Genomic DNA, 551453 nt, shown 5'->3' with positions numbered 1-551453 from the left:
TTGATCCCAGTTAAACTGGGAATAAGCCAGACTATAAATGGCTCTAATTTACTTCATTATCTCTATGAGTTGACACTCTAATAAGAAGCAAAATTTAAGCCTCTGTGTGTTTACTGCAGTTTGCATGTATGAGTTTGCTCCTATGATTCATGGTTTAGTAATGTCAGAGCTCGTGACCCTATGAAAAAACATCATCTTTATCTAACAGCAGTGTTTAAAGGAATATGTAATTACTACATTACTCTTTGAATGCAACAGGTAGAATTGTCTGTATTTCTTCCATGAATAATTGACCTTTTTTTTTCATTATGACCAGAAAAACCCCATTGTGCTACTATAATAAAATAGCTCCAAATTCAACACACCGTGCGGCTTCGGCACGTCGGTGTCCTGGTGCAGCGCTGCAGTCCGCCTGCTCCTGGGAGACGCAGTCACACCGCTGGGAGCGCTGCCAGTCACGGAGCTCTGCAGCTCTCCTGAGGAGAGAAGAGAAAGCACGGGGTCAACGCTCTGATCTCAATGCTGCTATGACTTGCTCTTTGTCCAACTTGCTTGTTTGCTTACCTCACTCTAAAAAAGGGGAACTTCTGCTTTGATTTTTCTAACATGCAAAGTTTCCACCTATTCATTCTTGTTGGAATTTATGTTGTTTTGGGGGATAATCAGGGGAACCTTGAGGAGTGTAAAAAGTGGCTGCCTCTTCCAAATTTGTTTCCACACATCATCATTCAAGAGTCACTTTTTGCTGCTTTCTGGCTGTAAGCCCAAGCTGCTGCTTGCAGCCCACACTGACCTACTCTAAGGAAGTGCCTTATTTCTGTCCTGAAGACAGGCACTGTTTTCTTTTTTTGATACCAGAAGAATCTGCAGGGTGCTCCTAAAATCTCAGGGAGGGGAGCATCCAGAGCCATTCCTGAGTCTAGGGAGCCAAACAAGGTTGAGCAACCAAAAAGTTCTCAGTTTTTTGTTTGATGGGGTTTTTTGGGGGGGTTTGGTTTTTTGGGGTTTTTTTTGTTTTTTTTTTTAAAGAAAATTACATACTGGGACAACAGCATTTCTTGTGTCCAACTCTAGCATTGTTCTATTTTCTGCCAGTTGTGGAGTGCATACTCAGGATTATTTTCAGATATGCATCCCAGTTTCTATGAATTCTTGTAATCTGTGTACCGAGAAGAATTTGCTATTTATATGGGATTTTATAACTCAGAAAATATATATTATATTAGAATTAATATGTTTGGTTTTTTTAAAAGAAAAGAATATATGCATTGTGATTAAATTTATTTGTAAGTCATTTTGAAATGCAAGCCTAAACATTTCTATTAAAACTGTGCTTTGTTAATAATGTAAGTCTACTTTCTCATCATTGAATTTTTAAGGAGGGGCTTTTCAGTGCAGCTCTTGTGGCACTTAATTCCTTCAGGATGATGCAAACCCCTGGCTCTGTAGGTGTTACTGACACAGCTGCATTCCTGCTGCACACTGCTCTGTTGCAGTGCAGGTCTTGAGCCCTTTTCCCTTCCTGTTTTTCTTCTGCGTGGTGTTCCTGCAGTTTTTCCCAGAGATGGGAGGTGACCTGTATGGAGAATTGTCCCTGTGGTCATTCCTCACCTCTCCAAGATATAACATTGATCCATAGACTGGATTGTGTCATGTATTCAGTATTACAGGGAGGGCAAAGAACAAAAGAAACAGCAGCCAAAAGAGAGTCAGGAGCTCACTGCAAACCCAACTCAGCTGGCCACTGCTGATTTATCTGTGGCTGGAGAGAAAAATTCTGTCATGGTGGTAGCCCATGGGGACTGTTTATCAATACAGTGCTCATTCACACAGAGCACAGTGATCCCACTGCATCCTCACCAAATACTAAAAATAGTGCTGCAAGAAAATATTTAGAGAACATCTTGTGTTGGTGCTTCTTGTTAGAAGCGCTCACGGACTGGCATCCCCTCCCCAGCTGGCACCTGCCACCAAGGGCAGGAACAGCACCATTGAAACCTGCACTGTAAGGAAACCTGTTCCCAGAAATATCTCTACTGACAAACTATGAAGAAAGAGGAAAAAAATCCATAACTTTGTGTTCACTCTGGTTTCAGTGGAGCTGTTTGAAAACCAGTGGAAGCTGATCACATAAGAGGACAAGTTCTGTCAGATATAGTTCTTGCATACTTTGGATAACACCCATCACGTGAAAACAGATAACCCTTACTTCAGAGAGAGCCTGTTTGCTCATGGGAAACAAGCGTGTGGTGTGGTGTGACTGAACACCTGAGCTGGGACAGTGAGTAACCCCATGTCCCTCACTACCCTAAAGGGTACTGGGGTTTAAACCTAAGGGCAAAGAGACTAAACACACACAGGGAGCTGAATGCTTGATTGGATACTGTTGGGGTTTTTTAAAAGCATCCTTCCCCTCCTGTGCTACTGACTTTCATTAGAGTAATTCTTTTTTATTGGTTGCTTGCTCTGATGAATTACATATGCAGAGTCACCTGGTCATTAATTTTAACCTCATTTCTTTTACAAGCAGTTCCTGTCCCCTCCACTGTAAACAAGCTGCACAGCCTGATTTAATGCACTTTTGGTATTATGTCCTGGCATTCCTCTGAACTCTCACACTGCCTCTAGTGTCCCATATTATTACCCTATTACTTCTTCATGCACCACTTTGGGGCAAAACTGGGACACATAAGGGAGGAGAGGGAATGAGGCCTCTCAGGTGTGGTTTAACCCCCAAACGTGGGCATTTGCAAGACAAATAATCCATTTTACAATGAATGCTTCAGATACCAGAGACATGAGAAAGTAGTCAGGGAAAACAATGAGTCTTAGTGAATGAGGAAAAGACAGTAACAGTCATATTTTTCTATTAGTCTTTCAAATAGAAAAGCATATGAACAGTTTTTCTCACTTACTTTCTGGCTTTTGTCATTAATTTTAAAAAATATCTGGAGAGATCTCCCCTTACTTGCCTTAAGAGAACCAAATTTCCTGATCAAAACTAGCAAGTATTCTGTTATTTCTGTCTCAAATAGTTCTTCATCCATATTATGAACTCATCCCAGGACTGTACTGACCTGCACAGTCTCTTATATAAAGCCTTCTTCATGGCCTTTAAACAGGTATAACTCACTGGCTGCCAGCATACTATTTGGTCACTTTTCTTTTTTTTTTTTTCTTTTTTTTTTTCTTTTTTTTTTTTTTTGTTAGGCAGGCATGTGTCTTTGCAAGAATTAGTTTCTAAATACAGAGTAGCATAATCACATGAAAATGGAGAATTATTCTTATTGCATATCTGTATTTTAAAATTCATTGTTTTAAGAGGAAGAAACCACAAGATGTATTAGTTATTGCTGTGTTAGCAAAGAAAAACCTCATTTACCAAAAATTTAGAAGTGAACCCAGGTGAAATTTCTAACAGTTTCAGCAATGTTCTTTGCTGCTCCTGTGAGATGTGTAGGCACTGTGAGGACAGCTGTGCCTTAAGCTTTAGGCACCACAGCAAGACTCCTCAATACTTAGACTGGTCCTTGGTCGATTAAGTAGCAGGATTACAAGAATTATTAAATGGTGATAAAACTTTTTCCCCTACAGTGACTTCGATGCTGACTGGTACCTACCTTTTTACATGGGTTGTTTGGATTGAGCAGTAAACTGGAATTATTTTTTTTTAGGTTATTCAAATTTATGATACACCTATAGATCTATTCAAAAAAACAGTAGTTTTTTTAAACCATAACAATGATTCTAGTAAAAACATGATGAAAGTCAAAAAGCAAGCAAAGGTCTTTTCTTTTTTCCTTTCTCCTGTGTTGCTTTGCCTTTCTGCTGCCAGAGGTTTAAGTGCTGCTGTCAGTCCCTACAAAGGCTGTCACTAATTAGTGAGGAGAGACTTAAAAATCAATGCGCTGTCTTTGGCGTACGTGATTATTTACTTCACTTCACCGCAGCCCATTAATGTTACTGACCTGAAAAGTTAAAGCAGACAGAAGAAGGGAAAGAAATTTAAATCTCCATTTAGGGGCCATTTTAGTGCTTTGCCTTTTCTGAACCATTTTTTCCCGTGCCTTTTTCCGTGCTTTTCCCGTGCCGTGTCCTGGCCCGGGCTCCTGACGGCGCGGCTGTGCCTGGGAGAGGGGCAGGCGCTGCTGAGGGGCTGTGACACCGCTGCCACCCAGCCGAGAAGCACTGAAACCATTCTGCAGGAAAGCGGGACGGGAGAGAAAGCAAGGGGGAGAAGAGAGATAGAGAAATAAATAACAAGCAGAAGCTGGCAGCGTCAGCGCTGAGCAGCCGAGCCGGCAGCGCTGCGGGGCCCGGGGCCCGCCTTTGGTGCTGCCGGTGCCGCCTCACGGATCCCCTCAGGGCCGTCCCAGCGGCGAGGTCGGGCAGAAAACGCGGCCGAACGGCGCCTGGTGCTCAAGGGTGACTGGGCAGGAGCGAGCAGGCTGGAATCCCCTCCAGCGACATGGGGCTGCATCCCAGCGGGAGCTGCCAGCGCCTCCTGCGCCAACGCCCCCCGTGCCAGAGCCGCCCGGCCTGCCCCGGGCACGGCTCCCTGTCTGGGGCGCCCCGGCCCTGCAGCAGCTCGCCTCTGCAGAACTGTTCAGCGGGGCTGCGAAGGGGACACAGCCCTCCACGGCAAACTCCCTTGTTAAGCGAAGGGGGAGCCACAAGCAGGCCCAGCAGGGAGGGAGAGGCCCCGGTGAGCCCCGCGCAGAGGCCGGGAGCAGCGCCGCAGCTGACGGGCTCGCCCCGCACACGCAGCGCCGCCTCCTCCCCTGCTCGGGTCCCGGCGGCGCCCAGCCCGCACAGCACCATCGTGCCCTGAGGACACAGCGAGGTGCGACAGGCCACGGACAGTGACCCATGGAGCGGCGACGGAAACAGCTGACACTTTTCACTATAAATACACCAGCGTAAGGTCGGAGAGTCTCGCTTCTGCTTTTTATTGCCACGACACCTCTGCAGTTGCCTTGAAAACATCTGTTTTCTACGGAATTACAAGAAACATCCACCCCTGCCACCATCTGCCAGGCTCCTGGGCTCTGCAATTTGGACTTTAAATCAACTGAGCTAAGGCTGAGGCCCAGAAATGACAACTTCATACCAGTATCCTCAGAGATCACATGAAATAAGTATTTTTTAAAAGCTAGAGGACGCTCTCAAAGCTATGAGCCCTTGGATGAGCAGCAGCAGAGGCTGCAGTTTGCCACGCAGAGGGTGGGTTCAGGTGCTGCTGGAGGAGGACTGAAAGCCAGTCCATTCCCCCTCAGGTGATGTTGCCCGTGTAAAAAGTATTTTCTCTCTCCACAAGCCTCCAGAGACTGCTACAGTGACCACTCCTTTGCATTAGTCAAGCACCATCAGGTTCAAGTGAAACTCAAAGGATGCTGTTAAACCGCATATGCATAAGTAAAGGTTTAATGAGCTTCCTATTACTCCAATGAAGTTCAAAGTTTGCAAAGCGAATTTCTAAACTTCAAGGAGAGGTGCCCACTAGAGCCCACACTACCAGCTGAAGCACAGCAACAGCAGCAGCAGATGCATGTGGAGCCAAAGGCTGGGGCCACCCTGCCCTGTGCAGTGGCCCAGCTCAGTTTAAATGCCACAGTTGTTCACAGTCACATTTAATAACCATCCACCAGCCAGGAAATTAAGCTTTGGTAAACAGTAATTTTCAAATGTTATCCATGAGTCAAAACTCAGCTCCCCCTGCTTTTTTTTTTTTTTCCAAAATAGTCCTACGTGCTGAGCACTCTACAACGAGACAATCATGGCAAAATACACTCTCACCTTGTAATTACAGGAAAATTTTCAAGGGGTAAAACCCAACAACTCTAAACCCTTTCAGTTCCATTTTTATGGCTATTACAGCTAAACCCAGCAAGAGACACAAACACCTGGGCTCTGCAGGGACTCAGAAGCAGCTGCTGCAGAGCAACTGGTCCTGCTGAAAGAATCTGAAATCTGCTTTGCTGGCCACCCTGGCCAGCAGCTGTTTGTCAGGGCCTCTTGTCCCCAAACCACACCAGGGTCCTCCTGACCCCAAACCAGTCTGGCTTTCTGTTTCATTTTTGACAAATCAAATTACTGGTCCTGCAACTCTGAATATTTCTATGTATATATGCAAAGCAAAACAAACAAACCAACCCCAACAAACCCAAACCAAGCCACAATGAGATTTTGCTTGAATTTTGGTAAGTGGAAGCACCACAGAAACACATGTTTTCAGAGCACGCCTTCAGCTCTCACCCAGGGGAGGCTGCACTACCCAGCCTTGAAGGTTCATGTTTTGATTAATTCATGTACTAGCTCTCACAAAACTCCTGTGGAAGACAGGGAAAGGTAACACTGCCTTTCTCCTGGGCCAGCAGCAACCAGAAATGCTTTGGAAATGATGCTAAGCTATGGCACAAAATATGAAGTATTTCACATGCTTTTAAGTAAGTCAGCTCAAATGCATGCCAGTGCTCTAGCAAAGTGTTCAAGGTGGACAGACCTGCACCATCAAACCCTTGCCAGTGCACAAAAGGCAGTAGGCAAAGTCCCTTAAGGCTTCTTCAAGCATTAATTACTAAATATTAACTTTATATTGCAAGCATGGACATTTTCTCTAACTAGCAGGTCCACTGCCAAGACCAAATATCAGACATAATTTGCATTCACTGAGCACTGGCAGAAAAAAAAAAAAAAAAAACTCTTTACAAGAAGTATCATTGCACCAATCTGAATAAGGAAGGTGCAAATAAACCCCAGCTTCAGGGGTGCCTTTTAAAAACAGAGGTCTTAGCAAGCATACCCAAACAAGCTGTTCTCCTTTCCCAACTCCCCAGAAGAAAGCTGCAGCATTTGGCTGCCTCTGAAGAAATAGGGAGCAAAGAGCTGTAGTATTATCAGTGCCACCGGAGATGTGACCCTCCTGCTTCAGGGTCACTGCATCATTACACAAGACATCCTTAGCAACAGATCCTCTCACAGAGAACTCAATAGCAAAAGGACGAGGCAACAGCTGCCTCCCTGACCTTGGTTTTGTCTGTTCAGTCAATCACAGCTGCATTTATACACCAAATATAATCTGCCTCTGACCCTTCCTAAGCAACTACGCCCTCTACTCAGGGCTTGGTTTGTCAAATCAGTCCCTGAAAAGCTTAAAAAGATCCTGCACAGGGCAGGAAGGAAGGTCGTTGCTCAGTTCCATGCAGGACTGATTTCAGCAGCACATGTCCCTGTACTGCCATGGACACCCCAAACAGCCACCCCAGACAGAGGCAGCGGCTGCAGAGAAAGGCTGAGCCCCATACCTGCAGTAAAGGTCCCCACCACAGAGCTTCTGAGAGGGAAAGAGCTGAATTCTCTTTCAAATTACTTACCTATTTCTAGGATGAGAATTTCAGGGGAAAGCAGCTTGGGTTTGCTTTTTTAAAAAATGCCTGCTACATCTCTTAACCTAATCCCTTTCCAGCTACAGACAGACATTCATTTCCTCCCCATCTCTCTACTAGCAAGAGTTCCAGAACATCTGCTAGAAAAGTCAGGGAAAAGAATGAAAAGAGCCTGAAGTAGAGAAATTTCCATTCCTATACCCACTTCACTGTGTTCTTGTGCTGTGTCCTGCAGTAGGCACCAATGCACAAAAGAGGTGGTAAGAAAGATGGCAGCCATGAAGTGCAGTGGCATCCATGCCAGCCTGACTCCCACAGCCTCCCTGTCACACTGCCCACCCACACCCACCGCAGCCCCTCGCACAACTCAAGAGCACAGCACGCTCACCTAGAAGCACTATTATTATTGTAAGTTACATTCATTTACCCCTTCTCTCAGCTCACGATCAATTTTTCTGCCGATGTTCTCTCTCACAGCCGCAGGTTTTGATCACAGCCTGTCTCTGCCCTGCCAGTTTGCTTTTGCTGCCCTCTCCACAGAGCAGGTACCTGCCCCAACAACCTCCCTGTACACTGAAATCTCATCCCACCTTCTGCTGTACCATAAAGCAGTAACTCCTTACTGAGGGACTCCTGCAGTGCCAGGGATGGCTACAGTCTTGCCTTTTCCTTTCTCTAATCAGAAACCTTTTCTGAAACACACCCAGGAAGTATTGTCATAACCCAGAGATTTTATAGTAACTTCTTGTCAATGCTGTGTGGTGCGGGCTTGCAGGTGACATGGCCTAAGATGTCTGTTCTGTTAAAAACCCAGATTGGTGCTTCCCCTTGAGCCATAAAACTGTCACTGCTCCCATCTCCTCCCCACCCCTTGGGTCTGGCACCAGCTTCCCACAACACTGGGGTGCACTCAAGGGCCCCAGGGAACACCCCCACACAGGCACAGCACTCCAGGTCTCAGAGGCAGGCACGGTGACAGGGCTCTGCTAGCACAGCCTCTCCCTGGGGGAGCAGGGCAGCAGCGGGACACAACCCAAACCACCCCACTAGCAGTGGGGAAGAGCTGCTGGCCAGACACACACCAGTGTGCAAATGGTGTGCTGTGAACAAATCTGATAAAGGTCAAAACTGTCTTCCCCTGGGCTCTCTCTCTTCACCATCGTGTAAGAGCTAAGGATAAAAACACATAATTTTGACCATCCTTCCTAACCCCAAAAGAAGTATTTTCATCTGCTATCCCCCTTTCAGAAAACACACATCACATAAACCTCTGGGCTTCTGTTTCCCTTGGGACACCCATTCCTTCCATTTTTTCTTCCTATACTCACTTTTGTATAATGCAAATAAATGTTACCCAAAAGAAAGTCCCTGCAATAAACTATTATTTCCTCCAGGACTTCCCTGCACCTGCTGGTTAAGGTGCTGACAACACATGCTACCAGGGTCAGCAGTACTGCTCCAACTACCAAACCTGCTGTGGAGAGAAAGCAAACAGCACAGGGTCAAACTGATCCTGCATTCACTTTGCAATGCAGCACCTCACATCTGATCATAAATTTTCTTCCATCAGCAACCAGCCCTCACACAAGCTTTTTTTAGATAAAACAACATGAATATGCCACACAAGGATTTAAGACACATAAAACTGCTTGGCTCTTTTATGTGAGAATAGAAAACATTTAAAGTTCTGCTACAGAAAGTCAATTGAGATCAGTCTCTCCCACCAGTACAGTCTGTTCCAGGCAGATAAGAAACAAGTGTTAGGAAAAGCCCAAAGAAGAACCAGTCTCAGCAGAAGTAGGAAAGAAACCTCAGAAGGAAATGCCAAAGAGAAATGGGAACCAAAGAGTTTCTCAAGCTGCTGGAGTTTGATTAATCAATGTTAAAAAGACAAAGCACAAAAGAGAAAACCTCAAACCTGGCTGTCATCCCCAAGGACCCAGCTTCCTTGAACTTTTTTCTCAATAGCCAAATTCAACAAAAGTCTTTCCTTATTTCCCACATTTTATTTACTATTTCATTTCTTTTTAGGAAGCCCTTCCCTTTGCATAGCAAATCAGCTGTGTTATTAACACTAAGCTCATCAAAGTCCTAGACATCATCAAATGTCCTAGAAAGTTCATTAATGAAAGTCAGCAAAATCTGACAATGCCACAGAGATTTTTATTTTTCTGCAATTAGTCCTCTTAATTAAAATATTAATTCCGTGGTGAGTAAGGCCAGGATCAGCATCATCTTCTAACATATTTTTAAATCAATTTTGCTGAGAAGGAATCATATTAATAATTTTTTACACTGGTGAAGTAACTGTTCAACCACAGGTATATACCAGTAGTTCAGCAGTAACATGATGTTCCATTTCTCAAAGCACCATTTGCATTAATAACATTCTTTCTCAGTAGCCTATTTACAATACAATATTGCTCTCTTCATTAAATTTACAAACACCTTAATGAACAGCATCGATTAGTTCTGCAGATCCTGTCTCATCACCTGTCTGCAGCAATACGATTCAGATTCCCTGAAGTCACCTACTACCAGCTCCACACTCCGTGCCTGGCCTAACAGACCTCCCAACCAGCCTGAACTGGCAGCTTCTTGCCCCCTTCTCTCTTCCCCTCTCCATTTCCAGGATGTGGATGCTCCCTTGGCTCCCACATGAGCAGCACAGCTACAACAAAGATTGCATCAGAGCAATTTCTTTACCAAGAAAGAGGCATACAAAGATTTCCTGACTTTTTTACTAGGAAGTCTTGCTTTCTATCAAGAGCACAGTCAAATGCCTTACTTAAAGGGCTTCTTATTCCAAGTCCAAAAGCTGTCCAGGCTGGCACGCATTCTTGGAGTCCTTGAGCACTTCTGCACCAATGCCAGAAGTGACACTCTCGGTGCTGGCACAGTGCTGTGTGGAAACACAGAGGAACTCCTCTGCTCCATGTTTCTTCCACTAAGGAATGGTGGGGCTGCACAAAGGCAGCTGTTGTGACCAACATCACAGCTTGGGCTCCACCTTACTTACTCTCTTGTTCCCATCTTCTTCAGGATTTTCTAGGATTGCTCTCCAGCTGTATGAAAGACATCTTAGCCCTGAGCCCCAGCATTATAAAAAACCAAGAAAAGCCAATCCCTCATTTGCACACTTAAAAGAAATTCCAGCTCTGTGGCTGCTACTAGCCCTTCCACACATCCCACTTGTACTCTTTTCTCCTTGGGGCCTGCAGCCTCCCCAGGCATCACTAAGATGCTTCAGTGGTCACGGGCAGCCACCACAAAAGACGTTCAGCTCAACCACGAATACTGCATTAGCAGCAGCACTCCTTCGCTCTCCAGAAGATCATCCACCTCACTGGTCTCACAATTTCCTATGTCTCCACGTGCACTCAAAGACAAAAAGTTACACAAATTGTTTTGTTGGAGGTTGGTTTTTTTTTTGTAAAGGCTCCAATTTTTGCTGCCCATCAGCACTGTCTCAGGATATTGCACAATGTTTTCTTTATTATAAAAAAGTCTGTATCAGGCAGGAAGAAAAAAATTTTCTCAGGAGGCTAATGTGTATTATTCTCTGTAATTAGAGGTAAGTGGTTGCTTGTGTGGCCATCAGGAAGGGGAACCTGGTGAAAGAAAAACAAGGTGTTATTAATGGCTTGACCAGAAACAGAATCTCCACTCTCCCTCCTCAAAACCATGCATTTCTTTATCCTTGCGCATTTCCTGGATACTTTTTACCCGGCCTCTCACAGAAATATTACACAAATTTGGTTGCCTTCTTTCCTCTCTCCTCACTCACAGCTGGAAAACTTCAATCAAATTTGAGAGAAAGGCAGAGGTCTCAAAGGTATCTACAGGCTTAAATGGGAAAAAATAAAAGTGATGTAAAATCAAGTAGCTGCTAGAGAAGCAATTCTCTTATTGCCTAAAGAAGGGAAAGGTGAAGGCTCAGCTTTTTCATGCTGCTTGGCAGGAGCCTGCAGAACAATAAGCAGCACCACTGAACCCCTCCAGCACACAGTGCCTCCTCTTCAGTGTGTGGGCCAAGCAAAAGGAGATGTGAAACCAAAACCAGGACAGGTAGACCGACCAGACCTGAGAAACATGTAATTTTTTGAGCAATATGAAAATAAAAAGAATATAGTAAGGACAGTGAAGAGAATGTAAGACATCTAAGAGACACAGCTGCATTAATTCAGTTTGTTAGAGAACTCTGCTTCCTTATGTTTTAAGTTTTCCAGCTATTTTTAAAAGCTGTTGAATCTCTGCTAATATGCATGTCAAGGGGAGGGTCTATTGCAAATATCTTAAATTCTACTGGGACCAAGTCCCAAAGTTGTCCTTATCATCCATCCTCAGCTGTATCACTTAGAGAAAAACTTAATTCTCCTTACCGATGTGGATCTGTAAGAGCCCAGTCTGAAACGGCAAAAAATAATTTCTGCTACAAACCTTCCAAAGCCATGTAAAATTCCTGCAACATCAAACAAGATTTAAATTGTCACCAGTAGTAAAAATGTATTATTTATGGAAGCATTGCAACAAAGCCATGTACCATACTTAGACAGGACACAGTGCAGTAAACCCATACATAAAATAATTAAGAGAAATTAACATGAAGAACAGATATATCAAAGGCAGGGCAGGCGAGAATTCTAACATTCTGAAATGCATCAAGAAAGCAAAGCTACCAAGTAAATGTTAATTCCCACTGCCAGCTTTCATGGGTGAAAATACATTGTGTGGGACAGAAATATCTACTTTGAAAAGCAGCTCATAGTTTGAAGCCTCTTTACTGAGCTCTCTTCCAGTGAGAGCCAAGGAAAGAAATAACTCATAATCCAGACTCTCTATTATGTCTTGACCAGTAAGTGAATTGTGCCTTTTCAACTTACTTTACTTTCTTTGATGAAGCAAATCCAGCAGTACATTGACAAGGAAAATCTTCCCAATTACTTCAGATGGAAATTTTATCTCAACTTTTGTCACTGGTTTAATTATTGGATCCCAACAATAGGAAATACAAGGAATATCAGTATGTGCGTGTGTGTACACACATACACAGATATCTATGTATCTATAGACAGATAGAGCCTTGCTCTTCCAGAAGTAAATTAACTTTGCTATAGTTACCAAAAAGGAAACAAATGGCCCTTAGAACACCAGAAATACCATATTGGGACACCAAAACTGAGTAGCCTTCATGGCACATTTCAACGCACACAAACGAGCACTTTGTCTTAAACCTATTAATAGGACTCCCTGTAACTCATCCATAGCAATCACCATGATTAAAAAAAAGTGATAGAACTTGAGAAGGAAGGCACTGATAATCACCTGTAGTTGAAAAAATTCCACCAATAATGCCACAGAGCCTCACTAAGAACTGCCAAAAAGGCATGTGTTCTTCTGTCACTGTCACCATAAGTGAACTGATGTCGTACTTCATGAATATTCCTGACACCCCATGGCTGCCAGCTGCATGATTAATTACTCTTTCCTGAAAGAAAAGACAGAAACACTTGTTAGTCACACTTGTTATTAGTCACAAGAAAATCAGTTTTACAAGATGGGATGACAGTGAGTTATTTAATCAAGGATAGGAATGAACAGAAGACTGAGGAGTATCAAGGCCACTTTGATCAGTACCTTCTGAAAGCCAAACATCATGAACTGAAAATTTACTTTCCTGGTCACTGGTCTGCTGTGCTGCATATCAATATTCACTATTGTGCTTTGGTACTATTCTCTCAAGACTTGCTCACATGGTCCTTTAAACAGGATTTTTATAACTGGATTGGTGTTGGTACCTATGAGGATAATGCCACAGTCTTGGCCTAGCCTGTGAACTCAGCAGAGTGCACTGGTTTAATACTTGCCACAGCTCTTCCTACTTTATCAGCCACTATGAATCACTTACCTCAGTGTGAAACCTTCATGAGATTTACTTTGCTCAACAGCCTTAGCAATGGCAGAGACCCCAGAGGATTTATATAAATCATAGAATATCAGATTGGAAGGCACTTTGAGGAACACTCGCGCCAACCTTTCTTGGCAAAAGCCTCTTTTCAAACTTTTTGTCAGTTACATCAAATCAGACAACAGTCACACAGCAAGAAATACACCTCAATAAATAAATAAACACCCCAAATTCACTATGACTACCCGGCACCTCAGTTCTAATCTGAGAAATTTCTAGTTTCTTTTCATTTGCCAAATTCTCAAACTGAAAGACACCAAGGAGGAGAGTGTAGCTGCTATAAATGCCTACTTTTTAAAAAAGGTTTCAGGACAGAACACACCTCAACACAAGCTTCTTTCAAAAGTCTGCTGTCATTTTATTGTTAGTGAAAGGTGCTGATAAATGCACTGCCAGGTAAGTCTGGCTGAAAATAGGTAAGGACAGCAGGAAAGAACATAACGGACTGAAGACAAACTCAGCCATGCCTAAGCAAGTAAGAACCAAAAAGACAAGACAAACAGGACTGAACAGTATCCCAGCTCCCTTTCTCTGTATATTTAACAGTTTATGCTCAAAAAACCCGCAGAATATGGTACAAAATAAAAAGCAGAACACACTTTGGAAAATGCAGGTTAAGCAACTTCTACAGTTATCTAACATTGTCAAAAACCATACTGCTTTTTATGCTACCACACAAAAATTAAAAGGATGCCAAAATAATGTATCAGTAATGATAACAGGTCCCAAAAACTTTGCAGTAGTTAAATAAAACAAACCAGTAGGAAGTGCTTTTCATATTTTAAAGCATGACAACTGTCAGCATTTGGAGATGGATGATCAGTTCTACTAAAAAGGAAGAGAAAACTAAAGGTAGTTAAACAGAACCTTGCCACAGGCAAAGTACAAAACTACTCTTGTTTGCTTTTCCTCTGTTATTTCCCTAAGCCTTACTGGTCTTTTGAGGTCAAATGGTGGAAAAAGAATATAAAGTTAAATAGAACATACAAAACTCCACCCTTAAAAGAATTCTTTTTTTCTGCAAACCATTTTGATCTGCTTCCAGCTTCTACTGCTGCAGAAGACTTAACTTCTAAAAATCTTTCTAAAATCTACTAACCTTGCATCAGATAGCTCAGTGAAGCCTTGCTGGAATTAAATCCTTTTAACAAAAATAACTACAGTATCTCAACCACCAAGAACAGTGGAGAAGTTTCAGCCCACACCTCTCAAACTCTGCTTCCCCATGTGCCCAACCCTGGCAATTAAATCTCACTGCATTTCAGTTTGAGCCATGGCTGTCTGACCACCTTTTTCCATGTCTGCATATGAGCTTACTGTTTCAAAATAAGAGCACTAAGGTGTTCAGTGAATTGTTGTTCCTAGTAACCTTTCTCAGCTCATCTAATAGAAGTATTTGGTTCCCTAAGAGTAAACACAAATAAGCTTTGGAAGCAACAGGGTTGCCTACTGAGGCAGCAAGAGCAAACAAGTACACAATGGACACTTTATCTCCATTATCTACAGGATCTTCTCCAAAGTAACGTGTGGTTGTAGCAATTTTTATAGAAATACATCCCCACTAAAAACTGAAGAGCTAACTTAGACTGGACAGTTAATTGAAAGAAGCACTGTTACATAGGAAGAGAAAAAAACTGAAGATGAAAAAAAGGAACAACAAGACAAGCTGTTGAGTGGCTTACAGAAGTCTAAGGGATGCCTTAGCTGTTGCAGATTGTGCAGAGAAAACACAAACAGATTGCTAAAACAACGGGAGGTGGGAGTATACTGCATGATGGAATTCCTCTTCATTCTCTCCTTAGCCCAGCTGTCATGAGTTCTGGAGCAAACCTTTCCCTTCAGTGGCCTGCATGTCTGAAGTTGAACATCAAGACATGGCCTCTATTCTACTTCCCCTACCTCAATATTTTTCAGAAGCACAACATGGAATTTGGAGGAAATAAAAAATTCTTCTCCCTTGGAGAACATCACAAGCTGTAATGCAGTAAATTTCCATCCTACTAATACCCACATTTTCTTTCAACCCAAGGCTCTCTTCTCACCTCTCACTTTATCTGTCATTTTTAATTAAACTTTTCTTTCTTTGGCTTTTGAATAAAAGATGAAAATAGAGTTCAGTATCTGAAAATAAGGCATCTAGCCAGTAAACGCAAGGCTTTTTTCCTGCTCACAGCAGTCTTTAAATTAGTACTTTATGATATATACTAAGCTGCATTAGCTACCTTTGTTATGGATTCAGAATTAAAAGCCTCTCAAAACCCAGAAGTGGAAGCTCTCTAGTCTTGAGAATAATTAAATTTGATAGTTCAACAAAGGTTAAACAAGACAGCTGAGACACTGTGTGATCAGTTTTTCATACAAACTACCTGTTTCTGTGTCTTACGCTCCACAACCAAGTTCAGGATATTCAAGCAAGCTGCATGTTTGTTTGCTTCCCAGATGGATAAAAAGCTAAAGGTGAATTAAATATTTGTAAAGCTACACACTAGGTTACAGACCTGAAATTTGCAGGATTTCCCCAGCACCACTATTCCAGTGAAGTGGAAATTACTGTCTACCATTAATTCTAATATCAGACTCCAGATCTATAGATGCAAAACGTCAATAGAAGTTTGCACGTGTCACCAAGCATATATATTTTTTTATTACTATCACTGCTGTACGATTTACAAATAAATCTAGTGTACTAGAATGTTCTACAAAGAGTCTCTTCATGCTACAGTACTTTTCAAAACCATGGCACTATTTTCACATTTGAACTTTTGCTATGAACAATCACTTTTAGATTTTTTATCTCTATGGTTTTTTTCTTTCTTCTACTTACCCTTTCTGTCACTGAAAATTGATGAGTTTCTGCTGAAATTTTGTATGTATGGAGTTTGGTTGGCACAACTGTGATAAAATATTGGAACATCTGATTGTCTAGAAGAAAAAGAAAAATCTTAGACTGTTGAATCAGGAACAGAGTCAAAGGCCACCCGAGATATTCACAAATAAATCAAGAAATGATAAATCAGTGAAGCCACTTGCACTAGGGACATTCTTCAAGGAATGCCAGCACTGCCAAAACTGCTTCAGCACCATCTGCACAAAGTTAGTTTCCATGGAAAAGACATATATCCCATTTATACTCAGAAATTTACATTTTTTCCATGTAATGAAAAGACTCACTAAGGTCAGGCTACTCAAAGCTTTAAATGAAACACACAAGTAGTGTGTTTCCAGGGCTCTAGAACAAGTTTCACACTGTCACATATTTCATGATGAATACAAATCTCAAAGTAGTGAGAATAGATTTTGGCCATTGAATTGTATCTACAGTGCTGGAAGCCCTTCTAAACTGGTTACAGATTTTCTCTCCATTACACTTATAGAGAATTCCTCTAGAGCCATCAGCATGCTCATGCATTTGCTCTTAGTGTAATTCCCTAAGGGAACAAACACCAATAGACTGAAGCAATTTATTTCAGCTACACTAAACCATTGTGGCTCTAAGAGCCAAGGAAGTGACTGGCTTTGAGACAACAGCAGCTGTAGAAGGTTCTGGGCTTCACCCTCACAGGGAATGCCAGTGGTGAGATGAGGCAGGTTACTACCCTCCTTTATTTATACATGAGGGAACAAAGTGCTACACAAACCCATCCTGTTTCATCACAAAACACACTTTGGAAGGGACAAACCAAATACAGGAATAGAATCCAAGACTCTGGTGCTATTTTTTAAACCAAATCAGGCTTATTTTTCCCCATCATGACAACAATCAGATCTATGATTCTCCACTGTAACATCCTTCTGCAATATGGCCAGACATAGTGTAACTTCAACATAACAAACCTGGAAAAAAACCACAAATCACCTCCAACGAAACAGCACAGAACAGCAGTTCAGGTATTAGAAAGAAATGACATTTAAGAGATCATGTAGGTAACTGAACAGTGCATTGCTCACTACCAAATTTAGCCTGACACGCTGCTTGTCAATCCCAACATTTATGTGAAATGATAATAATTTAAATGCAACTATTGGGAAACTCAACAAAACAAGATGATTTTTTAAACACACAACACTTACGATCTGATGCAATTTTTTCTGTTCCATCCAACGGATTAATAATTCCTGGAATAAGCTCTCCAAATGACAAATGATCTATTCTGTGGGAGAAGTTATAGGCTGAAAGACAATATAGAGAAATGAAGCATTTTTAAACTATGAGGTTCTGTACTTAGAGAAAAAGATGCACCCATTTCTAACACTGAAATATTCTAATTAATGCATTTACCAAAAACCACTGTACACATCATTTGATGCACCCACACTTTAAAGAAAACTCAAATCCAAAATACTTAACAAAAAAGTTAAATTTTTCTAGAAAAGAGTTTCTAAACCAAATTGTAACTATATTTGAATCAATGGTGGAGCTGAACAGAGTTATAATTTTATAACAGAGAATTTCTAGTTGGCCAAATACCCCTATTGTTCTACAGTTCATTTTCTTGTAAGCAATTGCATTAAAAAGACGAAAGTTTAGTAAATCAAATGTACAGAGGAAGTATAAGGCAGCTGCCAAGTCCTCACACTGCCTATTTGGCAGGTACTTAAAATGTATAAAATCATTAAAGTTGTGTTAACATAAACTCATGGGCAGACATTTGGAGGCTTAACTGACTGTAACTGGTTTAATCAAGTTCATTTTTCACAGTAAGTCACCTTTGCTTCACATTAAATAAGGCAGCAACACACCTTTAATATTTAGACTCACAATCTAAAAATTAGGTTTCTAAGGAAAAAGGTTAGAAATTTTTAACCTTTCAACAAGGTCTTTGAGGAAAGAGGTAGTCTGGACTGAAATACAGGAATTTCATATGGTATCTATGTTACACCAAAGTACATCTGAGATTCCAGTGTTATCATTACTACAGAAGACACCTAAAGATAATCCCAATAGTGGTAAATGTGTGAAAGCAAATTGTTATGGAGTCAGATCATTACAAAGAATATTCTTCACTCTGTTTTTGCAATGCAATTGCACAGCTAGAACACCTTTAAAACAGCAACCTAACATGAACTAGGAGACAGCACTCTGACTGAAATGAATCATGTTGGTATGGAGATGACAGAAGGAACTTACACTCATGGCTTACAAGGGCTGCCAAGTGTGCATGGCCTCGAGGGTGTGGTATTGCCCTGAAGAAAGCAACAAATGTTTTATGAATCCACAGAGGACTGTGTAGAAAAATTACCTTTCCTCCTCTATTTCAATAAATACTTTATAAAATATGTACATATCCTCATATGTATAACATAACATATATATGCTTAAGTATATTTAACATACATGGATATATATATATATATGTATGCTTTAAAGACTGATATCTATTGTGTATATCTATAAAACCTAAATATGACATTTTTATCACTTTCAAGTACAGACAGACTGAACAGTAAGGTCAGGAATCTTGGACTCACAAAAACCCTCTTACACAAAACTAGTGTCTTGCATTTTTAGAAATATCAAGAGCTCATCAAGTCACGACACTTCTGGAAGAGTCACCAAGTCCTATGATCTGAAAAGCTGCAGAACTGCTTAAGTGACTAACAAAAGTTTGACCATATTTGTTCTATGAGTAAGCAATTAACCGCACTCTGTATTTGCTCTCTGACAAAGTAATTTTCAAACGTTTCCATCCTATAAAACACTGAAATTCATAATGACTACATTACATGCAACAATGCACTGCATGGTTTTGGCAATTTATGAAAAAAATTAACAGTGCAAGAATAGGTATTACACAGGAAAAGATACCAAGCATGAGCACAGGAAGGTCAATAAAATCCAGTCATTAACTGAAGCATAAAAGCACACACACATATACATACATGCACTATATATATAGAATGTAGAAGTAAAGGGGTTTTTTATTTTCAGGAATTGGACAGAACATACTTGCCCACAGTTATGTGAAAGTTCCCTGCCACTTTATTGACATAGAGATGACCGTGAATTCTGCATGCATCTGGAGACTGTAATGAATTATCTTCCCTGTTTAAATAAAAACAACATGGAAAGTACTTGAGAATATCCACTGTCTTGTAGAAATAACAGCAGTACAGTTAGCTTAGCTTTTTCCTAGCATAAAGATACAGCATCATCATTTACCTGTCCTTATTGCATTCCTCTGGAATTATAGCAGAGATGGTGGAAGGGAGGGAAACTAGTAAAGGTCAGTTTGATAAAACAAATGAGCTTTCATTCATACTTGTATTCAGAGATCTGGCCTACAAGGCTAGCTTATGATATCTGAACATGTAAACAGAGAACATTTCACCATCCCAGGGATTTATATTCTCCCACTTTCTTCTATCAAAAATGGCTCCTTGGGAAAATTTTAATGCTACCATGAACAGAACCAAATACATTTTGGTCACATGAACAGCACTGTAGCAAGAAGAGCTTTCAACTTAATTCTTTACAAAAGCTTCCACTCCTTACTTATGTTGTGATGTCCACAAAACAAAATCTATTTCCAAATCTGCTCTTTAGAGGGAGATGAAAATCAACTTTTTAAAAATACCTCTCAAGCATAAATACCATTTCAAATACTGCATTAACAAGCAACATAGAGGCACAGAAGGATTTAATTAATCTGAAGACATCAAGCAAATGAGAAAAAAAAAAGATTTTTTGAGCCATTTTTTGATGCTTGCCTTAGGAAGGAGGAACACATTTGATCCTCAGAAGGGAGATTACAACACAGGAAGTGTGTATGGCGGCTTTGGTGTTTGCTTTGTTTTATTCAGTATCTTTCTGTTTAGCGCTGTTTCTAAGCAGAGAGAATTTCAGCTTTCATGCAGAAAGTGCTTTTCCCTTAGGGGGAAAAATAAAATCAAATAGCATCTAGATTCAGCAGACCAAACATTCTATGCACTAATCTCTTAACATTTCTGAGTAGCTAGAATTAAGTGTCAACAGCATACTTTCTCCACACAATCTTAAAAGTGTTATCTTAGACACAGGAATTAACTAATAAAACACATGTGTATTCAAAGGTTGATTCTTTTAAAATTATGAAGCATTATGACACAGGAAATAACAGCACTACTTTCAAAAGCTGTAGACAAAAAGGTTGTTTTAAAAAAATACTCTTGTTTACTATTGCTCTGGCATTACTAATTTCCATTAAGAATGAGGCATCAAACCACATGGAATAAAAAGGTGTGTGCATATATTTACTCATGTCTATATATGTACATGTAAGCACACCACAAAACCTGGAAACCTTCTCCAGTTTGGAAATTCCAGAGGTTTTCATAAAACAACAGCTCTCCAAAGCAAGTATCAAGTACAATATTTTAAAATTCATTAAAAAGCAACAAGATCTTTTCTTACAACCTTGTCTTCTGGGGGTAGAGTGGAAGCATAACCACAATAAAATGTTAAGTCTAATTCACAGGGTTGGAGGAAAGGGCAATAATTTTACAAAATCCCAGCTTTTCTTACCGTGGTGGCAGTGCTGTAGAAGCACTTTTAAATGCACTTTTGAATATCACATCTTGAAGAGAGTGTTCTTCCTGCAGCCTACTCTGAATTAGTTGCAGCATCCTAAAGATTAGAGACAAGTGTAAAAGCATGCAAAAATAAAACAAAATCTAGCTTCACAATTCATCAATGGCTTCAATTGCAGGTGGCAAGTCAGGAATTTAGCAAAGTTGACTACAGTAATAAAGCACTACATTAAACTTCGGGAATAGTATTTTATACAGAATTTAAAGCTCAAGTGTTCACAGCAGGGTACTACCAAAATACTAAATCTAGCCAGATCCCCAAATAAGCTTCAGAACTATTACGAGATTATCACTATAGTGGGCACACACAACACAGAGATATTAAAGTGATAAACAGTGTGTCAATTAAGTTATAGGAAATAATGAATTTGTTTTTGCAAGAATGTGCCAATTTATTACAATGGCTCAGCTCTGACATTTAGATAAATTTTACACATTTGATTCTGTGACTTTAACTTGTGCTATCAAGCATTTATTTGGAAACAGAAGCTGAGAGTCCACACATCTTGGCTTGCAACTGCATGACTCCATTGAACAGTTAAGTCCTAAAGCAATTTTCTTTTTCCATAACAGAGATCTTAAATAACGAGGAAAGCAAAGTAACCTAGTATCTTTTTGCAGGTTTGCATTCTTAAATTACAAGCAGAAGGTATTAGACTCAAGGCAGAGTTGTGTCGTGTACCTCTGGTGTACTTCAAAGTCACTTCCAGTACAAATAATACAAACTATAAACACGCCTCTCAGTGCTTTACCTTTGCAATTCTTTTTGTTGTGGGGTGAGCTCAAATGGTACCTGAAACAAAAATAACACATCTAATAAAACACACAGAATGCATCCCTTACATGAAACCCAGAAGAGAATTAGGGTGTGGGTATAGAGCTATAATCAACTTCACACTTGGTACCACACAGTGGTTTATGAAAGGGCTTTGCAGTTTAAATAATACATTTTGTGCTCAAGTATAAAAGGTTCTGTCCCTTCCCACCCAGAATTGCAAAGGAGCAATGTTTGAAAGACAAGGCTCCAGGTGCAGATTGCATATTTCTAGGCTCATCCCACACGAAGCACTAAAGGCAAGCTACCAGACCTGCTATGCTTCATCAGCATTACAGGATCACTAGTAACATATGTTCACCAAGTTCAAACCCAAATATTGGTTAACACAAATGTACACAGTAAATTCAACTGCAATTAATGTTCGAATGTACCCAGAAGCTATTGCCAAAAGAGATCAACTATGGGATGTTCTTCTAAGAGGCTGGTAGAGAAAAAAAAAACACAAGCAAGCAAACCAGCCCAGAAGTGCTTTACACCAAGAGGAATTCAATTTTTGAATAAAAAGGTCAGAATCAACTTACTGGTTCATAGATTAACCCATCTGCAGAGGCAACCATTGTTTCTGCTAAATCCAGAACATCAGCCCCCACATCTATTTTAAATAAGGAGAAATACTAAGTCACACAGATGATCAAGGACAAGCAAAAAAATTGAAGCTGAAATGAAGTTTCACAGTGATAAACTTCAGCATATGTTATTGTTCCTCCAACCTATTTAACCTTCAGTATCAGCTGATGGACATTGACCAAAAACTCTTCAGATCTGCAGTATTTTCTCACTGATCTAACACCTACAGAGAAGCTGTATGAACCACACATCCAAGCTTTCTAGGATCTGCTGTGCATAAATATTCTCTCCTGTTTGACAAGCACTGAACAGAGACCAAGACTAGTCAAATCAGTGGATAAAAGTTTATTTGCAAAAAGTAACAAAAAAAACCCACTGACATACAATTAATGCTAATTCCAATTTATGCAAGGTTTAAGCTAGGCAACAGAAGTGCGTTCTGAAAATTTGCTTGCATTCCTGGTAGAAGTAATATTCTCTCTTCTCTCAGTCCAGGACAAGCAAGACTGAACACAACTAAAGTTCATTACATAAATTATGTCAAAATAATACTAACTATTGCCTTTAATAAGGAAGGTATCCCTCTTCTGTGCACAAGCAGGATGAAATTACGTGATGGTTTCAGTACTGTTAAACAGCAGACCAGCTTAATATATCCCAAGTTCATAAATAAAGAGAAATTGTTATAGATTCCTGCTGCTGATTTGTGTCTCACAATGACCTTTTAGAATATTTCAGCTAATGAGAGACTGAACAACAGATCCCATTCCTGCTAACAGACAAGGCAAGGTTCTGCAAGATAAGAATGAGATGGCACAGATATTCTTCTTTATATTTCTTACTAATTCCTTCAATGAGTCATCTGCCATCAAGATCCCTACATGCCATTAAGATCAGAAGAAATTACACTGATAAAATATTCTGAACAATGTTCAACTATATTGGGAGCAAGTGTGCTCTCTGAAGAGGCTTAAAGTGTTTAAAAACTTTCTTAGATTAAATACTTACATTGACACCTCATGGCAACTGTAATATCAATATTGATCCTTAATTTACTGTAAAGAAAAAAAAGGCAAAAATCCATTAAGTTATACTGAGTACAAGTATCAAGAAAAAAATCTCAGACTACTTGCAGAAATACAGTCAAGTACCAAAATTTATACTAACAAATATAAAGTTGTTTAAAATTTGGGTGAAGGAACATGGATTTTTAGAGCACGTTAAAGCACTTGTAACTTAAGAGATTGCCACATGATCAGATTTTTGGTGTTTGCCAATATTCTGGGCACTTCCCATTGGTTTTCCAATGGGCAGAGGTTTTTGCCAATATTCTGGGCATTTCCCATTGGTTTTCCTGTTAGCTTCACAAAAGTAATTTATACTATAAGGAATAAACTCCCTCACTACAGTCACACAGTTCTATTCTCAGGGAGCTTCCTCCAGGACTTAGCTAACCTCAAGCAAATTACATAAGCAAGGGATTCAACACTGGCTCAACTTGGGTCAGACAGGGTCAGTAGAGAGGAGAAAAGCAGTTAAAATTATCCCAGTCTCCATTGGTTCAAACTGTGAAGAACCACAGGCTGAGTGATTAGCCCACAATCAAACTGGGGAATCTGTAGGACATACCCCAAATCCCCTAACAGTCTGTTAGACTACCCTTCCCATGTGATAGCTTCACTTGGGATATAACCTACTTTAGCAAAGACCTAAATGTGAAATCCCAGCTGTCTAAATGGATTTACTATCATTTGAGTTTTTGATGCAGCTCCTTCAAATTTTTCCTTTTTTGATTTTCATTACAGAAACCTTATTTATTTCTGACGTGCAAGACATCCAATTAATACATGTATCTTTAGCCTGTTACCACAGCAACTACGCAAATGGCTCTTAAAGGTATTTCAGTTCAGTTTCAAATAGTTCAGTTCGTGGGTGCCAGTGTCAAACCTTGACACAGACACACATAACATTTAAAGGTGTTCAGGACACAAAATCTGCATTAACTGCACAGGGACTCACGGGTGCCTGACCAGCTCTGGAAGAAAGGCAAGCAAGTTCTGACAGGCACATGAAACCAAGGGCAAACACATCTTCAGGGGGGCTGTATCTGCAGACAAAATTAGTAGCAACCTCTAGACAATATCATCAAAGTCCTGAGTGCTCAGGCTCACCTCCAGCAGCACAAAGTAAAATGGCAACATACTAACCACATGAACTGGAGAAAGCCTCGAGCCACAGTGGGCCGATTTACGTACCTGGGGCAGAGTAACATCTTACAATGTTCTCTGAATTGTTACCAAGTAATTCCTAAGGGAGCTCCTTCAATAACAAACCTACACTACTCTGACTTCTTCATTGCAGAGATGTCAATTCATCTTATGCATAGATTACATAGAAGAAAAAGCCCCAAAACAATGAACACATGAAAAATCAAATCCCTGCAATATTTAATTTGCAATTTCAATTATGAATTGCTTTCAAGTCACATGAACATTTTCAATCTATTCTTTCCTGAAATGCAGGCAACTAACATTTTAAAAAGAATTATAACAAATAATGTTACCTAGTAAAATCCTTGTCTACTTCATATTCATATTTCATCCATGTGTCCCGGTACACCATGAACTCCATTATAGTCAGGAAAGCTATCGTTGTAAATGCTATCAGAGAAACTGGTCAGAGAAAAAAAAAAATTGGAAATTCAGACTGTGAGAAATATTCTTCAGAAACATAAGGAGAACAAAATTCTAACAATTCCAGAAGTTGAGCATTTACCAGTACAACACTGGTATCTTTGATTTAAAAACCCAAAACCTGCAAGAAAGTTGTTTTCATAATGATAGTATTTGTTTTCAGACAGGAGTGGAAAAGAGTAAGTCCCACCATTGCATCAAGAAAGTACTTTGACTGTACTTTTTAAGTACAGTCAAATACTGGAATGATTAGGAGGCTGTGAAATTCCTGTATGGAAAATCTAAGAACAGGCTAGATCATCCTTCACATATAAAACACACAAATCACTGTCAGGGATGGTCTAGGAAAACTCAATCCTAACTTCTGACATGAAAGAAGAAGGTAGTGCCTCTTGAAATTCCTTCAAGTCTCCACTTGTCTACAAGTTAAATTTTTATAACAATTTTTTAATATCAAGTTTTAGACTCAATAAGCTAGCAGTAAACAGAAATAAGATACTTTATATTACTTGTGTATAGCTGCATAGTCATGACTCCCACCCCAATATTTCAAACATGTCTCCCGCTGGCAACAAGGAACAGGCAGCTATCCATTCCACCAATAAGTGAAGAACTTGAAATTATTTTTAGGATGAAAACTAATTGGTGTATTTTAGCGGAACATGTGCTTCCCGTATGTCCAAGGCAGCCTACTCATCACATTTGCAAAGCTGTACAGTGCAAGGGGAAGATCACCCTGCTGCACAGTCAGAAACACAGTAATAGATGCACAGAAGCACCTGCTATGCCCCCTTTATTAAATCATGGCTTTCATAAGCTTGAAAACACTTCAGCTATGGAGCATAGTAGCAATCTGTACAGCTTATTGGCACTGTAGGTTTTTTCATTTACACTCCGTGGAATATTTCTGTGGAATCCATGAAGGGCAACTCGAGAAAAAACAAGCTCACTGTTGATCGGCTTCAACTCCCCACAGAGTGGTCCCCAAGCCAGAGTTGGGAGCAGAGAATGAAGGCACCGTCCTTGGGGATCAGGAAGGAATTGACTGTTGCATCGATCAGCAATGTTTCCAGTTCTAGCTTTCAGCTGACACTATGTAACAACCACACATGTGAAATCCTTCATGTCAACTGCACTAATCAGTTAATTATTCTGGCTCTCAATTTCCTTCTAGAACCAGTAGGCCAGGCTCACCCTGGCTATGCAACAATAGGAAAGCTGGAGCCATATTGGCTATCCAGAGTCACAGGAACACAGTAAGAGCCACAGCAGCTTTCTGGATCACTCTGAGCAAACATATGTGTGGATCTGAACAGGAAAAAAAAAATCTTGTAGAATTTTCTTTCCTGAAGGGTCTCCCAGCCCCAGAGCTGGAGTCTCAGCCTGTCTGAGAGACCGGTACTTCTTTTGCAATGGGTTTGAAGGCCATGAAAGTCTGAGAATACTTGGCATGTTTTAGAACCCTATCACATTAGAAAGTAAGCCTGACACTTTAATTCTGAATGAAACAGGAATACTATATTCAGATTTCACAATGGCACAGAAAAAGAGGATCCTATGTGGTCATTTATAAGGCTACTGGGATAAAACCAAAGAATGTTAAAGTCACTTCTGGTGTTGAGAAATCTTTAAGGCACCATTCGCCAAAGCAAAGGTCTCATGAGAGATGGTGCTGTACTACAAAAAAGAACTCTTTAAGCATTTGGTGTTTTAATGCAAATTACAACATAGAAACAATATACTTGTTTCCTCAGGAACCGGGACTAACATTAACAAAGAATTATTTAAACACTTCTTAGAGATTATTTAATATACAGTAATCCTTTAATTATTAACAGTGCACTTAAGGAAACAGCAAAGTAACATATCACCTTCTCTTTATTTCTACACTATAAATAGCATAACAATTTCAAAGACTTATCTGTAGGTTGCAATTGCTTCCTCAACTTTTCATTCAACTGAGTTTCAGGCATAATCACATAGGAAAGAGATCTTTGTCCTCTACTTCTAAGTGCTAGCAGTTTCCTATCTGCAAATAACTCCAACAGTTCAAGAGATGAAGTCACTATTTTCAGATCAGGCTACCTCTAACTCAGCTCAACTTAAAGGCACAATTTTATGATCAGATAGATAAAGAAAGGTCTTTTTTACAGCTCCAGCTTTTCCAGAAAAGCTCAAGTGACTAATAGAAAAAGTACAAGCACATGTCCTGGATTAAAGTGTCTAGTTCTTCAAAGGGCTTTCCTTACTCTTAAAATCTAGTACACCTTCAAGAGAAAAGATTTATAAAACTCCTCTTCATCCTAATGCTCAACTTATCTGTCTCTGGAGAGTATTTTTCTACTTTTGCAAAAGCAGAGTGTTGAATCCCACCATCATTTCAGGTCACCCTCACTCAGTCTCACCCAGAAACCTGACACCAAGAAAAGAGCTTGATGAGACAACAAATGAGAAAGTTTTATTAGAGCCTTGGCACAGCGCACTTCCAGTTGCAACTGGTTAGAAGTTTTTATTTCTAACCTTTTATTCTAACCACTGGGTTCAGTCTTACCAGCTTTATACAAAAATCTCACTTCAGATGAGTGATGGATGCATCAGTTTCCATAAGATACTATGTCTTTACTTGAAGGGATAAGCTCAGTCAGTCCAGCAAAGCATTCAAGAAACCAATTTTAGCTAGTTTCAAGGACTAGCCAAAATTCAGCTAGTTTAGCTAGTTTCAAGGACTAGCCAAGACGCCTGTCTTCCTCATGCTGAAGTTTCTATCAGTATCAGCATCTCAACAAGGCCTACCTGTGCCTCCACTCGCTGAAGTCTCCACATAGCTTTCAGGAACCTTTGGAAAGGCATCCAATTCTTTCATCAAATTCAAGGTCTTCTTCCGATTCAGTCGCCTCATCTTCAGCACACTCCTCCACCTCCTCCTTCATATATTCCCTCTAATGTGAGAGTAAATTGATTAAAAGACACAAGTAAGATTGCATAAACTGACTGGCTTTAACATAAAGCATAATTAGGCCATTCAAACCCCAGAAATATGTTTTCAAAAAACACTAGACAACTGGATGGTCAGTCTTACTTCAAGAAAATTGTTAAGATTGGCCTGGATACTGCTGCTTGCAGTCCAGCCACATCCAGCATATTCACCACTTAATTATTATTAATTTCTTTCTCAATTAAGTTCTATTTTGTAGTGAATCAACCACATTTTAAGTAAAAAAAAAAAAAAAAATTCAAACTCAGTCCTGAAATAAATTTGCTAAACAGACATGACATGACAGTGCACAGAAGTCACTGACTTAGGAGGAAATATTTAATAGGCTGCATAAACTTCAGAGGATGTCAGACAGCTCTGGGCTCCTACTTTCAGCCAATGTGGACACAAACTATATCTTAAAGAATAAAAAAAGGTGCATTTGCATTTTTACAGGTGTAGAATATTACCATCATAAAACGACCATTTTTCTCCTCTATAAAAATACCTCCCAGAGCAAGTCATGCATCAAATCCTACCTCCATCCTTCAGAATAATGCCTGTACATGATATGATCTCTGCTTGGAGTCATGTTAAGCAGCAAGATGCTGAGAAAAGCAGCTTGCCCTAGAAATACTGTCTAAAACCATTTCCAAATCATGCAAATATGCTCACAGCCTGGTCCTGCCAATACACTGCAAGTTTTAACAAGTTGACACTGTTGTTTTTCTTCTGGGGAACTGCAGAACTTCACCCTGAATTTCTGAAGCTATGAAAACCATCATGCATTTACTGTATTCTGAGATTATGACATCTTATTGTCCCTTATTTAAACACTATAAGGTGGGCAAGCTAACCTACACTGCCAACACATGAGACAGCTCTCATCATCACCTTGTAGAAAAATCTTTGAACTCATCTACCCTGTTTCAAGAGAACATCAAGACTCTGGCATGTCCTAGTGAAATTACTCAAGATCTGTTCCCTGCTCTGCCCCTTCCTGGTGCTGAGCAGGCTTTGTACCACATAATAACAAAGCAATAGGCTCTACTGGAAATGAGAGTTCACACAAGAAAAATCATCTATGCCTGCAACTTTCTCACTAAACAAATTGACTTCAGACACAGACTCTGCACTTGGTCAGGCTGCAGAGATCAACAATATGGTACCGTGTGTGTTGCACAGGATTCAAAGAAACCCCAGTTGGAGTGGGCAGAGAAGATAAGTGCTGGATCAGGCTTTTAGTTATACAGCATTAAAAAAAATAATCAAGAAGCACTGATATGGCAAAGCAGCTGCTTGGGCACAACTGAAGTCATAACATTAGTTAGCACAGAGAAAACACCAGCAGGGTTTGCCTGTTATCCTATTCATGTAGCAAGGAAGCCAACATAGCACCCTTTCATCTTCTGCATTATCTTCCCTGCTATCACATGTGTGTGAGCACACCGTAAAGAGGTACAAGATAAACACAGGGAATTTGAGAGCACTTTACTAAACAACTTTCTAAATCACCCTGCATCGGTAAGTATGTGGATTTTTGCAATCCAGCTAGAAATATGCAATCTGTTCACTGGTTTCTTTAATCCCACACAGACTCACTTTCAGCTACCAAGCCAGATAGAGACCTGATGCCTCTCCCCTGCCCATCTCTACACATGTACTAGAGACACACCAAAAATACGGAGTCCATTGCTATGAAAGTAAGGTATTATGAATCCAAGAGCCGACTGCGTTAAGAAACAATACTAGTATTATCATTCAGGATAAATAAGGGACAAAGCACAGCACAAATGCCACTTAAGACCAGAGGCCTGCTCGAAGCAACGCAACTCATTCCCAGCTGAGGGGTTCGGCCACTTTCCCCCAGACAACTTGGCAGCGAAGCCGCTGCGGCGCGTCCCAACACCCGCTCCCACGGGCGCGGGGCGGACCCACGCCTGAACCCCTGCCGGCGGCTCGGGCCGGCTCCTCACGCTGAGGGAGGCGCCGGCCGCCAGCTCGGAGCCCACACACCTGTGCGGGCCGCGGGCGCTCCCCGCCGCCGCCACGCACCGGCAGCCGCGGGACGGGACAGGCCGCGCCCCCGCCCTCCCCTACCTCTCGCTTCTGCCGCCGCTGCCCAGCGCCGCGGGCGAGGCCGGACGGGGGAGACGAGCCGCAACGCGCTGCCCGGCGCCCGCCCCGCTGAGCATGGCACCGCGGGCCGGGGCGGGCTCGCTCCGCCGCCGACGCCCGGCGGGAGCCGCGGGCCGACGGGAGCGGCGGAGCGCCCCGCCCGCCCCTGCGCGCATGCTCGCAGCCGCCGGGCATGCGCCCGCCGCCGCAGCCCGGGACGAGCGGGAGCCGGCGCGCGGGGACCGGGCCGGGCCGGGCCGGGCCGGGAGCGCCGCCGGCAGCAGCCGCGGGCTGAGCCTCCGGGGCCGCAGGGAGTGCGGCCCACGCCGCTCGCAGGGCTCCCTGCACGGGCCGTCCCGCCCAGGCGCGTGGGCTCCCGGGCATGGCAGTGCCAGCCGGACGTGCTGCTCCAGAGAATCTGTGACCGTGCGAGGTATCTAGTGATGTTTTAAAGCGATGGATGACAAGTACCTTCCAAAGCAAAGTGATTAAGGGCTGGCACGCGGCTTGCAGTGTTAATACGGGTTTGGCCACTATGGATATAGAAGCAGGCAGCGTTTGAAAAGAGGCAGCATCTTGGATTAAGAAGGAAAAGGCTTTAAGACAGTGGCCTATAACAATGGGGAAGGAAGGATTTTAAGCTCACATGCCAGTCTTCAGACTTGAAGTGAAAAAATTAAGAGGGCTCACATATACCCAAAATCTCAGTCCTTTTTCCTGTGCTAGTGGAATTAACTAACAGGCACTGCCTCTCCACAAGCTTTATGCCTTAATAACTGCAGCATTAGTTTATCTCCAGATTTTTCCTTACAGTCCTAGCAAGTCACATCATGCTACTGCCACCCTGCCCACAAGAAGCTGACCCAACTTAGACACAGCCAAAAAGGGAGCTCACCCAATATCTTCCAGGGAGCAATAAGATTTTAGATTATATCAAAATGATTTTTTAAATTGCTCAATATAAGGTTTTTTTACAAAAATCATACCAGACATTTATCTTCATAGATCTGAAAAAAAGAGACTGAAGACTCCAGGGTTTTTGATAATGAGGCAAGCAAATAAAACCCACACCATAGAAACACAAATAGTAGTGAATTCCACAGCAGTAATTCAGATTTGCTCTTTTTAATGGTTTAGAGGAAAAAGTAGATCAATGACAAAAGAGTTTCAATAGCAGGCCAAAGTTTACACAATTTGAATTAAACAACTCTTTGGGTGTCTACAGCATTTGAGAATAAAAGAAACCTGAAATAAGAAAGGAGTATGAACAGATTCAGAGTATTTTTTGCTTTTTAGGGATAGGCAGGAAGGAAGGAAACAAAATGCAGCAACATGTCGGTGTTCTTGCTGAATTGTGATCAGTCTATTTCCATCATTTTAGGAACTATAATAACAACTGGATCAGACAGTCAAAAAAAAAAAGAGGAGGGGGAAGTATGATATTACAAGAGATAAATAACTAGGCTAAAAATATGTTTATTGTACATTTGTTCCCTCATCTCAGAAAGAGCAAGCAGCTTTAGGCACATAAATCTCTTACTTTGACATGCCTAGGTCCTAGGGTATAATTCAGCAGCCAGGGATTTTTCTGGCTAAGCCCTATTTTCCCTCAAAATGCTTTCGGCACTGAGGCTTGGAAGGCGAAACTGATAGATCTGATTATTAGCTGTGCAGCAGCGACACTCAACAGATGTTTTCACAGACAAACAATCTCATCTGCTCACAGACAAACATGGGCTCAGCCTTAGTGCTCAACATCACTCTGAGATGCCTCTTACAGGGAAGTGGCATGGGACAAAACTGCTTGGAGCTTTGCACCACTATACTCTTATTCATAACTCCAAATGTCTCCATGAGGTTTTATGAGGAAGAACACAGGGGAAAAAAAATCTGAATTTAGGAAAATCAGAGAAAATTTATATAGTGATAACACTGTCCATTACACTAACACCATGCTGTGACCACACTGTGCTAAAGATACACAACAGTAATTGCACTGCACCCATCAAGCACCAGACTACTCCAGTTCAAACCATGCTCCTTTCCTTACACCCGTGCGTTTTCTGCTCTCCTGAACACGCCTAAGTCGTGGCAGCCCATAAGTATCTGCCAAATAACCTCAGGGAGCCTGACAAGGAGGAAGAAATTCAGCTGCCAAGAGCAAACCATGCAGGTATGCCAACAGGCTGCCCCTCAGCTGCTGCTTTACACGTTTGATTCAGTTCAGAATTTAACAAGATCCCAAAGCACCCCCAGACTTAAATGCAGCCACCTATGCAAAAATACAACTGTCTTCCCAAAACCCCCAGCACTTCTTAACACTGGTGATTTATGAAGTCCCTTGATGTGTGCAAAGAGAGGAAACCACATCTCATACCCGTATGGTTTATCAAACCACAAATTACGTAGGACAGAAAAAAAAATCCACAGGAGTATGGGCTATGAAGAATATTGATATCAAAGACAATAACAAAGAGGACGGTAGTAGACCAAACAAGAGAAACAAATGTAAACATGCACAGATATGCCCACCTGCGCTTCAACACACTTCAGCATTAGTTAAAAAGCTAGAAACCATGTCCAGGATATACAAACTAAAATCAAAACCTGAATAAAGCAGGTCGAGACTACACACAAACCCCCATCATTTTCTGCTACAGTTGCCTGCACAGGTGGTTCACGACAGCTGAAAAAGCATTTTGTTAGCGCGAAAGGGCGAGGGAAAGGCTGGATAGCACGAGTGGGATCGGCCAGGAGCGCCTGCAGGGAGCGAGGCGAGGCAGGGATTCAGAGAGAGAGCAGCCGCTTTACCGGAACGTGGAGGCACCGAGGTGGCATTTAGGAAGGAGCAGGAGGGGCAAAGGAAACAGGTGCAAAAGAGCGAATATGGAGATGAACGGTGGGAGTGGCTGGAAAGGGGGTGGGGGAGGAGAAAGTCATGGGGGTTGAGAGGTGAGGGCTGGGAAGATTAGAAAGGAAACGGCATGAGGGAGGGGCAGCGAAGGGACGACGAAGGCGGACAGCGGCGGCCGCAGGGCCTGCGGCGGCGGCCGTGAGGGGCGCGGGCCCCGGCGCCTTGGAGCGGGACGGGGCGGGAGCGGCCTCGGCCAATGAGGAGGATCCACGCTCCGGGAGCCGGGAGGAGGCGGAGGGAGCCCCGCCCGGCACGGCCCGGGGCACGCCCGAGGCAACGGGTGCCGGTCCGGAGCCGGGGGAGCGGGAGCGCAGTGCCGCACCGCGGGTGCTCACTGCCGCGGGGTTTGCTCACGGGCTGCCATTTTCCTCGTCTGTCTAGCTGCTGTCAATAAAAATAAGCTGTTGATGAAAGACTTGGTCTCTCTAATCTCCAACATCAGTTTTCCAACTCAACCCGACTTCTGGTCTTCTGAGAGACCCTTTTTCAAATTATCCTAGTGAAGATTTCTTGTCATAGGGTCTCAGAAGAGGAACAGTCCTGCTCACTGAAAGCAGGACAATGTTTAAACTACTGAGGCAATCTGAAGCAATCCCATTCCCCATTAATTCATCGTGTAAACAGAATGGCTTTGTTCTACATAGTTGTCACTGTTTTCATACATAATTACCACTACAGTTTTTTTAAATGATTAATTAATCCTAATTCTTATATTGAATATTTCTGTGACTTGGGTACCATTTAAGATGCAATTGTATATTGCATATATACAGCTGCATTGCATATATACAGCACATAAATATATATATATATTTATATTGCAGCAAATACAGCTGTTTCATGAAGCTCATGGGGAGCTCACAAGTCAGCTGAGGTAAGAAAGGTGTTGTGTTGCAGCAAAGTACTGCGAAAGCCGTGGTTGAAAAATGTTACAGTGTAATCTTCCTGGGCTTTTGTCCTTTTTCTAGGAGTTTAAATTGTTTGGTGCAGACAGATAACTGACTCGAAGTTGTGTCTTTCATTCAGCAGAGATCTGCTGTATGCTGTTGATGGATTGTATGGTATCTGTGGGGATTGCTCACTGAATTGAATTCCTGTCCAGGTTACAAATGTCAGGTTGTAATAAACCTGATCTTTCACTGCTTGGCTAATTTTGGTAATTAGATCATGATGACAAAACAGAAATATTTTGGTAATTGATTAAGTTGCACAATCCTTCCACATAATATTCTTGAATTGTCTAAATATAGCACAAGGCCATGAGGAGACAAAGACACACTAGCATATGTTGTGACCTTCAGTATTTCTTTTATTTTAATGTTCTATTTTCTGTTCTTTGGAACACAGTTCCAAAACACATGACCATTAATAAACAGGTTAGGTCCTCTGCTACAAGCTTTCTCAGTCCCAGCATAAACTTATTCTTGAAAAATATCACAAGTCTTAAAAACATGTATGGTAGGAGGTATTTGGCCTTCTGCAGGGGCAGTTGGTTGAGAATGGTGTTAGCTGGCATAGTGGAGGGACACGAACCATTTGCCTTGATAGAGGAAAGACATTGCTATTTGGTAACTGCATTAAATACACTAAAGTCTTTCTCAGGGTTTGGGAGACGTCTGGATAAGCCATATGTGAGGTGATGGTGATACTAGGATATTCTAAATAGTATGACATGGTCTTACTAGTATTTTATAAAAAAAAAATTAAAGTTGTTGTGACACCTGTGGTGTTGGAATTATATACTAGTAGTATGCATATAAGGTGATGCTTAGTCAGCAGAAATCAGCTTATTTCCCCCAAGTTATTGTAAACTCTGTATAGTAGGTGCATTTATTTGTTTGGGCTCTGTAAGTGTAATAGACAGGTAGGATTATAAAAGAAAGGCCTTATGAAATCAGGCTTCACTCTGCTAAAATTGCCAAAGCTGGCCTGTAATTTCTTCTAAGGGCAGCTAACAAGCAATTTGCAAGTTCCCATGTGAAGCTTTATTGAGAATGAGAAGTTCATTTAACACAACAATCTATTCTAAGGGTGAAAAACAAATACATCTGTGTGAACAATAAGATTTGTCCCATGAAAACCCACAAAGGAAAAATGTAAACATATCTAGAGAGAGAAAGTTTGATACACATATACAGTAGCCCCTAGTGACCAATGAACTGAGTTTCACTGTATTGCTGACCAATTAAGTTGAACATAGCGCCCTCTGATATTTCCTATAAATGTGAACTTTGTAAATAAAGAATTGGCTTTCTGCATGAGGAAAATGGAGTCTCGGCTGATTTATTCCAACATATAAGAAATTAGACTTTTGAGTTTTCTTGTAAGTTTTTTCCCATGATATTCCAGCAGGCCAAACAAGCTCAAAGGAACTCTTCACAAATTGGTATGAAGGTTTGGCTTTATAAGAATATTATTTTGACTTTTATAATAAAGAACATGAACTCCATATATTTCTGAGGGATTTTAAAATTTATTTTATCATGCTTGTTGCTTTCTGTAACAATTTGAATATGATTGGTGAGAGCTGAACCTTGCAAAAACAAGAATGGTTATTAAGCTTTACCTAGTCAAAGTGTAATCTGGCAATCACCAAGGTTTCAATTAATTTTCAGGACACTTCTGCAAGGCAATCTGAAGGGGTCAGGATACTCTTAAGTGAGGAGCACTTCATCATGGATCTCAGTAGGTCCAATGCATTCTAACTCCTCAAACAGCCACTGTATTTCTGATTTGCCCACTGGGAACAAAGACACTGTAGCCATGTGGGTGGATTGCCCTGGTGCATTTTTAGCCTCTGTTCCTGCATGGCAATACTCTTTTATGAACTGATAGCACATGGCACTTTTTTCATGCCCATCTGTCTAAACCACAACTTTCAGCTACAACTTTGAACATATTCTCTGTAATCTCCTACCCGGTTTCTTCACATCTTCCTTGCCCCATCTATGTCTCTATGATTGCCTGTGGACCTTTTCAAAACATTAAATCTTTTTGCTGCCAGGGTACATGAATCAGCTTCTTGTCTTCGCTCTCCCCAACTTCAGATTGATCCTCACTTCTCCAAAGCTCTGGTCCTTTTCTGTTTTCTGTTTCAGACTACTTACCCTGTGAGATATAGCAGAGACTGTGAAGGGCCTTCTGGCTCAGGGTTCACAGACACCTACTCCCTTGACCCTGCTGCCAGGACCTTGGGGTAATGGTCACAAACTACCTGGTGAGAAAGGACGGGAAGCATGAGAAAACCAATTGTTGTTGAAATGTCCTCCACATAGGTGATCAGCAAGGGAAAGATTGCTTCCTGCCTTCTTCTGATGAAAGGGAACTGCCTCAATAATGGCTTTTGAAAGCAAGAGGCATTTCCTGCTCCAGCTTTGCTGCTGACATTTTCTGTGCTTGGCTGGGTTTCCATCATACCCAGCTGCTCCTTCCTGGTCGTGACAACACTTTCCTTCCATTTGACAAGAGAAGATCAGCAAAGTGAAATAAGACAATCTTTTTTTTTTTCACTTTCTTCCATCTGGTATAATTAAATACTCGAGAGAAAGCAGAGCTTATATATTCTTGATCCTGGGGACGATATATTAATCTGTCCACCGGTTCCCAACTTACTAACATGCAATGTTCTGGCTGTGCTACTGTTATGTTGGTTATATGGTTAGGGTCCATGAAAAAATCTAATTATTATTCTCACTTATGTGTGACTTTTGTGTGATGCTGCCTGTGTTTGCACAGATTTGGATGTTACAGGATAGACACAGTTAAAACTAAACTGCTGATAGTCAACCAGCTATCATTCTGTCATGCTTTTAGGTAATTAGCGTGCATATGTTGGGAGATTTCACAGAATCTCAGAATAGTCTGATTTGGAAGGGACCCAGAAAGATCATCAAGTCCAGCTTTTAAGTAGATGGCCTATATGGAGATTGAACCCACAACTTTGGCATTGAGAGGCATGACAGATTTATCTTTACAAACAAGCTGTGGTTCTGCTGGTAGATAAAATTATCACTGAGAGATAAAAGAAACAATGGGAAGGATTCCACTGATTGATGAATGGAAAAAGATATTTGCCTTTACAAACAAACTGTAGGTTGGCTGATAAATGAAACTGGATATTGAAAGATGAAAGTAACAATGGGAAAACCCCCTAAATTCCATGCTGCTGTCACTGCTGTTGTCCTCCAGTGGACATGATCTCTCTGCTGTTTGCAGTTCTCAAACTGAAACTGTCATCCTTCTGTCTTTCAGGTTCTCCACCTGATGATCTCAATTTCCTAGGGTTCCTTGGGGGGAGCTTGTGGAATTGACTGTTTTTCCTTTGATTCATTTTTAAATTGTGGTCTTTTGGCTTCTGATTTTTTTCTTTATTCACTTCCCCCCCACACACCCCCACCAATAAAACCCCCCAAACATACATCTGACTTCCCAAACAGACCATAGTATGAAAGTTTGTTGCATTAGTAAGAAAATGTTTCTATGCCAGTGGGCCAGGGGTTCCTCAGAGGCCAGAGAGATTTTCTGAGCTCAAGATAATTTCTAAACAACATCAATTCAACCTTTGCAGAAGAATTTACTTTTACCTAGAGAAAGACACTTGGGACAATTTAGGCTGACATGTATGGAAAATCTAATAATGGGGGCATAAAAGAGGACATGGCCACAAATTTGGACAAATAAAAATAGGACAATCTTTTCTTAGCATTTTCAGCAGTACAGAGACCATTAGCAGAATAAGAGCACTGTTATGCCCTATTAAGAGATACTGTGGTGCTAAAAGTTTTCCAGTGAGAAGCTTCATGTTTAAGGTTGCGGTAATGTATTCCTTCTCTTTTTTCTTTTTAGTTCTCTCTGCTATGCTTTTATGTGCAATAATCCATTTTTTCCACTTAAATTTAGGGAGAATAACTACTTCTCATTAATAAGCCAGCAAAGTGATGAAAAAATAAAAATTTTCAAGCCCTTGTTTATTGATATGAGAAGGTTCTTGGAAAGAGTCCTGTCCTGCTGTACTGTATGAACTCACTGAGAAAACTTAACATGAGACTGCAACAAGGTGTGTGACAGCATTCTCATCCTCCCAGTCCTACTGCCAGCTGGGAAATGTCAGGACCTGCAGAAATAACATGAAACATTGTATCTTGAATATATATATGTATCTTGACTAGCACTTTTTAAATCACACTGGTATTTTAGAATAAATTTTCTTTGTTGTGCTCCAGTTTAGTACTCCTGCTAAAACCACACTGCTGCTTCCCCCTCCCACCCCCTCTAATTGGAGGCACAAAAGGCAAGGCTCACAGGTTGAGATAAGAACAATTTACTGGAAACAGTAATGAGATGAGAAAGCCAACAGTAAGAGCAACAACATTAACAGAGGTATACAAAAGAGGGAGTGATTGACCTGCAAAAATGCTCACCACTGACCCCTTGACAAATAAACAATGCTGGAGGGATCCCCCCTGCCATGTTTACTCCTCTGAAGGAAGGAGAGTCTTCACCTCCTGCCCCTGACAACAACCTGAGCTGGTATTGAATGTTATCAGGGTCCTGGCCACTCCCCTCCCATCTACTGCAAAAAATTAACCTGTCCTGGCTGAAACCAGAAGTCTTTAGTGTTGATTACTACTAGTAACACTGTGCCCACTAGGGAGATAATATTTGAGTTGAAGATACTTTCTTGTTTGTGGTGGAAAAATCAAAGACTTCAAACTTGCACACTAAAGGCGAAGGACACTGTGGGGTGCTGTGACTGTAAGAAAAAGAGGAAATTTCTCATGAATTACAAATAGACTTGATATCCTTTTGAATTGTGAAAAAGCTCTTTAAAATATTTATTAAATGCAAGTTTAAAAGTAGTTTTTTCCTTCAGGGTGCACAATATGGAGGAGCACCCAGCCAGTGGCATGTGGAGGTGAGGAAGCTGAGGAGTAGGGTAGCCTTTCTCTCTTGTCACATCTGAGTTCTGTAGCTTATCCCTCTGCTGCCCTTAGCTCTCTCCTAATCAGATTTATGAAAAAAAAAAAACAACCAAAAAACAAAACCTTATCTTACCTGGTTGTAAACTTAAAATTCATTCTGGTTTTATTATTCAGTGCTACATTCTCCCAATATGTAAAACCACAAAAAACTCAGTCTTTGCCTTTGAGAAATTGTACTTCAGGCATAAGATAGAGTCTTGAAGAAATAAGGGTAGAAACAAAGGAGGGGAGAGAGAATGTAGGAAGATAATTTTGATTTTCAGACCATTAGATTTTGTTCAAGCTTTTGGCCATGGATGGGATTCATCTCAGTACATTTTAGTTGCTTAAAATACAAGCATCTGTCCTGAACTAAGGAGCTGGGCTGCTCATGACCAAAGGAAAGCAGCAGATACCTCCAAAAGGGGATTTATCCCTTTAAAGTGTCTAAAGGAGGTGGAGGGATGAACTCTGTAGAGTTCCCTGTCTTTCTCCATTGACATGAAGGGAGCCCAAGTGATTTGTTTAGATTAAATACTTACTTTTCACACAGCAAGATTAGTCCTATGCTCAAATAATTTAATTTCTTGAAAAATGTATTGAAATTTTAAAGTGGTAGCTCTACTCCTACCCTTCTCCTCACTGCTGGTTGGTGTCTGTGAGGGGAATACATGCTGCAGTGCTGACAATTCCCATCCTTTGTGTGTACTGAGGATATGCCTTGGGCCTAAGCAATGACAACCCTCAGACCTGTGATGACTTGAAAAATCACACACCAGTGCTATCTACCCTCCAGCCAGCACGGGACGAGTGATGCATTATAAATCCAGATCCTTTACCAGTGCAGAGATTAAAGAAGCAAGAAAGAAATTTCTTAATCCTTGCCTCAAGCAGTTTAAACCTCCTTCTTGCTTGGGGTCCTACATAAATCAGAACAGAGGACTGTCTATATTCTGCAAATAAATCTTCCTCGATATTTACTTCTCACATAACTTCTCTGTAACAAATTCTGAATTCCCCATGAAATATGTTAATAAAATGTCAACCATTTTATAATTTAGTAGCATCATAGTAATAATACTTTCTTCAGTTATATGTGTCTCTTTCAGGCAACATTTGACATACTGCTTGCACATAAAAAGTGAAATTAATATCTTAATATATCATTTAGTCTTTTTCCGAATACCAAAACCCACTAAGTATAAACCATCTGTAAAATAATTAATCATGCATAAGTGCAAACCAAATGCAGATTAAATCAGCCTGAAAAAAGTCTCTCACAAGTAATTTCCACATGCATTTGAGGAAAATAATTTCAAAAAAATTAAGTATAAGAATTATTTTTGCTAGAGTTAATTTTAATAATGGCAGAGGGCACTTAGTACTGAGCATTGCAATAGGATTAAAGAACCACCTTTCTTTCTTTTTTTTTCCCTAAAATAATAGAAACAACCAAAAGAAAAGGCAGTGATTAATTTATAAAACTATATTTTGCTCATATAAAAAACCTTCTGTTTAAGGATGTGTGATGCTACTTGGCAGATTATCATGAATTAAGCCTTACAAACAGTCAGAGGAGAACTGATAACAAATATGTCACCTCTAAAATTGTGTCTCAAGGCAACCTGCCATTGTGAAAACTGGAATCACAGTGCCACACGTTTCAATAAAGACAGCAGAAAGCAGTGGCCAGTTCTGCACATGAGCTGTTGAGCACTATTTCAGAGCTGCTCCATCCCCGTGTTGCCCGTGACTGTGCTGTACCCCACACATCAGTCCCTGTCCTGTGCTTGCTGCTGGGGACAGTTACAGGCAAAACTTGTACTGAAATGCAAAGCCATGACTCAAGTTGCCCTGTTGTCTTCAGCTTTAAATTGACAAAAACCTAGTGCCCACATTGATGATCCAGAGTTTTAATTGTTTCAGATTTGGCTCAATATGCCCACACAAATGCAATCACAGCTGTCTGGCAGGCATGTTTGCAGTCACCTCAGAACCCCAACAGCCCTCCAGACCATTCCCACTCCTGCTGTAAGGAGTTATCCTTTTTAGCCCATGGTCAGATAATCCAGAGCCACTAGACTTCTGATGCTAACTAGTTATAAAGACTTTGATGTTTGATTTCAAACCAGACCAACTGAACAGATGTTTAATTAAACAACAAACAAGGTGTTGTTTGCCAGCACTTTAAGAATCCCAGCCTTCTGTTTTCAGTTGCATGAACTTTTTCTGCCATGAACTTAACCTGTCACAATTGTCTTTCAGTGAATATATTTGCTGATGCCAGAAGCAGAAGGTGTTCACAAATCAAGCTTTTGACAGGTTGCAGGCTGGGTCTCATTCTCACCTACACCTTGGTGCCTCGGGGGACGTGCTGTCTTCTCCAGCTGAAGTGCACAAGTATGCCTTTGCTTGCTTCCCTCGCTCAGCTCTGCTCATTCCCAGCTGTGACACTTGGCTGCCTGGAACCCAGGTAAGACCTCTTCAGTATTTAATTTTCCTGTTAAGCATGGAACCAAAGTATGTCGGGGTTTTTCTACTCCTTGTTTCTCCATTAAAGGGAGTGAGGGTTAGAGAGTATCACTTGTATTACATGTCACAGTGTTAAGGTAGGAATTGGATGTGTAACTGCCAAGATTGCTCACCTGGGGCACTTGTGTTTCACAACAGTGCTGTGGCAGTGGTTGCAGCTTAAATTATCTCTGAGTCTGTCCATTATTCTGACAGAGTATAAAATTTGAAGTCCATCACAGAGGGAAAGTATTTGCTCAGTTTTGCCTTGGACAGTGGGTCTGTGGCCAGGTCTCTCTGTAGCCAGGCACAGCTGCATGGGTGCTCACCAGCACCATCTCCCTGCCACATGCCACGCTCTCTGTGGTTGTGGCAGGTGACAGTGACAGACAGCATCATGAAAGCCTGGTGACCCTTGCTAGCTTTCCCTGCCTCTGGTTGCTGAAGTACTCATCTAGGTACAGCTGTTGTCATGTGCTCTATAGAGCTGGGTGCACCAAGCCCACATGCAATACCTGAAGTGCTTTTGTTTCTGTTCCCACTACTCTGGGGGTGTATATCATTTAAGCTCACTCGGTACAGTGATGGCTGTGTGAGGATGAGGAACAAGAACACAGCTGGGAAGCGGTGCTTGGGGCATGCTCATACAGGGATGCCCCAGCAGCTGGAACTGTTTCAGGACACACCAGCCTCACCGGTTCCTACAGGTGGAGAAAGGTGGAAGATGCAAAGACTGGGACAGGTTTAGTTTGGGAGTTCTACTTGGTAGCAGGATGCTGGACTTTCTTTTATACCCATGGCTGCCTTTTGTTTAGCCAACACTTTTGTGCTGGCAAGTCTTACTTTCTTCCAGGTAAATAGGGAGAGGAAGGATGCCATAATGCCACAGTCAATCTCTCTTGGACTCATGCTGAGTTTCCCCTGTACAAGTTTTTTTGCATTGATGCTGACATGACCTGGTTTTCTTCATTACCCCTTAAGATGCACTTGTATCAGGTTTCTGACAAAATTCATAGCACCTGACATCAGGCACTTCTCAGTGGCATCTTCATTAGGACCTCTGACTATCTTTTAAGTTAATGAAAATAAACTAGAATCTCCAGAGAAAGAGTCGAGCTTTGCAAACAGCTCTGCTGAATCTGCTTAGAATTGAGGTGTTTTTTTGTTTGAATACTACAGTATTTTAGCTGATAACATTCTGGTTATATTTTATACTAAGCGTGAATATGTTTTCACGGTCTTGTCTGGAAGCCTTTGTGAAGTGCTCTTCTGCTTTCATCCCAGTTTCAGTGCTGAAGTTTCCATCATGAGATTTGTTTTTTCTACAACTAAATCAAAGCTAGGGTTTCCTTTTAGGCTTTCTATTTTTATTACATCTCTGTCACTTCACTAAAGGCTGGTTCTGGGTACACCCGTGTGCCCTGGTGAGCGAGAGGACCAAGTGATGGACCAGTTTTTCTCTTGCAGCAGTACCAGTCAGAGTTTGATGGGGAGGCATGAGGCTGGGGCTGGCCATCCTGTTACACCTCAGTAAGTACAGATGCTACAGTGACTCAGGCCAATTTTATAATATTATCATGTGATTTACACACCTTTCCAAGATTTTGTTGAAGTACTTCTTTTAAGAAAATGCCATTGAGAAACACTTGACAGTGAATCCTTATTCCCCACTCTCCTGCCAGTGAGAGACCTACGAGATATGATATCTTCAAGTACAAAGAAAACATACATATTGTAATTGAGTCTGATTCAGGTCCTGAAAGGGGCAATCAACATCTGCTAATGAGTAATGAGCATGGGTTTGTATAGCTAAAAAGAGCAGGCTAACTACACATAGGCACTGCTTTACATCTGAAGAGTCGTGTCACTCATCATCTGAATTATAGCCTGAGCCATAGACTGAAATCTGGCAACAAAATGCTGTATTTTTACTGTTGTAGTTGTATTCCTAGTGTTCTGTGGGATCTTCAAGTATCAGTTGTAGGGGTTTTTTAACTGCACCTTTTCTAACAAGTTGAGCCAAGTAAAGCTGGATGGATATAGCCTCAAAGGTACCCATTCCTTTGCAGAGTTTCAGGACAGAACTTGTTTAAAAGGAAAAGCCCTGTAAGGGAAGTCTTAATATGATAGGGAAGATACTGAAAGTTGTTTCAGGCAAAACAAAGTCCTGCAATTATTCAGAGAATTCAGAATTACTCTTTTAATTTATTAATGACCACTTCATGGGGTCTGACAGGGTTCTGACACTGGACAAGAGATTCATTGCAAATTAAAAGAAAATCTGGGAGACCCCTGATATCAACCCTGGTCTCAATCGTGGTCTCATTTCCACCATTATAACTTGGACACTTATTTCAACAGAAATAAGTGGAATTAATTCAAATCTGTCTCTATTCACAGAGTCAGTTGACATGCTCTTTTGTAGAGTTGCTGGCAATGGGTATGTCAGGGTGGGAAGCATAATAAATTATTGCTCATGGCACATTACTTTTCAGTAAAAATGCCAGTGTGCTGAAAATTTAAGTTTTAGCATAGATTTGCAATATGCTAGCTGTACTTTTTATTATTGTTTTGCAGATGGTGTGTTCATTACTGAAGTTCTTTTAAAAATATGTAACTAAGGACAGGAGGGGTGCAGGCAAAGGATAATTGAGTTTTCTGCTTGTGTTGGGATTTAACTGATTTTGTCTGGAGAATGCTGCTGGCTATATAAAACAATTTAATCTTTCTTTGATCATCTTTTATGCTCAGTGCTGATAAGACCCCAGCATGCACAGCATGACTGTGGAGCTGGGTCCTGCCACCCAGCCCTTGGGGACCTTCTCCAGGGCCGCAGCAAGCAACTGACAGCCTCATCAACCTGTGGGATGAGCAGCCCTCAGAAGTACTGCATTATAGGCTACCTAGAGGTTGGTTTGCTCTTTTTCTTTTTTTAATAAACTGAACTCCTCTCGCTCACCATATTCTCACTCTTGCTACTAACCTTATTCTCATCTGTATGGGGAATTTGCCCAGACTAGGCAGCTCCTGTGGGAGTTACCTGAATAATTATCAGACAGCGTGACACTAAGTCTGGTGGAAGGCTGTGCCTCACTGCAGCACATATGGAGGGTTTGGCAGCAAACAGCCTCCACAGTGATGTGTGTCTTCTCAAGGGGGAGAAACATCCCTGAGGTGCACAGGGATTGAGCCCAGGGATTTCTGAAGGAGCTTTGCTCTGCAAGTCCTCTCAGTCCACTCAGGCCCCAGAGGTGAAGCCCACGGTCTGTGTGTGTGAGTGCAGGGGGAGTGGGGTCCCACAGGCTGCAGGGCCTTCTCCAGAAGACATGTCCATATGGTGTTGACACCCGAGGCAGCCTGTGAAGAGATTCACACCATACACTCTCCTCTTGATCTGAAATGAGGCCAATGTTGCTGAAAGCAGAAAGAGCTCCTTACCTCTGAAAAGGGAAGACCTAATGCTGTGGTCCAGGCTTTGGCCATGTGGGTGGGTCAGCAAATCCAAAATGTGGCTGATCAGAGGGATGCCTCTCACTCCCTGGCTGCAGTGAGGAGGGGGAACCACAGGGTATATGGAAGGTGTGCAGAAATGAGGATTCCCCTGTTGTACATCCCGGAGGACTTGGTCCCACTGAGTTAATGAATTGTCACAAATAGAAATATTGTCACTAAATAATAGCCTAGGCTGAAGAGGAATTTAAAATACAGCTTAATTTATAAGCAATTGAAAATAATTACAGTTTATGACCTTCTAGCTTAATGTTGTGACACATTTGCAGAGTAAAGTATGGACATGGAACCAAGCACTGCTCCAAGTTGCACATTGTATCCACAGTTTTCTGCAAAATGTATATATCTCTTTCCTTTGCTAAAATAGCCTGAATCCTCTTTCTGGTCCTAAAGCTGGATGATTGCCTTTTATTCTTGCTTTTAAGGAGGAGATCAAAAAGGAATAAAAAAATTATTATTTTCATTTGCCTGTACTTATCCTTTCAATTATGTAAATACAGACTCATGAAAAGGAGCAGCTGTTCTGCAATAATCCCTGTGATTTAATGCTGCTTCAGCATATCTTGACCCCTGGTGGCTATCTCCTGAAGAGGGTGAAAACTACAAACTGCTGCTTTGCAGAGCTTGAGAGAGAGAGAGAGAGAGAGCCTTTGTCAATGTGTTCTGTTCCATCAGTTTGCCTTAAATGTGTTGTGCACCTACAGTGCATCAGAGTGCCACTCCACTTTCAATTTGCTTTCTCACCAGCACATTTTGAATTCTTTGCTGGAGGCAGACCAGGAATGTTTGCATCTTACATCTTGTAAACCAAAGTTCTTCCTCTCCTCCCCTGATGACCTGTGCCAGATTTCTTAAGAGCAAACCTTACTCATGAAAGTGGGTATTAGTCAATGTGGCAAGCTACCAAGAGCCAGGATTTAGCTGGGATTCAGATGGGGAAAAAAATAAAATTCAACTGCTTTGTGTTTGGGAAGCAGCACTACAAGTAATTTTTAGTCTTTAATATGTCTTAGTGTTTTTAAAATGTAGGTTAAGTGGGTTTTAGCTCAATGATTTGATTTACTACTTACATATGTTTTGAAAGGAAAAGACAGGGCACTCAGTGTTGAGGAGAGTACAAGGCTGCACAATTCAGAAGCAAATGGGATCTGCCAGACATGGACATGCACATGCTTGTCTTTGGAACAGATTTTTATGGAGCAACCTTAAACATAAGTTGTCCCAGTGTCATATTGTTTGTCTATAAAAACAATATGTGTGAGTATGCATGGTCCTTCCAACTGCTTCAACAACCTGAGCTCTCTTTACCAGAGCTTTGTGAAATGAGATGACAGAGTATTTTGTTTTTTAGTTTCTTGCTCGTCTTCTAAAATGTCCATTCATACATTTGTCAAGTGTGGTATAGAATAACTGAATATAATACAAAATTACCACGTTTAAGAAAACATTAATTATATCTATGTAAATCTATGTCTCTTTATTTATTTAAATGCAAAAAATTCCCAGGTGATTTCATAATGCAAAGATGTTAAAGCCATTCCCAATTCTTTGTGGATCCTGAGTGTGCCACTCATCTCCTTCTGGGTCATTTCCAGCCTCCCAGCCATGGGCACTGAACTCATGCCTCCTCCTTCAGTTCCCTCTGGGGTGCTGTGTCATCCCCTCTTCCTCCTGCCACTGCTCCCACCAGCCAGGCACACACCTTGGGCATCACCTTCTGCTGTGGCTTGTTCCTGCATCCTCACACTACGCTCTGCCCAAATCTCCTGGACTCAGCCTGTGCAGTGCATCCACCCCTGCCCACACTGCTGAACACTTCCCGGGGACCCTGCTGGCTGTGATGGCTGCTCAGACACTCCCCATGGCCCAGCACAGGCCATCTCCCAGCCAAGCACCTTAGCCTTGTCACCTCTTCTTGCTCTCCAGCTCAATCCCCATCTTATCACCTTAAACAGGAACTCTTTGCCCTCACTATGAAAGCCTCTCATTCAGAACTGAGATATCAGTTAATCATTATCAGGTAATCATCTTCTGCTTGTAGCATTTTCAAATAAGACCCTTGTATCCTATTGATATCCTGGTTTTCCTCCTTTGCATTGGTTTTAAACTTTCCCAGTTCCCCTATGCTTCAAAAGACACTGACAGTGGTCAGGGTGGTGGTGTCATCCCAAACCAACTACTTACCTTGCACCTGGTCTTACTGAGATCCTTTCTCCACAACCGAAAAAGTGTAATTTTTATAAAGTACCTGGGGAAGACCATGACCAGCACTTACTGTGTGCATGCTTCGTGCATATGATGGTTCTCTTGGGCTTGTATATGAAAAGCCTGAGTGATTAAAAGCACAGGCATCCAAAGCAACAAGACAGATTCAAGCCTTGCAATGGCATAAGTGTATGTACATCCACCTAATTTTTAGTGAAGAATCCAAATTAAGCTTTTATTTTGTTCATTTTGTTTTCTAGGCTGAAGAGAAGTGCTTTCTCTGTGATTCCAGATACCCATATAATCCCTATACCCAGCACAACAGTCACATGGTCGAAAATGTTATCACAACGTTTGAGCCCGAAAGGAAGAAGAAGTGGTGGCAGTCAGAAAATGGTAAGTTCCTCAGAGAAAACATTATTGCAAAATGTTACTGTGGGATTTCTTTACATAATTGGCTTTCACAAAGTTGCCTTCATGAACAGATGAAAAAAACCCTGCATCTGTTCTTTGATTAGGTAATACTGAGTGATTAAAACCCATCTGTGTGTAGCAAGATAAGATTTCAGGAAGTCTGTGTTTCTATGGACAAGTTTTAAACTCAGCACCTCCAAGAGCTGACCAGAGGATGTGTGGCAATGCTTGCTCATACATGAAAGACATATATTTTCCACAGGGTGTCTGCCCTGACAGAGAATTTTCATTTGGGGCAAAATATAGATTTTCCTACAGATGTAATATAAAGAACATCTGTAAAACACAAACACCCATTTAAAAATTATTTTAAAAGAAATAATAGTTTAGGAAAAAATTAAATAAAGCTTAGCTGTCAGCTCCCTTATTCTGATATTCCCAAGTTCATTTTCTGCAGGGCTGTTCTTGATCCATTCATCCTCCAGCATGTATGATTTTGGGGTTGTCCTAACCCAGGTGTAGCACCTTGCACTTGGTCTTGACAAATCTCACTAGACTCCCAGGAGCCCACAGCTCGAGCTTTTCCAGGTCCCTCTGGATGGTCACTGATCTTTCACATGTGTCAGCAGCACCACTAGGCTTGGTGTCCTCTGCAACTTGCTGAGGATATGTGCAATCCCAGAATTGATGAAGATAGTATCCTTACATCTTCTCTGGGAAGACATGCTAGGAGGAACAACATTTACTCTGTCTTATTTGACATACAGGGATTACGTGAAAAGCATTTGACTGGTTGGAAGTTAAGTCATAGAAAAATAAGATAATATGTTACCTCTATTTTGAGTATCCAGGTGAAAATCCATAAGCCTTGTTTTTTCATGGAGTTTAGTAAGGATCTGTCACTGGCTTTGGACACCACTGCCAATAAAGCTGTGGGCCAGCTGTGAGAGGAGCTTTCCTTGTTCTCTCAGTCTTCCTTCTGGGATGAGGTCTCATGCACAGCCTGGTCAGCAGGAGTCCTGAGACTCCAAATGTGTACAATGGGGATATCAGCTGAGCTCCTGGAACTCTCTACAGAGAGTGTGGGACCTCTGGAGGTTTTTTTCCATATTCGTTGCAGTGTTGGAAGATGCCTGGTGCAGTAGTTCTGCTAATGAAAAATTTCTGGAAGTGTAGAAGGGTTTAACACCTCTGTTTAGCATGAAAAAATACCTCATTTTATTAGTTCTCTTTTTCTTTCTTAGCAGTAAGTGAATTATTTGAATGGATTTTAAAAAATAAACCTAACTGCATATAGAAAAACACAAACCCAGCACCCTGCTATGACCATCATTTACAGTCTGAATTATGTGAGCAGGACCTTCAGCGACCTCCTGCAGTCTCAGTGACATGCAGCATTGCTGGTGACAGTGCCAGGAAGGCAGCACATGGTATTGCCCCGGAGAGAGGGCCAGCTGCACGGGTTTGTGCACAGGGGATGCCCTAAAGGGTCTAGCTGCTCTGCTGGAAAAGGCATCTTTAAATGCCCCATGGGAAAACTGTCTCAGCAACCCCTTCAATGTACACATTGTGCACTTCATTTTCATTCTCTTTTCAGGCATTGACCATGTCAGCATTAGATTGGACCTAGAAACTTTATTCCAATTCAGCCATCTTATCCTGACCTTTAAGGTACATCTTTTACCAGAGCTTTTATGTAATATTATACACTAATTAACCACAGGAATAAATTGCTTAGAGAGGCAATGAAAGCTCCATCTTTAGAGGTTTGTAAGGAGAGGTTAGATAAACACCTGTCAAGTATGGTTAAATTATAGTTGATCCTGCCTTAGAGGAGGAGGATAGACTGAACAGCTTCGTGTGCCTTCTGAACCTATTTTCTATAAATCCAAGAATTAAAACTGAAAAAATACTTCGCAAAATTACTCTCCAAAAATATAGGACATATCTGAACTGCAGTTACTCTTTCAATTTTGTTCAGTTCATGCATATCGATTATGATCCAGATGATTACATTTTTTTTGTACTAAATTCCTAATTGTTATGGTAAACTTCCTTACTTAGAAAGCAATCACGTATCCATCTGAAATGTTATCTTTCCTTTTTGCTGGAGAGAGGTTCTAATGAGCTTTTTCAGACACCTCATGTAACTATCACAGTACCTGTAATGAGCCTATAAACTCTCATATACAAAATTTTAGCATCCTCCAAAGAGGAATATCAATATCACAACCCCTAAGGTGTCTTATTAATGCTGGCTTTGGGAATTCTTGAAATGTTTCTTGCAGACATTTCGGCCTGCAGCTATGCTGGTTGAGCGCTCTACTGATTTTGGTAAGACCTGGAAAGTGTTTCGATATTTTGCACATGATTGTGCAGCTTCTTTCCCCAACATCTCTTCTGGTCCAGCAAAAAGTGTTGGAGATGTTGTTTGTGATTCAAGATATTCCGACATCGAGCCCTCCACTGAAGGCGAGGTACTGTCAAGTGTCTGTTTGTATGGTTCAAATCATTTGTGGAACTGAAGGTCTCTTGTCTGTGTCTGCTAAAAGCAGAGGCCTGTCCTTTGATCCCTTTGGTGGCTGCTCATCTCATCTCTAGTGCTGTATTGATTTGTTTTGCAGGTTGTTTTAAAAGCCTTGGATCCCAGCTTTGAAATAGAAAATCCATATGTGCCATATATCCAAGGTATGGACACTACATGTTTTGTCCAGTGACACTTTGCTGATATTGTTTGTTTTTACACTGAAAGGGTCAACAGCTCAGCTGGTGTAAGTCAATGATGTTGAAAATTAGGTACCTAAAGATCTTAGGGAGACATTGTATTAGTAAATTAAATGGGCCAATCTTGTTCTCTAGCCCTGGGGACAAACAGCAAAGCTCTGCAGAGCACATCCATGAAGCTAAACTGTCTTTCCCTTTGGATTCAGGCCCATTCCATACTGCTTTTTGAGAGCAGTCACAGAGGTACACATGAACCCATGAAGACAGTGGCTGGGAAAATGCAAAGCCATACCAAGTAGGATGCTAACACTTATGCAGCTGTGTGCCAGGAGTGGGTCCCTGCACTGCCACTGTAGGCATTACTGATCTTGGCCAATAGTGGATCATTTTCATTATTTCTTCACTATGGCAAAATTCTTGGATGACTGATTCAAGCTGAAGATTTCATACTGTTCATTTTAGACTGAACTCCAGCTCCTGATCTCTCCTCTTCTTTCCTTCCAGATCTCATTACATTGACAAACCTAAGGATCAATTTTACTAAACTCCACACCCTTGGAGATGCTCTGCTTGGGAGGAGGCACAGTGATCCCCTTGAGAAGTACTACTATGCCATCTATGAGATGGTTGTGCGGGGCAGCTGCTTTTGCAATGGCCATGCCAGCCAGTGTGATTCCATGCAGAACCTACGGGGAGATGTTTTCCATCAGTCTGGGATGGTGCGTCCTTAACGCTGTCTCCGAAAAGGGGAGTCTTGATTGGTGTTTGTGAGAAGGAAGAGAAGGAGGGAGGGAGCTGAAGGAAGATCTCTCATAGTCTTTGGGTTGGCCATTTGCAGCTGCTAGTTGTTAAATGTTTCAATGCAGACTCTTCCTTTAAAACCCGGGGTTGGAATGCACAGAAGCTGTCTTTGTTGGCACTACTGTGGTGTTTCAAAAGCAACTGGGACAAGACGTGTTGATAATAGCAGCAAAATTCCAGAGCTGTAATGGTGCAAATGTAATGCAGTAAGCAGCCTATGGCATGTGCAGACTTGAATGGCCACTTGTTGGGTGCATTCCACACTCCAGCTGGGCTTGGAGGCTCTGCAGTGGGAGAGGAGGCATTGGCACAAAGAATAGTTGATAATGCAAAGCTAATCCATGAAAAATGGATTATTAAAAATTCCAATAATGTGATTGCAAGTTTTTTCCCTCTGGGAACAAGAGTTTTTTTTCTCCTGGAAAATATGTATCACAATATAAAGACATATAGGGAGAGAGAGAAATAATCTAAAATGCTGATGTCTCCTTTGATATCTCTTTCAGTAATTTTTTTCTAAATGTTGCTCAGTGGCTTTAAAACTATTTGGTTAATGTTTGGAGGGATTCTCCAGATCTTTTACTCAAATAATTGAAAATTATGTCAGCTGAGGGAGCCAAAGAGCTTCAAATTTTCCTGATCTTGCTGACATACCTTAAACAAATATCTCTCCTCTCCTCTCCTCTCCTCTCCTCTCCTCTCCTCTCCTCTCCTCTCCTCTCCTCTCCTCTCCTCTCCTCTCCTCTCCTCTCCTCTCCTTTTTTGTCACCTTCTCTGCTCTCTGTTCTCATCACATTACAGGTCCATGGGAGATGTATCTGCCACCATAACACTGAAGGTTTCTCTTGTGAAAGATGTAAAGATTTCTACAATGATGCTCCCTGGAGGCCAGCTGAAGGGACACAAGATAATGCTTGCAAACGTAACTCAAACATGATATTTTCCTTTTTAATAGCCAGGAGTGCGTGTGGCACAATCCTAGTCCAATCCATAAGGGGATGGCCAGGTTTCTGGAAGTGAGACTTTTTCATGCCTCATCCAGAAAAACAGATTCCTGCATTCACAAGTACAGGGTTATCCTACAAGAGGAAGAGCTGTTTCAAGAATTTAGACAAGGCTAAATTATTCATTTCCATAATAATGAGTAACGCAATATACACAAGAATAATTTATTAGGATCTGTCACAAATATTCAGCTGGAGATTTCTTCAGCAGAGCAATGTTCCCCACTGCATATCAGGAACACTCACCTGCATTTCCAAGTTTAGGATACAGTTCTGTCTGAAGATTCCAATTTTTTTCCCCCAGCTGTCACACACAAGGCCTGGGAATAATCTTGCTAGGCACTGAAATCATACAAGTAACCAGTAACCTTGTGTTAAGTGCAGACAGCAATGTGGCCAGACCACAACATTTACATGATGTGAAATACCCCGCTGTTTGCTTTGGTTTCAGGTTGTAACTGCAACAGCCACTCCAGCAGGTGCCACTTTGACATGGCTGTGTACCAGGCCAGCGGTGGGGTCAGCGGTGGCGTTTGTGAGGACTGCCAGGACAACACCACGGGCCAGCACTGCGACAGGTGCAAACCTTCCTTCTACCAGGATCCACTCAAAGTCATCTCAGATCCTCGGCCATGCCTCCGTAAGCTTGCCTTTTCAACTTCTGTAAGAGTGACCCAAAGCAGGGCTGTTCTGGTTCCCTTTGCTCTGAGCTCCCATGCTTAAATGTCCACATGGTTGTAAAAATGTTACCAAACCCATGACATCCAAACTGCCCTACTAAGCAGCTGCATTACAGTATCCTGCAACCACCGTTGTGAAGAGCTGCATATTCCAACTCCTTGCTGAACAGAGCTTAGAAATCCAGCAAAGCTATCTTTTTCCTTGAACAAGATAAATATAAATATGAATAGCAGTAGTGATGTTGCTTCTGTGACCTTCAGCGATTACAGAAGAGGCTCCAAAATGATGGGAGGAGTAAATAACTTTTGCTAGATACCTGCCAAATGCGAGAAAAATAATCTTTCAGACATGAAAGCTCTTCTTCTGAAAGATGACCTAAATTCATTATTAACACAGGATGGAGAAAACGCTCTGGTTGTTATTTAATTGTAGCAATTGCTTGCCATGAGAAGTCCTTAAGGAGGCAAGGCAGATCACCAGCAGCTCTGTAATTACATTTTCATGCTTACATCTACCTGTGCTTTTTTTGTGTGTCTCCCTGACCCTGCCTGCAGCGTGCAGCTGTGACCCCGAGGGTAGCTTGCCCGGGGGCGTGTGCGAGAGCCGCACGGACCCCGCGCTGGGCACGGTGGCGGGGCGCTGCCCTTGCAAGGAGAACGTGGAGGGCGCTCGCTGCGACAAGTGCAAGGCGAACTACTACGGGCTGAGCAGCAGCGACCCCCTGGGCTGCCAGCGTATGTAAAGCACCTCTTCCAGTCTCCTTTCCAAAGCGTTTTTGAGGCATGGAGGTAGTTGAATGCACAGATCCACACGCTAATGCTCTACTTGAGTCACAAAATAGCCAGTTGCCTACTGTAATTTAACATCAACAAAATTCAAGGTTTCTGGTGCAGCATCCAAGACTGAAACAATGCAAAATCACTTACAGAATGCATAGGATAACATAACAGATCAGGCTGTTGTTAATAGAAAGGTTATTAAATATGCAACTTAATTGAAAAGGGATATTGAGATGACAGGAGCTACTGCCTTGCCAAAAGAACTTCCAGCCAACCATTCCTCGGAGAAAGGCTTGGTGAAAGCACATCCCTCCCCTGCCCAGGTGCACTGTGGGTTTGTGAGCGCATTTACCCACACCAGGTGCTCAGCCACACACAAGGACTGCCGTGCAGATCAGTACCCAGCACTTGGCAAACCACTGCTGAGGCCTTCTGCCAGTGCCTCTGCTCCCCCCAGAGAGGATTCCACCGAGGAAATTGTCCATTTCCAAGGGCAGTTTGAGGGCTGGAGGGTGCCAGGACACATTCATCTGCAGGGTGTCTGTGTGGAGGATGGAGGCTGCCTGTCATGCTGATGCCACATCTAACATAAATGCCACCCCTGGGCCGTCACTGGGCCCTGCAGAGGTAACTGCACTTTTCTGTCCCTGCAGCCTGCAACTGCGATCCCTTGGGCAGTTTGCCCTTCTCCGTCTGTGATCCTGCCACGGGAGAGTGCCTCTGCCAGAGGTTCACCACAGGGCAGCGCTGTGAGAGATGCCTTGTACGTACTCAGTTTTTGGTTTCGCTTCTGCATGTGGTTGTGGAAGTCTCCTCACCCATCTCACACCTTTCCATTACCAGAAAAGTAAACAATTAGTCAAAAATTCAAAATAATTTCATAGCTTTATGCTCCCAATTTGCATTGACACGTCTGCTTTTCTTTCACTGCTCCCAAATATTTGTGCAACCAAATTGCAGGGGGAGGAGCACTCCCAGGAAGGAAAGGAAATGCAAAATTATGTCCTTGATCCATCTTAGCTGTTTACAGAGCAATTTGCTTGTACAAGTGGGTAAATATCTGGCTCTTGCAGTGGCTGGGCACCCCTGCTATCTGGTAAGAGGAGCCATCTCCCATGGCCAAGCACAGTAGTGCTCCATTGTTCATCCAGCAGAACTAGTTTTGTTTTGCTTTGCATACTTAAAAATTTGCCATAAAAGAACCTTTCTTTTTATACCAGGCAGGATACTGGGGTCTTGGCAGCAGCTTGTATGGCTGTTCCCAATGTGACTGTGATATTGGTGGATCCCAAAATAACTTGTAAGTTAAAGTTCTCCAAGTTCCTTCTTGGTTTTAATTTTTATAAACTCTTAGGCTAGATTTTCTGGTTAGATTAATACAGTCACAGTACAGATAGGAAAATAGAATGTAGATGGAATTTCATCACATACAAACAGTGTAAAGTTGGGTGGAGATATTGGAAATTTATTTGTGGTAAGGGGATTTACCTATTTCCTTTGAAGCCAACCTCAAATCTGGTTGACCCTAGAGGTCTTTAATATGAAATATAAAACATGCTTTGAGAAAACCAGAGGCCCTAATATTATTAGAAATTAGAAGTTAGAGGTGAGATTTTTAACTTAGCTTCCTACCTTCAATGCTAGAATTTTTTTTTCTGGGTCCTATTTAAAATGTATAATTTTAGAAGCAAGGTTGGTTTCAATTGGACTACTCCAAAAATCTGTTGGGCAGGGGTCTTCACTACTGCTGTTAGGCTTCAGACAGAGGAGCACACAATTCCATGCTGTAGAGCAGCTCTTTGTGAGCAGGTAAACCACCTGGTGTGTTAAATATACGTGTAAGCGTCTGAAAACATTCAATATCACATCACTCCTTCTGAGTTCATGCCTGGCCTCCATAATTGTGGCTGACAGATTATTAAGAATTGTGATAGAGTGATTCTTATTGAAAAAGATACAAGAAATGATACAGTAATAGACAGTAACAGATGCTCAGGAAACAAAAGGATCAGTGCTTCAGGTATGGAACAGACAAAGACAAAGGAGGTTGTGAACTCTGAAGTCATGGAAAAGTAGCATTGAATAAATTCAGCATCAGAAACAGAGGAGGTGGATGATAGGAAGAAGTTTAGTAATGGAGGTAATCCAGCAATGAGAGAAATTAAGCAAAGGTGGAACAAGGGTGGGTGTGAGCTGCCCTCATGCTGTGAGGACCCAGCTGTGCCACTCTGATGTCCTCCCTTTTCCACCTCCTCCCGCAGGTGCTCGCTGCAGGACGGTCAGTGCGAGTGTCTGCCCAACATCGTGAGCCGCCAGTGCAACGAGCCAGCTCCAGGGTACTTCTTTCTACCCCTGGACTATTATATTTATGAAGCTGAGCATGCAAGGCCCCTTTCTGGCTCTGCACCCTTGGTAGGTATTTGGCTTTTTGGGTGTTGTACTGAGAGGGGATCATTGCAGTGGTCACATGGGAGATGAGGCTGAGGAGGAGAGCCCTGCCTGGGGAGCAGTTCTTCAGCAGCAAAATGCAAAACAAGCCCCTTGACCATTGTCAGTTTGTCTTTGTTTTTTGTGGACATGACTATTCCGTAACTGTGGCTGTTAAAAAGGGACAGTCATTACAGCGTGGTATAACCTGCAAAGCTGCCCTTGCTGCTTCTCAAGTGCAGGCTGGTCTATCATGAATCAGAGAAATAAATTTAATTATTTAAATTAGAGGAAAGTATTTGAGTTGCCAATAGCTCTCATTAAATGTTTTGTTTCTGGGAATCTCCAGCAAGGGAAGAATCAAATTGCTCTCTGCTCCATTGGCCTAATTCCTTCTGCCTTATATAACATCATTGATTGTAGCCTAATTTCCTCAAGAATTTGGCATCCATCTGTAATGTTTTTAGAAAAATTAATTTTTTTCCCCCCTTTAACATGGGGGTAGTTGTTCCCCATGCTGAGTGCAAGCCTGGAATGCATCTCTTCCTCTGACTATGCTTTTGCTAACATTTTTTCTCTGACATGTTGTACAGAAACTATACATAAGGAATAATAAAAAAATGTTTATTTGCAGGTCGCATCCACAAATATTTAGCTATAATCACAATCAGTTATTATCCTACAGTCAAATAATTAAATGGAAAACAGATGTCTGGGACATAGCTTATGAGGGAAAAGTGCAAGTTAATTTTAAGGAAGTGAGGGAAAAGGGTTTCCAGCAGCTGCTGGGCCACAGTTTAGAGTTTCTCTCAGTGAGAATAGATCTTGTTTTAAGAATGTGGATTTTCATTTACTTGCTTACCGCCCTTCAACATTGTCAAGACAGTGCTGCTCCTCTTTTATTACTTCATAGGTTCAGCCAAGCACTCTTCCAAGGTGTGACATCTACTTCCAGAAGAAAGGCTATGAGTTCATGATTGAAAATGGAAAGATTGTGTTAAACAGGAATAAGAAACGAACTGTAAGGAAATCTGGACTGGAACAGGTAAATTGGTACTTGAGCAGTTACTTAAGTTTAGATGAAATAATAACATTTTATTTTGTAACAAAGGGCAAGGAAATGTCTGAGCGCATGGGATTTGCAGTCTTAGACATTACAATCCTGACACAAATAAATTTTTTGGTACACAGTTGGGTTGGACATTTTATTATTCACACTGACAGGCTTGCTCTGCTGTGTCCGGTGCCTTTGTAGACTCAAGTTCCATGAATTTTTGGAAGAGAAAATTCCTTATGAAAGGTAATTTTCTTTTTTGGTTGCAAGACATTTCCAACAAGTTTACCAAGGCATTAGCATGGTACCTCCTGCACTTAAATGCAGCCATTGTAAGTACTGATATTTACGTATCTTTCCTATAATGGAATGGTCCAGCCATGTATGAAATCAGGCTTACTTTATTTAAGGTTTGCAATGTGAATGTTTGGAGATGGCAAATATTCAGAGGTGAGTGGATTATTCTGGTCCCTCTTATTGCTGTTGCTGCAAAGTTATAGGAAGCTTCCCTTTACATGTGTCCCCAGATATCCTACCTTTGGGAGAGTTCTTAGATTGTCAATCTCAAGCTTGTTCAGAAAGTGAGACTGATGGCTAAAATAAGTAAACAATGTGGCAAAAATATTTCCTTTATTTTTTTCTGACTTTGTTTCTTTTGTAATTTGACTCTGTGCGTTGTTGAAGATGCCCGTGTGTCTCTGCAGGGTGCGATGCAGGTTGGACAGGACTGGGATCTGGCGCTGGTGCTCCGGCAGCCCAGCGCTGGTCGGGATGTCACATGGACAGGACACGGCTTCGCCCGCGTGCCCAGCGGAGCTGGGCTGAGATTTGTCATCAGCAATGTTCCCTTTGCTATGGACTTTGACATCACAGTTCGCTATGAGCCCGAGGTACTTGTGATGTCTTGTGTGTCTTGGGATGTTGTGATAGGTGTAAGGTCTATTTTGTAAATAATTAGATGAGCAACTTGTCCTACTCTTTAAAACTAAAATTAAAATTGCTTGGTTTTTCACCCAAATTAACAAATTGCCTTACCAACCAAGTAATGTGTCCTCCACTGACCCCCTTAACCCTTTCCACTCAAATATGAAAAATCAGCATTAAAAGTGTTTTCTAAGCATTGGCCAAGATTTCATCTCCTGAATGTTTCTCTTTTGGCACCTTTATTTGGACTGGACCTCTACTCAAAAACTGCATGGAAAATGCAGGTCCTTTTAGACAAGCATCCTGTACTCCTAGCTGGGATTTTTTGCGCAGTAAAATGTGTACAGGCAGGAGTAACCTGTGTAGATACTTATCCAGGCCTTTTGCAGGCATCCTGCTTCCCAGTTGTTCCATCTGGACTCTGAGATGTGTGAAAATTGTAGGAAAATGGTCAAATTACTATTTTGTGCCTTGAGAAGATTTCTTAATGATGATGACATGTCTAGGGAAATCTGTTAATCCAAATCTGGTTAAACTCAAGTCCTTACCCATGTCTTCCAAAACACACGCAAGTGTTTTATTGGTACCAGCTTTTGCATACTCCTTACTCTTTTGCAATTCTCTGGGACAGTCCCACAACTCAAGATTTTCCTGCTGTCTATTGTGTTCTGTTCTCTGACTGGCACTCTGAGACAAAACAATCTCCCAGTGTCTTGAAACATTGGAACAATTTTTCAGTGGGCTAGTTTGAGGTAGCTTTTTCTGTCTGAGGATTGAAGAGTTGGGTTTTAAATACATTTGTTACAAAATCTTTTATGTTTACTATTTCTTATTAGATGTATGAGAAGGCAGCTAATGAGGGATATCTCCAGAAAAACACTGTGCTAAGAAAAGAAACAACTCCAATGACTCTAACAGAGCTGTTTCCATTTGAACCAGCTGAGGTCCCATTTCCGTCTCTGCTTTTCATTATCTATTGCAAATACAATGAATTTTTCACAAATAACATTGTTTTTCAGTGCTGTAAAGAATAAAGAGAAAGTCTGTCTTGTCACTGCAGTGTGCAGTGATTCAGGTGGCTTTCATTAACACTTGCAAAGAGAAAGCAGATTTTTCAGATACAAAATATAGCCATAATTTTTGTCTTTGATTTATAGTTCTTGGAAGACTGGCTTGCAAGCGTTGCCATCCAGACTGCTGGTATCTTGTCAGGTCAACACTGCAAAAACAAGGTCCCTTCACAGGAGCCACATGAGTTGCCTCTCCCAGCTACAAAGAGGTCTGACTGTTGCTGTCTTTTTTGCCTGTAGATCTTCTGTGTACAAATCATTTACTGAAGCACTGCAGAGCAACATGTGTGGGATAGTTGGGATATCAGAAACACGTGTGGCCTTTTCTGTTGCTGGCACACCACAATACTACATAGGCTCTGAGGAAGTCTGATGCCCCAGTGCTTAATCTGGCAAACATTTGCCAAACCCAGGAAAGCAGCCTGAGATCCAGCTGGGGTTGGTTGCTCTGGTGAAGATCCAACTCCAGCTGCTTCAGAATAGAAAGGAAATATTGACTTAAAGTCACTGTCCTAGTCTACTTTCAAAACCAGCTTTTAAGCTTGGACCTGTGTTAAGAACAGAGAGAAGCTAAGAGGATGTCTTGATCAAATAGGGACAGGAAGGGATGAATGTGAACAGTAAGTTGCAAACCCCCTTGCTAGAAGCAGTAAAACCTGCCATTTTCAGTTTAATCTCCCCAGGATTAAATTGCATTTAGTGAATCATCTGGAAGAAGTCCTGCAGCTTTCCCAAAGCCTGCAAGCATGGGGCTGGGTGTGCTCCTCACAGCAGCAGGGCTTGCTCCAGGCTGCAGGCATCAGTTTGCAGGCACAGAGGGAAGGGAGAGCTCACAACATTCAGTAAACTTGCCTTGTCCTGTCTCCTGGCTATAACTGTGCTTCATTTCTGCTAAACAGGATTGCAATTCTGCAAACTCCAGTCTGCCTGGAGCCAGGGACAGAATACTTTGTGGATGTGTATTTTTCCCAGCTCTCTGCCTCTGACAAAAAGGCAAAATCATTCATCTTGATTGACTCAGTGAGTAGTTCTGTCACAAGTCCCTCGAGGTTGTATTTATACACAGTGATATTTTTATTTACAGACTTACTAGAAGTACTTTTAAATAAGGTATAGTGTGTTTTAATAGAAATTCAGCTTCTGTTTTTCTCCATTGGCATTGTTTGCATATTTTTGTATGGGAAGGCAGAATTGTATCTGGTTAAATTTTCATGGAGCAATACAAGTCATACATGTTGCATAGGTTGCATGTATCTCTATCTGTTGCTCATTGATTATGAACACAGTCCATATGTATGTGCTGATAAGATGCTGTGGCTATGGATATAAATTTCTACAGCTCCTCTTAAATATCTCTAATTTGTTGGGATCATGGATATTTTTAAAGATTATATTGGAAAAGTAAAATTAGTCTTGTATTTCCTGGGAATCAGTTCCAGATATTTCCCAGGTTTTCATCAAGTCAGGAAGTGGGTGTTAGTTTTGGGTCCTTCTCTTGAGAAAAATATTTTTAGGTCGATTTCTCTTATTACTCCTGCAGAACTGGACCTGGCAAGGGCTGGCTATACTTGGACATAGAACCTTCAGCCAATTTTTTCCTATCACAGTAATACAAGTAAAAATTTTGGCCAGACACTACTCTTGGAGTCACTAACACAGCACAGCAAGACCAGTTCTGAGCATATATCAGAGGTCTTATTATAATTTTATTTTTTTAAAAACAGTCTCTCTTATTTGAAGAACTCAGGGAATGTTTAGACCTTCAGAGAATAAATGTGAATTTAGATGACAGAATGGCTCAACTGCATATTTGGAAACCCAGTGCTCCAGGCCTCTGTCATTGCAACGGAAAGCACATTAGGAGAAGGTGGGAAATTCTGATTTTCAATATATCTAAGCAAAAATATTTTTTTTTCTCTCTTAACAACAAAGCTTGGACTTATTCCCAGAATTGGATCTGTGGAGAACTTATGCAGTGAAAAGGATTTAGATGAGTACCAGAAGTATCGCTGTATTGAAATTGCATCTGAAGTTGGGCCTCACGTCCTGCCCGAAGCGTGCGCACGGCTCATCGCGAGCCTGTCAGCCCGAATCCACAACGGCGCCGTCGGTAAGGACCAGCCTGCACAGGCAGCTCTTCTGGGCAGTTGCTGCTTTTTCCTTGAGTTTGTAGGATATGTTGACTGTAGAGCTCTCAGCCTGCAGTGATGTAGAAGTGAAGATAGATGGTAGATGGTCAGCATGGTAGATGGTCAGCATGTGATATCCATGGATGTGCAGGGTATATCCCGCTGACCCCGGCGTGGGCTGCAAACACCTCTTGGTGGCATGAATCTCAGAGTCCATCACTCCTGATGGGCTTCATGGAGCAGCATGAGAGGGACCATGGTAGTGGGTTTTGTGTCTTCTGAAAAGCATTTGAATCAGATGCCTTTATCATATGGCCAAGGCAGTAACTTTCCTTCTTTTCTGGCTGCTGTTAAATGACAGAGAAGTTTCCAAGCCCTCTCTCTAAATGCTGCATGCCAGCTGAATGCCTTGGTAAGATTCCAGACGTGGTGGTACATAAGTTGGTGTACTGGAAGAGATTCACCAAGAAAACCTTGATGATATTCCAGTAAGAAGGCAGCGGCAGGTGGGGTTTGAAATTCCAAGGCAGCTTCCTGGACCCACCACTAGCTGGGCTCAGTAGCTCAGGGAATTTCCCAAGTATTTGTCCCAGAGAAATGGAACTTCTCTGCACTTCCAGTAACAGGAGGGGCCTTTCTGGGCAACTTTGGTGGCCAGCTTTGTTCAGGGAGCCTAGCAGCAATGCCTCCAAAGTGATGGCATCTGCTTGGATTGGGCAATTTTTAGCATTGATGCCTCACTTTAACATCAGGCAATGAGGTCACAGCTGTGCAACCAGTGAACCCCTCATTTAGGCTTGGGCTGAGCTAACTCCCTATTGGCCTGATTCCTAAAGTGATGAGATTCTTCCAATGAAATGTGGCACTTTGGTTTTCTAGTGCTTTCCAGAGCATTCTGGGCAAACATACTCTGGGGGTTAGCAGAGCATCTTCACTCAACAAGTTAGTCCAAGTTGTCCAGAAGGAAACAAACAGTACACAGATGCAGACTAAATGCAGCTTGCAGGTTATGTCCAGTGCTGCAGCTAGATGCAGATTTATAGCAAATCTTTCTAGACTTCAGGATGTCTCTATTTGGATCTACACTTTGCTACTCCCTTTCTGTCCTACCCCAAATGTGTGCTGAAGGCAGTGCCTTCACTGTTGGTGCTACACCATCAAATGATCTAAACTATGGCAATCATCAGGTTAGTGAACCCCTGAGAAGAATAATCAAGCTCTTTCCTACCTATTTTCAATTGTGAAACCTGCAAGCTGATGAGAGCAGTAAAACTCCTTGACCACCAAACCTGTTTTGATTTTCTTTCCCCTTGCCAGCATGCAAGTGCAATCCCCAAGGGTCGCTGAATGCCAGCTGTAGTAAACTGGGGGGCCAGTGTCAGTGCAAGGCCAACGTCGTGGGACGCTGCTGTGACACCTGCTCTGCAGGCAGCTATGGCTTCGGCTTCCACGGCTGCTACGGTGAGTGCCTTGCAGCCAGCACCACTACCAGTACCACTAGCATACCCCAATGTTTTAGGGCTTCGAATCCTAGATTATGTGTCAAGCAACAGAAAAAATGTTCCCACAAATAACAGGTTTTCCATCCCTGCTGCCTTTGAGCAGTGATGAGATGGGTTAGCAGGAATGCTTTAAGGACACAGCTTTGCTTTGGGTGTTTTCCAGCCTGTGAGTGCCACCCGCAAGGCTCGCTGAGCACGCTGTGTGACCAGGTGACAGGGCAGTGCTCCTGCCGCCGGGAGGTGGACGGCCAGCGCTGCAGCCGCTGCCTGGCCGGGTACTTTGGCTTTCCCCACTGCCGGCCCTGCCTCTGCAATGGCCACGCGGAGCTGTGCGACCCCCTGACCGGAGAGTGCCTCAATTGCCGCGGCTTCACCGCTGGAAGCCACTGTGAAAGGTCAGTTCATGGGCAGTGCTGCAAAGCTCCAGCAGACACTGGTGGTCTTCAAAATGCCTGTGTAGCTGGGGGCCTACAAATGCATCAATGACCTTAAGAGGCCATTGACATCAATGACCTTAACAGGCCATGTAGACATGAAACTGGGCCTGGCTGCTCAATGCCAGGTACCTATTTCATTGCTATTACCTATTGCATGTGGGAATGTGCATGCAGTGCCTGTGGGTGGATTGCAGGCAGGGCATGTACCCAGCATTGCAGCGGGCTACCTGCAAGAAGGCATTTGACACATGGACACCATGGCACCATGTACTAGGAGACACGTACAAAGCACTGTGTGTGGGATAAACTGACTTCTGACAGGTTCCAAATTGCCAGCTTTCAAATTTAAAATTCAGCAAGAGGCTAGCCAAGAGGCTGAATATTGTGCTGAATACTCATTTTAATACCTGAAATTACCTTCAAGGAGTTTAAGTAAATGTGCCCTCTTTGCTGGTCGTATTAATTCCGTGTCACCAGCAAATGACTTTTCCCACATGTTCCAGCTCCATTCAGAGCACTGCTCCTCTTTTTTATTTTGCACGCTGGCAGCAGTATCGCAGTTCAACATGGACATCAAAATTAAGTTTGCTTAGTTTGGTTCGGCTGGACTGTACCTTGTCATTAATTTTTAAGAGGTTTTCCTCATGAAAACTGTTGAACTTTTCCTGCAGTGCTTTTAGACAATACAGTCTTTGGCTGTTCTACTTAGATGGCAAACAGATTAAAAATGGGAGACTGAAACAGTTCTTGCCCTGTGGCTTTGCAGGATCTCCAGACCCCAAGGGGAAGATAATCAGATAGCCAAGTATTTTAGCCTTGCCCGTATACATATGGAGAGCTGTGCTCCCACTTGCCACAGCAGACTGAGGATGCTCCAGAAGCCTCTGTGCTGTTGTTGCTGTAGCTGCAGGATTGTGGCGGTTGGGATGCAGAGACAGTGGTGGTGGGCAGGATGGTTGAGCCCCCAGAGAGCCCCAGAAGCCCCCACCAGATCAGGTAACAGCACAGCCACCAGCACCTTGAAAGAGCCATTACCCCAGGTTTGCAGAACATGTCAGACAGAGCATGCAACAATACATGTGTTGCATCTGAAATATGCAGTATTCTCTGAGTACTCTTGAGGAATGATTGCTTTTTTCGCCTGTGCCAGCACTTTTTACTGTCATGCCAGCCACTCTGTGTGTGTGTCTGGATGGAAATAGATGAATATATGTGCTGATAGGTAAATATACAGAATTTTTATATGGCAGCTTTTAGCTGCCTATGCAGAGCACGTGTGATATGCCATATCATAATTTGCAGAGGATCAGGAACGGGACATCATGCCATGATCAATGTGATCAAGTGAAGCCAATTTATGCAAAAAGCAAGCTGTATTTATACTGTGTTCTACTGTTCATGCCTCAAGCTAATACATGATTGGTTAAATCCTTCTGTGCACGTGTTTCAAGCTTTCAGTTAATTTTAGTTAGTTTTTCTTCTTCATGCGTCTCGCTGTGGTTTTCTTGTCTGCCTTTACATCCTGAACCGTCTGCTGCTGAGCATGTTCTTCTTCTTTCGTGTCCTTCAAGGGCATTGTGACCTTACTCAGTTTCTATGAAGACTGGATTGTGCATATATATATATATATATATATATATATCCATTGTCTTGCAAAAAACCCTCAACAATAATCATTCAGTTTAAAATTGTTCCAGGATAGGTGGAAGTCTTCACAAACATTTCTTGAAAGGAAAACATATGTCTTTTACTTTTTGCTTCAGATTTTGAGAATGCAGCTCTGATTTTCCATTTTAGATCACCTTTGAAGCTTGAAATATCTCTACCAATTGATGGAGATGATAGCATTACAATGATCTGGAATACTAATTTCAATATATGTATGTAAATTGATTCACCTCCATGAAGCACTTGACGATTTTCCCTGCTTTGTGTTGACTGCTTTGGCAGGTGCATGGATGGCTATTATGGAAATCCTCTGGACGGAGAGCCCTGCCACCCATGCATGTGCCCAGGGGCCCCTACAAGCAATAGATATTTTGCACATTCCTGTTACCAGGACTCCCAATCTGCACAGCTTGTCTGTAATTGTCTCGAGGGATATTCAGGTATGAAGCAAAATAAGGACTGGTTTTGATACTACTTAAATTAATGTAAGAGAAAAAAATGATCATCCTCCACCTGTCATGTGTTCAGAAATGACAATGAGGTAATTGAGATTGAGAAAGGCTCTGGGTCCTGAGGAGCACAGTGAAGGAAGAGAGTCCTTGGATGAGGATAATCCAGTGGCTGTGGTTTCAGAAACACCAGTCTGCCCAGAATGGTTTCTGAGATGTAGCACCCAGATCAGGGCAGGCATTGAGATGAAATGCAGTACTAGTTGTAATTCCAGCAAGCAAGAACAGAGCATCAGAGTTCATCTGAGCTCCTGGGTATCCCCCACCCTCCAATGCTGCTGTTGGTGTGAAGGACTAAGGAAAATCCTGCAAATATGACTAACCCTGACTACTGCCATTAAATGGACTTTGATGGAAAAAGGTGTTTGGAGGTCTTGTATGATGGGGCACCTAACTGCTCTTACTGAAAGGACTTCCTTGGTATAAACAACTTGGGATGAGGAGTGTGTATTTCTACCAGATTACAGTGGGGAAGATATAATTAAAACTGTTCAGTGGATTAAAGGGCAATGGTCTCAAACAGGTGCGTATTTTCCACTGGAAATGTACATTTGAACAGACAGTCTGAATCTTTTAATAATATTACTGGAAATTATATGTTTCGTTTGAATTCCATCAGCCAGCAATATTTTTACCTTCTTCTGCCAGGCAATCAGTGTGACAAGTGTCCTAGTGGGTTCTACAAAAACCTCAGCAGCCCTGGGCTTGACTGTGCACCATGTCCCTGCAATAACAACATTGATTTGACAGACCCAGAGTCCTGTAACAGGGTCACTGGGGAATGCACCAAGTGTTTACACAACACCCATGGAGCAAACTGCCAGTTCTGCAAACCAGGTTATTTTGGCTCAGCCCTCAATCAAAGCTGTCAAAGTAAGTAACAACACTGCAACTGTGTTTTACTACCAATAAAATGTTTTTTAAAAACAGGCTATAGGGAAAGGCTAGACCTTGGAGGCAGGACAAAACTAAAGCAGATAAATAGAGCAAAATATAAGAATCACAAATATATTTCTCCATTTACCAAATATAAATTTATCAATTATACAAATAACTTAACATGGCATCTGTTAAATTCTTTGTCATCCAAGTCTTGCTAACTCTCATACTGAATATCACTTCTAGGAAATATTCATTTGTGAAATGAAAGCAGTACTCTCTGTTAGAAAAATAAATGTGCATTCAGCTTATTCAGGAAGGAATCAAAAGTAAAGGAATCATTGATAATTGTTTATCCATGTTGCTGGCTGATGCCAGCTAAGCTCAGTTAGAGCTCAGTTACCAGATGATCCCTTGCTGAACTTCCTGCCTTACCAGTTGTTTTCATTAAGTGGCTAGAGTGAGGCAATTGAATAGATTCCATGAGGACACATCAGTAACTCAGCACTTTGAACAGAAGAGTAGGAGTGTAAGGAAAAGCAAGGCACAAGCTTCTTCCCAGTTTTTCTCTAAACTTATTTTCACAGATGTGCCTGACAGAGGATTTAATTTTTATGGCCAAGATAACTATAAGTATAGTCAAGAAATGATTTTTCTGGGAATCTCTAAAATACAGTCCAAGCCCATCCCTTGTTCATTCTTGGAAGATATCTGTTAGAAATTGTTAAGTAAGAACTTTTGGCTCCTCACAAGCAAGGCTTCTTATCTTACTTGGCTTACTGGGGATTCCCACGCTGGATAATGCCTACTGTAAATCGACTTATCCTTGCCCAACATATTTAACATTGCATTCTAATAAGATTCCAAATACACTGAGCCTTCATTTTCTGTGCCTGTATTGAAAGGGCTGAACATTCCCAGTAAGTTTTCTCAAAGCCATGCATAAGTTATTACGGAAAGACAGGTAATGTGTATGAGATTAGACATATTAGACATAGACATATGACATTAGACATACATTAAAAGTAAACTTACAACATGGGCTTTATATCCAGGTCTGACTTTCCATCAGCTGTCTGTATTACTGTCTGCTGTAATAATTGTCCTTCTTTTTCAAGGCTGCACGTGCAATCTGGCAGGTGTTCACCCTGCCATGTGCCCGGGGGGGGATGCAGCCTGCCTGTGTGACCCAGCCACAGGGGCTTGTCCTTGCCTGCCCAATGTGCTGGGTGCCACCTGTGACCAGTGTGCCCCCGGCTACTGGGACCTGGCCAGTGGAAAAGGATGTCAGACCTGTGACTGTGATCCAAAAAACTCCCAAAGCAACAAGTGCAACCAGGCAAGAAAATTACTCTGTTTTCTAGGAACCAGGGTGGTGGTGTTTTGACATAGCAAAGTGGGGACCGTCTTATAAATGAAGATCGCTTTTTTGGTCATATTCCCTGAAAACAAAAAATTCTTTGGAAGTTTGTAGTTGGTGCAATCACACTGTGAGTCATTAAATCAAAAGTGTTGTTCTGATAATGAGGCTTTGCAATTTCTCTTTGCATGTTGTTTTTTTTTGTCAAGTGGGTCTTAGAAATACATTGTAAAAAAGATGTCACAGGAAAAAGCTGCCTCATAAATATGCATATAGGGAAGAAGGTCCAAGCTTGCACCCAAGAGGCTGATGAGTATTTTTTAAGTGTTTATTTTCATAAAGTAGCAGCTGTGGCCATTACATTAATCAAGCTTCATCTATCATATTACCACAGTACCTTTTCTCATCTTTAATTCCTGTGCACATTTTAGAGCTAGAATGTAGAAAAAATTAAACAGCATTTCAGAATAGAGAGGGGAAATTGTGGTCCCGTGGAGTCAACAGCAATTTTGCCATTGACTTCAGAGCACCAGGGGCTTATCCTAAAATCTCGCTGATGTGCTTGCACATTTTTCTTTCAATATGCTCTCTGTTTGTTCCAGTTTATTCAGTAAATTTATTATTTTTTATAGCAAACTAAGTTCTTGACCTCAAAGAACTACCAGCGGTTATCAAAGTTGTAATTCCCTGGTGTCTAATTTAATAGCTGAATTACAAAATATTTTTCTAGGGCAATGTGCATAATATACTCTCAAGGTTTTCAGTTACAATTGATCTATTGCATAGTTTAAGTTGAAATGTTATTATGAGTTCTTAGATCTAGCAAAAATAAAATATAAGTCTATTTTGCAAAGGAAAAGAATCCTCTCAGATCATAGTCAGAGGGTAAGTTCTCAAACAGCATCAGTAGATGGATCATACAAAATCTCTGACATTAGTAAAGTAAAGCCATTTCTCAGAGTGCATTTTGTTTTCAGGACCTTCAGGAGGAAGGTAGGAAAGCTGGGCCAATACTGTGTAAACCATGGTGTTCAACGACTGTGGGCAAAGTGCTGCTGCAGTCCTTGTACAGCTGAAATAATGTATACCCAGCCCTATGGCTCTGCTGTAAGTTATTGCACCCTATCTGTCTTTACAGCTTACAGGCCAGTGTCCATGTAAGCCAGGTTACAGTGGAAGATGCTGCAATGAATGTGAGGAAAACTACTTTGGCAATCCCCAGATGCATTGTGTTTGTAAGTATTATTATGTGGGACAGCTGGATTAGGAACTGCCTCAACATAAATGCTTACCTTTTATATTCACAGGGCGTACATGTAGAGAAACAGCCTTTCATATGTTTGTGTGTATGAGATGGACAAGCATTTATATTATTTATCTATATTGTTATTTCAATGGTTAACATGGAAGTCAGAGATGAAGAAGAGCCACTACTGTGCAATCCACCTTGCTCTGACTCAAACACTGCCTTGCTTTTATTATCTTGAAATGCGCCTTTTTCATGCACTAATCCTACAGAAGAGGAACAACTGGATGTAATCTGCTGTTCCTTTCTTGCAGCATGTGAGTGTAACCTGGAGGGGACCCGCCAGCCCACGTGTGACAAAGCCACCGGCGCGTGTAACTGTCGTGCTGGTGTCACCGGCCGGCTCTGTGACCAGTGTGCCCGCGGCTTTGAGAAGGACTTTCCTTCCTGCCCTCAGTGTCATCTTTGTTTTGATCAGTGGGATGCTGAAATTGCTGCTCTTGCTCAGACTGTGCAGGGCTTAATGAGGTTTGCAGCAAAGCTGGAAGATAAAGGAGGACGAATGCCCAGCTGTGACATGCGCTTCAAAGCCTTCGAAGATGCCATTTCTGAAACTGAACGCGTCTTGAGACATCCTGTCCTTTCACTGGAGGCCCTATCAGGCATCAGGGATTTTCAGGCCTACCTTCAGTAAGGGCTAGGTTGCTCCTGGAAAAGTCCCTTAGCTGAGAAACTGTCTTCCCCCAGACTCCACCAGCCATCCCTACATATCAGTCCCACTTCTGATCAGCACACAGATGCTGGTCTACTAAGTCACTGTTTTCAATAGATCTGTGAACAAATAATCCTTAATATATGCCTAACATATATTAGAGACACATACTTAAATGCTGGAATTTTCCAGTTCATACTAAAGATTTTCTAAATAAGCCATATAATTAAATGGTTTTTGCTTATTTATAAATGTATCTCTTGCCCTCTAAAATATTGTGTAACTCAGTTCTAGTTTAAGAACAATCTGGTCTGACTTCTGCATAACTGTCTTATCCCCTTCAGACAAAAAGTTGCTCAGATGGGTCCCCTTCACAGTTCACCCTTTGAGTTTCCTGACCTTAACAAGAGCATAGAAGATATAGTAGAAGAAGCCGACCTAGTGTTTGAACTTCTACAACAAAAAATACATCTGCATCAAAGTTTTCAGTACTTGAACTTCAAAGGTAAGTCAGCAATGAATTAAAATGGGTGGACATTTTCCCTGAAATTTTGGAATGCTTTGTCATCATTAAACCATACAACATTTCAAAAGATCCCTTTGCTTCCTATGGTAGCACAAAAATGTTGACACTAATAACATTTTATACTGACTTTCCAAAATCTCTTTTGTCTTAAAATGCTGTGATTTCTAGCATCCCAAATTTCAGATGCATGTGCCAGGGTCACATCAGTCAGGAGTCTCATAAATCCAAACGCTTACATCAGGATGTAAAAGAAACCAAATTTCACAGTCCAGACTCACATGCAATAGAACAGCAAAGGATTCCCCCACCACGTTTGACTCCTCTTGCTCATACTTAAAAATCTTGTACAGGAACTGTTTATTTAATTAAAGCATAGTGTCATAGTGCAGCTTCTCAGTGTTCCCATGGGAAAATACTTAACTTTATGTGGGACAGAAGTAGCTCTCCATCATCAAAAAATGTGAAAGCAGAACTGAGCTCCCTGGCATTTTTGAAAGAATTACATCCTCTGTGCTTGAGCTAAGTATAGTCTCCATCAGCTGCTAATAGCTGTCATGATGATGTTCTGCACTAATTTCTGGAGAAAAATGGGGCTGTATCAGGCAGGGAACATGAACAGATGCTACACCACCCACAATGGCAGGAGATGGTCAGCAGACTCCTCTCCAAAGAGATGGCAGCCAAGATATGAACCCCCAGAAGATGAGGGTGCTCACCACAAAAACTACAAACTACAAGCAATGCACTCCCACTTACAGTTCCTCTGTGTTTCATTCAGGCAAGAAAACTTGGCCCAGGCAAGTTGGGATTTTGTTTTGGTTTGGGTTTTTTATTATTATTTTTTGTTTGGATTTTTTGTTTGTTTTGATAAAAACAAAGGAAAAAGAAAAAATAAGGAAAAGTCAACAAAATGCAAAGTGGAGGGAATGGGAGAGAGGAAAAGAGGGATTAACTTAAGGTTTAGGGCTCCTGTGCCCTGTAGTACTTGGCAGCCCCCTGGGGCAGCTCCTCGGCTCAGGTCCCTCTGCAAGCAGCCAGTACAGCTCTCCCAGGCTCCACTTCTCAATTCAACTGAGCCTTGCACAGACAGAAAGGCAGAAAGGCAAAGAAACAATAAATCCCAGGGAGGTCAGTGGACACAGAGCTGAAGCATTGCTGGTGCTCTCTGGTCACATTCCAAACCCACTTCATCTTTTGGCCTCTGGAGACAGATAAACAGCCCTATAAAAAGCACATGGGAGTGTGGGGAGGGGAAGACCTTGAATTTAAGATGAATTTCCTATCAAGGCCACAAATATTCATTGGTTCAGCTACCAAGCATATAATAGCGCAAAAATAACATTTCCCTCAAGAAAAACAGCTTTTCTGATACCCAGGAGAGAGACTGGCTCCTCAGTCCATCTTCCTTTCATACCAGCAGCATATCCTCTGTCTGCTTTTTCCTCTCCTTTTTGCTGGGGTAGATACACCATCTGGGGCACATCTGGCACTCGTGCCCTAGACACACACAGAGAATGAGCTCCTGCCTATGTCTCTGTGCAGAGGATCAGGAGCTGGAGTCCTCCTCACAGGCATACATTCAGCTAGATGACCTGGAAACATCAATATCTAGTGATAAATTAAAACCACTGGAAAAACCAAGATGCAAGTGCCCTTAAAAGAATGTTTGCAGTCTATGAGATCTCATTAAATTATGGCTTTCCAGCATTGGCCCCTGGCTTTGCAGCAGCTGAGGTGCAATAATGCAGTGAGAGAAGCTTCCTAGGCTGTAAATCAAGCCTGTGCTAAGACACTGTGTTTAATGTAAAGGAACTTGGAATCTCTACAGCTCCATCAAAAACCAAATGTGGAAAATGCATTTAGGCCACTTAATGGAGAGCTGAACCACTGTGAAACATTCCTGCAATGGAATTGTTGCGCAGAAAAAAATCTCTGGCTCAGATGAGGAGTTACAGCAGTCTCTTGCCAGGTATTTTGTATTAAGAACTAACTTTAAACTGTATATTGTTTCCAAGAATTACAAGATAAATAAATAGCCCTGGTTCCACATGATAACTAAACATTGTTCAGCTTCAGTCAAAGCACAGCCAAGGGCTTTAGAGCTTGAATCAAAGCACACAGGACTTGAGTGTCTTGTCTTTGACTTCAAGTCGTAACTGAGACAGTTACCAGCACAAAGAGAGATGTTAATCAGAGATTGCTAATGCTTTTTCACTGCTGACACATCAATTCTGGCCCTGGACATATTTCTGCCTCAAAATGTGGGCATAAATCTGGGCTCTCTGGAGATCTGGGAAACCTCGACAGCAGCAGTAACAGCTTTAAATTATGTGTGTTGCAAAATCCTTTTCTCAGGCTATTAATCTGCAAAAAATGTAATATTCTCCAACCCTTTTGAGCCTACTTAAGGAAAAGCTTTCACTAACCAGACAAGACTCTTGCTGAAAAGCATTTTTAGCCTGGCCTATTAGCTTATCACGGAAGTGGTTTTTTTTTTAATTCATCAGTCCTGAAACTGGATTTTCCACAGACAAAAAAAAGCCCTCATATATTCCCATTTGTAATATAAATTTTGGTCTCACTCTTGCAGACCACTTAGCTCTTGGGTGCTATGCTAAACAGAAAGGATGGTTGCTTTCCTGACCCACAATCAGGCAGCTGATCATTTCATGACAACTGGCAGAAACAGTTTTCCTGCCTAAAACATAATAAATGTGAAGAGCTTTTATCCAATCAACAATGGCAGTAATGCATGAGCTACTGATGAATGCAGATCAGTAGCAGTTCATGCCAATAATGGGATGTCCTTCATACTTCTGTCTATTCTGTTGCCTTCTCAAACACCTTGGCATCCTGTGGGTGACATAGGATCCACCATATTTTCATCTAGTTTAGCAGGTTTTATGAGCATCGATAACTATTTCTATTTGGCAACTGGGTAAGTAAAGGATTAAAAGGCTTGGCTGAGGAAAAGTCAGTTCCTGCCCTTCCCTGCTTCCCAAATCAAACACCAGTGAATCACCTGTCACTCAGCAATTGTCCAGAATTCAAGTAAATGCACAAACTGAATGCAACCAAATGCAGTTGGTACTAAAACCTATTTCTGTTGGTACAGAGGCCATCAGCAACATTAGGAAACACTCTGAAGTATCATTGCTGGCAGAACAGAGGACCAGGGGGACAAGCCCTGTTGTAAGACACTCGGAGTACACCAGGAACAACGCACTCACTGTGTTGGACCACCAGGTCTTAAACGCAAGCAGTGTGCTGCAACAGCTCAGAATGATCAAAAGCCCTGACATCCAAAACTTGAATGAAAAGGTAGGTGCTGTGGATTTTGAATGAAAGCTAAAAAAACCCTAAAAACCAAAAACCTCTTTTTTTTTGATGTTGTAGTAGGTTTTATTTTAAGAGGATGCTTACATGCATTTTTAATTCTGGAAAATGACACTTCCTTGCCACAACCAATCACATCAAGAACAACTGCACTTCTCAGCTGTAGTTATTTCCAGCCTTCTGGAAGCCATTGTTCCCAGCACAAGGAACTGTTTAAGCACTCTCTAGTCTCAAGAGGTCATCAGAGTAATTTCAGAAAGATTAAGGCAAACCTCCTCCATGAGTAAGTTAAACTAACCAGAGTGACTTTGTCCTGGAGTGGATGGGGAGTGCTCACCTATCCTTTGTGTCACCTCTGGGAAAGAAGGGGATTTCTGTTCTTCTGCAGGGCAGCAGTAAATACCTGATAGTACCAATTCATAACAAACCTGGAAGAGATCATCCACCTAAGCCTATAGGTTCCAGATCTGTGTCAAAATACATGGAGGACTAGACATGGCACCTTGTTCTGTTAGAGTTACCTGGATCCTTTAGAAGAAGCCATTGACCCATTAGGGAATGGTTTCAGCCCTTTTGCTAAAGAAGAGTAAAGCAGGGGTCTCAGTGCAACACTTGGAGCCTAACAAATGGCTCCTGCAAGGATGCTCAGAGCCATGGGCTGCCATTGCATCCTTCAAATCAGGGGAGAGGGACCTGTAATGGGCAGTGATACCCATCTTTATAAAGACCAGATGCTGTGTCTTAGGGAATATCCTATCCTATACTCAATGTCCATGTGATATCAAACATCTTCCTTCCCTCACGAGTGTATCTCAGGCCCCCAGAGGAGTACTGACACAAGCATCTTCCCTCTTGCAGATCTGTGGTGTTCCAGGAGACCAGCCATGTGCCACAGCAGCCTGTGGGGGAGCTTTGTGCCAGGACAGTCATGGACTAAGGCAGTGTGGTGGCCCAGACTGCACTGGAGCTCTTCCTCTCTCCTCCAAGGCCTTCAGGAAAGCTGAGGAGACTGCTGTGATGCTAAATAACTTGGCTACTCAGCTACAGGAACCTGAGAATCAGGTGCTGTATATCAAACCTACATTTGTTCAGTGAAATGGATGGAGGATGAGATTTGGGAGGTCACAAATCTACGAAAACTCACCTGCTCTTTGGACAAAGAGCAGTGACATAGTGATGGACTCTGTCCCAGCATCATAGACCTATCATGATTCAGTACCAGGAGTCAGCCCCACCAAGAGATTGGCTTTATCTAGATCTTCTTCCTGACAGCTGCTAAGATTTCAAAGGTCATGGTGCCCTGTGCCTATGGGAGTAGATGGTTTCAGGCTAGAATTGTCTGGATTTTTACTGGGAAAGATTCAAATGGCACCATTTGTCAGTAGCCTGACATGCTTATTGCACTGGGATTACTGCTGTGCATGGCATTAGGCTCTATTTATACAACTTCATACTACTCTTATGATTGCCAATAAATTACTTCTTAAATAATTTCAAGATGAAGCTTTTCTGCCCCCAGTAATGTTTAGGAGAGCATCAATTAGTCGACTACACTGCACAGTAGCAGTGAAAAATAATTCAAGCAAAGTGTGGCCAATGCAACCTATGCCAAGGAAAAAAACCCAGACAAATCCCAAAGCAGCAGTAAGGAGTTTGCTCTTACTAACAGTCAGAGATGATGCCTGTTACAGTTAGAGGCAAAGCACATTTTCCAGCAGAAATTACATTCTGCTGTGGCTTTGTCCTGTCCCTGCAGGACGCCTGGGCATCCATTTTCTCTTTTTAAAACGTACTCGAGCCTGCATCCCAGCCAGCCGGCTGGGAAACTGGGGCACCTCCCTGGGGCCCCGGGACACGGAGAGGCGGCGGCCAAAGGCATCGCCGAGCCCGGGAGCGCCTGCCAGGCTGCCGGGACATCGCCTGTGGCGCGCACAAGCCTCAGGCATCTCCGTGATAATATGAGTGAACTATTTTGAGACATTTCAGGAATAAAAACATCAGCATTTCTCTCGTTGCATGGGGAAAGACCGAATCTCTCTCCTCTGCAGACCACTGATGTACCTGGGCCATTCTTGAAGGCAAAGCCCCTACCAAAGTAAAATACTGTTGGAATTTGATAATTAGTCTAAAGTTCTCTTTAGTCTAATTTAAATTATCAAGACTACTAATCTGGTGGGAAAATACGAGTTTTAAAGACAAGACTTGAGCTCCATCTTCCTTGTGTCCTCTTTAACTGTTTTTTTAACAGCAAGTCCAATATGAAATGACAAATGAACTTACATTTTCTTGAATCAGATCACTGACAAGCTACAGTACTGCAATAACTGTTGATATTCTTTTTTAGAAACAGGAGGGGGCTGTGGTTTAGCAGTGGTTCCAGAAGAAAAAAAAAAAAAAAAAAAAAAAAAAAGACTTGATTTAGGCTTTTTCTGAGGCCAGATGAAGCCCAGGATGTAGCAGCTTCTGGAGTTCCCCAAAGAGGTCTCCTACTACTTTTCAAAGCCACAGCAAGTGATTCCAGCTGAGGCTTGGATCAAAATTACCTTTGTGTCAGAGCCCAACTTGCAAAGCAATGACAGATAACCTCCAGAAAATGGCACTGCTGTTTCTAATAATATTTCCAGGTTAAAAGCATTAGAAAAATGGCAGAAGACAGCAAACTGAAAGGCTCGCGATTTAATGGGCAACTGGAGACAACTATGAATCAAATTGAAGTTGATGGAGAGATCGCTAAGGAGTTCATCCAAAAAGTGAAAGACTTCTTGTTAGGTAAATATGCGGTGTTCTTTTTGACTCATTTTTCATAAATATATTCCAATATAATACAGCATAATGGACAGCCAGAAGATGATCTAGCTGTGTATGCATGAAATTTCCCATCTACAACCTGAGCTGTGCAAACTTTTTCAATCCCTTTTTTCTGATGCATCTTTCTCCCAGGTGATGGTACTTTGTATCAATTTTTCAATTCATCTGTTACATTCTGATTATCATCTTTTATTACTGAGTTTAATCTGAAGTAACTCTCTCTGTTCCTGGTTTATCTGAGTAAAGGACTACTAAGATAATTTTGTACAATATATAATGGCCAGGCATGTCCAATGCATCCTCAAATTGTTATTCCACCCCCTTCTTCCAGGCCCGTAAATAGAGGCTCTCGGTAGGGAGCGTGGGAATTAGGACACATCCCACTCCATCGCCTCCATAAAGCTGTAACTCGAGGAATCAAAGGATTCTGGTAGAACTTCACAGCTCTCATAAAAAAAAACCAAACAAACAACCGTATATACCCTAAAAATTTTCCACTCTCAGGATTGCAGAAAAATGCTGTAGGAAACAGATCCTAATTTTTTTACCAGCACATCAAAGGGTTCGAATGTGGCAGGATTTTCTTTAATCTCTTCAATGTAGCTGATCTCATAAATTTCTATGGATTGCAGTCTTTTGGCATTCGTACCTCTACGTCCAAACGGGAGCAAGGGCAGAGGACAGAGGACTTTTTTTTGTTCAGAAAAATTTACATTATTTTATTGATTTAGAAGATTTAGGTCCATTTGATTGCTTAAGAGTCTCAGATTTTTTTATTGATAGCCACTGAAAATTCCATCTTTCACTCTTCTTTTATGTTTCTTAGTAGATATACAGCATTTATTAACAATTTTAAAAGAATTTTTTCAAATCTTTGTTTTGTTACTTGAAGTTTAAGAACAGAACAGCTGAGAAGCATACAGTGAAACATTAAAAATACATTAAATCTGCTGTACTTGACATTGATCTGGATGAATATATTTCTACAGAAAATAGCTCTCAGGAATGCACTACTGTTTGCACACTAAATGTCTTCTGTTTAATTCTTGCTGACTTACTCTAGATATTAACACAATCATTAACACAACCATGTCTCAACTGCTTTATCATACAAGATCTTGTCTATAAATGGAAGTGAGCAGAAGACAAAACTGATGATGTGACTTCTCAAGACATTGACTACTCTGTGTGTGCCTCTGCCTCTTAGCAAAGAGCTAGGACAAGCTCATTTGTAATGGGAATTTTCAAAATATGTTTTTTTCTATTGTAAACTCCCATTCTATGCAAGTCTGACCCAAGTTCCCTCTGCAGCTTAGTCTTTCTCATTAACCAGCAAAGGAACCACTTTCTCAATATTGTGGCAACTCCAGGGAAGGGATTACACCCACTGGCCAGCTTGGAAATCTCTATTCACGCCCCAGCCTCAGCAGCACCTCTTTGATCTGTGGGCCAAGGGAGAAATGGGCTCTGACACATCTAGCTGTGCTGGGCACTGATTTAAAGCCCTCCATGGGCTCTGTTCTACATCAGAATTTTAATAACTCAGTTCAAAGTGGGTTCAAATCCTTATTTCAGCCAGTTCTGACAACACTAACAGCAGTATCTAGAAGCATAATATTAAATTACAAAATGTTGGAGATAATTCTCTTACCCCCTTGCTGTGCCTGTCAGCTTTATTCTCCCACATAACTCAAAGGGTAGGCAGCCATAATGACCATTTACTGGGAAGAAGGAGCTGCTTCAGGATACTCTCAGCTCCATTTCTGTTGCAGATGAGAGTGCTCCTCCAGAAGACATTGAGAAGGTGGCAAACTATGTTCTGCAAATAAACCTTCCCCTGACTCCACAAGAGCTCACAGGCATGCTTGGCAAACTTCAAAGCATTATGAACCACTGTGAGAAGTACAAACTGAATAATAAGAGAAACACAAAAAGGGAGGATGCTCAGACACTGCTGGTGGAGGCACAAGAAGCTGAGTAAGTAGAGTATTCTCATACTGGTGTGCCAGCTGCAGCTGGGGTGGCACTGTGCACAGTGGGACTGCTCCATTCCCCTGGACACCCAGCAGTATCCCAGTAACACTGGAAGGAGAGTTCAGGTGGAGATTTCACCTAGCCTTTTCCACAGGGCCTCTCCAGCAGGAAGGAGCCATTGCCACTTGGGCTGCAGAAGCCAACATGCTGAAAGGAAGCAGCTCCTGACAGCTCTTGGCTCCCCTGCCTGCTGAGTCAGAGAGGCCAAAGCAGCTTCTTAACTCCACCTTGGACCTGGTGGAGCATTACATCTGGCTCACTGGGTGGTTTGAAAGACCCAACAAGAGAAAAAACCCTGTTCACCCGTGATCTTCCCTACTAGCTGTGCACCACCAGGCAGCCAGCAGCATCCAAGCTCACCTTGAGTACAGCAACTCAGGTGCTCCCCCACAAAGTCCTTTTCTGAGGTTTTGCTTTACCAATTTACCACAATTTTAATGGTTGTTGTTGGACTTGAGGAAACATTCCTGTATGTCAGCATGGGTGCATTTGAGACATGTTCTTGTTTTGCTCACCACACCACAATACTACATACGCTTCCTTTTTCCATTTTAGCAAAGCAGCTAAAGCTCTTCTGCCAGTGGATGAAATTAATAATAAACTAAAAAATGTTGTGAAGTCCCAAGGGCACTCCAAAAGCACCATCATAAAGTCAAATGAAGAGATACGAGGCATCGGAACACAAATCTCTCAGGTATCTTGCTGCAAATATTTTAATTTATTTGCTAGATTTATTAGAAAGAGATACTTCATTCTGAAGTTCCCTTAAGATAAATTTAAATAAACAAAACCAGAATGTGGCACAGATATGACACCAATTCCATACCTCTTACGCGTCTCTTAATCCATTGACAGTCCCTCATTACACGCTCCACAAGCTGGATGGACGTTGCATAAGAAATCACAGCCTTCAATTGCTCTGTTTTAGGCTGAGAACCAGGTGAACAAGACAAATGATAAACTAAATGACTTGTCAGCCAAACAGACTGAGATGGAACATGAAAGTGCCACATGGCAGGCAAAAATGCTGATGAACAAGAATCAAGCTCTAAAGGCAAGAGCAGAGGCAGAAGCAGCTCACAAGCGAGCCCAGAAAATGGATAATGTAAGCCCTTCTGTCACATGTTAAGGGAATAAAAACCTCCTCCATGTTTAATAGTATTTTTGTTTCAGAAGCATTGCCATGCTGTCATCAAAACGTAACATTTTCCTTATGCCATGCAGTGTAAAATGCCATGGTTAGGAAGAATTTGTGTTTTATTTTAAGGTTTCTGGCATACACTTCTGTTTGCTTGAATGACAGAAAACATACACTTTTCTCTGGCTACTTCATGATATTTTTTCTTGCACTGTGTATAAGACTTGTAGTCACCATGGGCACCAATAAACACAACAGAACAAATCACAAATCCAGATATTAAAATACATGAGTGATGGAAGCACCCTAACAATTCATCCTGTGTTGTTCTCCTTCAGAGAAAATTGGTGTGGGAGTTATTTGGAGTTTTTGATTAGTGTGGTGCTTTCCAGTAGTTCAGGTTTTTTGAACATGCAGCTAGAAATTTGCTAAAATGGCAAGAACCAAGTACCCACACCGTAAGCTTGGAACATGACCATACTTCCAAGTTACAAGAACTGTAGTCAAAATATAAACTGCAGCCTCAACAGCAACCTAGATCAGCGGGGAACAGATTAGCCAGTAAATATTACTGCAATTGAAAATGTAAAAACCCCAATGCTGTTACAGATAATTCATTAAATTTGAATTAAGCCTTACGACAAACTGAAATTTACAGAAAAGCCCTATCAATAGAGGCAAAACCAGCATAAACTTAAATATCTTAAATAATATTTTCTTTATATCCTTGCCTCTCCCTCTCCTTTAGATTACTTCACTGGCAGTTTGTTTTAATTGATTTCTATCACATTTTGCAAAGCATTTTTCAATGTCTACAAATTAAGGATATATTTTTTAATATTTAAGAGAATGGGGAATCCAAACTTTGGTTCAAAAAGGATGTTTAAAAAGTATTAAAACGTCGTTCTGTACACCAGATTAATTATGAGATGCTCTTAAACTAAGTAATGACCTTTTGTTACAGGAATTTACTGATATGAAAAGAAAGTACACCATTCTTCAAGAAAAGCTAAAAACCCAAGGACCTCCAAAAGTAACACTAGAAAAAGTGAAGCAGTTGAAAGAAGAAGCAGAAAAACTGGCTAAAGAGACTGAAAAGAAGATAAAAAGAATAACAGGTGATGTTCTCACTTCCACAGTGAGTGGCAAGCACTGTGTAGTCATGATTTCAAGGCTAAAGCCCTTGCCCACAGGCACTAACACACTAAGTTCACCCAAAATTAGGTTTAAAACAATTTACCTGGTGAAAATCCCTGCCTGAAGCTACTAATTTTAAAAGCAGTTGAATTGATTTGGCTTATGTACTTTTTCTGACTTAAACAGATTGCTATAAACAAAGGTTAAGAACTGTCTGCACGGGGACTTGCAGAGATTTTCTTCAGTTTAAAAACAGGACAAGTGCAAAATCTGCATAAAACCTGGCTGCAGATTTACCTGGAGGCCCTGATTTGTGCATTTGCTTTGGGCACTTGGACATTCTGTCCTTCCTCTACGCTCTGTCTCTCCCCACATCACCCAGGCGAGGCCTTGTGTGACAGAGCTGAAGGGCAGCTGTTTTCCATCAGCCCGTGCTTGTTCCCCTCCAGACATTATCTCTGAGCAATGGCAGAGCAAACCAGCTACAACTACCAGCTTGTGGAGACTGAAGGTGACGTGCCCTGGATCTGTGGGACCATGGCTGTCAGGCAGAGGGGTCATGGGCACTGCAGAAGGAGCTGCTGTGGCTGTACTGGCACTGCTGCTCACACAGGCTCAGAGGGTCACCAAAAAGGAGGAGCACATCTCCTCCCTGCACACAGGGAACGTAATTCTCCTTGTAGTGGAGATCTGGGCATTGCCACTGGGAACCCTTAGGCCTAGGATCCTGCCAGGCTCAATGTCTGAAAATATCATGTAACATCAGCAAAACTGAAGCAGAAACTCTATCCCAGGAGAAAACTCTTCAGGACAAGATCCAAATAAATATTTTGAGCACATACCTTGAGGAAAGGCATTAAGATCATCCAAGTCACTCCAAATGCCCGAAAGATAAGGACATTAGAAACAGGCAGTGAATCCTGTGGATTTAACTCATTACCAATATGTTTACATTGGTGCAGCTTCACAAGAATCAGCAGAGAACAGTTACACAAGTGAGGGAGACCTAAGCCCATCACACCCAAATTGTCCAGGCTTTACACACATCAGTGGACACACTGTTCCTCTGAATGTTTCCATTTAAACCAAGTCCTTTAAGAGCTCCATGTCCTGTCCCATCCTAGCTGATGGACAAAAGCACATGCTGAGAAATTAATTTCTCCAAGGCTATCATGTTCTTAAACTTACACAACAAATGTGAGCATCATTGCATGTCTCTGCTCTTCCAGATTTGGAGAAGAAGCTTCAGGAACTGAATCAAACTAAACAAGATAAAGCAGAGCAACTGAGACAACTAGAGGAACAAGTGATAGCCATTAAAAATGAAATCATGGAGCAGGAAAGCAAGTATGCAACATGCAAGAGTTAGGGTCTGAACAGACCATGAGGTAAAATGAAGCTGAAGTCACCACGATTACCGCATCCTGAGCATCCTGGCACAGGCCACTGTCGTCTGGAAATACATCTGAAGTGGCCTAGTGAATAATGTAATTTTACCTTTTTTTAATTTTTCTTCTTTTGTCCAGTTGAGTTTATATGGAAATAGAAAATACCTTGTAATAAACCATCTTATTTAGTAATCAGGTGTAGTCTTTGAGGGTGCTCTACAATATACTCCTGTGCACAGTCTAGGGCTTCTTGTGGTGGTGGTGGTGGGGGGGTTGGAAATGCAAAAGGAGGATTGCCCAGAGAGCTGCTGGTGGCTGTCTCAAAGGCAGACTCCCAACACCCTGTGTCTTCTGCCAGCCCCTAAAAACCGTGCTTGTGCCACGAGTCTGCACGGGGCTGCTCAGACTCGATGGGGCGATGCAGATGAAACCCTGCGGGCTCCTGCAGCAGGATGCAAATGAAACCCTGCGGGCTCCTGCAGCCAACCTGCTGACAACCAGCAGCTCCCCCAGGCATTGTCACTGCTCCAGCCCCATGTCCTCACTGAGGCAGAGCGGGGATCCCTCACCAGAGCCCTGGCGATGCGAATCCCTGTGCTCAGCGGAACGCGGCGGGCAGCAGCTCCGAGCAGCGCCGGCCCTGGCCGGGGGCGGCAGAGCCGATTCCCCGCTGCCCGCTGGATGGCAGTGCTCGGATGCTTAACGCCGAAAACAACTTAAAAATCGTTTCTCTGGCGTTGGTGCTCCTGCAATGCACGTTTTTCTTCTGCTTATAAGGGGTTTCACGCGTTTTTCATTAATGTAACTAACAACTGGAGAATAACTCCAGCTCTTAGGTTTAAGCTGTGAGTCTAAAGGGCATGTTGAAAACCAGTTTCTCCAGCTCTTCTCCCACAGTTTAGCACTTCACAGAAGTCAGGGTTCACTCAGCAATTTCTCTTAGCCATCAAGAATATATGAATTGGCCTAAATTTTAGGCTGTTAATATTTTTTATATATTAGTAAAGCAGGAATCTGTGGCTAAGCAACTGTTATAGGCGTGCCAGAGTTTAAAGAAGACTGAAGTGAGCTACGCCTGAGTTTCAGACTCCCACCCTTGGTATACATACTGCGGCAGGTCACAGAGCAGATTAATGATGGGCTTTCCTCAGTCAAAACCAGTCGCGTCATTCCTGGCTGGACTGTCCCACTGCGAGGGACTTCATTCAGCACAGAGGGTGCTGCTTCAGAGCTAGGATGCAGTCCAGACCACATCTGTAAAACTCAGGAATGCTCTGCGGGAACACAGGGCTCTTAACATTTACCCATGCCAGCAGCACCCGTGAAACAATCCTTATCGATCCAACAGAGATAAACACTGCATAGTTATCACCCTGTGTTTACAAGAGCTAAAGCAGCATTGGTATGCGCTGGGGGCTTGGGTGGGAATTGCTGGCAGATGAGATTTCAGAGATACTCCCCTAACTCGAACCAGCTGTGCTCCAGGGCAATGCGCAACATGCATTACACTGTGACGCATTCTATTGTAAAAATAATGGAATCAAATTATAATTTTGATATCATCTAACAAAGCCACCTGAACACAGGAATGCACGGAATTTGTGGGTTAGCATTTTCTGAATTTTAGCACTTAGGAAAAATCATCTGTGAGGTGTGAGGCTTCTTTCTAAGTTACTAGGCTGCAATCAGATGACTGTATTTAGGCTGAATTTGACATAATGAAATAAACATCTCTGTTTTACTCGGAGCACACACCGGGCTGCTCACATGCAGGTCTCCAGATAATGAAGGATTTTCTGCAGGTTTCAGTGCATCTCAGCTGGACTGCACCTGGGAAAGGCAAACTGAAGCTCTTTGACAGAAATTCCCAATTGCATATAAACCAAAATGATTTCATTCATAGCTTTAAAAATCTGAATTCACAAGCAAAAAGTTGAAAGAGAACTTCCTCCTAAAATCTACTGTTGAGTATGAGAATTGCTGAGTGGCTTTCCACAAGCTGCACAGATGAGAAATCTGTAACAAACACAAGGCAGTCAAACAGGCCTGGAGAGGAGATGTATCCATGGGGGAAACAGAAATCGCTGGAAGGAAAGCGGAAGCAGGAACAAGAATTTAGCACAGAGTCTAACCTCCCCTCCCTGCCCCCAAGCATGCTCAGACACACAAAGGAAGCAGATCTGATGGGACCAACCAGTGGCCATAGAACTCCGAATCCATCCTGTGACAGCTTCAGAGGTTTCCAACTGTGCAGCATTTCCCATTGGAAGTGATGCAAAAACTTTCAAAGTGTTTTTTCAACGTTAATTTGTGGAGAAAATGCTGTCTCTAGATAAAAAGTACCTACTTGCAGTTCCCCCTGGACCTCTTCCTTGTGGGCAGAAATGGCTTCAGAAAGCTGTTTCTTGAGAAAGAATTGAAATAAGTTTCTTGCTGTAGAGCATTTTTACTTCAATGGCATTAATCAAAATACAAACAACACAACCAAACTGACATAGAATCAAATATATATTTAATCAAAATCATATCATCAGCTCTGTCTACCAGGCATTTGACCACTGCAGTGTTTTAAGAAAATGGGTGATCAAGTGGGTCCCACTGGGGTCAAATTCTGAAATTTTGTTTTCTGAGACTTCCAACCACACACAAACACGGACACTCCAGGGAGGTAAAGGTGGTTCACCAACCACAAGGATAGGGCACAAAACTGAATTTTTATCATTTGAAGAATCAAATTAAAATACTCCCACTCACTATTTGTCACGAGCACTGCAGAGAGGGAGAGACACAAGTCCCCTGTTTCTTATTACTCACACACTGAGTGTGGTGGTGTCTGTGATGTCTGAAAGAATACCACAGTTACAGGTGATGGTGGCCACCCCAGCCTGTGGCTGAAGCTCCAGCTCAACCCCTGATGTTGCACGGCAGGGTCACCCCCAGGCTGGAACAAAGCACGTTTTCATGCTCTCTGTGCCAAGGCACAAAGGAGCCTGTAGGGGTGGATAGGACTTCTACAAGGCTAAGAAACAGAAAAAAAAACCAAAAGGAGAAAACTTCAATCAAAGTTGGAAAAATACAGGACAGAAAAAGTCCAGTGGCAATGAAACAGTTACACATGGGGTGATGCTGCTGCCCATCTGCCATGGGCCAGAGGAGGCTCTACCAGCAGCAAAGTAAAACATTTTCTGTTAGTGGGGGGGACAAAAATGTTTCCTGTACTGAAGCTTAAAAATTATAACAGGGTTACAAAACTAAATTTGTTTTGTGAATTTAGAAGACCACAATGCAGAAGAAGTTTAAAATATTACAATTCCTGCCCAGTATAGAATGATTTAATTTTATGGATATATTTAATGAAACAGCTCCACAAGTTCTTTAATCCAGAGTCTTGGGTTATGTTTCAAACTTGGTGTTTAACCTTTAGGGCAAGTCACTTGGTATCTCTCTGTTTCTGCTTATCCATCTGTAAAATGAGAATGAACATATTTACCTACCTCGGCAGGGTTTGCCGGGCCAGACAGACCATGGTGTGTTTTCATTCTGGCACTGCAAATAGTGAGGGCAAAGGGTTCTTGGGGGGCCACTGGTACCTGGTAAAGATTTACACAAGTACACGTGTTACGTGTGCAAGCAAAACCTGGGTATATAAACCCAGGCATTTGTCCCAGCCACAATCCATCCTTCATACAGACTCCTAGGCATTTATTTAACAGTAAACGCTTTCCCTGGGTGCTGAGGGGACTCTGCCACCAGCCAGTGAAGCCCCCGTGTTCCCCAGCAGAGGCCAGGGCACTGAGGTGGGAGGCTGGGGCACAGGGGCAGCTCCAGCACAGCCATTCATTCCTTGCAGCTGCCCCAGCGCTCCTGGGAAGGCAACAGCGCCGTGTGCTCCCAGGGAATGTGACACAGCCTGGCAGTGGCTGGTCTAGGCTGCTGGGCCTCTCTGCCTGTGCCAGAGCCAGACCTGGCAGCACAGCCACCATCCCCAGGAATGGCACTCCTGAGCCACGTGTGCTGGCACCACAGCACCAGACAGAGTGGGGCTACTGAGCCTTGCGTGGGACAGTTGTCAACCCCTGGTTCTTTTCTGGGCTTTGGGCCTTACCACACAAGTATGCACGACTGTCCGTCCATCCATCCATCCATCCATCCATCCATCCATCCATCCATCCATCCATCCATCCATCCATCCATCCATCCTTTCCTCACAGGGGCCCGGCTCCATCCACGCTGGCGGCAGAAGGCAGGATTAAGTCAATAACCCCATTTCTTCATTGTTTCTCCACCGACAGGAGCAGGGAGGGGGGCACCCAATTAGAGATTCCCCCCACCTACCCGCCACCCCCTTCCGATTGTCGCACCCTGCCCAGAGCCCGCTCCCGCCGCTGGAGAGCAGCGCGAAGGGCACAGCCTGCAGGCCGGGGGGCTGGAGTCCCCGGTGCCCCTCTCGGGGCTCCCTGGCCACAGCGGGACAGAACCTCCCCTTGCCTCCCACCCCGACTGAGCTGCCCTTCCTCGACGGCTGCGCTCCCTCCCCGGCCGAGGGCCGGGCTGCCCCAGGGCGAGGGGCCGGGCGGGAGGGGCTCGGCCCGGCCCCGCGGATGCGGAGGGGCGGAGGAGGAGGAGGAGGAGGAGGAGGAGGAGGGGGGCCGGGGGGCACCCGGCGGCGCGGGGCCGCGGTCGGGAACGGCGGCGCCTGCGTGGAGCGGCCGGAGCGGCGGCTTTCGGCGGCGCGTGGAGGGGAGCCGCGTCCCGTCCCGTCCCGTCCCGTCGTGTCCTGTCCCGTCGTGTCCCGTCCCGTGCTGCCGCCCGCCATGGGCCGCCTCCCGCTGTACCTCTGCTGCTGCCTCGGTAACTCCCGCTCCGCTCCGGCCGCCGTCGGGGCACGGCGGGCTGGGCGCGCCTCTGCAGCGCCCGCCGGGGCGGCTCGGGGCGCCCAGCCCGGCCGCGCTCCCGCTTCCCTCTCTCACCGTGTCCCCCTCTCTCCCTCCGCGGCCGCGCAGCGCTGTGGCCCGCGGCGGCACAGGAGCCCGAGTACAGCTATGGCTGCGCCGAGGGCAGCTGCTACCCCGCCACCGGCGACCTGCTCATCGGCCGCGCCGCCCGCCTCTCCGCCTCCTCCACCTGCGGCCTCCGCCAACCCGAGCCCTACTGCATCGTCAGCCACCTCCAGGTGAGCGCCGGGCGCGGGCGGGCAGCGCTCCCGGGCACCGCGCTCCGTGCCGGCGCTGGGGCGGGCATCGCCTCCTGCGCGGGGTGCGCACCCGCGGGCAGCCCGGGCCGGGGGGACGGGGCACCGCCGCCCGCGGGTGGGGGGTGCGGGCAGCGGTGCCCGGCGGGGCAGCATCGTGCCCCGTGCGGGACCCCACACCCCGGGTCCAGGGAATCCCCCGCGGCTTTAGGCTCCGACCCCCTTTCCTGATCGAGGCCAAAAAGGAAAAATGTGCCGCAGTAAGTTCAATTAATGCTTTATTTCCCGGCTCGCTCGGAGCCGTCTAGACAGCTTCCTAAAGGAGAGTGGGCTGTAGGGCCCGGCAGTGTTTTGTCCACAGTCCCCGTAATATAATTACATGTGTATGGTCTCGGAGTGAAAAGATGCAAATAAGGTTGTCTCAGCACATCTGGTGAGCTGTTGCCAGAAGCAGCTCACCAAACTTAAAATCTCAGCGAGAAGGGATGGTGGAGAAGAATAATCTATCAGTTATACGTGGAACTCTGTTGAACTGAAAGTAAAGGGATAATCTCCAGACAAATTACTGTGGAGACAATAGGGCCGGATTCTGGCACTTGGAAGGAAAACCACAGGAAGCACAAGAGGCTGTAGCACTTGACTCATTTGTGCCCTGAAGTTACCAAGTCTCCCTTCATCCTTTCCCCCCCTTTAGTTTTACCATATAAGTTCTGTCTAATAGAGGTAATACTTTATTTGACATGGGGTTTAGCTTCACTGAACATTTTCAGTGTATGTTGGGATTGACTTAACAACATCAGCATCTCTGGTAGAACAAATAACAAAGGTGCTTTGTTACATTTTCTTGTCTCAAAAAATGTTGAAGTACCGTTGTAAAAAGCATCACTTCAGAAGTTCTCATGTGCCCATTGCCCATATTCCTGATCTCCCTGCCCCGGTTCAGCATTTGGGATGTCCCTGGTTATTGTGAACCACAGTGTGTGGTATTGAAGAAATCGTGGAAGTTGCCGGTATCCTCTTGGTAACATGGGACGTGGCTGCACTGAGTGCTTGGCAGAATTAGGTCTTCTAGGATTCAGTTTTGGTCAGAGAAGGAGCAAGCTGTGGCATGAAGTGTGGGGGGAGAGAAGCCTGGAGCAGACAGTAGGGAATGTCTTTCTGGGACCCCTGCTCTTGCCATTCTTTCTGCTGGAGGGCTCGTGGGAGGTGAAGCCCTGAGCTTGGGAGGAGCCGCTGAAGCCAGAACTGGTGAAATGGAAAACCTGTGTGGTGCAGACCTGCCAGCTGTCACATTCTTGGCTGATAAAGAATAGCATTTGTCTCCATAAACTTGCTGGAGGAATGATGCCTGTGTAGCTTTGGGCAGGGATGAGTTATTGGAGCGCTGGGGCTCCTTCACTGCCATCCAACGAGCTCCTCTCCTCATCTGCCTCCTCCCGCTGGTCTGGGCAGGAACCGTCCCTTTTGGCTCAGTTTGCGCTGTACCTTGCAGTCAGAAAGTGGTGGTTTTAGGCAGAAGGACAGTGCAAAAATAGCTCTGTTTGTAGTAATAGCCATGATGGAGTTTTGTCTCCTGGTGAAGAAGCTTTTGGCTTTCCCAACCAGCACATCCCAGACTTGTTCCGAGCTGGCTTTTCTTGGGCAGACCTTGGAATGTGTGCAAATTGACTTTATGTACACAGTTTGGGGTTGCAATACCAGCTGAAGATGCAAGGTTTGGGTAGGAGTTGGATAAGCTGAATGCAGAGAAAAGGGCTAAATCACTGAGGGGAGCCCCTTGATGTGCACTGAGCCTCACGAGAGGTATCCCTAATGCAGTCAGCTTGCATCTCCAAGCCAGCTTCCAAAAGCCAGAGTTGTTTCTCATGAGTTCTTAAGATGCAGTTTTGCATGTGTGCATTTTTACAGAAGCAATTCAGCAGTTTTCTGTAGATGTTGCCATTGGTTTTGAATTCCACTGGAGAATACGTGCACTGGAAGAGATTTCCTGAAACTGCAATTTTCATTGAAAACATGCTTCCCATACAAATAAAGTTTATGGAATTCCTGGCATATTTTCCATTTGGCAATTTACATTAATTCATAGAGGTAAAACCACTTAGCATTTCAACAAAAAAAAATCTTTGATGACTCCTGCAGGCAAAATGAGTGGAATGTGATATGGATGGAAAATACCCTTATCTGCAGGAAGCAACGATTGCCCCATGGATAAAATCAGTAATGCTGATTATCGTGTTGTTTCAGGAGGACAAAAAATGTTTCATATGTGATTCGGAGGATCCCTTCCATGACACCCTCAATCCCGACAGTCATCGCATTGAAAATGTCGTCACCACGTTCGATCCAAATCGCCTGAAGCTCTGGTGGCAGTCGGAAAATGGTATGTGGTTTGTCCAGAGCAATTTCCGGGGCTGGGAGCTGTTTTCCCTCCTTTTGTTTAAGGGTACCTGTGGGTTTGCTCTTATCTCTGGCCTGGTGATTACTGCCCTGTGAAGGATCATGCTGTGTCAGGAGCGATGAGTAAAACTGGCTGCTTTTGTGTGCCCTGGAGCGGTCCTTAATCTGTAACAAAACCTCTCAGTCCTCCAGGAGTGTTGGAAACAGCCGTCCAAGCACTCTGCAAGAGTCCTTTCCTAGAGTTTCCCACACTGGCCTCAGATCTCCCTCATATTTGGGCAGCAAGAGCGGAGCAGCCTTCCAGGAGTCAATATCCCAGGGCTTCCCCTTGCCGCAGGCTGGAGGCTGTGGAAGGAGGGGGTTTGGGCGCAGAGCTGGCTCTTGTCCTGCCTGCAGACCTCCAATTTCCTGTGCCTACCCCAGAACAGTAAAGCCAAGGCTATCTCTTACCCTACAAGCTGCCTTCTCCCTCCTGAGCTTCCTGAATTTCTGTACCATTTGCCAAGGAATAAAATGAACTGCAGAAACAAGCCATCTCGTTAAAAACAAAAATTGCATATTAGTTTGGTGGGGTTTTCGTTTTTTTCTTTTATTTCTTCCTCTGCCTGTTTTACTTTTCTGGTTATGCTTTTGGCATGCCTTCATACACAAAACAAGGCAGCGAGGGTTTCTCAAACAGCAGTCCTGCCCTGAAACCTTAAAGCCAGCTGGACAGGGTGGGATTTTTGTAAATTCATTGGCAGCAGCTGCCTTATTGTATATGAGGAAAAAAAGTTAGTATTTGTAACAGTTTTGCTGCCTGTTGAAGAAAGATTTTCACTAAATCCTTTTTAACCATTTAGATCAACTGCTTTCCGCTAGCAGTTCTCTTCCAGCATTCCAGATAATTCATGTTTTTTGCAACAGGCTTGGCAGCATTCACACAAAAAAGTTTCTTAGCTCATAAGGTCATGAAAATGTCCTTCAACAATAAAAAACAAATGATTCTTTCTGTCCAATTCATGTTTTCAGGCATACAGCATAAGGCACCATTGCTGCATGCTTCACAGAAGGTTACAGCTGGTCAAAAATTTAAGTGCCTTATTGTTTTATTATTTTCATTTCTTACCCTTTCTCCTCTGTGTAAATCTTGATTTTATTTTTTATTTCTAACTACAGTATAATTAGTATCCAGCTGCTTCGAGAGCTCTTTTCACAAGGCAAAATAATATTTCTGGCTGTTTTTCTTCCTTTCTGTGTAGAGTCCTTGACCACAGGTAGTCATACAGCAGTTTGGAAAACCTTTTTCCTCTCTCCGTTTTCTTAACCCTTGGAACTGCAAAGCAGGGCTGTGATAGTTGCTTTAGGAGTGTCTCAAAACCAGGTTATAAAGAAGCTGTTCTCGTGGACAGGAGAGTCCAGAGTGAGTGAAAAATGGTGGGGAATGGCTTCCACCAGACACCAGTGAGGCTGGGGGTGTTAGGGCTGCAGAAGCTTGTGCTGCTGCTGCTGCCAGAGAGGCTGGGGTGTGGGAGACCAGCCTGCAGCCACCACACAGGTCTGGGCTCAGCATCCTCAGCTGGACTGGGGGCTTTGGTGCCAGGACCCAGCTTGTGGTGGTCCCAACCATGCCTCTGTGTCAAATAGCCCTCCCTGCAGGCTCACGCTCTGGGTGTAGCGCGTTCGGCGCTGATCACGTGTGGGAATCCCACGCGCGTTATTCTTCAGCAGGCTCTTGGTGTCTCCCCCTCTACCTCAGGCACATACTAAACCATCATATTCCTTTTCCACTACAGAACCAAGTGATAAAGAAAATAGTCTCATGCCAAGAGAGTGAAGAGCTTTGGCAAATTTAGATGTAGAGTGTCCTTGTTTGCTGAAGACCTTTTCTCTGCCCCTGCAGGTTTGGAAAACGTGACTATCCAGCTGGACCTGGAGGCTGAGTTTCATTTCACTCATCTCATAATGACTTTCAAGGTAAGGAATCCAGAGCCTTACCCTGAACTCTAAAACATGAGGAAATGAGAGGTCTCATAGTCCTTCACATCTAGTTGATATTTGGGATTTGGGCTTTGTTTGAACTGTTTGGCCTGAATTTTTCAGAGCTACCAACATTAACCAGTGCTGAAGTCATGCAGGAAGGCTGAGTTCTGATTTGTCTTTGAACTCCAGTGAGGCTGCAGAAAGAGTCATGCTGAAGCTGGGTTTTGTGTTGGTGTGTCTCTAGTGGTTGTATTCTAGAAGATTGTTAGCTAAGTCATATAGTAGCAAGGGTTTTTTTCCTGAAAAAAGTTGGCCATGGTGTCAGTTTTCATTCGGCAAATGGAAAGGTCTTCAGGAAGAAGGAACATCTGTACACAAAGTGTCTTTGTTTTTTTACAAACAGATGTCTTGGAATGGTAGCTTATGTCCTGTACGTCCTAAATGTTCTTCCCATGTGGACAAATTAATCTCTTCATTTTTACGCATCAGCTTTCTAGGACAGCTGGTTCCTCTTTCCTGTGGCATCAACAAGGGTTTCTCCCTGTGACTTAAGGTGGTGGCTGAGGTGGAAGGTAGTAATTTCTCCTGAAGCCAGCAGTGAGTGACCCCCAAAAAACCCTGCCACTGCAGCCATTGTACCCCAGTGCTGGGGCTTGGTCTGCTGTCAGGAGGAAGACTGCAGGTGAAAGATCATTTTAGTGATGCCTTGTGGGCTTTGTGTGGTAGACAGTTGAGCTGCCTTACTTCTGGGTTGCCAAATTTTTTTGTTGGGTGAGATGCTAGTTTCTAAGTTGGGTGGTATTTTCAGCCAGGAAGCAGAGAGCAAATTTCTTTCCAGCTGTGACTGAAATGCTTTTGTGCTTGGCTCTGGGAGGTCCTCCACTGAATACATAAAACTAAGGAAGAGATTGTTGGCATTTCTTGGTAGGTACAAGCTAGGGTTAAATAAATATCTGGTTTTTGAAAGGCAGCACAAAAATGAAAACATGATTTTGTTTAGGTCAGAGGGATTAAAAATCTTTTCAAAACTTCATTAGTTTGTTGTTCTAGAGTTGGATACGTGTAGGTGTGGGACACTGGTTTGCGTGAAGTAAATGCAGCCTGCCAGAGTCTGGGCAAGGAGGGTCACTGGGGACTGGGGCAGGCAAATGCAGCATAGTGGATGAAGCTGAACCTCTCGATCTCCATAAAGAACATTTTCTTAAGGCAGCACAGAGGACAGCTGGCACTGAACGTCAGAGATGCTGCAAAAGGGCACGTGGGCAGGCAAAGAGAGGAAATGCTGGGGCTTCTCTGAGCTTCAGAGGTGCCTGCTCAGCACTGACTTCTGGGTGTCAGAGCTGGATGGGAAGCACTGGCAGTGGCCTCCTGCTCCCTACAGTAGGAGAGGAGGCCCATTAGGTCCTTTGTAAAAGATCAGGTGAAGATGTACAGCAAGGAAGAAGGCTCTGCTACTTTCACAGGGTGTGGGAAAAATATTTTTGTCTCTGTAAAGCCCTACTTTAACCCCCAATTTTCAGAAGGGGTTTGGAATCAAGCAAACTTACAAGTTTTCTTGTTGAAGTGTGTTTAAGCACTTGGCCACTGAGTGCTGTCTTTTGAAGATGGGTAGTAGTCTATGGTTTGATGAGTGTTATTTCATGTATCTGCCTCTGAGAAGAAAGTGGAATATCATCAGAAAAGTTTCCAATATTTCCACATATGGGAAATAGTCAGTGCAGGGAGAGAGACTAAAATCCAGACATGTGGATTGCTCACACTAATAAGATTTAATGTAAATGCAAATAATAATTAACCAAATGAAATCTCTTGTTTTTGTTACTGTTAGACATTCCGTCCTGCTGCAATGTTGATTGAAAGATCATCTGACTTTGGACAGACTTGGCACGTTTACAGGTATTTTGCATATGACTGTGAGAGCTCATTTCCTGGGATTTCAACTGGACCCATGAAGAAAGTGGATGATATAATCTGTGATTCCCGATACTCTGACATTGAACCTTCAACAGAGGGAGAGGTCAGAGACAAATTTTCTAATATGTTTATTGTATAGACTTTTTCCTTACAAATTCAGTTTCTCTTATTTTTGAAGCTGAATCTTCCGTTGTTTGATTTTTCCTCCAGGTGATATATCGTGTTCTAGATCCTGCTTTTCGAATTGAAGATCCATACAGTCCAAGGATTCAGAGTATGTATGCAGTTGCCTTTCAGGCTGATTTGAGAGCATTTCAGTACTTACTTGCTTACAAAAAACAGTAATCCACTAACAAAGTCATGCATTAGCCCCAACAGCAGTTTTGAAGTCATATGAATACCTTTGTGTGTGGCTCCTTGTCCTGACTCAGACAGTGATGTGTGGGGAAATGAAGATCAGTGTTGTGAACTCAAGGGATTGCTCTTGCACACTTCCTTGGATTTGGTCCTTTTCTTAATTGATCAGGGATTTCTTTTCATTAAAGACTCCCTTTCCCCATAATACATGCAGTTGCCAAGAGAAACCTTGGAATGTGATCCTGTAATTGTACAGTGTTCAGAAAGCAAATGAAGAGAGCTACAAAGGTGCTTATTTCATTGTGCATTTCTAGCTCAAATCAATGGGGTCGTGTCTTATTTTTCAGAACAAAGTTGTGACTTTGGAACAGTTGGCCATGGTAGCACTGCATGGCTGGGCCACTCAGATGTGGTCACAAACCACTACTTGCTGTAGTGTTTGCGCATGGTCATGGCAATATATGAGGGATCTGTTGCTCAGTGTGGCTTTAAGAGAAACCTTGTGGGGTGTTTGGCCTGAGGGAACTGCAGTGCTCAGCCTTTACCTGACCTCTGATTTAATATGCATTCTCAGGTTGGGTTCATGTCCTTCAGTGTAAAGCTACCTGGAGCCAAAAGAAATATGTGAAGTAGAGGAGTGTCTGCTCGTTGCTATGAGTTTAATGTTGTTTTTTTTCTTTACTCAACATTTTAAAGGAGAAACTGCTTTCATGGGCTTGAAGTGCTTTGTCAAGCCTAGTTCAAGGCTATAAGAAATTATATAGGATTCACAATATCAAAGTAGACATGTGGATGGTATTAATTACTGCAACATTGTATTCCCATGGATCATCCTTCAAGAAATTCTTTGTATTTGGTCAGTGTTGGGGTGTTGCTTCTTTCCACAAAATGTGACTAATTACATTTCCTAGGAAAGTTGGGCGTGTACAAAAGAAGAATTATTTGTCTTTGTTTCCAGCTAAGAATTTTTCCAAAAGTCTCATAACTCTAATGGCTCCTGGTCCAGTTGGCAGAACTTTTTTGATATCAAGTTCTTACCCATCTTACATTTTAAAACCCCAAAGAACCAGTGTCTTTTAGGTAGTGCTTTTTTCCTTGCCTTTAACATTTGTGTATGTGCCTGTGCATGTCTATAATAAAATAGACCATTATTTTAAATTATGCTTAAAGTTACTTATACAGTTATCAACCTGTAATAAAATAATGTAATTTCTTTTGGTTTTTTTTTTTTAATTTGGGGAGTATGAAGTTATGTGTAGGTGCTGAAATTAAATCTGATCTAATCTGCCCATAGGAAGCATGCTTAGGAAGTCACTCCTGGCTTCCTCCCATTCAAAATATTATCTGGTAAATAATTCCAAAACGGGTTTGCTGATTAGACATTTTGTGTGTGTCCCCTGCAGACCTATTGAAGATCACAAATCTGAGAGTCAAATTTGTCAAGCTGCACACGCTGGGAGATAACCTCTTGGACTCCAGGATGGAGATCCGAGAGAAGTACTACTATGCCATCTACGACATGGTGGTTCGCGGGAACTGCTTCTGCTACGGACACGCCAGCGAGTGTGCGCCCGTGGAGGGCTTGGATGAGGAGGTGGAAGGAATGGTAAATATTCACTCTCTTCTACATAAAACTCTTCTTGGGTAAATATTCACTCTCTTCTACATAAAACTCTTCTTGTCTGTGCCTCTTTTAAGTGATTTGAACGCAAATGTAAAGATGGCACTGTGTCCCTCACCTGTGCACGCTTGATTTTCAAACAACAAAACTGTTATAATTATTCCTCCGTGGCAAACACATCTGTCATTATTGGTATTAGTCAAACACATATCTCAGATTAGGTGATAATTTTTTTAACATTCCTTTTCTGATTATGTTACAGAGCTGATGAAACTGAAAGGTAGGAATGAAGAAAGGGACCTGACATTATTAGGTCAAAGACCAAAGTATGAGCTGACTTGGTTACCTTAAAATTGAAGTGGAATAGAGGCATCAAAGGCTGAAACACCTGTGAATCAAACATAACCTGTGTTTGTATTAGTTGTTACCAGCTGAGAAGTTGAGGTTTTAGCCCTAATAAACACAGGCCCTGAAGGCAAACCCTGATTGCCTCCATGGTATGCTGCTCCACGAATGCCTCATCCCTTCTAGGGTCTGCTTTTCCCCATGCTTTTTGCATGACAAGCCATAATAGCACCCTGTTAATGGGTGAGTTATTAACTGGTTGGAGATGTGGAAGCATGTGGGATGGTTGTGTGGGTTGTCCAGGGCTGCAGGACGATGTCAAGCCGGGTACACTCCACTGCCCTGTGTTTGGTCAGTGTCTCCACCCAAGCTTTCCCTTTAGCATTGTGGCTGGTAGTGCCAGTGGTCTGTGGCAGCACCTGTCACACAACCACTCTCGGTCTGCTTGGTGCTTGTTCTGTACACAAGGCAAAGGCAAAGCCTGGGGCTGATGGATAAACACCATCCAAACTGGCTGTTATCTTTGCTCTGAGAAACAAGGCAGGGCTGGAAAGAGGGCACTGGGCTAGTGACCTGCTGATGTAAATAGATGCATGTTAATAGCTAATAAACAGCTAACTTTTAGTTCCAAGAGGCTCCTGTGATTTTTGGGGCTGAGCTTTGCTCTCCTTGTTTATTTCTGAAAGCATTTATTCTGGCACTAGTTCCAGTATGGAAGGAAGGACAAATTTGTATGAGGACACCTGGGCAGGTGAAGGACATTCCTATGGCCCTTTATGCCTTTTCTAAATGCAGTTACATGGATTAAAATCTCCAAACGTATATGTCCATTATCTGCTAGCTGTATTTTGCATTCATTGTAGAATGGTTTGTGTCTTTTTCCTTTTTTGTTTATCACCAACTCTTTTTTTCTTTTTTTTTTCCCCTCCTTTTTTTTCAATCACAGGTTCATGGTCACTGCATGTGCAGACATAATACGAAAGGATTAAACTGTGAGCAGTGTTTGGATTTCTACCATGACTTACCCTGGCGCCCTGCTGAAGGTCGCAATAGTAACGCATGCAAAAGTGAGTTGGAGTAAAAGGCAGAGCTGGGTGTTGTGAGCGTTACGTGCTGTTACTTGGGCTCGTGTGTAAAATCCTTCACGTTCTTTGGTTGACACTGGTGTGTCTTTTCTGCAGAGTTGCGCTTCCCCCAGGACTCTTACTCTGCTTTCTGTCTTTGTCACAGAGTGCAACTGCAATGGCCACTCCAGCCAGTGCCACTTTGACATGGCTGTGTACATGACGACGGGGAACACCAGCGGGGGAGTGTGCGACGACTGCCAGCACAACACTGTGGGACGCAACTGCGAGCAGTGCAAGCCCTTCTACTTCCAGCACCCGGAGAGAGACCTGCGGGACCCCGACGTCTGTGAGCGTAAGTGCAGCCCCACTCTGCAGGGTGGGAATGGCCTTGGGATCCCTGAGGAAAGGTGGCTGTCTTGGAGGTCTTGAGGGAGCCTGGCTGGGTTTTGTTTTCTCTTTGAGAATCTGGGAATTTACCTGGTCCTTGTGTGTCCAACTCACGTCATGTCTAATACTTGCAGGAGTGGCAGTCTTTCTACACAGCAGCTGAGTTTCAGTAATTCAGTGTGAGACTTGGCCTTTCATTTTGTAGCAGTTAATAACATATGTGGGGTGCTTCCTTCTTAGCTTGCAACTGTGACCCAGCTGGCTCCCAAAATGGTGGCATCTGCGACCGCTACACTGATTTCTCCACTGGCCTCATTGCCGGACAGTGCCGTTGTAAATTATTTGTCGAGGGGGAGCGTTGTGACCTCTGCAAAGAAGGTTTCTATGGCCTGAGTGCCGATGACCCAGCGGGCTGTCAGTGTGAGTAAAAACATATGTTCCTTTATGTGTGATCAAAAGCTCTTTGAGGAGCTGTTACTGACAGGAGAAGTTGGTTTGTGGGATGGATTTTTTCCCTTTTTTTCATGTTTTGGCTAAAGGAAAAACATTACTGTAAATTTGATGTAGCTTGGAGTCCACCAAGCTACATCAAATTAAAATTTGATCCTTCTAGTGTCTTCAGTAGGAATAGTATAATTCTCCTTATTTCTTTTCAATTATGAATCTCTAGGCCAGGGGGTGGTGGGCAAAGAATGAAATTAATTACTGTAATGGGGAATTCAGGGGAAAATGTAATGTATATATTTAAGTTGAACATATATATAAAATAATATCTAATGTATATATTTAATGTATATATTTAGGTTGTCTAAAATACTACTCCAGCCCTGCTTTTGACCTGCCTATTTGTATTTCCATGTAGCTTGTGCATGTAATCCTCTGGGTACCCACCCTGGGGGCAATCCTTGTGATTCGGAGACAGGAAACTGCTATTGTAAGCGTCTGGTGACAGGAAAGCAGTGCAATCAATGTCTGGCAAGTAGTTCACCCTAAAATCAATTAGGAGACACTGGTGTGAGGGAGGCTGGAGTGTGGGAAGCATGGAGCAAGGTGCTGGCCACTGTCTCTGACTGCCTACTCGCCCATGCCGGGCATTCAGGCTGTAGAGGGCACCTTGAGATGTCAGGAGCCATGAAGTGTGCTGTGTTTTGGGGAGCTGGGATGCGTGTAAAGGCAGACAGGAGCATCCAGTCTAATTCCTGGGACCATAAGGAGTGAGACATTAGGATACCTGTGGTTGCTCTAAAAATGAGGGATCTAGGGCAGTTCTGCTGAAGTTCTTGCTGTTCTTGAAAGACAAAATGGTCAAGGAAACAGCGTTACCAAAAAAATTGCTTTCTAAACAGGCCATTATTTTAGGCAGGGATTATTTCACACGCATGCATTTCCATGTAGTGTTTATGCATGCTGGAGTGTTATAGAAACACACTGTCAGATAACTGGATGTGTTTGTACAAACACTGAGAAGCTCTTATCTAGCAGTGAACTGCATGGAAAAACCAAACAAGTCTGTCTGTCTATCCAGCAAGCGAGCTGCAGAGTAGCAGCCCTGCAAGGGCAGTGCCCTACACAAATACCACTGCCCCATGTGTGGCTCTCTTGCCCTTGAAATGGTCAACAGGGTGGGAGGAGAGCAGGTAGGGAAGTGCTGTTGGTGCTTGTGGGGGTAGACCCATAACCAGGGGAGCAGGATCCGTGGGTTGTGGGGCAGTCTGGGTTCTGTTCCTTTGGGTTAGATGGAACTAAGTCTGCACCAGGTTACAGTGCTGGTGATGTTTCCTCCTGCAGCCCGAGCACTGGGGCCTGAGCAATGACATGGATGGATGTCGGCCGTGCGACTGCGACCAGGGCGGAGCGCTGAACAACAAGTGAGTCTCAGCCCACTTACTGTCCTGTAATCGCTCACCCAGCTCCATGTTTGTGTAACCACAGCATCCAGGGCTCAATGTGCTCTGGGGGAGGAGGTTTGATACCCGTCTTTCTGCTTCAGAAGGTGGCAGATCTTGATTGCAGCAAAGGTGGCAGAGGCATCCATGTCTTTTCTGTGCTGAGCAACCTCTGTTTGTGCCACTGGTGCAAGTGAACGTGTAAAACTGTTTTTGGTGTACCTCTGCCTTTGTCAGCCAGGGTAGGAACCAGATGTGGATTAAATTCTGCCTTGGCTGTAACCCAGGGTATGGTCCATATAAAAGCTTTGCTCTTACAGGATGAAAGCAGGACTCAGACATGACATGGACATGGACAGTGACATGGACATGCTGGTCTTGCTTTTCTCCCAAATCACTCTTTGGCCAATCTGTCTGCCCACTGGTGCTAAGGGAAGCGCCTAGCTGCGCAGTACTGCTCTGTTTCCCCAGTGGTGCTGCATGGATGTGGACCTGGATGTGCCCACTGGGGAGATGGATATTTTTGAGAGAAAATTGTAAGTTTTGAATATGCATCCATCAGTATCAGCATGGAAAGTTGTAGCTTAGTTGCCCTGTCAGTGGGGTGCTGGGTAGCCAGCCTGCTCCTTGGACCAGAGCAGTTCTCTGAGTGCTAGGTGTGTGTCCAACCCCTGGCTTGTCAGCAGCAGCATGTTCTTTTGCTTTTTTTTTTCCCCCCTCTCCCCTTCCTTCCACAAACCCTTTGAAATGTCGTGCTTTTGTCTAAAACCACAGAAGTTTCCCAAGGGGGTCAGAGAACTGTTTCCCACTGAAGTCCATGGGACCACACTGGGGGGAGTGTGGGACTCATCTTGGTGTGTCTCCCATAGGTCATCACAGCCTACGGACACCCATCTGCATCAGGGATTTCCGTGGGAATGTCCCACGGGCCGTCTCTCCTGTCTGCTCCCGAGTGAATTATTAGCCCTTGGCAGACAGCAGTGTGGATGTTAGGGATTATTTACTCCCCCGTGCTCGCTCCCTGCACACAGATGGATTACACCACACAGCTCATAGCAGCTCCCCCAGCACAGCTGCTTCCAGGGCTTTGGGGTAACAGCCCAGCCGTGGCCCAGCCTGTTTCCCATGCACTGAGCCCGGCGATTGCAAAACCATGTGGGGAGGGGACGTGCACATCCTGGCACGGGCAGGCAGCAGCTGCGCTTCCCTCCAGCCGCAGGAGGACCGCAGAGCCCAGCTCTGGCTCCTGATTTTCCTCTCTCACGTCATCAGGAAGGGGGAGCTTTGCTCTCCCCGGGGCTCCTCTCCTCAGCTGCTGAATTGCTGCTTTCTGGCTCCCACTCAGGGTGTGGGATGCTGTGCCTCACCCAAAATTCATCCCTGTGGTGTAACCCAGGTGGTGGAGTTATTGCCTCCCCAGAGGGGAAGCTTCCCAGCTCCTCTTCTGGGACAGCTAAGGCACTTCTGGTATCTCAAAGTGAACATGTAAGAGAATCTCTGCAACTTCAAAACCAGTTGAAGTTAAAAATTGCTCTTTGTCTGGAGGCTTGAGGAGTCTGGAGAATGTTCATGGAAAGCAAAGGCATTTACCTTTAGAAAATGTTTGTAAATCCCACTCAAATTTAAAGAAAGAAGTGTATTTTGGTGGACCAAAAAACCTTCCTTTTAAGAAGTGTGATTGGGTGTGTGCAAAATTGCAATGTGCTCAAGGATTCTTTATGATGCAGGATAGACTCTGTAGGGACAATAAAACAGTCAAAGGCAGTTTGGGGATAGAGCTGTATTGAGTAAAGAAAATGGCTCATTGTGAAAGAAGGAGAAATCTGTGTGTCAGTCTGGACAGACCTTCTGGTGATGGCCCTGACTGCCCCATGTCACTGGTTGTGTCTGTCCTACTCTAAAGCAGCCAGGGATGGTTTTCCTCCCTGTGTAGCTGCTGATGGTGACCTGTCTGGATGCTTTGCAGCAAGTGAGAGCAGCTCAGCATCCTGGGGCATGTAGGGTCATGCATGTTCTTGCTCTGCCTGAGACCATACAAACAGATACACTGCCTGTGTGGCTTGCAAGCTTGGAGCCAAAGCCTGCCCTTGGCTTCAGGGCAGGTGTGCCTGTTGGCTAGGTCTGGTAGCAAGTAAAGCTTCCAGAACTCCTGTGTCCCAGGGAATCACTGCATTCATAGCATGAAATCCTCTTGCCAACTACATGCAAACTGCCTACTGGAAATGTTCCTGGTCCATGCTTGCTTCCAGCCAGAGCCTGGATGTTGTTTTGGAGAGTGATAGTTGGGTTGAGCCAGGTTTGTACCTGGGTCTGTGCTGCCATGTTAGTAGTGCAGGTGGCCCAGCTGCAGACCCCAAGAGCCTCTCCTGTGTGCTGTGTTCAGAAGTGCTTCTCTTCCTGTGTCATTTAAATATGTCATAGCTCCATCACTGTCTCAGCATAGCCAAGATCTGCTGTAAATTCATTGCTCTTCCATTTCAGCTGCTCCAGTGAGTCTGGCCAATGCGAATGCCGGCCCCACATGTTTGGACGTCAGTGCAACCAGGTGGAGCCTGGCTATTACTTCATTTCACTGGATCATTACATCTACGAGGCAGAGGAAGCCAGCTTGGGTCCTGTGAGTAGCAGTTTTAGTGGTCTGGAGTGTCTGGACAGCTGTGGGAAAGTTGTTTCACCAGTTGGCTCTTGGAAGGGTCTTTTATGCTCGGTGTGTTTTGCAATTAAAATGTGGAAAACACAAAACTGAAGTGTATCAGAAACCCATTAACCTGTAGCTTTTCAATCTTAGTATCAATAAATAATAAGGTAATTGAGGGGGGAGGATTTGTAATTTTTCTTTTTAAACCTGTTTTTTGGTCATGACTGTGCAGTTAGTTTTCTGTTACCATCCCTCTCTGTACCCTGCCACATCCATTCTCTCTCCTCTTACCTCAGGAGAGGTGGGACACAGACACTGGCTCTTCTCTTTGGTGCCACTTCACTGGGAGTGAACAAAGCACACATTTAAGCACATTGCCACAGTTTTAATAGTTTCTGTACATCAGTAACATATTTTATTAATGACTAAAACCATATTGGTTGTGCAAAAAACTATTTTTGTAAGTGAGGTTGCCTCTAGCTTGTTTTGCCTGCTGGCATGGTACAACAGGGTCTCTGGCTCTTTCTGTTGCCCATCACACAGCCTTGATTTCAATTCATTAACAGCAGCTAGGTGATTATATCACCTAGGGGCTACACTTTTGCCTCCAGCAAGGAGTCAGGGAGATGGAAATAATGGTTTTTCTAAAGCAGCAGATCCTTGCCTGCTTACAGTCAGGGCACTTGGTGCCCTAATTTATTTATTTTGAGCAAAATGCAGCCACTTTGCAGTTTCAGCCAAGGAAGAGGAGTTTTTGCTCTCATATAACTGCAGAAAGGGAAGGCAGCACAAAGCAGAAGTTGTACCACAGCAGAGGGCACATGAGCTGGCACAGGGTTTTTGGTGCATTTGTGTCTGCCCAGCTTGAGAGGTGGTACCTGAGGCGCTTCCAAGGCTCAGGGATGGAGGAGCCCAGCACAAAAATCCACCCTGCCAAATGGAGCGAGAGGATGTGCTGCTGGTTTGCCTTTTGAAACCTTGAGAACAAACAATTTTTAAAACCACCAATATTGAAAAGCTGTCTCACAAATCTGATGATAGAATAAAACTCCAAATTCCCAGATAGGGCCCCAACACAGGACAAAATGCAGTGGCACAGAGTTGTAGGGATTGACAGGCAGTGCCAAGCCCCTGTGCTATTACAGCTGCATGCCCTTGCTCACATCCTGCCTGCCATCCTTTCTGGGGAGCTCTGATCTTTGTGCAAAGCCAAAGGCTAATAACTTACAGCCAGGCTCTATTCAAAGAGTGTGAGAATACATGAGGGGACATCCTGAAGTGATATGTATATATGTAGACATTTCCTTGCATTTTATCCCTTTCTACTGAGGCAGCTTCCTTAGGAATGCACAGGATGTTGTTCTATGGAGAGAACTATTTGTGGATACAGATACATTTGAAACAGGAAATTTGAGCACCATGTTTCTATTTTCTGTTACCTTTTTCCTCTTCTTTGCTTTATATAAAAAACAGATAAAAAACCTGACACCTCAGACTGAAAAGGGTGACCATGTGTTGATTTGGCTAGGAAATATCTATCAATGATTAGGATCTCTGTTCTTTAGTGATACCCTGCTCATTAAAGCCAGGATCTGCTTTTCCAATGTTATTTTGAGCAGCGGTTTGGTTTGAAACAGCCTGGTGCAGTCAGGGAGCAATTAGCACTCAGGCTTGGGTGGTTAATGGAACAGTGATGTGCCACTGTAGTAAATCCTACTGCTACAAGTGCAATGTGGAAATCTGTGTGGTGAATGGGATGTGATAGCTGATGAATTAGTTACTCATAGCAAGTTTTTTAATTTAATTCTGCACCATAGCAGAGAAATAAATGAAGAGTTGTGCAGTCTTGCTTTGCTTTATCTGTCTTGCATTTGTAATGTCGCTAAGTGAAAGGGCAATGGTGTGCACGTGTGTGGATTTAAAAGAGAATTTGTGTTGTCTGGGATGCCAGCAGTGGATGCTGCAATCCAGAAGTCATCCATCAGCAGAACCCCACACTTCATGTCCTCCCACGAGACTTGCAAAGTTAATGGCTCAGTATTAAAATATCTGTTCCCTGTTTTGTAGGGAGTGAACATAATAGAGCGCCAGTACACGCCAGACCGCACACCGTCATGGACAGGCATAGGATTTGTGAGAGTCCCTGAGGGGGCGTACCTGGAATTCCATATTGACAACATCCCCTACTCCATGGAGTATGATGTTGTGATCCGCTACGAGCCGCAGGTGGGTCTGTGAGTATGGGCATTGCTGCCTCCCCGCAGGTGCTGGCTGTCATGGTGCACAACTGACATGAGCCTGGCACTTTAAGGAGTCATCAGGGCTCAAAGACAAGGACAGGTGCTCAATTAAATGTCTGAGATGTGTGAAAATCCAAAATGATGTTGACTATTTCTAGTACTATTAGCTTTAGAGTTTGTTTCACAATTGCATTGTTTCAGCACCTGTTTAATGAGCAAATTAAAAAGCAACAAGTACCATCAGGGCAGATTAGACTATAAATTTGTTATTGGCCAGATCAGATGGGCATCGTGCACCTTAGGAAGCAAATTGCCCATCTTGGAAGTTGAATGTCTGCAGCCAAGAGTTTGCAAGCAGTTGGCTTTGATAATTCGCAGAGTGAAGGGAAAGAGAAAAATCCCTCCATCTCCTTGCCTGTTGGCAGCAACTAACTGCAGTGAATATTCAGCTACAGGACCCAGAGGTGAGGGGAGAGGAGTCACCAAACCCCCTGGTGATGCCATGATGCGGATGGGGCTGCTGGCCACCTGCTCTTTGCTCTCAGCCCACACCTGCAGCTGGTAGATGCCCCATTGATGCTGCAGCTGCAGCCCCATCCTCCCTGAAGCACCGTGACCACCCTGTCTGTGCTTCTGCTTTTCCTGGCCTGAGCTCTGGACGCTTCCAGGAGTTTATGATTATTACTTGATACTGATGAGCCTTTTTTTTTTCCCTAGTTGCCTGATCAGTGGGAAAAAGCTGTGATCAGTGTCTCACGCCCAGGCAAGATTCCCACAGGTAGTCGGTGTGGCAACACAGTTCCTGATGATGATAATCAAGTGGTCTCACTGTCTCCTGGATCCAGGTTGGTATAACTGGATGGGCAAAAGGAGAGAAAAAATAAAACATTTAAAAACTGAAGTACAATAATATCACATCTTCAGTTTGCTGTAACCTCTGTGAAAATAGGTGAAAATTAATTTCCAGTGGGTTATAAAAAGCACATTTAGTAGTGTGTCTGTAGACTGAAAGCTTTTAAGTTTATTCTCATATTCTGATACGGTTTGTCTGAGTAGAGGGAGGGGGAGGTGTTTGCACAGCCTGTGAGTGAACACTGGTTTGACTCTTCACCTTGCTGATAACCTTTTCCGGTTCTGACTTCCACAAGCCTGCAAACCGCCTCTCTCACGTCGCAGCTTTTGTTCTGTTGGGTCTTGGCTGCTTTCTGTTATCTTGATTGCTTTATAGGGGCACCTGAAATGCTTTATGGTGCCGTGCGTTTGAAGTAAGGAGTTTCCTGTTCCTCATTCAGATATGTGGTTCTCCCGCGGCCCGTGTGCTTCGAGAAGGGGCTGAATTACACCATCCGCCTGGAGCTGCCCCAGTACTCCTCGGTGGATACGGAGACTGAGAACCCGTACACACTCATTGATTCTGTGAGCAGAATTTATTTCAGGGGTAGTCTTAAAAGCCTGGAAGTTTGCACCTGTCCTGGCATGTGTCTGTGTAAATTCAAAGTAGTATTTTGCAGTGTTGTTCCTAACAGCTGAAGTCAGATTTCAACTGAACAATGTAATGCGGCATAGGTTTTTTCAAAAGTTCCTCCAAGTATGTGAGCTGTTTTTCTGCTAAGAGGCTTTTGAGGTATTTTGCAGGACTGCAGCTAGTCTGCAGACCTATAGTTTCTTTGGGGAGGCTAATGTGTGTCATGTAGGTCATGAAAATCAATGTCAGTGTCAATCATCTTCTTTAGAATGGATAGAATTTGGTAGATTTGGTAAGAATTTGTCACATACCAGAAGTATTCCATCAAAACTAGAGAAATACTGTCATTTACCTTCCAAATTCTGTCTGGTTGTTTGCTTTTCAACAAAAACTGGGACAATACTGAATTTTCACAATTTTGGAGGCTATTTATAAGTAGTGACACTTTGTCATTGTAAAATTGTTTTGTAGCTTGTTCTCATGCCATACTGCAAATCGCTGGACATATTCACAGTGGGAGGCTCAGGCGAAGACGTGGTCACGAACAGCGCTTGGGAAACTTTCCAAAGATACCGGTGTTTGGAGAACAGCAGGAGTGTTGTGAAAACTCCCATGACAGATGTCTGCAAGAACATAATATTCAGCATTTCTGCACTACTGCATGAGACTGCGTTATGTACGTAACCATCTACTTGTGGGGCAAACCGTGCCTGGGGCTGGATGGTGCTTGCAGGCAGAGCAGTTTGCATGGGGAAGGCGTGTACGTGGGGTGAGGCTGGGGATTCATGTCCTGTGCCACAGTGCTCACTTTCTCCAATGTTTTTCTCTGCTCAGCATGCCAGTGTGACCCGCAGGGCTCCCTGAGTTCGGTGTGTGACCCCAATGGAGGACAGTGCCAGTGTCGTCCCAACGTTGTTGGAAGACAATGCGACAGATGTGCTCCTGGCACCTTTGGATTTGGGCCAAGTGGATGCCGACGTATGTTAAACCCTTGGCTCTGGGCTGGGCTGTGGTCGGGGCCCTGAGGTTATGGCTTGTCATGGACACTCAGCCCCTCTGCCGCTTTCCTTGCAGCGTGCGAGTGCCACATGCGAGGCTCTTACAACGCCTTCTGCGACGTGGAGACGGGCCAGTGCCACTGCTTCCCTGGGGTGTACGGGCGGCAGTGTGACCGCTGCCTGCCCAGCTTCTGGGGCTTCCCCAGCTGCCAACCCTGCCACTGCAATGGCCACGCTGACGACTGCAACCCCTACACCGGGGAGTGCCTGAGCTGCCGGGACCACACAGCCGGACACAACTGTGAGAGGTATAGCGCTTGTGCCCTTTCCCTGGCCCCTCTCCTTCCCCACCACGTCGTGGGCACAGCAGCTCTGCTGTTCCTCTCTGGTGCTGGTACTCACGCAGGTGTTAAGCCACAGCAAGAGTCCCTGGGCCCGGGGAGTTGAGAAGCACTTGTGGTCCTGGAGCTTGATGGGAGTGGGGATTCCCTCTTCCCCGCCTACAGCCTTGTGTCTGCATAAGTGGCCAAGAGCACGCTGCAGGACCCCAGGCCTTTAGCGAGCCTTGCAAGCCTTCTGAGTGGCATTCTAGTGGCAGGGCTGATGTTCAACCTTTGGTGTCCTGCTCCTATGCTGGTGTCAACCAGGCAAATTTGTGTCTGTGGGCACAGCTGCTAGGAGTGTGAGTGGTAAGGGAGAGCCATAAGGATATTTCTGCCCTTTGCTTCTTCACAGTGGTACAAAATCTGAGCTTACTTACAGCAAGGCTGCAGTGTGTTTGCCTGCAGTCCCTGCATGCTGTGTACTCTGTTGTGCAGGTGCCAGGCTGGCTACTATGGAGACCCCATCCTGGGATCAGGTGACCACTGCCGCCCCTGCCCTTGCCCTGATGGCCCCGAGAGTGGACGCCAGTTTGCCACTGGCTGTTACCAGGATCCAGTCACACTGCAAGTCGTGTGTGTCTGTAGCGTAGGATACATAGGTACTTGATGGGACTATGGAGGGGTGGATGGTTGGGTTGAACCTCTCAGGGAGAGGATGTGTTCATGTGGGTTAGATGTGACCACAGCACCAGCATCAGTGGGTTGTTGCGGGGGGTTGCTCACTTGGAAGGTGCCAGGGCAGAGTGGTTTCTGTGGCTGGTGCCAGCATGACCATGAACCTCATCTGCAGCAGTGGATGACTGGTGCTAAGCAAAGGGTTGGCAGGACAGCACTGGAACCAAGGGGGTGAGCAGCATGCCTTGGTGCCCTGGGTGGTACCATCCATGTTCTGCACCTAATTACCATGGTCTCACTAAGTGCTGTCTGTTTCTTTAAACATGATCCAGTTAATGCCCCCCCAGTAATGGTCTTTATTGCCTTGCTGATTACGGGGCTGCGCAGCAGGGAGCCGTGATGGCCATTCCCACTGTGCCTGTTTGTTCAAACAGGCAGTCGATGTGATGAATGTGCGTCTGGCTTCTTTGGGAGCCCCGATGAGGTTGGTGGCGCCTGCCAGCCGTGCCAGTGCAACAACAACATCGACACCACTGACCCAGAGGCCTGTGACAAGAGGACCGGAGCGTGCATGAAGTGCCTCTATCACACCGAGGGTGAAAACTGCCACCTCTGCAGAGAGGGCTACTACGGGAGTGCCCTGCAGCAGGACTGCAGAAGTGAGTGGGAGACACAGCTGCAGACCCAGCACCAGCCTTGTCAGGGGCAGCAGTAGATACCTAAATGTTTTTTACCTGGTAACATTTGGGATGGAGGAAAAACCTTATTAATTCCAGCTGGAGTTGCCTGCAGCTGCCCTGCAGCCTGGTGCTCCTGGCTCTTTACGTTTGAGAGGGAGTTAACAGGCAGCATTTACATTTGCTGAAAGGAGGGAGGATTTTGCAGGAGGGGGGCTTCTTACCCTCTTGATACTGGTCTCTGTTTATATCTTCTCCAGAGATAAGGTGGTGGGGGGAGGGTTTGGCTTTTGTTTACACCAGGTCCCTGCAGGTGTGGTTTGGCAGTGGGAAGGGGGGCCATGACAGGAAGCTGAAATGGGTGGTGGGGAGGCCACCTCTCCTGTGGCATCAGTCACAGCGCAGCAGGACAGGTGGGTCACTGAGCAGGTGAGCTCGCTGTTGGCCAGCTCACCACTTCAAGCAGATCTGCCACCGTAGCTGACTGAGGAGAGCTGGGCAGACCTGGGCTTTGCTTGTACAGAGGGAGGAATGGAGAAGAGCGGGGAGGGTTGGGCTGGTTGAATGAGGGACTCCTGTGGCCTTCTGTGTGCCTTCAGAAGCTGTAGAGGTGGCCAGCTGTGGGACATGAGGAGGGCTCTTGAGCAGTGCTGGGTGTCATTCAGTGTCGGGTCAGCCAGGCCGAGCCACTGGCACTGGGACGTGCCAGCATCTGCCCACACCTCTGCAGACTCAGAGAATAAACTAGGTGTGAAGTCGGGGCAGTCTGGTAGCGGGGGGCAGGTTGACATGGAGGTGCCATGCTCTTTCCCTCACAGAGTGCGTCTGCAACTACCTGGGCACTGTCCGGGAGGACTGCGAGGGCTCGGAGAGCTGCCGCTGCCAGGCGGCCACGGGGCAGTGCCGGTGCCTCCCGAACGTGGTGGGGCAGACGTGTGACCGCTGTGCCCCCCACACGTGGCGCCTGGCCAGCGGCACCGGCTGCGAGCGGTGCGACTGCGACCCCGCGCGCTCCCTCGGCCCTGCCTGCAACGAGGTGAGGGAGCGAGGTGAGGGAGCGCGGGCGCGGGCCCGAGGCTCGGCCCCTGCTCCGGTGCGGGGTTGAGCTGCCGAGGGGCTCACGTCTCCTGATGGGTTTGCTTTTTGGCTTTGACAGTTCACAGGGCAGTGCCACTGCATGCCGGGTTTCGGAGGCCGGACCTGCCGGGAGTGCCAGGAGCTCTTCTGGGGTGACCCAGGCGTGGAGTGCTTAGGTGAGTCCAGCCCTGGTACCTGCTCCACCTGCTCCTTTTGGAAATGTCTGTGTGGCTGGGCACGCCATCACACCCTGGTTCACTGGGACGCCCCTGCCAGGAGCAGCCCACTCGAGCCTTGGAAAAGAGGGAAAAAGGCATGGTGGGGTCTGCCCTGGGGTTTTGGTGCCTTGCAGGATGGGACATGTGGCAGGAGCCTAGGCCTGTGCTTGTCTGTGTTTTTCTTGTCTGACCTTTATATTTAGAAACAAACCTCTCTGTTTAGAAGCAACTCTTCCTTAAGGGTAAGATTGCAGTGCTGTCAGGTAAGCCAGCATGATAAGAATACATATCACAAGCATTTGAGTTTGAGAATTGGTCTGGAAACCAGTTTCCTTTGCCTTTCAATTGTATGTAGCTGAAGACCACTGTCTCTTGTGCCTTCTTACAGAGACTGGAGATTTTTTATTTAGTAGAAGACTTTCCTTATATTTCCTTATAAAAATAAAGGAGAAAGCAGAGACCATGCAGTGGGTTAGCCATAGCTGCATGCTGCAAAACAGAGCACCATGAAGTAGGTTGTTTAGAAAACTGGATGGCCTCTGTCCTTTCATTATAAACAAGTCTGTTCATTAGCTGGAAAAGAAACTTCAAACATTGTCCAGACCAGAACAAACTTGTATCTCTGATCTGTTCAAATAGGAGCCCTTGCCAGGAGGGTTTGCAATAGATTAAGGTATTTTCTCCTGCAGGGAGGAATGTGCTTGCTGTGGTCTTTAATAAATCCCTTACAATAGAGATACCTTAGAGCCTATTATCTTGGTAGATAGGCAGGTCACAGCTACTTGGTTACTGCAGCAGATGAAAGGACTGGGGAGTTGTCCCAGTTCCTGAGTAAGTATTGGGTTTCTTGGGGAAAAGGCTGCCTTTTGGGAGGCTGTGTGTGTTCTGACGTGGTAAGGGGTGTGCTGACCCTGCTGGCTCCAGGGCAGGGATTGTCTTTTGCTATCAGTTGTCTCCATCAGGGTTTATTGATGGAGTCCATCTGCATACCTTACCGGTAGCATTTTGCAGCATAGCGTCATTTCTGATCTCTCGTGGAGTTTCTGCTGTCTTTTGAACGTGTGAAAACCTGCTTTAATTTTTCTGAAGTAAAGAGACAATGTATTCTTCACTTACCATGTGAGATCACTCTCCCCTTCCAGTCCATCATCCCTTCTGTGCCCTTGTGACAGAGAAAACTCCCTCGGGTGGAAAGGCAGATTCTCCTTCATGATTACATCCAACAGGAGGTCTCTGTGGCAGGTGGGGAGAGCTGCTGCCCAGGGCTGAGCAGTGGCAGCCTGTGGCGTGATGCTCTGGACAGGCTCCAAGCGTGTGCTGGCTCGTGGAACACATCCAGCCGGGTGGTGCTGCAGGCTCTCCCCGGTGTGCTGGGGTCAGTGCCTCCTGCCTGTCTCCTATCTTTCCTTGGCAAGAAGACAATTGACTTCTCAGCCCTCATTTAGCCCCAGGGAGTGAGTGGTGATATTCAGGCTGGCAGACCTGCAGCTGCTGCGTGGGCAGGTAGCAGTTCTCTGGGATAAGTGAGTTGCAAGCAGAAAACCGTGCCGTTTAAGGAGCTGCTGAGCAGTGTCCCTGGAAAACAGCAGAGATCTGGCTCGCAGCCAGTGAAGCTGGAACTGAGACAAGGCTTTGTCACAAAGACGTCTGCTCCAGTTGCAGGGAACACGTGGACTCCTGCCATGGCATTTGCCACCTGGCGTGTTCTTGCTGGCCCGAGCAGCCAGTATGGCCATGTTTTGTGCTGCATTCAGGAGCAAAATAGGAATCAATCAGGATGGGGAAGAGCAAAAGCTGAACCACATGAGTGTGGACACAGTCTTCACCAAGCTGATGCAGAGGTGTGGACATTGCTCCCAAGGACTCCAGCGTGGGATCCTCCACGCTCTAAGGCAAATGGTTCTGCTCAAGGTTGGAAACCACAGGGTGAATCAATTACTTCAAGGACAGTGATGTGTGATCTCTTCACAAAAGGTCTTCAGGTTGTTGGCATCAAGAAACACAAGCTCCTGATGAGAAATGGGGACCATACTGCTCATGTTGCTTTGAAAAGCTTTACAATACTAAAAAATCCCAAGTGCCTGCAAATAAGCTCTGGACACAGCTGAGTGGAGATGTGCAAAATGGCCCATTTAGGACAGGCTGGGGCTGCAGCTCTCCATGGGTTCTCAGGCACTTGCAGCAGCAGTGAGTTGTCGGTGTGGCCCAGGGTCCCAATACACTCCAGGGGATTAGGGCACTCTTCCCTGCCATCCCCATTGCCAGCTGCTGCCTGGGATATCTCTTCTAGAAAGCTTGGTAAGATCAGACATGGTGAAGCAGAAGCCAGGGAAGGCAGGTTTTTGTACCTGGTCTGGGTGCTCTGGTTTACAGTCTGTGCCCCCTGTTGTGGAGAGAAAGTGTCATCTGATGTCTCCTCTCTGCATGTCCACAGAGATCACACTGGCACCACACCGCTGGGGCCAGCTGAGGTGGGTACCTCTATTTGGACAGCATTGTGAACCCACAGCACTGGCTGCACTTCGGCACCCACGAATGTCCACTGGGGATTACACACCACAGAGAGCCTCTGGCTGGGTCTTCAGAGACTGCTTGCTCCCTGTGCTTTGAAAAAGCACAACATTCTCTCACTGAATTCAATGTAATGCCTGAAACAAGCACAGCAGAGGCACAGAGGGTGGGGAAGAGGCCAGCATTTCTCTCTTGGCCTTGTGCAGGTCCCTGGGAGGATTGCAGTGGACAGGAGCTGTGCTGTGAGCATTGCCTGCTCTGGAGGCAGTGCCAGCCCCTTGGCAGGACTCTTCTGCAATTGCTGTAGCCTTGAGCTGGCTGCAGCTCCACATGAGCCTGCATGTGAATGTGTGTGTGCATAAAAAATCCTACCTAAGGTAGTAAATAATAGCACTACAGAGTTCATCAAATTCAGGTCTCCCAGGCATTCTGCTGGAGCTTTTCCAAAGCCTGGCAGCCAAAGTGCAGGACTCAGCATGCCGAGTTCTGCACCAGCTTCAACCCACAAAGCACGTCTCCAGCAGAAGGCTGCAGGCTCCTGGGAAGCCTGAGATGTGGAGTGGCTGCAGACGCAGCTCCAACAATGCCTTTGCACAATAGATACTTAAAGTTTATGCTTCATCTAATATGAAGGAGACGACAATTTTCCTGTCATTACTGTTGCAGTAAGTTGAACAAGCAGACCAGAGTGCGGTTAGTAGGAGGTACTGTGTGAGATTGGAAGTTAGATGGTGTTGCTATAGCCCCTTCACAAGAAGCATGTCCTGTGTTGGACGTGAGTATCAAGTCTTACTGTAAAATCACAGAATTTAATTGAACTACGATGAAAAAAAGTCATGTTTTTTGTCAGATACACACTGCATGCATTGACAAGAATATTGTTTTTCTCAGTTTTTAGTCTTTGTTATATGGTTGGTGCAGGAACAGCTGTTCACTAAATATTACTCTATTGCCATTTAAGAATAAGTTATGTAGTCTTAAAATTTAACACTAAAAACTGGGTCTTAAACTAGTCACATAGGCTGCTTTTATAGAAAATGTTTTTGGTGTTCAGAGATGTCTTGTTTCCTTCTGTGAGAAGTGCCTAAAGGAAGTCAGACAAGTTCTGTGCTAAAGAAAATAGAATTTTCACTAAGAGTTTTATAATTTTAATTGTCCTAGGGTAATAAAATACTGTAATGTGTATTGATTATTTCCAGAAAATTATCCCTTTGGCATGGTCTGCTAGCCTATTAAGATGTAGCACAACTCCAGTGATTTTAGGCTGGGATCTCATATTAACATTCCTACTGAAAATCATAATGCTGAGGAGTTAGCACTGTGCTTGCAGGATAACTTGAATCAATGGCTGATTATTCAGAAAAAATTCACTAGCTCTGCAGAACTTTCAGCCTTACAAATTGTTGAATGGTTTTCTTATCACAGTGCCTCACTGCCACTGGGAAATTATGCCAGGAAATCATGTTTGAACGAAACCTTTGTGTTTTTTTCTGTGGAGGAGTTAAACATTTGATGCTCGCCGCCCTCAGTCTCAAGCAGTAAAAAAAAATATTTCTAGAAAAATTATTTCTATTCAGCGTAGGATGATGTACAACACTTGTTTGTTCCTGGCATCCCTCAGAAAAGAATTGAACACTGATGCTGGTCTTCATACAGCCCATTCAATATCCATTCTGTCACCTCTGCTGTAGTATCAAGTGCTTTGACATACCCGAGTTTAAATTAAGTGATGTGCAAATATACTGCATATTGAATAACAGTAGTTTAAATGGAAGTGAGTTCTAAATATTTAAAATCAGAGGAAAGGATAGCAGAGCTGTCAGAGTAGGTAAAAGATAAAGCAATTCACAGATGCTTTTGAGCTTAAAGCAAACCTCTCAAGCTAGTTACTTGCTTCTTTTGGATTTCTCCTCTTAGGTTTTTACATGACTGCATTTGGTATACATGTTTGAGTGTTACTTCTATCTTTAGGATCAGGAAAAAGGAGGAGGAGAAATGCACTGATGAAGGTGATACAAAGATTACCCATGGATATTCAATGTGTGCATGCACATACGTGCACATGCATTTCTAAACAGATACAGCTACAGTCCTTATAATCTGCTAATCAGCAGGTCCTGACTGAAGAAGTTGGCTAAAACTTATCCAAAAATATGGTTTCCCTGAAGTTGAAGTATGCCACAAAAGAATTGCTGATTGAGTTACACACTCAGTTAAAGAAAACAATACGCCCAGTTCCAAAATGACATTTCAAAACAGAAACCTATTGTTTAATTTAGTAAATGCTCCTTTGAAAACCCTTCAATCTTGGGCCAACGATTTCAAAAGACTTCTTTTCCTCCACTGTGTTTTCCATGGGAGGTACTGCTATGTCCTGCTCTGCTTATAGATTTGAAGCCTGTCTAACACTGATCTTCAGTGCAAACAGCCGTGTCTGCATTAACTTTCAGCCCTTCACCTTGGCTTTGGGCCATCTGTCTGCTTGAAGGGAGAGTAATCAACCATTTGTCTCAAAGGCATTTCCAACTCGAAGTGGTCAAGGCATCCAAGTGTCTTGAAGTAAACTCAACATCTGTTTGGTTTTGCAGTGCAAAACGAACTACTTTTCCAGTTTCTTGTCTTGTAAACATAGGGAAGCGACATAAAAGGAGTTTACAGGACTTTGTCTTTCCCTATACCACATATAAGTAGAGAATAAAGCTGTTGGTAGCTACTAAGCCACATCTGAAACATCTGCAGGCACATCTGCATCCCTAGATGTGCTTGTGTGTTTCTTGTTTTTGAAAAAGTTCCAATTGACCAGATAGACACTAACACTGGATGTGTCGTATTACTCAGGTCGTACATCAGATTTAGGAGTGTGCTGGTTGGAGCCAAAATCTCCTGAGCAAAGCAATACTTTTAAGGTCGTGTTTGAGTTAGCCTGTCAGGTACAGGACTGCTTCTGAATCACGCCATGGTCATAGGAATAGTTGGACATAACAGAGAAGGTGTTGGAGGAACAAGAACTCTGCTGTGGCTGGAAGTGTTGGTGGTACTTTGGTCAAACACAATACTGGCCATGATGTGCTGGATCACTCTGACTGGTGTTTGCTTTGTTTCTAGTGGGTGATAGGAATCAAGGTATCTCTGGTAGTCACATCCCAGTTCGTTGTAGAATGTCACAGGGATTTTCTGGTGCATGTGCACCCACCATCCTGAATGATAGATATGTAACTCAGTTGTTCTTCCATGAGCTCTTTGCCAATCCTGTGCCAGTCTTCTCCAGTCTGTGCCAGCTCGGAGGGCCCCCTTTCCTTTCACATCATCCTGCTACTGTCACTATGCTTTTGTTCTTTAGGATGAAGTCATGCCCTTCAGTCAAAGAGACTGAAGTCAGCAGGTTCTTGGTAGGCAGGCATTGCCTACGGCAGAGGTGAAAGCTGGCACTGAGCTATTTTCCTGGTGGCCTGCAGTTCAAGGTGCTACTCACTACTGAGAAGGCTTTACATGATTCTGGCTTGTGCTTGCTTTCCTTCCCTTGAGAACTGGCCACAACTGGAGTCAGTAGAGGGTTTGATCCCCACCATGGCATAAAGGAAAGGTGTTCTTCTTCAGTGGCCTAGAAAGTGCTCCTTGCTGGGGTGTAAAATGCCTGGTGGAGGTGTCCAGGGCACAAGTACAGGATTTATCCACTAGAGATGGTTAGGGGTGAAATCTGGTGTGGTGCTGTATATGGTCAATGTCTTGGGAAGATGATGAAGAGGAGGAAGAGCAATAGGAAACCAGCACTTTTGAAAGCCATTCAATGTACATTTCATTCAGGGGACTGAGGTAATTCAGAACCAGGATTGCCTGCTTGTGGGCTTGATAAAAAAATCTTAGAATGGAGAAATAAGACACAGTAATGTTTCTAGCTGCCTTGTACAATTTCTCATGGTCCTGCAAAGCTCGGTTTGGGAGTTTTGTAGGACCATATTCTTCCAACTGTTGTTCTGCATTTAGAATAAATTACTTCTTTGCTTTTATCATCCCCCAACAGGCAGCTGGGGAGTGTGGGTTTTCACTTTCCAAACAGTATGTTAATACCTAAATGATTTTCTCTTCCCTAGTATTTTCTGGTTCCAGAGATTTTGGAATCCACTTTACCATGTAAATGCTACTAAAGCCATGTCATCTGGTTTTCTTGAACATGCAGGTATTCAGGAGTAGAATTACCAATATAGGGTTGCGGGGGTTTTTTCACATTAAGCCTTTTAAATCTGCAAGTAAATATAGTGGTCTGATTTGCCAGCAGCAAGTATTCATGTAACTTGATCAGACCTCAGGATCTTTGAGAAAAACCACATGCCATTTAGCCTCTTTCTATACAGAGGAATTTGGACAATTCATCATTATACCAAGGGCCTTATTAGTTGACAGAAGGGTTAACTGACCTTCAAACAGGAACCCAACGGTTTGCCTGCAGGGAACATATTCCATGGTGAGTTGACTACTTAAGCACTTTCGATGTAAAGTAAAAACAATCTCTTGTGTCAGGGTATAGTTCAAAGAACAAAAGACCGTTTTGCTCAATTGTGCAGGCAGCAGGAGTTATTTTTGTCTCTTGCCTATCATATTCACATTGTACAAGAAAGTCGTTTTGTTGAGGAGTGATTTGTTCTGCTGGGGCTCTTTGTGTAATTTTTGAACTGAAGACCACCACTGTGTTCTGGCATTGAGGGAAACAATGTACAGTCTTGAAAACAGCTTTGTGTTCTGCCCTATTTTCAAGGGGGCATTTGCTTTGGGTGTGTGAATTGATTTATAGGCCCTTTTGAGCCATTTAACCTCCTTTGAGAATGCCTGGTAAATGGATGTGTAAGTGAGGGGTTTTATCAGGTATGCCAGTCCTTTTCCTGCTTAGGGAACATGTGCTTGACCTGTTTTGGTGCACTCTGCCATAATGACAGGTAGATGATGTGCATGTTTTCAAAGCCTCTCTTTTTGTTGCTTGCTGCCATCTCTTTATTAAAAGCTTTGCATGTTGGTGATGTCCTCTGCTGCTGCCTTCTGTGTAATTAAGGAAGTCAAGTGGCAGCCTTGCTGCATGGAAACGCTTCTTCTGATAGCATTATTGTGTGCAGAGCATGTCTGTGCTTTCAGCAGTGACAGTGCATCACTAAGTTAAGTGAGTGACTTCTCTCTGTGATGCATTAGTGCCAAAGAAATGCATTTCATGAAGGTGTGAATACTAACTCTGAAGTTAGTGCTCAGTGTGAAATAATTTTAAAAAATTTATAAATCTGTTAAGTGTCCTCATTTCCACTGAGGATGACAAACAGCGTGTAGGCTCTTGGTCCTTAACACCTCAAACACTACAGGGCTGCCCATGACCACATTTTTGTTCTCTTCTACTTTTCACTGCCAGATTTTTTTCTGATTTTCTGTATGTCCAAAATGTCAGCCCAGTGCCAGGCTCCTCAGTGTGTGTTGTTAATGTTTTCCCACTATCCATGGCAGGAGCACGTTCTTAGCCAGTCCCTGCACCTCTGCCTAGAAGATCTCACAAGGGCTTTTGCTCCATAGATTTGTCCTGCTCTTGGAAGCCAAGTCCACTTTTAGCACCCACAGCCCCTTAGGGAAGAGAGCTCCTTCACTTAACCTAGTGCAGTGTAATCAGAAATCTCCTTTTAGTGTGCTGTTTGTGGGAGGTGGTGGGGTTATGATTTGCAGGATTCCTCACTTGACTGTTACTCCTGTGTTGGAGGAGACAATAAATGGCTGTTCCTAGTTCAATTTTCCTTTTTTTCTCATGGTTTGCTCTTAAACCCTCTATGTGCCTGCTTGCCACTTCTTTTCCTGTCCCAAGAGCCTTGCTCTACTCACTCTTCATTGCAGGAGAGAAACTGGGATCTTCGTTTTCAGTTGCTATTCAGCTGACATCTGAACACTGCAACAAGTGGTGTCCATTCTTGCTCCATTATTGTTCCTGTTTCCAAGATGTGAAAATCCTGATCTCCCCTAAAGTTATTTCTCCATCTCTCTCCCCTTTCTCACTCATACTTGCTTCCTCCATTTACATCAGTGATACATCCATAATTAGCTTTTTATAATTGAGACACTGACTACATCTGTATTCATGTCACCACTTTATTATCACTGATTTTTTTCCCCACCCTGCCAACATTACAGTCATTTCTCTCTCCATGGCCTTCACATGTGCCTTTTTCTCCTCCCAGCATGTGACTGCAACCCTCGTGGCATCCAGACCCCACAGTGTGACCGTGCCACTGGGCAGTGCATCTGCAATGAAGGGGTGGAAGGGCTGCACTGTGACAAGTGCTCCCGGGGCTACTCGGGCTTCTTCCCTGACTGCGTGCCGTGCCACCAGTGCTTTGCTCTCTGGGATGTGATCATCAGCGAGCTGGCTAATAGGACCCAGCAGTTCTTGGACAGGGCTAATACCCTCAAAATCACTGGAGTCACTGGCCCATATCAGCAGACACTCAACACACTGGAGGAGAAGCTCACTGAAATTAAAACCATCATCGCTCAAAATCCAGCAGCCGAGCCCCTGAAGAACATTGGGAATCTCTTCGAGGAAGCAGAGTGAGTACAGCTGTAGTTACATGGATATGTCTGTCATGGGAAGAAGTGGGAGTTCCAATAGGCTGGGATTTACTCGAGTAACTGATGTCCCCATGCTGGGCTGAGGGCACTCTGGCTGGATGAGGGTGCTGTGGCTCCTGGAGCACCTTGCCATACTCAGCACTGGCAGTGAGTGCCCTTCCCACTGGGCAGAAGCCAGGGAGCAGAAACCTGGTGGGACAGGCAGGAGCAGTGCAGCTGCCACGTGCTGCGCTGGGCTGTCCTGCTCCCACTGCTCTCCAGGCAGCTAATTACCATGGAGCCACTCATGCTTGCCATGTGCTGCCCCAGGGCAAAGGACAAACACTGCTATTATGTGAGAGAATGAAGAGGGGGAGAGATTAAATTCCTGGATTTCCGCATGTAGCTGATGAGTTGGAAACTTGGGCTTCTTTCTGCACTCTGAGCACGTGTTGGGGGAAGCGCCAGGTTTGTAACAAGGATTGTTTCCTTTTTTCTGAGAGTAGAAGCCTTGTATTTTCTTTTAGGGCTAAGCATACAAAAGATGGCAGTCTGGAGATGGGGCAGTCTAACATTAAGTAGGATTACGGAGGCTTTCTAACCCTGTCTGCAACTGCTCCGAGTTGCTTGTCGGACATTGTGACATTGTGAAGGGAACTGCACAAAGCAAAGTGGGGCAAGGATTAAAGCTCAAATGTCTCAATTAGGAATAGTTTGTGTCCTACAGCTCCCCTCCCTCCTGCTGGAGAGCTGAAGGTTGCTGCTGCTTCTGGACTCTGTGTGTATTGAGGGAGATCAGAGCAGATGAGAAGCTGCTTTTCCCCAACATACCTTAGGTGTGTCTGTTCTTGCTCCTCTTTGGCTGTATAGAAGGTACTGGGCTTTGGAGGAGTCCTGGAAAACAGCAGGCTGTTGGGCTATTGAGAGAGCTGTAAATTGATATTAGATCTTAAATACTGCCTTGATTCTTTCAGAATGAGGAAATGCTTGGCTTGACAGGATAACCATGGATGGGAATAGCTTCCTATAATCACTTCTGTTCCACAGCAGCCTTGACATGTAACTCATTTGCTTTTCCTTTTAGGGTTATCCCACTAGCTAAAGCCTTTTCCATGGCTCACTGAGTGAATGCTTAGAGCAGGAGGTTTTCCTTCAAAACTCTGGTGAGGAGAGATCTGCACAGAAGAGTTTAAAGAATCCATTGTGTTAAAACTAAGGCTCCCCCCTCCCTGCTTCCTGAAGTTCAATTCTGTCTGATGAGCTCGTAGTAATCAAAACTACATTTGAGCTGTGTGGGATGGGAAGCAAATTATGTATGGATCATAGTAGTCAACTCTGACCTATGCAGTTGCCATGACACAGGAGCATTACTCCAGTCCTCTGGAATCTCCCTCCAGTTAATCTTACACAATGCAGCTGTTTTCTGAGCAATTTGGCGCTTTGGGTTTATAAATGTACTGTAGATTAAAAAGTGGGTTTGTATAATAAAGGAAACAAAACAGTATTCTAGGTAGGCATGTTGTTACAAATCACTTGGAGCTCCATTGAGGGAGGACAGGTCCTGCCATGGGAGAAGCTGGGTACATCTCTAGCTACCATGCTCCAGTGAAGTATGAGGTATTTGACCCTTCTTCCTCCCTGTGCTGAGTCCTGTGCCTGTTTTACAGAAAGCTGACAGCAGATGTTACAGTTAAGATAGCTGACATAGAAGAAAACCTTTCAGCCTTATCAGCAAAGAGCAATAGCACAGACACAGACCTGAGTGCACTGGAGACAGATGCCAAAAGTCTTGACCATGTCGTGAAAGAACTTGCAGAGCAGCTAGAGTTCATCAAGATCTCTGATGTTCGGGGTAAGTGTCACAGGGAGGGGGAGAAAGCAGCAGGGTGGCCAAAGATTTAATTAGTGCATGGGTTTAAGTACCAGAATAATCTTCTAACTTGTAATAAAACACAGTTCCTCAGGGACAGGTTCTTTCTGTGCATTAGCAGAGTTGCTGATGCAGCAGGAATTTTTGCCCCCTCATCCGGTCTCTCTTCCTCTGCACATTGCAAAGCTGGCTCAAATTCTTGGGGCACAGAATTGTCTTAAGGTATCATGCTGAACACATTGTAGATGAGACACAACAGAAGAAAGTGCACCACAGATTTCAAGATATGTCTGGACATCCCCCTTGCTCCCTTCAGTTTGTTAAATTGCTATTTCTGGGTGAAAAAAAAGCTCGTGGGTAAAGGGTCCAGTTCTTCTGAGCCACCCAAGCCTTGCATGTCCATTGGCACACTGAAAGGGGCCAAGAATCAAAATTTGCTGGAGGAAGAGGAATGTCTCCAAATTATTTGGAAATCTGGAAAGCTGACTTCAAAGAAAGTACTTATAATTTTTCTTATATATTTCCTGGTTTGCAGGAAGTCTGAGATTTTTTCCAGTGAACATAGGAGATTTCAGACTGAGGCGAGTGGCATGTGGAATAGGGGAGTCCCTGACTTTTGGCATTCTGCAAAAGAAAGCTGCCCCAAGGTGCAGAGTATAGCCACCCCCATAGGGTCCCTCACACCCACACAACTCTCCAGGAGTTGTCCAAAATCAACAGTTCCATAAATCACCGTCTTTCATCAAGCAGTTGTTTCTTAGGAAAGCTCTGACCAGTTTCCAAGCAGTGACTCCATAAGCCAGACATCCCAGGGCAAGCAATAAGAGCTGATGGGGTAAGGGAATCCTTAGAAAACAGACTGTTCCCCTAAAGACCTTCAAAGACTGGATCTCCTTTTGCCCTTAGGGCAAGCAGAATTCAGTCACTAGGGTCAGAGAAAGGCTTAACTTCAAAGACCAGCTTGACACTCTCCACCAAGCAAAGAAGGAAACTATTTTTTCCTACAAGAGGCCAAATTTTGTCATCCTTGCAATGGCACAGCTGCCAAGGCCAGCGTTTCCTTTAATGTGATCTCTCACTAACCCTGATGTGTCATTCGCTTACATCTGTAATATACATTACTTTGGGTTACTTAACAGAGTTCTCATCAGCTCCCTCTGATTTCTGCAGGAGCCTTGGATAGTATCACCAAGTATTTCCAGATGTCCCTGGAGGCAGAGGAGAGGGTCAATGCCTCCACTGTTCACCCCGATAGCGCCGTGGAGCTGTCAGCGCGAACGCGGCAGGAAGTGGAAGACTTAATCAATGAGAAGGAGGCCCAGTTCAAGGCTAAACAAGAGGAGCAGTCGCGCCTTCTGGATGAACTCGCTGGAAAGCTGCAGAGCCTGGATCTCTCTGAGGTGGCTGAGAAGGTACACAGCTGAGAATTTCTGGGATAAAACCCCTAGCAGAAGGAGAGTTGGGTTTGTGGTGAAGCAATGGGCGGGGAGGAGCTGTAGGCATGGCAGTGTGAGATGTGCGGTTGGTTCATGCGAAGTGCACCTTGCTTGGTTGAGCAACCCCTCGATTTTGTGGGCTAGAACTGTGTTGTTTAACTGGTGGGCTTTCAAAGACCAGCCTTTCATATTGGTGTTCCTCCCACTCTTCCCAGCCCCAACAGAACACCTGTTTTTGCGTCACCCTTGTTCTAATCCAGTGTTCTTTGCTAGGGACGGAGTTCCCAGGTGCAGGAAAGTGTGGCAAATCTGCTGGGCTGAGAGCCATCCTCTTCAGCCTGTCCCAAGTTCAGTGCTTGCTTTCCCTAGGCTCCCCTCTTCCCTTCTGCAGCTCCATCAGGTACACTCTTTGTCTGTACAGTGCCAGGCCAGGCTGTGCTTCTGCACACCCCCATGGGCCTCAGCATCCCCCTGGGCTCATCCTCCTGCTCGAGACATAGCAGAATTTACAGGGAGCTGGAGTCAAAAGGGCATTTTCTCTGTTGAAGGTGCCTGCTCATCTGGAAATATGATTAAGGATGGCTTTTTCTTGGGAGAAGCTGGGTGTTCCCTCAGTTTCTCTTTGAAGTTGGCCAGCTGCATTCAGTGAACAATCCCTGAACAACCCCGGGTGAAGGCAGGCTGAAGGGCACCACTCATTAACTCCCCCGGGCAGGCCAGGCCTGTGGCAGAGAGTGATTTCTTCACACGCTGATTGTCCCTTGTCCTTTACAACCAGTCATCCCTCCCACTCCCTCAGCCCTCCTTTTTTCTCTGAAGGGAAGAAAAAGACATCTTTCTGTTTAGTTTCCCTTCCCCTACATTCCCGCCCTGACTGTTCTTAAGAACTGAAGTCTTGGGTAGATGTTTATCAAGGCAGTAAATACTGAGTTGCTTGGAGGTGTAATCATGAGACACACACACACACACACACACACACACACACCCCTACCTTTCTGCTTTCTAGCTACTGCTGGGTTATGTGCCAAACAGGTAAGAGGGACTCATTTACACTTCACAGGAGCCAGCTGCAGCTAACTTGGCTCAGCCCCTAGGTTTTCCCAGGGAGGTTTTTTGGCGGCAAAACTTGAGTGAGTGACTGTCATTTGGCAAAAAGAGAGTGGGGGGAGGGGGGCATGAAAAGGTAAAAGAGCCTCACAAGAACAGGGAATTTTCTAATTTTCCCTCTGGTTAAACCAACTCCTGCGTTATTTCATTACCAAACAATTGGCCAAGCGGATAATTCTCAGCACAATGTTGCTGATAGAAATAGTTTCGCTTCTTGAAAAAAAAAGTTTACTCTGAAATTTTGTGGTAGAACGGTATCCTACTCCAGCCCCTAGGCAATGGAATGGAAGTCAGGCTGTGACTGCTTCCCCTGTGTCCCTGCAGACGTGTGGCACCGCTCCGGGAGCCTCCTGTGCCGAGTCCGAGTGCGGGGGGCTGAGCTGCCGGACAGACGAGGGGAAGAAGAAGTGTGGAGGCCCCGGCTGCGACGGGCTGGTGACCGTAGCTCACAATGCCTGGCAGAAGGCTATGGATTTTGACAGAGACATCCTCAGTGCATTAGCAGAAGTTGAGCAACTCTCCAGAATGGTAATATTCCAAATCAGTTGTTAAGATAGTAAAAAAGAAAAGGGAAAATCTGTCTGTTGCAGCACAGACACTAATTGACAAAGTATGTGCTGGTTTTCTGTAGAAAATACTTCCTTTGGGTTGTGTAACTTCATCATGCTTGTAAATATCTTCAGAAAGGGAGCTTGCTAGAGTGAAGCTTCATGGATAACTAAACATCAGCCTGAGTTGTTTAAACTAGCACTGGTGGTATGGATCAGGGCCAGCTTCCAAGTGTTCTGTGAGTTTTATGAGAAAAAGCATTCCTTGTTACTATTACTTCTGACTCCAGATGAATTGTTTTAAAACAAGCCCTAAAGCATAAGAAGATAAGCAAGCAAGCCTTCCATTTTCCTTTCTTTAGGTTTCTGAGGCAAAACAGAGAGCAGATGAAGCAAAACAAAATGCACAAGCAGTTTTGCTTAAAACCAATGCTACAAAAGAACAAGTGGACAGAAGCAATGAAGATCTGAGAAATCTTATTAAACAGATTAGAGACTTCCTAATGCGTAAGAATATTACATTTTAATTATATTTTAATTCTGGGTTTGTGAAAACTAGCTTTACGTCTGTATTATCTTCCAAGAGTTAGTGCAACAAGTTGTCATCATTCCCCTCACCTCCCCTGAACAGACAGTGTGTATGATGAAATCTGGAAACATGAGAAACAACAAGAGAAAACCAAGATAATAAGAAAGTGAGAGCTAACTGTGACATGTTCTTGTGTGCATTTCAGCTGAGGCTTTTGTACTGCTGTACTTTGCCAAGTGTAAGTTCTGGCTAGAAAGACAAAGTACTATTAAAGGGGAAGGAAGTCAGAAACTGCATTGCTCTCTCTGTAAGAAAGCAAGTAAAGGTTAAATGAGAGCCTTGTTTGCCAGCAGCCCATTCCTTGCCTGTTTGCTCAGGGCTGACTGTGCTGGGAGCACAAATACATCTACATGCAGCTGTTGGTTTTGTTTCCTGTGGGCTCAGGTCCTCCCCAGAGTGGTGCAGCTGAGCACCAAGATCTTCAAATGGCTTCCAAGAGAGCTGTGCCAGCAGGGCCTACACACCTGCTGGGCCTCTCCTGAGAGGGAAATTTCACCTTGGGAAGTAGCTTTAACACCTTGAATTTCCATAAATCTGGGGGAGGAAGTTTTCTCATGATTTTCCTTCTCAAGGAAGCAGCTGAAGAAGAATTTGAGTGCTGAGATGTGACAGAGAGAAGCTTTTACTCACATCTTTGTCATTTGTGTCCATCTGCTAGAAGACAGCGCTGACCTGGATAGCATTGAGGCAGTGGCTAATGAAGTGCTGAACATGGAGATGCCAAGCACTCCCCAGCAGCTGCAGGCCCTGACAGAAGATATTCGTGAGCGTGTAGAAAGCCTTTCTGATGTCGAGGTCATTCTGCAGCAGAGCGCTGGAGACATTGCCAGAGCAGAAATGCTACTGGAGGAAGCTAAAAGAGCAAGGTATGCAGCCCTGTTTCATCTCATTGCTTCAGAAAACGCAGTTTAACTTTCCCTGATGTAAATTCTCATTCCTTCAGTAAGGGGCAAAACGAGCCCGTTGCAGCATATGCTCTTTTTCCAGTTCCAAAGTAAGAGCATTTTTAGCATTAACAATCTTGCTCCACAGCAAAGGTGCAACAGATGTTAAAGTCACTGCAGACATGGTGAAAGCAGCACTAGAAGAAGCTGAAAAAGCTCAAAATGCAGCTGAAAAAGCCATCAAACAAGCTGATGAAGATATTAAAGGAACTCAAGATTTGCTGACTTCGGTGAGTTTTTTATGAGTATTTCTTAACGTAATAGAAACAGCACCAAGTCTGATGCTTAGAAACTGATGTAAGCCTGTCTAGGGAAAGCTCTTGGGTACTGCAAAGCAAAGGCTGCAGTTAAAATGCATCTAAACTGCATCATTCCTGCCTTCACATCAACTTTTGAGTGAGTGGGACAGATGCTAGGGGACTTTTTGCTCATAAACAAACCAGACAACAAAAAAAAAACCCCAAAAAAACAAACCAACCAACCAACCAACCAAACAAAAAACACAAAAAACCACCAAAAGGCTTTTCTCACGCCATATCCTGCACCAGCCAAATTAAACGAGCAGGACTGTAGCCCTCTAAACCAGCAGGTCTGACAAAACCCCTGGCAAACCACACCTATCAGCCACACTGGTTGTGTATTGGTGTGCTCAGTGTCATCCACCACTGCAGCACCAGACTAAAATAAACAAATGCTAGATTGAAGTGCCAAGTGCTACAATCTTGTCAGATAGAGTATTTGCAGACTTCACCTCAAAGCCCTCATGAGACTACAGTGCTATCTGTATTTATGAAGCTTGGCCAGTTTAGAAGCGTCACAAGTCCATTATCACATGATGGAGTCAAATGGCTGAAGTTTTGTCAATGGATTAGTCAACTCTTGTGTGTATAATGCAATCAAACACTTTTTGACCATGTTCCTAATGCTTTTGCAGCCCCATATGTACCATTCTCAAGCACTGAGCTTTTTCACCCTGACTGCAATGGGCCATTTTTAGCAAAACTGAAACACCGCTTTTAACTCAGATATATGGACACAAACTAGTTAGTTGAGCAGGGTTTATGGAAAAATTTTAGTATTATATCCATTGTCTTTTGAAAGTCTAACTCTCATTCTTCTTTCTCTTAGATTGAATCTGAAAATGCAGCATCTGCAGAAATGCTGAACAATGCTACCTTACGTCTGTTTGAGCTAGAGAAGAGTGTTGAAGACCTTAGGCAAAAGGCTGCTACAAATTCAGGAAATGTGGGAGATATAGAAGACAAAATTAATAGTGCAAAACAAAATGCTGAAGAAGTTCAAAAGGTGAGAAGCTCAGGAACAATCCTAAAGAGAAGCCAGCAAAACTCCCCCAGGTTTGGCTAAAGGGAGATCAATGAATCCATGTGATCCCTCACATTTATTGTTCATATTCTGGGGGTAGAAAATACTCCAACATTTATGCTCTTACCAAAGATAGCTACTTTTTACTTTGGTCTCAGATCCTGAGAGAGATTTATTGGGAAGTTTTCAGGCTCTGAAATAGCTGCAGGAAACCTGTCACCCTTTCACAGATAGGTTTCTGTTCCTCAGCTTTACTATATGTCACACGAGAACTGGAATTTTCTTTTCCACTTGTATGGAGTATTTATGGTTCTATGACAATGATAGGTTCAGGACAAACAATCCAGAATTTGGCATATACAGAATCAAGCAACAGGAAAAATAATTGTCTTAACAAAAAAATGAAGTAATTGCTAAATATCAGAGATGCAAGATTTTTCTCTGTGAACACATGTCATTACTCCCAATGTTTGCTACACACTTTTGTAATAGCAAAAGAATGTTCATTAACAAAACAATCGACCAATCTGCCAAAGGAAGTGTCATTGCTCCCCTCTCTTGTCTGTAGTTAGCTTACCAATCTCCAGAGAGCCATTTTCTGACAGGAGAGCTGCATTATCCATCAACTCAACAATATCCAAACACTAAGTAGTATTTCAGGTGCTGTCAAGTAAACACAAGAGAATTCCAGTGCTGCTATGGTTTGTTATCTTGCTCAATGGTTGAATTTAGTTGGGCCATAGGACTTCTTAATCTTAACCCCACAACAAAAAGCACAGCTGAGAAACCAACCTCACAACTTTCCCAGCAGCTTCACTAACACCAGCTGGGCAGCTAGTTCAGCTCTTGTTGCTGAAAGGGTAGCAAGGGTGCTCCTCCCCAGATGCAACCACTCAGCCAGGAGCAGTGCCAGGTGTAGCTTTCCAGCAGTTCTGGGGCCCATGGCTTCCATTAGTTACAGAACCCTGTAACTGAATCCCATAAATCTCTGCCAAGTACCAGTATTGAAGCTGTAAAACAGCCACAGATCTGCAAAAGAGCAACTGATGAGTCTTCACCACAGCTCTTAGTCTTGGACAGAAAGTAGGAAATATCCTGACGCCGTTTCTGCTTTTGTTAAGTGAGGTCCCAGCGTGGTCTCTGCTGGCGGCAGGATTAATAAAGGACAGAGGGAGGAAATGCCAACTCCCGCTGGATTGGCTTGGCGTGAGCTCCATCTTGTGCTTGAATTCGGAACAGGTGCTCGACAGCGAGCTCAGCGGCAAGTACAGAACCGTGGAAGAGCTCATTGCCAGGAAGACAGAGGAGTCGGCCGAGGCCAGGAGGAAAGCAGGAGTGTTGCAAGATGAAGCTAAAGCCTTGTTGGCTCAAGCAAACAGCAAACTCCAGCTGCTCAAAGGTAAGGCTGTCCTGAGGAGGTAATTTGGCACCTTAGAATATAAAGTAACTTCATGCTGTTAAACCAGCTATTCTTCAGCAGAAGAGGAAAAGAAAAAGTACTTTTTTGTTACTGAGGCTTAATCTGCTTTCCTGATTCTTATGGACATAATACTGTCTTTTGAAGCAAAGATTTCTATAGAATAAGCTGAAACTTACAGGTGAGACACAAACTTCTAGTGAGGCACCTCTCACTGTCCCGAGAACCATCACAGGGAAGAAACAAAACTACTCTGCTCAGGACAAGGACTCATCTGTTCCAGCAAGACCCCTATCTCCAAACAGTACTCCCCTCACCCCACCCTGGAAAGCTCTTAAAACAAAAGCTAATCAGGACACAGAAGTTCCAGTTCACAGATTATTTTAACATTTACTGTTGACAAAGTTGATTAAACCAGAACAAGGCAATCTGCCCCCCTTGCTGCCAGAGACAGAATTAAATTTGCCTTCTGGTTTTGCCAGGTCAAAAATTCATTCTTCCCCTCTTTGCTACTCCTGTACATTTACTGTGACTTGCTGAGTAGTCTTAATCATCACAAGCCAAAACATTTCACTGTTCTGTAAAAGCCACCATAGAGCAAAGAATGACAATTATTTTTAAATTCAAAACACGCTTTTGGATTTTCACCTTTGGAAAATAACTTCATTGTTCCTTTACGTCCCTATGTTAAGGAAACAAAAAGGTGCCATTCCAGCCTTGTTGATTTTGGGGACTCTTGTTTGTTTTTGGTTTTTTTCCTCCAATCAGAGTATCTTCCACAATAGAAATAAATTTGAATAGTAGTTTATCCGTAACTATAATGATTTACATGCATTAAAACACCACCAATTAAGCTGAGTTTTTCACCTTCCTTTGCCTACAGATTTGGAAAATACATATGAAAACAATCAAAAAGTTCTGGAAGACAAAGCCAAGCAGTTGGTGGAGCTGGAAGAGACAGTTCGCTCCCTCTTACAGACAATCAGCCAGAAGGTTGCTGTTTATAGCACTTGCTTATAAACAGGAGTGGGAAGTGCTTGTGTTCAGGATGGGTTTTACAAGTATTATACTAGTTCTTTTTGATATTACATTAAGACCTGATAAGGTGAACAGGTTTTATATTGACTTTAAAGCCACAGAACCAAAGAAAAGTAACTTTTTGATGTTGAAAATAAACAGTACTTTTGTATCACTGTATGTACCTGGTATGACTCATTAAGTTCCTGCCTGTTTTCAATAGCTGCAATGGTACATCAATTAATCCTTTAGCAAGTCTTGTTCTTAACACTGGTTAGAGATCTAATAAAACCTTGGCTTGAGCAATGTAATTCTGAAGGAGGGTAACTATTACTATAAACATAATATGGTGACTCAGACCAAATTACCAGTGAATGAAGAAATACCATCCACGTGTGGTTATGCCACAGAACACAAAAAGGACTGTGTACCCCCTGCATGATACACATTTAGGCTTAAGACTGCTTTCATGTCACTGATTATGAAACACTTGATATGTAGAGTGAAAACAGAGAGGTCAGCACTGAAAGTATGAATGCAGCAAGTTTATGTAATAATCCAAGCTTGGACTCACAAAATAAGGAGAGTTGGAAGTGCCCCACAAGGGCCATCGAGTCCCACTCCTGACCCCGCACAGGACACCCCAAGAGTCACACCACATTCCTGAGAGCACTGTCCAGAGACTCCTTGAACTCTGTCAGGCTGGTGCTGTGACCACGTCCCTGGGGAGCCTGTTCCAGTGCCTGACCACCCTCTGGGGGAAGAACCTTTCCTAATATCCAGCATGAACCTCCCCCGACACAACTTCAGGCCACATCCGTGTCTGCCCCTCCTCTTCCCCTCATGAGGAAGTTGTAACTGCAGTGAGGTCTGCCCTCAGTCTCCTCCAGGCTGAACAGACCCAGTGACCTCAGCCACTCCTCATACAGCTTCTCCTCAAGGTCCTTCACCATCTTTGTTGCCCTCCTTTGGGCACTCTCTAATAGTTTAATGTCTTTTCTACATTGAAGTGCCCAAAACTGCCCCCCAGCACTCGAGATGAGGCCACCCCATTGCAGAGCAGAGCAGGACAAACCCCTCTCTTGCCCAGCTGGTGATGCTGTGCCTGATGCCCCCAGGACACAGGTGGCCCTCCTGGCTGCCAAGGCACTGCTGATCCATAATTCAACTTTCCATTGACCAGGACCCCCAGGTCCCTTTCCACAGTGTTTTTTCCCAGCCTCTCATTCCCCAGTCTGTCCATACATCCAGGTGCAGAATCTGGCACTTTGCCTTTGCTGAACTTTCAGTGGTGGTGATTGCCCAGTTCTGTAATTTGTCAAGGTCTCTGTGCAGGGCCTCTCTGCCTCTGAGGAAGTCAACAGCTCCTCTCTGATTTGTATCACCTGCACACTTGCTTAGTAGCCCTTCCTGTCCTGCCTCCAAGTCATTAATGAAGATGAAGAGCACAGGACTGAAGATGGAACCCTGTGGAATCCCACTAGTGACAGGTCACCACACTGATGTCACCCATTCACTGTAACCCTTGGTGCCCAGCCTGTGGGTCAATGATCCAGCCGTGTGCTGGACATTGTGCAGAAGGATCCTATGAGACACAGTATCAAAAGCTTTGCTGAAATCCAAAAAGGGCACATCAACTGGCTTCCCTGACCAGCTATGTGGGTTATCTTGGGAGAAAAGGAAATCAGGTTTGATAAGCAGGACTTTCCTCTCATGAAGCCATGCTGGCTGTGACCAATGGCTGCATTGTCTTTCAGATGTTTTTTGATACCTCCCACATTAATCTTCTCCATAACTACCAGGCACTGAAGTGAGACTGACAGGCCTCTGCCAGTTTCTGGGATCCCCCTTGCCCTTCTTGAAAATCAGGGACTACGTTCAGCAGTTTCCAGTCAGCTGAGACCTCTCCAGATTCCCCTTCTGCTTCAAAATAAAGAAAAAAAGAAGAAAAAAAAATCAACAGGCATTTCATGATGATGTGAGCAGCTCCTTGAGGATTCTTGGCTGAATCCCATCAGGCCCCATGGATTTTGTAGGGATCCAGCTGGAGCACATCCTGCACAATTCTTAGTCCTCCAGCTCAGGGCACTGAGACCCCCTTGGTCCATCATCTGTGTTGAAGACAGGCAAAGATCATGTTAAACACCTCTGCCTTGTCCCTGGCGCTGTTTGTGACATGACCACCATCCTCATCCTGTAATGGGACCAATGTTATTTTTACACTGCCTATTGCTATTAATGGATTTGAAAAAACTCTCTTCATTGTCCCCCACTGTTCTGCCAACTTCAACTCCAGTTGAGCTCTGGCCATTTGAATTTCCTCCCTACAGTGGCCAGCAGCATCTCTATTCTCCCCCTGGCACCTGACCATGCTTCCACTGGGCATACACCTTCCTTTTTCATCTTGTTTCCAAGAGAAAAGATTCCTGTTCAGCCAAGCTGGCCTTCTGCCTCACCTGCCTGACTTCCAACACTTGGGAATTGCCTGTTCCTGTGTCCTTAGGGCGTGATGTTTAAAAGGCGACCAGCACAAATAGATCTCAGCACCTGAGAAAGCATTTTCCCAGGGGACCTTACTAATCCCCTGGGCAGCCTGAAGTTCTCATGTTCAGAGCTGGGCAGCCTGAAGCCTCATGTTCAGAGCTGAGGTTTTGCTGGCACTTGGCCTCCTGTCACCAGGGATTTTAAACTTGATCCCTTCGTAGTTGCTGTGGCCAAGACAGCCACCACTCTCGACTTCACTTACGAGCTCCACTCTGTTGACACGCAGTAGAACAAGGAGGGCATTTTTCCAAGTCATCTCCCTTAGAACCTGTGCTATAAAGTTGTCATCCAGGTTTTTAGGAATCTTCTGGCCCAGGTGAGATGCTCCCAGTTAATTTCTAGCAAGTTGAAGTTCCCTATAAGGTCAAGGAAAGTTGATTTGGAAGCATCCCTAGCTCTCAAAGAATAATTCATCTGCATCAGCATCCTGGCTGGGAAGTTTATAGTAGGCTTCCACAATGGCATCTGCATTATTTTGCCTCTTGACTCTTTACCCAGTGGCTCTGAATGGTGCCATTGCCAACATTCTAACCTTCTGTTACATTCAGTGCCACCCCTCTGCCTTGCCCATCCCTCCTGGCCATCCAACAGGCATGCCACTCACAGATTTATGCCATTGGGTTTCACTTGTACCAGTGATCCAGCTGGTAATCTATGGAAAAATCTATGGGACTGGGACAAAGCCTCCAGCTCCTCTTGTTGGTTCCTCATGCAGCATGCATTAGTGTAGAAACATTTCAGGAAGCTGAAGCCTTTCTGGGAAAGAACTACAAAAGTTCAGAAGGGCACATAATGGGAATCAGTTAAGGAGCTGTACAAAGGCAGCTCTAAAAACAGCCTGTACTTAACACCAATGATGTGCAACAGTAGCATCCTGTTCACCTAACTTCAGCTCAAAGTTGTGTGCGTTACAATGCACCTTCAGAGGGCTGTACAGTACAAACTGATTTACAGCCACAAACATCTACCAGCTACACAAGTCAGCACCCAAAACTGCAACGTGTTTGCACATCGTGCCTGCTAACTCTGACCCCAGGATTCCATCTATATACGTGTTCTTTGATTGACACCTTACCTGGCATCATCAAAATCAGGACAACTACAGCAGGATACAGCACCACCTCAGCAAACTGAAGGGCATTCTGGTTAAATAAATTATTACCCCTAAGCTCCAGAGATTACAAACAGCAAAACAAAAAGAATTCTTAGAAGGAATTGATCATCACAGCAGTATCATGCACTGTTCACTGCCAGTACACTCAGCAGCTGCTAGAAAGTGCCAATTTGGCAGCACTCAGGCCTAACTGCCGTGAGACCACTGACAGGTGGCTCAGCAGCTCATTTTACTTTTACACTTTTTTGTACACGTAACTAGAATGGGAATGACAGCAAGAGAAGTAACAAAAATAATTTTAAGGCCTTGATTTTTATTTTTAAGTGCCTGGAAAACTCATAGTCTCCAGTACAAAATTAGAAGTATTATTGGTTATAAGTTTCCCTGGCTTTTCAAACTTCATTTAACATAAAATGAGATACAAACTTTTGTAACTGATGAACTTGAAGAATGAGTTGCAGCAAGACTGCTACAAGTATAGGGGAGGTGGAGGGAGTAGACACAAAACTGTTTCTGAAAGAGCAAGGCTTCTGGGAAGAACTTGCAAATCACACGATTAACACTTAACATTTACCTTTGTTAAGCTACAAATGATTCTGAAATGCCAAGATCTATGGGAAGAATCAAGCTTTTCAGCTCTGTTGTCTCACCTTCACTTTCCATTCAGCATCCTACCAACACCTGAAAGCAGGCCCACATTAATTCACTAACCAAGCATACCCATGAATCAGATGGTGGTAAGCTTCATGAGGTGGTATGGCTTAACTCCATCTACATTTAAAGCAGGAGTTAAGAAAATAAATCACAATGAAGAGTATCACTCTTGTTTTGGTGATTAACTGATATGATAATGCTGGCATCCATCTCTATCACTCACTATGGATAATGGATCAATACTTGAATAAGAAGCTATAAAGCAAGCTAGAAAGATATAACCATCTTGTCTATACAAAAAACAACAACAAAAAAAGCACCACCTTCTGAATGTGCACTTCTCATTCCAGTGGCATAATGAAAAAGGATGAAAAAGGGCATGCAAAATACCAGCAGGTATTAAGGTTTTCTTCAAGGCAGAAGAGTCTGGCAAATAAAGAAGAAATGGCACCTTGGAAAAGAAGTTAACTACTGGATTTGGGCATGCTCCATATACAGGTTAAAGATCTTCCAACAATGCCATCTGTTTGTGAGTTTGCTCACATAATCAACAACCTAGACACTACAAGGATCTAATCAGCAAAAAAAAAAATCCAAGAAGACCCTCCAGCCATGTCAAGTATTTATTAAGCTCTCTTGCTACAGAAGAGACAGAAAGAGAGAACAAAATAGAAAACAGAAGAAAGAAAGTATGTCTTAATTGTGTGGAGAGCTGACACTGCAGCCCTTATGTGTGGAAGGTGCAGAATAACCCTCATGTCATAGCATTTAACAGCAAACACTGCTTCACTACCCAGTTTTAGCATTTCAAGTTTAAGAGAGCTGGACAATGGAAGCTTTAAAATCAAAAAGGATTAGGTAGCAGTACAATGAATTTGTCTTCAATCTTTCATTTCTCAATCAGCACTCAGTTTTTCCCCTTAAGAGTTTTCAATATGAAAACCTGACGTGGAGAATCACACAGACAGTAATTTTCTCTTTAAAAAGTGAATATAATTTTAATTGATCTACATGAGCCCCTCTTCTCCCAATATCCCAACACTACTAGGTCAAAACAAGTTTTGGTACTCATATGTAAGAAGGAGGTTAAATACCAAAGTTAATCCCTTCAGAAGGAAACACATTTTTGTGCGGAAGTGACAGTGGCATTTTAAGTGCCAGTGGCATTTTAAGTGCCAGTATTCAACTGGTTTACTGTAACACTACTTCAAATAAGAAAATACAAGGTATGCTGGACAATCATCCAGAGATCTGACCAGCACACCTGATAATCCCATGCAGCAGCAAAATGTTTGGTTTCCAAAAAGAAAAGAGTTCTGTCAGGCTGTTTTTCTACAACATTCATTGTGTAAATAAACATGTAATTTTAAGTATTTAATTTACAGAGACTGGATAATTCCTCTTGTTCCAAACTCTACTTGTTTATCTGATGTTTAAAATTAAGATATTCACTTAAGTCAGTCCTAAAATCCTCAGACTCAGCCTTCCATAAGGGCCCACAGTCCATTTTCAGAGATGTACTATATATGTACAAAGATTTGCTCTTTCATTTTAGAAGTTAATAGCTTTGCCAAAGGATGCTGCTAGGTTTGCTTCCCTGAAGGCTTCTGACACCGTCTGTAGGGAGCAAACACAAAAAGTTACAAGTCATTAATAGCTACATGGACTAACAGCATGTTTGTGTAAAGGTGTTCAACAGCCCCTTTAGAAAACACTTACAGGATGGGCATGGCAAACTCTGGCTACATCTTCACATGATGCTCCATATTCCATAGCAAGGGCAGCTTCATTCACCATTTCACCAGCACCCTGTAATTTAATGGTACTTGCAATTAGCACAAATTCTTATGCAGTTGTCCAGGATCTGCTGAATAGTAACAGCTTATAAATAAGCATTTTCTGCTGAAAAAAGAGAACTTATGTTTTAACCAGTACTTCATCTGTGCCATAAAGTAAGTAATGCACTCTATTTGGTGACTGTGGTCAAACCTAACATAAATCTAAACATTAATGTGAGTATTAGTTCTCATTCCTGAGAGTTGTGCAAAAGCTAGGCATTTTTCCATGAAAGGAAACCTAGTCAAAACTTCAATGCTTCCCTGAAAAGTTAAATAGATAACTAGGTCAAAACAAAAAGCATGTTACTACACCTACACCCTCATTTTTAGTTGCTGTATTTATGCATATTTACTAAGAGAATTTGTATTTGAGGAGTGAAAAATAGTAAAACCTCCTCTTACATTTTTAGCACTCAGATCCACAACCATAAGATTTTTTCCCCCAGTCCTTTCCCACTGAAGAAAATTAGATTTGTTGGTATGAGACAAAGTTGTGCTTCCTTTAAGGCATGTTGGTTTCTAAATTACTACAATTGCAAGAGAAAGCAAATAGCATAGAATCTTATTGAGAACAGTTTGGTGTTTCTCTTAAAGAAAGCTATACAGAAAAATGTATGGACGTGTTTCTGTAAACGTACTTTGAAAAAAAGTATTTACAGCTAAGAAACAAAACAGACAAAGATTAGGGTCTAACTTTGGTTTAAAAAAAAACCCCAAAACAAAAACCCCCTAATCAGGGGAAATCCCACAGGATTTTTTTTACTCCAAGTTCCATAAACTACTGACCCCAGATTTGGTGACTGCAGCATAAGATTACCACCTCTGCTGAAGTCTTTAGTTGGAGAGAAAGAAAAAAAAGAAAACACCAATGAAAAAGCCACAGCCTTTTCAGCTCCCTCAACTTCCAAAAGTTGAATCAACAATTCCTGCTGTTCTCTCAAGTATTTGGCAGCATTCATGAAACAAAACAACAACCAAAAAAACCCAAACCAAAACAAAAAACCAAAAATAAAACCCACATAAAAACCCCCAAAAACCACAATAAACACCATCACCAAAAACCTCACCACACAAAACCTGTCAAAGAAACCAAATAAATAACCATAGCAATTCAAGAGGGAAAAAAAAAAAAAAGTTGGGTTTTTTTTTTTAGTTACACCAAAGTAACTAAAAAAGTGGGAAGGAAGGCATGGGTGCAGAACAGAACTGTAAAAAAAAAATATGGCGAACTCAAACCTTCCTGTTTACAAACACCACTTCTAACTCAACAGCTATGCAACACTAAATAAAAAGCATGTTATAAGTCCAAGAAAACACAATTGATGATACTTACTGAGCCTAAAATGTGAGCACCCAACATTCTGTCTGTCGACTTATGACTAAGTATCTTCACCATGCCATCTGTGTCAGCATTTGTCTTTGCTCTACTGTTTGCAGCAAATGGAAATTTCCCAACTTTGTATTCTACACCCTGCAAAACAGATGTGTTACTGAGTTAATGACCAACAAGAACAATGTAACCAACTGTTACGTACATGAGGAGAAGCAATGCAGAACTAAAACAGGAAACACAGCAATGTACATGAACTATCACCATAAATGGTGTAAGAGTGTACAAAAATTAATTTGTAAACAAACAATATTAATGTCACAGAATGCAAGTTTTTAAAGATAACTGTTCTTGGGAGAGTGGCATGCACAAGAGCATCACTCACTCACACCCCCTAAGCAATAAAGTCAAATGCAAAAATTTAGATAAAGTAGCTAGATAAACAACTAGAGAATGAAACCAAGCTCCAAGTGGAAAAACAGTTTTTGCTGGAAAAGAAAACAAACAGTACCTCTTCTTTCAGCTGTTCTTCTGACTTGCCCACCCAGGCCACTTCAGGGTGAGTGTAGATCACAGAGGGAACGCAGTTATAGTCAATGTGAACTGCTCCTCCAGCCATGCCCTCTACACAAAGAATGCCTTCATCCTCAGCTTTGTGGGCCAGCATAGGTCCAGCAACTACATCACCAATAGCATAGATGCTATCAGACCAATGAAACAGAATTAGACACTGTTTAAAAACATCCTGGCACACCTGGGCTACCTTACATAAGTCTGTTTGAAACATGTTACTGAAAACTCTAATCAAAACAGATTAAAATACTTCCTTTTAGCAATTTCCACAGAATGACCACACTTTAAGAGGTACTTAGTGACATGAAATAGACAGTGACTTTTAAATTATAAAACTTCAAAGGCCAACTAAAATTTTTTAGCTACTGAAATGATAGAATATATTGAGTTTTCTTTTCAGAAAAGGAAAATATGTCCTGTTATTAAAAACCAGAAGTGCTTTAGTAAGTTTAAAGTTTAAAAATAAGAGTTCTGCACTAAAAAAGAGGAAAAAAAGTTAGTCTTACTTACTTTGGAATCTTGGTTTGGAATCTGTTGTTGACTGGAATTTTCCCCCTCTTATCAAGCTCTATTCCAATTTCCTCAAGACCTAGATTTTTTGTAAAAGGGCGCCTTCCGATGCAAACCAGAAGCACATCACAAGTTATTACTTCGGCCTTGCCACCAGCAGCAGCTTCAACACTACAGCAAAACAAGAAGCAAAAATGCTAAGCTGTAAAATTGTAGCCTCATCTCTCTCTAGTAACTAATATGACCCAAAATGGTGATCTCCTGGCTGGGTCTGGCACCCAAAGCACGTCATTCAGCCTGCCCCACGCTTCCTCCTTGCACGAGTTCAGCAGTAGAAGAGGGAGGAAGGGGCAACACCTCTTACTGCATTTCCTGACAATTGTCTGAGAGAAATTCAGGGTGTATTTTCACCAGCAAACAGCATGATCAGATAGGATCAAATCTGTACAGCAAAGTCATTGCTGCTGAGTACTTGCCACCCGGTGTACATATACTCTGTATACAGTATATATACTTTGGGGTGGGATAGGGCCATGTATTCTGAGCAAGCTTTCTTCTGGCCCAGGAACCAAACACCTGTTAGCAGCTGCCATGCATCCCTCAAGTGCATCTTGTCTTTAATTGCACCCAGAACAAGTTCAGTTCACACACTCTGAGAGCACAAGAACCAAAGCATGGGAAGTGAGGATAACTGGAAGTGTGTTTCAAAAGCATACTCCGAACCAAAATGATACCCTAAAAGTAGAAACAGACTACATGAGAGATCCAACCAGCATCATCATGGCATGCAAAGAAGCCCAGCTCCTGGAGTGATGGATGACAGACTGTCCCAAGCTACAGTGATACAGCAAGTAAAAGTCACCATAGTAAGTCTCCAGTGAAAAAACATTTAAGCTTGTTTTTGTGAAGTAACATCAAGCATTTTTTGAACTACAGTTTCTGCATAGAAAATCCATTAACACAAACAGAATTAGTGCATACTTATGGACTTTTACAAAGCAATTTTGCTTTAGGTATTTCTATATTAAATGTTCATGTATAAAACTTCAAAGGTCTTGAGTAAGACCATTAAAATAAACTCTTTGGGTAGTTTCATTTATTTCCATTCAAGAACAATAATATCTCTGCCAGGCCTACCCTAAGACAAAATGACCTTCCAGTCAAGACACAGTCAAGAATTAATGGCTTGGAAATGACTGTATGAACAATCATGGTATTTATGCTAGTTAAAGCAAAGAAGAAAATATCTTCCATGAAAATAATGATTTAGAGTTCTGTTTTTATTAATGATCTCATTGTAACTGGTTTTATGCCAGCAAGCCCCCAAGTCAAGTCAATGGAACCTCTCCTGTATAAGCAACTTAGGACTTAATAACTCCAAAATTATGAGCTCTGTTAGCTGTTAAAGAAAGATAAACATTTAAATGCACTAAAGAACTATTTTTTAAACAGGAAGGAAAATTATTATCAGACTGTATTTTTAACTGGGTTTGATGGATTGTGAGGAAGAATATATTCCGCATTCCTTTAGTTTTATGTTTAACACTTACGCTACATCTATTTTTCCATCTGGTCTCTTGGTAGCACCAGTGACTTTGGTGTTCAGTTTAAACTTGAATCCCTGCTTCTGAAGAATGCGTTGGAAGTTTTTAGAGATCTCCATATCAATTCCCATTCCCCCAACATGGCCCATGAACTCAACAGCTGTCACATCTGCACCAAGGCGCTGCCAAACTGAACCCTGCAGTTACAACAATACAGGTAAAGAGAGTTTTTGAAAAGCAAACTTCTGATACTTTCACTTTAATATTTACAACAGACTGTAAACTCTTCTAAAGCAGGATAACATATAACAGCAAACTGATCAGTTTCTACAGACATGATGTAAAATAAAACAAGTTCAACTTCCCCCAGCCTTTCCATGAAAAGATTTATCATTGTTTATTTACAGACACAAAACTCCCATGATAGAATTCAGGGAATGAGGCTTTTTAAGAAATAGCTAACAAAATCACTAAATATAATTCATGCATGTTTTATACTATAGGTAATAGAAGAAATTCAAAATCAAAGAATCTGAAATAAAAACCCAAAGGGAATTGCTTGTGATGCCCTAACACCACTACTAATTAATCAAAACAAGATTACCACATTAAGAAAATTTTACACAACAAAATGGAGCCTCTGCTTGTCCTGTCTGTATTTATAACCTTATCCATGATTATCAGCCTCACCAACAAAACCCATGTACACCCTGAACATATTTACCTACAGTTACCCACATCCACCCAAAACAGAATTTCACTTTGCTAACTCTTTCCTAGCCTATTGGTCAGCAGTTAAGCAACCACTTGGCAGATGAGCACAGCTTCAAGCAGCTGCAAGACCAGCAAATATAAATTCTTTTTGAAACATGTAGGTGTGAGGTAAAAGGACTCAGGCCACGATGAACTACAAAGTCTCCATGCTTTTGGCTGATAGAGTATGTACTACCAGATCACATTAAATATCTCTTGAGATTAACTACTAAACACAAGAATTCATCCTGACTGTGCTGGCATTCCCTCACATCCCTACTGCTCCAAAAGAGACAAATACATATGCAAGGCTCTGGATGTTCCTCCCTAACTTCTTTGCTTATACAACCAGTTATAGAAGTACTGACCCAACAAACACTTATCCCAGCTTTTCTGGTAAAAAATGGAGCTAGCAGGCTATGAAGTCTGAACAGATTGACTACAACTCACTGAACTGTTCAAGCACAGCAAAACCATCAAATACAACGAAAAAAAAACCACCTTTTTTCCTTTACAGATTAAAAGTCAAGTGGTTTAAACATCCTCTCACCAGTTCCACACCAATGACTCCTGCACCAATGACAACCATCTTTTCAGGAACTTTTTTCAGTGACAGCGCACCAGTGGATGACACAATGTTATCTTCATCAATCTAATGACAAAGAAATGCACAAAAGGAGGTTTGCAATCTCTTTTACATATTATATAAAAAACACGTGATGTGCAATCAGGCACAAACCACTACTACACATTAAATTGTGTGGCTATGAAACACTGAAAAGGAAGTAAAATTAAGTTCAAGTACGTACAGTAATTCCAGGGAAGGGAGCAACTTCTGAGCCTGTGGCTATGAGGATGTTCTTTGTGTTGATAACTTGTGTGCTGCCATCTTCTTTAGTTGCAGTGACTTGGTTTTTGCCAGTTATTTTTCCAAACCCAGATACATGTACAACCTTTAGTAATCAGAACACAGCGAGTCAGGTTCAAGTAAGTGAGGCTACATTTCACCTGAATCTCACTAATGTTTAGAGATGCTGCTAAAACCTCTCTCTCCATCACTACCTGGTACAAATCACAAAGTAACTGTAAACTAGTAGGAATAGGAATAGTATAATATTCCTTTAAGCAGATTAAGAATGAAAGCACTGGGCATTTAAAAGTTTTCTGGAAGAGAAAAATCCTAATTCTGCCCTTGTCACATCACTCTAATTTATGTGGCAATATGAAAATGTAAGAAGTAAGAAGTTCAGATCAAAAAAAATGGATATACCTCAGTATATAATCCAAACTAACCTTGTTTTGTTTAAATAAATGAGCAATTCCACCCGTTAAGGCCTTCACTGCACTACTCTTCTGTTCCATCATCTTCTCTAGATTCAAACGGATTCCTGTAACTAAAGTTAAAGCAAAACAACTTGCTTACATCAAGCATTGCAGAGTGTTAATGTTAAAGAAGCTAACCTCAACAGTTAACAGCTGGCACAGAAAGATATGTTGAATGGCCCTAAATGCTAAAGGTTACATTTAACAACTGCTATGCTGAAAATCAATATTGCACTTTTCAGCTATAACTTATCTATCCAATATGCAGAGTTCAAAGAGCAGACACGTTCCTAAGCCTCCAAATGGCACATAAAGGATATATTATTTATAACTCTAAAAATGTTCTGACCAGAAAACCATACTAATCAGGTTTGAAAGACTAAATTTACTTCTTGGTGAAAACCACTTATGCAACAGGCAGTGAGAGGTCTTCACTCACTTTCAATTCCTCTATTAGCGAAATCTTTTCCATGGGCCAAGTGATAGAGATGTGAGTTGTTCAGCAAGGCCTAAAACAGACACACAAAAATGTGAATTTGGACATACATTCACAAGAATAGTTATTATAAGGAAAAAGAATGATACTATTTGCAAGATGTTCACACTCTTGTTTGACATTTACATATTTGAAAAGGCGTATTTCAATCACAGAAATTGTACAGAGTAGCTCCTACTGAAACATTCAATAAAGTTTCATACTTTACATAGAAATAGAAATAGAAAACAGTTAAATCTTTTTGCTCATTTCACCATAGAAACTGAAAATTACTCCACAGAGATTAAAAAACAAAAAAGGGAGAGACGAAGTAGAGGGAGAGAAAGGTAACTGTGACTGATGGCCAAAGAGAAGATACAGAATAACTGGATGAGGAAAATCTACACTAAAATGCCTGTTAAGATTTTAGCCTGTGTAGACATATATGAGGTAAATTTTGAGGTTTTGTGAAGTTTCTGTAACTGCATAGCCAGCTGAGCTGAAGCTGGAGAGCTTGGAGCTAGCTCAGGTATATGGATCTTCCAAATTCATAGATAAAATTAGAATGGTTTTTATATGGATGGCTAAAAATTAGTAGCTTCAAATTCAGAAGTTTTATAATTGTATTTTGATTAGAAATAACAATATAGTTAAGGCAGGATCTTACTAAGAAAATTGATTATTTTGTTTAGCCACCCCAAATATGAAATTATCTGTATCTTTGCAAGGACAATGGTGTGAGTTTGCAAAGACTTAAATCTAAAGCAGGCACAGTAAAAGATTCAAAGGGCATTTTGAAATACTTGCCTTATCTACATATGTTTGTGTAAAACTAATACTATCAACATAAGATAATTCCATTTTTATAATTTTTATCAACTGCCTTTAAAAGTAATTTCTCTACTTCAAATAACTGTTACAGCCCCAAATTTGTAACATTCACATTACATAAAAAAATGCAAGCACTACTTAAAACTTTAGCAACTAGAAAGAACAAAAAATCCATGCCCAAGGTATTATTTTGGGTGGTTTTGTGGAAAGGAATATATGAATCATTTGTTATTGCCTTGGTGTACAGAGCCTACATATCCTCTTCTTAAGTTTACTTATTCGAACGAATTCTAGATACATTCAAGTTTAGCCATGGGTTCAATAGTATTTTCATAAGAAATCTAAAGGATAAAAGAATAAAAGGATACTTGAGAAGTTAGTTAAATAGATCCTAGCAGAGTTTCAAACTTTCAAGGTGACACTGTGTGGATTAACGTGTTTCAGTGGTGCATCAATATACTGAGATACCTGAAACTCATTAAAATGATTACTAAAGTGTTTAGAAAAATTAATACAATTTAAAAAAAAACAACTTAGTATTTATACTGTATTTTCTCCTCCCATGCTAATGGAACCTCTTGAGCAAAAGGATTAGAAACAGCAACACATTTAGGAGGGATCTTGTTAAGAATATTACCACAGCCATCACAAACCTGGCCTTAGCAGGGTCTTCCTCCACCTTCTGAGGCAGATTCCCCAGCAACAGCCCTGTTCTTACAAAGGCCAAGGTCTGAAATTACTTTAAACTAGACTGACAATGTCAATTAGGAAGTTCTTATTAATATCTTCTTGCTTCTCCTTTCTTTCAGAGCGCATGTGTTGGACTCAGTTCTTTCTCTCCACATCTGTATTACTCCACACAAGCACCACCAGCCTCACCCTCCAGGCCACTCTTACACGTACATCCATCTTGAGAAACTCCTTCCTAATCTCCTTCCAAGTCAAGCACATCATGTCAGCTGCTTTTAATGAAGCTATGACAAACGTGCACACTTACCTTGGATGGAATACATCCAACATTCAAACAGGTTCCCCCTAACGTTGCATTTTTTTCTACACAGACAGTCTGAGGAGGAAGAACAGAGGAAAAAAAAGAAATTTTTAGTAATATTCTGCCACCATTTCCTTATAGGCTATCTCACAATTTGGAATTGATGACAAAGACATTTGTCAACTTATCTAGTAATTCTACCTTTACAAGTGTCCCATTAATTTAATTCCTAGATTTATTTTATGGCTCATGCTTCCCTTTCCTCATTTTTTGTTAACTTAAAACCCACAAAATAGCTCTCTGCAATCAAATTCTCTACCAAACTGCACCAGTTTACTGTCTGCAAACAACAGCCACTGCACCATTCATACAAGTGCTACTTGTATGCATTTTTTAAGTCCTACCACAAAAATCTACAAAGGAAATAATAAATACAAGATTCAGTCCAGTGAAGGATGTTCCCCTAACAATTACAGAAAAAACTGCTAAAAGCAAAACATGTAAATCTTGAGAAGATTCATAAAAACAAGAAAAAAACTGGTAAGTGAACTGGCATAGATTACTATCCTACAAAACTATCTTTTCTTCAAAGAAAACAAAACAGAACAAAACATCCAAGCCACAAGGAAGGAAAGAACAAATTTTCTTTACTGTAAGGAAAGAAAAAACAAAAATGAAGTACAGCAAAAACAAACAAAAATAAGGTCAATAACAACAGGGATGGAAAATATTTCATCTCCTTCTCATTAAGCTGACAACATCAAAGTGTGCAAAGGACAAAAACAACTGCCAAAACTTCATTTAAAAACAGACCACTGGGAGAGAGAATGAAGGAGAGATTATCCCTAAACCATTTTTGTAGAAACAACTGGCATTTCCTTCTTTGGAAGGCACACACCTATTCAAAGTAATTGTAACCTTGGTTTACACTCTTGAGAGTTCCAGTCTACAGAGAGGCAACTACCTAGGTGAAAGCCTTTCACAATTTCTTTGAGTTGCTGCTTTTGGGCTAAGGTAGGTGATGGTAACACGAAGAGCAGAATTCACCAAATCAAATCACAGCAATGTTCTGAGACATGCTTATCCCTTGCCTCCCCTTCCTCTTGTTTTAAGCACATGAATTCATGAAACACAACACAAGGGCTTTAAAAGCTGCACCATGGATCAAACAGCATCAGGTTGCTCCTACCTTTACCCAACAAGGATGCTCTGCCTCATCCATTTTACATAAACTTCACTGACAAGGCCAAGCAAAGCTTTTGGAAAGCCAATACCCAGAGAACACTGTTGGCAACAACATGGGATGCTGTGGTGTTGATACAAGGACTCAGTGCTTGAGCTAGTAAAAATAGCACTAAAATTCAAATTTAAGGAATTCAGTAGAGCAGAATTAGGTTCTTCTATGGATGGTGTAACCATACAATCTTTTTGCCAGTCCACTAAAAACATGTCCTTAGATTCCTCAAGGACACCAAAAACATTTTACATGTTTATTCAATGATAATGGTGACATGCACAAATATGTGCAAGCATTTTCCCCTCTCTAACTAGCTGTGCAATAGTGTCACAGAACTATTTTTTACTATGATGAAAAACAGAATCCAGGGCACTTTTTAACCCCCTGGTGCATGGTATCCTACTGTTAATTACAGATATGAAGGACCCAAGGACAGTACTGTTCCAAGAAAAGCTGCTTTATAGCCAGCCACAAAAATAGCTTTGGAATAACCAAACATGAACTCAAATGGCAGAATGCCACAATTCAATTAAAACCTGCACCACTGAGCACCATTTTTTCTCAGGTTACTAGCTAAGTAACCACATACATCCAGAAGCAAGAGTACTTATATGACAAAAGAGTAATTCACAAAGATGTGTAAAGACAATTCAGTTATTTTGCTCTATGTCACAGGCAGATGTACAACTTAAAGGAATCTCAAACATTTGCATTTTGGTACAGTTACATATTAGAAGGCTGAAAGATATCCAAAAAGATGTTACTGACACCCAGTTGTGGGAGTACTGACCAATGAGGGACAAGACTCATAATTACAGACAAATTCAGTTTGAAGGGACCTCCCCTGGAGGCCATCAACTCAAATCTCCTCCAAACACAGCCAACATCAAAGGCATTGAGGGAAATGATTCTGCCCCTCTACCCTGTCCCACCTGGAAGACTGTGTCCAGCTCTGTGATGTCCAACACAGGACAGATCTGGATCTGCTGGAGCAAGTCTGGAGGAGGCCACAAGTTGATCACAGAGCTGGAGCAGCTCTCCCATGAAGACAGGCTGAGAAGAGTCTCTCTCCAGGGAGACCTTACAGCAGCCTCCCAGTATCTAAAGGGGGCTTGCCAGAAGTCTGGAGAGGGACTTTTCACAAGGACATTTAGTGACAGAAACAGCCTCAAGCTGAAGGGCATAGATTTAGATCAGCTCTTAGGAAGGAAGTCTTTACTGTGGGGGTGGTAAGGCACAGGAATAGGTTGCCCAGAGAAGCTGTGGATGCCCACACCTGAGCGCTCAAGGCCAGGCTGGATGGGTCTCTGAGTAACATGGTCCAGTGGAAGGTGTCCCTGTCCATGGCAGGGGAGTTGGAACAAGGCCAGCTTTAACACCCCTTCCAAACCAAACCATTCTGTGATTCCACGATGTATCAGATGGCTCAGGGCCTTGTACAGCCAAGTTTTGAAAGATGAAGACTACATGCTGCGTGGGCCCCCCATTCCTGTGCTTCACTGGAATTTATCACCAGGAGTTCTTGTCCTTACCAGGTGGTCAAACCAGCTCATTTCAGTCATGAAGTCTATTTTAGGTAACTCAGAAACATAGTGACATACCAAACAGCAGAAACATGCTCAAGACTGCTAGCACCACCTTCTCAGAGTTCCAGATAATTACAAGAATAATGCAGTGCCAATAGTGTCAGTTGGTCTCATATTAAGAAGTGAAGGCAAAAAAATATCCTGAAGTCACATTCTTGATTTTTGTAAGTTTAAAAACATCTGAAATATATTATACAACTTATACATTATACAACTCTGACAATCCTTAATTAAACGACACGCCACTAGTACACATCAGACAGAAACTGCCTCTTCTGAAAGGCATTCAAAGACAAGGGGCAGAACAACAGAGATGAACATAAATAAACTAAGATACTACAGTATTTCTACACACATTTTTGCCTCTAAAATTCTCACATGGCAGTAGAATTCCACTAATCACATTCAAAAAGCTTATCAGTTGAATATGGCTTTTTCCCCTTCTGAGCTCCCTCAGTCTGTTCTTCAGAATAGTTTTCCACCAGTCTTTTTGTCAGACATGATCTCTTTATTTTTCCCTTTGTTGAGAGAAAAATTCCTTCCTAGCACTGTTTTCCCACCTTCTCTTTCACAAGAGTATAAGCTCACCTCAATTATCAGTTCCAACCAAAAGTAAGCTGTCCTAAGCAGCTCTGTCAGTAGCAGGGCTACAGAGAGTAATATACAGCCAGACCTCCATTTCAAATTCTGCATAATGCAGGTAAGCAAGGTAAGGAAAGATTAGCAAAAGATGTCAATGGCATCTGATGACCCAAGATGTGACAGAAGGATTACAGTATCACACAGACACCTTTCAAGTGCACCTGGATGAGTATTGTGCTGAGTGAAGTCTCACCTTAAACCCAAGCTGAGCTGCTTTGATAGCAGCAACATATCCTCCAGGCCCAGAGCCAATGACTGTGACATCAGCATCAACTGAAACAGAGAACAGCTGAGTTACTTTTTCCACCAAAACAATTGTGTATTTAGAATTGTTCAAGTTAATGAAATAGGATTAAATAAGGAAGCTACACCTCATATGTGAAAGTAACTTTCTGGACAGGGAAAGGTTGTGTAATGGTATTCATTCCACAAGAAAAATAACCAGTCTTAAATTTCACAAGGAAAACAATGTAAAATGACATCAAGAAACTGAATTTCCCATCATTCTTGCTCTAAAGACTTTAAGAACTTAACCCAAGATGTCTCGATATTTTACTGTACCCTTTTTTCCAACACAGCTTCTATTGATGTTTAGCACCAAACATAAATGCTTACTGAGTGTCACAAATTTATAAAGGGGAAAACACGGCTGCGATAGGTATCCGTACAAACTCTATTGATTATAGAGCAGTGGAAGCTATGAACTTTGTACCTAGCTCATATCTTGTAACCACAATCTCTTTTAGAATATTAATTAAGAACAGTGATGGTGAAGTTAAACTTCTGTTTATAGCTTTAGCTTGAAATCAAATTATGCAAATAAACCACAGTTTTCATCTAAACCTCCATCCTGACATGGATTTCATCTGGAAGGCTGATTTCTGAGTTTGAAGTATTGTTTTGGTTTTTTTTGTGGGGGTTTGGGTTGGTGGGGTTTTTTTTTGTCCAAAAAAGGTTTCTCACAAGAAATTACCTTGATCAGCATAGCACCTTTGTGGCACTGCACAAACTCCCTGAAGACCATGATGAATTCGATCAAAATGGCTTCTCTAGAAAGGAAAAAAAACCAAAAAATAAAAAGAACCCCTTGGTTTTACAAGTTTATGTCTATCCTTGAGGAAAAGTGAGCATTCAGCCACATACAGACGAATATACAGTTACTGTCACCAGCTAACCAAAACAGGAACAGCACGACTGAAGCACAGTGGGCACTGACCAGAACCAGAGGCAAAAGTTGCTCTGCCACTTACCTGTTCTGCCACCTCAGTCTGTCATCACACCTTTTCTCAGGTGAGTCTCACCTCAGGCTCACCTCTAACTACAAAACTTTCAACTCTTTCAACTCTCAAACCACATAATTACACAGATTAGACATCCACAGGAGTTTATGAAGAGTCTTGTTCCGTAACCAACCCCTTCAGCCACTTCCTATGAACAGGCAGCTGTATCTCATAGGAGGTTCGTGAGGGCAAGTTTTTTTAACCTTTACGAAAAAGTAACGGGACAGCACAGAACAGCTGCTACAAACACATCGAGGGCCGATCACCCTGTAACTGGAGTAGAGGATGTCCCTGGAAGCATTTGCAAAGCCCCCAGCACCGCAGCCCAAAGGCCGGGGCCGGCTGACGGCGGCGCTTTTTGCAGCCACCACGGCCGCGGCCTCCCGCGGGCCGGGACACCGAGGGACCGGCACCAGCAACGCACACGACAGCTGGTCCCTGCCGCTCACGGACCCGGAGGGCCGCCACAGCCGCCGCGTCCCCTCCGCCCGCCCGAGCGGCGAGGGAAGGGGACAGCGAGCAGGGAGGGGAGCGCGGCCAAGGCCCGCGCCCGCCTCAAGGCGCCACTGCGGCCCCGCCCGCCCCCACGCACGCCCGCTGAGGGGTCTGAAGAAAGCCCAGGCCCGAGCTGCCCGGCGCGGCTTCCGTCCCTTGTCCCCTCCCTTGCCCTCGCCTCGCCGCCCCGCCGCTGCCGTACCCGAGCGAGCGCGCAGGAGACGCGGCCCCAGCGCTGCATGTCGGCGGTGCCGCCGCGCCCCGGCCGCTCAAGGACTCCGCGGACGCGCGCAGGCGCAGGCGCAGTGCCGGGCGGGGCGGGGCGGGGCCGGGCGGGCGCGGGGCCGCAGCGCCGGGAGCGGACTGTGGGCGCGGGCTGTGGGCGCGGTGCGGGCCCGCCCCGCCGCCAAGGCACGGCCACCTGCCGCAGGTGACATCGGAGCACATCCAGGCGGGTCCCTCCGGAGAGGGAGACTCCGCGACCGTCCTGGACAGCCTGTCCCAGTGCTCTTGCCACCCTCAACGTAAAGAAGTTCTTCCTCATGTTGAGGTGAACCTTCTTGTGTTTCACTTTATGGCCATTGCTCCTCTTCCTGTTGCCGGCACCACTAAAAAGAATCTGGCACATCCTCTTGGCACCAGTCTTTGAGATATTTCTAGAATCAGAGAATCATAGAATATGCTGAGTTGGAAGGGGCCCATCAGGATCCAGCTCCTGGCCCTGCACAGGACCCCCCAAGAGTCACACACTGTGCCTGAGAGCATTTTTCAAACACTTCTAGAACTCTGTCAGGCTGTGACTGCTTCCCTGGGGAGCCTGTTCCAGTGCCAACCACCCTCTGGGTGCAGAAATGTTTTCTAATATCCAACATAAAACTCCCCTGATTCAGCTTCATGATACTTCCTCGAGCCCTGTCACTGATCATGAGAATGAAGAGATTGGCACCTGCCTGTCTACTTCCCCTCACAAGAATGTTCAAGACCACAATAAGGTCTTCCCCTCAGTCTCCTCCAGGCTGAACAGACCAAGTGGCATCATAAGTCCTCATAAATCTCCTCATAAGGCTTCTCCTTCAGACCCTTCACCATCCTCACAGCTTCCTTTGGATGCTCTCTAATAACTCAGTGTCTTTTTTGTATTGTCATGCCGAAAACTGCTCCCAGGATTTGAAGTGACACTCTGACAGTGCAGAGTAGGGTGGGACAATCCCCTCCCTGGCACAGCTGGTGATGCCCTCCAGGACATGGTTGACGCTCCTAACTACCAGGGCACTGCTAATTAATATTCAACTTCCCATTTGTACATATTGATGAGAACCCTTCTCAGTCTTCTCTTGACTAAGCAGGCCCAGCTCCCTCAGCCTCTCCTCTTAAGACAGGTATTGCAATCCCATCATCATCTTGGTAGCTTCCACTCAACCCTCTCCAACATCTCCTTGTTTTTCTTGTGCTGAGTAGCCCAGAACTGTACACAACATTCCAGATGTGGCCTCACTAAGGCCCAATAGAGGAGCAGGGCCACCTCCCTGGGCCTGCTGGCTGCCCTGCTCCTGATGCACCCCGGGGTACCATTGGTCAGCCATCCTGGCCACAAGGGCACACTGCCAGTTCATAATCAACTTGTCATCCACCAAAACTCACAGGTCCTTCTCAGTAGAGCTGCTCTTTAAGTAGGTGAGACCCCAATCTGTGCTGGTACTTGGGAGCTCATGGACCCACCTGGCACCAAAGTGAACTCTGAGGTGAGCAAAGCCGCCCCCAGTCCCAGATTGACTGTCCTGAACAACACCTGGGCACAAGCAGAGAAAGGGAAATTACATGTTTCAGACAGAAATCTCTTCCATCTAATAAACAGTGAAATGCCCATACATCTTTTTTTATTAAAAAATGTAAAATATAAGATAATTTTGGAAGGACTTCGAATAATTGTTTTCAATTTCAAAAACTGAACTAGAATATTCTTGAAAATATTCTCAAGCTAGAACATTCTCTAGAAGAAAATTCTCCTCAAGAAGAGGTGACTAAGAGAGGACCTCATCAATGTATACAAGTATCTAAAGGGGGGTGCCATTAAATTGGAGCCAGGCAATGGCTCAGCAGTGCCAAGCAATAGGACAAGAGGCAATGGGCAGAAAGTGATGCACAGAAAATTCCACTTAAATCTGAGGAAGAATGTCTTTACAGTGCAGGTGACTGTGCACTGTAACTGAGTGCCCAGAGAGGTTTTGGAGTCTCCCTCACTGGAGATATTCAAGAACCTTCTGGATGCAATCCTGTGCAATTCGCTCTGGGATAACCCTGCTTGAGCAGAGAGGTTGGACTAGATGACCCACTGTGGTCCCTTCCAATCTGACTGGTTCTGTGACTCTGTGGCTGTGAAATGCACATAAATTCAATTTTTAAAACATTCAAAAATATTAAATCTAAAATATTTAATTTTGAAAATATTTTCAAGTGTCTTGCAACAATTGTTTCCAATTTATTTAACCAAGAAAAGAATTGAACTAGAATATTGACACATTTTTATCATTAGTGTGGTATAATTTAATGCTCTGTATATTTTTGCAGAACTTGTATTTTCATCTGGAAAATAGATTGTATTTTCTTCTAGAATAATAGATTGCAAACCCCTGTTATTTACACTTCAGCACATCAGTATTTTAAAACTTAAATCCTTCATTGCCTGTGGGAGAACAACAATGGGCCAGGATAATTTTCCTTCTATAGTGAATTCTACCTAATTTAGGATATACGTAATATTCTGTTCAAGTTAAGCTAAAAACACCTAGATGTGGCTTTAGGTAAGTGATATGCAATATAGATTGATTTCCCACCTTGCCTGAAATTGAGATTATTTTCTGTGAAAAAGAGTTCTCAAGTTTTCTAGATGTACTTATTTCTTGGACACGTCAGTATTTCCATCAGGGGGCAGCGTTCTGCTACTTCCCGCACAGCCAGGGGAAAAGGCCCTATTCAGCAGGCAGAATTCCTCTTCTTTTTCCATAAGGATTTCTCTGATCGGCCCTTCAGCAATGCTGGAGACTGTATGTGCCCAATATTTTTATATTTAAACTCCTATTGGTTAGAGCATGGTGCTAATAATGCCAAGGTTGTGGGTTTGATCCCCATATGGGCCATTCACTCAAGGTGGACTTGATGATCCTTGTGGGTGCCTTCCAACTTAGAATATTCTGTGATTCTAATGAGAAAGCACCCCAGAGTCATCCTGGATAGTACAGTGTCCCCATCATTTCCCCCTGCCCTCACTAATGAGCCAACCAAAGAGAATAAAACCCAAAACTGCTCCAGCTGTAGCTAATGAAAGTACTCAGCCAACATATTTTAATTCTCCATGGCCTCCCAGCCTTGGTGCACATTGAGATATTGGAGCTCCCCACTGCACAGGCAGTGCATGAGTATTTCTGGGGAAATTACAGGTTTTTTAAGACTCAAATCTGAATGCGATGAGAATGTTTCCACTGCAAGCAATGAACAGGACCATCTCCTGCAACAAGAAGTGACTGGAGGCTCTGAATGATGTCTCCAGTTACTGTGGTCAGTACAGGTGGTTACTGTGGCCACCGAAGGGAAGCTTGTGTGGTTATTGCTTTAGCACCCAGGCAAGAGGGTATAGGAGGCCTGGGGGAATGCAGGAAGCATTAAAGTGTGTATTACTGGATGGGGACAGTGGGAAGGCAAAGGGCCACACAGGGAATGCACATTACATCCCTCCATACCAATCACCTCAGCCCTGGTAGTCACCTCTGACCAGTCTTGCCCTTAACTGCATGTCCCTTGGGGTCACGGTGGCTGGGACAAATGTTCTGAACCTTCCTGGGTACTCTGCTGAAGTTTGGAGATTGTTAAAATTCTTTTTTGAGTTTTTTTTTTTTTTAATCTCTGAATAATGAAGATCATAAAGACAGTGTATTGTCTGTAGAACTGTGGTACTTATAAACTATGGACACCTGAGTACTTTTTATTCCCTTCCTCCTGGCATGACTCTACGTCACCTTGCTTTGATTGTGGCACTCCTTTCATGAACACTGAGGTTACAGTACCTGTTTACACTTCCACTTTTTATTGCATCCATGAGTACTCATGAAATGTCTCCTCGCAGCAAAGCAGGCTCCCAGGATTCCAGCTGCATGAGGAGGAATCTTGTCAGCAAGAGGAGGCAGGTGATCCTTCCCTTCTGCTCAGCACTGGGGAAACATAGCTGGGGTTCTATGTCCAGCTCTAGGCTGCTCATTACAGGGGAGACACAGACATACTGGGGACAGTCTAGCAAAGAGCCATGGAGCTGGCAGAGGGGATGGAGCACCCCAGCTGTAAGGAAAGGCTGACTGAGCTGGGACTGTTCAGCCTGGAGAAGAGTAGGCTCAGGGGGATCTCATCAGGTTATACAGATACCTGAAGGGAGAGTGCAGAGAAGATGGAGCTGGGCTCTTCTCAGCAGTGCCCAGTGACAGAACCAGAGATAGTGAGCACAAAGGGAAACACAGGAAGTTCCTTCCAAACACTTATTTTCCTGTGAGAGTGAGTGAGCACTGGTAGAGACTGTCTAGAGAGGTTGTAGAGTCTCTCTCCTTGGAGCTTCTCAAAAGTGATCTAGACATAACGCTAGAACACCAGCTCTAGGCAGCCCTGCTTGAGAAGAGTGTTGGATCAAATACCTCCAGAGGTTCCTTCCAACCTCAACCATTCTGCAAGTCTGTGTCAGGAAAAAACCTGCATGATGGTTATTTGCTTTGAGAGTAAGAGTCACCTCTGACTTGGAGCCAGAGGAAGGCTGCCAGGACAGGCTGAAGTCAGCAGAGGGCAATATGGCTACATAGACTGACAGAGCTGCAAGGATGTGTTCAAGAGAAGTAGAGCGTTCTATTTCTTTGAAATACTGAATATATTTTCTTGCATTAAACATTGAAATTTTATGTGCATACGTACCTATTCACATGTTTATTTGCACACATCAAGATTATCAATCTAGACAGACTATAACATTGGATCTGACTTGAGAAAACAGAACTAAAATACCTACCACATTCCATTCAAGGATTGGATGGTGGCCATCAGTGTCTTGTACCTTGCAAAGCTGTTATTAGGAAAACACATATTCAGATTATTCCTCCTCTCTTTTGTAAATCTTTTTGTAAACTCCTCTGTTTGTGAGAGCAGGGCTAAGTGTATCCAGAAAGAGACAGGGGTGGCATTTTGTGTTGCATCCTTGTTCAAAGCAGGGCACTGCTTTCCAGACTGCTCAGCTTACTGCTCTGCATAGAAAAGCTTCCTATCACTCAACCAGTAAAGCAAGACGAGAAGTGCAGAGAAAACTACAGCAAGTCGATGATACTTGCTTGAGGTTCTGCATAAATATGTAAGATAAATAGGAAAGAAGGTGAGTGAAAGTGGGCCAGATGCAAAATAGCAGCATACCTTGGATTCATTGAAAAGGCAGGACAGAGCATATCAGGAGAGCTGGTATTTGCTCTGTTGTGCAGGTATTTTACAAAGATCTGTGGCTCCCAGATGCTAGCAGAAGACTTAAGCAGTCAGGACATTCCTCTACCAGTTAGAGCTCTAAAGGAGCACACGTAGGCAAGAAGGGGTTGGGAACCTTGAAGCATTTTCAAGGCAAAGTGAAGATCAGAGTCCCAGGCCCTACAAAGGGCTCCACAGCTAGTGTTAGTGACAGGACACATTTGGGTTCTCTCACACCACTTGGTGAACCCAGAAAAGGGCACTGGTCCAAGCTGAAACATTATATACTGAAGACTTTGCCACATACTTTGGTTAAACACCCAGCACCCTGCTCCTGACAGTGGTTTGTGTGTGAGATGGAATCCAGCTGCCTCACCTGAGGGAGTGATACTGCTTTGCATTTAAATGTTAGGCACCTAGAGAAGCCATCCCCCTAAAGCAAGTATCCAAATTCCCTGTGTGGTCAGCAGGTGTCTTTGAAAATAAGCACTCAGGAGATTCTATCTGCCTGTCTTATGTGCATTCACCAAGGCCAAGCCAATCTTCCTTGGGGCCTTCAAGGATTCCTGCCTCTGCTTTTACTACACAGAAAAGCAAGCAATCATTGCAGGACTTACTGCAGCTCTCAGGATTGGACATTTGGTTTAGCAGGTCTAAACCAAAAAACTTGAAAACTCATAGAAAACTCATAAAAAACTTGAAAACTCATAGAAAACTTGTCTTCTGGGCTCCTATGGGAGATGCAGAAAGATTGGCAAATTGAGAGAGTCACTCTTCCTATCCCAAGGTGGGTGTCAAGGATTGTCCTCCAATGGCCAGCTCTAGTGCTGCCATATGCTGAGCAGAGAGGGGACACAGGTGACCTACACTAAACATCTAATTTTGATACAGTCAAAGCTGATGAGAAAAAAAAGCTCACCCCATTAATGAAGGAGGGCCTCCAGAGGCCTGGAAAACTCAGGCATCTCAGGCTGTTCTATTGGGTACTGCCCTTGGCATCCCTGGGATATAACTGTGTTGCTGCCCCTCAAAGGAGGCAGAGATTAACCTCCCTTTAGTCATCAAGTTTGCTTAACTTGATATATCAAGTTTGTATTGCAGAAAGACAGTGGGAGGTCTGTGTCTGATGTCCTTCACTCCAATTTCCTTCCATGTGACTTTCTTCTGGGTAGCAATTATTTTGCAATAGCAGTGGGTGGTTTGCATATCAGTAACTACTTGTACCCTGTAAAATTCTGTTCCCTGCACATTACACTTGTGAAAATCTGTGACTTAATTAGAAAGGAGATTGTGGATGAGGCCAATGCAGTATATGAAAGCCTGGTTTGTTCCCAGGAAAAAGTCAGTGTTCTTTCTAGAAGGTAAGGCAGTAAATTATTCACTGTAGGATAAAATTGCCCAGCGCCTGTAATTCAAGGTCTTTGTAATGAGAATTAGAAATTGTTGTTTCCCTTTAGTGATTGTTGTTTCCCTTTTTCTGTGCTGAATATGTCATGCCAATTTGAAGTTCTTTATAAGCATTCATACCAGAGCTGATCATGAAGTGCCAGTTAATTTTCACATGTAAAGCAAAAACACCCCACTTTCATCTGTTTTAAGCTCCCAGTTACATTTTCAGCTTTGCAATAAAAATCAAACCAAAAACTATGAATATTTTCTATTTCTTAGATAGCTGTAAAATCAATTTGTTCTGTTGTTGGAAAACATGTAAGCTGAGGTGGAAAGTTTCCACAAAAGTTTTCCTGTTAACTAAAATCTCAACTTGTATTCAAACAAGGCCATTAAAAATACAGCAACTGTGCAGTATTAAATTTTCTTCAATTCCAAAAGTTCTATCAGATATGCAGCTCACTCACAGATACCCTCAAGAGAATGTATTACATCAAAGAAATGGTACACTTTTCCTCTGGGGTTAGGTTTCCTCATGATCTACTCTTCTAATTCCCTACCTGACCTTTAGACACCCTGAGCAACAGGGGGAAGTGTGCCTAGCAGGAAATTTTGCACCAGAAACCAGCGGCATCTTCTTTGCTCCTACAGAGGATTTCTGAAGTAATACATTCCCATTGTTATGTCACCTTGGCTTTATGAAAGTCAAAGTTCTCTCGGAAGCATAATGACATTGTGCAGTTTGGAAGTTTCTCAGCGATAACAGGGTGATAAACACAGTGTAATTTCTGCGCCCTAGTTCACTGCAGCGTTGAGATTGTAGGCACTGTACAGCACCTAGATGGGAGAATGTCCTGATCTAGCACAATAAATCAACTGACACTGTGTAAACCAAAGTGCATGCCCCACGCTGATCTGCAGTTTGCCCTTTAAGAACTAATTGATAAAGATTAGGGGAAAAGTGTTTCTTCACAGTAGCTTGTATGGGGCTATGTTTTGGATTTGTGCTTGAAACAGTGCTGATAACACAAGGACATTTTCTTCATCCAGTTCAGGTATGCCTACGTGAGTGAGAGTGAAGTGCTGATATATTCCTAAACATAGCTTCAGGATGATAGGAATGCCTGGATAAGCTCAGCAAGGTTCAGCTGCTTTAGGGCAAGAAAGTCTGAGGGTCTTTGAGGATCTTTGGCGCTGATTTCAAGTAGAATCCAAGAAGCAGTACCCAGAAAGGTATATGCTCCTGTGCCAGCTGCTGGGCAGGTTTGTCCTCGCTGCCCTGCTGGGATTCCAGATTCTTCAATATCCCAATGTCACCAAGCAGTAGCCTAAAGTACACTGTAAGACCATGTGAAGGCTCGAGATCTACTGCTTCTGCAGGCTTAAGGAATCTATTTCCAAAATTATTTTTTCCCTCTAATGCCCTTATAAACATGGCAATATTCAGCCATGAATTCAGCGTGGGTTAAAACATGGGTTAAGTCAATCCACCTTCTTTACCTGTTTGTTCTAGGGGGATGTTTTCGTGGCTCACTGGACGTATATTACTCCAACCATTTCTCTTGCTGCAGCAGCCTCTAAGGTGACTTGCCTCTTTTTGCATTTAGAACTAAATTTAGAGTAACTACGCTGTAGCTCAGTGCCAGATTACCCATGCCCATGGTTAAAACATAGTTACTCTGCTTCACTCTAAAATTACTTTCCCTCCCTCCAGGGGAAGCTGAGAGAACTTGAAAACCCTGGAAGGCACCAAAGCAGGGGAAGGTGTGGCGTTATGGGCTGCGCACTGTGTTGCCACCACAAACGTCATGTACAGTGCTATTGGGGGAAGCCTTGTTGCAGAGATTAATTTCAAACTTTTGCTTTGCTATTACTCTTCCAACCTGATTTATGCTGTAAAACTGTGATCTGACTACGCTAAGGGGAGAGCTAGTAGGTTTACTTAAAAAATTGCAGAGCAGACTCACAGTGTCTGTCTTCACTGGTAATTGCCAAATTTCCACTGCCTATATCCAATACATATGCACATAAAACATTCAAATTCTGTCATGTCCTAATTTGGGATGCTTTTGCAATTTTAACAGTTTGCTTTAATTAGTGTTTGTTTCTGGGCACTTTCACAAAGTGATGATAAGAAATCATGAGATCAGATGCCTGACTTCTTTTTGGTTTCTCCTCATCAGATCTGCAGCCTTGAGGCTCACAGCATGGAGCAAGTGAGGTAAGTTGAATTGTGGACATTTCACACATAAAATCTGGCAAAAAACTTGTCATACCTTGAGAAATACCCAAACCATTTGGTTTGAAACCATCCCAGAGTTCATCCTGAAGCAGATTTTATGTGTTGGATTTTATTGCAAAGACCTGCAGCACAGCATGGAGCAGTGCAGCTGTGAAGTCTGGTAGTCAATATTTGCATGCTAAATTCCTGTTGGACTACTGGCCTTGATGACATTGTAGGGCAGGGACATCACCTTGTGTTGGGCACTCAGACAAAAAGGACTCCCTTTTTGATTTTGAATTTTGTTTCCTCTAGTAGTTGAATTTACTTTTTTTTTTTTTGTTTTGTTTCTATTATTGAGAGCCTGAGAGGCCAGGAATTGCTCCTCAAAGTGTCCTTTGCACAGAGATACATGAGCCTTTTGTTTGCCTGCATTCTTAACATATTTTTGGAACAGAGTCATATTAATGTCTAACAAGCTTATAGCCAATACCTGCAATGCCCCTCACTGGCCTCCCAAACAATGTCAACCACAGTTCTTGAAGTTCTGGTATTCTTGCTGGTGGCCTAGTCAATAACTAAAATGGATTAAAGAGACATTGTTGGGAAACAATTAAGGAAGACATGTGACAAGACATCCTTGTGAACAGTAGCACACAAACAATAGTACCTGAACTCCCAGGTCACCCAGGTGAGGCACAACCCACACAAGGACATGGCTGCCTGCCCTGTGCCAGCTAATTGCTCGTGGAGCAAATCAGTGCAGACTCCTGAGGGACACAGTGGTGATTTTGAGCTGGTTGGTAGCGAGGAAGATGGAAAATCATGTAGGTAATCCAGCCCCACTATGACTGTGACACCAAAGCAACACCTTTTAGGCCAGCAAGAGCCAGCACAACATTCCCATTCTTCTTTTCACAGCTTGCTTCCCCGCCTGAAGGCAGGATCAGATTTCTAGGGAAAGGCTTCTCAATCCATGAACTTTAAGACCTAGAATAGTCTCAAGGATCTGCCACAGACTCGAAGCAGAAGTAAGAGAAAATACAAGGACACTATTTTTCCCCCTGAAATAATTTGAGGTTTAGTTGGGATTTCAGAAGGCTTCTGCCAGTCCAGGTCATTTTAGTTCCAGAACAATGAAGAATGAAGAATTGCCATGAGCTGGTATCTGCCTTTAACAAGAGCTACATTGGGCTGTCAGAGGACAAGATATACTTGCAAAGGAAGTTTTAAAAATATTTATCAATTCAACATCCTTTGATATGGCACTGAGTAAATTTTACATGTGTCAGTTTATTTTAAGTAAAGCAAATATCAGATGTTTGTCTACTAAGGAAAGGGTCACACTAACAGTCATAAAGCAATTAAAGAATCTTGAGTGGAAGGTTCTATAAAGTGACAAGTATTCTTACATCATTAATACAGTAATAGTGAGATACTTCAGGTAATTTTTAACTGTAGAATGAGGCTTTACTATTATTAGTATAGCACTTAAGCAAGCATTTAATATTTTTCCAGTCAAGTTACTGTTCCTCTAATTGAAGTATTATCTTCAAAAATTAGAATGATTAAATAAGGGGCATATTTACAAACACTTTGTCTTAAGATAGTCCAAGGGTTATCAGCATAGATATACATTAACAAATAATGTTTGAGTAAAAATGTATCTTGGATCAGTTTTCAAATAACCAGGAATAAAGGAGTTAAATGGCATTTCATATCCTGTATTCTTAGACAGTCAGGGGAAGATGCTATATATATATATATATAGCCCTATCATAAAATGTCAATTTATTAAAAGGAATGGTTTATAGTGGTCACAAGAGCCCCAACTCATTTTCCTGTATGACCAGGCCAGTCTGTGTTTGCATTGTTGTTAATTTTGTTTAATGGTTGATTTGGAATTATTTTTGGTATTCATTTGCATACACATATACATAAATACTCTGTCATAGGCAGACATAGGTACATGTGTGTCCTATGTCTGAGGAACTGAGGGGAGAGTTTTATCTATTCATTATTAAGTAAAACAGGGTTTTGTAGCTGCATCAATCAGAGTAGGGTGCCTGGGGTACTCATCCTCAATCTGTCCTGATGAAAATTTAGACATAAATTTGTTGGTGCCTTGAGGAGGCAGGCCCTACTCTGCACGTGTCATTTATCCTTTCTACACATTTTGCTGGCACCTCATTCCTCTGGCACAGACATCATGCTCTTATCCTCTCCAACCTGCCTTCAGAATACTAAAACTATACTAGTTGTTTGGGTTTTTTTTTTGAGTACAAGGTACATGAGGGCATAGGACGTCACACAGGGTCTTCCACAACTACGTGTGACCTTAGCACTCCACCCTTAGCACTCCATCAAAGTTGTTCCCTCTGCGCCCGCAGCTGAGTCTCTGGCTCCCCATGCTACTCTCACTGCTCCCTCGTTGTGGGGACAAAGACAAGCAGGTTGCAGCCATGGTACAGCATGTGCTGGCTCCTGTTTGCACCCCAGTGCTCCTTCCTGGCAAGGCTCTCCTCACTCTCCTGGGGAGGCTGTGAAGGTCGGCTCTCATGTGACAGCTTCACCAGACTACTGGGCTGACTGCAGCTCCCTGGGACACACCCCCTTCACCTGCTGTGACTTCACCCCCCCAGACCTTCCCAGCTCCTGGCTGGCAGCGTGTGCCAGTGCTGCCATTCAGCAGCTCACACTCACCAGGGTCTTGCTTATGCAACCTACCTACACCCCAAACCCTACCATGACTTCTCTGGGGTAAGACTCAAAAGACTGAGTTTAAATATTAACAAAATGCCCTGTGGTGCACCAGGCAGTCAAGGCCGAGCATAATGTTCTGCAATTGGGTTGCACCAGTTTGGAAAAATCTTGCCTTTCAATGGCCTCGTGTATACACAACGAAGTTTCATTTTCCAATGTGTAAGCAGGTAGCAAGAGAATATCTTGCTTACATCTGCTGTCCTGAAGAATATTTTTTTAAGCTCATAAGGCTAAATGAAGCCCAGAATCATCTCTTTACAGCCCAGAATAAGTGCTCAGCTGTTTCTGCTCTCCTGTGGGTTGACAGGAGGAGGGGAAAGGCTGGGAGCAGGGTGATGGGGACATCTCTCTGCTCCTCTTCCTCAGCAAGGCTGATTGCTGAGCCCTCCAAAGGTGGTCACCCTCCACAAGAGCACACAGGCAGCCCTTTGTGCCAGGCTGAGACCTCCATAGGCTAATTTGTATTTTCTGGCATCCTATCAGTCTCCCCAGCAAGCTGGCTCTCCTGGTTACTTCAGCCATCTAACCCATCCATTTCCACCTGCACTCTCCTAAATGTGCCCTGTCTCCTTTGCTTCACCCTGATAATTTCCATCAATTGCTAGAATGTCTCACTATAGAGTTGGAGTTTAGCCATTGGAACAAATGTCTTAGAATTAATACTTACCTGCAGGTGGAAGAAAATTGTTCTAGAAACTTAAAGAACATCTTAAAGTACATGAGGAAGGCAGAGTGGTTCTTGTGGAGATGGGAATCCTTTGGCAAAGCCTCTCTTCACACCCAAGAGATGAGGCAGGATGGTTTTCAGGCTTGCCAGCACTAACAGCGGGAGGTCTCTTCCCACCACGGGCTGCTCAGGGCCCTTCGGGAGCCAGGGTAGTCTGGGTGGTGCAACTTTGCAACCCAAACTGGAGCAACGCAGCACTTTAGAATATCATGAGTGCCTGCAAAATTTTATGTGTATCTTTTATTTATTGGGCTTGTTAATTAGAAGCTTGTGCCAATGGGACCAGCAGTGCTGCACCACACCTTGCATCCATAACTCAGGCAACAGTCCCTGCCCACCTTGTCCTGATGGTGAAGCCTGCCAGTCCCAAACAAGCTGTAATCTGACTTCCCAGTGCTGATTCAATCAGGCTCTGAGAAGATAGTTGAGTAAATAAAGGGCTGGATAGGCTAAATGAGTCAACAGAAAGGAGGGAATCCACACATTTGTGTGGTTGTTTTTCTAGGACAGAGGATATTTAATTGGGGTTGTCCTGATTATGACTTAGACTGCAATCAACTCATCTTTATTAGATGTACTTAGATACATGGGTTTTATTTTAGGCCCATCCCAAGTTATAAATTAAAAAGCCTTTCCAGAAGACCTTGGAAAATATTACATTGTGCAAGTGCAGCCAATAGGTAAAAGATAATTAACTTTTTATCACAAAGGCAGATAATAAAAAGAATGCTTGAATACTATAATATTTTATAGAATACTAGAATATTCAAAAACATTTTTTATGAAAGCCTCTACAATATGAAAGCATACTACAGTATTTATAATGATAAAGCTTTAAAAGCTAGCTGTAATTATTATTGTAAACTTACAATACCTTTGTAAAGGATATGACAGGAATATTCTCAGGCTTGGTGGCAGTTTGCAATGTTGTTTCAGGACTGAGCTCTCAGCCCCAGAAACACAAAAGTATGATGAACAAGTATTAAACTTCCATTGACAACCAGACTGGATCATCCAAATACACTCACTCCAAATACATGAACTGCATTACTTTTTTTCATAAAAACATCTTGAGAAATGAGACAGGTAAGACATTTTCAAGATGTGAAGGAGACTTTGATAAGGACTGTTTACTTATCTGTCCTTTCTTTGCAAAAGCACCTCCCCAGAGCTCCAGCTACAGGTTTCCACCCAGCAGACTCTGTTTGCCCCAGCCAGGATAACCAAAGGGTTGTACTTGGGGAGACTGCCAGGTGCTGCTGGTTCCTATCTCAAGGAGCCTTTGCCTCCTCACCTTTCCAAGAAGAGCTCTGCTGGTCCTCCTGCTCTTATTTTATCCTCCTCTTGTTTGCTCTAAATTACCTTCCTCATAGACTTTGGTAACTGGCCAGTAAGAATGGCAACTCCCCTTTCCCCTCCTCCAATCCCTCAAATGCTTGTTTTCAAGGGACTTGTGTCCAGGATTATGGTTGTTTTCCCCAGTCCCAGTGCTGCCCTTCAGACTGACCAGTTTCTTATTGCCTTATTTTTATCTGTTTTTGCATGAAGCTTAGCATGGGTGAGATTCCCTCTTTATTTTCATCCAAAGGACTCTCTTTTTCACTTTCTGTAGCCCAGTGCTCAGAGCCCTGTTGGTGGTTCACTGGGAATGATGCCAGCTATTGAGAAAGAAGCTCATTTCCTGGAGCAGCTATCTTTTCTGAGATGGCCTTTATCCTAAATTGATTAGTCACAGTATTTTTGGCTTATTTAGGCTGGCACGATTACAGCCAGAAGCAGCCTTTTGAGGAGCCAAGGGGAGCACCAGCCCTGGCAGCAGGTGCTGTGGCCAGGATCTGTTCCCCAGAGGCTGCTTCAAGAGAAGGTGCCACCACCCAAGCACTGGAGGGTTTTCCCATTGCTGTCACTGCCCACGGTTTGCAAAATGACTTTGCACACCTGACTTTGGGATTTGTGGTTTTGAGGTTTTTTATCCAAGCTGGAGGAAGTGCAGCTCTTTTTATTAATAATGTTGAAGGTAAAAACTACAGTTGTGGCCTCTCTGGGGACCAGAGACAACTGTGGGCCTGCTTACAGTTCTCAGTGGCCACATTTCCTTCAGATTTGGCACAGTGAGCAAATAAACCTCTTTATTTACTTAAAAAAAAAAAGCACTAGAAAATAAGAAATAGGCTGAAACCACTGGCTGTATGCAAGTCACAGCTAAGCCCCATGAGCACTGAGGCTTCCCTTCATACAAGCAGAGGCCAAAGTATGAGCTACAATCATTGTATGGGGCAAGAAAAACCTGGGGGTCAAGGCTGGGCTGAAATGAGAGATGTTGTGGATAAGCTCAGGAGCCCCAGAACTGATGGGTTTGGGACTGTGAGCATGGAAATTCACATTGCTTCAACAAATGGGAAATGAAAATTCTTTAAAATGCTGCATTTGTGGTTGTTTGTTTCGTTGTGTTGGTTTTTTTCCCCTGCATCTCTCAGTTGTCATACTTGTAAACCTCCTCAAATTAGCATAGTTAATAAGGGGTGCTACAGCTGGGATTATGTTACATTATATTATATATAACCAGTTTTCTACTTCTGCCTTCCCCTGAGCAGACAGCATGCCAGGTCAGGCCATCTGCTGATCTGCATAAAGATTTCGTCATCTTCCAGTGTCAATCTGCAAACAAGCAGATAGGAAGAATATTCAGGGGTGTGAGTGCAGCAGAGGGTACTGTGGGGCTTTTCAGCAGCATGAGAGAGATCTCAATTGTAGATTAAGAATAAGAGGGACAAAGAGATATAAGTTTAACTTCTTACAACTGAACTCAGCTCTTGAATTTTACCCTTAATTTGTCCTACTTGTATTTATTATAATAGTATTTAAATATATATATATTTAAGATTTTATTTACTGCACAATGTATTCTAATATGGTTTTAAAGAATGTGGTGTCTGTATGACGTAGGGAAGCAAACTTTAAAGAAGTGAAAGTTTGCTAGCACTAATCTGGAAATTAATCTAAGCCACTGATATTCAGCATGTGGTCTTTGAACCTAGTGTTCTACTTCTAAGAATCTTAGTGACATGAGTAAGAAAAACAGACTCCTCTATGATAGACTTCAATGTATGCTTGAAAGATTTGTATGGAAATGTTTATGAGCCCACAAATGGAAGAAGTTAATCATGTTAATAGTATGTTGACAAATAACTAGAATTTCAAAGAATGCCAGCAGCAAATCATTGCAATGTAGGAACTCTTAACAACTATCAAAATATTCAGGAAAGTGAGGCTCCTTAAATCTGAATCTATCCTGATGTAAGATCAAAAAGACAAAATACTCCATATCCCATGGCAACTTGTTTTGTCCAATTCCAGGAGAAGAGCAGGCTGTTAATAAAAGTAAGTTCAGCTTAAAATTCCCAAATCCAGATGTGATTTCAAAGGTGCTATGCACACCTGGATAGCTCTGAAACCAACACTTGGCAATGAAGTGGGGGAATGTAGACTCCAGACTTGTGGAACCTGCAGGTGGGTGAATCCCTCTGCTAGATGAACACAGCAGTGTTGCTCCATGAGCAAAACCCTCAACAATTTCATTTTGCACATTCTTGCAAAACAAGCTGACGCTGATAGGAATGCAGGAACTGATAAGAGAGCTGGTGAAATATTAGGAAAGACATTTTTCTATGTCGCTGTTACCCCAGGGAAACTCCAGGAATAATTCACACAGTTTAAGGAATGGCACAGTCTAAAGTATCTGGAGATAGTGGAGTATTTTATTGCAGTGGTATCTGCAAAGGTACATCACACAGGGAGACCTGGAGCACAAACATAAATGATTGCTAGATGTCTCTGACAGTGTTTGTATATATTCTAATGTTCCACCAGCTACCTAGAAATATATTATTTGTTTAGGTTATTTTTAACAGTTTATTTTAAGGTTATTTCAAAATGGATAAGCAAGTAAAAGTGTGCTCAGCTGGACTTTTGGAAAGAAACTGGGAACAGTGGCCAGGGCTCACCTGCGAAATACGGTGCTGACACCCATTCATGGAAGTTTCTTGTCATATTCTACCAGGCAGCATTTTGGCCATTTATAGGTGTTTTGGTTTTGCTTTTTCTTTCATGACAGTTTGACTTTGTTCCTCTGTAACAGAAATATTTTGGGATTAATTGAAATTCAGGTAACCACTGTTGTGGTCTTCGAGGACCATTATCTTCTCAGAGGTGGGATATGCCCAGAGGAGGAATATGCATGGACACTGTATGCAAGCCTGAGGTGGACAGGACACCCTGCAATGCTTCTTCTTTGGCCTGGTGGAATATAGGATGTTTTTACATTCTCACATGGCTGAAAACTCCTTGCAAATGGGGGTCCCACAAGCATCCCTGGGGCAGGTGTCCCTGTAGCCAGCAGACAGGACATCAGGGTGGAGCGGCAAGATGAGCTTCCCATTCCAGCTCAGCACAAAAAGACAATCCACATCTCTGCTTTATTTCAGATATCTGAACACTCACTGCAGTCTGTGTTAAACACAACTCCATGCTTGTGTAGCAGTCACCCTGTACCAGTATCTGTAGCAGTATCTGGCTGTGACACCGCAGATTCCCTGACCCACCCATCACCAGCACTGTGATTGTGCTCCCTCCCATCCCTGTGATTCCCAGCCTGATTGAGTCTCAATGTATTGCTAGATTCAGCAACTGTGAAAGTAGAGTCAAATGCTGAATTGACAAGTCTAATTGGTTGGCTGTATCTGATGTGAGAGAAAGCTTAATTAGTTTTCTTAATGAAGTTAAAAGAGACAGCTTTAAATGAAAACAAATTACTTACATCTTAAGCAAAATATGGAAAGTTCATAAGATGGAAAATAACATTGGATTAAAATATGATACTTTTGTAGTGAAGAATCAAGAACTGTTTTTAATGTTTCTCTGTTGGCAGAGAAGGATGTCAAAACTTGTTCTGAAAAGCAATGTGCAGGATTTTATGTTTGTGCTCCTCATTATGGTGTAATGGAATCCTATAAACACCCAATACTGACGCCATGGTTGCTGGCTTTCAGGGCACAATAGCTGTAAAGTCCACAAAAAGATAATAAAGTCTCAGGAGTATAATAAAAGAAGTGTGAAGAAAAGGTGAGAGGTATGTGAATATAGCACCAATCTTTTATTGGAAATTTCCAGTTCCACTTCACCATACACAGCAATGACTGCACTGGGTTCTCCTGCTTATAGTGTGCTCTGTACGAAGGAGTGATAACTTTCAATACTCACATCCTAGCAGGGTGTCAGCTCTTCTGGAGGCACTTAGCAAAATTCCAACCCGTTTTTTCTACAGGTCTCAATAAACCTGAGCAATCAAGAAATCTCATTGTTAATGGAACTCATCTCTTCCCACCCAACCTCACTGCCCTTTTCTTTCTCATGTTGTTTGCCTGATGTTTGCATATTGACTAAACTTACTCATTCTCATCCTAGTTTTAGGTGTCACCAATGAATTTGACACAGTAATGTGACTGATTTGAGTTGGACTTCAGGGTGTTAGTAAAAGAAATTTGCTGTAAAAAACCTAAGGTACCAAAGGCTGTAAGAAGTGGGAAGTTGCCAGAAAGCTACACAGGAGAACAGAAGTCTTATACAGCACATGGTGAAGGAAAACATTGGGAAACACTGAAATCTGTATGGGCTGATGCTGTTATCCATGTTCTCAGCCAGCTAATCTCCCAGTATCGATAGTGGTGTTTGTTTAACACTGACGAAAGACGTGGAGCGCTTCACCAGACAAATCCTGCATCTCCAGCAGAACTGTTTTCTTCTTCCTCTGTAAAGAATAGCTTCTTTATGCAGTAAGTCACTGAATTTGTTGCTGCTTTATCTCACTCCAGTCACTTGTTCTTCCCTCTCCATCCTGGCCAGGGTGAGAGGCAGCACATGTAAAGCCCTTCAGAGCTCAGCTCACCGAGGGGCTTTCAAGCGCTCTGGGTGGCTTTCAGCTCCCATGAAAACAAAGGGAAGCTGAGAGTGCTTGAGGCTCGGCAAAGAATCAGGCTGTGACTGATTTACATCTCTGAACTCTCTGTGTTTATGGGGCTACCTGAGAGACAGAACAATCAGGAATTTTCATTTCCTCCTCCTCCTCTGCTCTGCCTAGGTAGAAAAGGCCACACTTTTCCAGCTAGTTAGTTTAGCTGGTTTTTGAGTATCTGTTACAAGGACAAAAAAGTGTTTGCACAGCTGAACTTCTGCAGTGTAGGACACAGGCAACCAGCCTCCTGTATGGCCTTCATGCATGAAAGCTCTTCTGCACCATCGGGGGAAAATCATGTTTTTAACACTACTGCTGCAAACAGAAAAGCCAAAGTGTTTATTCCCTTTGTCACTTCACATTCCACCTTATTGCTTCAGTGAATTAGTGGGAATAATCCAAGAGTAAAGCACTTACAGGTAGATGTGATGAAGCCAAGGACAGGACCCTACTGACTTCTTTAGAGCCAAGGGTCCCTCCTGCATTTAAACCTAGTATTTAAAAAGCTGTTCTCTGGTTTATGTTGCAGATTCTTGTGATGTATCCTGAACACAAAGAATTTAAAAGTTTAAAGCACTTCTATAATCACACCATGTGAGAAGGGAAGCCAAAAGCTGTTAAACTGTTTTATGGTTTTTATGGGGCTTTTTATAGTTTATGGTTCTACAGCTTTTTTAATGTTTGTTATTTTAATGGTATAAGTAAAAACCAAAACTGTATCAGTTTCACAAACTGCAGTTAATCCCTTAAGCCAACAGCAGGTACCAAAACAGGGTTTGGCTGATGCAGAGAAGGTACTCATAACAGTTTGGGAAGTGAACTGGGATGTCTACTGACTAGACAAGCTTGTGTCTAGGTCTTGGTTAGAAGTGTAGCTCTAACTTTCAAAAGAACCTGAGGTCTCTAACAACTCTCAGGGGGCTAAAAGAAAGAAATCCTGCTGAATGGTCTAATAGAGGTCACACCTTGAGAGATTGGATACTGAGGTCCTGCTTGCTTCACCATATCTTGGTCTAATAATTGACTGAAATGTGGGCAAACCACCTGAGGACAGAATTCCAGGCTCCTCCTGCCTCTTCTCCTAGATCCATGTGTGTGACTGATCCTGCAGAGCATGAAGGGTGCCCATCCTCATGTTGTGACCTTTCACTAGATGAAGAAAACTTTCATCAGGGGCAGAGACGGCAACTTCAAATCCCCAGAGGTTAAGTCAAGCTCTGACTTCCAGAGCAGAGGAGTACCCTAAGGAGCCTGGCAAACCACAGTCTTCATGATAACATGGGTATCAACAGCTGAAGCATTGCTGGGTGTTCATGTCAGTGTGACTTAAGCAAAGGCTTGTAAGGATGGTTTTCCTCAGGGCACCTCAATGCTGGAGTGTTCTCAGCACCTCAGCTCTGAAGGCTCACTCCTGTCATGAACACAGGCACCCAGAACTGAAGTTGCAACCCGAGGCCTCAAAATGCTATTTCATGTATCTCCTTTGGAGGTTTTAGGTATCTCAGGGAAATGTTTATCAAAGGTTCACTTTGGCCTAGGGAGGATGATCCCCCCTGGCTGCTCTGTGGGCAGTGGGGGACAGCAGGAACCTGCAGTTCAGTCCAACCCAGCCATGCTGCAGCGCGTGGTCAGACACATGGTCTGCGCCTTTCCACTGTCTGTCACGGGGTGCCACAGCTCTCAGCTCCACCAAGTCACAGCTGCCCATTGGAAATCCCTGCAAAGATTATTTTGGCAATAATCTGAGAATCCAGAACTTGCCTTTGGAAAGACAATTTAGGGACTGTTAAAGATGCCTTGGAGGAAGGTCTGGGGAGGCAAGCTTTGCTCAGAGCTGGCATGCCCAGCAGCCCATCAATGACTTAGGCCTCTTCAGAAATGAAGAGTACCATAGCCGAGCTCTGTCCACACTTCCCACTTCAGCTCAGCAACAACACAGGATTGCAACAGACAGTGCTTCTTATTCATCTCTATTTTTCCCATATGATCTCTGCAGACCAATCAGAAACAGTTCACCAAACAAAGATAAGCAATATCCCAGAGAACTTCAAGAAATTACTCCTTATCACCCTCCTGAGGATAGGCTCAACGGTCAAGGCCACAGTTAAATCTTCCTTTTCTTGTAAAAGTTAACTGAAGTTAGTTATTAAAGTGCTGGCAGTATTTAGGGAGGTTCTGAAGTGAAGAAGAGCACAAGATACCTGCACTGCCTGTGAAAATTTCAGGGACATCTTTATCCAAAAAATCTTGGTGTCGTTTCTTCTGAAGAGCTTCCTGGAAGATATACCAGGTACAACTTTAAAATTTTCATTTTAGATGTGGGATATGTGAAGTAATGCTTATAAATGAAATGCTCCTAGTCATGTGTTTTATTTTTTGTGAAATGTAACAGTTTCCTTTATGGAATTTTTTTTGTTTTTTTCAATTGTTTATCTTGCAGAGAAGTTCAATTTGTGACTGATATGCATAGATTTAAAAGTAAGATGGCCCATGTTAATATTTAATTATTCAATTAAAATTACATATTTTTGTGTACTTCTTAGTCAATATTTAGGATAAATCAAAAAAGGGAAAAATATCCTTTTGTTAATCCTCTCAACAAAATGGCACACATGAAAATACACATTTCCAAGATTTCACAGAGCTGAGGGATTAGCAGTGGAGTTGGAGATTTTTATGTGTGAGAAATGGCAGTGCTTTTAATTTCTGAGCATGAGAACAGGATAAGAGGCTATATGGATTAAAACTGAACTAGAATGTTGTCTCTGGAGTTCCATTTCAGAACTAGTCGTGGTCAATAGTGACTGAAAGTTGTAGCCACTCAATAGCTGTGCAGTGTGAGCTTGGTCCATGCTGGTGTTCCTCATGTGTGGGTGGACACATTGTAGAAGTCATCAGAAGAATTGTCCCCCAAGGAGCTCAAGGCACTCGAGAGAGGCAGTGTGGGTTACTGGAGTGGAGTACAAACTTCTCTTTTAAGGAATTTGTGAAGGATATTGGCCTTCATCATGCTGGTACTTTTCACAATATCCTCCTTTTCTTTAAAGCCTCTAAAATAAGTAATGTCTAACTGATAAAAAGACCTCCCTATACTGAGGGTATCCCACCTTTTTAAAGATATATGAGAAGAAAAAGAGAGTGAGCAAGAGGAAGGCAATGCTGGCTGCAGTTGTGGTATCTGACAGCTGCTGTCACAGTCTTGGAGGAGGAAATGAGGCAGGAGAAGCTTGCCTAGCAGCAGTGGTCATCTATCTGCAGCAAGGTAGCTCTGTGTGGTCCTGTTCACCTGCCAGGGAGCAGGCTGAAGGCACCTTCCAGTGCACTGCAGGTGCTTGGGCTGGCTTGGTTAAACCTCACTGAAGCACAGCACTGTGGTGTTTAATGCAGACTTCAGCTTGGCAAGGCTCCTGGTCTCCCCTGCAGCTCTAAGCCATCAGCCCCCAAGGGAGTCTGTAAATTGGGGGGCATTCAGGAGGTAAAAAACACATGCAAAACAGTTACACCTTCAATAAGACCAGCACTAATAAACCAAAGGATGTTTAGAGAGTTGTAAAGAAGATACTGTGTGCTCCCTGAGATTGGGGCAGTAAATTTGGCCTGAAGAAAGAAGAAAGGCTGGGCAAGGGGCAGGAGGGACAACTGAAGTACTCTCAAAAGCTACAGCAGCTACAACACTGAGGAAAATCTGAAATGAGAGTCACCCATACACTTCTTTTATTTTTATGGCTTATGAACTTTTCAAAGGGTACAAATAGTACATCTTGTGCCCTATAATGTAATGGATGAAACTATTCCACAGGACTTTCAGCAATATCCCTCTTTGTGACATGAAGTCTAAAAGGCAGACACAGAGACTAGGAAACAGAGCAATTTTAAAACCTTTATTAGATAAAACAACTTCTTGCAAATCTAAGTAACCATGATTTATCAGGGAATAAACTGAACTGATTAATTTTTTCATTGAAGTTCTATCAGCCTCAGTTTTGGAGCTCTGATCCCAACAGAGAGAGGGACAGCAGTGCAAAATTACAGATCAGAGTATTATTTTAACTGACTTTGGATCGATGGTTTGAACGAGCTTAGATTTTGAGCATTTGCCTGCTAGAATAATTGCCTGCCAATTTTTGGAAAAAAGAGTAAAAATGTTTAACCCATTGCCAAAATAGTGAATCCTTTGTGCAAGAATAGTATGTCAACAAAATATCTAAGATGTTCGTTGACATTGTTTGGACTTCTACACACGTCTATGAATTTCCACAGAATGAACAACAAGGAAACTAAAATGAAATCACTTCAAATAGGTCAATAATAGGCTCTGAGCTGTAGCAAAGTTTCAAGATGGGATTCACATTTTTATGCCAAAATTGTCATAGATTAAAAGCTTTTCATCTGTTCCTAACTATGCAAGCAGCTTTGTGCCACATTAAAATCTGTGCTGTGATTTCTCCAAATGTTGAGTACTCACAGGTCTGAATTAGAAATGTATGTAGGTTATTTCAGCAAGAGTCAGATGATAGATGTGGGCAAGGAACTGGTGCTGGTCAGGCGTCTGTCAAGAGACCACCAGCCAGCACCAAGGCACCATGGAGCATTTTCATTAAGGGAGAGAAAATAAGTTTAAAGACTCTATTATCAGTGTCCCAAAAGACTACTTGCTTCCTACAGCACATCTTAATCTCTGAGTCAAAACAAAATAGAACAGGATCAAACAGATTAGTTCCAGTTGGAAGGATCTTACAATGATCATCTCGTCCAACTGCTGCTACAAAGAGCAAGTTCCACAGCTTCTGTCTGGGACTAGTACTATATTAAACATTTAATGGTGGCTTCAACTGAGAGAAATATTTTTAGATAGTACAGGTTTAAGGTGAATTTAATGTGGGAAGAATGTGTGGCACAATGAGAAATGCAACAGCACAGTGAGCAGCACAGTGATGGCATCAATTAATTGCTTCAAAATGCCTAGTAGCATTGACTGAAGTGAGTGATGAGCAGATTCATTCTCATGTGTAATATGGGCTCCAGGGGTCATTTCTGGAGTGACCCAGGACAATTTCTCTTCAGCACAAACATGCAAATATGGGTTGAGACAAGGCAGAAAATAGCATTCAGGTAAGACATTGCAACAACTGTTTGTGAACATGAAGCAGAGGAGAAGCAGCCCAGACAAGCTGTGGAAATAAATCTTATAAATAACAAGCAGCAATATTATGCTTTTTTACTACTGAGCCTGATCTCCTTGTCACACAAATCCAGCCCAGTACATTCAGCCTTGTCTCTGAACCCAAGAGAGTATGGCTGAGCCCTGCCTGGGCTCTGCCTTTCCCCTCATGTGTGGGTTACAGTGAGCTCCCAGCCCTCTCAGCAGTGCCACAAAGAGAAACTGCTTGGGATCTGCTTGTTTGTTCTTTAGGAAATTAATTTCCTTTGAGGGAGGACGTTTTTGATTGTACACGGCTGAGTGAGAGATAAATTAACTCAAAATCCATCTTGTCCACTTTTTGGCTGCATCTTTAGAAAGAAATTCTTCATGCTCCAGTGAAACACTGCTCTGCAGTGGGAGGAGGAGCAGGGCAGGAGATCACCTTGGCAAAGTAAAGCGGGTGTCTCAACCATCCCTCTTTTGATCTTCAAAGGTGGTAACGCTCAGTTTGGAGCTCACTCAGCTATGCTATGGCTACCTGCCCCGCAGTACATAAGGAGCTTACCCTGTTCTTCATTTCTGGTTTTTAAGTGCCTGGAGCAGAGAGGAGCACACACAAGTAACCATCCTATCCTGACATTTCGGGAGAAATGGTTGAACCTGTGGGTAACCATTATGTTATAGCCAGACCTGTATACTCGGAGAATGCATTCAATGAAGAGCATGAGAAATTGCACAGATACCATAAAACCTTTTGGGATCACCTGAAACTCTATTTTAGGTAAGGAGATTTTTTTTTTTTTTATTAGATCTAAGAAACAGTCCTGACTGCTCTTGGACAGCATGAACGCCATCTTGACAGTGCCCATCTCCCATTCCAACATAGCAACTGAAAATTCATTCACTAAATTCAATGTCAGATTTTTCTAAGGGATTTTAACTGCTGTTACCCTTAGTAAGCCTTCCTACAGCTGTATCTAAGGTAGCTTCTCTTTTTCTGAGCCCTTGCCAGCACAGACTCTAGGAAGACCTTACTGCACCTTACTGCACCCTTTCAGTACTTAAAGGGGTCTTTTAAGAAGGACATACTCAGGCTTTTTACCATGGCCTGTTGCAGCAGGACAAGGGATGATGATTTTAAACTGAGAGAAGGTATATTTGGACTGGATATCAAGAATAATTTTTTATTTTGAGAGTGGTGAGGTACTGGCACAGGTTGCCCAGTGACATGGTGGATACCCTCTCCCTGGAAATGTTCAAGATTAGATTGGGCAGGGCTCTGAGGAACCTGACCCAGTGGATTCAGGCATACCTGCTTATTGGGGTGTGGGTTTGGATTAGGTGGCCACAGAGGTTCCTTTCCAACACAAGCCATTCTAGGGTTCTATGAGAATTTGGTTTGGAAAGGACCTCTGAAGGCCACTGGATGTACCTTGAAGCACAGATGGCAGTGCAGGTTGATCAGGGCTGTATCTGGGTGAGATTTTGACTTCTGGCAGCCAGAACCTGAATCCTTCCACTTTCTTCACCTCTCTGAAAGAGGCTGCAATTCAGTCAAGCCATTCACTGACAAAATTTTGTCCCCTTGTGCCTTTGCAGCTGCTCCCCACAAAGGGCCAAAAAAATTGCTTTGGGTTTGTTTCCAGTTGTTTCCTGGCTGCCTGCGTACCGCTTCAGGGAGTGGGTCCTGAGTGACATCATCTCCGGCATCAACACGGGGCTGGTGGCTGTGCTGCAAGGTACCTCTGGGAAATGTGTGTCCTGACACAGCCTGCCAAGCCAGGTGCCAAGGCACTGCTGGCTTCAGCCTGCAACACACACGTTACCTTCCCTGGGCCTGTGTCTTTACAGGTCTGGCCTTTGCTTTGCTGGTGAATGTCCCCCCCAGTTATGGACTCTATGCTGCGTTCTTCCCTGTCCTGGTCTATTTTATCTTTGGTACATCCAGACATATCTCAGTGGGTAAGTTCAGGCACACCCCTTACCCTCCTCACTGATGAAGAGCTACATGCTGCCTCTTCGGATCTTTTAACAAGTGCCTTGTGCTGCTCAGGTCCCTTCCCTGTCCTGAGCCTCATGGTGGGAGGAGTCGTCACCAGGCTGGTCCCCGATGACAGCACTGGAAATGGCAATTCCACAAATACCTCAGCAATAAATGATGAGAGGGTGATGGTGGCTGCATCTGTAACCTTCCTTTCTGGGGTTGTTCAGGTTGGTAAATGTGTGTGTGTGTGTGCACACCTATGTGAATAGATGGAGCGTGGCCTGACCTTCATCTCTGGTTTCTGCTGTTCTAGTTACCAAAGTAATCCTCTTTCACTTTCCATGTAGCTGACCCTGGATCACTGATTAGGAGACATCTCTTCCTTCCAGTGATCAGGCACTCACATGTGCTGTGAAACCCTTGGTTTTGCACAGGCCTGAGCCCACAGCCCACACAGCTGCAACCTACACCTACAGCAAAAAACAATCTGCTGGATAGGAAAAAAATAGCTGTGAAAGTAATGTGAATGATGCAGATGCACCAAGGGGGGGGGGGGGGGGGGGGGGTAAAAGATATTTGGATTTGTTTTTTTAAAAAAAACCATTTATCCTTACTCCCTAATAAAGAATTCCTACGGTCCCTCCCTTCCTAACATACTAATATACTTGTTGCTTTGTGAAACACTTGTACTGTGTGAAAATATAGGAACTGAAAACCCTAGAAATAAGGACATATATTTTAGCTATAAAATAAAAAGAATGGGTTTTAACTGCTGTAGCAGTTACTCTTACTAGTAATATGCCCTCTGTTTCTAAATGTCAACTTTTGTTGCAAGTCTGGTGACAGTACATTCCTTAATCTCTGGATGGATGGGATTAGGTGAAAATCTTTGCTGTCATTAAATATGGCTGTCTTTCTTTCAAAGATTGCTTAAAAACACAAATGAATCCCACTGATCTATTCTCATTTTGTGTTTCAGTTGCTTCTGGGAATTTTCCAGTTTGGATTCATCGTTATTTATCTATCACAATCATTAATCAGCGGTTTCACAACTGCTGCAGCTATCCACGTTTTGGTATCTCAACTGAAATTCATGTTTCAGCTACCTGTCCCTGGATTTAATAAACCATTTGGCATCATCTATGTAAGTGCAAGGTGTTCATCATTTGCTAATGCTATTGATGTACCTGGGATGTATTTCTCACTGTGTATCACAAGGCAGTAATGACAACTCAGCAAAAAAATGCAAGCAGGAGGAAAAGCAGGAGAAAAATAAGAATGTGTTGTTAGTATTTAGCCAATCTTTAAATTTCTTATGAAGCACCAAGTTACACCCCATTGGGATAATTAGATAATATTTACTTATTTTGTGTTGGCATATTTCAATTAAGCTTTCAGCTCTGCCTTAAGGATTTAATTATTCATTTTTACTGGACTGATATTATACATATTTAATTTGCGTTTGACTCTGTGAGGGCTGTTGGATGAGAAAGGAGAGACAAGAAGAACAGGAAGGAAGGAGTGGAGAGAAGCACCTGCCCAGCAATGCCACTGCTCACATTTCCTATCACGGACTTGCCCGTTGTTCCAACCCTCCCTCAGGGGCAAATCGGGAGGAGAGGGCCACAGTTGGAAAAGGTCTTTTGCAGATGCTTCTATCATTTGGCAGAGGCACATACATTCAGGGGGGCTTGCAGTCCACATCATACCACAGGGAATAAATCCCAAACAGCACAATCCTTAGAGCTGCTCAGATACAGGTTCTTCAGGAAGGGATAGTGCCATTTGTGCCAGGGCTCAACTGTTTCTAAAGCACCGCATGTTTCTTCCTGATTCTGCAGACCCTGGAGAGCATTTTCAGCCAGATCACAAAAACAAACGTTGCTGACCTTGTCACATCACTGATTGTCTTGCTTATCGTGTTTGTGGTAAAAGAAATGAACGATCGATACAAGGAAAAGTTACCAGCTCCCATCCCTATCGAACTCCTTGTGGTGAGTCACTTCCTTTGATTTTGCAATTGCTCCGTGTTATGACATGGGAAGCAGAGTTTTAACTATTTCTTCTCCTGTTATCCACTAAATGATGCATTATTATTTTACCTTTCAAGAAAAATTTACAACATTCAGGAGCTATTGTGAGATGTTTTACTTCCACATAGCTGTTCTTAACTGAACATATGTGTGGTGTTATAAACTATGAATTTTTTCCTTGGACAGAATTGGCTCTCACACCAGCCAGCTGCAGTCTCACAGCGAGGCCCCTCTGCACCACACCTGCAAGCAGCCACTGAAGTCCTGGATATCTATGGCCAGACACAAAATTATTTTGCCCTCCAGCAGCAGAAGGTTTTGCTCACTCTGAGCAGCAGAGGGGTGGAGGAAGCTTCACAGGGCCAGCAAGCCCCTAAAATCCTGGAGGATGTTGTAGACTAAAGCAGCACTTGTTTTCCCTCAGAGCCATTACAGCACCTTGTTAGAACATACCTGGTTTACTGGGTGGGATGCTCTCTGTTGCTAGTAAGATATTCTGTCACAATCTGTGTGATTTGTGAATGTAAACCCATACCTGTAAGGTCATTCAGGAATGACATCTGAATAGCAAAGGGATGTGAAAGCTTGGGGCATAATTCTGCCACTTGTGATGAGGCTGGACAGTGTGTAAGAGAAGGAAGGGAATGGTGTTTAATAGATTCTTCACACTCTTGCTTTAATATGCCTAATGGAGGTGTGGCTTATTATCTTTCAGACAATCTTAGCAGCACTGGTTTCCTATTTTGTCAACTTTGAAGAAAAATTTGAAGTAGCTGTCGTTGGAAAACTAGAGGAAGGGTAAGTGACTTACAATTCACCAGTGGAGCAAGACGTTCTCCTTAGTTCAGCAGTGTTGAACGAGTTCAGCTAGGTTTCTGATTAAAATTATCTGCTTCATCTTCTTCAGTAGGTAAATAAACATTTTTCTCTCAATGATAGGACACACTTTTGGTACACAAAAGTTACACTCTAGAGCACATCTCCTACTCATCAAGGAGTACACTGAGACATGAAATAATTGTGTCCTTCACTTTCTGAGGCAGCTGGTGAGCAGGAGGTTGATGTTTGTCCTTTTTATCGAACTACTCACTCCTGAACTCTTCTGTTTCCCTCACAGCACATGCACAGTTCAGCAGCACCACCAGCCCTGGGAAGCCACCAGGACCCTGCACAATTCTCCTGCCTGGTCCCATGACCAGCCATCAGCATCTCTTCAGCACCATTATCCTCCAGAGGCCTCAACATTTGCCCATCCAGGACTATATCCACATAAAGATTATTCCTCCACATGTAGGATATATAGCCTTCATCTGGCTATGCCAGAATTTTGGCATAAAGAATCAGGTGGCACATGTCAAGTTAAAAAGAGGGAGTAAGACATTCACTAGGACAGCAGAGTGAGTCTGGGGTGGTCTCTGTAGCCCCAGGGGTGTTAGTAAGTGAAGCTTGCAGACCAGCAGCTATTTCTGCTCATGAGTTTCCTTCCTTCAGATTTCGGTTCACTGGAAAAAAAAGAAGGGAGAAAAAGAAGTCCAGAGGGGAATTCTCCCTAGGACCTGCAAAAGACCCTTAGGCATCTCCTTAAAGAGTTGAGTTTTTTGTCTTTCAGGTTTCACGCGCCTGTTGCACCTGATGTAGGCATCCTCCAGAACTGTATTGGTGACAGCATTTCCATCGCCATTGTTGGGTTTGCAGTAGCCTTCTCCGTGGCTAAAGTGTATTCCATCAAGCATGACTACCCAATAGATGGCAACCAGGTAGGCAAATAACTCAGAGATCCATATACTGCATTTATCAATGGGAAATAAGTCATTTTAGGAAAGCTTTGCCTTGTGAATAACTGTCACAAACCAGCTCTTAAGAGCAATCTCTTTTATTTTTATTTCAGGAACTAATTGCTTTTGGGCTGGGTAATATAGTTGGTGGATCATTCAAGGGATTTGCCTCCAGCACTGCTCTGTCAAGATCAGGTGTGCAGGAGAGCACAGGAGGCAAAACACAGGTACAGAAGACAAGTCATGATGGCATTTAATGAAAGACAGCTCTTTTTTTTCCTAGCTAACCATCATGCCTGTGGGCACTTATTCATTGTGGAATTGTTCTCTCATGCAGATTGCTGGCATTATCTCATCTGTCATTGTTTTGGTTGTGATCTTGGCCGTTGGGTTTCTCCTGGCACCGTTACAGAAGGTATTCACTGGTTTCATCTAATGCTTCGTCCTGCTTCCCAAAGACAGGGCTGCTCTCTGAGCACCCTGAGAGTGCCCATAGACTTCTGTGGGAGCCAAAAAGGTTTGAAAAGCTTGGTTCTTTTTCCCACGTAATGCCAGAAAGGACCCCTACATCTGGTCCCTCAAAGGGAACACAAGTACCCAAACACCAAAAACCATCTTTCAGGTGCCAAAAATAATTGAGATTTACAGCCTCAATCAGACACCTGCACTGCACCATAGTGCAGTGTTGGATGTTCCAACAACAGCAGTGTGCACTGGGAGCAGCTCCTGGCCTTTCAGCTGGACTTTGGCCCTATATTTATGATCTTTTAATTCCTAATGTTTTACATTTTCTTTGATTACTTAAACAAGGAACATGTGTTTTGGTCTTTTTAACAGTCAGTCCTTGCATCTTTGGCTCTTGGCAATTTGAAAGGAATGCTCATGCAGTTTAAGGAAATAGGCATCCTCTGGAGAAAGGACAAGTATGACTGTGTAAGTTGAGTTGCACAAGCATCAGAAGTTAAATGCTCTGAAAAAGTAATCTACCATACAAATGTCTTTTTTTTTATCCCTGTTTTACTTCACTAAACTAAATATCCAGATATCTACTGCATTGACTAAGCATTCAGGGACATTCCTCACAATCACACAATGTGTCATATGGAAGAGACACAGCAACAAACAAATGAAAACTGGGACTTGAAGGGTCTACTCCAAATGGTAAAACATGTGGCTAGAGGGCAAGACTCGTTACCTCTCAGAAAATTTAGGCTCACAAATGGTTCCAGGCCTCAGTTTTACCAGCTATCAAATAGTTATTTGCCCCATGAAAATGCTTTGAGCTTTGTGGCTAAAAATTATTCAGTATTATCTAGTAATTTATCAGTTGTGTACACTCACAGCACCTATATTTGCACATTTACAGCTCTCAGCTTTACCAGATTTCTGATTTACCTCTAATCTTGCCTTTCTGCTGGATTTTCATTGAGCATTTAGTGAACCACCTATGCCATTTTAAGCCTTTATCATCTAGAGATTGCTGTCCCTAGAAACACTCCCTGGTGCTGGTTGATGACTCTGGCCCTGTTTTATAAGAAAAAAACCTCACCAAAAGCAGATGGACCAGATGCTGGACCAGATCTGAGATCTATCTGCTCCCACCCTGAGCTCCTGACCCAGGTTCTTGACATGTTTATAATGTTGCCATCCACCGTGTCCTTCCAGGTTATATGGGTGGTGACTTTCTTAGCTGCCATCTTTCTTGGCCTGGACATTGGACTAGCAGCAGCTGTGGCGTTCCAGCTGCTGACTGTGGTGATCCGCTCCCAGATGTGAGTACTTGTGGAATGCAATGGTATCCTCCTGTTATAAGTTTTCTCCCTCTGTACAGAGAAGGGCAACAGCCCTGTCTGTGCCTTGGTCTGCCCAGGCACCATGCATGGAAAAATAATTTACAGGCATAAACCTTTGCATGTGGGGCTTGCCTTAGTGTGCCACCCCAGCTGAGACGGTTTCATTTGATCCTTCTCATCCCCCAAGTTTCGATGTGGGACACAAATAACTGTGTGTGTGTGTTTGTTCACAGTCCAAGCTGCACTGTTTTGGCCAATGTTGGGAGAAGTAACATCTACAGAAACAGGAAGGATTACACTGATGTAAGAAATGTCTCATTTCTTTTACCACGTGCTGCGCTTGTGCTTCTATAGCAAACATTGCCACTGACACTTTTGCTTCATTTTACAGATCTATGAGCCAGAGGGAGTGAAGATTTTCAGATGCTCCTCCCCAATCTTCTTCGCTAATATTGAATTCTTCAGAGAGAAACTCATCACTGCTGTAAGTGTCTGGGGCTGTTCTGAACATATGAATTGTGTGACACATGAGGGTGGATACAGTTTCCCAATAATTACTATATGTGCAGTGGTTCCACAGTTCATTGGTGAATTTTATTTATACTGTTGCCACTACTGTACTATAACATGTATGCACACACCTCGGAGAAAGTGAGCAGCCTGACTCATGCTGAACTTACACCATAGCAATGTTTATACCATATGCATACTTATACCATAACAATACATATTTCAAGAAGAAAGGAGTGTAAACATAGATAATATAAGGGAAAATTTATTTTATTTTATTTGCTCTTGTATTATTTACACACAATAAATTCTAGTTTACTCTTGCCCCAAGAACGTAACCACAATGGTCAGAAGAATGCCAAATGGAATCATCCTCTCAAAGGACCAATGGAATCATCCTCTCAAAGGACCCCTTAAAGAGGTCTTAACATCTTTCATAGCAAACTGGTGAATGCAGCCAGTGTTTCCATAACCAGCACAGAGACCCAGGACCCCTTAGCCCCCACTGTGTGAATGAGGCCCACCATCCCCAGCCCAAACACAACTTACACCATGACCTCCCCTTCCTGCTGCTCTTAGTGGGGAGTCAGTAAGCAGTGACTCCCCTGAGCACTCGTAATGAGCAATTCAGTCTTCCCATGAGGGACTGAAACTGGCAGAGGAATGAGGGAATCTGACGCATTTGGTTCTCCATGTGTTTGGCTTTCACCTCAGAAGAGCCTGAAGCTTTTTTCTGTGAGTGCAGATGTTCACACCACTCTTTCTAACACCTTTCTCCTCTATACACTAGATGGATGAGGCAGAAGACTTGCAGGAATTTAGTATTTTAGCCTAATTTTATTATTTGCCTAATTTACCTGCCATCTAAATCTGTTAAAACCAGCTCAGAGTTTCAAGAGACATATGCAGGCAACATGATAAAATCTGACTTTCTTCTTCAGGAAAAAGTGTGGGTGAATGACCCACGCTGCAGTCAGGAGGCACAAAGCAGATACAAACCATGGGCTCTCTGATCTTGGCTGCCTCAGTGATCACCTCATAATGCAGATGAGTAGGAGATGCCCGCACTGTGCCAGCCTGCTGGAGTTACTGGTCTGTGCTAAGCACTGTCACTGCTATAATGCTGTCCATGCTGGTGTCCTAAAGCAGTACAGACAGCCCTGCCTCATTTGCAGCCATTCCCATTGACATCCTTCCAACCTAGAAAGAGCCCTTGCTTGAATTGTGAAAAGTGGTAGACAACATCAAGTTCAAACTGTGGTCATCATGACTGTAACAAAAACCTTATGATATGCTTTGTCCTTCCCCTGGTGTCATAGAGGTGTTTTTTTTGTTTAATTACTCAAAGTGCTGGTTTTGCAGGTTGGCTTCAACCCACTGAGAGTCCTGAGGAAACGCAATAAAGCTCTGAGGAAGATCAGGAAGATGCTGAAGAAAGGAGAGTTGCAAGTGACTCCGGTATGTAAGGAACGCCCCGGGGTGAGGGGGGGAGTTAAGCAACCAAGCTCCCTGTTTAACATGGCAGAGGAGGACCTCATAGCCTCCCTTCTTAATTAGATACACTATCCCCCAAGTTGCCACTTCATGACATAAACACATTTCAAAACCAAGATCTTAAATGGCTCTCACAGTTAAAGATCTACAGATTTACCATGGGCAGAGCTTGTGCATGTCCACTGGAGCTTTGTTTGGCAACAAATAGCAGGATCAGATCCCACAGAAGTGAATATCTTTCTGCATTAATGGTAGGATAAAGCTGGTTTTCTCCCAGCTCAAATCCTGCATGCCTTTTGTTGACTCGTTCCAAAATTACTGAATTAAAATGTGTCTGGCAACTGGCTTCAGGAAACAATAAAAAGCCATCATTAAGTGATTATGATGATGATTAAATAATTTCCATACTTCTCCAGACAAGGGAGAGGCAGAACTTTCCAAGTGGGTCCTGCTCTGTTTCATGGGAAGATCAGTTGTGTTTTGTGTATTACTCTTGCCCTTGTGTGAGAAGTACCACCACCCTGGCGGGGTATCAAAGAAGAGAACTAATTATGACATTTTTCTATGTCAACACAGAAGGGCTTGATTTGCATGGCTAACCCTACATATGAGTCAGAGGAAGAGTTGGACAACAACAACATAGAGGAGCTGGACCAGCCCACGCTCATGACAGACTTGCCCATTCAGATCAACTGGGGCACTGACCTCCCCCCTGGCATCACTGTGCCCCAGGTCAACCTCCACAGCATCATTCTGGATTTCTCATCAGTGTCCTTCCTCGATTTTTCTGCCATGACAGTCCTCCGAAAGGTAATCGCAATTCGTAAGACAAGCAGTGATCATATGAGAGAAAATCTTACAAATGCAGTTACACTTGAGGGATACACATGAGTGAAGGGACCTGGACAGGAGTGGGTCCAGAGGGACCTGGACAGGAGTGGGTCCACCTGAACCTCATGAAGTTCAACAAGGCCAAGTGCAAGGTGCTGCAGGTGGATCAGGGCAATCCCCAGTACCGATACAGACTGGGGAATAAATGGATTGAGAACAGTCCTTCAGAGAAGGAGATGGGGATTCTGGTGGATGAAAAGTTGGACATGACCCAGCAATGTGCATTCACAGGCCAGGAAGCCAATCATATCCTGGGCTGCATAAAAAGAAGTGTGACCAGTGACCAGCAGGTGATTGTTCCCCACTCTCATGAAAGATTCTACTCCACTCTCATGAGACCTCACCCGAGGTAGCTGACCACCTATGAGTCCCCAACACAGGAAGGACATGGACATCTTAGAACAGGTCCAGATGAGAGCCATGGAAAGGACCAGAGGGCTGGAGCATCTCTCCTATGAGGAAAGGCTGAGGGAGTTGGAGTTGTTCAGCCTAGAGGAGAGAAGGCTATGAGGGCTATACTATTAAGTATGACCTTTCCATGCTGAAAGGGAGCCTATGAAATAGCATGGAGGGGGGCCTCTTACAGGGGTATACAGTGACAGGACAAGAGGCAATGGCTTTAAAATGAAAGAGGACAGGTCCAGATTAGAAGAAATCTTTTACTGTGAGGGTGGTGAAATGTTGGAGCAGGTTGCCCAGAGCAGCTGTGGATGCTCCATCCCTGAAACTGTTCAATGGCAAGTTGGATGATGCTCTGAGCAACCTGCTGCACTGTCCCTGTCCAGGGCAGGGGTTTGGAACAAGATGATCTTTAAGTCCCTTCCCACCAAAACTATTCTATGATTCTATTCTGTGTTTGTATTCTGCTTCTTAAAGGCATTGCTACATGGACTGGAAGGCCAGTGGCAAACCTTGAGTTTATGTGAATTTGAATGTACATTTTCTATAGAAAATGTTTAGGAAATAGTTCAAATAATCAATATAAATTGTCTTGGAATTAAAGTGTTGGCTGTGGTATCCTTTCTTCACCTGGTAAGATTTTGGGAAGCTTTGCAGAAATGTAGAGATGAAATATAGCTTTAAACACCCAGCTGGAGTTGGAACATTGGAGCTCCATTTCTGCTCCTGCTTTTGCTTGTCCAGATGACCTTGAACAAAGCAAAAGGCACAACATTTCCAACAGTAGCAGCTACAGTTAACTGTCTGGAGACACAGAGGGTGTGTATTTCCATAGGAACTAAAGACCCACCATGACAGTGGGAATTACAGTTCTGCTCAAGTTCCCAGTTACAAAAATCTCCTCCAGAAGATTGTGAAGTATTTTTTTTTACTTTCATCATGTATCATGTCGATACAACAAAGCCATACAACTTATGAAAGATCACCTACTCCTCTGTGAGCTGAACCTTTTCAATACTGCCTCTTTTCAAAAGGCTTGGCCACCCCTGTCTGCAGCCATGTGAAGAGATTGTCCCACCTCTGTGTGCAACCGAGTTTGAGTCTAGATCCACTTACCATCATAGATCTTAAATATCATAGAGTGTTGGTATATTTGCTGTGGCTAATCACTGTAATGGTAATCAGCAAGCCCAGCAGAATCTAAATGGTGCCTCCTTCTGGTTTAACAGACTTTGAAAGAGTTTGTCCGGCTCGACATTGACATTTACATTGCTGGGGCATACGGTAAGTACTTGCCTTTGCATTGGCTTCACCACAGATGCCTCGTCCCACTGCCTCCCCTGTTGACCACTGAGTATGGCTGTGGAGAATCACCCAGTTTTACCTTCCAGTCTTGGATAGCAAACAAGTCCCACTAAATGGGAAATTGTCCCTCCCATGCTGTCCCCAAAAGGCTGGGACCATACGTGATGGCTCCTTTTTCCTATGGCCACTGCTGTGTTGTACAGCTCTGGGCTGCAGGACCCACCATCATGCAGCCTGGGCTAGGCATTAAATAAGAAAAGGAGCTCAAATTCCTTCCTGCCTGGCATATGGAGCAGAGAACTGCTGCTGATGGGCATGTATGTTCCATCCTCTTGATGTCCATAAAGCCACCTGCTCTGATAAATAAAACAGTGCATCATACCAGCAGCTCCTGTGTTCACTCAGTGGGTATGCTCAGGATACACAATTTCTTCCTTTTTAAGGCCTGCTGGTCACTTGTGCTTTGATTTTGTTCACTCACAGAGGGCCTCCTGGACAAACTGGAGAGAAGTGCATTTTTTGATGAAGAGATTAAGCCATCCATGTTTTTCCTCACCATTCATGATGCAGTCTTACACATTTTGCTGAAGAAGGACATAGCCAACTCCCCCAAATTAAAACTTGCTGAGGTAACACTACAGTCTTCATCTTTCATTACTTTGGTGCCTTTCCAGTATTGCCAGGCTCCCAGCAGCACCCTGCAGAGCTATAACTGTGTGTGCTACATTGTCTCTATTTTCAAAACTGTAGTAATTAAAACTGCAGCTGGTCTCCAATCAAATTGAAGACGAGAGTGGCTCCTGGTTCAGGTGTGTGGAAAGCCATTTCTGAAAGGAGTGAATAATCCCCACTGGTGGCTGGCCTGGCTGTGGACTTCAAGTCACCTCTTTGGGAAGAGCAGAGTGCCCATCCACCATCCACCATCCACCATCCACCTCTGTGGTCGCCCACCCAGCAGAGACTGCTCAATTTGCTGCAGTGGCTCTTGAAAGGCAGACTTTATGCTGCTTGCATATAGGCTTTCCAGCCCTGTCTGTCTTCAAAAGGAGTGCTAAAGTAGTGTGGACAAATTAGTACTGCCAGATTTGGTGATGGCCTTTCTGGGAGTGTTCTTAAATCAAGAGCAAGAAAGGATCCTGTGTACAATAAATGTGTTAAAATGTACCAGACCCAGAATGCTGCTCATGTGGAAACTGTCTAATCCCACTTAACTGAACTGGTCCAGATCTTCTGCACTGACACAGAGATGCAGTGGAGGTCATAAAAGCCTGACAAGTGAGAGCTTCCTTTCTTCTATGTCAACATCCCAGGCATGTTCCAGAGATTTAAAAATCAAGACCTTCTTTAATGTGAAAAATGATAAACAGAAAAAGAAAAGCAATCCATTTCCTAACCCACAACTTCTTGTGCTCGTTGCAGGAGAAGGGTAGAAGCAGCGACTATGCCATCATCCCCAGGAACGGACTGCGCAGCCGGGAGTGCACAGTAAGGCTCTGTCTGTGGCCCTCCAGCTGTAGACAATGCAGCCCAAAAAAGCTGCTCATGGGAATGGCTAGGTCAGATAACAAAAGCTTCTCCATACCTGAGCTCTTGTGCCAGCCCAGGGCAGAAAGCCACCAGACAGTTTATTGATGGGATTTGGCTTAGGGCAAAGCCTTACTGGGGTCAGAGGGATGGGGTTGGCTCTCGAGCCTTGCGGTGTGCACGGAGTAGAGGGAAGGCAGGCAAAGGCTGCCTCACCAGGCTGCCTCACCTGGTCTCCTCACCTGCCCACCACAGCTCCTCCATGATAAAGTCACTGGTGGAATGGCCCTGTGGCAGAGAAGTCAACATTAGTCCAGTTTGTCTAAATGTCTCAGGCAGAAGAGGAGTCTGGAGACAGAGATAAGGGAGGGACACACGCAGCCTTTCAGCACAGACACAGAGAGAAGGGCAGTGTCCAGCACAGGGCAACCCTCTAAGGAGGAAATGTCAGACCCCAGTCTTCCCACCCAAATGCTTCAGGGGATCAAATTCTTACACATAATTTACCAGATGACAGCTACCCTATTCTTAACAGAATGTGGACTTTTTTTTATTCCCTACAGATTCAAACAGAAACAAAATTTTAGACTTAACTTCCTGAGTACACCATCCTCCAGCAACACAATGTCGCAGAAGATGAATGTGGATGCTGTGATGAGCATGAAGACGGAAGAATACTTTTAAATACCTTAAGAAGGATTGACTACTTACAGTTATGTTCCAGGTTTTGAAATGGGCTTGTTAGTCTTTATGTGTCTCTGTATATATAAATGTATTTATGTATATATAGAGAGGCTAAAATCACACAAATTTTCTTATTTCATACCAAAGTTTGTAGACAACCTGTACAGTTACTTGAGAATCTATAAATATTTGAAATCTTGCATTGGATTCCACAGAGTAATAGTTAGGACCAATATTTTATCTTCAGCATGTATATAACTTGAATAAAGCTTTCTTGATGGTTTGTAAGATATTTAGTAAAATGAGTTAAACTTGCTCTCAGCTTACTACCACAGGCATAAGCACAGTGTATATAGTGACTAATGTATCTAATTGTGAAGATTGTTCAGGAAAGACATAGAATTTTCAGATCAAAACAAGATTCATTTATTTGTATTGGGCTTGTGTAAGGTGCACAAGGGAGGATACATTTACAGTGAACGATTGTCTATACACAGAGAGTGAACCACCATGGTTTCAGTGACTGTGTGGCTGCATTTGTCCATGCACCATCAGGGTAGCTCACAGACAGTGAGACCAGCCTGTGACAGACACTGGCCCCAGAACTTGGCTGGAGGAGCTGTGGGTGTGGAGCTGCCAGGTGGGCAGGCTGAATTGCTTGGATCTATGGACTCATGGGCAGAGGGCTTCAGCTTACAGAATCTACTCTGATACTTGGCACAACTGTTGTCAATTAACCCCTGCTGCAAGTCCAAGGCTTGAAGATGAGCTACATCCCAACTTTCAGAGAAGAACACCCAATGCCCACAGTGACAGAACTTTTAACTTCTCATAGCAAGTGCTAGAGGTATAAAAATCTTCAGCCTAGAAGGAAATGGAACCATTCCTGGAGTCTGAAAGAAACAGCACTCTGAAATCACAAGAGTTTATAGTTTTCAAAGCCTAGTTTCAACTTTCAGTCAAGCTGGGATGGCCAGAAATGTGCATTTGGACTTGAAGAAGGGCTGAATGGAAGGAGAAAGTGTTCTGCACTACAGTTTTTATCTTCAGAGTATGCAGGTGTTAAAAACAAAATCTGTTAAATATTTTAATATTTTTTTTTATTATTTTTTTTAATCTAGAGTTATCTGATGAGAACCAAGCTGGAAGTCAGTATTAAAATGGAGGAGATTTTGAATATAGAAAGAATTAGGTGAGCTTGAAGACAGAAGTAGACAAGTTCAGCTTTCAGGAAACACTCATGCATTTGCAGATGAACAATAAGCTGTGCTTCTGTGGTGGGTGATCATGTGCCTGACGTGGTGTGGGAGACGTGGCCCTTGGTGGCATCACAGAGATGCTGCTTCCTGCAGACACCAGAGGGATGGTGAGCAGCTGCTCATACCAACCAAAGCTCTTCCGAGTGTGCCACGGCAGATTCACCGTCAAGTACGTGTCGTGTGCCAGATCATCAGCACAGAAATACCTGAAGACAGGTGCAATTAGCACACTGCCAAATTCCCCTTCCAATGCAGTCTTCCAAAAATATAGAGTTTAGCACAATAGATCTTTCCAGAACAAGAAAGTTATTTGGTCACCACAACATAAAGAAGACATTAAACTATTGGAGAGTATCCAAAGGAGGGCAACAAAGATGGTGATGGACCTTGAGAAGCCGTATGAGGAGTGGCTGAGGTCTTGGTCTGTTCAGCCTGGAGGAGACTGAGGGGAGACCTCACTGCAGTTACAACTTCCTCATGAGGGGAAGAGGAGGGACAGACACGGATCTCTTCTCTATGGTGACAGTGACAGGACCCGAGGGAGTGGCCTGAAATTGTGTTGGGGGAGGTTTAGACTGGGTATTAGAAAAAGGTTCTTCACCCAAACGGTGTTTGGGGACTGAACAGGCTCCCCAGGGCACTGGTCACAGCACCAGCCTGACAAGAGTTCAAGAAATCTTTGGACAATGCTCTAGGGCACATGGGGTGACTCTTGGGAACGGTGCTGTGTGTTGTGGGTCTCTTCCAACTCAGCACATTCTATGATTCTGTGATACAGTGCAAGGCACAGGGGAAAGTTCACTCTAAATACTCTGAACTTCGGGACTGAGCTCTCCAGTTCAAGAAAAATAAAATCAAATGTAAATGAAGAAAATTGTTATGAGGATCTTTGTCAAATGGAGAGACTGTATCCAAGGATTGGCAAAAAGAGGAATAGATACAGGGATTTAACCTAGGATAGAGGAAAAGTTATGCAAAATAAAAAAATAATATTGTCCTGTAAGGGGAAAAAAACGAACTGGCCAAACTTAAACATGAACAAGATATTAGAAGATGGTTCCTCATTTTTACAATCATGAAATCCTTTCTAGCTGGAACAAGAGGAGTAAAAAACTAAACTGCTTTTAGGATGAGACATAAACATGTTCATGAAAATCTTGATAACACATCATACCAGTGTAACCTGAACTGTCAGACTCAAGCTGCTCTTTTCAGTCCTGTGCTCACATGCACCTATACAGACCCAGGCAAACATCCCTATCAAAAGCAACATATGAAGTGCAGTATCTGGTGGAATACCACATACTCCACTTCAAAACCATATGGGATTTTTTGACAGGATTCAGTTTAATAAAAAATATTATTTTCTAAATTGCACATCTTAGAACAACTCATTACTAATAACTCTTCTGACACAGCACAGTGCCACAGAGGAGAAATCCCCCTTCCAAAACTATTCACCTTTTCTTAAATGGACATGGTACATAGACAGCCTTGGCCAGAGAGCTTTGCACTCCCATGTCACACATCCCTACCAGCGACTTGCCATGTTCTTAAATCACCCTACTCCTTCCTTTTCAATGTTGATCGCAGCAGCAATTGTACTTCTGATGCTTTATGAGATACTCCCTCCAGGTCCTGGTTATTTCTGCAACCCTCCGTTATTCCAATACTAGCATTTTTCTGGGCACTTTACTCTCATGCAGATGATAACATCTTGTGGGATACTGTGCTGATGCAGATGTACTGCTCTATTTTTGAGACAGTGACCTTCAGAAACCTGACTATTTAGGTTTCTAAACATCCTGCACTGAGTGCTGCTGCTACTCAGTTAGACCACCACATGTACTGTGTTTTAGTATTTTACTCAGGAATTAAGCAGAAAGGCAAGTTCCATACCTGCTTTTTGGAAAGCTGACAGGTATCCTGTTAATATCTCATCACATATCCTGAGCCTATCTCTCTTCAGCACAATACAGAGACTTTGTAACTAAATAACAATTTTACAGCCAGAAGAGGGATGGAAAATGGAGAAGCCACAGAGCCAGTGATGCTCAAGCCTACTATCAAGCCTGATTATCACTTTGTGGTGCAATGTGAAATACAGAAACAAAAAATTTAGTGTTTATTCAAGGTCTTAGGCCCAATGGAGAGTGGATTATAACATGCAAACCCATATTTTTTTCAATTTCAAACTGAGTTCCTATTAAGGAAGAAGTATCCTTAAGCACTTCTTTTCTGAAATGTTACTCACAGTTCCCTATTCTTCATCCCTGTGCTGAATGTGGAGAATTTGTTTTCTCAGTCTGTATGCATTGCTTCCTTCTGCTTCCTAAGAAGATGCCTGAAAGTTTACCTGGCCCAGAAATGGCAAAGGACAAATTGAGCAACAATCATCAGCACTTTTGTGATTTTATTTAGTGGAGGAAATAATTCACCATAAATTATCTTGGAGGTGTGTTTAAGCATTGGCTTTCACTGCCAATGATAATAAATAAATACTGAAGAAAACCCTTGATGACTGACACACACTTACTTCTATTTAGTTACTCTTTTGGGTTTTTTCCCCTGCAGTTATACTGAAGTTCTTTTGTGAAACATTACTGCACAAAACTGGAAACATTCCTGCAATCTGCCCGCAGGCATTACCACTCTTCCCATTACCAGAAGTGTATTACAATGAGTCCTATTGGCACTCAAGAATCACTTCAATTGTATTATCAAAATTGCTCACTAAAGTTTCAGAATGACTGAGCTAATTTACCAGCTTCCTGCTGCTATTCCACCCACACATTTCTGGATGTATGCTGCATTTTTTAATACTTTAATCTCTTGCACTCATGAACTGAGTCTACACTGAAAATAAATTTTAAAAAAGAAGAAAAAACAACAACAAATTAATACCTCATACTCAAGAGAATAAAGAGATCCCATTTAGAGTAGGGAAAGTTTCTAAAGTTGGTGTCTCATGGCTAATTCAAGACTAAAAGGGGATTTAAACATCATTATTTTCACCCACATTGCCCAAAGAAAATCAGCCAGTTCAGCTTGCAAATTGGTCAGTGAGAATCACTAGTGTGAGTATAATCCATCTGAACACAGTGCAAAAGCTCACAATTGTGAAGGGACAATTACTGTATCAAGATGATTAATGAATTGTTAAGAATTGTTTTTAACACCATAAATACAAAGGGAAATACAACTTGTATAATACTGATATTTACTTTAGAAATGTAATCAGGATGAAAATGAATCCAAACCTTGCACATTTCTCTGCTGTACTGGACTCTGTGTCACACATACAAAAAGTTCAAACTTATTTCCCATACATTCAATATTCCATTGCAGCTCTAATCCACAGTGCTCCTCCAATTTCCCAGGTTCGACAGGACCTTCTGCTGTGAACCTTTTGTCAGCAGCCCAGCAATGCACACAGAGAGAAACAACTCAAAATCAGACACAAGTTTTACAGAGCAGAAAACAGTTTAAGAAGAGAGGGGTGTGCTCACACTTGATCCACAGGGAAAGCTTATCCACAAATGTGTTTTTGAGAATACCTGACTTCCACTAAGGGGGAGACAACTTTCTCCCTTGGTATGTGTGCAAATTCAAAAGTGGAGTTAGGTAATAGTGGAGTTACTTCCACTTCAGTTTGTAACAAACAGTTTTTGACAGTCTTTGAGAGCAGGAAGTGAAAAGAAGTGGAAAATTCATCCAGTAAGGTTTTATAATACTCTTGGATCAGATTTTAAAAAAATAATTCACAGTTTAAATTCTTCTTTTTAGAAGAAAAATATGACTTATCACATGTAGGTAACCAGTCTTTAAGTTAACAGTATTAAAAAAACTCACCACAAACAGCAAGTATAGTTCACACAAGGGTCCCCTGGTTATAAAGTATGCATGGCTGCAGGCAACTCCTTAAGCAAAGTTAGAGATAGAATCAAGGATAAAGTGTAAGGAGACAAGCATCTTAAGCACAGATTTAGATTTTTTTCAGACCATCTGCTGGTGTCCTTTCATTCTTTCCATGGTGAACACAAACCATTTCAAACTCTTTTTCATTGCTTATGTGACATTGTTAGAGGAACCTGCCATGGCTGACAAATTTAAATGTCAAGAGTTCTCTTTAAAATCTGAGATCTGCTTGGCAATGCTTTGGGAAGGAGATCACTGCCACAGACAAGGACATTTATTCAAAATAAACATAATTAATTAAATTCAAATGTTTGTCTTTACAATAAGAAGGAATCCAAAGAAATCACATCTCACCATTTCTAATTCTGCCAATCACACAATTAAATACAACATATGAATTTTGTAACCTCTCAGTAAAATGACCAGGTATTTATAAAAAAAAACCAACCCAACCAATAAATCAAGGGAAAAAAACTCCCTAAAACATACATAAAACCCATAAACAAATTGAAAAGACAGTTAACACAGGGTTTCAAGCAGAGGAAGCATTTTTAAACTTTGTAAATATGGAAACATCAACAGTGCCCTTAGTTACATAGGTAATAGATTTATATATATAATCTAATCCAGATTTAATATTTAAAAAAATAGATTTAAGTCTTCCTCTTACAAGATGACATAGAAATTTGACTCAAGTCCAAGACCTGCCTACATAGGATGACTTTTCAGCTATCACAGACTTTTGGTCCATGGTCAAAAGGGATCCCACTGATTTTTTGGGTAATACATCATTGTCCCTATGACATGTCACCTTTGCTTCAAATACAGAGAAAAAAATTCTCACGCACTGTCTTACAATGATAGAGATACATTCATCTTCTGTGCTTCTTGTTCGAGCAAAAGCTGCTGATTTCCCTCAATCAATTCATCTGCCTCAGCATTTTCAGGAAAGCACTTTAACAGTAACTTCAAGAATAGCTTTGGACACAAGAAATATTCTGACCTCTTCATCTGGGTCAAGAGATGGGCAAACATGTAACAGAAGCTTGCAACCTGACTTACTTCAATAACCCAGCAGGTGGAAAGAGCTGCCTCATCTCCTCATCACCTCTGACTGTGGCTAGTGGCTCATTCCAGACCGGCTGGTTTTCCCAAAGCCAGAGCAGGGGTGCAGTGGAGCACGACCCTCCCTGGGGAGGCCGTGGTGTCCCAGCACAGCCAGCTGGCAGCTGGAGCCCTCTGGGTCCCTGTAGCACAGCTGTGCTGGGCCTCAGCTGGCCTTGGCAGAGGAAAGGACAACAATCAGACATGCAGCTTTCCTCACAGATGAAGTCACGTGCTGTAACGCAAATGTGCCTCCTCCCAGTCAACTTCACAGTGACAGAAGGGGTCCTCAAAAGTTCCTCATGTGTGTGTTAGTTACTGAAAGAAAGAATGCTGGCAGAGCCATTTTTGCCTTCACATGCATAGAAACAGTAAATTTTCAACCAGCCCATTTCACAGCACACTATCACAATCAGCCTCTTTTTCTTCACCATTCTATTTTATTCAAAATTACTTAGTTTTCAGAGCAATCAAACCAAATAACTCTCTCTTAGAAAGAAGTATGTTACAGCCAAGCAGATTTTCAAGCAGTTGACACTTACTGGCCATTTGCATACTCCAGAATTTATTTATATCCCGTCTCTAAAGAAGTATTTACTTGAAAGGCAGTCTAAAAGATTTGGCCATGGTCACAAGAAAATCAATGGCAGTCAAGAACAGAATAAATCTGAAGAGCCCTTGCTCTACCAATTAAAAATATGAAGTTTAGACATAAAAATACAAAATTTGGAATGTTGCACTGTCACAGCTCTTTCATAAATTTAACACTTATGATTCTGGAAAAGAATTTTTACAAAATAAAAAGTAACACTGAGGCTTTAAGATGGCTCAGATTATTTGAGAACAGTAGGAAACTACAAACTTTAAAAAAATTCCAAAGGACTTAATCTAAAAGCACCACTGCCAGAAATGTGGCATTTGGAAAAACAATAGTTCAGTGCAAATAGTGATAAGAAATAGAAAGATAAACACTCCAACCAACAGACAGTACTATCTTGTTAGTGTCTGCTTCTGCTACCAGCTGCACTAAAAAGGAACCTTCTCATTTTATATTATGTTTCTCTTTAAATGTATTCCCATAAAACAAAAATTTTGGACAAAACCAGACCTAAAAGCCTGCTTATATTGCTAGTTTTTGAGAAAAGCAAAACACCTAATGACTGACTGTTCAACTAAACCCGTATCACAAAATCAAAACAGATAAGTAATGTGTACCTTTTTATTTCTACACATGGAATTGCAGACCACTTTCCTCGTATTATCCAAATAGGAAGTTCTCCTACTGAACACGTTATATAAAGCAAGAGAGGCAAATGTGACTTCCCTGCCTAAAAGAAGCTGCTTTCCATGGACATGGCAAGCCAGTTCACAGCCACTTCCACACAAACACAGCTGTAGGTAAACACAGTAGTTGGAATTCAACTCCACTCAGTAGCTTACGTGTAAACAAAACTTTCTGAATCAAAACTAGCTTTAAAACAAACTCTAAAAACTCAAACAAAAAAACCCCACAATACATGGTTTCATGTCATGCCCAAAGCTCTATCTTTGATAGATTCATTTTGATGCATAAAGAAAAAAACAGAAAAGCTGTAATGTGGTAAATGCAGAATTCCGCATGTCTGATTTCTAGTGCCAAGAATTCATTGCAACTTGAAATCCTCATGAGTAATGGTAAATGGCAGTAGGAGAAATAATAAAGTTCCTTTAATAGTTCACTACACTGCTGTTTGGAAGGTATACGTGTTGAAATGGTGTCCCAGAACTATGTGTATGTTAACTTCATATAAAAACTCACCACATTTACAACCATATTTCAATTTAATTATTGTACACAGGTTAACAAAAACACTGGATTTAACAAAAACAATATTCAGAATGGTACAACACGTGTTCATCTTCTCCAGGAAATAATATTACAAGTGATCATCTTAGGACAATTTAGCCACACTAGCAACAGGAGTTCTGTTAAAATGCAACTGTGGTCTACTAAGCCACTTATTTTAGCACTACAGAGTATTTGAAGTTAAGAGTCCTACGGCCAAGGCTTAAAAATCATTTAAGATTCAAAGCTCAAAATGTCTTACAGTCAAAATGACAGTATTCTTAAAAAACCACAACAAAATAACCCCAAAACAATGAATTAAAAGGCTTCTGTATTTAGTTTTATCCTCTTCACGGCATTCTCTATTCATATAGTTGCTCGTATCATTGGTAATAGGGTCTGTATCTGGCTTGATCGGGGTGATGTGGTCCAGGAAGGGGGGCCTGAGCAGGAGGCCCTTGCATCCTTGGAGGTGGGGGCGGCCCCCTTGGAGCTGGCCATATCCCTGGACTCATTCCCCCAGGCTGTGTGAAAGGGGGACTAAGAGTTCCTTGATCTTCACTGAACTGCGGCAAAGAGCTGGGATTATAGTGATGGGGAGGGGGAGCGTTTACATTTACAGGTGGGCCTCCATGCTGAGGAGGGGGAGGTCCCGGAGGAGGGTGGTTCATGTAGGGCGGCATCTGGGCGATGATGTGTCCGGGCGGCGGGGTGATGGGCGGAGGGGCAGAGGTCATGGGGGGCGGCGGCGCCTGGCTGTACACCATGTGAGGGGTGCCGGCCGCCTGCGGAGGGTGCTGCAGCGGGTGGCTGATGGGCGGCGGCGGCGGCGGGGGCGGCGCGTAGTGCTGCTGGGGAGGCATAATGTGGTGAGGGTGTGACACCACCGGCTGACCCTGGTACTCGGGATGATGGTGGGCAGGCGCGGGCGCCGGTGGAGGCGGTTCTCGAGCGCCTGAATTGGAATCATCCTGGATGGGGACAGTTATTAAGTTGCTGTGTTTCCTGGTGGAGATGCGGAAGGTGTCCTGGCTGACGGGGCGGGGGGGCGGCGGAGCCATGGACATCTCTGCAGGAGGAGCACGGATGTCTTCGTGAGGCTGGTTATAGTGCTCGTGTGGCACGTGCTGCAGAGGAGGCGGTGGCATCATGATGTGCTGCTTTGGAGGAATGTGGCTCATGTGGTGTTTCTCAGGGGGCATGATGAAACGCTCGGGAATTTCCGCCGGCGGAGGGGCAATAGGAGGATGCACGGGCTCAATGGGAGGACGAGTAACAGGCTTGCCAGCTCTCATGTGACGGTGGTTGATGTGAGCTTGTAAGTCCCTCTGTGACAGGTAAGTTCTCTTGCATCCTTGAACAATGCTACACATGAAGAGAGACCCTCGTACGCACTGCTCAATTCGCTGCACAGGTTCGTTACAGCTAAATAAAAAGAGAATATTGGTTTATTGTCATCATAGGGAGCTTAACGTGCATTCTTCCTCGTTAATGTAATTAGCCAAATTTGAACTGACAATTTTGCCCCATTGTAGCAATGAAAGAAACTTTTCAATGATTTTGAAGTTTACCCAGTTTATAAATATCAAAATGTAACTATGAAAGAACATAAAAATGTCATGAGGTAGAATTTTTAAGTAGCATCTCTCAAACAAATTCTTCTGTGCATTAAAACATAACACAAGTCATTTTCACTAAGTAAATCAAATGACCATTAATTCCTTTTCCAATTACAGCAATAACAGGTTACCTACCCAAAACCAACAAGTAAACACTGATCTCTTACAATCCCAAAGTAAGGAATAGGAACTAGAAAGTTCAGAGTACTCTACTGCCTCTGCTAAATGTACATAAATTAGAGTAAAGTTAATAGAGTATCTGAAATAAGATATTTAAGTTACTTTCTTACATTTCCTTTAATAACCAATCTTGAGATAACTTACCCTGGACACATCTTGTCTCCCTTTTTCTCGTGTAGTATAGCACAGTCATAGCAAAAAACATGCTTGCAAGGTATCTAGAAATAAAACATTTCTGTTAAGACATTGTGTATAAATATCTATGTCACTCTTCAGAATACAGATTCCTCCCTCCAGTACACAGTTTATAACAATTAAAGTAATTAAGTTACCTGTGAGGTGAACAAGCCTAGCAGTGGTTAACAATTTACAGTATCTTTGCACAGAAACCTTCTAGAACAGTTTATGCTGAGCTTTGGATTTTTTGGGGTATTGTTGTTTGGGGTTAAGTGATGGTAAAAAACATTGGCACAAGTTTGAGTCTTGCACTATTACCATCACTGAACTTTCACAGAAGCTGCATATGCAATCTGATTACACTTGTCTTGCTGGCAAGGAAGGAAAGTTTTAAAAGCATTAGCTGTCATTAAGTGAGATGCTGAAGCCTGTTACATCACACTTGGAAATCTAAATTAATCTCAGGGATTTTTAAAGGTAGATAAAAGTGAACAGTGTTTTCTAACTTCACTGCAAGTCTTCAACTGGAAAATAAAAAGTTTAATTTCAAACCTAAGCGGTGTAAGATCCAAACCCCATAACTTGAAGGTTTTTTCCTTTGTGATGGTGTTCTGGTTTTTGTTTAACATTTCCAGGCTTATTTTACTGAACCAGGGGTTAAAGCAAAATCAGTCAGATAGATGGAACAAAAACACTTGAGCAGTGAAGCCCTCCAGCTCCATCCTGGTACTATTCTGCTGTTTATGCCTGTTGAAATCAGTAATCTCTAGAAGCCTCATACAGACACAGTAAAAAACCTCATTTTATCTGAAGGGAAACCACGACTGCATCTTCCACTGGTAATTTCACTCACCATGCGGCCGTACATCTTGATGGGCAATCCACACTTATCACAGAAATGGACTGGTGTATCATCCTTTTCCCCCAGCAAGTTTATCTGGTAGGACACAGAAGGGGGTGAGAAAACAAACCCCAACATCACTAAAGCTTCTCATTTCACTTATCATCAACATACCCATTATTGCTGAATTGGTTGAAAAGGAAGCAAGAACACCACAAACAGGAGAAAGCAGAGGATGTCATTTTAGTCAGACAAAAATAACTGAAAAACTTTTAATTAACAAAGTATCTATCTACCAGGACTATCTACAACTTGGTATGAAGCACAGGCAAAGATTCATGACTTTACCTTATAATCCCAAAAAATGGGTCCAGGAAATCTCCTTTGATTGCCAAACATTTCACCTCCTTTACATTCGTATCGCTCCTCCTTGTTATAATCAAATTCTTCTGTGGAAAGGAGAAAGAAAAGAAAGACACAAGCCAACCACAACACTTTTGTAATTGACACCAGCTGCTTTTAAGAGCATGGGTCATTTTTACTGAAATCATCAAAAAATGCCACAGCACTTCCAATCTGCTGAGCCCATTCCACAGAAAGGCAGAGCCAAAGCAGTAAGACAGCCTGTTTTGGAAATGGGCACTGCTGAAGCCCTACAGTGCAGCAGTACTTGGAGATTTGAAACTTGCTTTGCATTTGGACAGAACCCTGGACTCTTCAGTCTCTGAGTAAAGTCTCGAACAATGCTGTGGAATAACATATTTCCCTTCTACAGGTAATTTATATGAATTTACCTTCATCACCAGCTTGTGTCTTCGCAGGCATCCTGTTCATATTTCTTGGAGTTCGAGGAGCAGGTTTGGTTTTATTGGTCTGTTTTGAAATAAGCTTTATAGGGATTCTTCTACGGACATCAAGACCACCCAATGATCCTGAACTATTTGTTCCTTGCAAATCATTGTCTGTGAAAGAAAATTTTAAAAAGTATAGATTTTTTTCCATTTATCTCAATAGTCTCTAGAGAGGCTAAATATTAACAGAAATGTTTTAAGAAAAATAATTTTTAAAGCTTGCTTAAGACTCCCACATCATAGCAAAATTTATTCACTACAAATAAGTATCTTCACAGACAATTTATTCCAGAAATCATGTCAAAAAACTGTATTGTGACCAGCAATGAATTTAGGAAATCTAGTTTGAAAATAAAACTATTAAAATAATCTAGCTAGTCACACATTTTTCCACAACAGAAACATTAACTTATGGCTCTTCTCACAGTGTGAAGAGCCCTGGAGAGTCAATTCTTCATACAACCTTGATTACACAGAATTTCTTATGTGAAAAGATAATTTTTACAATTTATGTTTATTGTTTATTAAAGTAGGAAGGAAATTATTAATATATTCATATTAACTGTTCATATATTAACTCAATATCTTGACATATCACTTCGAAGTTTATTATAAAGTATCACAAAGTATCACTGGTACTTAGGAATATGTAGTTGTATCCTTCCTAAACTGAAAATTACTGTTCCTGGCTATACACAAAATTCTCCTTAACCAGATTTACATCTAAGTACCAGGGTGAACAAAGCAAGAAATAGCCTGACACATGCATCAGCGGGTACAGGCTCCAAGAGACAGCACAGACCAGGTAATGCAACAAGCAACACCAATGAGGAAACATCAACTCCCTCAGCCTCCAGCAAGTTTAACTGAAACCACCCCACAGCATCTCATCCATACAAAAAAGAAGCTACATCCTTCACAAATCTTCCCAGCTCACTGGGATTGTAACTGAAAATGCCACAGGTGTTTCAAAGCAGGGCACGCTCAGCCTGGAAGGGGTGAGCCCCCAGCAGTTACAGCCCTGCAGTTCCACAGGGAAGGGCACTCCAGCCCTGGAATGACTGCAGAGGTCCCAAAGGACTGCAGTGCAGGATGCTGAAATTAGGGTCCATGAGTGTAATTCTGCACGATGCCTCACCAACCGCTGTCTCTCAAAGCCTATGACCACCACAAGTGGCACCATAACAATGCAACAAGTAGAAGGAAAACCAAGAAAAAATGGGATTGCTCTCAGTTTTTCAGCAGCTACCCCCAAAGCCGGGAAATGTGTCAGTTTCAAACTGGGACTGTGCTCTGACAGTCCCGTACCTCCGAATCAAAACCCCTCAATTTCCTCGGATAGATCAAACTCCTCTTAGAACTATGGTTGACAGTTTCACTCTAAAAGGCAATGAACAAAAAGGCAAAAGCAATAAAGCTTGGTTTTACTTCTCGTCATTTGTTATTTCTCAGCTGTCAGATGAACCTGCAAACACTCAACTGTGTCAACAGGCTTCCCCAGGGAGTGCTTGACCAAGGCATCAGAGGTAAAGCCACTTGTTTTCCACATGTTGGGAAATTCTGTTTTCTACCAGAATACACAAAACCACAGCACCATAAACCACAGTCTCTGCAGCAACTCAGTCCATTTGCAAACAGGGATAACTAAAAAGAATTTTAAAAATCAAAAGCCTATTTATTGGTTAATCCACTGAACTGCCAATAGGTTCTGTCACTTTTCATCCCTATATCCTCTCAAGCCAGGAATATTTACATTAGTTAGCTGCTTAACTAACTCAAACTAGCAAGTTTATTAGTCACTCATGCTTCACGGAAGGATAAATTCCTGTCTGCAGGAGCATAATTTGTGGGATTATGTCCAGAAAAAACTACGACAAACACACCAAACTTGCTGAGACTACTTAAAGAAGCTCTAATTAGAGGTGATGCAACCTACTGAAACGTCACCTTCATCAATTTAAGTTTTATTTTTGCATTTCAAGCTTTAATAAAATTCACAAATACAGCCCAAATACTTTATACAGATAGAGTCATAATGCAATCTTTTGTAAGAGAAAGGAAAAAACCTCCAAAACCACCCTAGCACAAAGCCCACGTCCATTCATTTATTCACTGCACTACGCCAGCGCATGAACTAGCAAAGGATCGCAGCTACGCCAGCGCGCTCACCGGCAAACGACATTTAAACCACGAAACCGAATTTAAGCACACGAGGAAGTTTCCTGTCGGGCCACAAACACGGAATCAGGAAACACACTGCGGGCACCGACGCCTGGAAACGCCGCGGGCAAACGAGCGTCTCTCCCTCTCCCCCACCCCCGGGACGTCCCGGGCTGCATCCGGCGCTGCCGGGCCCGCCCGGCGCGGCCCGCCCGGCGCAACCAGCGGCCGCCGCTCCGCCCGGGACGGGGCGTCCGCCGGCAGCGGCCCCTCAGCCCGGCCGAGCGCCCTCGGGGCGGGGGCAGCGCCGGGCGCCGCCGAGCCCCAGGCGGCAGCGGGGCCGCCGCGCCCGCCCGGGCAGGGAGCAGGCCCCGCGGCGCGCCCGAGCCCCGCCGGCGCTCCCGGGGGCCGGGCCGGGCCCGCCGCCGCCGCCCCTGCGCCGCCCCGCGCCCGCCGGCCCCGCTGGGCCGCTCCCCGTGCGGCGGCGGGCGCGGGCCCGGCGCGGCGGGCACGGACGGGCCCCCGGGCTCCCCCTGCTCACCATTGTGGTCCATGATGCGGCGCGGGGCGCTGTGGGAGCGGAAGGGCGCGGCCGGAAGCGGCGGCGGCGCGGGCGGGGCCGCGCTGGCCGAGCCGGGCCGAGAGCGCCGGGCCGGAGCGGGAGCGGGGCAGCCGCGGCGTGCGGAGCCGCGATTCCTTGGGACTGGGAGGCGTCCCCCTGGGCTTGGGGGAAGGATGGAGTGAAAACATGAGCGGGGTCACTCCGTTCAGGAGCCGCGGAGGCCCCGGCCGGCTGTGCGGTGCAGGCTTCAAACGCGGGGAAGATGTGAGGCCGCATCGCGCTCTGGGCTGCTGCGGGTCAGCCGTGAGTTGGAGCCTGGAAATGGCAGGTTGCTGACACGCTGTACAAGTGATGGAACGGTGAATCTCCAGAGCGCTCAGAAGCGTCACAGCAATAGAGTTCACTGGCTCAAGAGAGGACTTAATGTTAAATTTAGCATTTTGTAATTCCTGTGTAATTCAGTGCGATGCTGAAGAATAGCACTGAAGAAAGGAAAGAATAAAAATACAACGAAGTCATAGGTTTTAAGTAGACAGTGACCTCGAGCAGTCCTTCCACAGCCCTCAAGTACGGGTAACTCTACTCCATGCACTTCACATTGGTGATTGTCTCACTAAAAGCCACCCGGGTTGGGATCTTGTGCCCCTACAGACAATGTCTCTCATTATCTTTATAGCCTTAACTTTTAAAAGCTACCATTAAAGTCTAACATTTCTTGTCTTACCCGCAGCACAAGGCAGAGGGAACAGGTTTTCCCTTTTGTCTTTGTTGTTCCTCAGAACAGACCCAAGGGAAGAGTGACACTGATCCCTTCATAATATGCTTCATCTCCCCATAATAGGAATTCACAAAGAGAAGACTTAAAAAACCCTAAAACTAAAGAAGAACCCCCCCAAACATACAGACGAAAGGAGCACGCTTTCAGTATGCACAACTTTTATTTTCTAGTTAATGGGTACAATTACTTTTCAAATGCAGCTTTTTAAAAGTGTAAAAAAAACTTAAAGTACATCTCCAAATTTGATATCTGACATGCAAAGACGGAACAGTAATACTCAAAATGCATACAAAAATACCTCTTCTTCATCCTACTGGAAAAAGATAAGCACATCTAGTTACACTACTTAAAGATATTTTAATTAGTACAAAACTGTAGAGAATTTTAGCTCATTGCAAAATCCATTATTTTGGTATCCTTAATTTTGATGGATACATATAAAATTAGGCATATAACCACTGGGAAAGGCATTTGAATGCATTCTGCATACTACCTCTTACTCTTCTATGCCACTGTAGGCTTTGAGAGAAATGCTGTTTTTCAGAAAAAGTTTAATATTTTGTGCCTGTTAAATTAGGAATAACTATGCCTGGAAGAAATACACAGGCCAAGAATAAGTGCATTTTATCATATTTTATCACAATTAATCCCAGATCAGATGTCCTATTTGGAAAAGAACTGGAAATCACAGGAAGACTGTTGAGTATTTCATTGCTTTTTAAATACCTGTACAGACAAGAACTAGAGAAAGTTCAAAAAATAATGCAGTGGCATCTCTGCCAAGTAAGAATCTCTACTCAAACTTCACAGTGCAGATGTTGCCTTGGGAAAAAAAAAATCACCACTACCATTTTGTAACATCTTTTCTGTAGACTGTGTCCTGCGTAACAATGAGCTGAAAGCTCACTTACAGGTAGATTATTTTACTTTTTACTTAAAATGTACATCTGTTTCAGAAAAGCATTACAGCTCCTAAAAACCATGTCACTGGCCTTGTGCACTGGCAACTGTTCCAGCAGTCAGGTTAATTGGAGTTGGGGCCATGGCCTGATGGGCACTTCAGGCCAGTAAGGGGGGCTGAAGTGCCAGCCTCCTGTGAGAGGGTGGCAAGGGGACAGGAGGAGGACAGGTAGAGTTAAGAGAATTGTCAAATCACAGGCTGGGCTGAAGCACTGGTGCCAATAGAAATTAATGGTTCCATCTGAAGAGGTGCAGAGAGTTCTGATTTGCCTCTTGAACACTTGTCCCATTCTCAGACGGGGGAGATGCCAACCCCGTGGACAAAAGGCCCATGTCCATTGTGAATACAATCCTGCTGTTTGCTGGCTGGGACTGGAGCACCAACATCACCTAAGTTCAAGTGTCTGTACTGAGAAACTTCACTGTCGAGAAGGCTGAAGTGTGTGCCTTAATGGGAGAATACAGATTTTAGTTTGGTGCTGTTACCTGTTGTGTAAGACACTGTCCAGATGGCCAAAATTTATAGGATTTTTTTTTCACTGACGTTAACAGAATTCACTTGGGTCCTGAAGCCAGATTAATTTATTTAGTGCTTAGCTTTTCCACTGTTACCTGCAGCAGAAATTTCTGTGTAGTGTAATGTGAGAAAATTTCTCTGATGTAATCAAGTAAGGAGAATTAAATATACTGAAGATAATTTTCCACATTCTTAAACTTAAAGGCATTTTATACCTGGACATTTCTTACACTTCAGTTTTTATCTGTTTCCTTACAATGCAGGGTTTTTTCCCATTTAAAAAATAATGTAATGCTAAAAAATTATGGTAGCAGTCTGTTTTCCATCAAAATACATTTCTTCTTCATGAAAACTAAGAATATTAGTTAAGGATTAAAATTTTGCTGCTCAAATCATTATCTTTTGTAAATTATTGCACTTGTGCATTATGAACTTCCATATGTAAAAGAACAGCAGCAGTTTGATGTAGACTATTAAAAGAAAAAATCTCTATAAAAATATAACTATTCATTAAACAAAAAATACACCTTATTCCATTAAAAAAACCCCAAATGTCAATACTAGGTCACATTCTGGCTTTCTTGCTTACACTCAGTATCAGCCTGTTTCACAGATTTCATTAAGTACCCAGGGACTAAGGTTTTCCTTAGTTTATGTCATGATCTGCCTCTTGATGAAGATTTTGTAACCTAGCCAAAATAATCTTCTGTCTGTCCTTCATTTAAGGGACAATCATTAACAGGAGTGCAAGACTTGCTGCAATGGGATTAATACAGAACCAATGAACCCATGTCCAAGGGGCTTTAGAAACTTCTCCTAGTTGAAGTATTACTGTAGTTCAGGCTGTTTCCTGTTCATGTGACAGTTTCACCTGTCATCTCTTTCAGTGATCTAACCACCTGCAGCAATTTAAGCAACTGCTTGAAAAAAGTGATCATGATACACGTTTCAAGGCTTGTCAGCACATATTCTCACACTAATGTTCTAGAATTCAAAGGCTTGGCCAGCTAGAACTCCAGCCCTTTCACTAGGCTTTGTAGAAATATTGAACAAAAGGCTTGCCATCCAAAGATTTTGGACTCTTCCACTCTCCTGGGCAGACCACAGAGCAGCTTTTCATCCTGTACACACTGATAAAAGTGTAGTGCAACTTCTGCCTGACTAGTCCCAAAACTGAGTACATCTTTCACAATAGTCCTCTGATTTTCTTTTTTATTAATATATATCATAGCAGAAAGTGCTTGCAGAATCAAGGTCCAGAATATTTCTGGGATAACGCTAGCTAAAATTTGGAGAGTTATAGAGATCTGTATCATTCAGACAAACAATCAGGGTTTTCTTCAAGTGCAAAGATTGGTTTCATAGCAGAAAATGCTGGTATGGGTAGTACTGGTGCATGGATATTGCTGTGCTCTCATAGACAGGATGGTACCAGCAGTCCTTCAGGAGGCAAGTCGGCGCATAGCCTAGAGAAATGGGTTTTGAAAGGTGGAGAGAAACAGGCTGTGGTTAGTTCTCAGTATACACCATCTGGGAAAATGACACATTTGTGTAAACTAAAAACTCAGTGAAAGTACAAAGAAGGTAACTTCTGTAAACTGTGCAGGTTGTGCAAGAAGCTGTCTGCTGTGTTAAAAGGAGGAAGGAAAGGAGAAGGTTGATCATCATTTTGGACTCTGGTGCCTCAAGCCTTACAAAGTCTTCTTTTAGGCACCCAGCTTGTGTTTAGATCTATTTATAAGCCTGTGTAAGGCAAAAGTAATCCTAAAGCAAGAGAGATGAGGAGAAAATTAAGCAGATATAATCTACTACCATCTCAAGAAAAATGTGACTTCCTCCACTTAGCACTGACACTCAGAATCCAGAGAGGGTATGTATTTATGGAGAAGGTACCTGTTAAGGGCCATACTCTCACAGCATGACTCAAGGTTACAGGCAGAGGGATAGACACATTCATTTCTAAAGTGCATACCTCTTCCTGAACATCAAGTTCCTCATCAGGCTGGCTGGCTTCTGTGAACTCTATGGGTTCTTTAGACTCCTGCATGATTGAAATCTTGGTAGAAAGAAATGAAGAAACATGATGAGTTACATGTTGCCCATATAATTGAAATTTATTTTTTTACTCTAAAGTACCTTAAAATAACTTCCACAACTTCGAAGAGTCTGTTGTTTACTGTTCCTTGACAAAGATGATTTACTGCAGCTGAGAGGAACTTATAAATTGCAGAGCCTTTGGGTTTGTCTCTGCTCACATGACTAGTTATGGCTTTGCAAAAATAATAAAATCTATCTTTAAACTGCTGTATAGCATTATGAAAATGGTAATGTATAGCAGAAAAATTAGTATGAAAAAGTTATAAAAATAAGAGTCCTAGCCTAGTTAATTATGAGTAATATAAATTTTAATTGCTATTTGTTCACAATACTGTAATAGTAATTGCTAGGAAAGGAACTGTGGTGAAAAGAAAGGAGGACATTATATGACCATTTTCCTAATGAGGGCCTTTTAAATGCTGCAGAGCATAGCAAGTCTTGAAATGCTACAGAGTGTTCTGGTTATCTGAAAAAAAACACAGAATAAACGATGAAATGCACAGAGAAGGGCAGCAGGAATTAACACTAGTGTGGAACAGCTTCTGTACACATCCATGCCAAGTAGAGTGAGACGATGGCTTTGATCAGAAGTCTATGGAGCATTGGGAAAGGGAGCAGGGAATGATTATTAATTGCAGCTAACAATCCAGAAGTCCAGCAGGGCTAAACCAAGCAGGAAATATTTGTCATATTATTGAAAGTTAGAGAACTCATCTCCACAGTATAATGTCACAGGTTCCAAAAGAAGTATTACAGACACATTGAAGAAAACTCCATCTGTAGCAATTAAATATAATGTTCCAAATGCAACCTCCAGCTGATGAGGGTCTTAAGACGCCAGTAGTCAGAAATTAGTAAATGTGTTTTAGGATGAAGTGTTTTCCATATGTGCTGTTTCTCATGTTCTTTTCACTAACAAGCTCCTGGAGCTGACAAGACCCTTCCTTTAATCTACAAAAATACTCATGTACTACAGAAGATGCCCAGTTTACTAGATTCCCACTTTTTCTGCACTACAGTTCTAGGTCTAGTTTTCAAATGTGCCACAGAAACTTCAAGAATGAGTGCTAGATGATGGAAGGAAGGAGAATGTACTGCTGGATATCCTTACCTTCTCAAATATGGGATCCTGGTTGTCAGTGTATGTCATTTGATTCCGTATGTAGAGCACAGCATCATGGACAGTCAAGAAAAATATGTCTTTTCTGACAGTGTCATCAAAGAAGGCACCCCGTTCCAGCTGAGATATAAGGTTGTCTGAATAAAAGAAAGTCATAACAGGTTTACACAATATGAAGTATTTAAGAAATAAATGTTAAAATACATGGTTGCAACTGTCAGAAATCAAGTGAATCCAAATGAATCCATCAATTATAGTTTAATTTTGACTTTTACTTTCTGTATTTCCTTTGCACCCCACAATTTTTTGTGTCCCACTGGAGCCAACAATGCTTATCAGTGTTACAGTCCACATATTTATTAGTGTGGATGCTACCACAGGCACATCTAGAGATCCCGTCTCACCTTCATTTTATTTTTTGCATGAGTGAAAGTAGAAATACTTGGATATTTACCTTGATATGAAGCAAAGTATACTCTCACATCAATTCTCTCAAACTCTTTAATTATCTAAAAAGAAAAGTTTGCAACAAGGGCATTAATAAAGTCTGTAGGAGAAAATACATGTGTGTCTGTACGTCTGTGTAATGTATAGGCTCATACACTTCATTTTTTCCTGATTGTCTTCATTCCACATAGTATATTTTGTTTATTCATCATAATTAAGGTACTGTTACACTTTGCTATACTTAAAGATCCACTAGTCAAGTACCTTGTTGCTGAAGTGGCCTATCTTCAGCTATGTAAGTGGAACTACCCATTTTACATGCACAAGTAATTACGGTTGTTGTTCTGTTCTCAAAATTCGAAGAATCATCTCTCCAAGTGAGACCACATGGGCCTGAGTGAGCTTTATTTCCCTCATCTATGTGTGATATGATAATCTCATTCACTGGCACATGCAGATTTTTTCCACAGATTTTTCCCTCATGCAGAGCACCAGATGGACCTGTCCTTGGATGAAAAAGCTACATATGGAGAGAGTCATGTCAGTGAACCCTGTATTCCCACGTACCTAGGCAGGAGGCTGATGCCTATTTCACTTAGTTAAAAGGCAGGGGACTAAAATCTACCCCTGGCTCCCTGGTGACAGGCAAGTCTCTCAGATTAGTGTTTTCAGCGGTGGATATTAATTCTATTTCTGTTAATTGATAAACTTGAGTCATGGTAAAGATCTGGTTTTATAGATAGGCTAAGTAATCCTAACTGCAAAATAAAGTAAGTGAAAGCATTAATCTGAACATACAAAATATAAAAAAAATGAAGACTGAACAATCTGGTCCTACACACTTGTAACTGGGCACCAAAAAATAATGGAAATACTTGGCCTTAATCTTTACACCTCATTTCCTTCTTCCTAGGAAGAAATATAATCTCCTTATTATGTACTGTGAGTTTGAAGATTATTTAATGACTTTTGATGAAGCACTTGATACTAGCCACAGAAAATACTATAAAGAAATGAATCATTCTTCCTTCATAATTAAAATGAATGAATAAATGAGGAATGAATAAATAAATCTTGTGGCTAAAAACTGAACTGGGATGGTAAGATGAAAGTTTTACTACCTCTGTGTTGAGTGAGCATCATCCTGTGCCCAGATTAAAGCAGGAGGCATGTGGAAAGAAAACATATAACTAGAATATTTCATAACATATGCATATAAGGGGACCACATTTTGCAGTTAATTATTTTGAGTACTTGACTATGCACCCTTCATATTGTTCTTTTAATGCATTTTTCCCCACTTAGAATACACACACCACCTTCTACTTCTTGCTGGTATTTTTCATATTTATCTTTTCATGGTATTTTTCAACAACATACTTTTTAAAACTCAGAAATCAACTTCAGCTAACAGCTCTTGATTTACATACTACTGACTGGTTTCATTTTCGTAGAACATCAGAAAAAAATGCCCTTACCGTTTTTATTGATCTCACAGCTACAATATCCAAGAAGGTTACTGCTCCAAAATCAAGAATGAGACTGTGGATGGGCACCTTGGGGATGTTTACTTTGACTGGGAGTTCTGAATTCCAGTCCACCTGGATCTCTACTTCTTTGGTAGGAACTTGAAGATCCTGGTTGTCTTCAGGTTCCTCATCAGTCTCAAAAGCTTCATTATTAATACCAGGCTCACTGATGATGCCATTCTAGTGCACAGATAATATATGGAATATAGAATTTAATCATGGGGAATGTTTGGGAGTTACAGAAAATGCCACCCTGTGGTACCTTCTGTCGAAGGAATTGGCAAGACAGACACTTGTGACCAGTATCCCTTGCTCCCAGTCCTGCTACTATGGTTACCATAACTAATGCCATTCTATAAGGCAAGAAGCCATTATCTATGGCTGAGCAGGTCATGTATTTGTTCCCTTTTCCCTCTGAAAAGGTCCTTCCTCCCTGAAGGTCCTGTGAACCAATTAAGACAAAGCAAACTGATTTCTTCTTCCTCTCCCTACCAGCCTCAAGGTTCCTGGGCACCAGGCGGATCTCTCCCTTCCTTGCTGGCCTTGAAGGTCCCAGGAATGTGGGCAAGCAGGTGTAGTTGGTGACCCCATCAGAGAAAAGGGAAGTGAAACACAGGACTTGTCATAGACAGAGCACTGTCTGTGGCAAGTCTTGTGTGGGAAATTTGGACCAAAACTGGTGCTAAGAGCAACACACCCCCAGGGGCCAGGGATGCCTGCACTGTCTTTTGTTTTCTCTGAGTATTGGTGACTCAACTTCTTTCATGTCATTTTTAAGTCTAGATTGTGATTGCTATATTGATACATTAAACCATGTATTAAGATCTCACCTGATCTTCAGGGGGTCTCAGTAGTTAGAAACTCTAAGTTAAGTTAGGGTCTAGGTGATTAAAACTGTAAGTCAAGTTAAGTTGTATTATAAATTCTGTATGCTACTTATAAACTGTACTACCATGTAGTAAGTCACACTTTTCATCTCAATTTTAAAGATGAGGACAGAGTAATTAATAATTAAACCTTAACTAAAAAGCTCCAACAGTAACCCTTTGAGAAAAAAAAGATGTACATAATTTTTAAAAGGCCTACCTTAGTAGCTTTTAATTTTCCCTTCTTGATTAGCTTTTGTATTTTCCTCAGTGCTTTGAGTCTCTTATTATATACCTTGACTGCATCAAATCCCACCTACAGAAAACAGACCAAAATTATTTAACTTAACTCAGTATAATTCTGAGGAAATTTCAAGGACAGTTAAAAAGCTTCCAAACCCATAACTTATCACTTACAGTGGATTTGAGGCTGCTTTTCAGTCCATCAATGTTAGCATAAAAAATTGGACTTGAAAACTTGAGAATCTTCACACCTTCTGGTTCTATAACCTGTTGCCAAAGAACATACGGTTAAACAGCAACAGCCATATATTGACAATAAGAAGCAGTTTAACTATTTCAATTATTAACAATTTAAACTATTAACAATTTCAATATATCTAATTGAAAAAAAAAAGCATAGATTTGTTGCTGATTGAGGGAATTCCATTTTTAGAAGCTCACAGCCCCAGCATGCAAGATGGATCAACCATCTGGATGAAGAGGGTGCTGAAATTTGTTATCTTTGAAGACCCCACTTCCAAATTCAAGTTGTGTGCAATATGCAAGGTACCACCTTTTCTTACACTGACGTGTAGACTGAAGGAAAACAATTCAGCCATGACTTACATTTTTGTAGTCCTTGACCTTCTTGTAGATGTCTGTGCCAGGAATGTTTCCAAAGCCTCCCCATGAAGGACTAACAGAAATAAAGACAGTGAAGGTAAATGTCATACATGGGCACTCACACAATTGAAGGGATTACGCATACAAAGCGTCTTTGACTCCTGTAGTTTGCTTTCTAATGCCAAACTAACAGACTTGCAAAAGTGTTGAAGCTATTTTGTGTCACTGTAGTAAACAGGCCTTTATAAAAGCAAGATACTTTGCTCTCTGCGTATTTAACGCACCATTTTGATTTAAAAGCTGAGTGAACAACTTGTTCAATTGGTTTCCCAAACCAGAAGAATATTTTAAAAGCAGATTAGTTTGCTTGAAGTTTAAAAAACCAATTTTTTTACACTGAAAAAAAGAGAATTGATAGCTTTTTTCATTTCAAATCAACTGAAATGCATTTACATTATTTTCAGATTATGTAAATCATTTTGTCCAACCTTTTAATTTTTATTTTAGTCAATAACAAAACCAAAATGTTTTGCAGTCTCCAGATATATATTGAACAGCTGAAGCAAATTGTTTTGAAGTTTGTAAGGCCTCATCTCCCCTTTATATTTTGGTAACATTAACTGAGTTGAATTTGGGACTGCTTTTTTGAGGCTCTTAAAATTTCATTTTTTTATAATCTACTATTGTGTAACAATTTTTACAAGGTTTTATTTTTATGCATTTGCTGACAGTGCAACTATACCTTGGTAATGCTAGTTACCATAAGTCTCTGAACTCTAAACTGAAGGAAAGAGGTTATGTTGTATTTTCAGAAAAAAGGTCAATGAAAAATAACAAGATGACTGAATAAGGTTCTTCAAATCCACCTTTTCTCACCATTCTACTCCCATATATTCTTTAAGCAGCAACAGATCAGCCAGAAGCACAATTTTTTTTCTTATTCTCATGCTTTCTCTTGTTCTTCTTTTACAGCCATACAATCAGTCTTGTATAAGCAATAAGTGAAAAGGTTATTGGCATGTGCAACATGTAGTAGTATTACCTGCTGAGAGTTATTACAATGATCAATTCACTACAAAAGCCAAACATGTGTTTATATTTGATCTAGAATGTTCCTGTCCCTTTTCAGAATTCAGCTATGTGGGTGCTTATAAAACATATGGCTAAGTACCACCAGAGTGGCCAACATGACATGAAATACTGATCAAATAATGCAGCTTCTCTTTTATCAGTGTAATTAAATGATAGCACACAAAGAGTGTCTTGTTTTAAAAGAAACAGATTTTTTTAAATTTCAAATTTTTTGTAAACCCAAGCAGATATTCTGCCACAAATCATCTTGCATTTCAGCATGTTATCTTCCTTTTTCATAATATAAAACTAAGAATTATTTCTGATTCTGTATTACTTACAACTGAACTCTCAGCACAACTGTCAGCAATCCAAACAAAAGGCCAGCAAGTAATCCCAAATCAAGTCCCAGAATGATGGATGCTATGCATGTAAAAACCCAGATCATCTGGAGAAGAAATAACAAACGTAAAGTATTTTCATTTTAACATATGACTCCTGGTCACGTTAAAGAAACACTTGACCAGGTAATATGAGAAGCATATTTTAACTTTGGAACTGATTGTAGCACACTAGCAATCTGCTGACTTCCATACAAAAGCCTTCTTCTTCCTCCAAGATGCTTTCATCCATCATATTATTAGGAAGAGTTAGCTTTTTAGGAAAAAAGGGGGTTTTCAACATAACAGTAGTTTTTAAGGATCTGATTCCTTTGATGAAACTAAAGGAGATATAGTTAAACATTTCATTTACTTATTTCTGATGATGGCAATCTTTGTTAATCTTTCTTAAAATTGGAAAGAGTTTTATTTTACCAAGATGTAAAATACTGTAAGGTGCCCCCCATGCAGACATATAGGGAAGGAAGGGGGTTCCTCAGTGACATTTAAGAGTCAGAAAGAACTGTTGCAAAGAGAGGTATTTCATATTAACAGGTTGAGGGCACTTATCTAAGATCTCCACTGAATATTCAGGCAGAACAGTTGAAGTGCACTCCTCAGTTCTTTCCTACATCACTGCCCATGCAGTAGACTCATTTTTTTAAAAAGCTGAGTGCTTGCACTTCTCACTGAAGTCAGTGAGATCTTTTGTCTATAAATCAGTAAATGATTGACTAAAATATCTGAGGTCTGTCTAAGACGGGTACTGCCCAAGGACACTAACTGTAAAATCTAAGTACAGTAGTGGGAAAAACGTCTTTCCTGCAATCTTTTCCTGCCCTAAGAGCCACAGTGAAGGTCTGTTCCACAGAATACACAGTGGGAGATGTGAGTGAGAACCCTGAGATATAGTTATAGTGGTTATAAGAAAAGTCTCTTCATACACCCTTAGCATGCCAAATGAATTCACATCCTAACTTGTATTAGTCTTACCACAACAAAAAAAAAAAACATTTTTCCTGAGGACTATTTGAGATTATTCAGGCAAATGGGATGTTCATGTGGTAACAACAGAAATATATGTACACGAATTAAGGAAAGGTCTCTGACTCATTTAACAGTGCAAAAGATAAAAGCAGAATGGTAAAGGTGGCTGCAGGCCATCTGCTTTTCAAGACTTATCAACACAAGATTGCTGTATACTATGGAAATGGCTATGAAGGAGTTGTCACTGCACACAAATACCCTGACTGGCACCCTTACTACAGGGTTTAGGAAATAAAGAAGATTAGCAAAATACTGACCTAAAAATGGGGAATTTTTTTACTGACCTCATGGCATTTGTATTTTGAGGATACACATAAAAGTTTTCTGATGTTAACCCCACAAAATCCTGCTTATGTGGTAGTTAAGAGAAACTTGGATGGCATTGAAAGGTAAAATAAAAAACCCGAAAGTGGACAAAAACATTCAGGAAGAAAAAAAAATTAGGTTACTTACAGCATCCACTTTATTCTGTCTCCATAGACGAGGAACATCAAACACTTGCATGAACATCCCTTTCAAGTTAGCTATGACTACAGCTGCCAACACAGACTGTGAGGAAAAATAATGAAAAAGTGGTATTCAGAAGCAAAGATACATATTAAGATAGTACTCAACATGACACACTATAAACCACAGCCCTGTCTGGAATCAGATACCACAGTTTAAAGTGGGATATTAATCTTGCCCATCAGAGTTGAACATTTGGATCTGATGTGGCTGTGCTGCAGAAGAGTACAGTACCTTTTGTAAGGGCTCTAGCAATTTCCCCAGGGCAACAATAGAAATCAAAACGATCCCAGCTGAGATTATACCAGCAACCTGCAAAGAACAGTGTTCATAGGAAATGAACTTACTATGATTCTATCATCTGTTTCTAGGATTACAAAGAGAAAACCACAAAGTTGCACATCACATTTCTTTAGGAACAGGGAGACCTGCCAAAGTGTCATTGTGTTTAGGCATATGTGGGCAACCTTTATTCACTTCAGCTAACACCGAGGGAATTCAATTAAGCAGGAAGTCTAAACAAACACAGGGTAGTAGCTCTTGAGGTGTTATGTTACAAAGACAGATGAATGGAGCAGTCTGTGTGTAAGCTGGAAAAGGAGCTGCTGGATAACCTGTAGTTTTTCATTGTTAAGAACCACACGGCTATAGTTTGGCAGAACAAAGAAGTTTACTCAACATGATGAAGATGTTCCATGGCTGATGGTGAATGGCAAATGGCAGAGCTGCTCAGGCCAGCACATGGGAGCTTAAAGATATAATAGCCAGCTGGGAGAGATTTCCTCCCACATCGTACTGTGATAAACTCCATCCTTTAATTGGAAATGAAATTCTGGGGAAATAGAGTTAAAAGATTTCTGACCCCTAAGGTAACTCATGCTATGTAAAACTTGATTGCCCTCTTCTGGCAGAGCTACAAAAAATTATTCACTTCTAGAGCTGAGCTGCTAAGACAGCCGTGGCTTTCCATGTGCCAGCAACGCAATCATTTTAGGACTATTTTCATCTCACAGTGAAATCTGTGCGCTACACAAAATTAAATTTACCTCTGCACAGTATTAGTAAGAAGAAGCCATTACCTGAGTCTTTCCACCAGTACTTTCTTGGACTGCAGTCCGTGAAAGAGCAGTAGTTGCAACAAAACAAGAAAAGGCGCCTGAAAAAATGTTGCTGAAACCAAAGGCAATAAATTCCTGAAAGATAATTGGATAACACTGTAAATAAAGATGCCTGAAGATAGTTTTTCAATGGAGAAAGACAACAGCTTCTGCAGTAGTTGATAAAGTAGGTAGCACAATAATATTAAGAAGAGTATGAACTACAAATAACTGCTAATGTTTACACAAATGCCTCCTGTGCCAGTGCAGCTACCTCTGGAAACCAACACGAAGAAGTTGGTGTACTCCTCCTGAAGTGGACATACTCGTCTGAGCAAAAGGTGTTTAAAACTTACTTCCATCAATGTTACCAAACCTAACATTTCTAAGAATTACACTGGAATAATTGCATCAAGAAATGGGTACTAAAATAAATTTAACTCCCAGGTATCACAAGCTAAACGAGTTTATTGTACTAAACTCAGTACAATAGTCTGAGTTTAGACAAGACTTTAACTAATGCAAAGCATTGTATTAGTAGTAGAACTATTAAGAAACTTTGCAATAAAATACAATTTCACTGAAAACTTCTAGTTTACTAAGTCAGAAGTTTTTCACTCTAAGCATCCCAATGAACTCACACTGAGTCTCAGGCAGCATTCTCAGATTTGCCCCAGGGTCACAGATGCTGGCACCTGCTGATGCTGGTTTTTCTGCTCAAGTGACAAGGACCCTGGGAGCTTTATGTCCTGGAATCTGGGCCATTCCTCTGCTGGGAAATAAAGAATTTGGGAGCTGTCTGCAACCAACCCCATATAATTGACAGAAACACTGTTTTCACCAAGCTGACACAGGCACAAGAGCTTTTCACTCACTGCCAACTTTTTAAAATATAATTTAAGATTTGATTTTGACTGTCTGCCTTCTTTTGTACAAAATTAAATTTCCTGTAAATTTTCATTTAGCTCCAACCATAAGAGCAGGAACAGGAACCTAAATGATTCATGCCTATTCCCATGTAACCACTGTGATTGGTGAGAAAATATTGGAGGTATAGTTCCTAGTGTTCTCAGGTGTTAATGACCTGGATCTATGAAGACAATATAGACACTGGTAGATAACAGTATCAAACTGACCTTCAAAATTATTTTACTACCTGCTTTTATGACGTTATTTTAACTTCTCCAGATCAACTAAACTATTTGCCCACCATCCTGGGCTGCATTCAACCTTTGCTACATGTAAAATTCATAACACAGTACTGAAAGGAAGGCACTCTGCTTTTATAAACGAATTCTTCTACTACAATATTAATCAGCGTCTTTGAATCACACCACTGCTGGCAGAACAACACATTCAACAACAGAACAGCATAAACAGCACTTCTAGATTTATGTATTATTCTTTGAGATTTATTAAACTAAAGGTTGGTGCATTTTGGTCAACCTTAAGACCAAGTGTTACCAGATATGACCTTTGAGGATTGTAAACTGACAAACAGAAGCATAATTTTCTTACATACAGCAGAACAGTGTTTCTAAAGTCAAACTTTATGTAATCCATTAGTACTAAAATAAAGGATTCATTAAACAAAGTACTCATCTATTTGTTGTAGTGAGGGGATTTTCTAATATGCTCAAAGGATAAAATTGAAAATTAGCATAGATGCAGGATGAGGAAGCTTTCTGACATTTTAATTCCACACCACAGCAAGCAATGTAACACCTGGTGAAGACATTGAACAAATGCAGGAATCCTGTAAGAGCTTGTGATGCACAGCTCATGTCACATTCTAGCTCTGTGCGCCTAGAAACCAATGCTTAAAGCAGTTCAGTCATTTAGTGCATACAGCTACATTCATATGCTGGTAGGCACCAACTTGTGTGAAGCTGCAGGACTGATCTATTAGGTTACAAGTGAAGTTATATTGATGTAACTGGTGTCATGCTGAGAAGCACAATAATTTAGTAAATGTAAAGTTCAGCTGGGTCAAATCCTGCATGAAGACTAAGCCTGAATAAAGCTGTCGAGAGCAACTTCTTAGCTTGACATTGCCTTCATCTGCCCAAGCAACCCACCTCAAAATATGCCTTACAAGTGGAAATGGAAAGTGGGTTGCTAGGCCATCTCAACTAGACATGGCCAGAAAATTCCCCTATACAGTGTTCAGCCCTATCAGAGCTACTGCAGTCACTAAACCAATACAGGAGGAATGAAATAGTATAAAAAGCCCATACTGAAGCTGGATCTGGCTCAAATCTATGTGGCCATTTCAGCTATTTTTTTTTAAGAGTTGAAAGAATTTCTCCTGTCAGACTTCAGTGCTTGGTCTGAAAATGTGTGTGAATGGTGTTTCTTTCATTTGGCTACGTAAGTCAGCATGTTTTACATTTTAAACATCACTATGTTTCTAAACTCTTTTGGTTATACATACCTGGTTTCCATCAATAGCATAGTCATACTTGGTTGCATATACCTTCCCCACAGACACGGCAATAGCATAAGCAACAATAGCAATGGAAAAGGAGGCTGCAATCATCTGGGAAAACAGGCTGACATTTGGAGGCTCAGGAGGCAAAAATCTAGCATTGAGAAAATATATTGGTGTTACCAACTTTGATTTAATTCTATTCTTACCAGAACTGTCAAGGAGTTTGAGGCAGAGTCATACAGGTTGCTTATAATATGAAGTGTAATGTTTCAAGTTAATAAAAAGGTGGAAACAGCCCATTGACATACAGAACACGCTTATCTAGCTCACCCCAGCCCAAATCCTGATGCTATTAGTCAGCAACAAAGTTCTCATTGTTCTCAGCATGACTGAGATTTGGCCTTATGATAGCAAAGTGAAAAACTACATTTTTTGAAGCATCGAATAAGGAATGTATTGAATAGTATGATGAATCACATAAATATGTTAATGCCACTTCATACTATTGTTAACATACTTCTTCAGTAAGATCTCCGAAGTGTTTTATCCCCTACTGTGTTTCCACAAATTTTAATTAATTAAGCCCTGAATACTAAATGGAATGTGAAGGTTACTACTGTGAAGTGCTCTGAATCTTTCAAGTGGAACTCTCTACGAGTGTAATCCTCAACATCCTTGCTCCTGTGAGCATGGAAGTGACAAAGTTGATTGGGATAACAGTAGCAGCAGGATTATGAACCGCAGTGGGATAACTCAGGATTACAGAAATTAAATCTATGCAGAATTTCTTTATTAAAAATTGTTATTTTTTTAAAACCATTTTCCATAGTCCTATAGTCACTTCATGAGCAGGAAGCAATTAATTTTCAGATGGACTTCATGAATTAGGTAGACATTCCTAAGCCCATTTTACAGAAGGAAAGCTAGGCAACACACTTAGGTGGCGTAACTGATAGAGCAAGAAGTAAAACTCAGAAAATTTCCAGATCTGTGTTCTAAACTCAGGTTACAGCTCTCAATGTTTCTTTTATGCATTTTCTCTTTCTACAGTCGTTTTTAGCCAATTAAAATAATACCTTTTTCCCGCAAAACAAAGACACTCACCCTCTTGGAATGCTCTTAACAATGCCTGCATTGTATTTTTTTTCCAAGTCGGCAGCATATGAAATGCCAGTGGCTACTATTGTCTGTAATAAAATAAAACAACAGTTTTAAGACTTAAAAAGAGTTCCTGTCTTTCTGCAGCTAGACCCATCCATTTTATCTGTTTTCAGCTTTTGTTATGCCCCTTTGCTTACCACAATAACTTCTATTGGTATAGGTATAGGTATCTTGTGTTTGAACCGATCATTTATTTCTTTAACTGCCATGCAGACAAAAATGGTGAGGAGTCCAGCAATAAGATCTGCAATGTTGGTGGTCCCAATTTTTTCAAATGTTTCAACAAGAGTCTGAAAAATAAAAATGACAGCATAAAGCATGCCCATGTCTACTTGAAGGATATCCAGATGTACAGGGTTTTGGAGAAGGCCAAGTAACTTCATTCAAGCCTAGAGAAACCTGAGGAAAATTTATTGTCAAGGTGCTACAGAATCAGTAAATGGATTTAATAGCAAATTTAATGGAAAAAGCATAACTGCAAGAATTGTCCTCACAGTGGGCTTCTGCTTCCCAATTTTTAGTCAATTAATACTAAGTAAAAAGAGCTAACTCTCTACCTGGGTTTTACCTCTACCTGTATCAGAGCAAGGAAGGGAAGATCTGGAGCTTCTTCACTTTGACAAATAGCAAGGGAGATCCTCATTTTTTTAAAGAGAGCTAGCAGACCCATGGGCAAAGCTCTGGTTCACTTCGTGCCCAGTCATGTGGTCTGTGCCTTACTTGTTTTCTTTTTCCACTGGTGACAAACAGAGAATTATTGTGAACACACAGGTCATACCAGGCTGTGGAGAACCCTGCACTTCAGAAAAGCAAGCAACTAAACCTCACTCTACAGTAAATTACCCCCCAGCAGAGTTTAGCCCCCGACTGGAGCACTCAAACTGGGCTGCAATAGGCAGCTCCCTTCTCTACCCTTCCTTTGCCCTTGCTTGATCCTATTGTTTATCCTCCTCCCAAGCATCAGGGTAGTTGTCACTTGCCTCTTGTCTCCAAGAAAATGTAATTATCCCATGCATAGTGAAGTAGCTGTAGCAGAATGATCTGGTAGAAAAAGGGCTAGAAAGAGACTTCTTGCATCCTGGTTAGCTCTCCCAGTAATGAGCTTTTGGTTTAAACATAAAAGGAGGTTTGCAGCAGCACCACTCCCACCCTTCTGAACAGACTTTGGTTTGGAAATACAACATGTAAGTACTTAACTGGCTATGTTGTCTAAGCTAAAGAAGCGTTCCTGAAACACTGAATCAGACACCCTCCCTTGCTGACTGAAGCCATTTCTTTCCCATTCTGCTGTTTACCGCGGCTCCCATAAGAATGGCTGAGCACCTCTCAGACTGATTCACTTCTCAGGGAAACAGTAACTTGCTAACTTTGGTTGCAGATTCTGCTAATGTTGGATGCTTGGTGTTGCAGTTTGTTAAACACTACTGAAGCAGGTCCAAAACTTGCTGAAGCAGACACAGCAAATCACTGGTTGAGCAGATCAGAAATAACAATTTCTTTGCTCTACACGCACCTGCAAACACATTGACCTGGCTCACCTGCATGAACACAGAAGCTTTGAACTTTAACCTAAAAAGTCAGCATCCCACTGAGCCTTGCTGGAGCTGGAAGAACCATGCAGTCCTTTCAAAAAGTGTATTATACTAAATACCATTCATTCAATAAACAAACAGATGGAAAAAAACACTGGATTAACAAGTCCATCCTTCTGCCAGGTCTGCCGTAAGGTCTATTATACAGTACTTACTTTGTCTCATCTAACTTTCCTTGTTCTGAGGGGAAGAGCTTTCATTAGTTCTGAAGAGGCCCATAAGATAATAATTTTTTACCCACACAAATAGTCCACCAGATCTCTTTTTAGTTTTTTTTTCCTTGCTGTTTATAGTTATATAGTTATATTCATCCTATTATTGTTAATCTAGTTGTCTGCTCTATTTTTCCTGGTCTGGTTGCCAGAACTGGCACGTAAAATCTCCAAATACATTTTTTTCCCCCTAGAACAGCCTCTTTTAGAAATCTGCTATTCTAATATGAAGTGCTGTGGAACATCTAAAGTACTGTGAACCTGGATGGTTTCATGCTGAAGTCAGTGACACTACTCTGAATAATTTTCCTGGGAAAGGATACTATTCTGTAGTACAAGACCTCTAGGAATTCAGTATTTCTGTAATGCAGCCAAAACATTTCTCCATTTGAGCGTTTTCTATAAAATGAACAAATTGGAGTTGTAACAGTAATAGTCAGCCTCACATTTGCTAACCAATAGGTACCTGGCCAAAGGGTGGGAATCTGTATCCTTTAGGAATTCACATGCATGGCTGCAGTGTGAAATGGAGGCGATGCCCTTTACCAGGATGGCCTGCTGGTTTAAGTGTAAAGAGCCGTGGGAGTGGCCAGCTTTGGGAGATGACCTGACAGGGTTAATAAATGATCAAATGTCCTTCACAATAAGTGAGACAGCAAGGGATGGGACAAACTGTAGTCTCTAGAAGTGAAAAAACTGTTTTGCTTGGAATTTAAACTTCATGTGAAAAAGTGCTTTCACTTTTTCATGTGAAAAAGTGCCCAAAAAGATGACAATTTTGGGGAATCTGCCCAAGGGCATCTATTTAGAACCCCACAGCTAAAAATAAACAGCTGCAGATCTTCATGAAAGGGAGAACTAAAGGAATGCCCTACACTAACCACCATATATATGGACCATCCCTGTGTGAAATGGAAGCAGAAGATGCGCAATTACATAAAAATACCTATCATAAAACCAAAGCAGATTAGAAGGGCATACTTACATATATTATGGAAAGGACACCATTATAATTTTTAGTTGAAACATTCAGAACTATTTTCAGTTGTGACACAAGCACTTGAAAAGCAGCTGCAGTTGTGAATCCCCCAACTAATGGATCTGCAAGGTACCTCACAATGAAACCAATCTGGAGAACTCCAAATACAACCTGGAAAAATCATTAAGAATATCAGCTTGTTAAATAACAAAAAGGTATGGTTTTATTTGGAGATTTCTTATGCTTTGTTTACTCTCCTTGTTGATGCAGAGTCTTAGGACCATATTTGCCCCATTTCAGCTTAGTGTAACTTAGTATTGTCCATCCCAGGAAAGAAAGGAGACCTGAAGCAATGTGTGAAAGGAAGCTCCAGGATATGCACCATTAGTACTCAGTTTCATGCAGGTCTTCTGGTCTGCAATGGCAGGGCTATTCTGCTCTCTGTTCTCCCAGTCATGCTATCAGAGACTCCACACAGGATATGAAGCTCTTAAAAGTTTGTGATAACTTTCCTTCATTTTTGTGTTTTAGTACAGGAAAATGTCTGACTGCTGTAGTAGGCATTTTTCTGCCATTTAACAGTAAAGCAGTGTCAACCTTGTGTCTTCAAGTCAACTATTTTACCTGTAAAATTCCAACCAGGAATGTGAGAGTACTTGCAATCAGCACTCTCTGTGCATCTCTGGATTCAGTGTCTATCAGCGCCCCTGTGACATTAGTCCCTGTAGCATTACTGCCTTCTATGAGAAAATTCTCATCTGGGGCCATGCTCAATACCACAGATCCCACCATCAAACTGACTACTGGGAATGGACCTGTAATGACAAACAGAACACACTGAAGGTAAACACACATTGAATAAAAACCAAACATTTATCAGCCTAGACAAGAAACTATGTCAAAACAAATGTGTAATATTGTAATTGGGGTGCATTGGTGGTGTTAGGGGGCCAAGAGCCACAGGTACTGCACACATGAGACAAAAATACTGCACCTTCTTTGAATAACTTATGTTGTACATACAGATAAAAGTGCAGTTTCATGCTTTGCTTGAGCCAATTTAGGGCTGTACCAAAGCCAAAAGGGGCAACATGGGTCAACACACTCCAGCCATCTCCCTTGTATCAGGACCATAACCAGACAATACAGATCACCAATCCGGGTGAAAGCAACGTTTATTCCTTTAAATTTTAGGGTTTCTTTGTCTGCTTGTATTTTGTTTGGTTGGTTTTTTGGTTTTTTTGTCATGGTTAGTTTTCAGCTGATCCAGCATGCCATATGATCAGGATTCCCAACAACACACATGTGGCAGGAACATGATCCAATGGGTAGGACCACATCTTTTGGCAGTATTGTGCTATTACACTGGCTAAAGATGACTGAAACTATACTTTGGGCAAGATACAGAGAAGGTGATCATTGTGTCAGTAAAACACAATCTAAAAGTAATCATTTTTGTTGCAGTTATTTACTAAAATTATGCAGAAAAGGAAAATGTCACAAAATGTCTTAAAGAAGGTTAAGTTACTTTTACAGACACCTTAAAGGACACTTCACGAATAAGAGCATTGGGAAAAGCATAAAAAAGGAGTGTTTGATAATCTATAAAGTAGGAATGCCACCATAAGTTGCCATAACAAGTCAGATCTGGATAGCAAATGTGAGCTGCTTGGTAGGGTAGGAAGAGGCTAACAAAGTTGAGAAAACATACAAAGACTTTTGATGCAGCAGAGAAGAAAGCTGATGAAAGTATAGCATCATGCCAAAGCTCTGGGAGGGGAAAACAATGTGTTCTTGGTAGATATGAACAAGAAAAGACTAGATTTTGCTAGAATGAAGAAAAAGGCACTTCAGTGATCAAGATGTAAGAAGAATTTTAAATGCGAGAACGGACAGGAAACAAACCTCATATTCTAAAGAAAGCATTCAGAAAGAATCTACAAAGTTTACCCTTAGCCCTGATGTGAGGGCCCACAGTGAGGCTGGAGTGGATACACAAGTTCTAGGTCTCCACAACAGGCAAGAAGAAGATACTGTCCACAGTAATAAAAAAAGGATGCAGCAAATAAGGCTTGTAGAGAAGACTAAAAGAGCTCTGTTTTAGCCATCTTGAGCTTTAGCTGAGAGACAAAATGTCATTCATACTGCCTACTGAGGCCTTGATCTTGTAATTTCTTGCATAGAGTGTAGCCAAAGACAAGATTTAAACTTCAGCACAAATTCCAGCAAAAAGCAGTGGCATACCTAAAGTTAGTTACTATGCACGATTGCCTGTATAAAGAAGAAATAAGCCTTAATTTCCCAAGATCCACCAATGTTAATATTTACCATAGCCAATCTGTTTCAGAAAGTAGTTCTATTGTATGAAATATGAATGTTTGCAGAAAGGATTTACACTGAAATAGATAATTCACTGTAACTTGAACACATGCAGTTACCAACTGAGATGTGCCTTGATGTTCCCAGGAAAAAGTATGTCAGGATGGGGAAAAAAGCAGAATAGAGACCAAATCCAACAGGGACTGCAACCAGCAAAGCATATGCCAAACCTGAAATGATAGATCATCAAAATATCATATTTAAATCTCTCAGCAATCTACTATCTTGTCTAGATTAGACTTTCAGAAAGATTTACTGCTGTGGTCCAGATGCAATTTAGAATATGTTTTGTCTTGTAAGTCAGTTGCAGGCACACATGTGAGTGAGTATCAATGACTGTAAATGACTGTATATCCCATGCTGGTAGCTGAGTGAGTACTGGGAGATGTTCCAATGTTTGCATAGGTAGCCCAATACACAGGCTGAGATAGAAACCTAAGTGGATAACATTGTTGCAAGAGTGTGTGCTTCTTGAGAGAAAAGGAGGATGTGTGAAGGTTCTAGTTTCAGACAGAAATTTCAAGCACAAGTCTCTGAGTTATTGTACCACAAATACACTTCAGTATCTTCAGCTCTTGTGAAAATAGCACCACTTCTTTTCCCAGTAAAAACTAATCTACCAATAGTAATTAGTGTCTTGGTAATTTCTTGAGTCTTGGTTCTTCTTCCTTTGCATACCTGTGCAAGCTGTCAAATCCAGCAAGCAATTTTTAAAAATTGCCTTCAAAATCATATCCCAGTTAGCCAGAGTTCTCCTTCAAAGATTCTCCAAACCTGTCAGAGTATAACAAGTCCTGAAGTCCTGGTCATACTACTGTGACTGGCTGAAGGGAAAGCAACACACTTAGTTACTGGGAATCAGGGACTTCAGGGACCTCAAGATCCCAATATTTTTTTGCAAATATTTTGGCCAATTTTTCCTGTAATTTATAAGCAATACGAAAGGTCTATCTAGCCCAGTTCATTTTAAAAAGGCACAGGGATCCTGTAACTGTGCCACTACCTTCAGCAAAGATCTTCCAGCTCTGACACTCTTCTTTGGAAAAGAATCACTTTCTTTATTTCTCAGGTCACCCCCTGCCTGGGGCAGAAGTGTGTAATGCTTTTTTTCTGCCAGTCTCTGCCTTCCTAGCATGCTCCAAGGGAACAGACAGGAGAAATGCTTGTGTCTAATCGGGAATGCGTAAACTGCTTTCTTTGTTCCCAATGGAAATCTTTGTCCCCTTCCGCAAACGCTTAAGTTCCATTGAGGGAAAGTGTGGGGTTAACACAGCTAGTTTTGCCTGCTGCAGTCCCGAAAAAACTGTGAAAATAATGTAAGAACTCTACTGAGATTAAATTACTGGATGCATCAGGGTCATAGTCAGTCTTGTCTTAGTTGGATGCTGCCTCAGGTAGGATGGTTCTGCCCTCTGAGTCTTCCATAAGTAGCTTATTTGAACGAATTTCTGCTTATTTCTGACACTTTCCTATTTGTTCATCTACTGAAAGCTTTACTAACAAATGGAATAAGGAAGTAAGGAAAACTTAATATTGCAAGCCATGTACTCTAAATATCCGTCAAGTTTAATTTTTTAAAAAATGTGAATACATCACCACGTCCTTGAGGGTTGTCTTCTGCAGAGATCTGAACAACTTATGAGATGAATTTTAAAGTAGATATCAAGGTTGCATTATTTTAGGGGAATAACTAGATTTTTGTAGGCAGTTGCAGAAGAACTATAGGCTTAGACAACCAAGAAAGAGAAATAAGACCACAAATAACCGATCTATCGCAATGTAATTAAAAATTTAAATATCAAAAAAAATACTCTTTGAGTAAAAAGCCTGGAAGAAAAGTTAAATACATCCTTATCGCACATCACAAGAAATTTAAATCTTCTAGCCAAGGAAAGAAAAAGGAATAAATTAAGGCCATAAATTATTTATTGCAAAATAATACCTAATATCTAGTATTAAATAACAAGCCTCAGATTTGTAATTCCATCTGCAAAACGTCCCGGTGTCCAGCCGGCTCCCTTATGGGAACGTCCTGCGGAGCGGAGCGCGGGCGCGCCTGGCTTTACCTTGCAGGGTGGCAACGAGGCCGGTGCTGAGCCCCGAGATGATGTCGCTGATCAGCCACTCTTTCACCCGGTAGTTGGGCAGCCACTCCAGGATGGGCAGAAAGGACTTGGCAATCTGAAAGGCCCTTTTCCTTGAACATCTGCGAGAAAACAAGCGATGAACACGCCCCACGGAGCTGCAACTGGAGCGCCCCAAGAACCCCAAAGTGACAGAGAGCTGAGCTGCCGCACATTTAAATTTAAGGGGCAGTGGCTGTCACGGCCCTGTGTTCCCGACAGGGACGGGGCACGTACTGGCGTCAAAAGCGCGCTCCCTGAGGAAGCACGCCGGGGAGCAGGGATGTGTGCGCTCGCACTCCGGCGTGTGGGGCACTCCATCCCTCGGCGGGCGGAGGCTGCGGGCGCCGGGACGGCGCGCCCCCGGCTCCCTCCCGCCGCTCGGACCCACCTGCAGGCCGCCTGCGCCCGCTCGCGGAGCGTGGGCGGCAGCGGCGGCAGCCGCTCGTTCTCCTCCTGGAAGCCGGGCTCGCTGTAGATGGGCCGCGCCACCACGTAGTGGCTGAGCTCGGCCAGCGGCTCGCTCGCCCGCCCGCCCGCGGCCATGGCCCCGCCTGAGCCGGCGGGCGGCGAGCGCGGCCCCCCCTGCCGGCCCCGCCGCGCCCGCGGCCCCGCAGCGCTGTCCGCGTCCTGAAGCGCGGCTCTGCCCGCGCCCGCTCCCCGGCCTGGGGCAGGGCGAGCCGGCCCCGCCGCAGCCGCATTTATACGGCCGCCCACGGCCCGACGCTTTATTTACGGGGAAACAGAGAGACCCGGCTCCGGGCCGGCCCGGGCGACGCCTCCGTCCGCCCTCCCCCCGCCGCCCCGGTGCCCCCTGGCCAGCCCTGCTCCGAGCGGCGCTCCCGAGCGACCGCCCCGACAGCGCCCCAAGCCTCGGGCGGGGGCTGCACTTCAAAGGCGGCGGCCCGCGGGAATGAGCGTGGGGCGTGCGGAGCGGGGCTTGCCGCACGCACACGAACACCGCCCACAGGTGATGGCCTCTGCCCCTCAGCAGCTGCCCCGCAGAGCCACCTGCCCGCCGGCGGCCGGCCGAAGTGCTCGCTGTTAAGGCGAGCCTGAGGGAGTGAGATAGGACCAGCCACTCTCGCACACTGCCTGGCCCGCACGGCAGCCTCCTTGGAGTTCCCAAAGCCTTGCTGCGTCCCATGACCCAAGTTTTGGGAGTCGTCTCCATGCATAGATATAAATGCCTAATAAACAGCACTTGCTCTCCAAACCACCCCGAGCTCACGCATCAGCCTCGGTGGGAAGAAGGGGCTCAAGCCCCACAGGCTCTTTGCATCACGCCTGAAAGAAGGTGGCCCAGGGCTGCAGCTTCTGGTTTGCTGAAGGAAGCTCGTAGGGAATGAGCTCCTTGGTGGCCCTGCTGTAATTTAGGATTACAGATAGGACGGGGGCTGAAGAAGTCAGTCCTGCATGCTGAATACTGCTGGCTACATTTCAGCTCTTCTGCCTAAAGTACCGAAGACAACGTAGCACAGATCTTGCAGGAGTGAAGCGAAGCACGCGTCCTCCTCACCTAGGAGACTTCCCGATGTAAGAATCAGTGCCAGTGTTCCAGCCAACACCAAAGAGGTGCTGAAGGTACACACTGAGGGTACAGCATCAAGGAAAGTACTTGTTCAGTGAACTACTCAGGCACGGAGTTGGTTTCAAAGCAATTAAGTACAGTCCTAACTTCAGACATGCTGAAGCTAGCATTACTAAAATGGAAAGAAGCTTCTTGCTGAAGTACTTTTTGTAGGGTTAACACACTTCAGGTTTCCTAATTCTGCAGCTCATTCAGGTTTCCTCTGCTGCACTGTAAGGAAATCTGTGTAAACTGCTGAACTGTTTTGACCTGAGCAATGTTGTATCCAGCAGTGAGGCAGCCAGCCTCCCAAAACAAGTCCCAGCGTTTTCTAGAAACCAGTAAGCATGGCACTCGAGTCAGTAAAAGCCGCCTTGTTCCAGAGGAGCAAGGAAAGTGGCCTGATGTAAATGTTACTTAATCCAGGGTAGGAAAGCTTTCAGATTTTCTCATTAGCAGATAACAGTATGGGGAAATAGATGCAATATTGGAAAAGACATATTAGACATATTCTAAAGCACATACTGAAAACTGAGCTAGCATCAAACCTGAGTAATGTGCTAGGTTAGAATCCACTCCAGATAAAAATCGAGCACCATGAAAAGCAGTATTGAAAATTAACTTTAAAAAGCTGTTGCGGTAACATTATCTTAGTTCTAAAATTAATACAAGTTAGTTTTAATTAGTCAATAAATACTTAGTTCTAAATTAGTTAGTAAATACTTAGCTCTAAAATCAATACAATTAATACAAAATTAATACAATACAAAGACAATGAAATTACTCCAGCAGGTATAATGGCTTCTAGGCTAATCATAGAAGCAAAGATCAACAGCAAAATCATTTGCAGGAACCCAATGTAGATGCCCTACACTTACCACATAAACTCAGTTTTCTAGACTGGCTGTGTATTACATATTATTTTCTCCTAGAGTATCCACAAAACTACATTTATCTTGTTACTTATATAACTAGGATTTTAGAGGAGAAGTGCTTGATATTAAGAGGAAAAGACATAGTACTGAACAAGTAATTAACAGAGGAAGGATACAGTCAGAAGAGTCTGAATGGGCTGTAACTCACACTCCTTTCAAATTTGTTTCCTGCAGCACATCTGCCTGAACAGTACTCCAAGCTTCAGCACCTCATTTGATGAGATGTGGTAAAAGCACCTGCAGATGTTGTATAGATGAGAACTCTGTAGGGCCATGAATATTGGCAGGCCAGAAGTATGCAAGTTCAAGGACAAGAGGTTTCAAGAAAAAAAAAAATCTCCATCTGTGTAACACAAAGCATTTACCAGATTTTGAAAAGACAGTTATTTGAGGAAGAACCTAAAGACTGTAAACCTTAGCTCAGAATGGATCCCATACACAGAGACGCATCTGTGTCAAATCAGCTGCAACGTGTTTCTGAACTGTGATGTTGCTGACCCACTCAGGATGCATCTCCTTTCCTTTTACCTTTCAAGCCAGAAAGCAGACTCTTAGTATTTCATTTTTCAACTATAGCTTTTTTTATTTGATTCATTGTTTTTTTGTTTGTTTGTTGTGGGGTTTTTTTGTTTGTTTGTTTTTTTTCCGTGGAGGGACTTTTGTTTTTTTGGGGAAGGGTGTTCAGGTGTTTTTTTAGCTTAAAATCTGCATTAGTCTTCTGAATCCTTTTGTTTACCTTTTTGTTTGCTATTATTTTCTAATTAGTTCATGTTCACTTTGTACTTTGTATGAAACAAACAACCTAGGACAGACACACAGCCTGCTCCCATGACCTCTATTTCACTGTATGCTCTGTTTCCTTAGACCTCTAATGCCCAAGTCATGTCTGGAGAAGAATCAAAGTCTAAGATTTTGTCCTTTCTGGCCAAGAATAACAGTTCCTCTCTTCCTTCCTCTCACATTGTCCATCCCTGTTAAACTCACAGAGAAAGGAGTAGTTTAGCACCTTCTTTTTCCATAGTGACAGGAACAGGGATTTAAACCTCATGCTTAGTAAGATGTAGCATATGGTCTTACCACCTAGGTGAGAGGTTATTACACTATCTGCAAAACAGAATTATCACCAAAGCTACTACCTCTTCTGGCTGTGTTTTCACAAACGAGCAAATAAAATCAGGCTACACAGTCAGTCTGACCTCCAGCAGCAGGATAAAGGGTTAAAGCAACAGCTATTTATGTCAAGAGTCTTGCAGACATGCTTTTATGATAGCAGTAATTGGTGTCCAATTTCCAGATGAATTTGAAAGATCTTTCCCATATTCATGTTCCCTGGTAGCTGGTTTTGGCATCTCCTCCCTTCCAACAGACACACTAAAACTATTATCTAACTCCTACTAGTCACTAAACACAGTGGGGAGGTTCCCACTCGCTAAACCCTGGTACACCCAAGTATGTTTGAGAATCCAAACATCCCAGATGTGCTTCATGCAGACCAAGACCACCTTCAGGGAATCTTTTAACATGTATAGTCCTGGGCTGTATAGTCTGCTTCCCTCTCTGCTTAGCTCTCTCAAAGCTAGAGACAGAATAACAAAATCTTTTCAGGGCACCTGCCCTTGCAGGCGGTAGAAAAACTTCCTTTGGACCACAGCTGCATTTCAGAGTGGACACAAAACTAGAGGGACTCTTGTTTTCCTCACAAACACACCTTGCAATGCTTGTCCCTACTTGTACACTACCTCATAAACAAAGCACAAGTGTTACATTTTATAATAGAAAATAAAACATTCCATATTATTCCTGAACTGAGGATGCTCAGTTCTACAACTAGATTTTCAGACATTCCACAATTAATGCACACAGCAATAGCAGCACAGACTACTGAAGGACAGGAATGACCTAACTGAGAGCTGATTTTCCAACTTATCTGTAAATGACTTGTATTAGGTTGTACAAGGAGCCAAATTATAGCTGACAGGGGGATAAGCACTGTCCAAAGGCATGGCAAAATGATGGCTTCTGTCCCGAAGAGTAAATTCAGAATTTCAAGGAACACTTGAGAACTGAGGCAGCCGTGTAGTACTTTTACAGTAACTTCACATTTGGAAAAACAAATGTTATTTCAATGCTGAGAGAAAAGCTGAGCTTTCACCCTTTACAAGAAGCTAGGAAAGCACAGTGTCTTTTCAATGAGGCCATGTAGCCAGGGACTACTGTGGCAGCAAACACACAGGGAGTGCTAATGCAAGGCTACACTTTCAGAAAAGACTCAGCACAATTTTTGTTCTTGAGGAAGATGTATAGTCGCAAGTTTGTTGCAAAAATAAAAGCAGGGAAAAACATCCTGCCTAGCTACAGGTGCTTTCATTTAAAGTAACACCAAAACATGCAGCCAGGTCTATTAATATTCAGGTCAGCTCTCTTGCACCCACCATGACCTCACTGCTTTCTTGACTCAGCAGAAAAAGGGGTTTATGAAAAAATACAGAAATACCCCTCAATTTTTTTTTTTTGAAAGCTACTGTCAGTTAAACCTGTGCAAATATTTTTACAATAATCTCTCCCATGCTTCCTCACTGAAGTATGGAAAAATGCACATTTGTACTTTTGTAAAGAGGCTCTGAAACAACCAGGCAATTACTTTGACCTTATTTAGAATCTAAAGAGCTCCAAATTCTTACTTTTGGAGACATACTCAGAATAAATTAACTGTCCAACATGAGTACAAAAGTTATTTTGATTCCACCAGTACTAGTGGAGATTTACCTTTTTTTCACTTCTTTCCCACAACACAGGCACATGTGACCAAAATGTGACCCAATGGCTTGAAAGATCAGGAGATAAAAGCACGAAATTTCGATTCATTCTTTCCCTGTATATCAACCATAACTTCAAACATTACCAGTGAGAGGATTCTAGTTAAAGTTGATCAACCCAGACTCTCACAAGCCCTGAAAGCATATAATGCAAAACAATGCAAATGCAAAGTATTCACAAGGGTTTGCCATCTACTAGACTCTCCAGATACACTATTTAGACTTAGAATTCTATAAAACCCATGTTCTTTCCAAGAATAGAGTTCTACATAGCAGAATCTACAAAATAATTTTAATCTGAATAACAGAAGATGATTTTTCTGTGAACAAGTCTGGGACCCCAAAGAGCTGGAAGTGTGATAATGCAACTCAGTCAAATGTGTGTGACCCACCACAACAGACAAGTACAAAAATGATGATGGTCATGCTTTGTGACAGGGAAACCTGACAAAGGATCCAGGTAATGCACATGACAGAAGTCAATGGACACAAAATACAGTCTGTGTGCTCAAGGAATCTCCAATGCAAGGAACATTTCCTTGTAGCCCCATATCAAGGTTTTCTGTGTAATGTATTACAGCATGGATCTATTGTGTGTTGAATGCACGTTGCATGTCTGAAAATACCCAGCCTCATTCCAGCTCCAAGGGAACAGTGCATAACCACCCTGTATTCCTTCACACTTCAGTCATGCTCTACAGCAAAAAACTGTGTAAACCATTCAGAGTTCCTTCTCAAGGAGAAATATTTCTATCACTGCACTCACAGCCATCCGTTTTTTTATTCCATGTAATTTTTTAAGATAAATTTTTAAGGATGAAAAGCACAGTGCACAACATCATTCATTATAAGTGTCTAATTTTCTACCCCATTATCTACTTATACTAGCAGAAGAAGAGTTTGAAATTTGAGTAGGTAACAGTAAATAACAAGCAAGAGTTATTTGCTTTTGTTCAGTGTCTTGAAGAAACATATGTGAGTATTTTTGTTCTGTTATTAAAACCAGCACTTCTTGTTATACCTCCAAAGCTTCCAACCACAGCCTTTGGATCTGACTGGAGATAACATTCCACCACAATTTAAAATATTTCAGAAAGGGGTGGGGAAAAAAAGAAACAAAGATGCATTCAACTACATCTTCAAAACATGTGTATGCAGGTATGAAAAATCTGTAACTTTTCCTGGAAGTTTTTATATGAATTAAAAAAAAATCTTGATTGTCACAGAATCTCTGAAAACACATTCTGCACTACTTCAGCAAGGGTAAAGCATTTTTTAAAAACATATGCCTTCTTATTTAATATGGAACGTTATTATGCCTTATACTACTTGATAAGCTGTGTTTAAATTCTAAGCTAAACAAATTGTATTTCCAGAGCAAGCAAAACCACCATTATGAAGACTGTATTTTCAAGAAGAGTTAAACATCACCAAATTAGAAGTATATTTTGTTCCTGGTGCATATAACCATTAACTATGATGAGACAGCATACTGGGAGAGATTTACAAGAATAAATCCAGAAACCATGAACTTAAACAATCCCTTTAATATAACAAACATAGCAAACTTTCAAATATAAACTGGAACCAACTAACAAATAAGCTCAAAACAACTTTCTGAATACCAAAAAGGTCTTATGCAAAACAGTGCACATTTATTTGAGGTATCGTATCCATGAAAACAAAACAAAACAAACTATCTACATTTAAAAAGATTTTTACTTAGCAAGGCTAAAGAAGTTAGGTGGTACATAAGGAGTAAACCAATGTAAACAGTGTAAAAATAAAGACTGCTAATACCAGCCAACCCAAAACTGAAATATCCCAATATACTAAAGAAAAATAAACCATGGGCATGCAAAATATTGTTTGTTAAAATACACTCAAATCCATGTGGCAGAAGTGAAAGTCACAAGCTAGTGAGGTGGATTTAGAAATGCAATGTTTCTTTCTTTATTTTCCTTAGACTGATTGTCATTCAGTTTTCCACTGATAAAAAAAGTTTTCAGCCTTCTTCATGCCACTGGGAACTGAATTTTTAAGATTCCAAACAGGTGCTGCAAGGAGGTTTAGGTAATTGTTTTTATGATCTAGTGTGATATACAACCCCACTGAAATGCTACAAGCAATGGTGATCTGTTACCATTATGGGAGGAAAAAGCTTGGTAAACAGGTTGCTCCAGGTGGAGTTGAAAGATTTTTGAGTTTCTCCTCATGAGAGCAGTGACAAACTCCATGGTAAATCCGGTAAGCCACTTAACATTTTATTTGCAACACAGAACATTTTGGCAACCAATATATTAGAGGAATCTGAATAGTGACCTGCAATGCATGTGCTTTTCAGAAAAATCAAGTTTTGTTTCAGGTATGCATCAGGAACATCAACAGCACAAGCCTTTTCTCATTCAAGCAACTGGAGCAATGTCATCTGTCTTAGATGTGCTTACAGCTCTTTCTTATCTTCTGCTTTATTATAACTTTGCTGTAAAGAGACAGATAAAAAATAATTTCAGTTTGGCAAGATCAGAAACCAAAGACTCCAGATGCTCAATTTTGCCCCTTTGCAGTCACACCTGATTTGCTCATCATACACCTTTCTACGCTGTAGTCCCATCAATACTACCCCACAGAACACCTGAGCTTCTGCTGCCAGCAGTCCAGGCTGTGCAGCCTAGTTCTGCTCCCTTTGGTTTTACAGCTCTCCTGCGCAGCAAAGTCAGCAGAAAACGTTTTCTGCTATCAGCTCATTTATCCCTGGGAGCTGCATCTACTGTGTGCTCAGTACCTTCTGTTCTCTCTACTCAGAGGTAAACAGAGATGGTAAGGATGTGTGTTTTAGACCACAAGTCTGCTAGAAATGCAGCAGGACTACTATGGCTCATTGCACAGGGAAGCACAACAAAGACAGGCCATGCATGGTGGTCTTGAATTGAACACAGAGATCAGTTGAGTAATCTGTAGCAGTACAGGGTGAGGCTGGGAATGAGCAAGTGGTTTCACAGAATACAGGAAAAAATAATATAACCAGGTCAAAACTGCCTTTTTTTATTAATACAGGGCTGAACCACTCTTCTTTAAAAGGAGGTCACCATAATTTTAATAATAATTTATTTTCTCCCTAGACCATTACTTGTAAATAGGCTAACTTTATTTTTTACTGAATTTTGCTCGAGACAGATGTTAGGCATGGAGCATATGAACACCTGTCAGACAACTTAAAAATACAAAGTCCCAGTTCTATTTACTGATACTTACTGTGTATCTTATGGGTATTATAGCCACATACATAAGAAACTCAATCAAAAAGCTAATTGAACTTTTGCTTAATATGGTTTGGTTTTTAAGAATTATTTTGTACTTCAGTTTGAATTTTATGGTAGCCTGTTTTTAGCCTAGGCTGTTTTGTTGGGTTTTTTATCCTTGTGTATCAACAGTATTACAACATTTATAATCCAGGATTGCAAAAGCATGTTTTAAGAGCAAACAAAATAAAATTACTTTTATAAATTGTGTATATTCTCCCCCCCACCACCCACAGCCCTCCTATAGTTTTCTTACAGTATTTCAGTGATCATCACATGCAAAACCATCTGAATCTTATTTTCCAACTAACAGTAAAATTGAAGCTAATGACAACCTGAGCTTTGTCAACCAAAGTGCAAAAAATAAAATGCTACTAACTTTGCAAAACAAAATTCTACTATTTTGAAGAAGTTTAAGGAATGCTGCCTGTAGTAACTTTATGCTATCCTAAAGATTTTGGTAAATTCTCTCAAAACAAACAGAATTTTGCTGGTACAATTTCAAAACACAGTGCTTGCATGGTGATCCAGAGCCACCTACCTGAAGCTGTTCAAATTCTTTCATCAGGTGCTCATATTCTCTTCTAAGGCCTTCAGACTGCTTTTTAACTGCAGCCACTTCGGTTTTTGCCTTATGGAAAGCTGTAAAATACCAGAATTGGTGTTTTAATTATTACTTGTATTCCTGCAGTTCCTCAGAGCCCTAGATGTGCATCAGGGCTCCACTACAGTAGACAGTCCTTCCTCTAAAATAGCTTAGAATTTAAAACACAGCATCACAGATGGACACAGGAACCTGAGAAGTTGAGGACAGGGAGCAGAAAGAGAATGGCCAATGTTCAGAAAGACCAGCACGAGGAATAGGAAGGGCCTGTAAGAAAGGTAGGGGTGAGGCCAATAAACTTCTGCTAAACAGGGGGCTACTTAGTGATGACTACAGTGTTCTGTCACATTGCAGGAGAAAGTTCTAGAAAAACAAAACTCAGCAACTCCAAAATCAAAACTGTCAGACCTCTTAAGCAGAGGAGGGAACTCAAACACTGGGCAAGATTTTCACACAGCAACTGAGACCATCGACAAAACACAGTAAGGAGGAAGATGATACATGATTATAGGAGCACAGACCTCACCTTTCCACCCTGTTTCTGAATTTTACCATGCATGAATTAATTGATTAGCAGCATCAGTTTACAGATGAAAAGGCAGAAATGGTGGTGGGTGGATAAACAACTCTGAACAGGGTTTTAACATTAGAAAAAAGTAATTATTCACTCCATCTCAACACAAACTGAGAGCACATCTATGCTGCAGTACCAAACAGCCTAGGACTTCATTGGGGCTATTTTACAACGCAGGATAAAACAGCGCAAAGTGCCATAAAGCCATTAGTCCTAAGCTGTTATGTAAGGTCATTTAGATATTTTCATATTCCTCTGCTATAGGTATCTCAGGGATCGTTGTATTTCTCTGATTCAGCACCACAGGCATAGTCTAAATCTTGATCTGCTCATATGAAAACAAAGAAATGTTGTTAATGACCTAATAAGGCCACCTCACATGGCCACTTAAAAACCCCAAACAACCAAGTAATTTTTTTTTACAAATAAAAAAAGAACATTAGCAAATTTCCTTGTTCCAAAAGTGTGAATCTATCCTTTGACTGTGAACTCCCTGAGAGAGACTTCTTTCCCAGAGACTTCCACTGCACTTAAGAACTGCAGCACCTCTAAAAGCCTGTTCTGAAATGATGAGAAGCTAGATGTGGTTTTTGTTAAGCACTGACTTACAAGCAGTCTGCTATGAACCCGATTTCTCTTTGGGTGCTAGTTCCTGAAACATCAGGAAATGAGATTCGACCACTCTCCTAGATGCAAGAAGGAGAAATCCCTCACCCAGAATTTCAGTTATTTTTAAATAATTAATTTGAATGTACAGATGAAAAACAATTCTCATTTCAGAACTCTGCAAGTGGTTTTCCTGTAACAGGACTTTTACCTACCTTGAAATTCTGATTCACTAGAGTCAATAACATTTCAGTCTATTGATTCCAACATGATTAAAACCTCATAATTTCTTTTTAATTTCTCCTTTCCTTCATTTCCATACTCTTACACAGTTTTCCTTCATCCTTTAAAGTCATTCTTGACAGCATCAATACAGATTTTCTGAAGGTTTTGGTATTTGGAGTAACTTTGATTTCCACAGATGTGACAAAGTCGAACCCCACTGCATTTACTCTCTCTCTGATCTCAATACTGTTTAAAATTTTCAATAGTAAAATTCTGATATCAATAAAATAAACACTTGTGACGCTTTGATAGACTTCTGAATTTTAGATTGTAGACAAAAAATATATATGCTATTTCACTTCTCCAAGAATCTGCTAATTAGAAAGATAAATCTTGCTTTTGTTTGAACATTCTTGTACATAGTACAGTAAAAATTAATAAGATCTCACTTCTGAAGAAGTTGTAACTCAATGTTATTGATCTAACACTATTTAGTTATTTATAAGTAGCAGCACAGTACTTTAGTTGCAACTAAAAACTACTTTATCTTTAAAACATGAACAAAATATCTAGAAGTATCTACAAGTCAAGAAAGCGAACAAGCTAGTGCATTGTTTTAGTGTTTTGACCAAAACAGATGTATGACAGAAATACCTTGCCTAACCCTAGAAGAAGAAAAAGCAAAGAACAGATTGTCCTTTCCACCTGTGTTGGCTATGGACAAAAACCCCAAAACATCAATAAACCACCAAATCCACATTCATTCCTGTTGGGGTCACAAAATTAAAAGGAGCATCACGTCTTTGCCAACGTGAATTCCTCAGTGCACCAATTTCCCCGGATGCCTTGTGAGGCACCAGAGTGTCCCCACACCAGTGCCCAGCTCCTCTGCTGGGAGCACGAGCCCTGCAGTGCAGCCCAGCTGATCAGGTACACTGTTTGTCATATGGATCCTATCATATGAACACAGATCCAGCAGGAAACAGGAGATCCTTTGTGTGCACAACACACTCAGTTATTATTTCTGGCTTCCATCTGGCCTGTTACTTTGCCTCACAGGAGCACAACAGCTGGACTGGCAGCAAGCAAGCTCCCACACCTCCCACCAAGCCAATGCATGAGCAAGCAGATGAGGATGCTGCTTCTACATTAATGCACCCACTGAAAGGAATAATCAGCAAGTTCCAAGCACAGAATCCAGCCTCAGTACTATAAGAGGTAGGCTATCCTTTTCCATTTCATCTCCTACCAAGAAAAATCAACAAACTACTCCTAGGGCAGTGTTTCAATGGAAGACATTTGTGGAAAACTTTACACTTATGCGTGACTGAAGGTCCATAAATGAATGTAACATGTGTAGTCTGGGAAAAGTAGAGAACATGTCCTTTCACAACATTCTCTGAATCCTATTCCAGGAGAGACAGTTTATTTCAGATTGCTCTGCATTCTAAGGGTGAGGAATCAAACTGCTCTGAGGAGCTACATTATCAAAGCCTAGTAGCTGTAGCATTTCTATGATCTTCTCATTCCAACAACGATGGACTAACACTAAAACCAAACAACAACAAAAACAACTAATAATTCTTTGGGCATTTCCTTGCACAACTACTAGTCCTGGTCTGACTACATCACTTGACTTACAGTGCTTGCTACTAAGGAAACGATCTGGAACTTACATTAGCATTGCTCACAATACAAGCCTACAACCCAAATGATTTGGACTAGTTGAAGAGTAAAAAAGAGCCCTCTCTTAAAAGAGTTTTCAAGTTAAAAAAGAGCTATTCACATTTAAGAATTCAGGCACTGACGGCACAAGAGATTTGCCAACAAATACACTGTAAGGCTGGGAACACAACTCCAGTCAAGTAACTCCATGCTAATTCGGAATTCTCTTCTTAAGATATAATGGTCAGAATTTAAAATGAGAAGGCAGGGCCAAAAAATTTACAAATTTGCTTCAAGTACCTTTTGCAACCTCAAACAAAATTTTGTTACAAAAGGGAATCATCGTTGGATGGCATAAAAAGCCTTGTATAATAAACCCATGCTTGCTGCATGCAGCCATCTCTTCCAATCAATGAGTATGAGTATCAGCTCTTGCTGCATGTGACACTGCAATGGCTCCCGCCCTCGGTTATCATCTCACAGTCTTGTAAAAAGTAAGGTTAAGTAAGACAGACCTTGTTCCTCAACTTCCCTCTGCCATTGGCCAAATAACAAGACTGTGGCCAATTCTTTAAACTTGTGTGTTTTTAAAAGCTGGAGTGCATCAGAGAAGCTCAGTGTAGTTTTCGTACAGGGCCCCAGCCTACCCAGCAACACCAAGGCCAAACTGAACTCTCCCTTGCAGCAGTTTTAAGAAATGTATTCCCAATGTCTGTATTTTTAACAGGTTTTGAACATGTAGTATCTTCACATTTAAGTGAGAGCTGTACATCTGTACATGCATACTTTCTAGAATAGCCATCAGTTAGACGTTATTCCAAAACCAGGCCTCCACATGAATTGCTGCTCTCCTCCTGTCGCCTACAACACTATGCAACCATGAAACAAAGAGCACTCATGTCAGTCTGCACACAAAACAAACCTCTTTAAATGATGCATCGAAGTTCCATTAGAATTTCCTCCTGCCCCACCATATATGACATTAATATATAAACAGAGTATTTTCAGAAAAAGTTGAACTGAAGTTCAAAAGCACCTAAATGACTTTGATGAGCCAGTTCATATTTAATGAAGTCCTGTTCCTGTCCCAACACAAGGACCACTGTAAGGACAAAAGGCTTCATGAAAACTTCTCTCAGGTCTAAGCTCATGCCCAGTTGCAGGGAATTTGTTTTGTTGTGGTTTTTTGAATAGTCTTCCAAACCATCAAAATGAAACAATATCATGGCATGTCTTCTTTCCCCAGAAAATTCCTATGGGTCCTAGGCCAGTAGCCATACTGAGAATCTTTAATAACCTGAATCAATATTTTGTTAGAAATATGTCTAATGTGTAGCAGGAGAAACATTCTCACATCTGTACTGGGTATTGCTCCAGGTATGTAAATTTATTTCTAGGTATCAATGAGAGATTTTCATAATATATAAGTGTATCAATAAAATACCATCTCAGAAGGTTTCTAACCAGTCATGTTATTACTTGTCTAGGTATGCTAAAAATGGATTCAGGCTCTGAAAGCGCTCACCCCACTGCTGGGTGCCTATAAAGCCCTGACAACAATATGTGGGTCTGCAATAGAGCTGTGAGGAACTAGCCTTCCTTGCTTCATTTCCAAAATAAAGCAAAAAAGGCATCAAGTGTAATAGAAGAGTCAAGCCTGGAAAGAAAGGAAATTTGGTCAAAAAACCTTAAAATTAATTTCCAACCTTTCCTCAGATGTTACTAATTTTAGTGCTCAGTCTTGCATTTTGATTCTTCCTCCCTACCTGTTCAGAGCATAGCAAAAAAGTCTTCTTAACTCAGGATTTCACTGTTAAGTGAGGAAAAAGAAAAGTAGTCTATGTTTTCTGTAAAAGGTAGAAAGCTGAAGAACTAGAGATAAGTCTCCTGAAAGTCTGCAATAATCTGTCTACACTATGATTTTAATCAGAATTTCAGAATGAGGAGACATACAGTATTTCCTCTTTCAGTTATAAATACTGATTCAAAACTTTACAGGAAATTTGCATGACCATTGAAGTCATAGCACCAATCTGATACTAAACTGTTTCCTTAAATGTGAAGCAGGTGTACATTTAGGACTCCTCCTGGCTGCCACTATACTGACTTAACCCACCTTTCAACTCACAGCCTGCTCTAAAATAATATATTACCATGCATCAGCAGCTTAATAAGTGTCCCAGACCAGAGCAATGGATATTTGAAACTGCATTTGAAAAAAAAAAAAGTTTTTCCTTTCAAGCAGCAAAGAACCACCTAAACACAAACCCCCAGTCAACCACAAACAACATCCAAATGTATGACGCTTACTAATACCATAGCTGAAAAACAAACAATAAGAAAACCTCAAAAATCAAAACCAGTAAAGTTTTCATTATTTATACTAGTTTTGTCTTGTTTCACGATTAGGTGACACCCTTTATACTCTTCACTCTCTCCCCACAATTTCATGGATTGGACTTCACAGACATAAAGAAAAAGTTACTTTAGTCATGTGAGCTCAGTAGCATGAAACAAATTGCTTAGAAGAGGCAAAACAAACTTTCCAATCTCAGCTTTCTTTTGTGTAATGCATTGCTCACACTTAGTGAACATGACAGTCAACATTCACCTACCCAGTGGCAGGAATTTCAAAAGAAAACAGTAAATTCATGTCCTCTAACACTCTTTAGAAAGCTGTATCTAAGGATGTGGTTGTCCTAATCAAGTACTTCAAGCTTTCTGGCTATCAATTTACTCAAAATAACATGTAAGAAAACTTACAAGAAGGTAAGACAGACATCCTGAACACCACCTAGCTGCTCATGGTAATTCCCATACCACCCATGGGGTTATTGGCAATGAGGGGGGTGGCATTAGGAGAAGGGCTGTAAATATTTCTGTGTTCATTCCTTAGAAAGACCCTCTCTCCCACTTTTGCCTTAACAAAAGATTCAAGCATGCCTTAATTTATACGTCTCTTGGATGGACAACATATCATGGGGAGAATGAAGCTGAAGCAGCATGAGGTAAATCTATTTATTCCTTATTCTCTAGCATGCCTGACTGAAAAGCTTACATTATATTAGTGTTACATACCACCAGTTAGTTTAAATAAAACATAAGCATTTAAATTTTCCATTGATCCTGTCACTTCAAAGGCACTTCCCCTCTGCCCTTTCTTCAAGAAAACAGCAGGAGAGGGAAAACCCACCATCAAACATGCCTGAGAATGTGAACTAATGAGACTCTCTATTTAAAGATTCTTGTTGCTTCAAGCCCAGTTGAAAACAGCTGGTTTACATTTTTTATTTGAATTCCCACTGGACAGTGAAAAAGGATTCATGAAACATTTCTGAAAAATTTATTCTTGCAGCACTGTAGCAGTCCCAGGCAGTATGAAAGTGGGGCTATGTTTTGATGATAACACCCTGTCTTGTACCAAGAAAATTTGTATTTTTGTTACAGTCTGAATATCTGATTAATGTTTACAACATCGCAGGCTGTGTTATCTTAAAAACACTGATTTCAGATCAGCAGGTGCTCACAGGCATCACACACCTTGAGAGATCCCAGTAAGACAGAACCAAACAGGTAAAATCTGCTTCTATCTCAATTTGGGCTGTCTATAAAGCAGTTTTGACAACCCAAACCTTAAACACGGAAGCTGCTAACAAAAGTATTACGTTACAAATTGTAAGTTATGTTTCCTTGTAAACAAAAAAAATATTAAAAAGCTAACATCTCAACACCTCAGCTGCAGAACATATATAAATTTAAAATAGTTGTCAAGGACTTTTCTGCTGTCTGACAGAAACCCTGTGGTAGTAAAAAACCTTAACCACAATACTTCCCCATTTTATACAGGGAGAGTGGCTGCTATGTATGACATGAAAGATCAAACTGACGACTATAAGCAACCTGCAAATGATTCTATATCCTGGTCATGTCATTGATGAAGACAAGTCAACACCACTTAAATTTATCAGTCCAACTTGTTAATAATTACAACTTAACTAAGGGGTTCCAATTACACCTTACATATTTTCATAATGAACACATTTACTAAAATATGGGGATGGCAATGGCATGTTTTATCAGTTCCTAGTCAAATGTAAAGAAACCCCATGCCAAGTGTTCTGGAAACAGATGAAGTTAATTCAAGCTACACCTAGAATATTTTTTTGACATTCAGTGCTGAAACAATCCTTTTCTTCTTTGCAAAGAGGTCCCAACTAATACTCACCATTTGAGGTCTTCTGTAGCTCTGCTTTCAAATGTTCAACTTCCTCCTTCAACTTTTCCTCAGTTGCATCTGTTGACTCTTTCTTTTTACCATCTCCTTTTCCACTCAAGGCCTATTAAAAACCACAGTTGCTACATTAATTTTATCTTCATTAGTCTGATAGTAATGCAAAATATCCAGGAAATGTCAGCCCTCATCTTGCAAAGCATTAGGTTTTATGAAATGTCAACCTGACACAGGCAGATAGTCATTCTAGACAAAAATCCTCCCTAAAAAATAAAAAAAAGGAAATAAACAAGCTCAGTATTTTAGGTAATGGCATACTTGTAATAGAATGGTGTTATCTCATGTGTAAGAGTACTTTTCATGTCTGCATCAAGCGTACAACTTTCATTTAGAGTATAAAATGGATTTTTCAGAAGATACACACTCCGACTGTCAATGACAGAACAGTGCCTGTTTATGTGCAACTGGTTCTAATTCTCTCCTTGTAGGTTTGCAGCTACTTCAATCTTCAGAATAGTTCCAATATCCAGATTTGATTTCCAGTGAAATTCAGGACAAAAACTAGGAAAGGATCTAGGAAGAGCCCTGTAAACACTTGACAGAGGACCAATATATTCCCTGTACTCCAAAAATGTTGGCACTACTATACTTATGCATGCTCTTAAGGTGGTAAGATTATATCCCATAACAAGATCCTTTTCTCATAAAGCTTCTACTATCTAACCACACATCATCTCTGCAATAGCAAAAAAAGAGGTAAATGCTTAACAGGAAAAAGAAAAGTAAAACAACTGAGAGAAACAGCTGTTAGGTGAACTAGAAATATCAGAGCTTACCAGGCACAGGCAGGAGCAAAGGGGAAAGATTATTTTAGGAAGAAGAAAAAGAACTGTTTATAAAGACTGGTAAACAATCCAAATAAAAGGGCTGAAAAAAAATTTCCAGAAGCTATTTAATCAAAGAGCTGAGATGACATTTAACTGCTGGTAACAAAACCATAGCCAACTGTCTTCTTTGCTTTGTGCTCACCTCCTTCTATTTGCATGCAAATACCTATTTCTGTAAACTTTTATCTTAAGTCCTGTGCTCCATGGAACCTCTGAACAGGTGACAGTGCAGACCTTGCACACCAAAGTAAACTCACAGTATTTATACTTGCAGCCAGTGCCTTATGCACAATTGCTCTCACTTCTCTGCAATGGTGGAACGAAGCACACTTGTAAATAACACAAATGCAGGGGCCAAGCCACAAAAAAAGCCTAAATCATAGGATGGCTGTAAAGTTAAAATATTCCAACCCTGAACATTTCCCATGTCCATCACAATGGAGATCCAGCCACTGCATGTTGCCTGTACCTGTGGCTACCTGTGTTTTTGAAACATGTAAATAAAAACAGATAGGACTACAGTTTCCAATTTCTGGCTATCATTTACAAGTAGCTAAGAGAACGTGTTGCTAAGAGAATGTGAAAGCAGAACAAAAAAGAGGACTTTTGGCAAAATCTCAACAGGACAGAGAAGGGAAAAAACCCGCACCCGTAAGCAGTAAAAAGACAAATTTCATGGCTGAGGGAAGAATTTGGATCATTTTGACAAAATACCAAATCCCAAAATTTTGGAATAATTTTATACTTGGGTGACACCTAGCACAGACTAGTGATCCTTATTTTACAACACCTCTCAACTGGATTTTTTGTATCCCTTCTAGTACTTTCTGTCCAGAGTCTTTGCAGGAAGATTTATTACAAAATTGACAGTGCCAGTAACCATAGACACTGCTTTAGACAAACAGGAAGGAAACCTGTACACACCCACAGGGAATTCAGTTTTGACAATGTGCTGGACTCTAAAAGCCTTCCTATGTCTAGATGTCTGAACTCAGCTTAGGGTTTGGTCTCTTCAAACAGAAGTCAAACAGTTAGAAGAAAAGATTTCATACATTTATCTTAATTATATCTTTGATGCCTTTCCTTCCTGAATAGTTATGTATTGAACCACAGCCTAATCATTCTTTGCATAAAAATAACATCTCTCCACAGTCTGTTGATAGTTTTTTAAAGTAAGAAATTTTTGGTAGTAATTTCATTAATACTACAACAGTGTCCTACTAAGAAAAGGAAGCATTCTGAAATTGGCTGACCTACCATAAAAAGATAGAAGAGTACAAAATACATCAAATATAAAAGATTAATTTTACAACTTAAAAAAATACATTCAGGATTGGAGAAAATCCTATTAAGAAGAAACAGTCAGCATGAAAACAGTTTTATAGTAGGCATTTTCATCCTGGACTGCTAGAACCTTGACCTAAACAGGCAATTGTTTGTGATAAAAGGAATAAAGTCAGTGTCTCTCTCTACTTTATTATGACTAAATTCAGAGACATATATTAAGAATCTATTACTACTTTGAAATTTGTACTGGAAAGACAGAACTTCATTTATTTGATTTACTTCAGTTTCCTTCGTTAATAAGATGCTATTATAATTTGTTTTCAGTATTCTGAATTACATATTGTAAAAATATTTTTCTTCTTTTTTCAACCAGAAAGAATAAAATGAACAAGCATTCTGTAGCAAACCATCCTCAGATTACATTGTACTAACTACTTGCTGCATGAGAAAGTTACTGAAGAAGCTCAAAGATACCTCCTGCAGCCTTTCGTTCTCGGCCATGTATTTTTTGGCTGCTTCAGTAGCATCATTTACTTGTGTTTCCAGAGCTGCATGAGATGCCATCTCTTTTGCCAGCTGAGTGAGAAGGGTAACAGTACGTCTCAACACACTGGCGAAGAAAAACAGTGAACAGAACTGTAATTTACAGCACAAATAATAAACCCAAATCACAAGCGAAAACCAAAACCACAAGAATCAAACCAAACAAAAAATCCAACAAACCAAAACAAGCCCTCTTCTCTCTGGGTAGTAGATCTAAAAATAAAACCAGAAGAGGGAAACATCCAGGTTCATAGATGACAAATAAGAGCAACAAGAGAGACAGAAAATGTTTTCATCCATTGACATTCTGATTTTTACTTGATACAGAACCTCCCTCAGCCTAAATACCCACAGCCATTAAGGGGTCAGAGACCTGATTTCTTAAAGGCTGTTTAAACACTGTTATATGACCCAGTATTTTTAACTGGATTGACCTCCAAACTCCAAGTTATGGTAATGAGTATAGTGAAGAAAAAAATAAAAATCACACAACTTTATAAACAGCCTTGCAATAATAAAATTAGCAGTATAAGCATAATAATCTTTCAAGTACTGTCAATACAGTTAAATCAGAGCATGTATGGATGTCAGCACTGATATGGCACCTCAATTCTAAGCTTTGCGAATACCTTGATTCTTTGCATCACTATTTTCATTATTCATCCTGAAGTCTTTCAAATGTTGCTGAATCAAGGCAACACAACATTGAATTAAATGAATGCCTATAATGTAACTATGCAGCTGCTCTTCAAAGATATTTGAAAATCTAAGTAATTGGCTTTTGCCTAACTGGAAGAGTATTAACAGATCTTTTCAAGTTAAGCCTCCCTCCAACCCTTGCATTTTTATTGAAAGCTCCTTTCCTTACTTTTTTTGGGGGTTAATAAAAAGCTAAGATCCCCATGTCACTACTTTTCAGCAGGTTAGCAAATTTACTATTGCTTATTAACTTACAAATGCAGGAGTCATTAAAACATCATAACTGAAAGAGAATCACAGAATCATGCAGGTTGAAAGAGGCTTCCATCTCATGAAAAGCAGGACAGGTTAAGCAGATTGCTCAAAGACTTATCCAGTTGAGTTCCTACAATCTTCAGTGATGAGAGATTCTACCATCCTTTAGGGTCTTTGTTCCAATGCTTAACTGCCCTTGACAGCTGCAGCACTTTTCTACCACGAGTCAGAACATCTCAGGTTCCTGTTACCTCTTGTCATTCCTTTTTGCATCCACTGAGATGAACTGCATCCATCTTTTTTACTACTTGACAGACTTACAAGCCAATAGGATTTTCCCTTCAAAGTCTCTTTTGGCTGAAAGCAAATCTCCTTCATCATCTCCTCATAGGTCACATATTTCAGCCTCCAACTTTCTCTGTACCCCACTGCAGTACTCCAGTATTTTGGGGAATTAGAACTGGACACAGTCCTGCACCTGCAGCACCCCATTGTCATACAGAGCAGAATAACCACTTTCCTTGACCTGCTAACTGCATCCTTGCTATCACAGCTCAATACACGACTGGCTCTCTACCAGGATCCCCGGGTTTTTTCCTGCAAAACTGCTTCCTACCCACCCATGCTGCCAGTCCCCAGCCTGGATGCTGTATATGATCATCCAATAAAATGTCACACTTTTCATTTGTCTTTTTTGAGCTTCAGGAGATTTCTGTCAGCACATTTCTTCAACCTTTCTGGCTCCCTCTGAAAAGCAGCACTGCTCTCCAAGGTGTCAACCACTCTGAATTGGAACCATGAGCAGCTTGCTGAGAACACACTCAATCCTATCATCCATGTTGCTAATAAAGTCATGAAACAATATTGAGCCCAGTACCGACCCCTGAGAAGCACCAGCTGAAAATCTCATTGTTATTATCCTTTGAGCCCAGAGGTCCAAGGAACTGGACCCACCTGCTTTTTTCTCCATTTCTCCAGCCGGTGTTCCTCCACAGTTAGGCTATCAGGATACTAAAAGACACTGTGTCAAAGGCCTTGCAAAAAGGATACTCTGCTCTGAAGGCAACAAGGATGTTCAGATATCATCTTCCTTAAGTAAATCTGTGATGGCTGTTCCAAGTCATCATGTCCTTCATGTCCCTGAAGGAGTCTTTGAGTAAGACTTGATTCAAAACCTTCCCAGGGAGGCCAGTCTCTAGCTTCTTACATCCTGTTTTCTGTCCTTGAAGACAGGTGCAATGTTTGTCTTTCTGCAGTCACCAGAATTCTCCCCAGAATCGTGATCTTTCAAACTAAGCCTTGCAATGACATTGGCCAACTCCCTCTGCCATCCTAGGATGCCACAGACTTTTATATGCCCAAATGGCCTATACGCACACCCTAGCTGCATCTTCCACTGCTGGGATGATGTTACGTACCCTGCTGACTCTCCTAGAAGGCATCAGTGAGCAGTGGGCTCATGTTTTCTTGAGATTTTCTTTGGTTTTCAGCCCTTTTTATCCCTCTCTGCTTCAGCAGGGGCTAAGAGAGGACCAGGTCAGACTAGCAGATGGGTGTTTTTGTCCACCCAGGGGACAGTCTCCAGGGTCTATGACCCTCCTCTTTTCTGCACAGTCTGCAGATGAGAGGCTCAGCTGGCCCCAATACCCCCACTGACAGGTAATTTTCCTCACCTGTACCCAATGCTCTGCAATCATTGAACCCCACAACTGCTGCTGTCTTGCCAGAATTGACAAACTCCCAGCCTCCTCCACTTTATCTATCTCCATATACCATTCTTGTGGAATTCAGGAGAATACAGGTGGATGTGCTAAAATGAGCCAAAACTGACCCAAAGAATGAACTAGGGGCATCCAATTACCCATTCACAATAAATGGGGTCTCAAGTTGTTTGTGTGATGGTATAGCAGTACAGGGTAAGGCAACCCAAGGCACAGCTTCCCTCACTTCTCTGACAGACATTATGTCTGCTTCATGGATAAGCTCTGCTAAGGAAAGTCTTTGATCTAGTGACTACTGGAGGAGTGCTTATTTCTCCTAAATCTTGGTGAAAGGTCAGCAGCCCAAAAAAAACCTCAAGCAAACCTCTTCAAGAGCAGAACTTTTATACAAAATAATGTACTGGGGTCACTTGACAAGTTTTCTTCTTTGGAAGCTGAATATAAGTAGGATCCTGAGAGATCAGCTTCCAATTCTTTTGTAGGATACAATCTAGCTATTCCTCTTGGAGCAGAGAATAACAACATATTTGTGCATATTCACTTAACCTTTCTGTAGGAAGACAAAGAACTTCATGTATTCCTACCACTATTGAGCAAGGCTCCAGCCACATCTGTGTTCCTCTTGAGTATTGAGGCAATGTCAAGCAGCTCACTGAAGGAACTCCTAGGAGGACCAACACTCGTTGTCCAGCCACCAGAAAAATGCACAAATGGAAATCATCAGACCAATAAGTCTGTTTCTGTTTGTTCACTTTATCTGTGTCCAGTGACTTCATGTGCTCCCAGCCCGACTGATAAGATCTGCAGGTTGTTGTGCCTACTGATTCACAGGTAGTCTTGGTTGCTAGAGGTGGGCAGTACAGAACTGCCCTTTCCTTTACCCTGTTTTAGTTGCTGAACTTAGGACATCCTGAAAGAGATACCACACTTAAGATCATAACACCATAATAGGCAAGTTGCCACAAAGCGCTTGATCTGAAATACAATTGAAACTTTCCTTGAAAGCTTGAAGTTCTAAACTTCAAGCTTGAGCTGAAGTGGCTCAGGTCAGGCTCAAGCTTTGCTTCTTAACACAGCAGGGTGCAATGACACCAGCTTGCCAGATAATATTATTACTTAACAGTACTTTAGTTTTTAAACGTTTTTTTTATTCCAGTTTTGCATGTGCAAAACAAAAGGGTGTAAGTTTAAGGAAGGAAATGAGTGAGTATTCCCCAAAGAAACTCCTGCAAAATACATGTTTTCTCCAGCACTCAAAATGTTTCTTTCCATGTGTTGCTCACATATCCTTCCAATCTACAAACAGTTGTAAGGTGTTATTTTCCCTGATCTTACTTGCCTTGTAGCCAACCTGGTCACAATTAATTCTTTCATCTCCTGAAATTGTCCTTCTGACCTTTACAATTACTTTGCGCAATAGTTCCTGTAGTAAACATACTATGTAAACATTGAAAAATGTTATACTTACAGCCAAAGAAATAAGGAAAAACCTGAGAGATAGAGGTTTCTTTGCGACCGAAAGAGTTTCATCTGAATATGATCAAAGGCACTGCTGTTGACATTTGCAGCCTTTTCATTCACATGAACAGATGAGTATTTCCTGACTTCTCTAACAGCATCTGCAAACAAAAACAGTCTGTTCTTATTCACATCTGTGGGTGTGCATGCATGCTAAACCAGACTTTAGCAATAAAAATATGTACTTTGATTTCCTGCTCATCGAACAGTAATAGGACAAATAGTGACATCAGTTATGTTATCCATACATTTTAAAGATCGGTCTTGATAAATCATAAAATGCTCTAGCATGTTCTCAGAAATATGACAAACTATTGCCCAAAAAATGCTTGAACAGTTATTTCAAACACTTGTACCCAGCCACGAGGGATCAGGCCAAAGCAACTCACTCTACAGATGTTACCAAAGACCCTTCGGTGTCAAAATGTCACTGCTGACAACTGAGCTAAAATTCCCCAGTGGGCAAACAGTGAGAAAAGAGAAAGAGAAGCAAAAGGAAGGAAGCAGTAGTTTTTCACGTATTTGCTTTACACAGACTTTTTTAAAGACATGCATGTGTTTTAGTAATGACAGAAGGGTCCACTTAATACTTCCATCATAGAGGTAAAAAATGATTTCTTTAACATCCATTAAAAAAGAAATACTGCAGCAACACAGCAGTAGTAACATCAGTAGTAACTACTAACTGTAAAAATATCATAAAAAAATGGAGACAGAAAGCTACAACTCAGCTTTCTTTCATCTGCTTTTCATATATCTTTCACCTTCCTTCCATCCATCACATACTTCTGATAGTCCTGCAAAAGGGCCAGTGCACTGCAAACATCTTTCAAAGGACAAAATAATTAATTAGGACTTAGATGCACATAAACCCCAAACCTAACCCAGTTAAGAGTTCATATTACTATCTTTAAACGCAAGCTCATCAGACACTCCTACAACCAATACAGCACCTTAAATCTCCTCCTGCACATCAATAAATACACACATTTCATGACATGTTCTTGCTGAATATTTTGGCCAGATGTTATTAAATTGCTGCTGCGTTTGTCTAAGCAGGCAAAATCAACTCCAAAGAAAAGCACGAGTGACTATCATCACTCATGACTGTCTTGCTCATATGTCTGAGTTATTTGGACGTTAAAAAAAAACCCTGAAGTGAAGCTTCAAACAATGCATTGAAGACTAGGAGCAAACAAATGCATACCCCTGTGCTATAGGAAGAGTCCAGGCCTGCAGTTACCTGTCACTCCATGCTATGGGGCAGGTATGTCACCACTGCTTCCCTTTAGCCCTGTTCTCTCTTTCCACAAAACTGATGACCATCACCAAGTCAAAAGCAAACTTTGGTCGAAGTTTTCAACAGCAGTTCAACAGAGTAAATGAAATACATTAGTTCTCAATGTTAAGCAATTCACTGAAGATCTACTTGTAGGAATAATACTAAACATAATCTTAAAAAATAATAAAACAGTCTATTTGCATTTCTGGTACTTTAAATATTAAGAATATAGTCCTGTAGCCTAGTCTGACATAGTTATATATGTAAGTGCATCTGTATGTTTCCCTCAGCAGAAAATAAAACCATGCATTTTTTCTTTCTATTTCAAGTAGCCTGGAATTAAGTAGCATGTATATTCTAAGGCACTGGAAACACTTATCCATGGAGAACTACTTAATATCCCTGAAACACAGGAGAACTGCTTTCATCACTGAAATACCTACCACACAGCAGTCAGGACAGACATTGAATGAGATCAGTCAGGCATATGGTAACCATTAAAGCTTTACTCTTCCTCCACAGACCTTAGGATCTACCCATAACAACTGAAGCCAGTAGCTGTTTTGTATCTGTGCTGACCAGAAGTATTCAAATAGCCCAGTGCTTTGATATATTCTGGTCTTCTACTTCAACAGCAACCAAAAGAAAGAGTGCCATCTGCTGCATGAGGTACAGCAGCCAAATTCTGGTGTCAAACAAGTTCATTTACCTGTGTGAGAAAGGGAAACCAAGCAGCAGCCCAGACTAAGCTCCATCTTTCCTTTTCATTCACTCAGTATAATACAATTGCATATGGATTCCCAATGTGGATGCAGCATTATACAACAGAATGAAAGAAGAGAGGGCTAATTTTTCAATAAATTAGCTGACTTACACTAGGCTTGAATCCTTTCCATTAGTTTATTTGATACAAACTCAATGTACCAGGTTTCTTTTACACATTTGTTAAGAAATTATCTAACACTTACCAAGAAACAAGACGATCAACAAAACTATTATTGTAAGGAACATCTTGTTCCAAAATACTGCCATTTTGCTCCATAGAGGAAACATAAAAATCTTCTGCCATCTGTAAAATAGAATTGTGTTATTCAAAAATAATTAAGCACTAAAAGAAGAGCATTACAACCCCACAGAAGAGAGCCTTGTTATTGATAAGAGACTTGTATAAGGTCTCTAAACAGCTGCTTTAATTGCAATATAATTTAGGTATATGTTAACTTTTCCAGTAATCTAACTTCTCTTTTTTTTTTGTTAATACTTGCAAATTTTTTGCATGATAGCAGGTACTCTGCAGATGTATTTTATTTTAGCTCATACTTTGGCTAGCATTATGTTGTATTCAATCATATATTATCCCTATAACAAGGGATAGGGTAAAGACTGTAAGACCCCTTCCATTATTTTTATTTTTTATCCACTAATACCTTTATTAACTCTGAACTACAAAGACTGTTATTACATTCTAACTTGTAATGACAACAAAAAAGACAAGTCTTGTGTTCATATTTTGTTAAGGGTTAAAACCTCTTTCCCAAGCATAAATTTGCTGGCTACAGAAGTGACTTCTGGTGAGGCCAGTGGTGGTGTAGACTTCTTTTTTTGAACAATTAGCTTTTTATTTGATATTGCTGCATGAAGGGCTGTGGCAGAAGTCACACTTGCAGCACAAAGAGCATCTGATGTGCTCAAATGAACTGAAACAAGTGGTAACAGAGCACCTACTTGTCCTTTGCTGCAGGTCAGAATCAGTGCTACTGTACAAAGGAAATAATACCTAGTCATGCCATAGGGATGCAACACAGACATACCTCCCACCATCTGATTACATGAGGTAAAATTTCCTACTTTTGTTAAGACTATTTACACTTACCAGAGACTGTTAAAATTTGCCCTCTAACAGTGGTTTCCAACCTACTATAATTTAAATGAAACTGTAGCATCATCTCCTATAGCTCTTTCCAGCTCTCCACCAGAAAGAATTAAAATGTTTTTGCATTGTGCGTGCAAAAACCTCATTTAAGTCTTCTAGTATAATCTGAATTCATTATAGCAGACAGCCACAGTCTGTATCAAACAAAAAGCTTACTTCAAGCTACAACTCAAAGCCAATTCACTAACTCTTTAAACATGCAATTTTCCAAGCTCCATACTGACCTTAATTTAAGAAGTGATTCTTTGAGGTATGACTACACTGCCAAGTTATAATCAGGCTAAAAATATGGATCTCTTTACTGGAAAATCTTTCTGTGTTTTATTTTCACATTTATTTTTCCTCAGCAAGAACTGACATTCACATTTATGAACACTCCTTTTCTGTTCAATGACAAAAGTCATATATAAATACAAAACTTCCATACTGTAATACTGGCCACCATTTTAGACATATTATGCCTCATAGAACAGATCTGATCTGTCTCTGTGTATTTGCATTTTAATACTTGTTCCTCAGAAACTTATAAACTTATTAGCAAATTTGAAAAAAAAATTTAAAATGTGCACACACAAGAGAGATAAGAAATCCATTTGACGACTGACAACTGAGTAAATCAAAACTTCCAAGAACAGCAGTTTCCCACCTGTCAGTAACCATGCATGCCTTACTGCTGACAGAACCAGCTTCCAGGACGCCAAGATGTCAGGCAGAGCTGCTGCACCCTGGAACTGTCACAACAACTAAATCTGATTTTTAACCCCACAAGATGCCTGCAAGTTTTGTTAAGAAGTTAATTGCATACACCACATAAAGGATAAAGTGATTTCACTCTCAGAAACCACTGTTCAGAGGAATACCTGAATGCTCCAAACAAAGCACAAAAATCTATCCTTTCCATATAATTAAAAGCACTGTGTTTAATGTTTGAATAAATTTAAAGCTCCACATTACAAATTTGCTTTTCAGCCACAAACACTGGACTCTGTTTGCATTATAAGTGAAACATATTTCAATACTCCCAAGGTATTCTGCTTGTGACATCAGCCTAAAGAAATTCTTGCAACTAGTTTCCTCACATAAGCCATTAATAATCTGATGATTATGACTCCCATAATACTCCTCTCCTCTTACATAGCTGCACTTTTGCTTAGAAAACAATAAGAAATACAATAGTCTATGTTGAAATGCTGAACTCCTTGCAAGCCAACTTGAGAAAACCAGAAGTTGAATGAAATTTCACAACAGTTTCAATTTCTCAAGCTGAGGAAACATGTCTAATCATTGTATCAGTTGTGGAGGAGCCAGTCGTTTTCAAGACTTCTCCACAGATTTAAGTAGTTAAATCCTGACTTTCCACAACAACTCTTGTTCCTTAAGAGGACAGTAAAAGCTACATCATTCTAAATACATCTAAAGATGCAGGAAACAAACACACAACAGTTTTTACAGAGCACTGGTGAGACAGCTTTAAAGTTTTGCTCTGCTTGCTGTTTTGGGGGGTTGTGGGTTCTTCTTTTAAGACTTCTTTTGTGGTTTTGGTTCTTCTTTTAAGACTTCCTGATATTCTGAAAAGAAATCAGAAGTCTGCTTCTCTGCCTCCTGCAGAGAATCTAGCTTTATTTCCTGTAGGGAAATAGTACTACCAATTTGAAGAGCGACTTACAGGAAACAAGAAAATGCTGTAAGTCAGGCCTCTGCAAACTGTAAAGGTAATAAATTAAATTTGTGTCTTTCCCTTACTGTGTGCATTTATTTTACAAGAATTTATTATTTTCTTAATATTTGTGTTGTGTTCCAGAAGTAGTACTATTGTCTTAATCTATATACGAGTTTTTACAGAGTTTTAGAGAGGCCTTTATTTCAGTAGTCCTGAACCTTCTGCTTCAAACTCAACTCCAGTTTTTTTAAACAAGTGATCACACGGCTCTTGCAGCCGTTACACACAGTTTGCCGCTTGCTTCGAGTATCTGACGTCTTATCTGTTCAACACCCACAATGCCTAGTGTACACCAAAACATAAAGTTGCACTTCACAAATCTGACAAACTGCTGAAAAAACCGCACTCTCCTCTCATTAATTACTGCCAGGTGCTTTTCCCTATGCTGCCTACTCCACAGCTCCGGGAGAAGCTGTCCCACCTGCAGAAGCAAAGCGGGGGGCTCCTCCGGACACCCCGAGCGCTGCTCTCGGATGAATCAGCACTGCGCAGAAAACGTAAAGCTCCTTAAAGAGCCTTGCGATTCCCGCAGCTCCCGATACTCGAGTCCCAAACAGCATTCCTTCGGCTTTGTTTACAACCAGTTTAGGATGCAGCAAAGCTCCGTAGTTATGAAAACAGAGGCGTAAAATAAACCCGAACTGTTGAGAAGAGCAAGCTGTGTTGTTCAGCACACCCAAATCCTCCTACCTCAGCGGAGAAATGAACGGCAGGCAGAGCACGAGAATTACTCCGATTTCGCCGTACAGGAAGGCAGCCACTGCCGTCCACTGGAAAGTCATCGTCCCGGCGGCCTGCGGAGGAACGGGCGGCTCTGACTTCCCCTCCCGCACGACACCGGGGACAGGGAGATGGGGACCGCGACAGCCCGGGGCCGCGCCGGCCTGGCGGGCAGAGCCCCCGCGGGTTCCTCCCGCCACCTCCCGCCCCCAGCGCTGCCGGCGCCCCTGCGCGGCCGCGGAGCCCCGGGGCCGCCTCTCTCCCGTTCCCTCCCGCCCGGCCTGCCTCCCTGCCTGCCTTCGAACCTCGTCAGCGCCGGCACCCGGCGGAGCTGATGGCGGCCAAAGGGCGGGAGCGGGGCCTCGCCGGCCGGGGCTGCGGAAGCGCGGGCCGGTCTCTCTGGCGGCACAGGGCGGGGAGCCGGGGTGTCTGTAGGGACACGGTGCCGCCTCCGCCCTGCCCGGGGGATGTGGGCCGGGACGGGGCTGAGTGACACTGCGGGGGCGGCGCGGAGCTGCCGCCGGCCCGGCCGCGGAAAGGTGCGGGCCGGGGGGGGAGGCAGAGCCCAGCCCGGGCCTCCCCCAGCGCAGAGGCCGCGCTCGGCCCGGCCCGGCCCGGGCACACGTGCGGTGCCGCCTGCGGAGCGGGGGCCGAGAACCACGGCGGGCGCGGAGCTACCAAGGGGCCGCATCTCTGATGGGAAATGCGCGGATGTACGCGCTGAGAAGGGTTCAAATGAGCATCATCTTTTTCCTATCTAGGGAATGGTTGTAAGCATTTTGCTGCGGAATGCTGCTGTGATCATCCCACCGGTCCATGACTCGAGCATAATCAACTGGGGAGTTCAACTCTGCTCTCCAACATTATCATGAGTTTCTAAAGTTCAGTTAAAATACTGCGTGTGTCCATCCATTCCCTCCTCCACGTGTTACTCGACATTAATTATTAAGACCCAGTAAATTATTTTCTCAAGGAATACAGATCCAGTATTCATAAAGACAGCACAAATAACAACCAAACAACAGTCTCAAACACGGTCCAACAGGCCTGTTGAATAAAAGAGCATTCCTTCAGAAACCCCTGTTCTATCCCACGGTCCTGCTCAATGCTTTTTATCTGCAACCCAAGGCTCCAAGCACATTATTTCCATGCAACTCTCATTCTTTGCCCCTGCATAAGAAGGATATACTCTGATCACTTTTTCCTTTTGATGCTAACAGATGGTGAGGTGCTGTCAGTGGAAGAGGTTACCTTGTCTACCTGGGCATCACTAGCACTCTTTGACACAGCTTCTTGCTTTGGGAAATTCTTTCCCAATTAAGTTCCACCAACATGAGACAGATAAAATGCTGTGAATAGTAGTTCTTTGTTACTCTAATCCATCGGAACTGACATGGGGTGGGAAGTTCTTGCATAAGCAGTTTTAAGCAGAGCTGCTTGCAGCTGCTCACAATCTGAAATTGTTTACTTAAAATTTCCCAGGTCTGCAGCCTGGGGATGGAGCCAGTGTGTCAACATTTTTCTAGTTGCTGCCAAGCAATGTCTGGATGAAAGGTTACATCCCAAATAATTGTTTATGCACAACAAATACTGGAGAGAGATACAAGGAGTCATTTTAATCCAATCTACACAGTAGGAATAGCCCCAGTTTTAAGTAGTATTTCTAATACATTTTCATAAACATATTTAATCAGTACTATAGACAAAACACAACCTCTTAGAATGTTCTGGTTATTACATTTTAGCTATTGGCCTACAGCCAGTATACTTCACTGAAGCTGTTAAAACGTGAATAAAGACTTTCCTTTAATTACAGAGCAGTTTCCATTTCTGAGCTGCTTACTCACCTCTTTCTAGTATTGTAAGCTGCTCTCCCAGTAGCACAGCTTCATACTGATAGGACTGTATTCACTTTTCCCCAATGCCAGAGGCTTGGAGCCACTTTTTCACTTTAGGGGCTCCGTAAGATCTCAGAAAGGCTCACTGTGAGTGTGATCGCTGTGCACTCCCCTGCAGCTGATGCATGTTCCCCACCAACCCAAAATGAGATCTGAAGAAAGGAGATGTCGCCTGCAAACATCTGTGAGACCTCTCTTCTCCTGTTGGGTGCACTCTGCTGCTCCTGGAAGGAATTCTAACTGAAGCTGTAGAATTCAAATCTGGGTTGTTGATCAAAGGCCGTCTTTCATATACTGAACCACCATAGGATGAATATGATGCCATACTACATATATATATATAAATATATATAATGGCTGGCTGCTAAGAAAAAAAATCACAAACCTTCAAGCAATGCAGTTAAAAGGAATACCTTCCTCTTCCATCAGGGAGGTGACAAAGTATTCAGAAGCAGAAATAGGAAATGCCTGTATATTAACAGCTGGTTAGAGGAGTGAAATCAAGTAATTCTTTTTTGAAACAAAAGGAAAGTTTAAACTTGTTCTGTTCTATTTTGGCTTCTGTGACAAAATTACAGCCTTATCATCACACTGCTTTTGCCCAACCATCAACCTAAGAGACCTAAAAAATTTAACAATAGGCAATAGAGAAAATGGAATTGTATAGGCTGTGTGAGAGTGCTGGGGTTACTGTAGTAAGATAAAAGTTGCAAAAACATAGAGGTATTATGAGAATATGGTATTGTTGTGAAGGGGGGTTTAACATAAAGAACAGGTACGGGAGCAAAGAACCTAAAATAGGAAACAAGGCTTTGGATATTATATTACTTGCTTTGTACTTATGTTACAACATTTAAAAACTATAAAATAGAAAGACTGACCGCCTGGTGACATTAAAAGTAACATACAGGAGAAGGACTACATCCAGTGATTTTAACCTGGAAATTAGTATTTTTCCATATTCAAATATCTTATAATGAGCAATATGACCATATTCTAAAAACAACACTGGCAGCAGAATAAGTCTCATCCTTAGCAATTTCTGTATATTGGAACAGTATGGTGTTCAATGTATGGCTTAGAGACTCCAACTTTGCAGTTTATTCTATGGAAACACAGTGAAGCATGTTCAGATGCATACAAAATTCAGAATGGAAGGTGAACAATTCATTTCACCCTTGAAAAGGGATGATGAACTTCCATTGACTTTTATGATACATAAAAGGCCAGATCAAGCACTCCATAATTACTACCAATATTAACAGCAACCTAGGTCTTGTACTTCAGGCAGAAATCTCTGTGATTGATCTCACACAGGCACAACAACTGCTGCCTTCAAAATCATCAGGTACTCAGCTCCTAAATAGGTCAAGGTATTTCCAGTCCTCTAAAATTCAATTTTCCCACTACTATAGAAAAAATAAAGCCTTTGTGTTAATTATATATAATAAATTATTCTTCTCTGCTCCTTGAGGCTGTTGGGACAGCTTGCTACATTTAGTAGTTGCTAGTGAAATCATAAAACTCTTAAAAAATGGCAACAGAGGGCTTAGTTAATACTTTAACAAATCCTTTTCTTCTACAATACAGTTGCAAAGTTTTACTTCAGAGGAGGCTGGAGGCATTTCAGAATTGAGGAGAACAGTGTTGCAACATAACTGGATGAACTTGATACTGGAAATTTGGTAGTACAAAATACCTAGTCATGCAGTTGGGAATTAAGAACTTTTGCTCTAAAACCGGGAGCTCACAATTTACATGATAAAAATTAGTTGAGGAAAAGTGAAGTTTTAGAAGTAGTATTAACTGCAGAGGACTGCTGGGAGTTTACCTGGAATGCTACACAGAACTGTGCCCAACTAATGTCATGAAAACGTTACAATCCAGAAGAGTGAAAAAGTAGTGGTGTGAAGGAATGGAGACACACTAAAAATGGTTACAGAGGTTGTCTCAATTAGCCTAGGAGGGCAAAGCATGTCTGTAGTTTTCCATTTGTTAGCACATCGGGAAGGTGATCATATCAGAAGAGTTATGTAACTTTGCTGCCTTAAATAATGGACTGGACTTGATGACTTGGGTCATGCCTTTCAAACTTTTGTTTATATGCCTAAATCAGACATATTCATTATGAAAAATAGTCAGGCATTTTATGCTATTGCATTAAAAAAGCAGTGATAATTTAGACACCTGAACTATGAAAAGATGCGGAGAGTAGCATCAAAAGCAAGCTTCCCTCCTCCAGGCTGCTGTCCAATAAAAAAAAATTACAACTGCATACAAAACCAAGTAATTTATTTAGAAAATCTGGAACTATTCACATGTATTTTCATAGAACAATCACAGTCAGAAAACTCGGCAATTTTTGGTATGAATTTCTGTGTAAACATAAAAAGAAAAAAATTATTTGATTACAAATAATTGTACTGTACAGTTTTGTGAAATTTCCCTTGCAGAACAAATGCAGCTGGTGTGTAACGTTATTATCTTGTTCTAATTTTCCCTATTTCACCCCTTTATAATGATTCAAAGCCAAGTGGCTGTCATGCTTTGATAAGCAACATGCCAGCAGGCAGAAAGGACTGCAAGAGCCCTGCTGAGAGAATCTGTCAGCTTTTCTTTGACCTAAAAAGTTCTGGTTTGGTAGATGATAGGGATTTAATCTAGTATACAATTATTCTATGGTAGATAAACAAAACTGAATTTAGTTAGATTAAACTTAAAAAGTCTTGTTCTTTAGATTCAGCTAAGTTTGTCCTTAAACTATCTCTTCCTTTTTTCTTCTTTCCATAATTGTTTACCTATTCTGTGTTTCTTTTGCTCTAAGAAGTATAGAATTTTTCTGAGTTATAAATAAGTTACAAAGTTTTAGGCTGCAAAAGAAACATCAAATTTAAAAAAGGATAGTATATTGGGCTTTAAGCTTATGTTATCTAAAGCAAAAACTTCTACAGTTGCTTCCTTTGTTTTCTTTTGGTCTGAAATTACTGTCATTATCTATAAGTAGTCCTGATTTTAAGAGGTTTAATGTAAGAAAGGCCCTAGTTTTGTAATCATATTGCTGTAAGCAATTATCTGGTGAAAAATTAAATTACTGGGGCCTTACAATAATCAATCATCTCTGTAGTAATTCACTGTAAATAGAATTCCACATTTGTAGAATCCTGAATATTCTTTAGAGCAAAGATGGAGACATAAAAATATAAAGTATCATCCAAATAATAATGTTTTGCTGTGTTGAAAATACTTACACAATATACAAATATGACTAAGAAGTAAAAACCCAATGAAAACTTTTACAGTTTATAGACAATTGCAAAATACAAATTTACATAGAACTAGCATACTTTCATTTACCCCAAACCATAATGGTCATTCAGATAATCTAGTACTGCTGAGGTACTTGATAAAACATTAAACACTTTTTTTTCTTGTTTTGAAGTGATGCGCTCCATCATGTACATTAAGTGGTGGTGAAAACACGTAAAAGGAGTTCCGTGCTCAAGAGCGATGTCAACCCAGTCCTGGATGCACTGAAAAGGTGTCTCTTCATATCCTGCAAACATAGCTGGATTTGCCAAGAGTCCTCTAGCCACCATTACACCTTCAAATTGGAAATTAAAGCAGTAAGTTACATTCTAGTTTCAATTTCATGCTAAATCTTCCTGTAGATTTTGTACAGCACCCCTTAGGACACCCACCCAAAGCTTACAGGTAGTAATGGGAGAACAACAGGGATGAGTATTACAGCTGTACCAGAGAAATCCATTGAACAAGGCAAACCTCAGAGTATCTACAGCACTTACCAACACATTCCAGAAATTTTGAAACAAAACACAGGCCACAGAAGCATTTCTCCCCTTCTTTTGAAACTGCAACTAATTAGTACTTGTTCTTATTCATTACACACATTTATTGCCTTTGTAACATAAAATAATGATGGAAAGACAAAAGAGGACCAATAATTTTCTGTACAACTCAGTCTATTCACTGTCCTTCTTCCACTAAGAGCTCAATGGCTCAATTAAGTACATTTTAGGACTCTTGATCTGCAGATGTTTCTGAACAAGCATGTAGTGTATTTGCAACTCTAATCCAATACTGTCAGATAAACCCATACAAGTTCTATAGTAATTTTTCCGTGATTAAGGGATTCTGGTTTTCTGCACTATCAAGAAACAATCTATCACACTCAGTCTTTTCTTAAAAAATAGAATGATCAAAAATGAAAAAATTATTTTGTCATTGTCCATGACAGAAAAACCTGAATGTTTAATATTATTACTACTGAAGAAAGTCGGCTGGACTATGAGAACATTTTTTTGTATTATGCATTTTCTTCCTGCTCTGTATTTGGGGGGAAAGTCACTGTAAGCAGCATGGCAGCTCGGTTCAGTTTCTGTTGTAGCTATTAAACCGCAACAGTGTGGGCAGAAACCTGCCACATGTACTGTTCTCCTTCCTGTTTTTCTCTAGCTGGAAGACACAAAGTCTGTAGATAAAGATTACCTTTTCAGAACATATACCAAATTTCCCTACTGTCTTGAAACCACAGACAGTTGCAGGAATCTATTGTGACTTAATAACTGCAAAAAATCCCCAAATTCTATAACTGCAATGAAAGTGCAATGCCTCACTGTGTCCTTGAAGTTAATCATCTGGCTTAACAATATATCCCCTTTTCCACTGTGTTCTTACTGTAAGAAATCTGCTCCCATGTGCACGAAGTAGAGATTTCCAAGTGGAAGTTTACAGTTCTTTAAAATGATCAGCTCCATAAAGAGACAGAATATCTGAAGGTCCCCCTGAACTCCACTACTGAGTGATGAGATAGCATAATTAAGCACAGAGCTTTTGTAATTTGCCTCGGAAATAATTATTTATGGCTTTGAACAGCAGTGCTCTAGTGTTCTGATGATCACCAGTGATTCTACTTATGAGTTTTTTAAGGCATCTAAAATATCCTCTTTCATTTGTCTCCTCACTCAAACCATGTCCTACTTACATTGAAAATAAATACCTTGAAACCTGGTAAGCGTACTTAGAAAATAGAGTATGTTTAATCTTACCATCTGCTTCTGTCAAGTGATGAACATTTTCAGCATCTTTTAGAGATTTAATGTCTCCATTAGCCACAACAGGTATAGACAGGCTTTGTTTAATTATTTTAATTGCATCGTAATGTACAGGTTGATGCCTTTCTTCTATACTTCTCCCATGTACTGTAATCCATGAAACTCCAGCTGCTTCAGCTTTCTGACACAGGTCAACTGTTCTTTTTAAGTCCTCATGGATCCTAAAATTGCAAGGAATGAAAGCAGTAGGTAGTAAATTTCCTGGCCTATATAAAAAGCACTCCTCCATAAGGAGGAATTACCACAGATTTCCATAAATAACAGTATAAAGGCAATATTACAGTTGGAAAACAGTGTTCGATTTTTGGGGTGTTTTTAAGATATAAGAGTTTAGTGTATGGAAACTGGTATTTAATTTAACATTTCCCAGTTATATCACATCTCTGTAATACACATGGTAAATTTTATAGAGATTGAGCAAGGGTACCCAAAAAATCTAAAATCAACACCATGATTTTGCATATTTTGTGGGGAAAAAAAAATCTAATTTATCATAGTTCCCTTTTCCAGAAGGATTGGAAACTGAGTTGCAACTTAAATGACAAATAACAAAAGGCACATAGGATATATGTTTAAATAATGGATCAAGAATGGTCATAGAATCATAGAATGGTTCAGGGTGGAAGCAACCTTAAAGACCATTCAGTTTCAATTCCCCAGCTATGGGGAAGTAGTGGATCTTCCACTAGACCAGATTGCTCAGAGATCATCCAACCTGGCTTTACAAACTTCCAGGGATGGGCATCCACAGCTTCTCTGAGCAATCTGCTCTAGGGCTTTACCACCTCCACAGTAAAGAATTTCTTCCTAATATCTAATCTAAACCTGTTCTCTCTCAGTGTGAAGCCATTCCCCTTTGTCCTGTCACATCATGCCCTTGTACAAAGTCTGTCTCCATCTTTCTTGTGGACTCCCTTTAGGTACTGGAAGGCTGCTGTAAGGTCTCCCTGGAGCCTTCTCTTCTCTGGGCTGCACACAAAGCAATGAAAAACAAGTCTACAGAAGTTTAGAAGCTGATGTAGGGAAGCAGAATGTATTCCTTACAGCAGCTGTGGGACCAGTTCCCAGTTTTGTTACCCATCCCTTTACACCCAACTACAACTGTGGCTCTGCTCTAATAGCTCACAAAGCAAATCCTTGTGATGATAAAGACTATGTATTGCTTTTCTGTTATTGAGGCCCTCATCTTTTAACTTGTACTTTCATATTGTTTGGATTGCAAGAGAACTCTAGCTCACAGTATGTTATCTGGGTAAGAAGTCAAAGGCTGTGCTGGTTCTAAGTTTCCTATTACTTGCCCCAGACATTTGAGTCAAAGAATCTCAGCAGTCTTCACATGTAAGGAAATTACAATAATGTGTAGTATTGCATTAAAAGAATTATAAATATTATTACTATTACACTAAATTCTTTAAGAAAAAATATGGATTCTTCCATGTACCACAAACAGCATTTAAGTTAGACCTACCTTATTTTAATAGACACTGAAAATTTAGGGTTGTCGATCTGACTCCATACATGTCTCACCATATCTTTAACAAGCTCAGGTTTATTTATTAAGCAAGCACCATAACCTTCTGAAATCGCCCATCTTTAAAAGAAAAAGAACACTCATATTCTACATCTGAAGAAATGCAGATCAGTATCAGTTACATACATCAGTTTCTTCCGTTATGACCTTCAGAATGTGTGGTTAAGTGAACAGAGATACTACTGGCTGTAGATCAATTATATGTTTGCAGTTTGGTACAGCTTTTAGATCCTGGTTCAGTCTCCATTGTGCTACTAGAACTTTGGACAAGTTGCTAATCTCTTTAAGTTCAATTTTCTGTCCACAGAATGGACTCATAAGGAAAATAAATTAAAATTTAATCTACAGTGCATGCATAAAAGAAATAATCTGATGTTTCCCCTTCCCCCTGTAATGGATTTCTTTTAAATAGATGACAACTTTGTATTGAAAAGGAGGATTTTTTGAAGCGCAAGAGAGGGTATTATTTTAGTGATATTCTGGTCTGTTTTGACTGGCAAGAATAACCTCTGATTCCACTTAACAGCAGCAGGTTTTAAAATAATTTTTCTTATAAAGGCACATAAAATACACCAACTTTTGTTATTTTGAAACTAATTTGCACAAGAAACAAACAATTCAAATGTAAGCATGTATTTTTGGCCTAAAAGGAACAGACAGTTTGACACACTTAACTGTAGTTAGCTTAAAAAAACCCCAATACTTCCATGCAGAAGCCTTAGATCTCTCCAGAAAGGCTTTCTCAAATATTATAATTTTAGGTCAAGAAAACCTAATTAGAATAGAGAAATTAAATTTATTTGCACCATAATATTATCTTTTACTTTCCTACATTTTCAGGTCTTTATTTAGAAAAAGACTGCCTGACACACATGTAATAGATGGTTCTCAACTGAACCAGTTAGGAAGAATTTTACTACTCTGTTTCACTGTCAAGACAAAATCTTTATCAATTTAAGTGAGACTAATACACTATACTTATAAATGTAGTAAAAGATGGAAGAAATTATTTTCACTATTTTATCTCTATAATTTTATTTTAATGACTAATCTTCACTTCCAGCAAGTTTGAGACATCACGGACTTGCTTCATTATTCTGGAAATTGCTACATCATGATTCAAAACACTCTGCAAATTATTTGCAGTAAGCTCTTTTTGGTAGTGCACATTTAACAGTTGCTGAAAAGGGATGGATACTTCAGAGCCAACACTCAGTATCACAGAAATTAAAAAAGGCAAGTTGGCAAATACAGATAGTTTTCCAGTCTCACCATGGTGACAGGCAGCTGGGAGCATTTAGAACAGTGTCTTACCACACAGACATTTTTGACAGGTTAAAAAGCTCTTACTCTCCTGAAATCTATTTTTAGGTTAAGATATAGATTATGATGAAAAGGAAAAACAGAATTCTTTAGTCTCTTAAGTATTTCCCCATATTTACCCAGTTTGTTCAAACCTTTACCTCTGAGGACAGCCACAGTTTAGGTCTATTCCATCTGCAAAAGGACAGATGATACGGGCAGCATCGCACAAAACCTGTGCTTCTTTAGCAGCAAACTGAACAATCAGTGGGTGATCACCTATACCAATGAAAAGATATTTAGAGATTTAAAAAGTCCCAGAAAATAAAGAGAAGGAGTTCTAAATTTTGAATGCTATTTTTGTATATTGTACAGCTGTCTGACCGTGGTCTTGGCAACCAAGTATAGGTGACCCTGCATGAGCAGGGTGGCTGGATAACATGACCTACAGAGGTCCTTCCAAGCTCATCTATTTTGTGATTCTGTAAGCCCTCAATCACAAATAAACAAAGGCAGCTGGCCAGGGGTTACTTACTGAGTATGTCTATTAACAGCGGTGGAAATTCAGACAAATATAGGTGTACTACACACTTACTGGCTTAACATACACTTTCTGACTGACACTGGTCAGTTGCTAATCTTTCACAAAGACCATCTATGAAAGTAGGCATTCTCTAATTTTCAGCAGCCTTTATGCTTCCCCTCTTAGCCTACCCCTTCTTGTCTGCATGCAGCCCCTTTGCTGTGCTGACCGTCTGTCTTGCAAGGTCTGAAACTTGCTTACAGAACCAATCCTTCAGGAAGGAACTAAAACACCCACAAGCTTTGCCCTTCCTCATCCCAGCCCATCATTTTCCTTTTCTGTGCCAACATGGCTGTTTTTTGTCCACAACGTGACACGCAGAAGTGGAATGAGCACACGTGTGCAGAAGCAGCTCTAGCAGCTTTTTCTCTAGGAGAAACCAAAGTGTCAGTGCTCCTCAGCTTGGGTCTGCTGAACTACTTGTGATTTACTAAGCCCCTGCAGAGAGCCAGATGGTCATTTGGAACACGAGTTCCTCTTTTACAGCTACTGCATTACATTAAAGGCATCTCAAATATCTCAAGCAGTCTCAGCACTCACTTTCCATATAAACAATTGCTGTAGTTAAGCAGAAGCAGCGTGGTATCTGTGCACTGATGGAAAGAGATGATCCAACAAATGCACAAAACAAGTGCACTTCTTGTACTGAAGAGACCACAAGTGGTTTCTGAATGTTTTTCTGTTGTAGAGGAAAGTAAGTAGTTATTGAAACGGTGGAGATAAAGTAAGAAAGGCCACCACTACCCTCTCAATCAAGCTGAGACATTTCTAGAAGTTACCTAAAAATCCAGCAAGCAAAAAAAAAAAAAATTTGCACATTTATTTTTAAAAGTGTCTTTTTAATACAGTGCTCTAGCTGAAGAGATTTACATTGTTATACCTAATATTTTAGAATAAGCCCACATGCCTAATTTCTCTTTGTTGAGCATTAAGCAATAAAAATACTGAGTCTAGCCACATAAATTTTTTTAGCAGCAGCCACAAAGAACACCTACCTCTGAGAAATACACAACAAAGAAACATCAATGCAGAAGAAAATGTAAAACATAAATTGCAAACCTACCCCACTAATTAGAAGACAAAATCCCCAAACAGCCAGCAAGTTAAACAGAGAACCACACAAAATGTAAATGCCAATAATGTAAATACTATAATCTGGTCAAAGCATGAGGTAGTGTTTCACAGACCTGTAAAATTAAGGACAGCATAAAACAACTGTGTAGGAAAAAGGTGTTGTTTATAACACTAAAATATTTATTCTCCTCTTTCCCTGTCCCAGCACCAGCATCCCCCAGAATACACTCCATATCTGACCCGTAGAACTTCAATGCCACTTTGTGTAGATCAGAAGTGTAAGTAAATTCAAGGGGGGCAAACTAGTAACTGTGGTGCTTTGAACCATATATATTTGAGTCAGTTGTGTTCTTACTAATTTATTTTTACATTCAACGAGTTATTAATAGATTTTGTGAAGTTGCATTCCACTCCTAAGAGAGTCTACCTGTGCTTTCCAATGTGAATTTTCTCTGTAATTGCTCTGTTCTATTTGAATAATGCACCATAATACTGGGTGCATTACTACCATAATACATAGTCAATGCTAAAACAGTGAAGTACTCTTTCCCTATTACATATACACTTACGAAACCACAAATTCTGTAGCCTGAATAGACTAAATCATCCCAATTTATAGACCCTACACTGATCTTACTTGCATGTTAGTGGTGCTTTTCATTCCTTCAGCTGCAGCCTATGCTCGTACATTCCTTGTCACACTGTTCTGCTGCAGCCACTTCATGCCAACAGACCTCTATCGTTCTCGTCACCTCTTCCCACACACTTCAGATCTCTTTATAGCCACGACACTGTATAAGTCCTCATACTTCTTTTTATAGGTGTTCTGGTTATGTTTCTGTACCATGCCTGAAGCCTTGCTTCTCCCCCTCAACCCCAGCCATGCTTAAACCTCCAGTCTCTTTTGTGCTTTCTTGTGCTCGTATCTTGAGTCATCCACCAACAGCCCCTTCCACCTTCCAGTCTGGCTAATATGAAACCCTTCTTCTTTTATCAGTCCTTGACTCCACTGGATCAATGGCTGGTCTATTACTTTTTCCACCTTTAGTAACACTCTGATTTTTGTTAGAGACTAGAAAATTTTCCTGGACGAGTGAAATGTTTGTTTCTGAAACACACATGAAACAATTGCTAGAAAAAGAATCTTACTGTTATCTTGTACCGGGTCTAGCTGTGATGGAGTTACTTGTCAAATTTATTTGAAGTTCATTTATAGTAGCATGTGTGGTGCTGCATTTTGGATTTTGTGATAAAACCAGTGTTGATAATTCACAGCTGTTTTGGCTGTTGTTTTAAAGCACATGCACAGTGTCAAAACTTCCTGGCTTTTTCACCTTGCTTCCCCCTACCCCCAACAAACAGACTGGGGTGGGCAGGAAGTTTGTAGCAGACAAAGCTATGACAGCTGACCCAAATAGGAACAAGGAATATTCCATACTGTATAACATCAAGCTCAGCAAGGAAACTGGAATGATAGGGAAAGAAAAAAGTGGGTTGGGACAAGGAATTTTTGTTCCAGAGTAGCTACTGCTTGGAGAGTGGCTGGGCATTGGTCTGCTAGTAAGAAGCAATTGTCTTTGCATAACTTGTTAGTTTCCTTCCTTTTTTCTTTCCTTTACATATTAAGCTGCCTTTATTTTGACAAATGAATTTTTCTTTCATTTGCTCTTCCTATTTTCCCCCTGTGCTGCTGAGAGAATGAAGGAAGAATGAGTGAGCAGCTGTGAGTGGTCAACCCCCACAGGTATAAATCACTTTGGAGGCCTTGATTTCAGGTGGAGACAAGGTTTTCCACTATTTCATTAGACCCACTATCACTGGACTGTGCTTACTCTCACTTACACTATATCTGTGTTTGTATAATCGGACAGCATACCAAAATTGTTAACAGATATCAAGTTGTGTAACCCACTTCATTCACCTGGTCAATTTGGCTTATGACCACATAAAACATTCTGACAAGGCAATGGTTTATTAAAAATAATACCTTTGTTTGTTGTGAATTCGCTGTCTCTGGCTTTTGCAGATCTCACAAAATCAGCTGCCACTATCATTGGTGTGTAACACAAATCACAACTGTACTTCCTAACCAAGGTTCTGAAAGCCAGCCTGTAGACACATGAAGATTAAGAGGTTAATAGTTAAAGCATTTTTCTGATTAGCTACCCTAAAATGCTGTTCTAACATGCAGTATTGTGGAGATGTTCAAGTATTATATGTATAAATCTGTGATGAAAATATGTAAAATAAAACACGTCCCACATCTACCTCTGTCTCAAATAAAAGAGAAGAAGGTAATCACACATTTTTAGTCACGATAAATTTGAGAAACAAGTTTCTAAACAGCGAAAATGACAGAGCTGACACGACAGTTACTTACTTTGAATAGCGGACCATAGGAGCACATATTTTTACAACTTGCCCAGAATGAAACAAATCCATGGGATCTTTTAGTTGGCATTCTTTAGTTTCTCTGATTTCATCAATCATGTATAATTAACAGTCCTTTCAGCATCTGAAAAAAACAAAACAGCGTCTGAAACGATCGTCATTCCGCTACTTCTCACGGGCCACGCTGCAGAGCAGCACAGTTTACACAGCGCTTGCGTTCCGGTGAAGCGTCCGGCCTGAAGCTGCTCCCCCGCAGGGCGCCGGGGACAGCCCTCCCGGCACGGCCCATCCCGGCACGGCCTCCCCCGGCACGGCCCCTCACGGCACGGCTGCCCCCAGCACAGTCCATCCCAGCACAGTCCATCCCGGCACGGCTCCCCTCTGCACGGCGCATCCCGGCACGGCGCACCCCGGCACGGCGCACCCCGGCACGGCCCCTCACGGCACGGCTGCCCCCAGCACAGTCCATCCCGGCACGGCTCCCCTCTGCACGGCGCACCCCGGCACGGCCCATCCCGGCTCCCCCGGCCCGGGCCGCGCTCGCTCCGGGCGGCCCCGCTCACCACGTGCCGCCGCCGCCGCCGCTGCTCCGTCGCGCGCCTTCGCCATCATCGCCGCGCGCCGCGTCCGGGAGTGACGCGCGGCTGCGGCCCCGGCAGCATGGAGGAGGCGGGGGCCGCCCCCGCCCCGGCGCTCGCCGAGCTGCGGGCGGACGGTGAGGCGCGGCCGCGGGCTCGGGGGGCAGCGCCGGGCACAGCCCGCGCCGGCACGACCGCGCCGGGGGCCCGTCCATGGCGGCCCGGAGGGTCCCCTGGGAGGGCGGCGTTGGGCCGGGCGGGCGGGGGAGCCCCGCGCCGGCGAAGTTCGGGCGGAGGAGAGAGTGCCCCGGCGCGGGGAGAGAGCGCGGGGTGCGGAGTGTGCGCTGGGGCCCGCTTGCTCCCAGAGAGAAAAACTGCACTGGAAAGAGAGGCGAAGGTGCTCGGTTGAGTTAAGAGTAGCTCTCTGGGAACCCTGCTCTTGCTTGATCCACAGTCATAATTGCAGTATCATTTCGTAATTGTTTTATAAACTCACACCGTTGTCGAAATCCGGTATGATTTCAAGAAGTTTTGTAGTTTGAAGTTTTCACTTGTCAGTGATCTGCAGCTGACTGGTGTGTTTGGTTATGAATACAGGCTCAACAACTTACCCTGGCTGCACTGTAAAGTTTGAGAAAATAAGGTATTGATACTTTTTAGTGTATTCTGCTCAAGAGTAGGGTGTGGGAAGTAAAGAATCATGTGACTTTATCACCGTAAAAAAATCCCCAAAACAAACACGAACCCCAGTTACCAGTTCCAGACTTGTTGCTCGTAATTGTGGCCTCTTCTGACATTCGTACTATGTGATGCAGAGAACATTTACTGTTATATTGAAGAAATTGAGTGTCAGAGATCTGTACACTGTAGGGTTATAAATATTATTTAATTCTTCTGAACCATGAAAATAAAACCCTAAAATCCTAAATCCTTTTCCAGAATGTTACGCTGACTTCTTCAGAGAAGACTTTGATGTGAAAGCTTACACTTCCCAGTCCATCCATCAGGCTGTGATAGCTGAGCAGCTGGCTAAACTTGCTCAAGGTATTAGTCAGTTGGATAAAGAGCTGCATTTACAAGTAAGTTTAAAGCATGCCTGTTATTCTGGGGTGATTGATATAAAGTAGCCAAAAATTTAGTAATTTTACGAGCTTGTAACTTGTGAAATTGCCCGGTGTCCTCTGCAAGCAGTTGCTAAAGGTACAGCTTGCAGCTAAACTAGCAGTGAGTTGGACAACTCAGTTAAGCCCACACTCAATACTCCTTCCAGGCAGCCAGTAGTGTTTCAGTTTTTGTAGTCTTATCACTGTATGCTGTTTTACTCTTCCTTGTAAGAATGAAGACTCTTTCCAAGTGATTGTGTCAACGATCATAAACACTTTAGGCCCTGTTTCAGCATGGTGTTGTGAGAACATAGGGAGAGCTTGCACCCTTACATCATGTGCTGAAGAGTAGCATAAGCCCTAAGGCTTACCTTCAGCTAGGCAGATATAACCTATGTTAACACACCTCTACACCTTCAGAAAGGCTTTTGAGTTAAGATAGAAGAAGACTTTTTCTATGCAGAAATCATAAATCCACAGCAGACATTGCAGTGAGAACACTTGCTAAGTTTGTCTGTTGTTTCAAAACTTGCTTCCTCCCTCCCCCTGCCCCAGTTAGTAAGTTCTTTGGAACTAGTTTATAAATGTCATAAATAGAAAAAAAAAGAATATACATTATTATGGTGTGATTAGTAAGTTTGCATTTACAATTATTATTAAATATCAAGATGTGTTGAAATGTGATTGCTCTGCTGGCTTTAATTAAGATGTGAGCTCTGCTGCACATCTTAATTAATTACGGACCCTCTTCTCGTTTTGAGCTTGCTGCTTTTGTGAGTTAAAACATCTTCTGTTCTTAAGACCCTTTCTCCTGTAAGATGTACCTGCTTTTCCCTGTAACTGGCTAATGTAGGGATACTGATACTTAAATGCCTAATGTAGGAATGATGGTGATATATTTAATACTTCTTTTAGGCTCATGATCCCATATTTCTCTTGATTTCTGTATTGGGTTTTTTAAGGTTGTTGCAAGACATGAAGATCTGTTGGCCCAAGCAACTGGAATTGAATCCCTGGAAGGTAAATATTGTTGTATTCTGCTGGCTGTCCTTACAGTGGAGGAAGCACTTTTAGGATCTGTGCAGGGAACACATTCACTGCCAACTTTGGCCCCTAATGTTAAAGCTCCAGATCTGATTTCTAAGGAGTAACGTGTGGCAGCTTTTCTATTTTAGTTTTTTTTTTCTTTCTTACGTCAGTAGATGGAGCTCCAAGGAGAAGATTTGGCTGATACTTCTCTGGAGTGGCTTCTTCATAGGAAAATGAATTTTGATAATGTTCTCAGCAACTTTAGCAATAAAGCCTCCTTTTACCTTTTAATATATTTTTCTAAATAAGCCTAGTTTTGTTGCAACATTGGTAGGTATCTGTTGCCATAAGCGCCAATTTTCTGTTGCACATGCATGCATGTGTTGCAGTTTGCCCATCTTAACCAAAGAAGCTATAAAGCTTAATCTAAACCATTTTGAGATACTTTTTACTAGGGAAGGGCTACTAAGTTAAAAACACACCTTTGTTTTATTCCACTCTTTGAGACGTGGATTTTAACATAAACTGCTGATTTTCAAAGGCTTGCTTAGGAACCATTGACTTTGTATAGAAGATGGTTGCAGTATATTGTTCTCATGTCAGAAGCTCATTAAACCTGCCATTCTGCTCTTTGTCACTTTGCTGAGAATGTCATATAGTTTGGTATTGTGGTGGGTTTTTTGGTGCAGACAGATATTTACCTTTGTAACATGCTAGAATCTTTATAGCATGCCTCCTTTTCCCCCTTGTAACTTGGTAAGTAATTTATCTTTGTTCTTTTTTCTGCTTTCAGATTTTGGCATAACCGGAGTTTCTGGTTACTGATAGTTATATCCTTAGTGTTTGGAGCTGCTTGGGTTTGCTGTTTTGTGTCAGTAATTGCATATAGCTGGAAAATGAAAGAAATGGCTGTTTGATCTAGTAACGGTAGCTCCTGAATAGCTTTTTAAACAGTTGGAGAATCAAGTATAAAAAACTGAAATATGTGTCATTCTCCAAATAAAAAGTAGACGGGAATGTGTAGTCAATCTTGTGACTTATAAATACCTCCGTGTAACAATCTTCAGCAATTTGTGCTCACTGGAATTCTGTTTTCTGAAATGATGGTTGTTTCTGAAGGCATTTCTTCCTAAAATTACTCTGAGGAAAGAATGATGTACTTCAAAACAACTACTCAGTTAGTAAACATTTCTATAAGGCGGGTGTGGTAAATAATACATGTTTTACAACTAATATGGCAAAGTAAAAATAAAATTCAATTCACCTCAAATTTGTTGAAATTTTTCCATTTACTTAGGGTTATGCTCTTAAAGGAAACACTGAGTCAAGAGTCACAAGAAAAAGTAAAGATAAATGCCAACATATTTTTTAATTGTGAAGTTAGAAATGCATAGCTCTTGGTATATTTATCAAGTATGTTAGCAAGTGAAGATTATGGAGAGAATTCACAGCATGGACAGTCATTTGGATGTGTGAAAGTGAATCTCATTAAACATTTCAAATTGGTACACCCAGCTTGTAGAGTCTTTTCTTTTTTAGGCCTGTGCACTTTTTTTAATGGTACACAGCTCTGCTCTACATATCCTTTTCTGTCTATAGGTAGTTCAGTAGGTATCTTGAGCTACCTCTTATTTTAAGATTAGGCTGAATTGTATTTTCATGTATCTTCCACAGCAGGTGGAGAGGGGAGAGTGCCTTTTCACCCATCCTTATTCTGTCCTCTGGGAAGAGGGCTGTTGGATGCTTAATAGCACTATTACAGCCATAGATGCAGCAAAGTTGTGCCACTGGCCCCCCCCTTATTGCAATGTAGGGTAGACAGTGCAGCCTATTTTGCCAGCTTTTCACTGTATCTCATATCTTCATGCTCATGATCTATGGCATGCACATGTATAAATAACAGTGAACACATGAGCCTGTCACTAAGCTAATAGTCCTGAAATATGGAGAAGAGGAGACTTTACCTATCTATATAAAATAAATAAGATACAGTCACAGTACAGGACAACCTGAATGTAACTATTTGTAGCAGTTTTGTTTGTCTTCCATCTTGCTGTATGATGCTGCAGTTTCATCTAATTTGATGATGGCATGCTTGTAAACAGGGCTTTACAAAAATGTAGTATGTTTTAGAACGCTAACAGTAACTGAAACAAAAATAATTTCATAGGCCTGGGTTTGTCTAACTTAATTAAATTCTCAGCAGGCTGATTCTGTATTGCAAAAATGACTCCTGTCCTCTACTACTTTGTTTGTAATTTACCCAGAAAAGAACAGGCACGCTTGTTGGCTTTCCTTGTGCTGCTTTGCCAAACTAATGTGGAACAAACATGATTAGGGTAGTTTGCTCTGCTTGTAATCTAAATTAGATGACCTTATGATGACATTGATACCTTACTTTTTGCTGAAGATCCTTATGTGCAGGAAGAAAACCTTGAAAGAGAATAGTTTATCTTCTCAGTCCTCTTTGTCCTAGTCACTATGTTAAATAAATACTGTTAAATATGTTGTGCCACTTTTATATATCATGTTCTGGTGTCTATACCAGGTTATATAATTTGAACTGCAGTCCAAATCAACATTCTCTTAGAAAGTAGCATCCTCTAAATAGTATTTGAAATGTCACAAGTGATGGGTTTTGGAGTGATATTTATTCTGCGAGCTTATGTTCTCTCACAATACATTTTCCATACCATTCAGTAGGTGACCTGCTCCCTGCTCATTTTATTTCCCAATAAGCTTACTAATTTTGGTCTCTCAGATGCTCTTTTATAAAGGGGGAAACTGTTCTTGGTTTATGCTGAAGTAGTCTGCAGTAGTTACTATGATTTGAAGAAAAACTCTTTCTATAATTTCCTGATGTTTCTATAATTGATGAGTGATGTAAAAAATCTGCTTTATTTTTCAGGTGTCCTCCAAATGATGCAAACTAGAATTGGTGCTCTACAAAGCACTGTTGATAGGTATGACACTTATTATGCAATTAGAAAGTATGTATCCTTATACTCTATAATGCTATTTATTAACACTACTATAAATAATTTTCTCTTCTTGTTTTTAGAATTAGAGTCAAAATTGTTGACCCCTACAACAAAATAGTGTCCCGCACAGCTCAGCTAGCAAAACTTCAAGTAAGTTGCATTAAAAACATATTTAAAAAAAATCTTTTTGAACGTGTGTTATTTCACAATTGTCAGACATGAACACAGTTTTTCTACTCCAGTAGCCTGTAGTTCATTTTCAGTATTTTTCTGAAAATCAGTATTTGTTTCTCTTCAAGAGCTACTGAGAAGTGCTTAGTAAGAAAGTAGGACATTGACCTTTGCACTAGCTAATTGAGTGTTTGTAGAGAGGGAGGGAAGAGAGAAGGGTTATCCGAGTATAGATTAATTAAATTCTTGTAACTGTTTGTGTTATTTTGGTATTTAATGTTATGGTGCTGTAGTGTAGAAGATGCTTTTTGCCCCTAAGTTAATGCAGGCTTTGCTGCAGTTTAGTTAAGAGTTTGAGAATTAATTCTTTCAGAATTCTTTCAAATTTCTTCAACAGTCAAGATGCAACTTAAGGAGCTGTTTGTGGTTGTGGAGTTTTGTAAGCCCAAGTGCATAGTTGTGCCTGCCTTTTAAATATAAGTGGATTCTACAGAAGGATGTAGATGTCTGTTCAAGGATGGCAGTGGGGGAGAGCTTATCACAGTGATGGTGAGATAAGTGTCAAACACTTCCATTGATAATTTGGTAGTAGTTGAAAACTTTTCTATAGATCTTCAGGAGTCATGGATCTGCATTCTATTAGGTTTATGCAGTTTGAAATTTATTAAGTTTATGGTTTGAAATGCAACACAGCTCAGGCCCCACAAGTGTTCAATGAGTTATTGTTTGAACTGTTTGTCTTTGCAAGTTTACCTGAATTTTGAGCTGTGGATATACACTCTAGTAGATTTTCATCTGCAAATGACTGCTGTTGTAGAGTAGATGAAGCTGCAGACTCATGCAGTTTCTAGTCTGGGGACTGGTGGAGCAGCTGTACTGTCTCTTGGCTGAACTTCTATTTTCTATGTTACTTTCAGTAGCAGTGAAGTTCAGCAGGGAGCTCTTAACACTCTGTGCAGCCAGTTTGGCCAGATGCTACTGTCGTTTTCAGCTCCAGCTGTTACTCTTTTTGCCACTGGTCAAAAGGCCCTTGACTTCCACGTGGCAGGTTAGGTGCAGATTTTTTTGTTGTTTGATGTGTGTTGTGCATGTAGAAAAAGTTGTGGGAATGTGGGGCTAAAGATGGAGATCTTTTGTACCCTGCCCTTACACAAAGTCAGACTGCAGGAGGATGTCTGTGGAGAACAAGTCCCTGAACTTAGGAAATGTTTCTTGGATGCTTCCTCTTGGCTGTTATGTGGTTACATGGATTTTCCTGTGGTGTGAAAGCAGCATCCATCCAGAGTCAGCATTATTCAGGCTGTGCCCGGGGATTTGTAGGATCTGACTTTTTTTTTTTGCTGTAAGTCAGGAAAAAGAGGTGGAGAGTGGGAGTCTGGTAGGCTGCTCTTTTAGCATCAGTGTAGAAAGAGGAATGATGATTCCAGATTCACTGCCAGTGAGAGTCAGAGTCTCATCGCAAGAGCTGCTGTTCCTTCTTGTGTTGGCAGATACTTTGTGAGTGCTTTATGTTACACTACACTGCTGGGAGGAGTTGAGGGTCAGGACGCCTGAATTAATAAATGAAGCTGAATTTGTGGAGAGTTGAGTCAAATCTCAACTCTCCATCCTCCTAAAGACGTACTGCGGGGGTGTCCTTTACCTGGAGGACTCGTTTGTTGAGGAAGGAAGGGCACAGCACAGCAAACAGTATCTTCCTGGTGATGGCAGGGCTTATGACATGAAATGGCTCCCAAATGCAAGGCTTGTGGTTTGGGACATTTTCAAACTTACTAATTTTATTAGCTGATCTACAATTGGTGGATGTAGATGGCTGGTAAAAGAGGTTGCCTTCTGTCAGAATCTGGCAGGTATGTTTTGCTGGAATGCATGATGTTTCAGTGCCTCTTGTAGTTGAGATGGTGTTATTTTAATACCTCTGCATTGATTGCTGTGGGACTGCTCACTAACTGAAGGAATATTTGACTTGCACAAAACTAGATTTTGCCATCCTTAATTGTTTTTAATATAGTCTGGCTTTTTCATAAACATTCTCACTGCAAGTTTGTTGTTAAACTTCAAATCTAGTCCTGAATTCTTAATCTCTGCTATGTTCTTGTACATATTTTGTCTTTCTCTGCTCTTAGAGCTTCATGGCATCCCAAGGCAGCAACAGACACTGAAAGCTCACTTCCTGCTCTAAATCATGCTGTCCTCTTCTGACTCTTTCCATAGTCGATCACAAGCTAAGTGGGAGTGGTTAGCAGCTGAAATGTGTAGCCAGGGAGTTTGTCCTTCAGAGCATTCTTTTCTGGGAAGCTCTGTTTAACTAAGTGTTTTTGCATGGTCTCTTGTTTCAGTGTCTTGGTGTATGAAAAACTATAATAGCAAAACATTTTTTAAAACCCCAAAAATTCTGTCTATTTTAAAGTTATTCTTCCTTTAAAATATTTACCAGTGGCAGATGTTTTTATGATGCTACTGTAAATAAATAGTAAATATAGTCTGAAGATAGTGGACTGTCTCCACTTTTTTCAGGCTTTATGAACAACAAAATATATGCATTCAGTTACCTGCATATATGAGCTACACACTGACACATTTTCAAGTGACTCTCTTTTTATTATTAAGTCTTCTTTCAGTAATTTCTTAAAATTAATTTTAAGATTAAAATTAAAAAGATTTAATATTAGGAAGCTTTTTAATGGCTCAAATTATGGCAATAATTTCTGTTATTGCTGGCATGTTGTTTAAAATTCAGGAGATAACCAATATGTAATCTCAAAAAAAAATTGAGGTTTATTTTTAATTTTACTTAAAATGACTTGGACTGACTGAGGCCACTGGCCTTTTCCAAATTAATTCTGGTTTGATTAGTAGAATTTGCTCCTTCTTGGATAAAAGCATGTCCTTTAGAAAAGCATACTTGATCAACTCAGGGAGGGAATGTTTCCTGAATTAATTCAGACTTCTGTTATGTGGGTAGTCAGGTTGGAGGATCTGGCATCTGTGAACAGCTCCACCATTAGATACAGTTCTTTATTTCTGTTGCATGTCCTTGCATATAGCATTCTTTTCTGTGACTGGGAGTTTTATTAAGTTGGACAGCTCACATAAGTGATAATACTTGAGAGAAACAGAATCTTTGTCAAGGGTACAAGGCAGTAGAAATCACTACAAAATTTAGAGTGCATCTTCAGTGTCTTCGGATTTTTTCCTCCTACTAATTCCCAGGGCTAGAAATTAAAACTTTTTTTTTGCTCTTGTATCTAAATGAAACATCTCCCATCTCTTACTCCCTTTTAAAAGATTGTTTCTTGGGACAGGAAATAATAAGCAACAATTCAACAAAAAAGAGATATTCTTTTGGCACGTAAAGCTAAAGGTGATTTGAAAATAATACAAGGTGAATTCCTGGGCAAAAACATTAACCAGAGGTATACAACTGGCTTAGAGAATAATTAATTTTGAAAGCAAAGTAGTAATACTGTGCCCCCCTCTCTTTTGGTGAAGCACAGTGCACTATACTAGAAGCTATTTTTGATTAATCTTGCAGAAATTTAGTTCACAGATATGAAAGTGATATGTGGATCAAGATTTTTCTAATTAAAGAAATTAATTCATTAATCTCTCAAGGCAGGATAAGCCCCACTTAGCTCTCACAAAGTATAATAGAAATCACGTGCTTAAGTTATCACAGAAGGCATAGAAAACTACTTCAGACTGTGATAGAGAGCCCAAAGCAGTGAGAGTAATTGATGTGCCTCAGTGGGCTTTTTCCTAATTTTTCCTTTTTGTTTTGTCTAATATGTTAGATGTTTAATAAAATTAAATTATAAGTATTTGTGGATTTGTTAGTTTGTGCTGGCATAGGGAAGAGATTGCCAGGTTGTACAAGTCTGCTGTGGATATTGGTTGAAATTAGTCACTGGTATAATTTTTTATATTTCCACTTCAACGTCAGTTTTCAGTAAATTAACTTGAGTCTGAGAAAGAGGTTCTAAGTCTTGTTGGATACTAAATATTTTTAAAAGTAATTTAAAATGAATTTTGATTTCAATAAGTTTAATACTTGAGAAGATTTTGCCTTCAATACCAGGGAAAATAGCTCCAAACAACTATGTCATACTTGTTCCAAATTTCTCACTTGCCCCCCTTGTTAATCTGATTGCAGATTTTGGACTCTGTCTATGACTGTACTGAAATCTGAGTTGCATTTCTGAATTCTATTTTAGTTGTTACCCACTCCAGAATGTTGCTATTCCCATAGCATGTATTTCAAGATATTAATTGAGGGAAAAGTTATGGAACTATTATATTTGATTCAGATGTCATCAATTCCTGCTATTCTAATTTGGTGCTAATAAAAGCACACATGAATATGAGTCCTAAAAATTTATGCATATGTCCATATTCCTATTTTTTAACCAATAATGCCATGTATTTTAATAAGCATATGAAAGAATGTGAACTAACAGTTGGCTGAATGAAGGTAACTGGCCTTGTGAAAGTTTTGCTGAGAATTAGTTTTTACATTTATGCCTACTATAAGAGTCAATGTCTGTAATAACACTTCTGAAGTAAGTGCTGCCATTTTGCTTCTTTTGGATGAGTATTTGATTGGCAAAGCCAACTTCTGAACTTTTCTAAAGCTTTAGGAGGGGAGGAGTATTGAGGAGAGATGCACAAGGTAAAATAAAACTGACTTCTAATGAGAAACAGAATATGCCTCTGTCATGGGATTCTGAGTTTCCTTTGTTTTCTGCGTGGGTAGTGACAGAATAATCTCAATAGCCCCATGAATATAATTACCAGCTTCTGGAAGTCTTCGTCTATATAGCATGGAATCATATTAAAAAATTTTGGAAAAAAGGGATTTCAGTGTCCTTAAGTTCCTTGTTTTTATTCACATTCACATTTCCTTTTTTGGTTAAGATGTTTCCACATTTGAGTGCTGGTATTGTGTGATTGTACTGATGATATCCCCTGATGCCACAATTTCCCTGCAGGCTGCCTGTGACTTGCTGCGGAGGATAATACGCATCTTGTATCTCAGTAAGAGACTTCAAGGACAGCTGCAAGGAGGAAGCAGAGAGATAACAAAAGCTGCCCAGAGTCTCAATGAACTTGGTGAGTCCTTCTTAATTACTGTTAGATACATTTTTAGCTTGTGCTCACATGACTCACACTAGTGTTTGACTTAAAGAAACACTCAAAACTTTTTCCTGTGGTTCTTGCTTTCTTCTTCCTGACTTAAATTGAGAAATGGAATGGACAGAACTTATTAGTCCTTTACATATTTTTGTATGACTTCTCTAGATACAGGTATTTAATAATGTGAAAATTCTATGATGATGATGTGTGTTCTTTTGGGCGACAATTTTTTTGTGGAGCAATTTCATACTGTTTTATGTTTCTATAAAACACCCTCAGAGGCAAGAGATATATATTTAGCTTTTGGGAGACATTGCGCTATAGTAAGGCATAGTTTAAATTACAGTTTATGTCCTAAAAGAAAGATATTGGCCATGTGACTTTTATGAAACCCATAGGTGACATGATATACAGATACCTAACCTAGTTCAGATACTGGAAGTGTTCTGTTACAGTAGTGACTAATTTACCCATTACTTTATTGGCTTTTGTGAAGAATAATGAGGTAGTTCTCATGAAGGCTTATGTTACTTTACTAGAATGTTTTCTATACTTGAGCTAGCTTGGGAAATTCCATACTGTGCTGCAGGATGCAGTGAGGAGCATCCCATTAGTCTTGGAGATCAGTTGGTGGTGTTGTATGTGGTATCTTTCCAGGTGTTTCTCCTCTGATTTGATGGTATTCAAATTCCAGCTTCCAAAAATAACTTGTGGGAGGGCTAAACTATCAAACATTCAGAATCATCCTGAAGTTTATTTTGCATATTTGTCACTACTGCTCTTTTTATACTGTGTGATCAAAAAATGATTAGACAGTGACTTAGTCCTATAACTGACAGATGCTCTGTTGCAAGCAGAAAGTTTATGTATTTATTTAGTATATCTGTCTGACTGGAGCACTTAAGTGCCAGTTGTATCATTGTAAGTAGAATATTTTTTCTGATTATTTTTACTTTTCTTTCAATTTTGCTCTATCATTACATCTTCAGAATATATAAAATAATACTGTCTGTTAATTACTTGGATTGCAAGTGTTGTGAGATTAATTTGAGTGCTAGATCCTATTAAACAAATTAGTACAATTTAGTGGTAAAATCTGAGATGTTTAGTGTAGTTTTTAGGGTTTCTTTCTTTGATTTTTACTACTCATCTTCCTCTTTTTTTGTTTCACTATTTAAAAAAAACCAAGACCTTGCACTTTCTTTTGTCAAAATGCCACAGTCTTTTGAGTTTCTTGTTTTCAAATACTTGGTGTTTTCCTGAAGCTTAGCAAAGTCTGAGTAATTATTGTTGAACATGAAGGGAAATGTGTCCCCTTAGGCGACTCTTCTGAATTTGATCCTACAGTCAATGGGGGTAGCTTGTGGTCCTCAATTTAATCCTTAATCCTTAGTTCTGGATGGTTTATGGCCAGGTAAAATACCTTGTCTACTGTGATTTCTCTTTTTCCATCTTCTTTCCTGGTGTTTCTTCCTTTCTTCTCTCTTATCTTTCCATCTGTATCTTTGTCACCCTTGGCTGGTTTGCATTCTTTCTGCTTCCCAGCTGGCCATGCCTCCCAGCACCTGAGTGGATGGGGGCATCCCCCTGAGGAGATGCTGGTGCAGAGAATTTGAGGTGTCTGTCCCATGGAGAGGCACTGACTGCTGGGAGTGGGGCAGCCCTGTTCCAAGGGGAGGAAAGCTCAGGGGGCTGCAGTCAGCCTGGGTCAGGGTACTGCTGTGGGAGTCAGCAGAAAGGGAGGGTGGGGTGTGGGGTGTGGCTGGGGAAGTGCTGTGCTGTACTTCTGCACTTGGAAAGCATTGGGATGGGTGGGAGATCTCTAGCAGAGAGGTGGTGGTGGTGGTGTGTGGCAGGAGAGCACTGGGGATGTGGTGGCCTGGGGTGAGGCTGTGGAAGTGCTGTGCTTCAGGAAGATGGGAAATGTGATGTAGTGCTCTGAGGGTGGGAAGCATTAGGAACAGCACTGAGAGCTGGCAGTTCAGCTGGTGAGATATGAAAGCTTTGGGAGGCCTGGGGAAGTGCTGCAACATCTGATGGTAGTAAATAGCTGGTAGACATGAGTGGTGTGAAAGCCTGGTATTGGATAGGGACCTCTGTGTCACAGAGGCTTGCTTTCATGTCCAAGATGAATACTGACTTGTGGTTTTAGCCAGATATTCCTGGCTATCTCTTTCATCTCTTGTTCAGGGAAAAAATAATTCCGTTGTTTATTACCTTTCTGTTGTACGTGTGGCGCAGACTAATTTCTACTTTGTCAAACTCAGCCCTGTAATATTACTGTGAAAGCTTTGCACTTGCTGTGGTAAAAGATACCTTCCATTGCTTCTAAGGTATTCTGTGCAGAATCTTGAGATAACTGTCAAGTTTTTTTTTGATGTACTGCTACACTATGTGTGTGTGTTTGGGGGACACAGGTGTACGTGCTTAGGTATGTATTTAACATATATTCCTATAGCTAATCTATATTAGTTCAATCACAGCTTTTACTTAGTTGTGTATTGAAGTTTATTTTGCAGTGATGGGAAAGGCTATGGTAGATATATAAAATATTTGAATTAGGTAGAAATATGTGTCAATTAGAGAAACTACAAGAAACAGTAACTTTTACTGAGAGGCAGTTTTTTTCTGACCTGACTTCCTTAAGCAAAGGAACTCTAGAACAAATAAACTATTTGTTGGAGTCTGTATAAGAGTGCTCTTAAATAGTAGGACACACATATTTATCAAGAATGAATCCTGTTTAACCAACCGTATTTTCTTTGTTGGCAGCATAACAGGCCTTGGGACTAGAGAGATCAATGACTGTCTTGTAGTTTGATTTAAATAGGGCTCTTGACACCATTGATTTAAATAGGGCTCTTGACACCGTGTCACACTACAGGATTGGCAATAGAATCCAGATGAAAATGCCATGCAGTGAATGCAGAAGATGAGAGAAAGCTGTACCCCAAAAGCCTTCATCTGTTATTCACTTACCCAGCAATATATCAAGCAGGGTGTTGTTAAAATGTGCTCTGGAGCTGGCTTGTATTTTTATTAATGATTTGAGTGATGTAATATGGCATATATCCTTATTAAATTTACTACCAATAATCAAGCAGAGAAGAATGGGAGGTATGTTGGGAAACAGGATTAGAATGAAAAATATTCTTAGTCAATTGGAGATACATCTTACCTGAACTGATTTTATTTCTCTTTCAGACAAGTGCTAAGTCCTCACAATGAATAGTTCTGGTTAAGAGGGGGAACAGGAGAAATGACTGTATGGATTACAATTCTGCTGAGAGGGTTGATAGTTCCTCACAAATTGAGTGCAGGCCACTTGTTCATTTATTTTGTAGCAGTGTGACATTGTTGGCAGTAAAGTTTGTACTGATATTTGTAAGGAAGGGTGTTGTGTGCAAGGCACTTGAAAATAATCTTTTGTTCATGCTTCAAACAAAGTATCAAGTGCCTTTTGAGGCACCTTATTGAAGGAAGATGTATGTTAATTAGAGAAACTCCTAAGCACAGCAGCAGTGGTGGCTGAAGGTCTCGAGGATAGTGGGTGAAGGAACTGGAAGTGTGTGGCTGTGTTTTGGAGAAGAGGGGCGTGAGAGGGAGAGTAATGTTCTTCAGATAAACAAAGGTTTTTCAGATGGGAAGGTATTAAATGGCTCTCCATATGCACTGTGATTTAAACAGTAAGTAATGGGCCTGAAATAAAGCAAAGGAATTTTTTTTTCTGAAATGTTAGGAAATAGTTCTGCCAGAAATTATAGTTTCAGGGGAGCTGTGAAGTAGTATATGAAGCCTTTTAGAAAGTGCTTTAGACAAAGCATGTACCGGGAATGAAATCATATAGTCATGGAATAGCTTGGGTTGGAAGGAACCTTTAAAGCTGATCTAGTTCAACTCCTCTGCAATAAGCAGGGATAATTAGATAGGGATGATTTTGATTTGAAGTGGGAGGACTCAGTGAGGTGATCTGCTCCCAGTCCTTTGTGTCTCTTGGGAGATATTCCCCTCCTTCCTCCTTCCCCAATCTTTTTGTTTGGTTGGTTGGTTTTGCTTTTTTTTGCTTTTTTTTTTTTTTTCCTATTGGAATGCTTCATATAAAGTGTTCTTCACAAGTTGGTTTGTTGGGCATTGTTCCCAGATACCACCTGGAGTATTATTAGGACGGTGTGACAGGAAATTTCCTGCCATCACTTCAGCCTCTTCTTATCATTCCTTTAGATGAGATAGATAAATTTCCTCAAAGACCTTCATCTCAACCCTCTGACACCATTACTTCTCTTCTGGTTTTGACTGACATTCACATAAACTTCACATGGTTCATTGTGTTACTTGAGTGCTGCAAACACTGACCCTCAAAAGCTATTATGGCAGTCTGGTCTAGGAGAATGCAGTGAGCAGAAAAAGGAGGGTAATACTGACTATGTGAATGAAGTGTCCTGTGTCTAATTTTTTTCCCCCTTTGCTGGGAAAGAAGGCAAGCTGTTCAGCTGTTTTTAAGAAAGATGTTACTTTATTTCTCTTTTAGTTTTTTAGTATTTGGGATGAGTGATGAATATTTTTATTTGTTTATCAGAATACTAAGGCCTACTAGTTAGCATTCAGGAAACAACAGTTTTAATTTGTTGTTTTAGTGGTGTTAAACTAGTTTATTTTATACTAGTTAGCCCTTTTTATTGCAAGGTGGAAATACCTTTACCTGTGGTTTCCATGGTGCACCTTATTAACTGAGCATTAAAATAGTATAAGTAGTCTAGCTAATGCACAGTGACTTATTCTGAAGTGATTGCAGACTGGCTGACTGCAATATTTGTTCCTCAGGTTAAATATTGTTGTCTAGAAGCTGTTTCATTTTATCTGCTACAGTTTTTGCAGTAACATTCAAAATGTGTGATGTGTCTGTACACAAGTATTACTAAACTTGCAATGATAAACTGTCTGAACACCTGCCATGGATACTGTGGCAGTTCTCTTTCACTGCCGCCTTCTTCCTGTATCCTGTTCAGTGATGAACTTCTTTCTTTTAATTCTGTTCCAAGCAATAATTTGCAGTGTATGATTGCCAAGCCAGATCTTGTGTTGACTGCTGTTAAAGTGAGGATGGACTTGGCTACTGTCATGTCAGTGAAGTCTTTCACTGCTAGTACACAGAGCAGACAGATTTGGTGATGCTAATACTGCTGTACACAGTTTCTCATAAGAATCAACACTCATCGAACTTGAGGGAAGTGTTGCTTTCATGGTACTTTTGCTTAGGGATTTAGATGACTTACAATTTGCTGCCTTGTGCAATACCTAATGTCCCCCAAAATAATATAGCATATGTCTGTGTAGCACAATGCATAGTTCTGTAGGGGTAAGTGTACTGATTTGATTAATAGAAATTACATGGCTTGGATTGCATGACTCTCTGCCTGGGGTAATTAGTCTTGCTGAGAATGACCGAATTGTATTACTGGCTCAGAGCCATCTGCATTAGTGCCACTGCTGCAGGTGGTGCATCTGCATCCATAGGAAGTGCAAATATCCTGCTAAAATATTTTTCTTCTGTCCCCGGTGGTGCTAACAGTAACACTGCCAGACCTTGACTGAAGTGGTCTGGACTAAAAAATATTGTGCCTTTGTATAGCTGAATGTAATCTCCATGTTCTTCAATTTCATGTTGTTCCTTTCAGTTGAGTTGGTTTTTATTTTGCTTTATGTTTTTGTGAGATTCTGTTACCATAAGATGGAAGATAATGCAAAAATTTGATGTGCAAATTTTTATTTGTAGTATTCCATGCCAAAAAAAACTCTTTCTGGTCAGAAGGTTAATTTTTTTCTTGTTGGCTTTTGAAATAAAGTACATTCTTGGTAGTATGTAACAAGTTCATTAATTTGAAACATTGACTGTAAGATACCAAATTAATGTGCATGTAATAGAATGATTTTCAAAACTTAATACAATTTTTCATTATTAAGAGGCCAGTGGTGTAAGACCTCTTTATCTTCTTTGAGCAAGGCAGACAGAGCATACAGATTTTACCATCAAATTGTGTTTTGCTGCGACCAGGATTCCGAGCTTGGAAACCTGATGTTAGACAAAGCATTTTATGTAAATATTTCACGTGTTTTACCTAATCTCTGGCATGCATTCTTCTTTGAACCATTTCAGTAGAACTCACTAAACAATTACAGGCACATGAGAGAAAAGACTTAAGTTTGAATTGATGCAACAAAAAAATCCTGGTGCAATTTTGTTTTTCAACATATCCTTTAAATTACCAGGGTTTTGAATTTAATTTTCTTTATGCATACAGTTCAAGAAAAAGAATCCAAGTATGTTTGTAATTCTGGGATTTCTTCATGCCTAGTTTCCATTAAACAACTGTAAACAAGTTTCAAGTATGCTGTATTAAGTGACACTATTTTTTCATGTAAGCATTAAGTTGATTTCTGGTATTGATGAGATTACCCTTCTAGCTGAACTACTCAAAAAATTTGATTTTGCCATACTATTAAGTATTTGGTAATTTTTGGTAATTTCAGTCTCAAGCACATAGGCCTTGTTGGGGGGCTGTGTGTCAGATGTTTTAAAATGGGTTTAGTATTCCACTTTCTATCATGATGTTAGCCTGTTCCTATATGATATGTTACTGATGGCCCAGTAGTAAGGCTGTCAGAAATTATTTAGGTGTGTTCAAGTTGCTTTTGCTGTAGCATATGGAGTATTTCTAAAAGTTTTTATCCATATTTCAGGCCCATCAAAGACTATATTCTGTGTTATGCTTTTTTCTTTTTCAGTTACAGATGTCCACACCTTTTGTTCCTTACATTTCTGAAAAGCTTTACTCTTTCCAGCTCCCTGTCATCTGTTCCCTAAATCTGATTTCTGTTATTTCATTATTAAGATCAGTTATGACTTTTATTGTATGATCTAATGTATAGAAGTTTTGGTTGTAGGCCAGTATTACATTAAGCTAGGCTTCAGCAGGTACAGAGTAAAATCTAGGGCCTGACAGCTCTTGGTTTATTCACTTCTAACAGGTCAGAGAATTCCAGTGGGAAAGAAATGATAGTGGAAAATAAGTAAGGAATGGGAGGGGAAACGTGATGGACTGCCACAAAGTGTTTTCTGCTTGGAGATGAATTATTGTCAGGACAGCAGAATAACTGCACCCATCATGCAGTTGATGAATTGTTATGCATTTAAACTGTCTGTGGACAGGCACATAAGGCACAAATAGTGTTTGCATTGGTAGCACATTCAATTCAGTGTTTGAGATTAAGCCAGTACTTCTTATTTCTTAAAATTACTGTGACTGCAGTGTTTTCCATTTGCTTTGGTAATACATCAGATGGTCTGGGGTTTTGTGATCTAGAAGATGTATCTGGGGTTTGTAGTGTCACCTAATGCTGAAATAAAGGAATTTGGGAATTTTGAAAGAAGAACTGATTGGAAAGAAAGAATAGAAGGAGTGATGAGAAGGGGAATTGTGGAAGATTATCTTGGCAATTACACCATCCTATCTTTTTTCAATAATAGGTTTAAATATAAGGGCCAGGTCTCAGTTCTCTTTTTTCCCAATTTTTGTTTGTTTCTTTTGAAATCAGTGAATTTAAATGTGTAACTCTAAAATCTGAAAACTGTACTTATATCCTGTTTCTCTAATTATAAAATTCTCCTTCTACTCTCAAAATATCCCTATAGAGCAGTAAGGAGTTATACCAAACCTGTTCCTGTTTTGCTGTTAAGGCATATTTGTTCCCCTCCAGAAGGATGGCATTGCAGCAAGGTTTGGACCTTGTTTTTGCTTTATCTATTGATCTTTTCCAGTGTTTGAACAGTAAGTATTTTTGTATTTGTTAGCTAAGGTGTGTCATAAGAGTGGAGATATGAAAGGATATGAGAGAACCAGCCACACAAATAGGCTTGTACTTATGAATGTTTGTGTTCAGCCAAATACAGGGGAAATACTAATTCAGAGGATTATTTTTGTTTTTAATTGCTTTGAAGCAGTTATGATTGTGTAATTAGTACAGATCCTAGGGCATCTTTTGAGATTTGAGACAAAGTATTGTTGCTGGATAGTCATACTTATTCAGTAGAACGACATAATTAAAAGTAGAAAGAAAAGCTCTGGGTTTCTGTTTCCAGGTGACATACAAAAACTAGCAAGCTCTGTCTGCCTTTGAATGTAGTAATTTTTGTGCACTGACTTTAAAAATGCTGTATTAGTTTAAAAAAAAAAAAACAAATGACCAGACCAAAGATGAAAAAAAAGATTTAAAGAAGTACTTTTGACTGAGAGAACGGAAGGGACACAGAGATTAGTGGAGAGTCTCTGAGAGATTATCTTTTTTGCAACTTGTAAATTATAAATTCATTGTAGAGAGTATGACTAGATGGCAAGACTTTGAAAATAATTTGCATTATCTCTTACATATTACATAAACAAAGCAGAAGCTGTGTGTATATGGTCATGAAGAGAAAGGCAAGTTGAATGACATAATTCCAAAGAGTAAATGAATGCAGGGATATCAACAACACAGAGTGATGTCATCTCTAAATTCGTGGTATATTCCTACTCTATTTCAACAGGCATTAAAGTTCAAGTAAACAACGAAGAGCTAGGGCTCTTAAATTGGTGACACAAATGACTAGAATGAAAAAATTTAGTTCTGTAGTTCCATTTGCAGCTGGAATGATACATCTGAAACAGTACGGATCCAGTTGTCTGTTCTGCTCTGGGTGGAAGTTCTGCAAGAAAATTGCAGTTTTATGTTTCTGGCTAAATATGCATAGGCACTGTGCGAAGCTCTGGTGGGAATGGGCATTTGTAACTTTCTCTGTTCCCTCTTTCTGAGCATTTATATACTTGGAGATTCAATAAACTGCAGGTTAGTTCTCCCAGAGCTAGAGTACTGGTTTCTAAGGTGATCACATTGGTGGTTTGAGTTCAATAGATGATCACTTGTCCATGGAAAAGTGTAGAGAAATGTCACACATATTTTCTGTATAGACGCTGGCTGAGGGTAGCTGAGTTTTGTTTTTCTGTGGCTGATGGTGGAATCAGTTGTTTAGTGGTCAAGGAAATAACACTGAGAAGCAGTTTCTAATATTGATGTTTTTCTTTCTGCTGGGACTGAAGCATTTATTAGTGTGTAACCCAGTGGTTGAACAGAAGAGGAGCATGGCTCATTCAGAAATAGCACTTCAATATTGTATACCTGACAAAACAGAGTGGTTTTTATTTCTTTTTGAGCAAACAGATTCTGCAGTAGAGTGAGAAAGAATAGAAATGGATAAAATGGACAGGTGACTTGTGGTGACCAAGGAAAGAAGTGAGCATTGGATTAGAATGATTACTAGAAGATCAAATAATGGTGGTCGCAAATAATTTTCATAAAATTCCATTGAGGATCATAGAAAGAGAAGTTTCAGTAGAAGTAACTGTAAATGCATATAGATCTGGAAGTCAGCTAACAAAACCCAAAAGATGTTACTTTCACAGCCCACTGAATTAAACCAGAAAAACCGAATCGTTGCATATTTCCGAAATGTGTGGAAGAACAGCGTTGGGAAGCTGGACTATTTGTGCTCTGCAGCCAGTGCTTTACAGTCACCCATTTCTAACACAGGAAATGTTATTTTGTGTTCTTTTTTAATAAACAAACTTATTTGGAAGACATTTGTTGCCAGAGTGGCAAGTTGCGATGCATTGAGCAAACTGAGAATAGACCCAGTGCTCAGTGTTTCATTTTGGAAAGAATTGATTTTCCATTGCAGAGGATCTTCTGTTTAGTAGGTGGGGCACATGCATTTAGCCAAACTTGAAAGCTGAAAGCTTGCTGAGAAGACAATATTAGGTTGTAAAATACTGGCTTTTTGGCAATCAAGAAAGAGGGCACTCCTGGCTGAACGCCTGTTCTAATGTAGTGACAAAGCAAAGACAACAACTGCAATTGGAAAACAATTTATAAATACCACTGAATGCATTGCAAATATAGATTATAGGTATGAAAAATCTAAAATGTTGCAAAAAAAAAGAAAAATCCCTGACTGACTGGAACCAGAAAGACACCTATAATGGAATAAACTTATTAATATACTAGTTTCCAGATTGTTCATAAAGCTGGAGAATACAAGGATTTTTCAGTAGTTGCTCTTGTTTTCTGTTTGAAGACAGGGTAATTTGTTCTTCCATAGAGTAGGGATACCAACAACTAACAAGGATGTTACACAAAAATGCTAAGTTCCCAGAGACATTAGTTTGTAATTCCTTCTGAATAAGGAAGGAGAAAGTCCAACTTGTGTTGTTCCAGCATTTAGAAGGAGTTGGTATTTCTATTGATATCAATGTCAAGTAGATACAAAGCTACTCTAAAAAAATAGTAGGCAAGTTGAATTCATTTGAAAGAAGAATTCAGTACTGTAAAGCTGAATTACTGATAGTCAGTTACCTTTTTATGGAAAATATGTGTTGTCAAACAAGTTTTTTTGTTTTGCTTACTGAATTGATTAAAGAAATTGTGTAGATGCATTATAGATTTATGTGCATAAATTTAAATGACTTAAGCCTCCCTTTAAGTTATTTTTCCCCAAAGCAGGTATTTAAATAAGCCATATTATACTCACCTCACAGTTGCTCTACATTCTTAGTAGATGATTTTGTTACGAGGGGAGCTGGAAGAGAGAAACAGGGGTAACTAAACTGTCAAGCTTTGGAATTGGACCATGTCCTTGCTGGGATTGCTTTAGCAATGTTGTTTCTGTTCTTGCATTCATACAGCTATGTCAAACAAATCTGTACTTGTGCAAACGGTGTAGGGAATTGTGCTCTACAGATAAAAACAGTTTTGTGGTTACCTGTGAATAAATGCAATTGTACATGTAACAGTGGGTGATTAAGTGGGCCCTTTTTCTTGAAGATTAAGACTGTAGAGATGCATTCATGGGGAGAAAATAAAGGACTGCAGAAGGGCTCTTGGATTAGCAGGGAAAGAAGTGGCAAGAGCTAAGGACTGGAAAATGAGGCCTGGCAAATTCAGAAGTATCAAATAATTGAAAAATTGGATTATATACACAATTTTTGTTGTAGTTCTTCAAGTAAATACTGGTTGTTAAAATCTTAAACATGATAACCAGTTTTATTCTGTTCATTTCTAATTAAAGTGTAGCCAGTTCTGGTTAAAAAAGTCTAACCAAATAGCTATGAAAAGAGGACTGAAGAACAATCTTTGTTCAGGCCCTGGATGGGAGCCAGCATCCCCGTAACTATTGTTACTAGTTATCCCTGTAACTATTGTTACTATTGTCTTGCCTAAAAGATCAGTGAAGGTGTTACTGTGTGTAACACAAAGTAATGAGAAGTGTAGAGTAAGATTTCATTCTTCATAGGAAACAGCTATAAAATAGTCTGTTTTTACAGGAGTATTTTTTTTCTCTTTGTCACCCAACTCATACACATAATTTTCAAATCTTGTTTAAGCATTTTATCAACTCTGCTCAGTTATTGTTTGAAACATAAAATAGTCCAGTTGTCTTACGTGTTTACCTTTCAGGTCCTACCTTCAGTTATTTACAGGCGTTAAGTCTAATTGCTGTCTTTGTTGTCTTAAAGTTAGACCTTCTTCAGCTGAAAACCAGCAGGGTCTCATGCCTTTTATCATATAATCTCAAGGAAAAATGTGGAAACCTAAGCTCATTAAAAGAAGGAACTTCCTATTATTTTGAGAACATACTGTTTCTCTGCCAGGTTGTCTACAATTTCAAAGATTACCCCCTTGCCCAGTTTTAGCAGATCTGATTAGCAAACTAGAGTTGCAGAAACTTTTGACTGGAAAAAATTTGTGACACAAGAAAAAAATCAGTGACTGAATCAAAAGTTTCCCACTTTTATTCTAGTTTATTTGAACTGCTCTGGAATCTTCACTTCTTACTGCTGTAAAACTGAGGCAAGATTCATAAGAAGCTTCTGAATATGATAATCTTTTTTAAGGTATCTTTAACTTGTCTTCATGTGCACTTTTCTGTACTTCATCGCTGTTTGATGCAAGTGCAGATGAGCTATATACCTCCATTTTAATAATTTTGACTGTAGAAGGTTATATGTTCATAATACAATCTTTGCCCACAGATTCTCTTCATAGAATCACAGAAGGATTTAGCTTCCACTCTCCTGCTGTGAGCTTAGACATTTTCCACTAGACCAGGTTGCTCAAAGCCCTATCCAACCTGGCCTTGAATAATTTCAGGGACGGAGCTTCCAGAGCTTCTCTAGGCAGCCTGTACTGTGCCTCACCATCCTCACAGTAAAGAATTAATTCCCAATAGCTAATCTACACTTGTCCTGTTTCAGTTTGAAGCCATTCCCCTTTATCCTGTCATGACATGCTCTTTTAAAAAAGTCTTCTTGTAGGTCCTACTGATACTGGAAGGTGCTCTGAGGTCTCCTGAGAGCTTTCTCTTCTCCAGGCTGAGCAACTCCAACTCTCAGCTGTCTTCATTGGAGGGTTGCTCCAGCCCTCTGATGTCTCCATGGCCCTTTGGGCTCATTCCAAAAGGTCAGCATGTTTGATGGGTTGTGGCCCCAGACACAGCAGTGCAGGTGGGGTCTCATGAGAGAAGAGTAGAGGGAGAGTCGCCTGCCTCTTCCTGCTGGCCAGATTCCTTTGATGCTGATGGGGCTGAGGATACAGTTGACTTTCTGGGCTTCAGGTGCACATTTCTGGGTCATATCGAGCTTCTCCTCAACATTTTCACGTCTTTTGTTTTGTTTGTTCTTATTCATTGATAGGTCTCGTTTATTAGCTGTTGCAGCTCTTAGCAGGAGTAATAATCTTCCTCAATATTATTAAGGTGTTTTACGACAGCAGTGCTCACACTCACCTTTTGTTTTGTGATGATGCATACATGGCAAATAGTGTTCCTTCCTCTTTCTTTTTTTTTGCCTTAACCATGTTTTCATCCCATTGTAAATGCAGCCTAGTACACAAATTATCACTGATATTTGTGATAATGTACTAATGTGGGAAGATGTCCTTTTTTCCTCCTTATCCCTTATTCTCTCTATTTGTGACAGGGATTTATGAAAACTATCTTGAAAGAAAATTTGGAAGAAAACTGTGGTGCAGAGTAGCAATAAGTTACTGTGCTTTTTTCTCCCCCTACTAATTGAGTTGAAATTGAATTTAATTTGAAGTAAAATCTCACAACAGATTGTGAGAGTTTCTGGTACAATTAAAAGTAAAACTGTGCTAATACAGCTATGTTAATAGCAGTCTGACATAGCCAGAGTGACAGATTTTACAGCAGTGTTGTTTCAGCAGTGACATTGATTTGTTTATTAGATGGGGTATCAGGTTAAACTGTTACAATATATAGTAGGAAGTTAGAGATCGTATCAGGGTTACAGAAACCCAAACTATATTTCCAAAAACCCATCTTGGAAAGGAAATGAGAGTGTGCTGTGTGCCAACAGCTTTTTGCTCTCAGCCTGCCTGCCTGCTTGCCTGGCTGCAGTGTCAGGAGTCAGAATGTGGATATAGAAATGCTTATATGCAAAAGATACAATTCATTCAAACTACAAAAAGGAATTGTTTTAATAACTTCAGGTTGTGCATCTATCACAAAACTTTCACTGTAAATCTCCTGTTTTTTCATTTCAAGTAGATTTCTTTTCATTGTATGATAATTTCTTTGTAAAATAGGAAAACAAGATGATACAGAAATCTATAAAGTAAATACACAAGAAGATATTTCTTCCATTCTGTTTCAATTTATAATAATCACTGGAGTATAATTTTAGCCAAGACTATAAAAATGCCTAATGATATATCTCCTTCAATTTATTACTCTACAAAAATAATTAAATAGTGATAAAGAAGCAGTAGTTAAAAACATACTGTGGTAGTGAAACACACTCTAAGCATCCAGATGAACTGAAGTTATCTGACTGACTAAAGGAAAATTCAATATCGTGTTTTAAAATGTATCACTGGAAGCACATGCTTAACCTTTCAGGTTTTTCTTGTAGTGCTTGTATTCTGTGTGTACTTTGTAGGAAAAGAGGTAATAGAATCATGCATGCTTTTGGTTTGTCAATTCTTCTGTGTATATTTTGTTAAATCAAAAGCTTTTTCTGGAGTTGCTATTCATTTTTCTCCCCCCTCTCCTCCCAGCAATTTTGGCACAAGCACATATAATACTCTTATGATTCAAAGACAAGTTCTTATTTTTTGGCTGTTACAACCTAAAGAATAAGTTTAGCAGTTTTCCCACGGCAAGTGCATGTTGCCCTCTGCCTTCCTGTGGTCCTGATGGCCGTAGCTGCCTTAGAGTGCTTCCTTCTGCCTTCTACACTTTTCCACTGGACCTGTACTCTTCTTCTTTAACACTTACTGGCTCTGAGTGCTTCTGATTTTCCTGTTAACATGTGGTTTTTTTTCCTTTTTTTTTTTTTAAACCTTCCCCCGCCAAAACAAAACCCAAACCCTGGATTTCATTTTACTTCTTGAATTGCACAAGTGTTCTATGAAGTAGAAAAAGGAGATGGTAATTATAGAGTCAGATTCTTCTTTCCTCTTGGTGTAAGACAAATACATTCAGTGATATAATGGCAGAATGTGTGAAGTAGGAGTGGAATTCGGCTCTTATAAGGCTGGAAAATTTTAAGACAGAAACTGATTGTTCTTAGCTGTATGTTGGAGGTATTTTATCTGAATAAGTGTAACAGAAGAGTAATTTAGCATATTCTGGATTTTTTAATGCTGCATTGAAACTTTGCTAAAGAATGCTGTATTCTCTCCTTTGAAAAGAGTTTGATGGCAATTGGCAACTAAAACTTTTTTTGTAGGAAACAAACATAAATCTAGAATATTCAACTATCAAAGAAGTTTCATGATTAGCACATACATTGCTTTAAAAAGAAGTACTGCAATATAGTATATTTAATGGTTAACACAACAGAAATTTTGTTCTTCTGTCTGGGTAAATTCTGTAGCCTTTCAATGTATTATTTAATTTAAATTGAAAAAAATCCAACAAGGGTGGGGAAGGTAGGATGTTTAAGTTAATGTGTGGTGGAACATAGTGCCTGTCAGTCCAGTTCAGTGATACTCTTACCAAATCTACTTCGTATAAATTAAGAATAGATGCTGATGTTAAACCCATCTTTTGGTGTGTACAAATAAATAATAATTATGCATGACATACATGTGTGTATTTATGTAACAATGAAGGGAGAGAGGTGAATAGATCTGATGTGTATCCAACTGCATACATTTTTAATCTAATATATTTAGAAAGTACAGAAGTGACTGCTATTCCCTTGGCACCAATAAAGTAAACAGAACTTCCGACCATGTGTGGATTACATGCCTTGTAATCCATAAAAACTGTTGCCTACTAGAAACTAGATGTTTGTGATGTATTTACATTTCTGTTTTACAGGTTTGTAATGTACTAGTGTGTGAAGGTATGCTTCTTGAATATCCTAATAGATACTGGCATTGCACTCTGCTTATTTTGGTATTTTTAGTGTGGGATAACCTCATTTTACAATGTAAAATTGAATGGAAATGCATTTGCAGTTAAAAAACAACGTAGTCAGATACCGGCTAATACTTTAGAGACAGAGATAGTGTGGAAATTGGCAGTGCTTGTTTGTGTTTCTGAGATGTGTTTGCTGGAATTAATATTTTTGGAGTCCTGTACAATTCTGCTTGCCTTAGGCTGAGTGGTGTGAAATGTAATTGAACTAATGATTCACTGTGGTGAGATAATTTTAAAGAATGTAGTGGGCTTCTTATTGTACAATACTATGGCATAAATTTGCCCTTTTTTCTTCAGCAATGCTGCCTCTTTGCATTCTGTTTTAGTCTATCTGTCAAGCACCTACACCATCATATCACTCCTGAAATCCTCTTGTGTCTCTAGGATATGTAGTGTGTCTTCACAATTTACTTTTGGTTTTGTCTCGTGTTAAGTTTGTCATGTGGTACAGATAATGTATGGTTCTTTTTTATGGTGGCTTCTGGGTGTATGTAGGATGGCACATATTCTTACTTGTATTCCTTCCTGCTGTATGTAGAATTTTCTTCTGCAGCCCTCAAAGTGTACTCCAATGTAGTATAAGTCCCCTTTTTAAAAATTTAATGAAGATAAAGAATGGTAAAAATGACCCTGCTTATATTCATAGAGGCAATCAATGAGTGTGATCGACACAGCCTTTAAAACCGGGCTTAATCTCTTTGGGCAATTCCTAGGCTGCTCTTTCTCTGCTATGAAGTGCTGCTTCATTGCATCTGATTTTGAAATGAATGAGCTTTTAACACTAAATGTGTAATTCTTGAGGTTTTATTTAATTTTAAGAAGTAAGGTTATATTGTCAGGAAACCTTTCAAGTCTGAAAGCTTTTCTAAATGCTTTTTTCAGATAAGGACATGATGTAGACTTATTAATCTGTTCATTATCATTTCTCCTTTCCTTCTTTTTAAATGAATGAGTAGTATCTTTTATTTAAGAATGCTTTATTGGAAGATTAGTAATCACTGAAATCATGTTATGATATTAACCCTACATGTCCCAGCTTCTCTTGCTTCTAGTGTTCAAAATACAGAGGTTAGCTGGAAAGAGAAATGAAGAAGGGGTAAAAAAAAAGAAAAAAAAAGAATAGTTTCTGCTTAAATATTTTGGGTGCATTTCTTTTCAGAAATTATTCCCAAAAGAATTTTTAAAGTGGTAAATGTGGAGGATATGGGATTAAAAAAAAAAAAAGAAAAAAAAAGAAGAGCTTATTGCATTTATTGCATTTACTTCCTTCCTGCAGCCTCTCAAATAAGATGTAGGATTTCAATTCTTGTAGGAAATCAGAGATAACTTTGATAAAAAAGTGCTTTAAATGGGTACAGTTGAATGCAGGTATTTTTGGGCCAGTTTCCACAAAAAAAGCCAGTGAAAATATGAAAGTATGTTTGAATATATGTTACACAGTAAGTTCATATCATTTCACATCAATCAGATAATAATGTTTCTAGGTAGAATTTACATGATTATAAGTGGCTATTGTTTGTGGAATATGGAGCTGTGGTATTAAATTTTGAGTCCTCAGTTCTGGTAAGCTAAGGCATGAGATCAAGAAAACTAAGTACATTACAAGTATTTTTTTAAGCACAAAAACAGTTTTGGCAATACAGATATGATTAATAATTTAGCTATGTGGTGGAAAAGAGCTTTTTGTTCCCTTAAAACTGCGCCTTTTTTATACACAACTTCAGAAAAGTGCTTTAGAAATCCTAATTTTTTATGTAATGTTTTAGTCAAGCTAGCTCTCGTATTCAAGGGTATGATCTGCTTTTTTATATAAGATAATAGTTATTGAGAATTAGCATTTTAAATATACTGGTAGCTGGTGACACACTGATCAGTTTATGTAACAAGAGAAGTGAAGTCATGCTCATTGATTTTGCAGCTTTTTGTTTTGTTTCCCCCTCCCCACCACTGTTTCATTGAAATTAAGACATTTTTAAGCATGACATGGTGCAAACAACTTGACAAACTTATGTTTGGATAAATATCTTAATTCTTGCTTACAGTGCTATGGATGATGATAACTTCATAAGGCTTCTTGGTACTTCAATGCAGGTTTAAGATGAAATTGAGGAAGGCAATGTAGAACAAAGATATGCCATGGCTGCCCAGGAAATGCAGGAATACCGTAGCTGGCAGTATTGGTGATTGGTTTGTGACAAAGCAATTGAATGGCTAGAGCTGAACACAGTGGAAAATAATAGAGTTATCAAGGGCAGGAAAATTACCTTCTACTCTAGCTGTGGCATTTGACAATCATATCTATGTAGATAGATGGTATGCATGAAAAATTCCTGTATGAAAGGTCCTTGTGCCACACTAGAGGTCAGCGTGAAAAATCTAAGCCTTTGCACAGGATTCACTTGGTTGGTTGGCTTTTAGCATCAGCCAAAACATTTTCTCATCCATGCTTTTTTCCTTCATTTAGCCTTTTACCGCTGCCTCATCCTTTGTAATTATTCAAAGTTGTGTATTTTCCATGTAGAAATTGTGGATCTGAGATTGTATATGCAAAACTTTTTACTTTTCTTGAGAGTACTGTCAGTTTTTGGACCAGCATGAATTTTTTTCCCCATATCAGAAGTTTCTGAACCATTCACTGAAGGACATAATGTAAATGGCTTTTTCTGTGCATGGCAGTCGCATGCTGGAGAAGATTGAAATAAGTGGGATATCTAAATATGAGGTCAAAACGCATCCAGGTTGTAGCTGCATAATATTCAGAATACTCTGATCGATACTGTTTATGAATTAAATTTAAAAACGTACAAAATAGTGAATTTGTGCTATAGAAAAGTATTCCCAAGTGCAATTTTTCCTTAAAAATTCTATTATATTTACAGAGAAACTGAGCCATACAAATATTTTTAAAAGTTTGCACTTCTTTAAGGCTATTTATTTTCTAAAAAAAGAGGGCTTGAATATTTTTGACAAATATACACATGGTGTTACGCTAACAAACAGCCATGCAACATATATCTTACATAATGAAGAAATTGAATATACAAGACCTACTCTATTTAACATATATATTGAAAATATACAGTCTTGCCAATAGTTAAAAAAGTTTTTCTTATTTGGCAGTATTTTTTTTTTTACAATTTGTTCAAATATTCCGTTTGATGTGTTTTGGTGAATACTGAAATCTAGTCAGTGACAACCTGAGGTACTAAACATTTTTGTCTTACTTCGCTGTCTTCAAAGGTAATCTTTTTGTTCCTTTTAGGCTCTATCCATGAGTTGTGTATTACAGCATTATTTGGCATGGGATCTGCTTCCACTATTGAAACAACTCGCTTTTTCATCTTACTTTTCAGAACTTTCTGAAACTTTTGCCTCGTGAATGCGTAAAGTAGAGGGTGAAATATAGTTGTTCCATATGCCATTACTAGAAAACATAATCTCAACTTTACCAAAAGGTCACTTGGGCCCAAACATAAAATAGTGGTGTTTAAAACAGAGATGGGTGTCCAGCAGAGAAGGAACGTTGAGATGATCAGAAGAGACATTCTGAAGACTCTCTTTTGCCGTTCTCGTCGCTCCCGGTGCCGTTTTACGGCTCGGCGTAGAGCGATTATGACGGACACAGAAGTCCTTACACCAAAGACGACATTTTTTCCTGCACTGCTGTGGGATACATCTGTAGTCTCGTGCTGCGTGGTCAAAGAAATAGTTTTTTTCTTTCTGTTTTTCTTCTTTTGCCCCGTTGTAAATCTTGTACCAATCCGAATATTTAGGGCCTGGAGTATTTTGGTGTATGTAATTAGCATTACTATAACAGTGAAGAAAAATATTGGGATCTGAACGAGAATGTGGTAGTACATTCCTAGTTCAGTGTGGTACTCGTTTGTACTCACGCACAGAAGTGTCTTATTTTCCCAAGTACTTGCACTTTGAAGACTGAAGAAGTTGACTTCAATGAAAGGAATCAGGAAGGAAAAAAGTGAAATGATCCATATTGATGTCATTAATATCACAGCCCTTCCCATGGTCAGGATTCGATTAGCAGGTTTTACAGAGATGTCATATCGGTCCAGCGTGATAGCGAAGACGTTGATTGCAGTTGAAACGCTTGCAAAAGAGACACAAGCCTCATGGAAGCAGCAGATGAGAGCAGTGTTACTCTCCAGTGAAAGCAGAAGTATAACTATAGTTAGAGGAATACATCCCACACAAATTATTACATCAAGTACATGAAGGTTCATTGTAATTATGTTACTGACAGAATTGATTAAGTTGGATTTCATACAGTAAAGTACCAGAACGGTGAGGTTGCTGCCAAGTCCCAAAACAATTTCTAACATCAAAAATCCAGTGAGAGAAACTTGAAAGCTTAATGGATATGACAGTGGTTGGTACATGTTGGTATCGATGTCATCAATGGCATCTCGAACTGTAATGTTAGATTCGGACTGCATGTTGACTTCCAGAATGGGGGACAAACACATTCTTTTGTTGCAGCTGGTTTTTCTCCTGAAAGGTGAAATAAAATATGGAACTATTTGATTTATTTTTTTAACACTTATTGTAGATAAATGCTGGGGAAGGAGGAGGGAGGAAAAGCAATATTCTTATCAAACTCTTCATATACAGTATATTTAGAGTTTTAATTGGCATGGACTCAAAAGCCTGAAGATCTAGAATAAGGTCTTTGCTTTTTCAAAGAAAGCAGGATTTGTTTGAAAGAAGAAAAAATAGTGAAAAGCTTCCACTTAGGGAGGCAAGCCTTTGTTTATAGTGATGTGGTTTTTCACAAAGGGCTCATTTGTTGAATAAACCATACTTTGTGCATAGCCTTTGTATTGCTTTGAGGGTCATTTTAGAAGAATGTTGTTAAGTATTAACAAATTAGTGATCAAGATCATTTTAAAAAGCTCTTGTGGAAAAAGGAGTGATAGGAACATGAAGCACTGTTGCTTATGTATCATAAAAATGATGTTTAAATTATTTATGCCAATTTATCCACCTCTTTCTTGTAAGGTTTACAGTAGTGCTGTGGACTGAAATGTGACGTTCTGTAATTCACCAGATTTTTACAGAGTTTAAACCTTCTGTTCATTTTAATCTTCTGTGCATCTATGTGTGTGATGCTTGCCACTACAACAGCTTTATATAAGTATATATAATTTCAAATGCAAAACTTATGTGGGTTTGGGAAATTGAGTTTATTACAAAATACTACATTTCCTTTTTCTGATTTGAATTTTTAATTTCTTCAAGAAATCTGTGCCTACATGGAATGGACGAGTATTTAATTTTATTCCAGAAAATATTTAAGGGAATAATTTCAGCAAATAATATTTAAAATAAAATTGTCTCAGGTTTTGATTTTGGTGATTTTTTTTTTCCAATACAAACTGCAATTAAACCAAACAGATTTATATATATATAGCATGTTTCTCTTAGGAATAAGTAAGGATCAAAAAGGTATTTACTTTATCTAGCAGATTTTTTATTTTGTGTCTCATCTGCTTAGTTTTACACATGCGGGTAAGTTCTAAATATAGCATCTGCATGTAATACCTGATGTTTGTATGATTTATATCGTCAGCCAGCTCTTGAGTTTGTAATTGATTGAATAGATAAAAGAGAGGTTATTCAATTTCTTGTTATGATACTGCAGGGGTTTTTTTCCTAGGTAGCTTTAAATTTAAGAGGGGACATATTTGGCATGAAAATAAATTGAATGTCGACCTTTGTTCTATTCTGAATACATTAAAATGGATAGCACTAAGGTGAACAAAATTGAGCTCTTTTAAAATGAAAGTATGAATTAAGCACACTTGGGATACAGTATGCAAATGGATTTCATCTGCAGTTCTGAAAAGCTTCAGTTGAACAATACTATTAATTGCAAATTGTATGATGAAAATTCTTGGTATTCTTCAACAGCTATTTCACATGTACCTCTTAAATAAAAAAGATGTAAATTAGAACGTATTACTCTCAGGTGTGAAATGAAACAAGAAATATTTCAAAAGCTTTGTTTCTGTTCTAATTTAGGCAACCTCTATCTGTCTTACATTAACCCTCAGGGATATGATCTCCTCTTGCATGCTGTCCTGGCTGTGAATCGGTTTCAAGAAACCATTCCAAATGCATTGTTGAATAAAGGAAGTTCTTTTATATTCTGAAAAGCCAGGAAGAAATCAAAAGCAGATCTGCTAAAACAAACTACAGTCTCACCCTAACATTATAGCAACCGAGTTTTTGTGGAAACAGAAAACCTCAGATGTGTTAGGTCGCCATGAATAGATTAAACATCACCTCCTGGTTGCGTTGCCTCTGTTTTGGGAAGCAGAGCTGTGTGGACAGGAGCTTGTGAGCTTGTTCACCCAGCACGGGCAGTGCCAGGGCACCTACCTGTTCTCTGTGTCTCAGGGGCCTGGCACAGCGTGGCAGCAGCTTGGCAGAAACTGACACATGGTGTCACTGAGAGATTTTTGACATGCACTGTAACCTGGAAATCAAGTGGTAGCTGAGCTCTTATTTCATTTCTTGCAGGTTTTTTTGTTTTCCTTTTTTTTTGTTCCTGCAGTTCAGCAGCAAAAAGTTCTGATTAAACATGGGGACTTCTTAATTGCCTCACATGCTTCTACAGACCAGGGCATATTCTCTGTGTCTGTTCTGAGTTTCAAGCCAGCAATAACAAATAAACCTTCTTTTAAGTGATGTTAATTTCCTTCCCCTGTTGCATTTTGTAGAAGCCTGTTTTTATTTTCCAGGTTTAAAGAGTAATATTTTCTGATCTCAGTTTTCAGAGAGTGTGTAGACATCCTTAGTTTATGGTTGCGTATTTCTCTCTGTAATATTCCTGCTCATTACTTTTGAGTGATGGCTTAGTGAAAGAAGTTGCTATACATCATAAAATCCAGTTCATGTGCTTTGAGAGTAACCATGGGTTACCTAATTTGGTTTATTTTGATTTAAGGAGAATACATAACATCATAAAATTGAGAGAAAAATATCCATTAGTCATTATGACAAGTAAGTTATTTAATGAGTAGTATAGAAAAAGCTTGGTTAAACCTTTATTCAGCTTGCTGATGAAGTATGCATATTCTCCTTTTGGGATTTCATGTTTCATTGTCTCTTCATGCATCAGTAGTTTCCACAACTCTGGTTTTAAATTATAAATCCCTCTTTAAGAAATGCTCACCATTTTAAGAATCAATCATTGCGCTCTTCTTTTAATGAAAATCTGAGCAGATGTGTTAGTCTTCCATGTATATTGTTGAAGTGTCATGCACGTAAATGGTAATGCAAGTGTGTTCCATGTTTTGTTTTTAATTCCTTTATGTCTTAAGAATACATTTTAGGGATGCATCCTGCTGCTCGTAGGTCATACAGCTACAAAGATACCCGGTCAACTGCATTCTTCATATTGTCAGTAGTAAAACTGAATTAGTTGCTGCATGCCCTTGTGAAGGGGAGGAAAAAAAAGGTTAAAAGTAGGGCTTATAATTTCAAAAATAAAGTAATGCAAGAATGTATTTTCTAATATCACTTATTTAATGAATAAAGGATCTCTAAAATTGGACCTTACAGATTACATAGAAAGTCAGTTTGCCTGCTCTCTATTTGCTAGTAAAATCATATTATTCTGTCAGCTTACATGAATTTAGGTATTTTGGACAAGTTTCCTGTTCTTCAGATAGTACAGGTTACAAAAAATCCTGGCTAGAAGCAATAACTGTTGGATGCAGAGTGTCTGTGACTAAAGCTAGAAAATGTAGTTTTATAGCTCTGGTGAGCAGGTAGTTTATACATACAACTGTCTTGTCTTTTAATGAGAAACTGAACAGAGTTAATGAGCCTTTTTAAAATACGCTTTTGTTTAATTTGCACACTGTTATACTTTCCTTTCTTGAAATAGATGTTTAGCAAATCCATGCTTTTAATAAATGGCTTGTATGTACAGGATAACGAAAGAAATAAGTTTAAAAAAACCAACAAAAAAGGGGGATTTCTTGAGCAATCAGAGATTAGTCATATGAGCCAACCTTCATAAAGCAATAAGTATGCACTAATTACAGACTGTCTGATCCTTCGAAGAGTAACTGAATAAATCTGAAACATATTTAACTGCCAATATTTGGAAATACTGCTGAGGGAGGAAAAGCATATTCCCGGTTTCTTTATGTGATTGTTTTCCCCAATACTGTATGAGCTTAAACTGTACTGTCTTCATGTTGTACAAACAAAACAGGTTCTTAATATTCTATAAGACTTTCATACAGAATAACATTTTTCTATCATTATATTTTTAATGGGGAAGGGGAAATAGCATTTAAATATTTCCTGGTCTCAAATATAACAATATATTACTGCTTAATATAAGTTGAATCTGATCTCTTGCCTTTTTTTCTCCAGTTTTTAATTTGGTTTAATGTTGCTTATTCTGCATATCATAATAAGGAACAGGTCTTACCTCCACTAAAGATTTGGTAAATTCTCGATGCAGGTGAAGCAGTTCCAGGTTGGAGGGATTCATTTTGTTCACTTGTTAGCAGAGTAGAAGGGAAAGAGGGTAATAAGCATATCTTCAAAAAATGACCTTAATGAAAATTTGTGCCTGTACTGTGCCATTGTTTCAGCATACTGCTCATGTATACAATTGCTTTAGTTCTGGTTTACAGGCTGCTGCAGTCTCCCACTCTTCCTACGGTAGAATCAATAAGCATCTGAAAATACATAATGAAAGTAATTTAACATACTGAAGGCTTCTTGTCTCCAGAGACACCGCTGAGATTCAAGCTTTCTAAAAAAGAAGAGCAGTGCTTCTGAGAGGAAAGCTTGCGATGGGCAGCTTTTGCAGAATGACAGCCTACCTTGTCGCTTCTCCTCACTGCAGAGAGATGCAGTGCATTCACTAATTTTGATTGGTCAGTGATGTTGGGCTTTAATTGTGCTTCATATATGGGATTGATGCCCTCCCTCCCCCCAATTTATATAAGGATTCTTTTATAAAAGGACTAAATTTACAAATGATTTATGAATTCTGGAATATATTAAGGGTATGCCTGTTTTATTTTTACCTTTTCACTCTTTACTTTGTGTACACTGGAAACCACATGGCACTGAGGGAAAAAAAAAAAGGGATTAAACAGTTATTACTTTAAAAGCTTACAACAGTCTATATTTGCCTACTTTCCATTTCTGAGCCTTTTAGGTGTTTGAGTTTTTTGTTTGATTTTTTGTTTGTTTATTTGTTTTGGTTGGTTGATTTTTCATGTCTTAAGAACATTCTGAAATAATACTGCCTCTTTAAGCCATGCTGAATTTCACCGTACATGTTTACATGCAAGTGGTCATCTAGGTTTTGTAGCAATAAGTTATATTCAGGATAACTTGATATGCACATGTATATTAGGAAAATTTATGCTAGGATGCACTGAGATTATTCAGACCCCAATAATTATTCAGATGTGATAATTTGGTTGATCCATGATCAGAAAAAAATATTTTTAGGATCTATCACTATGAACAATGTATGTACAGTTGTGGAGGTTATTATTTTGCTGAAATGTAAACTTCTAAAAAATTTTGCATGTTCTACATGAATTTTGCTTGAGACTTGACAGATTTTTGTAAGGATGTCTTTCTTGCATGATGTTCTTGACCTTTACTTTGCAAGGGATGTCTTTGTTTTCACTTTTTGTTTCGTCACTTATTTCTGAATCTGCTCTATCAGTATAAACAATGCTCACAACTGTGTAATGAGAAATGTAGCACAATACCTGTTCTAATTAGTATTGGTGCTAAATAAACCTTGGAAATAATTTCAGTATAAACCCCAAAATAATATTTTTCAAAATTGGTTTGCTGAAACAAATAGTTTAAAAATATCTGAGTATAAAATGTCCTATAGGTACTTTGTAATCTCAAATGAGTGTGGGCTTTTTTTCACCATAATTTAAAAGATTTTTAAGGTTTTTAGTAAGGTGTGAGAAAGTACTAAATGCTAAAGTAGAGTTCTTACATAAGTAACTCTGTTAAGATGGTAGTTTGGGTCAAATTTTGATGGAGTCCTCTGTTTTTAGGTTGTTGAAGCAAATACAGAATGCAGTTGTGTAGCTCAGATGTCCTTATTTCTTTTCTTTTCTTTTTCCTTCAGCCAGACATCCAATATATTATTTATCTTTAGGTAACAGCATGCTTTATTTCTTTTTTAAAATGGCTTCATATCCATCAGCATGCTTCCTGTTCCATACTCTTTTGCATTCAGAAACCATGTAAATAAAAATTGCAGAAACTTTGAACAGAGATCACTAGGTACCAGCTGGCTATGTGAGTAGCAGCTGATTGAGCTGTCTCTGTATCATCTGCCTCCCAAGAGCTTGAAACCAGTGATACCAGCATAGCTCTTAAAGGTGATGTGATAAAGAGGATTGCTGAAATGAAAGCATAAATACTAATATATTAAAGAGATTTACTTGCTTCACTTTCAGTATGACTAAGGATAAGTAAGGAAGCCTGTCTAAATTTAAACAGATGAATCTCCATCTCCCTTTCTAATTCTTCAGTGTGTGCCTGAACAAAGATGGAGGTATTGGATGAGCTGTTCTGTTAGAAAAAAATGTACACACGAAGGAAGATTGCAACAGAATTTTGGGTATATCATGAATATATGGTTCAAATGCAAGCAAAGGGGTCACAAAAGACTACCTATTTGATAGGAGGAGATATTGGCAGAAGTTTTATCTGCAAAAAGTGTTTGAGAGGAGTGATAAGGAGCTGAGTTGTGAACATATATTAAGCTTAAGTTTTCTGGAGACAAAATCAGGAAAAGAAGCAGTACCATATGGAGGCAATCAGGAGTAGGTGGATGGATAGACATGCTTATAAGCCATTGCTGTGCAGATGCTAGTTAAGATGGTGTGAACAGATGACTTCATCCTCAAAGGGTAGATAGGGAAGAGTGGGCAAAAGGAGCCATGTGCAGGCACCCAGCATAAACAGAAAATGTGCTGTTCTTATACCTGTTTCTATATCAGTACAGATGGGAGAAAGAATTTGACTGGTATTTTGGCTTTTAGGGTAGTGAAAAGTGGGGTGAAAAGGTAATGAGAAGGTAGAAGTATCAGGGAACAGCAGAAGTCCTAAACCAGGAGACTGATGATGAAGAATCTTAGGATTGAGAATGGCAGCACAAGGGGAGAGGGAGATCCAGATGGTAACAGAATAGACTGTGAAGGGTTGAGGCTGCTGGGTCTGATGTGGGGGGAAGAGAAATGCAGAGAGGCAGGAGCTTGAATCAGAGTGGAGCACAAGGGTGTAGAGGCATGTACTTGTAGAGGGACACTGGATGCACAGGGGGTAGAGATAATGGCAATTGCCATAACACACACCCCTGTAGTACTTCTAAATTCAATTCAGGAGTCATAGCTGTATATGAGAATATATTTTTCTGGTTTGCTGAGAGGAGGAAGTCTGGAAATTTGCAAGTTGTAGTGTATTTTTTGGTCCTCTTCTGTCTTTTATCTAATGTCTTACTTTCTAACACAGAGAAGTTATGTCCCAACATTGACTGTTACTGCATTCCCAAACCATGGTAGGTCATCTCTAGATCTGGAGGTCAAAGTTCTGCTGTTGAATTTATAAGATCACCCTGAATCAGTTTCTTGAACTGCAGTGTTTAAATAAGCTTAGTTTGTTTTAAAAGACTCATTAGGCTCAAAAAGTCAAGCAGGGCCAAATTAAATACCCAGTTAATGTTTTTCTATCAGAGTTCTTGGTTTTGGAGCTGTAGAATTCTTTTGATGTGTTTTAGAGTTTAACTTTACATAAACGTACTGCAGACTATTTTAACATCCAGATGTCATGGATCTTCATGAAGATCATTGGCACAGTTGTGAGGCTGTGTCTGCTCACTTCCCATGTTCTCTGCATTATTCTTTTTCCATCCTGACTGTTTCAGCAACACTTTGTTTCTTTGTACTGCACATCTTGTTTCATAGTCTGAATCTTGCTGCTCATTTAGTGACTATTAAGAATTTTACTGCGTCTGGGTATAAAAATGTCATCTGTTTTCATATTAGCAAGAGACTTGAGATCCTAACTTGTACAATTTTTTTAGTGCTACATAGTGTCTTTAGAGCTCAAGTTGCTTTAGAAAATAAATATTGTGTGGTTTTGGATATCCTGCCCTGGGATTGTTGTTCAGCATTATTTACATGGTGCATCTGCACAATTCCAGCTAGATAGCTCCTCTGTACCTTTCATTTACCTACTCTGAGGAGTGACATGCCCAATTCTAACCTAGCTCTTCTGAATATTTTGTGATTTGTATCTATTCTAGAAATTTGTGATCTATATCTAAAATTGTTTCTTACCTTGTTGTATCTGTTTCCTCAATAGTCAGTTGCAAAGAATTTTGTTAGAATGTTGGTGAAAATCCAGTAACTTCTGTAGTATCAAGGGAAAAGAAGCAATGGATAATAGCTGTTTGAGTCTGGGAGTTGTACTGATGTGCCCTTGTTATGCTGAATTTGTAAATGGGTTCTGCTTTCTACCTGATACTGAAATTACAGCTTGCTGGTCTGGATCATGCTGTAGCATGCTTTTATGTAAATGTTGACTCTTGACCCATACACAAGATCTAGTCATAAAGGTTTTTATTATTATTTGAGAGTGATATGCTGAATAGATGACAAAAATTCTGCTAGAATTTGTAGATAGCACCATTCTGACTTGGATGGTAACATGGTCTTTTCTTTCTTTTGGCTCAAGTACTTTATTCTCATTTCTTTAATCTATAGAGGCTATTCTAAGGGTATTATTCCTTTTCTGCAGTGAGGACTGACATCCAAAAAATTAATTTACCATTTGGTGTCTTACCCTTAAAGTTTATTTCTTTTTCTCCCTTACTATTGATTGCCATGTTGCTTTGTTTTGTTATTTTTGTAATAACTTATTTAGGTTGGGTTTTGTGAGGCTTTTTTTTCCACTTTTCTAACATTCATGTTTCCCTTGACAGAAAACAGTCCTGCACTGGGACATTGTTGATCTCGGTTCCGCTGCTGTAGAATTACATGTCTGGAAAAATCTGGATTTTCCAGATTAATTTATGTTGTTTCACTGTGCTTCCTCTTGTATTTACAAAGATTAATACTTTTGGAAGCAGCACAAAGACAAGTATTTAAAAATAGGCATAGAATAGATAATATGGAAATGATATGTATAATATAATATTATATATATTTTACATGTTTATGTATTTTTATATATAATGTGTACATATTAATTTTCAAGATTCAGAGTTAATGATATCATAGCAGCTTAAGTATAGAAAAATTAACTACTTTTGCCATGGAATAAGAATGTCTTATAAGACAAATCCTTTGGGTTTGTGTAACTATTAGGCATAGGTTATTTTTTTCAGTAGTATTCCATGTTAGAACAATTATTGACCTTTTCAGCACTGGAAGGTACTGTACTCATGAGGAAATGTGTAAGTTAGGGAATGCCCTTTAGCTATCAATACCAAACATGAATCTTGTTTTAGTTTTGCACAATGAGGTGATAGCAAAGAAGAATTGGAAAACCATTGCTGGCTATCACTCATATAGCAGTAGGGAAGGCATCCTTTCTGGATCATAACAATAAATTTGGTTAAGTAGTACAGCTAAATCATGGTCCTAGTGCATTATTGCACAATTACTTAAACATTTTAGTAGAAAGAAAAAAAAAGCAGTTATGCTCAGGAGAGAAGTATGGCTGGTAAATTTAACAGTAATTTAAATAACATCAGTCTCACTCCAGCTTTTCTCCATGGAGGTGGTTTGTCCTCTAGCATAAACATTTTTAATGAGTCGTGCTGGATGTTGTAGTAGTTTTGGCAAAAGTTTAATTACTGACTATAAATTTAAAGATATTTTTAAATTTTTCTTTAGAAATTGTAACATTGCTATGAATTTGATTTCTCCTTCGTTACAATTGTGCTTTGACTATTCTGAGAACTTGAGAGGTTTCTGCTTTTGTAAAATATTCTTAGTTCTAAGTTGGTAATTGTTACTGAATTTTAGTGAGGATTTTCACTATTATGGAAAAGCTTTTGGAATTCTGACATCATATCTTTTGTATTGCTTTGAACATGCAAATAAAAAAGGCACCTGCTTGCATTGTGTGAGCCTTGTGAAAGTGTGCCTGAAAGAACATTTGTTCCCAAACTTGCAGAGTGGTTTAGCATAGTAGCTGAAGTGTTCTGGAGCTCAAGTCCTGATGCAGCGTGGCTGTAGAATGAGGAAATACTGCCTTGTGGTTTGAAGTCCCCTTGGATTGCTTACCTTTCTTTCATGAAGGAGTTTTGTATGTTGGAGGAAGCTATCAGTGCTGTTCCCCGCTGCTGGTTTCCTGTGTTGCCCAGCACCTCCAAGTCCCAGGTCCTGTCAGCTCTGTTTGTGCACTGTGCAGCAGCCTCAGTGTAGACCTGTCAGGAAGTGTTCTGCCTGGCTGATTATGTTGCTTTGGATTGGGAGGCAGCTGAAGTTAACATGCAGGGTTGAAACTTTAGGATCTGGTTCAGGATTCTCTGTCAGATATCCTTGTTGTGAAAGTCATGAGTAGCCAGGGATGCAGGATGGGCAGCAGCAGGAGTAGCTCTAGCTGCCCTGTTACAATCTCTTGATGCAGGGATTTGGTTACAGACCTTCCTGCTGTAATATCCTTTAAGTGGCATTGCTAATTTAAAACATAATGAGAAAACAGGAAGATTTTATCTAGAGTTGTTTATACAGCAGAAATCTTGGATAGACTTTGTTTCTAGTAATTTTGTAAACTAGAAAGGCAGTACCATTGTCTCTTAATTAAGAAAAAGTGTTCACATGGTGTGCCTAGTAGTGAGCATTGTTCTGGCTGAAATTAAGAGACAAATCTTAGGATCTTAATTGCCCTGTAAGTAAAGAGTGAACACAACATGAATAGGTATCAACCTATTAATGTCATGTCCCTTCAATTTTTTTAAGGCTAACACACCATTGTAAGGGTTACTACAAGGGTGACTTCATATGTGTAGTCTCGATCAAGTAGCTGCTTGGGCTTGGCTGATTCAGTTTGGAAAGACTACAAAAAGTGTGTGAAAAGGAACCAGTAGGCTTACTACCCTTAAAATCAAAGTTCAGTAACTCTGCATGTGACAGGAACATACTTTTCCTTCTTCAGACAACAAAATAAAACCTAAGGATAGTAGTTAGATTCCCCCCTTGTTGTGAATGCCTGATATAAGCAGTTAAAATAATATCAGCCTCTGCGTTCGGTTCAAATGTAGGAAGTTCTTCTCGTCAGTCTGACAGTGGTGATATTCCACAAATTAAATTCTCAAAATCTGAAAAATCATATGCAGTATGTTTTCTTGTCTGATTTTTTAAATGATAAATTGCTCGGTTGTTCCCTCTTTGCCACCTTGGTTCTTCAGTTGTTTTTACAAGGTTGTTCAGGGAAACTGATAGAAAATCTGTTTTTGTAGTGCCATAAAAAGACATGTGAAAGAAGTTTAAATAGTTTAATAAGCTATAATGATAAATGCATAATAACATGGAAATTGAACTAATTTAGTACAGTGTGTTGGCTTCACATTTCCTCTACTAAAAAAAAAATTCATTTGATTGATGTGCATGTTGATCTAAATTTAGATTTGTGTTGGTATCATATTCAGTTTATTTTTGTTCTTCCTCTGTTGTTTGGGTTCATTCATTTTCATAATTTGTATCCATAATATGGTTTAATTTTTTATTGATTATTGAAAAACATCTCTTACTTTCTTAAGTGGATAAATGAAAGAGAAATATAGACCCCTTCAAATTTTCTGGTTTTTTTTTTTTTTTAAATATCTATTGTAGCTGTTGAATCTAAAATAAATACCTAAACTGAGTTAAAATGCATGCGTACGCATGCATATGAAAAACTAATTTTGTCTGTGAAGCTCTCAAATATCAAGGATTTTTGTGCCTAAACCATAGTTCCAGTTTTTTTCCATCTTCTAAAGTATTTTTAACCTCACTGCATAATTGTTGTCTTTGAAATCACTTACTGTAATACTGAAGCAAACCACAGCTTGTATGAAAATGCTTTCATTTGCTGTTTTTTGGGAGAAGGCTGAGAGCAGTAGTGTCAGTGGTATGTCTGAGGAAGGGAATACTGTTTTGTATTGCATATGGTTGATGCCTGGAGCTGGCTTTGCAGTCATTAGGCTTGAAGCCTAATGTTTTATTTTACTAATAAAATCTTGTGAAATTTAAAATGGTTGTTCAAGGCGCTTTTATTGCACTGATGGACGATGAGCAGATACAGGTTTATGGAGAAAAAGCTTGTCAAATTCTTCAGCAGCCTTCACCGATGATCTACGTAATCAATTAAAACATATAGGTGGCATGAGTTGCAGTGGTAGGAGCTATGAAGTGTAGTTTGAATAGGAAAAAGGAAAAATGTTACATGCATTATTTCTCGTACCTTTCAAAGTGAGAAGCTTCACTATTTCTAGGTAGGCTAGCAGCTCTGCAAAATAATACCTTGGGTTAGGAGCTCCTGGAGGAAATGTGGAAGACGAAGAGTAGCAACAGCAGCAACCCATCAACAGGAAAACCTTGTGAGTTATTACACACTGACTGCCTGTTACCATGCTGTCTTTCTAAAAGAGAAATTGCCATTCTGACACAAGTAGAGGTCTTTTCTAGTTCTCATTCTTTCCACAGTAGATATGGAGCCCAGTAGAATTTATTCCCTCTGAGAGACGGTTGGATATGGAGAACATTATTAATCAGGCAAATTGGTTTTAATGCGAGGAAGGAATGAAAGGAAAGGAGAACCCGCCCTTTGAAAGTGGTTACTACTTTAAACTTGCTGGTCATTAGGCTTGAAATGTTTTTCTTTGAAGTTGCCTAATGTTGTAAATACCTTTTCTGCAGCCTTGCTGTTGAGGTAAAAGGAAAACTCAGCGTGCTCTGTTCCCCCCAGGGCGGTTGGTTTTTTTCCCTGCAAATTTTGGCTATATTCTGAAGAAGCCTATTTTGTTTGCCACCATCAAAAAATTCTAGGCATCTACCTGTTTATTGGACTCTTGCTAATACCCTGTTTAATACTCCCACTCTGAAATCTTGAAGCTGGCATTATCTCAATAAGCAATACAGGTCTAGGCTGGAATACTTAAACAGGGATTTTCCTATGCTGTTTGGGTGTATCTTTAGGTAAGAACTCAGTGGCTCTTGGACTGCTAGTTGAGTGCATAGTTTGATAAATGTTGCAGGCTGTGTTGATAGCATTTGTGAAAGTATAAGAGCCACTCTCAGTAATCTTGAAGCCTGTAGGCAAAGCAGTTATTACAGTATACTTTGGGGCAATAAAGATTGATACTAGACAGAGTTTTAGTTTGTATTTAGTACCTTAATCTAGAGTCAATTGATATGGACAGTTAGAGATAGTATGGATTAACATTTAAACTAAGGATTTGAGTTTCTTGTGGAATGTCCATGACCGCAATGCCTGAGCATCCTGTGTCTGCTTCATAGTTTCTGTTCACATTATTGAGTTTTGTAGAACAACACTTTGGTTATGTCCTAGATGCCTAGTGCAGATCTGAAAAGGCTGTCTGTATTTCATTAATCTGTCAGGTCTCTGTAATACAAAATCAATTTCTTTTTGAAGAATGCATGGACTGTAGAAATTTTCCACATTTATTCTCTTTGCAGATCTTTAAGCACAGATTTTTAATGACTAACTAGACTTGACAAAGTTAAACCAAGGAAATGCTGTGGAGTAATAAGGAGAGAATTAGGGTTTGACTGGAAAAAATAGTTCATGTATCTATCTCTCAAGACATGATTTTTTTTTTTTCTAAAATAAAGTAATGTATTGGCAAAGTCAGAATATAAATTATTTCTTGCGCTAACTTTACTTTTATCTAAATTGCTTTAAGCCCTCAACTGCATTGGAAGAGGGGTGGGGGAGCAAAACAAACCTTTAGAAGATGCAAATAATTAATGAGATTTTAAAAAATGTATTGATGAAACACTATAGAACTCTCTACTTCATCATCAATCTTTTCAAAATTAAACTCCCCCCATCTCTGAGGAAACAGGCCTTGCAGCATGCATAGAAGATTATTAAACACAGGGCAAAAATGCAAAACTGTTTCACCTGTAATTTGACATTGAGAAGTTGTTGCTTCCGACATCAACTAGGAGGTTAAATTAAGTGTAAAGATGCTTCATAAATAAAACCTGTAACAAGCAGTACCGTGCAGTTTAACAACAGTTAAACAAATCAATATTATGAGTAGAACAAACTGGACATAATGTTTTTATGTGTGATAATTTAGGTTCTGCTACACTGAAAAGAAACTGTCATTCATATATTAGGCGCCTGGTATTGGTGCATTTCCCCTTCTCTCATTCTTCCCAGTGCCACCTTACGTGTGTGTGATGTGGCAGAAGGAAGAGGAAGAGGCGCCTGTTGAGGATGAGCCAGGCGTGGAGTTAGTGGCATGAATATTTAATGAGAACTAAAGGAGTCACACACAAGGACAGGGAAATGGTGAGAACTGCTGCAAGGCTGACTGAGCTGCTCTTCAGATTTATTTATATAGGCTTTCTTCATTTTCTTAATGATCTTTTGCTATAAATAGAGAATGTTGAGTGTTGAATTTCATGGTCGCTTTTGTACGAAGCTGCTAAGAGCTTGACTTGTAACCTTGCTTAAAGTTTTGGGTGTTTCGAAAAAATTCTTCAGCAATATCAGTATTTCTCCACTTTGGTACCTCAATATAATTCTGTTGGGTACAATTGCCATGTATGGCAGTTGGCTGAATGGCATCCTGTGATCAGCTGGGCACAAAATTGCCTTGAGTAGGTTTGATCCACAACACAAGGAAATGAGAATGGAAATGGGATTGATCCCAAAAATTCCATGAACCAGCAGCTGCAGAGGGAACTGTGGATTGTAGAGAGTCCACATAAAATTGCTAATCTGTAATTTTAAATCTTTATTTAAATCTGTGATTACGATGCAGTTTTTCTTTCTGTGCTAGCCTGGAAACATCTATATTTTCAAAGTACATTGGAAGATTGCTGAGAGTTGCTAGATGTGGATACTGAAGAAATGAATTCACCAAATCACTAGTCTTTTTAATTTTTTAGATTCTTTTTAGAAATACATCCAGCTGATACAATTTAATATTCTGGTTTTGTGCGGAGTCTTGGCTAATGCATCTGTTGAATGAATGAATAAATAAATGGAGAGAAATGCAGTTTTAATTCTGGAAAAACCTATTTTTATTTTTTTTCCTTGTAAAATTGGCAGCAATATTCTACTCTAGGGTAGCATTATTGGTTTCTGACACAGTGGAATAATAGTAGCAGTTAGAAATAAATATGAATGTTGCTGAGTTTTATAACTTAAGCTTTTATTATTTTTAAGTAATTTTAGCACCTGCAAAATAATGCAACAGATTGTCTTTTGACAAATATTACACATTCACAGATTAATGTATATCTTCCATTTTCCATTGATTACTATTGTCTAGTAAGTGCTTGTTAGATATCAAACCAGTGAACAGTGTGAGCAGGTCACAGGTTAGGTCAGCCTGTTCTTTGACAGGCTCAAGAAAGCAGTCAGGCAGTTATTGTTTTACCCTCTGAACAGAAAAATTTATTCCTTTGACTGTGTTTTGGTTTTTGAATTCCCACTGAGTTAGTAATTTATTTATTTATTTTTTTTAATATTTGAACTTCAAATGAGAAAATTCTGGTTTGCTTCTTCTGGGAGAAGAAAATTGTATCCAAATAGTTTTACTTACTATTAAAATCCAAGTGTTTGCTGTTCGATTTAGCTGATGCATACCTGGCTACTCAAAATGCCTGCTGTGTCCACCACCCAGGGCATTCTCAGCACTGTTCCAGGTCCTCTACCAAACCTGGGATTTTGGGGTGCTGACTCAGCTGGCACAAGGCAGCTCTTGGTGCTCTTGAGGAAATCTGTGATCGCTTGACTTGATTAAAACTGCTGTCACCACTGCCATGACAAGCAGTGCTCCATGTGAGCCTGACATGTGCAGCTGAGCACTGTCTACAGAGTATTCTGTAACTCCTGTGATAGATGTACCATAGTTATATTTTGTGTGGATGCCTGTACGTGTCTAAAAAGTATAAAAGGGTTATAAAAATGATTTGATTCGCCAAAGTGCTATGAATTACATTCTTTCTGGCAACAGAAACAATGTCACTGTTGAAGTTTTCAAATGGAGATTCTCCAATGCATAGTGCAATCTTCAAAGTGGAATCCTGCTTTGAAAAGGTACCAAGAAGAATGGTGAATTTGAATTTAATCTCCTTAGCCCAGAGGCTTTCCAAAATAACCTTTTTACCAAGGATGGGCATGCTGCAATGTCAGTGGAAAAATCACTTCAAGCTGTAGTTTGAATGGATGTTTTTAGTTTGAATGGACATTTTGACCCTGGTTTTATTAATTTTGACAGTGGAGATAATTTTCCCCCTTTCTTCCATTTAACAAAATGTTCTTTCAACATTTATTCTGCCTAAAAGTATCAGAACTAGTATTTTTATCTTTGTGGGCATTGGGAAGGAGAAAAGATGGACACAGATCTACTTAAAATCTCAACCTCTGATAACATTTAGATTTTTGTACAAATGAAGTAATAGCATTCCTGTCTTCTTTTATATTTTTAAAAGAATCATTAAAGTTGGGAAAGACCTCCAAGGTCATCAAGTTCAACCTTTGACCAAACATCACCATGTCAACTAAACCATAGCACTAAGTGCCACGTCTGGTTGTTTCTTGAGCACTTCCAGGGTTTTTGATTTTACCACCTCCTTGGGCAGCCTATTGCAATGCCTGATCACCTTTTCAGTGAATAAGTTCTTCATGATTTGTGATTTTCCTTTGTGGAACCAAACCAGTTCCTAAAGTTTAAAGAAATTGTGGATTTAGAGTTGAAGGTATAAGAAAGTTCTTTTTTTCACTTCTCCCACTTTGGTGGATTGCCGAACTCTCCATTCCTACTCATGGGTAGAAATAAGTCAAAGGGACAAACAAACTGGGGAAAAAATAATTAATCAGCTGGTAATCGATGAAACATTGGACAAAATCCTAAGGTGGTATTAGGTAGGAGACAAAGAATGATATTTCTGCTATAACACTGTTCACAGGACTTGTGTGGTCACTGTGTTTAAGTGTAAATTTGTTTCTCAGACAAGTTACTTTGTATTCAACTTCTTCCCTTTAAAAAAATGCTTAAAATGGTAGCCAAAAATGCTGTGAGATCTTAAGATGGGAACTGTAGACAAGTGCTACCTTCTAAAAGTTATTTAAAAAATACAGTCTTTATAGTTCGTGAGCAATTTTACAAACTGCAACCTTGCATGATGATTGAAAAGCAGTAGGGAAACTGATTTTGCTTCCAAGCTTCATGCATCAAATGCATTTTTAAATATGAGAAAGGGCTGTAGCAATTGCATCTGAATGTAGTATTTTCCTTTCCTTAACTGTTTAAAGCTGAGCATCATTGGCTGTGTAAATATTGATAGCTTTAAAGACCAGAGGAAAAATTACTGTGAAAAACATAATCTGGATAGACTCAAAATACTGCAATTTCAAGATAAGATTTTAAACAGAATATGCTAAAGCTAATTTGAAGTAATTCTCCTTTAATAATAATAAAATATACAAGTCTCCATGGTGTCCCATCACTTTTGTGCAGAAAATGGCAGCAAGAAAAAAATTAACAGTGCATGTAACACATAAAATTTCTTTCATTAAGTATGAACTTGTTTGAAACATTGACTGTAGTCCTTCATCAGTGCCTACAGAGTGAAACTTTACTCATACTTGAAAAAGGAAACCTCTTTGTGCAAACCGTTGTGTGTTGGTTGCACAATTGCAGATGTGCATGGTTTTCAACTTATCTGAAAAATTGTATCTTCTCAGGCTCTTTTTAGGATTTTCTTGCTTGAACTTACATTAAAGTAAGCACAATTGAAGAAATGGTGGTGAAGTTACGCTCTCCTTTCTGTTAGTAATCTAGATATGATCTTTGATACATTAAAAATATTAATTAATGCACTAGTTCCCATAACTACTAGAATGACTTCACTGATGTCTGCAATAAGCTGATGCTTATTATAAAAAACCTATTTTTGTAGTTGATCGTGGTAATATAAGAGACAAAATTATAATTCTGCCGTTGTGAGTATAATAAATACTGCTCCTATGCCACCAAGGCACACGCTTCTATCTCTGGTGAAATCTAAAGCACCATGTTGGCTTTCTAGTAAAATACTAAATATTAGAAGTAAGTATTTTCTTACTGGTGATTGCTGAACATGTGAATAAAACAGATTTATGGATGGTAGGGTTTTCTGTATGTTTATGTAAAGTTTCTATCATACTGTTATGCCACACTTGCAGTTAGAATAGTTATGCATTGGGTTCAGAGTAGAGTGATCTGGATCTCAGACTGAGCAAACCAGGCTGGATTTTGAATCAATTAGAGCATTTTTAAGTCTGGAGAAGTTTATTTTTAGTCTTGAAGGGAGTTCAACAGGCAGAGATGTTCTATGGTGTCTGCTTTATAACTACGTATCATCTTGGACAAATCCTTTTTACCTTCATTTGTGGATGGATTAAATAAATTGGCAGCTGGCTTAGACAGAACCTAAGAAAAGCACAGAGAAAAGGCAATTCTGTCTTGGAACATTACACTGCAGCCCTTTCACCTGCCTCTGAATTGCAGTGAATGACACTTCCTTCTTCCTTTTGATCTGAAGCTTGATTTATGAAATAATAGTTTACTGTTCTATAGTAGCATAGAAATCAGGGTTATGAGGTTGGTTCAGACAGAGGATAAATGAAAAAAATGACTGGTATACATACCTGTAGAAGGAAAATAGTTACACTGCTTGGTTTCCCTGCATAAGTGATCTCACTTGAGAAGGCACGAGTGCAGTGATCCCATTCTTAGAGAAGTTCTCTGAATTCTTGCTCAGAGAATAGGAAGTCATTGAAATCTTGAAGGTTATGGACTAGTGCTTCTGTTTCTAGCCCCAGTTTCAGGTTTGAAAGTCTGAGCTGTGAAAGTTTTGGTTCATCAGTTTCACAAATTCTGAGGTGTTACTTATTTAAAGCAGGTTGAGGTAGTTGCACCAGTGTATTATGTAATGTTATACTCAAAAACATTCCCCCTACCAAGGTAGTCAGAAGAAGCTGGTTTATATCACTCTGTTGTAATGTATAATAGATGACCTACTTTCGTACTTTCTACATGGGAACACAAAGAACAACACTATATTTATGTGCTTTGAGATCTTCCTACACATTTCTCCATCCTTTCTTTAGGTTTTTCCTCCTTTTTTCTATTCTATGCCCAGAAATTAGAGATTCAGTGAAATAAAATTACTTATGTTTGTTCATTTGACCAGGGTATAAAATATGCATAAATTTCTATTAAATGTAATCCTAAATGTATATTTTCACATTTCTTTGAAAATAAGAAGGATTTTTCTTTTACTGATGTGTCTTTCATATACCTCTGTATTTGTCTGAAATTTAGGTTTTTGTATATGTGTCACATATATTTTTTTTTTCGTTTTAAGAAACTCTTCAGTCTTTTAGTTTTTAGTGGGTTTTTTTCTTGGTAAGGGAGGAACTCAACTGTTGCATAATTGACTGTGAAAAATGTATTATTAAAATTGATACAGGGAAAATGCTGTTACATGTATAGCTTAAACTAGACTCTTCTCCTTGCACTGACCTTTTCTACTGTATAATAAAACATACTATTCTAACCAAGTCAGATAGCAGAAAATTTTCCAGCAGTAATGTTTTTCAGATTCGTGGCATCTGTTCAATGGCATTTATGAAGCACTTGGAGATACTCAGATGAATGAGGCTGTGTTAGTGTATGTCTTAGAGGGCACCGTTAGTAGGAGCATCATGTCTAAATAATTGCATCTTGGACTTTTATAAATTTAGTTGTATAGAAACCATCCTAAGTAAAACAGCCTATGAAAGGCAAAACATAAGCATTAAATTCCTTGGATGCCTTTTATTGGGAAAGCAGGATTCATAAAAGCACAGTATGTTGCAGGCTTTATTTCACAGTTCTGCCAACACGCATCCAATCTGAGCTCGAGCGCAGCTGCTATTCCTGCCAGTCCTCCTCACTCTCCTGATGGAGCTTGATCAGCTCTCTTTGTTTTCTCTGCTCGTTTAAAATGAACGCTGTTTAATGATCTTCACTAATGAATTTGTGATGTCCTGTTCAGGGACTTTTATCTATGGAGTGTTCCCCCCCCAGCATTAAAATATCCTTTACTGACATAGTATAGGGTAAGGTAATGAGAAAAAATAGATGTGAAGTTCAGGATGGATTGTGATGGATAGAAATACAAGAGAAAACTAGATGTTCTTACAACAATTGTGCTATTCTTTTTATCCCTGTAACACAGTTACTCCTCCTCCGCCCCCCACACAACAGATTTGTAATGAAAGAATAGAATCTTGTGCAGGCTGCAACTCCCAAAGGTAAAACCCACAGTACTAGACTTCCATCTGTATAGCCTATTTTATTTCAGGGAGATTTCATTTAGTTTTCCTTGGTTAAATTAGTCTGAAATACTGTCTTTGCAAGTTCATTAAAATTATTCTATAATGGGCGTCTACCGTAATTTTTGAAGTTTTATATTCAGTTTCTTGGTGGTGGTGCTTGCTGTTTACCTGATGTTCTTGTCATCCTTTCTGCCACGTTCCGATGTCGTGCTCTCTTGCCTTTGCATTCACCTTCATGGCCAGTAGTGTTATTCCTGACCTGTTCTCCATAGGAGTCTTTTGATCTGTCCTCTTTCACTCTTATAGTAAAATACTAGAGTAAAGAAAACCAAAAAGAAGTCACTGTGTTAGTTATGTGTAATTGGAGCGGAGAAGGGTATCCTCTTTGGTTGAATAATATATTTTTATAGAATTTAAGAAGAGTATTTCACCTGAATACTTACCTGTAATGTTTACATTTACCCAACGTAGCCCTTACTGATTAGTGAGGGCTTTTATCTGCTTGAAGAAACTAAAGCTATACATGTACAAAAAAAAAGCTCTCCAGGGAAGGGGATAGTGCCGGGTTTTGTTTCTACTCTGCAACCAGCATGCTAAAATGTACTGAATCAATACTTGGAATCAATACTGGATAGTTTCTTAGGAGCAGTTAGGATCACAGAAGGCCTAATCCTGATGAGATCTGTGCACTTGGATCATTTAATAACCTGCACAGCTGCGGGGGAAGTGGAGCCTCAGTGCTGAGTGTTTCCCTGGTTATAATACCTATAATATCTAATATATATTATTCACTGGGCACAGGCTGCTGAGAGCTTGGCTCGCCTGATGCGGAGCGAGCGCTAATCGCTGCTTCAGACTGGGAGTGCTCCAGGGGTTACTGACCACTGCTCTTCACTGGCTTGTAAGACACCATTGTTATCCCTCTCCTTTGCCAAGTTATCAATCCCTCTTCCTCTAAAACATGAGCAAATAGCTGAATTAAGTAAGTGAATGACTATGAATATACACAGGATCCACCCAAGTTCTTTTGGGAAGGGCAGTGATTGAGCATTTGAAAAAAGCTGATACCAATTATTATCTTAATAATCTGAACTTGTATAATTGCCATTTGAAAACTTTTCACACAGTTTGTCCTTACTGAAGGTATTTGTTTCAATACCAGATAATCTAACCCTTTTTTTTCCCAAGTTTGTTGCTCTGCTTAACTCTGTTCTCTAAAGAATTTCTGTTTCTGCTTTGAAATTTTTGAGAGCTTTTGCCACAACTAATTTGTGCATTAACTACTTTATATGTTGAAGGCATGTGCTAATTAGTGCTAATGAGTTACTGAGTAAATGGAAATCAGAATAGATACTAAGTGCTGAGTAAGACAGTGAAAACTTGATGTCCATACAAACCAAAACTTTACAGATTCAGATACAGAATTTACAGAGTTCTGTTTTTTATTGCTTTAATGTGAAGCTTCCTACACACAGTGGATTAAAGACTGACTTCCATCTCTGGTTAACTGATAGGAATTGTTCTCCTGTGATTCTTTTCTCCTTGCATCTCTGCCATGCACAGGTGCTTGTTCCTTGCATAGGTGTTTACAGAGGAGTGAGGACCCAATGCTGAGCAGTGGCTGAAAGCTGCTGGGGTCATTTTCAGCAGAATGCTTGTGTGGGTGCACAGGTGGGGAGGAGATGACATGGCTGGGAGATGTAGAAGGGAGGGAGCAATGGCAGCTGGAATAAAAACTGATAGCATACTGAAGCACAAGAGACTTGGGGTCTGGTACCAGATCAGTATCTTACCTTTCTTAAAATCTGTAGCATGGTCATATTATATACAAGTAGGTGTCTGAATTATTATCTTTCCATGGAGGTCCCTGAAGACTCAGCAGAAGAGGGGTAGGGAAAGGGACATTATGGGAGAGCTCAGAATGAGTAAATGGAATGACTCATAATCTGGACCAGTTGATATTTACTTATGACAGAACAATTTTGAATATGGAACGTAACAAGTAAAAGGGACAATCAGAAGTCTTAAGCAGTACTTCTGGAAACAAGTTTTGCCAATTAATTTTTACTTTATCTCTATTGTAATAGCATTCCTTTGACATTGCACATAGATATTGGTGTGATCTGCATTCTGTGGATTGAGATTGCCGTGGTATCTGTTATGGTTTTAAATACATTTTTCTAAATGTAGATGAGAAAATTAAAGTAATTAATTTTGCTTGGGCTCTGAGACAAAAATTGACCACAGCCATTTTGCTAGCAAGGTTTACACATTCTTTTTGCCATCCTTTATAACTGATTTTCTGTAACAACTAATGGGAAGAGTTTAATAAAAGGTGATAAACTCAGATGATTTTTTTAAATAAGGTTACAAGTCTGATAAAGCGTAAATGTGTTAACACTATTCAATTCTGTAGGCCTTTTAATACATTTTAATTTTAAAAACCAAGTAAAAGGTAAAATGCAAAAGACAAACCCTGAGCAACTGGAATGATAAGAGTCAATGGTAGAGCAGCTTTCCCATGTAAAAGAATGGTTTCATCTTTGTTTTCTCTCTTCGTAGATTTTATTCCATCTCAATATCTGCAGAGTCCTTAAGCCATCCAACCATTTTCATATTTGAGCTGGAACTCTTCTGTGAACATAATATGTTGAAGAAATTTTGATAACATTTTTTCCAAACACCTCTAATTTTTATTGTGATTTCCTTATTCTGTATTTTTAAAACTCTTCTATAATTCATTAGCTATTTTAGCAGCACAAAATATCCCCTTTCTGTCAGAAGCTGACTTAAATTCCATCCTTCATCCATCCACCAAGCACCTATTGTTACTTTTTGAATTTAAAATGAGTGCTTAATTTCATAAACCAGTAGAAATACAGTACATCTAATATAAGTATTAATGCTATTTTTAAAACTTACAGCATGGGAGAAGAACAAAAGTGAGTGGCAGTTGGTATAGTTGCTGGGACAGGGTGTAAGGGATTCTTGGAGAGGAGCCCTCCTGTGTGAGCAGAAGCAATGAATTGGAGTGAAGCATCAGACAACTATCTGCAGTTTTGTTCCTTGATCAATATGCAGTTGTTTCTTGGTCTTATTGATCTTTTCTGATTATTTAATGTACTTTCATTTTATGAGACCTATGCAATCATTTAATGGAGTAATTTGAATTGGGTTTGAATTATTTTCACTTGCTGTGACATTGTTTTTAACATACTGAGTTCATTTACTGGATATATATATATACTGTTACTGCCATTAAGAGAAGAATAGCTCATCTACAGAAACAGGCAACTGTCTATAGCCAAGTGTCCCATGTTAAGTGATTTGACTTTCCTGAGGAGGTTGCACACACTCAGTATCTCAGAGTGTACAGGTATTGTTCAGTAGTTTATTTGTGGGTTTGGCTGGTTTTCTTCTGTTTGCTTGTTTTCTCTGAAAACTGAGGAAATACTAATTCACAGCAGAGCAGTTTGATGGCAGTGTGAGCAGTGCTGAAGATCAGCTTGCCTGTGATAGGCTTTGCTGAGCAGCAGCCCGTGCACTGCTGTGTGACAGCATCGTTCTGAATTCTCAGCCCGTGTGCCTGCCGGGGCGTGCTCAGGGCGCCGGCTGCAAATCCAAGGGAGTGCCTCCTGCAGAGCCTCGCGCTGCAGTGCCCTGGCCTTGTGCTCTTTGGGTGCTCAGGTGCCTGGGGGGCTTCAGTCTGTAGTATTATGCAGACTACACTACAGAAGTTTTGCTGTCGTGGTTCTTCCAGATACTCCTTTCAGCATACATGGAATGGTGTAAATGCGTTTTTGCCAAGTCAGGCTAAGTTAGCTCTGGAGTAAAATGGGATACATTGTGCCAGCAGAAGCCCCTTTCTACACTCAGGCTTTTTTTGGCATAAAAATGCAGTAGACCTTTCACTTCATCCCAGGATGGTGCACTAAGAAGAGTCCTTTATCTAGGGCTGGACTTGATATGTATTAAAAATAGAATATAGAATCAACATTGTTACACTTTAGTAAGCAGAGCTAGTGAAAAATACTGAGTGAGTCATGATGAATACTGTGAGTCTTTTTTTTTTATCCCCCTTTTTTGTCCTCAAAACAATTTGATGGGGCTGGTTTAACAGATGGGCAGAAAACCTATCACTGTGTGTTGGAAAACCGTTTCCAGATGAAGAACAGTTTTCTTAAGTCATTTGCACTCTTTTTTCTTTGTTCAACATTGACTGAACTAGTCAAAACATTTTAAGCACATTAAGCAATAACATATTAAGTAAGTCTATAAAATAATTAAATTGGAACTAGAAACTAAGAGTTCTTAGAAATATTTACATTAATATTTGACTTAGTTTAAATCTTACAATAACTACTTTTGTATCTTCCAGGAACCTTGTGCTGTAGATAAAGAAAATGTTTTTTAGGATTGGTGTGCTGTTTCATACTGAAATATTTAGGATTATCTGGTAAATTTATTTCTGAATCAACAAAGAGCTGTGCTTTCCCTTTGTTGTAAATACTCAGCTATGATGATGAAGCACAGAGACTTAAGGTTTATGTCTCTCCTTCCAGAAGAGCTTGTGCAGAGTTGTTAAGGTGTTGCAGCACCCTTTGTTTTTCATGGACTTTTTTCCAGTACATTTTCCTCTACAGGAAATGCACAGCATTGCTGTACCTGAATTCAGCTAGAGGTTTAATGGTTCTTCCTTGTCTGCTTTGGTCCTGGTCACTGCTCTGATGAACTTTTATGAGTCTGCCCTCTACGTGTTCTTTGGGAAGACCCAGACTTTTAAAATTTATGTAAGGTTAATAGTCTGCATAATATTGCAGGGTATGAGCAAGTACTTGGCAGGAAGTGCCAAAAAGCTGTGGCAGATTTATGTTGTGCTCTGTAGTCTCAAACCGGGTTCAAAGGACACTGTTGATAATAGGTGACAAGAAATACACCATTAAATAGCTCTTCTGTGGTGGAGATGAGTCAGGTAGTTATAAATTTCCAAACACATTTGTAAAGCAGAATCTTTCTAACAAGAGATGTTTGGAAGTTTTTTGGATCTGCAGTTTGATGAAATGCTAGTGAAATGTGTATGCAGATTTGGGGTTCCTTTTTTCCCTGTCCTCACTGTGTGAAAAGGGAAAGGAGAATCCTGTAATTTAATCCTCCAGTGTCCAGTAATTCTCAAGTCCCTTCAGTGTCTCCAGTATGTTTTACCTTACGTGAGAGAAATCTCTGATCTGCAGTTTCTTCCTCATTAAGATGCTCTCTGTCTTACCTCTGCCTGCAGGCTCTCTGTGCAGTTCTCACCAGTGAATCGTTTGATTCCTCTCAAGCCCTCGCTGGAGGGGAGCCAGCAGCAATCACTTTCAGGAAGAGGCAGTGAGAGAAGTGTAGCTGAAAAACAGCTCCTTAACCTTTCTCCATAAAGCATGTCACTTGAAAGTGGGGATACTATAGCATCCTTTGTTACCAGGCCCAGACTCTTCACACCATGCCCCTGTTATTTCAAAAAATACCTTTGAAGATCTGTCTCAGCTGCTACATGTTTTCTGGAAAGGGAAAGTCAGTACTATGTCTCCATGACTGTATTGCTGGCTTGTGCAATGTAGGATTGAAAAATCTCATCCTACTTTTTTTGTGTATCCATTTTTAGATGTTATTATCACGATAAAGTTTGAGATCCTGAACTTTAGATCCTGTTTAGTTTTCAGGACTCTGAAAACCTGAGAAGTGCAGAGCAAGAGTTCTGTAGAAGTTCAGGAGTAAGTTCAGAGAAACACAGTAAAATGTGCATACCAATGTTATTTGGAAACAGAAGTGTGCCTTGGTTTCTTGAGGACTGACACAGATTTTAGCTCTTAACTCTACTGTTGATGGTGCTTCCCTTCCTTGTTTTCTAGGGAAGAACAGGGGGGGTAGATCCCTCTCTCCCCCTCTCCATGTTCTGCTTCCTCTTTCCTGACTATGCATCATATTTTGCAGTTTTACCTGGGGCAAAGAGTGATGGAGACTGAGACTCACAGCAGCATGCGTGGTTACTTGGAGAGTGAAAGTAGAATGAAGAGCATATGTGCAAACAATACTTTGGCTCCTCAAAGACATGAAGCATGTAGATCTATTCTGAAATGTTCTGCTTTATCAAGAACCAAGGAGATTTTTTCTTTTCCTGTTTTTCTTTTTTCAGAAATGTACTTTTGGTGCATTGTATATTTTATTAACTTAAAATGATTCTCTCTGTCGGCCCACACAGACGTCCCTCCTCTTAGTTGCTGCAGGGCCTTTGATACTCAATTTCTTTTTTATTTTGCCTCATTCCATTTCCAAATTGAGAATAGTGTTCTACTTTTTTTTACCCTTGCAACAGACTTCATGCAGAATTTTGCTGTCATTTCTTGTAGCACGTGAACTTTGAGCAAATATTTTTAAATACTCACCCATCAACCCCTCTTCTATTTTCCTTTCTTCTTGCAAGCCTCTACTTGTATATGACATGATGGAAAACTGGTATTCTTTAAATGAGCCAATGAAATTATTTTCCTATTTCCTGTTATCAAATATGAAATTTTATTATTGAAGCCTTGTGCTCCTAAGGAGTGCTCTGTCTTACCTAGAATGACTTTGAAGACCTGTCTGATTTCCCCTTACTCCAGCAATTTGCCTTGATCCCTAACACTGCTCACTGAATTCAGATCAAACATAATTAACTTTGTGGTTGAAAATGAGTCTTCAGGAGAGTTAGAAGATGAAACTTGGAACTGTTGCTTTCTGGGAAGGTTTTACATTTTGAAGTCCAGTTTTCATCCAATTTGTGACAAATGGGCCTTACTTGCTTTTCCCTCTGAAATTATTTCATAACATAATATGACATAATCAAAATATATTTTTTCTTTAAAGAGGAAGCAATAGCTGCTTCCAAGCAGTTACTGAAATGTCTTATAAAATGCATTTCATTTTGAATTCTCATTTATGGTAGCATAAATATGTGGATTTTTGAAGTCAGTGCCTTGTGGAGACTACACTTTTCATTGTTAGATCATTTGTGTAAATCAAATGGAAGTTCTGTTAAATCTGGAGCACTTGTACTCTTGTAGTCCCAGAGCTTTATTCCCTTTTCAGTGCTTGCTTTTAAAGAGTGAAGGAGTCCATGGGAGCTGTCCCAGCAGCCTGTTGGTGGCTGTGCTGGCCATCACAGGAGGACCCAGGGCTGCTGATCTGATGGGTGACTCTGCCTCTCAAAGGTCACTGCTAACATGAGCCTCTGCCAGGATCCTCTACTTCAATCAGTCCTAAAAAGCAATTTTATTTACAAATACGGTCTGTGTAATGTCTCCTGAAAGGCAGTCAGCTAATCCTGCCTTTTTAGTTACTTGCATTGACTTTAATTGAATCAGAAATCAGAAAGAATTAAAAGGTAGTGGTGTCATAGGGTTCATACGGTGGGAGGAGTCCTGCTGCAAGCAACAATTTGTGATGGCTGTCACCAAGCTGTGTCCATTCTGTGTGCTGCAGATCTTCTGTGATGCAAGTACCAAGACAGCCATGTTCATTTAAAATGCTCAGTAGTCAGAATTTTTCAGTATTTCAGGCTCTCAAGCCTTGAAAAAAGCTTTTTCTCTTGAGAAGGATTGACTTTTGTTGACCCCACAGTGCTGCCCTGTCTTGCTGATTCTTTTGGAGTAGTTACACCTTACGGCCCTTCTAATACTTCATTTTTTGCCCCCTTCTCACCATTTCAGCAATCCAGTAAGTACAAAAGTATCTGAAACCAAGCTGCTTCCTCTTCTAAAGGGCGCTGCAGTCAAGCCCAATTTCATACTGAGACTGTCTGTTACTGGTGCCTCTGGCTGCTTTAGTGAAAGTTGCTTTTGGGGAGCCACTATCCTCGAGCAGCTCTTACTGCTCTTTACTTTCTGCCCATTTCCAGCCACAAAAGCAAGGCAGCTTACATATGTCTCTGTGTGATGTACTTATGAATTTAGAACTTGTGACTTTTCTCTGACTGGCTGTTTCTGATTTTTCTTTGATTTTAAGGTTTTTTTTTTTAGAGGTTCCAACACACCGAGAGTAAGTTACAGCTGTACCCAAAGTACCCAAGACTTCATAAGTTTCTACTGATGTTCATCTTGCAATGCTTCCTTGTGTATTTTTTTCTAACAAAAATGTCTTTTTTCATATATTTGATTTACAAATAAAATGGCAAAGAAGGTCATAAAATCAGTTAAGTTAATGAAACGTTTTGCTTGCTAGAATGGTCATGGGCTTGTTTTTCTCAGTTGGTAGAACTTAAGACTTTTTCGTTGCATGGTATTTGGGGTCATTAAATGCCCAGAGGGGTCAGGCTCAGGCTCAGCACTGTACTGGCTCTGCTGTGGTTAGGGAGTGTGCCTGCTGTTTGTCAGTAACTCTCTGTTGGGATTCTTGTGCCAGAGACATAATTACGTAGTGTTAGGTAAATCCTTTACTTGATAACCCCAAGATTATCCAGTGAAGGAATACATGGCAAACGCTCCTGTGATACTGTGAGGGTGGAGATGTCAGTCAGCTGTCAGTGGCCACCCCCTATAAATGAGCTTTAAATGGCTGAGGGGCAATTATGATGGAGGTACATGGAATCATGAATGCTGCAGGAGGAGCCAAGGAACACGATGAACAGTCACCCTCTTCCATTACAAGCCCAAAAAAGCTCTGAATGAAACTGTCAGGTGGCAGATTCACAGCCTGAAGTAGTTGCTGCCCCATGCAGTGCATTTTTCACTTGCCATGGGGAGCAGTGATTGCTAAATGTTTCCATGAGTTCCAGGAGTTATTTTATAATTAATGGAAAATAAACAGAAAGTGAGGATTATTGAACATGATAGTACTTACAATACTCGTTGCTCCTAATATTGCTGAACCACATGTGAACTGTTACCCCGTGGAGTTTCTGCTTTCCAAGTTGTCCATGCATTGTGCTCTGCCCCCCATGTTGGAAGGAGCTTGGAGCTTGGCAGGAGCTTGGGCAAGGAGCTGAGGGCGAAATCAAGTCATGGAAGCTAACAGCCACCACCACAGCTCATCTAGCAGCTTCTCTCTTTGGATGTGTCAATAGAGATTAAATACTGCTGGCTGAGATATCACAGAGATACATATTTGACAGTAATAAGTTTTACATATTAGAATTGCATGTGTTGTCATGTTTCCAGTCAAGACTCTTTGCTGCTGCTGCCGCCTCTTGATTTTCAGAATTTTGATAATGAATAGTTTTGAGTATATCAATATCATTAATTTTGAAGACCCTTGATAATCTTCATTTAATTTTCTTCTGAAGTTATTTTCTGGTTTTGATTTCTATTATTTATTTATTTTGCTTGGCAAAACACACTTTCTGGATGTTGGAAAAATGTGAATCTTAATTGTGATGCAGTGTAATAATATCTTCAGGATTGGGTTCCTATTAGAAAATTCAGTATATGCTATTAAAAAACTGGTTTTTCCTTTTTTTTTTTTTTCTCCTGAAAGAAAAGGTGTTTAATTTAAACAGTATTAATGTTTTAGAGAAGATTCTGTTTCTTTCCTGATCTTGAAATTATTCATAACTAACAGCAGTAAATGTCACAAAATACGCTTTGTAAGGCTTAAGAAGAATTTGTTATCAGAGTAAATATTACTTAGAATTAGAACTTTAATAAAATTATGATAGAATCATAAGAGTATACAATACATCTCTATGTTTTCTCAATTTTAAGTATTAAATTGCTAAACATATTTTATTCTTCAAGCAGCACATTTTTTTATCCATTCAACTCTTTTGTGTTAATTATTAGATACAATTGGCTGACAGATGTAGGTAATAAGAATTGGCTCATAGATTATTATGAAATTCCACAAAGAAAATATCCGCATTATTTATTTAATAACAGTTACTTGCTAAATTAAATGTTTTCCCCCATCTGTTAACAATTTGTGCCTTTAATGACTGAAAGACTTGCCTGAACTTATTGTTTGCTTCCTTGGATATGCAAACTTTAATAAAAAGGGATTTATATTTTTAGCATTTAGCTCATTACTTTGAACTCGGCTACAATAGATACTGATTTTTAATTTTATGTCTCTGTGACATTAATGATAGTAGAACTCAAATATGTCATCAGTACTGTATTATAGAAGACTTAGCTTTTCGTTTTTTTATCCATTTCGAAATAATAGAATAAAAACAATGGCTTCTCTCTCTGTTTACACTGATATTTAGTCATTTTGAGAAGACAAGTACATTTTTGTGAAATCTTAATCTATGGTAATTTTCAACCTTCATACATGCATGTGCTTCCTAATTTTACCACTATGTGTTTTTTGTAGAAAACCGTGGTCTGTGTACATGAAAGACTAATAGTGATGGATCATACTGTTCTTCTAGGTTGCTAAAGAACTTTGGCAGGTAGCAGAAAAGTGTGCCAGAGGTGTGTAATGGCAGTCCTGGAGTGTGCTGTAGCTAATTTTTCCCTTTTGTTCCGTGTTGGAGGAGCATCTGTGCAGGTGGGCTGCTCCAACTCCAGTGGTATTGGCAGCTGGGTGATGGTTTGAGTGTGTGATGTGTAAGGCTTGGAGGCTGTGATGAACACTGGAGCAGCTCGTGCGGGGTAGGTTGGGAGGGATGGGACATTTCCTTCAGCTTCCTAGTGTTCTTGTTGGAGCAGGTACAGCTAAACATTACAGAAAGTGCTAAGGGTGAGAGTAATAGTTTATCAATTTGTATCTAGATAACTTTTTTATCAAATTGCAATGAATGTTGTAGAGGGGACAAGAAAGGTTGTAAAACTTTTTTTTTTTAATTTCACTATACAAATTGTACAAAATAGAAGGTATTAAAGAATCATCAGAGGCAATTGCTGTGGGTCTGTGTTGTGGTTAAATACTATTCCTGTTGAAAGGTCAAAAGACAAACATCTGTGCAGGCTAACTTCAAATGCAGGTGTTGGAATATGAACACTGTTAGGTTCAGTTTGGCTTTCAAACAACATTCTTTTCTTGCCTATTTTTTAGTACTGTTGCTGAGTTTTATTATCGCTAGAAGAATTGGCAAGAATTCTGGCAGACTGGGCAGACTTCTGCCATAGGTTGATCTCTAAATTTCAAAAAACATTTTGCAGTAGGAGATAAGATATATTTCAAGAGGTTTTAAAATTTTGCTGTTATGTTCAAGTTGTCTATAGAAACACCCTGTATAACACAAGGTTCATTTTGTTCTCCTACGAAGTATCTGAGGCACATAAAACCTGTGTGATTTATAACCTGTGCAACATCTGTTGACTCTAAAGATGATAAAACCAGGTAAATCTGCTGCCAGTTGCAGGAAGTTATTGATGATATGGCAAGTGAGGGGTGGGAGGAATTAAATATGCATTTATTGAAGACAAAAATTACATATATTCTAGAGTACTGAGGGAGTTAACAGAGCTGTTACTAAAGAAAATGCAGTTCTGCTTTTGCAGAAATGCTTTCCTGAAGGTGTAAGTATGAAAGGGTGAATAGTGGGTGTTGAAAAGAGGCAGGAGAGACCCATAAGAAGAGAAGAATATGAAAGAAATATTTGCAGCTTATATATATATGTAGTAAAGAAAAAAAGTAGTATTCCCCCTTATGCAGGGGCCGAGATAGCATTTTTTTTTTTTATTACTTTGATTATGTAGCTCTGTAGCACTGCTGATTCTAAAGCGTCTCCTGGCATTGACAAGTGTATGTTAGAAACTACCTGTGTTCTCTCATGGGCAATCTACATTTTTGGATGCACATATTAGTGTAAGAGTAATGATATAAACTCAGAAAATGTAGGATATATCTCACCAAAAAGAAAAACAATAATGCAAACTAGCTAGTTCAGGATGGTAATGGTAGGCTTGTAGAGCTGTAAGTCTGTAGCTGTCCATGTATACCTTTATCCAGGTGTAAAGTATTCAAAAATTAGGTCAATAGCCAGTGACATCATTAATTAGAACTCACAAATGAACCAAAATCTCCCCTGCCCTCCTTCGAAGGCAGTGATTCAGCGAAGAGTCAGCCATCTTTGCCTTCTCCGCAGCTGGTGGGATGTTTGAAAGAAGTTATTTCTGACTAAGGTTCTTGAGACACATCATCATTTTCCTTCATTTTCTTTTATCATTGCATGTTCTATTGCAACACGGGACAGTACTGATGGAAACTGAATCATCACACGTTTACATAATGCTCTATATTGAGGAATTCTGCTTAGCTATTGAACGATAACGTATTAATAAGATGTAAAAGCTGCATGGTGTTTTCAGGCCAACATGTAAATTTAGGTTATATTTTGCATCTCTCTGCTCATAACTATTTTGCTGGCTTTCATAGCTTTAGTTGCAATGCTAACTTAGGCAAACAAAAGACGGCCAAAGTCACATACCTTCATTTAGGTGAGTCCTTATCTCAATTTCTGGTTCAGAAAAGAGATGGTTTACTTCATCTACTCCATTTGGAAGGGCATAATTCTTTTACATGGGTTTATGGTGCAGTTGCAATATATTTTCAATGCAGTTATCTCTGATTAATATGAGAGTACATTCTTTTCAGCCTGCTTCGTTTTGTATACTGATATGAGGCTTTCAAGGACTGCTTATTGTTCACCTGTTGAGATTTCAAGAAGTATTTTCGGGACAGTAAAAGTCCTGATAACTGTCTCCATGAAATGTATTAAGACAAGCTTTATTCACCTCTTTGTTTTCCAGTTTTGGATGCTGTCCTGAAATATGAGAGAAATGAGCATTACCATTGGCCTTGCTAATGAACAAGCAGTGCCAAGTTGTGGGCTTAGGTGGGGAGCAAGTTGTCAAGGTGAAAAGCAAATGATGGCACTAAATTACTCTTACAGATTAATAAAACCAAGTTGTATGAACTACTCTCTCTTACTATTTTTTCACTACATTCCTTCATAATTTTCTGTCTGTTATTTTTCATCATTCTGTTATGCTCAACTCTTTCAAAGCTGAAGTTCATTTGTTCTGTGATGCCCCACTTGGGCTACATCACTCTCCTGTTCCATATTCTACCTTTCTGTCCCCCTTTCTGTTTTTGTCTCTTTCACACATGCTGTACATTTGCTTTGCATCTGTGATGCTATGAAGTCTGTTCTACACCAAAATAGGACAACTAGATTTTTACTGGCAACATATTTTATTTTTACTTTGCTCCAGAAAAAGCCCAAGAGGAGTATTGACTCGTAGAGGTATTATTGCATTGTTGCCAGAAGAAGTTAAATTTTGAAAGTCCATTTTGAAGTTTTCTTTTGAATATTTTCTGATTTCTAGGCCATAGCTCTGATAGAATACTTAGGGTGAAATTAGTTTCAGTTCCACCCAAGTACTATTGATGAATGGCATGAATGTTACAGTTCTTTGTGAGTATTTTATCACAGAGTATTTAGAAAAAAAATGCAGTTTTAGTTACTGAAAATATTTTGGGAGCTCTTGAGGGAGTTTTCTCAAACCCGCCTGTTTTAAGAAGCGTATGGTGATTTTTACAGTTCTGGATCCTAAAATTTCACAGTTTATCAGTTTTAATTATATTAAAATACAATGTGTGCATTCCTGCTAGTTGATGTCCTCCATGGGTAAAGTGTATGGAACCGTAAGTACAGAGTTCTGCCCCCATGTCTAGCTAGAATTTCTCATGCTGTAGCCTGTATCTCTCGCCTCTTGTGCACCTCTGAGGAAGGTCTGTCTGTGAGGCAGCAGAAGATGCATTTAGATCTCTTCTTAACCAGTTCTGTTGAAGGTTAACAGACTCTCAGCCTCTCCTCACACTCACATGCTTCAGTCCCCTGTCGTGGTGGTTCCCTATTGGACTCATTTGTCAACGTCTCTGTTTTCTTGGGAGGTGTGGAGTACTGTGGCCTTTCAGGTGCCAAATAATATGAATAATGACTCCCCTCAACCTGCTGGGTACACCCAGTCTGGTACACAGCTGGCAGCCTCTGCCACAAGGATGTACTGCTGGTTTAAATTAAATTTTCTGTCCTCTGGGTCTGTTTCTGAAAGCTTCTTTCCAGCCAGTGATCACCCAACCTGCTTGTATGGACAGGGCTGTGCCATCCCAGGTGAACAGGGCTTAAGTCACTTCTGTTGACCTTCATGATGTTTTTTTCTGTCCTTACCTCAAGGTTGCTGTGGTTCTTCAGGATGGCAGTCCTGCTCTCCAGGGTGCTGAGCACTTCCTCAAATTGCTGTCACCAGCAAGCTCACAGAGGGTTAATTCTGTCCTGTCACCCAGGTTACTAACAATGGCATTAAGCAGCCACCAGCTGGATGTGGGGCTGCTGCCTGCTCCCCTTGGAGGGCACAGTAGAAAGTAGCAGGTTTAGTAGGTCGTGGTGAAGTAAGGTTGTGAGTCTGTATTCAAGGGTGAGGGGGAGGGATGGGGGAGATCTAATGGTGTGTGGGAGGGGGAACCTTAAAGGAGTTCAACAACTCTTGCTTTAGGCCTAAGTGAGTGTGGGAGTCGTGTGGTATAACTTGTGATTAGACCTAAGTAGTGTTTGTCTTGGTGTGTTGAGCTATTTTCTGAATCATGGCATTTTCACAGGAATGTCTCCAAAATTTGGTGCTCATTGTTAAGTCAGTGATGATGATAAAAATAGATATCAAACTCATTTCCATCAGTTCCAGATCCTGCGTGGCATCTGATTTCCAGCCCAGAGAGCAGTAGGAATTAACTCTTCCATCAAGACAACTTAAATGCAGCTTTAATTTAATTTAAAAATAGCTAGTCAGTCTTCCTCACTGCTTCCCCATAATTGTTCTCAATTCAGGGTGTTTTTTAATATTTTTGCATGCAGTCTGGAGAGAAGCAGCAGGCTTCCTCTGTAGATAGGATTGGACATAGATGATTATTAAAGCACTACTAAATATTTTAACATAAACCATATTCTATTAAAAAAACCAGGAACAGTCTTTTGGAGGAAACAAAGCTGATCCCAAGTGCAGGATGACAACCCATTCTTTCTTATTCAAACCTGCCTTTGCACTTAAAACTTCCTGCTTTTTTTTTAACATGCTAGATAGAAAATGTTCAATTTTTCATATCTACATGGTCTCTGAATTAGAGTGTTGAATTCTCAGTTTTCTTCTGAAGTAAAGCTTTGATCAGGTAAGATGATGCTCCATCATTGCAAGAGCTCAAGGTCAGGCTTAACAGGGCTTTGAGCAACATGGTATCATGGAAAGTGCCCCTGCCCTTGCAGAGGGATTGAACTGCATTTTTATTAAAGGCTCCTTCTAACCAAACCATTATAGAATGGTATAACATACATGACAGGTCTGTTTTACAGTACAAGATAATTATCTGTGTTTAAATGAGCTGCTAAAGTTTTGCTTTCTTTGACTTGTATGCTTTCCACCGGTTTGGTTTTGGTACTGTTAACCTGATTTCTTTAAAATGAAACCAGTCTTGGATTGAAATGAAGAGCAGAGAAGTGCTTTGCTCTGTTTTTATTTTTCATGTTCCCCTTCACTAGGGACATCTATCAGAGACTATACTGGTTGTCTAATATTTCCTTTTCTGGTCTTAAACAGAAAGAGTGTGTCAGTGTGCTGTCTGAGAAAACAAATACAGAGCCCAGGGGCCCCACTCAGTTTCTGTCTCCTGCAGGACAGTTTTCATTCACTTAATGTTGCTCAAACAGGTGAAAACTGAAATCCTATGTATTATGTATGCAAGTAGTGAATTTTTAAGATGGTAGAAATTGCTTAAATAAGGACCAGATTTCATAGGAACTTAATGGCACTCCAGTGACACAGACAGATTTTATTCTCTGTTGTTTCACTGATGAAACGTTTGCAGGAATTTTGCCATATAGGAAAAGGAAAGAAAGATACCAGGAGTTTCGTAAATAACTGGCATTTTAGTAAAATAATTTTTTATTCCTCTTTAATAATGAATTAATAATACCTGCAGAAAACCCCTCAAAATTAATAATTTAATATTCAAAATGAATAATTTTAAAGTATATTCAAAATATATGACATTGTATATGGCATCTAGTATAGGGCAACTACATTCTTATTTTGAACACTTTACAAGGCATTGTAATATGCAGTTTTGAACACTTTACAAGGCATTGTAATATGCAGTTTTGCTAGGAATTAACATCTTTTTCTGAAGAGCTCAAGTTGCATAAGATAGCTGTAAGATATTGTTTAATAGTGCCAGTAGTGGAATCGCTTTCACTTGATTTAAAGGCTTAATATGAGGCTTGCTTCAGCAAGTACTTTGGTGCCTGGTGCAGAGTGTGGGGCAGTCATTTCTGCTTAAGTGGAGAATTAGTCTGGTTAAAACAGAGCATAAGCAAAGGTTCTTTTTGGAGGCATCAAATTCCAGTCTGAACACTTTGAAATTTGCCTGCTCTTGCTATTCCCCACCTGCTCTCTGTGTTTCAGTGGCATGGCAAATTTAAGTGTCTCCAAGCAGCGGACCACTGCTCTTTAAGGTAGAGTGTTTGCTTATTCCACCTGGAGACTAGAGATACATTGTAAAACCCTAGATTACTTTCACCAAATAGTGAGCATTGGTCTGCTGCTGGGATATTGGGATCTCAGGCTCTTTTCCCAGGGCTTTGATTTTAAATTAGCTGCATTGACAAAAACAAACCAATTGACATATTCGGGCCAAGCAGCATCCTGGGTTGTTGGTTCAGATGCAGGTGAGGCAAACAGGATGTCCTTCCTGTCCAGTAGCTACTGCTGTAACTAACATTTCTGTTAAGACCATGGAAGATAATAGAAACAATTATTCTCCATAGCAGTTTACGTTCAGTTTCATGAACATCTTCTACCAATGCACACATGAGTCTTCTGTAATAGTTCTTGATAAATCATGTAGCCTCTCATCTTCTGCATACTTAAATCCCAGCAGAACTCTTGGGTATCATTTAGACCTCTTGACTTTTTGGAATTTAAATTAGTAATTTCTTCAAAAATTGTAATTTTTCTTCACTATGGAAAAATAGCAGTGTATTCTTAGGGTACAGATATCACCAACATTATCTGCAGATCAAGACTGCAGAGTCAAGTAAAACAAATGACCAATGTGAGAGAAATACACCTCAAACCTTCCTCAAACAGGGAAAGATCTGTGATTTTATCACTCTATGATTTTATTTAAAATTTCAGGAATAGGTTATTTTCCATTAATACCCTCTCCCCCCATTCCCAATCTTCCATAGAACACCTCTTAATTTGTCATTGGATTCTTGCATTTGAGGGGAGTTACATGTCTGCAGACCTTAGGTGTTTGCTCCTGGGGAATCCACTTTGGGTGTTCTAATTTCCTCTTTTTCCCCTCTTTATTAGTGTCGCTGAGGTTGGTTCTCAGAGCACAGAAGGATTTCTCTTTTGATTCAAGTAGCCTCTTGAGTCATGCAGCTTAATCACATTGGTTTATTACTGGCTTTTGTTTTCCTCTTTGTTAGTGCACCTGATTGTTCTCAGTAGTCTTCTGTTGATTCTCTAATTTCTAGCAAAAGCTCAGAATCAATTCAGTCTATATAAAGAATGTCATACAGTTTTTGTGGAGCTCATAAGGGTGCTAGCGTCAAGGGTGCTAGTTGGAACAGTTATCTCTGTTCCAAAACATATTTCAATGCTTACAGAAAGTTGCAACTTCTAATCTTGATTCTGTATTATCACAAAGAATATTTGAGGTTAAAAAATGAGATCACATAATAGAAAGAATCTGTGTTGGTGAGTCATTTAGATTAAGGAAAGCTAACCGTGTTGCTCAAAGTGCTGTTTTTCTGCCTAATGTTCTATCTGCATATTGGATTTGTCTGTCTGTGAAACTCCTCTTACATAACTACCTGGGAAATACTGCTTTAAAAAAAGCATTTTCAAGCAGTAACATAACCAGTAGATTAGAAAAGTTGTTCAAGTTTTGTACATCAAGAAAATTAAGTATTGAAGTGACAAAAATACTTGCTTTATTAAAAAATACAAAGTTCTAACCCTTTGGTAGGCTGAAGTAGATTATATATGTCACTTATTGCTGGGTCTTAGTGTATTCTGCCTTGACATACAGTATTTTTGTTCAAGAAAATGATTCAGCTGGCAGTCTCTATTTAAAGTTCTTAGAAAGTAAGTTCCAACTGTGCTTTCCAAGTTTAATAGCGTGTGATAGAATGGAAGCAATACCAACACCCAATGAGAGTTAAGGATTTGCCTTTATGTTCTCAAACCTATATAAAGAGGTAGAATTATCAGAAGGGTGAGAGGTAAAGGAATGTTTATAGGACTGGAGCTCCCTCCCCTCATTTGCTCCCTGTCTGTGCTGAGAAGTGGCTGGAGCAGCCTGTGGTGCTGCTGAGAAGGCAGTGCCTTGGTGGCTGCTCCAGCCCTGGCACATTGTGGTACAAGATACTTAGACTGTAATTTGTTAAAAACACAAATCTTCCCAAAGATAACAGAATGTTATACATATGCTTTTAAAATCTCTTAAGGGAGAGATGTCAGTCATAAATATATACTCACTAAATCTTTTAGAGTTAATACAGTAATAGTTTTACTGCAGACCTTTAAGGTTGAAGCAGATGGAAAGCTGACATGCTTTAAACTGGACACCAGTCCCCAGAGTCTGTGCTAGCTGAGGGGTGGGCCATTGTTTTTAGTTAATTCCTGACGAGAAGGCACAAGTACCTTACAGCCCATGTCCCACTCACCTCTGATCATGACCACAGTGGTATTGACTGACTGTGCATGGCAAGAAATAGAGAAAGGATCACATGTGTAAGTGCCTGAAACAAAATCCCACATTTGCTCTCCCTGAGTTAATAACCGATAGCATTTTTGTTGTGTTCACTTGACAGGGTTTCTGTACTAACTAAAACTGACCGGTTGGAATGTGTGAGTTCCTCTGCAATATTTTAAATAAATCAGATCTTAAAGGCACAGGTATTCTGGGTATGATCTGGCTGCTCTTACATCAGCTGTCCCTGTGCTTGGTTTCATCATGCTGTCCAGGAGAGCAACATCACTCTTCAGAGTACACAATGTACAGAGTACAAATGTAGAGATTTCTAATACTATGTTGTCTGCATAGATGACAAAAACTATCAAAAGGCACATGCCCTGCCTGTGGTACAGCTTCTGCTCTCACATAAGAATGGCAGGAAAGCACTTGCAGGTGTTTCTGACATAGACCTGCTGTCCTCATGAAAAATGCTTTTCTTTTGAAAACTCTGTGATCCCTAGAGCTTCCTTACTGTTAGAATAGCGGCTAGGAGCATCTACAGTAGTAGCCACTGAACCTACAGGAAGGCCCACTGTTTTGAAGTCCTGCTGAAATGCATTGTCCCAAGATATTTTGTTAGGATTGCAGAAAATTTGGAGCAAAGCTGCAGATTTTAACAGATTGGCAGGAGGTGGCTGCCAGTCGGAGACACAGATGGAGGTTTTTGGAGAAGCCAAAGCAGCATGGTCTTTCTGTTCTCTTCTTAAAACCATCAGAAGGATTAGATTTTTAGCACGTGAAGTGACTTAATTTAGATTTTGAGATGAAACACAACAGGAAGAAATTATATCTTTTTTAGTAATCTTCCTCAGATTTTCTGTGGATTTAGGAGATCATAACCATATTTTAATTTTGTTTTGTTTAGGCAGCCTGGGCTTCCAGATTATGACTTTATGCCATAAAATGAACTACACAGCAGTTCTTGCGTTTGTGGTATATGTAAATATTTGGTAATATTTGCACCTTTTTTAATCTTATGTTGCCAAGAAACTTCTTCAGAGTTTACTATGGCAGTAGAGTGAATCTGTGTTAGTGTTTTCCTACTTTTTTGCTTCTGTGCAGCTAAAAGAAAGGGGTCAGAAAATTAGCCTTCCCATTCAAGACACTTGCTCATTGGGATTGTTGGGAGTTCAGTATTAGATTTAATGGGTTCATATGCCAGACCACCTGTAGAGATGCAATTAGTAACAGCAAAAAGTTGCATGGAAATGAGGGGTAAGTGTGGCTGCTCTGGCCCGTGGCAAAAGCAGCTCTGTAAACACACCAGCACACAGGGCTTCAAGAATTGCCTGTGCTGTCCTGCTGCTCAGCTGACCTTTGACCCCTCTGATCTATTTTTAAACAAATGCATACAGGGAAAAGCATTTGCAGACCTATTCTTAGCAGACTAAAACCAATTTGACATACTGTACTGTTAAGAGAGATGATTTCCTTTATGCCTTTACTAAGCTTTATGCAGTATTTCAGTAAGCTTTTTGTTTCGATTTCTTACATGGTGTTTTTCATGTGCAGGTACACAGATGTTCCCTACTTAGCTGTGAAATGATTCACTTGGAATTTTGTGTTCAGTTGTGAACACGTCATTGCTGAAATTCATCTGAGAATTAGATTCGTTTATTGTGAATAAACAAAAATAAATGGCTGCTAAAGTGAAAGGTTATTTGGCAAAGATTTAAAAGTTTAGTCAGCTTAGTTAAAATGTTTAAGTTTTTGCCTTAATAAAGTTACTGTGAGGACTAAAAGGAAGATAACTTTATTAGGAAGTCATAGAGGACTGGTTATAAATGGAAATAGTGGAACATCATCTTATGAAGGAAGAATCTGATACTGTGTAAAATGCCTTGGCCATTATTTTGTTAGTTTTAATTGATCTTTCCAAAAAAGCAGTGGAAAACCTGTTTCATTAAGCTAAATGTTGAAAACTGTGTAAGTGAGAGTAGTCCTGCATTATCTTGGTGATAAGCAGTAGTGTTAATGTCTAGGCTACCTGGACATGGAGAATTGGATTAATTTAAATCCAGAAAGATAAAAAAAGGAGAAAAAAATTATTGAGAAAAGTTGAATTTTAATAGATTTTATTGCTGCAGTTGCCAGTCCAGCCCAGTAATCTCTAGCTACCCGGCTGATGGTGATTTCCATGATGGTAATGATTTTTGTGATGATTCTGTAATTAAAAAGGAAAAAAAAAATTCTTTTATTTTCTTTTCGTACCATTCTTTTGTCTTTGATCACAAATGTTTACTAGTGCAATTTAAATATATGAAGTATAATTTGAGCCTTTTAATACATCTTTAATTTCAGATCTTAGAGCAAATTACACTTATTTGAGCACCTGGTTAGACAAGTTTAATGATCTAGTCAATTCTTTGGGACAAGGATACGACTTCTTGCCCCTTTTTCCCCATGATTTTGATTCTGTAGTTCCTAGAACTCATGTTTTGCACCTCTTCAGCAGTCTCTGGGTCTAGAGAAGTGTGTTGAAGTAAATTAAATGTATCTAATATGCAGGTTTTCTAAAGTAATAATCCTCTGTTTTTCAGTTTTTCTGGTATAAGACATTACTTTGATGTACTGTATTGTCAAGTGTTGTATACAAAAATGTCCCTTGGAACTGACTGTAACTTTGAAATGTTTTAACATGCTTAAAATGTTCCATTATCCTGTGTCATGCTTATCAATGTTTTGTTGCTTTTATAGATTATCTTTCTCAAGGGATAGATCTGTCTGGAATAGAAGTGATTGAAAATGACCTGCTTTTTATTGCAAGAGCTCGTCTGGAGGTGGAAAACCAGGCTAAAAGGTTGCTCGAGCAAGGTGTGGAGACTCAGGTAAAATACATTGTTCTTTACTTCCTTTCAAAAGTAAAGTGTGAAAGAATTTGAGCTTGATTTCTTTTGCTTTGTGTGGCACTTTCCATTGTAAATTAAACAAAAAAAAGTCCTATGTGAGAAATTCTCACACATGACTATATTCAAATAAATTGACAAAACTGGTCTTGTACAGAATAAATAAATTCTTGCAAGAATAAAATTTTGCAGGATCTGACCCTGTAATTTGGAAGAAAGTAAGTAAACTGTAAACACTGTCATAAAAGCTTGATGCATTCAACACCATATACAGGACTGCCAATATTGCCAAGCTTTATAGCGAAATATGAAAAATGCAGTTTCTTAAAACTGAAAGAAGCTTTCTGCATTTTAGCTGTGCAGAAATATATTGAAAAGATTTTAAAGATTTGCATTAAAACTTCAAAGAGCAGTTTAAACTTTGAGGTAAATATTCACTGTAGGGAAATAAAAACGAATATGTGTAATTGCATTCATTCATATTAAATGTAATTATTGACATCTTAATAACCTGGCTACCTCTCTTAACCATTTGCAGTATCTTTAGTGCTATTTTCTTGCCTTTGTAAAGTTTAATGTTCCTTTGTCTATACTTCTTTATATCCTTCAAAAACAAAAATATTTTAAATCTTCATTGCCAGAGTGAGAGGAGAAATCTGGTACAAGTTTCTGTCAAATTTGGATCTTAAATTAGAGAACAAAGAGGCTTTGAACAAGACATTTTTTATCCTGTTTCTTACCAAGTGTTAAACTTCTCTGTAAGTCAAGACAGCATTTGTTTATACTGTTGTAGATTGACATGAAAATAGAATGTATACAGAATAGCAAACCTACTGAATAAATTGGCTTGATTAAACAATTGAGGATTAAAATTTTTTGGTATGTCTCTAACTTTTACTTAGATCTGCCATTTCATCTAATTTTCTGCAGTAGGAAGTCATGGTTGTGGTAAATACCTTTGACTATTTGCTGATAACAAAGTGGTAGGAAAAAAACCACCCCATTTTTCACCTGATTACTATTCCAGTGTTGAAACTTCTGGCTATTTGAGCATGTTGCAAGCTGTGATTGCACTTTTTGCAAGCTATGAAGCATATAGGTTATTAAATAAAGATTGACGGAAGACGGGTCCTAAGAAAAAGCAAGTGGACATTTATTTTAAATGTAGGAAAAGTCTTCATCAGTGTGAACTCATTCTAGTTTTTCATGTCAGATTTGACCTTCTCTGATAATTTTCTCTTCATATTAAGTACTAAAATGGAACTGACAAAGAAACCCTGGGGAAATCAATCCCACTTCACCTGAAAAATAGACAGATTTATTAGGTGTTCCAGGCTGTCTCCAGGTAATCAAGAGATTATTAAAGTATATGCCTGTTGTGCTTTAGCCAGAGGCCTGTTTCCAACAAATGGAGGAGTGTTTGGAAGAAAATTATTAGTGCTTAGTCATATCAGAAATGGGGATGTTTTCATGAGGAGGTGTTGGGTTATGCATCACAGGTTTGTTGTTGGATATGATTTGTGAATTTAATGTTGAGAACAATAGTTTGCTTTAGAAAATACGTGCGCAGGCATTGCCCAAGAAATCTAGAGTTTGAAATGTGACTAGTGAATAGCGTGTCTTTGATTCCTGTTATTGTGTTTTACTGACAAGCTGATTTACATCTATACCTTCCAACCCCTGAAACTTCCTTAAAGAGGACTTGGGACCTTCATCTTTTCTCCTGTATTAGGCACTAAAGAATTCCTCAGATGAGCTGTCTTCCTGCCAGTATGTATTCTGGTGGCTGTCTGTACCTTTGAGAGTAGTGCATCTGTATTTATCCGGTGTTTCTTCAGTTATTTGATATTCATATTTGCAAATGCAGCTTTAGTTTCTACCCTTGTTCATCTGCTGTGTAAATAATACGAGATGTGTTGCCTACATAAGAGCGAGCTGTATTTCTGTATTTCATGCAGCACTTTTCAGCAATGCCCTAAAAGAAAAATTACCCTTATGTTTCTGTTCTAGAGTATTTCAGTGTCCACCTAGAAGAGAAGCAGGAAGTGGAAATACATTTTAAAAAGGAAGACTGGAAGTATTTCTTTTTAAATGAAAGTCGTTAGAATTTGGTGAATGTGCTCTCTAGAATTCAGCTTTTTTTCAGAGATACTGCTAGAAGTTACTCTGACAAAAAGAACCGAGCTAAAAAGTCTAAACTGCCCCATTTAACATTTTTATATATGCCCTTTGATTTGGATAGAGACTTTTTTTTGTTTTTTTTTAATTGTTTATTTAATGATGTATAAGTCACGTACTAGTGAGCTGTGCACCGATTCCCCCAAATAATGTCCAGCAGTAGCACATGAAAGCAGATACTTATACCTTAGTAACACATTGTCTTTTTCTGTTCTCTGTAATTAATTTTTTTATGGCATGTCCACTACCACGGTGTTTGTGTATTTCTCAGAAAAAATGAAACCTCTTCCCCCTTTGGAAATATGGCATTAGCCATTGACTGCTTTAGAAGTGAAGCCTTCCACTCCTGTTCCTGGTGGAATTTTAAAGCTGTGTCTGGGTGTAGACTAGAAGTTTCTGTCCGTGCATCCAAACAGGCTCTCATAGAGCTGCAAACCACACTTGCCTTCCTAATCCTTTTAGAAAGAGAAAGCTCTCTTTGCTATTGTTGACAAAAGTAATAAGAATATTAGCAAACCCAAGCACATGGATACTAGTGGCTACAGGCAGGTTTTTATTGTTCTGTGTGCTTTGTTAGGCATTCCTAGTGTACATAGCACAGATAGACAGTCTTTCATGACCCACAGAACAATTTAAAGGAAATGGATACTAACCCCATCTTTATTTCTAGTCCTGAGCTCCTTGCTAGTTTTTGCTCATACTGTAAGCAGGCTAATGGCAGATAGCATAGGGAACAGCAAAGACTGCTTTAGCAGAGATACATTAAGAACTTGATTAAAAGCCACCCTTCTAACAGAAGGGCCAGCAGTTTTCAGCTTTAAAATTTTTGAAAAAAGGAAATTTAAAAAAAGAGATAGATCTGCATCTTGCAACCACCTGAAACATCCCTATTATTTCTTTTGCTCCCATTGAGCCCTATGCTGAAGAATCTAGATTTGCTCTTGGCACCACCTCACTCCTGTTTTCAACAGCAATATTGTGTAAAGCAGATCTGAATAAGAAGAAATTACTGAGGAAAAGAGAAATTTGTTGAGATAACCATAGCTCAGTTCCAGGTAGAGCAGTTTTTCCAGACACAGTTTTGTGTCTGCTGTGTTTAAAAGTGAGAAAACTTTCTCTGCAACTCAGCTCATGCTTCAAACCCTTCTTGCTGTATATTGCCATGCTAGGTGTGGGACTTAGAGCCAGAGATAAGCAGACTTAGCTCCACCTGGTAATGACAATATTGGTGGCTTTAGGAGCCAGGCTGTGTGTGTGCAGAAAAGAGCTGCATTTCCATGTCCTCCATCCTCTCAAAAGGTAGCCTTAGTTCTGAGCCACGTTCAGTGCTTTAAGCAGCAGCTGTGGGTCTCTGTATAAGAAGGATGGATTTTTACATGTGTGAAATATGTTAGGAACCTGTGTTCTTGCTTATGACTTTACTGATACCAATTGTTATAATTAGGATATAGGTTGTGAGGTATCAATGGTATCATTAAAGATTGATTAAAATATAGCAGGATGTGGTGTAGAAATGAGAGCAGAATTCAGATTTCCCTGGGTTTGCACTTTAAACAGTTTGTCCTTCTGTGTGTTACAGAAACATTCGGTATATTTGACCACAGAATAAAAATTTTCCTTCCTTGTCTCCTGGAGGGATCCGTAGATACCTGACTAGTTTGGTTTTGGGTCTTTTTGTGGTTGGTTGGTTGGTTGGTTGGTGGGGTTTTTTAATTTTTTTGGGGTTTTTTTGTTTGTTTGTTTGTTTGGGTTTTTTGTTTTTGTTTTGGTTTTTTGGTTTTTTGTTTGTTTGGTTTTTTTGTTTTAGAGAATATATGTGATGTTTTATTGTCCAGCTTCCTGTATATAAGACATAGGTGTAAGCCTAATAAGCATTTTTTGTTAAACTGGGTGTACTGTTTTTTAAAAAATACCCAGATTTATTTTTTTCTTCCGAGTGAAGAGCTTTGCTCCTTATAACCTTGCAGAATAAAGAAGAGGGGAAAATAACATAGAGAAATAAATCCTAAACTCTACTTCTGACACTTGTTCAAATGCTGGATTTTTATACACAGCATAAAAAGGTAAACAGTATGATCTGAACAAAAATTTCTTAGTTATTCACATTGTAGCATCTTTGTACCGTTGTTTTGGGCATGTTTGGGGGCATTTTGAGTTTTCATATAGTAATTCATTGAGAAGAATTTGTTTTGTGAATTATTCTGTTTTGCAATCTTTTTCATACTGAACCTTTCCTCTCAGTCGTTTTCTCTGGAACAAATACAGCTTTTTTTTAGGTTAAAAAATTACTAACTAGATGTATATGCATAAGTGTTCTTGACTAATGCTGTTTAGTGCCTGAGAAAAGTGATGGGAGGATGAAGTGCCTGCATAATTAACCAGTTGTCTGGAGGTGATTATCCAGGAGTTGCTCAGTTTATCTCAGTTCAATCGCTAAGCTAGGTGCTTGTGTAGTACATCTTGCAGTGTTATGGCAAAATTGGTGAAATTAATCTGAGATCTCTCACAGACCAGCATTTAATCTCTTGTCAAGGATCTCTAATAGGTCTTGTTTCTTATTCCCCAAGGGGTTGGAGGAGAAAGTATGTACATAATTGACCAGTTATCATCACTTAGACACAATCGTCAAGAAATTGCATCATTTATTTCATTTCAGGGCCCTCTGAGCTGAGTGTTTATCTACCACAGCTTGCAGGGTTATGACAAGATTGGTGAAATTTTTCCTAAATCGGTCATAGGTCAATCGGTTGTTCTTAAATCAGTCAGTGTTTGATCTAATGTCAAGGATCTTAAGCAATAAATGCACTTACTATCCTGTGGCAGCATTTTCCAGTCGTGCAAATACACTTCAAGGTGTTTGAGATATTCAGATATTAAGAATGGTTGGCATTGGGCTCCGTTTTTAACTTTTTTGATGAAACGTGGAAAAAAACATGAAACATGTTGTGTTTCCTAATTGCTTCTAATTATTACTGCCAAAAGTGTGGATGGCTCTTGGGGCATGACTGTCTGGGCAGGGTCCTGTGATTTTGAGTTTCTCAGTTTCTTTCAATCTTGTCTACTTTAGCAAGAGTATGTGTTGCACTGAAACATTCTCTTTTCTAGATTAGTTCATGATATTTAAACACTTGGATTTAAATCAAAGTGTGCCTGCTGTTTTTTGCTGATTTAGTGTCATCTTCAGATGAATGCTTCATTGTGAAATGGACTGTGTGAGTGCATGAATATTTTTTTCTAAAGTTGTCAGCTCTGTGAAGATGTGCTTGACTGTAGAACAAAGTCTAATGTTGTAGTAGGATGTCATTTTGTGTGCCCTGTGGTTGTGCAGGGGCCTCTTTAATGTTCAGCTTTAGTTCATTTAGCTTAGAATCTGTTACATTACCTGCATTGATGTACTGTGCTAGTCAAAAGCACAATTTTTGGTTTCCAGATGTTTTTGCCTGCACTTCTCTGCTGTTATGTATGGGCTATCATATGTTGTCATACCTTTTAAAGAATACAAGCCCTTATGCACTTCAGCATGTCAGTGGGATGGATTGCTGTTACATAGATGTACATAACTGCATAGGTGTGCATAATTACCAAATGATCATTAGAATAACAAATAAAGTAGAAAAAAACAAGAGAAAAGAACCCCTCCAATCTGGCTCATAGCCATTCATCTTTTTATCCATGTACTGTTGGTTACCCTCATAAAAACCCTGGAAGGACTAGAGTTGAAATGCTACTAGAGTATGCTTTTTAAAGTAAAAAAGTAATCATTGCTTCTTTCTTATTTTTTTCTTTTTATTCTGACATTTATTTCTGTCTTGAAAGCTAGTAGTTGGAATTTAACCTCATTACTGTCAAAAGTTTAACCAATATAGTACACTTTAGGCAGTAGTTGTTATATTTCCTTATAATACCACAGTCTTGATTCCCTGCAGGAGATCCTGATGGAAACTAGACTGAGACAGTTATTTCATAATGGAGTGATTGACTACAGTATGATATAGAAATAGAAGACATTTCTGATTATTCAGTTTGAAGTCAATTATTTGAATCTAGAGTAAGAAGACTGTAAAGAGGAAAATTTGAACCTGCTTGCTACTTTTGGTGTAAGATGAAGGTGGTAGCTATAGTTGACTTTAAATCATCTAATTTGGTTTAGTGAAAATGGAGTATGAAATCCAAAGTTTTTAATTTAAATTCATGTTAGCCACCCATTTTACTGCTTATTCTAATTCTAGACAGAGAAGACTTACTCCAACATGTTATAGCTGTCATATTGGCTTTTGTTGTGAAAGATCACAATGGCATTTTGGTCTGTTTAATTAAAATCCTACTAACTTACACTGTTTCTATTCTTTTAGAGTAGCTCTGTATACACATGGAGAATTTTCACTTAATGTGTTTAAATCTCTTCACAAGTTTTACTTTATCCTAACCTTTAAGTTTCTTTGTCTTGGAAATATACTCATGTTGCATTATTCAATTTTATTTTTCATCTTTAGTCTTACGGTTATGGTTTTCATGATCTTGTTAACTTGCTAAATCAGATTCCTTCATCTGGCCATCTGGTGCATGGCACTACTGAAGGAGTTTTCTATAAATCTAAACTATTTTTTCCTTGAACTATTCTATTACGATATGATGCAGCAACGTATGGCTCATCTAACAACTAAAAAATATCTTCCAAGTATATATTAGTTATATCCTACATCTGAACAGTAAACTTCACAGGGATTAACAGAACCTTATAACATTTTCCCTTTACTATTCTGGTCTAACAGGAGTTTGTTTTATCTTAAAGTATGATCTAATAGAACTGAAGTGTTAACCACGCCTCAGTAATTCAGAATCACCAAGCTAAACACTAAGCATGAATTTATACCTCTGAACTATGGATTAAAATAAACCACAGATTTCTCAGCAACATAATCGGCTGGTACTGATATAACCTAGAATATCCTTTCAGTTTCCATAGGAACAGATGATAGAATGTTTTGAATCTTGAAATAGCTAAAATGAATGTCTGACTTCAATATAGTTCACTCTTACTTTGCAGCTTGCAACCTCTGCATGTAAGGGCTAAAAATGTGCATTAAAATGGATGGTGGAATATTGGCATAATACATATTAAAGTGGTTTTGGAGCAGTAGTAAAAACAATAACAAAAAAATAGTTTTGCAATTAAAAATAAGATGTTTTATGCATAATTCTTCAGGTGTTAGCTCTGTATTTCATTGTACATGTGCAAATGGTATACTCAATTCCATAGGAAAAAAGAATCATTAATTATTCCTTCGTGTTAATGGCTCATTTATTACATGTTTTACAAAAAAATCATCTGTCTTTTTGGTCATCTCTAAATTTCACGTCCAGCCATTGTTTAATCTCACTGTGTTACATTGTATTACGCATATTTTCTGATTGGAATAATTTGTAGAGTACAAGAAAACTTCATGTAGCCAGAAAGAAAAGATCAGCAGAATTTAAATGGAATATGTAGTGTGTTATTTAGGTGACTATAGCAAAAAAATGATTATTGAAGAACAGGCAAGGAATCATTTCAGCTGGAGTAGTACCTGTTTTATTAGATGTTTGACCTCACTTTAACAGGTCATGCTAAATCAGAGGAGATATGCTTTGAGTGTAAAAACATTAGCAGCATTTTTTTATTTATCTCTTTTAGATAAATGGGTATGTAACTCTAGTATTGATGTCAAGGGAAAATATGGAGATCTTGTTAACCAGCTGTTAGGAATCTGAGTGCCCACAACCTGAAGCATTGTGCATGCAGGTAAAAATGACAGTGTGTGACTGATTGCTCAGTACTTGGGCTCTTTTCATTTTCTGTACCTCATTTAAAGTACAACATGTTCTCCATTTTGTATGGGGAAATTGGGATGGTACTGAAACTAAAAAAAAAAAAAAAAAAAAAAAAAAAAAAAAAAAAAAAAAAAAAAAAAAAAAAAAAAAAAAAAAAAGAAGCAAAATAGCAAAGAGATAATGAGTTGTGATAGTTAGATAGTTACTTTTTCAGTGAAACAGGGTTTTGAGAGAATGGAGCTGCACTGTGCTAATATAGTTCAAATAGTAACTTTTTTCAAGTATCTGTATTCCAAGACTATTTTAACTACCATTAATATAGAAGACTCATGAGAGCTGTAGTTATTGGAACATGTGGACAGGTTCAATAGCAACATTTTGAAAATAGAAGGATTTTAAAATAAAAGTGAGATCTAGGGCTTTCCTGTTCAGTATTAGAATACTGTTTGCTGTTGTAAATGTGTGGAAGACCCTCTGTCACATGTTACTTTCTGAATATTGATCCTTTTTCATTAATGATTTAGTTTGCAATTTTGCAACATTCTTTAAAAATTCCTCACAAGGTGTGTAGTAGGTGTTTCAGGCAAGTATTAGCAAACCTCATTCCACAAGCAGGCAAATACAGAGAAGTTCTGAATGACAAGAAATAAACAGGTAGGCTCTTAACAAGTATTTGAGTTTGCAAGTTCCTATGCTTTAATGATTAGGCAACACTGGCCCTTTTTAACAACACTGGCCTTGTTTCATGAAAATGCTTTTTTCTTCTGTATGAAAATAACATTTTTTTAAACCCTGGAAACTTCTATTTTCTCACCCAGCGATATCTTCAACTGTAGTTATCCATTTATTGAAATATTTTCAGGTCAAGTAGAAAAAACACTGTAAAATAAATGTAAGTTTTAGCTCTGTAATTTATGTTCAGCAGAAAATTTTCAGGTGTGGGGGTGAGCACAAGGGACTCACTGATTGGGCATGGAAGGGCCCCTTGCCTTCCATCCGCCACCTTTCCCAGTTAGCAGCTCTTGCTGGGAGTCTGCCTCCCCAGCTCTGGGCTGTCCCATGGCCGTGCAGATGTGCAGCAGTCTCACCTGCATTTCACTCCACAGCCAGTTCTGATGAACTCCTGCAATATTCAGGATCAGGCCTTAAAAAAGTAAAGATTTTTATGCACCAGGTATTGAAGTCATAAAGTGTCTATTAGTAGATCAAACAAAATAGTTAGATCAAATATTTGAACAAAATAGTTTGAATAGCACAGGTTTTCCTTTTTGTGATGAGGCAGTATGGGGAGGTACTGAGTTACAATATGTTAGCAGCTATTGTTTTGTAAAACCTTCAAATTCGATTAGTTTGAGGTTAAACAACATTTTCTTCCTGTCCTTTGGAGTTTTGTTTTTCCAAATCATAATAAAGCAGAGAACTGAGGTATGGAGTGGTCATTGTTTCCCAGGTTTGGATTGCTTGACTGTCTCCACTGGGGTGGTGGCAATGGCAGCAGCTTCCTCTGCAGCACCCATGTGTCCATGCTTAGGGCATACAGCTGTCCTGCCTTCCTCCCTCTTTCAGCTGGATACCATTACACTGCCATTTCCCTAGGCTTCAAAATGCCTTCAAAAGCATCCAAATTAAGAAATCCTCTCACACTGGACATCTTGCTGTATTACCTCTGTTTATTCCCATCCTGTGACCCCAGCTGAGCCCACCAGCTTCTGAGAGCCCTTGGCTTGTGTCTGAGAGCCCTGTATTTGTATCTGAAATGCTACTGCACATCAGCCCATGGCCCAGGCGAGCCCAGCAGACCTGGGAACTGCCACCTTCTTTGCTGTTAGTGTGCCCTGCAGCTGCTGCAGGAGGTGTTGGCTCAGGGCTTCGGGTGGCTCGGCCAAGGGCGTGATATTTCTTGTTGATCATCTGTTAGCACTCCTGACTATTAATTGTGGGTCTGCTGGACGCATGTTCCACAGAGTAGTCTGCAAAGCAGACAGCCCCAGTGAGATGCTGTCAACAGCAAATGGAGCACGAAACACTTGCTTTTGCCTTCCCTCAGTGGCAGGTAGTACACCGTGGTGTAAGGAATTCATAATTAGTTGACATGAGCACAGACTCAAATGTACTGCCTTTAAGCAAATATTGAAACCAGAAGAAAGCAAGAGACTGCATTTTGAGGAGAAACTTGCTTGGACAGACACATGTATATTTAATCAGTCTTCAATAATTCATGTAATATTAATGTGAAGCATATGGTAATACAAGTGTTTAGTTAAAATGGTTTTGGCTGAAATTTTAATACCTAATTGGGAGTTGTTGCCTTTTATATCTTAAAATTCTTTGGGAAAAGGTAGAATTAGCTTAAGTAAATAATTTAATATTACCTCAACTATGTGTGTTATACATATTTAGCTGGAAATAGTTTGGTCCTTGAAGTCACTAAGCTGCTTTAACTAAAACTGTGTCTGATTTTGCACAATAACTTTGTGCCATGACCTCTTTCAGTGCCTTTCCCAGAGAATCCATCGCTATCTAAACTGTCACTTTTTTGTTTACTGTTTTTCTTTTGACAAGGTACTGCTTTATGTTTGCTAGTCTGATTTTTTTTAAAAAGACAGCTGCAACAAATAGCATAAAATACAGATTAATGTTATAAAAACAGCAAAAAAGGGAGACATTGGTATTGCTGCTCAGTTTTCTAGGTTTCATAACAGTTTATATGATAGTTATACTTTATTAAAATTATGAAGTTAAATCTGTATCTTTTTAACTTGACCTTGTTTTGTAATGCCATAAAATTCATCAAGTTTTCATTTAACAGAATTGAAAAATTTTGGTAGCAACTCTTTTATAAGCTCTTTAACCAAGCGTGGTATTTCTTTGTGTACAATAAAGATTGTTTGAGCAATTACTTGAATAATCAGTAATTTACATCTTGAAGCGTGCCCAGCATTTCTGCTGGGTAAACATGTTGGAACTGTAGAAGAAAGGAAAACATAGTCATCTTAGGAGACATCTCATGCCAGAAATCCAGCTGTGCAGGTCCAGCTCATTTGTTTTTCAGAGCCATAGTTTTTTCCCATACATGATGGGCTTTCCAGAATGGAAGTCTTGTGAAGGAGGAGAGAGTGATGAATTCCTCAGGGAATACTGTTGGGAAAATGGGACTACTCGTGAAGCACCTGGGCATACATTTTTAGAAGCCATATTTTAAGGTAATAGAGATAAGATAGTAGCAGGAATAGTCATGGGAGTGTTTTGTCTGATCTAGGCAGAGTTAGTTCATACCAAAGTCTGTCCCTTGTACTGTTTGCTGAGCCGTGCTGAGGCTTCACTGCTGCTGCCGCTGTGCCAGAACGCGAGCGCGGCGAGCGCGGCGAGCGCCCACGCGACAGGGGCAGCGTGTCTGTGTTTCATCCTGCTCCTCTTGGTCACAGAGCACACGGGTAACGGGGTATTGGGTGCTGACACACAGTCCTTCTCCAGAGCTCAGATAGAGCTTTGTGCAACTCTTCCTCTCCAGGAGTGGGGAGGAAGGGAGGGTGGAGGATGAACTCCTTTCAGTCTTCTCCCCTCCCTCCTCCAGCGCTGTATATGAGCAAAGCTAAAATCCATATGCATTTGGGAAGGAATGTGTGCTGTAGTAGGAGTTACCAGTAAGGAGGATGGGAGAGTGCCATATGTTCTCCTGCACTGCAGGTTTTACTCTTTCCTGGAGATCTGTTCTAAAATCCTATTGATTTTTTGTCAAAAAATGTTGTCTTTTGTACTTGATCAGTACTGTAGAAGATCTGGCTATTCCTGCTTAGTGATGCTATCCTTGTGTTTATTGGGATGTTAAGTATTGACTCACTTGAGAAAGCCTGAGACACCTTGTTCTTTGTTATTAATGTTAGATGAAGGATTTTCCTGAATTCAGATCTAGGTCAGTATTTATTATTCCTGTTGTGGTTTTTGTATACTGCGTATTGAAAACCACATTCCTCAAGCACATATGTTTCACCCAGTAGAAACTTGTGGTATGACAGTGTTGGTTGCTTTTTGCTGCCGGTTTGTGGTTTCTTCTGCCTAAGGAGATGTTAATGCATGAAGCCTTTTCATTGTCTTTCTACTTGAGTCTTGTATCCCCCTTTAAAATGCCCACTAGGAATCTGAATTCCACAGTTGTCTGCAAATAAATACAAGCAACCTTTCCACAGACTTAAGACTTTTTCCATTTGCTGTGCAGCTACAGCCTATTCTTCTATCCTTTTGGAGAATTCACTCCCCTTGATTTAGGATCAGCATTCTGCCACACCTTAGAATTAAATTTAATATACCTCATGATCAAGGATATTTTCCTCCTTAATAGAAGATACCATTCTTGACAGAGACCCTCTGACAGTGTTTTCAGATATACCACAGTGGGAAAGCATCACTGTGTCAAGTATTGTTGCTTCAGTGCAGGTAATAAAAATAAAACAGTGAAATCAGTAAATTCACAGAGTTCTACAGTGAGCTAAGAAACCTTGTGCTGGTGTAGTTTGCCTTGTATAGTGCTGGACACAGACTTAAATTCATCAGATGGTGAGCTGTAAGGTGTAAAGAATAACAAGTGTTATGAGCTGGAAATTATATTCTAAAGCAGGGGATTTGGCAATTAGTTAACTTTCATTAGACTGAACAGTACTGAATCTTAAATTGTATAGCTGTGTAAATAAAATAGTCTTTGCTCTGATATTTGACATGGCAAAACTGCTGACAAAAATAAAGAGGATCATTGAAGTAATGGCCTGGCCTGTAAACATCTGAAAATCAATCTCATGCATATTTTTTTAAAGTGGAAATGAGGTCTACATCTATACTTTATGTTCTCTATTCTGTTTAGAAATCTTACAATGTTATAGAATATCTTTGGGATTTTCTTTTCAGAAAAGATAAACTTTAGCATAGTTTTTAGTTCTGTTCAGAGGCTTTCAGTCTTAATTCTAGGACAAGTGGTGAGAATTTAAAAATGATCTTAGGCAGTTGGCTTTAACTAGATCTCAGATTAGTTTTTTAATCCACAACTGAAATATTTTTCCCCTATACTGAGAGTACCTCATACTTTGTGCTTTGATAGTGGTACATGGAAGAGTGAACTTAATACATCTTGATAAGTAACTGCACCTACATATAATGTCCCTTACACATTAAGCTTCTCTTGCAGAGACTCTTTCCATTGCATCTGTATACAATTTTTATGAACAAGTGATTCACTCCCTTTTTTTCCTTGAAACTTATACTAGTAAATAAAGTGTGACTCAGGTAAAAGTGCTAAATGTTCTGAAGCACTTTTGTTTTTTACACATCACACTATTATGTATTCCAGTTTCTTTAAGAGATTATGGCATGCTGAAAAATTTATTTTCCGTACCACACTTATTTATATTTCATGGTAGTTAAGTTCACAGTTTATGTGTCATTCATACAAGAGAAAATACTAGGGGTATAACAGCTGAATTTTAATAATGGATGAGGAATTACTTCGATGCAGTAGTTTTCCTAAGGCCCTTTTAGTTAAGGATCTCTGTCAACAATACCTTTGAATCTTTTATATGTACTCAAGGTTTTTACCTTGGCTGTGAGTATGCAGAGGATGTCTGGCAAAGCTGATAATACTGCTCATAATTTAAATGTTCATTTCTACTTCTATGTTTGTGGCTTTCTTGGGATGGGGGAGAAGCTGGACTAAATTCAAGATTCTAGTTATTGTCCTTATTTTGTGCATTAGACCAGAATTGTTCTTTGATATCGAGTAGCTCATCTCTTCTGTAGACAAAAACTGCTGTTCATACAAGTAGAGACTTTGACATAGAATTTGTCATGGTATGTAATTGTACTTATGTGCTAGAAATAATTTTTCAACTTTATATTATTGAATTTTGTCTCTGAGGATCAGTATTATTGTTTTGAAGTCACAGGGAGTTTTCACACTAACTGGTATCATTGAAGAACCCTTCCAACCCAAGCTGTTCTGTGCTACACTTTACAGAGCATCCAATTATGCAGCAGCATCAGACATGAAGCTTAGACTGGAGCACGAGGCACATTGTCACTGCCAGCACTGCTGAGAGGCAGCCTTTTTGTATTCCCCTGAGCTGGGATAAAATTACACACCTGTGAGACAGGAACTTCATTCATGTTTTCAATTAAAGATGGAGTTTTGGGGTTTTTTAAGTATGTAGAAGCCAGAGACACCTCATGGTTATTGTGAGTGGAACTCGTAGTCCATATCCCTTAATATGAGATTTCTGTTTGCCAGATTACAGTGTCTTTGCTTTGTGAATTCTAAACGTGTCCACCTGTATAAATTGTGTACCATGATGGTTTGCTGTCCTCTTTTCTGCCTTTTTTAGGTCCATGAGAATGTTGAATAGAACCAGAATTAGGGCAGGCAATGAGAGACACAAGTGTTAAGAGTGTCACACACTTGGATTATCCCACCCTGTTCTTTATGTTCATCGTTAGACCACGTTTGCTTGGCTTACTTAGGAAAGTCACTTAAAATAGTGTCAGCCTTGCTTCAAATCAAAACATGTTACATCTCCTTTTCAAAGGTACGTTTTCTCTGTCACAGAAATAAATTACTTTGGTTTGGCATGAGTTGTTTCTGACAAAGCCATCTTGGCTATTATTTAGCACCATATTAAAATTTCCTTGTGCATATCAAAAGGTAATTTAGCTGTGCAGTCAAATGTAAACAAGTTATTACTTTGTGGCAGTAAGACTTAAAATATTACGGTGCTGTTTGATGGTCCAGTTTTGAAGAACAGAAGTGTATGAGATGTTAATTTCAGAATTTCAGACTGTGCAACATACCTCCAGCATTAATGACTTTTTTATAGGAGAGCTTTCAACTTCATGTATTGTTTGCATTTCAACTGAAATTTCTGGGAATTTTCTCACATAGATTAGTAATTAAGGTACTTTCTGGACGTAATTAGTGCAGCATACTGTAATTAATGAACTTGCAATCACAAAATGTAGATGTATTCTTAAAGTACTACAACTTGGATAATGAAAACATTTACAACCTGTATCATTCATGGAAAACAATAGTACTCCTTAATATAATTTGCAATGAATCAGTGAACTCCTTTTCTCCTTCTTCAGCCCCCGCTGCTGATAGTTATTTTAAGATCAGAATTAACACTTACGTATGTACAGCTCCTGTAAATCAGAGAGGTTTTAAAAAGTACATTTTTGACAATACTGAAGCTAAAGTACCTTTTCTAGGATGGGTCACACATCAGCTGTAAATATGTGACAGAATTCTTCTGTAATAAAGTATTTATGAAAGCCTATTATTCTAATCATTCCAGATTTTTACTTCTGTATGTAGCTGTACACATCCATTTAAGAGGTAGGAAGAGATGTTTTTATGGGCTACCATAGTTGATTCTTTTGACAGCCAAATGAGATGATTAAATGGGACTAACATCAGCTACTCTGAAACTTTTTAAAAAAAGTCACATAGTTGAAGACAGTTTCTGACCAGCTGTTAAATTAGATGTCAAAGTGTGTGCATCTAAAAGTTTCATGTTACCTCTCATCCCCTCTGTTCTCCTCCCAAGATGTTGGAGAAAATAACTGCTTTTCAGAAAAAAAAACCAACAAAATAAAAGTATGTAGAAAATGTAAAGATGTAAATTTGGAATATGGCCAAATTCACAATACTCTAAACTGTTCTCATTCTGTCTCAGTAATAGGATTTAGAAGAATTTAAGAAAAGAGCACAAGACATTTTGGGAATATAAACCCACTGTCACAAGAATTAATATTTAAATACTGAGGTTATTTAGTATATAAGGTAAACAAGTTGTGCAAATGATATGCATGTAAGCATATAAGACAGTGACTGACACAGAGAAGAGAAGAGAAAATGGAGTCTAGAAAGTACTAAATGGAGTCCTTTAGACTTTGGGGTTTTCTAACCAGGTCACACACTTACTGTCCAACAGAGAGGTTTCAGAGTAGTATACAGTTTCTACAACATGTTTCTTACAAAAGTCACAACAGTAAGAAAAATTATTTGTTAAGTATTAACTTTAGACCAATGAAGGTGCTAATATCTCTGAAACAGTCACAGTTAAAATGTAAATTTTAAGAATTTAATGTGTGTCATTTATGGACAATATTTTCCTTTAAAATCTGAGAAATCTCTGAAGAGGTCTCTATGTCTCAGAAGAGGTGCAGGCATCTGTCTCTCAAAGTAAGATGGAACTTTGTTCCTTTTAGTTTTCAGCATTAATTCACACACAAGTTAACATAAAATCGCTGGTGTGTTGTAGAGTCTTGACAACACAGTTAAGACTATTTCTCATGAGGAGCTTTGGTTAATCATTATACAGTTAGCTTTAAAACTAAAGTACACTCAGTCATGATACTCATGTGCTTTGCTTTCTCAGTAATGCCAGAGAATGCAAAAAAGAGAGTAACAAAAATTACATTACCATTATTTTTGTAATAAATGTTAGAGGAAAAATTGTTAACTACTAGCAACTTCTTTACTTGTGAGAATATTAGACTGCATGTGCCTGAATTTAGGAGAGAGGATGTGCTAGGATGTGTTTTTCTCTTGAAAATAGCAAAGTCTAGAAAGTCCAAGTGGTGTTATTGTGGTATATATGGTAATAGTTGCATGGAAGTATTCTTGTATATTCTGCAATTTTTTTTTTTTGAGGAGATCTTCAACAACATTTCAGTGCTTATTACCTGTTTCATAGGCATTGATGACCTTTACAACAGTGGGAAGGCATATTTGTATATGACAGCTAGTTAGGCTGGAGCAAAATGATAGATTTTTATCAGGAGTTTATAAAGGTCTGCTTTGCTAACAATTTGTTATGTAAGATAACAATATTTTAACAATGGTATTATGTTAAAATGCAAACTCTTTGTTATGCTTTAGTATATCCATAATGTCAAGACTTGGCTGGCATACGTGTTGTCAAGAGGTCAGTAAAAAATTACTTTTGAGTATAGTTTAAGTGTGCAGAGGTTACAGTTTAACTAAGTAATGTGGTAATTCTGTGATATTCTGCAAGTAGGCTCTCCTTCTTAAGTAACTCTCATTGTGGACTCAGATAAATAGAGAAGCTCTTAAGTTTTCAAATTCGAGTTCTGAAATTCATTATCTTCTTGGCAATTTTGTTCACTTGAAAAATAAGCATTAAAAGACACTTAAGTATGTGCATATATGTAAAATTCATCCTTGGTTGCTGAGTGCTGCAAGTTAACTTCAGCAGTGTGCTTATATATGACTAAGTGATGTCACAATGTTTATCCAAATGACATTGTCACAGGAAATAGCTATTGTTAGCCCAAATGTTTCCCTTTTAGGAATCCCTTCAAACTTGATCTGTCTCTTTGAGTTTATTTTGATACAAGTCCCTGAAAAGGTCATGCCCTTTTATTACAAAATCTTTTGCCTCTCTTTTTTTTTTTTTTTGCTTGAAAAAGCAAGCTAACAACACTTGACTATAATTAGATCCTCTGTCTTGCAAATGACCCAGACAAGTATTTATCACCCAAGAAAGTTCTTGATCTAGAGTTTTTGTAAAAGTGATATCATATTAGGTGTCAGAACAATTCCATAAAGTTCAGAGGTGTTCTGAGGAATTATAAAGAAATTTGTATAGGGTTAAGCTAGGGTTCATTTAGCTTGTCCCCAGCCATTTGGAACTCTGAAGTCAGAAATTCCTGCAAGAGTCAAAAATCTGTGTGGTAAACATACAGTGTGATGATTGGTTTTGTTAGGATAAGTTATCTGACAGAACGAAGTGTAAATATGTATTATTTTGTTTGTAGCCATAAAATAGAATGAATCTGACTTTGAACAATACAATTTTCATTTTTTTTTACATGAGGTATATTTTTTTTACCTTCTTGAGCCCTTTTAAATGCAATGTTAAGACTTAAAATACATATTAAAAGCAGGGCCTAGCATTGAAAATGCTGGGTTTAGTTTTTTTAATGTTTCATGTCGTTCAATGCATCCTATGTTTTAGGGTGTAAATCCATGTTTAAATTACATCTCCTTGGAGAGTCATCTTAATGCCTACTCCTGCAATTCAGTACTTTAGTGATGCTGGAGCCAATAAAGATCCTTTATTACAAGATTTGTTCATCATCATCCCTGCTGGGTGACAGATGATGCCTTATATGGTACAGTTACCATACCTAGATCAGAATTAGAGTTAGGTCTTCAGTTCTCATTTCCAGTTTGGAGTGGATGCATGGGACTGTGTAGCACTTAGGCCTGGGGAAGAAACTGATGCGTTTCAGGACTTATTCTTACATTATAAAATCATCCTTTGATCCCTTAGAAGGTTAAAGAATATTTTATTGCCCTTGAGATTTTGTATGCAGACACAGGCATTTTCACTGATGTAATGATTTAACAAGCAAAGTTCAAGTGATCAATGAGAAACCATAATTTCTCCAATGCTGCTATGTTCTATGTCAGCAAACAAGGAGGGTGAACAAGAATTCATCACCTCTCTAGAGAAACAGAACAAGTCAATAAGGCAAGGGGAGGATTCAGATCACAAGAACCCTTGCCATAGCTTGTCCTAAGTTTGAAAAAAAAAAAAATTGAAGTCTATCATTCTAGAATGGTATATATTTGCATGCTTTGCAGATTGTGTACTTTGTCTCTTCAAAATAAACCCTTTTAAAAAAAATTCTGTTTCTCTGACACTCCATTTTAAATCACAGGGCTGAACAGAAATGCCAGCAATTTATTATATTTTGCTAAAAGAACCCTCTCCAGGGAAGAGGCTCATGAACCAGGATCTAATTCAGAAAACAAGTCTAAATTACTATAATCAGTGAATTTTTGTTTAGATCGATGATAAAGAGTTTATCCTCTAGAGCTTTAATATTTGTATCAGTGTCAGGAAGGATATTAAGGATCTGATGGGTAAAGTCTAAGCAAAATAAATAAAACCTTTTTGATGACTGCCCATTAGGAGCAAATATACATAATTTTATTCCAACCAGTGAACCACTGCTTCTGAGCCTGTCCTGAGCATGTGAATGATGTGATAATATTTTTCTCCAGGCGTAGTCAGTAGATAGAGGACCTGTAGGAGAGATCCCTCTTTTTAAATCAAAATCTCCATCTAGAATCTATCAAAAGGGCCAGGAGGTGTAACTGGAGTGGTTGGGAAGCTGTGGGAGATTCCAGATGATGGCATGGTTACAGTGTGTTACTGCCCTCTGTGAGATAGAGGTTAGAGGGGTGTAGTGTTTGTGTAACAAAGAAACCTTTATCTGCTCATTAATGTTACAACTTGAAAAGCTAAACTGTATGTAGTTTATTTGGCTTAAAGCTACCTCTGTTTCTGCATGAAATGAGATGTTACAAGCCAGCTCGCTGAGGACTGGCAAAAGGCTGGCACGTTTCTGCACTTCATTTATTCTCCATGTTGTGTATAGTTCCTAGAATGGTCTTCCCTATCTTGACCCTTTCACAGCTTGTTGTGTCAATGTTTTGACTGTGTTTTGGTGTTAAATAGTTGTTGATAGTTGCTTTTCAGTAAACCTCTTGTGTTCCAAATATTCAGAATTTGCCTCAGTTGGTCTGATGGTAGACCAACTGGTGCTTTATTCTTTCTTGTAATTGTTCGAAGTTTATGAATATCCCACATATTTCCACCCCCAAAGAACTAACTGTGCAAAAGCAGTACTCAGTAGCAAATCTTTTAGTGGGCTGTGCTTAACCATGCTGTGTTAACAGCTGTTTTAAGTTGATTCAACTACCAATGATTTCTTTCCCTCCAGAATTCTGCCAAAACACAATACTTTGACACAAATTGAAAATACTTTGGCTGCTGTTTGCTTATTACTTGGCTAGATCTAACTTCAGAGAAATACACTTAGGCCACCTTTGAGATTGTTTCTTCCTGGCCAAAAAAAACCCCCAGTTGTGCATTGGAGAAGAATATTACTTATGATCTGCTGTAGGAAGAGTATCCTGAGTTTGAGAACTGATTTAACTATTGGTCTACCACATACCTGCACGTGGTATGAGGATGTGGAAAGCAAAGCAGAGATGCCTATTTTCTCAAAATCTGCAAGAGAAGATTTGTAAAATACATAGTTTCAGATATATACATACACGAAGGCTAAAAAGATCCACTAAAACCATAGCATTCTTTCTGACATTTTGGATCTTCCCACCTGTTACTACTGCTGTAGACTTTCTCAGGAAGCATGTTTTTTACATGGCCTTCAGAAGTATTTCAGAGTACACTCTCTTTGGAATTCGGTCCCTGTTGAAAAAATGTTGGTAAGTAAAGACTCTAGAAATAAAAGGTAATCTTGAATTTTCACTTACCTTTAATTTTCACTGGAATAATTAGGAGTTGTTTTGTACCTGTGGGTTGAGTATTAGTAAAAATAAACTAGAGGAGAGAGAGGGCAAGGAAGGTAAAAATAGCTGAAGATAGAGTTGAATATAATCTATGGTTATACTGAATAGCTCTAGAAAGCTTTTCAGTGGAAAAAAGTCCCAATTTTATTTCCAAGGAATAAAGCACAAAGTTTCTATTTAATTCTGTGGTAAGTATTTATGGCTTTGTGTTAATCCAGCCCTGTAACAAGCATCAACGTGTCATCAGAACTTAATACATAAATTACAATTATTTCAATTATTTTTTCTTCATTTTGCCCTTTTTCTATCAAGCCAAAGAGAGAGTAAGGCATTCTTTTTTTACCTTTTTTCAATCTGTGGCTCATCTCTTTCAGTTTGGCTTTTAGGATGCTGTTGTTTGCTTCCTCCTTCCCAGCAGTTCACTAGAAGATTCAGGACTGAAGCCAATTCATTTGCTTTCCTACTTTATTACCAAAAATGGCAAAATTTTGCCAATGTTGTCATTTTCCCATCTCAATAATAGATAATAAAGTTGCACATGGGAGTTTTTGCATATCTTCAATTTTTGGAGTGTGGGTGGAATACTATTTCAGGCTCTTACTCTGAAATGCTAAAACATGAAAGACTGTATTATGGTTTTTTTCCATGATAACCAATATTTTTAGCTTATTTCTGATTCATCTGAATCTGAGATAAGATATCAAAGGCACAGGTACAATGCTTTAAACACCTTGGGAAGACAGAGTGTTTCAGACACTTGCTTTGTAGAGAAGAGGGGACATCCCTCCCTAAACTTTTGGAAATGTGTGGGTTTTATTTATGCATTTTACCAGAGGACAAAGTCTCTTGATATCAGCTGTAATTGAGTTTGGTAGGAACTAGTGTGGAAGACAAATTCTGTTGAATTTAGGGACATCTAAATGCCTCATTGGACAGGGTGTTTTGGTTTTGTTGCATTTTTAAATGCTGTATAGCTTTATTTAAAAAATGCTTGGATAAAAATTTTTTAAAAGACTAGTGAAGAGCAAAAACTTCTTCAAAACCTTTTATAATATCCAGGGCCAGACCCAGACATTGTGAGGAATTACTAACATTACTTAACTGGAAGTAGTAAATTCTGGCACACCTTACTGCTGATGTGAAGGGATCTGCAGTCTTCACCTGCTCCAGCTTTGCAATGAAATCATATGACTAACACCATTCCTCCCTTTGTTTAAGGTTGTCTCCATTCTTATTAATGAAAACATAGGTGGCCATCAAACAGTTTTGCTTAAGAAAGACTCTGAATTGTGAGTTAGTACAAATGTTAAGGTGAAAGGGGAGTATGGTATATATGTCTCAAGAATCAGTATGAGTACGTATAGATAATCTCTTATGTAAGTAAGATTGTATAATCATTAAGAGCTGATGAACATTTTGATAGAGGAGATGCAATTTGATCTAAAGAATTTAAAACACCTGAAAAGATTAGCTAACTTATCCATGAATGTATCTGTTAGGTGATTTTTTTTTAAGGGAGAAAATACACTCCTGAAAAATGCAATGCTAATGTTTCAACAAATAGCAAAGCAATTTTTCCCTATTATAGTCAATGTAACAAAGTGTAGATGCGTGTGGGACAATACCTGTGTACAGGTACTGTACAGACATGCAATGGCAGGATTTTCAGGATTACCAGCTGGAGGAAGTGCTGGTTTCACAGAAGCAGCAGCTGATTTTCTGACCAAGCTATCACTATGAAAAAAAGAGCTCAGCTGCTTTCTACATGAGATTATTATTATTTGCCCAATTTTAATTTATTACTGTGAGCATTCTTGAATTCTTTTACATCTTCTTTGTGCAAATCATCTTCCTTAGAATAATCAAGATCAGTTAAAGAAGTCAGCGATGAAAAACTGAAAACTGGGGGTTATTAGAATGATTAGCAGCAATATGTGATATTAGATGATGGGTGACAGAAGTCAAAAACTAAAAATATTAATGAAACAACTACTGAAGTGTTCCTTTATCACTAAGCAGTCATGTTGCTGGGCAGTGTCAGCAGTTAGAATTTAGGCTAATAGGGAGTAAGTACAGCACCTGTAATTTTGGAACACATCTTGAAGGGTAAAAGAATCTTTCAAATACCGCTCTTGGCATTCCCAGTCATGTTGCTGTATTAATATTTTATAGTTCTGAGAGCAAATGTCTTTCTGAGGTAACAAATCTTTTGGCTTCCAAATGTATTGATTAAGTTTTCCTTCTAACATTGTTGTTAAAATACATTAGATACTATTTAAAAATGGTAATGTGTCACAAGAATATGAAATGCTAGAAGACTTGTACCGACTGACAGTTAAAGATTTAACCATTGTTTCTAGAACTTCTCAGCTACCACCTTTAATCCTTAAAAGGCAAATTTTAGAGGCTATCTAGTTTGGATTTCAAAAAAGGAATTGGATGCTGAAAGAGTGAGAACTTACTCTGAGAGTAAGTGCTGAGAGAACTTACTCTCTCCTGGAAAGGGAAGTACTTTTCTGGTAATTTCACACAGTGTTCAAAAGAGAACGTTCTCCTTCTACAGAATATTTTGCCTCAACATAGTTCTTCAGGTTACATTTTAACCAGCTGATATCTGTGCTTAGGATGATGTGCTGTAGTGCCAATCAACCTTTAGTCTGCAAGCCACTTGTAGCCCCTAGGGACAGTGGCCCAGACTGGTGTGTGCCTCTGAGAGCTCCCTGTGTGCCAAGTCCCTTCCGTGATGCTCCCCCGATACATTCCTGTGCACAGGCTTAAAATTGTTGCATGTATGAACATAGTCCACATTCACACACTTTCGTGGTGTCCCAGCACTTCCTGATAACCACACGTGTGCTGAGTCAGCCTCATGACCAGCACAGGTTTCTCAAGAGTGACTTCTTTCAGACCAGCTTAGCTTTCTTCTGTTAAAGGCTCTTCGGTTTAGATGATGGAGGTGTGAAAGTTGGGGTCTGATATTTTGTCTGTAAGAGTTCTTTCCCTGAGGCATTTCAAATTCAAACTGAGGAGGGATAATCTAGACTTAATAATAGTAAGGATAATCTTAAACTGTTACAAGATCAATGCAGAAGAGTTTGGAAAACTCTACACGGTGATGATTCCTTTCCAATATTGTTGTCACAGGACCCCAGCCAGGTAATAATTAGCATAGACTCCATAATTCACAGAAGGCTGATCAATCACTTTATTATCCTATACTTATTGAGAACCCCACTGCTTTTATAGACAGTTTTGATACAGGTGGACCTAATTGGTCCTGCAGTCTAAACACCATCAACATTGGCTAATCAAGAAACCACCCTTTGGTTAACAAATCTCCACAACACATTCCACATGTGCCCAGCAGCAGGTGCAGCAAGTGAAGATAAGCTTTATTTATCATCCTTTTCTCTGATTTTTCTCACAGCCTTTCCCAGAAAGGCCTGGTAAAGTTATGTGGTGCTCCCTGTGGCCAGAGAGTTGCTGCCCCACAATATGGAAGAATTGTATCCAGTGAAGTTCTGCAGGGATTTGCTCCAGGGCTAGCACTATTCAGTGCTTGCATTAATGGTTTGGATGATGGAATACAGAATATACTTATTAAATTTGCAGGCTACACTTGTCTAAGAAGGATTAAGAGGTCTTGTAAGGACAGAATTAGAATGATCTTGTGAAATTGATTTAAAAAATAGGATGCTATTAAAAAGGAACAGTGTAAGGTACTGCGTGAAGAAAAGGAACAAGGGAAGAAAAGCATGGCTCTATAGCAGAAGCAGCTGTGTGGATAGGAGACCTGCAGGAGGGTATTTTGATGTTATAGTGGATTACAAGCTGAATGTCAGCCATGTCAGGTAGATACAGAGGAGAAAAATATTGTACTGGGAGGTGTAAGCAAAATTATACTTGGAGTAATTTCTTAGCTCTACTCAGTAGAGTGACCTTTATACTCTACTCAGCCTTGGGGGTTCTAGCAGTGAATGTCAAGAAGGATGTGGACTAATCTGAAAGGTAGTCAAGTGAGGAGCAATGAAAGCTGGACCTATGAATAACAGTTTGGATAAATTTCTGCTAGGTGGTTGTAACTTCATCTGTAGATAACTGTTGTTTTATAGAAGGAAAGTAAACTTGAACTCTTTCTGAAGATCTTTTCAATCTGTGTGGTAAATTTAGACATGGTGTGGTAAATTTAGACATGGTGTGCTGGAACTGACACCAGAACTGATTGTCCAGTATCCTGATTGCAGCGGGTGCCCACCCTGATTGCAATGAGGGCCAACTTCCCAGCAAGTGTCACAACTCTGACACACACAGCACCACCTGTGTGTGTTTACAGACAGGATAGGGAATGTGGCCTGTGGCCCTTCTTTGCACCTGCACAAAGGCACAAAGTGCACAAAGGCAAGTGCAACCCTTCCCAGCCAGAAGGGTTGGGCATCCCTGCCTTTGCTGTGTGATTTACAGTTGACAAGACACTCACATTTTTAATGGATTTCAGATTTCACTAATGGAAAGTATTTGTTGCTGTAAACAAAGTGAATCACTGTTGATAATTCAGTACTGTATTTCACACAATGATAAGTTTGCAAATCCATTGGCACAGAACTTGATAGGGTTGAAGGGCATTCAATACCAGCAGTTTGCTCTCCCATGTATGTAGGCCAGCAGCATGCTTTGCGAGTGACAAAAAAAAAAAAAAGAAGAATTCTTTGTGGTTTGTCAGAATGCTTAAAATCTGAATAATGACATTTTTAGGTAACTCTTACCTGGAAATCTCTTACCTGCAAGGACATCAGTGGCTGGTTGTAATAAGCAAACCCCAAGAAAGATGAATAACATTTGTGTTAAAGAGAAAACAAAGAAACTTCTAAACTTCAGGTTTCAAATTAGGAAAGCACAAATAGTGAAATAACTGCTTGTTGCACAGCTGAAATGTGTATTACGTTTGTTATATGGAGCAGGGAGGAATTTATGCTCTCGGAAACAAGGAATGGTGTCTGAGATAAGGATGCTTCAGTGATGAGTGCTGTCAGGATCCAAGTTTGAATAGTATTTTGTCCCAAGTAAAAGTATATGTTTCAATAATACTAGATCCTCAGAAATACATGTAAATGTGTGTGCTTAAACTGTCTGTTGGTATTTACTAAAACTTTTAAATTAAAGCATGAGGTTGAAACAGAGTGCATACGTTTGTGGTCTGCTGGGACTCTCTGTATGTCTCAGATATGCTCTATACACAACATCAGAAATAATCAAAGGAATTCTGTTGGCCTTTTGAGGGGTAATGTTCTTCTAAGATACTGCAAATAATTTGAAAGGATCCAGTCAGGAATTTCTCTGAAAATATTTGTGCTGTACTCACTGCACCCACTCAATTGCTTAATATAAGATTGCGTTGAAAAGCTTGTGTGCAGATGTAGAGATAATAGTCATGTAAAGAAATGGTGGAGTACGGCTCACATCTTAGGAATTTAAATGCATGTTATGGATAGATAGTATTTATGTACAGTAGTTAACACATGTATCCTAATAGGTTTTGAGTTTCTGTATTGTTTCTTAAAATTGAGTTATACTGGAGGTGAGTGAAGATGGACACAGTACTTGTGTAGATTAAGTGCAGCTGCAGAACTTAAGCAGTGAGGCACAATGTAAATTTATCCATAAAAAACCCAGTGCACTGCAGAACTTAGCACTTGCCATAACATGGCATCATACTATATTAATAAACTGAAAGGGACAGTAGACAATTTCCTTCAGTTGTCTGTCCCCCACATCTCTCCCTTCTATCAGCTGTACCTTTTCTCCATTGGAGATAGTGTCGTTATATTCAAACTGGAATTGAGTGGTTAACTTGTTTAGTGTGTGGCAGCGTTATTAAAAATGTTGTACAACATACTAGTGATCCTGGTATGATCCTGTCTGAATACAGATCAAGTGCAGTATTGCATACTGAAGATCTGTTTCTGGGAATTCCTCAGAATGTCAATTAAAAAAAAGAAAAAAATTAGTGAATTTCAGTCATTAGACATTCTGGCAACAGTCCACAATTTAAATGGCATTTCTTTATTTAGGTTGTCTGTTTGACCAGAGAATGAAGACAAGTTTTTTATATTTAGCTTGGTAACTGGAAGTACTAAATTATGTATGTATAACATAAAAGCTAAAACAATAATTTATTTTCTCAAAAAGGGAGTCTCTAACATCACATGAAACTTATCTAATGTCTACAGAGGCTTGGTGCATTGTTCTGTGTATCATTTAATGTGTTTACTTTTGTCAGTTCATGAGGCTTAATTTACTGGTACATAGCTAAGAAAATACAATTTTTAGCTGACATGCTCAGCTGTCATCTTTTGTTTGAGTCTGTTGCAAGCTGTTACAAATATCTACATATTTTTTAATGGGCCAGTTAATTCAGAGAAAGTACTAAATTGTAGCATTTAAGATTAATTCTTGGTATTAATGGTAAATCAATAAGAATCTCTTCTGATACTGTATGTTGCCCAGGTTTCCTGTAAAAGGAAACCAGCTTCCGAGGTTGAGAAACTTTTTGGCATCTTCCAGAAATTCCCTGTGGCAAGTTTCCCATTTCCTACACATTGTTTCCAGGTGTGCATAGAAAAATTGGAGCTGCTGTTCTCTGGTATTCTGTATTTTATGTTTTGAGCTGAGTGACTAGCATTTTCAGTAAAAGTTGTCCTCAATTTGGTCTGTCTCTCTGCTTCAGATGACTCCATAATCTGTGCTACCAGAATTCCTTACTGTTGCTGTTACCCCTCCTGCAGCTTTGTGACAGGGGTGAAGTGCCAGCATCAGTGTTTTGCAGATGAAGAACAGAAACCAAGAGAGTGAGAGGTCATGCACAGATTGATAATGTGGCAGACTCCAAGGCCTTGCTGTGCACACTGTGGGTTGTGGTGGTGGGGAGTGTGGTGAGAGGTACAGGAGTGGGGTTCACAAAACCTCTTCAGTCTTCTGGGCGAGCTGAGTGAGCTGAATTAAGCACTTGGTGAATTAAGTACTGAAGATTTGAGATTTGCAGCAGAGATTTGCAGTCAGTGTATCAAAACTGAAGCTCAGCACACATTTACAGTTCTTCTAGGGCTGGTTTTGCTGGGATTCAGCCACTACTTTTCCTGAGCATAAGTACCTGGAGCTTCCTTCTAGGCATGGATGACTGCTTCTTTAGCTGCACAAGTGATGAAAACAATGGAAGTGATGGAGAAGAAGTGTTAAAACACTGCAGAAAGCTGGAATGAAGGCCAGGGTCATCCTTAGCCTGAAGGGCTTTGCCTTGTTCTCATTTGGGAGAGAGTGACCTGCCCTTGAGCCCCAGGCAGGGCTGGGGTGGGCACACACTGCTGTGGCTGCCAGAGGGCTCAGGACTAAGGCATGGCACGGGGTGCTCTTTTACATACTTATCATTTACTGGCGCAGGCAAGAAATTAGTTTGTGCTTAGGGGTTGGATCTACATAATAGAGATGATGTAGACCCAAGGAATGTGATATTCGTGGGGCAAAGGGAGGAAAAATTGTAGTCCAGTGTGGACAGTGTATTTGGGAAGTTCTGCTCTTGGCTCATTTTGTGAATTTAGGCCTCAGTGACTTGCTGAAAATCACGTCTTACATGGCAGATCCTGAACTCTAGTAAATAGATTTTTTTTTTCTCTCTATAACTTAAAACCGGGTTCAAGTCATTGCAAGAGCTGCTATTTCACTGTGCTGCTATTACTTCTTACCCAGAAATTCACATGGTTGAAACTGATGTTAAAAATAAGCTTTCCCATTCTCTGGTGATTTAAACCTGCAAAGGGAGAGGAGACAGCAAACAGCATCTTTTAGTATATCATTTCCTTTCTGCTGCTGCTCTGGCTGTGATGCAGAGGCAGTTTAGTTAGGCATTCCCCCCTGTCCGTGCCTTTTTTTTTCTTTCTGTTTTTTTTTTTTTTTAATCTCCCCTTCTTTTGCTACTAAAAGTTATTTTTTAAAATAGAAATATAGGGGGCAGAAGCAGTGATTGCTGCAAGAAGGTACTATGGAAACCTGTCACAACAACAGTTTCAAATGAAAGTGAATCTTTAGCTGCTTAAGAAGTCCATGTATTTGTCAGACTCTAGTGTCTCCTCTGCTGTCAGAGTTGAAGAGGAAGGAAGTGAATAGAGCAGTGTTGAGGGGAAAATAGATATTCTTGCTTTTTGCTTGTGGAAAATGCACTTCTGGGCTCAGCCTCGCAATTAGATACCCTGCAATGAACTTCTAATCTGGGACCTAAAATTTCTCAGTTATGTAATGTATTACAATGCTGTGGTAGCAATATTGTCCTTTATGGTTGGTGAGATATGTTTGCTATAAAATCTTGCTTTGTAAGGGTTTCCAGATGTTTCTGTTTGTTTTTGTGGGTTTTTTTTAAGAAGACATAGGCAGATTAATTATTCACAAAGCTCAAAAGAAGGTGTTGCAGAGAGCAATAACTAAATAAATATATCTTCAGCATACATTTCAGTTGTGGACGTTGGTGCATATTTTTCAGATGGAAAATCAAAGCATGATGTGAATGTATTAGGTCCCAAGTCACTTGATGTTTGTTCTCTGTGCCCTTGCTAAAGAACACACCATCAAATAAGTTTTGTTGTTATTAGTATAGCATGCAGAAGATAAAAAATGACACAAATCTGGTACTGCTAGTAATATTACGACTGATAGATTCACTTTGGTCTGTTTCAGCACTATGCTGGTGCATAATAGTGTACATACATCTATATGTCTAGATGAAGATCAATGTTTCTGGGTTAAAATAAATATTTGGAATGCCAGTGATTAATCATTTAAATAGGGCACTTCCTGGGGATATTCAAAAATATGAGCTGAAATGCTGAAGTATTTCGTCTTTCTGTGGTCACTGAAGTTCCTGGGCATATTTTATAATGTTTGGTGGTCATATTTGTTGCTGCTAAAAGTATTGGAAAGCAATATCTAACAAACAGAGAATACATAAGGAAGACCTCTCTCTTATTTTTTTTAATTTAAAAAATACTGCTGTTTTTAAAGGATTATAAAGGGAGAAAAAGACTTTTTTGTTGAGAAGTCACTCTGAGCTAGTAAATTAATATTTCATAGTGTGTAAATTTAGAAAAACTTTTTTTTTTTTTAATTGACAGAGGTTTTATTTTCACATTTTGTCTTAAAACTTTTTACTGCAGAGTTATGAAGCCTGGACAATAATAGACATGGTGGTAGTCTCTTTTGTCCTGTGAGATCCTGATCTTTCAGATTTTGATGAGTCTGTGCACATTTATTAAAAGATATATACTGAATTAGAAACAGATTATGGGATTGTGCAGACTTTGTCTGCTCTGTGATGTAGAAAGCTTTGTATCACTTTGCCATTGTGCACTTGCCCTATATAGAGGTAATTTAGGAAGCCTAGTGCAATTGATGTCCAACTGTGACATGGTATTTTTTATAAAAGTAAAACTCTTCACTGCTCCTAGCCTTTTAAAATGGTTAATCAAAGTGGATTGACAGATTATGTGTCTGGGTTTTTTTTCTTTCTCTTTTTTTTTCTTTCTGTGTAGGTGTTTGTGACTCATAAATGCAGAATTAGACCAAAAAATCTGTGAGTGGATAATGGAGTATTTGCAAGTACATTATTGCATGTTTCAGTGCAGCACAACAAATAGCCTTCACTTTCCAGTGTTTATTTGTAAGGATTTATTATTGTGTGGCCCTGCTAATCTCATAATTTCTGCTTCTGTTTTTTCTGATAGTGCAAGAAAGTGGTTTATAAATAGTTTCTATAAATGGGTATTCCTGAAAGTGCATCTGATCTGAACAATATTTTTATATAACTGTCTTTTATGGTAAAGTAATAGGTGAAAATTGAGAAGTCATTAATGTTTTATATCCCTTCACTCTGCTATGAATCACCACTTAGCTGTTTGCCAAAAACTTTTTATTCTGTTTAGTGACAATTTTATGTGAGGATCAGCTGGATAATTTTTAAATTCACTTCTGATCCTTTTCTTCAGAAATTCATATCAATTAATTTGACCTGTTGTCAACTAAACACAAAAACCTAATCTGTTGTAGATGATGTTTTAAGTACATATTAACTTAGAGTTAGATGATGTTTTTTTAAGAATTCAGATGGCATTACTGTTACAAATATTTTAGGTATTAATAAATTCTAAGGAATTACTAGCTATGCAGTGAGTGTGTGAGTGGGAAAAAAAAAGTCAGAATACCTTAGAAAGCTATTTAAAATGTTTTTGATCTCCCCATTGAGACTAGTTATTTTGAAATATGAAACACTTAGCTTGCTTTCATAGCAATTAGTAAGTGTCATTTGTGATCACTAAAAAATTACTCCTCATAGAATATCCGTCGTGAAAAATACAGGAATGTTTAATAGTATTGAATTCAGCTTTCTTTGCAGACAGAAATTATTTTAAATTAGAGGCTGTTGCATAGTCTGTTTCTGTGTTCTGGTCATCCATCTGTTTAGGTGTTTTCCCTGGACTGGAAAACTGTCCACCATTACATCTTGGACAACTCTGACCACAATGAGAAACTGAAACTGTACTAAGACTAGATAATACCTACAAGGGCAAGAATGTATCTGATTCTAGTACTTTTAAGGTAATTAATGCAAATATGATGATTGATTAATCTGTTTATATGCACAGAGGCCTGGGTCACTGCTGTGACCTGCTCAGCTGTGAAAAGCTTTGTAAATAAACTATACTGTAGGAGTAGAATGAAGGAGTCTGAGAACACCACGTGTCAGTAAGGAAACTGGAAACTAAGATTAGGTCTTGAGGGTAACTCCAAAGAGAAAGATATGAATGGAAAGAGCTGTTCTGAGAACGAGACTGCAGAAGGGCTGGAGGGTGGACTGGGGGATGGATAAGGTAGAGCAGTGAAATAAAGAAGTGGTGTTTGCATTGCTACAGATGCAGAAAGGTAGGCTAAGGTTAGATCTTGTTGAAAACAGTTGAGGTAAGACTGGAACAGGAACCTTGAAGGTTTTTCTTTATCAGACATTGCAGTGTTTTAATCACATGGGTCTAATCTTTATAGAATGAGGTTAAATGTAGTTGTCTTCTAACGTCCTAGTTCATGTAATGGTTTCATTGCCAATAATTAATTGATTAAAATATTTCTGATTTGCTTTAGATACTGAGAGGTGAATAGCATATATGAAATTCTGGTAAATTCTAGGGATGCAACTGAGCAGAGACTGACGTTGGCTTTGGCTAGATCTCTGTATAATACATCCCAGACTTTTAAATTTTTACTTTGTGTATCTGTGTCTCTTCAAAACTAAAGCTGCACTGAGGTTCTTTCTCTCCAGATAAAATAGTATGTTATTGTTAAACGCCTCTCTCAGACTGTAATTCTATTTGTGGTTTGTACTGTTGACTGTTGATTGTTAACAGGTTCTGCAATAATGCAATTAGGTGATCCAAGAAGAACATACAAAGCATTAATAAGCCACATCTGCATAGAGCAGAGTGAAAAATATGATCGACTAGCCATGATACCCATCTAAATAAGATAATATAATTCGTTTTGCCTCTTTCTCAGGTTAAAAATCTGCTCTGTCTTAATTCTCTCAGAAAAAAAATCAGTTCTTCATCGTGTTCTTGATCTGCTACTCAGTGCCACATGAAATTCTGCAATATCGTACATTGTTACATTTATGGTAACAAAAAGATTTAAAGCTTTGGATAAGCTTGGAATGACACAGGGAACTGAACAGTATGTGACATTAGAAAGGAAAAATCTTGGATCAAAAAACTGCAGTTCTTGGGTGAGGAATAGTGTCGTCTGTGTGGAAGAAGAGGTGCACTCAACTGCTTGTTCTTCTCTTTCACCTCCCTTCTGTCCTTCTGCAGGCAGCAGCCCAGCAGGTTCCATTTGTGTGAAGGTTTCAGAATGCATTGCTGGCTGACAGCTGAAGTGAGGGGTGGGCACTGCCTTTTTTCAGTAGCCCAACTGGATCCCAATGTCTCTGTTAGCTGCAGGCAAAGCTAGGCAGAGTGTTTCTTTTTCTGCAGAGGACTTCAGATTTTTTTCCTTCATAGTAAAGTTTTTGCATGATACAACTTTGCCCTTTTGATTTTAAAGGGACTGACCTTTTTTTTTTAAAAAAAAAAACCCAACAAAACCAAAAAACTAGAAATATAAAATATATTTCTATAAATGTTGAATCTGTAACAAAAAGAGGTCAGTTTTGTCATGCCAGTGGACAATTTACAAGAGAACTTGGAAGACTTAGACTGCTGTTAGGATGTGGGTAACACTGCCAACACTGATGACGTTTCAGTGTATATGTGGGCTTGCTCTCTTTCAAGCTGGCCTCAGTAAACTTGATGAAAATGCCTGCACAAATCCATTGTTGCATTCTCTGGGAGCTGTAAGAAGAACTCAGAAGGGAAAATGGAGCAGAAAGAGTGTTTTCTGGCTCATTCCTGAGCAGCCTGGTGTGGTAAACCCTCATTTCAGCAAGCAGGTGGATTTGGGCATCTCCAGCAGTCCTGGCAACCTACAGTTCTCAACCAAATCATCTTCACCAAATTACCTACATTTCCTGTAGGTGCGCAATACAATGAACTTGAACTTCGTAGTGAGAAAAAAATCTCTAAAAATTCCATCCAACGGCAAATCTGATCATGATGGAGGTCTGTCTGTAGTTGAGTATGAAAATATGAGCTAAAAAGAATTTAAAATAAAATGGGTTCTTCAGGGTCATTCCTTTTAAATACATGAGGGCCCTTCAGGGCTGTTGCCAATATGTGCACAGATTCCAGAAATGAGATGTTGTCACTTGCATAGGTAATCATTATCTTGTTGCAGAGACTAGCAGGAGAACAAGAAAACCCAGATGGCTTTTGGTAGATATTTAAATCATTCAGAACATACCATTTAAAGCATATTTTTTCTGAGATAGAATTTTTTTTTAAGAGAGAAAAACATGTTAAAACCCTTCAGCAGCTAGATCCTAATGTTGATTGTTAAGACTGAGTTAAAAGTGAAACTTGACATTTCGTTTTTTTTAATGGCTTTGTTGAACCGTCTAATAGACTGAGCACATACATAATGGTATTGTGAGGTGGAAGAAAACATCTGGTCACAAGCTTTTGTCCAAATATCAAAATTAGTAATGAGATTTTGTGTCCTTATACTTCTGTTCTTCAGTAATGGGACTTGAATCAGCAGGTGCAAGTCAGGGTTGCACAAGGACAGGAGAGGTGCTGCAATCTCACCTTCTGCTCTCTAAACTTTCTCAGCTGTGTTTTTAATAGGGAATCCACATCTTCAGATGTGAACTGGTTTGGTATCAGTAAGGGCTTTAGAGATTGGTCAAATTGTGTAAGAGGTGGGAGAAGCATTTTAAGAAGCTTGATTTGGCTCAGAAGCTCCCATTTCCATGTAAAATTTTGTATCATTTCTACTCTTTAAAGACTTTGTACTCTTTCTACACTCAAATAGAGCATTGTAGGATAAAATTTGTAATTGTTATGGGCTAGTCAGTGTAGCTGATCTGTCCTCAGAGGTGCCAGATACTTTAAAACTGCTGTCACGTTGATAGCCTGAGGCTTGGTAAACTTTGGAACATTGCTTGATGTTTCATGAGATAATTCTTTACAACAGTTCCTGATGCCTTTCTGTCCCATTAGCTCTTAGCCATCTGTTGCTTTGATTACACTATTATGGTGAATAAGTGTTTTGGCAAGCTATTTAGCTGTGTTGAAAAATCTTGTTTCTTTGCTTTCTAGTATTTTATTGCTACTGTTTCTTTTTTTTTCCCCCTCCTCAACCTTTGTAGTGCAATGCTTCTTGCTATTTCCTTCTTGTTATTCTAAGAAACAAAAGGCTGACCTAGTTTGAGGACATGATGAGGTTTATAACTGTGCTTTGTGGCTGTTCTCCTTTCATGGGGAAGTCCTTCTACCAAAAGAGGTTGTGTATTTCAAACACGGGCTCAGATGTTATAACCTAACCATATTTAAATGTTTGGCTTTGGGACTCTTGCCTCATAAGGCTTAAAATATTCTTTTCTAATCTAGCCAGTGTGTTTACATCACTATTACCTATGATATTTCTATAGCAAAGAATATTATTTTAACCTCTCTCTCTTCCCAACACTGCAAAGACCAAAACAGGAAGATCTGAGAAATCATTAGAAAGAAGCTTGTATTCTCTGGCTTTACAATTCAATTTGACCTTTTCATTTATTGCTCAGGTTTTAGAGATGAACAGAGTAAAAGACAGATGGGGTGATAATGAACATAGAGATGAGCTTCCCTAAGTAGGTTCATTTTTAGGAGTAGTGATATATCAATTAATTTTTTTAGGCATGGATATTTGGAAATGGAATAAAATACTGTTTTTAGACTGAAACTGAATTTCATTGGCATTTAATTTCTACTTTTAGGTTTTTGTTACTTTTTCTACAATTAAAATAGCTGAGTTATACCTCAAAGCAAGAATTCCAACCCTTCTTACTAAGTTATTAATTCTATTCAATAGGTCATTTTGCCTTGGCTGTGACTTAGGTGGCCAAGTTTTCTTCACTGCTTACCTTCTTGAGCTCTTTAAGTTGAACTGCAGCTTTTCCTGGAGTAACTTCATTTTTTCTCTCTTCTGGTGTCTGTAAGAGATGACCAAGAACTGGTTAGCTGCAAGTGCTTGCAAAACTTGCAATCACTTGGTCTTTGAGTACTTGTCATTATGGATAATAATGTTATTTATGGGAAAATTATTGGAAGGAGGCAGCATGTTGTAATGCTAGCGAGAGGGGAGAAGGGGCAAACACTGCAAAGGAGCATCTGACTGGGGATTTTTAGCCTCTCCAAGGGGTCTTTTTTGGACCTTGTAAAGCTGTGCTGTGTTGGAAATTGCAACTGCTATCTCCTACAAATAAAAGGAGCAGTAAACTTTAAAAAGTAAGTGAAATAGCTCCCAATATAGGAAAACTTCTGTCAAATGAAATTAGTTAATACTAAATGTCAGTCAAAGATACTCAGAAGTATAATCTAGAAACTGTAAGGACTGCAACAGTCTTTTGTATTTATTGTCAGAAAATATACATTAGTTTACAAGTTTGGTTATTTTAGTGTGCATCCTGGTCTGGGATTGTTGGGTTTAGTGCTGATTATTTCATGATGGTTAGGAAATGTTGTGGTATTCCTTGCTTGCCATGTTGTCAGACCATTCTGTTCAAGTGGACTAATTAGTTCCTGGACTAATTAGTAATTATGAATCTTCCTTCAACTAAGCAACATATGTAATTATTTTTGAGCTGTGTTACAGTTTTACTGCTTGTTTATGGGACAGGGTGTATGTTTTGCATAAGAGGTAACGATGTGACAGCACACTGAAATCACAGCTCTTGAGTTATCTATCTGTCTATCTGTCTGTCTATGTATCTATTTCCATCAGCCTGCTACTGCCTCTCCTGAACGGGGTTATCTCTTCTCTGCAGAATGATTAAGATTTTCAGTCAGAACCACTGTTCTGATTTTAATAAGCAAAATAGAAGTGTCCTTTTATGCATTAGTAGCTATGGAACATAATTTCTAAGTGAGGGACTAGTCCAATTTTGACTTCTCAGTATGTGGTCCTTCTAAACTATACAGTAAAAGAGCATTTCCTTGCAGAGCTGTTCTGATTATTGGTGATGCAAGTACTTGTGAAATTTGACTGCATGAAAGTTAACAATTAATTACATTTGTAACACTGCTTCTTTGTGTAAGTAGTAGCAGTTGTCTCAGATAAACCATAAATTGTCTCAGATTGACCATAAATATTGTTGCCAATTAACACATTTTCATTTGAGAGGGAAGTTGATAGTCCACACTGGTGCAAATCCTGTGGCATGGGATCTTCGGGACAGATTTGTACTGCATAAACAAATAATGCTGTGAAGTTCACTAAGACAGAACTGGGTAGAGAAAAATGATCCACATAGTGAATCCTGTACCCTTACAAGGTGGAGTGTAAGTTTGGAGGCTCTGTTTGTAGCACTTGAGCCATTAGTTTTGCCTGTTATGCAAGTTTCTTGTTCATGGTTCAGCCTTTTGCTAGGAATCTTCCTGACCCCAAGTTTGCTCAGTGTCCTCACCACTCTTCCTTGTGAGGAGCAGGTCCAAGCTGCATTTCTAATGATGAAAATGATTATTGCCCTTTCCTTAGCCATGCTTTCAGAAAATTGTTCTGATAATACTAGTGGCAATCATAAAATAAAAGACTACAATCTTGGACCTTAAATAATAGTTGCAATATGAGCAGTTGACAAAACAAAATTGTTTTGTTCCATCCTAGGAGATACTTTCAAATTAGAAATGTAAGATATGTTTATTTAAGTCTTTAATGGCATTTCTGTTTAGTCTTCTCAGGGTTATTATCTCTGGGGGAAAGGAAGTGACCAAATAGGGTTGTGCTCTGAGAATGACTGTAGCTGCCATGCTGGCCTGGACAGCATCTACTGGGTTATTTAATCCAGTCACCTGCTCTTTGAAACAACCACATGATGTAATTGTGAAAAAACCCACATTCATACCAGTGACTGCATGACACTTATTTTTTTACTTGTCTATGATTGTCTACAGAACCAAATGGAATGGGATGGGATAAAATTAATCAGAAATTATGTCAATAAAAGGAATGGTTCTCATTCACAGAGAAAATTAGCAAATACATCTGGTGTGAACATGTCTTCATAGTTTCTGCTGAATGAGTATCTGTTTTGCAAAAACATTAATTGAAATACCCATACCTTTTTTTCAAGTGTGACTGGTATCAACCTTCTGACCAAGCTATTAAAACTATTGTCTGATGGATACGGAGAAACTTAGGTGTTTTAAAATATTTGTGAGACTTGTTTCGTGGTAGAACTAGCTTTTGAGCATGTTCATTTTTTATTTTCTTCATATGTTTAACTGATGACTCACTGAGTCTTCTTAAGCTCTTACATTTGTGGAATTTAGTTTCCATGTATCTGTAACATACTATGTTGTGACTTGCCAGATGGAGGAGTGCTTTGAATGGAGAAGGATATTATTGGTGGACTTAATGTCATCTCTCCCTAACTCCCAGATGCATAATAATTTTTGCAATCTGTAGATCACTGTAGTTAATTTTTGAGTAGGTAGTGTTGTTGCCCTATACTTTGTGGGGTCATGTTTTTACTTCACTTGTGTATGCTTGTGTTTATGCACTTAGATTTTACTGTATTGCTATTCTGTTTTTCTTTGCCCTCTACTCATTTGATTGCCATAGCTTCAAATTTATGGCAAACATACACATTTTTTATGGACAGAGATTCTAAGGGGAACACTTTAAAATTGCTAAGTGTGGTTGCCTGCAGTGGCAGACAAATTGGTTATAAAATACTGCTGATTAACTCATTAAATTCCATCTCAAAAGCAGTTATATTATTTTCCATATTGTTCCTGTTGGATAGCTATTCTGAATATTATTCTCTGATTTGATTCCCTTTCCCTTTGTAGATCACTGTTGTAGTCAGTTCTTTTTCAAATGCTTTCCTCTTGATGAAAATTGTGGCAGCTTTTCAAAACTCAGAACTGTTCAGCTTTAAGCTTTCTCAGGTAGAAGAAAAATATTAAGGAAAATTCCTATCAATGGCATCTATTAGTAGTAGCAAATTCTGAAATACTGGCTCTCAACATTTTGTCCAGTGTGTATAATGATAAACAGTTTAATTTTTAGATGTATATGCAAGACTTAAAGTATAATAATTCATTTCCATCCTGCTTTTCAACATTTTCTTTTCACATAACTTTTGTCCTAAGGGGGGCTTCATCTTCATTTTTTTTAACATATTGTGTAAACCTAGAAACTAGCTGTGCATAAAAATTTCCATTCTCTTAGGATTAGTCATAAACCAACAATAGACTGTTACATAGCCTGTCTGGGGCATATGAAACAATAACTGCTTCCTGAGGTGAGAAAATTACTGTAAATGAATCAAATAAAATAATAGACTTTGTTCTACCTTGTCAAGGATTTGATGTGTCTCTAATTCTGTACAAGATGAATACATGAGTTAGAAGCCCTCTGTCTGTGGCCATGTCCACAATTTAAAGCAAATAACAAATAGGCCACCTGCATAATCTTTGTTCCATTCTGATTTTAATTTTGGTACTAGATTTGGAAGATACTTCAAGTGAATAGAAGGTTTCCATGATTTTGTATTTTGGTTCAAAACTTCTGGCTAAAACCATTTCTTTTGAAATATAGCTCAGCCTCTCTTGGAGTATGTTTTAGTTTCTTTCTTGCCCAGTAGCTACAGAGTTAGTTTGCTATACTGTGATGTGGTAGCTCTAAGATTGATTTTTTGCCTGCAGTTATTTGTGCCTCTATTGCCTGTTTGTCAGGAAAATAAGTATCTGGCCATTGATTATTTAAGGGTGGAAAGTGCCCAGCTCACCTTTTGATGCTGTTCTATTTTTTTACTATTTAATATATAAACATTAGAGCCTGACTGAAATCTAGTTGAGCACTTTGATAGTAATAGTAAGATATTGATTTTGTATTACTGACTCTCTACCTGGTTTCATAATTGTGTAAGTATTCTGTAAGAATTACAACAATTTAGGAAAGGCTGGTAAATGAGGTGTGTCTTTTATCTCTTTTCTTCCTTTCAGTTTTATTCTCTTTCTTTCTGCCAGAGTCTCTTCATTCTATTCCCCATCCTCTTCCCATTTATATTTTCTTTCTCTTGTTCATTCTGTCCCCAAATTCCCTCCTTGCATTATAGTACTCTTCATTTTCTGACATCCCATTAATCTTCCAGTCTTTATGGCTTACTTTCCCACCTCCACAAGCACACCCACAGGATGCTTAGAAATTTTACAGCATACCCAGTTGTCAAAAAACTAAACCTACAAGTCCCAGACCCGTAATACTATGCTGGGAATGCTCATTAACTCCCACACTGTTTGGAAAAAGAAACTGGTATAGTTAGTATAAGGTCTGCAAACCATAATACATGCCTAATATTCCTTTGCTTTCCACTAGACCTGGGAACTCCTCATGGGAAAGAAGATGGAATCTGGCTTTTTTTTCCTTTAACTATGGTTTTGATCTTGTAGGAACCCTAAAGAAAAAGGCACAAAAGTGCAGCTGTAGGGGTGTGACCTCTGAAACACTGGGTTTGAGGGGAACACATTGTTTGCCAACCGACCAGAAACCTGGTGCCGTAGGTGGATGTACCAAAAATGCATCCTCAGCACAGCAGCTGCACCATGGCCAAAGCCAAAGTGGGCTTTGCAGTGGGGAGTGCTGGTGGTCTCACAGAATCACAGAATTCTCAGATGCTTCTGTCCAGTCTGACTGCCAGCATTTCTGTCAGACCGTATTCTTTACTGCTGGCAAAAGTGACTAAGAAAAATGACAAAAGACTGCATCTCTAATGTGTATATGATCAACTGATTGCCCCCTCCACTAATTGCCTGTAAATGCTAATTAAAAAAGCAGTATTCAGTGTATGGATGACAGTGGTTAGTTTCCAAAGGCAATAATTTGAAGCTTTTCTCTTGTTAAATAGCACCCATGCCAGTGTTTAGTGTTGCTAAGTGGAATTATCATTAGATTTAATCTTTATCAGAGGTCTCTTAAACAGTGGACCTGGACAGTTTTCACTCCCCTTTGTTGAGTGGTTGTTTTTGGTTTTGTTTGTTTGTTTGTTTTTGGGGGTTTTTGGGTTTTTTGTTTGTTTGTTTTTTGGTTTTTTTGGGGGGTTTTTTTGCAAGCTCGGGAAATAATCACTGCATTGATTTATTTCTTAATTCTGCTGTGAGGAAAAATGAAGTTATTGTCAACATTAGAAATAGAAATGCAGAAATACAAGCTTAAACTTTGCAGCAGTCAGTAGTAGGGGCTTGACCTGCTTGCTTCTTCTTATCTTTCAGTAGTATTTTTTTTAAGCCTGTATCACATATAATTAACTGTTTGGGACTTAACTGACAGTAGTGTAACAAGCACTGCATGTTAAAGCAATATTACCAGCTACACTGTAGCTGAATACAGCTGTAGTGTAACTAACCCCAGAATTACTGCATCAGTCACTGATAACCCACCCCAGGTGAGATACTGCCAGCAGTGCTTCCAGTTCCTTTCTTTCCATTCATATTCAGAGTGTAACACCAAAAGGAGCTAAGCAAAGCATTGCTCAGAGAGCAGAGGAAATCAGTCCTCTCCTTTACCCTCTGTTCTCTGTTATGCAGTAAGGATGCCAGTAACTTAAACAGAATGAATTAGCAAACTGAACTTAAAAGATGAATTTGCCCGCTAAAATGATGTCTCATCAGGGATAAAACATCTCACTAGTACAGTTAAAGATAATTGTTATTTTTTAATATCCTCTTTCTTCAGAATCCTACTCAAGTGGGAACAGCTCTTCAGGTTTTCCATAATCTTGGGACTTTGAAGGATACCATTGCTAATGTGGTGGATGGATACTGCACAGCGCTGGAAGAGAACATAAAAAATGCTTTGGATATCAAAGTGTTGACCCAACCATCTCAAACAGTCACAAGAGGTATGATACTTGTTTTACAGAGAATGATAACTGATTATTTTTATAAGAGTATGGTATGTTATAAAATGGAAGAAGATCTCACATCCAAGCATGTTCTAGAAATGTATCCCTGCTTCCTTTAACCAGTAGAGGGTTGGAATAGGCGTATCTCAGAAAACTATTAATTTAAAAACATTTAATTTGACAAAATTGGGTCTGTCTGATATTTGGCTTGGAGGTTTTCCTTTATTCCTGCCTGCCACTCCTTCCTGACTTGTCCAGAAAATTGTCCTCATTACAATTTGTAGCATTTTCTTAGCTGTTTCTCATGGAACAATGACTCCAAAGTCTTCTTTCTTTTTATTGGTGGGAGAATTATGGGTTGAAATTATTTGCAATCAATGGAAGAAGCCTGCAACTACATTGTTATGCTTTTGTCAGGTGAAAATTGTTCCAAAGCAGACTATTCAATATGAAGAAATGTTGCACTATTAAACATTTAGTTCCCAGTTAGCTCAGATACCAAAAAATACTGAGGAATTGAGTGGACAGGCAAATTTGAACTTTGGTGTTGTGAACATTCAATTTTTTTCAAAAGTTTTGCAACAAGGTGGGGGTCCAAACCCACAATCAACAGAATAATACAGAAATATATCTTCTCTCAAATGAATTGATTGTTTAGAAGCTGCATGCCCTTCAGCTGGAATATCACCTTTTTTAGCAGTTTGTCTGTGCATTAGGTCCTGAGCTGGTAATAGCTGTATTTTTCAAAGCTTCTCTCTCTCCCATTTCCCTTTGCTCTTAAATCCTGCAAAACTGGTCATTGGCATTACTGTGGTGTTTCTGTGGAAGTCTGAGTTGGTAGAGCTTGTAACAGTCATGAGCATGAAATATCCCCACAGAACTTCAGAGCTCAGTCAGCTTCTCAGTTGAGACAACTGAGGCCATTCACAAAGCTCTGTTCTGAACGTATTTTAGGATGCCTTGGCTTAAAAAAAAAAGAATCTGTCAAAGTGCATATAGTTCTATATTCCCAATATTTTCATTTTCATTTGTGGAAGCTGAAATGTGCTGCTGTGTATGTTTAAAAACCATTTAGGTGGCCCTGGTCGAGCTGCTATGCCAACACCTGGGAACACAGCAGCTTTTCGAGCAGCCCTCTGGACAAACATGGAGAAACTCATGGATCAGATCTGTGCTGCTTGTGGACAGGTACTCTGCAGCTAATTCCTGTTTGTCTCATCATGCAATTTTGGGTGTAAGAATTTAGATGCCACTTTCCCTCTCAATAAACTCTCTCTTACAGGTGCAGCATTTGCAGAAAGTATTGGCAAAGAAAAGAGATCCTGTGTCACATGTCTGTTTCATAGAGGAGATAGTTAAGGTAAAGTTTTAACTTAGCTGAATATGCTTTAGTAAATATCTTAAGAAAAATGTGATGAGAGAATGAGTTTATTTACAATTTTACAGTTCCATAATTTTTTTTTTTTTTACTTAAATTGATGGGAAAGTGTTGAAACTCAAACTAACATTGAAGGATGTATTTGTGGTCTGTGGGTTATATCTGTAGGATGTAAACATGTTCATTTTGTTGTAATTTCTTTTGTTTTCTTTAAAAGGGAGCTGATAAGGCACCACTGTATGGATCATTAATGTCATTCCGTAATACCATGTGATTTGAGTAATTAATTAAATCTGTTCGTTTGCATAGGAGAATGTGTCTTCATCTATCATTTTCAGCCATCTGTTTCTCACCTCTTGACAATTTCTCCCTTGAAAAATAATCATGGCTGTTCTTTTGAATACCTATTATTTTCCATTCATTTGCATTGTTTTTATTCATATTTGCAGTAATTTGATTAATGGTCTCCTTTAGTGGTAGGAACAGGATTACTGAAACTGTCTCATCTGTGTTAGTAGAAGAGAGCGAAAACAAAAGACATGTTCCTGCTGACATCTCTTTCCAAGTGTGTAACTGGATTTTTAATTTACATGGACTTAATATTTGAAATAACTTGGGGAAGCTCTTCATATGCAAACGTGGTCTTCTCAACAGTGAAAGCAAATAATGAAGGTCAAATACATCCTTTATCTGTCTCTTAAGCCCGTCTCCAGAAGATGTTGCACAGAGCATCACTTTTCTATGAGGCACTTCAAGCTTCTCTTTCTGTGTTAAAACAATCAAACAAAAAAAGCAAACGACAACAACAAAAAAACAACCCAACCAAAAAAAAAAGAATCCACAACCCCCCTCAAAACGTTTATAAACTTTTAGCATATTTTCTTAATTAAAAAATGTTTAATCTGGCAAAAAAAAATCTGTTGCTGCCTGGGTGGATCAGCCCCTTCAGTGGATCAGCATGTTTAGGGAGTAACGTAGAAACCTGGAGACAGACCAGAAATGCTGAAAGGAAGAGTTTGGATGGAAAGGGAGCTTAGGTAAATGATCTGTTGGTTTTCATGAGTGGCTCCCACCCTGTGCCCATGTTTATAGCTTTCACTCTTCCCTCTTGTAAAGCATCTCTTGAAAAGGAGTTTTCCAACAACTGAAAAGAGAGTTTTTCCAGTTTTTGAGGCTGATAATAGAGGGAAGCCAAAGGAAATATTTTATCCTCCTGGAGACTAAACAAACAGGGAAAATGAATTTCAGTGGAAGCAGGGTAAGGAAAGCTCAGTAGAAAATAAAAGGCTTACTAGGTTGTCTTATGCTAAGCAAGTTCCATGATTTCTCTGATTACCCTTCTTCCCTTGTCGTTCATACAGCAGGATTGCATCTAAGTGAGAAGTCTTATTTCACAAATCAAATCCATCTATTTATTTTTCTGCAGTTTCCACTCTTCCAATTACTTTGCTCTTTGGTGGGTGTTCTGGTGTAGTAAAGTGCCAGGCTGGACGCTGTCATTCTCAGTGGGGCAGCTAAGGAGGAGTGGTACATCCTGATCTGATGTTCTGCCAGCAGAATTCTCTCAGCATGGCACAGTACTGCTGATGGCACCGACCCTTGACTTACTTCTTGCCTGAAATGGTTCAGTATAGCATCGTGGTTTTTTTGGACATTCTCCCAGTTAGACCATTTCTTCTGGTGTCTCTTGAAAAAGGTGTGGCACCAGGCTGCAGATGGGTGAGGTCACACCAAAGAGTAGAGCTGTTGTTCAGACAAAACCAGACACGTACTGCGTGCTGCTGAAATTCAGGAGTGTAAGTACAGATGGCTGTTTGGGAGAGTATGAATAGTTTTAGATATAAATAAGAAATTGGTATTTTGCCATTTACTAATGAAGATTCCATCTCATGTTAAACCAAACTGAAATGTGCTTTCCTCAGCAAGTGTTCTGGAGAGGGAGAGAAGTTGGATTTTCTGTATTGTATTCAATTTCATTAATAAACTGAGCAAATGAACAAAATGAGCCAAAGGTACTAACATTGTACCCGTTTGCTAGAGCAGCATGCCCACTCCAGAAGATAGGAAAACGAATCATCCACTCTACAGTCTGTGCACTAATTACTGTTACTGATGTCAACATTATTATTATAGTCATCTTCTGCAGCAGCTGCAGTACCACTTTGCCTGTCCATCTGCTTCCTTGTTTTGATTACTGCAGTGCAAGTATCATCCTAGGAAGCATAAGAGAGGAGGAGATCCAGCCTTTTTAAAGCACAAGTCCTTTAATAGCAAGGAAGCTACTTGCCTTTGGTTTTTTTAAGTCGTCATTCTCTTTTTCCATTGGGGATTTTTTGTGTCTTTCTCTTCACAGATAGCACAGCCTGCAGTTTTTCTAATTTTGTATTATGATCTCAAACATGTGCTTTCCGGCTTTCTAATTACCTTTTACCATAATAGTATTTAGTAGTGTTGTATTGTGTTGTATCCAAAAATGTAGTTTTAAAATCACTAGCTAATTGATTAAAGGATTCACAAAAGCTCTCGGGGTTTTTTTTTTGTTTTTTGGGTTTGTTTTTTTTTTTTTTTTTTTTTTTTTTTTGTTTTTTTTTTTTTTTTTTTGTTTTTTTTTTTTTTTAAGGAAACAAAACCTGACAGATGAAGAAGCTGAGGTACAGGACTTGGAAAATTTTAAATTCTGCAGTTCAGCATGAGGGCAATGACAACACCTGCATCTTTACTACCCTGTGGTTTCTCCTACAGAACTCCCTTCCAATTTTTACTAGCTTTAGCTGAGACTAAGAGTTAAGTCATAGTGTCAGGCTTACATGAGGATCATGGAAGAATCTGGACATTAAATTTATACTGCACATTTTTTCACTGCTTCCCTTTGCAGATCTAGATTTTGGTGTTTTTCCTTTGACACAATATGAAATTAATGCAATTCTAAAAAGAAATCACGCACTCATAGTATCTTCTAAAAACTTCTTCATTTCGTACTTGTCAGGAACTATAGATTCATTATTAATGTTTACATATTTAAATTACAGATTTAATTTTTTAATAAATCTATTAGCTGTTTAAAGGAGAAATACAATTGGATGGACAATTTGTGGGTTTTATGTAAGAAAAACAGGCCTTTAATGCCTAGATTTTAGTTGGAGAGGGCCAAAAGAACTCAGAACTCATGCAGTTCTGATTTGTAGTTTTGGGGAAAATGAATACAGCTTTCACTCTATACATTTTTTAAAAGATAGGGTTAACGCTGTGATAATTTTAACGGCAAAAATTAAAATTACAAGTAAGATTTAAATAATGTAAATTTGATATTTTTGTTCACCAGATGACTAGTTATTTATATCCCTTCTTTTAATTGCTTAATTCACCTTCAGAGAGCTGATAGGTTACTTCAGTTTATTTTGCTTTATTGCTTCTCTCTTTCGATGTGTGATGACTAATCCTTCCTCGGCTGTTGTAATGCCTAAACTACAACTGACTTCAGTGTAAATCGCAGCCGAACATCTCCTTCTGTGACAGCCACCTTCCTAATTAGAGTCCCTCTTAGCCCCTTCAAAAGAGTTGAAAATGATCTTTGATCCTCATCTATTTTGGCTCCTTCACTCCTACATAGGCATCAGGGAACAGTTCTGCCAAGAGAAAAGCAACCTGAGAAGCAGCAAAACATTTTTAAGGGGGGTTGGGGTGGTCAGTAGAAAGCATGAACTGGGTCTCTGTGCTGGGCAGAAAGGTGCAGGCAGAGCTGCCCTTGCTCGCCTTTGGTGTCCTGTTTGCAGCCAAGGCACATCACAAACCCTGTCATTTATGTAAGCCTCGGGGTAAAAAAGTGAGCTGAGAGTTCTAGGGAGTGTTATTATGCACTTTCTGGAGGGCTCTTATCATTGCTTCAGCTGATGAATGTTTGGTGAGTAAGCAGCCTTTTTTCCTGAGTTGTCAACACTGGCAATATGAGGTGTTAACGATACAGAGAGAAATGTCCTCAGCATTACATAAGATAAAGAAAATAAATGGAAAATATAGATATTTATTGACAGAGTGTACTTATATTTCATCTTCTAATTTCTGCTCCCCATCCAAACTTGATAAAAAATGTTGCTGCTTTGAAATTATTCACATCTACCATCACATATTCACATTCAGTTGACCCAATTAAAAAATAATCCCAAGTGGAAAATATTGAAAAATAATCTAATTATTGTCTTATGTGAATTCAGAAATAGTGTGGTTTTCACCAGTTATTAAAAGCGTATGATTTATTTTTCAGTATGTTTTGTAAATGCCGAATTGGATTACTTGCACATCATTCCTGCTGTGATTTCTGTTTGTTATTTAAGCCATAATGAGGTACTTTGTGAAGATCTAAACCCAGGTGGATGAGCAGGTTTTTGGTTCCCAAAATATCGAAGACAATTTTTGTTTCAGATCTACAAATTGCCCTGCTGAATTCACTTGCAGAAATTTTGAGGACTCTTAAAGAGCCAAGAAGATCATACCAGTTAAAAGCCCCAACTCTCATTTTGAATGGATCTGTGTGCCCAGGCAGCCATAGTAAAAGTAATTTAATTCTAATTCACATGGGAGGGTCAGAGCCTGTGCAATGGTTTTCTAATGATGATTTCTGTAGAACTTTATTCCATTTCTCTGGCAGAAATATGCAGCTGTGAAGAAAAGGGATGGTGTGGAGGTTGCATAGGTTAGTAGGTAATAATGACTTTTGTTCTTTTTCACTTCTGGTTTGGTGGTGTTTGTGCAAATTGCAGATCAGTGATGACTGCAAATTACTAAGTCAGTTGGTTTTCAGTCAGCTTGCCATTGGAAAAGAAATACATTTACCAGAAGTGCCGCCTTTTATCATCGTTCTTGTCAATCTTACCTGAACAGCTCCGGGCTGAGTGGACATGGTAACGAACCATCCTTTCATCCTTGGAGGGCATATGAAGTAGTCAAGGTGAAAGCATGGTTGGAATTGAAGCTGTACATACTAAATCACTTCTCTGGGTAGCTGAAAGCTGTCAAATCCCTGGGGTAGTTACTGGCTCTTGAATCCTAAGTTCGTTTATTTCAAGTTGATGCATATCTTGCAGGAATATGGAAGGATTAATTAATGTTTTAAGTAGTTTTGAAGATATAGGGCACTGTTTAATATCTAAGTATTTTTGTTCCTTACAAATTAGTTTTTCTGAGGAATCACTTAAGAATTCCAACATGCTATGAAGTGCACAGTTTAAACTTTATTTTCTAGTCAAGAAGGTTTTTGAGAAATAAAGCTAATCAGCTTTTGTTTCTTTTGTAACCTGCATAAAGAGACCTTTTTTCAAATGTTGCACTACTGCTGGAAGTCTAGAAACTATTACACCTTGGATATAAACTGATCAACCCAGTGTAATGAAATTCTGTGCCCTGCAGTAAAACAAAAAAAAAACCCAAGGTCATTTTTAAAATCACAGTGTCATTTATTGACATCTCTGCACCTGTAATGTATAATATAAAGAACATTAGAAATTTAAATTCACTCTTATTTGAAGAAATTTAATCCTGACTACTTTAAGGATATAGAAAAAGGTTATTGAGAGCACACTCAGAATTTGTCTTTTCTTTGATTAATTGCACTACTGAGTATGATGGCTTTTTGTTCACAGTCTAACATTTGGCAATTATGTTGCTATAGAAATAGTGCAAATAGATTTCCTTATTTCTGTCCCATAAGATCTTGTAGTATGAAGTTGTTAAATCATTTGCATTGTTGCTTTATTGGTGGAAAAAATATTTAGACTGTCCTTTAAACGCCTTCTGTTTTCAGAGCAACATTCCCAAGTCCTGTATTTCTCCATGGCAGAGCATTTGATTACAGCTAGAAAACACTGTATATGTTAGTATGCAAAGCCTGATTTCAGGAGCCTGCAGCAACTAGCTGCATGCTAATATTCACCATATTGTTTTACATTTCAAAGAAGCTTCACAATAAAGATGTTTTTCACATTCTACTCAAAGTAACACAATTTCTACAGGGAAAAATAAGTTGGAAGTAGTTGCCATGAACGGGGAGCCAGTTTAGAATCAGTGGGTCAGATTTATTATTTGAATGTTAAAGTAGCTATTTTAGACAGACACAAATATGATAATTCACAGATGGAAAATTATACTCATTAGGTTCTAAATTTACAGTGTGGAGGAAATAGAGACATTTGTAAAAATAAATATATGTCCTTTCAGCATCTTCTTACATTCTTGTCTAATACTGAAGAAGGGGGGTACTTTCATTCTCATTCCTTGAATTTAGATTTAATGCCAGATACTAAATAGTTATAATAAGAACTGAGTTAGGGAGATTTAATTTCATTTCAGTAATAGCAAAGTTAATTAGTAGTTTGATATGGGTTTTTTAAATGAGGTAAGCTGTTTTTATGTTTGAGGAGACTTGAAATCAGTTTTCCAGGCTTTAGCATTAGTATTATTGTATAGTACCAGTGAATACTGATCTTCTAGTATCTGTCCTTTGATGATACTGGTACTCAGCCCACTATTGTTCAGTGGTTTATTAACTTCCTAGTAGCTGTTAGTGAAAATGGGTTATATTTTTTGAACTGGGAAAACGAGTCATTTTCATGTGAGTGAGAAGGGGTTTAGCACATGAGTCGTGTCAGTCTGTAGTTTCTTCTGTAATCTTGTGAGCAGGCAACATCCAATCTAAATTTCAAATCTATGCAGTCAATGCATCAATCTGAGTAATAGTGTTGCTTCACACTATTAACAAGTCTGCTTAGGTGCTGTAATACCATGCACAAAAGATGAAAGGACTACTTAAAAAAAATTAATAGACAATTATAAATCCCTCCTCCCCCATACCAGTAAAAGAGTACTGATCTAAATCCTTTCCTTACCACCAGTCACTGAGGTGATTGAGACTGCAGGCTCTCCCAGTTGCACTGTGAGAGCTTTTTATCAATGAGGGATTAATCATGAATGGCCCAGCTGAACGGCCAGGCCCAGAAAGTGGTGATCAGTGGTGCAAAATCTGGTCAGTAGTGTACCCCTACAATGGGTCAATATAAGGTCCAGTTCTGTTTTAAGACTTATTAGTAATCTGGATGATGGGCCAGAATGTACCCTCAGCAGGTTTGCTGATGACACAGAACTGGGAGTAGTGGCTGATGCTCCACAGAGTCATGCTGCCATCAAGAGCGACCTCAAGAGAGTGGAGGAATGTGGAGGAATGGTCTGATGGGAACCTTATGGAGTTCCTGGGACAGAGAGCAGGGAGAACTAACACTGTCCAAATGTCTGCTGGCACTGGTCTTATGCAGTGTTATTAAGCTGCATCAGCGGAAATTTAGGCTGGACATTGGGAAGAAGTTCTTCACAGGAAGAGTGATTGGCCAATGGAATGGGCCGCCAGGGAGGTGGTGGAGTCAGCATCCCTGGAGGTGTTTAAAAAAAAGATTGGATGTGGCACTCGGTGCCGTGGTTTGGTTGACAAGGTGGTGTTAGGTCATAGGGTGGATTTGATGATCTCAAAGGTCTTGTCCAACCTAGTTAATTCTGTGACTCTGTGGTTCTATTATACAACCTGAGATGTTTTATTTAAAACGTGATCTATTATGGGAAAATTGCACAGTGTTACTGTTTGTGCCAAAAATTGACAATAGTGACTTTATAGTAATAGTTGAAATGAAATAGTTACACAAAGTGAAAATGTTTTTAGCAGATTGCTGGTTATGGCCCTGATTCAGCAAAGCAGTTAAGCACATTTTAATTTCACATAAATAATATATACCATAGAAGTCAAACTACCTCCGTCTATGATTTTAATAAGGATAAACTTTGTCCCATTAACACAGACAATATAGTGAGCCTCACTGTTGAGAAAATACATCACCATTTGTGGTATAGCCTGCTGGACATATTTTGTCTGATTTATGGGTATAATTTTCATGAGCAAGTAATTCCTCTGTGAATAGTATGTGTGACTGTGTACCAAATTTTTAAACAGTGGGGAAAAGGGGGAAGACTACAGTGGCTGGGCCAGAGTACAGTCTGGTTGTTGTGGTTTTCTATTTTACTCTACACAGATGCAAGTGGGTTACCTAGAAATAACATATTGTAAAGTAGCTAAGTGCTAATAGTCCATACATCTTTCAAAAGTATCTTTCCATTCCTTGGTTGTGGCCAGCTGTCCAGCAGGTCAGAATGACAGAGGGTTGCCCTAGTGTATGTTATTGGGCAGTTGTTTGGTTCATTTCTGAAAATAAAGAATTAACAAGAGGAGGGCAGATATAAACTGTCTCGCACTGCCTAAGGAATTGCATAGGGCTACTAAATCATGTAAGTGCCTGCTCAGCTGTTCAGTTTTGGGGAATAAAGTGGTCACTGGTCACAGGAACAATAGTGACAGTATTTTTAATTTACAGTTTGGGTTGGTAGATGTTGGTTTATGTAAGTGTTCTTTAGGCATTGGAGCATTTTCGCAACAGATTTTTATTAGAAAATAGCCAGTTCTGTGGTTGATCTTACTTCCCCACCGTTTTGTAATGGTACAAAGTATGATTTATGTGCAGATTTTCTGTGCTGTGAGATCAAAATAAAGCTGCGAGCAGACAGTAGCATTCATTCAAAAATGCTGTGTTCGATGGATCTGGTTTGGAAGGAAAGCTCTGTTTTGCCATTATAGTCTTACAATTGCTTGCAATTAATGTTCATAGTTTTAATTTGATATATCTAGTGATGGGGAAAATATATATATGTCAACCTGAATCTTGCCTGTCATGAGTTTTAGATACCATCAATTACAGTTAAGGTTCTTTTGTTGAAGGAAAAACATATTGCATGACAAGAGGAAATAACATTTTATTTTATGCTAAAGTGCAATAATTTGCTTCTGGAGACTTTCAGTTATGTATGGATGTTTTATGTAGGCTTTCTATGTTCACAGTGTGCACCTGAAACAGCTTTGTGCCAGATAATAACACCTCTTAGCTTCCAAAGGTTGATGTGTTCTTTGTGTTGTTAAACACATACCCTGGGAGGGGGGACAGTACGGTGACCTTTTTCCAGTGCTGTTGGTTGTGGCATAGGAAGCTGTTGGAAAATGATTGCTACAGAGCTGAAAAGATAATCGGATGCAGTTCATTACTCATCTTGTCAGCTGCTACTGCTACAAGGGATTGTATCACAAGATGTTAATCTGCTTGTGACTAGATTTCAAAGCAAGCATTTTTATTTTGGAGGGGGTGTAAATAATTTACCATCTTCCAATTCTATTTCATTTTCAGAAGCAAGAGAAATGGAAAATTCCTCATTTAAAGTCTCAGAATATTAATTGATAGAAATATTAGTACATCCTTGTGGATTATTTTACAACTATATGATGATGTGCTGCAAAAAGCTATTTAATTGCAGAAATGGTTCTTTTTAAACTAATTGTGCTGTAGTGTATTCCTTGAATAGGGGAAGTTAGTCTGCTAGCACACTTCAGTGTGTTCAGCAAGACAAGTATTAGACACAAGACAGATTTGGACCCAAAAGAGCCCTATCTACACATTGAATCACTAATGTGGATGTACCCTGTGCTCCCATACATTGTCTACCACTGAGGATTTTTGGTGTAAGTGTGGAGGAGGACTATATTCATTATTTGCAGATGGGAAGATGAGAAGGTGGTTTTAGCTAGCTGACTTTAGTTTTCTGAAAGTAAAAGGGCCAAAAGAGCAGTTACTTTCTGATACTGTGGTTTGCTGCTCACAATGCTGTATGTGAAGCATAGGGGAAGGCTTATAAACTTTCCATTACATTAAGATGAGCCAGTAGATTTGCTGTGTACATTTCAAGCAAGCAGAACTGCCTTTTCCAGCTTCATCTTGCCTATCTTTTTAAGTCCTTGAAGAAGTTGTCCAGTACAAGGGACATTCCTTTAATTTCCTGCTGGAGAAAAAACACTCCTTTTGCTACCCTTTCCTTGTAATTTTCTAGTATTGATTATTGTCAGATGGACTTGCATGCTATATTTTAAGTGGTTGAATTATAATTCTCATAAATCTAATAAATCTAATCCTTCTTAGAATACATAATTAAAAAAAAAAACAAGCAGTGAGAGACTCAAATGTACCTTTGAAAATAATATATCGAGTTAATGTGTAAGCAAAAGAAATTACAGATTTAAACAAATTAAATTGTTTCTGGATGCTCATGGTTGCATATGGCACTTTTTTACTCCCTCTGGAGTATCTAATGCTAATGCCTTGCTGTATTCCAATTTTGGTAGCTACAGTCCACCCACTTAAATACCCCCTGTTGTATGTGTAGGCATGGTATTCTCTAGTTCCTGCCACAAACTCTTACATGCTCTTCTCTGTGCTATTAATCAGCAGCTATATTTCATCTCCTGAGACTGCATCTCAGCACTGGACAAACTGAAATCTCATGTCATATGTTGTAGATAGTGATTTTAGTTACTTAGAAAGCAGGGCATTTCTTTTTCCCCTGAACATTTTTGACTGAGCAGTCAGTCAGTAGGAAATGTTATCTGACTTTTTCATGAAGCTTTTCCCTCCTGTCTCTCCTCATCCATAATAGAGTTGGCTAGCTGAGCAATGAGGGCCTTTTCCCCTACAAAATTCTGATACAGTTAATGTACACCATTTGCCCAGGTTAGAAGACACAAAAACTAATGAGCAGAGGTTAATTTGTATGTTTGTGGCTACCTATGCAAATGTGTGCATGTCTGACCTTATATTATGTATGTATATAGAGATACATGGAAAAGTGGCATATTTCCGCAACAACATAAAGCATCATCCCCTCTTACTGTTACTTGTCACCATGTTGAATCTGACAATTAAGATAGGAGTGTTGATAGGGAGGGATACATTAATATTTGTTTTCTGGACCCTTTAATCACTGAATTTTCTGCTGAGATCGTGGCAGAGATGTAGATGGTAATTACAGGAATGAAAAAAAGAGTTTGAAAGTGCTCTCTAACTATTTTTCCACCTCCATTAGATTATTTAGAATTTGAATTGAGTTACTATGCTCAATAGGCAACCATTGTTCCAGATTGGGATAAAGAATATGAAAGTAAATTAATTTATACTTGATGTGAAAGGCCATTTGTTTTAGAGTAGTCTTCATGTTCTGAATTTGAAACTGTGAAATAAAGAATTAAGCAATTTCACGTTTATGCTATCGCAATAAATTTATCAAAGAAAAGAGATTTTATGCAGTGAACCTTCTGAATAATTTTCTGATATTCTAATTTTCCTTTGCCCATTTGTGAAAGTCAAGTACAATTTTACAGAAAATACAAACATAACTATAAAATAAATTACTTCAGTTTCTAAATCCATCATTGTCCTCAAGCAGTCAAAAATGAGATTCCGTAATCCCAGTTTATTTTAGCATTCAGTGTTAATTATCATACATTTTATGAGTACAAGAGCATAGAAGATGTTCTCTCTCTTCTCTCTCAATTCTTAATACATGACCCATAAACTTTACCTTTCTTTATCTTTAGAGATAAGGAGTAGAGTTGGATTAGTTTCTCATCTAATTGCAGAGTTTGTGATGATAATCCTATTTTTATCATTACTTTTAGATGTATCACTATACCTTTGACTGATTTTCAGATTTTATATTCATTCTTTAAGATTATTTTTTTAAACTGAAACTTGAGCTTGAACTTGCAGTCTTTTAATGAACAGATCTTCAAGAGGGATGCAGTGGTACTTGTTAATGAATGACATTGTAAAGACATTTGTTGATTTGCCCATTATTGCAACTGCTAGTGAAAAGAGACCATTTTTTCCCTTTATCATCATAAGTAGTAGTGATTCATTTTGGAGTAGCGAGACTTTTAAATACAATAGATTATCTCCACTTTTTTGTGGTACTGCTGGGCAGTGCAGAAGTGAAACGGACATGTTTCTTCTTTTCTGATTCTCATTCCTGAAGTGATCTGGTCAAACTGGTTAATGCAGCAGTCAGGTCAAGGGATGACATGTACACCTTTCTGTTCAGAGTGGGTTTTCTCTTCCCATGACAACACTGAACAGTCTTCCAAGTATCTTAACAGGCAGGCAGGATAGGATACCCATCCTCATCTCCTGGAATTTTTTTTCTACCTCAAACAGACAGGGATCAAAAATCACGCTTTAATGCTTGACCCTGAGTGCCAGATGTTGGGGGCAGTAGGGAAGCAGCCTGCCCCTGCACGTTCCCTTTGGTGTGCTCCCGTGTTTCCCCTGCTGACTGCAAGCCCTGTTGGCACCAGGCAGTGAAGAGTCAGCTGTGGGGTTCAGTGTATTTTTGGGTGGTTTATGTTTTTGGGAAGCAGAGCTGCTCTGTGTGCAGTGGTTTGGAGTTTGGTCCCTGGTTGGAGTTTTCCAGTGCGTGGTACTGGCAGTGAATAATTGCTGTGGTGTAGCCAGCACGAGAACTCCCACGGAATGGGAAGGTCACTGCAGTGCAAGGAGATTTTCTAACACATCTCCTGAGGTGTGCTGCTTTGGACTGCACTCACACCCCTAGAGAGCTGGGAGATTTCTGCTCAGACTTGGAGGAAAATACTTGATTCGAGACAAGACTGAAGCTTTTATTTTGTTTTCTCTAATAGTTTTTCTAGCTCTAAACCTGAGGAAAACTTCTCAGATTTCACTTACTTTGTTTTTATTTTCAGTGATGAGGAGTAGCTTTGACTGCAAGTATTTGCATTGCTTGATATTCTTTGGAAAGAACGTGTTTTGAAACTTGTATTCCTTTTGTCCCTTGCTCTTAGGATGGCCAGTCTGATATTTTGTACAAATTTTGGACTGCAGTAACTCAGACACTTTCCTCTCAGTTTCAGTCAGCAACAGACTGTAAGTATTCAGTATAAATGATTTGTATTGCATTTTGTAATTATTTTGAATCTTGTTTTTCAGTAAGCCCTTTGCTCAGTATGTCCTCTACCAGAACTATAGCAGTGGTTCAATCAGCACGAGGTCTGTGTGTTTAAAACTTCTGGGTTTGTAACCACACAGGATCCTCTTAAACTATGGTTAAATTTTCAGCAAGAAATATTTTCTGTTTCATTAGGTAGTTGTTATCTAATAACAAAAAGTATTTTTCTAACTGTGAGTGGAGGTAAAAATGTTTGGAATGGTACATTATACTCCCTAAATCAAGTGGGTTTGCCAAATTCAAAATTAGTAATTTGATTTTAAAGATAAATTCTTAGACTTTTCTTGTTAAACACTGATTGGTTGTAAAAATCAGATTTCAGTCATGTTTTGGATTCCATTATTTTGGATTCCTGTTATTCCATAACAGGATTTTAGTTACTTCAAAATTGTCTTATATATATACAGATGAACAAATTGGTGTTCTGACTATACACAATTTTCTCTACTTGTGTAATATGTAAATAGCCAGTACAATCAAGGAATATTAAATATAAATCATGTATTAACATAAGACAGTTCTATTAGCAGAGCATGCTAATGCAGGGTGCAGTTGGATCATAGGTGAGTTTGGTACTTTGATAAGTGTATCTTTCATGTTTGCATAGAGTGTTTAAATTTAATCTTTTGCACATAAAGGTGAAGGGCATAAGATGTGCATTTGTCTTTGTGATCTCAGCTATTGCAGTGGCCCTTCAAAATTTGGTCCTTCCAGGCTTTGTAGCGGCAGTATAATTTTGAGGAACTAGCTGGTGGATTCATACTCAGTGGTTGCTAAGCAACTAGATGATCCCAAAAGAAAATGTATGCATCTTGTGTTAAAACAGATTAATTTTACTGTTTGCCTTATGCATTGCTTTGAGGGCAGTAAGTCCATACCCTGAGCCTCCTGTGCTCACACTGAGCACGTGCTGCCTGTTCTCAGCACTCACATTGAAGATTGTAAATTTGTGACATCAGTTAACAGCACCAACCAATGCTGCAGAACTGGAGGAACTCTTACATTTTGGCAGCTGTACTTTTTCTAACAGCTATTCAAAGCTATTTTATTACTTACAGTTTTTAATAATGTGTTTTATATGAACATTTATAGGGGAGGTTCGATGTGAATGATGTTTTTATCTTGCTAGAGCTGAGTTTTGGGGAGACTTTTTTTTCATTTCAGTGAGACATCTAAATGAAAATGTTCATTTTTAACATAAACTTCTGGTGACTGAATGCACTGACATCAGTCAGGTTCTGGATCATATAGATCAGAGGAAGACAAGATGTCAGAAAAATAGTGTAAAAATAGAAATTTATGGCAGTTTAAAAGGTTTGCTATTAGATAATGATCTGCTTTTGCGAGGATGGGACAGTCTTTGTAAACATAGCTTCATGACCTAAAATAACTCTGTGTTTGATAATAAATGTGAATCCTCCAGTATTCAAAATTATATATTTGAGTTGAAAGCACAGGCTGGGTGAAATGGGGCAGATGTCTGGAACCTGAAAAACCTATGAATGAATGGAACAGTGTTAATCTTCTAATGTAATGGGAAATCTCTGGAGTATGAGTGATGTTAGATCAAGATTAACAGTTGCTAAAGCAGTTGTACATTTGTTTCATTTCCTGTTACTTGTGGCAAGCCTTTCAAGGCTGAAAATAATGCTGCTTTTTCTGCTGGCTTTGTCATTCTTTGATAAGTTTAGAAATGGCATATTAAGTACCTTGTTTTAAGAAGTGTGCATAAAAGCATATGCTTCCCTGGTCACATTTCTGAAGACTTTGGTTCATAGGAGTTATCTTTGTCTGTTTAAATTGTTATCTTCAAAGTTGCACAGTACCACACTTATCCTTCATCAAGATATGTTAGCAAATGTCTAGATTTAGAGAGTACCAATTACCCTTTGGCCTTAAATGAATGATAATAATAATTAAGTTTGATACCAAACATTTATTGTACAAAATAAAGTAATTTTTTCATATCTAGTCTTCCAGTTGTGGGTTTTATACTGGTGCTTTACATCCTTTGTCAAGTGCATTTAATGTTATAGTTATGTCACTTTGAAATTAGTTGTAAATATTACGTTATTAATATTAAACTTAGGATAACATTGTGCAACATTGATAAAAATGCATAGGAATAAAAAAAATAGTTTGAACTTAGCATCATGTGTTGCTTACTGCTTTATTTTACAGCCTCTATGTTTTTGAAACAAGCATTTGAAGGAGAATATCCTAAATTACTGAGGCTTTACAACGACTTGTGGAAGCGCCTCCAACAATATAGTCAAAATATTCAGAGGAATTTTAACACAAGTGGAACTACTGATCTTTTTACTGAACTACAACAAATGGAAGAAGATGCACAGGACATATTCATGCAAAGAAATGAAGATTATGAGTATGTATTATGAACTGTACGACTATAAAATATAAATCTTGGCACCCTGTAAGAAAACAGAATATTTTTTTAAACTTACTGTTATTCAAATTGTCACTGCAGGAGAATTTGAAAAGCTTTTTTCCCCTCTTGCAGTTACTGCTCTAATGCTATTTTAGAGCTCTAGGCTTTTTGTTAAGCTACATATCTAACAATGTTGGGTTGTCTTGTCTTTCACAAAGTCTCTGACTTTTGAACAAGCTCTATCTTTTTGTCTCTTTGGATGAAAAAAATAGGAAAATGGTGAAAATTCAGTTTTGTATGTATCGTGTTTACGGCACTAGCTTTCTCCTGATGACACTGCAATCATTTGAGTGTGACAAAAGCTCAGTTGTTATGATTCACAGTTTTTAGTTTATACATCATAGAATAAATATGATCTAAGTGATATCAGAAAGATCAAACTGAAACAGGCTTATCAAGTCTATTAGGACTTCTAGACTTATGTAAGATAAAATGAATATTTTATATGAGAATTGTATTAACTTAAAAATGTTCTTGAGCAGTCAGTGGGAGACTTATCAGAAGAATGTTTTTCATATGCATATGTTTAAAAAGCAGAAAGGATAAACAGGTTCAGTGTTGCAAAGTTTGTATGTCTGGAAAGATTTAATGCTACTGTGTATTTTAATTTAAAATGTAATAACTTTTTCTTATGTGCAAAGTCCAGAAAAGGCCTTGAAAGATTCACTGCAACAGTATGAAGCTGCGTATCTGTCAAAATCCTTGTCTCGATTGTTTGACCCCATCAATCTTGTCTTTCCTCCTGGAGGTCGGAATCCTCCCTCTTCTGATGAGCTTGACAGCATCATTAAAACTATCGCCAGGTATGCACATAAAAGGCATTGGAAATGTATATTGGAAATACTCAACATGTATTTTTTATAACTTACAGTTTTAGAAAAGAGACTTCCTTAGCATTAAAAGGTTGATTACTCTTTAAGTATAAAGTAGATTAGTGTAAAAATCAAGTCAGAGCTTAGGATAGGGTAGGATAGGATAGGATAAAATAGAGTAACACTCAGTAGAACAGAATATTTCAGTTGGAGGGGACCTGCAATGATAAATCCAATCCAACTGCATAAACACTTCAGAGCTGGCCAAAAGGTAAAACATGTTAAGGGCATTGTCCAAATGCCTCTTAAATACTGACAGGCTTGGGGCATCGACCACCTCTCAAGAAGCCTGTTCCAGGGTTTGACCACCCTCTTGTTAAGGAAGTGATTCCTTAATGCTGAGTTGGAACCTCACCTCGTGCAGCTTTGAGCCATTCCCACACCTCCTCTGACTGGATCCTGGGGAGGAGTGCTCAGCACCTCCTTCTCTGCTTCCCCTGCTTAGGAAGCTGTAGAGGGCAATGAGGCTGCCCATCCTTTTCTCCAGACTTGACAAGCCCACACCCTTCAGGCCCTCACAGAACATTCCTTCCAGTCCTTTCATCTGATCTGTTGCCCTCCTCTGGACACTCTCAGATAACACCACATTCTTCCTAAATTGTGGGATCTTGAACTAGACATGGTGTTCAAGGTGAGGCTGCACCAATGCTGAATACAGCAAGATAGGCACCTCTTCATTATTATTTATAATAAATACATTTTTATATTTATTTTCTGTATTTTGTTTTTCTGGAATAAATTAAATTTTAACATAAGTTTTAATGTTTAAGCTTATAAAAGATCAGGAAGAGAAACTTTACACATACTGTCAATGTCTGGTATCTTCTTATCCTGACTGTGTCAAAGGGAAGTGGTAGTTGCTTGGCTGGAAGTGATAATACCTGATGTAAATACTTTGTTAGAGTAAAACAGTGAGATGATAGGTAAAGATGACTATTCCAGGTAGAATTTGTAGAATGAGCTACCTAAATTACCAGTGGTGCATTTTCCCTCATAAGGTTTTGGTAGTGACTACTCTGTTTAATAAAGGCTGAAAAAAGATGGGCAGTATTCACAGTATATATGTGTGTGTGTGTATAGAATATTAAATATTGACACTGTACTTGTGACTGGGAGTTACAGGTGCTCAGAACATGTCTGTTGGTGTGGTGACTGGTACTGTTTTCCTTCTTGCAAAGGAGAAGGGAAAACAACACGAAAATTACGAAATTTCAGCGCAGTCTTCTAGAGTGACCTTTATCTTATGATGTTTGGGGCCCTAGAGAGTTCTCAGAGAAGATTATTCCAAGTTGGGGTGCCTAATGATTCTCCAGCTCTTGAGAGAGTTTAAACTCACCATCAGCAATATGATGGTTCTTGTGCTTGCCTGTCTTCAGCAGAGCAGTTTTGAATGCAGCCCCAGCCGATGGAGATCTGGGGACGTTAATGAACAAAAAATACTGGGAGCGATTTAGAAATCTTTTCCTTCTTCGTTTGTTCCCTGTCATTCCTTGGGGGCCTCTTTTACTATAAAGGATTGCCTAAAACACAGCTTATTAGTTGTGTCAAGCTAAGGCATCCCCTGGGTATTTCTGCACAGCTCATGTAATTCCAGAGTTGAATGACTGTGTATTCACCTGTAATGTTTGAAGGCTGCTGCCAAAGCTTGAATGTAGTTAATTGCTGTCAATATTTTTGAATGGCTTACTAATAGTGATTTCATACTGAAGTGTCATTCCTAAACTTTGCTCATTTCTACTAGAATAGGAACACTGCACATAAAATTCCCAAATGACTTGTTAAATTGTAAACTGAATTACGGTGCGTGGAAAGACTTGGTTGTACGTGTTACTCTCTCCAAATTGATGTGCCACGTAACTGTGTATTCATAGTTAATTCTTTATCGATCCAAGACAGCTTTCAGTACAGCTCTGTTTAGTTGTTAATTAAGATTTGTAATCTTTGCTTCCAGTGAACTAAATGTGGCTGCTGTTGATCCAGACCTGAGTTTGGCTGTGGCCAAAAATGTGGCGAAGACCATTCAGCTTTTCGGTGTAAAATCAGAGCAGCTTGTAAGTAATTTTAAATTTCTGAACACTAATGTTTTTTCATGCGCAGTGTTCTGGCTTTTGTAGATTTAGAACATAACAGTTAAGCAATCTAGATAGACAAAACCTTCCAATTAGCTTTCCATTGTATTTATGAACATGATCAATTAAATTCTGCCTTCAGACAAAGTCCGTCTATTGATAGCAGTAAAATTTATCTGTGTAACTCCAAATTGAATTTGCCATAATAATTTTTAAAACCCCAAAATTGTAGCTGTCATTAAACAAAATCAAGACTGTTAAATTTAGTTCTTTATTAACCAACATTTCATACATCAGTTACATGATAAAGCATCTTTATGGTTTTAAAATCTAGACAAAATTTTGGGTATTTTTTCTATTTATGGAAAATATATTTGACATATATTTAACTGACCTTTGATTTGTTTGTATTTGTCATATATTTCCAATCATTTACCGTGCAGTGGTATCTAGTGTTAACCTGAATAGAAGAAGCCTTATTGTTCTGGTAAGAGCCTCCAAAAAGCCTATGGATGGTACAGTCAATGTTGTCATCATACCAAAAAAAATTTAGATGAACAATTTTCTCCTAAGGACTGTTGCTGAAATTATAATAGTTTTTTTATGGAGAGATGAAAATAAATTTTTGCAATATGCAGACCCACCAGAAATGACTAATTACTTGTATTTGTAAACAAGATTTTCACTTAATAAACAACATTAATTCTGACAGCAGACTCCAATTCCAGTAACATTCATTTACTATATGTTTTATTTAGAGAAAGATGATTGCTAATATTTTTTTTGGTACCAATTGACTACAAAACATTGCAGCAATTTAGTTAGTATGGTTTCTGTTTACCTTTTACATTTCTGCCATCTTGGAATAGCTTTGAAAAAATTGAAATTCAGTAACACATACTTTGTTTACCTTGTCTGTTGGATGAATTGTCTTGGAAGTTTGCTGACTTGGTGTATGGAAAAGGAAGGTAGGTGAAGCAGTCATGAAGGCCATAAAGAATATTTTAAACTTTAAAATAAAAACAAATACTAGCATTATTTTGTTAGCTATTTAAAGCATAGTGCTTCACTTGAGTCTGCTTTTAAAGATATCAAATCATGGCTTCATATTTTCAGAATGAAATTTTCTTATGACAGAAATTAGGATTTTATTAGGTTGTGAGAATCATCATAGGTAAAAAAATACATTGTTGTCTATGTGTCATGGAGTGTAGTGTCAAATAGTGGCATTCAACTGGAAAGAAAAGACCTTTCAGCCGTAACTGTGGAAGTGAAAGTATCAGGGTTGTGCTCATCATCTCTGTTAGTCTGGCCAGTGGATTCTCTGGAAGTGAACATCATTTTGTGATCAGGCAGCTGGAAAATTCATAAGAAATCCTGAAAAAACCAAGATACTTAGAAATAAGCTGATAAGTATATGATTCGTGGCTTTGCGTTAGCTAACCTTAAAGTAAAAGAATGTAGGAGGAAAGAGGGAGTGTGAGCCCTGGAACTTTTTGGTTTTGACAACTGAAAATGCAAACTTGAAACACTGAAAAGCTAAGTGATGGGATTAGCCAAGCTGGCAGGATGAACATCAGTGTCCTTGAAGCACATACCTACAGATTGTAAAATAATATTGCACAGCTACCCTTTTTTTAAACTTCTTTCTTTCCTTGCTGATACATGTTGCAAATTTAAAAGCCAGAAGTGCTCAACACAGTTGCCAAGATATAAGTGTGAGAGTCATCACTGAAGTGCTGAAATATCATTCCTAGCTTCCAGCTGCCTCTCCAGCAGGGCATGGCTCTCCCACTTGTCCTGTGCCATGCTTACCAGCCCTCTGGATATAATCTTGAACAACTTAGCCTTTTTTTGGTGCCTATTTTTGGGCAGACAGATTGAGCCTGAAATGTGCACCACATGTAGAATAGGAGCTGTGTTAGACAGCACAGTTTCATTATGTTTTAGTGGTTTAGCCAAGAATGCAATCTTAATTCAATCTTGCTATTGACTCCAACAATGGCTTGGAGTCAACAATAGTCCTCCTCTCCAAAGCTGAGGAGGGGACTGTGGAACATATCCGCTCAGATGCTTCATGTCTGATAGCTATAGCAGAGCAGTGCTAGAGATGGACATTTAATTTCCTGCAGGAATTTGAAATTGAGTTCTCTTCCAAATTAAAAGTAAACAAAACCATCTCAGAATTCTCAGGGAAGGAAGATGGGGGCAGGAGACTTTAAAAAGTAATTAATGTATTTTTTTTTAATGTTGTAATATTGCAGGTAGATTTGAAAGGTGAAAAACTGAAATGTGCAGTTCTAAAAGGTTGAGACATTCTGATGTTGATGTCAGGGTTTTTATTTACTCAGTTTCACAAAACAAGGAATTCGCTGAGATTTCATCGCTGTTTCTCCAGGTATCCTTAAATAGACAAATAACAAGAAAAATGTTGCCCAAGATTCAAAGGTTTTACCTTTGAGCAAAAGCAGCATCTGTCAGTCTGTACATGCAGTCCTAAAGCAAAAACGACTAAGAAAAAACAGCCTCTTCCTGTAAATCCAAAACATTTGTTTATGTTACTTATGGCTTTGTACCCTTTTCAACTTTCCCCACATCAAGAACTTGCTGCACCTGAGACCTGTTCTTTTATTAACCGGTTCAGAGAAGATAATAATGTCTGGAAGCAGCAATATGTAGATACATTCTGCTGTTGGGTGAATCTTTAGTCAATCCCTTGCTGATGCTTGGTGTGGTTGGTGTATGCCATGCAGCATTCAGAATTATTGTCCTAATTTCACTCAGTGTAATTGCAGATGTTCTTACTGTAGAGAGTTTGAAAGGCTAATTAGAAATTGCACTAGATTTAAAAACTATTTCTGTTAATTTAAGAGTATTAGCTTTCATCTTCACCACCCGTCCTGTGTTTTGTGGTGTTGAGAAAGTGTGCTTGGTATATTTTCTCTGTGCCATTTTAATTTTGTTTCTTCTTATTCATGTTTTCCCTAAAACAGATAGGCCAGACATCTTCATAATGAGTACAGACACCACCAGATTTCTGTTTAGTCACCATTTCCATATCCTTCTCATTCTAGATTGGAAAAGATATTAACAAATCTGAACATCATGTTTTGGATGAGAACAAAATTTTCTTCTTCTGAATTTGCACCTTGTAATCCAGTGCATAGATTTTAAGAAAAGGTCTGTTTACTGAGCCAGATTTTGTTCACTGGCCACTTTTTCTTGCAAGTGAGGTAGGCTAGATGAAAAAAAAACCCCTAACTTTTCCCCTCTATTCAGTTCCAGAGGAGTCATCAATTTCCATTTGCAAATACCTTTAATCATCTGTCTTGATTGATACACACAATGTGTTGTGCTCTTGTTTACTGGCCACATCAGGAAAATTAGCTCTTTCATCAAATACTTACAATAAGTACAGTGAAGGGAAGAGATTTGTGAGAAGGCAGTAAGTTGCATTTCCTGAAAACAAACAAAAAAAGTTGAGTCATTTAGGGTGTTTATGAGATTTCCTGCTCCTTAACAAAAAATAGGAGCTCATAAATCTGCTTTCTAGAGATATTTTTACCCATTTAACTGATAGTTGAGAATGCAAAAGAGAACTTAAAACTCACCAGCATCTTTATTACATGCCTTTGATATAGCAGTAGTAATGGTGTGACAGGATCCTCTAGTGCAGTGATCTTAACATTTTTGGTTATCATTCCTATCAGTATAAACTTCTGGAGCATGCACCCTCATTATATGTATATTTGTTTATTTATAACTTTTATACATGGACTGTTGAAGTTCTGATATTTTTGTCATGCACCCCATTTTATTTTGCCTAATCCTTATGGTGCATGTGCCCCATTTCAAAGACCACTACTCTAGAGTAATACTCTGCAGTAATCTTCCATAATAAGGGAACAGACTCAGTCTGTTAATTTTTGGAAAAGATGCCTCCTTGATTGCAGTCTTTAGAACTCATGTTTGATTTTGTTAATATGCTACTTTATATCATACTTTTCATTTATTCATAGAAAAATTTTTAAATGGTAGTCTAGTGATTGAAAGTGAAACAAAACTGTGTTTCCCCCGTTGATTACCTGTAATTTTATCATTTACTGAGCTGAATTTTGAATGTATTTGAAATGTTGTGTTTCCTCTTATAATTAAAAATCTCTTCGTTGCAACTTCGCAATCACCATATTTTTGTTTGCTGTTGATAGAGAAGTTGTGAAACATTGAGGGTTAATAGCTCAGGAAGTTTACAAGATATGTAATTTTGCCAACAAGCAGAAAAATAAATAGTAAGTTCCATTGTCCATATAGACTGAAGATGGAAGAGCACTCTTTGGTCCTCTAGTTTATTCTCTTCCCAGTACAGGACTATTGGAAACAATATTTGTTGTTGGGGCTTTTGGTGCATTCTTTCCGGTTTTAGAGTGATGATTTCAGTTACCTGAATGTAAGTACTGCATGTTCTCTTACTTTTGTGCTGTTTCTATTCAGCTTGTCATGTGGGTGGATTGAAATACACTAACACACCCACCAAGTGCACATAGATGAAATGTGTTGTGCTGTGAACATGAAAATGCAGTTGTTTAGAGAATGTGTGATTCTCCTACTTTGTGAACCTGGAGACCTCTACCAGTTTCCTCCCTAGAGTTACAGTCATCCTGTCAGACTATCTTCATGAATTTTGATCAGAGTCCCAGAGCAATCCTTCCTGCCTTGTCTGATGGAGCCTGTGTCTTCTGACTCCTCCCACCACAGGGCATCACTGGAGGCATCATCAGAGACAACGTTATCCTTTGGCCAATAAACAAGCAAAGAGTCATTTGCAGAGGCAGGATTGTAAAAATGAGATTGCCCACTTACTTTTCAGAGCAGGTGGGGGCGATTATGCTGGCAAATTCTGGTGAATTAAGCTGTCTAAAAAACATTTCTATATAAGGATATTGTGTGCTTACATGATTTAGGCAGACACAAACTCACTCTACTGTGTTGCCAGATGGCAGAGCACATTTTAGCTCCACTCCAGTCCATGCTGACCAGTTCAGCTGTGGCACCTTGCTGAACACAGCACTCTCTCAGCCTGGAGCACAAGCAGGAAAAGTTCATGTCTGCTTGAAGTACAGACAAACCAGGAACCTGCATGGCCATACTAAACTAGGCAGATTTTTTTCTAAGGTTGGGGTAGAAAAGGCTAAAATTGGTGGGAGCTGTGATCGCCTATAATTGGAGTGTTTCCTAAATGTGGAATATTGTATTTTATGGAGTAATAAGTTTATCTAAAAAAAGGGATCTTTCCAGCAGACAAGAGGCTGCAGGCAGATGATATAATGGAGATCTCTCCTGCTGTCAGACTTGTAAGCAATCATGGAGAGGAAGCCCTCAAGATGTGGAGATGGAGAGTGGGTGTAATGAGGGAGGAAGGAAGTAGAGAATTTGAATAATTTTTAAAATTCTTTTAACTCAGTGGGGTTGAACTGATGCCACATATATCACAAAAGTAGATGAATGAGGCAGAGGTTTGAAATACAGGCTGAGGACAGGGCTCTGGGAGAGCTTACTAACCTTTGCCCTCAGCCACTAAACTGTCCTTTGTAGCTCATGGTAGAGGCTTGGCTTCTCTTCTTGGTTTTAGCCTGGGCAGTGGTTGTGGTGTTTGTGATTATCACGTTTGCCACTTGGAAATTTTTAAGCACAGTCCTTCCTGACATTCTGAAGAATTCTTCCCCAGTCTTCTTAAGAAAACATAAGACAATGCATGGTGTGTTTTGCATATTTCAAAGTTAAAATGCCAAAATCGCAGGAACAGAAGCAAATTTTGAGATTAAAAAGAACACATAAGTGTCTCAAAAATTAGCCACTGCACCAAGGTTCAAATAGTTGTCACATATCCTCAAAGGGCAGGACATTAAATCACTTATTGGTGACCTCTGGACATGCCAGGAGACAAAATGAGAGAAAATTTGTAGTTCTGATCCCAAAAGTGATAGATGACTGTACACTTCAGACATAAGAACATTTGGGTGAATGACGTTTTAAGATTCTGGATTGTTTTGAGGGAAAAGTCAGCATCAGCTGATGATATCTGTGATATAGAGTAGGCAGCCTCTCTCTCACTGTCCTGGATCTCAGTAGTATATCAAGATTTATTTATATTTACTTAAGTAATATTTGAGTTATGCAATGTTATGCATGATTCTAGAATGTGCATCAGTTGCAGAGCTATGGAGCAGTAATACGAGCAGTAATATGTTGGCACTAAAGGTTTCTTGGGAAGTAAGTGGCAAGCTTTGATTTAGCCTGATCTTGTTTTTGTATACAATGGTGAAACTGGATTTCAGATGTTGTGAAACAATTCTGAATATTTAACTGGCTTAATGTTTAAATGCAAAATGACTCTAACATAAAGATTCTGTGATTAAAATTATTATACATTATTTCTAAACTTCTTAGGGTTTACTGAGATCTACTTTTCAATTAACTGGTACTAGATTTTGTAACTAGGACAATGTTATTGTGAAGTCATAATGATTAGAAGCATGTGCTTGATGACAGTTTTTTTCTTAGTGAATTATAATTTAAGAAAATAAATACCAAAAAAAAGCAGAAGTAGAAAAGTGTACCAATTCATTGTTGTGTCAACCCCTTCTTCAGAGCCGAACACTATATACATGCATATCCCAATCCCTGACTGCTTGTCCCCAGATGGTCTAGGTTTGTTTTTCAAAGAGACTATGGGTGTTGAAAACACATAACTGTCCTCAGAACAGTAAATGTAAGTAAGTAAATGAGCTTGGTCTCATCTGTGTGAAGGCAAATTTGTATTTTCAAGGTTTCTTCTGATTAGTTTTGGGCTCACTTCAAGGGTCAGCAAGACGTGTTTGTCTTTGCTGCAGAAGGGCTGTCCATTGAATTGCTGCACACTGTCACCCTGGGGCTTGTGCCACTCTCACTTGGGAGCACAAGGTCAGTAAGGGTTTGTGACAGACACTCAGGACTTAAGCTGCCATCCCAGCTGTGAACATCTCTCTGAGATGGGAGGGTAACAGCACCCCTGGCAGACATGTCCTCCCAGCTGGGGAGGGCTCCCCTTCCCCAAAGCAGTGCCTGGCTGCCAGAGCCCTCCTGGCCATGGTGTCTGCAGGGCCTTTCCTGAGCTGCAGCTGGAGGCTGGGGAGGCTGCTGGCCCAGGCCAAGAACTTGCTGATGAGTGTCCTACCAGCTTAGCAGTGCAGACACTCACGTGCCCGATCCAGGGACCTTTCCTGGCACCCTTTAATTTACAGCTGTGGGTGTAGCCAATATGTGACTGAGAATGAACAAAAGTGAGATGCAAAATCTGTTCAAGAGGAAGCTTAAAATGCTGACAGATTGGAGTAATTTTTTTCTTGCATCTGGAATTCATACTTCCTTCTGCTGTAAATAAATCTCTAAGGCAAAAGTTGGGAGATGTGATTTCTTCTTAGTAATATTGCTTTTGGTCTTAAGATTTTCTTAGATTGCCAGAACTTCAAAATATATGCTTTCCACAACATGTTTTTCTATCTGCAGTGTTTGTCAGCTGTACTTGACTTATTTTCATATAGCATTTAGTGTTTCTTCCAGAGTTTTAGACCTTGAAAAGAGTACAGTTGTCCATGGCATTGTGGCTAATTGGCAACTTAAAATACTGCTGGATGGATGCAAGAAAACCCTTGGATATTAACTCTTCAGTGTTCAGCCCTTTCTTCAAGTAGCCAAGTACTTCTTGGAGCCAACTAAGATGACACCTTTTTGTGTGCCAGTGCAACCAAGCCCTTCTGTAATTTAATATTCTATTTTTAGTGAATGTAATGGATGGAGATACAGGCTGAAGACTATCTATCTATCTGTCATGTTCAGATATTTTTAGAGCACTGATCTTTGTAATGCTGATCAGCACCAAATGTATTACATAAGATTAGCATCAAAATATATACAATGGAAAGTCAGCTCTGCTGCAGTTGTTCTTAAATTATTTTTAGTATTGCCCACAAAACTTGTATAGCTCAGTGCATTGCCCTGCCATTGTGCTTGGTCTCTGTAGGAAACATTTTAAAAGATTCATTTTATCATTTCTCAGACCTTTTCAGTCACAGGTCTCCTTCCCGAGGCTTCAGGTAAGATAGCCAGTGATGCACATAATGAAGATTTTAATAAGTGTCTACTTTCCACCAGGACTGAAACTGAGACACATTGTCTCTGCTTGTCCTTCAATCCAGTTTATATTTGAACTTGTGATTTCTAGATGCAAGATTCCTAATTCTGTTTTACTTACATTCCTAGGTACTGTTGTGTTCTTTATTGGTGCTCAGGTGGCTTTGTCTTTTGCAGTTACCCATAATGATATTTTCAATTTTCAAATTTTAGTGGATACTCAGAACTAATATCTTCTCATTAAATATATCTGGTTCACTAGCTAACCATTTAGAATGGATTGGAGTAGATGACTTGGGAGAGTTTTTGAGTTTAGAGGCAGGCTGTAAGAAAACAGGCTATATTCTTCTCACACCACTCTATAAGAAGTATTTTTATGTTTCAAATTTTCTGAATAAAGCTGATCCTTTCCTTTGAGTGTTTTTAAAAACTGTTTTGTAATTACTGAGGTTTAAAATAGATCTCAACGTTCTGCATATCCATCCCATCATCATAACTATTTGTAGCAGATGAATCTTGATTCTTTTTTCATAATTTCTTTCTTAGTGGGTTTATGGTGCATCTGATATATTATAGTCAATAGAAGAAAGTTTGCTGTTTGTTTTTGGTGGTGTAGTTTTGATGCCGTCATGCCATGGCTTTACGGATCTTCCAGGATCTCTCTTCCTGAGAATGCAATTAAATGTGCTCTGATCTTGCTTTATATTACTACTGTTAAAAACAATCTCTACTTTATTAATGTTTGTCCTTGGTGGCTTGTAAACAATGCTCTAATAAAGAGAATGAGGAAAGAAAAGGCTAGAATGGCAGGTGGAATAAAACCCCAACAATTAATTCGGCTTAAAACAGCGAGCTGAGAAAGACACAGTCTTTACAAGGAATTTTGTAATGTCATTTGAGAAAGTGTCTGTCATGCTTGATCACAGCAATGAAGATTTAAATGAGCTGTTTTCAGGGGGTTATTTAGATGAGAAGCAATATGAATGGCATATTTTTGTCCAGAATCTAAAAGACTAAGTGTATTATAACTGATCCAGGGACTATATTGGAACATCTTGGCTTAATCAGTGAAATTGTGAAAAGCAGAAGTGCAAAGGAGGATGGGATTTAAAAGTTAAAATATTGCAATGAGAAAACACTTGGATGAGAAGGATTGATTCTTAGTTTTTTCTGAGTATTCATGGAGATAGGATTTTTTTTCCTCAACCCTTCAGTCTGTCCTCAGTGGTTGACTAGGAACAGGCAGAGAGCAGCTGGACTGAACAAGCTCTCCATTGATGTTGCCCCAGTCTGTCTAGTCTGGTGATACAAATATCCGCAAGAAAGAAGAATGTTGATACAAGATGGCTGTAATTCTGGTTTCTTTTAGAAAGACCTCATTTATGGAGGAAAGCATTCCTTGAGTTAGCATTATTCGTATATATTTCAAGGAGAAATGTACCTTACACTACCCAAAAACATTTTTTGGCCCAGTTAATTTATACAAATTGAAATATGAATGAAATGAAATATGCTGGAGTAGCAAGAAAATGGATCTGAGCTGCGTCTCTGTTAGGATGTTTACTGATGTTTATTGACATAACTGTGTGGTTTGGGGTAGCTGTGTTGGGTTTTTTCCCACCCATCCTCTTATGTGACATAGTTAAATTCATCTAGCTGAATAATTCAATCAAGTAGGGGAGAGCAGGGTGGAGAGGGAGAGAGAAAAGATTTCCTGGAACCAAATTCTTCCAGGGAAGGGATAAAAATGCACTGGAATTCTGGCATCAGATTTAAACCCCAGCAAATTTATGAGGCCTGTGACAGTTTTGAATTGAAAAGCATGATGAATCCTTATTGTAATGACATAAAGTGAATTTCTGATTGCCTTTTTTATTATGTGATCTTACAAGAATTAATCCATGTCTCCTATTAGATGGTGTTATATTGAATTGTAAGCTTTCATTTGTGGGTGAATCACTAGTCAGGACATATTCCAACAATGAGATTTGTCTGACAGTTCCAGGGAAATGTATCTCGTCCTCCTGTCTAAATGTCGAATATTGCGAACTTTGGAGGGAAGTATGAAGTCTAATAGGCTCAAAATCTTCAGGAACAGTAGTGAAATGACACCTCAGGAAGGGTTTATGTAAATAATGGGTCAGTAACAATGGTGTAAGTAATGTGAAAGATTATATTTTCCCCACTTCTCTTTTGAGATACATGAATTAATTGTATTATGCCAGTACCTTGAAGATATGGTATTACTGTCAATGAAAAACTTGTATCCATTTAAATAAGAACACCCAAAAATATGAATTCAGTGTTTGGCACATTAAAAGAATTCATTAATAGGTATTTAAATAGGATATGTGGGAGGCTATTATATAATAAAATAATTTCAGAATAATTGCTATTTCACTGTACAGTAATAAAAGCTAAAGATGGCAGTAGGTCTAATTTAAAAATAATCAAAAGTCAGGTAAGGTTTTGTAATTTATTTTTTTGATGGAAAGATGAGAAGAGCTTTGTTGAAACAGTCATTAGAAAGTACTTATATTGGTCAGAGAATACTTAGAAATATCTATCTGATAAATCACTTTAAAAAGCATTTAAACTTTTAAAACTGTAATTAAAAATCTGGAGGAGAGAGTTACATTAAAAAACTTCATGAAGAATTTTCTATTTTCTCATGTTGTCTTTTGCTGGTTAGATCGTGACTCACATAACAAATGTGTGATATTTTTTTAAACTTTTTTTTTAAGATATACTGGCTAAACTCCAGAGAAAAATCATCCAAACATAATAGTCTGATTTTGGGAGTCCTGTGTACTTCATTTTATCTTGCTAGGAAATTGGTTAAAAGACTTCTTTAGGTCCAGTATGTTATTTTGCTAGCATGTAGTAAAAGAATGTGATTGCACAATCCTTACAATATTTTGTTATAGTAAGCTGTAAGTTATTTCTTAGCAAATTAAATTCCGTGATCCAGAAGAGGACTTGGTTAAATGTTGATATGTATATCTGGTAAAGGATTTGGAATTTTTCCATTTTGGAACAGCTCTAATGAGAGTTGAACCATGTAAAGTTCAATTATAAACTTGTGTGGGGTGGTAATATTCTAATCTCAGTTAATGCTGGACTCGATACTACAAAAGGCAGATGGCAATTAAAGGAGTTGATTGTATTTTTTATGTGTAGGTGAATATCACCCAATCATGTTGAACCTCTCATGTCTCTTGGGGATGGATGTGTCTGCTCTCCACCTCTGGAGAGGCATTCTCAGTAGCTGGCTGAAACCAGGAGCTAATGGGATTACATATAAGATATGATTAATCATTCAGTCATTACTTTGGCAAGCATCAAAAATGCAATAAACTGTTACTGTCAGAGGTATCAGGATCAACACACATTGTCCTTGAAATCCTCCCCAGACTTGGCCTGGCTGGATAATGGGAAGGGCATAATTTTCTGTAGTTGAGAAATTATTCCAAGTGTTTCAGGTTTAGGATTCTCTGAGATTCCTTAAAGGAACTGGTTTTATAAGTGCTTTCTGATATCACAGTTGTTTTAAAGCAGCTCATTGTTTGAGCACCATGAACCATTAGTCACTTTTGGTTACTTGCACGGTGCTTTTCTTCTGAGATGATTCAAAGACTTGGAGATAAATCCTGTCTTTTCTGTTACAGAAAGACCATTTGCTGTTTTTCTTCCATTTCTTTGGCTTTTGAAAATATTAAGGAAGAAGAACCAAAACAAAGCAGAAGTATGCCTGAGGAAATGGTTCAATGATTGCTGCTTCTTTTAACATGAATAGTATCAGCATGATGTTCGGTCTTTTTCCTGGTCAAAAATGTAACAGCCCCTTCAAATTTTTCTTTCCAAAGTGATGATTATATTTTCTATAAGATTTTTAATTTCTTCACTATACACCTCCTTTTCCATATTTCTAGAATATTAAATTTTCATTTTTCAGAGCAAGCTAAAAAAAATATATTCTGTAAGCTACAAGAATGTCCTGAAGGTGCAATATGCATGCTATTATGTACATTTTAAATTATTGCCTGAACTCACAGCTTATTACTTTCCTCATGTCTTGAAATATTTCTTCTTTGTAAAATTAGAAGCTGCTCCAAAACCATAAATTCTTACTTATTATTTATTCTTAAATTTTAGTTTGTTTTTTTTTTAAAGCAGAGCATTCATATTAATTTATCCTTATCAGTCAAGGATCTTACTTCCACTGACACATTCATTCAAATCCTACACTTCAAACATCTAAATTATGTCTCTTCTTTTTGCAAATTATCCTCTAAGTAACTAATATTTAAGTGGAATAGCTAACGGAGTTCAGATTCTTCTGTATTTTTCTGCTAAGTGGTGCTTTTTTTACAATAAGTAGAAAACTGATTCTACTAAAACTTTGTGGTTTTTAGGTGTGGAAAGAGATTGTAAAAAGTTCCTTCTGCAGTATGGAAAACATTAAACCTAAGAGTAAATCCTACCAATTATTTGTAGTTTATGGGAGAAATCCCAGGGCCAAGCCCTATTGACTCAGAAACTCTCTAAATGGGTTCTGTGCTTTATAATAAGTTGTTATGATCAGGCAGGAGGCCAAGTACCAGATGGATTGATTGCCTTCTGCCAGAGGTATGGCAACATCAGCTGCATCTATTAGGAATGCATTTATTGTTGGAAATGTCAGCTTGACAACTGCAGTTCAGTTTGTGCTATCAAAACACTCTTTAGTCTCGTGATCCTGGAGTTGGATTGAATGATTTGTTGAGAAGCCCTGCTTTAGTCTTATTTTAGGATATTCTCCATACTCCTAAATTATGATGTTTCCTGCTCTAAAGAAAATGGGTTTGCTGAGGCTGTTTCAGAGAAATCAAATAAATGGGGCTTTCCAAAACTGTCAATAAGGATGCACAGGAGATCTTAGTTGCTAAGTGTGAAACTGAAGTTTTTTTACAAGATATGTAGTCTGTGAAGAGAATAGTAGCAAACCAGCTCACAAATCACTGTCTCTTCTGAGCTGCCACCTGTTGAAAGAGGGGAGTGTTAGTCACTTTGAAGCACTAAAAAATTACAAGAAAAGATGTGTCAATAGTCTGAGCTTTCCTACAAGAAAAGACAAACTCAGTTAGCATTTCATTTATAACCCAAGGGAGAACTGATGATGATTTGATTCATGGCCTAATCTAAATTCTACATTCATTGCTTCATGGTGAAAACAAGAATTTAATCCCAAAGCAATCTTATCATTGCACATGTCTCAACATGCGAGATCAAATCCATGCTGTCAAAATTCATGTCTGCTCTAAGGCATCAAACACAGAAAAGTGTCAAATCCAGAGCACTTAATCTGGTTATTTCCAAGACATATTTCCAAAGTAGATCTATGCAAAGGGGTGCAAATACATTTATAGGGTGAGAATGTATCTGACAAGACTACTAGGGATCTGTACTACTGCTTTAAGTTCCCTTTATAGCTAGTGAAGGGAAATAGGTGCATACAGGGTGCATGTACCGTGTTCCCAAAGCAGGGGTTTTAAAATAACCTGGGTGAATTACTCAAGGAAGTCCTCACTTCTCTGCTTCATGGTTTCCTGCATGTGGTCAGGTGATCATTCCTGAAATTTTCTGTACTGGGCAGACTGACCAGAGGGCAGACTGACTGCTCTCTTTGGAGGTGAAGCAGTGTTACCATGTAGGTGTACTGAAGAATATCAACTAAAAGAAACTATTTTTTGGAAGAACTTCTGAATTCAGTGAGAGCACAGTGCCAGTCATGGCTTACAGCTTCTTGACCATGTCAGGCTGAAGTAAGTCAGTCAGATGACCTGAAGGCAGCTTGTTCTTTGTGACACATTTTTTTGTGTATTGGCTTCTACAAGTGTCCTTTTTGGTTCAGTAGGCTACCTGATAGCAGTCTACTGCTTAGGTCTCAGATTCAGTTGAATTGGATTTATAAACCACCAAAATTCAGCTGCAAGCTGCAGCTTGCTCCAGCTAGTCAGCTGCTGGATTGAACCTGCACATTTCAACCTCCTGCTTTAGAGAAAACACTCATAAATATGTCAGAAAGGCACAGTCTCCCAGTGTTTCTTTCTCATTTCAGTTTAACAGCTGCCCTTGATGTTTTTAAATGCTGCATGGGACAGAGGCTGACATTGACACTTTTTAGGGCACCACCAGACACAGCCTTTTTCCCAGTGCCTGGATGCACGGTACAACAGTCCTGGCTAATATTTCCTGGGAGGACACCTCTCTGCCTCACTCTTCCTCAGGAGCATCCCACGTTGGCAGTGTGCTCCAAGCTCCTGCTGGCAAAGGGAGCTCACACTGACGTGTCACCCCTTGTAGAATTGATGCTTGCTGGGGAATGGGTGCCTGTGCTACTGCCCATGAAATTACTGTAAATAGTAGACAGGCTTGAGGTAAAAGCAGAAACAATTTAACCAACTGAAGAGTGTAAGAAATCGATTGCTAGAGACAGAAATGTGGAACAATTACAGTCCTTGTTGCTGCTGCTCATTCAGGTCTGGCTTCAACATCATTTCTTTTTCTTTTGTTTTCAGCTAGCAGGCTTAAACCAGACTAACTCCCAGGGTGACTGACAGCTCCCTGGAGATGGGATCTGGCCTTCAGCTGCACTTGGTCTTTCACTTGTTTCCCAAAATAGATTATGATTTGGGATGAAGTCAGCCCTTCTGTCCCCCCTGTTTCTGCTGAGCATAATTCACCCTTCCTGGCCTTCTGCATTTCAGGATATAGCTGACTGATTAAAAAAGCATCTAATTTTTTCTCATCATAAAGAAGGCCCGTGGACTGTGTCTTTCAGGCAGCCTGAGCAGACGTGCAGGGGCTTCACACTTAATTCACTTAACCTATTTACACAGTGCAGTCCCCAGTGGCCAGATAACAGAGGAACAGTTGCACTACCACTGGGTTTAAATACACAACCTGTGTCTAGCACAGAACTTTCAAAGTACTTTCTGTCTAAAAGAGAATGATAAATGTGAATCATTGATAAAACCCTGTATGTTGGAAAAGAATCTGAAGGGTGGTTTATGTCTGTAGTAAAAGGGCCATAAGCCTGGCTTCTGGGAGCCAGGGAGACACAATAATGACACTTTTCCTAACTGGATGCATGATTGTATAAAGGATATAAGGGGTGTCAAGAATTCAGTCTGAGGCATTAGAATACGGGAGCAATGATAAACTGTCTGCGATCCAGACTCATGCCAGTCACTCAGTGTAGGTACAGGAACCAAACTGGACAGAGTACAGAACTTTCTTGCCTTGAGGCAAAGTCACAGAAACCATTGTGGTGGCAGCAAGAGAGACTTCTGTAAATGGTGGGACACACCTGCCCATGTAGGTTCCAGGTGTTCCCATGGCACACCTTCAAGAGAAATGGTCCTAGAGAAGAGCCCTGGGATGCCCAGTCCCAGTTGCTAGTTACAAGAGTTAAGTTTTTCAGGCTTCTTTGCTTTAGGCCAGGGGTTTTAGGATGTACAAGGGATCAGCACATCTGACTGTCAAAGTTCAAGTGGATTAGTTAAAGGAAATCTAATATGGCAAACAGTTTTACAAGGATTATTGTTTTCAAGGCATTTTCAGATTTTGCCTGTGAAGCTGTTGTGCACTGTTGCTGACTGCAGGAATTTCTTGTTGTTGCAGAAGGGTTGTGTTTGTACTCGTTAATGGTTTTACTTACCAGTTAAGCTTTTTCACCAGCAGAAGAGACAGAGTCCAATGTCTAAGAAATTGTGAATCCTTTACAACTCTGAGGAACTGAAATTTAAGTGACTGGGATGAAAATTTTTACTGGTTTAATAGTATCTTTTATGTTTAATAGTTGTAAATGTGCAAAAATATAAATCAGTCTGTACAGTACTTAAAAAAGCATAGAGAAGAAGTTTATTTGTGTCTAGGAGGGTGGTCAGCAGGCTGGATAGGGTCTTTCTTTCCACAGCTGTTTTGTTATTAATCTGTGAAACTGCAAATGTGAGAAGCAGAATTCTAAAAACCAGTCAGGTCTGTCAATAGAAGTATCTAGAAGGAGACAGGGATGTTGTTGCTCACATGGCTGTTCTCATCAGGGAGGCAGGAAAATACTGACACAACAATATATTTGTCAACCAGTTGAAGGACACATTTTGATATTAAATAATTGAAGGTACGCTGGAAAAGATCTTTACTTCTACAAAGGCCTTGGAAACCTATTTATCCTGAAATAATCCCTAAATTTGAAGAAAGAGAAATGAACAGATATTGTCTCCATAGCACTGTGAATAAATCAGAGGTCCTGGGTGCTTGCAAAAACCTGTCTAAAACTCCATCATTAGCAATGCTGGAAAATACTAGGTAACTGTGCTTGTATGCTGTCTGTGTTTATGCTGTGTGGAAGCAATGGGAGGTGTGGGAATAGTCTTTCAGTAGCAAAGATTCACTGTTTCTCATAAGTTAAAAATTTTCATATTATGTTTGTTTCTTTTGTTCCTAAACAATTATTACTGTATGCTCAGTTTTAGTTTAGGAGCTTTCTGCAGGACCTACAACTGTGTCTAGACACATTCCATGAAAGCCTCTTTACCATTTTCTCAGTGAGTTGAATATATTTTTACTCAGAGACTTTTGGAGCTAGAGATCTTTAGGGATTTCCTGGAGGATAATTCTGTATCCTGAAACATAGATAACTAGTTGGGTAATTATATCTCAGTAAAGCCTTCTATTAATAGGTATTCTTGCTTTAATGTTTAGATGTACTTCTAGAATTTACATCACCATTTGTCAGTTCTTTGTATTTCTGAAGCTTTGAGTGCCCAGGAAAAATTTTGGTTTTTTACCAATTGCAGTTTATTATATTTTAAATTATAAATATATGCTATGGTGTCCTTACAAGACTGTTCCATAGTTAATGGCTATTTATGGATCATCCTGGTACTTCGATTTCTGTTATAATAATAAAAAATGTATGCTTTGTGCAGTTTAAATATGAAGAAATATTTCTTTGATTTTTGCTGAAAGATTCATAGATAAAATTCTTTACTGACAGGTCTAGCAGTTTTGGTCCTTGTAGTTGTATTTTTCTGTTGATTTATAGGCCTGTCATATATACAAAGCTCTAAGCCATCTATTTAAAAAAGCTGAGCTTTTAAGGAGAGGCTTGAATAGTTGTCAGAAGGACAGACTGAGGGCGTACAGAAAAATGTATGCTGCTCATAGAGAAAATCTGCTGGGAGTTTATTGGGCTTTGTCAGGTAGGTGATTTCACCTGGCTCTGAGATTACAAAGTTGAAGTTTTGCTGGGACTAGGTATCACCAAGAGATCTGGGTCTCAGTGCTGTGGTTTGGGAGCTGAGACAGTCTCACAAGGTTCCTTTTGCTGTTGTTCAGGCTGTTTAATCTGAAGACAGAAATTCTGTGAATCAAGACAAGAGTTAAATGGAAGAACATTGGGTAGCGAGGGCCTGTGGTTTTTCCTGTGGTCCAAATTAACTTTGGGGAGACACAGTGTTTAAAGAGTTGGTACCAACAATTTCTGTGGTCACTGCAGCTGTCTACTCAAGGAGATGCCAGCCAAGTGATTGGGCCACTGACAGAGGGCCAGAGGAGGAACGTGGCTGTGGTCAATTCTCTGTACAAACTGCACCAGGCAGTTCTGAAGGTAGGCTTCTTTTGGCATTTCTCACCATAATGTTACCTTCTTGCTCTATCCTGTGCATGTGCTCCATTTAGCAGGTGAGAACTCTTGACAAATGCAGCCCAATTTCGTGTTAAGAGCTGCACCTTACTGTGCATTTCTGCAGCTCTTTGAGACTGGGCTGGTCCTTGTAAGCACCACTATATGACAAATTGTCAATATTAGAAGAATAAAAATATGTTTCTAGAGAATAATCACATCTGACAGCCGTTACTTTGTGAGCATAAACAATTGAACTCTTTGTTTTTTCTTATCTGTGTACTTATCAGCCTGATGGCCCCCTTGCTGCATCTTCTTCAGCCCAAGCTTTTATTTTTCAGAAGACCTTCAATGCTTCCCCGCAATTCTGGCCAAGCTGAAAAGAGGAAGGAAAGGCTGAAATCAAGAAAAGCAATAGCTCACAAATATCTGCATACATTATTACTGTGACTAAAGTCTGGCCTGGAAATTTTTCAGGACTAAGCACAGTTATGAATAATTCCAATTTACTGATTTAGTGATGCCAGTTTTTACACAGTCTTTGTAAACTAAACCAAACAGATATATTGGTAGTTGCAGTTAATCATATTTAAATCCTAGCCTGATTAGAAAAAAGATCATGACTACTCCTGACTCTGGATATGTTCAAAGAATTTTAAAAAATGCTAGAAAGGCTATAAAATTTCCTTGGATTTTGCAAACAGATGGTAGATCAACTTTTAAGTCTGCTTTTTCTGATGTACTTAGTAATGAACCTCATGTGTCTTAGTGTTGGAGGGAGATCTATGATTCAGTCTTTGAGTTCAGTACTTATCTGGCTTAAAAATACTATTGTGTAGCATGTTCAAAACTGTAAGGAAATCAGTAGAATAGTCCTTCAGATCATTTGACTCTCAATTTTAATATTGTTTTAGCTGTAAATAAACAGCTATTTAAAATGTAGTGCTATAATAGTCATAATACTGAGAAAGAACAACCATTCCTTCAAATATTTGCCACAGAGCTGCTTGTATAGTTCTCCATGAATTCTATACTTAGCAGTGGGAGAATACACCAGTTATTTTTATTCTGATTCTGTTAGCCCTTCAGCTAAATTTCAGCTTAACTCGATTGAGTCATTTCTTTGCCAAGGCAGAAGCAGAGTCCATAGGAAATCTGAAAGCAAAGGATTGATGATGCACTGAAAATTCTGTCTGTATAAAGCACATGTGATAGTTATCTGTAAACACTCATTTCTAAGGATAACTCAGTATGTTTTTAAATGACGGTGAATATTATAAATTCTAATAATATCTTGAATGCTGATTATTAACAAGTACTTTACAATTTTTAGGTTATTACCAGTCAGAGCTCGTTTCCAGCAGCTGCTGAGCAAACGGTCACAACTGCCTTAAAGGTAATTGAATGTCCATATGCTTCAGGGACAGAGCTGAGCTTGGCTTTGTTTGTTACACTTAAATTGGGCACTTACTTCCCACCTATTATTTTACATCAGTATATTTAGCATGAGGTATACAAATATTCTGACATTTCTGATTTATTGTGTCTGCAGCTACATATGTGTTACCTGTGCCAAATCACTCCTTGACTCACGCTTGTATTCAGAATATTCTCATAATGGTCAGGACATAGATGTCATCTGACTGTGAAAATAAATGTCTTTCTCTGCAGCATTCAACAGCAATAGCTGGATCCTTCATCACCCCCTTCCTCCCCCGACAGACATCAAATTATAATTTTGATGTGACCTGGTACTTTCCTGTGGGGGGATGTGGATGGCGGTGCAGCCTCGGTGGCTGACAGCTCTCCAAGTCTGTCCTGCTGGGCACTGACCTGGGAGGGGTGTGTGCAAGGGAATGGAGGGCAGCTTGTGTCTGGGGAATGAACAGCTCAGCCAAATGTGCACCAAAACATGTACATGTACATGTACAAACCAGGAATGCCAAATTGCTGTGCACCTTTTTGAAGGAAGGCTTTACACAGAAGCAGCAAGCAGCCTTATTTCTGTACTTTACTGGTAAAATCACTTCAAGAGAAATGTTATCTTTAGGTTTGGTTCTCCTGTTTAGCATTTTCGAATGCAAAATAATAAAAAGCACCGATAAAATGAACTGTTTCCTAAGGTGTTTTTTGAGGCGTCGGAATGCAAATGCTTCTAATTTTTGTTTCCTTACTTCTGCCTTTTTCTTATTCTATTTTAGGCAGTCCATGATCTAATGGGTAGTGCTGTTCAGCCGCTACTGAACTCTGTAGGAGATTCAGTGGAAGCTATTATCATCACTATGCACCAGGAAGATTTTTCTGGGTAACTAGAAATATCTTTGAAATTTACCATTGCTCGAGTAAGATGTCCTGCATGTGTGTAATAGATTGTTATTGCCACAATGCCCTTGAAGCAAGAGTGCTTGTTTGTTGAGGGAAGGTGATTGCTTTATGGTTAATGAACACAGGAAGCAGAATTACACCTATCTGTTCAAACAAATTAATCAGGTGGCATCTGTCTTCTCTCCCTCCCCCTTTTTTATTCGTATCTGTTGAGTACAATTCATTTCAAATAGAAAAAGAAAGCTGACAAGAGGCCATTTTTGTGCTTAAAAAAGCCCTTCTGCTTTCAAAATGTGGATTTTTTTGGACAGTCTTCAGAACTGTCAGTATTCCTGTTTCTCAAAGCGTATAGGCTGTGATGTAATAGTTAAAACTAACTTTTAAAAAAAATTATATCTCAGGTTCAATATGTTATGCTATTTTTCCAGTGCGTTTTCATTAAAATTTCCAGGATTCTTTACATGCCAAGATCTTGAGTCTGATGTATAATTGAGACTTCCTTCCTAAATTTTATTTTGGTTGTCATGTCTGTTCTGACATTGCTTGTATCATCTTCAATTGTCCTGTTTTCTGTCTTGAAAATTAACTGAAAATACTGTATTTTCAGAGATGTTTTGAATTTTTTTTAAACAACATTTTACCCTTACCCTCAACTCTTTACCAACCTAGAGAGGTAGCACAATACCTCTCTAGGTGGGTAAACAGTTTCCAGCCAAAGGCTAAGGTTTGTTATGTAGCCTGTGTGTTCTTCTAAGTTTGGAAGAGCTCTTTGACCTGACTGTCAGTCAAAGAAAGAGCAAGAGAATTGGTTTGTATCCAGGGGCTTCTGTGCTGCTTCTGTGATACTGACTTTGTAATCCTGGGTTTGGAGGAATCTCAGAGACTTATTCTGTACAGAGAATGGGTTTGGGATAGACAGGCTAAATTAGTAACCCTGTGACATATGTTTTTATTTTATGATCCACTATTAGGTTTCGAATCAACAATTGAGACATTCAAATTTAGGATTTCAGGTTTAGGCTCCAAATTGAAGGAGGCTCTGCAAGTTGGGTAGGAGTGGGGTATTGCCCTTTATCTTGTTATTTCTTGTTTCATCTTTTGATTTTTCATGGGCATGGCTGATAAAGAGATATTTTCTGACTAGAGTTTCGGAGAGAGTTACATGCTCTGTATTCTGAGTAGAAATGAGACTCTACAATTCATGTCATGACTTGATGGGGTAGGAAAAAAGTTTAAAAGAATCCAGTAGGTTTTGGTTGTGTTGTAAAGATGAATTTAGCTGCCCCTATTTCTTTTTCTTCTCTTGTTTTTTTTTTCAGATCGTTATCCAACTCAGGAAAACCAGATGTCCCTTGTTCTCTCTACATGAAAGAGCTTCAGGGTTTTATAGCAAGAGTCATGAGTGACTACTTCAGACATTTTGAGTGTTTTGACTTTGTCTTTGATAACACTGAAGCCATGGCTCAGAGAGCAATTGAGCTCTTCATTCGCAATGCCAGTCTCATCAGGCCCCTCGGAGAAGGCGGGAAGATGCGCCTGGCAGCGGATTTTGCACAGGTACCCTCAGAGCTGATTTCTGCTTTGCAGTGTCATTTCACTGATTTCACTGAAAAGTATCAATGCTTTGTCCCCATTGAAGTGTAAGCAGGCAGTTGTGCAGAAATTGGTGCATTCCAGGTCTAAACACCCTCTCTGATAAGATACTGGATCCTGAGAAATGCATCCACTAAGTCACTGAAGATCCCTCATCACTGTAAGGCACATTCAGGGAGGTCTGACAGCTTCCTGTCCAGGTGGCAGGTGCATTTAAATTCTGCTGCATCTTGGCATGTTGTCCCACTTTGCCGACCTCTGTGGCACGTCCATCATTTGCCACCATTCATTCACTTCATTCTTTCTCTCTGTTCTAATGGAATGTGGTGTGTCACCTCCTTAATCACTCTATATATCACGGTGCCCACAGTGGTTAATGGCTAACTCAGCTGCTTTGCAGGGAAGGAGACAAGCTAAAAAAACATCAATATCCTGGGCAAGAGTTGCCCTGTGGAAAACAGAAGGGCGGTTGTCTTGTGAGATTGTCTTCGTGACCTAATTGACTGACCTGCATCTCAGCTTTGCTTAACTCCTGTGCAGGACTGAACCACAAAAGAAATTGCCAGATTCATATCCACTACCTGTCTGTGTTATCTACTGTATCAAAATTTAATTTGTCTGCAGTGCCACTGTATGGTTAATGTGCCAAAGAATCAGGCATCCACGGATCAATCTGAGGCTGCCATTTATTGTTATCCAAGTGGAAAAGGGAATTAGCACCAGCTGTCTGCATACTGAGTGCTGATTTTGGCTGGTAGGTAACTGAGGTAGGAGAGGAAGGCAGGGAGGGAGGAATTGCTGCCACCTCCACTCCTTCTTGTGGCTGCTTTGTATCATTTGCCTGTGAGTTACATACTCCTGAGTAAAATTTTTTTATTCATTACTCAAAAATAGCAAATCAGCCCTTAACCACAGAAATGAAGGGGAAGTTTTCAATTGCTTTCAGCGAGAAGGTTCCATTCCCTTCTCTATTTTGAAGACAATGGCATAAAATTGGAAGCAAAAAAAGGACACTTGACTCTTCCTGTGGAAGGAATAGAGATAATTTTTGTAATTTATGCTAATTTTAACTAAAGTAAGTCATGTAAATTTGCAAGATATTTTCACCTGATTGTACAGTAAAAGCATCTGATTTAAGCACCTGTTATGATCTAAAAATATACCTTCTTTATAATTTTTTAAACACTGATTTTTCCCATTCTGACATGGGCTATCTTTTAAGTGAAAAATTAAGATATGTTTTTGTAGACTGTAGAGGAATTTGCATGGTCTTCCCCACTGTGCTGAGTATAACTCCTCAATGGACAACTGTGTAGAGATAAATATTCTGATTTCTTTTGTACCACGGTATAAAAAAAAGGGTTTGAATTCGTTCCTGTCTCCTGCCTTCAACTGTTGCTGGATCTGGGGGCTTGTGTTTTTCGTTTTTTCACATTGCACTGTATTCTTGGCTTGTTTAAAAATGGGCTTAAGACAAGAAATCCGTGTCCAAGCAGCTGCAGGAGCCAGCTCAGTGCTCACTCTGTGCCTTTGAGCATCTCTGCTCAGAGCTCCTCTGGGTGTCCAGAGCTCCTCTAGGCTGCACAGGGTCTGTAGTGTCCAGAATGGCCTGGACACTCTAGCCTCTTGCTCAGGATAGAAGGAAAAGGACTGAAACATTTTCTAAGTGGACGCTGCCTTATATCCATGTTTTCTGGGATGTGTGTGCTCCTCCCAAAAACCTGGTGGATTTTGTACACGTGCCCACCATGCCAGCTGCTGGGAGCCTGGCAGGAGGGTTGCTGTTGCTCTGACCCAGCCAGGAATCCTGGTGTGAAGGCAGCTTTAGGGAGGACTGGGAGAGGCTGCTGCTGCTTTTGGCTGAGAAGGGCAGGGAGCAGGTATTCAGCTGGGCTCCTGGCTTGATGAGAAGGATAAATTTTTCCAAATGGCCATAAGTGCTTTGTGCAGGGGTTTTTTTTCAGTCCCAGAAAGGCACTGCATTGCTGGACTAAAGCCAAAGCCAAAGGAAACAACCTGCCTGGAAAGATACTGTGTGTAGGAGTAGGCTTGTTTATAAACTGTTTTTACTTGTCTTCTGTCTTATAAAATAATTTTGAATTTTCTCTATGTAAAAAAGGGTTACATGTTCCTGCTCAGAACTGACTTTTGAGATCTGGTATTTTGGGGTTGCTTGCAGCAAAAAACCTGGGCAGAAATCTGTCCAGAAGCTTTGATTAATTTGAGTTCTTATTATAAACACACATGCAGTGAATCAAATAACCTTTGATTGCATCAGATTTTGGGTATCTCATGCTTCTTCACATTCTTTCAGGGCACTCACAGAGTTACAGCTGCCTTACACTCAGCAAAAATAGCTTTGGCTGAGAGTCTGATTTGAAAATTGTTGCACTGAAAACGTGTTTTACTGATAAGTTGCCTCAAAACAACAGGTGTCCACACAGAAGGGAGAAAATGGATTTCAAGTTCTCTTCATTCAGAACTGGGTTTGCTGAGGTGCATACCAGCCAATTTTCTGGAGTGAGGCTCAGCTGCTCATACATTAGGTATTACTGCTGTAGCTCTGTTGAATTCTCTGTCTTACCCTGTTTGCAGTGTCAGTATGGCATTTGGCTGTCCTGTGCATTGCAGGTTTCTCAGCAGTGAGACTAGGTGTGTGCTACTGTGGCAGCTGTAAACAGAGCTACGATAGGCTTGAAATATGCCTGAATATCATTAATGTGATTTCATGTAAATCAGTGCTTACAGGAACACTGCAAGCCCTAGGAAATGTGCACGGCACTGCAAGGTTGTTGTCAGTGCCACAGTTCCTTGGGAGTCTCATTTGAAACATTTCCAGGCTGAGTTCAGCTCTTTTCATGCTCTCAGTTTTTTTGCAAGCAATTGCACAAGATTACTTTTCAGCTCACTCCTGTATACACCCAAATCAGCTTGTTTTATTTGGTTTTGTGTTTTCAAGGTGCCCAGAATTCAATATTCACATTTTAATACCAAATTTCACTTTTAAATTCAGTACTTGTCAGACTGAAAAACAAATGTTCTCCTGGAGGCAAGCAAGCCAGCAAGCCCTGGTTTTCAACACTCCTGCTTCTGGGGAGTGCAAGTTCTTCTCCAGAAGACCTTTTAACTTGCTGGGTGTTCAGAGTTGTTACAGCACTTAGGCACGCTTTGGGATTGTAGCTTGTAGTTCAGGCCTTCCTAAAACCTGATGGAAGTGCTGGAAAATGCAGCAAAGAATGAACTATTTTTATTTGTCCTGTTAGAGTTGATACTATTCTCTGTATGCTTTTCTGTATTTCTTATCCAGGTGCGATTTATGCTTGGGATTTTTGGCATTGTTCAGTGTTCAGACTGTTTTGATAGGATACAGTTAATTCTGCCACTAATTCTTCAAGTCTCAAAAAATTACTGCAAAATATTTGGGTTATATTGAATTTTCCTAGAAAAATGTCTTTATGGTAGAAGATTACAATGCTGAATTCTAGTGTAGAAGAGCTGTTCCTATCTGTTGGCTAGACTAGGGTCAGAATCTGGTTTCCTGATTCAATATGTGGCATTAAAATAAAGCAAGATTATTAGGCATTTGGATTTTTTTAAAATATAGAGAGATTTGCTCATTTGATCAAACGTGATGATACAAGTGTAAAAGTTCTTTTTTATAATTTTTCCTTAAAAAATTTCTTTCTAGTTTCTTACAGAGAAATGAGAGCAGCAGGATGCTGTAATCACAGTTGTAGTCATAAAGATAGAAACTACTAAAGCTAAAATACATTTAATGTTTAGTGCTAATTATCTTCCTGGAAAGAGGGAATTATTTGCTGATGTGTGTTATTTTAGAGGTGTTCCAGCTGAAGGATTTACTTAAACATCAACTGTTTGGGAATTGCTGCACTGGGGAGAAATCAAATTGCACATCCCTTCAAGGCCAGCTTCTTTCATATAATAGCTCAGCTCTTCTGCTCCCTTGCTTGTTAAAGCATTCTGTCCTGGTGAATGGCTAGAAAAAAGCATTTTGAGGTAACATTTAAAAACTTGGAATTCATCTTGGCCAGGAGGAAATGTAATTGCTAAAAATTTAATGTTAAGATTTTCCAGCTGAAAAAACAGCTGTTTAAGTAATGAGAGATCTTGAAAATACCACAATAGGCACTAAAAAATAACTTCACTATGGGCTTTTTAAAGCACTCTTCAATAGATATGCATTATCTGTATCTGGACTACGTATTAACTTCACCCTTGGGTTGCTGAACATAATCCAATTAGAGAAGCCAGGCATGTGATGTATTTTTTTTTCAATATGGCTAGCCAGTGAATAGTTCAACAGATAATTGACCACCTAGCCACGGGCTATGGCAGAGTCACATGAGAAGAAAAGATAATATTGCCTTTTTGGGCTTGGATAGCATTAACCATTGAAAAGAAGCATATGTTGGGCAGGCGCCTGCCACTGTGTCCTGCAAAGCATAGCAAACTAGCATGAATAAATCATGGAAAAGCAATGAGTTTTGAACAAAGCTAAAAGAAACAAGTCATTAGGCCTTCTTCTGTTCTATCTGCTGTTTGCTTTTTGGCAAGCACATTCATCTCCTAATGCTCCCCTTGGATTCTGTGCTAATGATAATATCACATCAAGCCTCTGTGGTTGCAAATTACTGCTTGAACACCTGATTTATCACTGACTTTAACCTGGATGTTTGAATTTTCAAATTCCCAGTTTGGAAGGGCAATTTGGAAAAGAAACAGAAAATACGACTTGCCCTTTTATATGTAAAGTCCACAGGACTTGGCTGAGTGAAAGGCCTTGCACACATAATACAAACACTGGCTGCCAGCAGCCAAAACCATCCCCTGATGTAAGAGCTCACTGACAGGCTTTGAAACTGAAGCTGTGTATCCCAGCAGAGGCTGCTGCAGAACTGGCTGCGTGAATCAACCGTCGATGCCGTTTCAGGTGATGGCAGGTAACACAAGCAGAAGTGATGCACGCTCAGTTCTCTGCCCAATTCCAGCACCTTGAAAACAGCAGCTGTTCCAGCCGAATGGTTCCTCCCCAGCACTTGCTCCTGGGCTGGCACAGTGCTCAGCAGAGACACTAAACCCCTCTCAGTGGCCTCAGAAGTGATTGTGACAGCAGAAGGATGCCAAAGCATCCCACCATGTCACTGGGCTCAGATAAACACCTAAAATTCAAGGAGCGAAAACAGTCTTAGTTATTATGCAAATGGTACTGTTTATTGGAGAGAGATTGGGCTATAACACAAAGACTACTATTGTAAAGTTTAAAAAAAAAAGAGTTTCTGTGGTTTATGTACATTTTTATCACATTAGTTTTCACTCATTCCCACTGTTCATGAGTCAATGTGAGATAGTATAGTATGCTGCAAAGCTTAAAAACAATATTTTTCTTTGGCAGCTATTACTTCACGAATCCACCATCTGCTGCCATTAAATCTATCTAGTTCTAGCAATACTAATAATTTTCTACAGTGAATAAAGGTTGAAGATGAAGTAATAGACTTTTCCAAAGTAATTTTTCTTCTTTAGTACTTAAGACTAAAAATTTTAATTTATGGAAACTAGAAAGTATATTCCAGAGAATTCATTTAAATTTGTTTTAATAAGGAATTGGTTAAGCTGTAGAAAGTTTCACTTAACGTCTCGTTACTTCATATTATGTTCCAGGAGCCAAACAATCTTTTAAAACTTATTAAGCAAAATTATATTTTGCTATGCTGTTATTTCTTCCCCCCCATGAGTACCGTTTGATCTGCGCATCTCTGTTTCTGCAAGTCAGACTGGCAGTTTGTTGCCTGTTATCAAAGTCTCTAAAGAACCTAAAGGAATTATCTTCTCCCTGGTCCCTCACAGCTACAAGCCCACAGCTCCCACCAGAGCTGGGACACCAGTTCCTGCAGGATATCTGTTGCTTCCAGCTGCCCCCAGCCAATACTGATGCCTGAAACGAAGCTCTGGAGAAATCAGGCTCTTGCTCCCATTTGTTTCTCAGGATCTGCAGGGTTCTTGTATCATGATGCAGCCAGGCATACTTGGTTAGCTCCATATTTTGGCTGCTTGCTCCTGATCCTGTGTGGCACACCAGCCTCTTGGCTCCTGGGGCACCTGGGGGAACAACATGCTGAACTTGTTGTGAGCTTCATTGCAGCTTGGAGCCCCTCCCTGCAGCAGTTCCTGCAGGGCCTGCCTTCCCTGGGAGCATGCCTTCACTCCCTTGTGCCAGCAGATTCAGCACAGCAGCTGGTGGCTCCTGAGCCACAGGGACATGGACCTCCCTCCCGCTTGCAGAAGAGGTGACTTCATCCTCAGGGTGGAGAGGGGGGCCATTTTATAGCCTAAAAATTTGAGGACCAAAAAGGGCAGCAGGCAAGAGGAAGCCAGGCTGTTACTCAGATCTGGAGCCTTATTTCCTTATGTCCTGGATTTTTAATTCACTTTCTTCTCCTTTCTATCTCCATAAAATGCAGATTTTAAGTGCCCTGGAAGTGCCTGATGTGGGCAGGTACACAGAGGTCCCTGGGCTCAGGCAGTGGCTGTGCACTGCCCATGGGAAAGCTCTGTAGGACATTCCCCATCGCTTTCCAGAGCTACCCACCTCTCCTGGTCTGCAGGGGAAGCCAAGATGCTTGGGTTGGATCCTGTGGCTTTCCCGGCTTTGCCTGAGTGTCATGTAGGGAGTTACTCCTACAAACATGATCCACCTGCCTTATTTTAGGTGTCCACCTTGGGGAAAGGTGCATCACCCCCCCCGAGCCCGAGTGGCTCTTTCTTTCCACTGCCTTTGAAGAGAGCCTGCAGATGTTGAGAAGCAGGTGAGATGACTCCTATCCTGCCACCTGCTTTTAAAGAGGGGTGCCTGAAGTACGTAGCCTTGATTTGCATTATTCACTAATTTAGGTTCTTCTGGGTTTAGATGAACTATGGCATCCTAGTTCACTGCAGCCTGTTCCTTGTTTATGCTGGAATCCCAGCATAGTTCTGTGCTCTTGGTGAAGCTGGTGGCCCAGCAGCCATCTCAGGAAATGCTGCAGCTGAAAGAATAATATAATAGTATTAAAGACTTCACTGTAAATAGTGTCATATCACAAACACTTTGAAACTCCTTCAGCAATATTACTTACAAGGGAAACTCATTGTATGGTGGTTTTGATTTTGTTACTTATTTTAGCTGTCATCCTTTGAAACTTAGTTTAATTGTGTATTATATGCAAATCAAAGTCTGAATAGTCTTTCAAGTTGGGGATTTTAAAAAACAGAGAATAAAGCTTGATCCCTTATTTGGCTGACACTTCAGGGATGCAAAAAAATAAAGACTTCATCTATGTCTGAGTAAAATTACCTGCGGGGTTTTTTAAGTGGTGATGTTTGTATTGGTGTGCACATTAACTGAAATTTTGCTGTGTAATGTTCATGTTCAGTCTGGGATCCAGAAGAGAAACAGTTCTTTCTCACTTCTGTGTCCTCACTGTTAATGAAGAGCCTGCGACAGAATTTAGATGTAAAAACTCAAGTGGAGCCTGGCTCTTCTTCAAAAAAGCTGAACTCCCATGCTTCAACAACAGAAAGTGTTTTAAACTTGTTTGTTTTTAAAGATGGCTGCTCCAACTCAGAAACCCAACAGTGTGAAAATAAGTATGAAAATAATGGTCTTACTCTTTAACCATGATTCCATGTGACCCTTTGGCCATAGATCACAGCTGCCTTCTATCTAATCTGTATAGGTTTTGTGCCGCAAATTTTGGGGCCCACTGTTCAAGAAAGAATCATTTTAACCTTGTCCTTCACCAAAGGAAAGGGTGCCCAGCTGAAGTGTGCCTGCAGTTTTACTGCTTTAGCAGTGGTTTGTGGAAACCTGCCTAGATTTGCCTTCTTCCCAGGCTGCAGTCAGATTTTTGGGGTATACAAGTGCTTCATTAGGAAACTCATCACCAACAAAATAAAACTACTGCAAGAAACAAAGCTTTAGTCTCAGAAAGCTCACAAGGCCCCTTCTGTTGTTATGCACAGACTGTCTCTATCATCTGTCACGAAGCGCTTACTGTGTTGCCAAGAATAAGGCAGAAGTCTTGGCTTGGGCAACACAGTATGAAAGGAAAAGAGAGTTTCTTGTCTTAATTCAGCCACCAGAGAGAAGTCACTGACTTAGTCTGCAAGTTTGGATTATTGCTTAAAGACAGGCTACTTGAATACCAGGTGTTATGTTTTGGGAGAATCTAACTCAGATGGAACTTTTGCAGATGGAGTTAGCAGTGGCACCGCTGTGTCGGCGAGTCTCTGACTTGGGAAGGTCTTACAGACAGCTGAGGTCATTCAGGTGAGCTGCAGTATGACTAACCTGTATTGCAAAACTGATTTATTACCTCGTGTTAGTTCTGATTGAACTGAGAGCTTTTTTGGCAACACCCACCTGCAAATTAGAAATAGATTAAAGTTCTTTTAAATTTTATGCAGAGTATAACTATGATTTAACAATCTTTGTCATGCAAATGTTGGCCAAATTGTACTTTTTTGTGTTGCTTTCAGTACATCTTCTGTATGACAGCAAATTCTATAGTTACCTTAAATGTTTTCACTGAAATACAAAATTTACAGTCCTGTGTTGTTTAATTACAATAGGTAACTGCTGTAGATTTTTGCAAACTGGACCTGTGTTGGAAACCCAAGATGCAGAGTAGGGGCAAAAAACTCAATGGTTCTATCCTAACGCAATATTGCCACCACATAGAGGCACTTTTCTAATGCATAAGATAAGCTTTTTCTTCATTTAATGAGTGTATTGTTACATTTTTCCAGACCACTGCTGTTCCAGACCAGTGAGCATATTGCCAGTAGCCCAGCTCTGGGAGAGGTTATTCCATTCAGCATTATTCTTCAGTTCTTATTTACAAGAGCACCACCAGAGCTAAAATCACCCTTCCAGGTAATAAGATCAACCTGTCTTTTATTATCAGATGTCCTAAGGTGCAACAAGCATTGTAGTTTGCCCTAGCTGTTTTAGTTAAAAATTATTCAAATGCATATTTTATATAATTTTTTTTGGTTTTGTTTTTATTGTGGCAAAGGCATTATAATAATTGGTTTACTAAATTAATTGACTGATTAATTAATAGTAGGGATACGATAACCTGATATTAAATAGACTCTCAATTCTTTACTATTCTGTCAGTTCATAATAGAAGTTGCAGACCTTTCCTCAGCCTGCAAATTGCCTGGATCCTTCTCTTATAATATGCAGGAAATCTGGATAAAAATGCTGTCAGAAATGGGCCAACTGATGTAGGAGATGACCTCTGGGCTCTCAAATAACATACTGGGCTATTCCTGTTAATTGTCTTTGATTTCTTAATTCATTGTGCATCACTGCAGTATTGAGAGCCTCATGTGGCTTTCATGTATGTCATCTATGATTCTGAAATCGGTGTGTCTGTTTCCCTTTTTGCATTTTGTGTAATTGGTGTTTGTGTTTCTCTGTACCAGAGGGCTGAGTGGTCCATTGCCCGCTACTCCCAGTGGCTCGATGATCATCCATCTGAAAAAGACAGGCTTGCTCTCATACGGTAAAAATCGTGCTTCTTTCTTCTCTACATTTATGATAATGGAGCAGTAACTTATCTGCACACCAGGACTCTTGAAAAGTAAAAAAAAAAGTGCCTCAGGGAATGTATCACAAATACCATTACCTTCTCTCCACTCATGGGATGAGTTGCAAAGTGGCAGAAATATAAACTGAACTCTCCCTTCCACTGCCCTGTACTCAAACTCTGCAGTGCCTTTGGAAGGAGCACATAATCCTCTTGTAAAGGAAGTAAACTGTGGGGTTTCCAGCCCCGGATTGGGGTGGCCCTGAAAGATGGAAAAGTCTCTCCTCCAACCCGTGCCTTCAAAGAAAGACTCAGTAGTCTTCTGTTGTCTGTTCTCAAGGTTGTTTATTGTTGGTTATCTACAAGATTCTTTTCTCTGAACTGCTGTGGCCCGTTCAGCAGCTCAGACAAAGGCACACTGCCCTCCCAGGGGGCTGGTGCCATCTTTTATATCATATATTACGTACTACATGTTTATACCTTTTCCCCAATGCCTGCTATCTATATTGAATGGTGACTTTCTACTCTAAACCAATCTGTGAGTGCCAACATCACCAAAGACATGGAGGTTAGGAAGGAGAAAGAAAGAGGACAGGGCACACCCAAATCCCTCCATCTTAGAATCCCTGACCCCCATGTACAAAACTTGGACCCCTGCGTACAAGGCTTAAAACCCCCCTGTACAGCACTCAAAAATCCTTCCTTTCACTCCGTGACTAATTCTACTACAATATCTAAACTTTTGTGACTTCTTGTTCTTCCTGCAAAGTTGGTAAACTGTTCCATGGGTCAGATTCAAAGCCACAGGGGTCTCTGGCTGCATGCCAGGGTCTCAGATGCTTTTGACCTGGGTCTGGAACATCCGAGAATGTCTGCAGAACATTCTGAGTTCCGACAGTAAACCATGCACAATGATGGTTTAAATTAATAATGGCTTTTTGCAAAACTGCCCCTCTCTCCTAACAGCGGCAAGACTGCAGCTGTCCTGTCGTCTGTATCAGGAAAGAGAAGCTCTGAAAGCTTAACCAGTATAAATGTAGGTAGAAATCTAAAACTGGAAATCCTTGTTACACACCTGGAATGTTATTCTTCAGGGAATCGGCCCATGATCTTTAGAAAGTAATAATTACATCAGATTTTTGAAATCTTGCTAGGGTAGATGACTTCACAGCTAAATATTATTTTGCATCTTAAGATGTTAGGAAAAGTTATGAGGAGTCTTGTTTTTCAGATCAAGCAAAGTTTTGAAGTATGTTACAGAGAGCAGATTTGTATGAACATGACAAAAACAACCTGGGGATCCTCAGGATTCAAGACTCAGATGATCATTTGGCTCCTAAAGCCCTGAACTTTCCAGCCATCTTCTCAGTGACCTTGGTGTCCCCCAGAGCAGTGACCTGGGACACACATTGCTGCACCAGGCTCCATCTGGCCTGGGAGCCAGCTCTGTCCTTGAACTACCATGCATGGATGTTGCCAGCTTTTGCTGGAGTGATAAAAGCTGACTTCCACATTCCAGCCAACAGTTATTGTGCCTCAGAAATTCAGCTGTTTTCTGTCCACACTTCTAAAGCAGCCAAGAGGAGCCTGCTATAAATATTTACACTTCCTGAAGCTGATAGCACCACACAGTCCCATGTAGTGATCAGGCCAGTTAAGGAGATACTAGTTGATCACCAGTAGATGTTACTAGGATTTATTTCTGAAATATTAATGTGTATTTTTTGAAAATCATGCTTCTGATTAGTCTAGTTTGTCTACAAAATCAGCTCTTCTTGAATCTCAAGCCATGCCACTGAATTACAGGGACATAGGTGATAGGTACAGGGCTGCCAGAGCTGTATATGTAGCCAGCTATGAATATTTTGATTGTAATTTCTGTCCTGATAGTACCAGCAGCACTGGCAGTGTTGAATCTCATGGATAGTAGGGAAAGCAGGGAATGCAAATCATTTGAGAACTGGTGAGATTTTTTTCTCTTCAATTTGTTTTCCCAAGTTTGAAAATGCCATCCTTAAACTACAACACATTTTTGTCTTTGTCTGCAATTAAATTTCATCCAGACTGATTCAGTTAATGGGCGTGCTGGTGGTCATGTTCAGACACTGATAAATTGTTCTAACCATGGAAGTATTAAGGAACAAACCTTGGGATGAGGCTTTTAGGCTGAGACAGTGTCATCCATTAGACCAAGTAGCAAAGCTGGAATTCTTAAGTTTTCCTTTCAATCCTTTAATTGAATCCTTTATTCATTTTTCATGGCTGGTTATCCATATGTAAGGCAGGCAAGCAGACATCAGTCACTAGTATGACCACGAATCACTCATATTTTCTTTAATACTCTATTGGAAGATTTCTGAGCCAGCTCTTTGTGTGTCTCATATGAACCCAAGTGGAACTGCAGGCGTCTTGCTCTCCTATCAGCCACTCTCTTCAGGCTTTTTCCACCTGTAGCTGTTCAGCTGTGCGAGTTGGACTTTGGATGTTTGGAGCCTTCAGATCCTTGCACTGGCCTACATCAAGATATTATCTTTTTGTTTGCTGCAACCTTGCAAATGGTAATTTTGTGCAACTTCCCTTTGTAACAACTGTGCAATTACTCTAGGGACCTGCTGCCTAGATATTAATTTCCTTGTGTTACCAGGATCCTTCTAGCTTCATATTAAAGCTAATTGGAATGCTGCTTCCGCTCTGTAGGTCTTAAATGCTTCGCTTGCAGCGTGGTGTGAATGGTATGAATTAGTCCCATTCTGAGCATTTTTGTGCATTTCTTTCTGCTTCTATTCAGCACGGGGGTGGTATTTACCTGGCCAGAGGTATATTTGCCAGACTCCCTTTATAGACAATAGAGAGAAACAGGCGCTGCTGGGGCTGATTCATCTCATCGTGAAGCAGGTACCTAAAATAGGTCAGCTGCATTGTGTCCTGAAAGCTCCCATTTTCTCTGTGCAGTGAATGGAGTGTGGGCTGGGCCACAGGAGCTCTCTCAGGCAGCCAGCTGCCCTGCAGACATTTAAAGTTAGGTGAGATGACCCTGCTGCAGGTGTCCTTCCTGAGCAGGGATTGTGTTGAAAGCAGCACTTCTTTAAGTGGCCGGGGCAATTTTTTTCTTTTTCTTTTTAAATTAAGCTTGAAAACTCAACTTTTCTTCCATAAAAGAAGCCCTATTAGACATGCCAGGATTTGAGCCAGCCTGAAGAACAGTTCATCCATTCAAGGGTCAAATTCTTACCTTTACCATTAGAGTGTGTGTAAAATATCCTTATTCAAGCTCACCCCTGCTGAAGCAGAGCTGAAAGCCGGGCCCAGTGAAGGGTTCATTTCCATAAGGAGCTGCTGTCCTGAGCTGGGCAGTTGCTCTGCCCACTCACCCGCCCGGGGCAGGACAAATGGCAGTCAGGGAGCACCGTGAGAGCCCCATCTGTGCTGGGCTCAGCCTGGCTGGGCAGAGCCACAGCTCTGCCGGGAGCAGCGCTGGGAGAGCTCTGGGCAGCGCTGGATGAGAGCTGGGTGAGCGCTGGGCAGCTCTGGGTGCGCGCTGGGTGAGCGTTGGATGAGAGCTGCGTTGAGAGCTGGGTGAGCGCTGGGCAGGGCTGGGAGAGCTCTGGGTGCGTGCTGGGTGAGCTCTGGGTGAGCGCTGGGTGAGCGCTGGGTGAGCTCTGGGTGCGCGCTGGGTGAGCTCTGGGTGCGCGCTGGGTGAGCTCTGGGTGCGCGCTGGGTGAGCTCTGGGTGCGCACTGGGTGAGCTCTGGGTGTGCACTGGGTGAGCTCTGGGGTGAGCTCTGGGGTGAGCGCTGGGTGAGCTCTGGGTGAGCTCTGGGTGCGCGCTGGGTGAGCTCTGGGTGCGCGCTGGGTGAGCTCTGGGTGTGCACTGGGTGCCCCCTGGGTGAGCTCTGGGGTGAGCGCTGGGTGAGCGCTGGGTGTGCGCTGGGTGAGCTCTGGGGTGAGCGCTGGGGAGCTCTGGGTGCGCTCTGGGTGCCCGCTGGGTGCCCGCTGGGTGAGCTCTGGGTGAGCTCTGGGTGAGCTCTGGGGTGAGCTCTGGGGTGAGCTCTGGGGTGAGCTCTGGGTGCCCGCTGGGTGCCCGCTGGGTGCCCGCTGGGTGAGCTCTGGGGTGAGCGCTGCCGCTGCTCGGGGCAGGGAGCGCAGCCCGAGGCGCGGCTGCAGCGCTGCCGGCCGAGCACCAGCCCCGGGGCCGCTCGGGCTCTGCCAGCGCACGGCCCCTTTGAGCTCTTCGTTACGCGGGCTGCAATCGCCGCAGATGTCTCCTGCTCCTCCCTTGTCCTACAGGTGACGCTGCTGGAGGTTTTACCGTTCGGTTTGACAGTCATTTTTATAGCACTGGATTAAACAGACCTGGTGTCACCCAGGCGTGCTCGTGCGCAGCAGATTTTCCTTTTTCTGTTTTGCCCCAAAGTTTGCCGAGCAAACAGACTTTTACCAAAATACTCAAGGAAAGTCTGGCCCCAGCGTCCTCCAGCTGCCCTGCTGATGGATCAGAACAGGAGTGCACAGGGTGCAGTCCCAGTACGGAGCAGAAGGATGATCCCTGCCTCTTCTGGAGCTCACCATGTAAATCTGACTCCATTTGACCAAAGGCAAGGCCCAGGAGGGTAGCACTGGGATTCACAATTCCATGTAAGATTAATTAATTAGAGTCATTGTAAGGGATATATATTAAGATCCCTTAAGAACCACAGCCTAAATCATACTTTTTTTTCCCTTTTAACTCTAGATATAAATCTTCATGGGCTCAAATAACATTTTTAAAAAGAACTATCATGGTCTTATATAATCAGCTTGTCCTGATTTCCAAGAAAGCTCATGGTTTTGCTCATGCAAGTAAAGTAATTTAATAAGTGCTTTAAAATCCTTTTCCTTATGTGGGAGGGCATCTTAAACTTCGGGCTTTTTTTTTTTTTCCTTACTTCTTATGGCATTTTTAATGAAGCATTAATATATGCAGAACATCCCACCAATCCTCCTTCCATAGTTCTCTTTTACAAACAATATTTGCAATGTATACCATAGCTTGTCTTTTAAAATAGAAACAGATTGCTGAACAGGTTTTACGTCCTTTATTAGACTAGAAGATGCTGAATTTAGGACATTATTTAGTCTAATCCTTCAAGAGTATGTTTTGTATATTACATAAACAGGGTTTCTTCCATCTTAAAAACAATAATACAACTATATATTACATCTTTTGATATGACAACAGCTGTGATCTCCTCTGTGCTGGAGGCTTCATGATTCTGTGTTCACCCATAGTGCTGTTTATTTTTCCACAACTACTTTGGCCCTGGTGTTTTTACAGGGTCCTCAACAGGAGTGAGCCTGCCTTTCCAAAGACAAGATTTAATGGTAAACTGGTGCATCTGAATGGAGTCCTGTACTGCCAGCACAGTTAACAAAAGCTCATTTGAGCTAGGACTGCTAAATTTTACCAAAATGTCATGGAAAATTCTTCATTTCAAGTGCTAACAAAGCCCCTGAATTCATTTATCTCCCCAAATTAGAGTCAGGTAGGCTTCCCAGCAGCTCCTGTGATGTTCCAAGTCGCCCAGCTCAGGCAGCCTGCACTGAAGTCTGGCTGCATGCAGCAGCAATCATCTTGCTTTGCCACAAGCAACTTCCTGCACTGTTCATATTCCCGTTTGCTGCAGCCCCCGAAGACTTGTTTGCTGTCTTCAGCAAAACAAAATTCCCAACCCAAAGGAACTTCTGGAACCATGTCTACTCTATGGCCATTGGTGCTTTTAGTTACCTCTTCCAGCCCATTCCTCCCTCTCACTCTGGAGCAACCTCACCATTACTCTCTGGACTCCAACCAGCCTTCCTCCCTGGATTCATGATTTGTGCCATTTTACTACCTGGACCTTTCCTTACCAGGAAAGGACTTCCTGGCCTGCCTCCGTGGTGTCATTCCCACAGGCAGCAATGCAAAGGAGTTTTCTCAGCTTGACCATGATTCCCTTGTCACCTGGTAGGGTGTGGAGCCCCAGGTGGCTGTGGCTGCCTCTTTGCTACCAGCCTTTAGCATCTGCAGCAGCTTTTCATCCTCCCCTTGGCTGCTTTCCTACACCTGCCTGGCTGGGAGCAGGGAGCAGGAGTTCTCCAGGCCACTTTGCTTCACCACAAACACTGTTCTTTCACTGTTTCTGGTGAAACAGTGAAATTATGAATCATGAATGGCTTTTAAAAAAACCATTCAGCTTCAGAGTGCTTAAATACTTCTATTGGAGATGCAAGTGTGGGACACAGGGAAATAGTGAATGCAGTTGGAGTATTCAGAAAGCTTTTGTTTTCTTTGTTTAGTGTAAAGCTGTAAAAGGTTTCTTCTAGAAAAATGCCTTAGAATTCACCTTAGAGTATTGGCATTACTGATTGTGTTTGGAGTGGGTAGGAGTTGTGATGCTCTTCAGGTTGCTTATATTTGTGATTCCATCTCTTTGAAGCAATGCAAGCAAAGCCACAGTAAAAGAGCAATTGCAGCAGAAGGGACCTGCAAAACTCCTTTTAGCTGCCTCTGGAGTTGGTTTTGAGAGTTAAATCAGATACTTTTGGGGCAGGAGAGAAGGAAAAAAAGATAAAAGCTGCTAGAAGGTGTGACAGTGGGACTGTAATACTGCAGTATGGCACTTAGCATAGCCTAAATCTCATTCCATCTTGTTTGATCTGATGGGAATAACAGCCTGGCAAAGGATTATCAAGGGCTCACATTGAGTGGTTTTGGGTGCTGCTTTTAGGGTAAAGCTTCTCCCTTTCATCTATCTGGTTATCTCTGTAATCTTTTTCAAGGGCTTTTTCAAAGCAAGGAGATAAATCAGTTAAGGGATAGCAGTGTTACCATCTGGATAATGATGCCAACCCACAACGTCACCAAGAGGTGTTAGAGCTTCCTAAGTTAAGCAGGTCAATATGTTTTTTTTTCTATTTTCAGCTTGTGATGACTTCAAAAAACTATTTGAGCCCACAACAAACTTTGAGGAGTGTATAGGATGGAAAAGACAGGGATACTGCTGAGTGGAAGGGGAGAGATTTATCATGATAAATGACAGTTACAGTAAGAAAACTCACAGGAGTTTCTCAACTTTCTTTTTTAATACAAGGGACAATTCTTTGTAGCAGCTAATAAATATCTAACATGTCTAACAATTACTGCTGACCAGAGCACTTGGGTTCTGACCTGAGTGGAAATGTGAGACATTTCTGACTTCTGAAGCAACTCCATTCATTAGGATGGCATCCTTGATGTCATCCTTGACCCTTCCTGCCTGCACCTCCCACCTGCTGCTCAGTCTGCTCATCACATGTGGGCCCCTCATTGCTACAAGAGGCCAGTTTACCTAAAAACACAATCTCCCGCTGTCCCATTCCCCCCATTCCTCCAGTTTTTCTCTCTAAATCTTGGGATTTAAAATAAACCTGTGGATGTGCCTAATCTCTCTGCAGTTCATGATGCTGGTGGCCTTTGCTGGGAATGAAGTGAGCTGCACCCAAAGCACTTTGTGGCTGCAGCAAGCAGTGTTTTAGTTGCCTTTTTCCCTGTAGACCCTGTGCTGCTCCCCAGGGACCATTGGGAAGGAACAGACTGAAGCTTTTCAGGGAGCTGACGTGGAGCAAAAAGTCAGGTTTACTTTAGCTGGATAAAATAAATATTCTTTCCCTGTCTTTCTGCCTGTAACAGGTTGCTTCTCTGCTGTGGTTTGTCACTGTGCAAAAAATTCAAGGTGATTCCTTACAGTGTATTTGTACCTGGTGGGGACCCCTCAGCAGTAGCTCACAAGGAAGTTGTTATCAAAATTTAGGAGCTCTCAAGTGCACCAAGGCCAACATGAGGAACTGTTTCTGTGCTCAGTAACATTATTTTTCTGAAGCATCTCAACTCTCCAGTCATCCAGTCCAGCCTTCTTTTGTCTTCCCCCAGACAACATGTCCTGGGCTTCAGCAAGGAGGGACTGTGGAGTCTGGATGCTGCACAGGACATCAGGAGCTGTGGTGGGAATGCCTCGTGCTGTGCTGTTCCATTCCCACCCTGTGCTCAGGTGGGAATGAGGTGAAGCTGCCTCAGGTTCTTTGGTTGCACAGTTGCACGTTTTGCTCTCTCCCTGTCAGGCTCCAGGAGCAGGGACTGCACGTGGGGGCAGCCAGCTCCTCCTGGTGCTCCCTGGCAGCGAGGCTGACGGATCAGCGCCGGCAGGAGCGGGAGCAGCCCCAGGCCCAGCTCGTGGGGCCGGGCTGCCATGGCTGCCATTGCCTTCTCAGAACCCAAAGCTCAGGCTCCTCTCTTCAGAGAACTGAGCACAGGCTCCTGGCCTCAGGAGCATCTTCCACTCGCTGATAAATGAACAAGTGTGCTGCGACCCTGCATCTTCCTACCATCTCCTGTGGTTTGTCAGGTTTGGTGGGTGCTGCAGCATCACACAGGATCTTGGCTGCACCTGTCTTACCATCTTATGCCAGGAGAAGCATGTGTGTGTGAAACATGGACTGAATATCACTCTTTAATACTTCTGCTTTCCTTAAGCCTTGCCTGATTCACTGCCTACTGCTGCCAGCAGCCAGCGGGCTCGTACCAGGGAGCAGTGCTGCCTTCAAATCTGTGAACTCTTCGTGCAGGAACGCAGGGTTCTGCCAAAGGCTTGTTTGTTGGAAGGAGCAGCAAACACAAGTACAGCTCTGCCTCCCCAGCCCACCATGCTACAGCAGTGGGTGTGTATTTATAGGCACAGCTTTGTGGTTGCTCTGTGTTACCATCTCCCTTGACCGCTGTGCCCCCCCACCCCTTCAGCAGATGTGCGCAGCAACCATCTGCCTTCTCCCAGTGGGACTGGGAATGTTCCTGCCTCGTTACTGAAAGCCAGCGGGCTCCACTGTGCTGGTGCATCCTGCACTCCCAGAAAGGAATGCACGAGACAAAACCCAGAGCCACTCCCTGCTCAGTGACCAGGACCCCGCTGCCCTGGGGGCCGCTGCCTGCGCAGTGCTGGGAGCGCTGTGGTGAGGGTCTGTACTAGAAAAGGAACAGCCACATCCCAGAGCTCTATTGGTCTCCACCTGAAATGGGGTCTGTAGTTTGTGCATTTTCTTAATGTCACAGTTTTGCTGTAAATAGCACAAATAGAAGCGAATTTTAGAAGGAAACTCCAAGATGATCGTATCGGTTACATGAAGAAATAGAAGCAGAAAAGGAGAAGAAAATTCTATTCAAAGCTATATTTAAGTGTGGCAGCACTAGCTTGGCCTACTTAATGAATTAGTAAGTTGGAATCTCAACAGATGAGCACTTACAGTGTTTGTTTTACAAATATGCTGTCACTCAACAATGCTGTGTACTAGAACATTGGCTAAAAGGTGATCCTGTGTTGTAAAGCATCACCACAGTCGCCCCTTTTAGCTTTGCAATGTTTTATTTGTGCAGTTCCCACATGTGTGACAGACATCCTGTGACAATGTGTGAGAGAGCCGGGCCGTGCCTTGCCCGAGCCCTCTCTGCGTAACTGCAGAGTTTCCCGAGGACCAGGATGGGAGTTCAAAGGCTGTGCCAGGAATCACCTCAGGGCAAGGTGGGTGTTCACCACTGCCCCACCTTTCATGCTGGAAGTTGCACTCTCAGCGTCTGCAGCAGCTGGAGATTATTCTCTCTCTTTCTAAAGGTTACCAGTGCAGCACTGAGCCCGAGTCTGTGCGTCAGAGCTGTCATTTCAAGCCATCTGCAACATGCTGCTGCTTATTTAAATGTTAACTTGTTTGCTCCTCAAACATGCAAGAAAGGAGATGAAGATCATGGAACAATTATATAGAGCTTTGCAAGGCCTTCCTTGCTCACTTCCTTCCTCAGACAAGTAGGACCATCTGAGGAAAATTTTGCAGGAGGGAAGAAGGCAATTAATTTCTGTTGCAGATCCTGAATTTACAGTACTTAATTGCTTTAGCTACTTTACTTTTTTTTTTTTTTTTTTTTTTTTTTAGTGGTGCACTGGAAGCTTATGTTCAATCAGTGAGAACAAGAGAGGCAAAGGAGTTTGCACCAGTCTATCCCATAATGGTCCAGCTGCTGCAGAAAGCCATGTCAAGCCTTCAGTGAACACACCTGGACAATGCTCTCACACCAGGGAATGGATGGTGACACAGCTGGGGGCTTTGGTGCCACAGAGGTATTCACTGTTCATGTAAATCCTCCCCAAGTACACCAGCTTTACAATGAAACGTTTACCTACTTCATGTCTGAAACTTCTGTCTTCTTGCTTTATGTTGACATTACAGGAACTTACTTATACAGAAATATTGTAAGGAAATTGTACAACTTTTATGTGCTGTAAGTCTACATCTAATTGAAACATTCTTGAGCATTCCTTTTGAATTTAGAAAAGTATAAAATTAGAACTCAAATATTACAGTGTAATTGCTGAATATCTCAAATAAGGAAGCAGCTCTTTTCCTACAAGTAGAGTTTTAAACAGTTGAATACATTTTAGCTGTATTCAGAAAATTGTACTTTTGAAACGTTTGAATCATCAGTTTCCATCTAAAAATCACTAATTTTAACACAAGGAAAAATATTTATAACTAACCTAAATGCTTCTCTCTTGCACTGCTGTTTGCTTAGAAATAATTTATATTGATTTCAACTCTTCTTGCTTAAACTGTAATAAAGAACATTAACTATCCAATCCTGAAAATAGTATTTGAATTTCTTCACTAGCTTCCTAATGGCAAAGCATTAAAATATACTTTGGATGGGTTCACGTAAAGACTTCCATGCAGAATGTGCACATTGCTGCAGGGCTGACTTCATGATTAGTCTTCTGCATTTTATAAAATACACAACACCAAATTTTAATGAATTTATTTGAAATAATATACAAGAATATAGTGTGCCAAAATCTTAGGGGCAACATCATGTAGACGTGTCATAAACTGAAATTTACAGTTGTGATTCTTAAAAAAAAACCAACGCACAGCTGTTTAGTACAGGAAAAGCCATGATTGTAAATGTTCACAGCAGAAGCAATTGTAATCCTAACGCAGCTGCTCTAATTTTAGACAGTTGGAGGAGAAAAAAAAGTAAAGTGCAAGTCTTGCACATATAGTTAAGTGCAAAGTTTGCCCCCACCATAAAGATGTCTTATGGCAAAATAAAATATTGTAGAATATGTGGCAAAGACAAAACACAGAGTTATAACTATGATGGTGATGATTTCAACAGCACCACTTTTCTTGAGATAACGCTATTTATTGTTTCATCCTGTCCGGGCCATTGTTTCCACCACAAAACGACAGCTCTAACTAGTGCCAGCTGATGCAAAAATATCTCCCTTGTGGCTACAAGTTTTCTAAGTGGCATCCCAAGCAGCAGCTCCCTTGCTACATCACACCACACCCTCCATTCCCACGTTCTGGTAACTTGCTGGCAGCAGGGCAGGCTGGGAAGCTGGAAGCTGATAATACACTTTGCCATTTCAGAAAATCCCAGGCCCCAGAATCGCAATTAATAATACAGTTGTGCAATACATATTAATCAGCAATAAGAATCAATGTATATAAACAGCTGTTACATATTTTAAAATTCCCCTTTTTGTACATTTTCTTTTAAAAATAAACATTTATACATATCTCCTTCGCCTCTTTCTAAAGTACTTTAGCACCACAGGATATCCATTTTCAAGCCTATATTACCTGATACATAATGAAGTTTGGAAGAAAAATAAGGCAATTTGGTTTAAAATGCTGATAGTTTTTAGCTTACTTAATGTTCTATTGTAAAAAGCAAATCTGCACTCAGATCATTTCCACGATGGTGCCAGTATTTTATGGTCACACAGTCACAACAAATAGTAAGACCTTGATCTTGCATCTTCTTGCCATCAAGCAACAGCCATTTTGTAAATACAGAGTTACCAGGAAAATTCTGGCTTAATGCTGTTGTGAGCCCTGAGAAAAGAGAAGAGAAAATCGGGTTAGCGATTACCAGGCAAAGGGCCCAACACTTGTTTTCAAAGCCACAAGTATTTCTAATCATTGGTCAGTTATTCAGAAGAAAACAAAAAGGCCAAAACAGACAGTTTTATTCCCTGAACATCAAAAGACCATCATGACTTCTATGTCACAGCCTGGAGCCCACTGTCATTACAGAGTAAGGTTACCAGATTGCTAACAGCTCAGTTCCCTGAACTGGAACAATTATAAAGGGTATTTCCTGCTGTAACACTGAGGCAATGGGTTCTACAGATCCTCTTCTCTTGGCCTGAAGACTGTAGGGACAAGGAAAATCCTACTACAAGGCAGGGCAGGAAAGCCCTACTGAGGCAGACCCATCATTACTCAGCTACACACAAACACGCCTCTGAGTTGCTTGAGGCTCACAGGTGAGCTTGTGATCTCACCACCCAAAGCTCAAAACTGCAGTAGTCTAAGAGCAGAATAAATAAATAATATTATTTTAACTAAACCCACAAGGAAATGTAACAGAAGCTGTCACTGTTGATTAAAATAGAATGCAGTGAACAGAAAAACAGCTTGTTCCTAGCAGCTGGGATTTGGTGGAACCTTCTGCAACAAGGGACTGGAAACTGCAGAGAGTATGTGCAGCAGAAAGAAGCAACTCAGTGTTGGAGCATTTCTTATTCAGTCTTAAGGCAACACTTGCATATGCTCTTGAGAAAAAAGCCTCATTTACACATCAAAGGGTAACTTGAGGATGAAATATTACACCACATGGATGGAAGGTTTCACCAGCCATGTAGATGAAGTCCACACCACCCTTCAAGCTCCTACCCAGCCATTAAACGGAAGAACTTGGCAAGCACTGTGCACTTCAGTGATTCTTTCCTTCCAATCTACTTTTCTAGTTGAACAAGCAGAATCTCCTTTTTTTGGTGTTTGCTTTACATGATGTTTCAGCTTCAAAGCCCTTCTCTTTCTTAATACATCCCCCACCAACTAATACACTGCTGCAGACTCTTATATTGATAGCTTTCTACAAAGTGGAAAACAATTTCTTTTCCTATAGAAGTAGTGTTATCTGCTGTATTTATTTTACAGTTGGACAGACTAATAAATGAAATGGATTCACAAGGAAAAATTATTTTGCTCCTTCAATATCTTCATATATGCTGATATAAATTATGAGTAAGAAAACTAGAAAAAGGTAAAGAAAAAGCTTTTAGGCAAGATAAAAAAGTTCAGGTACAACCTTACGAACTCACTTCAAAGCAAAAAAACGCGTGCCCTTCCTTGCATTTCACAAGCACACTAACTTTCAGTACAACAGAATCCTCAGAACTCTCATAAAATATTCAGACAGACCCTCTCCTCATCTGTCTCCTGCCAAACTGCCAAAAGCAGCTTACACAACACAGGGGAGTAAATGAAGGTTTCAGCTACTAAGAAAGCAGCTTATTCTGAACGAAACACACTGTAGCCACCCGTCTGAACACATGTAACAGCATGAGGAACCTGCTTCACAAACATACAGAGTTCGTTCGTTTTCTTTTCCAACAGTCAGGATTTAAACGCTTCTGCTCCTCAGCCAAGGCCTTGGCTTCTAGTGTGTACATCCTTCTTTCCTCATTTTTCATTTTCTTCCACCTGTCGCCAAGTATCACACTTATGGCTCTGCAAGATAAATGTTTACAGTACAGTCAGGACACTGCTAAGAAATACCAGGATTTTACTGGTTTTGTTTTTTATCCGAACACTTTAAAAATATGTGGGTTAAATGTGGAATTAACACACAAGGAAGAAATCAGCTATATGTTAAAAAATGAAATAATCATATTTGTGATTAACTACTAAAAGAACTATGAGAAGATAAACAGCTAAGACTTCTGTGTTAGCTGAGCATGGGTCAGTGCACATTTTAACATTTCAAAGGGTGTACATACAGCAACTGGCATAAACCAGCAAAATAGAGATGTTACAAAAACCACCACCAAATGGCAACTCACATTTGTTTTGCCCTACTTTCATACTAGAAGATCATATGACAGATTTGCTGAAAATATGTTCTCTAATAATTAGAGCAATGAACTGAATATGACCTCAGCCAAATATTTGATTAACTGCAAGTCCCCATGTCTATTTAATCAATATCTGTAGCTTCTTCTACCTTTAATCCATCCTGGGTGAACATACTAGCAAGTTCCCATTCCTGTGCAAATGGAACCGTTTGTTCTAATATATCTGTCACCATTTCCAGAAACTGAATTAATTGCTTTCCTTACAAGACCTCTAGGTCTTTTGACAACATTTCTCTGTACTAGCCTGCCATATTGCTTAACTTCACTCCCAAATGTTGGATCAATATCCCATTAAAGCTTTAACTCCGTCTTTTAGCTGAATGAAAATCTCTAAACAACAGCTCTTTTATCAATGACTATTAAAGCTACAAAGGGGTTTGTACTTTGGCTTCAGATTACAGCAATGAGGGTTCTGTGACTGGCTCTAAGAAAAAGGTGGACACAACTAAGTCCTTTTCTTTCTCCTATTAATAAAGTTCCTTGATGGCAGCAGAGATATTCAGACAGAGTCAAGACAATTAGAGTGTCATCAACTATTTCCATAACATGGCACACACAGGAATCCTGAATGCTGTTCTGCACCACAGAAAAAAAACCTGGATTTGACTCCTGCAAGGGTGTGTGGTGCTGTTCAGGTTTCCCTGAGCTGCAGAGCACTCAGGGACCACATCCAAGGTGCCCAGACTGCCCTTGAGTCTGCACTGCCCTGTGCTCTGATGACTCCTTAGAGCAAACTCCTCCAGGGGACACCACAACCCATCGCCACCAAACCCATTTGCACAGCCTGTCTCTTTGGCAGTGAAATTTCTGGTTTTCTATCCAAACTGAGAACCCGTATCTTTGGTCTGTCATCAGAAGCAAACATACCCAGTTTAATTAGCAGATTTTTCACCTTCTGACAGTATCCAGAGGCATATCACCAGAAAGCTGTCTGCTCTGGGTCACCAGCTTGTACTAGATCACTCACACCCTCAGGAATGAACACGGTGACCCAGAGAGAGCAGGTCTGCACCATGAAATCTTTTAAACAAAAATATAATTTCCCTCATCTCTAGAAGGTCCACTACTCAAAGAATTTCTGAACACACAACCAAGTTCAACTACAGTTACAGTGTTACAGTGAAGAATATCTAGAAAATAAACAAGTGCAGCCCTAACAGCAGTTTTTCATACAGGATCTTGCAGTCCATTTAAGTATCAGGTGACTCTTGACTTGTGCTTTGAATGTTTACAAGCTCACTGTCTTGCTGACATGCCTTGAGCTGCTTTGTCTCAGAATAGGCCACTTAACTCAGAATACCTCAAGTTCTGTAATTTCTTACTCCCATAAGGAAATAACAGCCTTAAACATAAGAACCCCACTGTACAGAAGTGGCTACTATGTTGTAAGAGCTACACGGTAATCTGAAAATGACACAAACTTACATTTAAAAAACATGAGAGTTGCCTCACAGCAGCTAAATTAATGAATGCCTCAGCAACACATTAGTGACAGTAGCTGAATGCCTGTATCAATAATCACTAATGCTATTTCTGCCACCCTGTGTTTTATGGATGCCATGGAACTGCAGCCAAAAACTGCACTGCCTCCCAAGCAGGACAGTGAGCAGTGATTTTGAACCGTACTTGTAACTTTGTCATCCCTTTCCTTCAAGGTAAACCTGCTCACTATCCTGCTTGCTCACAAATACTTAGTTCATTTTCACATCCATGCAGCCACAGCTTCAGTTCACTGCATCCATTTGAAATCAGCATTTTCAACTAAATTGATAACCATCATAAACTTTCCTGGCTGACATTCTGTTCCATTTCTCATTGATAGTTGCAATCAGTGTGAAGGCAGCAGATCTGCTTCACTGAACTTACTATAAACATTACACAACATCATTGTCAGGACACACAAGACTGGCTGGGATTTCTTTGGCAGGATTTTATATTTCAGCACCAGTTACAGCCTCCTTATTAGAACATTATAAAATAGTAAAACCCCTTTCAAAGCCCTGCCAACTTTAATTTTTACCAGATTTAGTTCAAGAATTTTTATGTCACAATGCCATTTTTACAGTAACAGCTTTTATAAAATTACATACAGTAAAAAAATCTGATGGTAAGATCAGTCCATGTTTGTGTATTTTGGTTTCTATTCACATATGCACAATTAGCACCAAATATTACTTAAAATATATGTAATGAAAATCTTAACAAAAAGTGTTTAAAAGCAAACATGCTAGAGATTAAGAACAAAGGAACAAACTAACAAAGACTCGTTTCCCAAACACAGTCATACAATTCTTCCTGCAAGTTCCAACAGTTGAATGCCTTCAGGACAAGAAAAATTTGGCAATGTGCTGTATGGATGATGATCTTTGAGGTACTCTAACTGATCAGTACTCCACTCTTCAGTAGGATCCACAGACTGGAAATAAATGCTTGTAACTTCAGAACCACTTTGCAATAATATGTCAAGACTTAATTAGAAGAACCAGAAACTCCCTTTTTTCCATTACAGCACACGAGCAGAGCACCACATCACTGTAAACAACAGTTTTGTATTTATGCCTCTGCCAGTGCACACATACGTGTATCAGTTGCTTTACCCCAATGTTTTATCAGAAGGTAAGTTTGCCAAAAATGGTTTGTATTGAGTTCACTGAGTACTGAAAATATTCACAGTCCATTCATAAACCACCCTTTATGTTAACATCTTTCAAAACTTATTCTTAAAACAATATACACGTTTTATTTCAAATGCAACATTTAGCCTATATAAATCTTAAAGTGAGACACAGATATTCTTTTAACTCACCAGTAATAGCAAAACTATAGTTTGTATCATTACCTGTTGTCTTTCCCTGGATACATCTGAGTGTATTCAACTCTGTATTTTTTGGCAAAAAGCATGAAGGCATTCATTGGTCTTTTGCACTTGTTTGGAGAAGTGGCACTCACAGTACTTGCAGTCCCTGAGCTGTGGCTTTTGCCAGCTTTGCTGTACAAAGGATTGGAGGAAAGATGTGACGATGCAGCAGAGGCACAGTTTTTACTACTGCATTCTGATCTCTCAGCATCTGGATTGTTTGCTCCCCCACAGGACAGCGAAGCGCGACGCTGGCGAGCCATGCTGCTGAGCACATACACTGCAGAGGAGTCCATCGGGGTAAAATCGTAACTACAGGGAAAAGACACATCATAAAGCCATCCAGTAGTTTTCATGTACAACCCCTAAATATCTGTTCACTCTTCAATTTTACTACAATTCTAGTATTTTGCCCTTTTTTGTGTGACATAATGATTTGTGCTTGATGTGGATGTCAGTGTGAAAACCAAAAAATGACAGGACTTTGGCAGGTAAGTTAGTGTTTTCTTCAGTGTGATGAAGGCTGCAACTTTCCATGTTCTGCTATGTACTTTCCTCAGCTATGTATCTGTTAACTAAACTGTGTCTTAAAACTTCATTCTCTTTTTAAACACACTCTTTTCTTTCTGCTTTTGTCCTTACCATAAATCAAATCTGATCAGTAAATGACAGGTACAGAAAGGAAAGAAATGCTATGAATTCACTTGCAAATACATACAAATGGCAAATATGAAGCCGCCATATTAGAATAAATTATATTATACTATATTCACCTCAGTCCAAATAACTTCTCTGGGCAGAATAGATCCTATTTTACAGGCAAAGCTTCCGGCGAGGTTGCAGCCCTGCAGAGCCCCGTGGCTCGGCACTCCTGGGCGCTGCGCTGGCCAACGCCTGCCCTCTAGTGACGACACCGCGACATTCCTCCTCGAGGGACGCAAACAGCCTCGGCCGCTTGTTTCCATAAACTCACACCTCCAAATGCGACAAACTCTTGCAATTTTTAGCTGACCAACAACTGCAATTAACTTCTAATCACTAAAGAAGCAGTTTTACTCCACAGACTGTTACCATCTCCAGTTGGGAAAAACACTCTTGGAAAGGGGCTACTCGATCATAATCTGAACCACTAAGTTAACACCACAGGTAAACATAGAAGGTATATATGCTAAGGCTCCTCGTACCTATTGCTCAGTGTGGCTATAGTCGCATGATTTATGGCCAAAATAAGGGTTTTGAAAAGCTTTGTTGTGAACACCAAGTAGAACTACTGGCAAGGAAATACTGCATGTGGCAGTCCAGCCCCCATCTGCAAAGGAAGCTCCTCTAGTGGGACAGAACCACACAGAAGAGTGGAGCCAAACTTTTCCCTCAGGAAAGTACAAAGCAGCAAAGAAGGGATAATGCTGACCATCTTGCAGGCTATCACAAGATAAGGAGAAAGGACCTGTTCTACAACAGGCCAGCACCCTTCCTATTTCTAATCTTCCCATAACACAGAAACAGAATTTTGTTTTTAGTTCTTCTGTCCTGTTATCACAGCTGCAGCTGCTGCATGCTCCTTACTCAGTCACTCCCTTCTGCCCAGAGAGACAAGGAATTTGAAGTACAAGGCAGTATTCAGCTGAGCTGCAAATTAGTAAGGAGCCAGAAATGCAGATTTTTCAGTGAGATGTAGCTACCATGATTCTAACAGCTAACTTGGAGTAACCAGGAGTTAAGAAAAACACTCAGAGAGCAAATGAGTGAAGCCAAGCAATCTGAACTTGTTCTATGCCACACTGAAATCATACAAGAGCTCCCAGGGCTTGAACTGCAAAGAGCATCTTAAATTCCTTTTTTTCTGTTGTAATAAACCAAAGTGCGACTAGATTAAAAACAGATGCTAAAAAGACACTGACATCATAGGGAAAGATGGATTTTACTAAACCTTAAAATCTCAAAATAGTATGGAAAAATTATTTCCTTAGAATCTTAGTAATTTATGTTGAACAGGACCTCTGAAGGTTATCTGGTTGAAGTTCTAGCTCAGGTAAACCCCAAAGTGAATCAAATTCTGAAGTTAGGGAAGTTTAATCTAATAAAAATAATGCCAAAAAACACAATACACAAAAATAAGATTATGAGCACACTGTATTCTAGAGCCACTGCACATGCATTTACCACTAAGAAACTACTCAGATAATTCAGACGTATTGTTGCATATGAAGCATGAGATAACAGCTGGCAGACACACTATTATCAGAAAATTGTACTAGGTTTTTCAAACATAATCCACTTTGCCTGGAGAATTTATAAAGACAATATATCTATTTTTGCTGCTTTATCTAATCTGCCTTAAACTATCATAAAAACAGGCTAAAAAGTTATTTCACTCCAAGGCACTACTTTGCAGTTTAGCAGAGCACATAATTACACAGCTTTCCTAGTACTAATTTTTCCCTATCATTTATCTTGTATTGCCAAAACTATTCTCTTTCCTCTATATAATGCTTAAAATTCTTCCAGACTTAAGGTGCCTACTCATTAAATACAAGAACCACTGAGGCCACTTTATCCAAAAATTACCTTTTAAATGTATCAAAAACACCTGAATCATCAAAGTTAATGGCATCAGGGTGTCCAGGAGGTAGACACAGATCTCCAAGATGCATTTCACAGCATGGAATGCCATGCTGTACCACAGTCAAGCTTGGATAAAAAGATGACCAACCTGAAGTGGTAAAGAGTTAAATTAGACAAACGGCCAGACAATCTCTCCAGTTCTTTATTGGAGCAATCCTGTATCTTGAAATTACATAATTTTTTTATAAAAATGTTTTGATGTAGTTTCTTTCACACAAAAGAAAAATCAGAAACTTACTTAGGTAATTCTTATTGTAAACAGTTTATTTTTATCTCAAATAAAATCTCCTTCTAGCAAAAAAAGAATCAAATCCTGGAGACTTTTACCACCAGAAGTTCCATTTTTAGCAAGTGAGAAAAGCCTCCCTTATTTGCAGTTTTCCTGTCTCCCCCACCCCGGCCTTTCTGCTTTCCTGAGCTCCATTGATACACTCAATAAAATCTTTCCTTATGAGATAGGCAGTATTCCAGGAGCTTTATGGCTTTACAGGTTTTTTGTTTGTTCATATTCCAGATTTCTTTAGAAAGACAGTAAACTGTTTCTACACCACAACTTTTATCACTTTCATGAACATTATGGGATGCCAACAAAATCTGCAGTCACTTTCTGAGAATATTTTAATATGCAACCAAGCTTACTTGAGGTATTTCATACCTTTATTTTTAACATAAAAGGGATGATCGAGTCTGCATTCTACGGTAAGCAGGCCATCCTCCACTGTGCCGGGATCAAAAGTCAGCTTCAGCACTGACTCACCACAGGAAATGCTTTCTTCATGAGAAATCAACTTCAAACCATTGGAACCATAGTCCTGTTAACACACATACAGTTCAAAACATTTCCCCCAAGAAAAGCATATACCTGTGCATACTCTAGGTGTATACTCATCATCATACATTGTATTAAAAAATAACAATATTCTAATTTGCGTTTCTATCTCGCTAGAAATTAATAAAGATGACATACATTCAAAACATACATAAATTAATTCAGTTCAAGTGTCTTTCTGTGAGACCCACAAACAGCAGAGTGATCAGCTCTAAACAACATTAATGTCAACCTATTTTCCTGAGACAGTAATTAAGGCAGAGGGGGAATGTAAGAAACAAAGTATTTGCTACAGGTATTGCAGGTAGTTTGTCAGAACTAACAACTACCTTGTAAGGACTGACTGGGAGATTTTCCTCTTTTCCACAGCTTTCAGATCTTGCAAACTCTTCAACATCCTGCCATTCTTTATTGCGTCCTTTGTGAAAGCACAAGCGAGAGCCTAACAGATTTTTTTCAAGGAAAAGAAGAACATTAGTGTTAGGTTAAAAAGTCTGTGCTACAAGGAAAGAAACCTACAAGATAAAACAAATACTTATTTCATGACACATGTTATTTTACCTTTTAGAAAACAATGCCAGACAGTTGAGGGCCAGGAATGGCACCATCCTAAATCATCATCATCTGAAAGTGATGACATGCAGAAAATGCCGGATTCTGATTCACTATTTGCCTATTAAAAGAAAGCAAAATGGTGTCGGTATTTTACTGCAGAGCATTTTAGGGCTGGTCTTACATGTCTTAAGACAGTCTCTAATTTGCACTTGTGGCATCATTTTACTTAAATACTAAGAGGAATGTAACATGAAGACAAAGATTAAAGGAATGCAGTAAGTGTGAATGGATTCTTTCATCTGCTTTTCTGAGATGCAACCTGACATTTTTGGGTTTCCTTCTCTGAGATTCATGTCATCCCTATGGATTTTCTTACGTTCATGTGTAAGCATTTTACGCCTCATCATTCCTTAGTCATCTACAGAATCATTTAAAGCACATTACTCTATGGTCCAGTTACTGGAAAGCTGTAGGCTCAAGGCAGTTGTAGATAAATCCCTGGAGAGAATTCACTGTTGTTAACAGACAAATTTTTCAGATACCAATTAATGTATGGGAAAAGGAGACACAGGACTGATGGGTTTTGTGCCTCTCAAAGGAGAGGGATCCATATTTCCTTTTGAAGCATCAAATGAGATAACAGTGTTTTAAAGATTGCTGTAAAAGGAATCACAATAGAAGCAGAGCCTTCTTAGAAAGTGATCTTGTCACAAAAAATATGAAGTAGCACTACAAGCCTACCCTGTGTGGTAAAAAGAAAAGTAACAGAAAATCTGGCCTAAAAAGCAGTAATATTAACACTAAACAGATTTTTTTAAGCTAGCTTCCCTTGTAAAAAAATGTAACCCATTGCTCATACGTTTATTTTAAAAATGTTTCAGAACAACTCACCCTTTCATGTCTGACTGGTGTTTCATCCACATCATTCTTGGAGAAGTTAGGATCATTGTTTGAAGATCCTGGTGGAGGACGTGCATAGGAATGTAAACTTTTGCTTGTTGCTATTATGCGAACAGGAGATGATCTACAATAGAAACATGTATTTTAAAATATCTCAGATTAAGACAACATGAGACTTTGCTGCCATTACTCTAAAATGCTTTTATTGCAAATATTTCTGTTTGCATGAACTGAACACCAAACAAACCTCCCACACACTAGTATTTCAACGGGATGATTAAAGGGCACAAGCTCAGGCAAAAAGAACGCTTAGCATAACTCCTGCATAGGTTCCATATAGCACCCAAATGACAGTATTACTTCCACGGTGGCATCTCCTTAGCACAATGCTCAGGTTTTTACAAATTTTCTGATTAAAAACCTAAGAAAAGCTGGACAATAAAAAGTGAAGCCCAGAAATTTCCAAGATCCCACACGTGCTGCTCACAGCCTTACAGATCACAAACCTGAGACAGTTACCACTAAAATACACATTGCATTAGATTTCCAACTAGCTGTTTAAAAAAAAAAAACCCAAAACAAAAAATCCTGAAGTCTGCGCACTAGAAAGCTTTGAGAATTTAATGTAGAAATTCCTCTTAGTTTTTATCTGCTGATTCACATGAGGCAAATGTCCATAATTTCTGAGCCTGCTGTGGATAGGCAGTGTCTTTACATCATCCTATGTCATTCACAGCTGGAAACTAAGCAGCTTTTGCACCAGGCTCTGAGATGAGGTCTGGGCATACTTTCACAGAACAAATAAAAAGACCAAACAATAGGGCTCCAGTTCAAAGTCAAAATATTTCCTTCAAAGAGTGAAGGAAATATTTTGGAGACAGGATTATAAATCTCTGTAGTTCAAAACTGAAATGAGTGTCAGTACCTGTTATAAAAAGCGCACTGCATCAAAGGACTCTGAGGACTTGTGGCTATATTTGCTAATTCTGTCAACCAGTTCACCCCATTCTCACAAGAATAAGCATTTTCTGGATTGCTGTTTGAGGTATGTTGGCTCCATGAAGGCCTTGAACATTCCTGATGTGAAACATCAGCACCAAGCTGAAAAAGTGCAGGTGGGGTAGAATCTGTCTGCACAGCCTGTAATTCAGGAAGATCATCTACAAACAAATGCACAAATTACCATAATTATAATCAATTCTTTGCTGTCTACTCAATTTGACACCAAAACTTGCAAATTTGGTGAAAAAAAAAAAGAACCACAATAAAGTAATTTTATTTTCTCATATGACAACTACCAACATTTCACAAACCCTGTTCATAAAAATGGACACAGATATAGTAACATCTCCAGTCAATTATATATTCACACAAGAAATTTAAGAAAAAATTGGGTAACTAAATAAAAATGTAGTTCTGATTTTCAAGTTTTTACTAGATTGACCAGTTTACACAGAACTGTACTGCAGTATTATTAAAAAAAAAACACGCTTCACTAAAATACAAAAATATTCCACAACAGACAACTAAATTAATCTGTACTTGAAGGTATGACACTAAAAAATTCAACATCAGACCATGTTCAAGGTAAAAGGTTTCCAGCAGGGAACCAAAGTTAAATGACTCAGATTAAATAAATCATGAAAGCTGGATATACAGCCTGGTAGGGTGAATTCCCATCAACAATATACACTTTTCCTATCCCATACAGAGAAACAGAAAAGATCCCAGCTTGTTAACAGAAATCTGTGCTATGTGCTGTCATGTAACTAAGTATCATTATTCTTAATCATTCCACAATTTAAATTAAATGTGTTAATATTTCACAGATCATATTGATGCTTTCTAAGGTATATGCTGTTTTTGTCCAATCAGTAAGAACTAATCTTCCTCTATCCCAGAACCTTTATTTGCAGATCTAAAGCAACATGATTCCTTTAGGAGGAGCTCTTGAGCTTTCTGTTTGTTTTTCTTGTGCCAAAAAACCCTGCTCCTCTGGGGATTAGAAGCAGAAATTTGTGGCTCGGAGTTCAAGAACATATTTGAGTCAACAGGCCAGTGTGTCAGAACTGGAAATGGGTTAAAGGGAAAAGTGACTGCAAATACCTTTGGATGTCACAATTCCCTGCTCTACAAAAGTTAAAAATCAGCAATTTCTTTCAATCAACTTCCAGTAATTTCAGTGTAGGAAATCTAAAACAAACTTCAGAATTCAGTTTCCTCTGAAAAAATCGTGTTATTTACCAAGTTCCATGTGCTCATCACAGGATGCATATCCAGGAGAAGAGGGCAGGTTTTCATTACACTTCAGCAACTCCAGTGAGTCGTTCATCCCTGAAGTTCTCTTGTCCACTACCAGAAGGAGTTTCTGAACTGCATTAGGCATTTGATTTGTCTTCACTTCCCACACCATGTTAGGACGCTCCAAAGTATCTGACTTTAGAAACACAGAGGTTAGAAATGTGTATACATGTGAACTGTTCTAAGTTGCATCTGATATACTACTTCATTACCAGGGCCCTCAATCCTCATTAGTCTGTTGAATATCACAGCAAATTTTAGGGGTGTCTTGGCACAATCTTGTACAATCCTTACATAAAACCCTGGCCACTTGAGTTTCTAGTATCTTGAAGAATGGAGACCCCCTGGCACTTCCCCTGTTCCAGTAGCCACTCTTGCTGTAAAGAAGCTGTTCCTCATGCAGGTTTGAACTTCCCACAGCCTGTGCCCACTGCCTTTAAGAGCCTGGAGTTACCTCAACCATCACTCAAGCCAAGATAAACAACATTCACTTGGTACCCTAAGCCACTCAGACCATCACAAAAGGCAATCAGACAAGATTTGATTTTGGCTAATCTGTCCTGGCTATTCCACACAACTTCTTGCCTTACAAAGAGGCGGACATGGCTGTCAGAAGAATGTGCCCCATAAAACACCTGAAGGCTACGGCTGATCAGTCTGTAGTTTCACACATCCCCCTCCTTGAAGCCTGGTGTGACATTTTCTTTCTTCCCGTTATTGGGAGCCATCCTGCCACCAAATCCACTGCTTTTCGGAGACCATCCTCACAATACATCCGTGCCCATGGCAGGGAGCTTGGAACTAGATGACCTTTAAGGTCCCTTCAAACCTAAACTATTCTGTGACCCACGACTGACACTGGCCTGGAGGGATCCCATCTGGTGCCACTGCCTCATGCACAGACACCTCACAGAACCAGCCTGCCCCTCACTTGCTCTGCATCTACCACAGACAAAGAAGTGTCTTGCTCTCTCAGAGGCAAGTTGCTACACCCAGGGACTTGAGGAACCTGGGAACAGGCCTGGAGAATGATTTCAAAGCAAAAATGCTGTCCTCAACGTTGTGAGATCAGGCCTCCTCTGCCATTTAGGATCAGGCCCACGTTTTCCCCAGTTGCCCTTTCAGCACTGGTGTCTCTGCAGAAGCCTTTTCCACTACCCTCTCATCTGTGGCCTCCAGGAAGAGTCTCAAACACACTGGACTCCTAACATCCTTCACTGTGCTGCAAATGGAAAGATAAAGATGCCTCTACTGGAAGATTTCCCTTCAGTTTCATTTCCCCAAATCCTAGTAAAGTAACATTTATACCAAACCCACTATGTTAGACCACCTTCAGCAGAGAACTGTGTGCTTATTCTACACAACCACTGTCTCTAAAACACGGTAAACAATGTTATTCCAATCTTTAGTAATTTGGTTATCTACTTTTTTTTTTCTTTAAGATGAGGATGAATTAAAGCTACCACAACATGATTAGCTGGTACTTTATTGAAGTCTCCTTGAAAAAATAATCATGAGTCTTTCACAAAAAAGCAGAATACAGCTCATAAGAAAGAAAACCTGAGAAGTCTACCATATGCACATCCACTAAGTAAGCTACATTAGAGAAATATCAACAATAGCTGAGAAAAGTGCAATATTTTCATATCACAGAATGACTGGGTTGGAAGTCATCTAGTCCAGCCCCTCTCTACTCTAAAGTAGGTTTGCCTACAGCAGGTTGCACAGGATCTCATCCAGGAGGGTTTTGGCTGGAAAATTTCTACCCTTCTGATCTCCTAATCTAACCTTCTGATCTCCTAATCTTTCAAATATATGCAAAACTTACATAAACTTGCATGCTAAACATAAAACAGTGTTTGATTCTACTCAAATGGCACTACTACAAAGCTACATCAGCTTATTCTGATTTTAAGGTGGAAAAGAAAGTTCACAGAAATGAGAACACACAACTCAAACGATCAGTGACATTATTTTCACCTCCAGAAAATATCTTTAACAAAATTTATATCCCTGTCATCCATGAGGGACAGTAAAATTACAGAACACCACAAGAGCAGACAGCTCAGTTATTTCTGAACAGAAAAACCAGACCTCAGTAGTATAGGTCAGGACCTTGAAGATTATCTCCAACTAATCAACTCTGAAAAGCCACTCCTTGTTTTTCTGGCTTATCTACGTCTTTCCCTCCTTCTGCCCTGTTGTTTGTTTTATTTTTCCCTCTATTTTTTCCTCTCTTCCTTTCCCATTTTCCTTCCAAAATGAAGAAGCAAACTTATTTCTAGAACGTTACCTTCTCCTTCCTTCCTGCCAGGTGCCAAGACTTGAAAGTCCGTGTCCTGGCATCCCAACACTCTGAAGGTCAGAGATAAGGTACAGATACAAAATGCTGGTCTGACAAGAAAGATACTTGTTTGAGAAATGAGTTATTTCCCCAAGTCACAAGAATTTCTCCAAACCAAAGCCATCTGTGTACAAAAGCCAAAAAATCCTCTAGTAAATGAATTACAATGAAATTGAAAGAGAATTACAAAGAAAAACAAAGTGCCCAACTTTATTTTTCAATTTTTTAATTCCACTTGATTAAAGCCTGCTTTGGACATCATGTCCTTCTCATCTCCTCAGCCTTTCAGTGGTTTGAACATGATTGGTCATTAACTAGCGTGTAGAGATTTTTTTAAATTCAACTTCATGTTGAAAATTTGTTGTGTCAGATGTTGTCTAGAACCATGCTTCACAGGACTGTAATTACTGCGGCTGTCTTTGGAGGCTAAATGAAATTATTACCTTGTGCTTTAAAGTAAGTGAATTTGTCACACTAAAACAAATGGCACTACTAACAAAGACTTTATTAATTGAACCTCGTCTATTTCTGAGGGACAAAAATAAACTTGGGAGAAAAGTAAATAAAGACTGTGGCCGAGAAAGGGCTCAGCAGGAACTGGGCAGCATCCACCCAAACCGCACTGCGCAGGAATGCCTGGGTGGAAGTGCTTCCCGTGGCTTTTTCCTTCTGCTATTTGCCTTCCTTCCTCCAGCCTACTGACGAAGTTTCAGGCCAGCAATACGCCTGAGCAATAAGCTGGACGAAGTTTAATTTGAAGAACAGCTCCTCCAAGCAAAACACAACATACTGGCAAGACTGGATCTACACCAGGGACTTTTCCTGGCGCAGCTGCTTTGATCAGGAATCCTCGCTGCGCATCCCCGGCCGTGCCAGAGCGCGCAGCCGAGGCACGGCGTGATTCACCATGTTTTCGAAGCCCGGGCGGCCTGCTCGCTGGCGCAGGGCGGGCCGCGCTGCCCCCGCCGCCCCGGCCCGGCGGCGGGCCCCTGGGCACGGCGCTGCCGGGGCGGCCGGGGGGCGGCGGAGCGCCGGGAGCGGCCCCCGAGCGCCCCTCGCCCGCCGCCCCTCAGGGGCTCCCCCGCCCGTCACGTGACCTTGTTTACACCCGCGGCCGCACGGCGCACGCGCGCTCGGCCCCATTCATTCGAACTGCGTAACACCGGCCCGGGGGGGCCCCCCCGCGCCCCGGCCGCCGCTCCCCCCGCGCGGCTCCCCCGCACCCACGGGCGCCCCGAACACCGCCCGGCCCCCGCGGCCGCTGCGCCCGCAGCGGGCACGGCGCCCTCGCTCTGACAGACCGCGGCGGGCAGCCGCTCCCCGGGGAAAACAAGCGGGGGGACAACCCCCCTATTCCGCTTGTTTTCGTGGTTTCAAAGGGCACAAAGAGGGCCGGCACACCCCGTGAGTTTAAACCCAGCGGTGCGGCAGGGTGGCGGCTCCGCGGAACCGGTCAGGGAAAGGCGCACAGTAAACAATGTCCGCTGTTCCCGTCGCCGTCAAAAGACTGGACCCCGCGACCTCTCCGGCTCCACCTGCGACCGCTATCACTGCTGTCTGACCTACCGAACCCCTCCCGTCCCCCGCCGGAGCCTCGCAGACCCCAAAAGCGGCAGCTCGAAACTTTGTAGCACTTACCGAACCCGTCGCCATTACCGAGCTCCCCTCGGCTGCCCCCCCGCCCCGTCCTCATGATTGGTCCCGCCCCCTACAGGGGCAACTCGGGCGCTGAGTGGCCAGAGGCGACGTTGCTCAATTCGTAGCCGCTTCCTATTGGCTGGCTGACCTGCCTGTCAGGACTCCGCCCGGAGGGCGGGCATGTTTTGACTCTCCCGCACAGCGGATTGCACCGCGCCGCACATCAATCACCCCCATGCGGCGCTCCGATTGGCCGCTGTCACCGCCAGCGCGCGCGGAAGCACTCTGGGAGCTGTAGTCACCACGGCCGCCCGCGCCTGCCCACGGGCCCGCGATAAGACGACAGCCCCCAGGATGCCCCGCGCGCCGCGGCGATGGTAAACAAGCGGCGCGGGACACGTGTGCCCGGCCGGGCGCCCCCCGCCGCCCCGCGCGGCCCCGCCGGCCCGGCAGCGCTTGGCGGAGCGGGCCCGCGCTGGGCCCCAGCCACGGCGGCGGCGCGGAGGGCAAAGGAGGTTGCTAAAGGTCAGGCAGTGAGTCAGCAGCTGCGCTCGGCCTCCGCGCTGGCCTCGTCCCTCGCCGCTCTTTCATTGAAAAGCCACTGGTGGGAGCTTAGGCCCAAAGTACAGCTTGGGGTTGGGAGGAGAAAATAAATTAAATCCGTGCAAGTTTATCAGTCCAGGAGTGTTTCCCAGACAGTCCCATACATTTATTGCCAAAATAACAGTGTGGTTTGGTTAGACATTACTATTAAGACATTTTTCCCACTTTTACCCATTAACTCCAGGAGACTTGAGAGACAAGACTCCTCCAGAGACCACATCTTTGTCACAAAACAGATTGATTACTATGCATGATGTGATACAAAGCAAGAACATGCACAATTCAGAAATAGACATATTTTAGAAACTGAGGACAGATATAATATTTTGCAACTGTTGGGATTTTTCCAACAAATGCACTTCTTTCTTAGCCTGCTGTCAACATCATTCCAGAAATGAGAATGTGTCCTAAATCCTGTCTCAGAACCTTTGCTGTTGTTTGGTATCTGTGCCAGTTCTGCCTTTCAGGGATGCTAACATAGCACTGCATGAAAAGAAGGAAAAAAAAAAAATAACACAAGTTAAAGCGAACTGGTTCCCTGTTTGGTTAGTGGCCACTAGAGGGAATGCTGGATTGTTGTTCCCACAGGCCTCCAAGGCCTACAAAGGTAACACAATTTAAAAGGAAACTATACCATCTTTGTATTTGGCATCATGACACACTTACTTAGTCTGCAGATGTCGTTGGCACATCAGTTTGAGATTTTCCTTTTCCATGAAGTAATAGTTTGCCTGTCAGTAAAGTCATTGCCAGCTGTAGGCACTGTTTGAAGACAGATATTGCTCTGAAAAACACCCAGTATCTTCTGCAGTGTGAACTGGAAACTATTACTCTCTGTATCAAGCTTAGCTTTAAAGGGAAGTAGAAAAGTGAATCCCATTGGAATGTAACTCAAACGTTTCTGTGCTTAATGACCTTTACATATTCCCAATTTGAAAATATTATTTAAATAAGTACCTTGAGGAAAATAATCTTAAAAGTAATACTGAGAATCAAATATTAAGTGACTAGACAGCTTATTGTAATATCAGCTGTCTACCCCACATCCCACAAGCTCACATTTTCCCTATATTTACAGTTCAGACTTTTTCTAAGTAACTGATACATCTTTATATAAGAAAGCTTTCATGACATCCCATCTCTAACATACATTCTTTTAATAAATAGAAAGCTGGTAAACCAGGAACCATCTTTATTACACCACTCCACAATAAAATTAATTTTAAGGCTGTGTTTCTTCCCCTTCTCTTTTGATCTCCCTTACACATCTAAACAGCCTTTAGGCTCTTTGGAGAGACATCTAAGCTTCTTGGGCATTTTAATGTGTTTCAGTCAGATTGAGGAGGGGCAGAAGCCCTGGGCATGCAGATGTCTCCACTCTGCAAACTGCCTTCTGTGCCTGTGGTACAGCCCTTGCCACGTAAAACTCACAATGTGCTCTTCTGAAAGCTCCCTCTGCCACAGTGTGGGAGATGGAAATGGCAGAGGCCTGATCAAGCAGCTGCAGAAGATACAAAATCCTCTCTGAAGTCCCATCTTTCTTTAGAAGAAGTCTGTTCGCCTAAAGGATATGAATCTTCTTACAGAGCACATTTCCACCCTGCTATGTACTTTTTGGACCCCAAAAAAAAAAATAGCTTCACAGCTATTTACTGTGAAGATTCACAGTTCTCTACAAAAGCTTCATGCATGATTGTTAGCTCTGAAGCCCGGTCCTCTGAGATCCACTGGCCCAGATTCCACACACAGGTCTAGACAAGTAAATACCATTGCTGAATTAGAACCTCAATATCACTCTGGAATCTATGACATACCCAGAAAGCACAAAAATATGAATCCTACCTAAGACTGAGATTAAAATCTTGTAAAGATGAATGTCTGAACTGTTTTGAAATTCTAAAAAGAAACGTGTAACAGCTTTCTTGTTTTCAAATCTACCTCTCCTTTGCATGCAGTAAGTTAACACTTACTCAGTGTGGATATAAGGGAAAATAAGTAAAGGGACGGGTAGTCCATGCAGTAGATGCCAGCAAGACACACAAAACTAGCAAAGCTTACTCACTAACCCATTGGCTCAAGGCAAGTATGTATCATATACATTTCAGAATTAAGATTATGTCAATGCCATACTCCTTGCTCTGAATGCCTGGTCTCTAATTAAATCATTACTCCCCCTCCACACACCCTACCTTGCCTTACTCCATACCCAGATGAATGGGTGCTCAGAGAATGAATCAATGCTGTGTAACACAGGCACTCTTGGTAGCTTTGCTGATTCAGTTGCTTCTGCTGTTGTAAGAGGTAGAAAATAAGGTGGGGGACTTGGAAGTGTGAGTCTTGAGTTATTGTCACATTACAGGTGGCTACCAAGAAGCACTAAACAAACAGGAGACTACAATTAGAAAATACTGATTAATTTGCATCTTAGCTATTTGCCTCTTAAAATTGCCAGGCACAAAGTTAAGAAGCCACAAAGCAGATTTTTAAAGTTAGTGGTATTTCAGTCAATGTTGTTTTAGTAAAATACATGTTATATATTGGGTTTGTGCCTGTCTCCACTTTTAATCCTTCCTGTCCCAAGGTCAATCCTGCCCTTATAACATGGCTGTTACTGCTGACTCTGAAATACAACATATCATTATTTTAATCCTGCTACAGGAGCTTTCACATCAGCACGTAGGCAGCCACCCTCCGTAATTAACTAAACAGTCCCCCAGACATGAGAAGAACTCCACTCACCAGAGCTCCTACTCTTAGCCAACATGGCAACATCTCTTCTGCAGCCATTCTGCCTCTCAATCAATTTTTCTCCTCACACAGTGACTTGTGTATCTCCTTAAGCTATTTGTACTCATTCCCTCTTCCAATGGCGATTTGTGGCTTGCTGCAATGGTGGCTGGCTCTGTCCTCTTTCCTACAGACATCCCACACTTCACATCCTCAATCTCTTCACAGAAGATGCTCTTGGGAATGAAGAGCAAAGGAAAAGAAAACTTCTTGTTCCCAGGAAAGAAGTTATCTCTTGAGTGCTAGAAGAGAAATACCACTTTCCTCCTGCAGTGACTCAAATTGAGGAGAAATAGAATAAATAACAGGGCAGGGATTATTTTTTCCCCTTCCAAGACAGGTCAGGAATCAATGAGAAATTTATTTCCTGTCATTATGGCACAGATTCCAGTTTCAGCTAAAATTTTTACCTATAAACAGAGCAAGACTGAAACTGGCAATAGTATTAGAAAAAATATAAAGGCTTCACATATCATAAAACAAACCAGAAGAGTGATAAATAAAAAACTCCTCCATCCCAACTCAAAGCTTGCAGAAAAATAAATCAAGAAGAGATTACAGAAAACCTGTAGGTTTCCTCTGTACTGGTTGGTAAATTAAAATGTCAGTGAGTGTTTCTGGGCACTGGAATACAATCACCTGACTGTATATGATTAATTTTAGAATAGCCCTTGTGCAATTTTTGCACAGGCCAATAGCTAATAATTTTCAGATACAATTTGGGAACCACCATAGGCCAAGGACTATTCTCAGCTGGTCATCTGTATATGGCCACCCCATATGGAAAGCTGAAAAAAAAGCATCCTTAACAGCTTATAAATGAGCCCAGAGAAATACTGGAAAATAGTATGAATGCTGGCCATTCAGTACTAGCCAATAGTCTCAGGCACATAAAATTTCCTATGATAGATACAGCCATACAAATGCAGCCAAAAAAACAATGGTACAGTCTAGCTAAGGTGGCTTAAGATAGGCACCACACCATCTGACCCCACAAGGACAAAGCAATGAAGAGAAAAAGAATAGAGAGCTTCTTGGTAAGTTGGATGGATTTTTCTAGGTAAGACATTTATCAGAACTGAGTTTCCAGCATCTTCAGAGATGTGAGGGAGCAGGTCCCAAAGGCTCACTCGGCTGCCAGGAAATTAGTCATCCACAGAGACCTGCACAGAGCCTTATCCTCTCCCAAAACTTCAAAGCTGCTCAGCTGAAATAATTCATTACTGTCAAAGAAGACATGACAAAGTATTCATATCATGAATTATGCTATTTTTAGACTGTTCTAATTTAATTTACCTCAGTAAGAAAAGGTTGAGTCAGCAGATACCATCACAATGACCTAGTAGAAGCTAATGGCAGGGTTTTTATATGGTCTTGACTGGGCAGCTTTGTTTATGTAATAGTTTGGTTTTCATCTTTTCCCTGTTCTGCCAGACACACTTAGGCCTCTACCAATTCTCTGGAAGGAACACAACCCTACCGACGGTATTCACACAGCCAGGGCAATGCCAGAACTGCACTCCAGCTCGTTTTGATTTGTCATCAGAGAAGGGGCAGGGGTGGGACAAAGGATGAGGACGGGAGAGTGGCTGCGCAGCCAACCACACCACTGTGTCCCAGCACAGACCTAGCCAGTTACTCCACGCACCTTAGAACCCCCTACTGCCACTGGCTCTTCATCTGGCTGCCAGGAGAAATATCATTTTGAGGGAAAGAAATGGTGGGAAGGAAGAGACAATGTTAAAATCTAATTTTCTATGGGCTTTTCATACCCTACCAAGATTATTCAGCTTCCTTTCAGTCCATGAAGTGAGAGTGTCCAGCCTGCTAAGCATCTTTCTGAGCCAAAAAGTAGATTAAGAACTTGGAAACAGCCTTGGCATATATCTGAAGAAAATACAACTCTCAGAACAATTTGAAAATAATCCTAAATTTTGTAAGACAGTCAAAGGCACAGATCTGTAGAGACTCAGCATACAAACAGGCAATTCCTCCCTGGAGTAATAGCTGACAACTGCAGACACAGGAAAGTATCTTAGAAGTGAAAAAAAAAATTACAGACCTATAATCATCTCCTGTATGATTGGATAAAAAGAGCTCTGAGCTAATATAAAAACTTTAAGAACATGTAAAAATGTCTATTCTGTGGCAAAATGACTTCCAGCAAGGAAATGCTATCAGATGCAGTAAGCATCTGAAAAAAAGAAGACTAAGAATTGTCAGATCTGTGGAGGATGACCAGAAGATACTGATTTTGCACATCTGGTAACTCTTGATACAGAATAAACAATAGTGTTTGTCAGGGCAAGTGTGCCATGGACTACAAAATGGTACCATCATGACACAGCTGTCACAGGGTCACCTTACAGAAAGCTTAAAGCACCAAACATTTCAAGCAAAACAAAACCAAACCACCAAAACAACAACAAAAAAAAACCTAAACCCACCATTCCAGCAAGGAGCAGAATAGTCTTTACTGAATAGAAAAGACAACCTGAGGGAAGAAAATGGAGTGATAGTGGTTTAGGCTGTAAATGGTTTCACAGTACTCTTCAGAGGTTTCCCTCAAGACTTCCACAGTTGATCACTTCTGGACCTTAAACAGGAAATCCAGAAGGGAATTATTTCAGAAATGTTTATTTCAGATGAATTTGAATTAAACCTCATGGAGCACAATGTCATTTGACATTTCAAAAGTGATGGCATCAGCAGTAGGCTCAAGGAAATCTTGCTCGCCTCAGGGTTTGTGTCTTGTGATCAACTTCAGGGCTGCAATTGGATTGTTTTCCCCATAGTTTAAGCATTTATAAAAACCATTTGCTGTCATGTGGATTCTCTTCTGGTTAGTAAAACATATGAACCCATGAATGCCTCTCATACAGGATTTCTCTCAGGATTTTTTCTCTTCACTAAGTGGGGAATATTTTCAACAAACTCAATAAAAATCTTAAATAACAGAAGCATCAGGTAGCTTAAGCATGGACCCAGTCTAATAAGGTAAACCTGACACAGCGTTGTTTAAAATTATTACAATCATCTTACTTTTTATTGAAAGGTCTGTAAAAAAAAAAAACAAACCAGTACCTTGAGATGATTTCATTCTTAGGATTAACACTCACCACATTTATGACATGAAGCCTGGCACGTTTGAAGTGTACACATGAAGAGATCCAGGACAAATCCCAAGTGCTGACAGATGAAGGATATAATGGTTTGGATAAAACTTAAAAAGTGATAACATGTTACTGTTGGTTAAGTCCCCTTGAATTTACCAACAAAGAAAATTCCAGGAATCACCCAGTGCCCAAGAGCAACACAACAAAACTGCTGCAACATGAAGCTGTATTTTGGGAATCAGAAAACCCAGAATCTCTGATTATCCTAAATTTGTTACTCCACAGCTTTTTCCTAGCTATAAACTACAAGCAAATAATCAAATAAAGTAATTATGGTAATTATTGCATCAACATGTTGTCTGAGTAGACAGAGCATCCACATAATGTCATTTATAAAAATCAGCATCAAAGTGTTAAGAATTATGATTTTTCTTTTAATAAATGAGCATAAATAGGTCACTTGTAACTTTATGGTAATGGAATTAAAAGACAACAAGAGTATCAACAAACATAGATTTTTATATATAAAAGTGTTGTTTATTGTAAGGAAACTTTAAATATAACCAACAATATTGAAAATATCATGACTGGCATTTATGGCCTTGATTGTAGTTTACAGCCATACAAGTAATTTCTAGCATTTTTCTTAATCACATCAAGCCAGTGCAAAATATAGGTAGCTTTTAGAGATTAAGCATACAGAATGACAAGAGTGTAGATCTTGGTTACCTGATATTTCCTTCTAGTATAACAGGCTTCTCTTTTTCCCATAAATCAAAAGTACAAAGGCAAGTTATCGTATGTGCAATTATTCATACCAGGTTTCTAAGTAAAAAAAAAATTACATTTGTAAATTTTGTTCAGATTGTATTTTTTTAGAAATCTTATTTATAATTTATACCATACTATATGATATAAATTATATATTGTTATCATATTATATAATCATAATTTCATATACATGTATGATTATATTAACTGTCAGAACATATCACTAACCGTAGCATAATGATTACATCAACATACACAAATATATGGCATTAGAAAAGTCATTATCTAAGAAGGAAAGATGGTATAATTCAGGTGTTTGAATCAGGGCAGAAGCAGCCTTCCTACTACTCTTGCAGTGTCATTTTGGCAGAGCTGCCCATCACCAGTACACACACTGGCTGTCCATGAACATCAGCAGACAGGTCAGTAAGCAGGACTGAAACTGGACTGTGCCTGAAATTTCCAGTCACAGACCCTTGTAAGCAGTGAGCCCTGTGCTCACAATTAAGATGATATTCTCTCTCCTCAGTCTCAGAAGGTATCCCATGCTATTATGGCTGAACACATTATTTCATGATGACCTACAGGTTTTTGAAAGCAAGACATGTTAGCTTTAACAATGACAGATGATGTGTGCAAAGCTTTGGAAGTACTGATCTTTCAAATTAAAAATATTTTTGCACTTCCTGTTAAGGATTTTCAAGGACAAGCTCAGTTTAGCATGGCTTTTGATATCAATCACTTCAGTAATTGACTCTGACCTTTGATAGCTAAGATTAGACTGCAGGAAGAGAGATATACAGAGATCATTTCACTTGAAACAGATTTAACAATAAAAAAGGTGAGATCTAAAAAAAAATAACTAGAGAACAAGCATAAGTAGAAAAGACAAAATGTATAAATATAAAACAAGGGAGAAGGAAAACAATATAGGTTATGTATGATTAGGTAGAACATGACAATGACCCATGCCTTTGCTTTAAAAGCATTAAGGTTAATTTGTCAGCTGTCCTCACTCATGTACAGAATTCACATAACTAATAAAAAAATGCAGTTTATTGCAAAAATCTGCAAGTCCTCTAAATTGCATAAGATATTACAATGTCGTGCTGAAACATGACATATTAAACGAAGAGGACTTTAAAACAATTACGAAATGTTAAAAACCAGATTTGGGTCATGAGCGTTACACGAAACGCATTGTCATGCTTTATCTTATGATTAATCTTGTGATTCATTACATCTGTGATAAATGCAACATAAAATCATGACAACTGTAATACTCAAAAAGTAATATCTACTGTATATCTTCTGTAGTAATACATATAAACACTTTGTGTGCACTAATACTTTCAACATATCACATTCAAACTAACAGTCTTTCCAGAAAAGATGAAACCTTTTTGAAGAACAGAAGCTGGTTTAACAAGTTCATCACATGTGGGGTTTTTTAAAAAATCTGTTCTTTAAGGAAATGCTGTGTTAAGGACTTGATTTTCAAAGGTGCTGTGCTACCACAGGCTGTCCTTATATCAGATGGAACCATCAATACTTAGCACTTTTAAAAATCAAGCCCTCCATTTATTGAATTGCTATTTTCTTTACTAGTATTTCCACTGTCATAATTAAAAACAAAACAAAACAAAACAACAAAACAAACAAAAAACAAAAACCCAAAAGAACCACCCAACCAAAAGCAAAGCAAACCAAAAAACCCCAATCCCATTCTTAAAATCACAGAAAATGCTTGGCATCTATAGGAAGAGAGACAATTTTTCAGTGGACTAACCACTACTGTGCTATATTCTCATAACAGATCTTGTTGTTCCAATGTTTAGTTCATGCACTGGTGTCAGCAATGTCCATGTTTGTTCCAAACAGAGCAACTAGCTGCTCTTCATAGTTTGCAATGTTTCTTTTCAGAATTTCCATACAAGGTCCCAAAAGCCTTTCAAATGCCTGCACATCCATAACTAAGATAAAAAGAGAGAGAAAGAGAATATTATGTGCTCATCAGTAACAGACACTCACCCTGGTATTTATGATATTCCAGTGTAACATTTTAAATGACAACAGATAGTACTGAGACATATACATTGCTCACACAGGAGGAAACTGCTTACCTTAGCAAAACCAAGATCAGCCAACACTGCTGTCTTGAAACTTCAAAAATAAACTTGAACTTTTTCTGTTCCTTATTTTGGAAATATTTTCATATTAAGATATATGTTACCCAAGAGCTTGTCAAGAAGTCTGAAAGGGGCCTGGATTCCTCCACAAAATAAAGTTTTAAGACCCATGATAGTTCAAAAAGCCACAACATTAAGTGTTGTTGTTGGCTGCATCTGGGCTCTAACAGTCGGTTTCCTTGCTGTTTTTACTTTCTTCCACCCAAAGTGAAAATGGTAATGAATACATATTTTCACAGCAAATGTGCAAGAAGTTGAAGACTGTAATTCACACACAATGTCAGTGCACAGCCAACCAGAATATTTTCTTTATCTGATCACATCATGTGATCCCCTAGAGTTCCAGCCAATAGCCCAGGGAGGAAACTTCACATACTTCCAACCTGCTGGCCAGTAATCTCTTGTCTCCTGAGAAATGTTCAAGATCTCTGCTGTTTGGAAGTGCCAGTGCTTTGTTATTCAGCCATAATGGATAATGACACTCTTCCTCACCACTGCCTGTTATTTTTTTCCCATCTGTCGTATTTTTGATCTCTATTGCCTGATGATCTCTGTGTGTTTCGAGTTAGGAATTTTAAAAAATAGAGAAGCTTTTTGGTTACTTGGTCATCAAATCATTATGCAGGAATGCCAAATCTATCTTTGCAGTTTACAGTTTTCCCATAGTGAGGAGCTTAACATCAGACCATGAAAAGCAATGGATGTGAAGGGTTGTCTAGGAGCACAACTCCTACAGTCTTCACTCTTCCTGTGCCTGAGACTACAGTGTGATGGGCTGACTACATTCACAGCTACTGAAGACAAAAGAATTTATTAAGAGTTTAAGTCATAGGGATAAAAAGGCACAGGATTTTAAACAGAATTATTTCTTAGATGAGTCAGTCTACTGAGAAAAGAAATGCCTCACCTTTCTGCAGAGTATTAGACATTTATCTGATGGCTATAAGCAGTTGGCAGCAATATTCTGTACTGTCCTAAAAGAATTTTTATTTCCATACAGCCAGAGAAATATTGGAGAAATTGTGTGTAATAGTATTTATCAATTGTAAGAGATTTTTGCAGATAAATAACACAAATAGTAATGCACAATAATAGGTGATTACTAAAACAGCCTTAAATCTTATATTCTGGGGAAAGACAGTCACAATAGAAACAACCAAATGGATTAAATATAATTTTAGATTAGATATAAAATGGTGTTGACTAATACCTAAACATTTGACAGTGCCAAGAGCAAATGCAGAAGCAGCTCGGGGTTTGTTAGTTACAAGAGCAAGTTCTCCAAAATACTGTCCTCTTGAGCATCGAGCTATTTCTACTGCTCCATTCTCTTCTAGATCTTGTTTACCCTGAAATAACATGTAAAGAAAGAGAGAGAAAGAAAGAGCATTAGAGGAGAGATTTGCCAAACTTAGGATTTCATAAGCAAAGTTAGAGACAATGGTAAAAAAAAGGTTGTTGTTTTAGGGATGTTTACCTTCCTTGTCATTATAATCCTTACTTCTCCAGATTCCACAATAAAGAAAGAATCAGCCAAGTCACCCTGCACAAGAAAAAAAAAAGAAAGTGAGTAAAAAAGTGTAAAATTTCCTTTTTAGTTTCATGGCAACATCAAAATATTTGCAACCAGGGCCTTGAAGCTCCTCTTTTGATCCCTGTTGCAAAAGAAACCACTTTTTATTTGAAAACCATACTCTAGACACATAACAATCAAAACATCTATACAGAACTAACAGCAAGACCTTTTCATGAAAAGATATAGCTGACTGTGCCTTACACAAAAAGCAGAGAAAACCAATGTTGTGGAAGACTTTTAGGATCCTTACTACCATTTATCCACTTCTGTGTTCCTCCCAGATTATTTCCCTTAGCAAGTTTCAGTATGAAAAGCCTCCAGGGGCTATGGGATATCCACTAATTATCCTGGGGCACAATCACAGTTGCCTATCCTGAAGAGTTTACTTTTGTCTTCTTGAAAAGTTGACCATATTTCAACAACAAAACCAAGGTGAGTCTTCAGTGCTCCTCCCCTTGGAAGCACACATAACCAAGTTTGAATTTCTAAGTGCACTAAAAATGTTGACTCTTTTATTTATATCAACAAAGAGGGTTGTTCTTGAAAGTATCATGAGTGAAAAGTGAGCTTTTGAAACAACCACCTCTTACATTTAAGATCCATTAATTTTGTTTATGTGATAGAGAAAAATAAGGTTTAAAAGTAGGCATTGTCTACAAATAACATGATTACTGTTACCTATTATGAAAGAAAAACAAAAACTAGGAAGAAACTGTACCTGAGCAATGATTTGTTCTCCATCTTTGTACACTTTGGTACCAATCACATCAACCACTTTTAAACGCTCAGATACCTTCATTTAAAAAAAGAAAATGTAAGAAATATTTGGTTAACATTATGACAGTATATATTTAGAAAGCCCTTTCATATTTCTGTGAATCTTTGCACAGAATAGTGTATCTTTATTTTCCTGTTTTGATTACCATTCAAAAAAACCTGCTGAATAGTGTTCCAGAGGGTATATTACAGTTTTAACAGCTATTCTGATAAGCTTCCATTTTTGTTAGAAGCCTTTAAAAATTATGTTCAGAAAAGCATACATGTAAAAATAGATGGAAAAATATAGTTGATAAATGAAAATATTTTCAAATTCCCCAAGTCATTGTTTAATTTTGTTGGCTAATATCTAGTAAAACTAAGCTTTGGGAAACTGAAAGTAAAGTTATGTTTTAAAACACAATATGAACAATAATCATTTATTCTAAATTAAAACAAAATTAAAATGTAGTCTTTCTCTGAAACAAAAGTATGCAAACTTCTATTGTGGAGACACTCTGAATGCCAAATTTAAAGTCTTTAAGAGCAGAATCTTATCAGGTACCTCTGATACAGCCATTAAAATAATGCAATAGAAATCTTACTTCTAAAGATTTAAGGAATGGCAATGACTCAATAAAACTTTCATACATTCTTCTCTTTTTGGCATTATTTTTTACAATGATTCTTCGGAATGTTACCCTGTCCTGTAAACACAAAGAGAAAATGAGAGTTCATTAACTGAAAATATGTGCTAGAAAATACTTTACATCTGGCTGTTTATGATCAAATTACCCAATTTTAGTCACTCAGTTTAGCTGTCAACTGAGCTGGTCTTTCCCTGCTGTCAGTTGGGAAAGATTCCTCTGGAGGTCAATCAGGAGCTCCTGAAGTTAACCTGAAAATCCCTCTGGGTACACACTGAGCTCACCTCCAGAGGGTAGAACTGACAGCAGGGAACAATGAGTGGGTAATTTAGGATATTTAAGAAATTCTCAATATTGAAATGTTTAATTTACAAAGTTTATTAATTACCCTGAGATCCCATACAAATTGATATGTACTCAAAGAGGATTTTTAAGGTTTTGTAAAAAGCAAAATACATGAGTCTGGGTCTTAGGTGACAGTCCACTTTTGCTGTTTCAGCAGAACAAGGCTCACTGCTGCCCTAAACAGCCAACTGGACATTCCTTAAGATTTGGCCATGAAAATGAACCAGACAGACAGAAAAATTACACTTATGGTGTTTTCTTTTCTTAACTTTGTGTGGCTGTGCCCTGGTGACAAGTAGAGGGAAAATGCACTGCAAGCCTTCACTGCCACAGGGGGGATTTACTGGCCAACACAACCCAATTTAATTTAAAGCCATTCTTACAGTGTCCTAAACAATCCCAGAAGTCACACGGATTAAGCTGGTGAATGACCACATTTCATTTCAGTCCTGGGATCAGTCATTAGATCAGTAGGTACATCTTGAAGATGATGGCCATCTCAGCTTACTTTTGGGGTAAACTTGATTACTTTTGTCAAAGATCCAGGTAGTATAACACTAGTAAATAACCTCATATTGAAATTTTACTCTGTAAACAAAGGCATTCCAATCAAGGTGTGGGGGGAAAATTAACATGCAATTATCCATGGTTTTCAATTTGTTAAAATAAAATAAAACAAAATTAGTTTTTAAAAAAATCAGTGTTTTACTAAACCTCAGATTTTCATCTGTAGATTCTGGTAAAAGGTAGCATTGTGTTGGGATTTCTCAGGATTTCTAGAATTTTATATATATATATATTTTTTTTTTTTCATGCTGATACAGCATGCCAGTAAAATCTATATAAAATACATATTTTTTTAAAAATAGCTTAAAAGAAGTACTCTACTTACCAAACCCCAGATGGAACCAGGAGAGGTAGCTATAATTGTAGCTGCTCTGGGTGTATTGTACATTAAGGCCAACTCACCAAAACATCCTCGGTTATCATAGGTTCCAACACACCTCCCAACACCATCACATTTTACATAAATATCATATGTACCTCTGTTAATAAAATAGAAAAGTACAATGAGTAGAATCCAGCTGTGGTCTTTGCTAAGCAGCCTCTCACTGTATTTTTTTATACCATGAATTCCAAAGATAAAGCATTTGAAATACATATTTGCTTGCTTAAATGGTGTTAAACACCTTGTAATGACATCTCAATGACTTCTATAAATAACAAAACTGGTCTCTCTTTAAAGGGAAAGATAGGGTTATTCGTTTTTACATTAACTCAGTTTAAAAATAGAATGGATGTACAGTGATCTATTTATTACCAGAACTTATTAAAAATTAAAATCTTACTTAGAATCAGTTTCTTAATTTCATTTTAACCACACTAGATACAAATGTCAAGTCTTTGCGAAAATTGCTATGATAGGAGCACTGAAATAATTATACAAGTTACTTAATATTTTAAATATTTTATAGTAGCAATTTCTAATGAAACAGCCAAGATGCAGGAAACAGAAGGAATGTATCTGAAAAGCAATTTAAAATCACGAAATAAATATATGCATTTTTATAATATATTGTGCATTTCTTCCCTCCATCATTAATTTAATAACTTTTTTTTTTTTTTTGCTTTGGAAATGCAGTAAAATCTGATATCTTGTAAAACAGGAATTTGCCAAGCCCATTGATGCTGAGCCATCATTTTCCTCTGTGCTGAATATTTTTATGGTGCGCATTGATAAATCATGTGAATGTAAAGCAATAATCTGTGCAGTTATTTCATTGATAAGGGACACAGAGGTGATACCTTACACCTAAAAACCACAAGGCTGACAGAATATTGCAAAGTCGCTGCAGCCTTTTGGACAAGAGATGATAAAATGGAATCTCACAAGGCTGAAAAATATGGTCTTTCCAGCACAGAATCTGGACATGCTTTTATGATCATCTGATTTCATATTTAAGTTAGAAGGGACCTAAAACAATCATTTTGTTCACCTACCTGACCACTTCAGGGCTGCCCAAAAATGAAAGACTTTTATTAAAAGAATTGTCCCAATGCCCCTTAGACACTGACAGGCTTGGGGCATCAGCCTCTAGGAAGCCTCTTCCAGTGCTTGACCACTCAGGTGAAGAAATGGTTCCTAATGTCAAATCTGAACCTCTCCTGGCACAGATCTGAACCATTCCCATGAATCCTGTCACTGAATACCAAGAGAAAAGCTGGAATGTCAGCATTAAATACTTTTCTCAATGGACTTTTGCACAGTGCTTTGTGCTATAATAAGACACAGCAATTCACCTGTCAATGACGTAGAAGTTGTCACCATCATCCCCTTGATCAATTACGTGTTCCCCTCCTTCAACCATCTTTTCAAACATTGCATCTAACACCTGAGACATCTGTTCCTGTTTAAAATAACACAAAGGCAAGAAATTATCATCTGCTTCTAAAATTTTATTCTTTGAATTAACTAACTGGCCAGCTTCCCAAGATGTGGATAAAAGATGTTAATGGTGGAAAATATTCGTGCTACAGAAATGTGTGGATCAATAATAGAAAGACAGTTCTATTTAGTATTCAGTGTTAGCTTTTCCAGTGTTCAGAGCACAGCTTCCCACTTGTCACTGCAAATGATAAAATGGATCTCCTTTGCAACATAAATTGCTCATGACCATCCAAAACCAGAATTTTACCCTTCACAACCGAGCAATGTTATACCCTTGCCAAAACCCCCCTGTATTCGTTATTCTAAATCATACATTTACCTGATTTTGTCCTTAGAACTTCCTTACAGAATTTAGTTTCAAAATGACTGTCAAGTATTTTGAAGTCTAAACTATACAATGCCTGCAAAATGTTGGGCCAGATGTAACCATAAAGGTCTGCAGTGCTTTGGCTGAGTAAGTAAATGCTGGATTCTTTGGAAAGTGGGAATTTACCCATGGCTACAAAACTACTTTGTTGACAGAAAAATGTTAACAGACTAACAAAATGTGATCATTTGAATTATGACTGTATAACAACAAAGAAACCCACCCCTAATTACTTAATTTGTCTTATTTGATGTAAATTTGACTATTCACATCTAAAAAACCCAAACACAGCTCATTGTGGATTAAGAATCATAAAAAGTTAACTTAAAAATTTAAATTTTATTTTTGGTTTACCCTGCAATATGCCTAAAATTCTATACTCTACTTCTTGAAACTTATTAAGTATGTATCATACTGGAACAAGCAGATCTAGTGAAAATCATGGTATAAAAGCCTCTAGATATACATTTTGCAATGGTTCCATTCACAGCATTTCCAGCCACTGAAAGATGGATGGCATTTGCCTTTCAAAGAACACCAGTCTAAGTCAGTCCTTCAGAGTCCTTCTGCAGCCCATGGACAGAGATAACCATACAAGACAGCTCAGAATCATTCTCTAGAGATTTCCCTTTCTTTCCTCTGACTAGAGAGATCTACTGTAACTCCCAGTTACACACAATTTTTAGACAGATAAATTAGTTGTAATGAATTCCATCCTTATGCTGCTGAATTTTTTACTTACTGAAAGCTTTTAAAAATACCAGCAGTACCATGCTATCCAAGCCTTTTTGAAAAATGGAAGCTAAATACAAGTTTCCCTTCACAGAGTTGGCTGTGTGTGGGCACAAAGAACAACAGAATGGCAGTATCCATCCTTAGTACAGCTGATCATGGTGAGGTACAGAGGGAGATCATGCAGCCCTCCTAGGCCAGCAAAGAACCATTTAACTGTGCCTCTACTTAGTACCTTTGTTAGTATAGACAGGTATGTGTTTGAAAAAAGATGGGTCATTTCAGATATCAGTGAATGTGTTATGGCTCATTTCAGAGAAAGAAAAGTGTGAGTGGGTGCCATTGGAAGAGATGAAAATTATGTACAGGAGTTGCCTTTTAAAAACTTCCATGTTTGAATGAATAGCTAATATTACTTTGTTCTTTTCAGTCCTCTCTATGTAAACAAAAAGAAATTCCTACAGAATCTGCAAAACTGACCTAATGTTAGCTTGTCTAAGGCAACTGAAGCAGCACCTTCCCTTCCTCTGGCTTTACGTCTGAATTGGCAAAGTGGCTCCCCAAGTCCATGTCTGCCTTTTGAAAACAAGTGAGAACATAGGGAATGCTCCCCACTTCATGGGAGGCTAGAGGCCATGTCATCATCTAAGTGCAAGCCATGCAAGAAGAATGTATTATATGTGCATCAAACCCCAGAACTTAAAATACTTTCAAGATTTCTTGGGAAAAAAAGATTAAACCAAAAAGATAGTTATTTCCTTCAATGGAGGAGTCATACATATAATTAAAATCTTTATTCAGTGAGCTTCATCTTGGATTTCTGGTTAAAACATTTTCAATTTATAACTATGAATCAAGCTCATCAAACCACAACTTTTCCAGTATGTAAATCTTCAATCTTTTAATGCAACAGAGTAGAATTCACAAATCCATTTCTCTTTTAAAATGTTTAAAATACTTTAAGATATTTAATACATCTGAGAGCAGTCTATTAATTGCTGAAGCATTGCACATTTATTTTTATTTCTTAAATAAACTGCAATTAACTTAAAGACAAGTGGTCCCTTTTCTAAAATTTTCCACTTTAAATTAAGACAAAGTGGACTACAATAACCAAACCAGGAACATGGTTTTTGCTTTAACCATGAGAATTACATAACTTGCTCGCCCAGTTTGCTCTGTGTGAATCCTCTGGAATCTCTGCCAGACTGAGGCTCAATTTACTGGCACCCTCTGTAGTTATTTTGAAAAGATAAAGATAGGCAATTTTAGAATTAAAAAGCAGATCTGTTTCATAAACAGAATTAATTCTAGTATTTTTTTAAATGGTGCAGTCTAAATGCTCTTCTTCCTTAAAGCAGTTCTACCTTCAAAAATACAAAAATGCAAAATGAAATCAGGATGAGGGGGATTTTTTGTGACTGGCCTGTAGTTCCCTGTCTCATATGACTTCTAAAAACATTAGAATATTATCATGTGAACAAAGTGAATTCATAGTTCTTATATTGTCCCTGAGTTCATAAAATGAGCCCCAGTTGAAATGAAACCCTGCTGCCCACCTTGTCCTCACTTTGTGCAATTTGAAATACCAACAAATTAATATTCAACATGATATTAAGAAGTCAATGAAGCAGACAATACCAGAAAAGGAATGGGGGCTGGGTGTGGGGAGGGGGACAGAGGTAGAAAATGTTAGCAAAGCACAGGCAAGGAAACCATGGGAAGAAAAGGACTCCTTAAATCAACACTCTGAACCTTGTAGAGGAAGATAAATTACAGAATTCATGTCTACACCTCTCCACATTTGTTTTTCAAAACAAAACCATGCACATATACTCCAGGGGAACTCTGACAAAAATGTTAGCAGCAATATTGATCCGGTTCAAAATCTTTAGTTCCCTTGTGTTACATCTACTTGTAAACTAATGAAAAGGCATTCATTTCTTCACATCAAAGACTCTAATTTGTATTTCAATGTACAATCAATGTTTTTAAGCAATAGTATTTTCTTTGAGAATATACCTTAACCTTCATCCACACAGTTACATGCTAAATTAGTACTCTGCTCTCAAATATCATGCACATGCCCATCAGTCAGGCTCAGTAACACATTTCATACTTTGTAACTACCCCAAGTGCCACAACTACACATCTTTTCAATGCCTCCAGGGATGGTCACCCAAACATTTTCATGAGCAGTCTCTTCCAATGTTCGACAACACTTTCAGTGAAGAAATTTTTCCAAATATCCAATCTGAACCTCCCCTAAATTTGAGGCCATTTCCTCTGGTCCTGTTACCTGGGAGAAGGAACCAACACCCACCTGCTCACAGCCTCCTGTCAGGCAGTACAAGAGTGACAACATCTCCCCTGAGCCCCCTTTTCTCCAGGCTGAACACCCCCAGCTCCCCCTCAAAGGAATTGTGCTCCAGACCCTTCCCCAGCTCCACTGCTCTTCTCTGGGTAGGGCACCTCAATGTCACCACCTTTGTGTCATCTAAAAGGGCAGATGTTAACATGTTCAGGTATTCTAGGCTCAGTTACATATATTATACACACATTTGCTATATGTATAAATGTGTGTGTGCATATATATATATATGTGTATATATATATTTTTTTTTTCATGGAGGGTGGGAGCTGGGATGTATATTTCCATTAATTGCTCCAAAATCTGTAGTTTTAATTCTTCACCAAAATTCTTAAAAACTGAGAGCAGCATGAGAATCTTCTGTGAGTGGTTTCAAGGAATGATTTGGCCTTAAGTATAAGATTCCACTATTCATAAAACAGTTACATTATGTTCTCTTTAATCTTCCTTCAAGTAAATGAATTCTAATTGATTAATCAATATTTGTGCTCTCTTACACTAATTCTCCAGGTACATAAGTGGCAATATGCCCAGAAATTGCTTTTGCATATTTGTGAACGATATGTATAATTTATTACTTTTTAGAAAAGGGTCAAGACTTATTTTATATATTCTGTACAAGAATTAGCAGGGCAAAGCTCTCCAATATTAAACTTCTCTGAAGGAGAATAGATGATCTAACACTGCTTGTGAATTTTTGCCAAAGAAAAGATTCAGACTTTAAGTACAAGGGCACAGCTCAGCTTTGATGGTACCAGCCCCTTGAGCCAGCCTCTTGCTCTGATAAAAGGTTCATCAGGTTTTTTAACTGCTACCCTATGGGCTGTAATTTCCAAACTAAATAGCCTGTTGTTAATCACCCCAGCACACTCTCCTCTTAAGAGACAAAACCAAAATAACAACTCTGAATTGCATTGTAAAAAGTGTAGAAGGCTTCCTTGGCCAGTAGATGAGCTGCTGCTGCTGTTCTTCCTGGTGATCAAACAGCTGTTAGGCTGAACAGAGAGAAATTTCAGTGATAGCAGCTTCAGGCTTGTTCTCTGTAAGGGCTGAAGACATTTGGTCATCATCTTGTTTTCACCTTGCAGGCTTACACAAAGTGAAAGTGGAAGGGAAGGAGAGCAGCTTCAGAGCCCACTGCAGTAACCTCCAGCAGCTGGAGCACAAAGGAGGGTGCAGGCAGAGGAAGCAGTCTGGCACATCATGACAATCCTGGGAGCAAAACAGTATTATTATGGTTTCTGGCAACGGGGAGGCAGGCAACTGAGAAGGACAATAAACAATACTCTAAGAGGAAGAAGTTTTCCAGGGAAGAATAACAGGAAGAGATACGTTAGAAGAGGAATGAGTTAAACTAATAAAGCGAAGGAAGAAGAAAACAACATCTGAATAGACCTGTCTCCTGATTCTTTCCTGATATGGTCCTCTAAAAAGTAACCAAGTACCTCTGCAAAACCTCCTTCCCTGATCTTGTTGCAAGAGCATGTTTCAATTCATACTCTCCTCTTGAAGTAATTTTTCCAAAACTGTAACACACTATGAAAAACTGAGTGACAGCAACTAGATGGCAAATGATTAAGCCTCCAGAAAGGCAAAAAATTTGCTAAAATGTCAATTCTTTATAAGTACTTTTTATTTAAGGGCATTAACTAAGGAATACACTGCTGAACTCACATTCACTGACTGGTCACATCCTCATGCATCTACAAAGTTAAAGAAATTTTCCATAAAATTCGAGTGACTTCACAGACTTTAGACTATATGAGTTGGCCTTTAAAACATAAGAATGTTGCTCAGGGAAATGTATGAGAACTGGTGTTTCTTTACATTATTATATTTAATCACAGAAAATATGTGAAATATTGATATTTACAAATATGTATGTGCAAATTTACCCATCTGTTATTTAGAAACTATTATAGTTAAACAAGGGCTCAAGACAGTGTTGTGTGTGTTTAGCAAGTCCTAAGTTGTCTCAAAGTCTCAAGGTTATCTTCTTCTCCTCTCTCATTTAGCCTTACATTCAAATGATTCTGCTGGGTTTTAATTTTATGTGCTGGCTCTTTTAATTTCTAATGGCCTCTCCAATTGACACGCTGAGCAGAGAACTGTAAGTCACTCCCAACTACTGCAACTTCTCCTTTGGCTTTAGTGATAGCCTTATCTTATCCTGCCATTCCAATTAAAATACAGTGTGTGAAGGTGGGATAAAGTGTTAAGAAAAGTTGGACTTCACTGAGCATCATGTACTGAATGCAATTCTGATCACATGGTAAGACATGTTATTCTGTATTTGAAAATGCTCTTTGCCACCCTCTAAAAGGCCATCGGGGAAAAGCCATTAAGCCTTTTACATCTGTTCCCCTCTAAGTGACCTTTGAAATGGTGACTCTAATACACGGACTACAGCAGAAAGAAGCTGAAGTTCAATACAAGGAAAAAAACCACAAAAACCACAACAGTGGTAGCAGGAGATGCTATCAATACAAAGCTTAACTTTTGTTCCAGAGACTTGAGCTTTAGCAGCAGAAGATATTATCTCTCTTCAAGATGAATGAGGTTTTTGCTAATACACCGCTCTGTAAACTGCAGCATCTCTCATGGGGAGGCAGAGGTGAGGAAGAGAGCTGGCACAGGAATATTTAATTACTGCAACTGCACTGGCAGAGCCCTTGAGTCACTGCTCAGAAGCAGAACAAGAAGGAGGAGTGGGAGAAGTTCCCCAGGGACTACAGATCCTGGCTCCACAGAAGGAACAAGCCATACTTAAGAGGGCTACATTTTCATATTTTTGCTCCCTTCAGAGCTCAGTAGTTTTCCAATGTTTTTATGAATAAAATTATTGTAATGGAAAACTCTTTTACAAAAATTATCTTATTCAACTTTCCAGAATGTTGCCTGTAAAGGATTTCAAGCAGAAAGAAGTGTTCTTAATCCCTGGACAATCTGAGCAAAAGGGAGTGAACAAGACTTGGGAGATCCCTAGAGCACATTTTGAGGCTTTGGATTGCAGACCTCAAAGGGACAACTCAGCTGGGAAGTCTTCTGCTAAACACCTGGAACAGATTGTGGGAACTATTAGCTATTACAAGTAACTGATTCAAAAGAAGAATTTTAAAAAATAGTTCAAAACATCACTATGAAGATAGCAAGCACAGTCCGGAGAAGAGCTTCATAAACAGCGGAAATAATCTCTCAGTATTCCTTGGAAGAATTCATCCTTGGAAAAAGTCCATCAAGTGCCCACACTGGAGCAGTTTAATGCTCTGTGTCTACACAACATTACAATATAGCCAACAGACCCCCATCCTGCAGACCAAGTGGCTGATGACTATTGAGACAGAAGATGTAGCTCTTGCTGTAATGCAAAGCAGATCCCGTCCAGATGATTGATGCTGTAGGCACTATCAGCATCACAGCAGGTTCTAGGAGCACGCAATAATCCATCCTGTTGCAGGGCTCATAAGAGAGAAATGCTCAGAGTTTGACCAAGATGGGTCTGCCAAAATGACACTGGCAGGCTAATGTAATGATGGTCCAGCCACGTGGAAGCCAGGACACACCAACAGTAAAGAAAATGTATAATAAAGCAATTTCATATCCAGAGCAGATGCCCACAAATGACTTTGATTCTCTGAAGCTATTCAGAAGAATAATTGAGGAGCAGAAGGGTAAATGAGTGCATGGCTTTAGCTTGAACAAATATAGTGGAGCAGCTGATTAACCACCTATTAAACAGACAGCATGAGGGAGTTAGGAAACCTTCTGTGTCAGGACCCCCACTGTCCCAGGAATGCACATGTATGAGCACCCATGTTGAGATTTGATGCCCTTCCACAACAGTAACTGCAGGCTTCTGCTAAGCTGGGGCTTTGTGGCTCACTGCTCCTCAGGGCTTCTAAAGGAACAGTACCCAGGGTCAGGGTTCAGTCTTTGTGCAGACAGAAGCAGGAGCTGGAAACCTGCAGCACAAATTAATGTGCATTTTCTGTAATAGCACCTGACTTCCAAACAGAGCTGCAGGCTGGTCCTTCCATTAGCTCCCTCTTGAATCAAATTTTAAACTTTCTGTTCTCATACTTAAAAATCTACATAATTGTTTCTCTTTCCCTCATGCTCCCTCCCTTGACAGCACTGAATCAAATCTCTTGAGAAAGCATTTGGGATGCTGTGAGTCATCCTAACCTCAGTATGCATCTTTTGATTGATACACTCACCTTTTCCCTGAAACAATCCTGTGTGCTCTTTTGGTAGCATTATCACCTTTGTCTGATCCAGATCATTCATTCAGTACATTTAGGCTTTCTTAAAAGCTCATTGTTGTTTTAATACGAAACAGAAAGAAATTATTTGCGTGGAAGAAAATTACCTGAAGCTTTTTTTATGGTATCTACATTAAGCAAAATAATAATGTTCACATCCCTGGTAACCTTCTGTTTCCCTCTATTTCATAATTCACTTGTTCAATTACATCCATAGCTAAACTGAAGGCTTTGGGGATAATTTTCTGTTTTGTTGGAGCACTCAGCACCTTTTGATGCTAAAAAGTAACTAACAGAAAAAACTTAAACATTCCAGTTAACTGATGTGTTTATAGACATCAGGCAGATTTAAAGTAAGAATATACAATAATTAATACAATTAAAGTATCAATTTTTATGAATGCACAGATTCATATTATTGTATTTCAGTATTATCACTTGTGGAGGGAAACAAAAGACTCTATACATGACGTTTCATTTTAAAAAAATGACATTTCTGGAATTTATTAAATTGTCAAGAAAGCATACTGAAGAGGTTACAAAAATCAAATCTGTAAATTTCTGTCCCAAAGCTCAAGAGAAACAATTCTTAGCAGCATTGCTAAATGCTGTTCATTACCAAGAATTTCTTACCGGGTCCAGGTTCTTAAAAAGAAGGATGTCCTTGCATGCCTCCTGCAGTCTGTTCCTTTGATCATCTGTTTTGGGGTGAATAATCTGAGGGATAGAATACAAAAGCTCTTAGAGTGATTATCATATAGTAGCACTAGCTGAAGGACTGAGCTATTCAACTAAGTATTTTACACAATATTTTGGCCATGATTCATAACTCTCTCGTTTCAAAACCTTCAGGATTTGAATAAACACTCAATGATAAAGTGGTATCACCATAGCATTAGCAAATGAAACACTGCTATATTTAAGCTCACAAGATCTTTACAACTGTGGAATCCAGTTCATTTCTGCAAGCCATTCTGGACACATTTATCTACATTATGCTACCAATCTCCAACCATATTTGGGGCATGCATGTTTTATAAAAAGCACCACTGTACCATTTGCCATGACTACTTCCTAAAGAATATTGTGTGAAATAGTATCTGTGTTAAATTTATATCAGAAATTTCACAGAGTAAACAACGGATTAGACACTATGTGAGTGAGCCAGAGATTTACTGGATTACCAGTGTCTGGTTCATCTGAGTATCAATCAAGTTGTTCAACTCATATTCTTCCAAAGATATGCTATGTATAGCTGTAATACTATAAGGTAACCTTTTGGACAGTGTTACAAGCCAGAAAATTAGGCAGAATATAAACAATCAAAATTCTCTTGAAACTCAGGCTATTTCATCTTAAAAGCAAAGTAGTGACACAAATAAAATAAATAAATACAGTTCATTATTTGTCACATTGTACCTTGAAAAATCTTAGCAATTTTACAGTTTAACTTTTTTCTGCCTTTTGAAAAAGGAAACTATTACAAGATTGTGAGGACACCAAGTAGAGTTTTTAGAAGCAGGTGCTCTCTGGGTAAATATAATTGCACAAAAATGTTTCCTTAACCATGTACCACAGGTTTGGTAATTAAGAATAATACATCAAGTCCTACATGGGTGACTATTAAAGAGAATTTTTAAATGTTCCTTTAACACAAACTCCCAAGAGATTACTAAAGTATATTATAATAACAATGTTTTTTGAAAGAAATGGTAAAGCTGTTAAATTTTTGCTCCTAAATTTAATGCCTGAGAATTGAAAAAAGTATTTGACTCTAAGCATGAAATACCCTAGATTCTGCATCGTCCTCTTCCTCATCAGGATTGTAAGCTTCTGCACACACTGAAATAAAAGAAAAAGCATAATCTTAATTCCAATTACAGTAGTGTTTCACAAGATTTACAGAACAGAAAATGCATGGTGTGGCACAGCAATAATACACAGTAATGTCAAACATTCATACTGCTGAGAGGGTCCAGAGCAAGTCAACTCCAAACTGCAGATGAAACAAAGCTACATTTTTGTATCATTTTTGGATATGCTTGCCCTGTTTTGAAAGACTGCTAATATACTTACCAATTTCTCACCTAACTTGTTCTAAGTATCTCATCTTATGGTCAGGAATTTTTTTCAATGTCTAAATTGATTCTTTCTCTTATAATTTAAACTATCCATAAAGGATGCAGAGATTGGATCATTCCCTTCATCTGTGTAGGTTCAAGGTGGTTTAGGGTGTGTTTCTTTGGATGGTTGGTTGGTTCAAGTTGCTTTGTTGGGGTTTTTCACATACTTGAAAACTTTTGTTCCTACCTACCCTTTACTTTCAAGGATGTTTCTTCATTTTTTTTCCTTACAAGTCCTGTTTTTTAGCTCTCTAACTATGTTTACTGCCATTCCCTGAAATACCTCTCATTAGCTATATCCTTATTGAAATGTGACGCTCAAACTGGTCCCAATATTTGAACCAAGCAGAGTACTGAGTACATCAGATGAATTACTCCTTACATTTTACAGGCTATATGTCTTTTTCATCCATCCATGCATTTTTCAGTACCTTGACTATGTCTATTCATGTAATATTTATGACATATATAATTTTCAAAACCCACTGCTTAACCATCTGTCCTGTGCCTATGGCTATTCTGCCCAAGTATAATACCATACCCTTACATCTGCTAAATATTACTTTATTTTCAAAGCCATTTCAAGATCATTTTCAATTCTAATCCTGTTCTCTGGCATCCTTCCAATTAATTCTCAACTTCGTGACAACTGCAAATTTAATAAGCATATTCTCTAAAACTAATCTAATCCAGATTACTGCTGAAAAAACATATTAGTGTCTAAAATAAACTCTTGTGGAATACATGAGTGAAACAGCAGTAGCTGCTTGGGGTTTACCTTATCCAACCAGTTGTGCAACTATATCCCATGCAACTTATATATAAATATTGCTGGATGTTCCCTAGCTTGTTTATAGGGGACTCTTTTAAGACAGTATTCAGAATTTAATTTCTTAAAATGAAAATGTAGGGCACCTGATCCTTTTCTTTTATCCCCAAATTTTAATCACTTGTTACAGGGTACTAGATAGTTCCAAACAAATCCATGCTGATTGGTGTTTGCTACTTTCCTCCAGGTATTTACAAAATGAATACTCGTCTGTAATTTTTCTAGGAACAAAAATGATCTGTAAATCTGTGACAGGACTCTTTCATCCATAGTTCCTCTTTCCTTTTAAGGATGTGTTTTTCTGTTTTCACACTCATTTTTCTTCTTCAGATTCTCAATGGTAACTGCTAACAGGGCTGAGACTAATTTAGAAAATTCTTCCAGTTCCAAGTATAGCAAATCTGAGGCACAGCTAACCTGGGAACACCTAACACATTAAGTACTGTCTGATTTGTCCTTTCTCTGTTCTAGGCTGTTTTCCATATACTCAAAATAACACTAGTGAAGACCAATGTGCTTCTGTTAATCAGTAGAGCAACACTTTCCTGAAACATGCTCCTACCAAAAATATACTTCCAGAACCATTTCAGTTACTCCTCATGTATTTATTGTACACAATCTTTTCTTGTACACATTTTTTTGATCTTAGCTTCTTTTATGTGTTTTGGTTTGCTTTTTTTCTCTGCATCTTTTGCTATTCTTTTGTATTTGTTCTAAGCAATCCAAACTAGTTTTAATTTTGTACGTGGTTCCTTCTTGCACTTGACATAAATAAGCTTCTTATATTTTAGACAGATTTATTTTACTATGCTTTTAGTCCTTCTCCTGTGCTGTCTCAATTTGCATTTGTTCTAATTTTTCTCTGGGGAACAAACAACTCTTTAACTTCTTTTCTCAAGACTCTTTACAAAGAGGTTATGCTCACTGTCCTCTCATATTCCCTTGAATCCTGTTGTTCTAGTTCTTTTACCTCTTTCCCTTCCTGAAATCTGTGAGTCCTGACATTGGAGGGTAATTCTCACTCAACCTGCCTTTTCTCTCCCAATTCTTTAAGAGTTTCTCCCTTAGAGTTGGTATGAAATATAATAGCTCCCCTTTAGATTACTTTTCCCACTGTCTCAAAATTTGGTTGCAAGTCCATGGCAAAGCACATTGGTAGTCTCCTTCATTGGCTTCCAGCAGGTGACTGTTTATTAAAATCACTCATTTTCACAATCACCTCTACCCTGACAATAAAAATCCCCGCCTACCTGAACTGTCTGGTGGTCTGTGCAATGCTGCATAACAATGGAGCCCATGAGCTTTTTCCTATAATTATTACTCATAGAGCATCTGTATGTCCAACTCCCTCTACAGCTGGGTCACAGCACAAATATCTGAACCAGAATATACAACAGCCTCTTCCTCCTCCTCCCTGTGCTCCCACCCTGTTTTTGCTATTTCAGTTCAGTCACAGTGTTGCTCATGGATTATCATTTGGTGTCCTCTTCTTTATTCCCCATACTTCCTATGTTATTATACAAAGAACTTATAAACTAGTAACCAGGTAGACCCATCAACCTCCTCATTACCACTTCCAATTCCAAAGATTTCATGGTAAAGTACATCATTGCACATATTAAGCAAAGTCTTGGTTCTCCCTGTATGAAGCACTCAACTAAAATCTCAGTTTTATAAAACTTGGCATCTTCAAAAACCTAAAGAAATTTGACACAATCCCTCTGGAACTGAGTGAGATTCCTGTCCAGTCTACTGGAAACTGGATTTGGTCCCAAATAATTACAAATGCCCACAAAAGGAAGTTTGCAATCTCTTGAACAACTGTAATATTTTAATTCTACATAAACAAAATGTTCCTAACGACTGTTTAATGGTACTACAGTTACTACAGTCATGTCAGAAATAAACTTCAGGGGATTTTATTTAAAGAGCAACAATAATAACATGCCAAGAAAGCACCATATAACCCATCATAATGTAAATAACTATTTTCTTTCAGCTGTCCCCTAGTGGATGTGTGTGTCTGTGGGAGCCAACAATCTGTGTTACAGAGCAGCGTGCTGCTGGGAGCATGGAGTGAGCTTCAACCTGAGCTACCTCCTGTCCTTACCTCTATGTGAAAAGAGTTAAAACAAATCAGGAATTTCATTTAATAGCTTTGATACTGTTATGCCAGAACTGACAGGTCTCAAAGGGCCTAGCTGAACATTTAAGTCTTCCAGAACACACAAAAGAAATTGAATTTTTCTCATCCATGCCCATCCTGAATCACCTTATGTCCCTTTCATGTAGCAGGATCAGTCCAGAAAGAGAGTATGTTCCTGAGGTATTTATTCTGAGTCAGCTTGTGTCTCTGCACAACATCACTCTTCTCTGCTAAAAATGCATTTCAGTCAGTCTCAGTAGCTACTGTCAGCAGGTTCCTTCATAAAATATTTCTTGTTTATCAGTGGTTATGGACACAATATTTAAGAATTGCAGTTCCTCCTGACTAGTGCCCATAGGCCCAAATTCTAAATGGATTTATTATTATCATCTATGATAAGAAACTTATTTTCTGGTTATAAATCTGTACTTATTTTGCCTTTATTTGGGTCACAGAGAAAATACCAATGCTGTGAATCTGCTGTTTTAAATATAAGATTTCCTTTTCTTTATTTCTTATTTCAGTAACACATTCATTTCTAAAGGCATACCACTAGATGTCTCATGGAAAAACTTGACATGTTTTATTTTGCTTCCTAAAATACCGTTTCTGACATTACTATGGTTCACTGAATTTTATTACATGAACACTGGGGTTTGGCACATGAGAATCATCTAAAACCGAGATGTCTTTTACACAGCCATGCATCACCTGCACAAGTCACCTGGATTCCAGTTACAGACATTGGAGAGAAACAGGCACTTTTACAAAGTGATTCTTCTGACCTGTATTACATGCCCAGACTAAAATCAGGTTATTTACAAAGATGGTTTATAGGTTGAGGCAATTTCTATCCCTTTTGAGATGAGTCCTAGTAGTTATGACAAGCTGCAAGACTGGTTTCCCCCACTTCTCCATTTAGCATGGAAAACAAAGGAATTTCCTGGAAAACAAAGGAATTCATCATCTGATGATGATGACAGGCTGCTCATGCAATAGCATGCCTTCTGTATTCATTTCATGTATTCCAAGGAGAGAGTCTGTGGTCCCCATCTCTTTTGCCTAAGGCACCATGACCATGACTAATGACTGCCAGCACAGACATTAATTATTCTGAATGACTGACTGCACACTGCTGGTGGCTGAAATGCTCATGGTGTTCAATATTTTATTTTTTACCTCTCTAGCTCATTCCACATCCCAACAGTACTCAGTACATGCTACTTTACCATGCTCAGATGCCCTGCCACGTTTGCTGTGTGCCACTGCTGAATGCAATATTCACATCATTGCTCAAAAAGCAGTCCTACTACTATTCTTAGGGACATATTTCAACCCACACATAATTGTGGCATTAAAAAATAGTGGTACAAACACTGTGCATACTTCTCCATTGGTTGCTAAGCTCAACTAAGTGAAATTAATTTTTTGTTCCAGTTTTTCCAGCAGAGGGTTATGTTTCACATATAGTTCCCCAAGATGGACAAAAATTCCAGTAAACCCAAATACATCAAGACAAAGTATGTGTAAGAAAAATGGACTGTCAAAAGAAAGTGTATTATGAAAATACACATGCACTGAAATATGTGCACTACTCTAGATGGATTGCTTTGTCAGCAAGACACAGGTAAACTTTGATAATTTCTAACTCATCACTCCAAATAAAGTCAGTTTTCTAGTTTTCACCTGGTAAATATGCTTTACATTCAAAATCAGTAGTACAGTCAGTCCAGCCATGAATGAATTCTAAAATGAAAATTAACAAACAGTTGGCAATTATAAGATCAGAAAACATGTTAGTCATGGTCTCTCGTTCTCTTGACACATCAGAAAATGAAGCTATCAATAAAGAAATCAGTGAAAATTCATATATAATCACTGAATAATGTATTTTACTCAAAACATGGCAGGAAAACCAATCAATATATGTACATTTTTTCCAAACTACAGAACTCCTAAGTCATAAATTGTATTAGAAAGAATTTTTCAAGAGAAGAGGAGCTGTGAAAATATTTTTTTCATCCCATTCAAATAAAGACTACAGTTTTGCCAGCATGACTACCAGGCTGGAGCATGGAAACAGACCATCTCCAGCTGCTGTCGCTACACCAGCATGTCATACATCCCTATAAACATCCCTGTCTATGGCAGCTATGCCCATTCCCTCATCCAGTAAAAACATCACTTCCCCAGTTTAACTGTATGGAAATTGCTAAGGTGACTTAATGACAGTGCAAGATTTTTTCCTGTTTTGTCAGGATTTACTTACTCTCTTGCATGAGAAATATGGTACACAGACACTCCTTGCAGAGCAGGTGGTAGTTCTAAACTAAACTAGACAAATACTACTGGACCTCCAAAGTTTCTGACATGGAGTCTATTTTCTGACATCTCACCAGTTCCTGCCACTAGAAGAATTAGAAAGACAGCCCTGCACCCCAGAATTCCAATTCCATAAGTAGTTTTTATTCAAACAAAAGCAACCCTTTGGGGGTGATAGCAGTGAGAATAACCAGTTGTGGTCTCAACTTCAAGGCTTACAACTATCAAGTGCCATTATTATTTCTGTCTTTCTGGTTTTGACTGGAAAACTCTTCCACTTGGAAGATGCAGTTGAAGAGCTGTGAGTAAACATAAGGACTGAAGAACAGCCCAGAGAAAGGTTGCTCAACTCTCTCATCTAGCTGAGTGTACAATGAAATGAGACAGATAAAATTTATCTGATTTCCACACATGATATAAGGCAATACCAACTGGCTCTGTTACTGAGACCCACCATTTGGGCCAAACCTTGGAATTATTTCAAGAATTTTAGATTACTTTGAATATAAACTAATTTGAACAAAGCATGCTTGCTGGGGCTGTCACTTCCCATGATACTGTCCAAAAGTCTGTGAACTGCCCACTCCTGAGGAGGTTGCTAAACTTAAACTTTATCTAGGCAGAATTAGGTGAATACACAGAATACCTAATACCTTGCAATTCTCTGTTTTTAGCCCTTCAGACATAGAGCATTTATATTAGAGATGCTATCCAAGCTGGAATAAAAGTATGTACACTCAGAAAAAGTGGTTTGGCAATCAGAGAGACATGCATATTGTAAGACTTCCTCATAATCAACAAACCAAAAATAAATTTCCCCTGCAATCCACATGACTTAGGGGATAATGACTTTTGAGCAGTCAACTACCTACCACAACTAAGAACTCAGAATGTCAGTGTAAAAATCTGAAGCTGGATAAAATCCAGGCAGCTTGTTTCTTCTTAATTATCAGGAAAGTGGTCTTCAGTTCATTAGGCAGGAACTGACTGAATCAGTCTTGGGAGCACTGCCAAGACAGTCTGTTTCAGGATCAGCTGCTCGTGAAGGACAGTTACCTACTCTTGCTGTCAGTGCTCAGACTGCAATTCTCCAAGCACTGCCTTCACAGTCACAATCACCTACCAAATACCAGGGTTGTGCTCAGCTACACAGCTCAATAGCAAAATCTTCATTTTGCCAGAGCTGGAAGACCTTGCCCAGCCTGCACTACACGCTTGCAAGAAATCAGAGTCACACAATCAACTTTTCTACAGCATTTTCTCTTGGCCATCTGCTACCAGTGCTATTTCTAATGTGTTGAACGACAAGCAATTTCCTCAAGCATTTCTGAAAAAGTATCTAATATAACATGTAGCATCTTGAATGAGGTCCATGCCAATAGTGAGTCATAAAACCTCCCAAGGATTCTCTTTAAAAGTCCACATGGGGTTTATTCATATTTTAAAATTTCTCGCAATGAAACAGAAGTTTCATCAAGATTCTACTGATCACTATGAAAGCCCATTTGAAGAAACATGAGAACCCCCAAAAGACATTTTTGGATAACTTTATCCCAGTTGAGTTATTCATGTGTGGACACCTTTGTACAAGTGTCTTAATATTATCTAGTATGCAAAAGTGATAATTGTGATGTGTTAGACCACAGGCTTCCTCTGCTTCAAAGCACTCTGGATCACAGCTAGCACACTCATTGCTGGGTCAAAGATGCACACTACTCCCTGAAGTCATGGGGGTTTGAATCACTAAGCAGGTCCTTCACAGAAACTATCTATTCAAACTTCAGCATAAGGAGCTGAAAGAATTCCCTATTTTTAAATAGGGCACCAGAAAGGAGCTTTAATGGAATTTCCCTAAGGACTTCCACAGTACTTAGTCCTCTTTCTAGTCCTATTTCAGTTCTTTCAATATTTATGCAATTTATCATGACGGAGCTGAAAAAAACAACCCTAGCCAGGCTTCTGGCTCATGGTAGGAGACAGTTTTGCTTGGTGTCTCAGGAAATCCTTGGTTTCATCTGTCTGGCTAGTGAAAAGCAGCACAAACATGCATTACAGTGTCCAGAACACTGCAGGTAGTTGTTAAACAATAAAATCATCACAAAAGTAGGTTTACTTCCACTAGAAGAGTTTGCCAATATATACCATGCACTATAGTACTTCCTCCATAAGCTTTCCCACTACAGCATAAGGAGTAGCACAACATATAGCAACACACTGTACTCTAGTATTGTTCCCGTTCTCATGCAAGTCCAGCAGTTCACAGTGCTACAGTGTGTTATTTGGGATATATATAAAATATGCATAAATATTTGACAAAGTCTGAGCAGACACAGAGCTCTCTGCATACATTTCAACTTTATATTTGCTAATACTACAGAACAGAAACAGAAAACAGAACTGCACCCAGCTCTTCCTGCCATATTTAGTACTTCATATCAAACCATACAGTGATGTGATTACATAGTACCCCAATCACAAATATGTTTTCTTATAGATAAGTCAGCATTAGGATATCAGAAAGACTGAATTATTTTCCCACTAGAAAAGTCACCTCTTACATACAATGTAAGTAAATATAAATTGCATCTGTTTAAAAAACACATTCTGAACAATGCAACCTAATATTTGCCCATTTAAAGAGGGTTAAAAACAAAAACTGTCTGGGACAGTGGTAGCACCTCTTAGAAAATGTATTTAAGAAGGGAAAAGAACCTGCTATGTAGGCAGCAGCTGGAAGACAGGAGTGAAAATACATGAGAAAATCTGCCTCAAGGATCTGCAAAGAGTTACAGAGACTAATGACACAAAAAGGTGGTGGTTGTTCTGTCAAAGCACATATTTATGGCTATTTTATGTGCTAGTGTTTAAAGAAAAAAACAAGATCTGATATCTATAAAAAGCATGTAGTGAGAGAAAGAAAATTGTTAGGAGTGACAAAGAAAATAATCACTAATAACTGGAGACTTAAAGATATCAAAAGATTCAAGAAAGCCGAAAAATATTTCATTGAGGGGAGACAAGAGAAGGTGACCTCCAAGACTCATGTAAAGAGTGGCTGTAGGGAGAGTAGAGACAAATCCAAAACTACTGACTCTGACAAGCTTGTCTCAGTGTCCTGCCAGGGGATTTGACCAGTTTAAAACTTATTTAAACAGCTATGGTGAAAAACCTGCCAACAGTAGGTATAACGGTATGATAGTATGGTACACAGTTCAATCTATCATCCAGCAAAATGGAGAAGGTACAATAATTCCAAATCTAGAACACACCTATGAACTTTTGGAATGATGTCTAAGTCTTAAATTCAAGAGTTCTTCAGCAGCATGTGTCAAAGCCTGTGATCCCACATACACTGAAGATTTGGTCTGGGCGCTAAGTGCAAAATTCCATCTCAAACAGGCTTCACAGAAAATCCTCCAGCCATATGGGATTCAAACAGCAAGTTGAGAATAGGCGCCTAAAAAAGAGGTGGAATCCTTGCGAGAGAATGGTTGCTATAGCAAAGTCACCTTTGGTTTTCACCCTATGGGACCAAGGGAAGGAAACTTAAACCCACCTTTCCCATTTTCCAGAAGTGCCCTACATTCTACATTCCAAAGTACTCTGTAATGAGATGCTGCTCATTCCTCCTGGGCCCAGGCTGCTAGGCAAAATGAAATGAGAATAAGCTAACAGAGATTGTCTCCTGGAATTTTAGCATGCTGATTTTAGGTATGTTGGCTTTAGCTGAATGGGTAAGTCATACTCACGTAATCCTCTGTAAGAAATATGATAAACCAAACTTACTAAACAGGTTCCAGATATAACAGGAAGACAGGTAGACAAAAAACATTAGGGAAAATATTCCTGCCAAGTTCTGAAATGGTTGATTTTGAACATCTGTTTTCTCAACAATTCCAAAAAATAAAGTCAACGCTTTCTGCTGACAGGATTCATTTCAAATAGCCAAAGGAAGTTCAGAAGACAAATCAAAACTATGAAATAACATACATCCTGTTTTACTTTTTCATAGTCAAAATATAAAGTGCTGTAATGAAATAATACTGGTAACTACACACCAAGGTAAAAAATCAAGTCCCACATTGCAATCAGTACATGCTCACCTGCATCTGCAACACCAGACAGACAACCGTAACAAGCCAAAAAATGGGCTACAAATATTATCACTCCAAGAACAGGGACAATAATCACCCCAAAAACACAGATTACCACACTAATATTTTAATCATAGTTGTCTGTAACTGCATGACTACTTAACACTCAGGACAAGAAAAAAGGCATCGAGGTTTCATTGACAAATCTTTTTCTAAGAGGAAAAAATCCCCAAGCCTCCACTCATTCAGCTAATGACCTGTCACTACTTGAAACTGGTATTTCTCAGAAAGTCCTTAGTCAATGGTAAATGCAGACAGTGCACTCTGAGGACTTTAAATAAAGGGGCATTTTTTTTATTTTCAGCTTTCTAAACACCCTCCACTCCTCCCACACGTACACATTTGGCACCATTATGAACTAAAGACTACTGTACTCAAAAGACTAAATGGGTAAACACACAAACATATCTATCTTTTTCCTGCATATTGTGAATGCAGTTTTAGTTCTTCTTCTATCTATGGATCTTGCAGAATTCCACAGTGCCATTTCACTCTGTCCTGTTTTATACTATTGTGAGAGGATGCAGAATGGCTGGGTGAGGTGCCATCAGTACACAAAGGATGCTCCAAGGTGTATTACTCTTTTATGATGTTCACCATCACTTAACTCCATTTTCTCAACATTTATTTAAAACCACTCTGCACTCTAGGAAAAGATGAACCCCGGGAAAATAACATAAGTTATTTACATAATAACATAATAACATATGTGCAGGAGGAGTTCACTGATGAATACTTGACAATATGACCTCAGACAGCATCAGACTGACAAGAGAGTTGGTTTGGACTTCCCAGTCTATTCCACACCTAAATGACTGTGATGACAAAAGCATCCTCCTCCACCTGCAGCTGATCAAGAAAGATTGAGCTTTTTCCCCTAAAGAAGAAATTACTGAATTGCATGAATGGCCTCCTGACTTCTGCAGCAAATTTTTAATAATTATGTCACATTATGTGGAAAAAGCTGAGCACATCTCCAAAAATACTTTCCTGCTATATTCCAGTATTCTCCATTTCCTGCAGACTTTCTTGTCTTACACAAACCTCAACTCCTAGTCTCTTGCCTTATTACACAGGATCTCCACTGGAACCAGCTCTTGCATTCTCCTATACAACCATGACCTCACATCATTTCAGCAGAAAAATAAACTGTAAGGCAACAGGAAAAAGCACATGAGTGCAAATACAGCAGATTTCTCAGCAACTGAATCCATATGAGAAAACCTCTGAAAAAAGTGCACTTGCCATTTTGAAAACCAAACATAAAATCTGTGCTTCTAACTTGGTTTCCTCTTGAAACTGTGCTGTGCATGCAAAAGAGATCCATACTTTCAGGAAAACAATATACACATAAAATTATTTTTACTGAATGGAAGGGAGGAATATTTTTAATTCTATTTTTACTTCATGAGAGAAGAGATTTAAGCTACAATTCCCTTAAATTTGAAAGGGCAGAATACTGAAGATCCTAACCCGAGCCAAACACTTCACATTTACTGAAACCAATATGCTAAGAAATCCTGTATCCCAGGTAACCACTTTTCACAAAAGCTCCTAGAATTACAGCACAAATTAAAGAGTTAACATCTCACTTCGCCAGATGCTAGAATTCAGGCTTATAGCTCCGTTCTCCCAGGAAATGAAATACCTACAGCTGCTTTTCAGCAAAACCTGTTAATTATCAAAGAATAAATGAACCCTTATTGTAAGACAGAGTGGCAATCTAGCTTTTTTGGCCAAAACAATTATTCATAATTTTTTTTGGTAATTTTTGTAACATTCGTAGAATGTTCTTTTAGAGATCAAACTTAGAGGGAATAATGAAGGCCACAGAGAAAGATGAAGGAACCCCAAGGAAATTGTATTCTTTTATAAACGTCCCATCTGTAAGCAGCACTGCTAAAGAACTTCTTGATTTAATTTGTATACAGTTCCCTCCAGACTTCTAGAAATTTCAGGTTTAATGATTAAATAATCATTCAGTGTAAAAGTTACCAAGATAACAGCACAGCTAGGAGATAACAAAAATATTCTGGCTGAATGAACCAAACTGAGTTGAATGAATCAGGCTGTTGAGGTACCCACTGCTGGTATGCTATTCTAATTATAAAGAGATAGAAATCAATACAAAGCAATAAAAATTGAAAGCTACAAGTGTTGAAAATAAGCACTGCCATGCTTAGAATGCTGTGACAAACTAATTTGAAGGTACTACACTGAATGTAAACACTTATAAATCAGCGTGGGTTTTTTTATACTCTCAGGAGCATTTCAGTGGGCCAGCCTGTAAAGCAAAGGGAAAGTTATTTACAACTAGTTGAAGCTCTCAAAGTTTCACAGTACCCACAGGCCAGTGTATAGATGATTCAAGTCTGGTGAATATTTTCCATCTTAGACATGCACAAAGAGAAATCAATAATAAGAAAAAACTGAAAAGTCTGGATAATAATGGGATATACAGAAGAATGATCATCAAAGTATGGAAAAGCTCCAGCAACTGCAAAGAGCCAGATGCACAAAAGATAAAAATGCTATTGATTGTAGCTCTGAGCACGCTATTGGTGTTTGTATCCCAATGCTCCCAATATTAGAGGGACCAGATTTCATTACTGCTTTATGATAAAAAACCTACTTCTTCTATGTAGCTCATTTGAAACTATTTTCACAGACAGTTAGGTTGGAAAAGACCTCTGAGATCGTCAAGTCCAGCCTCTGACTGGTCACCACCTTGTCGACTAGACCATGGCACCAAGCTCATGTTCCCTCTTTTCTTGAACACCTCCAGGGATGGTAACTCCATCACCTCCCTGAGCAGCCCATCCAGTGTTTAATAACCCGTTCTGTGAAGAAATGCCTCCTGATGCCCAAACAAAACTGTGTCCACTGGCACAGCCTGAGGCTCTGTCCTCTTTTCTTGTTGCTAGCTTCCTGGGAGAAGAGCCTGATGCCTTCCTGGCTACAGCCTCCTGTCAGGCAGTTGTAGAGAGCGATAAGGTCTCCCCTGAGCCTCCTCTTCTCCAGGCTGGACATCCCCAGCCCCCTCAGCTCCTCCCTCATAGGACTTGTGCTCCAGACCCTTCACCAGCTCCACTGCCCTTCTCTGGACATGCTCCAGCACCTGGGGTAGAGAGGGGCCCAACACTGAAAACTGCTTAATATCTTATATCTTGGTGTAGATTTGGTAAGCCAGTGCTACAATGTGTCAACATAGAAGCTTCATCCATATTGCAAGACTTGGAGCTCCATGGGCTCCACTGGTCTCATCTTAATCATGACAAGTGTGGAAAAAGACCCTTTCTTGAGGGGTCATCTTAGGAACCACATCCCAATCAGTTTTGTCCCAGAGGTGTGCAGATGGTGCTTGCCCCTGGCAGTGACCAAGAGGGTCACTGAAACCTCAGACACCTGAACCAGGTGAGGCCTTGTTGGCTTTCTCTGCTCTACTCCCATGCAACACGGGCACTTGATGCCTCCCCTTGCTGAATTTAAGAGAACAGCAAATAAAGCATTCATCAGAAATGCATCACTTTCTAAGCAATGAAAATAGTTGTCATATGGATCAAAGATGGAATTTAAACTTCTCAAGTCTCACAGCAATAGACATAAATTATAAAGATGTCACTGCTGTAAACAAAAAGAACAGGATCCACCCATGCAGAAGAAAATCTACCTAAGCAGAAAGTGGTTCACTCTGCAGAGTGGCTGCAGGATCTGACACCTCTCTGAACTTGTTACAGCTTGTGCTGTAACCCCCTCCTCCCTCTAAGGATGAGGGAGTGTCAGGTCCCTGCAGGTACTGCCATGGGAAACTAACGTGAGGAGGAGGATGTATAGAGACACTGTCAGTAGTCACATCGAGCGTTGCCCACAGAAAACCACAATAATTTATTGATGATAACAAAACTATCTAAAATAGGCATGACTTCCTAGTGTAACATACCTAGCAAGTAACAGGCTTTTCATATTTTCTTTTATTCTTTCTCAAGAACAGTTAAAAATAAAGTGTTTCTTATTATGCTGTCACCACTGAAAACACAAGAAAAGGCTCCGTGTAAGAGGGAAGATAAAAAAATTTAGTGAACTGTTGATGAAATTTTAAGATCTTCCTCATCATATAAACCCACTCATAACTTCTCAGCAAAATACACCCACCTTTGAAAACTAAAAAATTTTTTAAATCAGTCAAACCTTCATTAAAAAAGTACAAATATTGCAACAGGTTTCAGTGGGTACAGCAGAAGGCCCCCAGCATATTTTTAAGCCCTCATGAAATTAAATGTTTTTAACACAATATACCCATAAGGGTGAAGCCTGGTAATGACTAAGAGACTAAAAGAATTAAAGACACCATGTAAAAGCACTGTACAGAGAGCATAGGTAGCCTGTAGGACACAGAGAAGGGCAGATATACCAGAGATAAAGACTTTGCTCTCTGATGCTGGTGCATCTGTCTCCCCAGTATCTCTGTTAGAAGGTTAAGAGGTACAACAGACAGTTCCCAATACATGTCTGTGTCCAACTAAAGGATCAATGACTCAACTGGAAAACAGAATAGCAGGTCTTCATTGGACACAATCCTTCCCAAAAATAAGAGGATAACTTGAAGTCATGCCACTCCCATTTCATTTTGTGCAGAACACAAAGTAAAAACATAGGTTAAAACCCTCCAAAAGTTATGATGCTAAACATTTGGTAGTTAGAAAAGGTGAACATGCACACCGCTGACGGCTGGTAGCAAATTGCTTCCATTAATCCAGCCAGCCCAGGGTTACATTATTCCCTTCCATTAAGCCACTTACAGACACACTGCACCCACCTGCATCACTGCAATTTCACAACCCAGCCATTAAAGTGCGTTGATTTTACCCTCAGGAAGGAAGGACGGTGGAAGTTTTAACTTTGCAGTCATGAAACCAACACCAGGAAGAAAAACAGAGAAGTTTCACAACAAGAAGTATTTGTTAAAAATGGCAGATTGGGAAGTAAATACGGAGTTCCTGCTGGCACCACTCGTATGATAAATGCACTAAGAAACCAGTGGTTGGATGTGATTGCATCCAGTCTATAAATAGAGACAATTCCAATTGCTCACATAAATAATGCCTTTGCAAATGATCCCTCATTTGTGTGTTTTGATTAAAGAGCCCTGCATGAGAAGTGTGAAATGAACAGAAATGCCCCTGAAATTTGCTTCCTCTCTTGCACAATACAACCACTTGCCACCTCAACTTCCATCCAACTGAGCACCTCCTTTGTCATTCAAAATGATGGGACACATTTACTGCTTGTGAAAAATAAGGCCTAGTCTGGAATACAAAGGTCTAAAATTCGTGATAGAAAAGGTAACTCATGATCAGTCAATTATAACTTTAGTGTAGAGGGTTTTTTCTACTTAATAATTCAACCTTAATGCAAAGCTTTAAATGATAAATTTTAAAGCTATTTTGTCACATATACAGTTCTTAAACTAAAGGTCACCCAACATTGAAACTGATTTTGCTTCAGCTTTGAAAATGTCACAGATATTGAAAAAACTTCCTCCAACTCCAAATAAGAATGACATTATGGTCAGAGGTGAACCACAAAGTAGTACATCCTAAGAATTATTTGCCAGAAATATATGGATATGCCAGAATTATGGGTATTATTGGCATTTTTCAGTAATCAAAATTATATAAGTCCAGTTACCTAAAGAATCATAGAATCATTAAGGTTGGAAAAGACCTCCAAGATCATCAAGTCCAACCTTTGACCTAATATCACCATACCCACTAAACATATCAGTGTCCTACACCAATTCATTCTTTGAACACTTACAGGGACTCCATCACTTCCCTGGGCAGCCTGTTTCAATGCTCTACCACTCTTTAGGTGAACAAATTTTCCCAATATCCAATGTATGATTCCCCTGGTGCAACTGAAGGTCATTTCTCCTCATCATTTGTTACCTGGGAGAAGACACTGACCCACACCTGGCCACAGCCTCCTTTCAGGCAGTTGTAGAACCAATAAGGTCTCCCCTGGACTTCCTTTTCTCCAGGCTGAAGACTCCCAGCTCCCTCAGCTGCTCCTTGCAGGGCTTGTGCTCCAGACCCTTCCCTAGCTGGGTTGTCCTTCTCTGGACTCCCTCCAGCACCTCCATGTCTTTGTTCTAGTGAGGGGCCCAAAAGTGAACACCAGTGTGTCCTTGCCAGTGCCAAGTACAGGAGAGGAGAGTTTTTAATAGAATAAAAACATTCTAGACCTTGATAAAAGTTACTTTTTTTTTTTTTGTGAAAAGTCAGCATACTCTTGAAAAATTTGCAATTCAAACCAAGCATTTCAAACAGCACACTACATCACAATTTCAATTGTTTTGTTCAATTGTTTTCCCCCCAGCTTGATCACCAAAATAAATTTTAAAAAATAAAAAAATAATTTGGGAAATCATCACCACAACAACTGACAAAGAAAGCCAGTTGGCAACCAAGACTTTGTCTGCACAAAGTCTACTCAGAAAGAAAACATGTAAGAAATTATACTTTGAAGGTCAGAATACATAAATAAATGATAGTATGTGACAAAATGGCTTATGGCTTTTAGGCAAGTATAGCAAATACCATTACTTAATGGGTTGCCTCTACTGTCATACATTTTTTCCAAATTAATACTGTTTCTAACAAAATCATGAACATCATGTTCCACTTAAAGCATCTCTCTACACCAACCGTTACACACTATATTTTGCTAGATTTACCTAATTTAAGAAGCTGGAAAACAAAAAACATAAGGTTGTGTGCCATTCAATTAAGTGCTTTATATGTAAATTTCTCAGGACAGCTTTTTGTTCTATGTTAGATGACAGTAATATTCCATTGTTGTGGGGGCCAGAGCATCTACAGAAATTAAATTATTCCTGTTGCTTTTAACTTTAAATCTACAGATTCTTGATGATTCCACAATCAAGTTCTGTGCAGAAGGTTTTAAGCAACCGGCTGCAGAGTCAGGTGTGAGGCTACCATGAGCTGCACGATCATATCAGCAGTTACAGAGTGTTAGCACGGAGATATACATAGCTAACATTTGTGTCAGACTGCAGCAAAGCAGCCTCTAATAGCAGGCAGTCTTTGTCTCCTTTATGCAGCACAGCTTTTGTATCATCACATGTTTTAATCTTCCTTCCCTTTCAGGGCAGGTTTCTGCAGAGATGGGAATGTGCACAGTGCAGGCAGTGAGGGTGTCTCACACCCAACAAGCACTGCTGCTGGGCACTTGGTGGTAGGCGTACCACAAAGGATCTGAAATCCCACTTAATTGTTCTCTTTGACTGCATCAAGCATAGGCTTCCTACTCTTCTCTTCCAGGCCCTTGCTAACCCAGTATATCAGCTATTGTCACACTGTGTTACTCCTGCCTCTGCTTTGCTACTGTGACAGCTGCATGACCGCAGCACTCCGACAGTACTTCAGTATTTTTTGAATGTGGATTGTGTTTCTCGAACTGACCCATAAAAACTGTACCACTTTCCCTTCCTCATTCTTGCAACAGACCAATTTCCTGGATGGCATATTAAAGAAGCCAACTGTGTAGGTCTAATAAGCCCCATACATATTAGGATGAGTATGGGGCACTCCATACTTGTTCTTCCTACACGGTTTGACTTGCACAGCTAAGAAGTTCAATTAACAAAATGTGCAGTCCTCACCAACATGCAATAACATAGCCATGTCATTGGGCACTACTGAACCACAATGACAATTTAGATTCTCTGCTGTAATTACTCACGAACAAACTGATCCCAGGAGCACACCTCAAGAAGATCTTTTAGATTAGGATCTCATCTTTTTCAGTGTAATTATGCCACACAGTAGGCGTAAGTATTCCTCTTTTTCCTTCTTAGCTATTTCACATTTGAAACATTCCTTCCCACTAACCATGAGAAAATATGATTGATTCTGTGATATACCAAAAAATCCTACAGAGCAGTAGGTAAGCATTATATAGGGAGATATATATTATATATCTCCTTATAATATTATTATTATTAAATATTATATATTTCTGCTATGTTCTTTATAAATACATACACACATATTTTTGTCTCCTGTTGGCTGATTCTTTGACTTCATCTATTTGAGCCTAAATCCCAAACTTGTGATGGCTTGCATTCCCCAGGAACTTATTCCCAAAGGGACAGCATAAATGGGGGAGTTTTTTAAAATAAAGAGTAAGATTAGTGCTTATCTTCTCAGTAAGGAAAATGCCTGAAAAAATTTAATTGTGTCCTACACAACTATCTTTAATATTAGTATATTATTATGATGATATATTGCTATAAGTAATATATTACTATGATGAGACAGACAAAAAAAAATTAACAAAAGAGTAAGTGTACTCAGCTCTGGACCAATGAGAATAGGGGTGAAAGTGGTCATTATTTAGGACTTCTCCCTTTCAGTGTCCCAAGTCCCCAGCTCAGAGAGCACAGTTTTGCTACATTACTGCTCCAATCAGAAGCTGTATTTTCAAAATTCAGACTGTGATAGCAGGAGAGAAAAGGCTGACAAGTAGGCGTTGAATTTGTGCCTTAAAAGATGCACTCATCACTTACTAGACTGCACACAAAACAATGTTAAGGATATAAATTCCCAATTTTGTCGCAGTGTGTAGCTGATGTTCAGAATGAAAGATGGTTTCAAAGACTGACTGAAGCTTTGAGTTTAGGCTGATGGGAGTTCCTCTTCTGTGGCTGGTTATTTGAAAGTGAATCTCCACATTTTCTTTATTTTCTCATGTATCTCGAGAGGAAAGAGTTAGTGTTTCCATGCAATCTCAGGTTTAACAAGAAAACTAAACACGGCCTTAACATTTCCGTTTAATATTTCCTCTGACAAGTTCATTTTTCTTTATTTTCTCATGGAGTTCTGTTTCCTATTCTATGTAATAAATACATACAATTTTCCTCATGAATGGATTGTGGCATTGTAGCAAAGAAAAACTGTAGCAATTTTTCATTCTGGCACGCTTATTATAATTCTTCACAATAATTGTGAAGACACCAGAAATCAATCTTTTTCACTTTCACACCAAATTGTTATTAGAACAAGAAAAGGAATTATTCACCTTAACCCCTTAAGGATGCATTCACATTAATACAGCAAATACTGTTATTCCATTTTGAACAACTTGCTATGTAAAACATGCCTCGTCTTACTCATCTTTTATCCTTCAGAATAAATCTTCTATAACATGAAGGTCAAACCACATGAAGTCACAGATGGAATGGAATTGTTTTGGAAAACTGGTAAGCAGCTACAACAGCCTACAGATTCATGCTCTATCAGTTTCAGCAGAGGGAGCATACCTCCCTAACCTAACACAAGTGTGGAAGAACAATACAGCACAGCAGCCAAAGAGGAGATTATCATAGACACAGATACTGAAACATTTTAGAGAAAAAAAGATCAGAACTACTAAATAATGACTATCAATACACACCTGCTCTAAAATTTATTTTTAATTCCTTCCTCTTTCTTTCAGCAACATGGATACATTCTCATTAAAAAAAACAAAACCCATTGTTTTATTTGTTTCAAAATCATGAGTTATGAGCATTCTGATAAAAGCATTGGAAGATTATTAACTTCTCTGATCATGTGCTATTTGGATCTCTGAGATTACCAATAATGAATGCAAACTCAGAAGAAGGTTAAAAAAGAAAACACAGTATGACTGCTGAGGTTTAAGAATTTAGTGCTCCCACTGAGACTCTCCAAACCAATGTGCCACTCACTCATTTCTCTTCTTCCTGCAGCGGGCGGGAGAGGAGAACTGGAGGCACAAAAGGTAAAGATCATGGGTTGAGATTAGAGCAATTTACTGGAAGCAGAAAAAAGATAAGGAAAGAACAGTAACAGCAACAATATTAATAACAAAAGCGCGCAAAAAAGAGGGAGTGAATCACGTGCAAAAAGTGCTCAGCATGGAGCTCAACTTAACCGCAGTTGACCTGACCAATGCCTCCTGCTCCAAACCAGCATTATCTGTGTGCTCCCTCCGGCTCAGAACCAGTGTTATCCAACCACTCCCTACGTCTCAGAACTGGCATTATCCAACCACTCCCTCCAGCTCAGAACCAGCATTATCCCAGCGTTCCCTCCAGCTTGGAACCAGCGTTATCCAACCACTCCCTCCGTCTCAGAACCGGCATTATCCAACCATTGCCTCCGGCTCAGAACTGGCGTTATCCAACCATTCTCTCCAGCTCGAAACCAGCGTTATCCAACCACTCCCTCCGGCTCGGAACCAGCGTTATCCAACCACTCCCTCCGGCTTGGAACCGGCATTATCCAACCACTCCCTCTGGCTCGGAACCGGCGTTATCCAGGCGCTTGCTGCAGCTCAGAACAGGCGTTATCCAGCTGCTCCCTCTGGCTCGGAACCGGCGTTATCCAGGCGCTCCCTCTGGCTCGGAACCGGCGTTATCCAGGCGCTCCCTTCGACTCAGAACAGAACCACCACACCGCTCTTTCCACCACACTCACACACGCGGACCAGGCTCCGGCACAGTCCTTGGCACAGTCCCAAACAGGAACCATTCCCAAGCAGTGGTATGGATGAAGCCATGCTGCTGGCTGCAGGGAGGGCTTGATGTATAAACACACCTTCCCAGAGCCATCTTATGTATCAGTTACACACAAAAACGAGTTTAAAGGTATTGCTCAATCAGTCTGACAACTTGATACCTTGCTAGGTTGTTAGAGCTCTTCCTCAAACAGGCTGGGCAACAGCCCCTAAAGACAAACTTGATTTGTATTTCAACACCAATCTCTGGTTTATGTTTCATATGTCTGAAACAAGACCAGCCCAAACAGCTGAAAAACTACAATGATTAATTTTTTTTATATAAAACCACATGCAGAATGCTTTTCAAAGGTTATACTAAGACAGCAGAAAAAACTACAGTTGCCCATAAAGAGGGATACACAGTAATTTGTGAATTCAAAACACAACTCCCCTATTTTCTAAAGAAACTGTTGCTATCTAGCTTTACCAACTTGTGCAATTTAAAAATGATTACTCTGCACATTTTAGTCAGTTTATAAATGCAGTCAAGAAATATGAGATTGCAACAACATCTAAACAAACACGGAAATACAGATGAAACTTCAATAAATCATCTAAACCATCTATCTAAATGATCTATGCAGTGCTGCAGTATGAATTGCACCTCTATTCCTTCAAGAAAAGGTGTTACCTTTCTTTAAAACTTCTGAGATAACACAACATTCCTGTGCAGTTTAGTCCATTGCTTTACTAAGTATTTAGTCCAAGAGTCTTCCTCAAGGAATAGCCTAAATATTTGTGTGCGTAAAAATTAGACCAATCCCTATTTGTTTACTTCCTTCATTCCCTGCCACATCCTTGGGACAAATATTGAGAGCCCTCTCTACAGCAACCTATCAAGAGCACAAGGCTTACGTACTTATTCCTACCATCTCCCTCTTCCCCTTTTCCTGCCCTTTTTCCTCCCTTCCTCCACCACCTCAAACTTTGCCTTATGGTATGCACCTATGAAATCTCTTCTTTTATTAAGCCTTAAGTGTTATGACAAAAGCAGCTTAAACACAGCTGTATCTAAAACCTGGCATCGCATTGGTTTGCAACAGTTTGCCTATTTCTGTAACTCAGCTCCATCAATGGGCTCTGAAAAATTCATATTCAACCTCTGCTCATCATATATACAAGAAAACACGTCAATACAGCCTGCTAGAATCTATGCTTCAGCTTTTGGAGTTTTAAAAGAAGAATAAATGAAAGTTGAACATGAACCACTTAAAAACTTCCTGAAGTAATGCAGATAGCCTAACTTTTGTTTTCTTTTGAACAAGAATACTACTGTCCAACTTCTTCCACTGTAGTATGGAAGAGTTTTTGTGCAATGCAACTGAGAGAAGAAAAACTTTCATGGGCAGAATCTGTCACTAGAACAGCCAAAACAACTGAACCCTGAAAGGAGGCAGAAGAGCTTCTAAGCACACATGTTCTTCTTCAGATCTGCATCAAAAGCAACAAATCTCAAGGTAACAACAAGACAGGAACAAACACTCCCCTGTTTAACATCATGATGTTATTCATCAAACACTCTGAATGAAAACAGTGGTTAGGAGTGGAGGCAAATGTGCATGTTCTTTAAGCATCTCTAGGCATATGTTTCCTTTTTTCTACAGGAACTTTTCTCACATGCCAGAAAGCATAAGAGGAAACAAGAGCAAATTAAACTCTTGTTTCTGTGACTGTCTCATTTGCAGAGGAAGTGCACAGCAAATAGTCTATGCAAGAAAAACACAAGAAAGGAAGCTGGATCAATTAATTATGGATTGCATGGGAAACAGCCTTTATCACTAACTTTCCACAGACCCAAAAGTGTTGTAGGGCAGATCAATGAGATCAGTTCTTCATTCCCAAGAGCCAGAGTCAGCAGTGCCCTGGCAGCCAGGAAAGCCAAGCATGTCCTGGGGGCATCAGGCACAGCATCACCAGCTGGGCAAGGCAGGAGATGGTCCTGCTCTGCTCTGCACTGGGGCAGCCTCACCTCCAGTGCTGGGAGCAGGTTTGGGTGTCTCAACACAATAAAGATCTAAAGCTATTATTCCAAAGAGGGGCTATGAAGATGGGGAAGGGTGTGAAGGAGAAAGCCAAGAAGTGGGTGAGGTCACTTGACTTACTCAGACTGGAGGAGAGTGAGGGGAGAGTTCACAGCTCTCCACCTCTTCCTAACAAGGGGAAGGGAGGGCCAGCCACTGATCTCTTCATTCGGGTGACCACTAACAGCATCCAAAGGATCAGCATGAAGCTGTGCCAGGGAGGTTTAGGTTGGACATTAGGAAAACTTTCTTCACCCAGAGGGTGGTAGGGCACTGGAACAGGTGCCCCAGGGAAATGACCACAGCATCAGATGTGATGAAGTTCAAAAAAACTTTTGGACAATGCTCTTGGGCACATGTGGCGACTCTTGGGGCGTCCTGTGCTGGGACAGGAGTTATGCTTTCCTGCCAACTTAGGATATTCTATGACATACGTGCTTTAAACAGGACCAAGACCAGACTGAAGCACAGCATTCTCCCTGATCCTGTGGCTCCAAGGTGCCTACAGCTCAGTGCACCACACCCTTGTTGTTATTCAGCAAACGATTTGAGTGTTACAGTGGTGGTAATTGTAAGAAAGACCCTAGCAAGGCACAATATGCCTTCTTTACTATACTCTGTTCATGCAATGTAGATACAAACTCAAATTCTGACAGCACTTTTTCTTCTGGTTTTCCTCACCACGACAATGGCAGCCTTAGTGCTTAACTGAGTTTTAGTATCAGATACCACTGTATGTCAGCTGTGTCCTTGCTTCTCTCAGAAATGTGACATACGGGACATTTCAAATTTGGGATTAACTACACGTGTGTAATGAACAAAGGTGAATCCAACATCACTTGAATTCAGCTTGGGAAATATTCATCACTCAGAAGAAGCAGAACCAGTGATTCTTCTTGAAGAACTGGAATTATTGGTTCATCAATAAAGTTTTTCATTCTTCTGTCACTTAAAATGCTTCTACAACACTGCATCCTACCTGAGCATTTCAAAGGGGACTTTACAGTTACTTAATTCCACACCATTATTTTTGGTACAATCCCAGCTTCTGCCTTCCTCTATAAAAGGGAACTTCATTTCAGTATTCTGCCTTTCTCTGACAATTTTTAATATGCTACAGGAAAGTGGATGCCAATCTTTTTAAGAAAAACTCAACAGAGTTGAGTTGATTGAAAATCACATGTGAAATATTGTTCCTAGGGACATTTTCTATTCTTGGCTAGCAATGTCAATTTGTTCTTCCTAAATACTAGTTTATATTTAACCATTTAATTTTATATCACCTATGCTCTTCCATAATTTCAGAAAACAATTAGCCATTCTTTCACTAAAAGGACCCCTGTAGTCTAAATGCAGTAAAATTCACCATGTTACTCAAGTACATTGCCATGCTTCCTGTAGGAATTATTAAATTGAAACGTAGCAGTGGTATATATAAATGCTACTCTGGGCATGACTAATCCAGTCCTCACAATGGTTCAGGATATTGCAGACCAAAACTCTTATTTTGTCACTTTCTTCCTAACGGCAACTTACACAAAGAAGAATAATAAATTGTTCTGGCAAACTTGCCCCAAGATTTTCCCCTGTATGATGCTGCACAGAATATCTCACACCCTATCTGAAGGACAAAGGAGTGCCCTTCATGCTCCCCTTTTTTTTCCACACCCAAGTCTCTTGATCGCCTCAACAGTTGTTTTCCTTTCTCTTCATCTTAGTGCCACCAGATATGAAAAGAAAAATAAAGGATTAACTACTTGCAGCTGTCTCATTGTTCATTCTAGCTCTACAAAGTATTTTTAATCTCCTCTTCTTACTAAACTCCTCTTTAAGAGTGTGATATCTATTATTCTTTGTGCATAGCCTAGAACAATGGAGTGCATTATTAACTAGCCCGTGAGTAGCTGTCACCAGCACTATAAGTGTATTTTATGTATAGAGCCCACATTGCATATATACACATACATATGAATAAACACACATCAGAGATATCTAATTAGTTAGCTCAATAAATTTTAAGAACTGAAATTCCAGAATAGCTAATTTATCCTAGCTTACTTCTGCTTTTTAACTCTACATAGCAATGACAGCTCATTAATACATTCTCAGCATGTTAACAGGAACAGCTGTTAAATAATAAATGCTGTGCTGTATTATTTTCAGTAGGTGCTTCAGCAATTAAGCTCTGCGTGCCCAATTCCTGGCTCAGTTAGGAAAAATAACTATCTTATGCAACCAAGCAAAATACTAGCCATTAGCCAAAGAGTAACTATTGTGTTTGCTGGGTCCTCAGACAAGGGAAGGAATGATGAATCTGACTCCATGTTCTTAGAAGGCTAATTTATTATTTTATGATACTATATTATATTAAAGAATACTATACTAAACTATACTAAAGAATACAGAAAGGATACTTACAGAAGGCTAAAAAGATAACAATGAAAACTCGTGATTCCTTCCAGAGTCCTGACACAGCTTGACTGTGACTGGTCATTAAGCCAAAACAATTCACAGGAAACCAATGAAACAACCACCAGTTGGATAAACAATCTCCAAACACATTCCACATGTGAGCAAAACACAGGAGAAGCAAATGAGATAAGAATTTGTCTTCCTTTTTCTCTGAGGCTTCTCAGCCTCCCAGGAAAATATCCTGGGCAAAGAGATTTTTCAGAAAATATGACTGTGACAAATAACAGAAATATCAAAATACCCATTGTAGAGAATTACTGTTCTCTGTGAGGAAATGTTGGAAACCCAATGCAAATCAACACACCAGAACCTCGTGTATTTCTGTTTTATTTAAGTCAATCCACTCTCAGGCAGCACAACTCCTAGGTCCGTGCAAGAGAAGTAGAGAGAACCTATGAGCAGAGGCATGACAAAAAGGCACCCTGAAGTCACACACTCCCAGAATCAGTCTGCAATATCATTAATCAGATGCAACATGAAACCACATTCTACAGCTAACTCTCTGAATATTCACCACTAGCTGGGAGAAATATTCACCAGAAGAAAATCTTCAAAAGCAGTCAAGAATCTACAATATTGCACATTTCAAATTTTAAAATAACTCTTAGCCAAACAGCCTAAAATTAGGAGAAGCTCATATTTGAGGAAAAAAACCCCTACATTTCATTTGGTCTGCCTACATAATACATATGGCATTTCCTAAATATGAGAATCAGCTTTGACTACAGAAGGCTCTTAAGCTACCAAGCATAAAAAAACCCAAACCCAACAGCTACCATCTAGCTTTTCCCCTTGCAAGGTGTTTTGATTGCCTTAATCTACACAGACAACTGTTCAATTAAAAACAAGGTATTTAAAAACATGGATAGTACTGCAAACATCCCTGTGAAATTTTATATTATCAGCATAGTCTGATTTATGTTTTTAATTTATATTTTAACAATCAAGTTTCTTAAATGTACTGTACTTCTCTGACAGTCATTTATCATTTAAGAAGAAAAGTAAGAACTATCACCTTTCACAGGCTTTCTTGTTTGAAAAAATAGTTATTTTAACTATTAAAGCTACCACGAACTTAATAAAAGAGTACACACAGTGGACTGCAGCATTTCCTTGTTCTAGCTTGAAATGTATTCACATGATTTACATCTGATTTACTACACCACCTGACTCATTATTCTGAATAAGATAACTGTTCTATCTCTCACAACAAGACCAAAATACATGAAATATTAATTCCCCACAGAAATTATTTCCCCAATAGTTGCACAAAAATTTCAGACTTATACCATGCTTTTAGTTTCCTTTTAAAAATGAATGTTAATTTAATATTAAATAAACATTAAGAATAACTGACTGGGGGCTTTATTTGTGCAAGTATTAGCTTTTCAAACAATCAAACTCTCGGAATGCAAAAGCTTATCACACATCTGTTAGAAGGACTGCATTCATTACTGTCAGCTATCAATCAGTCACAGTAGAACTCTCCTTAAAACATGAAATGTGATTTGCATAGAGCCCTGCTCGCTGTTGCTGAGCACTAGTTAACAAATCATTCCTTTCATTTCAAGCTACAGTACCTCATGAAGTATTATCATAACTCACAGCATCAGAATATTTGGAATTAATTACATTTTCTTACTTTGTGCTACATATGTGAAGTTGGTGAGGCACTGGCACAGGTTGCCCAGAGCAGCTGTGGATGCCCCATCCCTGGAAATGTCCAAGGCCAGGCTGGACAGGGCTCTGAGGAACCTGGGATAGTGGAAGGTGTCCCTGCTCATGGAACTGGGTGACCTTTAAGGTTCCTTCCAACCCAAACCAATGTGTGATTCTATTACATGTGATTGATTGTGTAATTCTATTATATGCTATGCACCAATCCTGCAAACCTCTTTTTTCCTCTACACCTCCTCAGTAATCCTGAGGATTTTCACTAGTATTTTTACACTGACAAGGGACTACCTGACAGAGGTTGTAAATAGCAAAACTAGAAGTCTGGATAGAATTACTGCATCATGAAATACATTTATTAAAAATGACCTGAAGTTGAAAACAAAGAGCATTTTACATTGAATATGGCATACTGAAATGACTAGGAATAGCTCGCATCTCCTGCTCTCCTGACTCTTATGAGTCAGCCATGAGTCTCATTAGATTTCATGGTGACTTTCATGCCACATTTTCAGATTCATAGTACTTCAGACAAGTAAGATCCAGATTCTGGGCCTCACAATTTAGAAAAAAAAAGCCTTAAAAAAAGCCTAAAGGACAAGACACAGCAGAACAATGAGGAAAGGGCAAGAATATTAACTTTTAATGATACATAATGTGGAGGAATCTGTTACGTGTAATGGAAATAAGGTAAAGAGTCCTCTAAGCCAGCAAGAACCAAGTCAACTTGAATAATACAGAAACCAGCACCAGGCAAGGCAGGTGCACACCCAACACAGCCACATAGCACCACCACAGGAACAGTGCTTCCAGACCCAACCTGCCAGCTCTGCACAGCACAACACACCATGCACACCAACCACAGTGAGATTTCCAACACAGCTGAACATTTCTTCATGCATAGCTGATCACGAAATTGCAGTTTCAGGCTGTCTGTGGGGTAAGCAAGGTAACCCTGCTTACATTCAGATTACATTCAGTTCTTGCTTTCAGCCTTCAGATCTGCTAGAACTGAAATTATTTTCTTTAAGGAGCGGGGGTTAAAAAAAAGCTTAGGTTTTTAATAAATTCCACAGCAACAAGAAAAGCTCGTGCAAGTTCCGTGACCTGAAAACTTGGCTACATTTTTCAATGAAGCAGGTAACAAATTAGAGGTTAGCCCAAGTCCGACATATTTAAAGAACTTTGAAAAATGTCATATTACATTTTACAGGACAATCACTGTCAGCATAATGTTTCAACTATTATGTAGACAAATGGAACTTTATTCAGCTTACCTGATGCACGTCTGGTGAATCGGTTTACCGCTGGAGCTGAAAGAAAACAACATTTTCATTATTTTTGTAGTAGTCCAACTTGCTTTAAACATAACAATGTTATATTTCATTCCAAGTGTGACAACTACAAACACCAGATAAGCATTGTTTTTGTATCTTTGTAGGAACCCATTCACTTTAACTTTTAAGTAGCTTTTCAGGAGATGGTACATACTAACTAAAAAGCTTTTGAGACCATTTTCAGCTTTCTAAGAGTCACTGTTACTTACTGCTGTTCATGAGTGCATGTGAAACATTTAGATCTGCATCTCCATTATTTATTGAGTACATAGAAATTGGCATCTTGCAAACAATAATGCAAGCAGGGTATGTAAAAAAATTACTTCATTTTTACAAAATATACCTCTTGGAAATCTGGCACTAAAGATACTCCTATAGAGAAAAAGATTAATTTGTAATCACATTAAAAGATCAACTTTTGCTTTGACTAACCTTTAAAACTCCTTAGGTAAGTCAATAACAATGCCAACCCCCACCAAAAGCCCAGTGCAAATGTTTTATAGTGCCATCCTGGCACATCTCCAACTGCATGCTGCAAACATTTGTAATCAGACTCCTGTCTTGTTTCCAACTGGGAGAGACTGCAAAACATGACTTAAAACACATGGCTTTGCCTCCATTTCATTTCTAGGTTTACCAGCTTCTTCAAGAGTGACTAGAGATAAAATAGATAAATAGTTTTATGTTTTGCCTTCCAAATACAACCTTCTGACTTCTAATTAATAAAAACCACTGGTCTTGAACTCTACTTTCATGTGATGTATTAACTGCTGGAATAAAGAGCAAGAAGAAAATCTGAATGACCTAATTTCAAATGTGGGCAGCAGCCACATTAAAAATGTATGCCCTTACAGTGCTTATTAATATTCAACCTTAAAAACTGCTCTTCATTTTTACACAGAACTGAAAAATGAAAAATATTAACATTTTTATTTTATTCCACTAAATTTTACATGGGAGTTATGCATCACGTCTTGAACACCTAAGCCAAGAGAAAAAATGGCTGAGAAAACAGAAGAGACAGTAACAACAGCCTGAGATGGAACTGACTTCTTACTCCTTTAGGGACAAAAAACCAGAGCAAAGCTACAATTTCTGAACAGTCACAGATGGTTTGTACAAGCACACACAGGAGTGACAGGTCCAAGTGGCAAAAAAAATACACTGGGAAGCCCAACTACAGAGGTTTGGAGTGCTAGCCACAAGGAAGGAAACCTCTGGTTAATAAGCTGTTACACAAACCCCAAACACATATACAGAATATACAGATGAGCACAAGAGTAACATAACCAGCAAAGTTATTCTGAAACATGAATTCTAATTCCCCTGAACAATTTTTCTCTAAATAAAAACACAAAAAATGTAGACACATTTTTATCAAAACAGACAGCATATTTTATGCAACTGCTGTTTTGTAATATGGGGGCTGTTTGATTCCTCAAAACTGTTTATTTTGTCACTACTGTTCTGGGCCAAATTCATTTCAGGACATCAGTCATGACTGTCACCATCAGATGGCTGAGTTGTTTCCTCAAGCAAGTACATTTTACAGCAGGTCTCAGCAGATGTGTTCATATTAAAAAAAATGGAATCTGACATATTTCTACCAAGAAACCATAAAATAATGTTTTGCTCCCATTCAAAAGCTTTCCCCAAACTCAGGGAGGGGTTTTGCTGCCAGTTCTGCATATAATCTGTAGATATGAAGATTTAACTCCTCTAGACAGCTACCTCAGCGCATCCAAAAAAAAAAAAAAAAAAAAAAAAGGAACATGTAGCACAAAACTAAGATAATTTGAAACAAGTTACTGGGATTGTCAAAGAAAAAGGTTCTTTTTCAGCTACATAATTCTAAATTCACTCTTTTATTTGGCTACAAGAAGCTTAGTTTATTGTGCAACAGACTTTACACATTATTTACTGTTAGAAAAAAAATAGCAAGAATGTCAGAACCTTGATCAGCAATTATTTTTGAGCTTATGTGAATAATCAGTGTTTCAGCAGCAACCAGACAAAGCCTTCCTGCCCAGACTGGGATTTCATGGAGGTCATCCAAATGTGTTACTGGGAGATTTAAAAACAGAAGCCACAGTTCCTTGTTATGGAGCAAGTTGAACTACTCTCTATTTTTCTGGTAGTAAATCACAATATACTTCAGTTGTCCAGAAAGGTGGAAGCATTAGCACACAAGAAAGTCTCAGATAATAATCAGCCCTACAGGAATTTAGATGTTTTCAGTACAAAGTAGATGAGTGGTCAACCAGGTCATGTCTGGCAGGATAAGCAGAGTAAGGTGGGCAAAAGAAAGTCTAAGATACATTTTTCTTGAGGCATAAAACAAATACTAAATTATCTTTCAAACATGTCAGAAGTGGAAAGTCTTGTCTCAGAAAAAAGTGGACAAATCAATGACAGAAATATTCATTGAGGGATATTAAATGCTCCTCCTGGAGCCACACAGCATCTGGAACAGCAGAGAGATTCCCAGGGAAGAAACACTACTCCTTCTGCCTGTGATTGCCACCTTCCCTGGATATCTACTTTTAGCCACCACCCTTACTGAGATCTGAGTTAGGCTGACTCTTAGGTTTGGACTGAGATGACTGTCCTGATTCACACAGTTCAAGTGGAAGTGGTACCCAGAGAGACAGGGATGCCAAGAGACAGTCTTGGCATCCAGGTTGAATTATGAGGGCAGCATTGAAATCCCTCTCACAGGACACAGGAATCTTCAATCAATACTTCAATCCACAGGTTCAAGCCCCGAGCTACACACAGGTAGAAGTGGTGCTTAGGCACTGTGATTTCCACCCCGCTGCTGCTTCAGCTGCTTCCCACCACTACTCCCCTCTCTCCCCTCAGCCATGTGCACACACAGGTTCTCAGGACTCTGAGAGCAGGTACAGCAGAAAGCAGCTGGCTTTGGGCTCTGCAGGCTGCCCAAAGGCTGTTCCCTCCAATATGGACCCTTCTGGGAGGGTTAGCCCATCCCAGATTCAGGCAGCTGCAGCACTGCTGGCAGGCAGCTCCCAGCTCCGGCTCTCCAGCAGGAGAACTCATGGGGAGGGAATGGGTGTGAGGCAATACCCACGAGGTTATGGAAGGTAACTCTACAGCAAAAATGTACTTAATCCTAAAGGTTATAGTCACATCGTGCTGAGGGCTGGTTGTTCTAAATGCTTCAAGCCAAACAACTTGCTAGAAAAACACCACAGTAACTCAAGAGTGCCACACTCATCCCCACTAATCTGTGCAAAATACAGAAGAAACAAAACTCACGGATTGCAAAACCTCACCCTTGGAAAAGGCAGGATTTTTCCCAATAAAAGGCATAAACAGACATACAGATAAATTCCGAACATGTCCAGTGACATTTAATATTTTTTGCAGTATCAGAAAGAGTGCTGCATCACAACAAATAATGTATAGGTTTACAAACATGATGTCACTCCAATATTGAATGTGACTCCTCATGTTCTACTTTGTTTCAACCAAAATCTATTACAAACTTCACAGGGGAAAACTATCAGGGGGTGGGGTGGGTGTGCATGAGAGAGAAATGACAGAGGTCGGTCTCCTGATGAAGTTTTGACTAAATTACCATTTGAAAGGGCACAAACTTATGTGACATATTACAGTAGTTTGACTCTTAGCACTACATAAAAGAGAATTCCACAATCTGTCACTTGTTAGCAACTGAAATTCATGTTTGAAAATCCTTGCTCAGAGAACTGTATGGAAGTACAGCTTCTAAAATATCTTGGCAATATAGATCAAGCAAGTAAATATAAATAATTGGTAAATGATCAAGAGCAGCATAACTTTGTAAGTAGATGAGGAAATGGGAGTCTGTGGGGTGGTCTGTAGAGTAGCAAGCCTAAGAAGATAAAGCTATCAAAGCATCCTAACTGGGCATCCTCTAACCTGTTCTGATAGCCTGAACTGCCTCTTTTTGCAAACTCACAATTTAAATGTTTTTGCTTCAGAAACTGCCCAAGATTCTTGTGCCATTAATGTCACCTGGAATAAGAAGCTAAAGACATCACAGCCATTAGATATGCAGCCTTCCTAAGAAGTCAGGCACTGTAAGCCTGGAATTCAAGAAGAGGCTCTGCTATCAGGGGCTGTTAAGGACATGCCTGAGCACTCTCTGACAGCCAGACCAGCTTCCTGCAGGTCTGCAAACCACAGCAGAGACACATCCCCAGGTGTGCTGCAGAGCGCAGGAAACCCTGCCTGTGCCCAAGGCAGGGTGAGGACACTCCACTCCCTGCAGCTGCTCTGGGGGACAGAGGCCAACAGGAGACTGCTCACTGTCCTGACACACCTACAGCAACCCAAGGTAATGCTCTTTTAGAGAAAAACACACAAAGCCAAAATGCCTGCTCAAAGTGACAAAGGCTGGCAGGGGATTAGTGATTAATCTTCAGTGTCAGTAAAAATCAGAACACTTTCCACAAGCCTCACTTTGAATTAGCCACTGCCATTTCTTCATATGGCAAAGGACTCAACGCCCTTTAAAAAAAAAGAAAAACAAATAAATCAAAAAACCCTTAAAAATTAAACTCAGCTATTACATGTTTAAAATCTTCAATTTAGCAGCCCATGGCACCCCAAACCCTATCCTCATTTACAAAGCAGGAATACTGCTAATGTAGCTTAATGGATAGACAAAGAGAAACATCCACACCACAATGTGTCTTCCTTGTGTGGAAAGTGCAAATGCCCCAGGTGAGCTTAAGAAACAAATGTCATATCCAAATTATATTTTTTTTTCTATTCTATTGAGGGCAAAACTGTGTTAAAGCTCTCAAAGACACCACTGAGGTCAGTGGGTCAAACCTAGCCCAAATTTGAATAGGCTGAGAACCTGCTCTCAACACACGGTCTGATTTTATTCCATTTAACTCCACTGTTTTCAGTAGAGTTATTCTTGATTTACCTATGGTCCTTTCATCATATACATCAAAAACCCAGGCTAAATCTTAACTGATGAGGATCATGGGCAGTATATATTATATATTATATATATATATATATATATAAAATATATATAATATATTCCACCTTTTCAGTTCCAAGCTTACCTATTTCTCAAAGGTCTCAACTTTCAGAAACTTTTGAATTATGCTTATTGCAATCACATATTATGCTAGTTAATATTCACTTGTCTTCTTTCACAAACAGATTATTAAGTAGAATGACCAAACCAGAACAAAAGCAAAATCAAATCTAAATGAATGCCTCTCTAAAATACATGCTTTAGTCAGATTCATGTTTTTATGTCCCAAATGCAGGAAATAGAGTTAACTTCCCATTACCCAGGACAATGATAGGCTGGGACACCACAGACAGTAACAGCAATTTGGAGCACTTCTAATTTCCCTCCATCGTAGGAAACTTTCATTTTAATTCAGGATTAATCCAGGTAGAATGATTGTTTCAGAGGCTGAGACCAACACAAGAGAATACAGTTATGTTAATGCACCTTCACACTGATAAGACCTCACAAAATCTCAAGGAAAGCATGACAAACTCACTGACAGTTTGAAGAAATGACTCTGACAAAGAAGTTGCCAGGTCTATGGAGAATGGTTCTTGTCTTTTCTCTGTGAAAGGCTATGACAGCTGTGAGGCATGAGAAGAAGGGATGAGCACAGCAAATGCACAGCTATTATCTGGAAGACAAACAGTCCTTGCAATACAGTAGTTAGAGCATAGCTTTCAAAATATTTGTATTTCAATCTGGAAATTTACCAGCAATGGTAATATTTCAATGATGAAATGCATGACTTATGTTTTACTCTTTCCCTCACCAAATAAGTCAGTCTCAGAAGAGGATTTTTTTTTTTTAATTAAGAACAAAATGGAAGAATAGCAGCACATAGCTTTGGCCTTTACACAAAGAGAAAAGGCAAATCATAGCCACAGGTGCTTCCTGTATGTACCAGTCAGCCAAACAACCTGACAGGTTAGATAGCAACACTGCCACCAAATTTCCCAATAAACAAATCTCAACATCTCAAGAACATCGGAAGCCCACTCCAAAACTCTGACTAACCTTGGTGAAAAATACCCACAGTTCCTAAAAGGGTAGGATCTGCCCACAGAGGGATCTGGCTCCATCCAAAGAAAGGTGTGCTGCTGGAAGGCATTTCCAGGGCACACCTTCAGGAAGAAAGGGCTCCCTAAGGAGCTGAGACTGCTCTGTAGCCAGGGAGACAGAGTGCACACAGACACGTGCATTCCTACCCAGAGCAGAATGCAGGCAGTGAGGCATGAAGGCATCACAGGCTTTCAGTGAATCCTGTAGACTGACTGAGAAGCCAAAGATGAGAGAAAAAACACTATAGTGGTAGCATTTATGTGCTACTGGGAGAAAAAGAGAGAGAGAATACTTTTCTGGCTGTTGCAAGAAAAGTAGATGTTGGAAAGAAAAAATGGCTTCATCTCATGGGATGCTCTACAATTTATTCACTTTTTAATTAAAAATGACATCTTCAGATTTTAAAACCATCTGTACCAAAACAAATACATACATAATTATGGCTGTCTTTGCAGACATCAATACATCTATAAAAGGATTAAAATACACAGAAACCAGAATATCTCACTGTATGTATCTACTGAGGTACAACTGACTAGCCTGTAGTTCCCCAGGTCTTCCTTTTTTCCCCATTTTTAGAAAAGGGGCTTATGTTTTCCCTTTCCCAGTCAGTGGAAACTTCACTGACTGCCATGACTTCTCAAATATGATGGATACTGGCCTAACACTTCCTTGCACAGTTCCCTTGGAGTCCATGAGTACATCTCATCAGGTCCCATTAACCTGTGCACATTCAGGTTCCTCAGAATACATTGAACATGACCTCCTACAGCAGGTAGTTCTTCATTCTCCCAGTCCCTTCTGGGACCTGAAGTCTTCTGCAACTTGGGTGCTGTGGCTGAAGCATTTGCCAGCAAAGACTGAAGCAAAAAAATTGTTGTAAACCTTGTCCTTCTTCACATATAATTAGGTCTCCTATTTCCTTCTGGAGAAGGCTCACATTTTCACTGGTCTTACTTTTATCACAAACATATCGATAGAAGCTTTCCTTGCTGCCCTTGACATCCCTGATCAGACTTACTTTTTTTCAGGGCTTTAGCTTTCCTAACCTGACTCCTGGCTGCTCAGAAAATCTCTCTGTATTCTTCTCAGGCTACCTGTCCTTGCTTCTACCTGCTGTAGGCTTCTTTTTTTGTGTTTGAGTTTGTCCAGGAGCTCTTTGTTCATCCATAGAGGCCTCCTAGTGGTTTTACCCGATCTCCTCTTTGTAAGGATGCATCACTCCTCAACTTGGAGGAGATAATTCTTGAATGTTAACCACCTTTCTCAGGCTTCTCTTCCCTCCAGGACTTTCTCCCATGGCACTCTATCAAGCAGATCCCTGAATAGGCCAAATCTGCTCTGCTGCAGTCCAGGGTATTGAGCTTGCTGTGCACTCTAATCACCACCCTGAGCATCTCAAACTCCCCCACTCCATGGTCACTGCAGCCCAGGCTGCCCTGGAGATTCTCATTCCCCACCAGATCCTACTTGTTGGTGAGAACAAAGTCCAGAACCTCTCCTTGTTGGCTCCCCTATCCCTTGGAGGAGTTACCATCAATGCATTCCAGGAATCTCCTGGGTTTCTTATGCTCTGTTGTGTTGTCCTTCCAGCAGATATTGGGTGGGTGAAGTCCCCCATGGACACCAGGAGTTCTGAATGTGAGAACACCCATAGAGGAATCATGTCCTTCCTGGCCTGGCAGCTGTAGCAGACCCCCACTACAATGTCCCCTGTGCCTGCCCTCCCTTCAATCCTGACCCACAGGATCTCAGTTGGCTCCTCTTTCCCCCCAGACTTCGCTCCATGCCCTCCAGCTGGTCACTGGCATGAGGGCAACACCCTCCCCTCATCTCTCCTGCCTGGCGTTCCTGAAGAGCCCTGTCCTTCCACTCCAGCACTCCAGTGCCAGCAGCCATCCCAGGACACAGGGTCACAGCCCTGCAGCGTGAGCACGTCTCTGCCTCCTCCTGCCTGTCCCCTGTGCTGTGTGTGCTTGCACAGGGGCAGCAAAGCTGGGGCCCCAGTGAAACCAACTCTCTGGCTGGAGTTACTCAGCAAGTTGTTCATTTAACCTGTCAGAACACAGAACCTGGAAAGTGATGTAAATAAGTCTCTCCTACTTACATGAGTTAAAGAGCCCTTATGAATAATTGATGCTGTATGTAATTACAAACGCTGAAAATAAAAAAATTATGTGGCTGCCTGATATGTTAGACCAATGACCCAACACAGTGAAATGGGCTGTCACAGCTCATTATTGGGAATCAAATGCTGATCTTTTTCCACCCAAACAGCTTGATTGAGAATTTAGTTTTGGTTTTTGTTTTTTTTTTTTTTTTAATTTTTACATCTATTCTTTCAGATTAATGTCCCATGTTAAAGCAACAAAGTGAAAATGTTGATGAGTTTTTCCATCTTAAATATGTATCCTGTTACGTAGCACGTTTGCTCTTAGAAATTCATCCTTGTTATTGCTTGTGACCAGTACACTTGGTCATTATCTGATTAAAAGAAATCAGGATCTAGATAGGAGGAAACAAATATATATAATTTACAGCAATATTTCTAATCTTCTCTAATACCACAGGGTAAAAAAGTTGATTTGTGTTAGAATTTGTCTACATACAAGTGGAAGAAGTGTACATGTGTGGAAATCTTGGTTTGGTGCACTTGCTGCCCTCAACTCCAGATTACTCAGGATATATGATGAAAAGTAGTAGTGCCAGAGACAATATATTTTGAAAGCAAAACTGAGTCTAAAAATAGAAATGTAACAAATGTATGAGGAAGGTCAGCCTTCCTAGACCATGTCCTGGGCTACAAAGCCTCAGTCCTTGGCCCCACATGGCCAAGACCCAAGGGCTGCAGCCCTGCTTCAGCAGGGGGTCACCACCTAGATTCTGTTTTTACTGAACTGCCTATTTCTGCCCTAGCAGAGTGGGTTGGGGTTTTTTTTGTTAGTTAGGTTGGCTTTTTTTTAACATGATCACTACACCCAACATCACTTGCAGTAACATCCTGCTTTGCTAATTTATTACCACCTCCAAGGGATATTCTGCTATAGGCAGAGCACAGCTTACAATTGCTACCAAACAATCTGACATAAAACATCAGTAATGCTTATCTTCTTACCATCTCTAAATGGCTTCTTCGCACTTGAAATTTCACAAGCTATTTTAAGAATATTGTGGTTATTTGCTTTCTAACACTGCTGCATAGGCATTTAGATCCCTTTCACATTCTTTTCTGCTTTCTAATTTTGCTGCCTGGAGCATGTATACTAATGTATGCATGCTCCCTATCAGAACACAAGAAAAACTGATCATTCTGCCAAAGCTCTACCAGCAATGCCCAGATCAGGTGGGATCCTGTAAAGGATCAAACTGGCATAATTGCTTCAGGTTCACCATCTCATAAAATAAAAAATCTGTACATGTCATTGGAACAATATTTCTGTCAAACCAAAAACTAGAGTACTGAAGATTTTAAATGAATGACTTGCTCTCCTGATTTCCTTTCCTTAGCCATTACATAACAGTGCTTTAGGTCCTTTGTCTGGGGGGAGGGTTGGCTTGTTTGATTGGTTTCTTTTCTACAAAATTTTGGCCTATGTCTTTTGTCTCTTGACAAGATATATTTATTACAAAGGAATAACACTGCAATCTCACTGGTGGAAGTGGGCTGGAGAAGACGTCAGTATTCTTCTCTGAAGGAGAGCACTTTTGTGTAGAGTTTATAATTATCTCATCTATTTTATATAATTTGACAATGGTGAACATAACTGCTTTCTCCCATACACATTCATACTACCCATGTTTAATCTAAAGCCTCAAAGCTTTTGAGACTCAGGTTTCCTACTATTTTTCATGTTTTTGTCAATTTGCTATTAGGTTATTACAACAAATCCTACATGGGCAAACACTTAAAACCGTCCAAAGCAAAGACTTTGTATAAAGACTCTGCTTGGTTCCTAGGACTGCCTTGGCAGAAATGTGTGGTACAAAATACCTTGATGAAGAAGTATATGAATATGTATAACCTGCAATCTGCATTGCCTGCTTATTCACTTCCTGGTGAAATCTAAGATTTTGGATTGGATGCATATTTTAAAGTTTGCATATTTTAAGAACATTACGTACTTGAAGGAGTTTCTCTTGCATTCATGATAATGAATTCTCAGCTATTCAGATCTAAAATAGACAACTTTGTTAGCTTGCAGATAATGAGGCAAAGCACATTTTCCACACTTGGTTTTAGAGACAGGCTGAGAGATGTACCTCATCAAAAAGCACGGTGAGTGTAAAGAAAAAAAAATTTTAAAGCCCAAACCCCAAGTGTTATTGCTTGAATACAATGAGACGAATGGCTGTTTCAGAAAAACTTTGAAAAAAACCCTAACCAAACAAAATTAATATAAGCAAACAAAGTAAGTATAAGCATCTAACTAGAAAAGCCACGGCCAAAAACAGAGGCTCTTAAGAAATATCTTGTCCTCACTCCTACCACATAGAAGAAGCTTGTGGGTGATACTGATGGCAGGTTAGTACTTCCTTGAACCCAGCATGCTGACTAGCAAAACACCTAGCAGCCCACAGCCTACCACCCATTTCCTAGTCAGATGTTCCACTGGTTAGACTACAAATAACATAATTCCCACGTTAGACAAACTGCCCAATGTCTGGCAGCCAACCAAAGCAGTTAATGAAAGGACACCAAAACGAGCAAGTCCCAGTATCCTCACACCAGCTAGGAACACATCTACTCAAGTCACTTCACGTGGTGGCTGACACCTTCCCCAGGCTCAGATTCCACAGGTCTGAATGTGGCTTCTGAGAACAGGTTTGGGATACTTCTGGAGGGTTTTTTTCTGTTTCTAGTTAATGCCTACTCTTAGGCTACAGACCTGGCCAACATCAGCAACAAAAGCCTGGGCTACAAAAAACTACTGTAGGGATCTGAGAGTTTGAGTCAAAGGTAAAAGAGAGAGAAGGGAAGAGAAAAGACAAAATCCAAAATATTTCACTGTTCCCTTCCCATATACATGCAATATTACTGCAAGAATTACTGCAAGCAGCTAGTGGGGATTGCAGTGAAGCTTCTGGCCAAAGCACTGTCTGTGATTTGGCCTTTACAGTTCTCAGGCCAAGTGAATGAAGCACAGCTGCTGCTGGCAGCTGCACTCACTTCCACAAGGCCTTGGGTACCATGGCAGTACCTGCTCTCATCTACCCCTGCACATGCGTGGGACAACAGGAGTCCAAGGAGAAGGTCAGATACAGATTCAACTTGAGTAATAGAAGCATCTACCTCCCTTTCCAACAGTCAGAACCACTATCCACATCCACAAGACCATTGATGATGCCCTAATTACAGAGACCCCAGGTGTGCATCAGGTTGACTTTAATGAATGTCTGTATGAGCCATGGAAGGGCATAGAGAAATTCACCAAAGAATCCTTGGTGACAGTGATACCTCAATGACTCCACAAATCTTCACAGGCTTGAGTTAGCTGCATGCTGGCCTGTGGACATTGCTTCAGCAGCAATGCAATCAGCTGCTGCTGAAGACATGTGAGATCTCCCAGAGCAACTGAAGGACTGCAAATAACAAGAAAAATCCATCAACAGCAAGCTACTATGACTTAAAATAAAACAAATTTTTGTTCTCTCTATTGATAAAGAATGACACAAAGGAGCACCACATTGACATATCATGCTGTCAACAATGAACTAAGGATCTTACAAATGGCACCTCCAAAACTGAACAGCTGGGAGTTGTTCTCCCCTGAACTGGGCAGGTAAAGAATGCTGACAATTAGGGATAGCTACTTTCCAAGTGAACAGGCAGGACTTGGACCCATTCCCTTGTGAGGACCCATTATGATGGCTAGCAACTGACCAAAGAGCAAACAGAGCATGGGCCTCATCTCAATGATCACACCATCCTGATCCTGAAATTCCCCCTCAAGTGTTTAGCTCTCAGTTTTCAAACATGTTACCCTGCTGTCGCTCTGTCTCTTCTAGCAAATGTAGGCATGCAGAACATGTTGCAACTCACAGCACAATAGGTTGCACAGCCCAGTTTCTGTCTCCTACTCAGTCATGATACTTTTGTTGTATCATGATACATAAATTTATATGTCCATGATCACGCACAGACCCAAGTGCAGCATGTGACTGTCCCAGTGCCAAGAGGCAAACAGCAGCTAACACAGTACATACATGGTATAATGCCTTCATTTAGCATCGTTTTCCAGGCCTACATTCATATCAGACTGTTCTTCTCTTCCACAGTAACAACTCAGAACATCCATAGAATATTCCAGGACTATACCCTGACTTGGTGAGGAGATTTTTGTGCCCCAAAGGTGTAATTTGTGCATAATGATGCCAAATATTGCCACTTGAGCCCCTTTACGTATCTTGTCTTTATTCTCAAACTGCTTCCTACCCATGCCTCAATTATGAAATCTTTGAGAGAAAATAACTCATTTTGTCAAGAGAATGGAGAGTCAAAGAGATCCCACAGCTGAACAGACCTTATGGATTAATAGGACGTGCCTTTTCTGTCCTGAACAAATCAACTCATGCGAGTGAGCTGAGGAGTGGCAAAGGAATTTCAGTACCTTCTGTTGTGGTAATGTGAAACAGACATTACCAGCAGCACCTGAACAACATTCCCTGGGAAAAGGGGTAGTGGAAGTACAGATACAAAGATGTACCTTCTATAATTTCATTTCTTGATACTGCAATAAGGTTAAAAGCCCTCCACGATGTGCATAAATCCCATGATGTCTTTCAGCTCCATTACCTGTGGATCACATTCAGAAATGCCTAGTAATGGCAAGTAGGGGATTTTTCAGCACTTCTCCATTTTGCTCAATAGTTTGGGCAGCACTTGAGAAGTTGCATCTCTTGCAAGTAAACTTCAGCATCACAGTCACTTTCACACCCATTTTGTTCTTTCCCTGGCTAGGGATGCTTGAGAACATTGTCCTGACTTCCTTCAGTAACTATCTGTGAGATTCCTAGCAGGGGCCAACTTTGCATGACTCTTGATAGCAAAACTCTCCAACAGGCTGATTAGTCATCAGGCAACAAAATAATTCTTGGCATAAAATAATGGTCTTCCAACAGAGGGCTTTTAAAAAAAACCCAAAAAACAAAACAACAAAAAACCCTATTATGCTTCCACTTCAGATTCCATAGCAAAATTACATTTTATCATGACACCATTACCAGAATTACACCTACAACCAACCATAGCAAACGTCATGGGTCATGACCCAAAGACTCCTTTCCTGTAGACCCATCCAAGAAGTCCAACACACACTTTCACGTTGTCTATTTACAGTTATCTACCTGGGAATATGATGCAAGATTTGGATCATATCTACCTGGGAATAAGATCCAATATGACCAGGAATATACAGAGCAAGAATAAAGGCAGACTAGCAGATGCAGATAATCTGGAATATTGCTCTGACTCTGCTTTGGGAAATTGCAGAAATGCTTAAATCTGTGTATGACAAAGGGCTACTTGTCCTGACAGTCTTCCCACAACCTACACTGCCTTTCAAGAAATTTTATTTCTTTTAGAGCAGGTAAACAGAAAATGTCCAGAGTGCATGAAAAAAGGAAAACAAAACACTGCCTGACTGGGTACATGGCAGACTAGCAACCCACACCTCTGAAAAAAAAAAAAATGCCCTACTTTCCAGGCTATGCCATGTTCCAAGGGCAAGCACTAAAAACTCTTCTCTTGAAGCCAAGACAATGTGCAAACAAGCATGCTGAAAAGCAGACTGGCCTAGTGATCTGGATATTCAAGTATCCACAAAGATATGCTGGAGTTTCTTTAACTTACTGGAAGATGCATGCTTTACATTAAACCCTCAGCAGAAAAAAAAAAAAAAACCCAATCCATTTTTTGTAAATTAAATTGGAATTTTCTAACATTTCTGTCTTGCTTTCTCAAAAAAAGCAAAAAAACCAAAACCCACACGGACTGCTTTAGGAAGTTTCTGAAATTAAAGGACACTCAATTCATAAATCAGGATTATTTTGCTTTTCAGTTACATTCCCAGCATTCACATTAGGTTACTACAAGAGAAGATGAGGAGATTATTTTGGGTAAGAAAAAAATAGATGAACACTTTTTGTCCTAATAGTGGATTTTTCAAAAAAAAACCCATGAAGTTACAAAAACAGACATTTTTTTATTTTTTTTTAAGAAAAGATGGTGACTCAAGACTAAAAATTTATTCACCTTTTATAGGCAGAGTCGATGCATGACCTTTATGTTAAATGTGACCTGAAGAGCGCGTGGGTGAAGGCAGGATTCTGTAATAGTCATCTGCCAGGAGCCCATACTAACAGCCACAAGCACCTTTTGTATTAACAACTTGGTAATTGACAAAATGAGTTAGGAGTATCAAGTAATACAATCTCAGGTTCATTACACTATTAAGGGCAATCTCTGTAGCCTAAACAAATCATATAGGTCTCCTCTGTTTACACGGGCTTTGCTGATTGCTCAGGTATTCCTGTACCTTTCAAAGATAAACCCATCTTTTTCTATATTTGGCCAGAAAAAAATGATGCATCGGATAAAAATTTCTTAAATTCTAGCATCAATTGAGCCCTGGACTCTAAGAAATTCTTTTAAGTATTGTAGGCAAACAGTGACACATAAGCCCTTCACAATCCTTCACATACATACTGCTACAAGATCCCAGCAAGCTGGGAATGGCAAATATTCCATTTCCAATTTACAGGCACTAGTGCAAACTACTAAAGGCACACAGCAAGAGTGTGACACATATGAGCATTTAACCTCATTTGTCTTAACTCTCAGAGCCCTATTTTTAATTTGTGGATCATTCTTCTTCCTTAAAGGATAGCTATCAAGGGATGAGATTAGAATAGATAAAAACTTAGCCTTCAGTCCAAACTCCTTTGTCTTGTGGATTTCATCCAGACCCACAGAGTATTAAAATATTTTTTTTCCCACAATTTTAAGTACTTCTAATGACTGGTAGGATATGGGAAGTTACCCTCAGTTACTATACTACACCCTATATAATCATTTAAAAAATGTTTCTATCACTGATTTGATGGACTACAAGAGCCTCATCAGGCCAGTCTATTAAAAACAAACAAGAATGTATTTCCTAAAGCATGCAGTTTTATAGGCATAGTAGGTGTTCCTGTTTCATGACCTTAAGATTTCTTTAAGTACTATAGATTACCACTATCCAGTTTTACAGACAAGCCAGTAATTCTGATAAACATGTCTCTTTCATTTGTTTCACACCTCCAGTTGAAAACTCTCCTTTTTGCTTTTAAAACAAAAAGTTACTTAGAAATCAAACCACTTCCATAAAATACGTGGGATCTGACAACAGAAAACACAGTCAAATAAAAGTAATATGTATTATCTTAGATATCAAAACCACTGATCACCAAAAGCCCTTTTTTTAAAACTGAGAAGTATGATTCAAATTTCTTTTGATACAAACAGGAAAAGAGTGACAGTTTTGTATCCAGTGCCAAGTTTCACCTCACATTCTTACTGGAATTTGCGTAGCTTCGCAACTACAGACTAAAAAACTTCAATCTTCTTTCCACTCCCTTAAGCAAAATCAGTTATATGCATCTGATCCTCACTCTAGGAACACAGAACCCCCTATCAAACAATGACTATACAGGGAGAAGTCATTAGAAAACCTTAGAAGTTCTTAGAAAACCTTGCAACTGCTCAATCTCTAAAACAAGAGAGATTTCTTTGTGCAAGAAAGGCATGAGGCTAGTTTTAGAGGGGGGAAAAATTACACCTAAAATGTACTGCATTAAAGACTCTCGCTAAAAGGAAAGCTAAATTCATGCCTTCATCTGGAAAAAAAAGTAGTTCTACAGCTCTATAAACTGTTTTGTCCTGGAATGGAGAGCACAAGTTAAACAATGTCAGTTCCTAGCCAGATGTAAATATAAAGTAGGGTTTCCGGAATAAATGTGTACATCTTATTGGCTCAGTCTTTACATTTTTAAAGCAGCACATGTGTTTATACTCTGACCTTTGTACATTTTCCAAATGGAAACAAAACAAATACATCTAAGCAATACATCTAAGGATTTTCAGCAATAACCAGGCTCCTGTTACTTTCCAAGTGTCAGTCACAGTCAGGTAACTGCTCTAAGTGTCACAGCAATTACATTTCTATTCTTGATATTTAGAAGGAAAGAGTGTTGTTCCACAGACCTCGCCTGTCAATTTTAAATTGGTTTCAGCAGAAGCCATTCAAACACTGGAAACAAGCAAGGACAAGTTCATTTTGCAAGTGATACACAAATTCCTAAACAAAAGAAAAAACTGAACTTGCTCTACCATTTGCAACTGAATTTAACAACGAGAAAAGACTCAAAGGAAAGAAGTTTCCCATAATATATGAAAAATAGAAGCTGATACCAAACTAGTACCTACCATGAAGGACAGGTCACATAAATTCAGTCTTGGCCTGCCAGCTGATCAGTACTAGGCATCCTCAGTGTCAGTACTAGAGGGCTCTGAACCAGACACTCAGGTGCTTCCTCCACCTGAACACTGTAGTGCACCTTCAGAAATCCACTGCTCCTGAACCAGACCCAGCACTGCCCGGGTACAATGCACACTCCATGCCATCTACCCACTGCCTCTTTCAGGCCATCAAGCTGGGCTGTTTTCATCCCAGCTGAACTGAACCCATACGTCCTGGTTTAGGGCAAATTTGGGAGGAAACTCCAAAAGGGTTCCTCTAGAAAGCAGATTCAAGCCCTTCCCCCTGCTGGTTCAGGTAAATATTTCCTTGGAGCAAAGTGGAAAAAACTTTGTTTATTTAACAAGCAAAGCATTCACAAGCATAAAAAATGAACAATATTAAACAATAAAACCCCTCGCTGTTCTGAAGAGAGGCAAACTCTCAGCGCTGGCTGTGGCGCAGCTCGGCTCGCTCAGTCTCCCCTCAGCCCCTCCTGAGCGGCGGCGCCGCGGCCCCGGCCCTGGCGAGCCGCGGGGTGAGCTCCGGAGCCCTGCCGGGTGCCGGTCCAGAGCGGCGCTGAACGCTCCCGAGAAAAGAAAAGCCACCGTCCAGGGAACTTCTCTGGCCCAGCTAGCTAAAAGCCAACTGAAAGCACAGGAGAGCTCTGTCCCGCTGTCTGTCCGTGCTGCAGACGGCGCGGCCCAGGAGAGGGAACGCGGAGCAGGGAGCAGCTCCTGAGGGCAAACTGCGCGCTGCTGCTCCCGCCCGGCGCTCGGAACCGGCCCTCACGGCGCGGAACTCAACAGCACAAACACAGACAACCGGGGATACAAGCGTCAGAAACTCACCCCAGGACACCAGACAACCAGTGCTGGAATAAATTCACACTATGGTTTAAAAGAAACAAAGAAGGCATGTGCCAGTTTGTATGTTCAGAGCTGCACAGTCAGTTTTATTAGTTCTTCACAAGCAACTGTACAATAACTTCAGCAAATTAAACAACAAAACTTTTAAAAATAAAGGAAAGAAACTCACTGAAAAGGGCATTGCAGTAGATGTCAAAGGTGAGACATCAGATGGCAACATACTGACCACAACCACAAATAATAACTGCTTTCTCAGAAGCTAAACACATCCTAGCAAGCACAGAAAAGTCTAGGCTCATAATAAGAACAAAAATAGTTTTGCTTAATGGTTAAATTACTCCATGGCAGTGGAATGATGCCCTGCTTGTGCCATGCCAGTGGGGCCTCTAGCAGTGCCTGCTGGGACAGATCCCTCCTGAGGGTTGGGACCACAGGCCAGCTCCCAGAAAAGGGACCTTGGGTCTGTCACCTCCAAGCTAGAAGAGGCAATAAATGGCCAGCTTTATTAGGGAGGAGCACTAATACTCTCCTTAACTTGTAGGATATAAGGATGTCTTTCTGAAGCTCATTTGCATGTTTAGTTTTGATTCTGTCAAGGATCCAGATGCTATAGTGGCAGAATTCTTCCAGAGTTAGACATGAAAACATTTTTCTAAGATGAAAAAGCATATTTCAGTAATGTGAGCTGACACCAAGATGACTACAATGATCTGGATCCAGATGTACTTGTCTCCTTTTCTGAAAGGCCTACACATGCACCTGACATCAGTTCAGTCCCTGATGGTCTTGTATTATCTGGTGTTACTGTTATGAAGACAGCGAGTGTCATGCTCCAGTTGTAAATATTAACTTGCCTCCTTTCGACTGAGAAGGGTGATCACACACATTTCTGTGATTTATCTCCCATTACTCTCAAACAGAACTGCAAATAATACTTTATCTCAAAACAAGGCAAATGGATCTTAGCCCCTGACTGAGCTTCTGGATGAAGAAAAGACCAAGCAACCTTCTTAATTTCACATACTGAAAAACAAAAATTGCAAAAGAAGGAAAACAAAATACTTGATATCCTCTTAACAGCAGCAAAAGATGAAATTTTTCTTACTGTCTTTTGCTACCTCCTACTACCATTTGTTTATTTTCACTGTTTGTTGATTTTTTGGTTTTTGTTTTTTTTATTCCAATGTATGAGAAAAATCCTTCAGCCAAAAAAAAAAGACTGAGATAGAAGAAGTAGGCTGCAACATATTGCTGTACTTTTGTGCTCCATATAACCTTCCCAGGAAAACTCTCTTTGGTGGAAATGGATCAATGGCATCTAATTTTGGCAGTAGCATGCAACTCAGGTCTTTTTAGCAGTATTTACAGAGGTTCTTGACAAGAAACGCCTCGAATTCCCAAAAACAAAGTCAGAGAAGAGGACAAACACTTACATATTTGCATGGAAAGCATAGCTTTCTCTTACAAGCTCAAACTGCTCTTTGATTAGATTTCCCAAGACTTCCCAGCCTCCCTATACCTCCCAAACCCTGCATCTGTACTTAATGAAATAATCTGAAGGATGGACTTGAAGAAACTATGACATTCTTCCTCTTCTTTTTTTGCATTTTTGAGGCCATAAACTGAAGTAATTACAGATGAGCCATGTTCATATGACAATAAATTCCAGATAGACAGTAAATTATGGTGCATTTAAATCAGTGACTCCATTTTATTCCTGATACTAAGAAGGCAAAACCAGAAGAACAAATTACTTCTTTTTGCAAGATGGATAATGGAAATTAATCTACATCTACTCCCACCTCCACTGCCAGCAGCAGCTACATTTCAATAGAAGGGGAAAACTGACAGATTAGCAAGGGAGACATGCAGAAAAATACTGCAGATATATTTTTTAACACCACTTGAAGTTAGTAGTATCTAAGAATAAATAACCATATATCTTCTTTCAAACCAATTTTTATATGTGCATTAGGCATTAAACAATATTTCCTGTAGGCTGAAGCAACAGGGAGGAAGGCAGGTTGTTAACTTTGTATTTAAATTACCTCACAGATGCTTAAATATTGTAGTGGGGAAGGCTGGATCAAAGTTTCTCATGTTTAGACTACCTATTAAAAATCAGTAGAGAGAGATAAATGATCACCTAAAAGACGAGTTTTAGAGAAAGATGCCTGAATGCTACTCAAAGTTTTTGAACAAAATGGCTGGAAAGAAAAAGCACTATGAGTTCAGAACTGAAAAACAAAAACCCCAAAAATAGAACTAAAGATGAAATGATGACTGGGTCTAGTACTAAAAAGACTCATGAAGAAACAGATCAATAAAGCTACTGGATCCTAACTTCTCAATTTCAGTAGAAATTAGGTATAATTGGGGACAAAAAATAAACCTCTCCCTCCATGCTTAATATCATCAATTATTAAGAATATGCAACTTTCAAAACTCATTCATGATGAAAAAATGGGTTTATTACAATGGTAGAAAATATTTTGTTTGAAGTCTTACTAAAATTTTGAGAGATGTCTATAGCACATATTGTAATTGTTTATGACTGCAAGTGTGATGAGCGTCACAAACATTGTTTTGGAAGAGAACAAGAAACCTCAGGACAATTCCAGCCCTCTATTAGACAGACTTTTTGTCATATTAACCACTGTTAAAACAGGAGGAATACTTAAATATATTTACTAGATTTTAGACATTCATTTCCAAGATATTAAATTAAAAAAATTCTTGATCAAGGACTCGATTTCAAGGACTTGTGGTATTAGTCTGCATTTTTTAATGAAGGTAATTACTGGCCAAAGATGGAGTTCTTCAGCATCAATGAAAAGTGTGACAGCTTTAGAGAGAGGATCTAAAAGTGAACAATTTCAGTGGTAAAAATAATGGGAAGCAAATTGGAAGGACCAGATCAGTGCAGTGACAATATATATTCATATGTGAGGTCACCCAAAAAAGGCCACAGCAAAGCTGTCACTGACAGCTTGAGCTCAAATTAACCCATCTCCTGCAACACTTAGAAATGCCTTACAACCCATGGCATTGAATTTTGGTTTTCACACTAGCATTACAAACTATCATTACAGTCAGACTGGGAAAACACACCAAGAATTTCAGCCTGTGTGCTTGGGCAGGCAGTCTGAATGTGTGCGCTTGGCTCCAGCTTGTAGTCATCCCAACACCAAGAATCCAGTACATCTTTTATTTATAGTCCACACTGAGGCTTTGCAAGGAATGTTTTCTTTCCAGTGTTGGGCAAGGATTTATTTTCTTCCTATCTGGTATGCTTTACAATGGACATCTCTGCTAAAAAGGTACAATATGAAAACACTACCACTATTTATAAAAACATGTTTGACATCTGCATCACAGGGATTCAAAAGGGATTGATGCTGTTATAAAAATCTTTATACAAACAGGTCAGTATCTGGAATGACTGAGCAGGAAAGATCATGTTACTTCTCCTTTCAAAATCTATTTTATACAGCAATATTCTAGACCCTCCATTCAGGAAGTCTTCATAATATTTACTAATTGTCCCTTTTAGCCCAGCTCTACAGAAACCACTTCAGTCACATAACTGAAATGGTACATGTAAAACAGCTATTCTCATTATCAGCCTTTACCTGCTCAAGTTCTCAGCTTCAAGTTCTTGCCCTGATGATTTTTTTCTTAATCTCATTAAGCAATTTAAGAGTCACACACATAAGTGAAAAACATTTTCTGTTGTTACAGCATGCTTTTTACAACTCTACCTTCCATTATCCAGAGTGTTATAGCACAATAAGATAAGGCTGATTAAAATTTAGATTTTTTTATTGTTCTATTCTTTAAAATGTCCTTATTTTATCTGTGGTCCACAAATTACTTTTCTGAGCAGCAATGCTAAAAGGATGCCATTTATGGAAAGGATGGCAAACTGCCATATGGCTGTTGTACAGTTCATTCTGAGGATACCTTGTACCTACAATCTGCATTTACTCCTATGCACTTCAGGCACCCTTGCCCGCCTCCATCCCCCTTCATTTCAGACCTCCCAAGTTTTTGTAGGACATGGTATCATTGGAATGCTGAATGAGGCACTGGACATTTCATTACCATCATCTTTTTGATGTAACCCCAAAACTGTGTGTCATCTGGGTTACTTGCTGCATTGATATAAATCTGGATTCGTGTATTACACTGCCTAGAAACTGCAAATAGAAATTCTCTGTGAGTACTTCAGCTATTTTTATCAGTAAATGAACAAAAAAAATTGAAACAGAGCTCCTCATATTTTTAATGAAAAACCAAATTGACAAACATGATGCTTTTCTACAAGAAAAAGTGTAATAATGCCAGTCAATTAGAAACATAAAAAATGAAGAAAAAACAAAGCACACCCAAAGCCAAATTTCATCCTCTTCAACAAAGTCTTGTCTAGTACTATGAGTGAAAACTGATCTACAGACCAAAAAAATGTATTTCATCTAGAAAAAGATTAAATAAACTCCAAGTTTGTAATTACTTGTTATGATCAAAACATCCTGTTCAGTTCCATGCAGAAAATGGGTGATGATTCCTACCCAGCATGTGGAAGGGTTAGCCTAAAAGGGTTCCCTGAAAGGACAAGGGGTTTCAGTATAAAACCCCTATATAAAGCTATCTAGACTCACCTGTATCATCATCAAACGTCCCAAAGAAAAGGAGGAAAAAAGTGTGTATTTCCTTTAGAATTCTCATAAGAATACTTTCAAACAACACCCTAATTGATGGATGTTTATGGTAATATCTACTTATAGACCAGCTTATTTCTTTTGACAGGTTTATCTAGTATGTAGTAATTCATGTATACACAGAGTTCATCTTTTATGTGCCCACATCCATAAAACAAGCAACAATATCAAATAGTCTATGTGATAAATGTATCATCCCTGGTAAAATCACCTCTTCTTTTTTCCAATTTATGTATATCAAGATCTATTCCCGAAGCAGAGAACACTGAGCCATTTTTAATGGCTCTTTTTCTCAAACTCTTCTCCCTCCTTCATTCACTTTTTAAGAATTGCTAACCTTTTTAAAGCACAGAACTTCTGTATAATTACATTCACTTGAAGCTCATAATAGGAGTTCAAACCTGGGCTGGTAATAGTTACACTACAGCGTGACTTTAAGGCATTTCCTTTAAAATAACAGTTGATGAAATAACCACTGTGACTTGTATTAAGCATTAAAAGTAGGGACATTTCACCTGTCTGTTATGTACTGTTCAACATTTCATTTCTTCATCAGCACCACCTGGGCTCTCTTAGCCATGAAGCTGGCAGCTGTACCCATGTGCCTGTTGGCTTTCTTCATAATGACCACTACTATTACTTTTTAAACCAGAAAATGGCTAAAACCAATCTGGATCCTCCATAAAAAAACTTGAGTTGAAATGTTCATTAAAATGCAAGTGTTACGAGGCTTCAGACATGGTAATAAGAGAGATGACCATGTCAAAACATTTAATAGATCTCTTAGCATCAGATGACCAAATTCACATCCATACCATCCACTGATGACTGATTTTAGCTAAGCTCACATTTATGCTCTTCTAAAATATATTCATAAGCCAAACAGAATTTCAGTAGAAAATTCAGGACATAAATTCGGGACACTAGGGCTATAGCTGGGTAGAAAAATAAGGGTGGAGAATTTCATGTGCTTTCTCACATGTGCTGTCTATTCTTTTATCTTTCTCCCCTTACCCCAATTCTGTATATCCTCCTTCCTCTTGTTTTGACCTTTGCATTTTCCTTACCACACACTGACTCCTTTTCTTCGTCCATGTCCTGCCTTCCACTTTGCCTTCTTGTTTCTTTCATCACTGTCCCAACAAATTATATTTCCCAATCTAGAGGTCATCTTTGATATTTGAAAATAAGAAGTGCAGCTGCAGCCTGTACCTTGACTAATCTGTACCTTGTGACCTAAATGTGTGATTTCCAAACCATATGTTCCAGATTTACAGGAGCAGCTAAGGTCAATAAGTCTGCAGAGATCTGACTGCTTAGGTCCATTTCACACAGACTGGGGGAACTGGACAGAACCAGAGAACATAATGCAATACTTTTGCATAACAGACTTGGGATAAACCACGAGATATACAGGCATTAAACAAAGCTTTACTTCCTGACAGATGCATGAAGCACCTCTGTGCAGGTTACAAGCACTAGGTCATTATGCTATAGGAGTGCTTTCTAAAAACATGCACTCTCTTAATTAGAGATTAATCTTTATTCTCTTCATCAAGTAGGGAAATAAACTGGTTTTTTACATTCACTGGAATGCATAAACAGGAGTAAACACAGGGAACAAAAAATATAAGGTTTCTTTGGGAAACTGAAATGAAGTCAGCAAGCGAAACAATATTCCTAGAGAGTTCCTGAGGAAGCAAGTTTTCCTTTGAAACAGACATGATACAAGCAAGAAACTGAGCCTTGCTGTGCAAATGTTAGTACTGACATTGCTTATAGGTTATAATTCATAATGCAATCACTACAAACCCATGCCAGTAAAATTTAATGCCTTCCTATACATCCTGAATTAATGCTGTTCTCTTTTTCCAAGCTGAACAGTCAGCCAAAATTATCTCCACGCTGTTGCTTTAGCAAAAAAAAGAAGCTGAAGACAAATTCAAATATTTTTGGTATAGTTCTACTACCTTTCGGTCCATAGGTCTTCGGAATTTTCTCCTGCTTCTCTTCAATACACTTTAACAAACTTCAACAAAATATTAGCCAGCAGAGACACTTCCACTCATGCACGCTTAATTTTGAGCAGGGATGCATAAATACTTTTGAGTGGAGGCTGCTATCATCTCAACTAAATTATTAATATAAACGTACTTTTTTTTTTTAATGGTTGTGTCAAAAGTATTCCTTTCATCTACAATCACAAGTAGATATATGTCTGAAAGGGAGTCACAGTCCTACCAACAAAGGCTACTAAATGGTACATATTACAACTTCACATTTCTAGTTGCTTATAATTTTGTCAAACTAAGTTTTTTTATGACAAATCTGTCAACTTGAATAAAACACCTGTGTCAGATACTGGAATTTAAAGAAAAACCAAACAAACCACAAACAACTGCCAACTTGCTTGGGTTTACTCTCTAAAATAACTTAGCAGAAAGAAAATATTTTAGTTTGCTCCTGTCAAAAACACTGGAAACCATTATTTCAAAAATCTGCATTTTTTTTAAAGATTTACAGCAAGGATAGAAAGCTTTGTGTTTTTGTGACTGTGTACACTAACAGAGAAGAGCAGCCAGTAGCCAACCCCAGACCAAGGCCCACTGGACCAGCAAGGCACCAAATTCTTGCAGCTGGAATTCTTTTCCCTCAGAGAATCCATCTTCTTCCCAAACGCCCACCCTGAACACTTAATTTACACATGTTATTCTCTGAATGACAGCAGGAATAGCCTAGGAAATTGCAAGGAGATCTGTCCCAAAGCCTTGCCAAGGAGTGCTCCAACAATGCCAGGCTCCCAAGGGACTGGTCTGCGGCTGGAAACTTGTCTCTTCCAAATTGCATCCACAGTAAGGCTGCCCCAGTCTGGCTCCAATTGGTTTGTCCTTATAACCATACAAATAAAGCTTTATTTCTTCCTGTATTTCAAAAGAGTGACTGTAGAAATTATTAAAACTTCATTTCTAAGGCTGGCTAAGTACATATCAGATGGTAGTGATTTCAGCCATTACTCATCATACTGCAGATTTTAGTTTGAATATACACATTTATAAGAAATCCACATGCTTTTCTATACAGCCCCTGATTCAAGGATATCCTACTACAACTTGTATGTATTTTTATATTGCTCCTTTGGCCTTACTGACCCCTTCCACTGCTCTAATCTACCCACCACCTACACATGACGCAATTGTAGTTGTGTGCAAAGTTTTTTCTACAGTTTACCTATTTTTCTACAGTGTGCAAAGGTTTCTACAGTTTACCTATTTTTCACAATTTATATGAACAGTACGTCTGTAAAGCAGTTCAGACTGAATAAATGAACTAAAATAAAGATGTGCCTTTAAAACTGGCATTGTAGAACATGTATGTTTTACCTACACAGTGATCTCATATTATTTAGGCACAATCAGTAGGTTAAGCTGAGATACAGACTTGCATTTTGTAGCTCAAGTTTCCAAAGAAGGAACTCAAAGCAACCAACACACCAACAGAAGCACACGGGGGAGGAGAGGGACAGCTGTAGTATTTTCCTGTTAAAATACACCATTATCTGAGAAAGACACCAAAACAAACTGAAGTAAACCAAACAAAAGAAAAATAAAGTAAACAGAGGGGATGTCTTGCCAAATGATACATACAGCCCTATAATTTTTGAGTTCAAAGAACAGCAATGCTACCTCAAAAAACTCCTCTCCTCATTCACATTAAGGCTAGATGAAATATGAATTTTTATCTACGGCAAATATTTTCAAACAACTGTCACAAATTACATAGGTTATTGCCCATCAAAATAAGTTGCAAATCAACTTGAAGTAGTAACACCAAAAGAAAAGTATAGTCACTGTAAAACAAACAAATAATTCAATGAGCATTTTCAAATTTTGCAGACACAGTATAACAAATCTGAATATGCACTTCAGACCTGCTAAAAGTTAGACAAATTTTCTAAAATAGGGCTCATTTTTATGTATATTTCCTATTCAATTTAGTGTCTGCTATTTTTTATAGCAGGAATTAGTTGTTGTAACTGATTAATGCAAATACACCCATGTAGGACAATTAAATATTTTTTTTAGAAAAACCAAACAAACCAATCAACTAGAAAACCTGAGAAATCATTCCCAAATTAAACCGTGTGCTCCAAAGGGGATAATCTATATTCTCTGAACATAAAGAATGCCATTTCTGAGGTCACCTTAACTCCAGGCACAAATTCAAAACTATGACACCAATACAACAAAGTTCTGCCCCCAGACAAGGTAACTGCTTTTACCTTTATGTGATTTCTGCAGCTGAGGTAATGGACACAGCAGAGACCTGAACAGAGTTTAATTCAAGGTTCACATATCACTCTTAATTCCTAGTACAGGGGTTTTTTTCTTTTTAACACAGCTTATGCCTCAGCTCATCATTTCTGAAACAGGATAATGCTCATGTACCTTCCAAAATACATTTCAAGGACAAAACTAATACTGACAAAGAGTTCAACTGCAGTGCTGGTGGGTATTTAGAAACATTTGATAGGGGGAAAAAATAGGTTTGGAGCATTTACAGTGAGAGCTCAACAATGCTCTGATTGAATTAATTAAGGAATACTGTTAGTTTGATATTTCAAATGTATGGCTTTAGCAAAGGAAAGATACCACCACCAGGTCTAACCTCCTTCACAGAGGTTTTCTTTTTACTTTTGCTTATCAACTTTTCAGATTTATTGCCCTCTCCTAAGGATGCAAACAGGACACATTTGCTATACAGAAGGAGTTCAATAATTCATAAAGGCAAAAAAAAATTAAACTTCCCCCCAAACTTCACTTCTTAAGAATTGCTACTTCTAGAAACAGAAAGCAAAAGCATATAAGAAACATGCTTTTAAACTGGTATCTAAACTCATTAAACAAATATTTGAGTACAAGCCTTTATGCCTCCAGTTATTAACAAAAGGCTGAGTGGATGCATTGTTATGTTACCTTAGAAGAATATATTCAGGGCAGACATAAAATTTGAATTTAAAATACACACTCCTGTACAATGCACACATAAACAAGCACATTATTAGTAATCATTTGCCATGAGTTACTTCTTATTAACCTTCACATGGCTTCACAAATATTTTCATTTTTTGTTTCCTTTAATTAATAATTATTTGAACTGACAGAATTTACAAACCATAATACAATTAAATGTTCAAAATATATTAGGCTTAAAAATGTGGTATTTTAAAGGGATTTTGTAAAACAAGTAAATCAATTCGTCAAAGTAAGCGATTCTAGCAGGTCCCTTAATGAGAATATTGACAATAATGGCTTTCTCTCTTCACAATCACAACAAAAAGACTGTCAAAAGAATCTTGATTACTGATATTCATTCAAAAAGCTTAGAAAGCTTCTTAGAGCACCCTGGAAAGTTATAGGTATGTAAAACATACTCATTAACAAATAAAACTACTTTTCTGCACTTCCCTCCATACAACATTCCAGTTTTCCATTTACCAATGAGATTGTTTGGTGTTAGAATAATTAACGTTGGACAGACCACATCTAGTGTTAATGAATTAAGATAATAATTTTTTTCTTCCACATTATGACCATTTCAGTTTTCAAAGACAGCAAATTTTCAAATTTCTACTAATCTCACATAATCAGCATTAGAGTTTAAAATTGCCTCATAAATCTGCAGAACCTGATTGACAGATTCAATTTCTCATTAAATACACGTGGGTATAGCTGCAGAGGACAGATGAAAAGAATGGCAACTGTCTTATGGGGTGACATGAAGCATTTTGAAAACTTACCCACTTCTTAAACGCCTACTTGTTTATCTACATTTCCTGATGAAATGCACACAACACATCATTTAAAAACCCGCACTGAAATTCAACCAGCAAACAACTGCCTTCTGTACTCTGCTAAGTAAATCTACCTCCCGCTCGACTCGGAGAGATGACTGCTTTGATGATCTGATGAGATACACTTCAGGCTATCCTCAAAGAGAAAAAGATGCTTAGATGCTTTTCTCCATCTAACCTTACTGACTGACCCTTCAGTCAGCCTGCTCATGACACAAAGACAAAGCACTGTGCACCCTTCAGAGGCAGCTCCTACCCGTCCCATAACCCACACCAGCAGATGGATTGACACAGCCTCGAAATAAAACCTGTCAGCCACACAAAGATAAGGTGTCATTAGCTGCGTGTAGATCGGTGTTGCCTTCAAACGCAAAGATACTGCCACTGTTCTTTGCTGTCACAGCAACACTTGTTCCACAGGCCCTTCTAAATGCAGAAAATTTCACTCTGGCTTTCAGGAAGAAATTATGTTTTAAATTGTGCTCTATATATAAGTGCATCTACGCAAAACACTTAATCAAGTGCGTGAATACAGTAACATGCCCATGAGAGGTGTTTTCTAAGACATACCCTCGCACTAATAACGGAATGCAGATCTGCTCCTATAAAAAGGAAACATAGAGACAGATATTTGCTAGACTATTACAGGCTCCCATGCTACAAGCGATGCAACTGCTGATACCTGTCTGCCTAACACCCAGCACCGCGCACACCAGGGGAAAGCCCGGGAGGTTAAAGTTTGCCGCGGGATACGGGAAACCTCCCGCGGGCTCCGCCGTTCGGCGTCAGCGCGGGCGCTCTGTGCCCGCGGTGCCGCCGCTGCCCGTGTCCGCGCACCGAGCGCAGCGCGCCCCCGCGGGCGGCCCGGCCGGGACCCCATCCCCGCCGGCCGCGCACCTGAGCCCGGGCGGCCGCCCCGCGCCCCCATCCCCGGGCCCGGCGAGGCGGGGGAGCCTTACCCGGGAACTGCTGCGGCGGCGGCGGCGGCGGCGGCTGCTCGTCCTCGCCGCTCTCGGAGTCGGTCTGCATGGGCTCCTCGGCGAAGTTGACGCCGCGGGCGTCGGGGGGGCCCCGGCGCGGCGGCTGAGCGCCCCTGTCATGGCCGGTGCCCGCTTTGCGGCCGCTCGGCTCCTTCTCCGCCGCCTCCTTGGCCGTCGCCGCCTCCTCCTTGAGGCGCCCGAAGTACTGGAGGGCAAACTCCAGCAGGTCCCCGGGCTGGCTCCGCAGCACCTCTACCGTGAAGCCCTGCAGCAGCTCCGTCAGCCCCGCCGGGATGGAGATGCTCATGCCGGGGCCGGCCGGGGGGGCGCAGCCCGGCCAGGAAGGGGGAGGGTGAGGGGAAGGGGAGAGGAGAAGGAGGAGAAGGAGAAGGAGAAGAAGGGGGGGAGAGCCCGGGGCCGGGGGTCGGCGGCCCGGGGGACGAGGCGCGCCCGGCGGATCGCCCGTGGGCAGCGGGAAGGGGCGGGCGGCGGCGCAGGTGGGAGCGGGCGGGGGGCGGGCCCGCGGGGGGCAGCGGCTCCGGCAGCCTCGGCGGCGGCGCCTCCTCCCCCCGCGCCGGGGGAACCTCGCGCACATGTGACCCGCGAAACCATGACAACCTCCCGCCGGGGACTGCGGCCGCCGCGCCCCGCCCGCCTCTGCGCGGGAGCCGCCGGGGCGGCGGGCAGGGCAGGGCAGGGCAGGGCATCTCTGCCCCCCGCGCCGGCTGCCCTGCCGGGGCACGGCCCCGCCGGGCACCGCGGTCCCCCGCCACCCCCGGGCTGCTGGGGACCCAAGCCTTGAGCGCCTTCTCCCTGCGGGGTGTCCAAGCATCCGCCCTGGCGACCAGCGGGGATTCCCGATGAGCGGACGCGTCCCCGCTCAGGGAAGGACCGCAGTGCATGTAGCATTTCATAGCGGGTTACTGCTGTGCTTTTTAACGGCCATGCACCACCTTAAAGCTCTTCTCCACATCATTCATACGCATAGAAGTGCTGCCGATTTATATTCATCAATATTATTTAGGATGGCAGGGGTGATGTGGTGCTAGCAAGAGCATCCTGTTTGTGAGCTTGTTGTTTAAGGTCCGCGAAAAATTTAACTGGAGAAAGAAACAATTGTTTAAAAATGGGGGAAGAAGCCCAATTTAAACCCTGCTGAGTGCCAACGCTCAGCATCGACGCTCTTCCAAGCCATGCTGCAGAGACTACTTAGCACAGTGGTAAGTGGGTGCTGCTTGGCATCACCAGGAAGCTTAAATGTTTCAAATAGAGTAAGTAGCAATTACGGGTGCCATGTTTTTCAATGCTTCACTAAACGCTTCTTCAAAGTGAGGTCCGTGGAATGCATGAAAACTGCATCTCCCCCCCCCCCCCCCCCGTTTGTTATCACCTCTGAGCGTTGGCCAACGTTTTGGGGTTCCAGAAAGATCTGCTGGACTCTTATTTTTATGCATCAAGCAAATTAACTGCTAAAACATCTAAGGCTGCGACAACATGGCTGTTTGATAATTGATTTCATTAAACATTCAGCATTGCTCAAATGGCCTTGCAATGTGCTTCATAAGGGCTTAGGGTGAGATAAGCTGTCAAATGTGAGTTTGTAGTAGCAAGATACTGAAAGACCTGACCTCAAAAAAATGAAGTGACACCGAAACAGCAATCTCTGTGATACTTTTCACTCAGGGATATCAAAGCCAGCTTTAAATTAAATTAATTTCCAAATGGAACCCAGTTCTGGTTGTGTATGTATTTTCAAATGGAGCTTGGTTCACAAGTTGAATCTTCAAAGTGTTACAGACCAGGTTAAATAGTGAAGTGAGTAAACCATGCCTGTGTGGGTCATATTGCTGCCCTGTAACAGGCAGGAGACACCTCTGCAGGTTGAGCTGTGGAATACCTTCAAGCTACATCTTATGGCTTCATTTTATGCTGCAGGCCATTATAAAGTACTTTTTTCAAGTTAAATTCACTGTTGTTTAGCACTGTCCTGCTTGAGGAACCTCTTCAAAGTCAAGCTAAGTCGTCTGGGGGCAGACCATGAGTTCTCTCTGGACTGCAGAAGGTTGCTCTGTTGTCAGGCTCTAAGAGCTGCTGCAGTGTCCAGGGGGCTGCCAGCACACCCCATGCCATGCTGCAGTGCTGGCATGCCCTGACCACAGCTGCCTGCTGGAAGCGCTGCTGGTGCACTGTGTAGCCACATACATTAAAATGGCTGAGAGTCAAGTGCAGCAGGAGAGCTGACACCTGAACATCATGGACACGTGCATCGCTTAGTCACTCTGGAGGGTGGCTTAGCTAGAAATACCAGATGGGCTCATTCACAAGTTTGGGAGCTTAAAAACCTTCTCACACCGCTGATAGGGTTGATCTGTTTGTGACCAGGCTGACACACCTAAGCTTTGAGGAAGCCCCCAGGAAGAGAAGTGTTAGTAATTAGTGCCTTCCAGGCACTAGGTGTCCTGTGAGCGTATAATATTCCATTTAATGGAGTGTTCCGGGATTAGAAGAGTTGTCATCCCTGAGGTTTTCTCATACCCAGACAAGGCAGGTTTTTTTTCTAGGAATTTACCAGCGTAGTGTCTTTTGCCATCTAATCAAGGACTTCTCTAGTTTGTCAGAGACTCTCATCCTCCCAGACTTAAAATGAGATCCCTTCTCTGAAGAGATCCTCAAGAGCCAGCCTTTGATGTTTTTATGCAAAACTCAGATAATTTGAATAAGAGATTCCTAAGTGGCAGAACTCTAAAAAATGCTTCTTTCTAAAAAAAGTTTCAAAACAGCCCCAAACATTTGTGTCTAGTGAAACTTACCTTTTGTGTATCTCAAAGGATAGCAGCAAACTTTGTAGTTCAAGTTGGTGTCATCAGGTTTCCTTAGATGCTTTCTCTTCCAAAGACTTTGTATTGATATTTAAATTGCTTTTAAATCCTCATAAGGAGAACAGCTGTCGAAAATATGTGTTATGTCTAGCAGAGTGAACAGTTAGATAGTGAGAGTATTGGTTCACACCTCTCCGATGAGTTTCATTAGTTACTGCTAATTTTTTTGTGCCATTCTAGTTCAGCTGTAAATATCTTCTTAAAAAAAAAAGAGAATATACAACCTACAGAAATCCTTCTGTATGAAAAAGAAGGCAGAATATTCGCCTCACAATTCTCAAGGAAATAGCCTAAAGACTTTGTTATCTCCTTTTCTCCTAGCCAACAGATGCAGTTCTCATAACACACTGCTTACCTGCTTTGCACGTCGTTCTTGTCCCTTCACCTGGTTTGCAGCAGTGAAAAACTAGGTGATTAGAACTAACAGGTGAGAAATAGCAATTGTCTCCCACAGGACAATTCCAGACAGCATGCCTGAGACAGTGGCTGGGAATACTTTGTCAGAGCTCAGAGAATGAGATATTTTCTGATCACATGGAGAACACTGAATGGAGTGCAGGACAGATGAGTGTCAGACTCTCAAGCTTTGCCTTTACCAGGGCCAATGCAAATTTAGTAAATTTAGTAAACTTGACCTAACATCCAACATCCAACTACAAGCTTGGTTTTTTTCTGCCAGCTTTCAATGTTTTGCCTGATAAGACATTTTTCTCCAGTCCTTCCCAAGGCTGTCAAATAACTGTCTCCTGATGAACCCTGCTAAGCCTGCAGTGCTGCAGGCAGCCTACAGAGGGGCAGAGGTGTGCTCTTAGCATCGGGGGTGTGCTCCAGGGTAAAACCCTTTCTCCCCCGAGGAAAGTGGCTTTAGCAAGCACACCAGTGGAGTACCAGCTTTTAAATCCTGCCCTTTGTTACCTCGTGTCAGGCGAGAGGGACTGTTATTACTGTGTCCTTGGACCAGCTGCACAGCTAGCCCAGAAAGAAGAGATCCTGATCTCATCATCTGTAACAGTCTCTCTAAATTTGGCAGCCTCGTATTTTCCACAGTGGGTCTCCATGGAAAAAGTTCATATCGTACTGGAGAAACGCATGGCAAAGCCAGGCCCTCTGCCTATTGCAGGATAGTAGGAAAAGGCTCGTGTTTGTGTTTGGAAGATGTTACTCCCTAAATTTCCTGCATTTAAAAGAGCATTAATTTGTGTTATCTCAAATCTTTTGTCCAGGCTTTTGAAATTTTAGGTAAAGATGCACTTTGCATACATTACACCAAAAAAGCTGCTGCTCAGAAGGCATCTTCAAATCCTGACATATTTTACATTTCCTTCAAAATGTCATCAGTTCTATGGTAATGTTTTTTCTTCCTGGCTCTTGACTGAGCAATAGTTGGTTTGTAAGTTTAGAACAACCACAGTTCATAAGGATAATCATGTACCGATTTCTGATCTTCCAAAATACCTTTAAAATTGACTTTTTATTGACTTTCTTTCTTTTCCTTCTCAGGTTCTTCCGGCTTATTAGGCAAATCTTGCTCACATAATTTTTTAACTAACTGTTTCTAATGGCAATCATTCAGCAATGAATTTTCCAGCAATAACAAAACTTGTAGTTGTGTAGATCCATAGTTTCACACTTTTCTTTTCTCATGGGAATGATACATCCCCATTATTATATTACAAAATCCAGTACCAAACCCAAATCTATTTATCAGAAAAACGTTCAGTTCTACAAACAATATAAGAAACTAGTGCCTGTAATGCATGAATCAAGATCTAACATATTCCCTGTGATTCTTCCTCAATTGAATCTCCTCCATCTCATACACTTTACTCTGCCTGTGCTTATTGTTCTGTGGATTCAAACTCCTTAACTCCTCCACTGCCCACTGTAAATCTAGAATGGCAAGAACCAAGTAGCCATTTACATACTTAAGTAAAATTGTTATTTATGCCAATGAGGGTTTTCCCTGAGCAAACAGAAAGGCCAGAGTTCAGAACTTGGATGGAAGGAATCCACCTGGAAAAATGGAATAGCAGCAAAGCAGTGTAAATGCAGCCCCTGCCATTTTCAGTACCAATTCCCAATCAGTTTAACCAGATATACAGTTTGAGGAGTTTCCTGACACAAAATGGCACCCAGGAATGAGTGTTCATTTCCTCTCCCTTGTGTCACCTTTTAGGCACTTGTAGTGCTATATAGTCAGTGAAATTAAATGCCTATCAGAGCTGAGACGAATCATCATGCTGTCAGGGACAAGAGAGCAGAAGTCATGGTTCAGGAGGAGGAGTATCAGATCATCAGCATTTCAAATTCTAGTTGGTTTATGTTGGTCCTGAGGCCAAGTGTTCCATCCACCTCATCTACTGAGATAATATGTTCAAAAGAAATGCTTTGAGTATTTTCAGAGTATCACATATTCTAACCTCAAATCCCTCGCTTCTTGACTCACCCTAGTCCTTTTTAACCCCAAACTGCATTTTCCAGGGAGTATGAGCTTTGTGACTCATTACAAGTTCTGTTTACAAGTGTTACTATTCAGTAAATGAACAGCTGTTGATTTCCATTGAAATCTGTTGTTTGTCGTCCTTGATATTCAGAAACTACAGGATACTGTCTCTTAGAAAAGTGCTCCTTTTAATGTGCCTCAATTTGGGCTCTCATAATCACCTGTAATTTCAGAAAAATGTGACTAGAGTTTCTAAAGTCAATATAGTGAGTGCTGAATTTGTCATTAAAAGTAAACCTTCTCATTTTAAAAGCAATGAAATAAAATGACAGAGTAGGTGTAGTAAACGTCATCTATTTTGAGGATCTCATTTTGTTTGATGCCCTACACTTTTTATAAAAATGGCACTATACACTGTCAAGACAACCTGTTAAATGGCTAACAGAGACATCTCTCCAAATAGCTAACAACAGAAAATCATCCTCAAATGGAGAAGTTCCCCAGGAATTGACAGTAGGCTGCTTCTGTTCAACACCTCCTGCAATCACATGGGAGCAAGTATAAATGTTGCTGATATAACTTCCACAATGACACAAAACCCAGTTGAACAGTGATGTCCCTGAGCTCAGGGAAGCATGGAATGATCTGGATGACTTGTCCATTTAAAGAAAATCGTACTCTACAAGCTTCTTATTAAGTCATTGACTTCAGAAGGAAGAGGTTTCTACAGAATGGAAGGACTTTCTCTTGGAAGGCAGTGCTTCTAGAAGAGTTTGGTGATCAGAATGGAAAAACAGCTTTACTTCAATTTCTGGTGTAATTCTGTAGACAAATGGGCTAATGAGATTTTTGCTTGTTTCAAGAGTGAGATCAAAAACAGGAGTGGGAGATCTTCCCTCTATAAAGCACTCCTGAGACCAGTAAAAAAAAGTACAGGTATAGTGTTCATATATTCAAAAGAATATGGAGAAGTGGAGATGTGCAGAAAAGAGGCATAGCTGAAGGAAATGTCTTGAAGTGAAAAGACTGGGAGAATTCTCAACGTTTATCACAGCACTTGTTACCAAGTTCAGTAGAAGAGGCTTCTGTGGTCTAAGAGATGAAGGGTATCAGTCTGTATAGTCTAGTAGCACCTTTATGGAAAAGAATAGCATCAGTCTTGCTTATCAGAGATGGCTCAACATCTTCTCTTGGGAAATCAAACTCTTTCATGTCACTAGAGGAACACACAATATACCCAAAGATGCAGTAATTATTAGATTTCCTGAAATATGAAGCACCAGTGAAAAAATCATAATATATATGTGCTTTTGAATACCTACAGTCTCTGCTATGTATGCTTGGGTTTTATTTAAATGAAAAAGACTGATAGTGAATGGATAGTTTTGCTTCATTTTCCTTGAGGGAGATGGGGAATCTGATAATTTTTGAAAAATGAACTTTCTCCCTGCAAATCTTCTTCTATTAGTCCTGAGCTTAGATCTGAAGTCTTCAGATCATCTACTTTGTGGCAAAAATTGGGAGAAAAATGAGTAGAAATAGCTTTTGGATGGAGAACAACACTACAATTCCATGCCTTGAGTTTCTCATTAACTGTCAGTGTTCCTAAAAATAGTCATTAAGAGAATTAACTTCAGTTTCTTGGGAGCTAATTTCCAGAAGGAAGGAGTCAGAGCTCTGGCATCTGAAAGTGATATCTTTTAGGGAAGAGGCAACTTTTTCAGTGAACATGAACTGTTGGGCTTTTGGTTTGGGTCATTTTTTTTGTTTTGTGGGTTTGGATTTTATTGCGTGGGATTCTTCCGGTTTGTCTATTTCATTGTTTTGTTTTGTTTTGTTTTTTTCTCTGATAAATTTAATTGTTACTCATTATATTCTTGAGGAAATTATTAGTTATTTTTGGCAAGAAGAATAAAGCTTCTGTAGAAGTATTGGTTAAAGAGGGCACCAGCTGAAATATTTTCTTTGGTTTGAGCCCTAAAGTAGTGGTAATGTTCCTGCAGACTTTTGTCCTGCTGAAAACTGAAAATAGCATTGGTGAGTAAAACCACACTCTGTCCCTAACACGTTTCTCAGTTTGGCTGTCTCTGCACACCTGCTCACAGCTAGGCTTGGTAGGTACTGCTGATCTGTAGGACAGGCACTTTAGTGTCCCAAAGGCATCAGCCAAGATGGGTTCAGGTGCCTTGCAGCCTAACCTGTGAGGAAAGACATGTGCCTGTAGTTGGAACAGCTACATTTGAGAGAAAAACCTTAATTCAAACTAGCAGATCTTAAAGGACAAATGCGAATGTGTCAGAGCTGTGCACTGGAGTGTCAATCCTCCAGTTTGTCTCAGGACAGTTTGGTTATACAAACTTGTGGATGTGCATTTGATTAAAAATAATCAAAGTGTAATGACCTTTACAGATTCTGGAAGAGAAAGACTGTGTTTTCATCTCTCTATAAGTGTATGTTTGTGCATGTATAAATAAACACACATGCATTTGTCTCTATGCGACATTACTGTTTTTATTCTGGCAGAATCTAAAGATCCCAACACATTAATCTGTCTATGAATGCAGTGTAAGTATCTTAACTCAGTTGACTTGCAGTGAATTGAGATTGGCTATTTAGTGTAGACTTATGGATCATCAAAGAAAGTATGTGATTATTTTTTATACTTTTATAAGAAACAGAAATATTTACATTTTTAAAGTAAAATTCCTAATTGCACCACATTTTCAATATTCCAACTTTAGCCCCAGGAGTGGAATATAAACTGTGCCAGACATGTATTCCCATGAGTTTTTTATCGTTGTTTTCGACACAATCTATTTTTATTCAGTTCTATGGGAAATGCACACACTTTGTGCAGTTGCCAGAATGTAATTTCCCAATGCCCCTTATTTATTTCAAAGTATGCTTTTTTTGGATTCAAGTGCTTTTGCAACAGCCCTTTTTCACGTTTTGTCATGTAAGTACTCCTTGCTCTTACTGAACCCGTTTGGTGAGGACAGTGGTTACATATGTGGAGCTGGAAGAGCAGCCACATAAACTGGCAGAAGCCTCCCACCCTGGCCATAACAGTTGGTTCTCCTTCCTGTTTCAGGGTCTTCCATTATTCATGTTCACTCCACCTGAGGACTGCATGCGGGGAGCTGGGGGCTGAATTCTTGCTTTGTTCAGATTCTGCTGCATGTATCAGAGCCCAGCAGTTGCTGGGGAGATGGTGATGGCCTGCTGAAATCCCCCTCTTTGGGCCTACCTGGCAGGACAATTTGGAGGCTGCCCAAATCCACAGCAGGTTAATCCTCAGGGACCATCTGGGAGCTAAGACTAGCCAGAATGCATCCAGCTGCAGACTAATTTACAACACAACCATAGCCTAAGGAGCAACACAGAGGTTCAAGCTGATGAGGTACCAGGGAACAGATTTGGCTGTGGAACCTGCCCCTAAAGGACAACTTACCTCCATAAGGACATGGTCCTTAGTCAATATATCCACTAAAATTTGCATGGTGCTTTCCAGGTCAGC

General features: G+C 40.3%; 12 protein-coding genes across 31 annotated transcripts; 4 read left to right on the top strand and 8 right to left on the bottom strand.

Moving 5' to 3' along the window:
• Positions 1 to 9379: 9379 nt before the first annotated feature.
• On the bottom strand, positions 9380 to 33007 carry ERGIC2 (ERGIC and golgi 2). Of its 2 annotated transcripts, none has more exons than XM_038154538.1 (14): positions 32921 to 33007; positions 27811 to 27956; positions 24888 to 24996; positions 23333 to 23379; positions 22279 to 22349; positions 21672 to 21712; positions 20855 to 20956; positions 19301 to 19396; positions 18482 to 18537; positions 17425 to 17523; positions 16178 to 16275; positions 12711 to 12873; positions 11768 to 11847; positions 9380 to 10996 (listed from the first exon to the last, which is right to left on the bottom strand). In XM_038154538.1, exons 2-14 carry the CDS (start codon positions 27914 to 27916, stop codon positions 10931 to 10933), a joined length of 1134 nt encoding a protein of 377 aa, XP_038010466.1. In that variant the 5' UTR covers positions 27917 to 27956; positions 32921 to 33007; the 3' UTR covers positions 9380 to 10930. The 2 variants fall into 2 exon arrangements, with proteins under 2 accessions (XP_038010466.1, XP_038010465.1); XM_038154537.1 differs by lacking the exon at positions 32921 to 33007 and adding an exon at positions 30092 to 30232 and having other exon boundaries at positions 9529 to 10996.
• Positions 33008 to 41381: 8374 nt separating this feature from the next.
• On the top strand, positions 41382 to 82550 carry LAMB4 (laminin subunit beta 4). 2 transcript variants are annotated; one of them, XM_038155635.1, is made up of 35 exons: positions 41382 to 41456; positions 42962 to 43024; positions 44246 to 44403; positions 47470 to 47605; positions 49221 to 49294; positions 49912 to 50100; positions 50248 to 50311; positions 50852 to 51066; positions 51950 to 52070; positions 52604 to 52792; positions 53388 to 53567; positions 54266 to 54375; positions 54833 to 54912; positions 55874 to 56024; positions 56953 to 57084; positions 57798 to 57983; positions 59175 to 59296; positions 59987 to 60107; positions 61020 to 61197; positions 62534 to 62677; positions 62882 to 63113; positions 65106 to 65263; positions 65981 to 66205; positions 67330 to 67550; positions 68710 to 68806; positions 69132 to 69507; positions 69874 to 70034; positions 73171 to 73376; positions 74250 to 74453; positions 76016 to 76160; positions 77972 to 78176; positions 78789 to 78927; positions 79162 to 79338; positions 80336 to 80489; positions 81738 to 82550. In XM_038155635.1, the coding sequence occupies exons 2-35, from the start codon at positions 42991 to 42993 to the stop codon at positions 81875 to 81877; spliced, it is 5424 nt and encodes a 1807-aa protein (XP_038011563.1). In that variant the 5' UTR covers positions 41382 to 41456; positions 42962 to 42990; the 3' UTR covers positions 81878 to 82550. The 2 variants fall into 2 exon arrangements, with proteins under 2 accessions (XP_038011563.1, XP_038011561.1); XM_038155633.1 differs by lacking the exon at positions 81738 to 82550 and having other exon boundaries at positions 80336 to 81458.
• Positions 82551 to 86556: 4006 nt separating this feature from the next.
• LAMB1 (laminin subunit beta 1) lies at positions 86557 to 128977 on the top strand. Its single transcript, XM_038154447.1, has 33 exons — positions 86557 to 86747; positions 86900 to 87069; positions 89332 to 89467; positions 91367 to 91440; positions 93275 to 93463; positions 93571 to 93634; positions 95121 to 95323; positions 96630 to 96750; positions 96914 to 97102; positions 97378 to 97557; positions 98000 to 98112; positions 98926 to 99005; positions 101505 to 101640; positions 103729 to 103887; positions 104619 to 104746; positions 105194 to 105317; positions 105838 to 106042; positions 106201 to 106344; positions 106441 to 106672; positions 107183 to 107346; positions 107797 to 108021; positions 108858 to 109075; positions 109196 to 109292; positions 118046 to 118415; positions 120083 to 120267; positions 121456 to 121697; positions 123153 to 123356; positions 123739 to 123883; positions 124624 to 124831; positions 124998 to 125139; positions 126038 to 126214; positions 127472 to 127631; positions 128533 to 128977. Exons 1-33 carry the CDS (start codon positions 86711 to 86713, stop codon positions 128667 to 128669), a joined length of 5358 nt encoding a protein of 1785 aa, XP_038010375.1. The 5' UTR covers positions 86557 to 86710; the 3' UTR covers positions 128670 to 128977.
• A 4608-nt stretch (positions 128978 to 133585) lies between these two features.
• DLD (dihydrolipoamide dehydrogenase) lies at positions 133586 to 148728 on the bottom strand. Its single transcript, XM_038154700.1, has 14 exons — positions 148589 to 148728; positions 147585 to 147660; positions 146805 to 146884; positions 143153 to 143221; positions 141289 to 141358; positions 140820 to 140920; positions 140336 to 140479; positions 140077 to 140178; positions 138780 to 138970; positions 137230 to 137400; positions 136658 to 136847; positions 136150 to 136287; positions 134698 to 134787; positions 133586 to 134595 (listed from the first exon to the last, which is right to left on the bottom strand). Exons 1-14 carry the CDS (start codon positions 148625 to 148627, stop codon positions 134530 to 134532), a joined length of 1527 nt encoding a protein of 508 aa, XP_038010628.1. The 5' UTR covers positions 148628 to 148728; the 3' UTR covers positions 133586 to 134529.
• A 20411-nt stretch (positions 148729 to 169139) lies between these two features.
• SLC26A3 (solute carrier family 26 member 3) lies at positions 169140 to 186668 on the top strand. The gene is made up of 21 exons (XM_038154405.1): positions 169140 to 169267; positions 172712 to 172901; positions 173720 to 173859; positions 173972 to 174082; positions 174174 to 174331; positions 175084 to 175248; positions 175946 to 176098; positions 176853 to 176935; positions 177747 to 177894; positions 178026 to 178139; positions 178250 to 178327; positions 178750 to 178845; positions 179578 to 179684; positions 179939 to 180008; positions 180097 to 180189; positions 181578 to 181673; positions 182286 to 182519; positions 184229 to 184283; positions 184788 to 184933; positions 185724 to 185789; positions 186392 to 186668. Exons 2-21 carry the CDS (start codon positions 172771 to 172773, stop codon positions 186413 to 186415), a joined length of 2268 nt encoding a protein of 755 aa, XP_038010333.1. The 5' UTR covers positions 169140 to 169267; positions 172712 to 172770; the 3' UTR covers positions 186416 to 186668.
• Positions 186669 to 191945: 5277 nt separating this feature from the next.
• On the bottom strand, positions 191946 to 201060 carry CBLL1 (Cbl proto-oncogene like 1). 5 transcript variants are annotated; one of them, XM_038154455.1, is made up of 6 exons: positions 200988 to 201060; positions 198230 to 198397; positions 197784 to 197881; positions 197448 to 197531; positions 196562 to 196635; positions 195002 to 196043 (listed from the first exon to the last, which is right to left on the bottom strand). In XM_038154455.1, the coding sequence occupies exons 1-6, from the start codon at positions 200998 to 201000 to the stop codon at positions 195002 to 195004; spliced, it is 1479 nt and encodes a 492-aa protein (XP_038010383.1). In that variant the 5' UTR covers positions 201001 to 201060. The 5 variants fall into 5 exon arrangements, with proteins under 5 accessions (XP_038010379.1, XP_038010383.1, XP_038010382.1 ...); XM_038154454.1 differs by having other exon boundaries at positions 197784 to 197884; positions 200988 to 201054; XM_038154453.1 differs by lacking the exon at positions 200988 to 201060 and adding an exon at positions 200456 to 200752 and having other exon boundaries at positions 197784 to 197884.
• Positions 201061 to 201927: 867 nt separating this feature from the next.
• On the bottom strand, positions 201928 to 225875 carry SLC26A4 (solute carrier family 26 member 4). 2 transcript variants are annotated; one of them, XM_038154449.1, is made up of 20 exons: positions 225539 to 225867; positions 225091 to 225230; positions 223084 to 223194; positions 221270 to 221460; positions 220652 to 220816; positions 218000 to 218152; positions 217806 to 217888; positions 216705 to 216852; positions 214253 to 214366; positions 213408 to 213485; positions 213120 to 213215; positions 211581 to 211687; positions 210172 to 210241; positions 209740 to 209832; positions 209543 to 209638; positions 208406 to 208636; positions 206935 to 206989; positions 206472 to 206617; positions 205236 to 205319; positions 201928 to 204729 (listed from the first exon to the last, which is right to left on the bottom strand). In XM_038154449.1, the coding sequence occupies exons 1-20, from the start codon at positions 225691 to 225693 to the stop codon at positions 204706 to 204708; spliced, it is 2340 nt and encodes a 779-aa protein (XP_038010377.1). In that variant the 5' UTR covers positions 225694 to 225867; the 3' UTR covers positions 201928 to 204705. The 2 variants fall into 2 exon arrangements, with proteins under 2 accessions (XP_038010377.1, XP_038010378.1); XM_038154450.1 differs by lacking the exon at positions 223084 to 223194 and having other exon boundaries at positions 225539 to 225875.
• A 6120-nt stretch (positions 225876 to 231995) lies between these two features.
• On the bottom strand, positions 231996 to 268844 carry DUS4L (dihydrouridine synthase 4 like). Of its 8 annotated transcripts, XM_038153505.1 has the most exons (12): positions 268141 to 268512; positions 267748 to 267869; positions 264265 to 264382; positions 262739 to 262861; positions 261192 to 261431; positions 254211 to 254303; positions 250836 to 250936; positions 248536 to 248686; positions 244324 to 244459; positions 241670 to 241781; positions 234312 to 234412; positions 231996 to 232950 (listed from the first exon to the last, which is right to left on the bottom strand). In XM_038153505.1, exons 1-12 carry the CDS (start codon positions 268248 to 268250, stop codon positions 232912 to 232914), a joined length of 1446 nt encoding a protein of 481 aa, XP_038009433.1. In that variant the 5' UTR covers positions 268251 to 268512; the 3' UTR covers positions 231996 to 232911. The 8 variants fall into 8 exon arrangements, with proteins under 8 accessions (XP_038009433.1, XP_038009426.1, XP_038009427.1 ...); XM_038153498.1 differs by lacking the exons at positions 231996 to 232950; positions 234312 to 234412; positions 241670 to 241781; ... (2 more) ...; positions 250836 to 250936; positions 254211 to 254303 and adding exons at positions 258414 to 259739; positions 268715 to 268844 and having other exon boundaries at positions 261205 to 261431; positions 268141 to 268275; XM_038153499.1 differs by lacking the exons at positions 231996 to 232950; positions 234312 to 234412; positions 241670 to 241781; ... (2 more) ...; positions 250836 to 250936; positions 254211 to 254303 and adding exons at positions 258414 to 259739; positions 268576 to 268711 and having other exon boundaries at positions 261205 to 261431; positions 268141 to 268275.
• Positions 268728 to 443887, top strand: COG5 (component of oligomeric golgi complex 5). Its single transcript, XM_038153486.1, has 22 exons — positions 268728 to 268866; positions 269669 to 269808; positions 270795 to 270852; positions 273770 to 273824; positions 273923 to 273992; positions 279002 to 279122; positions 340726 to 340856; positions 381652 to 381817; positions 382896 to 383008; positions 383103 to 383180; positions 395962 to 396043; positions 398307 to 398511; positions 399216 to 399377; positions 401398 to 401497; positions 419229 to 419339; positions 420688 to 420750; positions 421556 to 421659; positions 422999 to 423236; positions 431525 to 431601; positions 432081 to 432207; positions 432765 to 432844; positions 442840 to 443887. The coding sequence occupies exons 1-22, from the start codon at positions 268812 to 268814 to the stop codon at positions 442952 to 442954; spliced, it is 2451 nt and encodes an 816-aa protein (XP_038009414.1). The 5' UTR covers positions 268728 to 268811; the 3' UTR covers positions 442955 to 443887.
• GPR22 (G protein-coupled receptor 22) lies at positions 283211 to 307898 on the bottom strand. Of its 5 annotated transcripts, XM_038153492.1 has the most exons (4): positions 303549 to 307898; positions 303149 to 303401; positions 301081 to 302137; positions 283211 to 299190 (listed from the first exon to the last, which is right to left on the bottom strand). In XM_038153492.1, exon 4 carries the CDS (start codon positions 299163 to 299165, stop codon positions 297864 to 297866), a length of 1302 nt encoding a protein of 433 aa, XP_038009420.1. In that variant the 5' UTR covers positions 299166 to 299190; positions 301081 to 302137; positions 303149 to 303401; positions 303549 to 307898; the 3' UTR covers positions 283211 to 297863. The 5 variants fall into 5 exon arrangements, with proteins under 5 accessions (XP_038009420.1, XP_038009423.1, XP_038009418.1 ...); XM_038153495.1 differs by lacking the exon at positions 301081 to 302137; XM_038153490.1 differs by lacking the exon at positions 303549 to 307898 and having other exon boundaries at positions 303149 to 303540.
• HBP1 (HMG-box transcription factor 1) lies at positions 443703 to 461067 on the bottom strand. 2 transcript variants are annotated; one of them, XM_038153488.1, is made up of 11 exons: positions 460938 to 461067; positions 456899 to 457091; positions 455580 to 455814; positions 454646 to 454778; positions 453761 to 453872; positions 453529 to 453641; positions 453026 to 453182; positions 452314 to 452458; positions 449728 to 450057; positions 446343 to 446484; positions 443703 to 444801 (listed from the first exon to the last, which is right to left on the bottom strand). In XM_038153488.1, exons 1-11 carry the CDS (start codon positions 460950 to 460952, stop codon positions 444784 to 444786), a joined length of 1593 nt encoding a protein of 530 aa, XP_038009416.1. In that variant the 5' UTR covers positions 460953 to 461067; the 3' UTR covers positions 443703 to 444783. The 2 variants fall into 2 exon arrangements, with proteins under 2 accessions (XP_038009416.1, XP_038009417.1); XM_038153489.1 differs by lacking the exon at positions 460938 to 461067 and adding an exon at positions 460090 to 460273.
• A 6274-nt stretch (positions 461068 to 467341) lies between these two features.
• PRKAR2B (protein kinase cAMP-dependent type II regulatory subunit beta) lies at positions 467342 to 543158 on the bottom strand. The gene is made up of 11 exons (XM_038153487.1): positions 542594 to 543158; positions 513532 to 513567; positions 485698 to 485750; positions 484542 to 484625; positions 476029 to 476135; positions 474620 to 474773; positions 473341 to 473442; positions 472698 to 472772; positions 471881 to 471946; positions 471614 to 471752; positions 467342 to 470187 (listed from the first exon to the last, which is right to left on the bottom strand). The coding sequence occupies exons 1-11, from the start codon at positions 542919 to 542921 to the stop codon at positions 470054 to 470056; spliced, it is 1278 nt and encodes a 425-aa protein (XP_038009415.1). The 5' UTR covers positions 542922 to 543158; the 3' UTR covers positions 467342 to 470053.
• Positions 543159 to 551453: the final 8295 nt, after the last annotated feature.

The sequence above is a fragment of the Motacilla alba genome, chromosome 1A (assembly GCF_015832195.1).
Source record: "Motacilla alba alba isolate MOTALB_02 chromosome 1A, Motacilla_alba_V1.0_pri, whole genome shotgun sequence".
NCBI classification, from domain to species: domain Eukaryota; kingdom Metazoa; phylum Chordata; class Aves; order Passeriformes; family Motacillidae; genus Motacilla; species Motacilla alba.
The sequence above is the reverse complement of the archived record's forward strand: the minus strand, read 5'-3'. Positions and strand labels throughout refer to the sequence as shown.

Bases quoted from the DNA above. Each gene is read 5' to 3' on its own strand.
- ERGIC2 (XM_038154538.1), bottom strand. From the start codon at position 27,916: ATGAGGCGACTGAATCGGAAGAAGACCTTGAATTTGATGAAAGAATTG. The intron at 16,276-17,424 runs GTAAGTGTTGTG...TTTTTCTTCTAG, and splicing joins AGAAAAAATTGCATCAGATC to ACAATCAGATGTTCCAATAT. The intron at 10,997-11,767 runs GTAAGGAGAATT...TTCTTTCACCAG, and splicing joins GCTCTTACAGATCCACATCG to GTTCCCCTTCCTGATGGCCA.
- LAMB4 (XM_038155633.1), top strand. From the start codon at position 42,991: ATGAGGCTGGGGCTGGCCATCCTGTTACACCTCA. The intron at 56,025-56,952 runs GTAGGTATTTGG...ATTACTTCATAG, and splicing joins TTTCTGGCTCTGCACCCTTG to GTTCAGCCAAGCACTCTTCC. The intron at 63,114-65,105 runs GTCAGTTCATGG...CTGCTTTGGCAG, and splicing joins GCTGGAAGCCACTGTGAAAG to GTGCATGGATGGCTATTATG.
- LAMB1 (XM_038154447.1), top strand. From the start codon at position 86,711: ATGGGCCGCCTCCCGCTGTACCTCTGCTGCTGCCTCG. The intron at 89,468-91,366 runs GTATGTGGTTTG...CTGCCCCTGCAG, and splicing joins CTGGTGGCAGTCGGAAAATG to GTTTGGAAAACGTGACTATC. The intron at 123,357-123,738 runs GTAATATTCCAA...TCCTTTCTTTAG, and splicing joins TTGAGCAACTCTCCAGAATG to GTTTCTGAGGCAAAACAGAG.
- DLD (XM_038154700.1), bottom strand. From the start codon at position 148,627: ATGCAGCGCTGGGGCCGCGTCTCCTGCGCGCTCGCTCGG. The intron at 140,480-140,819 runs GTTAGTTTGGAT...TGATTACTAAAG, and splicing joins ATTTATTTAAACAAAACAAG to GTTGTACATGTATCTGGGTT. The intron at 137,401-138,779 runs GTAAGTGTTAAA...GTTTTGCTGTAG, and splicing joins GATGGAAAAATAGATGTAGC to TGTTGAAGCTGCTGCTGGTG.
- SLC26A3 (XM_038154405.1), top strand. From the start codon at position 172,771: ATGGTTGAACCTGTGGGTAACCATTATGTTATAGCCAGACCTGTATAC. The intron at 178,846-179,577 runs GTAAGTTGAGTT...GTGTCCTTCCAG, and splicing joins GAAAGGACAAGTATGACTGT to GTTATATGGGTGGTGACTTT. The intron at 184,284-184,787 runs GTAAGTACTTGC...GTTCACTCACAG, and splicing joins TTACATTGCTGGGGCATACG to AGGGCCTCCTGGACAAACTG.
- CBLL1 (XM_038154451.1), bottom strand. From the start codon at position 198,437: ATGGAAAAAAATCTATACTTTTTAAAATTTTCTTTCACAGACAATGAT. The intron at 196,636-197,447 runs GTGAGTGAAATT...TTTTATTTCTAG, and splicing joins TCAAGATGTACGGCCGCATG to ATACCTTGCAAGCATGTTTT. The intron at 196,044-196,561 runs GTAAGTTATCTC...CTTTTTATTTAG, and splicing joins GGAGACAAGATGTGTCCAGG to CTGTAACGAACCTGTGCAGC.
- SLC26A4 (XM_038154449.1), bottom strand. From the start codon at position 225,693: ATGGCCGCGGGCGGGCGGGCGAGCGAGCCGCTGGCCGAGCTCAGCCAC. The intron at 221,461-223,083 runs GTAACTGCATGT...TTGTCATTACAG, and splicing joins ATCAAGGCACATCTCAGTTG to GTCCATTCCCAGTAGTCAGT. The intron at 210,242-211,580 runs GTAAGTAATACA...TATTTCTGTTAG, and splicing joins GTTGTGCTGAGAGTTCAGTT to TCCTTCATGGGGAGGCTTTG.
- DUS4L (XM_038153505.1), bottom strand. From the start codon at position 268,250: ATGATTGATGAAATCAGAGAAACTAAAGAATGCCAACTAAAAGATCCC. The intron at 250,937-254,210 runs GTAGGAGGATTT...TCTATTTTACAG, and splicing joins CCGTTCATTTCTCCGCTGAG to ATGGCAGAAGATTTTTATGT. The intron at 241,782-244,323 runs GTATCTTTGAGC...GGTTTTTAATAG, and splicing joins AGAACGAAAGGCTGCAGGAG to GCCTTGAGTGGAAAAGGAGA.
- COG5 (XM_038153486.1), top strand. From the start codon at position 268,812: ATGGAGGAGGCGGGGGCCGCCCCCGCCCCGGCGCTCGCCGAGCTGCGG. The intron at 268,867-269,668 runs GTGAGGCGCGGC...ATCCTTTTCCAG, and splicing joins CGCCGAGCTGCGGGCGGACG to AATGTTACGCTGACTTCTTC. The intron at 383,009-383,102 runs GTACTCTGCAGC...TCTCTCTTACAG, and splicing joins TCTGTGCTGCTTGTGGACAG to GTGCAGCATTTGCAGAAAGT.
- GPR22 (XM_038153494.1), bottom strand. From the start codon at position 299,165: ATGTGTTTGTCCCCCATTCTGGAAGTCAACATGCAGTCCGAATCTAAC.
- HBP1 (XM_038153488.1), bottom strand. The intron at 453,873-454,645 runs GTGAGTTGTTCT...TTCTTTTAATAG, and splicing joins CACCAGTCAGACATGAAAGG to GCAAATAGTGAATCAGAATC. The intron at 453,642-453,760 runs GTAAAATAACAT...AAAATCTGTTAG, and splicing joins CTGGCATTGTTTTCTAAAAG to GCTCTCGCTTGTGCTTTCAC.
- PRKAR2B (XM_038153487.1), bottom strand. From the start codon at position 542,921: ATGAGCATCTCCATCCCGGCGGGGCTGACGGAGCTGCTGCAGGGCTTC. The intron at 476,136-484,541 runs GTAAGAAATTCT...TATTTTAAACAG, and splicing joins TTTTTAAGAACCTGGACCCG to GAACAGATGTCTCAGGTGTT. The intron at 471,753-471,880 runs GTAAACATCCCT...ATGTTATTTCAG, and splicing joins GGATTATAATGACAAGGAAG to GGTAAACAAGATCTAGAAGA.